Below are 487587 nucleotides of genomic sequence, written 5' to 3' on the forward strand. Positions count from 1 at the left end.
AGGTTCGATCCCTGGCTTCACTCAGTAGGTTAAGGATCCGGTGTTGCCGTGAGCTGTGGTATAGGTCACAGCTCGGACTTGGCGCTACTGTGGCTGTGGCGTAGGCCAGTGGCTACAGCTCCGACTCGACCCCTAGCCTGGGAACTTCCATATGCCACAAGAGCGGCCCTAAAAAGCAAAAAAGCAAAAAAACTGACTTAATGGATGGTTTGCAAGATTAAAAGGTAAAGGAGTAGAAGGCACAGCGTCTGTGGCACCTGCGAGCTCTCCAGCCTGTGACATAGCCCAGCCAGCACCGTCAGGCACCTCTACCCAGAGGGGATGCCCGCACCATGGGGGTGACTGAGATGCAGACTTTTGTGGCTTCTCCTCGCAGATGTGACAACCTGACACAGGTGGCACTGCCCCTGGGCCACCTGAGAGCCGTGTGAGAAAGCCACGGGCCCAGCCACCCTGCTCCCACGTGCTGAGCATCACGGAGGGAGAGGCGAGCTGCAGCACTGCCAAGGGCTCAGTGAGGATGAATTACCCTCCCCACGACCCCCCTGCAGCACCGTCAGCGAGAGCAACCCCACAAACCTCACCTGCCACTCACCCCCGCCCCAGACAGGAGGTCTTCTTGTTAGCGAGTGAGAATGGGGTCCTCCTAGTCTGGGGAGGAGGGGCGCCTGCCTCCTCAAGGGGTTCAAAGCAGGAAACACGGCCCCCAGCCCTGCAGTAAGAAGCTGAGTGAGACCCTTTTATTTTCAAAGGTTTTGTGAGTGTCCTTGAACCGCCCGAGCCGCTTTTCAGCGCTGCGTGGCACTCACAGACGGGGAGAAAGCTGCACAGAAACGAGTATTCACTGGGCTCCTACTGGGCGGCAGACACACACGGTCCGGGTGCGGGAGTCCACAAGTCCCTGCCCTCCTGCAGGCTACTCTTCAGTGTAGGGAGATGGACAGTCAAAAAGCAAACACAGAAATAAAAGAGAGCATTCAATGGGGGTAAAGTGTCCTAAAAACAAAAGGGGGCCCAGGAGGCTGAGGGGGTACCTCTGTAAGGGGCAAGGTTGAGCTGAGACCAGACCAAAGGTGAAGGGAATCAGCTGGGCAAGATGCAGGGAAGACTGTCCATGAAAGAGGGAACAGCAGGTGCAAAGTTCCTGAGGTATACACAACCTATAGAAGGGAGGTGGGGATGGCCAGAGGGCACAGAGAGAGATGGGGGGGGGACACATTGAAGGAGGGAGAGAGAGGTGGGGGGTGACATGTGGTCTCATTTGGGATATGTGAAACCTGTAGGACTTGCTTGAGTTCAGAGGGGTAGGAAACAGAAGAACCCGAGGGACCTCTTAGATTCACGATAAAGAGAGGTGACAGAAAAAGAAGGGGGAATTCTGCCAAGTGGAGCTTGAGATGCCTGCTGGATGTTTCAGTGGGGACGTCAAGCTGGGCCGTCAGAGAGGTGGGCTCAGTGGAGGGTCAGGTGGGAGAGAGACACAAGGGAGAGAAACGTCTAGCATTGGGGGCGCGCGTCCTCGCTGCCTGGCTCCCCGGCACACGCAGGCAACCACGCCCTTTGCCATCTAAATTGTGTTTCAAACAGCTCCACAGGAATCTGGCCCAGGTCCCGCCTGGCTTTCGTTGATTCACTCAGCAAACGTGTGTCCTGCTGGGCCTGAGACTTGCTCTGGAGCTGGGGACGCCTGCTCTGGAGAAGCCAGCTCGCTTGAAGAGGAGATGGGAGAACGGATGGGTGAGGCCACAGGAAGAGAAGGGCGTGGGGCCAGGCTGCCTGGAGGCCAGGCTTGCTGGGCCATCACCTGACTGAGGACCTGAGCCAAGTCCATCTGCAGGGTTTCGGGGCCTCATCTGCTGGGCGAGACCATCCCCGAGTCCCCTCCGGTTCCCAAAGGGCTGAAATTATCTGGAGATTATCATCCAAGAGACAAATGAGGTAGGCAAAAAACAAAAAACAAAATGGAAAAATCCTTTTCCTTCAATTACGCTCCTTTTAAAACCTCAATTTTACCTAAATCTTGGCTGTAATCGCCTGAGGCCTGGGCAGTCCCTCCTAGACAAAGCAGTCTTTCAGTTAAATTCTGTGCTTTGCACCTCACAGCAAAGATGCCCGCACAGTGGGCCCCACCGTCTTCCCTCCACTCCCCCCACCCCGGCCCCACCTCGGAAGGTGCCTGCGAAAGCTCTTTTGTACTAAGTACAGTTTATTATAAGGTGTGGTCCCTCAGACACTACCCTCTCTATATTTTGACAGTATGACTTCCTGTAATATTACTGAGTATCTCCTGTCATCTCAGGAACAAGGCTGATACCTGGTTGCTGGGTTTCTTTTTTTTTTTCTGCTCTCGACAATACACTTTGACATTTAATGCGTCATCAAAAAGTTTCTGAGGTTTTGGGGCTAAAACTCTGAAAGTATTACTTCCTGTCCCAGCAGCCGCTCAGGTGCCCTGAGCAGCCCGGAGGCTTCTGAAGCAGGGCTGCTCTCAGCTCCACCAGAATGTCCCACAGATTTCGAAACGGGCCTCAACCCCTCCCTCCCCTCAGTGAACCCTCTCAAGAGCTGAGAAATGTGCTCCAGGCCAGAAACCAAGGGTGGCTGGTCCTTGTGCCAATCTCTGTCCCTTAGTCCTTGGGTCCTTAGGCAGGTCACTTAAGCTCTCTGCTACTGAGATGGGTAGAATCACTGAGCTAGGCAAAGTAATCTCCAAGGAATGTTCTAGCATCCAATTCCCTAGTTCTGCGGACTGACTGCAACTGCCCTCAAGGCCCACAAGGCAAGACCCACAGTAAAACTGGAAGTGAAACCACACACATTTTGCCCAAAGGTAAGAAGATTATTAGCTTGGTCTCCCCCAAAACCCTCCCCAAAGGCCTGGCACCTGGGGAATTTGCTAGACCTGCTCTGTGAAAGCAGAAATTTGCAGCCAGCAAGGCAGAAAAGCATGCCTCACTTTCGCAGCTCTCCACAGTGTGCGCGCTCTTGGGCAGAGCCAACGGGAGGCTCTGGGAAGCACAGATGAAAGCAGCAAAGCCCCGGTCACTGGGGGTGGCACGTGAGTCAACAACTGCCCACAGGAAGTGCTAGGGAGACCTGAGGGGGCACAGGTAGGGAGACCTGACTTATAAGGTGTGGTCCCTCAGACGCACTTAGCCTGAGTGATGAGGGGCAGCCAGGGAAGCCTTCCTGGAGGCACCGACACTTGAGCTGACTCGAGACTTTAGGAGCAAAGGGGCAGCTGGGCCTTCCAGGCAAAGGCAGCAGAAGTGCCAAGGCCACAGCCCCAAGACAGGGCCCACGGATCTGCTGGGGCCACAAAGCCCGTGGGTGGTGCTGTAAACCAGGCTGAGGCCTCCACCTCTTTCTCATGTTAGGCTTTGATCAGGGCAGGGGGACGAGCTGGAAGAGGGTTCATCTAGACCTAGGAAACGGGTCTCGGCAGGAGGAGAGATGGAGAGAGAACAGCACAGACCAGGGCCGGGAGCATGGGAATTCAAGGTGCACAGGAATGGTGGGTAATGCAGAGCCGGGGGCCCACAGGGGAGGGCAGGGAGGAGGGCTCTCCTGGGGCCGGACTCGGGCCCACAGGACACAAGCCCTGCCTGAGTGGGGCCCGGGCCATTGTGACCAGTCGGCCCAGGCCCCGCATCAGGCCTCGAAGGCCGAACCAAGGGACATGCAGTACAGTCAGCAGGCAACAGGGAGCCGAGCCTCTCCCTTATCTGAATCACCAATTTCCTGTCCACTGATGCACACAAAGTTTTCGAGAAAAGAGGGAGACTGGACCAGAAGCCATCCCATTGCTCTCAGCTCTCCACTGTTCGCGGGGAATGAACCGAGTCTCTCACGCCCTGTTACAACCAAGGCAGGGTCCTCTCGCTCCCCGATGCAGAGAGTTCATCAGAGGAGCTGACAGCTCTGTGTGAGGTGCTTTGAAGGTCTTAACTCATCTGATCCTCATAATAAGGTCAATATTACTCTTTTCCCACTCCAAGGATGAGACCACGAAGGAACTTAGCCAAAGTCACCCAATAGTAAGGGACAAGCCCAGCACAGGAGCCTGGAAGAAAGGACCAGAGGGCTCTCTGCTAACACAGGACAGGGTCCCACACGCAAGTGGCCAGCGTGCCATGAAGGGAAGTCAAGTGGCCATGTGAGGGCTCTCAGGATGGGAGCGGTCAAAGGAAAGGTGCTCTGGGGGTATAGCTCCCCTGAGGGGGCGACGCTGCCCACACGCACAGTACTTCTGGGGGCCCTGTGAGCACGGAGGTGAGAGGAGACGGACCCCCGAAATATCAGGAATCACAGGCTGGGAGCTCTCTCTCTCCTCCCCACAGTCGACCAGCAAGAAAGGCACAGTTTGGTGCCATGTCAGGGACGGGTGCTGTGACGCTGGCGGTGGGCGGACGGAGCTTCTCCCCCTCACCTGTGTCTTCCACCTCCACCTTCGGTTCTCAGCCCTGTGGCTGCTCTTCCTCAAGACGTCAGTCCTGCCTGGACCAGGCCAACCCAAAATTCTGTGCAGAAGTGGAGGCGGTCACTCAGGTGGAGCCCCTCAAGGTTACCTGACGACCCAAGGTTAGCTGATAAATTTGCAAGTGACAATGATATCTGCTCAAATCCAGGAAGACTGTAGTTGGAAAATGAAGGGTCTGAGATGAACAGAAAAAAAACAAATTCCAACTCAGCCTGGAAATGGAGAAGGAAAAAAAAGAGGGATTAAAGAGTGATTCGGTGACAACCATTAACAGTCTGTGCGGGACACTTCAAAATCTGTGACCTCGTCTGTCTTACAGATGAGGAACAGCTAAGAGCCATTTTCCTGGCCAGAGGAATGGCCAGAACGTGAAGCGGCTGCTGTCTGATTCCAAAGCCCCTGCCCCCCCTGCCACCCTGCCTTGTCCCTTCCCCAACATTTAATCATTTTCTGCCCCCAATCGTGGAGGCAGCTGCACCAGCACCTCTGCTTCCAGATCCACACAGAGGAGAAAGAGCCTAGAAAGAGCGCGCCAGGGACAGGAGTGCAGAGAGCAGCCCTGATCCCCACGCGCCGCTTCCTCCCCTTCTCCATCCTCATCCCTGGGCACCTGACCAGGACTTGGTCCTCCTTTAGAGGAGCGAGGAGCGAAGGACCAAGCAAAGCCAGCTTCCTTGCCTCGGTGTGGATAAGGAGAGGGGCAGTGCCCTCTCCTCTCTGTTTCCGAAGCCCGAGCCTCAGGCAAATCCAATTTCTTTTGACAGCAGCAGACAAAACGTATCCCCGCCTAGGACGTGCGTGGGGTGGCAGAGATGCAAGACCCCGAGAGGAAGCCAGACACACCACATAGAAAACCTAACTGTCTAGGAGACCAGCTTCCCCCAGGTCCCCTGGGGAGTCATTAAATTTCTGTGTCTTCATTTCCTCCAAGGTAAAAAAGGGGTAAGAATTCTGACCTACCTCACCAGAGCGCTGTAAGTAGGAGTAACTGATTAACACTAGCGAAGCACTTTTAAAGTAAAAAAGCACTTGGCCATAATTAACGTGGTTCCTGCTTTCATCTCCTGCAGCCTCATGAACAGAAGCGAGGTCCCACGTAGCTGCCGCTGGCAGCCAGTGCGCCCAGACAGCCGGCCCCGCGCGCAGGTATGGGGGCAGCTCTGTCAGGACCATCAAAGCTGTGACTTCTGGCCACTGGAGACTCTCTGAGCTGACAGTTCCAAATCCATTTGCATCCACCTAGCTTTCTAGAGGCTGAGGCATTTTTCAGGTACAGCAAACAACACAGGAATGTGAAGCTCTGAGCAGGGAGCACAGGGCAAGAAGGATTGGAGAGTCTCTGGGGCTGCTGCTGACTTGTCTTGAAAAATCAAAATGAACTTTTTTTTCTTCAAAGACTCTGCTTTCATTCATCATCATTATAAAAACAGTCAAGTCCTTGAGGTCTGCAGCTTGCAGGGAATGCATACAAAACGGGCTCTCTGTGAGAAACCCACACACAATAATGTGCTAAAACTCTCCTTGCAGGCAACAGGGGGTCTGGGTTTGGAGTCCAACCTTCACCTCCACTGGGTGAATTTTGCCAAATAGGATGCATTTATCCTTCCCCCGAAAGGCACCTCCCTTCTGAGAACATTCCTATCTGGGGAGGGACCTTAGATAAGACAGAGGTGTCTTTAATTATGCAAAGAGCCATACCTCCGAGGACTGTACCCTGTCAGCTGTGCCAGCTTCCAAAATTTCACCAAGGCAGAGGGTTCACCAATGCAGGACAGAGCCTGTTACAGATGGAAACTGGTTTTGCTAAACTGGCTTACTGGTGTAATACTGGGGGTCCCTGGAGTCAAAGGGCTCCTGGGGGCTGTGCTGAGAATCACCATGCATCATAGCGTTTCTTAGGAAAATAAGTTCTGGTGTCCAAGGATCTGGAATGCAAGCCATTCGTAAGACGGAAACTGTCCTGAAATATTAGACACTTTTCTCCCATTATTTCAGAGGTGAGGAATGTGGTTATCTTGAATTTCCTCTGGACAGACGGTGTTCCTTTTCTCCTGCACCCCCCACCTTCTTCCTCTTTTCCTTCCTCCTCGCCATTTTATTAGCTGATAAACCATCGCTGGGTCACACAGATGTCCCAGAAGGAAGTTAGGGATAAGCTTTACCAGAAAGGGGAGCTCTGGCGGGGGGTGGGGAATGGCTGGTGCCTGGTCCTGACTGGGGCGCAGGGTGGGCAGAGAGGCAGGAAAGAGCAGAGGCAGGGCGAAGCCCCAGGGCAACCTGGCATAAGCACCCCAAATCAGGGCCTCAGCAAGGAGCCTCCAGGAGAGAGAAGACGCAGAAGCAAGGAGCCCCTTCTGATCAAGACCGTGATCAGCTGTCCCTGGGGAGCCAGCCTGTTGCCGAGGCAGGAACTGAGCAGGACAGTGGCTTAGCCCAAGGGTGGACCCGCAGAGCGCACAGCAAGACCACTCAAGAGAGAGTTTGTATAAACCCTGCATTTGATGGTACCGATGAGGCCTCCCCTGTTCTTCAAGGGAGAATGAATTCCTTCCCCGAAGCACCTCCAGAGCCCCCTCTCAGGTCCTACGCTAAGGCTCCCAGGTGGTAGCTCTGGGGCAGGGGTGGAGGCGGGGAGTCAGGCAGGAACCCCTTGCCAGCCACGTCCAGATCCTTCCCTGCAAGCAAGGCGAAGGCCAGAAAGAGAAAGGGTGGGAGACACCTGTCTTCCTCCATGATTGCTTGCATGCAGTGCTGAGGGCAGAAACCACAATTTCAGCCCCCACAGCTGTGGCTACTGACCCCAGGCCATGCCGCCCTCAGGCACATCACCTGGAGGCCAGCTCTCTCCGGAGGCCTCCACAGAAGCATGAGTCATGTGCTTTTAAAAGAACCTTTTTTTTTGGTCTTCTCAGGTCTGCATCTGCAGCATATGGAGGTTCCCAGGCTAGGGGTCTAATCAGAGCTGTAGCCGCCGGCCTACGCCACAGTCACAGCAACTCAGGATCTGAGCCATGTCTGTGACCTACACCACAGCTCATGGCAAAGCCCAATGTTTAACCCACCGAGCAAGGCCAGAGATCGAACCCACATCCCCATGGATACAAGTTGGGTTCTTAACCTACTGAACCACAGTAGGAACTCCTAAAAGAACATTTGAAGATTAAAACAACAGAACACATACATGAAAGTATATGATACCTTATTATAAGGCTCCGTTTTAGGTCATTATTACAGTCTTGTGCAGGACAAGCTTCTGGGCAGGTGACCTAGGCAGCCACAGAGGACCCCACATTTGGTTTAATATTCTGCTGTCACCGTCTTGATATTCTTAATCATTTCAGAACAAAGAGCTCCATATCACAAACTGCATATTACAGGTCAACATCCCCATTTTAGAGATGAAGAGACTGAGGGTGAGGCAGACTAAACGGCTTCTCTAAGGTCACCCCGCTGGTGAGCTGCTAACTCCCAAACCAGTATCTGCTCTGATTTCTCGGTGCAACGTGCACATCGTGGGATGCCTGCCCAGCTCACGACCACAACTCTCCATAACTGCCCCCCGCCCTGCCCCCGCTTCCATGACAAGCCCCTCAGGCCTGTTTACACCACCTGAGACCACCATCGCCAACCGCAGCGGATGCCCAAGCTAGCCCATCACACTATCTCTCCCAGAAACCTGGAATGGTACCTAAAGGGACAGCAGATGGGGCCAGAACAGTGGCTGGCACAGAGAAATGGTGGGTGCAGGCATAGGAAGACCCAGGAAACAAGCTGCCTCTCCCACTCCTCCCTCCCCACACCCCAAATGTGTGACTCCCAGACAGAGACACACAGGAAGGGCTCGGGTGCTACCACATGGCCTGGGGACAATAACCCAGAAATCTCAGGGAAACTGCCCTATGTGACCTTACCTACAGCTGAAAACCTGCCAGACCTGCTGGTCATGGGAGTTACGGGAGGATGGTAAATACTGCTTGGCAACATTTCCTCTTCATGCTGCTACTGTTGCTTAAAATATATAAACAAGTATGGCGCCTGTCACGTGCCAGGTCCTCTTGTAAGTGTTTTACACACATCAACCCATTTAATCCTCCTACCAACCATATGAGATAGGTACTATCATCACCCCCATTGTACAGGTAAAGAAACTGAGGCACAGAGAGGTTATCTAACCTGCCCAAAGTCAAGTTAGATAACCAAGATTTGAACTAGACAGTCTGGCTACAGAGTCTAGGTTCTTAAGCTGCCTCTCAGAAGCATGATTCCGGCCAGTCTGAAATAAGCACCATGTTTAAGTTTCGTTTTACCTTTTCAGAATGCAGTATCTCCCAAGTCTTGACTGCTTGGAACCAATAGGGCCTGAGAGCAGTCAAACAGGATCTTACAAAGACTGTACACAAAAGGGTGACTACTCAGCCCCTCAGAGTTTCCCTCGTACACACTCACACTCACACTCACACCTAGAGGATTTGTTCCCTACGTTCCAAGCACACCATAAATTAGAAGGAAACGAATGACTACTGCGAGCCAGTATGCTGACAGCATCAAGAAAATAGTACTCTGAACCTGGCAGTCAGAGACAGAAAAGCCTTAAAAGCAATCAGAAACTTACAAAGCATGGCAGCTCAGATTTATGTAATAACATTCCAGCAGCCCTAGATTCTGACCCTCCATCCCAACTTCTTCTCATACAAATACCTTTTTCTCAGGGTTGAAGCTGTTTCCTGTGAGGTTATCTATGATTTGCTGATGAAGGCACTCTGCTTCCAGGAACAGCTGAAATTATTTTGCTATATTCACTATACTATGTTTAAGAAGGCAGAGCGCTACATAGAATATTTTTTAATGACATATGTACAATGGTTTACTAATTTTGTGTGTGTGTGTGTGTGTGTGCGTGCGTGCGTGCGTGCGTGCCTGCGTGTGTGTGTGTGTGTGTGTTTGTGTGCTTTTTAGGGTCGCACATGCAGTATATGGAAGTTCTCGGGCTAGGACTCAGATCTGAGCTGCAGCTGCTGGCCTACCCCACAGCCATGGCAATGCCGGATCCTTAACCCACTGAGCGAGCCCAGGGAATCAGACATTTTTATTTCTCGGTGGGTGGGTGGGTTAGTCTGGGGAAAGTGCACCGTATGGCAGTTTTTAAAATTCTGTTTGGCCCGTGAACAGGGTCATGGGCTCTCTAGTTCATCACGGTCACACCATCCCTTTCTTCAAGTGAATTTTCACTTGAAGATAATACTAGACTCACATGCTTAACCTCTAGAATATACAAGCAATTTATACAACTCAACAGCAAAAAAGCCAACAACCCAATGGAAAAATGGGCAAAAAACCTGAATAGACATTTTTCCAAGGAAGATGTACAGATGGCCAACAAGCACATGAAAAAATGCTCAACATCCCTGATTATCAGAGAAATGCAAATCAAAACTACCACAAGATACCACCCCAAACCAGTCAGAATGGCCATCATTAGTAAGTCCACAAATAACAAGTGCTGGATTGGGTGTGGAGAAAAGGGAACCCTCCTGCACTGTTGGTGGGAATGTAAACTGGTACAGCCATTATGGAGATCAGAATGGACATACCTTGGGAATCTATACATATCCCACTCTTGGGCATCTATCCAGACAAAACGTTCCTTAAAGACACATGCACCCGCATGTTCACTGCAGCACTATTCACAATTGCCAAGACATGGAAACAACCCAAATGTCCATTGACAGATAATTGGATTAGGAAGATGTGGTGTATATATACAATGGAATACTACTCAGCCATAAAAAAGAACAACATAATGCCATTTACAGCAACATGGATGGAACTAGAGACTCTCATCCTGAGTGAAGTAGGTCAGAAAGAGAAAGACAAATACCATGTGTATCTGGAATCTAACATTCTGCACAAAGGAACCTTTCCACAGAAAAGAAAATCATGGACTTGCAGAATAGACTTATGGTTGCCAAGGGGGGGAGTGGGGTGGTTGGGGAGCTTGGGATTAATAAATACAAACTATTGCCTTTGGAATGGATTAGCAATGAGATCCTGGTGTGTAGCACTGGGAACTATGTCTAGTCACTTATAATGGAGCAAGATAATGTGTGAAAACAGAATGTGTACATGTATGTGTAACAGGGTCACCATCTGTACAGTAAAAAAAAAATTGTATTGGGGAAATAACTATTAAAATGATGATGATGATAATAATAATAATAATAAATACTAGACTCACATGCAACTGCAAGAAATCATGCAGAGAGATGCCCTGTTCCTTGTCCACTGTTTCCCTGAGGGGTAACATCTTGCAGAACTCTGGTACCACATCTCAACCAGGAGGTTGACAGTGATGTAGTCCAGATACTGACAGTTCAACCACCAGGAGGATCCCTCAGGAGCGCCACCTCCACCCCAACCCTAGCCCCATCTCTGACCCCCTGGTAAAGGCTCCTCGGTTCTCCATTTCTATAATTTTGTCATTTCAGGAATGTGATACGCATGACATACATGTAGGATTGGGCGTTTCTGCTCAACCTAATGCCCTGGAGTTTTATCCGGAGTTGCCGGGGGTATCAGCACTTGCTTTCCTTCCACCGCGGAGTAGTGGTCCACAGCACGGATGAAAGAGTAGTCACTCGAGGACAGCATCGCCGTTCTTGTTTCCTACATCCATGGACTGTGTAGTTTGGATCTGCTCATCTACTGGCAGCGATACCCTCCTCTCTCCTCCACAATGCATTTTCCTTTAATTCTTTACATGTCCTTTCCTTAAATTCCGAAATCCTCGTGTACATGACAGGCCTCGGCCCCAGGAGCATACGAACTTGTGATCTCTGGCTTAGAGTCTTATCTGGGATCTGGAACTTAGATATCCAAAATAATTAACTTCCTCTCAACTCTGTCCACCCAGTCTGTGGATGATACAGGTCACAATCTTAATCCCAGGGAGGAAAGGTTCCCCAGGACAAAGCTTCCTACCAGCTGGCCTGGGCTCAGGAAATGCAACCTTGGAGCCCGTATAACCAGGGCAGTAGATGTGAACCACAAGGATCAGCCTAGAAAGGACTCCAAGACAAATCCGGAATTCTTTAGAGATCATCCCTGCTTTGCTTTAGCGCCTTCTGATAGCTCCTCCTGGGAGCATAGATAAGAAGGGTTAAATCCGTTCAGAACTCTCAAATTCCTTATCTTGTGCCCTCCTACCTGTCACTGAGCCCTTAAGACTTTAGCATGTTCCCGTATCAAGCACTCTTTCCCAGTTCATTTCCACTTCTTCCTCTGGCTGACTTCTATGGCGTATCATCATTACTTTTAAATCGCTCATTTGAATATGGTAGAAATTCTACTCCCTCTAAGACACTTCACAGCCTGAACAGTTTCATACAGTATACTTCATTCAGGAAGTATCTCTGGAGCAGCCATTCTGTGCCCTGACTTCATTTAATGATTCTACATGCTTTCATACCCTGAAATAAATTATTTCAGCCACTAACAGAGATGTAATTAGAGTCCTCCAGAAAAGAGCCATCGTGTTGGGCCTTTCCCCAGCATCTTACTCCTAGCAGGTGCTGTACAATGTTCTGACCTGAATTCCCTTGTTAGGACATCTGTAGTTTGGATCAACCTATCACCTCCTGGCAGCAATAACCTCCTCTTTTCTTCCAGGACACATTTTCCTTTAATTCTTTACACTTCTTTCCTTGAATTCTGAAGCCTGGATGACTGCCAGCACCACCCTGAATGACAGCTGCCATCAGTGTCGCTCACTGGTTATTTCTTGACATCCACTGAGGACCTGTCCGAGGGCCAAACACTAGGAATTACAGCAAGAACAGCTATTTTGTTTGTCCCCACAACACAGGTACGTAGGGTGAGCAGGACTGCAAGGTAAGGAGAGCTTCTTGTTTGACAGATGCGGCCCCTGAGATGACGTGACATTCTCGAAAATCCCAGAGTTGATGAGTAACAGAGCAGGATTCAAATTCAAGTCTGCCTGATGTCAAAGCCCGTTCTCTAGGGACTTGGCCAGACTGCTCTCCAGACCTCAGACTCCCACAGAAGACCTTCCCCCACCTCACGGATAAGACAGCTTCTTACCACAGCTCTTTCGAGAAAAGAAGACTCCACTTTGGCTCCTTCCCCTCAGAGCCCTCCCTTCGGTTCTCATGCTTGATGTTTAAGGTCCTTGGGGATGCGCTTTGGGTTAAGGCCTGGGGGGCTGGGGGAAGCGGAGTGGACGGAGACATTGAACTTTAATGCTCCAGAACCCAAGCCTCTGCTGAGCCACGGGGAGGGAGCAGTGCCCCAGATTAAGTCGAGGCGGCTGATCCTCTGTACTCTGTGATGATCAGTCGCTGGATGCAGGCTGCCCCAAGGAGTGGGCATGACCTTGGCCCCGCAAATCCCAGAGAGGGACTCAGCAGAGAGCCGTCAGGCGCCATCCGTCCTGGCGGCTGGGGAACGACTGCTCTCCGGGTAGGGCCCCCAGCATCCGTCACAGACTCCTTTCCAAATCTCTCCCATCTCTTAGCAGGTGTCTGGATTCAGTCTGAGGACAAAGCCAAGCCAGTTTTGCACATTTTCCCTACACTCCTCTTTCAAAGTTCTCTGTCCTTTTTTAAAAAATTTATTCTTTCCTCTTTTCCATAAAGGTAGCACACTTTCTCTCCACCATCGGCTCAGCTCTCCTGAGAAAAAAACTCAGGAGATAGACTCCCTGGCTCTTCAGCTCCCAGCCTCTGGAAGGCACAGGGTCCTGGGCTGACCGGAGCGCTGGGGTGAGCCTCTGCCACTCTGCCCCTGTGGCCCCTTCCCTGAAACCCCTGCATTCCTGGCCAGCCCTCCTCTCCACACCAGCACCCTACCTTGCCCAGCTGCTCACTTGGGCTCTGGCCAATCTCCTACCCACCCCCATCCAGTCTTCTCACACCCAACCTGCTCACCTCCTGCTGCCCTAGCGAGCTTTCTAGATGCAGACCTACCATGTAACTGCTCTGCCCAACTTTTCCAGGATTAAGTGTTCAGTTCTTTACCCTCATATCCAAGACCACGTGGTTGGGCTGATCTTAGACACACACACACACACACACACACACACACACACACACATTCTGATGATACTGAACCGACTGTGGCTTCTCCTCAGCCACCACATCCCTTGCATCTCCAAGCCTTTTCATACTCTGTTCCTTCTGCCTGGAATGGCTTATCCTTCCTACACCAGGCACATTACTTCAGGATACAATGAAGGTGCTCCTTCCTCCAGGAAACCTTCTCTAGCACCCAGAGCTGGGCTCTGGCGACCACCCTCACCCTCAGCGCCAGCTCCCACCCACTCAGATCCACCTCTACCATCATCCCCCCACCCCGGACTCCAAACTTATCTGCCATCCCTGGCCCAAGAGACCCCACAAGCGATAGAATCTTTCCTTTTCTGGCGCCCTCATATGCGGCCCAGAGTAGGAAGTCAAGATAAGCTTGTTGAACGGAACCCACGAGCCCCGCTCCTGGGCATCCACACCAGCTATTTCCTTCATTGCCTACAACCCCCGCCTCCTTGCCCTTCATGGCACCAGCTTGCCCCAGACGTCCTCATCTTCTCTATTTTTACAAAGCGATTATCAAGCATAGCTGGGCTCCATGTTAAGCAAAGGGGTGTTAGGAAAAATCTGTATTGTAAAAGAAGATCTGGAGTGATTATCTCTCTTTATAAAAGGCTGCTAGCTTAGATCTCTTTACCTAGGAAGCCCCAAGTATCTGTACAAATACATGACAGAGTGCTGATCTTCCAACCATGAGTGCCGATTACCTTGGGTTCTTTGTATTTTTATATATTGTTTGAATTTTACATAAGGACCATGCTTCATCACTTAAGAAAACACAAATCCACGTCTATTGTAAGAGAAACAAGAAAAAACCTGTAGGCCTTCCTTCTTAAAAAGATTTTTAAAAATAGAGTTATGAAAAAATAACGCCCCAAGTCTCTTAATCTCTAGGCTCACTAGCAAGAATAAATTACATATTTGTAGGACTTTATGCCCAAATGCATTTTACTTTATTTATTTATTTTTTTGCTTTTCTTTTTTTTTTTATGGCCACACCCACGGCATATGGAGGTTCTCAGGCTAGGGGTCGAATCAGAGCTACGACTGCTGGCCTACGCCACAGCCACAGCAGTGCAGGATCTGAGTCACATCTGCAACCTACACCACAGCTCACGGCAACACCGGATCCTTAACCCACTGAGCAAGGCCAGGGATCGAACCCACAGCCTCATGGTTCCTCGTCGGATTCATTTCTGCTGCACCACAACAGACACTCCCCAAATGCATTTTAAATCATTCACTTTGAAAACCATTTGTTTCTTGTTAGTTTCCAGAGTCCGGTGTTTTAGAAATGGTGTTTGCTATCGGGGCACTATTGTGACTTTACAGATGCAGACCCAGTAGCATGGAGCAGGTTCACAGCCAAGGAGCCTTAAGTCCCAATGCACACTGTGAACTAACTCTTGGCAAGTCAGTGGAGTTTCCTGAGCCTCTACTACTTTCAGTGGAAAACGGGACAATCTCCGCACCATCCACTTCATAGCGCGCTGTCCAATAGAAAGAAGACAATGAGATAACACACATACGCCTGCTTCAAAAAGGAAAAGGCTGAAGACACCATGATGATAAATGGCAGCAGGTTATGACTAATAATAATAATTCGACAATAGCCACTGCCCCATCCCCTGGAGACCCTGCCCTGTTCCCCTTGGGGACCAGCCGTCTTGGTCTCCACATTAAACACCATGACATCCTTACCAGGTGGTGGCAAACTGTCTGATCGCCGTGAGTTTTCAGCATGATAGACGTCAAGTATCTTGGATTTAACCACACAGCTTGTGAGTGAAGGTGATCAGGCCAGAACTGGAGTCTTCGCATCAGAACTGTTTGGCCCACTGGACAGTACTCTTTCTTTTCTATTCTTTTTTTCAGTGGCTAAAAAAAAGCGGGGGAGGGAGAGAAAAAATGTCTATCAATGACAAAGCAAACACCATTTTCAGATACACCTCAGGACCTGGCAGCACATACACCATTAAAAGAAGGCTGGATTCCCAATTTAGCTTTTTGTTTTAAATCTCTGAGGTCCATCCTCGAGAGCAACAACAGCGTCTTTGTCTGAAGGGACGGAACTCTGGTTTATTTGTATAGCTTGATATTTATATTGAGGTGAGGACGGGAGTAGAGAGTAGCCAAGGTTCACTAGAATGAAATCAGTAAAGCAAGAGCTTACACCTTAGAGCCTGAAACACACGGGAACTTTTCCCAGCGTGGCTACAAAGTCACCAAGTGAACATAGACTAGTTCCTTATCCTGTCCCTGTCTCAGTCTCATTTATGAAACGGAGCTGAGGGCACCTGACTCATAAAGTGGAGATGACTTAATTAGGCAATGAATGCAGGACACAGAATAGAGAGCCTGGGGCCCAGTGAACACTTGGAACATTAGCTGTCTCCATCTCCATCATCTTCATCTTTATTATCTTCATCACCATCTTCATTATCATCCTCATCTTCATCATCTTCTTCATCTTCACCATCATCAGCATCATCGCCGTCACCACCACCACCACCATCACTAGGTATCAGCAACCACAAATTTCTGACCACTTGGCGCATCCAAGGCACTGAAGGAGATATTTCAAGCTCTCTTTAAAAAGGAGGGAGTTCCCGTCGTGGCTCAGTGGTTAACACATCCGACTAGGAACCATGAGGTTTTGGGTTCGATCCCTGGCCTCGCTCAGAGGGTTAAGGATCCGGCATTGCCGTGAGCTGTGGTGTAGGTTGCAGACTCCGCTCAGATCCTGCGTTGCTGTGGCTCTGGCGTAGGCTGGTGGCTACAGCTCCGATTCGACCCCTAGCCTGGGAAACTCCATACGCCACGGGTGTGGCCCTAGAAAAGACAAAAAAAAAAAAAAAAAAAAAAGCATGTCTGAGGGACTTAAAGGGTTATTTATCAAATATGACAACGAATTTAAATATGTTCAAGAAACAACTACTGCTATCATCACTTTTGTGAACTACAAAACAAATTGTATCTCATAAGCATTAACTTTTAACTATATAAATAACCAAACTAACTAGTTTAAAATGCAGGTAAGAGCAAAGAAGAGTCCATTTGCCTGGATATTTGTTAGCTGGGTGCTCTTGGGCTGAGTTAGCTATTTCTTAGGAGTTGCGCCACAAACCTATTGAATGAGAGGCTTAGAACTACAGAAATCTTACTTCTGCTCCTTTAATTTCTTTTTCTTTCTTTCTTCTTCTTCCTTTTTTTTTTTTTTTTTTTATCTTTTTAGGGCCGAATCCACAGCATATGGAGGTTCCTAGGCTAGGAGTAGAATCAGAGCTGTAGCTGCCGGCCTACACCACAGCATAGCAACGTCAAGGCCAGATTCAAGCTATGTCTGAGACCTACACCACAGCTCACAGCAACGCCAGAGCCTTAGCCCACTGAGCTAGTCCAGGGATCGAACCTTCGTCCTCATGGATACTAGTCAGATTTATTTCTGCTAAGCCGTGAATGGAACTTCCTGCTTCTTTAATTTCAAAGTTTATGGAGGCAATGCTATAGCTAAATGGTGGTCTTTGTCCCCATCGACTATAACTTTTTTTTTTTTTTAGGGCTGCACCTGCAGCATATGGAAGTTCCAAGGCTAAGAGTTGAATCGGAGCTGTAGCTGCTGGCCTACACCACAGCCACAACAACGGAGGATCCAAGCATCATATTCGACCTATACCACAGCTCACGGTAACACCAGATCCCCAACCCACCGAGAGAGTCCAGGGGTTGAACCCATATCCTCATGGATCCTAGTCGGATTCATTTTCGCTATGCCACAACGGGAACTCTGACTCTAATTTTTTAATGGAACTTTTTTTTTTGTCTTTTTGCCTTTTCTTGGGCCGCTCCCTCGGCATATGGAGGTTCCCAGGCTAGGGGTCTAATCAGAGCTGTAGCCACTGGCCTACGCCAGAGCCACAGCAATGCCAGATCCGAGCCATGTCTGCGACCTACACCACAGCTCATGGCAATGCTGGGTCCTTAACCCATTGAGCAAGGCCAGGGATCGAACCCACAACCCATGGTTCCTAGTCAGATTCATTAACTACTGCGCCATGATGGGAACTCCTTAATGGAACTTTTATTCACTTCCCTGGTCCTTTGTTTTAGGACATGCCTCCCTTTTCCCCAAACACGAAGTCACATCAGCTCGCTCTGCTGACCCCCGTACAGAACAGTCCATACCTCATAATGTAAGAATGTCCCACCCTGTTGCTACAAGCCATTAAATTTTAAAGCACAGGACAGCATTCGTGTTTTCAGCTTTGGAAGAAGATAAAGCACTGACTTCATGGCCATTTGTCTCAGAATTTACTCACATTACAGCCCTGAAAACATTCTACTGTTTTGGCCCAACTGGCTTTCTTGAGGGAGGAGCATATCCTCCTAGAGCAGAACCAGTGTATCCGTTCTCAGGGTTATCCGAAGTACACTCTGGCTTTGGCGAAATCCCCAACAGCTGGTGCTCTGGGTCCCAGATTAAGCGCCCTTACTGTGTCAGCCATCCTCAGCATCCCAGCAGCAGTGGACCAATTTGGAAGGAGCCACTGGAGAGCTTTGTACTTAATAGATAGCTACACGATTAGTAACAGAGTCGTGACTTCTACTGAATGTTCAAAGTACTTCTGCTCAACGAGGGACCATGAGGCAGCCGGCCTCAATGTGCTGAAAGGCAGAGTGAAGGGAAAATAGATTTGTTATGAAACAGAAGCTCTTGGAGCCCAAAATTAACTTACTCCAAACATCCATCCTTACGCCTAGTCATTCACACAATTCAGCCAACACCAGCTTCCAAAGAACTAACAAGTAGCTGCCAGTCCCCGCTAGGTCATTCTTTGTCAGAACGGAACTCTAGAAGCCTCCTCTTAAATCTGCAAAACCCTTAAGGAAAGGGGCCCCGTCTTTTGCCTCTTTACCTTCCCATTCTGAACGAAATGGCTTCCCAAGAGCAAGCTCACCACAGATACTTGTGAAGCGAGTTGAGTAAAAGTAAGCCTCTTACTCCAGAGTTTGGTGTTCTAAGGAATCCCCGAGCTTTTGAGGAACGGTGGTGTGACCTACCAGCGCCAGTCATATCATGACTAGAGATGAATATTCAGCTCCACCCTCATCCTGCCCAGGCCCCATTGTTTCCCTAAACTAGAAGTCAAGTACTTGGGATGCAGGCTTTCTGGAACACAGCTCCCTGGAATTCCCAGCATATGTTGACTCTATGAGTAATAATTTCAGACATTGGCTACCACTATCTGCCATCAGATAATATCCCTTTCCTCCCACTAGCCAACTGGATCATGAACCCGAAATACCCTTGGAAGGATGTTTTCATTTCAGTTCGACATCTGGCTGCAGCCTCAGGCAGGCAGGAGGCAGGAGGCAAAGGTCACCACACACCCCTCCCCGTTCTGGAAGGTGAAGCACAGACCTCTCGTCGTCAGGGCCGTGCCAGCCCACATCCACCCATCGAACACCACTCGCTTCACTCATGGGCCAACTTCCTCCAAACTCTATTATTTGGAGGTTCTTGGCTCTCTCTTGTTCCTGGGGGGTGGCCTAAGTGGGTGGCTGTCTTCCACATGTCACAAAGCTGTGTTTCATTTTCTGCTGTCTGCCATCCCTCATACACTAGCTCTCGGACCTGGTTGGCCACTGTCTCTCCAGGGTGCTCTAACAATGGCTTTCCTGTGCAGCCACTACAGAAAACAGTATGGAGGAGTGCCCACTGTGGCCCAGAGGTAACAAACTTGACTGGTTTCCATGAGGCTGCAGGTTCGATCCCCAGCCTCACTCAGTGGGTTAAGGATCCCACGTTGCTGCAGCGCAGATCACAGATGTGGCTCGGATCCTGCTTTGCTGTGGCTGTGGTGTAGGCCGGCAGGTGCAGCTCCGATTCAACCCTAGCCAGGGAACTTCCATATGCCATGGGTGGAGACCTAAAAAAGAAAAAAATGTTAAATGTAATTGTATTGGGGTATAATTGATTTACAACATTGCGTTAATTTACACTGTACGGCAAAGTGATTCAGCCATGCATGTATACACGTATATTCCCGTAGAGAACTACTATGAAGCATGGATAGGAATTGAATCCTCAGCTTCAAATTTGACATATCTGATAAAAGAACAGTTTACCACAGAATAACTTCTGGTTTCTTCCATTTCCACCCCTGATTATCTTTCATTACCCCCACATTTCTGGTACCGGGTGCCTCAGAGCCTGTTCCCAGGGCCCATTAGCTCAGTCACAGCACTGGTTGAGTTGGCACAATGAACATTGGGAGTATTTCCGGAAATCACTCCTAAAGAAGAGGGGCTAGAGATACTCAACTCTACACAGAAGTGACTGGGGATCTCATAAATATGCCTCTAACCCAAACTAAACACTTGCCCAATTCCAATTGCCTTAGCGTGAAACTTCCTGCAGCCACTCATTCAAGGACAAGTGTGGAGAGAGGGAGACACCCGGAAGAAGGGAGTGGTCTTAAGCTACTAGAACTACTCTATTTTAGGGTTCAGAAGCTAAGGCTTGGAGTTCCCATTGTGGCTGAGAGGAAACAAACCTGGCTAGCATCCATGAGGATGCAGGTTCGATCCCTGGCCTCGCTCAGTGGGTTAAGGATCCGGCGTTGCCGTGAGCTGTGGTGTAGGTCGCAGACATGGCTCAGATCTGGCGTGTTGTGGCTGTGGTGTAGGCTGGCAGCTACAGCTCAGATTTGACCCCTAGCCTGGGAATTCTCCATGTGCCTTGGTGCAGCCCTAAAATGACCAAAAAAAAGAGAGAGAGAGAGAGAGAAGCTAAGGCTTGACTACCTTTGTGTAAATCCACTCTGGCACCAACCTATCAGGACAGATCCTGGGCATAAACAACCAGCTCCATCATCTGGCACAGCTGGCTGAATGAACAGCCCTGAACAGCCACTACCGATGTTCATAAATATCTGGAAATGATATGTGCCCATAAAGACCCGATTCTCATTCTAACTTGTTAAACGTTCTGTTTTGCTATCCTTCCTTCTGTTAAAATAGTTGGTTCTTGCCTTCCTTTAAATTCTTTCATTTTCTGCATTCTTAAGACCTTTCATTTCTTTATGATATTGCAACTTGATCTGGGTAAATCAGACATTTTAAAATATGCATTGTATTAAGGAGTATTATAAAGGCGAGAGCACAGAATAACAAATCTCCAAAGGAGACAGAAGAGTAGCTTGAATTAAAAGGCAAAACATGAAGATTAGGCCTCATATCTTTATGAAGCCAAAAAATGATGACCCAGCCAAGTTACGGGGAGTCCTAGAAGCATTTTCCAATCCACTGCCCATCCTCAGATTGGGTCAGGAGCCAGATGCTAGTGTTTATTTACCGGCCCCTCCTCTATTAGAATGTAAGGGTGTTGAGAGCAAGGCTGGCTTCCTTCATCTCACATGTGCAGCATGGTACAAGCACAGCAAGCTTTATTGCTGGGTGAATGGATGAAAGATCAAGCTTGGGAAACGGTGCTTTTCTGTTGGTGCTTGGGAGTCACCGGAAGCCTTGGCAAGTGTGACTCTAGCACAGGTGAAGCAGCAGAAATCAGATCAGAGAAATTCCGGAAGAGTGTTGTTTATTAAGGAAACTCATTGTGCATGCCTGCTGCAGGATGTGGGGTGGGGGGAGGGGGCAGCTGTAAACAGGGCCAAACATCTGGGTTTCATCTGACAAAAGAAGGTATCCAAAAAGAGGGGCTAAGACCCAAAGCGGAGAAGGGAGCTGCGGTGGGGTAGGGGGGTGGGAGGCAGGGCAGGGAGGTGTCAAGAGGAGGGTGACAAAGGGCCTTTATGAAACCAGTGGCGTAATGGGTGTGTATGATGTGAGGTCCTGGAGCATTTCACAGGCCTCTGGCCCCTTGTAGGATAATGTGCACTGCAAGGGCCAGGACACCAGCACAAGTGAACGGGCTTCCTGGGGAAAAGGAGACCCTTTAACCCTTCTCCTGGAAGGGGACATTGAGGTTGTCAGGGACATGAAGTGATGGGAGAGAAAGCAACACGTGGCACCTGCAAAGGGCAACAGCGGCATCGGGATGCCTCAAAAGGCACCCGTGGGTGACAAGACGCACTGTGGCTCAGCCGCATTTTGACACAGCAGTTTCTTTAGTCTTTCCTCTAATCACAGACCATTCATTCATTTTCTTCTGCGTGGTTTTTTTCTTTGTTTTGTTTTGTTTGTTTGTTTTTTTGTCCTTTTTAGGGCCGCACCCACGGCATATGGATGTTCCCAGGCTAGGGCTCCAATTGGAGCTGTAGCCACCGGCCTACGCCAGAGCCACAGCAACTCCAGATCCGAGCCACGTCTGCGACCTACACCACAGCTCATGGCAACGCTGGATCCTTAACCCACTGAGTGAGGCCAGGGATCAAACCTGCTACCTCATGGTCCCTAGTTGGATTTGTTTCCACTGCGCCACAACGGGAACTCCCATTTCCTTCTGTTTTGTCCAGGACTGCCACCTTCCTGTCCCCATGGAGGATTCCTCAACTTGACAAAACTTGTTGAAAGGGTTAGAACCACACTGATAAGAGTGAGGGAACAATACAACCTAATTTACTCCATTTGAATTTGTGCTTTACTTGCATCTGATCTTTTCCTCTGCTTCTACTGCAAAGTTCACAGCCCCTCCTTAGATGGGTGCATATGTTACCTAAATAAATTACTCTGTGGCTGAAACCTTTAATTTGATCTCAATTAGCTGTGTTTCCTTCTCCAATTGTCCACATCTATGTTGAGTTTTAATGTAAACTTTGCAAGGTGCCAACTTTCCCAACCTAATCCGGTGTCACACACAAATTGGACATCTACCTATCCACTTATTTCGGTACCAGAACGAAACAAAAGATGCCAATTTCCTCTTAAATTAAATTAAAGCTTTTCCCACTTTTTTCTTTACACCTATTTAATTCTTTGACCTCAACACAAAGCGAACACAAATCTAGAAAGATAGAGGAAGAGAAATTCATTCTGGAAGCAAAAGATAGAGGCTTTTCTCTTTCATTGGCTGGCAACAAAGCCTGAAACTCCCTCAGTATGTTGCCTGGCAACCTAGGAAATATTGTTCTGATTAAACAAAAACTATCTGGAGTAAAATCACAATAAAATGGCTGAAAAGTATTATATCATTCTACATTCCACCATTAAGACATTCGCAGCAGATACCTTGGGATAGTTCACTTCCAAGAAAACAAAAACAAATATACTGACATCAGCAAGAGGTAGCCAGGACTGGGATCAGAAGTCCTAGGTAAGGTTCATAACCTTTGGGAGACTCAGGGATTTGTTTGTTTCTCTGTTTGTTTCTTTGTTTTTTTCATGTGCAAAAGGAATAAGTGGAATTAATGAACTGTGACATTTCATGATTCAAAAGAAAGAGTGAAAATGGAGAGCATGGTATCTGTCAGCTTTTTGAAATGCAGCATTTACTCTTTCTGTGCAAGCTAGGAACAAGGACAGGAGCCCGAAGGGTGAAAGCCATCCATTTTACCTTAAATGAGATCCACAGTGGGGACTGGTTGGTTTCCTATAGACTATTGATGCCCCCATTATTATAAGAAACTCTCTTAATTTAGAAAAGCAGATGCTCAGCATTATGAAAACTGCTCATCTCATTAAGACAAAAATACCTCCTGGAAATTTCTTTGAGACTATTCTAATGAGCAATCCCAGAGACAGAGAGTGCTGGTGAAATTAAAGCAACTTGTTTATGAAAATAACAAATGAATAGGTCATAAAACTCTACATACCGAGAAGCTGCAGTTGAAAATTAAGAACTGTAGCAACAAAGCTTTGAAAAGTTGAGCATAGCAGTCATAAAACAAAGACTCTGGGTTCAAATCCCAACTCTACCCCTTGTTGGTTGGGCTGTTTGTTGAATGCTCTGGCTCTCAGTGTATCCATCCATCTGTGGCTATAAAAGGAATATACACCCTTTTTGTGATTATTGTAGAAATAAAATGACTTGGTAATGGGTTTAGAATAGAGGCTGACACACCGCTGCTGTTGTGATTTCCAGCCTGAGCCAGTAATTGTTCATAGCAGTGATGGAGTCGGATGAGCCTGGATTCAAAGCCCAACACCACTGATTATTAGCAGTGGCCCTTGGGCAAGCTTCTTAACCTCTCTAAGCCTTGGCTTCTTCATGTATAAAGTGAGAATAATCATGTTCTGCCTCACAGAGTTTTTGTGAGGATTAAATGAGATCATGCTTGTGACAGGCCCATCACAGTACAATTGCCATGAGTCATTACTATCCAAGATTCATCAAGAAATTTCTCTGCAATTTCTTTAACTTCTCCTTGCTGCTTTTTCCATGCCGTAAGAAATAATGATGTATGCCCAGACATTTCAATGAGAAAAGAACAGTCTTTTAACAAAAGTGGCTGGGAAAACAGGATAGCCACATGCAAAAGAATGAAGCTGCATTCTTCCTCACATCCCATACAGGAATTAACTCAAAACAGATCAGAGACCAACACAGAGGTAAACTATCACACCCTTAGAAGAAACACAGGCATAAATCTTTGTGGCCTTGGATTAGGCAACAGTTTCTTAGCTCTGACACTTTCAAAAGCACAAGCAACAAAGAACAATTAAAATACAGAAAGTCAGACATCACCAAAATCAAAAACTGACAGCACCAAGAAGGTGAAAAAACAATCCACAAAATGGGAGATAATGGTTGCTAATTATATATCTAATAGGGAACTTTATTTAGAATACATAAAGAACCATTTATAATTTAATAATAAAAGATCAGTAACCCAATTAATAATGAGCAAAATATCCGCAGAGCCATTTCCCCAAAGACATACAAAATATACAAACGGTCAGTGAGCACATGAGAAGATTCTCAAAATCACCAGCCATCAGGGAAATGCAAATCGAAACCACAATGAGATATAATGTCACACCTACTAGGATGAATGTAATAAAATAGGCAGAAATATCAAGGGTTGGTGATGATGTAGAGAAACTGAAACCCTCATTTACACTGCTAGTGGGAATGTAAAACGCTGTAGTCACTTTAGAAAACAGCCCAACATTTCCTCAAAGCATTAAACACAGAGTAACGTAAACTCCAGCAATTCCATTCTTAGGTATATACCCAAGAGAAATACAAACATGATCACACAAAAATCTGTACACTAAAGCTTAAAGCAGCATTACTTAGAAAAAAAAATGGGAATTAATGTCCATCAACTGATGAATGGATAAATAAATATCCCTAAAATGCAATATAGTATTTGATAGTAAAAAGTAATGAAGTACTGATAAATGCTACAGCATAGAAGAAACTTGAAAAACTTGAAAGAAGGCAGTCACAAAGGACCACATGATGTACAGATAGATTCCATATGTAAGAAAAGTCCAAAATATCAACAGATCTATGAGATTATGGTAGATCCGTGGTCTCCTGGAGGAGGGGGGCAGGGGGTGTGGAAGGAAGTGATTAGGGAGAAATGGGGAGTGGAAATCAATGGATATAGGGTTTCCTTTTTAGATCATGAAATGCTCTAAAATTGATTGTGGTGATGGCTGCACATCCGAATATATTAAAAACCATTGAATTATGCACTTTAAATGGGTGAAATGGGAGTTCCCTGGTGGCCTAGTGATTGAGGACACAGCATTGCCACTGCAGTGGTTCAGGTCACTGCTGTGGTACAGGTTTGATCCCTGGCCTGGGAACTTCCCACACGCCATAGGCATGGCTTAAATTTAAAAAAAAAAAATTTTTTTTAATTTAAAAAAACAAAAAAAAACCCAACCAAACAAAAAAAATGGGTGAACTGTATGTCAATAAAACTGTTTTTAAAATAACAGTGGAAATTTCAGAAGCCTCCTTGGAGGACCAGTTCTGTGGAACTTTAGATGGGCCCCGGATTTATCCTCCAGCAGAAGCAGGAAGGGCTGGCATGGAACTGGCTGGATGGCTCTGGAGACAGAGCCTGGACAAGATTCCAGGGCCAACTGCTGGATCTCTGTACTTCTTCCCTTTTTGGACCATAGTCAAAATCCTGTGGAGATACAGATACAGAGCACTGGCCCTCCCCCCCAGTAAAACAGAACCAGGCCACAGGGCAAATAAGGGGTTCATTTTCCTCGCTCAAATCCAACCAGGTGAATTTACCTGTAAGAGCCCTCAGGAGAGGGGCACAAAGGAAACTATGTTTTGGAGAATGGTGTGCCAAGGGGCTGAAACTAGGAACAGAAAATGTGCCCACTTGGTGTACAAATGGCAAGGATTCAGTTGCGGTATTTGAAGATTTTCCTCAAAAAGAAGCCTCGAGACTTCAAGTTTTTAAGATTAAAAAATGCCACCATCACAAAGTATGACTGTAATTTCTTCCTAGGAACCTAGTAGTTAAAATTTTGGGTATGTGAGAGTTGTGGGAAAAGAACTCCAAAGTTATGTGGGAACGTGGGAGTTCCTGTTGTGGCCCAGTGGGTTAAAAATCTGACTAGAATCCGTGAGGATGTGGGTTTGATCCCTGGGCTTACACAGTGAGTTAAGGATCCGGCAATGCTGCAAGCCACAGTATAGTTCGAAGATGTGGCTCAGCTTGGGTGCTGCTGTGGCTGTGGTGTAGACTTGCAGCTGCAGCTCCAATTTGACCCCTAGCCCGGGAACTTCCATATGCTACAGGAGCTGTGCTAAAAAGGAAAAAAAAAAAAAAAATTGGAACATAAAAGTAGAGACTTGCACAGAAATGGGGAAAAAAATTTTTTTAAGAGCTGCACCCACAGTATATGAAAGTTCTCAGGCTAGGGGTCCATTCGGAGCTGTAGCCACCAGCCTACACCACAGCCACATGAACGCCAGATCCGAGCAGCGTCTGCAACCTACGGCACAGCTCACAGCAACACTGGATCCTTAACCCACTGTGTGAGGCTGGGGATTGAATCCACATCCTTATGGTTACGAGCTCATCACCACTGAGCCACGACGGGAACTCCGGAAATGGAAATTTTTAAGAACTCTCCTCTCCATCCTTTTACTTCTCCTGATTTAGTCTTATTTCTTCTCTTTTCTTCCTTTGTCTCTTTTCCCCTTCTTTCACTTCCTCTCACCTTGCTCTCTCCTGAGTGGCCACCAGATTTTTCAGTAAGCAGCTGGGGAACAAGACCACACTGTCTTTCATGCTGGCATCTACCATGGCCTCTCATGAGAAATGGAAGCTTAAAATTAATTCTTATGGGTTGAATTAAATACCATTGCACAGTGACTGTCAGTCACGGGAGCAGAGCCCAATTTTGTGCATGGATGCCATTGCCTTGGTTTCTGAAGCAGGAGGGTGTATCTTAGACCCTAGGCCTGGCTGTCTGAGTGGTTCTTTTCCAGGCCATTATTCTTCATACACACATTCCTACTCCTTCACAGCGTTCTCCTGTGAGACTCTCCAGGCAGTTCATTCTTCCAGGTCAGAGTCTGGGGCGGACAGTGTGTTCCAAAGACAGCTACATCATTACACTCCATCCTCACTGGGTGACGTTGACACTTCCCCATTAAAAGATGGGGTCTAGGAGCTCCTTGTGGTGCAATGGAAACGAATCCAACTAGTATCCCTGGCCTCACTCAGTGGGTTAATGATCCCATATTGTTATGAGCTGTGGTGTAAGTCACAGACATGGCTCAGATCCAGCATTGCTGTGGCTGTGGGTATAGGTCGGCAGCTGTAGCTCCAATTCCACCCCTAGCCTGGGACCCTCCATATGCTACAGGTACAGCCCTAAAAAGCAAAAAAAGAGAGAGAGAGAGATGGGGGTCTATAATTCCATCACCTTAAATTTGAGTGGACCTTTGTAATTCTTCCACCAATAGAGTAGAGCTAATGGACTTCTGAGGCTAGGTCATAAAAGGCAATACAGGAATTCCTTTGTGGCTCAGTGGGTTAGGGATCCAGTGTTGTCACTGCTGCCACTCAGGTCACTATTGTGCTGCAGGTTTGATCTCTGGCCTGGGAAATTCCTCATGTCCCAAGTGTGGCCAAAAAGAAAAAATAAATAAAATTAAGTCTCCAAAGCCCCTCCACGACATTCTTTTTAAAAAAAAAAAAAAAAAAGGCAACACAGCTTCCAGCTAACTCTCTGGAGATGTCTTCCTTGGTAACCATGAGCCGCCATATACGGAGCTTCGCCTCTAAGGCTGCAGTGACAGAGACAATGCAGAGACCACGTGGACGGGGAGCTGCCCAAGGAGCCCCTGCGGTGCTAGATTCAGCTGTTTGAGCCCTTCTAGCCCAGGCACCAGAGTGTGGATGAGTGAGGCTCCAGATGATTCTAGCCTCCAGGCTTCAAACAGCCCCACTGAACACAGAGTGGGACAGAAATGAGCTGTCCCTGCCCAGACTGAAGATCCGTGAGCACAATAAATGTTATTAATTGCTTTGAAACCAGCAAATGTCCTTTAGGGAGCCTCCTGGCACAGAATGTGTTACTATGGTGCCTGCCCCTCAGTCACCATTCGCAGAAGCAGCTCATTAGGGCAGGACTGGATCAGAGAGACGGTTAAGCGAGCTCCTCAGAAATGCCTTCCACGGGCGTCCAGGCCTCGGACTTCTCCCTCCCTGGACGTCACCAGCCGGAGGTGACTTCTGCCCACAAGATGGAAATGCCCAAAGAGCAGTTATCATCTTTTCCATTTACTTGAAAGGCAAATCCATCCACCATAGGTGAATTTTAGAAACATAAGGTTGAACTCCAAAGGTAATAGAAAGAAAGAGGACATACAGTATGATACCGCTTTTACAAAGCTCCAAACAATAAAACCATCAAATACTTTAGGGATGCCAGCAGATACGGTCAAATTATAAGAAAGGGCAAGAAAACGGTCACACACACAACACGGTGCAGGGCCAGGATGAAACCGGGCCCACAGGCATGACTGTGAGTGAGCGAGAGGTAAGGGGTAGGTTGAGACGGACCTACTCAACTCATAACTTACCTAAACCTCACTATATTCCTTTGTGTGTAATATACCGCAAAACAAAAAACCATGACTAAACAAAGAATGCTAGGTTAATAAATGTTTCCAACTTAAAAAAGCAAATCAAAGCCCTTGGCATCACCCAGTGAGCTGCCCAGGCTGCCCTCACTACGTACTCCGTCTCAGGGTGATTTATCCATTTCCTTGCCCCATTCACATGGACTCTGTCCCGTTTCCAGGCCTAGTCCCGCCTCCCCAGGACCCTTTCCTGTGTCTTCATAAATGGCTCCTGGTCCATGGCTCCCTCCCATCAAACCATGACGGTCCTTTGAGCCTTTTTTTTTTTCCTTTTTTTTTCTTTTTAGGGCCGCACCCACAGCATGTGGAAGTTCCCAGTCTAAGGAGTCAAATCAGAGCAGCAGCTGCCAGCCTATACCATAGCCACAGCAACACCAGATCTGAGCCATGTCTGCGACCTATACCACCGCTCACGCCAATGCTGGATCCTTAACCCACTGAGCAGGGCCAGGGATCGAACCTGCGTCCTCATAGATACTAGTTGGGTTCATTACCATTGAGACACAACAGGAACTCCTTTGAGCCTTCTTAAAGCCGAACTGATGCTGCCTTTCATAACTTTCATTAGTTCATAGCAGAACTAATCCTGCTTCAGTGACTCCTCACGGCCCTAGCACTGAAATCTAGAGCCTGACTCTCTTAGCCTGCCATTCAAGGCCCCCACAATCCAGCTGCTTCACGCTCTTTAAGCTCCAGCCAAAGCGTGCCATTTCCCATCCACCTCAGCCCCCTACCTTGGAGCCCCGGTCCTGTGGGGCCCCTTGCCTGTGTCCTACTTCTCCACATCCCTCTCCCTGAAATCCAGTTCAGATGCCTCCACGGACCCAAGGCCCTTCCTGACTCACCCCTGGGTTAGTCATTCGCCCAAGGGTCCCTGCCTCTCGACTCTAGCAGGACACTCAGTGTTACGGGAGGGAGAGTCACCGCTCTCAGACTCTCAGTACTGAGTTTGTTGGGCCTGTTAACCTCCCCTGTGGGGCCACAGGTCCCTTTAGGGCAGGAGTCATCGCTGATTCATATTTTTGTCTTCACGATGCCTGACACATATCAAATATTCAATACTTTTAGAATGAATGTATCACAAAATGAATGGATTCCATATCCAGATCTATCCTTGGCAAGACTATCAAGTAAAGGAAACTTGCCCTCGGTGTCTCCAGGGTGTCCCCCCCACCCCCACCCCGCCACCACTCTCCCCTCCCCATGAGAGGCCCATGCCCTCCCCACCCAGCTACCCAGCAACATCATACCTACAGCCAAACAGAACCTGCTTTTAGACAAAGATCCAATACATTCACTCAAGCCACCATATGAACGACTGAGAAGGCTTCTGATGTTACTGCTCCTTTACTGAGAAGTACCTATTCGGCTAGCGGAAGACAAAATCAGAGAACACATCTCTACTAGGTTGAACAGGATCTTCCCCCAAATTCATGTACCCCCTAGAAACTCAAACTGTGACCTTGTTTGGAAATAAGGTCTTTATAGATGTATTTGTTAAATTAGGATGAGGGTGGACCCTAAATCCAACAACTGGTGTCTTTATTAGAAGCCATGAAAGACACAGAGATGGAGGGAAGATAGCCCCATGAAGAAGCAGAAGTTGGAGTGATGCAGCTACAAGCCCAGGAATACCAGACATTTCCAGAAGCCAGAAGAGGCAAGGAAGGATTCTTGCCTCGAGCCTTCAGAGGGACCGTGGTCCTGCCCACCCCTTGGTGTTGCACTCCAGAACTGTGAGAGAACACATTTCTGTCAATTTAAGCCACTGAGGTTGTATAGGTACTTGGTTACGGCAGCCCAGGAAACTCTCCGAAATGCTGGATTATCGGGCACCACTGAACTCATGGGAGAGATATACTGGAAAGATCAACCCCACCTGTCCCACCTGTCCCCACCACGGGGCTTGGCAGGAAAAGGGAAAAAGCAAGACAGAGATGCAGCTGAACTCCTGATCATCAGTACAGACTCCTGTAAAAATGTGGGGACTAATGAACACCCACCTCTTTTTGCACTGGGTTTGTTCAGCTGCTTGTGGGATGGGTGGAGACCAAAGTCCGGATCCAGGCTATGAATACATGGACTAATGCAGTGGCTGGCAAACTCTTAAAGTCATTGATCGCTTTGAGAACATGGTACTATCTAGGGACCCTCTCCCAAGAAATATACACACATATCCTTTCAAATACGCCCAGTTTCAGAAGTTTCACAAGGCCCTGTAGCCCCTTCAGAGGGTAAGAACCTTTGATCGTCTAACACAACAATGATGTGTCTAAACTGAAACGTACAGAAGATGTACACTTCCTGCAATGGTGAGTTTTTGTTTCTGTATCTGAGCACTGAGAACAGGGGAGGAGTACACCGAGTCCTTGGCAGCAGATAGATCTTAAGTCAAACCCCAGCCCTTGCTTTCACTAATAAATTTACTTAAACTCTCTCAGCATCAGTTGTCTCGTCTGAAAAGTGAGGAATAGCAATCTCCACCTCCCATAGCTACGTGAGAATAAAATGAAGTGACGCCACGTCGAGACTCCCAGTGTGCTTGGCCTTTTCCTGCATAGGGCTTTGCCTCCTTGTCATCATTCAAACAGCAGTTGTTTGGTGGCTTCGCCTTCAGTGGATTATAAGCTTCGGGAGAGCTTTATTCACAACTCTATTCCCAGGGGCTCTATAATTATTGGCAGAATGACTGCTTCGCCCAGCACGGTGCCTGGTGCAGGGTATAGGCCTGATAAATGATAGCTCTTATTAAAACGCAGCTCACACGGATGAAAATGGGGAAGCATTGCTAGTCAGGAAAGGCTATCAGCTGAGACCTCTGACCTCAGAAATGAACTGACAAAATAAGTGGACCCCACGGAAAAGGAACAGGTGTTGTGTTCGCTGTTGCCATCCCCAGGCAGAGAAGCGGGGGTTCAGACTCGCACGGTCTACCACCCACAGACCACCAGGCAATTGTGGTCCACCCAGCAGCTCTGGGACCTCAACCTGATCTGTGAGTCCACACGAACAAGACACCTCCTGCTGAGTGGGAGGCAGTACCATCTCTGGCGAGGCCTGGCCCTTTCCCAACGAGGTGTTACTTCTGATTTCCTTCAAGTACGATCAAGGTGGGTGAAGTGGGGGCTGCTGGAAGGCTGCGAGGTGTGGGCTGGCTGAGTCAGTGCGGCCGGCTTCCCCTTGGGAAATTCCCAGGGGGAGGGGAGCGGCGGTGGTTGTCGGCTGGGAAATTAACCAGGCGTGACTTCAAGAGCACTGCGTAGATTATAATCTGAGTCTAGCTAGTGGATCGAAAACGCTGGGGTGGAAGTGAGATCTGAGTTTGGAATGTGGTCCTTCACCTTGACCTTCTCTGTCTCTAAATGATATTATTTCCCACCTCTCTAGCTCACAAGAATGCTGTTAGCATTAGTGAAATGAAATGATAGGAACATATTTTTATATTTTTATTTTTGAAATTTTTAAAAAATTCTTTTATGATTCTTTTTTGACAAACAGCCCCAGGGGTAGGGGACAGGGGACGGTGGAGGAGGGAAGACGAGGCCCCAGCCCACACCACTCCCCCACCTGCCCCTTTCCCCTTATATATTCATAATCTACATACAGCCCCCCTGGGGGGGCAAATTACATATTTTTAAAAACAAAAAAAGTACTTATGAAGTAGACAAATGAAATATAAAAGAATCGGGTGGGTTTTCACATTGTGTTACTTTTATAACTTATAAGCAAAAAAAATAGTAAGAAAAATATTACCCAAAAACCTTTTATGCATGGTATTATGAATATTATTATTATTGGCCTCCAATTTACACCAAGGGAACAGGTTCTCTCATTTTAGGGGATGGCGCCCCAGCCAAGGAATCAGTGTCCTTGGGTAATTCCTATTTGATTAGCCACCCAAAGGGAAAAAAAAAAAAAATGCAAGGCCAACCCAACAACCCAACCACCCATATCCTCATGTTTTAAAGAAACATGTACTTTGAATTCTTAACCCAAGTGCCCAAGACAGACTGGTAAATAACCCTCCATAAAAGGATTACAGGGGAGAAGTTCAGGGTGATGGGGGAATCCCATGGAAGACACTGGCGATGAAGACGTGTTCCTCCCAAAGATAAACTCCCCCCACCACAGGGCTCTAGCCTTCTGGGTTGAGTCACTCCTGTGACACAAGACAAAGGATGATTTCCTAGGACCGAGAACCTTCGAGCTTTTTATTAATAGTGCTTCTCATTTTATCAAATATCAATTATACATGAGATACTTTCTATGCATTATTTCTAACCCTCAAAACAAGTCTCGGTTTTTTTTCTTTGTCTTTTTTTTAATGCCGCACCTCACCCCAATGCCGGCTTCTTTAACCCACTGAGTGAGGCCAAGGATCGAACCTGTGTCCTCATGGATGCTAGGCAGATTCATTTCCGCGAAGCCACAATAGGAACTCCCACGTCTCAGTTTATAAACTAGATGGAGAGGGCACAAAAGACGGATCATTTTATTCTATTGGATAAAATGGAATGGATCATTTTATTTCTATTTATGATACTTATAAGAGATTGTTATACTTATTTATGGACAGTGGCCGGGGCGGGGGGGTTGAACCCAGGCCTGCCTGCTCTGTCTGCCCACCCTTCCTTTAGCCGAGCTTGAGGTCAATCACAGTGAAATCCAGATGGGGTCCAGCTGGGCGTTTTTGCGGGCTGGCCTATGCCTCCTCTCTAAACTAGGACACATACTGCCAGACATGCAGTATTGAACCAGACAACCCCTTATTTTAGCTTCTCTCCAGCAAAATGAAAATTTAAAAACCAGACACGAAAAAAATATATATTTTTTTAACATCTTGTTATGGAAAATTTCAAACACACACAGAAGTCAAGAAAATGGTAAAAATGAACACCCCTATACCACAACCCAGCTCCAACTGCTATCGACATTTTGCCATTCTTGTCTTATCCATTCCTCTTATTTGCTGGAGTATTTTAAGCCAATTCCCAGGTTACATATTATTTTTACCTGTAAATTTCAGTTTTGATTTTCATCCATAAAGACCTAAATTTAACATGATGACAGATCCATTGTCACTCCTAAGAAAAGTAGTAATAATTACTTAATATTATTTCTTTTTTTCTTGTTAGGGCCACACTTGTGGCATATGGCAGTTCCAAGGCGAGGGGTGGAATTGGAGCTAAAGTTGCTGACCTACACCACAGCCACAGCAACACAGGATCTGAGCCACATCTGTGACCCACACCATAGCTCACGGCAATGCTGGATCCTAACCCCCTGAGCGAGGCCAGGGATGGAAGGCACATCCTCACAGACACTGTGTTGGGTTCTTTACCTGCTGAGCCACAACAGGAACTCCTTAATATTATTTTTTAATGTATTCTACTTTCCCCATAGCCTCCAAAATGTCTTCTTACAGTTGGTTTACTGAATTCAATCCACACTTTACAAAACCTGGTTGTTTTGGTCTTATCCTATTTCCTTTTTGGGAAAAATATTTCGCAAGCAATGGAGCATTTCTGCTGGATGGTCAGAGATGTTCCTTTCACAGTGATGTCAGGAAGACAGAACCCCCCAGGCAAAGCAAGTGACATTATCTGAGCAATGGCCTTCGTGTTGGTTGCAACTATCTCAATGTTATGAATCGACTCCTATCACGGCCTCGGGCATAGAATGGATTTTCATCGTAATGAACAGCGTGTGCAGCGATGAGAGAAACCATGGGTGTGGAACAGGTGGGATGTGAACTCAGGGATCGCCTGAAGAGTCCACGTGGTTGTCTGGAAGTAAAAGAGCTGTTTCTTGAAAATAAATAAATAAACAGATACGGCACTAATGACCACCACAAACTATCTGCTGACATACGAAAATACTTTTTAAAATTAAGAATAAAGATTTTAGGCCCTCCTTCCTTTGGAAAATAAGGCCTAAGTGTAAAGTCATGTTTTTGTTTTGTAATTCACACCGGAAGCTGTGAGGACCAGATAAAGCACATGAGCACCCCCCCACCACCACCACTGCCGGGGCCTCAGTGTCTTGAGCTTCACGAGGGTGGTTTCTAGAGGGGAGGAGATGATCTTCAAAGGGCTCTTCCAGTTGACCCACTGGAGGGGGACCCCCTCTTCAACACCGGGACACTCACGGCCCAGGGCGCCTGGGGCCTTGGCTGCTGGGAGCTTACAGCTGAGTCACTCTCCAGAAACTACGTTTGGCCCGAGTTCACAATCCCTTTCTAGGGGGTTCCCATGACCACTGACCAGATGATGTAAAAATTACTAAGGCCCAGGCCTCAAGCATCAGTGGAGAAGACTCAAAAGGGCCTTCCCCTTTTAGGATGGCCAAGGATTCTGCTGCCACTGCCTCACAGGCCAGCACTTCCTTCTACCCAGGCCTGCTCCCCTACCCCTCACCAGTAATGGCCACAGAGCACTCTGCAGTAAGCGTCCCCCACGCAAGCCTGGGCATCAGGGTCTGTGTCCTGGGAACTGACCTATAAGAGCATTCGTGCTCCCGTGATCTGCAGGTCATCAGCTGGACCCAAGCACACTTCTCTGCCCCTCGGACCCCAATGTTGACGGCTCAAAGGCAACAGGATGGCAGCCAGAAAGGAGGTGGCTCCCTTATGAATACAAGAGTTCCAAGGCCAATAAAGCTGAGAAACCACACTCAGACCGAGACGGCAGCCCAAATTCCTCAAGGTCAGAGTATGTGCACCATCATAGGCCATTACAACTGTCATCCTCAACTGTGAACCCGGAAAGAAGTATTAACAAAACTATGGGGAAATGACAAAGGCACTGATGTCTCTATGTAGTAATCCACATAGCAGCCAGGTTATGTCACCCAAAGCTCAAAACCCTCCCACGGAGAGCAACACAGCCCATATCACCCAGAAGATAATCCCACGTGCCTACCTTGGCCTCCAAGACCTAACATGATGCCAATTGCCTCTCTGGCCTCATAATTTAAAAAAAATTTTTTTAATTATAGTTGATTTACAGTGTTCTGCCAATTTCTGCTGTACAGCAAAGAGACCCAGTCATACACATATACACCTTCTTTTTGTCATATTATTTTCCATCATGTTCTATCACAAGTGATTGGATATAGTTCCCTGTGCTATAAGGCAGGACCACATTGCTTATCTTGGCCTCATATCTTACCACCCTCTCCTTTATTCACTCTGCAGCAATGCACACTGGCCTTCTTGCTATGTCCAGAATATTCCAAGACCACTCCTACCACAAGGTCTTTGCCCTTTGGCTCCATCTAAAGTGCTCTTCCCCTAGGTGCGTATACCATTCCACTCTACTTACTTTAGGTCTCTAATCAAATGCCACCTTATTAAGGATGCCTTCTGGCCTTTTCCATAGGAGGATCTTCAAAAGAGGGTGCATGCCCCCAGATAAATGAAATCTTTCCAAAGACTCCAGGCACTTAACTGGTTTTAAGGGAAATATTTTTTGGAGCCTCAAGTTCTGCCTTCATTCTTTCCCTAAACTCTTTGACTTGCCTATGGTTAGGGTCAAGTATCTTATAAATTCCCTCTTCTTACCTCCTCTTTGATAACGATCCCTTTCCCACTTTACGAAAGAAATGTATACCTCTTGCTCATCACACATCTTTAAATGATGTCCTGTCCATGCAGAACCTCCAAGTTGTCAGGCAAAGGATTTTTTGGAATGTTGAAGTTATATTTGAGAAGGTGCTTGACACTAATGAGTACATAAAATACGTTATTACAGTTAAAGTAGCTTCTAATTCATTGTTTTTAACAAAATAGGAGGGGAGCTCCCATTGTGGCTCAGTAGGTTAATAACCCAACCTAGTGTCCGTGAGGATATGGTTTTGATTCCTGGCCTCGATCAGTGGGCTAAGGATCCAGTGTTGCCACAAGCTGCAGCGTGGGTTGAAGATACACCAGGCCCAAAGGCTGTCTATGATGTAATTTTGTCATTTCTAATTATATTTATTTGACTCATCTCCGTTTTTTTCTTGGTAAGTCTACCTAAAAGTTTATTTCTTTTGCTTATCTTTTCAAAAAACCAGCTCTTAATTTCATTGATCTTTTCTATTGTCATTTTATTTTCTATTTCATTTATTTCCTCTCTGATCTTTATTTAATTTTAACCTATTTTGGTTTGTTGGGCTTTGTTAGGGCTCAATTAGTTCTTTTTCTAGTTCCTCGAGGTGTAAATGTAGGTTATCTGAGATCTTTCTTTTTCCTTTCTTTTTTTCTTTTTTTTGTTTTTTAGGGCTGCACCTGAAGCATAAGTTCCCAGGCTAGGGGTCGAATCAGAGCTACAGCTTCCAGCCTACACCACAGCTCATAGCAACGCCAGATCTCTGAGGCACTGAGCAAGGACAGGGATTGAATTCACATCCTCATGTATATTAGTCAGATTCGTTTCTGCTGTACCACAATAGGAACTCCTATCTTTTTCATTTTTTTTCCTTTTTAGGGCTGCCCCCTTGGCATAAGGAGGTTCCCAGGCTAGGAGTCCAATCCAAGCTGTAGCCGCTGGCCTACACCACAGCTCATGGCAATGCCAGATCCTTAACCCACTGAGAGAGGCCAGGGATTGAACCTGCATTCTCACGGATGCTAGTCAGATTCGTTTCCACTAAGCCACAATGGGAACTCCTTTCTTTCTTTTTTTTTTTTTTTTTTTTTGTCTTTTCTAGGGCCAATCCCACAGCATGTGGAGGTTCCCAGGCTAGGGGTCTAATCAGAGCTGTAGCCACCGGCCTATGCCAGAGCCACAGCAACATGGCATCTGAGCCGAGTCTGCAGCCTACACCACAGCTCATGGCAACGCCAGATCCTTAACCCACTGAGCAAGGTCAGGGATCGAACCTGCAACCTCATTGTTCCTAGTCAGATTCGTTAACCACTGTGCCACAAGGGGAACTCCTCTTTTTTCTTAATGAAGGTATTTATTACTATAAACTGCCCTCTTCAAACTGCTTTTGCTGCATCCCATAAGTTTTGGCACGTTGTGTTTCCATTTTCAATTTTCTCAAATTTCTTTTGATTTTTCACTGACTCATTGGTTATTCAGGAGCATATTATTTAATTTCCACATATTTGTGAATTTTCCACTTTTGTTATTGTAACTGATTTCAGGTTTTATTTCTCTGTGGCCAGAAAATAGGACTAATATGATTTCCATCTTCTTAAATTTATTAAGACTTGTTTTGTGGCCCAAGATATAATCTATCCTGGAAAATATTCCATGTGCACTTGAGAAGAATGTACATTCACCTTTAATGCAAACCCTAACAACAACAACAACAAAAAAAACCCAGCAGATGTTTGTGCTGAAAACAAGGTGATTCTAAAATTTATATAGAAATACAAAAGCCCTAGAGTAGCTAAAACAATTTTTTTTAAAGAATAACAAAATTGAAGATGCATATCTCCTGATTTCAATACTTATTATAAAGCTATACAGCTAAGTGTGGCTCTAATGCAAATAGTATAGTGCTATTATAAAAGCAAACATGTAGATGAATGAAAGAGAAGTAAGATTCAAGAAGTTCTTATTCTTATGGTCAATTGATTTTCAATAAAAATTGCAAGCAAATCAATTTTCAACAAATTGTATTGGGACAACTGAATATTGACATGTAAAAAGATTAATTTAGACCCTTACCTCACACCATACACAAAAATCTAAGACCTGAATATAAGAGCTAAAATTGTAAAACTTCTGGAAGAAAATATAAAAGAAAATCTCCATAACCCTGGGGTGGGCAAAAACTTAGAAATCACACCGCAAGTATGACCCACAAAATAATTACCAAATTTAAGTTTATTGAAATTAAAACCTTTCGTACATCAAAAGACACCATTAAGAAAATGAAAAGACAAGCCCCAGTCTGGGAGAAAATATTTGCAAATCATATATCTGACAAAGGATTTGCATCCAGAATATATAAAGAACTTATGCAACTCAATAATAAGAAGACAAAAACACAATTTCTAAAATTAGGCAAATGATTTAAATAGACATTTCACCAAAGAAAATATGCAAATGGCCAATAAGAACTTGGAAAGATGTTCAACATCAGAGAAATGCAAATTAAAGCCAAAATGAGAAAGCACTTTACACCCACTAAAATGGTTATAATCAGAAAGAGGGGCTGGGAACAGGGCAAAGCAAGTGTTGGCGAAGGTGTGGAGAAACTGGAACTCTCATGCATTGCTAGTGGGAGTGTGAAACGGTACAACCATTTTGGAAAACAGTTTGAGTTTTGTAAAATGGTTTCTTAAAAAGTTAAATACACACTTATCAAATGACCTAGCAATTCCACACCTAGATATCTGCTTAGGAGAAATTAAAACATATGTTTGCATGAAGATTTGGATACGACTATTCATAGCAGCATTATTCATAATGGCCAAAATCTGAAAATAATCCAAATAGCCAGAAAACAAATACACAAAATGTGTCCTATCATACAATGAATTACTGTTCAGCAATAAAAAGGGACAAATGATTGACAGATGCTACAACATGGATAGACTTCAAAAACCTTAAGCTGAGTGAAAGGCACCAGAGGCAAAAGACAATCACCTATTGATAATTCCATTTCTATGACATGTCCAGGTAAGAGAAATCTATCAAGCCAGAAAGCAAAACAGTGTTTGCCTGGGCCTGGGGATTGACTGCAAACTATACAAAGACTCTCTTGGAGGTGAGAGAAATATTCAACATTGGATTCTGGTGATAGTTGTACAATTCTATAAATGCACTAAAAATTATTTAACTGCACAAGCACAGTTACAATGGGTGAATTTAGAATATGTAAGCATACCTCAATTAAGCTGTTAATAAAAACAAAAGCACCTCCCCCAATGAAAGTGAAATAAAGCAAATAAACCCAAATCTGTATGCTTTAGTGGAATAACCACACAGAGAGATTATTTCCAATTCACTTTAAAACTTAGTGGTATTATTGTACATTCCTTAGTAGACTATCCCCGGGCAGGGGGAAGCTTCAAAAAGTTTAAACCATTTTCACTAAGCATATTATTTGTTACAGTACTGGTACAGCTGTTTTAAGACTGCTATGTGTGTGGATAAAGCAAATAAGTGATTATATTGTTGCAACTGAAATGAGAATTTTCAGTGAGAAAAAGGAAATCTAATCATACAATTAGGTTAAATAAAACATTTTATGATCTTGAGTTTGAATTGTAAATATCAGTATGAATTAAGATGTACTTTATCTTAAACATTTTTTCTAGCTTTGTCCACTAAAAATCCTACCAAAAAAACAACCTATTCAGTACTAATGAGCCTCCTAGTATCCAAACAATGGTCTTTGAATACAATTTTCCACTGAAAAGAACAAGTCCTCCTTGAAGAAATGACTGATTTCAAGCTGCAGCAAAAAATGTACCAGATGAGCCTGGAAATTTTTGTCATACCACAAAAAAAAAAAAAAGAAAAAAAAAAAAAAAGCTACCAAAAACTACAAGGGTCATGTCCAAAAGAATGGCAGTGCCAAGTTGATTAGACTCCAAATGGCCAAAATGGAACAACTGAGTATCAGAGAGGACAACTACCACAATAAATTGAAACACTTCCAGGACATTTTCAATCTCCGACTTTATAATGACACTAAAAAACAAAACAAAACTCAATGGTTGCCTTTGAGCTACTCTTTCTTTTGAAAAATAATAAACCATCCTCTTGCCTTTCATAGGCAAATTCGTCTTCAGGATACCAAATGGCTTAAGAGGACAAGTTTATCCTACGGAAGTAGTCCAGGTAATAAAGGCAGGAGGAAAATGAAATAAGAAAACCACCATTTTGCAATCCTAATGAAATAATGGATTTAGACAATAATTATCAAAGGTTGTGAATATCAAGAAAAGAGAGAGAAGTCACATACCATGACATGCATTGGTGTCATGTCATCCATGATGTAATCATGCAAAAAAAAAAAAAAAAAAAAAAGAATTAAGCCTGAATATGAATGAGCCTCTAAACTCAGTTTATAGGAAATACAAGGGGAGAGTAACACATTAAATAAAAACTCAATGACACAATTGACAAAATCAAGACTTCAGGAAATTCTAAAGGCAAAGACCCATTTCTTCACTTAAAAAAAAAAAAAAACTGATAGAGAGGGCAAACATATATTAGAAGAGATTTGAAAGACATTATATGGTATTTGTCTTTCTCTTTCTGACTTACTTCACTCAGTATGAGAGTCTCTAGTTCCATCCATGTTGCTGCAAATGGCATTATTTTGTTCTTTTTTATGGCTGAGTAGTACAGTAGAAAAAAAATGTATTGGGGAAATAATAATTGATTACAATTATTTAAGCATTTCTAAAAAAATAAAGTAAATAAAATTAAAAAAAAAAAGACATTGCCAATCACAAGGTAAGGGCCCTAATAAAACTGTGATGCAAACAAATCATTAAAAAAATGTACAAGTGTTTTAAGACTGGACTATGGTGATATTTGCACAACTGTATAAATTTACTAAAAATCTAGCTGTACGTTTACAATGGGTAGAGTTTATAGTTTGTAAATAATACCTCAATAAAACTGAAAGCAAATATTGTTGACTTTCAAGGAAATATGAACACCCGTGGATAACAAAGAATTATTGTTGATTTAAGGTATGATAATCATACTGTGGTATTTAAAAAAAAAAAAAAGAATCCTTATCCTTTAAAGATTAAGGCTGAAGTATTTGCAGATACAGATAATCTGAAGCATCTGAATTCAAAACTCTCTGGTGTGGGGTGAATGAAGGCTATAGGTGGTCAATCTGGATAATAATAGTACATATATTATTAACAATATTAATAATAATAATACACTTGTGCCTGACAGAAGTGTTCTATAATAAAAAGAGTGAGGTTTAAAAAGGATGATTTGAGAAAAAAAAAAAAAAAACAGTGAGGAAGTCTTTTAATAAATCAGTTCTCTCTTCCTTCATTACTTAGTTCTTATCTCTCCACCTCTGATATTCATGCCAATGCCTTGTGGGACTGGATGGCATATAAATAATAACACTGTAACTCAGGCCCTGTGTCTTCCAAACCAAATAATGTGTGGAACTACTGCCTCCCTCCCCAGGATGCTGCAAGAAAAATGGAAACCAGCCACCAATACAGAGACTTGACCGCACAAACAGTGGGCAATGATCCGAGTGTGTTTCAGTCACCATTTACATGGGTCCCAATGCTGCCCACAGACTTCTTTTTTTTGTCTTTTTGTCCTTTGTTGTTGTTGTTGCTATTTCTTGGGCCGCTCCCGCGGCATATGGAGGTTCCCAGGCTAGGGGTTGAATCGGAGCTGTAGCCACCGGCCTACGCCAGAGCCACAGCAAAGCGGGATCCGAGCCGCGTCTGCAACCTACACCACAGCTCACGGCAACGCCGGATCGTTAACCCACTGAGCAAGGGCAGGGACCGAACCCGCAACCTCATGGTTCCTAGTCGGATTCGTTAACCACTGCGCCACGACGGGAACTCCTGCCCACAGACTTCTTATGATTTAACCATTGTCAAGCTGATGAAGTAAGATTCCCTTGACCCATGCAATGACTTCTTTTCCAAGTAAAAAACTTCACAGTGTTTCATGAAAGGCAGAGCTGATACTCCGTGCATCCATGAGTAATATGACAATAGGAAGATGCTTTGTAGAGGTGAACTTTCCCCACAAAATAGCCCCAAGGAGTGTAAAGTACTTACCACCACTTTGCAAAATGGTTGCTTATTAGTTTATGGAGTTTGTTTCACTCCAACTCTCCCTCCCTCTTTTTTCTCCCTTAAATCTTGGATTGTTTGTTCCAGAATCATCAGTTCCAGGAAAGAGTTTTGGGGATGCCATTCAATCCACAGCAGTGTGAATATGAAGCCATCTTTACCTCCCAAGAGCTGCATGAGGTGTGGCCTGTGTCAGCTCACACCTGTCAGGTGCGTAACATGTTTTTCCTTATCTGAACGTGAGCAGCACTCACCCTGGACACTCAGCTACAGAAAGCACTAATATTTCCTCCGGATTTGTCTTGAGATGGGGGGGAAAGAACAGGGCCTTCGGGGTTAGACAGATGGGCTCTGTTCACCAAGATGGACTTAACTCTTACCTTTTCTCATCTTCAGACTCCTCCTCAAGGAAATAGGAATAAAAACACCTTCCTCTCAGGGTTAATGTGGGGGGGGTTCAATGAGATAATGCAGGGCATGCTTTTAGTGCCAAGCCTGGCACATAAGACAGCTTAACCGAAAACAGTCGCTGTGATTGTTTCTAACACTGAGACTTGTGGAACACGGAACCGGAGATGGACCTCGCAGCCTGGTTCACTGGCAAGAACTAAAAAAATAAAAATTAAAAATAAAAAATGAAAGCACTCGGGCTGCTGGATGACCTGGCAGGGCACATGTCTGATGAACAGATTTTTCCAGGGATGATTCCGCATGGCGAAGATGTTGAAAGGAGCTTCAAAGGTCGGCTGCAGCCTCTCGGAGCCCACACAGCCTGTTGACCTCCGGAGGGGGCCTGGCGTGATGGAAAGAGCATGGACCTGCCTCCGCATCCTTGGCCGGGCTGCGTCCCTGAGGCGCCTCCCTTGCAAAGGAAAGGGGTAATATCTACCTCGTGGAGAAGGTGCAAATAAACTCCCTCGGGAGGAAGGGTGGGAGCTCAAGCTGACCGGGACTGGACCCTGTGCAGGGAGCCTATGGTTACTGTTATTTATTGAAGCCTCACGATAACCCGGAAAAAAAAATGCACGATTATCTCATTTCTTCAGGGAGGAAAGAAAGGCTCAGCTCAGAGAAGGCACCGGCCCAAGGTTACATAACGGTTATGCGGCGGCGCCAGGGTTTGACTCTGAGTCGGAGAACAGATCCCAACCCTCCAACCACTCCTTCCTACCGCCTCTCACGCGGTTCTCCAGCCTGGACCCAGAAAGGGCCCGATGCACTTGCGCTGGGACGTGACTTCGTAGGTCTGTACAAAGCCACGTGATTTCCGGAATCCCCATCACACAGGCACCAAGGACAGTGGCAGAGGCAGGGCTAATCTCTCTCCCTAGATCTGCTACCAACTGTCCACCAAGAGTTAGTTCTGTTGTCCACCATGGGCCCAAGTAGAAACATGAGGTTCCCAGGTGATGAAAGGGACACTTATTTGGCATCTAGGGGTCAGCTCCTGGAAGGAGGTAGGTGGGAACTCACCATTTCTTCAGAAAGTTAATTAATGGAAGGTCTGCTGCTGTCAGCAGGGTCTCCAGAACTACACAGGCAGGGAGCTTAAGTGTTTACTTTCAAAAGTAAGGGCTCTCACCACTTGAAATCTTTAAAGCTGAAGGTCTACTCTCAAGACTTCAGGGCTAAGCTAAGTCCCAAAGTCATGTGGTACCTGATAGACCTCACAGCTGCAAAGCTTTATGGCTGTTGTCAGACTGTTCAAACACAAGCACAGCCAAATGTCCTCCCAGCCAGCACGGCCTTGCTCCCAAGAATCGTGTGTTATGGTTTCCATCACGCCCGGCCATAAAGTCCCATTTGAGCTTGTCATCCCAGGGAGCCAGGCGACTGCCGGCCCCTACCTGGGTGACCCTTGCCCCTTCCTGTGGGACGGGCCTTCTCAGCAGAATGGCCACAGTCACTTGCTACGATGAGTCAGAAATTCCCCGAGTCTCCTGACACCCGTTGGGAGCAGAGGAAAGGGACAGCAAACAGGCCCTGCGGGAGCTGTCTAGCCATGACATAAGGATCCAGCACATGTCTTTACAGGAACGTTCACGCCCAGACCCTCCCCTGTTGGGGGGAAGGGGTCAGGAATCGGGAAGCACCAGAGACAGCGTCTTCACCAGGAATGAGAGTGCGGGGCCCAGCACCAGACATTTGGTGTACCCACGGAAGCTTCCCGACACCCCTGGACCCAGTGACTCTGTTGGGCCAATGAGCTGGTTCCCATGACATGGAAGTCTAACAAGGAGATGACTTTTTTCTCAGAGCAGGCAAGGTTCCATATCGCTAGAGCAATCCTGCTGGAACCACGAGAGTCACAGAGCAGACAGTAGCCAAGAACAAAGACGGGAGGCCAGGTCTGCTTCCCAAGGGACCCAGTGTTCACACAACAGGCACCCCCAGAGGCAGGGCCCCTCAGCCTCCTCTCTGCACACTGCTCTCCGGGTCCTCCCGCATGGAGGCCTCACACCGTCTGTCTCCTCACACCTTTAGCGGCTCTCGAGGCAGTGAGGACAGGTTCAGACTGTGTCCCTGATCCCTTCAGTGAATGAAGGCCCCAGTTCTCAGCTGAAGTTTCCAGGCCCCCCACACCTGCTGCACTGAGGGGCTTGGCCACCAACATCCCTCTTCAAGGCTGTGGACCCCCAGCCAAAGCGACCCACTCATGCCTTCCCGGCCTCTCCTGCCCTTGTGCTTTGGCCCAGACCTTTAAAAGAACATCCACCTTGCAAGTCTTATCAGCCCAACCCAAACTGGAACATCAAAATTCTCCCAGCCTTTTGTTCCTAGGGCGGCACCCATGGCACATGGAGGGTCCCAGGCTAGGGGTCGAATCACAGCTACAGCTGCCAGCCTACACCACAGCCACAGCAATGCCAGATCCGAGCCATGTCTGCGACCTATACCACCGCTCATGCCAATGCTGGATCCTTAACCCACTGAGCAACGCCAGGGATCGAACTTGCGTCCTCATGGATACTAGTTGGATTCATAAACCACTAAGCCACAATGGGAACTCCTTCTCCCAGCCTTTGAGGCCCAGCCAAAGGCTCCCTTGCCCAATAAGGCACCCTGATTCCCCATCCACATCCCCTACTCCAGGTCCACACTGCGCACCTGGGCGGGGGCAGGTAATTCCATCCCTCCAACCAAGGGGGGATGACTCTGTGATTCAACTTCACTTTCAAAACTGCTTGTGGCACTTATTTACTTTTAGCTAGTGGGCAGATACACATTTTTAAACCTTTTTTATTATTATTTTGAGATAATTTAGACATACAGAAGGTTGTAATAAAAGTAATAGAGTTTGTGTTTGGGCTTCATTAACTGTACAGTCATCAAAACCAGAAAGTTATACTGGTATAACCTCCACTACAGGTTTTATTTGGATTTCACCAGTTTTTCCACAGATGTCCTTTTTTTTTTTTTTTTTTTTTTTTTGGTCTTTTTGCCATTTCTTGGGCCACTCCCGCAGCATATGGAGGTTCCCAGGCTAGGGGTCGAATTGGAGCTGTAGCCACCAGCCTACACCAGAGCCACAGCAACACGGGATCCGAACCACGTCTGCAACCCACACCACAGCTCACGGCAACGCCAGATCCTTAACCCACTGAGCAAGGCCAGGGATCGAACCCACAACCTCATGGTTCCTAGTCAGATTTGTTAACCACTGTGCCATGATGGGAACTCTTCTTTTTTTTTTTTTGGTCTTTTTAGGGCTGTACCTGCAGCATATGGAGGTTCCCAGGCTAGGGATCAAATCGGAGCTATAGCCACCAGCCTACACCACAGCCACAGCAACACCAGATCCGAGGTGTATCTGTGACCTCCATCACAACTCACAGCAACACCAGATCCTTAACCCATTGAGCAAGGCCAGGGATCGAACCTGCATCCTTGAGGATACTAGTCAGATTTGTTTCCGCTAAGCCATGACAGGAACTCCCTCACCAATGTCCTTTTTCCATTACAAGGTCCAATCCAGGATCTCTCACTGCATCTAATCACGTCTCCTTAGTATCCTCCCAGCTGTGACGGTGTCTGTGTTTCCTTGTTTTTCATGACCTTGGTACCTGCAGAAGTACTTACTGGTCAGGTATTTTGTAGAATCTCCCTTAACTTGGGTTGGTCTGATGTCTCACCATGAGACTGTGTTAATCATTTCCAGCAAGTCCACGATCAGGATGCATCCAACTCAACACATCATGTCAGCAAGGACACGAGGTTAGTATGTCTTAGGACAGGCGATGTCCATCTCGAATGCTTGCCTAAGGTGCTTCTCCACTATGATCTCATTATTTCTCCCCTTTATGGTTAGAAAATATTTGGGAGAAGATAACTTTGAGATTCTGCAAATATTCTGTTTCTCTTTAAACTCGGGCCCTCTAGGAGTTCCTGTCATGGCTCAGTGGTTAACGAATCCAACTAGGAACCATGAGGTTGTGGGTTCGATCCCTGCCCTTGCTCAGTGGGTTAACGATCTGGCGTTGCCGTGAGCTGTGGTGTAGGTTGCAGGCATGGCTCGGATCCCGCGTTGCTGTGACTCTGGCGTAGGCCAGTGGCCACAGCTCTGATTCGACCCCTAGCCTGGGAACCTCCATATGCCGCGGGAGCGGCCCAAGAAATGGCAAAAAAGACAGAAAAAAACAAACTCTGGCCCTCTAATTACCATTCATCACTGGATCATCTTCCTACAGCAATTATTACTATGATTTTCTATTAACAATTCCCTCATTCCTTCTACATGTCATCATTAGGATTTTTCTGTAAAGAAGAGTTTCCCTCTTCCTCATTATTTATTTCAGTCATTTTTACTTATCAGTATTTGCTCCAGGATGCTACTTCATATAAAAATTAATATGAAATATAATTATATGTTACATTATCAAATATATCATTATATTAACTTTTATTGATTATAAATTAGGTAAAATGTATTAAATAAAATATATTAACTTGTGTAAATTATATTAAATATAAACACTACCATGGTTTCTTCTGTGGCTCAGTCTGTTCTAGCTCTGGCTATGGGGAGCGCATTTGGATTGCTAGGATTTGCTTTACTAGAGTATAAGCTTTTGGAAGATAAGAATCATGTCTTACTGCTCTTTTTGTTCCCACAACCCCAAGCCCAATGTCATGAATACAGTTGATTCTCAATGATAATACTTCATATGTATACACATTTTACGTTTTTAAATGGTTTCAGATTATTTTGATTCTTACATTGTTAGAAGAACGTATGAATGACTAAGCACCACAGTTAATTCATGAATGATTTTTTGTGTACATCCCAAAAAGTTACCTACATTCAACTCGCTTAGGAACTCTGCTTTTATCTGTCTTTCTTTATATGAGTCTAGAGCCACTATTAGGCAAAATACTTGGTTATTTTAGCTGTATCCCGCTGTGTCCACTTCTGATTCAGACCAATTCTGTCTAGGGCTCTTAGGAGTAAAACTCAGGTTGTTTTTGCTTGTGTGTTTGTGTTTCAAATCCCACTGAATTTCCCCTGCTCTCTGTTCATCTGGACAATGCTGGTCTACTGTGGTACCCAGGGAGAGCACTGAGATACTGCAGCCTCAGCCACTACACTCTCTTAATATTGTCCTCGATTGCTGGGCAAAAGCTTCTGGAATATCATATTCAGCCATGAAATCTGACCTCATATTGCAAGACGGCAACTCAGATCCGTGCGGACAAACTAACATGGGGCATGCTAGTTGCTATCGTCTTGCTAACCTGGCTTAGAAGAGGCCACATCAAGACTCAAAGTGGCTTCAGACGGGAAACTATGTTTTCTAGTTACCAAAAGGAATATATTTAAACAAGAATAAGGTGGCCTTCTCCGTCTCATTGACCATATCAGAGGGACGGTCATGAAACACCAGTGATCCTTTTATTCAGGAAGAGCCAGGAGGACTTTTTCTCAACCTGCAGACTCTAACCTTCATTCTGCCTGGAGCTCACATCCACTTTTTCATGGTTGGGCCTGAAGGAAAGTAACAGGTGACTACTGAATAAAAGGAGGGTGACCATCACACATGATTCATCATCTAACCAAGACACCTTCTAAAGCAAAAGATGTCACTACTGATACTTACAACAGGGTGACAAGCATAAATTGAAGCTGTCTTGGAGAAACTGGGATTTTTAATCATTCTAGGTAAAAGAGATCCTCCCTTGAAGCAGAGGTGGGTAAATTTTCACTAAGCATTTCTGCATCTTCAGGAAAGCCAAGAACAATCCTCCATAAGGTTTTCAGGGAAAGCAGGTTGTTTCATAACTAAGTTAAATGTGCAAAGGGAGAGACTTCTGGCTATGTGGAAGATATTTTTGTGGAAGGGGATCAAGGGCTAGGAAATAGAAGGAGGCACAAGTAGCTCAATACACAAGAAATAATCCTGCTCCTCAAATTGAGAAACCTCTCTGCCAGTGAACCAGCTAAATGTGCATCCCTACAGAAGGGGCTGCTATGGAGCAAAAGCTCATTAGTCTTTCAAACTTTAAATATTTCCTTCTTCCAAGTCAAACCCAATGTTTAGTAATCTGTTTAAAACTTTCCTTCAAATATCTAGTCACTTAGATCACTTACTCTTAAAAGACACAAGCCATCGAAGTTCCCTGGTGGCTCACTGGGTTAAGGATACAGCACTGTCACTGCTGAGGCACAGGTTCAGTCTTTGGCCTGGGAAGTTCCACATGCCATGAACACAACCAAAAAAAAAAAAAAAAAAAAAAAAAATGAAGCCATAAAGAAGAGAAAATGGGGGCTGTCACCAGGGAAGCCATGTTCTCTGGGACACTATTCTATATTTGGAAACAGTTACAGACCTCACCATCTACCCAAGCTGCCTCCAGTTGGTCTCTAGTAGGAAACACCTCTTTGGCAACAAGTCATGATCCAGTATTATTTTTTCCCATTCTACCAAGGAGGAAATGGAGCCTTTGTAAGGGGCAAATGATGTGTTTAAACTTCTGGCTTGAATCAGTAAGCAGTCAGAGTTGGGATTACTCATGCTGTAGCCACGGCCCTTCTCTTTCAGCTTTAATGGGAACAGTCAACATCCTATGATGTGTTTATCCCAAGTTCATATTTTTTTTACACAGGGAAAGGCATTTAATGATATAAATCTTTTCAAACATATAAAGTTAAAGGAGAAAGAGAATCTTTCATATATCCATAGGGGAAACAATGACTTGGGAGAAACCCACAGAGAAGATCAGAGAGCATTAGATGAATCTATTATCTTAGGGTGGAGGCCATGAGAATCATTGAGTACCACTCCCCAGCTCAGAATGTCTGATGAGTGAAATACACTGAGTGCTTAGGTTAGAACCTGCCCCCAAAGTGCTTAGTAGATAGTGATTACTAGTAATATTGTTGGAACTATTAATAAGCCATGACTTCAGCCTAATGCCATGGGGAAAACCTAAAGCTAGTAATACAAAGCCAACTAATAACACTAGAAACACTGGCATTCCCAGAACTACTCAAGATAAAATCCGCCAGACATCCAAATAGGTGTTTCAGGGAAATCTCTCCATCGAAAGTTGCAGCTAGTGAATTTAGAAGACATGATGGACTATCACCATTTTATAACATTAATGAAATAAAAATAATAACAGCAATCACCAATGGCTGCTAAGAACCTCATACAAAAGAGAGAAACTAATACACCATCTACTTCCAACTTTATGTATTCACAGAACACTGCGAAGTATTCTTGACAAAAACTGAACCAAAATATGATCACGTCTCTAGATCTAACTACTAGTTTTCAGGATATGCAGGGGATGAGAAATATATGAAACAACCCCATGAAAATGCAATCCGCAAAACCCCAACTGTGGGATACAAGACAAATGACCCATTTTCTTCATCAGAATGAATAAGAGGAGTTTCCGTCATGGCGCAGTGGTTAACGAATCCGACTAGGAACCATGAGGTTGCAGTTCGATCCCTGCCCTTGCTCAGTGGGTTAAGGATCTGGCGTTGCCGTGAGTTGTGGTGTAGGTCACAGACGTGGCTTGGATCCCGCGTTGCCGTGGCTCTGGCGTAGGCTGGTGGCTACAGCTCTGATTGGACCCCTAGCCTGGGAACCTCCATATGTCGCAGGAGAGGCCCAAGAAATGGCAAAAAGACAAAATAAATAAATAAATAAATAAATAAATAAAAATGTAAATGTAAAAAAAAAAAGAAAAAGAATGAATAAGAGGAGGGGCGAGCCTCAGCTCACGGCAACGCTGGAGCCTTAACCCACTGAGTGAGGCCAGGGATCGAACCCGCCACCTCATGGTTCCTAGTCGGATTCGTTTCCACTGCACCATGACAGGAACTCCAAAAAATACTAAATTTTGGAGAGGATGTGGAACAATCAGAAGTCTCAAATGTTGCTGGTGGGAGTGTAAAAGGAGACAAACACTTTGGAAAATCATTTGTCGTTTTCTTAAAAACGTAGATATACTTATGATTCTGCACTTGCTCAATTCCAGTAGAACTGCAGGATCATGAGTATATTTACTCAAGAGAAATTAAAATATATGTTCATTAAAAAAAACCTGTACAAGAATGCTTATAGCAACTTTATTCATGCTAGTCAAAATGACCATCCAGAACAGCCATTATCAAAAAGTCTACAAATAATAAATGCCATAGAGGGTGTGGAGGAAAGGGAACCCTCTTACACTGTTGGTGGGATGTACATTGGTGCAAACACTATGGAAAACAGTAGGAAGGTTCCTCAAAAAACTAAAAATAGAATTATCACATGACCCAGCAATCCCATTCCTGGGCATCTATCCAGAGAAAACCATAATTCAAAAATATATGTACCCCAATGTTCACTGCAGCATTATTTACAATAGCCAAGACATGGAAGCAACCTAAATGTCCATCAACAGAGGAATGGATAAAGATGGTGTGGTACATATATACAATGGGATATTACTCAGCCATAAAAAAGAATGAAATAATGGCATTTGCAGCAACATGGATGGACTTAGAAACTATCATACTAAATGAAGTGAGTCAGGCAGTGTTAAGACAAACATCGTATGATATCACCTATATGTGGAATCTTAAAAAAAAAAAAAGGATACAAAGGAACTTATTTGCAGCATGGAAACAGACTCACAGACTTTGAAAAGCTTATGGTTACCAAAGGGGACAGGTGGGGGGTGGAAGGAATGGACTGGGGGTCTGGGATTGGCATATGCACAATGAGGTATATGGAATGACTGGCTAATGAGGACCTGCTGCATAGCACAGAGAACCCTACCCAGTATTCTGTGACGATCTATGTGGGAAAAGAATCAGAGCAAATGGATATATGTATATGTATGTCTGGGTCACTTTGTTGTACAGCAGAAATTATCACAGCCTTGTAAATTAACTACCATTCAATAAAACTTAAAAGAAAAGGAAAAAACCTGGAAGCAGCCATCAAGAGAAGAATGGATCAACCACCTGGCATACCTATACAAGGGGACTCTACTCAAACAGAGAAGGGCTCAAGTCACTGATGCAAGCAACCACCTGCAGGCATTTCAAGGCAACATACTGAGTGCAAGGAGCCAGGAGATGAAAAGCACAGTGTGTGAGCCCATGTATATGGATTTCTACAATAGGCAAAAAATAACCAGTAGCAACAGAAGTCAGGTCCACGGCTGCATCTCCATGTTGGAAGGATAAAACAATGCTGTTTCCTTGACATGCAGCTGCCACCTTGACTGAATGGTCCTCTTAAGTTCGGAGGATCTGAATGGTTGTAAAGCGTATGGCCATAGAAGTGTTTTAAAACTTAAAAGGATTCTTATCTACATGATTATGGACATGTGTCAAACAGGTGAAATTATATGATAGAGTCGGCTTTCCTCAAGATACTCAGTGTCGAGGGTGAGTATCCATGAAACAAGTTTGGCCCTGAGTTGACAGCTAATACAGCCTGGGAGATGAGCGCGTGCAGGGTCATGACACTTGTTATTCTCCCTACTTTTGTTTACATTTGGAGTTTTCCACAATAAAGAGTGAGTAAGAGAAAGAGAAGGAAGGTGGTAAGGGAAGGAGGGAGAGAGGGAGGGAAGGAAAGGCTCCAACCACGAGACGCCCTCACAGCCCTGAGGACACCTCTGGACATCAACTTGGCTCCATCTCAGATCCACCTGTGATGACCCTGAGTCATCAGAAAAGGTGAGACTAAATTGCATTTAGAACGGATAAGTAATGGGGGCCTACCGCGCAGCACAGAGACCTGGGTAGTCTCTCGGGTTAGAACATGAAGACAGTATTTATAAAACAAGACTGTGCATATATAAATAGATAACGTATGTATGGCTGGGTCACTTCACTGTACAGCAGAAACTGAAGGAAAATCGTGTATCAACTATACTTTAATAGAAGTCTTTTAAAAAAAGGTCATATTAAACTGGATATGGTTTTTTTGGCAAGAGAGATTTATGTCCCATTTTGGGGGACACTTTATAAACAAAACAGAAAAAAATCCAGGCAGCCACTGTGACTTTCAGTGATCCAAAACATTTCCTTGTCAGCCTGAGGACACCACCCAAATGAGGTGTCAAAGCGCTATCATCCTGGGGTGTCTGACCTGCTCCGCCCTGGAGCTGCAGCAGGCGTGGCCCCGAGGAGGTGGTTGGGGCGGGGGCAGGGGGTGTCTGCCCAGCCCGGACCAAAGCGATCGGTATGGTAAACTCATCTCAGCTGGGACACCCGGGTCCAGCGGACGCTCCCTCAGAGATCTTGCAAGAGGAGCTGTTTCTGTCCTGCAGCTATTAAAAAAAAAGCAGATTTTCAGAAAAAGTTTCATTTCCAAGGGAAAACAGACCCTCCACAGACTAGGTTACCTTCCTCAGACCTGGATGGACTTAGCTGCGCCATTTGGTCGCTAGGGATCAAATCGGCTGTGTTTCCAGGTCTGCCTGTTGGCTGAGGCTGCTTTAATGCTTCTCCACAGGGCAACTCAGGCATGGATCCTGGTGTTGGCAAAAGGCCCCGCCAGACCTGGATTTGTTAGCGCCCAGAGGACAGGCCAGTCTGGTCAACTAGTTTCCTTGGCATGTCCAGCAGGGTAGGCAGGTAAAAGCCTTTGACGCATGACAGAAATTTCAGGGTTTCAGGGCCAGTTATCAGCCCAATATTTATCTGATCCAAGTAGGCTATTTCTAAAGAATACTTTATGACATCTTTCTGGTCAACCTCACCACATGTCTGAAGAGGGTAGGAGACCAAAGCCTCATAAGGACAGATAATGGGCTTGTCCTGTGCACCACGCAGGGCATCCCAGCTCTGCAGAAGGCTGAGTATACAGGTGGTGCTCAGGAAATCCCTAATAGCTAAATGGATGGTTGGATGGTTGGATGATGCATGAATGGATGGATGGATGGATGGAAGGCAATAAACTTTTCTGCATCTCCACAGACTGGTAGTGGTTCTCCATTCTCAGTATTCCCAAAATCACCTGGAATAGATAAAATGTGGATTTCTCAGCCATTGCACTCCCCATCCCAGATTCTGAACCTACAGGTCTAGAGAGGAGCCCAGGAATGTGCATTTTTGCAAATCTTCCCCTATTATTCTGTTGCCCACAGTTGGTAGCTTACACCTTGAGAAACACTGTTTTGTACCTCACAAGCAAGTTTCCTCGGGGTTTCTAGTAACTAAACCCCCTCGTCCAGAGGGCTTCTTCCCTAGTCTGTGGGCCATGGTGAGTTTGCTCTGCTCATCTTAACTCAAAGAGGGGCTGAGGAAACAACTTTGGAACATGCCAGGTATCCTTTAACAGAAAATATTACACATGCAAAATGCTACTAAGATCACAAAACCTTTTAAAGAAAAAAACCATTCCCAATAACCTGCTCACTTGTAGTTTTTCAACAAGTCTCAGAACTGCCCTGGAAAAAAGCTTGGGCTCCCTTCTCAGAGAAACACTCAATTCCAATACCTTCCTTGTGCTGGTCAAAGCCCTACCCCTTTCAAACATTCTGCAGTGGGGACAGTTACCCTCCGGAATTGAGAAGGTGACAGGTGGCCTTCCCCTCACCCTCTAGCGGATGCCTGCGGCTCCCTTCCCAGGTGGCGACATTTGAAACAGTCAGGCTTCATCTCAAGATGCTTAGGTCAAAATAGCATCTTTGGGATCCAAAGCTGATGCAAACTTCTTTTTGCTGTCAAGAACATTAAGAAATTCTAACCCCAGAGGGAATATTGTTGTCCATAATAAAGACTGAACTCTCATTCATTCAATTCACATCAATGTCTCTGACACTCAGATCCAGCAGGGGGACGATGGCTGGGTTTTGAGCCAACTCTTTGAAGGTAACTCAGACTCCCAAAGTATTACACAACAGAATGCCCAACCCTGGAAACATTCCGAGGCCTTTTTTTAGTTACCTAGAAATGACAAAGGACAGTATTTACTCCAGGAGGGTTTGCAGATTGGTGTGGCTGAGGGATCCAAGAATGCATTTTTTCTACGTCTCCCTCCCTATTCCTGCTCCTGCCAGTAACCGAGTGACAACAGAATTCTTGCTAGCCATCTATTTTTTTAATCATGTGATTTTCTTACAAAAGACAAGGCCAATTGTTGTTTCCAAAAAAAAGGGCACATGATAGCTATGTGAGATTCCATACAGCTGTTAGAGGCTTCCAGCCAGCCCCATCCAGGGTTTTGAAAATTACTCATGCTTTTAATGGAATACCAATTAAGACAGGAAAAAAAAAAAAGTTAAAAGGGAACTGGAACCTTAAAGTACAGGGTTCTAAGAACTGTTGAGATCTCATAAGATACATGCATAAGAATAAATGAAATTTTCTATTCCGGGTGAGTTTTATCACAAGTATTTCTAAACAGAACTGCCTGACTTCAGGAAATATCTTCTTTTTATCAAGTCATTGTTTTGGTAGGTGTGGTGATGTGAGGTAGGAAAAAGGTGTTACCATGGCAAAGAGAATAAGTACCTTCTTTTCAAAATAACATTTGATTTCAAAAAAATATTTGAACATTTCCAATTAATTTCAAAATCTGATTTTAAAAACCAGAACGCAAAAGCCATCTATTTTATGTAATTCTGTTCAGCAAAGGAGCCGTGGCGACAACCCAATGACACAGGCAAAAATTACAAGTGACAGTGTGTATGTCTTTCTCGGGGAAGGCCCGTGAGAACAAACCCACAGCTATCTCAGGGTGACCAGCTGTGTCAGAGAGGGCAGGAGTGTTCCAGGATTGCCACAACCTAGCTGTCTCTATAGACATGCGACCCTCCGGTGGGAGTGGGGAGGGTAAGCAGATTAACTGGCATCTCATTTCAGTCTTGTGTTTTTTTAATACAATTAATGTTATTACATTCAATCATCATAACCAAATTTTATAGCATTTCCATCCCAAACTTTCATCTCGGTCTTGTTATTGGCAGTTTTAAAGGTGAGATTTTAAAGCTGCCTGAGCCCACAAAAGAGCTGTGTGGTTGGGGGGCGGGGATTCCGTAGTCTGTAGGGATACTGGGCAAAGGAAAGCCAACGACCCCTTTGAGGCATTTCATCACTGCTTATATCCCCTCTCCTGCCTCTGAACTTTCCTTGGTTGAAGAAAGTGAATAGCAGCTCCAGACTTGTCCAAATACCTTAGGCTCCTTGGTCTGCCTTTAATTTGTTGGAATGCTGGCAGGCTCAGACTGGCTCACCCAAGAGGAATGCCTCTGGCTCTGCCCAGTGGCCAAGGGCACCGGCCAGTTGCCTTCGGCTCACTGGGAGCTTGGTGATGACCCAAGTCACCCAGGCCTGGCTTGGAATTTCTCAGAACGGTGGCTATAGGGCCACTTGGGAGGACCTATTTCGGATTATTATTATGGAACCGGACCTGAGCATGGCCACATGCCTGCACGTGGGAAAGGGGTCCTGAAAGTCACCTAGCCCACCTGTGCAAGTGCCAGCTGACCCGAGGGGCAGGTGGAGGCTTGAAGGGCAGGAGGGGGCTTGGAGTGGTACCTTGCTGAGGAGGAAAGGAGGAGAAAGGCATTCCAAAGTCTTCCAGAATGTGAACGGCTGGAAGCATAAAAGGGAATGGCTGTTGGCTGTGCCTGGGATGGGTGGAGGGAAGGACCCTGGCCGCCTTAGACTACCCTGTTCTATCCAGGCAGTGGGAGAACATTCCTGTTGGAGAATAAACCCCCAGCCAGAGACTGCTTCTTCCTGGGGGCTCCTGGTATGTCCACTGTGAAGTGAGGGCTCTAGGAAGTAATGAACTGGAAAACAGTCATTTGCTGATGGAACGAGCATATAATTAGCCACCCCAACACTTCAGGGTGACAAGAGCGGCTCATAATAACTGTGCTGGGCACAATTAGCCCAAGCCTGTCTTGGCCAAACCAGAATGCTTGGTCACCACTGTTTCAGGCCGGGCTCTGTGATAGGGTCTTAAGCCCTTTATTGGCCTCAGTAACTCCAGTTGGGTTGGTGTGATTATTTCCATTTGACAAACCTCGACAAGACCCGCAAAGCAGAACTAGCACCCTCTTCTATCTCCTTTCCAACTCCCGAACCTTCCCACAGAAAAGACCTCTGTGGATGCTTAGGGCGTTCAACTGCTGCCCTGCGTATCTTTCCTAGTCACTGACGTCTACCTGCCACCTGACGCCTCCCCCAAATTAAAGGGTTGGGCACTTGAATTTGACACTTCCTCTCCACCCTGGGTCCTGCTGTCCTTTTTGTTGGCTCTGAAGTCTAAGTGCGCGTCCCATTTGTTCTTCAGGCTTCCTCCTCCCCTGACCTCTTTCACTCTAGGGCCCCATCCTCACTGCCTGTCAATCACGGCAGGTGTGACCACACCCTGGACCTTAACACAACTTCCTGCTCTCTCACTCCCTTACTGCCATCCCACCGGTTCTTCTCTGTCATCCAAACTGCCAGTCCCTTCCCCCTTTGTCACATGCCGCAGTCAGTAGTGTCCTGGTAAATATCTAACCTGCTCTAGGGGGCAGCTATATACATCTGCATATTCACACATAAGTTCATTATGAATTTGCTGATATAAAGATGCATATACCATACAATCTACAAATATAATACACCACAGCCTTTATTGGAAACTCTTATTGGGTGAATTGATTTTTGCCAAACTCTTTTATCTGGCGCCAACATCTGGTGGTGGTGGCAGTTTAGCTGGGGTGTGACAAATGGACTTGCATCCCAACCCACTGACTCTCTTCTCAATAAATTTAACTGATGTGATTTACTGTGAAGCCATCCTCTTTCAAACTGTGTTTATTACACCGACACTTCTCAGCTTCAGCACCAGCAGTGGCAGCATACCCACCGTGAGACACAGCCAGCACCAAAACCTCAAGAGCAGACAGCCAGATGTAGTTCCTGAGGACATGATGCGTTTTGAGTTATGTACTACCTTTGTTTTCTAATGTAACTTATTTAGTATGAAGTTTAACCTAATTTAATTGTAAGAATGGTGGTATCTGAAATCAGCTCCCAGAATTCCTACGAATTTAGCCATGGGCTCCAGCATGCCACCGTGGGCCCTCAACGACAGCCTTGCCCTCTCCTCTCCTCCTTCACTAGTTTACCAATCAGCCTAGAAAGGGCACGTGGAGTTGGTGTCCTCCACAGTCTCTGGGTAAACGTGACTGGGGTGAGGTCAAGGTCAAACAGTCTAAAAACATCCCTCAGTTTTCTTAATCTGGGTCCACAGAGGACTTCTTGGGAAACAAGTATCTCAACTAGTTTGTTTTGGGCACACAGTAGGTTCACAACTTACTACTAGAATTCCTAAAGAGACATCACAGACTCTCTGGGAGTTTGCTAAAATATCTACACACTCCCGGGAATAAGAGACGGAGACTTGCTGGTGGCGGGGGGAGGGGGGGTGCTGAAACACGATGGAAATGGACCAAGCTCTTCCTCGTAGCCCGCAGGGCAATGCTGACTGTCCAGCAGGTTCACTAAGGAAATACATCGCCAAGACCTACCATTACCTTGCTGACACCAACTCCTTTGGTGTCCTTTCCCCTAACATGCGGAGCCTTCTGCAGACATCACCTCTGTGACACGCAGAGCAGGTGTCCTCGACTTACCTTATCTGTGGAGAAATCACTGGCCAAGCAACAGAGAAGCTTACGGCTCTGCAAACAGTGAGCATCCCTGCCACCAGCACAGATTAAGCAGTTGGCCTCTCTGGCCTGTTCTGGAACAATTTTGCAATCAAGGTGCAAATTGGGCCGCCCTCTATCACAATTCGCCAGAGACAAAACTCTGGTTTAAATGACCTACTGTGAGCCCTATACTAAGCAGTTGTCTCCTGTCTCAGATCATCACACAGGAGCAACAATTTTGCTAATGATACCACCCCAAGATGTTTGCAAACTCCAGCCAAGTGGGTTACCATCGGAGGCAACTTTTCAGTTTTACAGGAACTGTGAAAGCTGCCTGTCAAGACTACAGACTGTGGAAAGAAAGAGACATAGAGTAACTAACAAGCCCTCACAAAGTTGCCCTCTTTCTTCCTCGAGGATGTAAATCTACGTTCCACCAGTGGCTTCTAGTGCAAACAAAACTTTCACTTTTCTAAGATGTGAATGTGATAAAAGCAGTCATGTCAAGAAGTTTCACTTAGCCTTTGAGCTCATGGTCGATCGAGGAAAACAGTACCCTGCTATTGGTCAAGCTGAAAATACTGGCCTCAATCTTTTTTTCTTCTTCTTCTTCAGCAGGTGAAAGGCTTCCTCCTCTCACGGCCATGTTGGCAAAGCCAGGGGTCTGCACAGAAGGCCTCCTCACCCAGCCACCTCAAGGTCTCCCCTGCACTTCCAGGTGCCCACAGCACCCTGTAGCTTCCTCCCTCCAGAGAAATGATCCAAAGGCTGTCCCTTCCCCTCCAGCTCATCCCTCAGTTGTCTCCATCTCACACCTGTATTTCCCACACCACCCAGGAATACCTGCCTTCCTCATTCCTTCACGCCAGCACACACCTCCCTTTCCATTCCATGCACATTTCACTCATTTTCCAGTTACTTCAACTGGAAAACATCCTAGGGACCACGGATCTAAGTGATCACCAGAGTCGTACACCAGAATAATGACACAGCAAATCAGAATACAGAAGCCTGACATGAACTTGCTCTCATTTTAGAGGTCACAGCCCAGCCCAGGTTCATGACCCGTAAGGAGCAGTGACAGATGATACAGAGTTCAATGTCTACGTGATAGTGACGACTCCAGAGAAAGCCACTTAAGTGCCATTCAGCTAACAGCCTTCCACCTACCAAAACACCAACTGGTCTAAGTTTAACCAGAACCATCATTGTTGGAGGTCAGCTCCAACATGGAGAAACAGCCGCCAAGGCAAAGTCCTTCAGCAGGGTGACAGGTTCACAAGTCAAGAAATGATCCTTAGTCTCCGGTCACCGCAGGGGCCTAGATTCTGTCCAAGAAAGGAAGACTCTCCCTCTGTGTTAAGCATGGAGCTCTGACCATGGGATCTGTCCCTTCCTGCTGTGTGGCTTCCTCTCATCAAGTGGTGCTAAAACTTGGGGACTAGTCTTAAAAAGTGACAATAGATGTGCCGAAAGGACCCTGTTGGTTTGAGTTCTGGGGGTGCAATCAAGACATTTTTCTGCATTGGGACTAGATCAGTAGTTCCTTTTTTTTTTTTTTTTTTTTTGGCCTTTTGTCTTTTTAGGGCTCCACCCACGGCATATGGAGGTTCCCAGGCTAGGGGTCTAATCAGAGCTACACTTGCCAGCCTACACCACAGCAACGCCAGATCGGAGCTGTGTCTGTGACCTACACCACAGCTCATGGCAATGCCGGATCCTTAACCCACTGAGCAAGGCCAAGGATCAAACCCGCAACCTCATGGTTCTTAGTCAGATTCATTTCTGCTGCGCCACGATGGGAACTCCTAGATCAGCAGTTTTCAAAGTGATCTGTGCACGAGCCCCAACATCTGGGGTAGACGCTTTTACTTGTTCTACACTCTGGGCTTCTGACTATTGTCTTTTAAAGCAAGTGTTCCGTTGCTGGAAGGAGGCGAGGGGCGGGGGGGATCCTGAAAGTTAAGACTGATCTTCTAAGTGTTCAGACAGATACACATTAGAATAACCTATTTCTGTTGCTACTACAACTCATTTGGATGTTCACCTGCCTGATAGAGAGTCAGAAACAAGGGACTTAATGCTGGTTTTAAGATGCATTTTAACCATTATTAAGTGGGAATCCTAGCTCATTCTCCAGCCATTTTCCTGGGGATAAATGTTTGCTCTCCTCCTAGGGGGAGGAGGAGAGCAAACGTAGAAAGCTCCAATCTACAGCTACTTAGAGAAAGACACATCCCCACCCCCACCCCCATGTGGCCTCGGGAGATCACTGTTCCCTCCACACCACCCATCCCTGCTCCATGAGTTGCAGCCAGGACTCTCCCTGGCCTGCCCTGCAGGTGTTTTGACCTTGAGCTCAGCCTATTCCAACAGCAGATTTCACAGCCTAGTCATTACTGTGCTGGAGCTGGGGTGGTCTGTGATCAGGGGATCCTACTTCAATACGTCAATGCCTAGGACTCTCCTTTGGTCTCAGAGGGACTGTTTCCACACACACACACACCCCCAAAGAAATACCAGATATGAATAAACCACGGCACTATGGTTGACAAGGTCTTAACTTTCATGACAGCTGAACATTAAGAATCATTACCAATAAGGAGCTTATTCTGCACAATTAGAAAAGAATGACACCAAACCATTTAAACATAATTTATGTACATTTATGGCTTTATACAATAATAGCAAAGATTGTTCTTGTGTCTGTAAGTACATCAACATCATCAGGCACTTCTCAGAGAGTAGCGGAATGGGAACGTGGAATCTGCACTGTTGCTGAACTCAGTAGCGAAATGGGGGGGGGGGGCCCGTGACTGCGTCCTGACGGGACTGAGGTGGCCCCACCTGGCCCCACTGCCAGGCCCTGCGCCCGCCTCAGGGAGGAGGCCAAGACTAATGCTAGGTTTTTTTGTTTGCATAAACCACATTGCATCTTTTCCTGGATGGTTACCCCCAAACTAAAACCACAAGAGAAACTTCTAAGTCAGTTGTAAATTAAGAACTCCTAGGAGCTGAATGTAAGAATTTCCAGTTGGGGGTTAGGGGCTGGAGATGGGAAGCGGGAGGGGTCGCCTGGTAACATATATCCAGCTGAACAAGTCCAATTCCTAGATTTTAAGGGGAACTGTTTCCATTTTAAGTGTCTTTCTCCTCTTCTTGGGATGTTCCATTGATTTCCTGCTCCCTGGGATATAGCATTTGCTAATTAATTTAGACTTTGTCAGTTTGTCAAAGCAGAACTTTCCAAGTAATGCATCTATTACCTAAATAGATTCCATACGTCTATATTACGGAAACAATACTTTATATTTAAAATATCTGAATAGCTCTATAATACAATATGCTTTTAATAACAGTACAAACCAGAGGAAATAAATCAAACAAGGCTGCATAGGTGATATCATTTGCACATTTCACAAAGCAATCATGTACAATAACTGATATACTCATTACTCCAGAAAGTCAGTATTCGTACAGAAAAAGAATTACCAGAGGTCACATAATGTTTGTTTTCAAAATAGACAAGGTGCCTTTCACTGGACTTCACTGTACCCCGGACAGCTACCCAGGATTCCTGTTAGAATTTCAACACAAAGAAAAATTTGAAGAGAAAAAAAAAAAGGGATATTTACACAGACTCAAGAGAAAACAACATCTTTTCCAAAGTCACTCTATGAAGCAATAAGATTTTAACAGAGATTTTTAGCTATCGCTGCCTCTTCTGTGAACAACAGGGGCAGTGAGGCTCGCTATGTGGCGGCCGGAGAGGAGGGACGCGGTGGTATGTCACCGAAGAGAACACGAGTGTTCTGGCCCCAATGAGCTCTAGCACATGTGCAAAGGCACTGCTCACAGGAACGAAGGTTTCTAAAAGCAGACAGAGTTTGGCTAACAATGGAGATGGTTAGAGAGGCGGCTGCTTAAAGAATTTTCAAAAGACTAGACGTCGCAGTGGGAAGCTTACAATAGACTCCTGTGGGAAACCCATCAAGAACACGTGTGTTCTTGTTAGACATGGAGGAAAAACCAAGCCAACAGAAACAAAATGCACAGGGAGGACAAAAGCAAGGGTGATGGGGGCTAAGCACACAGGAATCAGAGCCTTCCCCAAGAAGGCCAGAGGACCACTTCTGTGCACCTGTTCCTTTTGGTGTGCCGCCTCTGAGCATTCCACACGACGTGAACACACCGATGGATTAAACGGGACGCAAAGCCCATCAACTGGTCTGTCAGTTATAGGTCACTGGAAAATACGACAACGAAATGATCAGAATTACAGTGTAGGTTGCGAAAGAATAAAGAAATTCTCCAATACTTAGCTTATGCAAAATCTTTTCAAAAATAAATTCAAATATACAACTTACAGCTGCTTTGCTAGTTTTTGAACTCATGGCCCCAAAGTTTAAGCAAGTTTTACTCCATTTGGTAGCCATCTGTACTCATGAGCACAAAGCACTCTACGAAATCACTCAAGTCCCATTTTAAACTCCCCCACCCCCAGCTTAACTTTCCAGAGCGTGCCAAGGAACGTGCAGGACAGAACGGGAGGCGGCGGGGATGAAGTCTGAGTGTGAACATCATCTTTCAAGGCAGAGCTGAAAACCAACCTCCACCTAGACCAGGAATAGCACAGAGGGAAAACTTGCTGAAGCTGAACTCAAAGAGGTTACGAAGTTGATCAAAACCCCCAGCTTGAGAAAGGAGGACTGCTATAGATGCAGATTTCCGCTTCGGACCTACAAATATTTCGAGCCCCCTCCCTGCCCCCAAGTACGTGAAATGGGACGCGCACACAAGCACACAGCGATCATAAGATTCAATGCTCTGCAATGCGCTTCGTTCGCAGGGTAGTAGAAGCAGATAGAATTTCTTTAAAACACATACATAAAAACATATCAAGTTCTCCTAAACACAAAACGCAAAAAATCCATAACTATAGATCACTCTCCTGCCAAGATAGGGCCAGAAATGTTGAGTGTGCAAGAACTAATTACAATGATTTTAGATTAGTCAGAAACATCACCAAGTAGCATCCCAAAGTGTACAAACCAGTTAAGCGTGTACAAAATTAGTACTAATCCAGTTAGAAATACAAAATGAAAATTACAGGTGCTGCCTCAAATATCTGGGATTCCACAAATTTACAAGCAGACTATGTAACAAAGTAGACTCTAGTTTTAAGAAAACATTACAGTTCAATGTCTATTCCAAAAATGATCTCAAAGTCCCAACAGTAACATCAAAAATCATTAATCTGGAAATTAGAACCATTTAAGTGTTTGTACAAATTTGCAAATAACAAAATAAACAAACAAAAAAAATAGAAAAAAACTGTACAAGGCTGGCGTTTAATTTTATTGTTTTCCCCCAAAAGAGTTTTGATAAGTCCGTTAATTCAGCAGATTGGTAACAGGCTATTGGTTCTCATGTGAATTATGTGGCAACGTCAACAGGTCCAGAGCTGTCCCTTGGAGGTGCAGAATGGGGAGCTGGGTGCGTCGTGATTCGTCAGTTCGGCAGAACACAGGTAGCATAAACAAAAGTTTAACTTATCAAGGACATGAGACCATCACAGTATTACAAAAAGAGTATAAACTTTCCTTGGACCAAATGGATATTAAAAAACAAAAACAAAAACAAAAACGCACACAAATACAATTCTGTAGCTACAGCTTATATACAAAACTTGAAAGCACACCAGGTTCTGCAAGTCTTTTCTGCAATTATATGGTGTAGTGAGTTTGGCACTTCATTGTAATGAAATTCCCAATGGCACAGTCCTTATCTACAGCAGCACATAACCTGCAAACATGGGGCAAACATCCTGTACAGGAAAAGTGTCTTCGCTGCCAAGTCTGACGAAAGGAAAAAAGAAACGCGTTTTTTTTTTTTTTTTTTTTTTTTTTTAATCAAGAAAATGAAAAGGTGGGGTGAAGGACATCTTTGGACTGCTTCTCTCAGTTCCTCCTGTCAGATAATTTGAAGTACTTTTCAGTGTAGCCTAGGAAAAGAAAAAACATACACACTCACACACATTTAAGATAGAGCCACATGAAAATCAATTCAACTTAACATATTAGGGGGACAGACATGCTTGGGGGAGGGTTGGGCTTTCTCAAATAGCTCGGAAACCATTCAATGGAAGAACATTCCACTTTAAAAAAACCCTTCAGCATTTGATCTGTATCAAATGTATTCATTTATTGAAGAGTGACTAAAAAGATGCAGCCGTCTGTCAAAAGAAACTCTTGAAAGCAGTTAGAGGAAGCTTCCTCATGTTTAAGCTCAAAAAGAAAATGTATAGGCTGCAAAAGGGGCGGAGAATGAATGATAAAAGATGCCTCTCTGCAAGGGGTAGCCAGCTGACATCAAAAGTCCCAACCATGGACGATACAAGGCAAGTAAGTGACCAGGTTCCTCTCTCTTTCTTTCAGAAGGTCTCTGGATATCGGGGTGATCTTACCTGCTCACTCACTCAGCTTAGCCTGACACCCAGCTATGTGTCGTCGTCTTGACACTGTGTGGGAAGCTTTGGTTGGGCAACACATTGTCAAAGTTAAAATCCAAAGTGTCTCCATCCATGAGGTCGTTCCGGATGATGGACTCCATGTCACAGTCCAAGCGCTCAATGAACATGCCATCCAAGTCACTCGGGAGCTTCTCCTGGTGGAGAAGGCCCATCCTGCCATAGCCGTTGCAGGTGCTGGCGGGGGAGTAGCCCCCCAGGGCGTTCATCTGCATGGGGTGGGGCAGAGGCACTTGTAAAGCGGTCTTCGCCTGGGCCAGGCGGTTCATCCCCGAGGCGTGGGGCATGGTGTTCACCGCGTGGGGCAAGGCACGCCCATTGACGGCAGACGTGGACTGAGCGTGTCCAGGGTGGCTGTGGGAGCTGGGATTCATCATTTTGTTATGAGAGGCCTGGCCGCCGTAGGCTGGCATGACCGAACTAGGGCCCATCAGCACATTCTGGCCAAGGACTCGGCTGTTGGGTTGGGCCACCCCCGGATCGACTGGCGTCATAATGTCATTATGGGGAGGAGAGTCGGAAGTAAGTAACTCCTTCAAGAGTCCCGCTGCACAGTTATACTGGGCCATGCCTCCGTAACTCGATTTGCTGTCCTGAAGTGTTTGCATAGGCATCTGGGGCAAAGGGCTCATGCTGGATTGGCCATACGTGTATTTTTGGTAGTTGGGGCTGGGTGAATTCAGACTGGTGTTTGGTGGCGCAAATGAGTAGCATGGCGTCTGCTGCATGATGGTGCCTGGTGAAGACTGGGTTGAAACAGTTAATGACGTTGGTGATGAGAGAAGGTTGAGATTATCCAAAAGGTTCTCCATGTTCTCAGGATTGCTTATCTCAGACAGACTGGGCAGAGTAGAAGCCATCTTTGCCGCCGAGGGTGGGTACACCATAGAATGCACATCCCCGTCTCCAAGGTCATCCTGCTCAGTCATGATGGGAGAGAGCCTCCCACTAATAGTACTAGCATTCGAGCTAGTGCGCGGCCGAAATGTACTCCAGTTATCAAAGTCATCGTTGCTGTGAGAGCCAGGGCTGGCGGGCCACTTCGAAAACTGAGATCCCGGGCTGTCCCCGGCACCCTCCTGGCCAGACTGGAGGGATGCTTTTTTCTTGGCAGCCCGGCCTCGGCTCTTGGCAAATTTACTGTTGTTGTCCATGGAGGCGGCTCTTCTCCTGGGGGATTTCCCACTCTTGCCTCCCTCTGGGTTGAGCATCCACCAGGAACTTTTTCCAGTTCCTTCATTCTGCACGCGAATGAACTTGCTGTGTAGGGACAGATTATGACGAATTGAATTCTGTAAGGCAAAACACCGCGTTAGAAATACAGTACTTCTCCGACTGGAAAACCCACTGCTCTAGAGATGTGTATTGCATGGAAGACAAGTTTTGAAAGAGTTTATGGAACAGACCTGTACAGTCACTACAGGAGAGCACCAACCAGTAAAGGAAAAACAGTATCTTATCTTAAAAACAGTATCCGTATTTAATTGAATGAGGGGACAAAACTAAACAAGCATTATTATAAACAGCTTCTTTTATAGAGCTCCATTTCACAGGGAAGTCACAGGAACTGGGTTAATACCACTTAGACTGGCTATGCAACCAGCACCCTGTAACAGAGTGCCACCCAAGCCCCCTCCCACTCTATCACCCTAAAACTGCTGCCGACTCTCTTCAGATTGCACATCTGTCATGGACAAAGTGAGAAGTGTTACATTATGGGGCCCACAGGATCACGGAAAAGAAAGAAAGGAAGAAGGATGTATTCTTAGTCAAGAATTAAAAGCCTGATGAAAACCAGTAAGAAAGACCCAGACTCACTTACATCCTTCAAGTCTGTCAGGCAAATATAAGGAAAACAGGAATTTTCTTTAATTTTAGAAAGTTGAGTTGCAAAAAAAAAAAAAAAAAAAAAAAAAAGGAACAAGAAAAAGAAGACGAAAGAAAATTTTAACTTCCAATGTCATTCACTACCTTTCCCCCCAACAATAATCAGCAGCACACACCAACTAACTCGGCTCTGACACCTGTCGGAGGTTGTGCTCTGGCCAAAACGGTGACCTGAGAGGGAAGGAGAGGTGGACAGAGAGCTGCCAGCTTTGATCCACTAATCACAGATCCATGATGAAATCGTGCCATATACACCCCTAGAGTTAGTAAAGAAAATCTATCCTTTTTTTCGAGCACTTAGTTGCCCCTGCCATTCACTGACTACAAACCTGGAGAAACTGCTCGGCCCCCACGTGCCTTTGGGGGTGTTCTACGGATCAGACGCGAAGTAGGTCAAGTACTCAGCGGTGTGCGGAACATGGTACGCAGTCACCAAGAAGGTATTAGATCCCGTCGTGGGGGCACAAGGTACCGCCCAGTCTGGGCCCCATCCCCTACTCCTACTCACTGGGGTGTGGGCAGGAGCTTAGAGGTATTACAAACACAAACCCACAACTCCAAACACACTGTGGGGGGAGTGGGGCCAGAGAGTCACAAGCTCCAACAGAAGCAGTGGAACCATGCTTCAAACAAGGAAGCCCAAATTCAATGCCCCACTGGCCACACGGGCAACTGACAGCATCTGGAGAGCCTCTGGGACATGTGGACAAGGAAGCGGGGGCTCCTGAGGAGGAGGAGGTGACTCTGATTGCTCTCTGCCTGCAGCACAGACTCTCACTATCTGCTCACTCTGCAGTCTCTGTCATCAGGGCCCTGATCCCAAGTCCAGGAGTGGGTTCTGGACGCCCTAGACACCCAGAGCAGGGCTCTGCGTGTAACCCCCAGACTTCCCCAGCTTCCTCTGCCAAGTGGATGCAGTGCTCAGCTGACCGAGCCCCTGGACCCCTGTGGAACCCCTCTCCCAGACCACGAAAAGGCTCTGGCTGGATGTGTGGTCAGCCAGGGATGCAGCCACAACGCCCACATCCTCATCCATCACTGTGGGATGCAGATGCTGTGTGCCTATCACTGCACCGGAACAAAGCCTCTGCACAGCAGGACAGGTTGGGCCAACACAAACCATGAGCTCACAATTCTTATTAAAAGAAGACAGAAAACAAAAAATGGCGGGGGGGAATCTTACTTTCTCAAAGGCAACGCAAAAGTCAGAGTGAGGCCGGACAGTCAAGGCTGAGAAATCCACGCCCTCTGACCCTCTGTACTACATTCCACCAAGGATTGCAACACAGCAGCTATGTGACAAGCCCTTCTGCCAGGGCCCGGATGAGTGTGGGTCAGCCTTGACCCTGAATGGGGGCTTCGGGAGGGATGCTAGGCCGGTGCGGAAGTGGATGGCAGTGAGGGTTCGCTTCTGTTGCCAAGATTCTGATTCTCCTCTTCCCTTCCCACTTACAGATCTCATCCCGAACTCTAGACCAGCTTTGAGGTCTTCAGGTACATACGAGAATCCCTAAAAAAGGCTGAACACTACATTCCTCTCATGTCCTATTTCGACCCCAGGAACATTCCCCAGACCCTATGGGAAGGTTGTTCTTACACACATGCACACACCACAGCCTCCTCTGCTGGGCCGGCCAACACTAGCAAACCAAGTTCTGCAGTCCTCCTTAAAGCCGCAGGCCTGCCCCAGGAGAGACCTGGAATGAGCCTGTGACAAGCTCTGTAGCCGAAAGTCTGGGCATTTGCACAATATTCCATCCCGACTATCTTGTTCTTTGAACACAATAGACTCACAGATAAGCCTCGATGAGATCTCTGGAGGAAAGGAAGTTTGACTCCGGTCCCTGTCACATTTAGTTAATGATAAAAGGGGAAGATCTTCCTAGATAGTGGCTTCCTGACCGTCTGTCTGCACTGCCTGGGGGAGGGGCTGGCGCTGCCCTACAGACACTTAATTACATCAGATCATCTGCAACTGCAACCAGGGGCCATCTCTAACAAGACCGCAGAATCTGCACCCATGAAATCGTTTCAAAGATCAGGAAGTATATTCACTAACTCAGGTGGGACATACACTAACTTATTAGCACTTAGACGTACCAAAAAGACAAAAAAACAAAAACAAAAAAAAGGCCTCACAGCAATCCCTTACTTATCAAAACATTATGCTACATACTTTCCTAAGAGGACATTTCAGGTCGCTCTTTGAGCAACAGAGCTGTCTCTTAACTTTGCCAACAATTAAAAAAAATTTTTTTTTTCCGAACAGGAAAAGGTTTGCTATGCAGGGCTTGTTACATAAATTCCTGTTTTTCACACAGCCAGTAGGACATTAAAGAAGCTATGATTTCCAATTGGGGGGAGGGAAGTCGGAGTAGGGGGGTGCTGAATAGGTAAAGCTTGTAAACGTATGTGTCGCTATTAACGATGGTACGTCTGCAAATCTCTGCCAGCCGAGGCGGACGCAGCCGAGGCAGGGAAAGAACGGTTCACTGTGATCTGTGCAGAAAGTCACACGCAACCAGCAGTGCTCTGAGCTGTTCAGTTCTTCAACCGTGAACAAATACCACGTGAGGAGAGAGGCTGGGTGTGAGGACAGAAGACTCGTGCACTGTGAATCACTTACCCAAACCCCGAGTTTCTACATGAGACCGTTAGAGAAAAGGACAAATCGGCAACTCCCCTGCACGAGCTGTCCTCCTCTGCAGCCGGGGCTGGCTGCTGGTGTGCAGCTGCTTTCCTCCGCACTCGCCCCGCTGCCACCTGCCACTGGCGTCCCTGGCCACCCCAAGCGGGGCCTGACCCCTTGGAAGTCCGTGGCTCCCAGGGGGAAGGGGTGCCCTGGACACACTGTGCCCTGGCTTGCTCAACCTGCTCTGCTGCTCAGGTGTTCCACTTTGTTCACTCTATGGACTGGATTCCAAGCCTCTTAAAGAGAAAGGGGCTAGAGTGTGTTTTTATTTCCAAATCTCAAAGCCCCTAACAGATGCTCTACACATTCAATCAATGAACATTTTTTGACTGACATCCCTGAAACATCACAGGCAAGGTATAATGCCTTCCACATCTTTTCTCCACCCACTCGTGTACCAACTCACACCAAGTAACTTTTATTGGGACTGATTTATGCTGGGTATAGTGAAGGACATCAGAATGAATTAGTCACGGAGTCTGCCCTCCAGGTGTTTTATGATCTACCTGGGGAAGGAACAAGTCCACCTATCTATCCACTCAGGACAGAAGATGATGCACACAGGGCTGTCCAGGACCTCAACTTTTTCCTGCCAAAGGCTGCCGCCTCCCCACAATTTTTTTTTTTTTTTGCTTTTTTAAAGGACCACACCAGCAGCATATGGAATCGGAGCTGCAGCTGCCAGCTTATACCACAGCAACACCAGATCCAAGCTGCATCTGTGACCTACACCATAGCTCACAGCGACACTGGATCCTTAACCCACTGAGCAAGGCCAGGAATCAAACCCGCAACCATATGGATACTAGCCAGATTCGTTTCCACTGTGCCTGAACGGGAACTCCCCACCTCCCCACAATTTCTATCTCAGCCAAAGTGTCCTTTCCTTCTGGAAGCACTTTCTGAGAACCCCACCCTATCCTGCAGCTAACCTAAGTCCTGGCTGACTCACCACACCTATGGTTCCGCCATGTCTAACTCCCCGCTACACTGTGAGCTGCATGAGTGCAGGGGGCGGGGGCCTCAGCTGTTTTCTTGTGCACAGCATCCTCCCAGCTCCATCACCAAGTAGACACTCAAGGACCTGTTGAATGGATTAACTGGGCCTACATTTACAGGACGCTTGCGCAGATTAAATGAGATTGCGGGTGGCGTTACCTCAAGCACTGTCAGCTGGGGCTGCAGTACTGATTAGGACATCAGCATCCATAAAATAACATGCCTGCGTTTTAAAGACGTACCCATATGACAAACGTGAGTCTCGTTTCTTCATAATCATACCTTGTACTGTTCCTACCAACATGGGGCTTTTTTACATGTCAGTTACTGGAAAAGCAGCCTAGTTTGGGGTTAAGAGTTAAGCTACTTTCTCCTTCACTGGGTAGAGTCTCAGGTGTGGCAGGCAGATGTTAATGAAGAAATTCTGATACTAACACTGGTCGGTTAACACGCTTGCCCACTGTGTCTTCAGACGCCTTCTCAAGGCTGCTGGCATGTGGGTACCACACACAGCTGTGGGCTCTCTGTGCTCTGGACTCAGCCAGCTGGTGATGGGGAAGCAGTGACAGGTGTTAGAGCAGGGCCACTTCAGCAGGCCACAGCCTGGCGTCTCCCTGGGGGGCAGTTATGACTAAGCTCTGCTGGTCCCTACCCTCCTGCTGGAAGAGGCTGGCCCCAGAGACCCTGAAGATGCAGGCCAGGAGCCGCCCCTCCCCAGGATGCGCCAGGCCTGGCTGTCTAAGGCAATAATCAGCCAACCATCAAAGGGCAAGAAGAGAGCATTGTACCTTTCACTCACTTTCCATTTTAATCTCATTTTTTAAAGTGAGCAAATGCATTATATAAAGTACACAATATATTGATTTAGGATACATGAATAAGTGTATAGTATAAAATAAATGAATGTAATATCAAGAAGGGTATGTTATTTTTTACAGCAACATTTAAGACTGCTGGTTGATTTCAGTGAACTTCTATTCTACTAGAAGCCCCAACAAAGATAACCAAGGAAGCAGAACTAGCCCTACTGTCAAACCTAACAAACTCTTAGGTCCCCCAAGGCCTGGGTTGAAGAAATGGCCTGGGGTCCTGCTCTCAGTTTGCTCCTCTCCTCCCCCTTTGCCCTCCTGAATCCTTCCTTCAGACCTGAGCTGCCATGTGGCTCCAGCCAGCCTACCCCTCTCCCTCACCCCCCCACCCCCGCCCCCACCCCCGAGTGCGTGGAGACCACCATTTCTCAGCCTTGACTCTTGCCAACACTGCCACACCCCACTTTCTTTCTGCTGGGGTCCTAAGACAACTCTGGCCTTTGTGTTTTATCAAAAATAAAACAAAACCAGCAACTTAGGCTGAATACATCCTGCTCAGGATCCCCTGGCCTTCACTAGTTCACAAACTGCTTTCAATACATCGTCTCACTCCATCCTTGGAGGAGCAAGCTGTATAAAGGCAGGTATTACTGGCCTTGTTTTAGAATAGGAAAAATGAGACTCAGAAAATGAATCTCAGGCAAAATGACTCTGTATACGACACCGCTGCCAGCTGGAAAAACCAACCACTTTTTGGCTTCACCATTGTTAGGAAGAAACAAGGAACGTACTTAAGACTGAGGTTACATGTGCGTATCTTGAGAGAGCAGAAATAATTCTGTTTACAAATACTAGTTTAGAAAACTTGTTTTCTGCCTCAACGGGTAATAAATTTACAAAATATGATTTGCTTTTTAATTCTAGTTGGTTACTACTCTGTGGCAGGAAACCAGAGCAGCTCAAGTGTGAGTTTCAGGTGTGAGCAGTGCCCCGGGGAAGCTTGTGTGAAGAGGCTGTGGGGACCCACAAGGAAAATGGAAAGGTCCCCAGAGGCCCCCACAGCCCAGAACTGCCCATGGCCCCGCCAGAGGGTGGGTGTGAGCAACAGTCACCAAGCCAAACAAAAAGAACTTCAAACTAAGACACTGGAACACATGACTAAATGAACTTGTTGTTCTAGAAATTCTAGAAATTCTTTCAAAATGCTGGACAAACTCGATTTTTCCAAAAGCATTTTATCTAATTTCTGTGAACTCTGTCAATGTGTGCGATGGTGTCATCGGCTCCCAGTGTGGACTTTCCCCCTCCTCCTGCTTCCTCTCTCTTATACATCCCTTCCTGCACGTCTGTGAGTGAAAACACACTAAGGAGAAAGTAGGAATAATCTTATTCAACACAGAGTTCCCTTTAGGGGTGCTGGTAAAACGACTTGGTAAAATCATGCATTTCTGCTTGCAAACAGACGCCAACATGTTTTTGCCCTTCCTTCTTTTTTTACAGGTAATGTCAACGGACCTGTGTTACCGACAGACAGCCGATCAAGTCAGCCTGAGAAAGGGTCGTAACAGAGGCTCTGCTGTGAGGAGCTTGATCTACATGCCTATACATTAGGCCCTAGTGTCCAGCTCTTCTTCTGTAAAGCTGATTTCATCTCCCAGAAACCCGTCTTTGCCTGAACATCAATGACCCCAAAGGCCACCCTCACCCACTGATCTGCACTTGAACTCGGGCTTCCCTGGAGAGCTTAGAGCTGCAGACGGAGGACTTGCTGCCTCAGAAACCTTGCAAGCTGGACGGCCCTGGGAGGGTCACCTGGCCTAACACCCTCTTTTTATATTTGGGGAAATAGAGTTCAGAAGGATTAAAATGCAGATGGAACGTTTATGGGTATTCATTTACAGAAACTGGAATCACAGGGTTTAGTCCTAGCAGAAGCAGAAAGTTAAGTATCAAGGACACGCAATGACCATCCCCCAACCAAACCAATTCTTAGATATAGATTCTCCAATGGCCACAGATGTATGTTTAGCTCTAAGCAGCCTTATCTCTGACTCAAATCATTCCAGAGGAAGGAAAATATGACTCAATTAAATCAGCTTCTACCAAACAAAGCATGTGGAGGTATGCTCTCCCGTAAAACAGAACCAAAAAGACAAACGGAAGGCCTCATGAACAGTCTCATGTTTTCGGGAGGCAGTAGGGAGGCAGAACCCAAGGTCAGACTGCAGGCTCCCTGGGTGAGTCACCTGGTCTCCCCAAGCCCAGGTCTTGATGTCTGGGACACAGGAACTACATGGAGTTGTTAGGGACGGAATGGCACCATCTCCACGGGAAGCACTCAGAGCATCGTCGCCTGACACAAAGCTGAGAAGGAAAGGTTGGCAGTGTTGTAACAGGCAGTAAAGGGATGCATAAACGGGAATGTTTTAGCCCTCGCGAATGGTTACAACTGGATTAAAAACCATTCACCACAAACTTCCGGTGTTAACAAGCAGCCAGCTTTCCTCAGGTTGTTTCCCTCTCCTCACAACTGAGCTGCAATCCTCTAACAGAAAAAAAAAAAGGTTCTCACCACTTCGCGGATTTTTTTTTTTTTGGGGGGTCTTTTTGCTATTTCTTTGGGCCGCTCCCGCAGCATATGGAGGTTCCCAGGCTAGGGGTCGAATCAGAGCTGTAGCTGCTGGCCTACGCCAGAGCCACAGCAACGCAGGATCCGAGCCGTGTCTGCAACCTACACCACAGCTCACAGCAACGCCGGATCCTTAACCCACTGAGCAAGTCCAGGGACCGACCCCGCAACCTCATGGTTCCTAGTCGAATTCATTAACCACCGCGCCACGACGGGAACTCCCCTACTCGGATTTTAAATGTAAAAATGTGGCTCGTTTAACGGGTGTTCCACTGGCTTTTGGGTGTCCCCCAGTCAAGCAGCTTGTACCCGGGATGGCGGATGTGAGAGCGCGTTCTTTCGGTGCGCTGGCGTCCACCTCAGCCAGCAAAGCCTAGAAGGGCCTGAGAGGTGGGGGTTCGGGGCACAGGGCAGGGCGGGGTGCTGGGCAAGGAAGGGGTCACGGAGGGAACAAGACTGGGCGTCAGCCCCCAAGGCGCAAAGAGGCACCCTGGCCCAGCAGGAGTCTGCCTGGTCTGTAACAAGCTCTTGATTAGCCACAGGCCTCGCTCTTTCAGGGGAGACTTCGGCCAGCAACCTCAGACATTTAGGATTTAGAAAAAACCTTCGGGGACGAAACAAAATTTGCTGAATGCTATCAGAACCACCCCAAGCTTCTGTTTCTCAGAACGTCGTCATCAAAAAGGAGCAGTGTTTCCCTGTGCTGTGTCCTGTAAGAAAAGGCCGTGTCGCTGAAGGCTACCATCTCAGGAAAGGAAGGACAAAGCCCTTAGACTGTGAACACCTGTATCATTTCATGCCCTGTGTTTTACACACAACCAGAATCTGAACTCCAAAAGACAAACCCCAGACAATCCAGGTGAGGCTGAAACCTTAGATGCAAGAAACGCCCCTTCTGTTTCAGATCATGAGGCATTTATCTGAATCGCTGTCCTTGTATAATCCACATGCAAGTGGCTAATGTGGACCCCTGCTTAAGTCAAGTCTGGAAAATAGAAACTATCTCCCAGGGTCATACACTGGGCTTGATGTTGCCATATGCGCCAATCAGGTCAATTCTCAAGTGAGCGTCATCAGCTCTGGCTAATGAGGTCCCTGTGGTGGATACACACAGACTCAATTTCACTTAGCTAAAATTCTTTTAAATGTCTCTCTCTTAAAGGATGTATAGGTACTAAGGATTTCAAAGTGGAGCCTGCTTCTCCCGGGAGTCACTTAGTTTCAGGGCAGCAGGCAGGCCTCCCCAGCTACCCTTTAACCCACTCACCCCTTCCCCAGGGAGGTGCAGGGACCAGGCACTGCCAAGTCCATGGCAGGGAGCCACGACTCCCCACCCTGCCCAATTGCTGACCTGAAGGAGCCTATCCTTTCCAAAGCTTCTTTTTAATTAACTGCCGGGAATATGGACTCTTGCTGCTCTTGCCTAATGACTGCTTCAGACACATAAGGCCCCACCAGAGCAGAATATTACGAAGAAACTCATTTGCTAAAACGATGCTGCCATTTTCCTAATGAAAATCTTTGTCTGTTTTATAGGCCATACCATTTTTCTCCTCTTCAATGGCTCTATAAACACACTGCTTTACAATGCAATTAACTACCTTATGTACTTGGCTACCAGAACGAGGCAAAACAAAATAAAAACCAAAAACAAAGAACACATTAGGATTAACTCTCCTCTGATGAAGAACTTAAATTAGGCATAAAATGAAACACAGCATATGTATCAACAGTTTGATCCACCTTAAAGTTTTCTAAAGAGTATTAGAGTGAATTTTAAAGTATTTTGTCAGTTACTGATGGGCCCACTAAACCTGTCCGTGTTAAGTAAATGTTTATTCAAGGTGTGTGCCCAAACTGTTTACAGGAACCAACCAAAAGCTTCATGAGTGTAAATTCAGAGGCAATAAGGATGAAACTTTTGACAGATTAAAATCTCTAGGATAACATCCCACATCCCACCCATAGAATGTATGGGCTGTAATTGCCTTTTATCCTAAATATGTTCACTGTCTGGAAAATCTAGGCAAAGATGAATCCACTGAATGCATAATCTATTTACCAAGAACTGCTAATCTTAGTAAATAGAGTTAAAAAGCACAAAGTCTAGGTTTATGTGTCGTTCCCCTCCCCCCCCCATTTTGGAACTCAAATATGAAACAATTCAGCTTATAAGATGAACTGCAAATTACGATAAAATATAACACTCTGAATTACCTATTATATGCAACGTAGAGTTTTCTTGGTTATACAGAATCCTGAAATCAGCTTGCTTGCCAATCACTCTGGCTAAGGAACCTAATGAGCTATGGATACATTGTTCTGGGGCTACCTCCCCAAAATTCTTCAGAGCTTGTCCCAAGTCAAATGGCTACAAAAATTCACTGACTGCCCCAACATCAGCATAAACATTTGGGCTGACCCAATATCAGCATAAACATTCCGTGCCCCCCCCTCATGGAAGACTGGGCCCAGCCAGGGCTGTTGCCAGGCGTCCTGCAGACCTCAGGGATCCACCTCAGTGAACAGACCACAGATACAGCAGGTCTACTCTCCACACCTTCCTTCCAAACAACAAAGGCTCCTTCAGCACCACCACGACCCACGCCGGCTCAGGGACTCCAAAAGGACCCGCCCAGTGTTTCAGAAATGCACCCTTCATTAAGTTACCTAAAAGCCTACAGATACATGACCCTCGAGGCTGTTCAAAATGCATCCCCTAAAACCAGCCCTCCACACCACCCCAGCCTCTGTCCTCTACCTGAGGCCTACACTTAACTTCTCCAGCAGCACCTGTCCAAGGGGCTCTCACAACAGGATGGGGCTGCACTTGTTCCTCAGACCACCTTTCCTACCTGGGTGTAAGCACCCATGCTGTGAACAGCATTTTCATCTCTGGGTGAAATTCTGCATTAACTGAACTGAAAAGGAGTCTGAGAAACAGCCCCCTCACCCCTGCACAGTCACCGACACTCCACTTAGGACCACCCGCAGCCTAAATGAGGTCGTGGGTCAAGATGAAGGCTAGCCCTGGAAAAATGTGCTTTGCCAAGATCACTCCTGGGCTCAAGAGATTCTGGAAGGCTCCAAGCGGAGTGTGCCCAGGAACCAGATTTACATGACCCGAGGACAGCCAACTATGAATCCTCTGTGTTCCATTATTTGTGAGCTTAGTCCCAAGGTTAGGCTGGCCCATAGTCCAGAGAGGAGAGAAAGTCAAGTAGGACAAAAAGGATCCCTAAACCACCTGAGGATTCCCAACTAAGCATCTGGAAAGCATTCCTTGGATTAAATTTTTTACTCTAATGCTGCAATTGACCTCTTTAGAAACACGAACAATACCGTCAAAAATTAAAAGCATAAGACTATGTTCACAAACCTCCAAAGACAAAAACCTCAAAGCTACCTTTGGCAGCTACGCATATGATTTTCAGGAAGGTGCTGATCTTTTTAAATGCACTGGCTGCATACAACATACAGTCATTGTTTGGGGTTAAGAAAACAATGAGAGAATTTTGTACAGTTAAGTTCTATCTTAAATACTAAAGGGAAACAAGGAAGGAAAAATGAATAAATGATTATATGAACCATTTCTTAGGATGATTAAAACCAATGGAGAGTGAGAATTTCTCACCTGAGCCCATAGTCTGTGGTACAATACCTTAAACTCCTCTTTGGAACTTCAATGGTAACTGTTTTCAGTTTTATCACTTTGAATTTTATCCAAAAGGAAACTGAATAGCACCCATTGTGACTGGAATCTTGCACACAGTACAAATGTTGTATAACTCTTCTCAGCTACTGCGTTCAAGGATATTCTGAAACACAGCTACAATTTCCACCACAACACATTAGTATATTCAGGGGAGCCTTTTCTCTGTTTTCTTAAAATTAGGCATTTGCCAAAATGGTTCAGGATTAAAGGTCTTCCCAGAAGAGCAAGGGTTTTATCTTCACATCCCAGTTAGGCCATTTACTCTATATATGAATCTGAGCGAGTGAGACAATGTCCTGTGTCTCATCAAATAACCCAAGGGAGCACCGTGGAGATCAGGTGAGAACACGTTTGGAAACCACACGGCATATTAAAAATGTGAAAGTCGCTAACGACTTCAATTTCTAGAAATCCTTGATATTCTAAAAGAAAAGCAAGGTTTTCTGGAAGAAGTTGTAGCCACATATCACAGACACTTAAACAACTATAAGCACTGAGATCAGTCTTATTTCAACTCCTCTCGCTTTTTCCTAAACTTACGGGTTAGTGTCTTTGGCATTAATTTATTTTCTTTATTTTTTAGTACTCAGAAAAGCAACTGAGTCAAATTCTCACAACCTAGTTAAGACTATATGGGATTGTTTAGAATTGTTAATGGGTGAGCAAAGTTCGAAAGAAGCTTTCTTCACCGCAACCATACCCCCCAAAGATAAGAAGTCTAACATTTTAAACTTTTTTTTTTAAGGGCCATACCTGAGGCATATGGAAATTCCCAGGCTAGAGGTTGAACAGGAGCTGCAGCTGCCGGCCTACACCACAGCCACGGCAATGCCAGATCCTTAACCCACTGAGCAAGGCCAGGGATTGAACCTGCATCCTCATGGATACTAGGTTGGGCTCCTTACTGATGGATCACCATGGGAACTTCCATTTTTAATGTCCAGGATATATTTTTATCAAACAATTAGTGAAGACAAACACCAATATATTGGATAGCTGCTTTAGTCCTTCAAGTAGCTATAAATCAAGCTGGAGTGGCATGCGATTTTAGAACAAAATATTTTCTTTAAAAGATTATTCAGAGAGTTTCTGTCATGGCGCAGTGGTTAACGAATCCGACTAGGAACCATGAGATTGCGGGTTCGGTCCCTGCCCTTGCTCAGTGGGTTAACGATCCGGCGTTGCCGTGAGCTGTGGTGTAGGTTGCAGACGAGGCTTGGATCCTGCGTTACTGTGGCTGTGGTGTAGGCTGGCAGCTACAGCTCCGATTCGACCCCTAGCCTGGGAACCTCCATATGATGTGGGAGCAGACCAAGAAATAGCAAAAAGACCAAAAAAAAAAAAAAAAAAGATTATTCAAGGTTGGGTTATTTGGTTTTTTATTTAATTACATATATTTAATTCTATTTATATAATTTATATTTAATTGCACGCGCACACACATACACACTTGACTGTTCCCAAAAGGACCTCAGGGTTCATCGGGGCTGGAGCAGAACGTGTCCAGTCAGCCCTGCCCTGGCCAGCACCAGCACCAGCCCCAGAGCACAGCTTTTGTTATTGGGGGCAGAGGGGACAGAGTGCCAAAGATCTCACAGGAAGCTGAGTCAGTCATTTTTAGTGAGAATACAACAGACGATAAACTTCTACCTTCATTTTATCATTGAAAAATCCATCCAAAATTAATTAAGAAATCAAGCAAGCTTGGCTGAAGTGAGCCTAATATGAACTATTTAAGTCCAGGCAACCTCAGAAATTAAGTTATCTCCATTCACATTTCAGTAACATAAATCAGTCTTTTAATTCAGCCAAAGTAGAAGCCATTACTGTCATTTTCATTCAACAAGTATTTAATGGGCTGACTGTACACTAGGTATTGTGGAGACAACAAAGTAACATGGGGCTCTTTTCCAAGATGAAAGGTGGCTCAGGCTCAAAACAAGAAAGGAAAGACCCTAACGTGGAACTGGGGCATGAGGAAAGAAAAGATTTGGACTTCTGGATAAAAAGGGAAGGGAATTGTTCAGATGCGTGCAGAAAACGCATACTGGTATACTGCTTCATGTGTTCTAAACCCCAAGAGATACGGCTTCAAATCCAAAGCAGAGTAATCCCGGACAAACAACTTCATTTATCTTACGGAGCCACGGCACCCAGAGCTCAGGTACAAGTATTGGCTATATGCACGTGACAGAAAAGTTTGCTAAAAGCACCAACAAGACCTGTCTGGAGAAGAAAGAAGGGTAAGTGTGGCCATATCTGAGTTCAGGCACAGAATGAGGAGGAAACAGGTGGGAGGGGACTTAAGTAAATGAGCCGGGGGCTGTATTTTATCCAACACGCAGCACTCAAGAGGGCTAGTGAAAGCTCAGAATAAAGTTATGACCGGGAACCTAGAAAAAAGGGCCAGCCTGTCCTCCCAGGAGATGGCGGGAGAGAAAAGAGAGACTGTGCCTTGCTCAGAAAGCAGATAATTCTAATCATCCAAAAATTTAACGACACATGGAAGTACTTTTATGTGCATATAAATTTTGTTGATAAGCAAAAGCATCTTAGGGAGGTGCTGTCTTTGGTATGTATGGTTCTTCCTCACCAGAAGGGTGGTTCTTGTTTCAAATCCTACCCCAAAAGGATGCTGCCACAGCTTGTGTGGAAAGACTGACAGTAAGTGTCACCTTCAAGACTGTCCATCAATTGTTCTGAAAATGATGGGGTTTTATATTAAAGCAGCTGCTTGGCTTTTGTCTCATGATTCAAATGCTACTTGATTGTTTTGAAACTCGTGGCATAATCTCTGATTTTTTTTCCCCTTGTCAGAGGAGGGCAGGATACTGGGGCTGGAACCATTTGTTTTGAAAACAAAATTTAAAATTTATGAAGTCTGGTGTGTTTTCATACTTTTATCCATCGTTCACAACATTTGGCATTCAAATCCCATTCTTAATTTTTGAAAGGTTTATTTTTGTTTCTTGAGGTCATTGTCTAGGCTCAGCCATAACATCTTTCAGGTTGTTTTGAATGGCCAAAGGGAAATTAAAGGAAATAATACCCTACAATGTAACCATGGACTGTTCAACATAAACAGGGATAAAGCTACAACAAATTACACAGTTACTCAGCACCCCATTTGAGATCCAGGGTTAAAAGTGACCCATGGCTGGACAGAGGTAGCATGAGGATAAACTGACACGGCATTTTCTCCACAGTAATCTCATACACACAACATTCCCCCTGCCACATACACTTCTATCATCATGACAGGCATCCCCCCAACACAGACACACACATACATGTCTAAATCTTGGGAACTTAATTTTATGGTTGACTATCCCATCAGAACTCGATTCTTTTATAATTAAGGTATATACAAGTCCCCGCCCTCAGCAGATCCCATCCACCTTTCTTCTTCCATGATGCAGGTGCCCTGGTCTCTATCTGCTTCATTTTCTTCCTGTCCCAGAATAAATTAGTGCAGCACAACTTATAACCACGTTTGAAAGTCACAACATTACTAGCAAACATAAATAGCAGAGAGTGCAAAAATTCTGTAAGACATAGGTCATGCAGTCTATACCTTTCTGGAGGAGCGCTGAGGAACACCTGCTAGGAGAATGAGTACACCTTAGGGTGCCAAGGTCCCATCTAGTTCCTAGCACTTTCTCCCAACCACTCCTCCTGGGATCATTTTATTCTCCCCACCAAAACAAATGAAACCAAACAAAGCACTTCCATTAATTCAGAGTTTCTATCTTCTGGATTTTAAGATACTTTTTGTGAACTTTTCATCTACACTAACTCTTAGAACAGCTTAGCTCAGGTAAAGGATGAAAGCAGGTAAATACTTGGCTCTTTAAAAAAAGAAAAAAGAAAAAGACAATCAAGTGTGATGTCCAAGATCAGTTCTGAGAGGTTGGACTTGCTTCCTTAGTTTGAGATTTCAAAGCAAAATAACAAATCATTTATGCCTCGTTGGAAAATTTTACCTCAAAATAAGAGTTTTGTTAAGAAGTTCTACTTCTCCTAAAAGAAGCAGAAGGGCTGATTGATGAGCTGGATGCAGAAGCTGCCACTGGCACCATCACCACCACCCCATAATCAACCCCATAATCAACCAATCTAGTAAGAGCAACAAATGCAAGCAAGGTTGAATACTAAATATTAAAGAGGAGTTGGGGGCGGGGTGTCGATCCAGATGGCCTCACTCGGGGAATGTGCCTGCTCAAACACCTGCCAGGACGCAGCAGCATTCTGTTCTGGGTCCAGATTTCTTAGGTCCATCCTTGCCAAAGAGTGTAGCCGTCACTCAGGCTACAGTTCATGAATCTTTACCTAATGACTCTGACAACCGGTCCTAGAATGCTGATCCTGTGGATTGAGAACCTTCGTACATTCTGGCTAAAATCCTGCTCCACAAATCTGTTCAACTGCTGACAGTGACATGATGACAGCATTCCCCACAACCAACCTCCCACCCCAGCCCTAGGGTGGTCTCCATTCCCAAAGCATCTGTAGCCACTGCCCATGTGACCCCCAAAGACAGATTTTCCTCTAACCACTGAGGCCTCCTGGAACAGCTCCAAAGTAAACCTAAGACAAAGCAGCACATTCTAGCTGAGCACAGCATCTCCAAAAGATGCTCCATAGAATGACAGCTCCTCTTGGAGTGAAAGTTCACTGAGGAAATACCTTTGAGACATCTGGCCACACTGACTGAAACAGGATTCCTAACTGCACGGTTTTTGGAGCCATTAATAAACTAACTTCATGTCAATATTCAAAGCAAAGCAAAACACAGCACCCTTCATTAACTTAGATGTTTTGTTTTGTTTTGTGGGTGTGATAACATGCAATGCACCCCTCACGTCTCTGACACTTCTTGACAGACCATACTGTGAAACCAGTGTTTAGTGGCACACACTTTGGGAAATGCTGGTCTAATGGCAAGACAGCGGTCAGGAGGGCAAAGACCTAGGTCTGCTTCTATTTCTCTATGTATGACTTTGGACAAATTTGACATCCTGTGTATGTATCTCAGCTTTCTCGTCTATGAAGGAGTTGTAATGGATACAACTGCTTCAAAAGGCGTAAATAGAGTAGCATGCACTTGTGAGATTTTATGAGTATAGCCAGGGTAGAAGGGCACGCTACCTGAAGGCTACAGAGCCGCCCAAGCTACCTATCAAAGAACAGACCTATCCCGGGTACCGTGAAAGCCCAGGTGCTCTGTGAACAGTGAACCGTGCCCTCCTACTCTCTGAAGGACACGGAAGACACAGACTCTCCCAGCCAGGTCAGGTTACTCAGGACAGAGCAGGTCCTGCATGGGCCCCTCATCCAGCATCTCATAGTAACAGCCAACATCAGTATCTTCAAAAACACACAAGGGGAGAAGAACAGGCCAGCTCTAATTTCATCTCCAAATCTTTTGCACCTCCCTTAATGCTTTCGTGAAGGGAAGGCAGGCAAGCAAGGAACAGCAGGAAGAAGAGAAAAACAAAGAGTGTAGGAGGGTGGGTGCTCAGAAGACAGGAGAATTTTAAAAGAATGGTTAAGATTCCTGAGACATCTCCTAGGTCAGGAAAATACCTGAGCTCTAGCTGTGACACCACACACTGTAAGAACGGTGCTGGGAGCAGGGAAATAGTTTCTAGGGTCATGGAAACACAACCTAAAGGACAGGAACCTGCACACAAGCTCTCCTCATTAGCACAAAGTGTAGCAGAGCTAATGTAGAACTAAATTGGGCAAACACAGCACCTAGGATAGGAACATTTATTTACAAACAACATTTGACAATCAATGCCAAGTATGACAACCCTGAAACTTCCAGTGCATGCTCTTTGTAGCTTATATAAAGGGTGACCTTTATTGTCTGTTACATGAGATCTATATGGTCAATTATTTCTTTTATAAGACAACCTCAATAAATATAATGATGATGCTTCTCAGTGGTGAAGGTAATGGGAATTTTTACTTTCTAATTGTATGCTATCTTTTTGGCTGTTGTTAAAAGAAAGAGCATGCACAAACTATTACATTTAGAAAGGATAAGCAATGAGGTCCTCCTGTAGAGCAAAGGGAACTATATCCAATTTCTTGTGATAGAACATGATGGAAGATAATATGAGAAAAAGAATGTACACGTGTATTACTGGGTTACTTTGCTGTGTGGCAGAAACTGACACAACACTGTCAATCAACTACAATTTTTAAAAATGTTTAAAAAAGAAAGCATGTTTATCTTTTAAAATCAGAATAAAGCTACTTTTGGGGTAGGGGGAGAGGATACCAAAACAAACCAAAAAAACCCTATGCCTGTTCCTCTTTCATGTGTTCATTCAAAAAACTGATTTCCTACACCAAGGGCCAGGACTTGTATCACATTACACACATACACAAAATCAGTCAAGTAAGATGAAGTTCACAAACTATATCCTAAGATTTTTGTTTTTCAAGGAAACAATAGCTCTTTCCTTAAGCAGGAAGTGGAAAAAAAGCAATAGTTTTATGATAGTTTTATACAAAACCAGTAGAATATAGGGGCTGACCAACCTGAGCCTGTTGTCAGACACACCTAGATTCTAGCCCAGTCCTGGCACTGAGCAAACAGGTGACCTTGGTTGAGTCACTTCAGTTCTCCATGCTTTAATTGCCTCATCTGCAAAATGGGGTAAGAGTTGCCACTTCTAAGGTTTTTATAAGGATTTCAATGAGATAATCACACAAAGCACTTATTAACTACAAAATGTCAAGTAAATGCCTCTGACTACAGGCAAAGCAAACCTAATGTCGGCTGCCCTGCACAAATCTGAAAAAAACCCAGTGCTAGTGCCAGGCAAAACACAACCAAGGCACTGGGTCTTAATGTTTATCCAACCATTATTAGCAGTAGCAACAAAAGATGCTGTCACTTGAAGGTGAAAGTCATCCAGGGCACAATCAAGCAAGTTCAGCCAGAAGCTCAAAGACACTTCAGTTCAAGACTGTTTCCAAAGCACTTCTTAGCCCTCACCTACCTACACACTCATGGCTGCAGTTGGGGAGAGATGCACCTTCTTGGGTGATGGCCTGGGTACCAACCCTGAGATGGTATTGGGAGAAATAAGGGTGGCAGGGGACACAAAATAAAAGCAAACGCTTGGGCACTTCCTTGGGGAATACAGCAAGGGATCTGAGCTTTTCTGGGATAGAACAGGTTCCTGGAGTGGATGGAACACCACTGAAAATCTTAACTAGGTTTTGTGATCCCTTCCTCCTTTATAGTGGATAAATCCTGAAGAGATGCTGCTTGAAGGCAAAAAAGGTGAACAAAAATAGAGTGCAACAGCCTTCACACTTGTGGCTGAGACACATTCCTTCACCTCTGAAAGACAATCATGAGAACTGGCGGAGGGCTGTCCTCATACAATAGTACAAATTGTGTTTAAATTGGGAAGCCAGCTGCTCCTTGATCAGTCATCCTTTTATCATCAACAGAACTTTAATTAGCCCCCATCTGCTTCCTGTTTTATGCCACCAATTTTAACTTTCACCTGTCTGGAACCAAACTGAAATAACTACACCCACAGCAAATAAAAACAATAAACTTTTCATACAGCAGGCAATTAATTCTCATTACGTTAATATTGGGCAATTCAAAATAGTGCCTAATTCAAATCAACCATTTTCCTATAAATGACAATGTCCTATACTAAAAATTCAACAGAAACTCTCTCTCACCCACATCTTCTTGCGTTTTTTCCATTAAGAAGGTTTTCAAGCTGTCTCGCTTCAATTTCCTGATTTTACTGCTAAGTATGGGGCCACGTCAGGTCATGTAATAACAATGACTAAATCTCAAAAACACAATGCTTTTTTTTTTTTTAAGTTGCAGAATGATGCCTACATTGAAAACATTTATATAAATGTAAAGTGGGGGGATGACAATATAGGATTTACGGACCTGCACAGATGAGCCTAGCCAGAGGGCAGGCTTCTCTAAGGAAAGTGCCCCCAGCACCCCACTTCTGGATCAGTGGCTGCCTCTGGGGAGGCAGGAAGGCTTCCAGCAAGCTGGGTAACAGGTGTTAAAATCCTGTGGTGGTACGTGTATACTAGCGGTATTAGCCTCTGCACTTTTCTAGATGTTGGGAATATTTCATAAAGTGCAAGAGAAAGACAAGCAGCGAGGGGCAGGGAGGGGGGAACAGCAGCCAACAATGGAAGGAAAGCTACACTTTCTGACCCCCACCCAGGCACACGCTCCTCTGAGAGATGGGGTGGCACTGTACATGGCTTGGGAAAAGCTCCCCAAACAATTCTCATGGCACGCCCCAAACTCATCCTTTGGAAAGGCTACAGTCCAACTGCCTCAAGGACAGGGACCCTGGTCACTCATCTCAAAACTCCCAGCACTCACCTACCTACCTGTGAATATTATTTGTGTGAATCAATAGGCATCAGAAGAGGATTTCTTGCGCTATTTTCTTTCTTTTTTTCTTTTCTTTCTTTTTTGGTCTTTTTAGGGCCATACCCATGGCATATGGAAGTTCCCAAGCCAGGGCTCAAATGGGAGCTACAGCTGCCAGCCTATGCCATAGCCACGCCAGATTTGCCTCTGTGACCTACACCAGAGCCCATGGCAGTACCAGATCCTTAACCCACTGAGCGAGGCCAGGGATTGAACCTGAGTCTTCATGGACACTAGTCAGATTCGTTTCCACTGAGCCACCATAGGAGCTCCCCTTGTGCTGCTATTTTCTAGCCCGATAACCAAGCATGCCAAGTGGACTTCCTGTCCCTGAGGAGTCTGAAGTGACAGGTGAGTGGTTAGCACTCCAGACCAATGGATGAGCATCTTCTAGGAAGCAGTGTTGCCAACTGAAACCCTACAGCCCTTGGCCTGCAGGATGGGATTCAGCAAGCATGGAGTGGGACCCAGGGCTCTTTTATTTTTAAAAGTCCTAACACTGAAGGTTATCAGGTTTGGGGACACCTGGACTAACTTTACATCCAACATTCCTTTCAGTTCTGACATTCTTAGAAAATAACTCAACTGTGTTATTCCATATAGATTCTGATTCAACACGAGGAAAGTGAGTTCCAGAATGTTTTTAACAAGTATCTCATCTCACAGGCACGTTGCAGAAACATTGTGTTGGGGTACTTTGTGGTCATCAACACCAAAGAATAAAAGGCAACTTATTAGCACGATGTTATGTAGTAAGTAGTTAAGAAAGGATGTTTAAAATATAATTATAAGGTTATGGATAGAAGCCAGCTTGTTCTGAGATCAAATTTTAAATTCTCATTGTTTTTCGGAAAGAAAAACAGAAGCATCGTTAGTGAATGAGGACGTGTCAACCTCACCTTCCAATTTCCTGGCATTTTCCTCCCCCGCCTTCCTCTGTAATATATAATATTTCCTTTGGTCACACACACACACACACACAGCCAGCTTCACAATGGAGTCTTTACAAGATCACTGCTCCAGGGACTCCGTGGGAGGAAAGCTAGTGCAGCCTGATGGCACCCGCTTCCACCGCTCCCGCCTTGGCAGAAAAAGGGCAATCATTTCTTATCAAACACTGACATCACCTAAAATCCCTTTAACATTTCTGACAAGCCATCCGACTCCAGGGTGGAGGAGGTGGACTTCACATTCACTCTGAGGAAATTAACAGCGGAATGTGCTTTCATGGGATCAAAGGTTCTGGATATAGCTGAGCATAGGTCAGGGGAGCCCAGCTCAGGTTAACTTGGAAGGAGAAGAACGTGAAACCCCATCCAGCAAAGTGGATCCAAGCAGGCACCAGTTTTCAAGGGTTGAAAGCAAAAGCTCGATGACAATGATGTCCAGATAAGCACAAAACTATCCTGGCTAGCCTGTCATATCAGGGCTCACATCCCATGAAGCACCTTCTGGGGGGTGTTTAATTTAGTACACAAAGCGTAACAAGTTTCAGGTTTGAGATGAGGCCAATCCTTCAGTGCTTGCCCAAGGGCAACTGTGACCCGCCTCTCCCTGCTCCAGGACTGCGGGCCAGTCTTCCACTTAAGGATGCATCCATCCACTTCTCCCTTCACTCCGAGGTCGAGGTCGCTGCCCTGCCGTGAGAAAGTGTTTAAAGAAAAAATGTGGGAAAGCCCTCAGGCTAAAAAAAAAATCTGGATTACAATCCATAAAGCAGTGAAATCAATCTAGAGGGTTGAGTCCAGCGTTTTCTTTTAATTAATAAAATAGAAAGCTTTTCTATTTTGTAAAACTCCTGTATCATGTGTATGCACGTGTACAATGAGTCATACCGGAAAATGGATTTCTTACTATGCATCAAGCTGGGAAAAAAAAAGACAAAGCCACAGAAACAGAAAGAAGCGTACTACTTCCTAGAGGACATGCTTTCCCTCTCTAGGAAAGGCCTAATGACAAAGCCCAAATAAAAGACAGCCAGCTTCATGCCCAGGGTTTCCGGAGATCTCCCCCAAACCTTCAGGGGGACCCCTCTCTGTGCAGGCAACAGAGGGGCCTTCCCAGCGCCCTGAGCAAGGGCCGCCAGGACTCACATCTTGCACAGGGAAGAATACAGGCTGAGAAAGAGTGGTGCAGTATCAGGTTTGACAATTTTTTTTTTTTTGTTTTTAAACCAAGGAACTTCTGGGCAAGTTACTTTCTTATCAGGAGAACAAACGTGGTATGCTAAACCTTCTCTGGGTGTGATTTTAAAGAAATAACATTTAAGTCTCCTTCTTCCCTTTGGGTGGTTACAGAGTCAGCACAAGGAAACCATGGTTCAGGCAAGGGAGGGAAAGGGAATTTAGATTATGTTTACAAGCCAAGGAAAGGAGAAAAGAAGACACGGTGAACAAATCCTCTACTGGAAACACTGCTAAAGTGTTTTTAAACTGAAGATTATACCACCACTTAAGATATTTTTTCTCTACTATTTTGCGCAGCATATTATAAAACTGCATCTAGGACTGAAATAGCAGATTGCCTCAAGAGCAAATGACAATATTTGTACCAGAAATGTTGGCAACCAGCGGCACAGATGGGTTTCTGCACAGCAATCTTCAAACTGGGGCTCCAAGAATAACTCCACCTACTGCACCAATGCTAAATTGCTGAATCCAAAGTCAGAAGGGCTCATTATTCCATATTTTTTTCCACCACCTCCTTCCCAAGCGCACGTGTACCTGCCTGACCTCTTCTTCCTGGGAAGGAGAGCTGAGAACAAGGAAGAAAAAGAGTGAGAGCAGAGAGAGTGAGGAGGTCCCCAAGAACCCATAGGTAGTGAATGGTCATCCGTCCAGAGACAGGAACGCAAAATTGATGCAAAAGTCCACATCAGCCAACCAGTTATTTATATGAGTAGTTTGGATCTTCCTCTTCAAATATAAATTTAGAAATATTTATCCAAATTTCATGTCCTCCAAGGCTGGGTACCTTGGTCAAATAACATCGTTTTTGCTAAAAGAAAAACTAAAGAACGGAGGAAGAAACTTGTGCTGTCTATAATAATTACCAGGCTGGCCCCAAAGGCAGAACTCGTGCACCTTCAGCACAGCTCACTAGCAAAACCAAATCTCCTTCAAGTGCCTGAAGAAAACAGCCACCTTGAAACAAGTTGGAGTTGGCACTTCCACGTCTGCTCTCACTGATTGCCAACTCCGATGTGCTGTTCTCCCTCCGTTCCTCTGCAATTTCTACCAAATGGTCTGGAAAGGCAAATTAAACAGAAGTCTTGCTTAAGGAGACATTAATTATGAAACCCATCCAATTAAAGCGGTGTCTTTGGCAGTCACAGGATCCTTTCCCCACCTTCGAAAATGGTGAGGGGGTTGAGCAGTAGATGTGGGTCTCTGCCTCTGTGCTGCGCAGACTGACCTCCAAGCAAACCACAGGGTCTTCCATACAAAAGAGAACAAACGTGCAAACTTTTTCAGGTTAGGACAGTGCTTTTCAAATTACATACTGCAGAGCAGGCAATACCGCACGGTGTTCCAAAACCCCGCATCTCCTGTGGTGCAGGAGACCTGGAATTTGACAGATTCAATTCAATTAACAAAAGGTTAGGGGTACAGGCAAACAGAAACCTACATTTAATTAAAGGTGCATTTAATCCTAAAGAAACTAAGAGGAGGAATTAAGGGAGTGCTAAATCACCCACTTCCCTCTTCATGTGATTAGTGTGCTCCTAAGGCAGGCTCTGGTTATAATCCCTGAGCTGTATTTTCAGGAAGGTCAGGTGACCTGGAGAAAGGACCTCTGCTGTCATTGCTTTGCCTTGATTCAGCTGACCCTGGATAAGCCAAGTGATGTTTACAAGTGAAAAGAAGTTCCCTGCCTTCCTTTTCATGTTCCACTAAGTTAGCTAAAATCCCAATGGAAACGAGGGTTTTACACCCTCCACAATCACCACCAGTACAAGCAATGTTCACAGAATCCCAAAGTCCAGAAAAAACACTTTCAAGCTTTGGAGTCAATCTTCATCCTTATAACTGAATGAGAGGGAAGATCAGAGGGAAAATTTACTCCAAGGCAGAAAGTCCCCCAAAGAAGATCTCACTAAAAAGGAGCAGGAAAGCAATAGGATTATTTGTTAGCCACTCAATCTCCTCAACCCACACTGGGAGACAGCACTCACCTGATGAGAGCAGACCTCAACCAAAGCGTCTCTAGGGAATTCAGAATACGCAACAGAGAACCTTCCTTAGGGATTTAGAAATGCTGCTGATGCAAACAGCCCGTAGGACATCAGTCGGGGTAGATCACCAAGAGTACCCACGACGAGAAGAGCCCTCAGACGTTCCCATCTATTCTCATAAACAGCTCCATCCGGTTCTCATTAATGCTAAACCAGAGGAGATTGGCTTGAAATTTACATTTTCTTCCTAATGGTGGCCTGACCAATGATGACATGGAATTAAAAAAAAAAAAAAAATCTGTATTATTTTTAGAAACAACTTTCATTTCCATTTCAATTTATTTAAAATTCAAAACTTGCTAATAATAGAAAGTATTTCAGAGTCGCTAAAACCGGAAGTTGCTGTAAAATAAAATATGGTATTTCAGAGTCAAATTCAAGGATCCCTGTTGTAAAATATTTGGTGTCTGTTACTCTCTCAGCATTCAATTTGCAAAAAGGAAACATGTTTTAGTTTGGTTAATTAACAGTAACATAAGTCAAATAATGAACGCTGCTGCCTCCTAAATAAATCAGAATAGATTAACAGAATCCTTTGAGTTTACTCGTTTCAGAACACATTTCAAAGCCACTATGGTGGCTCTGCCTGGGCATTAAGAAAAAAGGGCGTGTGCTCCTGTATGTCAGTGGCAGAGGCGTTCCAGAGTGCCACTGTTCCCAGTGCCGGGGCTCGGCTGCTCTGAGCTGGCAGGAAGAGCCGCCAGATTTCTGGGGCTTGTCACCAGAGCATGACTGGACAAGACCAGAAGTGGCAGATGTTTGAGGGGTGCTTGGAAACAACAAGGTGAAGACACAAATACTAGCAACTTGGAGAGTGACAGAGGTCTTACTCTTTTGTCACAGTTTGCAATCAAGAAGTAAGTTTTAGCAAAAGCCTGCAATTTTGTCCTGTGGCAGCCTCTCTCTCCCTACTGCTTATGGCCCATACCCAACTCCTCCCAGTAACAACGGGGTCCTTTTACAACCTCTACAGCAAATCTGAAAATGTAACACATTCCAAAGCCATCACTTCTGTCCCAGAATGACTACTCCAACACAGTGACAGAGAAGAAGTTCATTCTGATAAACAAAAAACCTATTTTCACAAAACAAGAGACTGGATTAGACTGGCAACATGTAACGTCTATGGCAAAGGACGCAAACAAAACACTTATAAGAGAGGAGTTCCTGTCATGGCTCAGTGGTTATCAAACCCGACTAGGAACCATGAGGTTGTGGGTTCAATCCCTAGCCTCAGTGGGTTAAGGATCTGGTGTAGGCCACGGGGGTTAAGCTGTGGTGTAGGTCACAGACACGGCTCGAATCCTACATTGCTGTGGCTGTGGTGTAGGCCGGCAACTACAGCTCCAATTCGACCCCTAGCCTGGGAACCTCCACATGCCATGGGTGCAGCTCCCAAAAGATAAAAAGACCAAAATAAATAAATAAATAAAAAGGGAGAAGAGGGGCTGCCTGATAACCTAAAAAAAAAAAAAAATATGCTGTGAGAGGAATTTATACCACGGCCTAAATGCCACCAAGGGGGAAATTCTCTCTTTGCTGAAACTCCTGGATCCTTTCCTACATAATGAGTCCTGGCAGCTCTCATTCCTGAAAGGGTTTTCTTCCCAAAGTGACAGTTACCAAATGCCCATCCCTTCCAGAGCTAAAGTAACTCAAGTTTGAGAGAAGCATCCACCCGTCAGGGGTGCAGAATGGAGAAAGAGCATCCACACTAGGCTCTGGGGACAAGGTGGCTGGAAAGAGGCATCTTGAGTGCAGCACAACAGGGTGCTGAGCTGGCAGCCAAGAAGCCCTTTTCTGCCTAGTGTCACTTGCTAGCTTGGCAACTCAGGCCCAGCCCTAACCTCTTTCAATCTCCTCTAATAAAACAATGGCTCCCAAAGACCTTTCAATTCCTGCAAAAGTCTGTGAGTCTAAGAAAACGGGGCCCTGTTTTATTAATCCCACCAGGTCTGAGGAAACAGAGGGACCTAAGAATACCCTTCGGGGTAGATATTAACTACAGGTAAACCCCGGAGAGATTGCAGGTTGAGTTCCAGACCACCATGATAAAGCGAATTCGGCAATAAAGCGGGTTACAAGACTGTTTTGGTTTCCCAGTGCATACGCAAGTTACGTTTACACTACATTAACTGTGCAACAGCCATCGTGTCTACAAAAACAATGTACATACCTTAATTTAAAAGTAATGCTGTTGGAAAAATGGTGCCAACAGACTTGCTCAACACAGGGTTGCCACAACCTTCATTCTGTGAAATGCAGTATCTGGAAAGGGCAATAAAGCAAGGTATGGCTATATTCCAAGCAGGAACCTAGCAAGAGCTAAAAAAGTGGAACTGCAAAACCAGAACAAGCGAAATCTAAAGATGAACCAAAACAGCACAAACTCAGAAAATTCAACAGATGAAGGTGAGTTTCCACTCTCCACAGCACAGGTTAATCCCAGCATTTGTTACATTGGCTCAGATTTGCTATAAATTGAAGCGCGGATGAGAATGGGGAGACATGCAGACAAACTAATTTGAGGACCTGTGTACCTGGATTCCATTGAAAAAAAAGAGAGAAACTTATCAAAACTTAAGACAGAGAGCAGCTTCCAGCCCACTGCACAATTTATTTTGTGAACTCAGCCTACAATGCCTTCCAAGGAGCTAAATTTTTAAAAGAAGCAGATCAATTTGTATTTCAAAAGATCCAGAACAAAGAATATTCTCCTTCTGAGTAGCAGTGAAAGCAGGGAAGAAGGGAGACCAACCCAGAAGAGTGCTCTAGTTGCTTACATTCCTCAGGAACATTTTCTAAATAGCTCCGATTCTCCAACTGGAGCATCAGGTGACCCCTGCCTTGGACAGAAGCTCCTGAAGGACTAAAACCGTCTGACTCTCCGTCTGTCTGTCTCTCTCTCATCTGTCTGTCCACAGCTCCCAGCACAGCTGGGAAACCAGACTTTTAATAACTGAAAAGATTCTAAGTTACTCCCTCCTTCTTTTCAATTTCAATAATCCCAATTCCTCCTTTCCAATTCTTTATACTGTTTTACTGCTTAACAGGGCTGACAGGACCCTACTGTCTTGCCATAAAATACTAAAACATAAAAGGGGCATTTCTGGGTCTCACATTATTAAACATAAGAAAAAGGCACATGTCTTATGATATCACCAATCTAATAAGCAATCACTTCACAACGCACAGGAACAGTTATGTTTACAAAACCTAACGCTGATAAAATGCCAACTATGCCTCAAGAACAGAAGGAGGAATTTTAAATGAGATCACCTAAAATCTAAGACTCAAGAAGGAGAGGTGCCGACCCTTGGGTAATACAGTAATCAGAATACAGTTCATTTCCAGGGTCTCAAGCACCATTGTACAATCATTCTAAGATGTTACTGTTTTCTACCCAGGTAATATTAAAAAGCTTAGCAAGAGGAGTTCCCATCATGACTCAGCGGTTAATGAATCCAACTAAGAACCATGAGGTTGTGGGTTCGATCCCTGACCTGCTCAGTGGGTTAAGGATCTGGCGTTGCCGTGAGCTGTGGAGTAGGTCACAGACGCGGCTCAGATCCACGTTGCTGTGGTTCTGGAATAGGCCGCTGGCTACAGATCTGATTAGACCCCTAGCCTGGGAACCTCCATATGCTGCGGGAGCAGCCCTAGAAAAGGTACAAGACCAAAAAAAAAAAAAAAAAAAAAAAACCCTTAGCAAGATAATTTATACAAGCTGCAAAGAAAAGCTATTACCACTACATAGTGTGCTTTAAAAATATTTCAAGTTCAAGTCTGAACCCTAGTAATAAATGAGCAATTCAAACTACTGGATATCCCAACCTATGAGCTGGTTCTAACTTATACCACAGCTAAGGAAAAATGAAAATATAGCCTTCTGTTTGCTATTTTTTAAACAGCAATTTATTACATTATGAATCCTCTAGCTTCCAGTAAAATGTACCCCAATATAACAAAAACTTGGGATTTTTTTGATCCTTCTCTGGCATCCTTCTTTTGCTTCAAATCAGATGTTTCATAGGCTTTCAAGTGAAACTCAACAACTGGCTCCAAGATCATTTACATTTAGTTAGACAATGTAAGCTACCCCATCACCATGACAGAGCACTGCCTCATGGGGTCCCCTTAGACGAGGGCTCATGGACAACAACCCACAATTAGTTAATACTAAAACGTTCCGAGATTCCCTAATTTATCTGAATTTGGAAAGGATTTAGGAAACCCTCCTCCCTAGAACTGGGAAGAATAAAGAGAGGTAATATTTGATAAAGGGGTATCTTCTGTTTGAAGAGCTGCAAAGAGAGCTGCACCATTAGGGAATGAGCAGGAATATGTATTGAAACACATTCACAAGTACACCTGGAGCCCCTGAATGTGGAATCCCCTTGCTCCTTGAAGAGTTCATGGACAGTGCACAAAGCACTCATGCAGCTCGCCTCGAAGCTCTTCTGGAGTAAGGAGGTCCATGAAGGCAGGACTGGCCGAGTCGAAGGCGAGGCACAAGGGGTGGAGGAGGAGAGAAAGGAGGGCCGTCAGAGGCACGGGCAGAGGTGGCCCAGGGTCATGAGTGAGGAAATGGGCTACAAAGGATCTCTGGAGTGTCAGAACCCAACGCCTTGATTTCCAGGGTGAGGAGACACGCTCTGGTCAGAAAGCCAGTAAGCGACAGAACGAAGGTGCGGGTTGCTTCAGCCCCGCCGAGGAGAAGGCAGATGCGTGGACAATAAAAGAGGAGGTTCAAAGGCACAGTGTGGAACACGCTTCCACGTGTTCACCTCACACTCCCCTCCAAGGAAAAGCCCAAGATGAAGGCAGCAGAAAAGGCCCCCCAGGAGGAGGGGCCGTCTAGACCACAGACCTGGGTAATGGGGCTTCTATCTTCAAGGTACCTACATGAGCATCTATGTAATTGGGTTGTGATTTTTATCCTCTTTAAGAGGCCAACAGTAACTCCTCTCTCTAACCACCCTAATAGTTTTGCAGTACAAATGGAGAAAATTGAGATGAAGTGACTATGCATTTTAATAAATAAATCTTACTTTGCTAGAAACAACAAAATGCTCCCTGATGCTAAACAGCTACACTTGAGCTACTCTGTTCCTTAGGACCTGGCTCTGAAAATGTTAAGATTATATCCTTGAACTGGGCTTTGTACAGAAGAAAAAAGTCTCCAGTCAATAAGTTTAACCATTAACTTGGAGGGGAGTGATCACCAGAAAATCCAGTGCTCCTCACATTAAACACGCACAGGAATCACCAGGGTTCTTCTCAAAAAATGCAGATTCTGATTCTATACGCCTGGGGTCAGGCCTGAGATTCTAACATGCCCCCAGTGATGCTGATGCCGCCCAGTCCACAGACCAGACTTTGAGCAGCAAGGCCATTTAAAAAAAAAAAACAGGAGGTATGAAAGCCACTTTTCAAGACGTGTTTATCTCACAACTTTGCTGGCTACAAAACAGTATGACATGTGAGTCTTTTTCCTTCTGGTGAGTGACAGGCTCTGTAGAAATGTCAACAGTTTCTTTTGGGGGAGGGGGAAGAGGTTCAAGTCTAACAAATAAGCATAAAAACATTCAATAATGGCATTGTGATTATTTAATACAACGACATTTGCTCAGGGTTGGGGGGGGATGACAGTCTGTGTGTTTGCCATACAACAAAGGGACAGTAAAGACTGGAGTCACGGAACCTGATTTAAGTCCTCTTGGGTGGCCAAATGGACCAAGTATTCATTTGCGGGAGAGCTCATCTTTCCCACTTGCACTCAGAATGGGCCCTGTGTCATTTCCCAGGAGTCCTGAGGCTTTTGGTCTGACAACCATGGGAAAGCCTGGGCTAAATAAGACCATGGAGCAGGACTGCTCCAATCCAGGCACACAATGATTTCTCTAATATCTGGCACCGATTCTTTCCATGATGTCTCACGTACTTTCGTGGAAATGTAAGCTTTCTGAAGACTATCTTAGAGTCTTTGTGGGCTTTCTACTTGAGGAATCAAATGTTTAAAACTAGCCTTAGGAAGCGATGTGGCTTTGGGGAGCTTGACTCAAATCCCTGGCAGTTACTAGTTACAAGACATTGGGAAAATTACTTAATCTGTTTCCTCAACGATACAATGAGGATAACAGCCACCTAGTGAGGTTCCAGTGAGCTCCTGTACTCAGCATCCGGCAGCTCAGAGGCTGCCCAGTGAAGTTCAATGGCAAGAGTATCAATGGCACCATCAGAGTCACCTTCTCCAATCGAGCCAAGCAATCCCAATCTGTACTGTACTGAACACACGTCACTGGTTACTGGGTGGGCTCTGTTCTCAGAAAGCTTATGTGCTAACAACACACACATAGAAGCCACACCCACCTTTTTCTTTTTTGTTTGTTTTTTAGGGCCACACCCACAGCATATGAAAGTTCCCAGACTAGGGGTAGAATCTGAGCTGTAGTTGCCAGTCTACACCACAGCTCATGGCAAGGAGGGATCCGAGCAGCATCTGCGACCTACACCACAGCTCACAGCAACGCCGGATCCTTAACCCGCTGAGCAAGGCCAGGGATCAAACCCACATCCTCATGGTTCCTAGTCGGATTTGTTAACCACTGAGCCACGACGCAAACTCCAGTCACACCCACTTTTTAAGCATCACTGATAATCCCCGAGTCCTGTGTACTCATCTGAGGACCGTGGTATTCAGGGGAAAAAGACCGTGGTATATACACATCCAATTCCACCTCCTCATGAGCCCTCCCTGCCTTCCCGCCACACCCCTTCACCCTTATTCTGTCTAAAGACAGCTCAGCACCCCAAAGAGCAGGAAGAAGCCTGTCCTCTCACCCCATCTCCTCACTTCCTGAGGCTGTAGCAACTGGTCTCCCCCAGCATGGTGTGAGAGGATGGACCGTCCTTTCCCCGCCATTTAGTACTGATCACACAGGAAGGCCACTTAGCAAAAGCAAAACCTGGGAAGACCATAATACAAGTAAGTGCACGTGATTACCGCTTTCAAGTCCAGGGTCTTTCCACAGATATCATCTCAGTCAATCCCAACAGTAACCCTGTGAAGTATTAAGGACTGCTGTTCTTAGGACCATCATTACAGATGAAGACTCACAGAGTCTGATGCAAAAGCCAAGTTCATGGCCACCTAGCCTTTGCACTTTCTGTCATCTTCTGAGAGAGAGATCTCCCCCGATTCCAGAACCTTCTGCATAATTACACACACCTTTCTGATGGAGACCACTGGAGCCCACTTCATCAGCCCGAGCCACACTGCTCTAAGTTATCAGGATCTGCAGCCCCTGAATCACAGCCTAAACAAGGCCTCCCGGGTGGAATTTTAATGGCAACGCCGAGTCAAGGCTGAAGCTGAAACCCTACATTTTCCATCAGTGCAGGAAGGGCCCTTCCCTAAGAAAAACCTTTCCTTGAGCCTGGGAAAGTCTCTTCTGCTGATTGAGAGCAGAAAAGAAACAGCAGCCTCGCATCCACAGGACCACCTGAGGGCCTGTTCACCAGCGTGAGAGCTCCTCTCGCTCCCAGTGCCCGCACACGGCTCACGGACTGAAAGGGCCTTTTCAAAGGGATTGGAGGTGCTACAAAAATCTTCGTTAAGTAATTTAATAATGTGAGTGTCTGGTACTTCAGTCCCAAAGAGTAAGGAATGTGCCTGGGAGCCAGCAGGCAGCGCCACATTCTTCCTGTCACCCTGTTTCGGCGGGCGGGTGGCAGCCGTGCTGGGGCCAGGTCCTCTGACAGCACCACTTTCCCAGCATCAAAAGGTCAGAGCACATCTTCAATTTGTAACTTGGGTTTTTCTCAGTTTCAAATCACAGACTGACAGAGGCTGAAGACTGACAGGGTATAAATTTATCGTGCACCAAGTCAAGAATGTGACAAGCGAAAGAAAACAACAGATAAAAGAGGCCCAGGCTCAGAGAAGGGGATGGAAATGTACCATGGCAAGTGGCAGAGCATGGAGGAGTGAAGCTGGCTCTTCAACGGCACAGGGCACAGTGGTGGCGGTTCTGCCAAGCATTGTTCATGGAACACAGTCACAAACGGGGAAGGGCTGTGAATTACTGGTGATATTTTTTAGTTAGGTTTGCCGTTTGTTTTGTTTTGTTTTTAAGGACAGATATTCGCAAATGACTGCAAGTTATTTCTAAATTTCTCTGCCGAAAAATTCTGGTTGAATTCACAAGCACTTCCACTGATACAGCACTATTTGCAAGAGGGAACAAAAAAACAAACTAATGAAATCAACCAGTCTTACCCACTAGCATGAAAAAAAAAAAATCATCTAACACCAAAACTTTAATAAGAGTCATTACTTTCTTGAATGGATTCTTTCAGGAATATTCACACAAACGTGGGCCATGTGGTCACTAGTCACCCAAATGTGTGGAGTGGTTTTTATGGGCTAAGCTGTTCTTGTTTTACCATTTATACTGTCCCATCTCTAAACTAGAATACACCCCTGACTCTGTGCTACTTGGCCTGTGGTTTGGGGATCAGCATCACTGTCCAGGTGCTGAATACAAATACAGGATCTCAAGCTTCACCCCACTGAGTCAGAACCCATGTTTGTACAAAATCCCAGGATCTGAGGGTGGGACTGATTCACATACATATTGAAGCTTGCTAACCACCATCCTGAAAGACGTTTTATTATTTAAAAATCATTTAAGCTCATTTTAACAGCTCTACTAAGAATGTCTTCCTTCCTATGAGCTGTAATATGAAGGCTTTCCATAAGTCCCATTTATGAATGCTTCCCGGGTAACTAGAATACTCAAGGAAATAACTCCCATCTTAAGCTTGCTGTGTGAAATACTTTTAAAACAAACCTAAAGTGCTCTTTTTCATGCGTGCAATGTTTTTTTTTGGGGGGGGGGGGGACTCTCAATTCATGACAAGCTTTCCATGACACACCATACTGCCACTACTTCTACTGATGAACAAAAACAGACACAATAAATAAAAATAAAAGGTATCCATACTAAATCCACAATATCAAATGAGCAATAAACATGGCAATTCAAGTGAAGATGGTACCAAAAAAAAAAAAGGTCTCCAAGACAAAATTATTCACAAAATTATCTTGCTGGGGAATATCTGCTATACAATTCAGAGTGAAAAAGATAACTTCTGTCTAATTGCAAGAAATGGGATTTTCCCCCACGTGCCAGTCTCTGTCCTCAGCATTTCCAATCCAGTATTACACTTAAGCCTTACCACAGCCTTGTAAGGTGGGTACCGTTTTAGTCTACATTTTCTTGATGTTTAACTTACATACAGCCAAGCACTGAAATCCGCTAGGTACTCAATGAATCTTCACACTTGTATACGCCGCTCTGTGACCACTCCCCAGGTCATTCCCAGCACCCCAGCAGAAGGCTCTCCTGCTCCACGCAGTCAGCAGCCCCTCCCCCACAGGTAACCACTACTCTGACTTCTAGCATATACACTAGTTTTGCTTGTTTGCTGAAATTCAGACAAATGGAACTGCAGAGAATGTACCTTTCCAGCCTAGCTTCTTCTTCCACTGAATAGTTCGAGGAGGACTATCTAGTGTGGATGGGGAGAAGGGAATGCCCTGCTGTATAACAGAATGAGCAAATAACTAGGAGGGAGAAGAATGCCCTTGAGTACAGAAGGTGAGCTGGCAGAGGAGTCTGTAGAAAAGAAAGCTGGGAAGATGGGCCTTTCAGATGGTGAAATGCCTTTGAATGCCAAGGGTGTCTGAAGGTGTTTGAAGGAATGAATGAAAAAATTAATGATATAATTAAGGTGACATGTCAAGGAATCTGATGTCACAGCTTACCCAGAGCAGAATGAAAGAGAAAGAGCAAGCTGGGTGTAGTGATCCAGGTATAAGATGGGAAGGACCACAGGGAAGGGGAGGGAGGAGGGACTGGGGTTGAGGGGAGGAGTCTCCAGGGCACTGGGGTGAGACAACTGTAAGTGCTTTTCAAAAAATAATGAAGCCAGGAAAGGAAGCCAGTTTTAGGGAGGAAAATGTTAAGTTTAAGGCCATCTGGTCATGAGCTGGTTGATAAATGAGAATAAAGTTCCAGAGAAAAGACACAGATACAGTATGAGAGGTGAAGCACAAGAGAGCAGAAATGAAACCGGTGTCCAGATACCACGTGCTGGAATCAAGGCAACTAAAGCCATTGCAAGGAGAGGAGAGCACCAAGAAACAGCATCAGGTACAGGAGTGAACCCTGGGGAATACTCAGAGACAAAAAGAAAAAGGTGCAAAACCAGGACAGGAATAGGGTAGGAGTGAGATAAAAACCTGAAGATCATAGGATATGTTTAGCAGCAATTCCTGCAACAGGCACTCAATTTAAAGGCCTTTTTCTTAAGTATAACCACCATAAATGCTGGAATCAGACTCTCCAAGAAAATACAAGGTACTTCAGAAGCTTCATTAACTCTTTCTAGCATCTTCAAGGTATTACTTTGCAAATTACTGTTTGGGCAGGCTAAACTTAGTAAATTATTGTTTGGGAGAACTAAATAGTAGCCTAGTACTCTGAGTTAATGGGGTTTTCAAACTGTCTAATTTACTCCTAAAGTGCTTGTCATACTCAGAACTCTAACTCAATTTACATATCACCAATGATGACTGAAGTCAACCCACTACACTGGGCATTCAAATTTCTGTCCAAATTGGAGCTAGTATATTTTTATTTAGACTTCCTAGTCATCATAAATCCTAGATGATTAACTGCCAATTAATAGTGATCCTTCAAAACAAAACAAAACAAAAAAAAGTGATCCTTCACTAAGAAATCTACAACAAATAAAAACTGAAGAGACAGGAAAACCTAAGTCCTGAGATCAATGTCTGCAACTGAATTTGAAAGCATGAGCTTGCGGTGGGTCCAGTCTGTGTATAAAATTATCCCACAGGCACAGGCTGCAGGTAGGATTTACAGCATTCAATCCTGTCTTCCTTCCCTGAATTCATCTCCTGCTTCTACCAGATGACAACTGGTATATTTGTTTGTTAAAGCCCAGTCTTTGGGAGATATTAAATGAGAATTCCTAAAATGAAGTATGTTTCTTTTCTCTACATGATGATAATAGGGAGTTCCCTGGTGGCTCAGTGGTTGAGGACCCAGCTCTGTCACTGCTGAGGCTAAGGTCACTGCAGTGGTGCAGGTTCAATCACTGGTCCGGGAACTTGTATATGCCACAGGCATACCAAAAAATAGAATAAATTAAAAAAAAAAAAAAAAAAGATGGAGTTCCCATGATGGCTCAGCAAAAACAAATCTGACTAGCATCCATGAGGACGCAGGTTTGATCCCTGGCCTTGCTCAGTGAGTTAAGGATCCTGTGTTGCTGTGAGCTGCAGTGAAAGTCACAGACACAGCTTGGATCCTGTGTTGCTGTGACCATGAGACTACAGCTCCTTTTTGACTCCTAGCCTGGGAAGTTCCATGTGCCACAGGTGCTGCCCTTTAAAAAAAAGAGAGACAGAGAGAGAGAAATAAATAAATAAAATAAATTGGAGTTCCCATCATGGCACAGTGGAAACAAATCCGACTAGGAACCATGAGGTTGTGGGTTCCATCCCTGGCCTCACTCAATGGGTTAAGGATCTGGCATTGCCGTGAACTGTGGTGTAGGTCGCAGATGCAGCTTGGATCTGATGTGGCTGTTGCTCTGGCGTAGGCCAGCAGCTGTAGCTCAGATTGAACCCCTTGCCTGGGAACCTCCATATGCCACAGGCGCAGCCCTAAAAGACAAAATATATATATATATATATATAAATATATATAAATAAATGATGACAACAGATAATATGAAAGGAAGGATTTATGACTTCAAGCTAATTTTAATCTGCTCAACTCACTTGCAGTTATGCTGCCAATGATATTTTACACTATTCCCTGTTGAACTTACTCTATTAATCAAAAGCAAGTTGGCAAGTTTATGCATAGCCTCAAGCAGTGATTTTTTTTAATAATGCATATAAAAGAGAATGGAAGCATCACCAAAACATTAAGTTTTGGCTCTTCTCCTTAGTTTTCAAATTTTCTTTAATGATCATGTTTTTAAAATGATAAATACAAATTTAAAGTCAAATTAGTCTTCATCAAGTCTCCAAGCAAATCTGAACAAATCAATCTTCTGAACTGCCCAATACACTAAACATTGATACTCCACTAAAATATGATCTTAAAATTCCCATTAAAATTCTCAGTGGATGAATGGCCTTTTTTTCTCACTTTTTGGCACACATTTTCAAGATGTTATTCTTGGAGTTCTCTAGTGGCACAGCTGTTTAAGGGATCCAGCGTTGTCACTGCAGCCACTGGGATCACTGCTATGGCACAGATTTGATCCCTAGCCTGGAACTCCACATGCCATGAGTGTGGCCAAAAAAACAAAACAACAAAGAAAAAAAGAAAAAAGAAAAATATTTTGAAACGGAAGTATCAAGATACTCAATTCAGACCTGTTACATAATCTAAAATACCAGTAGAAGACATCTACATTTTTTAAATACTAGCGATTTAAAAATACGGTAATTGGAATTCTATAGAGGTACATATATTATTATTAATAAATTATATATACATAGCTTTCAGAGCACACAGAAAAATTCACATAAGCCTTTAGCAAAAAGACAAGTATTCTGGTTTTCTCTTTATTTATTTTTAGTTCCATCATGGTAAGAACAAATTAAATAGCTTTTTAAACTTTTTTTAACTGACCACAAATTAAATAACCAACCTCTGCCTTAAGTGTAGGCAGATTATGTTTCCTCTCCCTGACTTTCTGAAGGTGAATCTGAGCCAAGGAACAGGGAGAGGAACAACCAGGGGGACAGTGAATCTCCATGTATCTCTGGTATTTAAATTAATCATTTGCAAAAAAAGCCTGCTGTACACAGAGAAATTTTCAAAAGGAATAGGTGTATAAGATAAATAAAAGCTTTCAAAGGAAATTTGAAGAGCCTTCCTTCTTCTCCCAGTATCACTTTTGAGGACAAGAAAAAAAGGGAAGCTCAAAGCATAAAATTCATTAATACAGATTCCTTGGGGATTAAATACAGAGAATGGAGGAAGATGCATAACCAAGGTACATGTTAAATATAACAGAAAAGGAAATTCATACAAGCAATATAAAAGATTCTTTCAAACACCAGTGAAGAGATATTAATCTTCAATTGCTAATAGTGCTTTTTTAATGCTTATGTTTTTTTACCCAAAATCATTTGGACTGGGGGGAAAAAAAACACATTGTTTTAATGTCATCCCAACACTGCATTCTATCTAGCAGGTATGGTTTACACAGCCCCTAACACACCACACCTGGCCACTAACTGCCAATCATTTTAGGGCTTTCTCAGGACTTGCGCGAGAGATTTGGCAGTAGATTAACAACCTATCCTTTTTAGTGGACACAAGTAAAGACCCAGGAGTTCCCACTATGCCATTGGTCAAAGCTGCAGCTCAGACTCAATCCCTGGCCTGGGAACTTTCATTTGCCATGGGTATAGCCATTAAAAAAAAAAAAAAAAAAAAAGATGGCCCAAATGCAAAACAAAACCAAAAACAACAGTACTACCAAACTCATCTACTTAGTAAGCAAAACTTACTGCATGTTACTCACACTACCATAAAACTGGTACAGAGGTCAAGGTCCCCGTCTAGAGGCAACTGTGTGTGGGATGAGTAAGGGCTGAATGTGAATACCACACACCCCACTCACTCACCAACTCACTGCCTCGAGTCACTCCACAGCTACACCACTGTCAAGGCCATCTCCTCAGATTCAATCAAAGGCCTTGGCAAGAATCCTTCAAGTCTCTTCAACTTCTTACTATGCCTAGGCTTTTTATCTGCCTTTCAGACTTCTCCCAGCCCATGCTTAGGATACATCTATCATTCCTATATAAGGTAGTGAAGAGAAACTGGTTGTGTCCCAAAGTAGGTTAGATATGGCTTTTGGTGATTGATGTTGTTAATGCCAGTGACCATTATGTTAAAACACATTTGTTACCCAATATAATTCAAACCAGATCAAAATCCTAGTTGGCCAATTAATTTAAAAAGAGGGAATTTAAAGTACAGAATTTTTAAAAACTGATATACAGGCCTTAAACATTTACCTTAAGATATATACATGTAAACATGCTTGAGATAAGGTAAAATCTTCCTCTGAGACAAGGTCCCGTCTTTCTTATAAACCCACATGCATTATCACCAAGATTTACAATGTTGATTTCTTTAATCAGGAGAAGGAAATCTACCCAACCTCTTCATGGCAACTCAACTTTTATAGGGTCTAAGCAAACCTAATTTATCAGCAATTTAAGTCTTTCCAAAATGTGCACCTTAGTTTTCCTAAAGCTAATTATTTCATATTTAATGGGTTTATTTAATATTTAAATTAATTTTTTATTGAGAAAATAGCACAACTGCACAAACATGTCTGAAAAAGCGCAAACGTGTTCCAAGAAAAATACAACTAATCTGGTGTACTAGAGGGAAACACAAAGCAGCCAGGGAGCCACAGCCAACCAGGAAGGGTATTTCACAAAGGGCAAGGAGAGTCTCAGTTCATGTGGGTGTTGGTGAAATGACCAGGAGAGCTGCTTGTGCAAATGCTGGTGTTACCACCAAGGCATACCCTTAACACTTGAGCGCCAAATGGGGGTAAAGACAGGGAGGGACACGGCATTTTTCTAAATGCTTGATTTATGTTGAATGTGACAGAATTAACCTGAACTGTGTCATTTCCATTAAAAAGAAAAAAAGACTTGCCACCCAAGAAGCACTAATATTAACACATTAAATGTATAAGAAGAGATGAATGTTGCTTGTTCCTACAAGCCCATCCTCTGGAAAATCTGAAGAGTGATACTGTATATGTATGTGCATGTGTGGACATGCTAATTAATGTGCAGAGATGACCCCTATAACTCTCAATTATCTCATAATTAGCTTGGTGCCAGATAATTTTTTTTTTTTAAACTCTCCTAGGCTTAGCCCATTTTTCTTCCTTCATGCTCTCTGTAATAGAGCTGGGCCAGAGGCCTTCAGCACAGTGTCATCCTGGTGCTAGGCAAGGACGGCAAGATGCCAGCGTGGATGAAAAGGCAGAAGGATACACAGTCTACACTGCAGTTATCAAGAGGTAACGCCACTTAATCACCATTAGCCTTCCTCTCCTGGAAGCGTTCTTAAGAAATGTCCTAACAGGCAATATGGCTCTAAACCAGACAGCTCTGTATTTGCTCACATGCTTGTAAATATTACTATCATCCCTAAAAACAGCCCTATGGAGAATAACAAGCCACACACTGCTAGGGTAAGGTATTTTTTCCCCCTAGACAAAAACCCAAAGTATATACAGAGCGAAACAGCTATGTGTTCACTCCATCTTTCTAAAACCTAACTGGTTCGCATATTTGACACAAATTCTTTCTCTCCTGGTTCTTAAACTGCGTCAGGAATTCAGGTTTTGCTATGAATGATCATATTTGGTAAATGTCATAGAAACTTGTTTCCAAAATTTAAAAACTGATATGTACTTCTTGATTTATTAAAAATCAAAACTGTAATGTTCTTCATCATTTACTCCAAAAAAATGCCATTTAAAAAAGTGATTTAACATTTTTTTAATACTTTGAAGTATACGCACTGAATTTCTAAAGGAAATGGCATCCCCAGGAAAAGAAATTATACTCAGTTATATCAAAGCCCTTTTAGGCAGAATCAGTAACTCAAATTTTCCAATATGATAATATATTTTATTCGACAAGCTGCAATTCAGTCCTCATTTTTAGCAATCGAAACCACACTGCAGATAAAAGTCAGTTACTAGTACATGTCTACAGGAATAAATAATAGAAAAATAAAACTCTTAAAATTCACTGTGTGATATCATTTTATTCCCTGATGGAGGAGTAAGTGGATATTTCCAGGATAATTTCTATCTGTTCACAGGTGCTCAGTCACAATTACAAGCAGTCTAGGATCATAACTGGTGCTTAAAAGTTAATTAGCATCACTGTCAGCAATACACATATGAAAAGTTCCCTTCTCAACAGCTCCTGACTCTCAATTACACATCATGGGGACAAGGCCTCCACTTTTCCAGCACTGTCTCCAGTAATCCATCTCCAACTATACTACACTTCACAACTCCCTGAACACAGGGACCCTCTCCCACCACCATCCCTTTGTTCAGGCTGCTCCCAGCAGCACCCTGAATCTCCTCCCTGCCCAGCCCAGATCAGCCCCAGCCTGCTGAAATTCTACCCACACTTCTGCATTCATCTTAGGCATGGGCCGTATTTCTCCTGGTGCTTCCAACCTGACGTGACCTTCCCAGCCCCTGAAACCCCAGTACTCCCTTTTACATTTCTCTCCAGTTACTTGCCCTTAATATCTGTGTATCAGCAGCTATCTAAGCCCTGACCAGTTGTTAGCCTCGTAAGGCAGAAGCTGCGTCATCATGGGCAGCACAAAACGAAGGGATAATACCACTGGAGGTGCAGACTGGCAAAAACAAGCAAGTAGAGTATGGAAGGATGCCACGTATTACACCAACAGTGCCACCAACACTAACTGCTAAGAGATACTTCTTAATATCAGCAAACGAGTACTTAAAGCCAGTAAGTATAAACCTAATGCTCTGGAGAAGATGTACATGGACTGAACAATAAAAATATCAACAAATCTGAGGCAAGAAAAAATATATTCTGACACGATGATGATGCAGTGGAGTCTACTGAAAAGCATGTTCTATTTAACCAAAATACTGTAAAAACAAATTTGTTTGGGTTTTTTTTCCCAAATGTTAGATAGCAAGGTGAGGCAAATGTAAAAGCTGAAGATCAAAATAAGTCATTATTTTAGTGACCAAGCTGACTTTCAAACACCCTAAGTTGACAATTTACCAAAGTGAGGTTATATCATCCTTCAACACTGAGACTACACCACACCCATCCTGTCACCTGAAGCTATCTAGCCTGAAACAGACTATTTCAAGGCTTTGCAACACTTCAGAAGCAGTACACCTGCCCCTGTCAGTGGGGGAAAAGATTTAAAATGATTGCACATCATGTTCTCTCTCTTTTGGAAGGGCGGGCAGAGAGGCAGTGTGCCCACAGGGACTGAGGAAGGTGTGGAGGTGGATGTCCCTGCGAGACTACTTGCCAGGTGTCCCCCTGTCCCTGGATCCTCCCTGGGCCACACTTCCCTCTAAGGATCCTGCATCCTTGCCCATGAAACTTCTCATAGCCCCTCCTATTCCCACTTTCTAAAAAAAAAGCACATCTGATCACATCCCTGAACTTGCTTAAAATTCCCCTGGCTTCCTTTTTCCATTAGGTAAAGATCAAGTTCGTGTCAGACTTTCAGATCTGACCCTGCCTGCCTCTGCAGCCTTATTTCACCCTGCCTCTCCCTTCAGACTTGTGCTTAGGCTCCCAAAATACACTGTGTCACTTCAGGCTTCCCAGAGGCTCTCCATAAACCCCTCAGGTTGTTGCTGGGTGAAGACCTCCTGTCCCCCCTCAATGGAGGTCCCCACTGCCTCCTGCACCTCTCCCCTGTGCTTTGCCCCAGGTTCCTGTTATAGAAAGAGGCACACGGTGCTGGAACTCCAGAAAAATGGGAAAACTGGAGGACAGTGACTATGTTTTCTTGTCCTGCACCCCAAGTGCCTAGCAAAGTGCAGGAGACACAGCAGGGAGCCCGAGTATATGACGTCTCATCAGGGTGCAATCCTTGCACTACTATCACCTTCCAACTGACGGGAGGCAGACAACAGTCCATCCTAGTCACTAAATATGTGCACCAGAAAACCCACATTCTTCTTGAAGACACTTCTAGACTACACCCTCACTGACTTCCCATCTGAGGCTTCTTTACTTCATGCATCTATTCCAAAACTGCTCTACCACATGTCAGGACTGCACCGGGCACTATGAGTTAATAAGTGAAGGAATGGATGAATGAAAGAAGGATGATACGCAGACAAGATACCATCTCCATTCTCAGGAAACTGAGAGCCTTATGGGGGGATTCTACAATCCCAAATGCAGCATTCAGTAATCATTCCACGTCTTTTAGTATAGTACACACAGGCAATAAATACCTACACATCTGGTACCTTTATTTTCATTCACCACTTAACTTCCTTTGGCTACTAAAGTCATTTCTGTTGCCCTTGGGTGTCGCCCAAGTTTTACACCCTTATGACACACGGCAACAAAAAGGTGGAATGGAGGTGCCAACAAATGAAACCTGCACTTACAGAGAGGGAATGAAATCTCAATTCTAGCGGTGGAAGGAACTACAGAGACAGACTAGCCCAGCATCTTCATTTTACAGAACAAGTGGTCTGAGACAGAGACAAATTACATTAACTGTCTGGGGTCTTCAGCTGAACTCGACTTAGAATCGAGATCTCCTGTCTCGGCTCCATTCTCCTTCCCTCTGTCTTGCCCTTCGCCTGGCAATAATGAGTCCCCTGTGATGTGGTAAAATCAGACCATAGTCACATGAAAAGCTGAACTGCTCTTTCTTGGGGCAGAAGAAATGACAAAAGCCAAAGGCAACAAAATAGCACCATATAATCTCATAACCAAATGCTTCCTTCAGCTGCCAACATTTTTCAACTTTGTAGTAAATAGAATCTTTGGTCCCAATTGTCCTGGTGTGGTTACTTCCACCGCCCCTTGCTGCATAAAGTACATGTCTTTATTCCTTGATTCCAGGATTGGCCATATGGCTGATTTTGGCCAATGGGATGCTAGTGAACTTGACACTAACAGGCGCTGAAAATAAACTTGGGAAGTAAGGCTTACCCTCCTATGCATCTGACATCATTCTGCGAAAAACTTATCCCAGATTGTTACTGACCTTCCAGGCTGGGCCTCAAAGTGAGAAACAGCAAGCTGTCCCAGCAAACTTCATACATGTGGGCAAGATGTATAAGCAAACAAGCTTATAAGTATATGGCCATGAGATTTTTATGTTACACAGCAAAAGCTGACTGATACAATGCGTTATTTATTCTTTAAGCCAAAAATGCATATTTCAGGTTATCTGCCATGGCTACAACATGCTGGTAAAGTAGAAATGGACTCGTTCTCTTTTACTTCAAGTTTGCTAATTTCTTTTTTTTTTTCAAGTTTGCTAATTTCTTGATTTGAACTGTCTTCAGAAAAGAACATGTCTCCAAATTAAAATGTCATCTCCAAGTGCTTTACTGATTAAGGTAGGTATTATATAAGCAGGAAAAAAATGTATCCTTTCAGTATAATCTCACAAAATACCTCCTTTTCTCTTCTAAGCAGCAAGATTTGTCACGATCACAGTTAATTTATTAAAGATAATTTTTGGCTCACATGACGGATCCTTCAGATAGGTGGGAAGGGAGTACATGTACCTTTCAGTGTAGGTACTAAAGATTTTTTAAAGGCTGCTTTAAAGCCCTCAGCTGGAATAAATGTTAAAAACACTGATTTCTTTTGTATTTTTTAAGGCCCTCCAAATTAGGTTAACATTAAACAGTGACATTCAATGCAAATGTCCTTCAATTTAGCCATTTTCTTATTCTAGCACATACCCCAATGTTGTTAAAACTACTCCAATTTAATTAATTATCATTATCATTTGTAATATCTGAGGCTCAGTAGACTTGAAATAAAATTACGTTTGGATGACAAAACACATTATGCAATAGAGTCATCTGGAGGGTAGAATACCAAACTGGGAACCTACTGCTTATTTTTTCCTTCTGCTTGCCATGACAAGGTTAATTTGTTTCCTTTCTTTATTCTTCCTTCTGCCTCATAAAATGAAAAGGATATACTTCCTTTTGAAAGAATGTCATTTCCGCTTTAAATATATATAAACACAAACACACAGCATTATAGGCCTGAAGCGTGTAGAGAATTATGTAAGAGCACCAGTGTGTGAGAGTCCACTGATGAAACACCAAGGAAAACACAGATTTGAAGGCATCTATCTTTTGATGTCAAAGAAGCTGATGATCTAAAGGCTAATTTGTCCATTTTGGACTACAAAGGGTTCATCAGAACTTGACCAAAAAAACAAACATTCCTCCCTGCTTTGGAGCCAACACCAGGAGAATGGCACTGTCTACAAGGATAACCAGATTTGTATAGGTCAAACTCGTCTCTAAGGAGTTTGTATTCATCAAACTATCTGAGAGAGAGAGAAAACAAACAAACAAACAAACAAAAAAAAAAAAAACAACAACAACAGCAACAACAACAAAACCCTCAAGGCCAAGGGTTCTTAACCTGGAGCCTAGGTACAGTACTCAAGGGATTTAAGAAACTTAGATTGGCGCAGGGACACACATACATTTCGATTTTTATGAACCAATCAGTGAAATTTAGCATCTCTTTCACTTATGAAACTAGGCAATGCAATGTAGCAGTACTGTGACTTTGACACCAACAGAAATGGATCTTCACCTTACAGCTGCTGTCAAAATATCAAAATATTTCTTACTTGCGATGAGTAATTACCTCAAAATTACAGTGACTCGCCACAAATTCTGTTATTTCACCATATTGATAAAGAAGCACATCTCTTACCCACTGACAATTCTGTTATCTCTATTTGCTATAACCGGTTTTCTCTGCCATCACACGTGCTGCGTCCACCTACCACATTCCGCGCTCCGAGGTCCTAGGGAACTAAGGACCCCAGGGCGGGGAGGAAGACAAGCACCCTGGGGAGGGGAGAGGAGATAAAGAGCCATATATGTGTCTAGAGCAGTGAAATTAAAAAATGGTAATTATGATGAGGCATCTGTCTATTTGGCACCATCTAAAACCGGCAAGCAATAATTGTACAACAAGGGGGTGTTTAGTGTGTGAGGTTTAGGACATTGTGCCAGAAAACCTAAAGCATCCAAGTTGTAAAACATTGTAATAAGCAGGTAATCCTAGGCCCAGCGTCCAAGTTTCTGCCCTAACCTGTTCCTTATGATTATGATTTTAAAACATCCCAGTGTCAGCAGGTTCACTGTGAGTCAGACCTGAAATAATAAATGGCTTATTTTCCATCCAGATGGAGGAAATACATCACGGCTCATTGTGGCTCACTTAACTGAGGCTGTTTTTACAGGAAAATATAAAAATAACTAAGTCATTCTGCCTGACCATTTTTATTTTAATTTTCTTCATTAACAAAGCTCTTTACGACATCCACATTAAAAAAAAAAAAGAAAAAGCATGTTTTCAATATAAGCTATGAAAACAATACCTTACCAACATCTAGAAGTAACATAAATACGCAGAAAGAAAATTAAGTTTTTGATCAATAAATACCCTGGTGGGCCAAGATAACCAATTAAATGCATTCACTGCATCAAGATAAAGTGCTGCTTATTTAAACTGTCAACCACGTGACAATGCTGTTAAAAGACTGCCAAAATCTTCCACCACCATTGTCTAAGGTTGCCAGCTTTTATAAAACTACGTTTATCTACACACAAATACATACATACATCCCAGAACCCAAAGTCTTAGCTATTGCAACCTCTCAACTAAGAATTAAGGGAAAAGTGACCTGTTCTTTCAACGACATCTATACTGTATACAGACTGTAAAATTCACCATGTTCGTGGATAAAATAACTACAATGAGTGAGCAGTCTATTTAAGGAACAAGGCAGTTTGTTCTCTCCTGCCATTTTGACACGTTCTACGTGACCTTACGGGGTTTTAGAGACCACCGACCACCACTTCAGAATGTAATCTTGTTTGTTACCCAAAACTGGAGTAGGTTCAGTACATTTATTATTAATTATTATTATTATTATTATTAACATCATCACTGCAGCCAGTACTAGGTAGATACAGTCTATATTTCAGGATCTGACCAATAAATTGAGAGCTACATATAAGATACTCAGTGTATAATACCTTTGAAGACAAAAGAATTCATAGCTCTGCTGATTTACTACATGGAGAGAGTTAAGCCATCAGTTCCATCTCCTTGAAATGGTGCTGAGGGGTAGGCATACCTGTGAGGAGTTCCCACTGACTTAACTGCCCAGTCCCTTCTCACTTGACTCTTCTGGTACCCCCGACACATTCAGGGAAATGGGGAAAAAATACATAAAGGCAAACAGCAGAAGCTGCCTTTCCGCATGTTGTTCTTCTTATTTTCAAATATGAATGAGTTTTAAAAGGCAGAAACTTTACTATCTGTCACAAGCCCTGCTGTCTCTCTCTCCCTTCACAGCTATAGTTAATGACAGTTTAAAAAAACAAACAAACGAAAAAAACCCCTAAGAACTAGGGGGCTAGCTTTTGCCCTGCCTTCTGCAGGAATTACCAAGGACAGGGTCCGTAGGCTGGCAGAGGTCTGGCAGAAAAGGCACTGCACTTGGGAGCTCCAGGTCTCCCTCTTCTCTTTACTCGTCACACCCTGGAGAGGACAAAATCTGTGCTCCACCACCCCTCCTCCCACAGGGTCCTATAAAGCTCAAGTGGGACAGAGCACAGCAGGCACACAGATCATCACAGACACTCCAATGTTAAAAGAATGTGCCATTTATGAAGAGGGAAATTGCTATAGGGTCTCCATGAATCTGTAAAATTAAGTATCAAGATTGTACCTCAGGTTTTCAACCTTAAGGCAAAAAAAACAGAAGGGATTCTCAATATATGTGTTCGTGTGTGTTATACATGCCCCCCAAGTGCATGCATACCTAAGATTTCTTTCAAAATGAGAACTGACCCTACAATTTCTGTGGCCCAGAAATTTCAAAGTCCCAGGCACAAAACGTCCTTTCTTTTTTTTTAATAGTTATCATTTATAGTAGTGACTGTGAACAGACACTCTACACATCCTTTACACACACTGCCTTTTTTTGGGAGGGGAGGGGAGGGGGGCTGCACCTGCAGCATGTAGAAGTCCCCAGGCCAGGGATCAAACCTGCAGCACAACGGTGACCGGAACCACAGCAGTGACAACACAGGATCTTTAACCCGCTGAGCCACAAGAGAACTCTCACTTGGTTTTTTCGTTGTTGTTTGTTTTTTTAAAGTCAATTCCGAGACTAGGTCAATTACCAACTGATCTAGAATTTTAATGACAACTTTTCAAAGAGGAAATGACCCACCAACTCTGCTTTCCCTTTCCCCATACTCTCCTCATCAGTAACATAGAGGCCAAGAACTGAACTTTTTTACCAGCTACAGTTTAAAAAAACCTACTAGATGATCCCAGGTATCAAAACTTTGAGATCTCAGCTAAAAAGAACATCTAATACCCATCAAGTCTTATTTCTCCATCAGGATTATCACCAGGTCAATGAAAGTGAAAAGCATCCTCTTTGGGGGGTGGCAAGTGTGTTGGGGGCAGGGAGCGCGTGGGGACCAGCTGTAAGGAGAAAGAGATACAGAAAAGGGCAGCGGCCTGTCAGCTCTCTCTTCCTGGCAAATAAGGACATGACAAAGTCACATGTGGTTTGCAAGAAGCCTCCTCCCTTTACAATCTGCCTCTCCACCCCATCTCCAATCTAAATCAATTTTTATTTTCAGTTTGGTATTTTTAAAAAAAGTAAGAAAGTTACCACATAGAGGGACTTTAAGTCTGAGACTTTAATCACATCAAAGTTTGGAACTTCAAAGTTACAGTTCCCACAGCAACAGCAACTTGGCTTCCATCTGCAATTTGAGTCTTACTGTATATGGCAGTATCTCTGATTGAAGACTCTGATGTGTGTGCGGGCGGCATAGCCAAGTCACAGGCACTGTAGATTTGAATTTCCTGACTCTCACTTGGTTGAGCTTAAGCGGGTGATTATAGGGTGTTAGTATCTGCATTTAAAACAGTTCCCCAAAGAGGAAGCACATTCAGGTCACTTGAGCAAACACAAGTGTGAGCCACACCAGAACTATCTGACTGCCAGCCCGGCAGTCCTGACCCTTCAGCTGTATAGTCTCCCATCCAGATCCTGAGACCAGCACTAACAGGACAGCTCCCACAGGATTAAAGTTGGACCCTCATGGCTGGCACCATTAGATGGCTCATTTTTCTTTCTTTTTTTTTTTTGTCTTTTGTCTTTTGTTGTTGTTGCTATTTCTTGGGCCGCTCCCGCGGCATATGGAGGTTCCCAGGCTAGGGGTTGAATCGGAGCTGTAGCCACCGGCCTACGCCAGGGCCACAGCAACGCGGGATCCGAGCCGCGTCTGCAACCTACACCACAGCTCACGGCAACACCGGATCGTTAACCCACTGAGCAAGGGCAGGGACCGAACCCGCAACCTCATGGTTCCTAGTCGGATTCGTTAACCACTGCGCCACGACGGGAACTCCAGATGGCTCATTTTTCTAAGAGTCCAACAAGAGCCTTAACAGAGAGAGAGGGGAAAGCAAATCAAGCCCCTCTTTAGAAAGAAAACAACTGACCCAGCATCTGAACTACTAGCAGTTATCTTTCCTCTACCAAGCAACATAGTGGTTTCCAAAGGTATTTTCCAGCAGTTCTAGTTCCTGATTTCAGTAGCCACTCTGTTTCAGGAATAAGAACAAAATGCAATACAGAGATGAATGTTGGAAAAGTCCCAGGGAACTGACTTGGCACTAGTGGTTCTGTGCGAGTTCGTCCAGCCAGGCCAGGATGCTTCCCAAGCCTAAGTGTTTGCTGGATGCTTGATCCCCACCGTCCCCACCTCCTTCAGTGGCTGGAAATTTTGAGGCTACATATATTTAACTACCAGGCTATGACCATGAGCAAAATCCACTTCAGGAAGGCAAGAGTTCTACTGGGAATATGATCCTCCTTCAAAGCATGACCCTGCAACATGATGGCACCACGTTTGATTGATCTGAAAACGATACCCAGAAAGTAGCCTATATGACTGAAGATCACTGGGGTTGTAAAAGACCTGAAAATACATTCAGTCAGTCCACCTCACTGTGCAAACAGAAAACTAAGGAACAGAGGGGACAAATCTTCAGGTACAGGGTTCTGTTACTGAGAATGACGCTACAAGAATCTTGGTGTTTCCACAGTCAGTGGAAGACCCAGGCCCTGGATCCTACAGAGGAAAAAGTACAGGAGTTCCTTGGTGGCCCAACAGGTTAAGGATCTGATGTTGTCACTGCTGTGGCACAGGTTTGATCCCTGCCCCAGGAACTTTCATATGCTGTGGGTGCAGCCAAAAAAGAAAAAGAAAAAGAATGAAAATTTGGAATTCCCTCTGTGGTGCAGTGGGTTAATGATCCAGCTTGTCTCTATGGAGGCGCAGGTTGATGCCTGGCTTGGCACAATGGGTTAAAGGAGCTGGCACTGCTGCAGCTGGCATAGGTCACAGCACTGGCTTGGATTCGATCCCTGGCTTGGGAACTTTCCAGGTGAAATGGGGTGGCTGAAAAAGAACAAGTACAGCAATACCCCTCATATCTGAGGGTCAGCCTTCTTTTAACAACCTCAGCCATTCAGAACCATTTCAACTATTTTAACCAACATGAACCAGAAAGTCAGGCAGACAGAAAATGCTAAGAGCAGAGTACTAATCCACAGAGCACAGAGTCCCTCTCACCCTCACACAGAGCCTGCTGGATCTAAACTTCGTATAAAACAAGGTCAGTAACTTACTCTTTTTTTTCTGGTTGTGCCCATGATGCAGAAGTTCCCAGGCCAGGGATCGAATCTGCACCACGGCAGTGACAATGCCAGATCCAAACCCCCTGAAGCCACGAGGGAACTCCGGGTCAGTTATTTAACATACTCTCTGACACACAGGTTCTCCTGAGAACCTCATTCCTTCCTAGCTGGTAGACCAATTAATGCACAGTTGAGAAAGGTGCTTCGATAGCCCTAGAAAGTACTGACACAGGTAGGGAGTGGAAAAGTGGACATTCCCAATGACCACCCACCCCCTCTCAGTTAGGCAGAGACCATACAGTGAACTCAGAGGTACCGGGAAAAGGCACTCATGCAACAAACAGTTGTTGGGCATCTATATGTCCTGGGTTCAAAGAACAAACAAAACACAAAGAAAATGCTTGTCCTTATGGAGCCCATGCTCTAGAGGGAAGAAGGACAGAGCACACACAGTGGGTCAGCTGGCAATAAACACCATGAAGAAAAATAAAGCAGAGAGGAGTGTGGGTGGCATGTACTGGGGATGGAGGAGGCTATATTATCAATAAAGTGGTCGGGGAAGGTCACACGGAAAAGGAGGTGAGGTGAAGGAAGCCAACCACCTGGAGAACAGCATTCCAAGAAGAGGCCATGGATGGTGTCAAAGCCCTGAGGCAGGAGGATGCTTGGTCTGCAGAGGTCAGTGTGACCAGAGGGACATGAAGGAGGAAATGAGTTCAGAGAAGTGACTGGGCATCAGGCCTAAGGAGGATCCAATGGAGGAACCCTGGTTTCCACAGTGAGGGAGCCAAGCGGCAGGGGCAGGGGGTGAGCAGAGAATCACTGGCCCTACTGAGAACAGGCTGAAGGGGAGCAAAGGCAGAAGCAGGAAACCAGTTAGACAGAGCAAGCAACCAGGTGAGAAATTACACTGCCTGGACCAAGGCGTAGCAGCAGAGGAGGTGAGAAGTGGTAAGAAATCTGGATATATTGTCACAGTCGAGACAACAGAACTTGCTGACAAACTGTATGTGGGGTTGGGTAAGGTGGGAATGGAAAAAGGTCTTCTTAACTGAATTCAAAAGTGCTTTAAAGAGAAACAGACTCACAGACACAGAGACAGACTTGCGGTTACCAAGCGGGAGGGCGGAGGGAGTAGGTTGGACTAGGAGTTTGGGGTTAGTAAGATGCACACCATTGCATTTAGAATGGATAGGCAACGAAGGCCTGCTCTATAGCACAGGAACCATATCCAGCTTCTTGGAAGAGACCAGGATGGAAGATAATATAAAAACAGGGAAGTATATATGTGTATGACTGGGTCACTTTGCTGTACAGCAGAAATTGGGACAACATGGTAAATCAACTACACGTTAACTTTTTTTTTTTTTTTTTTTTAAGTGCTTTAAAGTTATCTTGAACAGGATTTTTCTGGTGGCTTGGCAGGTTAAGGATCTGGCCTTGTCACTGTAGAGGCTCAGGTCACTGCTGTGGCGCAGATTTGATCCCTGGCCCAGGAACTTCCCCATGCTGTAGGCATGGCCCCAAAAGTATTTGGAACATTTACTTAAATGGAACACAAATATCTTGAGCAAATCATGCAGAGGCAAGAACACTGCACACATGACATAAAATGAAGTCAGAGAGTGCTATAGAGGAACTAATGTTTGAAGAAAAATATGAAGGAGAGAGACAGAAGAACCAAACAGGTACTTCTAGAAACTTCTGCAGAAGAAATGAGTCTTGAGGATGAGACAATGTAGATCTAAGGAGGAGATTGGGGGAAAGAATTTCAAAAGAAGGTTCAGCAGAGGGCAAAACACACATCGGAAAAGTCAGTCTACTGGTAAAATCGCAGGTAGGAGCAGCAGAAAGGGCACTTGGAAATGGGGAGTCACTTAGTGGGAATTCAGTTCCAGCCAGTGGAGAGTTGGAGCCACAGTGCACAAGCCTCAATAGGCCAGCACCCAGTTGTCCTAACTTATATTTGGGTGAAGGAACAGGAGAAACAAGATCCAATGAGTTGCTGGGGAGAGGAGGAGGGTGGTCAAGATGTGAAAACAGGAAAAAAACAGTCAAGTAACAATATTGAAGGATAACTAAAAAGAAAGCAAAAATAGAAGCAGTATTTAACTTTTTTTTTCTTTTGTCTTTTTAGGACTGTACCCACAGAATTTGGAGGTTCCCAGGCTAGGGATCTAATCGGAGCTGTAGCTACCAGCCTACATCACAGCTCATTGCAACGCCAGATCCTTAACCCACTGAACGAGGCCAGGGATCGAACCCGCAACCTCATGATTTCCAGTCAGATTCATTTCCACTGCACCATGATAGGAACTCCAAGCAGTATTTCATTTTTAACTTCAGAGTTTCCTAAGCAATTAGAGCACGGGGAGTCTGTGCCATATGCAGACACAGTCCACAGGAAATCCTCTGGAGAGAATGTAAAGCTCTACAGCATAAGCTCTAAAATTACGATGAACAAGAAATGTAGTCTAGTTCTCACACACACACTTGAGGCCAGTAAGAAAAAAAAAAAAAAAAAAACAACCACTTCGGCCTCATTCTTTCATTGGCAAAACAGAAGCCAACAGGTGACATGCCGAGATTAGATCATCTGCATTTCTGGATATTCTTTCCAGAGTAGTTCAAGATTTAAGAACATTAAATGTACAAGTACTAATACCAACTCATAATAAAATAAACACTCCTCATGCTTCCAGTCTCCCAAGAGCTGTGTTCCAAGTTACAGGATTAGGTTTTGGTGGGTTATTTTGCTAAACTGGGTGATGAGGCAGAGAGAAGAGCAATTGTCATTTTATTCAACAGCAGAGCGACAAAATTGAGACTAGTGCAATAGTTAAAACTATTAGCCTTGGAGACAGGCAGACCTGGATTTGATTCCAGGCTGTCCTCTTCATTAACTATGTCATCTATTGAAAATAGCTAAGCCTTGATTTCCGCTTCTGAGAAGGGAAACAGCAACATTATCTACCTTATTTGGATGGAATAAGAATTAGAATCTAGCACAGAGTAAGTAGTGCTCAATAAAAGGTAGCTATCTCATTAGCTTGCCTACAGCTTAAGCTCGATTTTTATTTCTATTGCTATTCCAGAAGCAGAAAGCAGTATGAAAACAGGGTTCTTCTCATTCCCTAAAACCCTGAAGCAGAGACTGGTGATTGTCTGTACATGTTTGAGGCTCCTCAAAAGATAGCTGATGGATTAATAGTACTCTTCAGCATGATATAATTATTTGTATACAGTATTATATAAAAATTTCTCCTAATTAATGAGCTTGACATTTCTCTTATGTAACAGCCCACATTCCACTAAAGACTTATCCTTCATTTCAAAATAAAAACCTTAGATTTCACAACCCTTACAGAAGGGGTGTTTATTTAATGCAAAACAAAGCCTTCGATTAAACTGGCTAAGTCTCAACACGACACCTGAGACAGCACTCCTGGAATGCCAGGTCACCCATGGAGTTGCTATCTTTTCTGGCAAAAGGCAAATCTGCCTTTCCCAAATCAAAGATATCTAAACAAAACCTTTGGCCAAGTCCACACAATTTCATTGTTTGCTGCGCCCACTTCCTCAGCTATGAAACAGGGTTAAATAGCAGGTAGTACTTCAGGATTGTGCTGATGACTAAAGAAGGTAATACATATGTAAAGTGCATAGCTCTACGCCTGGCATACAAAGTGATGACAAACTCAAAGTTAGCTCTTTGTTGCTGTTATTAATATTACTGATAAATTCCAATTCTGTAAAAATTATTTTCCAATTTACTATTTTGCCCATTCCCCAAGAATTCCTAGAGGCACAAGTAAGCATGGAGCAGGAAAGGAGCTCTGCTCATTAAGAAATGATTTGTCCAGATAGGCGACTTCTCGGGGCATTACCTGCTTGGAAGTTTAGAGTCATAGATCTAAGCCTATGCCAATCACTTCTTACGGTTTTAAGTATGCTGAATATGTTTACACAGTCAAATTCTCAGCTGAAAGATAACCTTTTATCAAGAGAACCACTGAATCAAAACAAAACAGCCTCATTTGCATTGATTCACCTCTCCTCTGTTCCTCCAATAGGAAAGCTAGAAAAAACAACAACAATGAAGCAGAGGCAAAGGGGAAGAGGGACAAAGGAAATGACAAAGTGGCTTCTGAGAACACACCATTACCCTGAAATACATGCTCCGACTCTCAACAAATTTGACCATAAAACATTAATCCACTGGAAGGCCACTTGATAAACACAGGCTTTTTTAAGTGACATTGGGGATCCTATGGAACATTTAGTTCTTACTGGTGCTGACTTATCAATAAAGTTTTTTTTTTTTGCTCTATATGCATATCTGTGTATCACATGATGCATTTGCCAATGACAAGCAGCAAAATGAGATAAGAAAATCAACAAAAGAATTAAATCATACTGACAAGTTAGAATGCTGGATTAAAAATCAAAATAAAATGGAAAGTTCAATGGATTTAATTTTAAAAAGATGTAAGAAACTGGGCGACATATGTTTGGAGGTAGTAAGAGAAATGTTTGCTAACTGCACACTTCAGGTAAACCATGGGATTGATGCAGATCTGGAACGAGCTGTGAGGGTCTATGATGCAGAACCAGGGTGTAGTTTCCAGATCACAGGAAATTAAAGAAGCAGCCACATCGTGGCTAAAGGACTAGGTGATCTCTTTAGTAACACACTCTAAGGACACTGATGACAGCACATCCCATAAGAGAAAGGAGGCTGGTTTTGCAAACTTTTGTCATAGAAGTCCTCACCTCTGGACATAAACATGGACTAGGGACTAGGTGACCTTCTGCAGGACAGCTGAGAGGGATGTGACCTATTCTCAACTCTAAAATTTGATGCACCTGACTGGAACTATATCTAGTCACTTATTATGACGGAGGATAATGTTAGAAAAAGAATGAATATATGTATGTGTGACTGGGTCACTTTGCTGTATAGTAAAAAATTGACAGAACACTGTAAACCAACTATAATGTAAAAAATAAGAATCACTTTTTTAAAAATTTGATGCACCTGGAACTGTTATCATATCACAGCCTGATGGCACCATCACCCCCCCCCCCAAAAAAAACCAACAGATCAGTAACGTGGTCAAAACTGTGGGCAACTAATATTGCTGCATAAGTGTTCCACTCATGGAGCTCCTAAGACCACACAGAAATAATGGACTACAGAAGCTTCACAAAAACTTATCAGAACCCACAGCAATGCTTCGCTTTATAACATCCAAAAAGAAACAAGAGCCAAGTATCACCTACCAGGTATTGCCTACCCTACCTACTCTACTGCTTATAAAATTCTAGCACTGATTCATGTTCTATTATGAGGATGGTACTCTGACTAAAGACAGGACCCAAGTAATCATTTCATCATAAACCAAATGGTGGTTAGCCAGCAAACGGCAGAAGTACATTTCCCTGAGTTCCTTCTTAAAGCTTTGATTAACTCCACTGTGAATCATTTTCTAGAAAAATTTAAAGTGTATGGAATAACACACTCTCCAAATCTATTATCTTTTTGTAAACATGAAAAGGGACTTATGATTACAATTTTCAATGAGACTGTTTAAGTAACGGAAATTACTATCTCCATGGAGTAGGCATAACAGTTTTTCACATATATAACAAAGAACATTTCTGGCAATCCATTACGTAGAAAACTTAACAATACCAGTTTCAGCAGTAAAGATCTGTGTATACATTCTAAAGTTTTCTGCCAGACAACTGTAAAACATGATTTTAAATGCTATTTGAAAAGTACCAAAAAGTCAAGTAATAAAGTTTTGATTGGATAAATTTATGTCAGTAGAAATCATGAAAGTACTATTTATTGTGATAAAATAGATTCAATAAAAGACAAAATGGCTTCACGCTTTAATGCAATGGAATTACCAGTGAATTGAAAAGAAACACTAAATATAGCAAATTAATCTGGATCCAAGCAAACAAAAGTGGGGGGGTGGGAGCATTAAAAGCATTGCCATGAGGCATATTGATAAACTGTTTATTATGACCTAGAACTAACTTGGCATGGCACAGACGTACCCTGATTAAGTACAAAATGTATCATCCAAAAACTCTAACTCAAAAGGTCTCCTTCCTACTTAAATGAAGTAAATATGGAGTCAATAGTTTCTACCGCTTATAGTTCCCAAAGCTAGTGGATTACTTTTCCAACAAATCCAGCAAATTCTGACTATTGCTCAGAAAGTAACCACAATTTCTCACCATTAACACTTAGGATGGAAGAGCAGAAATCCAAATGTGGCCTAATAGAAAAATCCCATGAAAGAGTTTATAATACTCTATTAGATTAGACTTAATTAAAGTCTAATTTTCCACAAAGTAGAATGCAGTTAAATGATCTTGTAATTCTACATAAGGCAACTGCCTCTCTTTAAAATATTTTAATGCAAATTAAAGGAAAATGTGGTTCATGATTATATGGATACCATTATATGGATACCAACCTTCCTACTATCATTTGAAAATGCATCTTAGCATACACACTGTCAAAAAAAATCCAGGACAGTACTCTATTTTAGAGATGCTGAAACTGAAACATGTGAGTTTAAATGACAAACCCTACCAGGGATCAGGGACCAGGGTAAAAAGCCTTCTCCATCTTCACTACTGTCCATTTTAAAACCTACAATTATTTTAGAAAAGACCTGTTCTACAATGTATTCAATTGAGGTAGAATAATAGAAAAATCCTAGTCAGTAGATATTCTGGTAATTAGATGTATTTTTAACAAAACCCACTCTTAAAACCCTGTAAAGACTTTGAAGCATCCGATATTCCCAAGTCTCCTGACAAAGGAACTAAGTAAGAGCACCAAATTTTGGTGTTATGATAATCTAAATGATAAACATTTTACAAAATGGAAAACCACGGAGTTCCCATCATGGCACAGTGGTTAGCGAATCTGACTAGGAACCATGAGGTGGCGGGTTCAGTCCCTGCCCTTGCTCAGTGGGTTAAGGATCCAGCGTTGCTGTGAGCTGTGGTGTAGGTTGCAGATGCGGCTCGGATCCTGCGTTGCTGTGGTTAGGCCGGCGAATACAGCTCCAATCAGACCCCTAGCCTGGGAACCCCCCTAGAAAAGACAAAAAAAAAAAAAAAAAAAAAGAAAGAAAGAAAGAAATGTAAAAAAGCAATAACAAGCATTCTTGCTAAAAGAAAAAAAAAAAGAAAAAAAAAAGAAAACCTAACACTGTTCCTAAAGCTGTCCTCAGAGCTCCCTGGTGGTCAGTGGTTTAAGGACTTGGCATTGTCACTGCTATGGCTTGGGTCACTGCTGTGGTACAGGTTTGATCCCTGGCCCAGAATCTTCCAAGTGTTTCAAGTGCTGCCAGAGGAAATAAACAAATAAATAAAGCTATCCTACTGGTGACAGATCTCCTGCCCCACATCCTGCAATATTCTTTGGGTCACAATGGTTATAAAAATAATTCCTTGTCAGGGGAGTTACCACTGTGGCTCAGCAATAACGAATCTGACTAGTATCCATGAGGATGTGGGTTCAATTCCCGGCCTCGCTCAGTGGGTTAAGCATCCACTGCTGCCTTGAGCTGTGGTGTAGGTCACAGACGTGGCTTGGATCTGACGTTGCTGTGGCTTTGGCATGGGCCAGTGGCTGCAGTTTCAATTCAACTCCCAGCCCGGAAACTTCCATATGCTGAAGGCACAGCCCAAAGAAGATTAGGATTGTCAGTTAAGATTCCCAAATTTTCCTGATTCTACCAGAGAGAGAAATTCAGAGGTAACTCCCTTAAGTTAGTGGATTGTTAAATATCCACAGAAATGACAACCAGACTACGCAGGCCACCCAATAAAACTGTCAACTCCACCCATACCTCACCCCTGTCAAAGCCCATCCTCACAGTGATGCTCTCCAGGTGGTCTCACATGGGGAACGATGCCTGGTTACACCTGCAGACACTGGCCCATGAATTTCCCTAAAACTTGGTATAACAGACTCGGCCCAAGATGATATAAGCCTTGACTTCTTAAACCCAAAAGAACAAGTTTTCCTCCATCTAAAGCTGAACGGCTACCAGCTACCAACATACACCCAAGGGTGACTTCACTGGCACCCACCCTTCATGCAATGAACTTCAATCTGGCCACAGGATCCAAAATGCCTAAGATTTCACGACCTCTTTCTAAGCCAGAGGTGTCATGGCATCCAGGAAGGATTAAGAAATGTATGTATACAACTTGGGGACATGAAAATGCCTTCCCAAGTTTCCTTTACTCTTCCCTCCTCTTTCATTACTTCTTTAATTTTCCAGATCAAAACCCGGACTGGGAGCCTGCAATCACCTCTGCTTTTCTCCAGTGCCATCTACAGCTGGGCAATTTTATTATACTCTCTCCACCCACCTAAGCCTCTTGGAATCAAGCAACAAGGTCACTGCCCCTGATGCTCTCCGCCTCCCCCATCATCTCATATCTGTGCATCTTCTCCAAGCCCAGAGGATCACATTCACCCACCACCTGCTTAAACCCTAACATTCTATAAAATAGCTGTATTCTTCCAAATTGTCAACTGCATGAAAGATGAAAACTGAGAAATTGTTCAAATCAAAGGAGACATAAGAAGATAACAATTAAATGCATATGCGACCCTGCAATGGATCCTGTACCATGAGAAAAAGAAAGGTACCGTTAAGGACATTATTGGGAAGCTGACAAAAAGTGGAACATAGAATAAAAAACAACATAAAAAGGCTGTATTAGTAATAAATTTCCTAAATATGATAGCTGTACAATGGATACATAAGAGATTACACTTGTTCTTTGAAAATATATATACACTGGAACATTAAGGAATGTTTCAACACCACCTATATAAACAACTCTTGAATGAACTGGGGGAAAATGTGTGGGAATAAGTGTACATCTATATAAATCTACACACACTCAGGCATATAACATAACACAAGCAAACATAACAAATGTTAACAATTGGTGAATTGGGTAAAGGGTGTGTGGAAGTTCTTTAGATTATTCTTTAAACTTATCCTTTTTTTTCATCTTTTTAGGGCCGCACCTGCCCTAAAACATTCCCAGGCTAGGGGTCTAATCGGAACTGCAGCTGCCAGCCTATGCCACAGCCACAGCAACGCCAGATTCGAGCGGCGTCTGTGACCTACACTGCAGCTCACAGCAACACCAGAGCCTGAACCTACTGAGCAAGGCCAGGGATTGAACTTGTGTCCTCATGGATACTAGTCAGGTTCATTACTGCTGAGCCACAGCGGGAACTCCCTAAGCTTATCTTTTGAAATTATTTCAAAATAAATTTTTTTTCCTATTTTTTAAAGCCTCCTGAAGGACATGAGGAAACGTCAGGGATAGGGATGCTCATTATCTTGACTGTGGAAATGCTTCCCAAGTGCACGCATGTGTCAAAGTCCATTGCACAGCACACAAATGAGAACAGTCTGTGTATGTCAGTTACACAACAATACAGCAGTTTCTTAAAAACATACATTCACAGCCCTTTGAGGGTTTCAGTCTTCGTGGGCTCTCACACAACCGTCTCAACACACCTTGTAGGGAGTTCCCGTGGTGGCGCAGTGGTTAACGAATCCAACTAGGAACCATGAGGTTGCGGGTTCGATCCCTGCCCTTGCTCAGTGGGTTGAGGACCCGGCGTTGCCGTGAGCTGTGGTGTAGGTCGCAGACACGGCTCGGATCCCGCGTTGCTGTGGCTCTGGCGTAAGCTGGTGGCTACGGCTCCGATTAGACCCCCAGCCTGGAACCTCCATATGCCGCGGGAGCAGCCCAAGAAATGGAAAAAAGACAAAAAAAAAAAAAAATCAACACACCTTGTACCCCTGTGGGCCTCTTCTGCACCCTTTACCCTCCCCCTCCCACCGTCCAGATGAACTCACTGAACTATCTGAGCTTGTCGTTCTTCCTCTTTTTTTGCTCATTCTGCTACTACCTCCCGGAGAAGGGACGACAGAATCTGGACTCACAGGACTCAATCCCAGCTGTATCCAGTCACATGCTCAGGTGGCAGCCCAGCTCCTCACCTTGAAATGAGGATTACAGCCACCCACAGACTCGACCCAGACGGGAACTGGCAAGGTGGCTGAGGTTCAAGTTGAGTGAGGTGGCAAGGTATGAGAGCACTTTGTAAACTGAAATAACACAAAACAGTGTTTGGGTGTCATTGCCTCCAACCATTTAAGTCCTGCAGGTTTGACATTCTTCTCAAAATTTTCTCTGAATCACATTCTCTGAAACAGACTCTCCTCTCCCCCAAAATGATGCAGTACTACTGAGATGCTCTGTGAGGCCCCCTATGCTCCACCAGGTTCATCTCGAGTGTCCCTTGTGAATAAGGTACACCTATGCCAACTTCCTCATCTTTCTGGGTCCACCTTGCACATGCCAAGCGTTCAATATCTGAATTCAGTAATGTACTGGACGTCAGTAATTAGACTGTAATCACTGAAAGAGCCCAACCAATAAATGGTGGACGTATGAAGTGGCTGGACGTGGGGCCCACACACCAGCGGCCCTCTTTTCACACACTGGTTGTGGGGCTTGGCAAAAACCCGGGAGGAGACCACAGATCCAGTTTTGCTGTGGTCATCCGGCTCCCCAAGCCCTTGTGGGGCACTGAGTTCTGTAAGAGGAAACTACAGATGATAGGCCCAGGGTGATTAAATGAGTGCTTGGGGAGTGAGTATGCATCATTCTGAAACCAGAGGACCTAGAATGCAGATGGGAACCGGTGGTCAGGAAGCCTCCAGAAAGAACAAGTAGCTGGGTTCAGGCTTTTCTCAGGCTCAGCACACAAGCTCATCAACAGAGGGTGTGATAAGAACTTTTAGTCACATCCCATTTTTAACTTACTAAGACACCACTTTAAAAACACTGATACTATCTTCTACCATTCTACCTCCAAAAAATAAGGGAAGGAGGTTTAAAAATGTAATTAGCTAAATCTGGAACCCCACCAAAATGCTAGGCCCTTTGTTCTAGGAATTCAAGTACTGTTAATTTCAACAGCATGGGGAACTGATGCTGATTATATAGAAAATCTGCATGTCGTTTAAACACATGCAAGCCAGGGGAATCCTTCAAAACAGCCTGAGCCAGTTTTGTCTTTGCTCCTACTGAAGAGCAAAATTATTCGTCAAGGAAAAAAGAAACACTGGTCAACAGCAGAAAAACCAGGAAAGACTTGTCATTTAATGGTTGGTCTGGTAAACAAGTAAAAGGGCCTAACACAATCTATTTATCCCATGAAGTACTGTGAAGACTACATGCTCTGGCAACGGCACCCTGTCATTTTCTTTCCAATCTTTTACATGTGAAGGGGAGTTGCCTGGAGGTACACCAGCAAGACGCCCTCCAGGCCTCCCCCACCCCTTGCTGGAGCTGCTTCAGAAGGAGGACAGAAGAACAGAAGGGGCTCTGCCTCCACACAGGTGTGACTGCTGAGTCCCAGAGGCTTCCTGACTGTGGGGGGATTTTCCGCCTAACACAAATTATGTTGTGGGGGTGGACAAGTGAGAAAGAATGGAGCCTTATGATGAGTAAAGAAATGTGAAGAGGATGTAAAAATAATTATTGCCAAATCTTTCCTCTGGAGTTCTCAGTCCCATGTCCTACAGGGCTGAGAGTGGCTGGGCTTGGGGCCCTATTGGAGGTGGGAGTGATAGCCCTTCACTGTGGTGAAGGGCTCCTTGCCAAAACTTTTTATGCTCCAGCCTCACAGCATAACCAAAGTAGACCCAACAACTGGGGGATAAGTTTAGAGCCACCTTGCCATAAAATATGAATGTGACCTCACCCTATATACCAAAATTAACTCAAAAGAGATCAAGAGTTAAGTTTAAGAACTAACACTATTAAACGCTCAGAAAGTAAGTGTAAATCTTGGTGACCTAGGATTAGGCAATGGATTTTTAGACACAACAACAAAAACACAAGCAACAGAAAAACAGAGGTAAATTGTCTTCAAAATTAAAAGTCTGTTTACTTTCAAGAACACCACCAGTTTCTACATTCAAGTTCACAGCAGTATTATTCACAATAGCTAAAACGAGAACAATTCAAGGGTCCACTTACGGTACAGACATGGAAGGGAATATGAGTCAGCTTTTAAAAGGAAGGAAATTCTGTTATGGGCAACAATATCTGTTTGAAACATTATGTTAAGTGGGAAAAAGCCAATCACAAAAGGACAAGTATTGTATGCATCTTCTCATGAGCTACCTAGAGTAGTGAAGTTCAGAGATAGAGAGTAGAATGATGGTTGCCAGGGACCGAGGGTGGGAGGGTGTAAGGAGTTATTGTTTAATCATCAAGAGTTTTCATTTTGCAGCATGAAAAGAATTCTTGAGCTGGCTGATAGTGATGGTCGTGCAACAATGTGACAGTACATAAAGCCCCTGCACTACACACTTAAAAATGATGAGGATGGTAAATTTTCACGTTATTTCACAATTTTTAAAAGGAGAAGAAAAAATACCACACCACCACCAAGAAAGTGAAGAGGCATCCCACAAAATGGGAGAAATTATTCGCAAATCATATATATAAGGGATTTGTATCTAGACTATACAAAGAGCTCAAACATAAATAACATAACTTAAAAATGGGTACAGGATCTCAATAGTTATTTCCCCAAAAAGATATGCAAATGCTCAACATCATTAGCCATCATAAAAATGGAAAATAAGTCCACAATGAATATCACTTCATATCCACTAGGATGGCTAAAATAAAACAGAGAGTAACAAGTGCTGACAAGGACTTAGAGAAATTAGATCTTCACACCCTCCTGATAGAACTATAAAATGATGTAGCCACTTTAGAAAAGTTTGGCAGTTCCTCAAAAGACTAAACTATTGAGTTACCAAGTGACTCAGCTATTTCACTCCTAGGTATATATCCAAGCCAAGAGAAATGAAAAGTATATCCATGCAATGGAATACTATTTGACAATAAAAAGGCATGAAGTACATGCTGACGCATACTACAACATGATGGAGCTTGAAAATGTTATGCTAAGTGAAAGCCAGTCACAAATGATTGCATATTATATGATCCCATTTATATGAAATACCCAGAATGGGTAAATCCATAGACAGAGCAGATAAACAGTTAGTAGCCTGGGGCTGGAAGGTAGGGGGCAACAGGTAGGGACTGGCCATGGTTATGGGCTTCTTTGGGGGGAGTGTTGAAAATCTTTTAAAATTGTGATGACAGCTGCACAATTTTGTGGATATACTAAAAAGACTGGATTATACTCTTTAAATGGGTTAATTTTATGATATATGAATTACATCTCAATAAAACTATTATAAAAAAAAATCAATGTGGGGAGTTCCCTTGTGGCGCAACAGATTAAGGATCTGGTGCTGCCACTGCAGTGGCTTATGTCTCTGCTGTGGCACAGGTTTGATCCCTGACCTGGAAACTTCCACATGCCATGGGTGCAGCCAAAAAAAAGATACCGAGTCACAGTAATTCTCTGAATGGCAAAGGAAAGAATTTACAAGTCTCCTTATAATCAATTATAGGAACTCAATCTCCCTCAGCAGCCCCCTTGATAACACCTGGCCGAGGCACACATCAGTAGAAATGTCTGCTGGACCTATTACATCAAGAATCCAAAGTCATCCTATAGGTATGTTAGGATGCCATAACCATGGCCAGTCCCTACCTGTTGCCCGCTACCTTCCAGCCCCAGGCTACTATCATAGCAATGTGATTTTACAGCAAAATGTAAAGAAGCTTCACTTTTCTAATAAAACTGCCCATGACAAAGTCCCCTTAGAGTTTTTCCAATGACACCACAAAAGCTTGCTTCGTGTTGGGGTAATCTTCAGGAGAAGACCTAGCAATTTAACTGGTTCATGTCTATTCCAGTCCATATTTAATTATTCAAATCTCGGTTAGACATTAACAAATGAACAGTCCCATGTTCAATAAACCAAATATAAACCTAAGAAGTTGCAGTAGAAAACATGTAACTTATAAGTCACTCTGAGTATAATTACTAAGAAAAGTAGCTCTGGTCTTAATTTTAAGAAAAAAACAAAAAACAAAAAATAGGAGTTCCAAGTGGCACAGCAGGTTAAGGGTCTGGGGTTGTCACTGCTGTGGCTCAGGTCGCTGCTGTAGCACGGGTTCACTATCTGGCCCAGGAATTTCCACATGCTTCAGGCATAGCCAATAAATAAATAAGTAACTTTTTTAACTCTACAATTCAATGTCAATTTAGCATCATTCACTAAAATCTGAGCCTCTAAACCTAACTCACAACATTGATGAGTCATAACCAGATGGGGCATCTGGCACCATTGTACATGCCTGAAAATGAAGTATTAGACATCAGAAAAGCTTAACAAACAGAAGAGCCTTTCAATCAAATCTTAAGACCTAATTCCACATTAAGCAACCAAAACAAAGTTCAGAAGAATCCTGATTCCCATTCACTGTTTCCTCAATTCTTCCTAGGAAGAAAGAAAAGGAGTGAATTCAAGATGATAATATTTTTCTGTAGGCTATTAAATATCTGTAGCTTTACAGAATCATTACATTATAAGCTTCTCTTAACATTCAGGGGAAAAAAAACTTTATTTCTAATAAAAAGGCTTTTAACACAGAAGGGCAACTTTTAAAGACTTAATTTACAGTTTAATATTACAACACATGGGAATGACGAGACGGCACTTTATATACTGCCAGGGTTGCTTAAAAAAAAAGAAATTACATGGTCGGTTTTGTTTTTACTCAGCTTCATAATTTGCTCTTCAGACACTAGTGAAAATCTTGCAAATGGGTTTATAATCCTTGAACAAATACTCTGTTAAAACTATAATGAAAATTGTTTTACAACAATGCTAGTAGACTATTTGTACATAAAAAATTTAGAGGTTGTCATGTCTGGGCAGTTCCTTGAACTAGATTTCTCTCCTCTAAACACTGCCCTCTGTAAGTGGGCTGGGCTGGTCTCTTCTGCAGGAAGGGCCTCTGGCCACCTGGCACACCCTGATGAGGGTGATGGCTTCACTTGGTCCTTCACCCTCCACTGGAGGCGCCCCCGGTCCAGTCTCAGGGAACTGAGAGTGGTCCTGGCCTCCGGGAAGCACAGCACTCTAGCTGCCGCCCCCTCCCTGGGAACCCACTATGTGCATTTCACAGGCCCATGGCAGCACACGTCTGTGGAAAAAGCTGTGAGGTCAGTTAAACCTCTGCCACGACAAACTACAAGCTTGGGTGAGTTCTTCTAACTCTCGGGGTCTCCTGATGGCAATACTTACCTTGAAAGCTTGCTGTAAGACCCAAATAACATCTACAACAGACCTAGCACAGTCCCTGTCACCAAGTACAAGTTGCATAAACGACAGTGATTGTAAACCAGGACATCTCTTGAATGTGCCGGGCAATGCTTTTTAAGCACTTTACACATATTAACTCGTATAGTTCTTAGAACCACCCTCAATCATTATTACCCTGAATTATGGATGAGGAAACTGAGGTACAGAGAGTACAAACCTCATTCACCAGTAATGAAATCTGGATTCAAAAATCCATAGAAAGATTCCCAATTCAACAGTTATCAGCCCTTCTCATAGTAGAGGTTATATGCAATGGTTATTGATCCTAGTGTACAAACTTATGACAGATCACGCTGAGATTTCATCCTTGACTCAAGTGTTACTATCTATCAAATTTTAACCAACTCAAAAAATGTGAGCCTCATATTTTCTGCCTTCTATATATATATATATTCTGTTTTATGCTAAAGTAATAATAGCTACCATTTATAAAAACACTTCCTTACATGCCAAACACTGCACTAGAATATTTCACATTTTACTGAATTCTCACAACTTATAAGAGAGTTACTATTTAAATTTTTCAGATGAGAAAACTACAGCACAGTGAGGCCCAAAGCTGCTAAGTGCTAAGGGCAGGATTCAACCCAGACATGTAACTAGCAAACCCGAGGTCTTACCACTCTAGAATATGGACTTCCTTAGCAACAATTACCTTTATGAGAATAACTGTCACATCTCTGGTTCAGATAACTAACATTCCAGAACTTCAGAAAAATTTTACGTTTATCTGTAAATTAACTACAGATGAGACTAAAATGTTTGAAGCAGCACACTTAGCACTTCAAGTTGCAATACACATTTTTACCAAGTCTAATACTTAGTTAAAAATGATACGTCTGCCCCCTTATAACTGTTTCTATTTTTTTAATTCTTGGAATTTCTTTTTCTGCCAACATTTCAGTGGCAGAGAAGACTGGAATACTGAGGGCTGTCTTCCTTTCTAAATTTAGGTATAACATGGTTGGGTTTAGGTCAGTACAATATCAGGAACCAGATAATTTAAAGACCTAGTAATTTAAAAGGTTGCTCTAGAAAAACATGTCAAGCCAGAAAAGAACCTCTGGCATGATCATCATATAACTTCCAGAGGAATACTAAAGTGATGTAAAAAAAACATAATATGAAAGAATGAAAGAAATTTTTTTTCTGTCGTCAAGAAAAATAAAATGTATTGTTTTCTAAATGTCTGTTTCACATCCATTTATGTGGGAGGAAAATGGGACCAGGAAAGAGAAGGGAAGGACTCTGCCCTGAAGAGCTTGCAGTCCGCGGAGAGCTAGGAAGCAAGAGACAACTCCGTGAGAAAGCAGACCCATTACAAAGCATCAGAGAAAGAGATCCCATTCACCTGGGAGGGAATCGGGAAATGCTTCAGAAAGGAGGTGGGCAAAAGAGGCAGCGTGAGAGGAGGAGTGTGGCACGACCAATGCCCATCCCATAAGGGTGCAAGGACCACGCCTGGGCGCTGCCATCACACACCCGCCAGGGACCTGCTGATTTCAGCAGGCAGTAACTGTGCAAAGAAACTCATGCCCTCTTATGACAGTAATGAAAAGAACTGAAGGGAACTTTATATCCATGCCAGGTAGAGGGCAGAAGGAGTCCCTGTAAGCATTCAAGTCCCTTAGTAAACAACAAATAAAGAGATCTTAGTACAGGAAAAAAAAAAATTAAGGGTAGTTTTGCTTGGAAAAAGGTTTCTCAACCTGAGCAGTATGACATTTGCGGGCCGATCAAGCTTTGCTGAAGGGCTGTCCTGGGCACTGTTGGATGTTTCGCAGCAATCCTGGTGCTTCACCTCTAGATGCAAGCAACCACTCCCCTACCCCCAATTTTAACAACCAAAATTTTTTCCCAAATTACCAAATGTCCCCTGGGGGGGGGGGGCAAAAATCCCTCCCAGTTGAGAACCACTGGCCCAGTTTTTTGTAGGGAGGAATGCAGAAATACAGGAATGCCTCAGAGATACTGTGGGTTCAGTTCCAGACCATGCAATAAAGCACACAGGCAATAAAGTGAGTCACACAAATTTTTTTTTTTTGGTTTCCCAGTGCATACATAAGTTACAATCACACTATGCTGTAGTCTATTAATGCATTATGTCTAAAAAATATATATGTACCTTCATTAAAAAATACTTTATTTCTAAAAAAAAAAAATGCTAACCATCATCTGAGCCCTCAGTGAGTTGTAATCGTTTTGCCATAGTAACATCAGTGGTCACTGGTCGTAGACCACCATAACAAATACAATAATGAAAATGTTTGAAATATTTCTAGAATTACCAAAATATGACACAGAGACACCAAGTAAGCAAATCTTCTGGAAAAATGGTGTCAACATACTTGCTCGACGCAGAGTTGCCACAAACCTTCAATTGCATTTAAAAAAAAGGCAGTATCTGCAAAACACAATAAAGCAAAGTACAATAAAATACGTCCGTACTCAGATTTTTTTTCCTTTCTCCCTTCTATCTGAAAAATCTCTGCAGATAAGATGGATAGAGGACAGGGGGACAGTAACCTTTGCCTTCTAATGTGGCAACCCCAATCTCTTTAGCCCGCGAAACAATCCCAGGAAGGATTATTCTCATTTTACAGATAAAGAAAACTGTATTTAATGTTAATAACTTATCCAAAGTTCTGTTAAGTTCAACAAGCTTGAATGAATTTGGTGACAATGTTTTAGTTCTAAACACCACTGCTCCAAAGAGCCCTTTTACGTAGGTAAACAGCAATTCCATTATCTTGATAAAATAAATATTAATAACCCTCTACAAAGCCTCATACTAAAATGGCACAAATCCTGTCCATCTATTAGGAACTACTTATTCAGGAAAAATGTAACATGCAACCAGTTCACACAAGCAACATACGCCAAAGCAGCTGGAAGAAATAATCGCTGTAGGCTGACGAGATTTTTAAAGGCTATGTGGGAAAGCCAGGGACGATGAAGAGCATTTGAAGCAGGATCCAAAGCCAAGCACTATCTGTCTCTGAAGCCCGGGCTATCATTTCCTCCAAACCACACTACTGTTGCCAAGCATCTTTCAAAGCAAAACCAAAAGACTTTCTCTCAACAAGAGGAACCCTGGATTTATACAGACCAGCTGATAATCTAGTCAGGTCCTATTCATGCAGTGGAAACACGGCCAAATGGTACGGAAGACTGACCAGCACCCAGTCAAGTCTGGATGACAGCTCAGCTAAGAATTGCACCTCGTCCTTGTCCCTTAAATGAGGGCTCAGTAGCCTTCCTGAAGCATAAGCTCACTCCAACCACAAAATCACTTCTATCCAAATGGGTCTTTGTTCTATCTGCTAAAACCAGAGCGTCAATCTCACCAAGCCACGTCCGTCTCCCCGTGACAGGAAGTGTCCTTCCTCCTCCTAAGCAGTATGTGGACACAGTGACACAGCATACAGAACACGTTAAAGCCCACTTGTCCATCTGGTGAGGAAATCACGGGGCAACTCCACTGCGCTACACCGTGAGCCACGACTGGGTCAGTGGGTCGCCTCCTCCCAAGCTCTCCCTAATCATCACCACAAAGGCGCTCCTTCCTCTCCTCAGAGGGCAAGAAAATTCACTACCTCAAAGGCTCAGATACCAAAGTACTTTTTCATTTTTCAGTCTAGTTAATTACCAGGGCGAGCCAGCAAAACTCCTATCTTAGGGTTGTCAGTATGTGCATTAATTGTTTAGATTCTTCTAGTAATTAACTGATTATCCATTAATACTATTTTACATTCACATTTCCAACTTGAAGTCCTAGTTTTTCTTCTAAGATTCTGAAGATACTCCTTCTCTCTGATGTAACAAGGTGAAGTGGTTAAGAATCTGAGATCTATAATAAAAACCCACTGGCACCGTGGTCCCATCACTTACTGAGTAACACTGGACTGTGTCACGTTATGCCTCAGTTTCCTTGCTAAACAATGGGGTAGTGGAGTTTCTGTCATGGCTCAGTGGAAATGAATCTGACTAGTATCCATGAGGACAAAGGTTCAATCCCCGGCCTCAGTGGGTTAAGGATCGGGTGTGGTCATGAGCTGTGGCATAGGTCAAAGACACGGCTCGGATCTGACATTGCTGTGTCTGTGACGTAGGCCGGCAGCTACAGCTCTGATTCAATCCCTAACCTGGGAAACTCCGCCTCAAGTGCGGTCCTAAAAAGAATTAATTAATTAATTAAAATTAAAAATGGGATAGTAATGACACCTACCTTATATGCTTATGCAAGCATTTGCCTGAATTTGATATTCTCTCTCTCAAGGAGGAGGAGGGATGAAAAACCTCAAACTTCATTGTCACTTCAAAAAACTTAATGCCTTCTAAAAAGAAAGGGTGTTACTTAAAATGTAAAAAGGCAAAATAGAAAGAAAAACAAATTACCCGTATTTATACAATCCAAATATTACCCACCACTAATATTTGGGGATATTTCCTTCCAGACATTTCACACAATTAGAAACTGAAAGATATTTCATACGATTGGACCAGTTCACATACAACTTTACGCTCTACTTTTTCACACTGCCAGGTATTTTCCCAAACTATAAGAAACTGTTCCAAAACACAAAATAAGTATCCAAAGTACCCTATCAAACTTGTTACAGAATTACTAAGAAAGTTCAGGAAAGACAGGACTAGTTCAGTGTCTTGGCTGCTTTCTTTGGTTTTATTCTGGTTTTTATCTAAAAATATTTTATATAATCAAGGAGCGCAGAAACATAAAATGAAAGCCCCAGACTCTTAGCTACTCTAAATTTTAAATCGAAGTATTTCGGCTAATGCTAAAACATGTAGTATGGCCTAATTACAGAGCTCCCTGCCCTGAGCACCCTCAACTTGCCCTACAAGTCCGTCCCAGCAGTATCATTAAAGCCATTTTACAGATAAAGAAGCTAAGACAGAAGTGATGTAACTTGTCTAAATATGAATTATCTGGTTACCAATATAGAAACAAAATCCAGGACTCCTAATATTTACTCAAAAATTACAGATCTCTGCTAAGCTCATGAGGGTATTATAAAAAGCAAATGCTGGAGAGAATTCTGATAGCTCTGAAATGACCCCAACATCAGTTCTTGAGAACTCTGGGCATCCTCTGAAGGGTGTGAGAAAAGATTGCTAACCATGGGTCTAAGCATGTTTTGTAGACACTGCACTGGCTAGCCAATTATCTGGCAACAATCTGTGACTAAGACAGGGCTAGTGTTCCCTCCCCTCCCACCTCGGCTCATTCCAAGTGGTGAGTAAAGTTTCCATGTGGACTGAGAAGAGGTGGGGACTCTGCTGCCTTAAACAGAAAAGGAAAAGTTACTGGGAGGACCTGTGAGAAGGCAGTGATAAGGGTGAGAACATCAAATCCAATGGACACAGAGAAGCATTCATGATGTACGGGCTGCACCTGAGTCCCCAGGAATATAGGGATATACCAGGGTCTCTCTCACACACACAAAGTATTGGCTCAGGTGCCTCCAAAGTGGTTTATAGGAGCTTAGAGTCCTTCGTATGGGAGATTCCCAACTCCAAAAAGCCTGGTTTGACTGGGTCAAATCTCTGTAACCAACAGATAAAATGTCTACCTATGGAATTATTCACCCAAAGCACAGGAGCAGCATTCTCTCTCCTTATTAAAGCACAAAAACCATACAACCCTGGGACTTTAACTGTTTTTTTACTAACATAGAGACTTCTCTAGTCAATGGCCTCATACTCTCCAGGCCAGAAATTAAAATGTAAAACTTCACAGAATGTGAAATCTACCACCACCGCCACCACCCATCTCAAAATTAATAATTTCCACGTTTAATACAGACAGAGGAGGAAGGTGGCTGAATTTGATCAGCCATACTATGGCTAGAGATAGAGTTCAAGGTTCACCACTGAAAAGCACTAAGACACACTTTAGCTCAATAAGAACAGCTGATGACAATATACACCTAGCATATCACTGACATAGCTATGGTCACGCATCGTGCGCCTTGGTGTGCTTCTCTCTTCCCCAAATACAGGTTTAGTATAAAAAGAGGTTAAAATAAAGTCAAACATAGGTTAACTACACATCAAAGAATGGGATAGATTTGGTGTGTGGATTCCAGTGGAAATTTACATCCATACATTCAGACTACCCCACACCCAAAAAGCAGTTTCCTTCCCTTCCCCAGCACGAACTGCAGTTTAATAAAAAAAAGAAAATTTTTTGAGACAAACACATACAGATTTTTAGATTAAAACGCTAAAATACACAGTTGCTTCCATTTGGCTTATTCCTCTCAGCTCCTCTCCTCCTTACGGATTTCCGCTGATGGACCTTGCTTAACGTAGGGCTTGTAGCTTGTTCCTTTGCAGCGCAGAACCATCACCCTTCAAACACTGGTTGGAATCCACACAGGCCTCCTGACCCTGTTCTTTTACTTCTATGTCAAAGGATGACAGAGCATCCAAAAGCTAACACAGTCTCTCTCCAGCCACCCTACCTGCCAGAAGCATGATGTCCTAGACAAGGGCGCTACCAACCCCGCCACGTATTCACTGGTCATTCCCCAGACACAAACAACTGGGTTTGTGGTTCTGTATTTTGACAACATATGGAAATCTTAAGTCCTCTGAAGGATTTATTAAGGAGTTAGGATTGGTTAGCTGGGAAAAAAATAATTATGGGAATGGGCTTCATGTACTTGAAGGGGAAAGAGATTAAGCTCATTCAGTGTAGCTGAGGCAGGGGAGGAAGGGAATTAGACATGAACACATGGGCTTGATAGAGAAGTAAACTTCTCAGCAGTGTGAGAGGTAGAAGCCAAGCAGAGGCTCCTACACCAAGTGGCAGTTTTAAAATTTGTTCACGGAGTTCCCGTCGTGGCGCAGTGGTTAACGAATCCGACTAGGAACCATGAGGTTGCGGGTTCGGTCCCTGCCCTTGCTCAGTGGGTTAACGATCCCGTGTTGCCATGAGCTGTGGTGTAGGTTGCAGACGCGGCTCGGATCCCGCGTTGCTGTGGCTCTGGCGTAGGCCGGTGGCTACAGCTCCGATTCAACCCCTAGCCTGGGAACCTCCATATGCCGCGGGAGTGGCCCAAGAAATAGCAACAAAAAACAACAACAACCAAAAAAAAAAAAAAAGACAAAAAAAAAAAAATTTGTTCAAAACGGAGTTCCCGTCGTGGCGCAGTGGTTAATGAATCCGACTAGGAACCATGAGGTTGAGGGTTCGGTCCCTGCCCTTGCTCAGTGGGTTAAGGATCCGGCGTTGCCGTGAGCTGTGGTGTAGGTTGCAGACGCAGCTCAGATCCCGAGTTGCTGTGGCTCTGGCGTAGGCCGGTGGCTACAGCTCTGATTCGACCCCTAGCCTGGGAACCTCCATATGCTGCGGGAGCGGCCCAAAGAAATAGCAAAAAGACAAAAAAAAAAATAAAAAAAAAATAAAATAAAAAATAAATAAATAAAATAAAATTTGTTCAAAACTAAGACTTCACGATTCTTCATACCTTCTCTTAAAGTTCAGCAAACTTTAGAGCCCTCAAGCCAAAACCTAAGAACTAGGAGATAAATGGGAATGCCAACACTTTAGAACTCCTGTGTAGACAGACAACCTCTCAGACAGTAATTCTCCTTGTAAATACTTCTGAACAGGATCAGATCTATTAATGATGTAGTGACCATTTCCAATGGTAGTTGTAAATACAACTGGGTTGTTGTAATGAAGTAAAAAAACACCAGTAACCAGAAACAACTTTATTATCTCACCCAATCGATAAGGTGGAGAAATGTATTCAAATCAAATAAAAGGGCTGAAAATGAGAAGAAAAGCAAAGAGGAGATGAAAAGGGAGGGAGGCGATCTTTAAAAAGTGCCCTTTTAATATGAGCATCTAGATGTGTACCCTCAAAAGCTCAGGAGGCTACAGGAGGCATTCTCCATTTGGTGGATAACTGAGAACAGGACAGGCTCCCACATTCACTGTTAACTAATCTACCCCAAGTACTGCCTTTACTTAGATGGGAAATGAAAAATTAACAGAAAAGCAAGCCTATTAATGCGTTACTAGGAGGTAGGGTCACAGAGCACAATTTTCTGTTTAAAGCACTTAAAGCTAAAGTTGACTTTTGTGACTTTTAAAAAGGAAATATTGTAAAACCCTGGTTCCAACATTTCTTTCCACTTCATCAAATTTTATATACTAAAATCTCATGAAAATTCAAAGCAGATAATTTTTGATGGCCGTTTTGACCACATTCAAGAAACAGAATCACACAGGTAAACTTTTAGTCGGTAGCAGCAAAATACTCCCCAGGGAGAGGTGCAAATATATTCCTCTTTGCAGTTTTCTCTGCTGTTGATGTTGACGGCACTTAGAACTGGTAAAGACATCACAAAAAGACAAGAATTTTAGTTCTTTCTACCATGTGTACTTAAATGAAACACAGTTCGAAATCCTACAATGCTAAATTAGTCAAAAATTCAAATCCAGATCAGAGAAAATAAAAACTAATCATGAGTATATCATTTTCTGAGTATTCTGCATTAACTACTTTTGTAGGCTCAGACTCCTAATACAAAGCTTGCCAAATGAACCACACCCAGCAGAAAAAATTAATGCCCTCTTTGGGTGTTCCAATTTTACTTTTTTCCTGTCTTCCTCCACCTCTTTGAAAGAGCCAAAATGTGTATTCCCCACACTATCACAGGAAACAAAGCAAGGGAATTCCATCTAAATTGAAGGATGTCAAATTCGCAAGCACAGCCAAGCAGGATGTCAAAGGTCACGCCCCATATTTGGCCAAACAAAAATACTGCTTAATGTATTTATAGCCAGAATGAGTAATTATAAATCCAAAAGCTATGACCTGATGAAAGACAGAAGGGATATTAAATTCGAAAGTTTTTAAGCTTACCAGGGTATGCTGTCCTAGTTCATTCAAGTTCATTTGCACAATAAACGCAGTCTAACAAGTTTTTAAGCTCTACCGTAGGCCCAAGCCTGTGAGGTGCTGGGTCTCCCCACCCGCCTCGGAGGGGGGTCTGCGGAAAGGTGGCTACTAACTTGTTTCAAGCCAAAGTAACAAGACAGCAGCCCAGGGAAGCAGAGGCCGTTCTCCAGCAGAGGTGAGCTTTTGTGCAAAAAAGGCAGGTCACAGACTTGAAAGCTTGCTTAATAAAATTCAATGTCATTTTTTTAAGTGAGTCCCTGAAACAGTCTCAGCAAGCCACCCAGAAACAAGTTTAATAGGGCACATGATTAAAAGGCGGGGGGTGTATGTCTCCATTTCAAATCCCAGGGGTATATTCACACAGTTAAGGATCACAAAGAATTTAGTCATGAAAGGAATCCCTCTGAATGTTTTCAGTTTTCATGTTATCCTCTGACTTCACTGCTGCTTCCTTCCAGTCCTCTTTAAGAGAGTTATTTGAAACACAAATGGAGGTGGGGAGTGCAAAGGAGGCCTAACTGGAGGCCCTGAGTTGTGAATCGCAGAAGAATGGATTTCAGCTCATGACTTCCAGGACTGAATGCGTTTTCCCTTTTCAGTTCTTGGCTTTTATATACATACACATACACACACACACACACACACACACACACACACACACACACTATATAATACAGCTAAATATATACAGGCAGTGGTAGTGGTTAGCCTAATCACTATTTTAATTTTTTTCTTAGAAATACAATTTATAAGGCATACAATCAAATGGTAATAAATTCTGAAAATGACAGATCTCAAACAGGCACCCTCCCACTGTTCAAGGAGAAAAAACACTCCGAGTAAATATGGGCTGCATCGGTATCAAGATCAACATTCTCCTCATTTCAGTCTCTATCTCCCATATTCTACCCTCCTCCTCAAAATGAAGCAATCACACTAAGGAATGCAACAACACAAACTTTAATATTCAAACGTACTCACTAAATGGCCTGTAACTCCACTAGGCTGAAAAGATTACTTTAAGAATAGTTACTTCCGAAGAGACACCACAGTGAGAAATTCAGGTGAAAAAGACGATGAGGGGCAGTCTCTGGAAGGATGGTAACAGGTAAGGGACTCATCCTCCAACAAAAGGACCCACCTAAATACTGAAGTCTGGGAGGGTAATTCTTAAAGCTTTTAACACTCACGCTTCTAAATTTTTATGTTAATAACATGACTTCTGCTTTTTGTAATATGTTCTCAGAATAATTAATTATCAAAGGTGTCAAAATGGCATTCCAAGAACTATAAAACACCTTAAGGAAACACCCCAGGAATACTGGAATATAATATTACAAGACCACTACAGAGCAATGTGGTCCCAGCTGGGGACGTATCCATTATATCACAAAAAAAAGAACTATTAAAGCATGCCTAATTACAGGAATTTTTAACTGTAAAAATTTTCCTTAGCATTAATTTTTTTAACTATCCCACATATTTCAGAAGTTAATAAAAACAGCAATGAAAACTATTATGGTAACCTCTTTTAAGATGTAAAGCCATCAAATACTGTGTTTAAAAATCAGTGTTACATTATAATCTGAAAGCCTGCGTGTTAATGCAAATGCAAGTAATAAATATAAATCCAGGCCCCATATAACTAATTCTATTTCATGAATTCTAAAGGGTTCGAGAAGTCACTTTGGGCATACAGGTAACAGAAAAGACTGAGAGTACAGGAATCTTTCATACTCAATTTACACAAATATCATAATGGGCCAATAAAGAAAAAGGTAAATTCTAAAAGGCTGAAGGAGACCAATACAGTAACACAGATTACGTAAGACTCTCTCAGTAGGATGGTCCACAGGAAGCTTTCACATTCACTACATGTAAATTCATGATGGCATGCATATCTACCCACCTAGAGAAAAAAGGTTTACCTTCAAGTTTAGAGAGATGCAACCAGCTAGGTACCAGATACACAAACAACCTCAATTGATAGTTACAAGTTCAGCGAGTTGCTGGCTACTGCCTCCCCCTCTTCTGAGGGGCCTTGCAGAGCAAAGATGGGATGTAACTCCTGCCTTAAGGTAGCTAGGGAGTTGAAATGTGACAATGAACCCTCATTGGTGTAACAAATTGATGATTCTGCAAATTAAGTACCACAAGAAGCTATAAGATCTCGAATGCACCTATCTGGATGCAACACCACACTTAAGAAATAACTGGAGAGCCTCCTTGCCTGCCTGCGTGCATCTCTCAAAAGCATCCTAGATAAATCTATTTCTTGCCTATCAACAAAAAGGAATAACTGAAAAAATTCATGTCAAAATAGTTGTACAATAACATCTACTACCTCAAGAATCTGCCAAAATAAGGGCCTCTAGCTAAACCATATGCAAACCATTTCCTTTGACCTTGCTTCCAAGCAACCAAACTGAAGTATGATATTTACTTGTATAAACCATTCCCAGATAATTTTTGTGGTTGTTTTGTTTTCAACTTTGAAGGACACACAATATTTACAAGCCTATGAATTAAGTAATTCAATCATAATTTATCTCTCCAAATTGGACTCGAAATTCAAATGCATTTCTTTTCAGACAGAGAAGGGAGGTAAACCCTTTCCACGCTTACCCTCAACACCACTGCAAAGATACTGCCCCCCCCCTGTTCTGTGCACAGGCCTTTCTCACTTGGACAAGATGGGTCTTCCCGCAAGCCAACTGAGCTACGATACTGGAGGAAGAAGAACACGAAGTGTCTAACTGAAAAAGGAAAACTGCTGGGCGGGTGAGGTTCTCCTCTTCCTCCTTTCTTCATGAGGCCTCTCTCTTGGCTTGAGTGCAAATAAGAACCGAGGGGTTAATTATGCTCTCTGAGACAGTTTTTTTTTAACTGCAGGTACAAAATGCAACCACTGAGGTCCCCTCCCCTTCCTGATGCCAGGTTCCTCTAGCAACTTTCAAATTTTTAACTTAGCAAACTATTAATGGAGGTCTCTTACTTACAGAGGAAGCTATGTAACAATTTCAGGATCATAGCTGTAAACAGAAAGGGGAAAAAAAAACATTTTTTTCTCTCAGCCCTGATGCTTATCAAATCTCTAATCTTTATTAAAAGGAGAGATTCACAAAACTATGATGTTCTAGATTCCTAGATTTGTAAGGAATGACAATTGAGAAATATGTTTGATTTAATCAAACAAAAGAAAACAAATGGACAAAGGCTACCTGCTCTTCCTACCCTCTTTCTCTTTATAGCTTTGCTTTTAATCAGATGAGCTGGGCAGCATCTCCAGAGCTGTTAAGGTCACGGCATTTAGTATTAGGATCAGTTCTGTAATTTAACCCACACAAAGAATAACACTGTAATCAAGATGAATATCATCTAAGGGGAAAAATAATCAAGGCAAAAAAAGACTTTCTTTTTAGATCAAAGATCTATAGTGAGTCTTTAGAACCAAGTCACTCTCAAAAAGGTGGCAGCCTTGGGATTTCCATGCATGCGGCTGGCAGGGGTGTAAGAGGAGCAGGGCTTGCTGGAAATAACACATACCAGGGGCCACATGCTTTACAGTTGGTGTTCTCTTCTCAAAAGATGGTTGCGGCACCCACCATCGCTAAGAATTAAAAAACTCACATGACTCCGTGTCAGCAGGCATGGGCTGCCTTGGAAAAAAATGACCTATCCTCCCACAGGTCGGCAAACTGACATCTGACTGTCCTCCCAGAGGACACACAGACCCCACACATCTCCCCTTCAACATGAGAACCAGCATGAGACACAAGTTGAAGAATGAAGATGTCTCACATCTCTTTCTACTCACAGAATGAAAAGACAAAAGACATGGCCTGAAATTTTGAACCACACTTGACTGACAAACATTAATAGTTTGTCAAACTAGTAATGAAAGATTAATAGAAAAATTAGATTGGTCAATTCCATATTGCTTGCTAGTTGCTTCTGACTAGTCTACCCTGACATTAGCAATCACACAAGTGTGATAGCTGGCATACTTTGAAAGCTGTTTCATCCATGTGGAAGGTACCTTACTTGCTCAACAAAACCCTCAGCAGTGTGGTCTACTGAATAAAGTGCTGTCTGCTACTATAGGTATAAATACACTAGTAAAATAGCTGTCTACATTTCTTTAACATCTGTTATTTCTAAAGTGGCTAATTAATAACTTTTAATAAACCTGTGTTTGTGCCTTTTGATATGTCACAATACAGTTTTTTACTGCATAAACCTTTTAATTCACCAAAAACTAATCAAACTCCAAGTACTATGAATGCATGCAGTTATGTCTGTCTGCTTGGCATCAATTTAGGGTTTAGACTATCTAAATTTAACCTCTTCTGGATCCACAGAAGTATTTTATTATAATTTTCATCCTATACTTGGGTTAGTGGATAAAGATACAAACAATGAGAAGGCTATAGAGGATATCTAATATTTAGCTAATACGAGAACTGACGTTCAAATTTTAAAGCTTCTTTTTACCCGAATGGAACTTTCATTCACACCTGCCCTAAGGATATTTTGAGGTTGCTAACTTCAAGACTTCTCATTTTAAAAAAGAAAATTAATTCAATAGTGATTTTTTTGGTTTGTTTGAATCACCCTCCCCCCAGGACACTAGGCATAAAAAGTTAATTTTAAGGAACAGCTCAAGCAAAAAGCTAAACATTTTATAAACATCTATTATTCACATTAAGTCAATTACAAAATCTGTTTCATGCATTAGCAAATTCTGTATATCAGTTTTAAACCAAATCCACCACTTTGTCTTTAAACTGCATTCTGTGGTCTCTATATTTATACTTAAGCATGGCTCTGAGAAACTGCATTTAAAAAACTATAAATGTAATCCTATTTTCATAATTTGTTATATTATAAAAACATACACTCTCATAAAAAATGCTCTATAACATTTTAATAATGTATATAAAGTCCAAGTTCAGTCTGACAACAGAGACTCTCCTTCCTATACTTTTCAAAACTTTTCTGTTTCACACATCTGTCACTCAGAGAATCTGTGCTTCCCCTATTTTCATTCCTTTATGAACGCCAGTTCATCACTCCAAAAATAAATTTAAAAAATTAAGATGGACTGATAGAAAGATGGACATGGCAATGGATAAGTATATGATAAAGCAAGTATAATAAAATGGTAAAAGTAGAAACTAGGTGGTAGGATGGGAGTTCTCTTGTGGAAAGCGGGTTAAGGATCCAGCACTGTCCTGCAGCAGCGTGTGTTTCTGCTGTAAAGCTGGCAGAGTCCCTGGCTCTGGAACTTCCACATGCCACTAGTGCGGCTGAAAAAAAGAAAAAAGAAACTAGGTGGTAGGTATCTGGATGTTCAATGGAAAATTCTCCCAACTTTGCTGAATGTTTGCAGTATTTTATAATGAAATCTTGGGGAAGAATAACACCCCTTTTTCCAAGGCCCACCTCCATGACCAGCACAGACTCCATTTTTCTCAAAGGCATTTAATTCTTGCTACCATGTACCATAGTTACCATATGTCACATCTAATCTCCCTACAGGATCCAAAAGTGAATCCTATTTCTATCATTTAAAAGCTTCTAGAGGAGTTCCCATTGTAGCTCAGTGGGTTGAAAATCCAACTAGTATCCATGAGGATGCAGGTTTGACCCCTGGCCTTGCTCAGTGGGTTAAGGATCCAGTGTTGCCAAGAGCTGTGGTGTAGGTTGCAGATGCAGCTCAAATCCCAAGTTGCAATAAATAAATAAAAGCATCTAGGAAGTTCCATGGTGGCCTAGTGGGTTAAGGATCCCATGTTGTCACTGCTGTTGCTCAGGTGACTGCTGTGGCACGGGTTCAATCCCTGGCCCAGGAACTTCTGCATGACAGAGGCCAGGCCAATAAATAAATAAATAAATAAATAAATAAAAGCATCTACTATAACTTTTTGTACACAATATCATTCAACAAATGGTAAGAAAATACTTTGACTATAAACTGAAAATAATCACTGTTCTTTAGTAATAGTACTACTAAAATTATCCTCACATATTACAGAACATGAACATTTTTTATTGAAGTATAGTTTATATACAATACTATAGGTTACAGGTATGCGATACAGTGATTCACAATTTTTGGAAGTTATAGTACACTTACAGTTATTATAAAATATTGGCTATATTTGTGTCAGAATGTGATCATTTTGAACACAGAGGAGGCTGAAACATAAAAGATCCACCTTCTGAAAAATTTTTTTCCAAGCATGTATTTACAACATAAGTGAGATGGCAAAAACATGGAGACATTAAAGTTAAATTAAAATACACAGGAGCAGAGTTCCCGTCGTGGCCCAGTGGTTCACAAATCCGACTAGGAACCATGAGGTTTTGGGTTCAATCCCTGGCCTCGCTCAGTGGGTTAAGGATCCAGCGTTGCCGTGAGCTGTGGTGTAGGTTGCAGACACGGCTCGGATCCTGCGTTGCTGTGCCTTTGTCGTAGGCCAGCATCTACAACTCCAATTCCATCCCTAGCCTGGGAGCCTCCATATGCCACGGGTGTGGCCCAAAAAAAAAATAAAAATAAAAAATGAAAGTGCTACCTAGGGGAATGGTTAGAAGCTGGAAGTGAAAATCTCAGGAGACACTGAGAAAGACACCATGAGAAGAGAGTGCTAAAGAGGACATCATCCAGGTATGAAAACAGAGGCAAAGGGCTAACGACCATTCACCAAATCGGGAGACTCAGGCTGGGAAACTCACCTGAGAGCAAAGGAAATACAGCATGCTTAGGTTTAGATATGTTGAATTTGAGGTGAAAGTAGGGCATTTACAGCTTTCAGGTAACTGGAGACTTAAACAATAAAAGGATAAGGAATCTGGAAAGAATAAAATAAGTCTACACCCAAGTCCTGAGGCATACTTACAAGTGAACATAGCAGGGAAAATGATGAATCAACTGGAGGGGAAGCAAGAAAGGAGAAGGTGGGGGATCAAGGTGGTACAACACAACTGAGCCCAAGATAAGAAAGGATGTCTACAGAGAGGAAAAGGGAAAATGAGAAAAGGCAAGAACCAGGACCATAAAGAGTACAGTTCAGCAAGCTTCAGAAACCCAGAACTGTGGGCTACAGAAGCACATCATGCAGCTGTCACTTTTTTTTCCCCTGTAATGAATATGACCTGAAATAAAGGACACAGGTTAAACTTATGTCCTTAAGTAATGCATTAAGGTGAAAATTCATTAGATAAACTGAAAAAACAGTTGCAGATTTAGTTTTCCAATTTCATTTGGCTTGATATCAAAACGAGTTTTCTTTTTTCTCTTCTTTTGATTATACCAAAGCTACATAAAGATGGATTGGGGGGGAGGTGGCCCAAATGCCTTCTAAGAGGCAGGAATAACTCAACCCAAGACTTAGTATTTGCAGTGCTTAACCCACAAGTCAATAAACCACAGGTAGACTGAGTGGAGTAAACTAGGATGCCGACCGGGGGAAAAAAGTGTTTTCTCTTTTTAAAGGTTGATCCATAAGAAATCACCAATGTACCATGTAAAAAAAAATACATTTTTCAAAAAATAAATAAAATAAAAGACTTCAATGTTGGAGTTCCAGTCATGACGCAACAGAAATGAATCCGACTAGGGACCATGAGGTTGCAGGTTCGATCCCTGGCCTCACTCAGTGGGTTAAGGATCCTGCGTTGCTGTGGCTATGGTGTAGGCCAGCGGCTACAGCTGTGATTAGACCCCTAGCCTGGGAACCTCCATATGCCGCAGGTGGGGCCCTAAAAAGACAAAAGACAAAAAATAAATAAAATAAAATACATTTTCATGTTTATGTTCTACACAAGTCCACAAAAAAATAAGTAATTTTCTGTAAAGAATATCTGTGCCACTGACTTGAGTGTTGTTAGCCCTTAGGAATTAGCAAAAAAGCAGTTAGGGAGGGGGAGGGATCCTATCCAATGGAATACAAGTCTTTACCTCTCAAACCCCACAATAAACACCTCCAAGTGCAACTGGTCCTCTCTGGCTCACAATTGAGGGACAACCACGCCAACTTCAGAATTTTGTGTGCACCAAGAAAAGGTGGTGATCCAACCCAAGGGAGGTCTCAGGGAGCTTGGGCAAGTCTCTGCAAGTTGTTACTATGAAGGCCAAGGCAAATCCTGAGAAGCAGGGCTGAATCCACTCTGCTGATTCAATGCTGAGTACAACTGCTAACTTCTTTGCTCTCTCCCATCACCATGGGGTTGATGCTGACTTTCTAAGAGGATTCCAAGAAGCCCCAAAATTATGGCACACAAAGACAAAATAAACTGGCAGAGCAAATTCCCATGATGCCAGGGTACTGGGTAGTTTCCAAGGGCAGAGTGTTCCAGAAAAACGCAAATAGTTCAGGCTTCCAAAAGAAATTCCAGGCCAATACAGATAGCTACCCTCTTAGAAAGTCACAAAGAATTGCAGTTTAAGAGTTTGGACAGGAGTTCCCATCGTGGTGCAGTGGTTAACGAATCCGACTAGGAACCATGAGGTTGTAGGTTCAGTCCCTGCCCTTGCTCAGTGGGTTAATGATCTGGTGTTGCCGTGAGCTGTGGTGTAGGTTGCAGACGCGGCTCAGATCCTGCGTTGCTGTGGCTCTGGCGTAGGCCAGTGGCTGCAGCTCCCATTAAAACCCCTAGCCTGGGAACCTCCATATGCCGCGGGAGCGGCCCAAGAAATAGCAAAAAGACCAAAAAAAAAAAAAAAAAAAAGAGTTTGGACAAAGAGGTCAGAGCGCAAGGGCAGGCAAAATGTTGGCACCCTATGAAAGATTCTAACCAGCCAGTAAGTATTTGCTCCTCCCTCCTCATTTCATACACCCACTTAAAAGATCCCTATGCAGTGCATGATAGCTAGCCATACTTATCTGTCCACTGCCAACGTGACAACATTTCAGTAATGGGGGGCAGATCTCAACAATCTTTAAGCTATTTTTTCCTTTTTCTTTTTCTGTCACACCCATGGCATATGGAAGTTGCCAGGCCGGGGACTGAACCTACGCATCAGCAGCAACCTGAGCTGCTCATTTAACACAGTGTGTCACAGCAGGAACTCCTTGAACCTTTTTATAAAAGCTCGCGTGAGAATTAAATATGCCTTCTTTCTAGTATTCAAATGTTTGCCACTTTAAAAAAAAAGCTCTGAGTGTCACTTAAAATTAGAAGCCACCCCCTCACCAAATCTCCACAAGGATTTGCCAAAAGACCAAAAGTAAAATCAAGTTCTTATGAGGAGCAATTAAGGTATTCATATTTAGCATCTACTTGGGAATTTTTGAACTATCTCAGCCATAAGACATGTTCACATCAGTCCCACATAACTTTCAGCCTACAGCAAATAAGCTATCACTTATCACTTCATTACATTATCCCCTTACCCATTTTTAATTCCTTTCCTCATGCTTCTTTCCCCAAATGCGTATATGGAGATTTCTCATACAACTGTAACCAAAAAAAAAAAAAAAAAAAAAAAAAAAAAAAAAAAAAGGTTTTCTTTAAGGTAACTTTAGTAACCTTCACCAGAATTCTGTCAAATGTGACTGTGCAGCAAGAAAGCAGTCATCATCCCTGCCATGGAATTTCTGTGGCTAAATTACTCACCTGTGGGTTGCAAACCCAAACGACAGAACAGATAAGAATTTTTAAATATGAGCAAATGCACTATCCATTCACAGAACAAATTAAAGAATCTTCTTTTGAAAATAAAGAGTATCTATGATATCTAAAATTAACAAGTGTTGTCTTATCGTTGAAGCATTGTTTTGACCTAAATTAAGTGTTCCAAATGATTTCAAGAGTCAATTCAAAACTACAAAAACAAAAAAAGACAGAGCCAGAGCTCACAATATTACTTCCCAAGCTCTAGAAAACTTTCTATGTGGAAAACACACATACACAGGTCAGGGAAATAAAGTTTCACTATTTATAAACACCGTACATGGTTTAAAAGATCCCGGGTTTTCCAAGTCTCAGCTTCCACTTTGTGTTTAACTTATGACAGTTCCAACACGTATTAAAATAAGTGTAAGGCAGTTTTAACATACCATTCCTACAAACACAAAATGCATATCTCACAAATACAACCAATGTTAAGTTTTTGAACTTTTTAACAGCTTTCCAACTATTTTGTCCTACGCAAATGACTTTCAAATTCTCAGGCAGGCCCCAGGAAATAAAGCACAAGAAACTTTATTTAATTAAAGATTCAGCCTAATTCCCTGTAGTAAATCACAGGAAATATTCAGTTCCAAAGCAGCCTCTTCTTCATCCTAAAACAACTAAATTTTGGTTGATTTGCATTTTAGAATTGAATTTTTTTAAGCTAAAAGCCATAGTAAAATTTCTCCTTTTTATGAATCTTTAAAACAGGCCAGTCTTTTAGATGTGAGAGTGAAACTTGGTTTTTACCAAGTAACTCATTTTTATGAAAACTCCAACCAGAAGACTAGTTATGAGTTAGAAACACTCCAGGCTGTTTCTTTTCTTCTTAAAATACCCTTTTACTCAAAGTGAAAATGCACTTGCTGTAATCTGACTTGCACCAACTGACTCTGATTACACCTGAAACATTTACTCACTGAGAATGGCAGCCTGCTCCCCCGCCCCAAGCTCCACTAGATTTCCACTGGGAGCTGCCACTGGGCCTCCAATTCTGGACAGTCAGTCCTTACCAACATTTAAGAGACCTTCTAGCTCTAGGAAGTAAATTTAAAAAACAAACAAACAAACAAACAAAAAAGCACACCTTTAACTACCTGGGAAAAAAATGAGAACAAGTAGAAACCTAATAAAAATGGCTGGGGTCAGGGAGTGATTTTAGTCTTAGAAACTATTAAAAAAAAACAAAAGCATAAACCTTAAATGCTTAAGTTATATTCCTAGTTTAAGAATACAGGAATGATCTGACTTAAGACCATTTGAGAGGCAAAACTAAAACTAATCCCCAAACTTTGCCTTTCCCTATCTTAAAAGAAAAACACTCCAGCAAGCTTAAGTAGGCTGTATCCATTTCCAAGGACATGAAAAAACGGTGTTAAGTACACACTGTACTTTTAATTCCGAAAACAAAAAATTTAATGGCAAATGGTTTTACAACAGCTCAAGTAGGATTGATAAATGAACAAGTAAGTCAAGTACTTAAATTCAAATGTTATAAAATTGGATTTGGCAGACAACCCCCATTTTCTGACTTTAAAGAATATATACCAAGGGTAAAATAAGGAGGCACTTTACTTTTTTGAAACCTAGGTAAATTGCATGTAATGCCTGGTAATCAGATCCTAAGTGAAGCCTTTACTCTAAAATACATTTTGGAAAAAATAAGATCCTTGTTCCTTCTCCAGGAGCTTCAACACGATGTGATTAACTTAACCTTTTTGACACACATTAACCACAGGAATGACAGTGTACGTAAAACAACCTTTGTGCAACAAATGCGCAGCAAAGAAAAATCTTTATTATGCTGTACAGTCCCGAGGAGGAGTGAAGAGGAGTCTGACTCAACCAGAGAACCTTAACATCGATCCTTCCACCTGTAACAGAAAGTGTCAGCTTCTGGAAGTCGCGGGGCGAACCGCTGGCCGGTATGCCTCCCCCAGCCCGTCCTCCTGGGAGCCCCAAGGCCTTCTCCACCTCAGGGTAGGGATGTGCCCCCACCTGAGTGTCTCTCCCGCTGTCTCTCGGTCTCTCAGAAAGGCAAAAACGGCCAGAGGCACCGCGTGTACAGGCCTCCGTCGAGACAGGAGGTCCTTGCAGGTTCCCTTGACTCGAACCTTCATTCCAACTCCCCGAACACCAGTCACCTGCCCCTCGGACCTGTACCTCCAAACGCTGTAACCCTGAGGGGGCAAAGCAAGAATACCCACGTCCCCAGCCCTGGCCATCCAGGAAATCCTCTCCGTGCTTAATTAAAGGCCTCGAACCTTCGGCGAGGCCAAGTTTGGGGGCACTTCCTTGGGCAGAGACGTGCCGGCCTTGCTGCCCGGCGGCCGGGCGAGGAGGTGCCCAGGGCCAGGACGCGCTGGCCCTTTAAAGGCGCTCGCTTCCTGCGCTCGCGGCCCCTCCCTCGCCGTCGCCTGCTCCCGCCCCCGCCGAGGGTCACACTTGAACTTTAGCTCGCCCCGCGCCGCCGGGCGCCGGCGCTCCGCAGGCGGTGGCCGCCCCTTTGCACGTGTCGGAGACGCTACCTCTGGCTCTGCGCGCCCGGACCCCTGCACTCGAGGCCACTTAGAATAAAATCAAAATAAAACAAAATGCATACGGCCTCCAAAAACCGCGCGGCCAACCTCCACGGGCCGGCTGCCTCGCGCCCTGCCTGTCCCCTCCACCTGCAGCCCCGTCCCCCAGCGGCGGGGCTCCGAGGCCCCTCGCAGCGGCCTCCCCCGCCCAGCGCTGCGGAAACGGCTCCGCGGGGCGGCGGGGAGCTGGGGGGCCGCGGGGGAGGAGGGGAGCCGCCCTCACCCCTGAGGTCGTGGAGGGAAAGGAGCAGCGGCAGGAGTTCGCGCGGGCCGTGGAGAAGGGGGGGCAGGTCGCAGTGAACCCCGCTCTCCGTTCACTGGAGAACTTTTTTTCTGGTTGCTCTGAGGTCCACTTCTTGGCGTACTTTTTTCACTACTTCGGTCCCAACTCGCCCCTTCCCGCTCCCGCTCCAACTCTCACGAGAGCGTACACACAGACGTTTATTCCAATCCTCCGACGGGTCCGAGGCAAGCCCACCACCCACCTCCGATGCTTCTTGCACGCGCTGCCCGCGTGCCCTGCACTTTCAAGCCAAGCAAATTTGCACAGCCGTCCCCTCCGACCTAAGGCGGAGGCAGGGCTTCCCGTGCCCCCCTCCCGCTCCAGCCGTGCGCCCCGAGGCCACTCACCTTCCAGCCTGCCGAGCTGTTGCTGTCGCCCTTATCCTTGAAGTAGGGCACGCTCTTGACCATCCACTCGTAGATCTGCGATAGCGTGAGCCGCTTCTCTGCCGAGCTCTCGATGGCCTTGGTGATGAGGTCGGCGTAGGACAGGTTGCCCCACGCGTTGCGGCGGGACGAGCTGCTCTTGCGCGGCTGCCCGGCAAGCGACCCGGCGGCGGCGGGGGGCACAGGCGGGTGCTGCGACAGCGGCCCGGGCGGCGGGGGCTGCTGCGGCGGCGCCGGGTGCAGGCAGCCCGCCTCTGGGCCCTGGAAGTCCCCGCACAACCCCCCGGTGGCAGCAGCGGCGGCCGCCGCCGCCACCGCGGCTGCCGCCGCCGCCGCCGCCGCCACGGAGCCGGGCGCCTGCTGGAAGTCCCCGCTCTCCTCCAGCAGGCTCAGGTTGCTCATGAAGTCGGCGTTGACAGCGGCCGCCGAGGCCGAGGGCAGGCCCGCGGCAGCGTCGGGGTTCGCGGCTGGGCCACCCGACGGCGCCGGGCTGGAGGTGGCCGAGTTAGACTGGCTAAACTCCGGCCTGGGCAGCGGCCAGGTGCACGAGCGCGGCCGGGGCAGCGGCTCGAAGTCCGGGTCGATCTCCACCACCTGGGGCGCTTCGGCCATGGTGACCCCCGCCCCTCCCCCAGCAGCGGGATTGCCAAGAAGTGCGAGGGCGCTGCACCAGGAGCTGAGGGGAGAGGGCGCGAAGAGCCGGTCCGAGATTTTGGGGGGCGAGGTCGGTGCCGCGGGCGGACGGAAACCCGGAGCAAGACGCGGCGGCGAAGTGGAAGCGCGAGCCCAGAACTTAACTTCGCGGGTCCATCAACATCTAGGCTCCTCCAGGTCCGCTGCACGGACGGGACGGCAGGCCAGAGTCGCCCAGCCCAGGCAGCGCCAGCGTCGCGCTCCTACTGACACGGCCCGAAAACCGAAGGAAGGACGGGCGCCGCGGGCCGCTCACTCTCCCCGGCGGCGCGACCGCGGCGCTGCTGCCTGTTGAATGTGGCGGCGGCGGCGGCGGCAGCGGCGGCTGCTGCTGCGACTACGCTGCCGCCCGACTTACGGGATCTGCCGCCGCCCCCCGCCCGCGGCGGCGCGCGCGCTTGCCCGCCCCTGACTGATAGCCCCAGCAGCCAATGAGCTCGCGGCGGCACCGCCCAGGCAGCCAGTGGACGCCGGCCTGGGCGGGGGCTGGTTTTCCAGCGGGAGGTGGCAGTGGGTTGGTGGGGGTAGTGGGGTGTTTTTTTCTTTCTCACACACGCACAGTCTCCCTCACTCTTTTTTTTTTTTTTTTTGGCTCTCTGTTATTATTTTCTGGTAATTTTCGAATGTTTCTGTGAGTCTCTCCGCTCTCAGTGTTTTGATTGCTGTGAGGCAAACCAGCGTGGAGGCGGCGGCGACACTTTGTTTACTACCGGGGAGCAGAACCGAGTACTCGGGAAGCCCGAGTGGAACGAGTCGCTCGCTTGCCCTCGACCTCCGCTCCGGGCCCAAAGCCGGGCGGGGCGGGGGCCGGAGACGCTGGGCGCTTCGGGGGCGCTGAGTGGGCGGGCGGAGGCGGCCTCGCGGAATTCTGCTCAGTCGCCCCCTCTCGACTCCGCCCTCGACTCCTTTGCTGAGAAACGCGGGGAAGTCGGTGGGTTTTGTTTTTGTTTTGTGTTTTTTTCCTTTTCCTGCGATGTATCGAGTCCTCGGGCCCCGCGCGAGCCGCGCACGCCTCCAGGGGCCCGGGCTCTGACTGTCGTGTCCGCGCGGAGGACGCCCTGGCCGCCGCCTCCGCGACCGGAACCCACCTGTCTGCGCCCGAGGGCTGAGCCTCTGAGGTCGAGTGTAGCCGGGGGCCCGTTGTCCGGCCCAGCACCCGCCAGCCGGGTTCCCTCCATTCTTGACCTGAAAGAGTGGAAGCGAGAGAAGGGGGCTCGGCGCGGGCTGCAGATAGTCCTACTTCCCACGCACCCTCAGACCCACAGGCGTCCTAGCCCTCGTGCCCTCCGTGGGAACCTCTACCCCTGGGCGGGAACCCGGACTCTGTCCACTAAGTCAGTCCAGGGGCGACAGGGAAGGGATCAGAGGAAAGTATTCAGTGAGCGCCTTGTCACTTTATAACTTAGTTAAGTTTAACTGTTTGCTTGTCATTTCTTTGCTATTTAGAATTGAAGAGCTGAAGTGAAAACGTAGGAGGGCATAGGACCAAAGCTTTGGGGCGAAGCCCTGCCCCCTCCCAGGTATTCCTTTAGGCCGCTTACCCTGCTGGTCAATCAACCCTCGCTCCCACCCCACCTTTCCCCATCTGGGCTCCAGGTCCAGGACGTCCGGTCGAGATAAGTGGGCCCGAAGGTAGGAAGACAGTGGCCTTGTGTGTCATGGAGCAGAAGAAACAGTTGTCAAGTTTTGTTGTGTTTTGTTTTTTTTTAGGAGGAATTATGGAAGGCATTTCCTTTCAAAGGGATGGGCTCACTTAGGATGGAAGATTGACGGTAGGGTTTTAAATATCTTGCCCAAAATGACAGTTCCCAAATCCCTTTTTCTGACAGGTAATTCTTCAGTTGGTAAAGAAATTTGTAAAGAAAATTAGGCCTCGTTTACAAAAGTTTGAAAGATTTATTTCTTCCCTTGCATTCTGACTCGTCCGGACTCCTATTTCTTCATAATCCATTATCACAGCCGCTTCCTACTGATACTGCGGCCGGGTGGGGTGAGGGTCCTGAGTCTAATGGATTGAGGTTCAAGTTGGTTCCCACCCTCCTGTCTTGTGGTCTCTGCGTTGACTATCAAATTTGAACGGTTCGGGCTGCTTCTGCCAGCCGCTAGGGGACCTCAGTAACCCACACGATGAGCTGAAGGAAGGCTGTAACGTAGAACTGTTGCTACCCTCAACCTTTCCGACTACGCTCTGCAAAGGCAGCCCCCATTCAGACGGCCGCACCCTGCACATAGGCGGTGCCCTAGTGGATCATTCTTGGCTAAGGAAGCCAGCTGCAAATTTGGCCTTGCCTTCATTTCAATTCCGGTTTTACAGGGCCTCAGTTAGAGGAGAGTATCTGGTTAAGGGACTCTTCTTACAGACTTTCTCCAGATCATTGAAATCTTCTGAGCTGGCCTGCCAAATCTTTTTTTAAGTTTGCTTTTCTTTGGTCTGATTTTTAAAAATTTGACTTGAAGCAGGTCCAGAGTACCTACAACACTAATGTCCCTGACACATGGTTCGGAAAAATTAAAAGTACGTATTTAAAGGTTCTTATAAGCTGCCTACCATACATACCATTGTATGTATCAGCTTAACTGAACCAGGGTGCAGGTGGATACTTGGCTCATTTCTACTCTAGCAATCACAAACTATTCTGTAATGAATAACCTTCTTTAACTCATTTTGCATATATGCAAGTATATCTATAGGAGGAATTTCCAGAAAAGAGATCGCTGGGTCAGCCTGCATTTATAATTTTGAGACACTGCCAAATTGCCCTCCATAAGGGTATCAAGCTGAATTTTCTTTTCAGCTAGACCTACAGAATGTTAAAGTTGAAAGGCAACTTGGAGATCACCCTAGTGGTTCTTGTATAGATAAGGAAATTGAGGTTCAGAAAAGCTGACTGATTTGCTGAAGTTCACACACATAACAGCGGTGCTGTCAGAGCTAGAGCTTCAGTTTCTTGCTTTCCCACCAATAATCTTCTCAATCAATACATAGATAGAAAATTATAAATACCCGGCTATCCCAATAGAGCAATAACCACAATAAAACTTTGTGGAGTATATTTCACTCCAGTAAATCCACAGATTTTAGTAATTCTACTTAGATGAACACCACTGAACTGAAAGAAGTTTTGACTTAAAAGATTTTACACAAGAAGATGGTAGTGATAGATCATTTTTGAAAGATTACAAAAGAAGTGGCTTTTTTTTTTGGTCAAAAAGTGTAAACTTTTCTTTGAATGATGCAAAGGATTTAGGTTACCACTAGTTCTGTTTAAGAAAAAAAGGTTTATTTCTTTTCTCCTTCAGTGTTTTTTATGGTAGCAGCTTGCTTTAGAGGCTTTTTCTAATGATTCTCACTTACTTATTAATAAGCAAGAATCATTGTCATTGGAGAATGTGGCCAAACTGAGAAGAAAAATGTTTCATGTCAGGTAAGGACAATTAAAATGAAGAAGGAAGTTTATCTTCACAAAGCCCAATGTGGTATTCTTTCCCCTGCCTGTCTTCAGGGTAATTATTACGTCATCCTTGACAGGAAGACTGAGGAATCATTTCCTTTGATCAATTCCCAGGCAGAAACTTCTGTATTTACCCTCCCCACCAACACACTGATACCTGGTTTGAACTCTTACTTATCAGAGTTCTCTTATAGGGTAGCGGTTTAAGGATCTGGGCTTGTCACTCTAGCAGTTTAAGTCACTACTGTGGCGCGGGATCAGTCCCTAGCCAGGGAACTTCCATATGCCCCTGGCATGGCCAAAGTAAATAAATAAATTCTTACTTGTCAAAATAGGTAATTTCAGTCCAATTTAATGAGCAAGGGAGTTCTGTGACGTGACATGATCAGTGCGCCTCTGGAGCACTGGGACACAGGTTCCATCCCTGGCCTGGCACAGTAATTTACGGATCCAGTGTGGCTGCAGGTGTGGCGTGGGTCACAGCTATGGCTTAGACCTGATCTCTGACCTGGGAACTCCATATGCCGGGGCGTGGCCAAAAATAGTGATAATAATGAGTAAAAATCTTGGATACTTACTCTTTAGTCATGCATGACATTTAGCTTCACACTCCCTTCCCTTTCCCCAAAACTTCCCATTACTAATATTTTGTCTGAATCATTAGAAGGTACTACTATCAACTTAAGACAGCCTTTCTTCAGTTTGCCCTTAGAAAATAATCTGAAACGACACAGCTTCTGCTTCTTAAACCAGTGTCCTCAAACCTGGCCTATTAAGTGGTAGCAATGGCAACATCAGAAGTAGTCAGTCATTCCTCTTGAGTGATAATTTCCTTTGGATTTTGTAATTCATTCAACAAATACTCGTAAAGCACCTACAGGCCAGGTGCTGTGCATCTTAGAATACATTGTTTTGATGGCAAATTCCTTGAGGTCGTAAATGGTTTATTTTGTTTTAGCTGAAATTTGATGTCAGAGTTAAGACTATCACTCTTTAAATAATCAGCAATACGTATTAACAATATTTATGTGAAGGAATTACACCAAAAGAAAGTATTTGATAGATACAAGGAAAGCTAAGGCAGGGAAGAATTGAGGTAATATGAGAGTCCCCATTTTGAAGAAAAATAAAACGATGAGGTAGAAAAGCTGAATAAATGCACACCCGCAGGTTGTGCTCTGGCCACCAAGCCTTGAGATTGAGATGATCTTGCTCCAAATGGACAAAAAACACAGCTTACATCAGATTATTTGTCTGTTGCAAATAAGGATGATGCTTACTAACCTGTAACTGGAGAGATGCATTGGGCAAATCATAAACCAGAGATTGAATATTTTTGATTCTGTTGTGAAGATCCAATGTTTGTCAGATTCAATGAACTCTTTGCTTTGTCAGTGAGAGACCACTTGTGGGTCTCCACAGCAATACTAAAAATGTAGTTGGAGATAATCTAAATGACCGACAATAGAGAATGGCTAAATAAAGTGTAGCATATCTGTTAGGCAAGATCTGTAGTCATTTAAGATAAAGTGAACCAAGCATTCGAACTGGCACTATGACAGTGCTGGTGATACAATATTTAAAAGGTTGGAGGTACCACTGTCAGCTAAAAATGTTAGTTAGCAGCAATTTTATCTGGCTGATGGATTTTTAGGCGATCGTGCGTTATTATTCTCATACAGCCCTTCATTTTACAGGTAAGAAAACAAACACTGAGAGGTTAAGCGATTTGCCCAAGGCTGTGCATTTAGTGAAGCCTAGGACCAGAATTCAGACCTCCTGGCATTCAAGCCAAAACTCTTTGGGTTGCATTGCTTTTCACTTTACCTTTCTAACTGGATGTTTTCAGACTATTTAATGAAATTCATCCTGTTTTAAACACTAAGTCTTTAACTGTCTCTGAGACAATAAAATTACTCTCCCAAACTCCAAACTGCCTGAACATTACAATTAAAATTTTTTCTAACATTAGGGACTGAGAGTTGCCATTAAAAATTAATGGATGGCACATGAAATCCCAAATTTTTTAAATGTCACAAATCTGAATTTTGCATTCGTGCTTGAAACACAATGTGTTTTTACTATTTTATTTCTGTTTCATGTCATATTAAAGCTCTTAACATGCTTCCCCAAAAAGGGGGGACATATGTATCAAATAAGAAAAAGCTGCTATGTAGAACACAGATGGTAGTACATTTTTGGCAGAAAGGAAGTTTAACAAGGCGTTCTACTTATTTACTTGGAAAACTAATATGTATGAATGTTCAAGTTAAGCAGTAAGAATTAATTGCTGTTTTACACTAATCAGTTTTTTCTAATCAAACCACCCTATTTCCAAAACATTTCAGTAGGGAAAGGGAGTCAAATGTGATTGTAAACTAACTCCTAAGAAGAGAGTCCACAACAGTAAAAAAAAAGAAGGAAGGAAAAAAACCCAGCATTTTCTAGTAACTATGTTGCTTGTCATTTGTTGATAAAAATCAATAACGAGAGGTAATGACTGTGTACAGTACATGTGTTTTTAATATGATACACATAGTCACTGACTGTGTCAGTTATGGTGTAAAAACAGGAGGTAAGAGTTTATCAAATTTCAGATTTGGCTGACTCACAAGGCCCACCCATATGCAGTCTGCTGTGCCAGAGAGTAAACATAGATGAACAGTGAGTATTTCTTTGGAATATCAGGTTTTTATTTTGTGGTAAATACAGCCTTTCAAACACACCGAAATATTGTATATTCTAAAGTTTAACATTTAAAAATGGAATTTCTAATTAACTGATCACTAATATTGTGCTGGAGGAAAAAAAAACTGATTTGTCTCATCTGATGCCATATGCACTTTAAATAATTTTGTGTTTGAACAACAAACTGAAAACAGAACATTTGACAACTATATTGCATGCCTGTACTCCCAGAGTCCGACCTGGAAAAATGCTTTTCACATCCAAGACTAGGCTTGGTTAGATCTTGCCCTGTTTTTCAGATTTATATATTATCTTAATTAAGATGATTTTATATATATATATATATATCTTTTTTCAAAATGTTTTCATTTCTAAACTATAAATCATTTTTCACTCAGCATCAGAATATACATGTTTATTTCCCAGTGTTTATAAAAACTACTATATTTCAACAATAATTATGGACTAAGCACTGTGTAGCTATTATCGGAGTATGTGCTCAAAACCAATAATGTAGGAGGTATTATGATTCATATTTTACAGAAATTGAAACTGAGGTACAGAGCGCTAAAAACCTTACTTAAGGTCATACTTTAGAAGCTTATCTAATTCTAATCAGACCTGCACCAACTGCTTTCAAAATCCAGAGCCCATTCCTGTTTAAACCACTTAGCGCCTCCATAAAATGCTGGGATTTTTCTAGAGGCCTAGAAATTAACCAGAGTTTAATTTGATGATTCAGGGTCGTTCCCCCCCCCCCCCCCCCCCCCCCGCCCAGAAACCTGACATTTGAACATGTTGGGGGTGTGGAGGGATCTTTGTCATCAATCAGCTCTGCCAGAAACCAGTTTAGTTTATGTTAATAAAAGCCTACAGATAGAATATAAATAACAATAATAATGCTGATGTTTGCATTTGTATAACACAAATGATGTGGAGGATTTCAAGCCATTAGCACTTGCTTATTTGAACAGACAGCCTCAGACCTTATACAATAAGAGCCACCTGCCCTTCCGGAATGGTTGGCTCATCTGGAACTCTTTCCAAAGCTTTCCTTATCCTAAATAAAGGTACATCAAACCAAGTTCAACAGCTGTATTGAGCTCTATCCTCTACCGAAAGTGATGAACATTGGGTTTTTATCTAAAAGCCTTTCCTCATAAGAGTTTTAGAAGCTTGGTTTGAGCTTAGAAAAGTGAACATATATTTTATAAGTCCCCCATATAGTTCAAATGGGGGACTTTATTCCAATACTATTTAATCCAGTTCTATTGCTGAACCTGCGGGGATTGAGCAAAGCCATGAGGTTTCCTTTCATGAGACAATAAGCAAAATTTAGAGCAAAATAAACAGCATCCTCTTATTCCTCTCTATTTTGAAGTCGACTACAAAGTGAATTGGAAAGTGCCCCTTCCACCACCAAGTGAACTTAAGCATCAGAAATATTTGTAAAGCATCTTTAGAAAAACTTACTTTGGGAAATGGGATGGGATCCTATCTTAATGCTCCCAGTTTTCCTAAAAAGCGTGAATAAAACACCTTTCCCCTAAGACTTTAGGCTGTGTTCTCCTGTCTTCAGCCTCCCATGACAGAGAAGTATAGGCAACCTCTACAATCCACAGACTACCCGCCAGTATTAGTCAGAAGAGTTTATCTGTGGCCACCCTCCTTTCAATCAATTTAAATTGCCAATGAATCACAAAAGGAAAATCACCCCTCCCATGGTTTCCCATCTCCGGGAGACATCCCAGTTTTAATTAGCCAATGTATCCAGATGTGGGAGTCAGCAGATGTTGAAGATTAATGCAGCTTTTGTATGAAAACCAAGTAAAATCAGTTAATCATCCAAATATATTTCTCTCTTCTATAATAACTGTATGTGTGATGCTCGACTTGATGTTTTACTTTGCAGAGTAGACACAGACTGACAAGACTGGGGGAGGAAGGATGGAGAAGGAAGCAGAATACCTCCACCTGGATAGGGAAGCAAGCCACGTCTGTCCCTCCCTCATCTCCAGCCAAGGCGTGTGTGAGTAGAAATCTGTGGAAACACAGTGGCTTCTTTTAGATCTCAGTAGCTGTGTAGCCCTACATGGAAAATATGATAAAATGAAATCACTAATGAAAGATCTTCCAAGAAAAGCAGAAAATCAACAAAGCACAATCAGCTGAAATTCTTTTCTTCCCTAAGTAGTGTTCACTTTATTCTGCATTTTGAATTTTTATCTTGGTATTACTTGCCACCTACATATCTCAAAGAGGTGTTGTAAGGATTAAAATAATGTCTTAAAGTGCTTGGAAACAGGGATGAAATGTTTGTTCTTTGACATCGGTACAACCTGTACAACCTCGTGGGTAGGTTTTTGTTACTATACAAATGACTTCAACTTAGGTAAACACATGATTTCTAAATCACTGGTATTTGTTCTAAATCCTGTTATGGCTCCATGTTCAAGTGTTATGCACTTTGGTTGCCCAAATCCAACTGATTCTTTGTGAATTCAAAGATAGTATGTGTAACATCCATGGAATGTCATAGCAAGAATTTAGGAAGAGTCTCAAATCTCAGAGATTTTTACTACTTATCCATGCCCTATAGCTGAGTTTTAAAAGGATAAAGTCGTGGAAGTGACTCGAGAATTCTGAACCTGTGATGCGCCTTTTTATATAGTCTGATATACCAAAACTTTGCTATAAAGGCTGTAAAAATCCTCTTACATTATTCTTGATAGTCTCAGCAGGCAATTAAAAAGCGGTTAAAAATAAAGTTAGCTGACTCATTTTGGGAGTTTAGCTGTTGATGTTACTGGCAGCTTCATTTAACAAGATAATGTTATCATAGAAAGCAGCACAATTTTAACAATAGAGCAAATTTCTCTAAAACAATTGCAAAAGAGAATTGATACAATGTATTCTTTGGTTTTCTGTGGTTCTTTTGGAGGGTAAAATCTTAAAAACTAAACCCACTCAAACACCCCAGCATATTTTGTAAGAGATGTTGCCTCTAAGAAACATAAGAACTGGAGACAAGTGACTTTCTCATGAAAATAGAATTGTCCTACAACATTAGCTCTCTCAAAAAAATAAGAAAACAAAACAAAAACCCTACAGAACAGTGACAACAATAAGTATTGTACTTCAAAGGAATTGAGAAATAATGGATTCCAGCCCTGGACATTTTTCCTAGGTCTGATTTTTTTTAAAAGAGACTATTGAAATACTTACTTAGGAAGAAAGTAAGAGCTTAATTTTAATGTTAACTTTTAAAATTAAAAAGAATTCACGTCTATTCAAGTAGACAAATTTTTCCTAAAAAGAAACATCACCTTTCTTATCAGATTCTGCAGTTATTCCTAGATTATTTGCAATTGACTGTAAAAGCACGTCACTGTGTGTGTGTGTGTGTCTGTGCGTGCGTGTACGCACATGTTTTGGGCTTACACACTCACGTTCCTATGTATACACACTAGGATTCTATTAAAAGATTGTAAACACCACCTTAGTTTCACAGCCCAATTAAAACCTACAACAAATTTAGTCACTTATCAACACAAATTGATGAGAACCATGGAAACCTCTTAAATTAGAAATCAGAAGGACCTAAAATTAAGAAACAAAAGAATTTGCTAAAATCACAGTCAATGTAAGAATTTATAATGTAAATGTTACCCCAAAACACTTAAAGGTGTGGAAGGTTTTTATTAGCAAGGATCTTTTTAGCTACCTTTGCTGATAAATTCTTTAACTGATCATAATAGAAAGGTTATTCTTAAATGAGTGATGAGGGAGAAATTATTAAAGTGGTTGTATTGGATAAAATACCCTGCCTGGTCTCCCAGAGAGATTCAAAGCCTTCTTTGAGTTAAACTGGGGGGACATCCGTGTTCCTGAAATAACTCTCCTGACCCATACTGCCCTGCACTACGTTCCCTCTTCTCTTGGGCAGCTGAAAATGACCGCAGGACAGAGAAGCTAGTAGGAAATTGTGATACCCTATCATTGCAAAATCCTGAGTGTACTTTGGTACCTGTACACACGCTCACAGTCATGTTATGGCACGCCCAGTAAGTAGTATCCACCAGTCAGGGCATTTCCCAAGCTCTCAACTCCCTTTAAATTGTAATTGTTGTGTTCTTAGAAGTTAATGCGTCTAGATTTGAGGGGCTTGAGGAACTTGACTATTATGGGCTGTGTTGTGCCTCCACTCCAAATTCATGTATGAAAGCCCCCAAACCTCAGATATGAAAGCATTTGGAGAAAGTGCCTTAAAAGAGGTGATTAAGCTAAAATAAGGCCAAAAAAAAAAAAAAAAAAAAAAAAAAAAAAAAGCTAAAATAAGGCCAATAGCATGGGCCCTAATCCCATCTGACTGGTATCCTTATAAAAAGGAAATTTGAACCACTGGGGAAAGATGATGGGAAGGGCACAGCAGGGAGGCCATCTGCCAAGGAATAGGCCTCAGGAGAAACCAGTCCTGCCAACACTTTAATCTTGGACTTCTAGCCTCCAGGACCATGAGAAAATTAATTTTGTTGTTTAAGCCATCCAGTGGCTAGTCTTTTGTCATGGCAGCCCTAGTAAACTAATCCACTGACTAAAGGATCAGTTATGTTTTTCCAAAGGTTAGGGTGGATTTTTAACATTCCATTGAGGGACTAAAAGGCCCTAACCCCAAGGTGCAATTAAGCAAATAAAGCACTGACTTGAGAGTGACGTCTCAACCAAATCCATCCCAATAATGCATGGTTTATGGACAAACCACATAGTCGGCATTAGAGGATAACCCACATCTGGAACTTACCGTGTTACTATTAAAACTCATCTCATCTTCACAAAACTCTGGGGAGGTACTCTTTGACAGAAGAGGGTAGGGGGCCCAGGGAGGTTGAGCAACCTGCACAGGGTCACCTAGCTAATGAGGATTCCAACCCAGGCAGTCTGTTCCAGAGTCGTTGCTCTTAACCAGTAATCCCTGTGGCTTCTTCAGTTAGTAGATTTAATGCTTATTACCTCTTAGTCACCAACCCAACACTCAGCAGTAAAAAGTAGAGAGAAGATCCCTAAAAGTAGGTTAAAGGGACAAAAAAAAAAAAAAAGAGTTCCCGTCGTGGGGCAGTGGTTAACGAATCCGACTAGGAACCATGAAGTTGCAGGTTCGATCCCTGGCCTTGCTCAGTGGGTTAAGGATCTGGCGTTGCTGTGAGCTGTGGTGTAGGTTGCAGATGCGGCTCGGATCCCACGTTGCTATGGCTCTGGCATAGGCCGGAGACTGCAGCTCCAATTGGATCCCTAGCCTGGGAACCTCCATATGCCTCAAGAGTGGCCCAAGAAATGGCAAAAAAAAGACAAAAAATGCCAGTAGGTTAAAGGACCTAAATTCAGATTCAAACTCTGCTCCTTTTCCTCCAGGCAGTTTCCTTATCTGAATAATGGAAATGGTAATACTTACTGTGCAGCTCAGCTGAGATAATTATATAAAAGTGCCAGCAGGTGGGATTAGCCCCAGGCATTGCAGACGTGTTTACAAGGTCTGAGATTCCTTTTAAAGATATTCAGGGGGGCTCTCTGCTGAGTGGAAATACACCATCCACCATGGCTTTAGTTCCATCAAAAGCTTACATCCCCTTCCGGTTAGTCTTGTATCTGTACCTGTGCACACACAGGTCCATCACCCCTTGTCCTCAGAAAACCATCCCGTGGACAAATGGGAGGGAAAAGTGGTTCTCACTCTCCCTTCCTTAGCCCCTGGAGATCTTCTCTTGCGCCTTCGCTAGCTTCTGGAAAGCCCTTAGAAACATCAGATTTGGGGAAAGCCGTCTTTAGATGAAAAGCATTTGTGTGAGGGGCTCATTGAGAGAAAGGGAAGGCCAGTCTATTGAATAAGGCAAGAATAGATCAGATCTTAGGCTATAGAACCCACGTGAGGCTCCTCCCTCCCACGCACAGCCCAGCTACACAAATGCACCAAAGCTCCCACCCGCCCCGCTTGCAGGCCCAAGTAGCTGAAGGCATCCTCATGCCAGACCAGCCTTCCCTGGAGCCAGCCTCAGATGTCACTGTTGGATCCGGTCCACCTAGGTTGTAGACACCAGCCCTCCAGATAACCTCCGTGGCTCCCTCGCAGGCCTCCAGCAGTCTGGGCCTTTTGGAATTACAGCTGCTAATGGGAGTTGTCAGCCGGTCACCCCCATCTCTCAGACTAGGTCTCGTCTGGGTTGTCCATACCTCTGCCATCCACCTGTTTGGGCTGATAACAACATTTCATTAATTCCCTTCCTAGTCTTAATATTAGCACCAGCCTCTTGATGGGCAGAGAAACACTCTTTGGAGAACCTGCTTTTGAAATCAACACCCCCACACACGCTTGCATTCCTTTTAGCTCACATTACTGCAGCTGCTCCCATGTCTGGATCTAAACCCTCCTGTTGTGTCCGGCACAGCTGTATCACTTTGCCGGGGGAGCTTTCAACATCTTGGCAGGGACAGAGCACAAGCCTGCCCCACTGGAGACTGACTAGCTGGGCTAGGCTCTGTATTTGATAGCAATCTTAACATACTCAGAGACATAGGAATTCCCCCCCCCCCCATGCTGATGGTTTCTCTCCATACTACTAAAATTTGCAAAACAAATGGCAAGAATGTCACAGGCCAGACTAAATTCAGTGCAGATTCTCTAGCTGTGCAGCCTGGCCAAAGGGACATGCATGGGCTTGCCTTTCCCTCTAGTTCTCTTGGAAATAAACAATCCAAGAAACAGAGCACTCACTTTTTTAGGACCAGATGTTCATTCACCTCACAGCATTGGTTATCCCGCCCCTAAAGAGCAGGGCGCCCAGTAGTCCAGCCTGATCAGGTCAGTGTAGCACATGACACCAGAGAATGTCATCTGACCGTTCCTCCCAGTATATTCCAGCCTCAGGTGGATGGCTAAAGGGTTCAAGCCCAAGCCACCGTCTACTTGAAAGCTTTTACAATTTAGGATTTTAAAGTCATGTATTTGAAACCATCACAACTATAGTAGACCTAGTGCCATTGAGTTTTGCCGTTTCTTTCTGTTTGAGGGATCCCCGTAAATAATCATCCTCAGTCACCGTGGGGTTTCTTAGAGCCAGCATGATGTCGTGTTTCCATAAGTTCACTGATACCAAACATTAAACATAGCAGCGACAATAGTTTTTACGCAGAAAATGATTCTCTCCAGAAACTTAATCAAGATAATTTGGTAGCTTTGATGTTCTAATGGGACTGTGTTTCTTTTCCTTGCCATTATCCTCCATCATTTTCCTATTAACCTGAAGAAACAAAAGTTGCCCAAAAATCTCATTTTCACGCTGAGAAAAGTATTTTTAATGTTTAAAAGCAATGTTTTAGTGCCCCCTACTGGAATGTAACATTAGTATCCATTTGCAAAAAAAGTTCACTAGCCTTTAAAAGATAATAAACTCATAGAAAAGTAAAAAAAAAAAAAAAAGAGAGAGAGAGAGAAAGAGTCTTTTATGAGCCTTTACAAGTTGTTTAGGAGTTCCCTCTGTGGCGCAGCAGAATCATCAGTGTCTCTGGAGCATCGGGATTCAGGTTCAATCCCTGGCCAGGCACAGTGGGTTAAGGATCAAGCATTGATGCAGCTGAGGTGTAGGTTGCAACTGCAGCTCAGATCAGATCCCTGGCCAGGGTACTCCATACGCTGCAAGGTGGCCAAAAATTTTTAAAATTGTTTTTTGCTTTTTTTTTTAAGGGCGTCACCTGTGACATATAGATGTTCCCAGGCTAGGGGTCCAGTCGGAGCTGTAGCTACCGGTCTATACCACAGCCACAGCCACGCCAGATCCGAGCCGAGTCTGTGATCTATACCACAGCTCAGGGCAACGCCAGATCCTTATCCCACTGAGTGAGCCAGGGGTGGAACCCGAAACCTCATGGTTCCTTGTCAGATTTGTTTCTGCTGTGCCACAATGGGAACTCCCTTAAAATTTGTTTAATTTCTATGCTATGTTACTTGAGTAGTATAAACTCACCACTTTTATTATTATTCATTATTTAGGCTTATTTTAACATCAAACATCTTGACGTATTTACATCTTTCACTTTCTCCAATATTTAGTTTGGATAGAAAAACTATCAGTTGCGTTTTGGGAAACTGGATCATTTTTATTTAATAAGCACATATACTCATTAAGAGAGAATTTCCCTCTCTGAGGCAGTGCATTAGTCTAAAAATAGAACCTTTGTTTCATTTCAGAAAAAGAGAGGAAGTAGGTTTTGAGAATGGATCAATCTTTAAAGGAAATTTATGCTTTCGACTTTCACAAACAATGATAATAGTATGGAGGCAGATTGCTGAATAGCCATTATGAAAAACCAAAATCCCTGAAAGGAAACACTCCATGCCACAAGAGGTCAAGGGGCAGAAGGACTACTAGAAGGGTCAGGAAGTAAGGCACAGAGGTAAGTGGGGGGTAAGAGGTGGAACTGGAGTGATTTTTTTTTTACACAATTAATTAATTCATTTATTTTTGTCTTTTTAGGGCCACACTTGCAACATTTGGAAGTTCCCAGGCTAGGGGTCAAATTGGAGCTATAGCTGCCAGCCTACACCACAGCTCATGGCAACGCTGGATCCTTAACCCACTGAGCGAGGTCAGGGACCAGACGGGCATCCTCATGGATACTAGTTGGGTTCGTTACTGCTGAGCCACAACGGGAACTCCTGGAGTGATTATTAATTAAATGTGGAGAAAGGGAATTCCCTTGTGGCTCAGTGGAAATGAATCTGACTAATATCCATGAGGATGCAGGTTCACTACCTGGCCTCACTCAGCAGGTTAAGGATCCAGCGTTGCCAAGCTGTCACTTGGATCCCACGTTGCTGTGGCTGTGGTGTAGGCCAGCAGCCATAGCTCCGATTCAACCCCTAGCCTGGGACCTTCCATATGCCTCAGGCGTGGCCCTCAAAAATAAATAAATGTGGAGAAAGTTTTTGTTCCTGATAAAGCGAGCTCTGTTTTAGATAGTAGAATCATTTTGGAACACCAATTTGTACACAAAAACTTTTTTTTTTTTCTCTTTGTACTTAGAATGTGCAGCCAACTACAGCAAAGGAGCCCTTATTGCCTAGATATCTCTGTCCACTTTTAGCCAACACTAAGAGGAGGAAATGTAAGCGGGTGTCCAGGCAGCCCCCACAGCCAATGGGAGCCTTGTCTGCCCTGAAAGGTCCCAGGGGCCTAGGAGGGGAAGATTCGTGGTGACTGGGGCTTCCACTTCAGTCAGTGATGGGCGGGCCTGTTTTTGCAAAGCCGGAGGGGAACTAGAGATAGCTTCACGTCAGAAATGGGCCAAGTGAAACCTTCTCACTTAGAATCTTGTGCCAGATTTGACAGATTAGCCCTGACAGTGAAAAATACTCTCAAAGCATTATATCTTCACAAAGATCAAAGCTTCCCAGGAAATTTAAATGACCCGAAATAGTCTCCTCAAGGATTTTCTAAGCATTTTTCAATCCTTTAGACTTTATCTTCTATTTGGTTTTTTTTTTTTTCTTATTCTGCTTTTAATTTTAAAATTCATTGGAGGAACATTTGAGATACATTTGTCATATAACTTTTATTTCTGTCATTTATTTCCACCTCTTGCTTTTAAAATCTGTTAAGTGAGAAGTGAACATTTCATCAAGGCATATACTTAAAACGTCCAAAACTGTGGAATGTCTCAGTGTGTTCTGCCAAAATCTTAATTCTAGGTATTTTAGCTTCAATTTTAATAACTGCCATTATTAGTCATACTGTAGGGGGAAAAAAGGCTGCCTTAACTGACAGTTCTTCTAAAACCAAACCTACCCATTATAATTTCACAGAATCTAGACAACTTGAAAACCGTCTCCAAGGTCTGTTCCTCATAAGGTCAGAAGCACGTTATAAATTTGCCTCAACTTTACATCTCAGCTCCTGCTCTAGGGGAAGGAAAGGGACGAATACATTTTTTTTTGTAACCAACCCTATTAAAATGCAAATCATTATTATGAAAGAGCCCATCTTCATGTGCATTCCATAGTTTGCCTAAAATACCTACTCAAAGGATGAAAAGAGACTGTTATCTACAAACACGTTGTAGCTTATGCAGTCTTGAATGAGACCATGGGGCTTCTTGTTTTGAAATCACAACTCTTATGGGCAGGTAAAGTTGGAAACCCTGATATAAAAAGCAGTTGCCCTGATTTTCTTTATGCTGAGTTCTACCACTAATTTAGAGAAAACCTAGGATTGCGTAGTTGTTCAACAAGAAACTCACTATGCTTCCTTACACAGTGTTTATGAATAAGAACTAACATTTAGTTCTTGCTTAGTACGTTCCAGGCCTTCTTCTAAGCACTATACTATACAGCATAGTGCAACAACCCTATAGGGTAGGAACTGAGTTTTACAGCTGCTGCCAAATGCGGACACTGAGGCACAGAAGGTGGTAAATCACTGATGCACAGTGGCACAGGTCATTGCAGAGCCAGGCTTCTGTGTCAGTGATCTAAGGATAGTGTACTGCAAGGATACTGGGCCATGCTGTGCCCTGGGAGCAAGAGGGAGGCAAGGCTTGCTCTGCAGGGAGAGCCTGGAAAGAGGCCTGGAGCAAACAGATGCTGAGTTGTGTGTTTTGGGGATGGTAAGGAGTTTCCCAGTCAGTGAAGGGGGCGTGGTGCTCTAAACAGGGAATTGCACGTGGAAATGCACAAAGGAATAAAGCATGCCCTTTAAGCAGTTCAGGGCTAGGGAAGGCTTTTGGGGAGGGTGGGGAATGCAGAGAGGCTTTTTAAAGAGAAGATGATCATTATCAACACTATATTTTAAAACAAGATCATCCTGGAGAAATTGTGAGATCTATTTTTAGCTCTTTGGGTTATGCAGACAGAAGCAAATTCAACCCCATTGTTCTTGGGGAAGACAGGAACCTGATTCTTCAGAAGAAGATGCAAAGTGTTCTGCTGTTTTCTTCTTCTAAGACTATCTCATAAGTTATGTTACATTAGGGGAGCACCTCCTCCCCAAATCTTGATTTACCTCACCCAATGCTTATAGGTAATAAAATGACCTTACGAATGTGCTGAGCAGGTGTTTGCAAGGATGGTAGAACTGAGGGAGAGAACTGGGTGTCCAGCATGGACGGAGACTGGGAATGGGGATTGGGCAGCCCAGTGTATATGAGGCTGGGCTGTCATTGTCGCTCAGGTGGGAGGGAATCAAGAAAATTGACCTGAAAGGACCTTTCAGGACAAGAAAGTAGGAAAGTTTTCTTTTCTTTTTTTTTCTTTTAGGGCCACACTCGAGGCACATGAAATTTCCTAGTCTAGGGGTCAGACCTGCAGCTGCTGGCCTACACCACAGCCACAGCAACACCAGATCTGAGCCTCGTCTGTGACCTATGCTGCAGCTTGTGGCAATGCCAGATCCTAAGTGAGGCCAGGAATTGAACCTACATCCTCATGGATACTAGTCGGGTTCTTAACGGAAGTATTGAGCCATGGCGGAAACTCCTAGAGGTTTTCACATATTGGGATAGTTTAAGGAAATCTTATCATTCTATTATGTTATTTCATCAAACGTTGCTCAGTGGGTTGAGGATCAGGCATTGCCATGAGCTGTGGTGTAGGTTGCAGATGCAGCTCAGATCTCAAGTTGCTACGGCTGTGGTGTAAGCCTGCAGCTTCAGCTCTGATTTGACCATTAGCCCAGGAAATTCCATATGCAACAGACACGGTCATAAAAAGAGAAAAAAAGGAAAATGAACTAGGCACATTTTGGGAATTTTGGGAACTTTGCTCAAGAAAAAAAAAAACCAACTTTTTAGCTCTATTCATGCCACTGATGTGGTAGTTATAGGTAAATCCAAGAAGCATCCCAAGTTCTGCTTATTGTCACTGCAATAGGTGATGGGTAGGAATCCTAAAGAATTTAAGAAGAGAAAACAAATGATGATGAGCAAATTCATGACTCAATTTCTACCTTAAAAAAAAATGTATCCAGGATATGTCTATCAGTTAGACACAGTGCTTTCCAGACCCAGCTTCTCTTCCTGGATGAAACTGACCTGCCTATTGCCCCCAGCTCAGGGATGCTATCCTGGGTTGGTTGGGGCGTGTTGACCATGATTGGATAAGAAGGATCAGAGGGTCTGATCCAAGGCCCACCCATCCTTAGACAGGATCACGAGGTAGCCTAAAAGGGTGGTTCGGGCGAATAGGGACTGTGGTTATTACTAAGCCAGCCAGACGGGCTCTTTCCAAGTTTAAGTGTACAGGATTGAAACAAAGCTGGCTCACAGGTAGGAGAGGAGGCCAGGGCAGTATAGCAAGAACACGTAGACCATGAGAACCGGGCAGAAGAGCTGGCTCCCAGGAAGGCCTCTGATCTAGGTCAAGTCTATATGGACTTATTGCAAATCCTTTTTTTTTTTTTTTTTTTTTTGTCTTTTTTGTTGTTGTTGTTGCTATTTCTTGGGCCGCTCCCGCGGCATGTGGAGGTTCCCAGGCTAGGGGTCCAATCAGAGCTGCAGCCACCAGCCTACGCCAGAGCCACAGCAACACGGGCGTCTGCAACCTACACCACAGTTCACGGCAACGCCGGATCATTAACCCACTGAGCAAGGGCAGGGACCGAACCCGCAACCTCATGGTTCCTAGTCGGATTCGTTAACCCCTGCGCCACGACGGGAACTCCCCTTTTTCTCTTAAGGGGGTTTGAGTGAATGAGTCTTTGCTTCTGAAATAACTAGTGCCTAGAAACCACCCTAGGAATAGTGTGAAAGTTGGATTGGCAGAAAGGTATATTTTTGGCAGCTCTGCATTTAATTAAATATTTTATTACTCTCCTTTCAAATTATTAATCCAATTGATTTGCGTTAGATGCTGTCACTTGTCATTTTCCTTAGCCGTTTTCTCTTCACTTTGCACTCCAGAATAGCTGACGTGGTGTTCCTTGAGCTTTGCATCTAAGGGTCCTCTATAAATGTTAAATCTAGAGAGCACAGTGTGCTTAAAGATAAAACTCTACCCTTCATAAACTTTTTGACCAACAGAAAATTCAGATTTAATAAACATAGTCAAACTCCAGTTTGGAGAAATAAGATGACTAAATGTTTATAAACACTTAGCATTGTTTCTCAATGTTAATTGTAGTCCTTTATTGAGTGCCTACCATGCATAGGCTCGATGTTCTGCTCACTCCTTTTAAGTCAAAATTTTATTAAGGAATTTCACATGCTGTGATTCCCTCCACTGCCAATCCTCCAAAATTTGAGTTATAAGCTTCCAGAGAACCCTTTTTTTTTTTTTTAATTTATTTTATTTTTTGTCTTTTTGCTATTTCTTGGGCCGCTCCCGCAGCATATGGAGGTTCCCAGGCTAGGGGTCGAATCGGAGCTGTAGCCACCGGCCTACGCCAGAGCCACAGCAACGCGGGATCCGAGCCGCGTCTGCAACCTACAGCACAGCTCACGGCAACGCCAGATCATTAACCCACTGAGCAAGGGCAGGGACCAAACCCGCAACCTCATGGTTCCTAGTTGGATTCGTTAACCACTGCGCCATGATGGGAACTCCCAGAGAACCCTTTTAAAAAGAACTTTTGGAGTTCCTGTTGTGGCTCAGAGGAAATGAATCTGACTAGGAACCATGAGGTTTCGAGTTCAATTCCTGGGCTCGCTCAGTGGGTTAAGGATCCGGCATTGCTGTGAGATGTGGTATGGGTTGTAGATGCGACTCAGATTTGGTATGGCTATGGCCAAGGTGTAGGTCAGCAGCTACAGCTCTGATTAGACCCCCTAGCCTGGGAACCTCCATGTGCTGTGGGTGCATCCCTCAAAAAGACAAAAGACAAAAAAAAAAAAAACTTTAAAAATAAACTAGGCACATTTGCTCCGAGTTTCCATCATGGCGCAGTGGAAATGAATTCAACTAGGAACCGTGAGGTTGCGGATTCAATCCCTGGCCTCACTCAGTAGGTTAAGGATCCAGTGTTGCTATGAGCTATGGTGTAGATTACAGACTCAGCTCAGATCTGGCGTTACTGTGGTATAGGCCAGCAGCTACAGCTCCGACTCGACCCCTAGCCTGGGAACCTCCATATGCCATGGGTGCGGCCCTAAAAAGAAAAAAAAAAAAGAACTTTTTGCTCAATCCATAATTGTCAAGTCAACGCACAATTCTTCTAGATGGGTTTCTTTGCTCTCCACTTAAATGTAGACATAGTTAAAAAATTACCCACCTGTAATCTTTGGAAACAAATTTCTTCAAGCAATTTAAGGCCTTAGAAGTTAAATTGTAGGAAGTACATTGCTATTTTGGCAAATGATCTAAAATATATTATTCCTTAATCATTTCTGATATTGAAAATTCTTGTTATATTCAACTTTCTCTTATGAGCTGAGCAAAAAATGTCTCAGGTCTCATCATCACCATTGCAATAAAATTACTATGATGGAAGCATAACCCGTGTCTCCATGTAGCTACTTTGCTCACCCCTTTTATCTAATTTACTCCACACAGCAAACTTGCTGTTCCACAGCAAAAATGAGGGAATTGAAACTTCATAACATTGAGGGACTTGTCCAGAGTCTCTTAGGATGTGGAGAAGTTAGGGCTGTGAATTGAATATACGTGGCGATTTGCTTGTTACACCTGACTTCTACTTATTTATTGCTGTGCCCCTTTTTGCTGTGCCCAAGGTGTGCAGAAGTTCTCAGGCCAGGGATCGAACCTGAGCCACAAGGAGTGACAATACCAAATCCTTAACTGCTAGGCCGCTAGGGAACTCCCTGATTTCTAATTTAAACTGTTCCATCCACAGTTTTCAAAGGGACAGCCTAGCTACTGATTAACCTTTAATCCACTCATCCTCCGCAACCACTACTTAGACTTGGAAAGGGCACCAAACCCAAAGGGACCAATCCATAGTATGATCAGGAGCTGATGATGTGGATTAAGACTTGCCAAAAATAAGACAAGATGGGCCCAAATAGCTTTCCTCCTTCTCAAGAATGTAAATTAAGAGACAAAGACATTGTGAGCCAATGATGGACCTTTTCACTAAGAGGTTACAATGGAGAATTGAGAAGTCCCAGTAAATGCAACAAGAGCAAAGAGGGAAACAATGACGAAAGCAATTAGACCTTCCTGGTCTCATCCCTTTGAGCCAAGATGGATTTAATTTCTCAGCTTTGAAGTCCAGAAGGAGAATACTTGTTGTATCCTTAAACACACACACTTATATTACTCCCACTAATCTCTACCATGAGTAGATACAAATAGAGACATCGATTGCTCTGTATGTAGTGGATATGAATAGATAATAGATAAATAGATGGATGGGTAGGTGGATGGACAGGTAGATGTGAGAAGAAAGTAGAACAGACAAGAAACAGTCTTTTTGACAAATCCAGGAATCTCTTGACATGATGTCACCTTGAAACAAAGTGCATCCACTTCTACAGCAGGACCTTTACCACACTGGTGGTCTTCCAAACCTCCGCACAATTAATTTCCAATCTTACTCATTCGAAGCAGCCTCCTATGAGTCTTTTCTCTAATTCCCAGATGATCTGCAAGGCACTTACAGTACACTTCTTTTACTAAAAAGTGAAGCTAAGACAGGCCCATTGCATGTCTCTCTCTATTTGTCCCTCTTCTATGACCTCAGTATAATATCAATCAACACTACTGACACCATTGATCGATTAATGGGCCACTCCATAACTCAGGTGTGAATAATCCCATTTCTTTTTTTTTTTTTTTTTGGCCACACCCGAAGCATGTGGAAGTTCCCAGGCAGATATCGAACCTATGCCACAGCAGTAACCCAAGCCACTGCAGCGACAATGTTGGATACTTAACCCACTGTGCCACAAAAGAACTCCCAATTTCTTTATTTTCTTTAAATGAAACTCAGAGAATCTGACTTTGGTCCTGCAACAGGTGGGAGAAACAAGAAGTTCCAGCTTCGATTAGGACTCCCTTCCCACCGGCTTCAACCAGGCTGAACCTGCAGAGCTGGGCAGGGGTCTGCCAGGGTGCTGCTCCATTGTGGCTACTGCTGAGATGCCCTGGGCCAAGTCCCTCAGGGCACCTCTGCTCTGGGAACATAAATTCCATACTTGGTCCTGTAACCAAATCAGCCTCTTGGTCTCTGCCCAGTTTACAAGATCCACCGAGGCTGCTCTGAATAGCTGGACAAGTAGTAGATGAGCCATTTAATATTGTCACTATTTGACTATTTTTGACCACTGTAAATAGCAGTTCTATATAGTTCAGTACAATCCTTGCTGACAGAGATATACTGTGGTGTTTCTCAGCAGGGGCACTATTGACATTTAGGGTTGGCTTGTCCTGTGTGTTATAAGACATTTAGCATCCCTGGCCTCCAGTCACCAAATACCAGTAATATCACCCACCCCTAAAAGTCATGGTGACAACCCAAAATCAAAAACTATCATGGGAGTTCCTGTAGTGGCCCAGAGGAAATGAATCTGGCTAGGAACCATGAGGGTTTGATCCCTGGCCTTGCTCAGTTGGTTAAAGATCTGGCGTTGCCATGAGCTGTGGTGTAGGTCGCAGATGCGGCTAGGATCTGGCGTTGCTGTGGCTCTGGCGTAGGCCGGTGGCTACAGCTCTGATTAGACCCTTAGCCTGGGAACCTCCATATGCCCCGGGTGTGGCCCTAAAAAGACCAAAAAAAAAGTGTTTACTCAAAAACTATCATGGATTTCCCGTTGTGGCTCAGTGGTTAATGAACCCAACTAGTATCCATGAGGGTTTGATCCCTGGGCTATCTCAGTGGGTTAAGGATCCAGCATTGCCCTAAGTTGTGGTGTAGGTCACAGATTCGGCTTAGATCTGGCATTGCTGTAGCTCTGGCGCATGACGGCACCTACAGCTCCCATTGGATCCCTAGCCTGGGAACCTCCATACGCTGCACATGCGGCCCTAAAAAGACAAAAAGACAAAAAAGAAAAAACAAAACCCTATCTTCTCAACAAGGAATTCCCAGGTGGTTCAGTGGGTTAAGGACCTGGCATTGTCACTGCTGCAGCTCTGGTTGTGGCTGTGGCACGAGTTCAATCCCTGGCCCAGAAACTTTCTTTTGCTGCATGCATAGCCAAAAAAATACAAAACAAAACAAAAAACTGTCTTACCAACAAACATTTCCAAATAGCCTCTGAGTGGGGCTGTAACATTCCATAGTGAGTTTATATAGGCTTTTAAGTAAATGTCTTGAGATTTTTTCATATATCACTAGTAAGTAAGAGAAATGATAGTGGTTAAGAGGTTTTCCAAAAGCAGAGGACACAATATCAGAACCAGAAACTGTCAGATTCCCATTGCTTTGCAATTAAACCATCAAAAAAAAAAAAATCAACCCATGTTCTCAAAATTCATATGTGCATTTGGAGGAGTGTCACGTGTTCAACTTATACAGTACCTAGCACAAAATAGGCACTCAGTGAATATATGTGGGACAATTGGAAGGCTACTGAATGATTGGGTTCAAATATACTGGTCACTGATTAGCACTGTCTCAGAGCTAGTTGTTTGTATACCCGTCTCTCACTGCAGAGTGAAGCCGCTACAGCTAGGGAGCATGTCTGATTTAGCTCTGTCCCCCACAGTGACTCTGTAAGTAGCAGGGAGGATCTTGAATATACTTAGATCAAAATCAGTGCAAAATTCTGAAAGATGTAACTTGAAGCACTATCTGCTAAAGCATTGGTCCCCTGGCTCCTGGCTCTACTTCAGAATCACCTTGGAGTTCGCGTTGTGGCTTAGTGGTAACGAAGCTTAGTGGTAACGAATCCAACTAGTATCCACGAGGATGCAGGTGCTATCCCAGGCCTCACTCAGTGGGTTAAGGTTCCGGCATTGCCATGAGCTATTGTGTAGGTTGCAGACATGGCTCGGATCTGGCACTGCTGTGGCTGTGGTATAGGCCGGCAGCTACAGCTCCGATTCAGCCTCTAGTCTGGGGAGTTCGTATGCCTTGGGTGCAGCCCTAGAAAGAAAAAGAAAAAAAAAAAAAAAAAAAAAAAGAATCACCTAGGGGAAGGATCGTTCAAATTTCAGATTCCCAATGCCCACCCCAGCGTCTCTGAAATCAGAATCCCTGGAACGAATTAGCCGCATTTGCGTTTTTATTCCCCAGCTGGCTCCAATATGCCTGCCATGGGCAGAGTTGAAGGGCCTGGGTTGATAAAACATCCACAGCAGTGTTTCTTAGTAGTGTTTCTCATATTTGTCAGATGACAAAGTTTTTCAACAAACGTCCAGGTCCCTGCCTTGAAGACTCTGATCAGAAAGTCTGGGGTAGCTCCCAGAAGTCTGTTTTTAATAAGCATCCCAGGTGATTCTCATAAGCAATCAGGATGGCTCGTCTAAAGGAAGGCCCACTGAAGCTAGTCCCCCTGCTGAAGGCTAGATCCCCTACAGGCTTTGTGGTTGGTTGATGCGCAGCGTATTGTAGCAGGAGCTGCTGGAGGATGTGCTTCACGAAAAGATGGAGTAAACTGAGAAGGAGGAAGATAAGGGCTACAAGAAGAAATATAACCAACCTAGGGAGAGGGATGCGTTTAGGAAGATGTAATGAAAAACTCCAGGATGACTGCTGTTCGCCAGTTCAGGATGGCATCCAGTCCAGAATGGATGAAAAGCCCCCAGGTGAGACTTCTTCAAGAAGGTGAAATTGATGGGGCCGATGCATCTTATATCTTGAGAGATTTAGACATTTAGAAAGTTTTCATTTAATCCCCCCGTTGGAAAGTACAGTGCCTCTTACCAGTGCCTCTGGTCTTTCAGTTCAAAGCTTCTGTTTTTACCTTCTGTGGAATAAACCTCCAGTCTTTTACCAGAGTAGGATAGGTGATATAGGCACCTACCTGCTTCTTTTTAACTTGAAGTATAGTTGATTAATAACATTATATTAGTTTAAGGTGTGTAACATAGTGATTCAGTATTTTTATAGATTGTATTCCATTTAGTTATTTTAAAATAATGGATATATTTTTCTGTGCTGTATAATATGTCCTTGTTGCTTATTTAACCTTATATGTAGTACTTAGCTGTTGCTTAAATAGATTTTCAACCAGTCTTCTTACCTACCACCTTCTATCTTCACTTCCAGAGGAATCTGGTGTAATCAGTTACTGATTTTGCTGCTGCTGGTGGAGTATGGGTCTGTAGAATGGAACATGTTGTTCTCATTTTCTTGGTCTGTTACTCCCTTACCACTCACCCATTGTCTAGCTGGCCTCCAAATTTTTTTTGTCTTTTCTTCCATTCTTTCCAACTTTATGTGCTTATGCCTTAAAAAAATTCCCTTTACTGTCATTTTAGTGAGGTTTCAGGAAGGAAGGTATATGACAAGAGTTTAATCTGTTACCTTCTTTAGACAGAACGTCTGGCATATATATATATATATTTTTTTTTATTTTATAATTTTTATTTTTTCCATTATAGTTGACTTACAGTGTTCTGTTAATTTCTGCTGTACAGCAAAACAACCAGTCATACATATGTATATATATTTATTCTTTTTCTCACATTATCCACCATCACGTTCCATCACAAGTGACTAGATATAGTTCCCAGTGCTATACAGCTGGATCTCACTGCTTATCCACTCCAGAGGCAATAGTTTGCATCTATTAACCCCAGACTCCCAGTCCATCCCTTTCCCTCCCCCTCCCCCTTGGCAACCACAGGTCTCTTCTCCAAGTCCATGAGAGAAATTCTGGTATAGATTGCAACTATGACATATTTCAGAACTTTTTATTATGGAGCGTTTCAAATATCTGCAAAATACAGATAATGTGAATCAACTCCCCTCCTCCACCATCTTATTCATCACCCAATTTCAACAATGACCAGTTTATGGTCAACATGGTTTCCTCCATACGTCTTCCTGTCTTCCTCCTGGATTATTTTGGAGCAAATCCCGCATATCATTTCATTTGTAAGCCAAAAATGGATGTGAATATGATGATCCAGTACATAGTGATAATAAAAATGGTCCAATAATGGATGTGAAGCCTCTCAAGAATGAATGTCTGGTGAGGGTACTTCCAATGGTAGCTAATCCCCTCTAGAGTGTGGGTTCCTAATTAGTGTACTTCAGATGGGAATGGCTTCTAGGGTGTGGATCAGAGTGAATTTATACACACACATATCACACTGTAAATAGTAAAGTGTTTTAAAGTAAACCACCATCCAGACACCCTAACACTGTGAAATCTAGGTGAATTCATGGGTTTTGTTATCTGACCAGAGGAGAGATATTAGGAAGTAGAGTTTATTTGTGGAGAAAGATGGAGAACTTGAGATAATGTTGGTCACACAACAAGAAATAGAGATGATTGTTAATTTATGATTAGGGCCCAGAGACGGGTCAGGCTGGGTATTCATAATTCATAGTCATTCTTATGGAAATTGGAGTTCCCGTCGTGGCTCAGTGGTAGCGAACCCAACTAGTATCCATAAGAACAAGAGTTTGAACCCTGGCCATGATCAGTGGGTTAAGGATCTGATGGCTGGGATCTGGCGTTGCTGTGACTGTGGCATAGGCTGGCAGCTGCAGCTCTGATTCAACCCCACATGCCACAAGTGTGGCCCTGAAAAAAAAAAAAAAAAGAATTGAGAGCACAAGAGCACAAGTGGCTTGTTCAAATGAGAGGGGCAGAAAGAATGGCCTGAATTGGGTGGGAGAAGAAAAGGTGACACCTGTTTGACTGAATGGGATTTGGGAGGTGACACTTGCAATTTACAGTACAACACTTCATCACAGAGGGTGTGGTGTAAACAGCAGCATAGACTGCCCTCTGGGGACAGGGCTCGTCACCACTCGACAGAGTCTTTTGAAGAAAACCTGTGGACTCTCTCTCAGAGTAATGTTTTTAAATGCGTAAAATAAAATATATAGGATTATAACGAAAGCCAAATATGTTGAAATACAGTTATCAAAATATTTTTAATGTGATATAATAATGAATTATTCTTTTTTCAACACATTAAATAACAAGATCCAGTGGCAGGTGTAATAATTACTGTAATTTTGAAGTGGTAATGAGCACAAATTATATTTTGAGATATATGTAACAAGTCTAATACGATATGAAATTAGCTGTGGCTTCCATGGGTGACAGTCTTAAAACTGCTATTGCTACTGTGTTTTGTGGTGTACCTTCACAATTGATGGCGATGCTAATTTTCAGTTAGAGGCCGATGGAAATAGGAAGTAATGTTTTCCCTAACTTCATAGACATTCCACCATCTTGCACTTTATCCACAGACACACTTTCTCCCCCAATAAGACCCCACACCTTAGGTTAAGACTCTGTTCCAGGGGTGGTCAGTTGAATTACTTCATTAATTCAACAGCTATTTATTGCTTGTCAGTCTGTGCCAGACATGGAGATACAAAGATACATAAGCTAAAAGACGCTCACAGTGATGATGGGAAGACTGACAATAAACAGATGATCACTGTTCAGTGTGGCAGGTGCAATGACAGAGGAAAGCCCAGTGTATAAGGAGGGGCAGAGAAGGCCTCTGGAAGGAGCTGTGCATGAAATAAGTGAAGTGAATGGGTGACCTTAGGTCAAAGTGAACTTGGATCCGCCTCTGGTCCACAAGGGAGGATCGGTGGGGTGACCTATGACAAACCTCATGATAATCCATTTCCTCTACATGGAGCCCAACATGCTTCCTAAGGCTCTGCACCATCCGCCCCACTTCCTTCTGCAGCTCCTTCGTGAGCCATTCCCTATCACCCTCTCTTATTCTCCAAGTATTCAACACACCATCCTCTTTCCTGCCTCAAGGCAATAGCTTCTTCTCATGCCTCTCCACACACACACACACACACAGCTTAATCCTGTTCATCCTTTAGTTCGCACCATAACCATCACTGCTTCGTGCCTCTCCCCTAGCTGCACAACACAGTATTTCACCAGCCCTCTCTTGATGGACATTTAAGTTGTCTCCAGCTTTTCATCATTACGAGCAATGCAATCACTCACACATACACACCTTTTTATGCTTGTACCTATGTTTCTGATATATCCATTTCTAGAGGTGAAATTGCTAAGACATATGCACACTTAGTGTTTTAGGTTCTTTTTTTTTTTTTTTTTTTTTGCTTTTTAGGGCCACACCTGTGGCATATGGAAGTTCCCAGGCTAGGGGTCCAATCAAATCCGTAGCTGTCAGCCTACGCCACAGGCACAGCAACGCAGGCCAAGCCACGTCTATGACCTACATCACAGCTACAGCAATGCCAGATCCCTGATCCACTAAGCAAGACCAGGGATCATACTTACATTCTTGTGGATTCTAGTCAGATTTGTTTCCACTGCACCACAAGGGGAACTCCTCCAACATTTAATGTTTTAATCAATAGCTAGCTTTCAAAAAGGTACCCTAGAGAACCTGCTTTCTCATACTGTTAACAATATTGTATCTTACCAGAATTTTCAATATTTGTTAATGTTTTCATAAGATGGCTGCAATCTCATTGCTAACTTTGCCTATCTTTGATTTACAAGATCGAACATTGTATCTTTCTTATTTAAAATAAGATGTAATTAGTTTGACATTATGGGTAGAAAGATAGAGACTGAAAAGAGAAGAAAATTAATATTTATGCTAAAGAATAAAGGAGCATTTTAGGAAGGAAAAGCACTTTCTCAACTTCGATGTAAGTGGCATTCATGCATAATGCACATCATGGTGTAAACAGAGCATTTTAAACCATCTTTAAAGCTAACCCATGTATAATTGGTTGCTCTGATTCAGAATTATTACTGGAAATGCTACTTAATTCTGTATTGGTAAATTTTCTGATATGTAAGCTTTATAATAATCAAAGAATCTTCCTCTTTGAGTACACGTCTTGCTTTTTTTTTTTTGTCTTTTTAGGGTCACACCTGCAACATATGGAGGTTCCCAGGCTAGGGGGTCTAAGCAGAATTGTTGCTGCCAGCCTGTGCCTCAGCCACAGCAACGTGGGATCCGAGCCACATCTTCACCTACAGCTCACAGCAACACGGGATCCTTAACCCACTGCTCGAGGCCAGGGATCAAACCCACAACGTCATGGTTCCTAGTCAGATTCGTTTCCGCTGCGCCACAACAGGAGCTCCACATCCTGGTTTCTAAATGTTGTTCTTGAGTAAGAGAAACCAGGAATCCTTAGTAGAGTGATCAGTTCCATGGCTGGGGCAGGGACAAGATGAGCCTACAGCATCTTATGGTACCAGACAAGAAGGAAGTACTCTAAGAAAATGGGGCATGTCAAAAGGACACAAGAACTAATCTGTAAAAGCTCCCAAAGTCTAAAACTGGAACAACTTGAGCAACAAAACGAATAATGATAGTGTTAGATTTTATGGGAGTTCCCATTGTGGCTCAGTGGTAACAAACCTGACTAGTATCCATGAGGATGCAGGTTTGATCCCTGGCCTCACACAGAGGGATAAGGATCCAGCGATGGTGTGAGCTGCAGTGTAGGTTGCAGATACTCCTCTGTTGCTATGGCTGTGGCGTAGGCTCCCAGCTGCAGCTCTGAATCTACCCCTAGCCTGGGAACTTCCACATGCTGCAGGCGTGGCCCTAGAAAGAAAAAAAAAAAAAAGATTTTAACCCATAGGGCAAAATTAATACCTATAAGTCCATACTAGAGTAAATAAATAACTCAATAAATGGGAGAAGGGGCAACTCTTCTTTCAAAAGAATTCCAATTAATAAATGTAGCAGGAATGAGGAAAATACTAAATCCCCATTAGAACACCACAATTGGAGTTCCCGTCATGGCTCAGTGGTTAACAAATCTGACTAGGAACCATGAGGTTTCAGGTTTGATCCCTGGCCTTGCTCAGTGGGTTAAGGATCTGGCGTTGCCGTGAGCTGTGGTGTAGGTTGCAGACATGGCTCGGATCTGGCATTGCTGTGGTGTAGGCTGGCAGCTATAGCTCCGATTAGACCCCTAGTCTGGGAACCTCCATTTGCTGGGGGAGCGGTCCTCGAAAAAAGACAAAAAAATCCAAAAAACAACACAGTAATAATTGCTTCAGGCAAGATCAACCAATGGGGAGTTCCCACTGTGCCATAGCAGGATTGGCCATATCTCTGCAGTGCCAAAACGCAGGTTTGATCCCTGACCTTGAACAGTGGGTTAAAAAGGTTCAGTGTTGCTGCAGCTGGGCGTAGGTCACAACTGCTGCTGTGATATGACCCCTGGCCCAAGAACTCCATATGCTGTGGCCAAAAAAGGAAAACAATTTTTTGAAAAGGTGCATTGATGGTTGTTAAAATCGATGGTCAAAAGTTTGAAGAGAAACAGGATGTTCACACAGTCTCAAAGTATCTCTCCAAGATATTTATAATTACAAAGGGGAAAGTTAGTAACTTTATAGTCCAGAAGTGCTGCAGATACCACCTTAACCAGGTGATCAAGCTTCACTAGTAGTAAGTCATGTTGACATTGTGTGCACCCCTGAGATGAAATAACGAGAACTTCACCTCTGTGATATTATTCCCCAAAACTTGTACTGCCAGTCTAATCATGAGAAAAAAAAAAAAAAGTGTTGGACACACCCAAATGGAAGAACATTCTACAAAATAGCTGGCCAGTACTCCTCAAAAGAGTCCACAGAAGACAAGGAGAAAGGACGCCCCTGGCCCAGATTAGAGGGGATTAAGAAGACGCAGAAACTAAATGCAATGTAGGATCCTGGAACACAAAAAGAACATTAAGGGGGAAATGGTGAAGTTTAAATTCAGTCTGTAGTTGAATTCGATAGTATCCTATCAATGTCAGCTTTGGGAGTGTGATCATTGAACTATGGTTGTGTAAGTTGTTAACCTTAGAGGGAAGCTGGGTGAAGGGCAGAGGAAAACTATCATTTTTGTGAATTTTTTGTGTTTAAAATTATTTCAAAAAGAAAAATATTGATTAGAAATAAGAATAAGCTCTATCTGAAGAGTGATTTTCACAGTACACATTAATAACCACATCCTCCGGATCATAGTGACGCTGAGGATTTGAATATTATTCAGAATTTCCCCCAATACTAGACTGCTCTTCATCAAAACCCTGTGTGTTCACAGAATGCTGAACTATTTTAAAAACAATTTGTGCTCCCTTTCTGTTCTTCCATCTTTGAGTTTACAGAATTCACTGTTGTTCATTCAGAAAACGATTCTTACCGGTGAAAGCAGCTGATTAATGTGAAAGGGAAATAGGACGCAGTGAAAGGTTTCCCGATGTGAACCTGAGGTTTCATCTCAGCTCTGCCATCGATGAATTATGAAGTCACTGGCGAATTACTCCCTCTGGGCCTCAATTTCCCACACCTGTGAAATGAGAGAATTAGGAAAAGATATTTGTCTTTCTCCGTTTGGGCATTCTGTGCTTCTTGCTTCATAATTCCCAGCTCCTACTAGCTTGGCCTGCACCTCCAAGTTAGGCTGAAAGCTTTCATGAACAAGCGACCAAAGGCTGGAAATGCACATTTGGAGTTCCTGTCGTGGCGCAGCGGAAATGAACCTGACTGGGAACCACGAGGTTGTGGGTTCAATCCCTGGCCTTGCTCAGTGGGTTAAGGATGCAGCGTTGCCATGAGCTGTGGTGTAGGTTGCAGATGCAGCTGGGATCTGGCATTGCTGTGGCTGTGGTGTAGGCCAGAGGCTACAGCTCCAATTAGACCCCTAGCCTGGGAAGCTCCATATGCTGTGGGTGTGGCCCTAAAAGAGAAAAGACAGAAAAATAAAATAAATAAATAAATGCACATTTGTAACTCAGTAGGTCAAGGCATTAACCAAAGTTAATTTGTATGGCAGCGGTAATTGGAGTCTTAATTTTTAATACCTCAGAAAATTTAATAAAGACCTTAATCTCACTGAAATCTCGATTTTACACAGTAATGAATAGCAGTGAACTATTTTCACATGATGAAATTCAATCCACCTAAATAAGAAATTTCATTTTGGAGTTCCCGTCGTGGCACAGTGGTTAATGAATCCGACTAGGAACCATGAGGCTTCGGGTTCGATCCCTGGCCTTGCTCAGTGGGTTAACGATCCGGTGTTGCCGTGAGCTGTGGTGTAGGTTGCAGACGCGGCTCGGATCCCGTGTTGCTGTGGCTCTGGTGTAGGCCAGTGGCTATGGCTCCGATTGGACCCCTAGCCTGGGAACCTCCATGTGCCTCGGGAGCGGCTCAAGAAAAAAAAGGCAAAAAGACAAAAAAAAAAAAGAAAAAAAAAGAAAGAAATTTCATTTTAAGACCACATTTCAAACTCCTTTCCCATGGAAGCATCGTTCAGCAGCCTCAAGATGGCACACCTGACTCTCTCCTCCCCTTTGTTTTCCTCATCCCTTTTGGTGACAGTATAGGAAATAGAGATAGACTCAAAGTCAGAAATCAGTGGCCTCAACCACCAATCTCTGCTCTATTACAAGCTGACCTAAAAGAATAATTTTCTTTTCTTTTTTTTTTTTTTTTTTTTTTGTCTTTTTGCCATTTCATTGGGCCACTCCTGCGGCATATGGAGGTTCCCAGGCTAGGGGTCCAATCGGAGCTGTAGCTGCCAGCCTACGCCACAGCCACAGCAACTCGGGATCCGAGCCGCGTCTGCGACCTACACCACAGCTCACGGCAACGCCGGATCGTTAACCCACTGAGCAAGGGCAGGGATTGAACCTGCAACCTCATGGTTCCTAGTCAGATTCGTTAACCACTGTGCCACAATGGGAACTCCAATAATTTTCTTTTTTAAAACTTTACTGAAGTATAGTTGATTTACAATGTTGTGTTAATTTCTGCTGTACAGCCAAATGACTGTTATATAAACATACACACACATATACATGTACACATCTATGTGTGTATATATTCTTTCTCATATTCCTTTCCATTGTGGTTTATTATAGGATATTGAATATAGTTCCCTGTGCTATACAGTCAGACCTTGTTGTGTATCCATCCTATATGTAATAGTTTCCCTCTGCTAATCCCAAACTCCCAATTCTTCCCTCCTCTCCCCTGCTCCCCCCTGGCAACAAGAAATCTGTTCTCCACGTCTATGAGTCTGTTTCTGTTTTGTAGATAGATTCATTTGTGTCATTTTTTAGATTCCACATGTAAGTGATATATCAAATGGTATTTGTCTTTCTCTTTCTATTTGTTTAGTATGATAATCTCTAGGTCCGGAGTTTGTGTTGTGGCTCAGTGGTAATGAACCCGAGTAGTAATCACGAGGATTCAAGTTTGATTCCTCGCTCAGTGGGTTTAGGATCCGGTGTTGCCGTGAGCTGTGGTACAGGTCACAGATGCGGCTCAGATCCTGTGTTGCTGTGGTGTAGTCCAACAGCTACAGCTCCGATTCGACCCCTAGCCTGGGAACTTCTATATGTTGTGGGTGCAGCCCTAAAAAGACAAAAAACAAAAATAAAAAACCCCCACAACATCCCAAAACAAAAAACAAAGTAGAGAAGGAGAGAAAAATACAGGAAGACAGGAAGAGGGCAGTAGACTTGTCAGCAGTCCAGGTGCTGGAAAGAAGGAAACCCATCAGCGCATTTCTCTTTGCTTCCTTGCCCTCTGAACTGTTCAATAAATAGTACCATGTGCAGAGATAACTATTTCAGACCAGCGCTGCTCTCCATTTTAAGAACTAGACAGGTGTTCCTGTCATGGCTCAGCAGAAACAAGTCTGACAGGCATCCATGAGGACATAGGTTCAATCCCTGGCCTTGCTCAGTGGGTTAAGGATCCAGTGTTGCCGTGAGTTGTGGTGTAGGTCACAGACGCTGCTCGGATCTGGCGTTGTTGTGGCTCTGGTGTAGGCCGGCAGCTGCAGCTCTGATTAGACCCCTTGCCTGGGAGCCTCCATATGCTGCTGGTGCAGCCCTAAAAGGACAAAAGACAAAAAAAAAAAAAAAAAAAAAAAGAATATACAAATGTTATCTCAATATGGTTTAAGTTTTTTGTTTTGTTTTGTTTTGTTTTCGGTTTTTAGGGCTAAACCCATGACATGGAGAAGTTCCCAGGCTAGGGGGTGAATTGGAGCTGTAGCCACCAGCCTAAACCACAGCCACAGCAATGCCAGATCTTTAACCTGCTGAGCAAGGTTAATCACAGACATGATTTCATACAATCCTGTAATAGCCCTTTTTTCCTCTCCACCCCTACATTGCCCCTCTCTTCTCCTCTCTCCCTACTGGTAACCATTAGTTTGCTCTCTGTATCTGTGAGTCTTCTTCTTTTTTGGTTTATTCATTAGTTTGTTGTATTTTTTAGATTCCACATATAAGTGATATAATCAGTATTTGTTTTTCTCTGTCTGGCTTATTTTGCTTAGCATAATGCCTTCCAACTCCATCCATGTTACTGCAAAAGGCAGAATTCATTCTTTTTTATGGCTGAATAGTATTCCATTGTATAGATATACCACATCATCTTTAGCCATTCATCTGTTGATGGGCATTTGCATTGCTTCCAAACCTTGGCAATTGTAGATAATGTCACTGACAAAATCGGGGTGCATATATCTTTTTAAATTAGGTTTTTCTCAAAATGGTTTTCACTTATGTTTCCCTCACATTCTTTCATATATTAGCCATTTATATTTTTTCTTCTCTGAAAAGCTTGTTTATATATTTTGACCATATTCTTCTGGGTTGTTTGTTTTTCTCTACTTGATTTTTAGGAGTTCTTTGTATACTTTACATACTACTCATTTGGTGCTTGTATGTGAACCATTTATCTTCTCCATGTTGGACACTTATCTTTTCACTCTTGGTGGTCTATATTTTTTTTCTTGTCTTTTTTTTTTTTTTTTTTTTTTTTTAGGGCCACGCTTATAGCATATATAAGTTCCCAGGCTAGGGGTTGAATCCAAGCTGCAACTGCCAGCCAATACCACAGCCACAGCAATGTGGGATCCAAGTTGCATTTGCACCTACCACAGCTCACAGCAACCCTGGATCCTTAACTCGCTGAGTGAGGCCAGGGATCAAACCCACATCCTCATGGATCATAGTCTGGTTCATAACTGCTGAGCCACAATGGGAACTCGCAAGGTGTATTTTTTGATTAAAAATTTAAAATTTTAACATAGTCAAATTTATTAATCTTTTTTCTTAGAGATTGTGCTTTTCCTTTTTCTTTTTATGCACCTGCAGCATATGAAAGTTCCCAGTCTAGGAGTTCTTATCATGGTGCAGTGGAAACAAATCTAAGAACCATAAGGTTGTGGATTCGATCCCTGGCCTCGCTCAGTGGGTTAAGGATTTGGTGTTGCCGTGACCTGTGGTGTAGGTTGAAGACAAGGCTCTGATCTGGTGTTGCTGTGGCTGAGGCGTAGGCCAGCGACTACAGCTCCAATTAGACCCCTAGCCTGGAAACCTCCATATGCCATGGGTGCAGCCCTAAAAAGACAAGAGAGAGGAAAAAAAAAAAGTTCCCAGTCTAGGGACTAAATCAGAACTGCAGCTGCCAGCCTACGCTATAGTCACAGCCACACTGTGATCTATGCCACAGCTTGTGGCGATGCTGGATCCTTAAACCACTGAGTGAAGCTAGGGACCAAACCTGCATCCTCATAGACACTATGTCAGTTTCTTAATCTGCCTAGCCACAATGGGAACTCCAAGACTGTGCTTTTGATATCTTAAATCCTTGTCTACATCAGAGCCCTAAATATGTTTTTGTTTTAAATGTTCACAATATTACCTAAGTTTCAAATTCACTTGAATTGGTCTTTTTTTATATTGTGAAGAAGAGAATCCACTTTTTTTCCTTCATGTGAATATCAATTGTCCTAACACCATTCATAGAATATCTACTCTTCCCATTGATCTGCAATACCAACTTTGTCATGTATCAAGTTCCCATATACCAATGAGCCTATTTCTGTGTTCTCTATTCTGTTCCATCAGTCTGTGTAACTATCTCTGTGTGTAATATCCTGCTGTATAATTGTATCTTAGCTTTATAAGTCTTGAGAGCTTGAAAGTTAAGACAAATCCCTTACCTCACTTTGTCTTCCTTCTTAAGAGTATTTTGACTCTTCTTAGTTCTCTGCTTTCCTCTATAAACTGCTATTATAAATTTGTAAAGTTCTATGAAAAACCTTTCTGGGATTTTAAATGACATTGCATTAAAGCTATAGATAAATGTGGAAATCGTTCATCTTTTTATAATACTGAGTCTGCTTACCCATAAACAACTTATCCATCTGCTTACTCTTTTATTATTTTATTACTTACATGTTTCATTAAAGTTTTAAAATGTTTTCTTCATAAAGATCTCATTCATTTATTTATATATATAAGTGTATATATGTATTTGTATATGTTTGGCAGCACCAGCAGCATATGGAAGTTCCCAGGCCAGGGATCAAACCCATGCCACAGCAGCAACCCAAGCCACTGTAGTGACAACAGATCCTTAAGCCACTGAGCCACCAGGGAGCTCCTATAAATGGTATCTTATAAACTGTATTTTATCTGTTTGTTAAGGCTCTTAATAATGACAGTTTGTACCTGTTTATATTAGTTATCTGTTGGTCAAAACAAACTACCTCAAACTTAGTGGCTCAAAACAACATACACTTATTATCTCCATGTTTCTGTGGGTCACTTAGCGAGGTTCCCTGCCCAGGGTCTCACAAGGCTGCAAGCAGTGTGTCAGCCAAGCTGTGATCTTTTGTAGAGCTTAGGGCCCTCTCCAAGGATCACGTTATGCTGGCAGAATTCAGTTATTTGGGGCTGGAGAAAGGACGTCCCCGTTTGTTTTGTTGCTGGCTCTCAGCCGGGGGTTGCCCACAGCTCCTAGTGACCCTGCAGCTCCTTACTGTGGCCCATTCACAGGCCTTCTCACAACAGGGCAATTTGCTTCTTCAAAGGCAGTAGAATACTAATCCAGTCACTAACAGTTCTACATAACAATGTAATCACAAGACTGAATAATTCCATCACTTTTGCCACAGCACATAATCTGGTCAAGGCAGTACCTACACCCATCATCTTTGTCTGTTTGCTAGAAGCAAGTCATAGGTTCTGCCTACACTCAGAAAGGATGTGATTCATTGGAGATTACCTTAGGGTGATAACTAGAATTTCCAATCCTGATAGCTTTATATTTGTTTTTCTTGCTACACTATACGAACTAAACTTCCACTATAATGTTGACAATAAATTATTATCTTAAAGGAAATGGTTAAATGATTCACTCTAAAGACATTTGCTGTAGGTTTTTTGTAAATGCCATTTATCAGGTTAAATAAGTTCTATTCAAAGTTCTGATTTGCTTTTTTAATTATAAATGACTGTTGAAGGAGTTCACGCTTTGGCGCTGTGGCACAGTGGGTTAAGAATCTGACTGCAGCGGCTTGAGTCACTGCAGACGTGCAGGTTCATTCCCCAGCCCAGCGAGTGGGTTAAGGGATCTGGCTGTGGCATAGGTCGCAGCAGTGGCTTGGAAGCAATCCCTGACCGGGGAACTTCCATATGCTATGGGTGTGGCCCTTAAAAAAAAAAAAAAAAAGACTTGAATTTTATCATGCTATTTTTTCTACATCCTTTGAGATGATATTTTTTTCTCCATTGTTAAATCACCCTTGCATTCCTGGAATAAAGGAGATTATCACTTTGTCTTTTTGACTTTTCTAGGGCCGCTCCTTCGGCATTTGGAGGTTCCCGGGCTAGGGGTCTAATTGGAGCTGTAGCCACTGGCCTATGCCACAGCCACAGCAACTTGGGATCCGAGCCGCGTCTGAGACCCACACCACAGCTCACGGCAATGATGGACCCTTAACCAACTGAGCGAGGCCAGGGATCAAACCCACAACATCATGGTTGGTAGTTGGATTCATTAATCACTGTGCCACGACAGGAATTCCAAGATTATCACTTTTCATTGCTGTTTTTTGTTTGCTGTTTTGGATTTTCCAAATGTGTTTTCATGATTGAGATTAATCTTTGTTATTCTTGTTATTAATCTTATTGTTATTAATCTCTTAAAATTGAGTTGGAATTTGTTCCCTCTTTTTCTATGCTTTGGAATAATTTCTATGTATACAATTAAGATTATTTGCCTTCTGGAATATTTTGAACTCTCTTGAGAAATAGTATGAGCTTATTGTCTTCTGAGATTTAAAAATAGAATCAAATTTGAGTTGTTAAATTATCACTTTTTTTAAACTATCCAAAGAGCCTCTGACCCATTTTTTTCCTCTTCTTAGAAATCTGATTTGCACAAACATCTTTCACATTTTTCTCTTGAATCTCCTTGCTACATGTAGAGAATTTCTTTAGATCCATTTGCCAGTGTCTAATCTGTTGCTAAACCCCTTCACTAAAATTTTTTTCAAATCTGGTTACTTTTATAGTCTCCTGCTCTATACTTGATTCTAAATTATATATATTTTATATTCTGAATATGGTAAGCCCACTATTTAAAGGCTTTATGAGTCTGATTTTGTTGTTTCTGCTGGTGTGCATTCATGTTGCTTTGTTTCCTTATGTGTGTTTTTTGTATTTTGAAGACTGGGTTTATGGTGGGTTCCTTCATGTACAATTTTTGTTGGTTTGTGCCAGGGTGTGAAACACTGCTTGCCTGCAACTAAATTCTTGTTTGGGTGATTTTTTAAAAAAGAATTCTTTTTTTTTTTTTTTTTGAAAGTATATATATTTTAATAGTTTAGAATGTCTTAAAATTGCCCTGCAAGAGGGTTACACTAATCTATACTCCCACATCAGTACCAAGTTTAGAAAAACGTATTTTTTAAAAGAATTAGTTGCTGAATATATATCATTAGGAATATACCAATAAACAAAAAAGTAAAAATTACCAGCCGTCTTATTACCTAGAAATAACTTATTTTTATACACATGTGAAATATTTGTCTTAGGTTCAAATGAGAAGAAAGGGGGTTGATCTGAAAAGGCATCATGAAGATACAGACCAGCCTGTTACAAGCTCAACTAATGTTCTAAAAGAGAAAGCTCATCTCTTTCAGTTTAGCACCAAAACTTTCCCACAGCATGATTTTGGCAGCTCCTAAAACCCCTTCTCCTCTCTATTTAGGCTGACTACTTGAGGCCTGGGAGGAGAGGAGACCCAGGTAGCTGGCTAACTGAGCAGTGTGGCTTCTTATGCTTCCATTGAAGATGATGGATTGGTATTGTAGGATCCATTCTTTAAAAAAGAATTCTCAATCCAATGCTGTGTTGAATTACCAGTGGTGAGAGTGGGGATCCTTGTCTTGTTCCGGATTTCCGTGGGAAGGCTTTTAGCTTTTCTCAGTTATTATATTTGCTGTGGGTTTGTCATAAATGGCTTTTATTGTGTTAAGGTATGTTCCCTCTATACCCACTTAGGTAAGAGTTTTTATCATGAAGGGATGTTGTACTTTGTCAAATGCTTTTTCTGCATCTATTGAGATGATCATGTGGTTTTTGACTTTTCTTTTTTTAATATGGTATATGACGTTGATTGATTTTGCTTATGTTGAACCATCCTTGTGAATCTGGGATGAATCCCACTTGGTTGTGGTATATGATCTTTTTTACATGTTGTTGGATTCAGTTGGCTAAAATTTTGTTGAGAATTTTTGCATCTATATTCATCAAAGATACTGGCCTATAGTTTTCTTTTTTGGTGGTATCTTTGGTTTTGGTATGAGGGTGATGGTGGCATCATAGAATGTCTTTGGGAGCATAATGTGAGAAAAAAATGTATACATGTATGTGTAACTGGGTCACCTTGCTGTACAGTAGAAAATTGACAGAACACTGCAAACCAGCTATAATGGAAAAAATAAAAATTATAAAAAAATAAATTTTCAAATGGTAAAAAAAAAATTATCAATCCTTTCCTTTCAGTTATATGAATTTGAATCAGACTTCTAAGCACTGTAATAGAAAAAATTACTTCCTACTTTGGCATGATGAAGCCTAAAGTACTAGAAGGGATTAGTATAAGCCCTTTATTCCTACAGGGTTACTTCACTATAGTGACCCAGATTTAGGCAAGAGTAGTTAAGGGTAGTTAATTTTGTGTGAAAAACATAAATATGTATAAGTGCAAATTTAGAAACTTTATGTAAATATATCTATGCATGTAAATTTGTCTATAAATCATCTCATTTTTTTAGCCCTCTGGTAGTGTCAGATATATATGGCTAATAATTATATTTCAAAGAAGTATGTTCACTGAATAAAAAGAAAAGGTTACAGGAAATTACCTTAAAGTTATTGCTAATTCTAAGATATTCCTTTTGTTGAGAATTACTAGTTGAATCCATAAAAGCTGGTAATTTTTTCCATGCAGGAATATTTTTCAGTTACAGTATATATACTTTTAAACAATTTAACATTTATAACGTTCAAATCAGATGCAATAATGAACACAATATAGGAAAACTTGTAGTAAAATTATTTTATTTAGTTATAACATGAATCTCCAATAGCCTGTAGTAAAAATTTCTATGGTCTTCAATTGAGCTGTATGCCACTTTCTTTCAGAATGACTCGTTTTTCATTAAAATAATTTCTAAACCACTCTATGTGTTCAACTTTCTGTTTAACACTCAGATATGGGTTTTTGGAAAGGCCACAGGTCACCAGCTCCATGAAGTGGCGAATTGGTCCCTGTTTTGGAAAATCCTGCAGGTATTTATCCAGAAATATATGTTCATGAAATTCTGAACCGTCATCATCAAAACCTAGGAAATGAGACAAAGTAATTAATTATAATTTTAAATGCAAAATCTACACTATAAGATTAACATTAATAGGTAGTGTAGTACTACAGCTAAAGGCATGAACTTTGGAGTCAAACAGAGGTTTGTTCACCAATTTAACAATTATGTAATTGGGAAAATTAATTAACTTCACAGAGCAACAGTTTCTTTAGGCATATAAAATCAGTATTAAAATAGCACCTCCGGAGTTCCCGTCGTGGCGCAGTGGTTAACGAATCCGACTAGGAACCATGAGGTTGCGGGTTCGGTCCCTGCCCTTGCTCAGTGGGTTAACGATCCGGCGTTGCCGTGAGCTGTGGTGTAGGTTGCAGACGCGGCTCGGATCCCGCGTTGCTGTGGCTCTGGTGTAGGCCGGTGGCTGCAGCTCTGATTCGACCCCTAGCCTGGGAACCTCCATATGCCGCGGGAGCGGCCCAAGAAATAGCAACAACAACAACAAACAAAAGACAAAAAGACAAAAAAAAAATAAATAAATAAATAAAATAAAATAAAATAAAATAGCACCTCCTTCCAGGTTCCCGCTATGGCACAGTGGGTTAAGAATCCGGCTGCAGTGGCTCAAGCCCTGGCCCAGTGCAGTGGGTTAAAAGATCCAGCGTTGTCACAGCTCTAGCTACAATTTGATCCCTGGACAGGGAACTTCCATATGCTACAGCGGCAGCCAAAAAAAGTAAAAAAAAAAAAAAATTATGTCCTTAAAAAAGGGGGAGGAGACACCAAGAGTGCCTACAAACAGAGAGAAGACCATGTGAGAACAAAATGAGAAGGTGGCCATTTGCAAGCCCTGGAGAAAGACCTCTGCAGAAACCAGCACTGCCAATACCTGGATCTTGGACTTGCAGTCTCCAAACTGTGAGAAAATAAATGCTCTGGTTCAAGTCACCCAGTCTCTGATATTTTGTTATGGAAGCCCTAGCAGACTAAAACAGACCCATGCAAGTACTCAAAAACAAAAATAAACAAAAAATCTGTTAAAAGGATATGAAGAGAAAATATTTGTAAACCATGCATTCAACAAAGGACAAGTATTTGGAATATATTTTAAAGCCCAAAACTCAACAGTTAAAAAACAGAAACAAAAACAGAAAACACACAGACAATTCAATTAGAAAATGAGCAAAAGATAAGAGACACTTCACATTTCAAGAAGAGATGTAAATGGCAAACACACACATGAAAAAGATGTTCACAAAAAAGAAAAAAAAAAAAAAAAGGAGTTCCCGTCGTGGCGCAGTGGTTAACGAATCCAACTCGGAACCATGAGGTTGCGGGTTCAGTCCCTGCCCTTGCTCAGTGGGTTAACGATCCGGCGTTGCCGTGAGCTGTGGTGTAGGTTGCAGACGCGGCTCGGATCCCGAGTTGCTGTGGCTCTGGCGTAGGCCGGTGGCTACAGCTCCGATTCAACCCCTAGCCTGGGAACCTCCATATGCCGCGGGAGCGGCCCAAGAAATAGCAACAACAACAACAACAACAACAACAACAAAAGACAATAAGACAATAAGACAAAAAAAAAAAAGATGTTCAACCTTGTTTGGACATTAGGGAAATGCAGATTAAAACCACAATGAGATATCCATACACACCTATCAGAATGTGAATACATCTGACAGAAAAAATAATGACAACATCAAATCCTGGTGAGAAAGAGAAAATTGAAAGGTAGACCATTCATATAAGGCTACTAGGAATATAAAATGGCACAGCCACTCCAGAAAACAACTTGTGAGTTTCTTTAAAAACTAAGCATGGAGTTCCCGTCGTGGCTTAGTGGTTAACGAATCCGACTAAGAACCATGAGGTTGCGGGTTCAATCGCTGGCCTTGCTCAATGGATTAAGGATCCGGCGTTGCCATGAGCTGTGGTGTAGGTTGCAGACGCGGCTTGGCTCTGGCGTAGGCTGGTGGCTACACCTCTGATTAGACCCCTAGCCCAGGAACCTCCATATGCCGCAGGAGTGGCCCTAGAAAAGACAAAATAAATAAAAAATAAATAAATAAATAAAAACTAAGCATGTAACTACCATACATCCCAGCAACTGCACTCCTTGGTATTTATTCCAGGGAAATGGAAATTTGTATTCACACAGAAACCTGTACATGAATATTTATAGTGCCTTTATTCTAAGAGCCAAAACCTGGTAACAACCAGGTCTCTTTTATCAGGTGACTGGTTAAACAAACCATAAGGTACATTCAAACCATGGAATCTTACTTGGCAATAAAAATAATAACCAAAAAAACCCCTATTGATACATATAACAACTTGGATACATCCCCAGAGAATTAATCATGCTGAGTGGAGGGGGGAAAAAAGCCAATCCCAAAGGCTACATACGATATGATTCTATTTGTGTATCTTTCTTGAAATGGCAAAATTACAGAAATGGGACATGGATTTGTGATTGTCAGGGATCAGGGACTAAGGAGGGGAGGCGGTGGGAGACAAGTGGATGTGGATATAAAAGGGTGTAAGAGAGATCCTTGAAGGGAGGAAGCTGCTCTCTGTCTTGACTGTGGAGGTGGTCACACACAGAACTAAACCCACAAGCACAACCACACAAAGTTCCATGTACAAAGGAGTACATGGAACACTGGTGAGATCTGAACCTGGTTGAAAAGACCATGGATGCCACCTGCCTGGCTGTGATACCGTCCCATAGTTACACAGAATGCGACTACTGGGAGGAAATGGGTAAAGGGTATACAGGTTATTTTTTCTTTCTTTCTTTCTTTCTCTCTCTCTCTTTCTCTTTCTCTCTTCTCTCTCTCTCTTTCCTCTTTCTTTCTCTTTCTCTTTCTTTTTTTTGGTCTTTTTGTCTTTTTTAGGGCCGCACCCCGGCATGTAGAGGTTCCCAGGCTGTTGCTAATCATAGCTGTTGCTGCCAGCCTACATCAGAGCCACAGCAACACCAGATCCAAGCCGCATCTGCGACCTACACCACAGCTCACGGCACCGCCAGATCCTTGACCCACTGGGCAAGGCCAGGGATGGAACCTGCAACCTCATGGTTCCTAGTCGGATTCATTTCCGCTGTGCCATAAGAGGAACTCCTTTTTTTTTAAATTATTATTTCTTAAAAATGCATGTTAATCCACAAGTTTAAAAATGCTTTCTAATCACTTATCATTACTTTATACTTATTGAAAGAGATCCTAAAAACTTTATTTGGACATTTAAAGATCTGTTCATCACTTTTATAAAAGCTAAAACACATAAGAACTAAATCCAGGTGTTAGATTGCCAAATGGCCACATACTACTCCTATGCTTGAATACATGACCCTTTGCCGTATGCCTTTGCCATTCTTCTCTTGAGTTGGTAGAAACAGCCTGTTTCTCCAACTCTTAAATTTGAGGTTAGCCAGGTGATCTTCTTTGGTCAATGGGACTTTACCAAACACAATGCAAATAAACGCTTAAAAGGCACTTGTATATCAATCCTTGCTCTTCGAAGCCAGGTGAACAAGCCCAGGCTAGTCAGTGAGAGGATGAATGACATATAGGTCCATTATCTCCTCCCCTGACAACAGTCAGCACCAACAACTAGGCATGTGAGAGAAGCCACTCTGGAACCACCCACCCCAGCCGACCTGCCAAAACAAACCATAAAACCCATAAGTTCACGAGCAGTTACAATTTAGCTGTTGTTTTGTTAAGTTTTGGTAGGCCTATTATATAGCAAAAACTGACACAATTGGTTAAGGTCTTCCTAAGACTTCTTCATATTCAGAATCCAACTCTTCTGAGTTGGCTTTTCAACTTTTTTTTTTCTTGGTCTTTTTAGGGCCACACCCATGGCATATGGAAGTTCCCAGGTCAGGGGTCGAATTAGAGCTGTAGCTGCTGGCCTACATACACCACAGCCACAGCAATTCAGGATCTGAGCCACATTTGCAACCTATACCACAGCTTACAGCAACACTGGATCCTTAAACCACTGAGTGAGGCCAGGGATCGAACCTGACACCTCATGGTTCCTAGTCAGATACATTTCCGCTGTGCCACAACAGGAACTCCAGAACTCTGCTTTGAGTTGTAAGTGGCTGCTCCTTCCGACACACTATTAAGAACATTCACAGGAGTTTCTGCTATGGTGTAGTGGGTTAAGGATCCAGCTTTTTAGGGCTGCACCTGGGGCATGTGGAAGGTCCCAGGCTCGGAGGGGTCGACTAGAGTCACAGCTGCAGGCCTAGGCCACAACCACAGCAACACAGGATCTGAGACTTGTCTGGGTAATCTTATGTTTTATCATCCTTACTCTAGACAAGAGATCAACCATCTTTTTAACTTAGAATGCTCCAGGAAGGCATAACAAGCAGGTCCTTCCTGAATAAGTCAATGACTGAATGAAAGCCAAGTGTACTGGCAAGCATAAAACAAAGGAAAAAAAGAGAAAGAAACAGAGGGGATTCTATATATAAAAATAAGTTCTAGATTAAATAGGAAAAGGCTAACAGATCTGACTATGTACAAATTAAAATCTCTATTGGTTAAAGACATTCTAAACAATTAAAAGTGACATGAACTTCTAGTTAAGATGTAGCAGATGGAACTCATGCTTTTTACATCTCTGCTCTCTTGCAATACTTACTAAATAGCAGTAAAAGGAAAAGAGAGTATAAAAGCCCAAAGACAAAGAGAACATAAAAAGAAGGATAACAGACAGGAAATAGCAGTAAAACTTTAGAAGAAGGAAAAGTGAACAGATGAGTAGTAATTGATTCAGCTGAGTTGAAGATGCTAAAATCAAATTAAGAAGCAAACAGAGGATTTCCTGTCATGGCTCAGCGGTTAACAAACGTGAGGATGCGGGTTTGATCCCTGACCTCGCTCAGTGAGTTAAGGATCTGATGTTACCCTGAGCTGTGGTGTAGGTACAGCTCAGATCCCACATTGCTGTGGCTGTGGTGTCGGCTGGCAGCTACAGCTCCCATTCGACCCCTAGTCTGGGGAACCTCCATATGCCATGGGTACAGCCCTGAAAAGCAAAAAGGAAAAGAAAAAAAAAGTAGGACAAATATCCAAAGAACAGCAGACATTTTAGAGAAGCCTCTAATATAAGTGACAACCACCTTGGCAGAAACTGCCTATCAAAATCTATTTTCCTTTTTTATCACAGAAGAATTAAAAACATGTATGTGGCTGTTTAGCAACATGATATTTTCCAGCCCTCCTTGGTCGAGGCATGGCCACATGATTAAAATTTTCATCAGTGGAATGTGAACAGAGGTGACATGACATTTTCGGGTCAGAGCGTTGGAGATAGTGAACTGCTTACACTATGCTCTTTCCCCCTTGTAAGCCTGAGCACAATGTTGCTGTGATTTGATTGTCTGTATTCACACACAGGAGGAAAACACCCTCTGAGATAAGGTGTTATTAAGGGAAGATAAAATGAAAGAAATCTGGATCCTTGGGTAACTACGTGGAGCATGGCCGCATACTGATCTTGAATTTGAGCTGTTATATCAAATAAATTTCTATCCTGTTGAAACACTGCATTTACGGGGTCTCAATGAAACAGCAGCTAGTTTAACCTAATACAGACTTTACAACAACAAGAAACTGAGAAAACTAAAAGAATGTGGGTAGCAGAAGAAACAAAAATTAATACAAAGAATAACAACAGTTAAAAGAAGGTGGTGTTCCCATTGTGGGTTAAGGACCCCCCCATTGTCTCTGTGAGGATGTGGGTTCGATCCCTGGCCTTGCTCAGCAGGTTAAGGATCCAGTGTTGCCACAAGCTGCGGTGCAGGTTGCAGATGTGGCTGAGATCTGGCATTGCTGTGGCTGTGGCGTAGGCCAGCAGCTGCAGCTCCGATTCAGCCCCTAGCCCAGGAACTTCCACATCCTGCAAGTGCGGCCCTAAAAAGACAAAAAAAAAAAAGAAAGAAAAGAAAAAGAAATAGCTTCTAAAGACACAAAAAGATGCATAGTCTGAGTAGCAATCAAGGAAATGCAAATAAAAACATCAATGATACCATCTTTGCCCTGAATATTTGAAAGATTAATAAATATCAGCATCAGATAAGGTGTGAAGAAATAGGATATTCATATAGTTGGGTGAAGGGTCAACTGGTTACCTTTTTAGAAGAGAATGTGTCAGCATTTATTGCAATTGAAAATATGTCTATTGTTTGGCCCTTCTAGGAATGAAAGTACTCAGACACACACAGAAGAATATATATAAAAGGACTCACTATTGACAAGGGAAGGTTTAAGACATATTGCTAAGCAGAAATAAATACAAGTGCTGCAGGTCACTCTCTGTAGTATGGTCCCATTTAGACCAAAGCAACAGATACACGTGAAACATGTATACATGTGAAAATGTATACATTTAAAGTAGACTGTTCACCATACTATAAATCAACTATACTTCAATAAAACTTTTTAAAGTAAAAAAAGAAAAAAAAGACTTGTAAAAAAAGTGGACTGTAAGGACACATATCAAACTAGTGGTAATGGTTGTTTTAAGAAAAAGGGAAGAGAACTCAGGGGCAAAGCAAATACTCTCTATTCTTCCATACTGTTTAACATTTTGCAAATAAACTTGCATATATTTATTTCTGTAACTTAAAATATGTTTTAGTAAACAAAAGAAGCACAATATAGTAAGGAGAAAATAAGAGAGTAGAAAATTAAATACAGGAAGGAAATCCCACAGGGTGCACAATTAAGTAAAGTAACACAGGTTAAATCTGTGTCTAATTCTGCTTTAAATATTACTGAATGCAACTCAATATTACTGAATACAGCTAAAAATATGGTACAGCAAACAAAGGGTAAAATCCAGTTAATAACAATGGCCAGTTATTTTTAATAAGAGTATATTACAGCACTGAAGCAAATTCAGTCACTTTCACTTTGATTTGTTTCCACTTCTATTTCGTCAAAACTATTATTTCTTTTCCCGTCAGTACTCTGAGGCTCTTGTTCATAGGCCACCATCTCAAAACAACCAACAGTTTGTTTCAGAAAACACATACCTAATCATCTTTATATTTGCCCTAATTTTCTCCACACAATACCCCCTCCCACGTTACAACAACAGAGCTCTCTTTAGAGTTTTATGGTAATTCTGAACTTTTCTAACTGTTCTTGCTAGCTCATATTACAGCACATTCCAGATACTCTAGCAAATGAGGGCACGCGAGAAGTGAACAAGTTTAAACCGACTAAAGAATAAAGATGAGAGTTTTGATGACATCCACGACTGAGCTGTGTTGCTCACTGAAGGTCTGAACTGAGATTCACTCTTGGGGGACATTTCAAAAACACCTGTAATTTGGTGGCATCTATAAGGCTAGGATATTCCAGAGCAAGACTCTGTGAACTGGGTAGTGGTAAAAATGTGATTAAATTAGTTAAGGCCAAAGCTACAACAAAAATGATCTTATTATTAATCCAATATATAACAAATACTACAAAAAGCTACTGCAAATTGAAAAGGCAATTTTTACATTTTAAGTGGCAAAACAACAAACTGCAATGTTACAGAAAAACACAACACTGGGAAGTAACTTGTAAACACAGGACATGCCATTTTGTCATTTTCGGTATTATGTTTGCAAACCGACCTGGCAAGCTATGAAATACAAAACAAAACATCCTTTCCCAAAAGCATCAAAGTAAATCTTCATAAAGCTAATTATTAGGAGAGAGCATGACATTTTATTAATCTTAAAATTTAAGAAATATAAAGGAATGTTACTGAACAGTTGAGGTCTTGGTTCTAATGCCGGTCCTCAAAGTACTCAGAAGATCCTAAATCTGTATTGAGGGGAGTGACCAAAGTGAGAAAGTTTCCACAGTTCCTTTCCTGTTTTTCATTCAGAAAACAATTGCCTTCAGGAGCTGGAAATGAGATCCCTCCCTTTCTGACCCTGAAGCATCAATAATATATACAGTGTATATGGATATTTGTCACATTTATCTCCCCAACTTGAGCAGAAAACATGTTTTTTTTTCCCTTTTTAAGAAGTTACTTTCTCAAAACCAGGTCAAACTCCTTTGGAGTTTGGATACTCAAGATTTTTTTTTTTTGAGTTCCCATTGTGGTGCAGCACAAACAAATCCAGTTAGCAACTATGAGGTTGTGGGTTTGATCTCTGGCCTTGCTCAGTGGGTTAAGGATCTGGTGTTGTGGTGAGCTGTGGCGTAGGTTGCAGACATGGCTCAGATCCCGAGTTGCTGTGGCTGTGGTTGTGGCACAGGCTGGCAGCTGTAGCTTTGATTCAACCCCTAGCCTAGGAACCTTCATATGCCACGGGTGCGGCCTTAAAAACAAAAAAAACAAAAAAACAAAGATTTTTTTCTTTTTAGGGCTGCACCTGTGGCATATGTCAATTCCCAGAGCGGCAGCTGCTGGCCTACGCTACAGCCACAGTAATGCTGGATCCAAGTCTTATGTGCAACCTCTGCCACAGCTTGCAGCAACGCTGGATCCTTAACCTGAGCAAGGCCAGGGATTGAACGTGCATCCTCTTGGATACTAGCTTAGTTCTTAACCTGTTGAGCCACAATGGGAACTCTTGGATACTCAAGAATTTGGTGAACTCAAATGTTTTACTTCTGATGACAATGTACCACCAATGCATGCTTCCCTATCATCCTATTTAGTGGTTCCTAGAAAATACATAAAATCCTCATGAATATTTTAATATTTTAAAATGTTATAGTATAGGAAATAATCATGATAACAAATCCCCTCATGATATTGTATCCACAAGTATAATGTCAGTGACAATGCTTTCCTTGTATAATCTCAGTGGTTTCTCAGGAGAATCCCATAAAATAAGTCCTAGTATTATCCCCATCATTTTATAGATGGGGAAGTTCTGGCTTGGAGAGATTAAGACTCACTGAGGGTGGTTCCCTTGTGGCTCAGTGAGATAAGGATCTGGCATTGTCATTGCTGCAGCTTGGGTCACTGCTGTGGCAGAGGTTCGATCCCTGGCGTGGGAACTTCCACATGCCACAGGTAGGGTCAAAAAGGAAAAAAAAAAGACTCACTCAGGTACTTGAATTCCTAACCACCATACTTCACTGCCTCTCCTAAATAAAGTCGTAACATTCCCCTCAATGCTGTGTTTTCAAACCACGTTTTTAACCATGAAGACCTGGAGCACCCAAGTTTCATCAAATATAGAACAAAGTCTTCCCTTAATATCGTACACTGTATTTTGTTTGTTTTTTTTTAAACTACTTTTAAAATTCTATGATCATACAGGAGGGCAAACTAACATCTACTCCTATATATTATATGCTGAGCAACTCAATAGCTTTATCTGATTTAATTCCTACATTCTTCCAATGAGGTATCTTTAATTTTACAGATAAGGAAACTAAGTCTCAGGAGGTTAAATAATCTCCTCAAAGGCAAATGGCTAATAAGTGACAGAGCTGGGATCTGCACTCAGCTTTATACAAATGAAAGTTCTTGGCTTTTTTTTTTTTTTTTTTATCTTATCCTAATACCTTGCAGAATGTACAGGCCATAATACTCTTAAAAATACACACTATGTAATAGATGAAACAGATTGCTACTTTTACTGAATATATCATACAAATACACAAAATATTAAGAATTTCCTAAAGGATTTGTAACTCCCAAAAGTTTTCCTATATAAAATTATTACTTTATGAAAATATAAGCCTATCCAACAAATGAAAGATTATCAAAAGTTAACTATTACAGTGCAGCATAATACTACAAAGGTTAAAATATGGACTACATTTTCCTATGACTTCCTGAGGTGTTTGCAACTTCTAGTAAATCTTACCATAAAAGTAAATGAATCTCTTCTAATTGAAAATACATTCTATAAAAATTCAATGAAATGTTTTGCTGATGACATCATGGTATCATAAAAAATAAATAGCATAGTAATACTGTTTTCCTTTTTACTGAGAAAGAGATAACACCTCCAGAAAAATCTCCAGGAAAGCAGAATAAGCATTCACGTATGCAGCCAAAGAGTTCCAAAGAATTTCAAAGCCTCCTCACATTTTTGCTTCGAGTGGCTTTGTGTACAAGAAACTTGCACATTATTAATGCAGTGGTTTTATGAATAAAAGATACCAGCATGAAGACTTGAAGAGTTGTAATGTTCTCCAGAACTGAAGTGTGATCTCATACCCAGTATTTAATGTATCAGAAGATTTGCCAGGGAGTTCCCATCGTGGCGCAGTGGTTAATGAATCCGACTAGGAACCATGAGGTTGCGGGTTCGATCCCTGCCCTTGCTCAGTGGGTTAACGATCCGGCGTTGCCATGAGCTATGGTGTAGGTCGCAGACGTGGCTTGGATCCCGTGTTGCTGTGGATCTGGCGTAGGCTGCCACTACAGCTCCGACTAGACCCCTAGCCTGGGAACCTCCATGTGCTTCAGGAGCGGCTCAAGAAAAGGCAAAAAGACCAAAAAAAAAAAAAAAAAAAGAAGATTTGCCAGGTAATCTCCTGCTTAGCAAGTAGAAAATGCTCTTCATGTGCAGTTCTCGACACTTCTACGTCATAGACATTCGTGATGCACTTGTCATAAATTTACTTAGGTTCCTTATCAAACAACTAGAATTAAGTGAAATTCTAGCATTCTTTTAAAAAACACGGCAATATTTCTTTTAGTACATCACAATATATTTACACGAAGTTTGAAATTGAGATCCACATTCAGAATCTACCACTGACATCTGCCAGATTCAATCGCAATCACTGAATTTTATAAACTTCTGATGTTAAGACTTACCTGCCTCGTTGTTAATTGGGAACTCCCACAACTTCCCCTCTTTTGTCCACTGAATCATCTCTTCAAAACCATTCTGAAAGGGCCGTTCAGTGACTGCTGCTAACTGCTTAGCAAATTCTATATCCCAAAGAGAAGGCACTGCCTCTGCAGAATAACAACATTCAAAATACGCAAAATTCATGTAAATGTCTTTCTTTTTGAAAATGTTATCATTGGTTCTGAACTGGTTTTATATTTTCAGATCTTGAATCTCATAATTAGTATATAATGAAAGGTCACTCTCTGACAGCTAGAACTAAAAAACAATGCAGAAATACTATAACCATAATAATTGCAAGCCTTAACTTTTGTTTTACCACAATGCTACGTAATCAATCCCTAGTCTCACTGCCCCCTCTACTGGAAAGGAAAAATAAGTCTTTTATTTAAGAAAGTTTTTATGAATGTGAGTATTTTTTATACAATATGTGATTTTGATCTTTAAAGTGCAGCCTCTTTTCAGTCTGTCAAGATAAGTGACTAATATACTAGTAATAAGGACCAAAGAAGTTAAATTAACATAATTACAATAATAATGACAATGATAATACTATTAATGCATACTGGTATGCATTACTCTGTTTTTTATGCATCAATTCATTTAATCCTTACAATCAACTCCATGAGTAAGGTAATATAATGTTAGCTTATTACTACCATCATATCACCTGTTTGAATCATTTACTCGCCTTGAAAATTTAAGACATCTTTATTTGTATTTCATTATTTATTTTTTTGGCCACACCTGCAGCATTTGTAAGCTCCGGGGCCAGGGATCAAACCCTCGCCCTAACAGTGATATGAGCTACAGCAGTGACAACACTGGATCCTTAACCCGCTGAGCCACTAGGAACCCCCTAAGATATCTTTAAAGAATGAGTCATATTCCCACCAATTGTTGCTGGTGGGAATGTAAAATGGGCTAACTTTATCACTTTATCAGAGTTTGGCAGTTTAAGAAGACTACACTTATCATACAGCCATTTGACTCCTAGATATTTATCCAAAAGAAAACATGTCCATAAAAAGAGCTGTCTGTACATGAGAGTTCTCGTCTGACTGTGGCTGACCACACACTGACTGCTGGATATGAAGCTGTTGATCTTGAAAATCTGAGAGGGAAAGATTCCAGCAGTTAGACTAGAGAGCCACATTTTCAGAGGAATCGTAACAGTAAAATAACTTAAATATCATGGTTATATTTTTTAAATTTATTCAGTAGACACTGATCAACTCTCTCTTTTTTTGGCTCTTTTCTGTCTTTTCTGTGATCATCATCATCATCATTATTATTACAAGATGCAATTGTTTACTGAATTATTTACTGCACTCCAGGCACTGTACCTGACACTTTATTATTTTATTTAACCCTTGAGATGTATGTATTAGCCCCATCTTATAGGTGGGGAAAGGGATGGCAGAATCTGAATTTGAATAATCAAGATGTACCCAACACCAAACTCTTTCCATTAAGCTAAACTGCCTCTCAGCTCTAGTTTACTCCAGGATAAGCAGTAGGGTCTAAGACAATTCCTGTTGCAGCAGTGGTTAAGAACTCAGTGGGGAGCAAAATGTAGGAATCATGGGAAAGAAGAACTCATTTGCTCAATCACAAAATAATTACTGAATGCCAACCACATGTCAGGCATTATTTTACCTGGGAGGGAAATAGCAGTGGAAACCCTTCTAAACTTATTTGCACCTTGTTGCAATTCTTGTATTTTACTGGAAACAAAAGACACTCTTTAGACTTTTACAAGTATGGCTCCTTAAAACAGTACCTTCATCAGAGTAAATATTCATAAATCTGTGCATTATTTTATTAGAGTATAATCATTTTATATTGTTTTATAAAATACTTATATTTCAGTACCTCCTTGACAGCTAATTTCAGTTTTAGAAATAAGATTTCTGATTTAAAAAAAGCAAGCTGGCTCCTTTAAGAATTCAAGTGCCTCTTCTGGCTGTTATTAGGTGGACAACAGCAGCTGCCCTAACAACAAATTTCCTCTTTGAGGCAAGCTTAAGAGTTGCCACTTCAGCAGGGGAGAGGTGATGGATTCTAAAAGCCTGTGCATTTTGTACTTCCTTTTCATCATATTGGACAGAAAGCAATTGTCACAATACAAGAAGAGGGGTTGTTCTCTTAGCTTTAACCTTCAGTTTAAGTGAATAGTGACTGAATTAACTCCTTTCCTCCATGGATATATATTTTATAACTCAATTTGTTTAAAAAAGGATTTAAGATAACTTATTTCTATTATCTATAAGCCACTTGACTAGGTGCTGGGTATACAAAAATTAATGAGATCCAGCCCCTAATATCAGGGATCTTATTGAATAGTGGGAAAATCAGATGTTTTTTATAAATAACTTACAGATTAAATGAGCTGCTGGAAGATGGCCTAGGAACTTAAATATCAAATATAAAATTATTTCTACCAAGGTCCAAAAAGCTAACTTACACTCTTTAGAAATGAAGGCACTTATAAGCTAAGGCCATTTGTATGGAGTTTCTTCACTTATTTTAAGGTATCAGTAAATCAAAATTAAAGTCATGCAAGAAGACACTCTTCTTTTTCTTTTAATTAGGCTTAAAGTAAATCTGAAGTTTGACTGCTTGCCAAAAGAATAAAAAGGCTGTGTGTTAAGAAAAAACACTGTAAGTCTGCTAAATATATTCCCTGAATGCTCTCCTTCCCCTAAATAATCTTTAAATAACTTTGATAATTTACTTCTAAAAATGCTATCTCATCTTCTAGATAGTAAGCTGCCTTAAGGCAGACACCACAATTTATCTTTAATTAGCAGCATGGAGGTGTGTTGCAAATAGCAGGTGATCATTAATGTTCTAACCCAAGTTAGTAGCCAATCTATAGAGCTGGAATCATGCAGCTGGTAGTAATTACACACCCATCGACCCCATCCCACCCCTCCATGTCGTGCGGACTGCAACATTTCAAGGGGGATGTCTGACCAAGACTAGCAATGTCAATAACTACCTTAATAAGCAATATCCAGGTCAATGACAGCACAGAACATTAAGATACCTTATTATTTTATTTTATTTTTTTCTTTTTAGGGCCACACCTTTTTTGCATATGGAAGTTCCCAGACTCGGGGTCAAATTGGGGCTATAGTGCCACTCTATACCACAGCCATAGCAACTCGAGATCTGCAACCTACACCACAGCTCATGGCACTGCTGGATCCGCAACCCACCAAGTCAAGCCAGGAATCGAACCCGCATCCTCATGAATACTAGTCGGATTCGTTACTGCTGTGCCACAATGGGAACTCCCAAAATACCTGATTATTATGTGATCAAAACATGAGGGACAATTTTGAAAGATGGAATGTTTCTATACCTGAGAAACACTTATTTTCTTAACAAACCTGTTTCAGGTGCCTCTTCAGTAACTGCCTGAGGCTCAAAAATATTAAGTCTCCTTCCCTTGAATATATTTTTCCTAAAACTAAAAAAGAAAAAAATTATTTTAATGAATATTTTTATACAACATTAACAAAAATTATTTGAGAAGAAAATTTTATATGAAATATTCAATGTAGAAATTAATAATAATTCCACTGTCCGACACCAAACATTTTAACTAAACTGCCATTGTAAGCATATTCTGTTATCAAGTTCAATTACAGTTGGTCAGACCATGCTAAATATTTGGTTCCCCCTCCCCAACCATCACCTTATAAGCTTGAAGGAAAGAATAGAAACTTTATGTAAATATAGACAGCTTTCTATTACAAAATAACTATGTAAGGCTCAGCTTAGCATCTTTAAGAATTGCAAATCACCAAATTCAGATCGCCAGAAATAATCTACCAGTTTAAGGTATTACAATGGACCCGCATTTTTTTTGGATGGTGGATTATTTCTCTAAAGTATTAAGATGATTATATAGAGATAACATACATAGAGGGTACACAGGAGTTCCCACTGTGGCTCGGCAGGTTAAGGACCTGACATAGTATCCGTGAGGATGTGGGTTCGATCCCTGGCCCCACTCAGTGGGTTAAGGATCCAGCATTGCCACGAGCTGTGATGCAGGTCACAGATGTAGCTCGGGTCCTGTGTTGCTGTGGCTGTGGTGTAGGCTTGCAACTGCAGCTCCAGTTTGACCCCTAGCCTAGGCACCTCCATATGCCACAGTTGTGGCTGTAAAAAGAAAAAAATTTTTTTATAAATTAAAGGGTACCTAAATATACACTCTTAGGCACACAAGAAAAATAATGCTTCTCGCAAAACACTCATTTTTCAGAATTTGGTCAGCCCCACTTATTCTACATCAGGAGACTTTTGTTCACCATGGGTAAATGTGAGGCAGGACCCATTTCGATTTATGGCGTAGAAAAATGTAGGACTGCTAAGCCAAGTATCTTTCCCTCTCTGGGAAATGGTATATGGAGAGTAAGAAGACAGATATAAATGCATCCACAATGCTCAGATACCCATCAGCAACAATATGCACAGCAACAAGGTAAATCTACAGCTAAACCAACAAAATCAAACAGCCTGCAGAGCCTGAATACCTTTTTTTAAGATTGAGAGTCTTCTCTTGGTCAGCAAAATCATCGGTTCCTTCATCAAACTGAATCTGATGCACTGGTCTTGTACTAACTCTAGCTGTGGCAGATCTGGCAACTTTCATATCTGATATGATGTTACTGAAACTGAAATAAGAAAAAGGTCAAGTGTATTAGAAATTTTAGCTACAGAAAAGTAATACATTTTCTTTTTTTTTTTTTTTGCTATTTCTTTGGGCCGCTTCTGCGGCATATGGAGGTTCCCAGGCTAGGGGTCTAATCGGAGCTGTAGCCACTGGCCTACGCCAGAGCAACGCGGGATCCGAGCCGTGTCTGCAACCTACACCACAGCTCACGGCAACGCCGGATCGTTAAGCCACTGAGCAAGGGCAGGGACCGAACCCGCAACCTCATGGTCCCTAGTCAGATTCGTTAACCACTGTGCCACGACGGGAACTCCATAAATTTTCTTAAGAGATTCACATCACTTAATTCTTATTTCACTTCTATGCACTATACTGCATAAAAAGGCATGTTTTAATAAAAGATTACATGTTGCATATTAACATCACGGGCCACTCAGATTGATGGTGCCTTTTAAAGATGCTCTTTAGAAATGTTTATTTAAAACATAATTAAAGGAGTCATGTAAACTATAAATACAATAAAATTAATCAAATTAAAAAATAAATTAGTCAATAATTATATAAACTCAAAAAAAAAAAAAAAACCCAAAACAAAAAACATACTTAAAAGTTTCACTTTCAGAGTTCCTGTTGTAGCTCAGCAAGTTAAGAACCCAGCATATTCTCTGTGAGGATGTAGGTTTGATTCCTGGCTTCACTCAGTGAGTTAAGGATTTGGTGTTGCCACAAGCCGTGGCATAGGTTACAGATGTGGCTCGGATCCAGTGTTGATGTGGCTGTGGTATAAGCCTGTAGCTGCAGCTCTGATTTGATCCCTACCCTAGGAATCTCCATGTGCCACAGGTATGGCCGTAAAAAAGAAAAAAAAAAAAAAAAAAAAAAGAGAGTTCCCGTTGTAGCTCAGTGGTTAACGAATCCGACTAGGAACCATGAGGTTGTGGGTTTGATCCCTGGCCTTGCTCAGTGGGTTAAAGGATCTGGCATTGCCGTGAGCTGTGGTGTAGGTTGCAGATGTGGCTCGGATCCCGAGTTGCTGTGGCTCTGGTGTAGGCCGGCACTACAGCTCCGACTAGACCCCTAGCCTGGGAACCACCATATGCTGCGGGAGCGGCCCAAGAAATGGCAAAAAGACAAAAAAAAAAAAGTGCCACTTGTGAAAAACTGTCAAGCGTCCGGAGAAGCTGATATACAATCAATATCTGTATACCTATCACCTAGATTAAGAATCGTATTAAATTTGAAATTTAGCCATACTTATCTGTTGTCTTGCATTTGTTTTTATTGGTACTGCCTTTCATTTGTTCAAGTACATATAAAATGAGTAATCATATTGTGCATAAAACCAGCACATTATTTAACTGGAAAAAAAATCTCAGAGACACTGTCTTATTCTGTTATTTATTTATTTTTAATAACATTACTGGTTTATCACTTCTTTTTCAGAGATAAGAAATTATGTAACTTCGAAAGAAGTTTAACCATTCGACTGGTCTTTTAAAACTGCTATCCTACTTAACACGTGAGTTTTTTTTTTTGTCTCTTTGCCATTTCTTGGGCCGCTCCCGCAGCATATGGAGGTTCCCAGGCTAGGGGTCTAGTCGGAGCTGTAGTGCCGGCCTACACCAGAGCCACAGCAACTCGGGATCCGAGCCACATCTGCAACCTACACCACAGCTCACGGCAATGCCAGATCCTTTAACCCACTGAGCAAGGCCAGGGATCAAACCCACAACCTCATGGTTCCTAGTCGGATTTGTTAACCACTGCGCCACGACAGGAACTCCAACAGGTGAGTTTTAATAGAAATCAAATTGTTAATATTTAGGAGGCATATTTTACATATAAATGAGTATTTATGCATATTATTCAGCACTTATAGGAAAACAGCCTATTCTGAAATAACTATCGATTCACTAACCTAATTTTAGGCTTCTCTCCATCCTTCTGAGCCTTTGAGTCTTCCTCATGCTTCTGGAGCTGCCTGAGCAGCTCTGACTTGGTCATCCGTCTGTCAAAAGGGAGAGAGTCTGCAACAGCAGACACAGCCGCCACCAACTCAGAGCTCAGAGACTCACTCCTGAAAGAGAACATGGAGTACAAATGAGAAAAAGGTAGTACTTTAGTGGAAAGTAAAATGATTTCTTGGGAGAAAACTTTTTTTTTTTTTTTGTCTTTTTGCCATTTTTTGGGCCGCTCCCTCGGCATATGGAGGTTCCCAGGCTAGAGGTCTAATCGGAGCTGTAGCCGTCAGCCTACGCCAGAGCCACAGCAACGCGGGATCCAAGCCGCGTCTGCGACCTACACCACAGCTCACGGCAACGCCAGATCCTTAACCCACTAAGCAAGGGCAAGGACTGAACCCGCAACCTCATGGTTCCTAGTTGGATTCGTTAACCACTGCGCCACGACGGGAACTCCGGGAGAAAACTTTTTGTCATTCAAAAAGTATCATTCAATTCAATTTCTGATAAATCAGGCTTTTTTTTTTTTTTTTTTTTTTTTGGCTATGCCTGAAACATGTGGCCAGGGTTCAAACCCAAGCCACAACAGCTACCCAAGGCACTGCAGTGACAACACTGACCTGCTAGGCCACAAGGGAACTCCTCTTAAGTGATCATTAGTGTCTGTGTTTATAAACTAATATTTAGTCTTCATTAATTCTGTATTTGCAAAATAATTAAAAAAAAAATCCTCTAGGAGTTCCCACTGTGGCTCAGTGGGTTAAGAATCTGACTAGCATCCATGAGGATTCGGGTTCTATTCCTGGACTTGCTCAGTGGGTTAAAGGATCCGAGTTGCCATAAGCTGTGATGTAGGTCACAGATGCAGCTTGGATCTGGCATTGCTGGGGCTGTGGCGTAGGCCAGCAACTGCAGCTCGATTCGATCCCTAGTCTAGGAACTTCCATATGCCACCAGTGTGGCCCTAAAGACCAAAAAAAAAAAAAAAAAAAAAAACTTCTAGGAGTAGCTAGTAGTAATCTGTAGCTCAGCAGAAATGAATCTGACTAGCATCTATGAGGACACAGGTTCGATCCCTGGCTTCATTCAGTAGGTTAGGGATCTGGCATTGCCATGAGCTGTGGCGTAGGTTGCAGATTTGGATTGGATCCTGTGTTGTTGTGGCAGCTATAGTTCCGATTCGACCCCCTAGCCTGGGACCTCCATATGCTGTGGGTGTGACCCTAAAAAAAACCAAAAAAATTTTGTTCTGAAAGAAAAAGCTTAGTGGAGTTTCAAAAGTTACTTTCAAAGAAGAACATTTAAATTTTAACTCAAGTTACCTCTTTTGCGGAGCATCTTCTGGCGCTTTTTTAATTCTGCCAATTGCAGTCTCCAAATTTTTAAGTTGTCTTTTGTTGGATGGCTTTGTAGTTTGTACATTTACTGTGCTTAATTCAACTTTCATGCCCTTAATAATATTTAGCAAGTCTTTTTTCGAATTCTCCTTTACACTGCCTTTGCTCTCTGTCTCCTTGGAAATCTCACAGGTTGGACCAGACTGCTCATCTTTCTTGCTATAGACCAAGTTGTTAGTGCCAAAATATCTTTGGATATTATTTTCTGTCCTGAAAAGATTAAAGAAAAAAAATGAAATACAGGGCAAAATCATAAAGTCAGGGCTCAAAATGCTGCTTCTATGTTTTTTAAATTTTTTCAATTCAAACCCTTTGCTTTTGCTTATTGTTGTTGTTCACAACCATCAGGACAGCAATTTAACATTTATTGAATGTATGCCATGTGCCTAGTGTTGAGCAACATTTTATGTACATTTTCTCATACCCATATCAACCCATACGGTAGATATTATCCCCATCTTACAAATAAGGAAACTGGAAACCAGAGAAGTAACTTACCCAAGGTCATGTAGCTGAGAGCTCACTAAAGCTGAAGGCACACTAGTGAGCCACAAATGAGTTACAGGCCTGCTGAGATACTGACCACCTGGTCCTCAGGGTGTCTGAGTGAGGCCCAGGCTGCTGGTGCTCCTGTCTGTTGCTTCCCTCCGTGTTCCCTCAGGTTTGGTACAAATCTCATTGTCTATGTGTTCCATGACATTAAAAAACCTTGCAAAACACTGATATAGTTAATACATTTCAATTTCTTATTCTCAAACCTCAAACTGACAAACCAGCAAGTCCTTACTCTTTTTTTTTTTTTTTTTTTTTTTTTTTTAAGGCTGCACTTGTGGCATATGGAAATTCCCAGGCTAGGGGTCGAATAGGAGCTGCAGCTGCAGGCCTATGCCACAGCCACAGCAACGCCAGGTCTGAGCCTTGTCTTCAACCTACTCCACAGCTCATGGCAACCCCGAATCCTTAACCCACTGAACAAGGCCAGGGATTGAACCGGCATCCGCATGGATACTAGTCAGGTTAGTAACCCACTGAGCCACAATGGAAACTCCCACATCCTTACTCTTAACACAATATAACAGCTCTATAAAAAGTCATAAAAAACAATATGACAATAAAGAAACTCCTATTTTTTTTTAAAAAAAGGTTACTTTCTTTAAAAAAAATTCCTGGGTGTGATTCTAATTAATTTCCTCATTGAGCTACCTGCCATTTAACTAATCACCATTTGTAAGCTAAGCTAAAATGGAACAGAAAAGAATATTCAGGGGCCTCTTGCCATAAGCAGGTATTTCTGTATTCTAAAAATTGACATATTTTAAAAGCTTTCTTTTGTTAACATTAATGGCACCCTAATCCTCTAAGGCAGCCAGCTGAAATCTTTGCTGTCTCTCCTACCCTTATGTCATCATGTGATATCCTAGCAGTTTCACTTGTGCAATTCTTCTCCTCCATCCAGTTACTTCTTCCCATCCCCACTGCTCCTAACCTGCTTCAGGGCTGTACTTAGCCAAACTGGCCCCCAATCTTTCTATATGGAATATATATGCAGTAGAATTGTTTTCACAAACGTGAGTGTTCTCAGAGAATACGTACCAACATCAAGTATGCTGCAAATCTTTTTGTTGCCTGGCTAACTCCAACCCTTGGTCCTCCTTCAGATTTTATCATATTTCTTCTCTAGAAATTATACTCTGAACCTCTCCTACGATGATGAGGCGTCTTTATTTGCTCATCCAGCAATTACTTGTTCAATTAATTCTGTGCCACCTCCACTATCTCAGCCAGCACTCCACTATACTTGAACTGCCTACTTTGTGGAACTATACGCTCTGTGATGGCAGGACTGTGTTACCGGGGGGTAAGCGCTTTCAAAAATCAAGGTAACATCATCACAGTCTTGGGAGACTAAATAAATAACAACAACAAAAAAAAACCCTTTCGCTTTCTGGAACCTGGATAAAATGGGAAGTGGGAAGAGGGATGAGGCGCGGTATGTAGTAGAAGGAGCACAGGGCAGAGGACCAGGCCTAGCCACAGGAGCTGTTTCCTACGCACGCTATGACCTTGGGCAAGTCGTTTTATCTTTCTGGGATTTCCCTTTTCTCAGATATAAAGCAAAGGCTTCTAAGATCCTAAGGGTCAGAACATGGGCCCCAGGAAGCCTGAGAAAAGTAACAATGTACAGGAGCGGGGACAGGGGTTGCTTGAAGACCTGCGGGGCCAACAGCGCTGAAATGCGATACCTGACCGTTCCACGCAGAGAATCGAGCAGCAGGATGGCAGCCGCCGATGCCTCTGGGCCTCCGGAGCACAGAGGGAGGCGGGAAAGGGGGCGAAGAGGGATGACAGCAGAGACCCTCGGAAGCATCGCAGAGAAACCATCAAAACCGGGAACGCTGCAGCGAAGGTGCGTCCCCCGCCAAACACGCCCTCCACTCCTACTTCCGCTTCCCAGTCTGACGCGCTCCTTCCCCTAGTGTTCCGGAGGCAACAGGGGCCGGTAACTGTGTTCCGGGCTCGCCCGCGGCCGCGCTGAGCCCGCAGCCTGCAAGCGACTGCACCCTCGGCGATTCTAGTCCCGGAGGTGGAGTCAAATGAGGTCAGCCTGGGTGCGGTGCTGCAGGCGGGACCCTGACCCGAGAGCTGAGCGCTTGGAGGGAGCCATCAACTCTGCGAATACTGCTTTTCGGGCGGGAAAGATGAGGCGCAGAGCTGACCCTGTGGTGCGGCGTTTAGGGGAGAGGATCACAGCATTCATCGTATTGTAAAAATCATCGATTGCCACCGCGGAGACTTAAAGGGTTACCATGGGCCATGCTGTCGGATAAATTAGTATTTCCTTTCAGTCTCTGTTCTGGGCATAGAGTCAAAACATGAGATGCGTATGTTTCAAAAAAGGCTTTGGAAATAAAAAGATGCGGCTTTTTCCTGCCTCTTATGAAGGGATTGAACGGTGGTCCAGAAAGGATGTGAGGAATTCTCAGATCTGGAAGGGTGTGAGCATAAACGCGGTGAAAAATGCTGTCTAGTAAGTCACAAGGCAACCTAACCTGTAGCTTAGAATTCCATACTGTAGGTTGAATATTGACATCAGCATTTTGCCTAATGTCAAAAAAAAAAAAAAAATTCAAGATCAGTGGGGAATTTTTTGTGATGCTGAAAACACAGTTTACGTTGAGCAGATCTTGCTAAGATCCACTAGCCCTGAAAAACCTTTGTGACAATGCTAAGGACGTTACACTTAGGGATGCTTTTCCTTTTTTTTTTTTCCCTGCCTATAAGAAATGCGATCTTGGGGGGGGGGGAGGTTCTTCCAGTTTCATTGAGATATAATTGAAGTCCAGCACCGTATAAGTTTAAGGTGTGCATCATGATTTGACATATACACCATGAAATGATTACCACATTAAAGATAATTAATAGAGTAGTTCTAATTGGCCACAAATTTTTAAAAAATGGAATGTCAGTACACTCCAAGAAAAAATAGATCTATCCTTTGAAAAACCATAACTTGTGCAATTGCGCAGAGTAATCATTTATGAAAGCAACAAAAACGTAGCCTAAAAGAAAATGATTTTCCTCCTCCTTCTATTCTGGCATTGATTCATTAGTCATTTTCTTCCCCAAGAAATGCACTTTCTAGAACAAAGTGCCTTTAGCAAGAGGCACCAAATCAACTTAAATAGGTCCCTATACGCATCAGTGACTTGGTGCTAAATGTCTCATGAAATTCTATGCTAATTAACTGGGCAAGCCTTCCATGAAAATGGAAAAAACAAAAACATTCTATATTCCATTTATCAACTGCTCTGTAACAGATCACCCCAATGACTTAAAACAATTTATTATTTGTCATAGTTCTATGGTTGAGGGAACTCAGTTTTGAGGTTCCTGTTTAAGGTCTCTTGTGTGGTTGCAGTCAGGTAGCAATTAGTCTGGAGTAGATTCCAAGATGGGTTTTTTATTCCCATATCTGATGGTTTGGCTGGAATGGCTGGAATAAATGGGCTGCCTGCACAATCTCCTCTTCCTCTCCCCTCCCCACCCCACTCTCCCTCTCCACATGGCCTCTGAAAGGTAGCAGCTTATGCCAGCCCAAAATATGCCCCTTTGGTTTAAGAATTATTTTGAGCAAACATAAAAAAAAGCTCTCTGCTTCCCCCTATTTGCCCAAAAGCAGGACATAAATTTGTGAAGCCATCGCCTCCCTCCTCTACTAAGAAAAACAAAAATCAATCAACAAAGACCATTCTAGACTCTTCTCAGCTCAGAGAGGGCACTAAAGGAATCCATGTAGCCAACCTTACTCACTAGCCTCTATTTTCTATTAGTTCCCCCATATTTTTGCTACCATAGAAACTCAAAATCCTTTGCTTTGGTTTTGTCCCTTTTTTCTTTTTTTTTTTTTTTTTTTTTTGTATTTTCTAGGGCCGCACCCGTGGCATATGGAGGTTCCCAGTCTAGGGGTCAAATCGGAGATGTAGCTGCCAGCCTTCACCACAGCCACAGCAATGCCAGATCTGAGCTGCGTCTGTGAGCTACACCACAGCTCAGGGCAATGCTGCATCCTTAACCCACTGAGCAAGGCCAGGGATCGAACCCAAAACCTCATGGTTCCTAGTGGGACTCAACCACTGAGCTACGACAGGAACTCTGGTTTTGTTACATTTCTAAAAATGTATTGCTCCTTGGTTAAGATGTTTTCTAGCCCCAAGGTATACTCAGTCTTTGGAGTTACTCACTTCTGAGTGCTCCCATATGTATGCATGATGCACGTGTTAATACATTTCCTTTTGTTTTTCTCAATATCCTGTCTTTTGCTAATCTAATTTACAGGGTCCCAGCCAATGAACCTAGGATGACTAAATGGAAAAGAGATCCTTTGCCTCCTCTACACCTCTCTACCTGGCTAGCTTGGGCTTCCTCACAGCATGGCATCTTAAGGTATTTGAATTTCTTTCTTTTTTTTTTTTTTTTTTTGGTCTTTTTACCATTTCTTGGGGCCGCTCCTGGAGTTCCCAGGCTAGGGGTCAAATCGGAGCTGTAGCTGCCAGCCTAAGACAGAGCCATAGCAATGCGGGATCCGAGCCACGTCTGTGACCTGCACCACAGCTCACGGCAACGCTGGATCGTTAACCCACTGAGCAAGATCAGGGATCGAACCCGCAACCTCATGGTTCCTAGTCGGATTCGTTAACCACTGCGCCACGACGAGAACTCCTTAAGGTATTTGAATTTCTTACATGGAAGCTGGCTTACCTTACTGAGAGGGTTCCACAGGTGCAGTCTACAGCTGCATAGCTTTTCATAACATAGCACTGGGAGTCATATAGCATCACCTCTGTGACATTCTATTGGTAAAAATGAGTCACAGGGGCCAGCCCAGATTTCTAGGGAGGGAACTACATTTCCCTTCCAATTCCAGGAGGAGCGGCTTATTGCAACCATATTTTGGAGACTTGCTACCACATCCTAGCAGACTTTTAAGTCCATTCACTTTATCCGTCTCTCCTGCCACTTTATTTTTTTTTCAATTCCAACCATCCTGATAGTCTTTTAAGAACTTCATATTTCAATTTATATAAAATTTTGCAAAGAACTTTCACATTTATCATTTAATTTGATCATCATGATAACTATTGAGGTAGGCAGGGCAAGGATTTTTTTCCCCATATTACTAAGGGGGAAAATGAGCCTCTGTTACATTAGGTGTGGGAGTTCCTGTTATGGCACAGTGGAAACAAATCTGACTAGTATCCATGAGGATTTGGGTTTGATCCCTGGCCTCTCTCAGTGGGTTAAGGACCCGGTGTGGCTATGAGCTGTGGTGTAGGTCACAGACGCAGCTTGGATCTCACATGGCTGTGGCTGTGGTGTAGGCTGGTAGCTGAAGCTCTGATTCAGGCCCTAGCCTGGGAACTTCCATATGCTGCTGGTGTGGCCCTAAAAAGCAAAAACAAAACAAACAAAAAAACAACTCCTAGAGTTCCCGTCGTGGCGCAGTGGTTAACGAATCCGACTAGGAACCATGAGGTTGTGGGTTCGATCCCTGCCCTTGCTCAGTGGGTTAAGGATCTGGTGTTGCCATGAGCTGTGGTGTAGGCTGCAGACGTGGATCGGATCCTGCGTTGCTGTGGCTCTGGTGTAGGCCGGCACTACAGCTCCGACTAGACCCCTAGCCTGGGAACCTCCATATGCCTTGGGAGCAGCCCTAGAAAAGACAAAAGACAAAAAAAAAAAAAAAAAAAAAAAAAAAAAACTCCAAACAAGCAAACAAAAAAAGAAATTAGGTGAGTTGTCTGAAGTCACATGACCAGTAAATGCTAGCCCACGATCCTCCCAACTCATAAATAGGGTTCTTTCCCTGGTTTCTCACACCCTTTCAATGGCATGTTGTGTTCATTGGGCATAATTCCAGCCTGAAGTGACAGGTTCAAGTTCAAATGACAACATTCAGGTGCTGATGTGGGCAGAACCATGCTTCTTACATAAGTATGATAAGACAAATTAAGAAAGAACAAAGGAACACACTTATGGTTTCAAAGGCAGGGGTGGGATAAACTGGGAGTATGGGATTAACAAGTGCACACTACCATGTATTATATAGATGAACAACAAGCATTTACTGTATAGCACAGGGAGCTATAGTCAATATCTTATAATAAACTATAATGGAAAAGACTTTTTAAAAGAACATATATAGGAGTTCCTGCTGTGGCTCAGCTGTTAGCAAAACCAACTAGCATCCATGAGGGCATGGGTTTGATCCCTGGCCTCACTCAGTGGGTTAAGGATCCGGCGTTGCCCTGAGCTGTGGTATAGACCGGTGGCTACAGCTTCGATTGGACCCCTAGCCTGGGAACCTCCATATGCTTCGAGTATGGCCCTAAAAAGACAAAAAGACCAAAAATAAAAAATAATAAATAAAAGAATATATATATGTATAACTGAATCATTTTGCTATACACCTGAAACTAATACAATATTATAAATTGACTATACCTCAATTAAATTTTTTAATAAAAAATACTTTTGAGGAGCTCCCTTCATGGCACAGTGGTTAATGAATCCTACTAGGAACCATAAGGTTGCGGGTTCGATCCCTGATCTAGCTCAGTGGGTTGAGGATCCGGCGTTGCCGTGAGCTGTGGTGTAGGTCACAGACGCGGTTGGGATCCCGCATTGCTGTGGCTGTGGTGTAGGTTGGTGGCTACAGCTCCAATGAGACCCCTAGCCTGGGAACCTCCATATGCCACAGGAAGCAGCCCTAGAAAAGGCAAAAAAAAAGACAAAAAAAATTTTTTTTTTCTGAGAAAAAGAAAGGGCAAAGAAAACTTTAAGGCGCTATCTACTAGAAAGATTTTAATTAGAATGTATTTCAGATTAAGATTATAGGCATTGATTGCACCAGTTAAAAGACAGGGCCTCTACTATTATATTACTGGAAGGTCCCCTGCTTCCTGCACAAATCATCGGTAGTAGTCGAGTACAAATTTGGCATGAATCATTTACACCACGAAGTAACTTGTAAACCAGTCCATTTTCTCACCTCACCTTCTATTAGGATAAAAGTGAGAAGCAGAAGTTCCCGTCATGGCTCAGCAGTTAGCGAACCCGACTAGCATTCATGAGGACATGGATTCGATCCCTGGCCTTTCTCAGTGGGTTAAGTATCCAGCACTGCTGTGAGCTGTCGTGTAGGTTGCAGACACGGCTTGGATCAGGAGTTGCTGAGGTTGTGGTGTAGGCCAGCGGGCCACAGCTACGATTCGACCCCTAGCCTGGGAAGGTCCATATGCCACACATGTGGCCCTAAAAAGAAAAAAAAAAAAAAAAAAAGAGTGAGAAACAAATAGAATGGTTTGGATTTTACTTGCCCTTCTTGTCCTTGGTTTCCTTTTCCTTGGTTAAAATTAGATCTTCACAGATGCTGAAATGGCTTGAAGTCAGAGATGGGAGAGAAAAAGTTGTCAATGAGCCTGCAAGGGAGGTGACTGATGCTTTGATCGTAGGATTGTTCACAGGAAAGCCTGGTACTGGTGAAATAACTTGTAAGTCACTGTATTGGAGCCTCCAGCAGGATAGTGTTGATTAGATTCTTTAACCAAATAATGCTCTGGTAAGGAAAAAAAAAATCTATTTCAAAGGCCATATAATACCGTTAGCTGTAATCTTTTTTTTTTTTTTTTTTTTTCCTCTTTTTAGGGCTGCGCCACAGCCACAGCAATTCGGGATCCAAGCCGCAGCTGCAACGCCGGATCCTTAACCCACTGAGCAAGACCAGGGGTTGAACCCACATCCTCATGGATGAGTTGGGTTCTTAACCCACTAAGCCACAGTGGGAACTCCTCAAACTTGATTTTGATCTTATGAAAGATGAGATCATTCTTTTGGGAAAAATAGCAATACCGTTGCCATAATGCACTAATATTAGAGCTGTAATCTAAAATGATACTTAAATGAGTTATGAAAAGCTCAAAGAATCGTGAAGAAAATAATCCACCTTTTCAGGTCTCAAAAATTTATTGATAACACTGATTAGCCTCAGTGGTCCATAATGCCAAGCAAACACCAAAGTCAACAAGAAAAGGCTAGCCTACTATATATACATTGGAGAGTTCATTTCATGGCCCTCCTACCTCCTTAATACATGGGGATGGGCTGAGATAGGTCTTGATACTTTATTTAATTATTTAATCTTTTTAGGACCGCACCTGCAGCATATGGAAGTTCCCAGGCTAGGGGTTGAATCAAAGCTGCAGCTGCCGGCCTACACCACAGCTATAGCAATGCCAGACCCGAGCAACATCTGCGACCTACACCAAAACTCATAGCAGCGACCAGATCCTTAACCCACTGGGCGGGGCCAAGGATTGAACCCACATCCTTATGGATACTAGTCAGTTCATTACTCCTGAGCCACAGTGGGAACTCCCAGGTCTTGGCACTTTTAACAGACAAAGCTATTTGAGGGTGCTATGTGGCATAGGCCACCCACAAAATTTCCATAATTAGAGAAAAACAAACTCTGACATATGTTTTTAAAATTATTTTAAATTTTCATCCAAGAAAGTGAATGCAAGAAAAAGAAGACTAAAGCGGTCACATTAAAACTTCCTATCTATGGTGTTACAGGAGACGCAGCAGAACACAGCACTCCCGGGGTGGGCAAAGCCAGGAACCAGGTTTCACCACTTTCTGTGGCATTTGGGCAGGTTTTATTGCCCTCTATGGACCTCAGCTGCCTCGTCTGTGGAAAAGGGAGTCATGAATGACAGCACCCACCTTACAGAGTGGCTGTGACGTTTAAGTGAGTTAAAATATGTGTGAGTGCTTTAAACAGTGCCTAACACACAGTAATCACTATTTAAGTGTTTGCTTCTGTTATAGTAAAAATTGAAAGGTGGAATGGTAATATCTTTTAAAAATTAATTTAAAGAAAAGTTAATTAAAAATTAAAGAACCTTGTGGAAAACAATTTTTTTTTCTTTTTACAGCCGCACCTGCAGCATATGGAAGTTCCCTGGTTTGGGGGTCAAATCAGAGCTGCAGCTAAAGCCTACACCACAGCCACAGCAATGCCAGATCCAAGTTGCACCTGAAACCTATACGGTTCCTAACCCACTAAACCACAACAGGAACACCCTATTTTCTAAATAAACCTTTTATTCTGAAGGCATTTTAGACATACAGAAAAGTTGCAAAAACAGTACAAATATTTCCCTTACATCCTTAGCACAGACTACCCAAATGTTAACATTTTACCACATTTATTTTTGTCATTCTCATTCTCCCTCCTATTATTTTTTTTCCGCAAACACTTGAGAGTAAGTTGCAAACATAATGTCTTTTACCCCTAAGCAACATTGAATGTATATCCTAGAGACAAAAACATTCTCTTACATAAGCACATCACAATTACAACATTAGGAAATTAACATAGATACAACACTATAATTCTTTGTATAGGCCCAACTCACATTTCACCAACTGTTCCAGTGATGTCCTAAGGAAAAGAAAATTTTCTCTAGGACCTGATCAGAGGTCACACACTGCATTTAATTCTGTGCTTCTTTATCCCACTTTGATTCAGTTCCCTGCCTCAATCGCTCTCCGTCCTTCATGACCTTGATGTTTTTGAAGAGTTCAGGCCAGTTATTTTGTAGTACACTTTCAATTCTTTTTTTTTCTTTTTTTTCTTTTTAGGGCTGCAGCCATGGCATATGGAGGTTCCCAGGTTAGAGGTCAAATCTGAACTGTAGCTGCTGGCTTACACCACAGCCACAGCAAGGCGAGATCCGAGCCAAGGCTGCGACCCCGACAGCTCATGACAACACCGGGTCCTTAACCCTCTGAGTGAGGCCAGGGATCAAACCTGTGTCCTCATGGATACTAGTTACATTCGTTTCCACTGAGCCACGACGGGAACTCGACACTTTCGATTCTTGTTTCTGATTTTTTTCTAGTTGTTAGAAGGTATTCATTTTTAGCAGGAGAACCACAGAAGTGAAGCGTATCCTCTCTGTGCTTCATATCAAGAGGCACAGATGTTTATTTCTCCCATTCCTGGTGGCATTTAAAATGAGCAGCTGGAGGAGGAGGTTCAAAGCGTGAGGTCTGGAAGGATTCAGAGCAGAAGCGCTTCTGTCCCCCTGAAGCTGGGGTGTGCCACCCTTCTGGCACATAGAGGTGTTCTGCCAGCTCCAAACCTCCTGCAGAAAACAATTTTGGTTGAGGATATTAACTTATCTAAAGGACTAATAAACACTGTTCTTTATAAAGATGTCACATGATTTCAAACAGGGCACTCCTGGAGGACACCAAAGCCACGTTACCGTCAGCAACGACTCCTTCCAGACCTGACAGTGAAACTTCTTCAGTCAGCCAGTCCAGGAAGAATATGTTGTTGTTTTTAAGAACTGTAATATATGTCTACATGCAGGTGTTAAAGGAAATGAAATGCAACATTTTTTTTTTAAATAAGGAGACTATTGATTCCAGTCACTGCATGGTGCTGTGGAACCTCTGGAACCTGTGATTCAAAGGCAAAAACCTGGAAAGAATATGGACATTTCTTTCCGTTGTATTATAAAGCTATATGGACGTTTAGCATTGGATGTGGAGAAGAGTTTCTCAAATATTCTGATTATAGCACATCCTTGGGCGAGTTCAGCCTGAGAGTTTAGGAGAGGTCACATCCTGGCACATAGGGAGGCATTCTTGGTTCTCCGCAGCAAGACAGGCAGCCAGGAAAGACCAGCTCTGAGAATTAGGCCTGCTTTCATGTGTCACCTGATACAGAGGGAAAGGGTCAGGCCAGCTCCCTGGACGCAGTGTTTGAAGCCTCTGCTGATAGTTACCTGGAATCCAGTCTGACAGTTATATTTATTGTCATATCACACAGACACACACACACTCCACGCAAATTATATATACTCTAATTCCAAAGCACTCCATGAATGAATGATCATTTGAAGCTTGTTAGCTAGTGAGTTAGAAGTAGAATTCAATGACTAGTGGCTCACAGAGCTGAAAAACTGTTAATGCATGGTATTAATAATGATGTAGAAATAAAGAAAACAGGCTAAATTATACAAGGTTACAAAAGAGCAACAAAGATATTAAAATAGCTGTTTAGCTTAATGATACAATCAATTTCATTTCATTCTTTCTTTTTTTTTTTTTTTTTTTGTCTTTCGAGGGCCGCACCCTCGGCATATGGAGGTTCCCAGGCTAGGGGTCCAATTGGAGCTGTAGCTGCCAGCCTACACCATAGCCATAGCAATGCTAGATTCCAGCCACGTCTGTGACCTACACCACAGCTCACGGCAATGCCAGATCCTTAACCCGCTGAGCAAGGCCAGGGATCGAACCTGCAACCTCATGGTTCTTAGTCAGATTCGTTTCCTCTGCGCCATGACAGGAACTCCCACAACATAAGATCTAAACCGCATCTGGGACCTATGCTGCAGCTAGCGGCAACGACACATCCTTATCCCACTGAGCAAGGCCAGGGATTGAACCCACATTTTCAAGGATATTGTCTCGGGTTCTTAACCTGCTGAGCCACAACAGGAACTCCTCGCTAACCGTTTCAATTAACATGTGACCACACTAGCAAAAGTGTTAAATTATTTCGGACATCTTTCAAAGGCAACATACTAGCTGAAAGCACAGAAAGAAGAGGAGGCTGGACAGCTCACATGGGGCAAAGTCTGTTTTGCAGTTTCCTGGTTTGGGGGAGGGGGTATGGCTGGGTGTGTGGCAAAGCATCCGATGGAATATTTCCCTTCTTTTTTCATAGGTGAAGTAAGGGCTTGTTTTGTCTCTACACCTTCCACAGCGGGACATTTTTATCTTTCTTCCTGTACATACAAATATTTCCAGCTAATCTAGTTTATAAATCAGGTAAAACTAGAGTCTCAAACACCACCTAAAACAGATGAATATATGTATCTGTTTATATGGAATAAATAGAATTATGGGATTAGTATAAACATATGATACTGCTGTGGAGAGTAAGGTTTCAGTCCCCTTGGATGACAAAGATGAGTGAGACCCATGCCTGCCTCAAGGACTGGTGATCTGGGTGGGGTCACAGGTAGGTGAGCAAGTGTCACATAAGGCAATGATGCAAGGGAACACATGCACAGGCTCCTGTGGGGGCCCAGAAGGAGGAGCCTCCTGGATGGCATGAGTCTTTTCACAAGGTCTTCAATGCCCAAAGCCAAGGACAGGGTGGGGAGAAGGGGGCTTTGAGACCTCCGACGGCAGCATTTATAGCATTTACCAGAGGTGAGCTGGAAGAGGCAGTGGTTGTATGCCCTTCGAATTGGGTGGTCTAAATACTTGCCTTTCCCTCTCTGTAAAATGACTCATTCTCAGCATATTTATGTGTAAAACTGCTTTGGACTTTATCAAGGACCAGGATCATGTCATTCTAACGTGAATTACCCAATATAAGACACAGAATTGGGTTGAAGCAGCACTTAGCAAGTGATTTCTGGAGATGACAGAGATATTTCCAGGCACAACTGTGCTCAAGCTGTGTTCCAAAGTACTTAAAATTCCCTGGTGCCCCCCCCCAACCCCCCCATTCTTTCCAGGCACCAGTCTCTCTGCTGCCCTTGGGCTTGGCTCAGAGCTTCCCTACTTGAGCCCCTCCCCACCTGGCAACCTGGCCAAAGATTCCCCAGCAAATGAGCCTCCTCCTCCCCTCTCCTGCCTGCCAGACTCCCCCTCTCACATCTGTTCACTGGGAGGATGGCTGTATCATTTAACTAGCTTTCACTAATGTGTGAAAGCCCAAATTCCTGGCTTATTGTATGAGCTATCACAAAAAATTTAAAAAAATTTTTGCCTTTTTAGGGCCGCACCCACGGCATATGGAAGTTCCCAGGCTAGGGGTCGAATCGGAGCTGCACCTGCTGGCCTACGCCACAGCCAGAGCAACACCGGATCCAAGCTGCATCTGTGATCTGCACCACAGCTCAGGGCAATGCCGGATCCTTAACCCACTGAATGAGGCCAGGAGAACAGGCATCCTCATGGGTATTAGTCAGGTTCGTTACCGCTGAGCAATGACAGGAACTCTGCCCCAAAATTTAATTTTTTAAAAGAAGAGGTTTTACGTTCCAGTAGGCAAAGAGCGTAGCTTCAGCTGAGATTGTTTTCTTTTTGCTTTCCTGGCCTCTTAAATTATGCCCTTGGGAAACAGAGTCTCTGCTTGAGTCAACCTGCTCTGACCCTTGGACTTTAGAATATTCAAGTGCCCTCTGCAGGCAAGAATAATCTTGTTTTACATACAACATTTATACTGTGTGTGTGTGTGTGTGTGTGTGTGTGGTGTGCACTGCACACACCTCCACCAAACTGTGGAGGGTTCCGTCATCCCGCTTCCCTCATCTAGACCCCAGGGCAGGCCACCCCTCTCCTGGGCCTTGCTTGCTTCAGCGGTCACCTACTTGGTTCCCCTTATTCTCCTTGTCCCACAGTTTCTTCTCTACCCAGCCACCAAAGTGATCCTTAACAACTTCATTTAGGCCGTCTTTGTCACCTATTTCTTTACTTTCTTTTTACAGCCACACCTATGGCAAATGGAAGTTCCCAGGCTAGGGGTCAAATTGGAGCTGCAGCTGCCAGCAATGTGGGATCTGAGCTGTGTCTGCGACCTACACCACAGCTCAGGGCAATGCTGGATCCTTAACCCACTGAGTGAGGCCAGGGATCGAACCCACATCCTCACGGACACTATGTTGGGTTCTTAACTCGCTGAGCCACAATGGGAACTCCTATTTAAAATCTTGGAATCTTCCCCTTGCCCTCAGAATTCTTTCCCCCAGAGGGTAAGAGTTCCCTTTATCATTACATCAGTTTCACAAAATAAACCCAGCACAGCCAGAAAGATGGAGCAGATAAAGTGTCAACACAGAGGCCTGGCAACAGAAGGAGGGGAATCTAGTCACCTTCTCCACACCCCCAGCCTGGAAAGAGATTTCTGTCACACAAGAGTGACAGCAGCCCACACAAGAAGTGATCATTCTACGGACACTGTGAGGTAAGGAGCAAAACATCTTAGCAGGCGGGGGTCTGAGCAGGGCAAGAAAATAATGTGGTGAGTGACCTTGCCTACTGCCCCTGCCTCCGTCCCTCCTCTCTGCACCCCTTGCTCACTGCATCCCCTGACTTGGGCCTTCTTTCTGTTCTTTGCACAGCCTTGCTTTAGGACTGTTGGCTTTGGCTTCAAATACTCTTGGGCCTGGAATATTCTTCTCAAAGTCTGTCCGTGATTAGCTCCTTTCACACCTTCCTGTTTTAGCTCATCAGTCGCTTTGTCACTTTCACCTCTAGTGAAACCAACCTGCCCACTGCATCACGTGGCCTTGTTTTGTTGCCACCCTAGTGGCTCTGTTACCACCTGAAATGATTTTTCATTCACACAACACTGAGTGCCGGCAGAGGGCGCTATCTTATACATTCAGGATACATCCCGGCTCAGACCAGCTCCCTGCCTCCTGGAGCTGACACATGTTGTCAATCCTATTGTTTACTTATTTAGGTCAGCCTGCTTGACTGGAATAGGAGCTGTATGGGGGCAGGGACCTTAGACAGCCTTGTTTTCTGCTTTTTCCCCAGAGCCTATAACTGTGCCTGCTACATCCTTTATGGCCAATCAATATTTGTTGAATGCATGAGCAAATGTTTCTATTTTTTCTTAGGGTACATAAAACAACACTTTAAATTTCTATCGTTGTGATAAAGGTAATTCATTTATTACAAAAAAATGAGGCAAACAAGAAACCTAATTATCGATTATTCAAATAATCTATAACAATAATTAGCATTTATTGACCACTATGTGTCAGTCATTGTAGTAAGTGCTTTATATGTATTATCTCCTAAAATTTCCTGATGCAGATAAGACTGTTCTCCCCTCTTTTTTTATTTTTTGCTTTTTTAAGGCCACACCTGCAGCGTATGGAAGTTCCCAGGCTAGGAATCAAATTGGAGCTGCAGCTGCCAGTCTACACCACAGCCACAGCTATGCCAGATCATAGCCATGTCTTCAACCTATACCACATCTCACAGCAATGCCACTGAGTGGGACCAGGGATGGAACTCACGTCCTCATGGATTCTAGTCAGGTTCATTACCACTGAGTCACAACGGGAACTCCTATTCTCCCCTCTTTAAGAAGAGGAAATTGGGGCTTAAAGAAGTTGCCCACCATCACGAAGCCATCAAATGGGAGGACAGGCCAGTCTGGATTCCAGAGTCCATGCTTTCAACCTCCTCTCTGTGCTACCTCTCCACACACCCACACTCATATCTCAAAGAATGTCTACTTTACTCAACGGTTCCCTCTACCACCCTCTGAATAAGCTCAACACTCTTAGCAGAGCAAGTGGGACTCTTACAGGTCAGGCTGTCTCCTGTGCTGGCCTCCTCTCCTACTCCCCTCACTTCCTACTCTGTGCTGAACCATCACAGCTCCCTGATTTTCCATGCTGCTTTCCCCTCCTTGCCACTGTATATTTTTCCCGCCTTTGTAACTCCTACTCATACCTCAAAACTCAGCTATCCCTTTCTCTAGATGCCCTTCCTGCTTTGCTGGGCTGGATTATGTGCCCTTTCTCTGCTGCTCCCCAGCACCTTGGATGTGCCCCTATAAATCACACTGAATGGTCTTCCCTCATCTCCACATTTCCAGGGATAAGTGCAAAGCTTGGATTTTTATTTGGGGATTGGTTGAGTGCCCTGCTCTAGTGTTTTACACACGGTGGGGAAAGAATCCTACGACAAAGAGAAGGTCATTAGAATGCAGCATGTGCATCTGCAGCAGCATGGATGCAACTAGAGATGATCATACTAAGTGGAATAAGTCAGACAGAGAAAGACAAATACCATATACCATTTGTATGTGGAATCTAAAATATGGCACAAATGGGAGTTCCCATTGTGGTGCAGGGGAAACGAATCTGACTAGTATCCATGAGGATGCAGCTTTGATCCCTGGCTTCTCTCAGTGGGTTAAGGATCCAGTGTTGCTGTAAGCTGTGGTATAGGTTGCAGACATAGCTCAGATATGGTGTTGCTGTGGCTGTGCTGTAGGCCGGCAGCTGTAGCTCCGATTCAACCCCCTAGCCTGGGAACCTCCATGTGTTGTGTGTTGGACCCTAAAAAGCAAAAATAAATAAATAAATATAAATGGCACAAATGAACCTACCTATAAGGGGGTTGATAGCCAAGGGGGAGGGGGGAGGGAGCAGGATGGACTGGGAGTTTGGGGTTAGTAGATGTAAACTCTTACATTTAGAATGGAGAAGCATGAGGCCCTTCTGTATAGCACAGAGAACTGTGTCCAGTCTCAGGATAGACCATGAGGGATGATAATATGAGAAAAGGAATGTATATATAGATAGGACACTGGGTCACTTGGCTTTACCGCAGAAATTGGCACAACATCGTAAATCAACTATAACTAAACAGTAAGAATGTGGCACGTGGACATCCTCATTGGTGAGATCACACGAACATGAAAACGGTGGGCCAAGAGGCACAGGCATTGGGGGGTGGGGCGGGAGTGGTGCTCAATGCATTCGTTCCTAGAACCATATCTTTCCCTTTATTCTCATCCAGAAGTCTTTTGCTCCTCATTCAGCTTAAAGATGAGATGCTGGGATTTCCCCCTCAGGCCTCAGATTCCAGAGTCTCTACTGATCTCTAGGCTCTGTGGCCTCAAATATACTGGGGCCTTCCAAAGAATGAATGCATCCCTTTTTTTTGTATATCCTTTCAGTGGTTATATCTGCTGGTATTTGCACAGAATAATCAATTTTCTTTCTTTCTTTTTTTTTTTTTTTTTAAATTTTGCTTTTTTGGGCCACACCTGTAGCATATGGAGGTTCCTAGGCTAGGGGTCAAATCGGAGCTACATCCACTGGCCTACACCACAGCCACAGCAATGCCAGATCCGAGCCACGTCTGCGACCTACACCACAGCTCATGGCAACACCAGATCCTTAACCCATTGAGTGAGGCCAGGGATCAAACCTGACACCTCATGATTCTTAGATTTGTTTCCACTGTGCCATGACAGGAACTCCAGAATAATCAATTTGCTAAAAGTGCTTTTATTTTATTATTATTATTATTATTTTGCTTTTTAGGGCTGCACCGTCAGCATATGGAAGTTCCAAGGCTAGGGGTCGAATTGGAGCTGCAGCTGTCAGCCTACACCACAGCCATAGCAACTCAGGATCTGAGCTATGTCCATGACCTACACCACAGCTCATGGCAATGCCGGATCCCTGACCCACTGAGCGAGGCCAGGGATTGAACCCCCATTCTCATGGATAGTAGTTGGATTTGTTTCTGCTGTGCTACAATGGGACTCCCTAGCCCATATTGTCTTAAAACAACGTAGGGGAGTTCCCGTCGTGGCGCAGTGGTTAACGAATCCGACTAGGAACCATGAGGTTGCGGGTTCGGTCCCTGCCCTTGCTCAGTGGGTTAACGATCCAGCGTTGCCGTGAGCTGTGGTGTAGGTTGCAGACGCGGCTTGGATCCTGGGTTGCTGTGCCTCTGGCGTAGGCCGGTGGCTACAGCTCCGATTCAACCCCTAGCCTGGGAACCTCCATATGCCGTGGGAGCGGCCCAAGAAATAGCAACAACAACAACAACAAAAGACAAAAAGACAAAAGACAAAAAAAAAAAACAACAAAAAAACAAAAAACAACAACGTAGGCATTCAGTGATTTGTTCTACAAATGTTTATTGAGCTCTACGACATGCCAGCTATTGTTCTAGATGAGTAATGTTCAATAAAATTTTGGTGGTGATGAAATGGTCTATACCTGTCCTGATCAATATAGTAGCCACTGACCCCAGTTGGCTGTAGAGCACCCCCATGTGGCTAGTACAACTGAAACACTGAGTTTTTAAATTTTATTTCATTGCAGTTAAGTTAAAGTAAGTAGTCACAGGTAATGAGGGGGCTGCCGAGATGGACAGTATAATTCTAGATGCTGGGGAAACATCAGTTAGAAACAAAGATCCTTGCCCTTGTGGAGTTTACACTTTGGATGAAGGTAGAGGTGAGAGAGGACGAGAAAGACAATACATAAAATGTAGTAAGTAAATATGTCAAATAATAAATAACTAAAACATAGCACATGATGTGCTGTAGAAAATGAAAAACATGCAGCAAAGTCAGAAGGCCCGGGTTGCATTTTAAAATAGGGCAGTTGGGGAGTTCCTCTTGTGGCTCAGTGGGTTAAGAACCTGACATAGTGTCCATGAGTATGCAGGTTCAATCCCTGGACTTGCTTAGTGGGTTAAGGGTCCAGTGTTTCCACAAGCTGCAATGTCAGTTGCACATGCATCTCAGATCTGGTATTGCTGTGGCTGCAGTGTAGGTTGGCAACTGCAGCTCCAATTCGACCCCTAGCCAGGGAACTTCCATATGCTGCGGGTATGGCCCGAAAAAGAAAAAAAGAAAAAAGAAAAAATAGGGTGGTTGGATTAATCTCAGAACTTTGGGATCTTTTGTTTTTGATAATTCAGCCCAATCCAATTTCAGCCTCATTTTTTCTCCTTCCCCCCTTCCTTTTCAGAGGAAGAGGAAATTTTATTCCGTCTTGCTCCTTAAGGATGGAGCAAGAAAGGGATAGAAATGGCAGGTTTGCCCTTCCAACTGGCCTTGCTCTAGGTTCCCTCTGATGCTGATGGTCTCTGCCAGAGTGAGAGTTCCTTGGAGATGATGCAATGGGGCTTCCTAAGGGGTCGTGTAGGGGTCACCCCAGCCCCGTGTGTGGTGGAGCCCTTTCTTAGAGAAGGGCAGACATGCATCCTTCTGCTGCCATTAGCCCATCCCCAGAACACCCTCTTTGCCTGCCTGAGTAGTCCTAGGGCCCCTGCCCTTCCTGTAACTGATACTGTCCCTCCTGTGAAAGTCATGGGAACCATTGAGAACCCTGCTGCCCTTCACCAGGCCACTGACCCTTCTGACCCGCTGGCCAAGCCTCCCACCTTCAGAATCTCTGTGAGAAACAGGCACCAGTCCTTATGTCCACAAGACCCCTGTCCTCCCACTGTCCCAACACACACACCATGCTCTTCCAAGACCCCCTCCTCATGATCAACTCTGCATGGACAGGAGGTGCACTGAGGAGGGTGCAGGCTGGGCAGCTCCACCAGTGGCCAGCTGCGGAGGGAGCTAAGTGGGTTCCCTTCAGTCTCTTGGTGACCCAAATGATTTGGTGGGGGGGGGGGTGTGTGGAAATAGGGCTCCTGACACAAGCCCTGCACTGTCCCTGCCTCCTCTCCTCATTTGCCTTTGATTAATGACCAACTTCTCCCCTCACCCCCCAGCCATCCCTTCCCAGTCCAGGCTGTGATGGCAGAGCCTGGGTCAGGCAGGCTGGGGTGATGGATGAGGAAGCATCAGGGTCCGGCACCTCTTAGCTCTGTAAGGACTAATGTCTCTCTTTCTCGCCCTCTCTCTCTCTCATGACCTTCCCCTAAGCATTGAATCTTAGCATCAGTTTGGACAAGAAAAATCCTACCTAGCACCACATTATACTTTTCAGTATTAAATCACAAGCGGTTTTTTTTTTTTTTTTTTTGTCTTTTCTAGGGCCGCTTCTGCAGCATATGGAGGGGTCTAATTGGAGCTGTAGCCGCCGGCCTACACTACAGCCACAGCAATGCGGGATCCGAGCCGAGTCTGCAACCTACACCACAGCTCATGGCAACGCTGGATCCTTAACCCACTGGGCAAGGCCAGGGACCGAACCTGCAACCTCATGGTTCCTAGTCAGATTTGTTAACCACTGCGCCACGGCGGGAACTCCACAGTGGTGTTTTTTTTTTGTTTTTTTGTTTTTTGTCTTTTTGCCATTTCTTGGGCCGCTCCCGCAGCATATGGAGGTTCCCAGGCTAGGGGTTGAATCGGAGCTGCAGCCACTGGCCTACGCCACAGCCACAGCAACGCGGGATCCGAGCCGCGTCTGCAACCTACACCACAGCTCACAGCAATGCCGGATTGTTAACCACTGAGCAAGGGCAGGGATTGAACTGCAACCTCATGGTTCCTAGTTGGATTTGTTAACCACTGCATCACTACGGGAACTCCTTTTTTTTTTTTTTTTTTGCACAAGTGGTATTTCTAACTCCATGTTAAATGATCAATTTACACAACCACCTGGGCATACAACATAAAGCCTTCCTTCTCTGGTTGTCGTTTGATTCAGAGAAAGGGATTCTCCACAAGAGAATAGAGACAAACTTCAGATCTCCGACTGATCACAGTAACCAAAATACATGAGAAGAAGAAAGATTGAAGAACTATAGGCTGGAGGCAGTCTAGCGCAATGGTGACCAAGGCAACTGTTCTGCCATCATTTGTGTCACCTGGCCTGCTCTGGTTATTAGTGACCAAACTAAGGACTATTTCTCCAGATCTGATGATGAGGCTCCCTTTGCAGAGCTGGGTCTAGGCACGTGACCCAGGCTCCAACCATCAGCTGCATCCACAGGAGATCAATTTGGAAATGAGAAACACAAGGCAGCAGAGTGGCGTGGCTGGGGCTTCTCAGGCAAGGCTGGGAATGAAGCTGCCCAGCTTCGGAAGAGCAGCAACTCCAGGCTGAGGCCCTGGCACGAATGGGACAGTGGTACAAACTTTAACATCCAAAGCTCAGAAGGAGCATGGTTTCCATGGCTGACCAGTGAGCAGTGGGTTTGAGGACTTGTTTCAAGCCTTCAGAGTGGACCATCTCCCTGTTCAGCAGCTGTGAGAGTCACCCAGTATCCTTTTAGCAAGATGATTTATGTTTTTGAATTATTTGTGACTCCAATTAACACTTTGTTAAAACACACCCATATGGTATCAGGGCCAAAAATCTTCAAGTGGTGAAATTATTTCTCCTTTTAATATCATTAACTAGCACATTGTGAAATTCTGTTGAAACAGCAAAAGCTCCCTTATCCACGTAACCACTCTGTCCCCTCACCTCTGACCTGTGTCATACCTGCCCTCAAGTCACAGAGCTAGCTGCACTGACACCCCTGGATTGTGCAATTCCAACTGCAGCAAACAGCTGTCTGAGCAAAGAGGTCAGGGCATTGAATTATTTGCTGTTTTGAACCTGGGTCTGAAATACCATTGGGTTGACTTACTTATGCAGAGCCGTGGTGTATGTTGCTAAAATTCTGTTCTCAAGAGACCATTAGGTCCCTGGGAAATTACCCTTAGGACAAAGCTGGCACAGAGACGTCCACGATCTAATGCCAGCCAGGTGGTTTTCCAATCAATTCCCTGAGCTCCTGTGAGATGTTAAGCTTTTACACATCTATGTATTTCCTTTTTTTTTTTTTTTCTTTTTATGGCCACATCTGTGGCATATGGTCAAATCTGAGTTACAGTTGTTGGCCTATGCCACAGTCACAGCAACACCAGATCTGAGCTGCATCTGTGACCTATGCTGTGGCAACTCTGAATTCTTAATCCACTGAGGGAGGCTAGGGATCGAACCTGCATCCTCAATGAGACCATGTTGGGTTCTTAGCCCACTGAGCCACAGTGGGAACTCCTATTTCTCTATTATTAAATCAGAGATAGCAGGGCCATTGCTGTGAGTGATTTTAAGCTGCTGAAGTCGTTTTATAAAACATTATGGAGGGAGATTTATTCCAGGAGAAATAAATTCTGGTTCCTGCAACCCTCTTGCTTTTAAGAGGAAGCCTTCTGGGAGGTATTGCTGTGTAGCATAGCAGTTAAGTGCATGAGCTTTGTTGAGTCCCAGCTCTTCCCTTCATATCTGCACCTCACTGGGCAAGTTCACTTGACCTCTCTAAGCCTCAGTTTCTTTACCAGCATCGTTGTCCACCATGGTGGTACAGCAAGCAAGACAGCAAGTAGAGAAAAAAAAACATGAGGGTTTGTGCAAAAAGGCAACTTTGTAGATTAGGGGTTAAAAACTTGCATGAAAGTTTCCTGGTTGCTTTTTAGTTTATAGAGTTGAGGCTGAGGGTTGTGAAGGAGAGGTGAGGGAGAGGGGAAATGCAGAAGGCGTGGGGAGAGTGATGAGAGTTTGGAACAGCCCTTTTGAGGGTAGGGAAAAAATGGGCTCAAGCAAGAAAGAACAAAGTATTAGGGGGGAGCTGATGGCTTGGTGAGGGTGCAGACCCTGATCTGGAGGGGCACCCCTCTCCTCCGTGCTGGATTGCTGCAGCAGGCTCCTTGAGCAGGGAGGTTCAAAGGAAGCCTCGATGCTGTCATGTGATGGTTGGAGTTTCAAAAGGTTAAATGACTCATTGAAGGTCACTGAGATTTTTACGCAAGTGGCCTGTCTCCAAGCCCAGTGCTCTTTCTCATCTGTAACAGGAGATATAGCCCTATCCCTATCTCGTTCCCTTGGGCTTCATCTTTCAGGTTTGCAAGAGCCTCTGGGCCAGGCGCTGCGGAAAGGCCCAGTCCTCTAGGATGTTGTACTGTAGGTTCTGCTCCTCATCTGCTGCCCACTGGTTATGTTACATGTCACTTTGGGCAAGTCACTCAAAGCCCCTGGCTTGTTTCTATAATGAAGTTATGTTCTGGAAGCTTGAGTTCTAAAGTGCTGATTTTGGGAGAAGACAGTCTTGTGCTGTGTTGAGGAGCCCCTCATTCACCAGGAGCTCGGACGCCTTCATAGCACCTCCTTCCTCCAGAAGGTCTAGTCAGCTGTGCATCCATGTTTAAAGACTCACACAAGTTACCTCAAATATTTGTCACTGGCCCTCACATAAAATCACTTAAATATACATTGGCAGTAGTCAAACATCACATCCAAACAGGGCAGAAAGTTGTAAAAGAAAATGACGGCACGTTTTAAGGAAGAAAACTGTGTAGAAAAGTCAAATAAATCCATGAAGTTTGAACCAAGGCCCTCTGAAGGCCATGGCTGTGACACTGAGCACCTGTCAGTAATAGACCAAGACCTTTCCAACTGAGTGGATCTGTGTCTAGTGCACTAGAGAAAATTCCTTTACTCCTGGTACACAAGACTTCTTTTTTAAAAAGGGCCGCACCGGTGGCATATGGAAATTCCCAGGCTGGGGGTCGAATCAGATCTGCAGCTGCCAGCCTACCCAAAGCCACAGCCACCAGGGATTCTAGTGGATCTGCTTCCTCCACCACAGCTCACGATAACGCTGGATCCTTAACCCACTAAAGGAGACCAGGGATCCAGCCTGTGTCATGGACACTAGTCTGCTTGGTTACTGCTAAGCCACAACAGGAATTCCCAACAGACTCCCTGAATTGAGCTTTTTAATAAAATGCCGGAGAGCCATAGAACCAACTATAATTCATTAGGAATTGAGAAGACATTTAGGGCTATAGTTTTCATCGGTGGGTGTGCTTTTCCAAATGTCATCAGTGGAGCCGGAGCTCCTCGAAGAAGAATTAGTGGGAAATGTTTTGGGTTTGGTTTTCACCAGCAATAAGTGAATTTATTTTCCATCACTACCTTTCCAGTACTTTCGTACTCAATTATAAAATGAGAGCCTTGAGTTTCGAGTCCGAGCAAGGTTAACCAGCGTAAAGGCATCAGTCACTCGTCCAAACTCCGGGCACCCTCAGCCCCCTCCCTGAGATCTCACTAGAATCGAGCTCACCGAGCGCTTCCGGGAACCGCGAGGCACGAAAGCAACGTGGAGGCCTGGGCTCCCAGCCCTCCCGCCAGCCCCGCCAGCCCCGCCAGCCCCGCCAGCCCCGCCAGCCCCGCCAGCCCCGCCTGCTCCCGGCGAGGGGCGGCCTTTTGGCCTGAGCGCGTCGCCGCACCGCGCCGATTTCCGCTTCCCCGGCGCGCGGCTGGGGGCTGGCGGGCAGGAGGCTCACCGGCCCAGGCCGGCCCCGCGCAGCCCGCCCCGGCTGCAGGGGCGCTCCTGAGCCCGCGGGGCCGCCTGCAGGGAGCAGTCCGGCGCGGGAGGCGGGGCGGAGGGCAGGCCTGGCGCCGACGTGTGTGTGAAGCGGCCGCCCCCGCAGCCCAGGGAGAGTCGAGAGCAGGCGGCGGAGCGCGAGCAGGACGCAGCCGGTCGGCTCGGCGGTGAGCGCAGCCCCGCCGGGCGCTCGCGGGCTGCAGGGAACTGGCCGGGAGGAGGGAGTGGGGAGCGGGCGGGCCTCCGCGCCTGAGCGGCGTGACCTTTCCGGGCAGCTGGGATCCGGGGTCTCGGACCCGCCGCACACGTGCCCGGGGACCCGCGGGCGCCCCACTCCCGGGCGCTGCCCCGGGCTCGGCGGAGACTGCGGGGCTCTGCGGCCTCCTGCCCGCAGTGGTCAACTCCTGGGAAAGGTTGTCCTCCTTTGCCCCCTCGTCGTGTCACCGAGCCTCCGGGCTCCGCGCCATCTGAGTCTCGCGCCGGACGGGGCGGAGGCGCTTATGAATGGGAGACTCGCAGATTGCTGGGCAGAGTCAGCGAACCGGGAAGACCAAGTTAGAAGTCGTTTCCCTAAGCCGCCCCTCGTGCGGACTGGGATCCCGAGCCCCCGGAGCTGGAGCTCCCTTCCCGGCTGCTGAGCAGCGAGGCCGGTTTGCATCCCAACGCCCTTGGGCTTCAGCTCTGGGCGGTCTGGATGGAGGGCGGCCTCCCACCGCGCCAGCTTCGGCCTGAAGCTGGAATCTTCCCGGAGCAATTCGTGTTAATTAGTGGGGAATGAGGCCTCCTCGGATTTTCCCCCAAGAAAAGAGAATTTCCCCAAGGAACGGGAAGATATTTGGCGCTGTTTCTTCTGGAGTCGGACTTTGGTGTAGTTTGAAAGAGGGGTAAAAGGGACGCTGTAAGGACTTAGTTTTTCTGTTCCACGGGTACCAAAGGCTCACGAATCAATGTAATTAAGTCATGCTAATCAGTCTTGCCTCTGCAAGACCTGTTATCTTCAAGCCAAACCTACGCTTAATTTGAAACAGTTGCCCACACCTTCTGAGTTACTCTGTGTTCTGTTTACTGTCCTAAAAATTCTACAAGCGGTTATTTGTAGCAGTTGATGCGTTTCTGACTTTTACCTAAAGGGGTTGACTTCGCATTGATGAGATAGTACCATCTGCTGTGCCTCTTTCCTGCTAAATTAAGAAAGAGATGTCCACCCCCCAAGGGAATGAACCCTAGAGAATTTTCTGAGAGGCTCTGCTGGACATACCCTGCCTGTGTGGCTCCTCTCCTCACTGCCTCCATTTTCCTCTAAAAGGCAGGGTTGGGTTTTTTCTGTGTGACCAGGTTGGGATACTCTGGAGTGAAGTATTGGTTGGTAGGCACAGGCCCAAAAGGCAAGACGTGCATTGCACCCTCTCTGCCACTGATTCCGTGTGTGACCTTTGACAAGCCTTTGCCTTCGCTGGCCTCAGCTTTCCGTCTGGAAAACGAGGATGTTGGGTCGGGACACTGATATCCTTCTCTAGATTTCCAGGGGCCACCCCCTTATCAGTAACTGGTGCTGCCTCTCCAGGCCTTCAGTAACGTGAAGTTGGGTTCGTGTGGCTTAGTTGCTTTATTAAGTGCTATCTATGCTTTTTGTTGTTGCTGGTTTTAAAGTTTTTTTTTTTGTTTTTTTTTTTTTTTTACTTTTTTGGTAAAGAAAGGAAGATTTTTGGTGTCTGGTCATTGGCAACATGCTTGAAGTGGTTCAAAAACTTCTTGGTGGCTAAAATGATTTTCTGCTGATGATCAGGATGATGTCGGTGTGTTCATTGATCGGGTCCTCTGCCCCGCTCACCCCCTCCTCTAAGAGGTGTCCTGATGGGGGACACATAGGTCTTCAGTGTGAAGAGTAAAAAGTGTTCCATGTTATTCACCCAGGAGTCAATGACGTAGTTTGAAAACCGTACAGCATTGCTTATTGAAATATTCTGTTAATGAGCCTCTCCTTTCCTAGACACTGTTTATTAAGTCCATGCCTCAGCAGTGGTTGACGTCTGTCTAAAGGTGGAGGAGAAGACTCTGGGTTTCCCAAACTGTTAGGCTCCAGCTCAAACCTATTAAATCAAGATCTCTGGGAGAGAGGCCTGGTTATTTGACTACTTAACCAGTGTCCCAGGTGATTCTTAGCTAGCCTTTTGGGGCACAGTGGCCGGGTGTTGCTTCTCAAATTGTGCTTGGTAGCTGGCATTATCAGCCTCACCTGGGAGCATACCAGGCCAGTAGCATCAGAATTGGTAACTTAACAAGGTCCCCAGGTGATTTGTGTGCCCCTTAGGATTGAGAAGCTCTGGAGGGGACTCTGACGGCAGAGTTTGGTGCTGTGCTGTAGTTGTTCTAAGATCTCGTGGTGTGTGGCTCTCAGTTCATCATTGTGTTTGTCTGGTGCGGCTATTTGTCATTGCCCTTGTATTGTAATGATAGTACTTTTATTATTCACTTGTACAAACAGGGACCTCCAGCTTTAGGGACCCAAAGGGCCACGCTACTGGTGGTAGGGCAGGCATTCAGACCCAGGTGAATGTCACTTGGCAGAACTCTTAACCCCTTCTTTTCCAGACCTGCTGTTTTGTGACCTTCCCTTAGGGGCTTCTCACAAGCTGCTGTCCGAATTTGGAAGAGTCTGGTGGAAAGATAGTTGAATTTAGGCCTTTGAAAAACTAACTGGGGGCTTGGGATGTCTTGTTGGCTTCTTATTGGGCATTCAATTGAGGTTTCAGAAAGGTTGGTTGAAGTGCTCCCACCTGTTGCCATAGCTGCTCTGCTCAGGCAAGGGTTTGGATCTGCGTGCTTTTCATGGGGAGGTGGTGGTGGGTGGGGAAGGCAACACAGATCACTAAGCTGCTCTGATATCTGAAGCCCCCTCTTTTGAAGCAATGTAGAGCCAGTTTCCTGGCTCCTAGAAGTTCAAGTCCAGTAGCTATGCAGCTAGCCTGCAGTGGCCTGACTGATGGTGAACTCTTGCCCCCTCCAGGGATATGAGGTGCCCGTCCTGAGCTCCAGAGAGCTGCCCTCCACGGAGCCTAGGAGAGGAGCGGGCGAACATGAAGTCCAATCCTGCCATCCAAGCTGCCATTGACCTCACGGCGGGGGCTGCAGGTAATGCCAGAGAAAACCCCGTCCTTTGTTCAAGTACCTTTTGTAAGTGAGATCATGTGAAAGCGTGATGAAAACACCCATTCTTTTTTATTATTTTATTATAGTTGATTTACCATGTTCTGTCAATTTCTGCTGTACAGAAAGTGACCCAGTTATACATATATATGTATATACACACATTCTTTTTCTCATATTCTGTCATGTTCTGTCTCAAGTGATTGGATGTAGTTCCCTGTGCTCTACAGCAGGACCTCATGGCTTATCCATTCTAAATGGAATAGTTTGCTTCTATTAACCCCAAACTCCCAGTCCACCCCACTCCCTCCCCCTCGGCAACCACAAGTCTGCTCTCTGTGTCTGTGAGTCTGGTGAAAACATTATCTTTGTCACTTCATTACCGCAGAATGAATTCCCTTAATAGTGTAATACTGTGGTCCAGGCACAGCAGGAGGTGGAGTAGTTCCTATTGCATGAAAACTGAGTCAGGTATGGGGTGGAATGTCCCCAGTTTATAGCTGGAAAACATCACAGTTCAGAGCCGAAGTCACTTGTCTGTTGCCATGTGGCTGGGAGATGGAGAATTCCACTCCAAGCCTGGCAGTCTACAGGGTCCTTGTAGTGAGAAAATAACACTGTGCCATCTGTCCAGGGAAATCCCAGTTACTGTCCTCACTGCTGCTGGCGAGAGAAAAGAAAGCCTCAGACATGGCTTTGGTAAGTGAGACTGACCTTTGGTTATGTCTTAACGCCAAGAAAGGAAAGGAGAGGACCCAAGATTGGCTCGGGAGTGGTAGGCGGGCGAGCCGGGGCAGATTCTGGCCCCACCTGGCACAGGCAGGCTCTCCTGGGCAGCTCCTGCAACCACAGGCTGCCCTTTGGAAAGGCTGCTCTTGACTCAGCCGGAGGCAGATGATGGAATTGGAAGCGCCTGGGTGGTAGCTTGGGTCTCCAGATTCCTGGATGATTTTGGGGCCGGAGGAGCGGTGGAATGCCCTTACTTTCCTGGTGAAAATTCTGCCTCAGCCTTGCGTCCCTCACTGATTCTTAGAATGGGACACTGCTCCCTGGGATGGAGAGGCCTGGGGAGTGGGTTACCCCTTGTTCTCTTATCTGGGTCGACAGGTCTAGGGCAGTCAGGAGGCCGCATCCTCTCATCTTGTCATAAAACAAACAAACAAAAAACAAACATGGGTTCATGGGGTCAGGGAAGATCAGTATTTTCCCATAAAGCATAAATCTGCCTAGGCAGGCTGATGAGGACGGCTGGCGAGGGCGCATTGCAGACGCTGATAAGAAGCGCAGGCAAGGGCGCTCCCAGGTCAGAGACCACGAGAAGCGGGGGGACTAAGGGCCGCCTGAGTTCCGCCTCTTGTATGATGAGTGCCTTTGGGTCGGCCCCTCATCGTGCTGAGGAATCGAGCCCCCCAGGCCCTGTGTACTGTTGCCTCCTCCAGTCCCTTCACCGCCCTCCCCTGTGCCTTGCTGCAGAGGGTGCTGACGCTGGCAGCAGTGGGCCCCTGGGCTTGCCTCTGGCCTCCTCTTAGCCTCCTGTGAATGCCGGAGCTCACTTGTGCCTCTGCATTAGGATGCTCAGCTTTTGGAATTCTGTGTCTTTTCAGTTAGTCTGTCAAAGATGTGGGATCTCTTGTGATAAAGTTAAAACTTAACTTTTACTAGAAAGGCTTTTATGCATGGGCAGATATCTGGGTGTTGCATTTATGACATACTGTAAGTTTTTTTTTTTTTGTTTTTTTTGTCTTTTTGCCTTTTCTTGGGCTGCTCCTGCGGCATATGGAGGTTCCCAGGCTAGGGGTCAAATCGGAGCTGTAGCTGCCGGCCTACACCAGAGCCACAGCCACGCGGGATCCAAGCCTCATCTGCAACCTACACCACAGCTCACGGCAACGCTGGATCCTTAAACCACTGAGCAAGGGCAGGGATCGAACCTGCAACCTCATGGTTCCTAGTTGGATTCATTAACCACTGCGCCACGACAGGAACTCCTGTCCTGTCATCTTTGTATTAATATTATGCAGTGGCCAACAGCGGCCCCCAGAAGTGGGGTTCCTGTGGGGCCTTCACTGCCCCAGCTCTCTGGTTGGGGAGATGATGGGCTTTGGGATTTTTCTGTGGCTGTTGCCAGGAGCAGAGCACTCTAGTGTTTGTGGACGCAGCCTGTCCGTGGAAGTGTGAGAGCAGAGGCAGCTGTGGTCCCAGGTGATACAGGTGTAGCGTCCCTGTGTTCTTCTGGCTGTGTCTCCTTTTATCTTAACCCTCCCCCTCCAAGCAGTTTTTCAGGACAGGGAAGCTGTCAGGGACAAAGCTGTTTAGGAGAGACTTCAGGAAAGAATGAAGAGCCCCAGGCGGCTGCGCTGGGGCAGATTTGAAGGAGGTAGTTAGGTAATTGGACAATTACTGAAAAGAGGCAGCTTGCATCTCAAAAGTTAGATTCCCGTAAAGGGAAGCCTTGGTGGCACTTGAAGTTTTGGTAGTTTAACAACTGCGAAATGACGCATTCCCTCTGTGGACTGCTCTGTTGCAATGTGCCTTGTTTTAAGTAGTGTAGTTGGGAAATGGGGCATTTTAGATCATTGCAATTTATCCTCTTGGCTGCCAAAATTAACAACAAACCAAAACCTTTTTTTTTTTTTTTTTAAACTATATGGCCATACCTGTGCAATATGGAAGTTCTGGGCCAGGGATTGAATCTGAGCTTTAGCTGCGACATATGCAGCTGAGGCAACACTGGATCCTTAACCCTCTGTGCTGGGCTGGGGAGTGAATCTATACCTCTAGGGCAGCCCAAGCCCCTGCAGTTGGATCCTTAATCTGCTGTGCCACAGAGGGAACTCCCCCAAAGCTTTTTTTTCCTTTTTAAAAGTTTCATTGAAGTACATTTTATTTACAATGTTGCGATAATTTCTGCTGTACAGCAAAGTGATTCGTTATACATGTACACATATCCATTTTTTTAGTTTCTTTTGTAATAGAGATTATCACAAAATATTCAGTAGAGTTAACCGTGCTATATAGCAGGTCCCATTAGCCAGTCATTCCATATACCACAGTGTGTACATGCCAATCCTGAACCCCCTAGTCCATCCCTCCCCCCACCCCACCTGTCCCCTTTGGTAACCATAAGTTTTTTTTCAAAGTCTGTGAGTCTGTTTCTGTTCCAAAAATAAGTTGATTTGTATCCTTTTTTTAGATTCCACATATAAAGGGTATTATATGATGTGTATCTTTCACTAACTTCATTTAGTATAATAATCTTTAGGTCCATCCGTGTTGCTGCAGATGGCGTTATTTCATTTTTTATGGATGAGTAGTATTCCATTGTGAATATGTATCACATCTTCTTAATCCATTCATCTGTCCATGAACATTTAGGTTGCTTGCATGTCTTGGCTGTTGTAGAAGTGCTGCAGTGAACGTTGGAGTGCATATATCTTTTTGAATTAATGGTTTTCTCCAGATACTTGCCCAGGAGTGGGATTGTTGGATCATACGGTAACTCTAGTTTTTTGAGGAACCTCCATACTGTTCTCCTTAGTGGTCATACCATTGTGCATTCCCACCAACAGTGTAAGAGGGTTCCCTTTTCTCTGCCCCCTCTCCAGCGTTTATTGTTTGTAGACTTTGATGATGGCTAGTATTCTGATTGATATGATGATACTTTTGATATGCATTTAGTAGTTTTAATTTGCATTTCTCTAATGATTAGTGATGGTGAGCATCTTTTCATGTGTTTCTTGGCCATCTGTATGTCTTTTTTTGAGAAATGTCTATCTTCTGCCCATTTTTTGATTTTTTTTTTTTATATTGAGCTATATGAGTGTTTGTATATTTTGGAGATTAATCTCTTGTCAGTCGTTTGATTTGGATATATTTTCTCTCCATTCTGTGGGTTATGTTTTCATTTTGCTTATGGTTTCCTTTGCTATGCAAAAACTTTTAAGTTTAATTAAGTCCAATTTGTTTATTTTTGCTTTTTTATTGTCATTACTCTAGGAAGTGGATCTGAGAAGATACTGCTGTGGTTTATGTCAGAGAGTGTTCTGCCTGCCTATGTTTTCCTCTAAGAGTTTTAGTCTTATAGTTAGGTCTTTGATCCATTTTGGGTTTATTTTTGTGTATGGTGTTAGAGAGTGTGGAATTTCATTTTTACATGTGGCTGTCCAGTTTTCTCAGCCCCACTCACTAAAGAGACTGGCGTTTCTCCATTGTATAATCTTGCCCTCTTCATAGTAGATTAATTGACCCAGGTGGGTGGGCTTATTTCTGGGCTTTCTATCCTGTTGCATTGATCTCTGTTTCTGTTTTTGTGCCAGTACCATACTGCTCTGATAACTGTAACTTTGTTATACTCTGAAGTCAGGGAAGCCTGATTCCTTCAGCTCAACTTGTCTTTCTCAGGATTGCTTTGGCTATTTGGGGTCTTTAGTGTTTTCATACAAATAATTTTTGTTGTTGTTGTTGTAGTTCTTTGAAAATGCCATTGGTAACTTGATAGGGATTGCATTGAATCTATAGATTGCTTTGGGTTGTATAGTCATTTCAGTGATACTGATTCTTCTAATCCAAGAGCATGGTATGTTTTCAACTATTTGTGTCATCTTGATTTCTTTCATCAGCATCTTAGAGTTTTCAGAGTGCAGGTCTTTTGTCTCTTCAGGTAGACTTATTCCTAGGTATTTTGTTGTTTTTGATGTGATGGTAAATGGAATTGTTTCTCTATTTCTCCTTCTGATTATTCATTGTTATTATATACAGAGGCAATATAGGGAACTCCCCCAAAGCTTTTTTTGATGGGAATATTTTGGAAATGACACGCCTCTCTGCACTGTTAACATTGACTGACTGCCTCCGGGGGTTTGAGCCTGTCCCCTCTGCCTGAGAGGGTAGGGTGAAGGAGGCCTTGCTGGCTGACAGTTTGCTTCTCCATTCCACCTCTGCACTCCTGTGCGCTGTACCTCACCACCATCACTGCCCTGGCCCTGCTGGATTTCCTCAGTGCTTTGTCATTTGCTGACTCTTGTATGTTAAGGATGCAAAATCTACCACTCCAGCCTTGGGAAGCTGTAGGATGCAACACACATCAGCATCTCCCACAGAGGAAAGTGCACAAAAATGCAGGGGCTGTTTCCCTCTGTCTCCTAAGGAGAGTGAGATGATCAGAGGTCTGAGCGCTAAGCAAGTGGGAAAATAGTTCCTGGACATTGTTCTCAGCTTTGTTGACTTTTAGGTCTGAGGACCTGTGAGGTCTCAAGGGGTTGGGGTTGGTGTTCAGAATAGTCGTCACCCGCAAGGGTGGGGCACAGTGAGTGTCCTGACTGTGTGATGGTAAATTACACAGGAGTTAGCTTACCTCTGGGAATTGTAGGCAGCATTGGAAAATCCATTTGCCTCCTACCTTTTCCTGGCTGGAGATGTAACTGTTACAGATACGCAGCAAATGCATACTGTCATAACCCACATGTCTGAGCTGTTTAGGGTGATTGGAAAACTTTCTTGTTAAAATGTTACAGCTCTGAATTAACTGCTTTATTCTATGTAGCTGAATCTAGGTTATCAAAATTGAGAACCTGCTTTAAAAATTCTGACATTCCCCTCTTCTTTTGGAAAAATTATTTTTGATATAAGTAGGATCTTTAAGACTAAAAGCCCAGGCATAACTGGGAGAGAATAACTAATTATGGCAACATCTTATTAAATTATATTCCAGTAATTCAGAACTTGGGATAGGGTGGCAAGACAAAGTAGAAATGTGTCACTGCTCTCCTAGAAGAAAGAACAGTTGTGAAAGGGTCACAGAGATCATACTTGTGCTGCTTAAAAGACATAATCAAATAGTTTTCAGATATCCATCTACCTATAATTAATTAGGAATTACTCTTTTTTTTTTTTTCTTTGGTGGCAGTGGAAGTTCTTAGGCCAGGGAATCAAACTTGTGCCACAGCAGCGGCCCAAGCCAAAGCAGTGACAACACTGGATCCTTAACCCACTGAGCCACCAGGGAACTCTAAGTGGGAGTTCTTTTTTTTTTTTTTTTTTTAAATCTTTTTTTGAGGCGTTCCACTTGTGGCTCAGTGGAAACGAACCTGACTGGTATCCATGAGTTTGCAGGTTCAATCCCTGGCCTTGCTCAGTGGTTAAGGGCCTGGTGTGGCTGTAGCTGTGGTGTAGGCCAGCAGCTGCAGCTCCAATTTCACCCCTAGCCTGGGAACTATCATATGCCACACATACAGCTGTAAAAAGAAAAAAAAAATTCCTTTTTAAAAATTATAGTTGATTTACAATGTGCCAATTTCTGCTGTACAGGAAAGTGACCTGGTTATACATATATCCCAGGCGATTATATGTGGTTCCCTGTGCTATGTAATAGGACCTTGTTTTTTATCCATTTTTATTTTTATTTTTAATTTATTTTTTATCCATTTTTGAAGTAGTAGTTGGCATCTACTGACCCCAAATTCCCAGTCCAACTCCCTCCTCCCACGTGGCAAACACATGTCTATTCTCTATGTCCTTGAGTCTGTTTCTATTTTGTATATAAGTTCATTGGCATCACATTTTAGATTCCATATATAAATGATAACGTATGATGTTTGTCATTCGGTCTGACTTACTTCACTTACTATGATAATTTCTACGCCTGTCCATGTTGCTGCAAATAGCATTATTTCATTCTTTTTATAGCTGAGTAGTATTCCATTGTGTGTGTACATACCACATTTGTTTTTGTTTTTTTTTTTTGTCTTTTTGCTATTTCTTGGGCCGCTCCCACGGCATATGGAGGTTCCTAGGCTAGGGGTCTAATCAGAGCTGTAGCTGCCACTGCCGGCCTACACCACAGCCACAGCAATGCGGGATCCAAGCCTCATCTGCAACCTACACCACAGCTCACGGCAACGCTGGATCCTTAACCCACTGAGCAAGGGCAGGGATTGAATCCGCAACCTCATGGTTCCTAGTCGGATTCGTTAACCACTGCGCCACGACGGGAACTCCAATACCACATTTCTTAATCCATTCACCTGTCTGTGGACATTTAGGTTGTTTCCATGTCTTGGCTATTGTAAATAGTACCTCTCTGAACATTAAGGTGCATGTATCTTTTTGAATTAGGGTTTTCTCCAGATGGATGCCCAGGAGTGAGATTGCTGGATCATATGGCATCTCTATTTTTAGTTTTTTAAGGAACCTCTGTCCTGTTCTTCATAGTGGTTGTACCAATTTACATTCCCACCAGCAGTGGAGGAGGGTTCCCATTTCTCTACACCCCCCTCGAGCCTTTGTTATTTGTTGACTTACTAATGATGGCCATTATGACCTATGTGAGATGCTACCTCGTTGTAGTTTTGATTTGCATTTCTCTATAATTGGTGATGTTGAGCATCTTTTCATATGCCTACTGGCCACCAGCCATCCGTATGTCTCCTTTGGAAAAATGTCTATTTAGGTCTCTGCTCATTTTTCAACTGGGTTGTTTATTTTTGTTGTTGTTGTTGAGTTGTGTGAGCTGTTTGTATATTTTTGAGATGAAGCCCTTGTCAGTTGCATCATTTGCACCTGTTTTCTACAGTTCTGTAGGTTGTCTTTTTTTTTTTTCTTTCTAATGGTTTCCTTTGCTGTGTAAAAGCTTGTAAGTTTGAATAGGTCCCATTTGTTTATTTTTATTTTTATTTTCATTTTTAAACATTTCGTTGAAGTTTAGTTGATTTACAATGTTTTGATAATTTCTACTGTACAACAAAGTGATTCAGTTATACGTGTACACATCCATTCTCTTTCAGACTCTTTTCCCATATAGATCATCACAGAATATTGGGAAGAATTCCCCACGCTATATAGCAGATTGCCCTTGGCCAGTCATTCCATATACTACAATGTGCATATGCGCTAGTCCCAAACCCCCTGTCTATCACCCCTACCCTCCATCTGTCCCCTTTGGTAACCACAGTTTGTTTTCAAAGACTGTGATTCTGTTCCTGTTCTGCAGATAAGTTCCTTTGCATCCTTTTTCAGAGTCCACATATAAGTGACATCATATGATACTTATCTTTGACTAACTTCCCTTAATATGATAATCTCTAGGTCAGTTCATGTTGATGCAAATAGCATTATTTCATTTATTCCATCGTATATATGTACCACATCTTTATCCATTCATCTATTTAGGATGCTTCCATGTCTTGGCTGTTGTAAATAGTGCATGTATCTTTTCGAATTATGGTTTTCTCCGAATATATGCCCAGGAGTAGGATTGCCCAATCATATGGTAATTCTATTTTTAGTTTTTTGAGGAACATTCATACTGTTCTCTATAGTGGTTGTACCAATTTACATTTCTACCAACAGTGTAAGAGGGTTTTCTTTTCTCTACACTCTCTCCAGCATTTATTGTTTTTGTTTTGTTTTGTTTTGTTTTTTGGCTTTTTGAGGGCCATACCTCTGGCATATGGAGGTTCCCAGGCTAGGGGGCCAATCAGAGCTACAGCTGCTGGCCTACACCACAGCCACAGCAACGCAGGATCCAAGCTTTGTCTGCTACCTACACCACGGCTCATGGCAATGCCAGATCCCTGACCCACTGAGTGAGGCCAGGGATTGAACCCGAAACCTCATGGTTACTGATCAGATTCATTTCTGCTGCGCCACAACTCAAACTCCTTGTTTGTAGATTTTTTGGATCATGGCCTTTCTAGCTGGTGTAAGGTGGTAACTCATATTTTTGATTTGCATTTCTCTAATGGTTAACAATATTGAGCATCATGCGTTTGTTTGTTTGTTTTTGGGCCATCTGTCTGTCTTCTTTGGAGCAATGTATATTTAGATCTTCTGCCCATTCTAGGTTGGGCTTTTTGACTTTTTTGATATTGAGCTATATGAGTTTGTGTATTTTGGAGATTAATCCCTTGTCAGTCCCTTCATTTGCAAATGTTTTCTCCCATTCTGTGGGTTGTGTTTTCATTTTGCTTATGGTTTCCTTTGCTATGCAAAAACTATTAAGTTTAAGTAGGTCCAGGAGTTCTGTCATGGCTCAGTGGTTAACAAATCTGACTAGGAACCATGAGGTTGCGGGTTTGATCCCTGGCCTTGCTCAGTGGGTTAAGGATCCAGTGTTGCCGTGAGCTGTGGTGTAGGTCGCAGACAAAGCTCGGATCTGGTGTTATGGTGGCTCTGGCGTAGGCTGGCAGCTACAGCTCTGATTCAATCCCTAGCCTGGGAACCTCCATATGCCGCAGGTGCGGCCCTAGAAAAGACAAAAAAAAAAAAGTTTACTTAGGTCCAATTTGTTTATTTTTGGTTTTATTTTTATTACTCCATGAAGTGGGTCTGAGAAGATACTGCTGCAGCTTATGTCAGAGTGTTTGGCCTATGTTTTCCTCTAGGAGTTTTATAGTATCCAGTCTTATATTTAGATCTTTAATCCATTTGGGGTTTATTTTTGTGTATGGTGTTAGAGAATATTCTAATTTCATTCTTTTACATGTAGCTGTCTGATTTTCCCAGCACCACAAATTGAAGAGACTTTCTTTTCTCCATGTTATAATCTTGTCTCCATAGTAGATTAGTTGACCATGGGTGGGTGGGTTTATTTCTGGGCTTTTCATCCTGTTCCATTGATCTCTAATTCTGTTTTTGTGCCAGTACCACACCATTTTGATGACTGTAGCTTTGTATTATAGTCTGAGGTCAGGAAGCCTGATTTCTTCAATTCCATTTTTCTTTCTCAGGATTGCTTTTGCTATTCGGGGTCTTTTGTGTTTCCATGCAAATTAAAAAAAATTTTTTCTTTTTATCTATTGCCTTGGGAGGCCGACCTAAGAAAACACTTGTATGGTTTATGTCAGAATGTTTTGCCTATGTTCTCTTCTAGGAGTTTGATGGGGTCATGTCTTATGCTTAAGTCTTTAAGCCATTTTGAGTTTATTTTTGTGCATGATGTGAGGGTGTGTTCAGGTTTCATTGATTTATATGCAGCTGTCCAGTTTTCCCAGCACTACTTCCTGAAGAGACTTTTTCACATTTTATATTGTTGCCTCCTTTGTCGAAGATTAATTGACCCTAGGTGTCTGGGTTTATTTCTGGGCTCTCTGTTCTGTTACATTGATCCGTACATGTGTTTTGGTACCAGTACCACACTGTCTGGATTACTGTAGCTCTGTAATATTGTCTGAAGTCTGGGAGAGTTATGGATCCTGCTTGTTTTTTTGTTTTTTTGTTTTGCTTTTTCCCCCCTCAGGATCGCTTTGGCAATTCTGGGGCTTTTATGGTTCCATATAAATGTTTAGATTATTTGTTCTAGTTCTGTGAAAAATGTCTTGGGTAATTTGATAGGGATAGCATTAAATCTGTAGATTACTTTGGGTGGTATGTCCCTTTTAACAACATTGATTCTTCTGATCCAGAATCATGGGATATCTTTCTATTTCTTTGAATCCTTTTTAATTTCCTTGATGAATGTTTTATAGTTCTCAGCATGTAAGTCTTTCACTTCCTTGGTCAGGTTTACTCTTAGGTATTTAATTTTTAGGGGTACAATTTTAAAAGGTATTGTTTTTTATATTCATTTTCTAATATTTCATTGTTAGTATAGAGAAAGGCAACCAATTTCTGAATGTTAATCCTACCTGTTACTGTTAATCTTATCCTGCTACTTTGCTTAGTTTGTTGATAACTTTGAGTAGTTTTTGTGTCATTAGGGTTTTCTATGTAAGTATCATGTCATCTGTACATAGTGACCTTTTCTTTCCTTCCTTTTTTTTTTTTTTTTTTTTTTTTGGTCTGGTTGCTATGGCTAGGACTTCTGGTACTATGTTGAGTAAAGGTGATGAGAGTGGGCAGCCTTGTCTTGTTCCAGATTTTAGCAGGAAGATTTTTAGCTTTTCTGCATCGAATATTATATTGGCTTTGGGTTTGTCATGAATGACTTTTATGATGTTGACATATGTTCCCTCTATACCTACTTTGGTAAGAGTTTTTTTTGTTGTTGTTGTTTTTTCTTTTTAGGGTTGTACCTGCAGCATATGGAAGTTCCCACCCCAGGTATTGAATCAGAGTTGAAACTGCCAGCCTACATCAGCCACAGCAACATGGGATCTGAGCTGTGTCTGCAACCTACATCACAGCTCACAGCAATACCAGATCCTTAACCCATTCAGCAAGGCCAGGGATCAAACCCACATCCTAATGGATATCAGTTGGGTTCATAACCTGCTGAGCTCCATGCAGCAACTCTCTGGTAAGAGTTTTTATCATGAATGGATGTTGGATTTTATCAGATGCTTTCCCTGCATCTGTTCAAATGATCATGTGATTTTTGACTTTTCTTTTGTTAATGTGTATTACATTGTCTTAGGTATGTTGAACCGTCCTTGTCCCATTTGGTTGTGGTGTATGATCTTTATGTATTGTTGGATTTAGTTGGATAAAATTTTGTTGAATTTTTGTATCTATATTCTTCAAAGATTTATTGGCCTATAATTTTCTTTTTTGGTAGTATCTTCATCTGCCTTAGGTATTAGGGTGATGGTGACTTCACAGAATGTCTTTGGAAGTGTTCCTTCTTCTTCAATTTTTTGGAAGAGTTTAAGTAGGATCAGTATAAGTTCATCTTTGTATATTTGGTAGAATTTGCCTGTGAAGCCATCTGGTCCTGGACTGTTGTTTGTAAGAAGTTTTTAAAAATAACATAATTAATTTAATTTCTAGTAATTGGTCTGTTCAAATTATCTGTTCTTGATTCAGTGTTAGTGGGCTATTTGTTTCTAGAAAGTTGTCCATTTCTTCTAGGTTGTCAAATTTGTTGGCATGCAATAGTTCATAGTATTCTCTTATGGTTTTTTGGTATTTCTGCAGTATCAGTTGAGATTTCTCCTTTTTCATTTCTTACTTTGTCTATTTGGGTTCTCTCTTCTTCTTGGTGAGTCTGGCCAGAGGTTTGTCAATTTTGTTTACTCTTTGAAAGAACCAACCCTTGGTTTTTATTTCCTTTCTATTGTTTTTTTTTAATTTTCTTTCTATTATTTTATTTTAAACTAAATGAATTTTACTGTATTTATATTTGTACAACCATCATCACAGCCTAATTTTACATTTCTGTCCCAAATCGCCAGCCCATCCCTCTCCCACAGCCTGTCCCCTTTGGTAGTCTTAAGTTTTTCAAAGTTGTGAGTCCGTTTTCTGTTATGCAAATAAGTTCATTGTATCCTTTTTTAAGATTCCACATAGAAGTGATAGCATATGATGTATGTGTTTCACTGTCTAACTTCACTTACCATGGTAACTTCTAGGTATATCCATGTTGTTACAAATGCCATTATTTCGTTCTTTTTTATGGCTGAGTAATGCATTGTGTGTATGTACCACATATTCTTGATCCACTCCTTTGTCAATGGACATTTAGGTTGCTTCCATGTTTTGGCTATTGTATATGGTACTGCAGTGAACACTGGGGTACATGTATCTTTCTGAGTCATGGTTTTCTCTGGATAGATTCCCAGGAGTGGGATTGCTAGATCAGATGATAATTCTATTTTTAGTTTTTTGAGGAATCTCCATACTGTTTTCCCTAGTGGTTTCACCAGTTTACATTCCCACCAACAGTGGGAGGTTGGTTCCCTTTTCTCCACACCTTCTCTAGCAGAAAGTTTGTAGACTTCTTGTGATGGCCATTCTAGCCAGTGTAAGGTGGTACCTCATAGTAGTTTTGATTTGCATTTCTCTAATAGTTAGTGATGTTGAACATCTTTTCATGTGTTTTTTGGCCATCTATAAATCTTCTTTGGAGAATTGACTATTTAGATTCTCTATCCATTTTTCGATGTGGTTATTTTTTTGGTATTGAGCTGCAGGAGGTGTTGATGTATTTTGGGAGGTAATCCTTGTCAGTCACTTCATTTGCAAATGTTTTCTTCCATACTGTGGGTTATCTTTTTGTTTTGTTTATGGTTTCCTTTGCTATGCAAAAATTTTTAAGTTTAATTAGGTCCCATTTATTTATTTTCATTGTTATTACTCTAGGAGGTGGATTTGAGAAGATAACTGCTACGGTTTATGTCAGAGAATGTTTGACCTATGTTTTCCTCTAAGTTTTATAGTATCCAGTCTTATAGTTAGGTCTTTAATCCATTTTGAGTTTATTTTTATGTATAATGTTAGAGAGTGTTCCAGTGTCATTCTTTTACATGCAGCTGTCTAGTTTTCCTAGCACCACTTATTGAAGGGACTCTTTTTTCTCCATTGTGTATTTTTGCCTCCTTTGTCATAGATTAGTTGACCATAGGTGCGTGGGTTTAATATTGGGATTTCCATCCTGTTCCACCTATTACTATTTCTGTTTTGGGGCCAGTACCATACTGTTGTGATGACTGTAGCTTTGTGATATAGTATGAAGTCAGGGAGCCTGATTCCTCTAGCTCTATTTTTCTTTCTCAGGATTGCTTTGTCTATTTGGGTCTTTTGTGCTTCCAAACAAACTTTAAAATATGTTGTTCTAGTTCTATAAAAAAATGCCATTGGTAACTCGATAGGAATTACATTGAATCTGTAGATTGCCTTGGGCAGTATAGTCATTCTAACAATATTGATTCTTCCAATCCAAGAGCATGGTATATCTTTCCATCTGTTTGTGTCATCTTTGATTTCTTTCCTCAGCAACTTAAGAGTTTTCAGAGTACAGCCATTTTGTCTCTTCAAATAATTTATTCTTAGGTATTTTATTCTGTTTTGATGAGGTGGTGAATCGGATTGTTTCACTAATTTCTCTTTCTGATCTTTCATTGTTAGTATATAGAAATGAAGTTGATTTCTGTGTATTAATTTTGTATCCTGCAATTTTACATAATTCATTGATGAGCTAACAGTTTTCTGGTAGTGTCTTTAGGATCTTCTAGATATAGTGTCATGTCATCTGCAAACCGTGATAATTTTACTTGTTCTTTTCAATTTGGATTCCTTTTATTTCTTTCTTCTCTGAGTGCTGTGGCTAGGACTTGCAAAACTGTTGACTAGAAGTGGTGAGAGCAGACATCCTTGTCTTGTTTCTAATCTAGCAATTGTCTAACTGTTCTATTGTGTCCTTTAGGATTCCTGTTACCTTGCTGATTTTCTGTCTCAAAGATGTGAGCCTTGTGTGAGGTGTTAGTCTCCTACTATTTCTGTATTTCCATCAACTTCTTTTATATCTATTAGTATTTGCTGTAGGTATTTGGGTGCTCTTATATTAGGGGTATATATTTTGATGTGTTTAATATCCTTGTCTTGAATTGATCCTTTCATCATTAAATAGTGTTTTTCCTTATGACCTTTGTTTTAAAGTCTATTTTGTCTGAGTATTGTAACTTCCACTTTCCTGTCATTTCCATTTACATGAAATATCTTTTTCCATCCTCTCATTTTCAATTTATATGTGTCCTTTACCATAAGGCGGGTGCCCTATAGGCAGCATATTGTAGGCTCTTATTTTTTTTTAATCCAGTCTGCCACTCTGATTTTTTTTTTCCCAGTCTTTTTAGGGCCACACCTGTGGCATATAGAAATTCCCAGGCTAGGGGTCAAATCAGAGCTACAGCTGCTGGCCTACACCACAGCAAGGTGGGATCCAAGCCACATATGTGACCTACACCACAGCTCATGGCAACACTGAATCCTTAACCCACAAAGCAAGACCAGGGATCAAACCTGCATCTTCCTGGTTACAAGTCGGATTCATTTCCACTGTGACACAATGGGAACTCCCTGCTGCTCTGATTTGATTGGAGCATTCAGTCCACTGACATTTAAGATAATTATTGGTTATCAATAATTGTCAGTGTGATTTTTTTTTCTTTTTCTTTTTTTTCCTCTGACTTTTTGCTATTTCCTGGGCCGCTCCCGTGGCACATGGAGGCTCCCAGGCTAGGGGTTGAATCGGAGCTGCAGCCACCGGCCTATGCCAGAGCCACAGCAACACTGGATCTGAGCCACATCTGCAACCCACACCACAGCTCACGGCAATGCTGGATCGTCAACCCACTGAGCAAGGGCAGGGACCTAACCTGCAACCTCATGGTTCCTAGTCGGATTCGTTAACCACTGCGCCACGGCGGGAACTCCTTTAATGTGATTATTGATACATATGTATTTATTGTCATCTTAAACCTTGTTTTCCAATTAATGCTACGTTTCTCCTTAATTCTTTTTTTTTCCTTGGATAATTTCCTTTCGTTTTATGCTCATGTTCTCTTTTTTGATTTTTGTGAATGTATTGTTTCAGATTTGTGACTGCCCTTTTTTCCAGTATGTTAACCCTTTCCTATATGTCTTTGCTTTAGACTGGTAGTCAAATAGGCTCAAACACATTCTTAAAAAAAAGTAGATTTTCTTACTCTGTTTCCCCACATTTTATGATTTTGATGTCCTCTTTACACTTCATGTTTATCCTTTCGCTGTTCCTTGGATTTGTCTTTGCTTTCTCAAATAGGTTATTACTTTTTTATCTGTATACTGGCTTATTTAAGTGATTACTTTCCAGTTGTGATTTCCTCCGTCTTGCATCTTCTTTGTTCCTACTTAGAGGAGACCTTTCACTATTTCTTTTAGGGCAGGTTTAGTTATTGCTGTATATTAGTTTTCATTTGTCTGAGAAATTCTTTATTTCTCCTATTTTAAATGATAATCTTGTTGGGTAGAGTATTCTAGGTTGCAAATTATTTACTTATTTATTTATTGTCTTTTTGCCTTTTCTAGGGCCACTCCCGTGGCATATGGAGGCTCCCAGGCTAGGGGTCGAATTGGAGCTGTAGCCAATGGCCTACACCACAGCCACAGCAACGTGGGATCTGAGTCACGTCTGCGACCCACACCACAGCTCAGAGCAATGCCGGATCCTTAACCCACTGAGCAAGGCCAGGGATCGAACCCGCAACCTCATGGTTCCTAGTTGGATTCGTTAACAACTGCGCCATGATGGGAACTCTGAAAATTTTTGTTTTTTAGAACTTTTAATATATCTTGCCACTCTCTTTTGGCCTGTAGTGTTTCTGTAGGGAAATCAACTGACTGCCTTATGGGCGTTCCCTTGTAATTTACTCTTTTTCTCTTACTGCCTTTAGAATCCTCTCCTTTTAACTTTTGCCATTTCTATTGTCATATGTCTTGGTGTAGGTTTGTTTGGGTTCATCTTGTTGGGAAACCTCTGTGCTTCCTTTATCTGGATATGTTTCCTTTTTTAGATTTGGAAAGTTTTCAGTCATAATTTCTTCAAATAACTTTTCAATCCCTTTTTTTTTCTTTCTTCTCCTTTTGGGATCCATATTTTATGTAGATTGACATGCTTTATTTTATCCCATAGATTTTATATTGCTTTAATTTTTAAAAATTTTAGTTTTCTGTCTGCTGTCCTGATGGGGTGATTTCCATTCTATTTTCCAAGTCACTTATTATTCTTCATTATTCATTCTGCTCTTCATTGCCTTTTATTCAGCTTTCATCTTGGCAAAGGAATTTTCTTTTTTTTTTTTTTTTTTTTTTTTTGTCTTTTGTCTTTTTGTTGTTGTTGTTGTTGTTATTGTTGCTATTTCTTGGGCCGCTCCCGCGGCATATGGAGGTTCCCAGGCTAGGGGTCCAATCGGAGCTGTAGCCGCCGGCCTACGCCAGAGCCACAGCAACGCGGGATCCGAGCCGCGTCTGCAACCTACACCACAGCTCACGGCAACGCCGGATCGTTAACCCACTGAGCAAGGGCAGGGACCGAACCCGCAACCTCATGGTTCTTAGTCGGATTCGTTAACCACTGCGCCACGACGGGAACTCCTTTTTTTGCTATTTCTTGGGCCGCTCCCGCGGCATATGGAGGTTCCCAGGCTAGGGGTCGAATCGGAGCTGTAGCTGCCAGCCTACGCCAGAGGCACAGCAACGCAGGATCCGAGCTGCGTCTGCAACCTACACCACAGCTCACGGCAACGCCGGATTGTTAACCCACTGAGCAAGGGCAGGGATTGAACCCGGGCAGGGACCGAACCCACAACCTCATGGTTCCTAGTCGGATTCGTTAACCACTGCACCACGACGGGAACTCCAAGAATTTTCTAATTTTCCTTGGCTCCCCATTATGGTTTCTAGTTCCTTTCTAACATAATCTGCATTACTGTAAATATCCAGTCCTTCAGCAACAGCCTACATGTCCATCACAGATGATTGGATTAGGAAGATGTGGTATATACAAAATGGAATACTATTCAGCCATAAAAAAGAATAATGCTATTTGCAGCAACATGGATGGAACTAGAGACTCTTATACTGAAGTAAGTCAGAAAAAGACAAATACCATATGATATCACTTATATCTGGAATCTAATATATAGCACAAATGAACCTTTCCACAGAAAAGAAAATCACAGACTTGGAGAACAGACTTGTGGTTGCCAAGGGGGCGGGGAAGGGAGTGGGGTATATTTGGAACTTGGGGTTAATAGTTGCAGACTATTGCCTTTGGAATGGGTAGGCAATGAGATCCTGCTGTATAGCACTGGAAACTATGTCTAGTCACTTATGATGGAGCAGGATAATGTGAGAAAAAATATTGTATACTTGTATGTGTAACTGGGTCACCATGCTGTATGGTGGAAAATTGACAGAACAATGTAAACCAGTTATAATGAAAAAAAAAATTCCTTCAGCATTTTCATTACCTCTTGTTGAACTCAGTGTCATACTGCAGAGATCTGTTTCATTGTTTGCTTCTTTAGGGATATTCTTTCATTTTTTAAATTGGGAATGGTTCCTGTGCTTTTTCATTTTGCTTATATCTTTCTTATTCTGTGAGTTTAGGGGAAACAGTTATCTTCTGTAGTCTTGGAGGGCTATTTATATATGGGAGCATCCCTTGGTATCTTGTGTCTTTACTATTTTTTTTTTTTTTTTTTTTTTGGCATGAGGGCTGCTTTTGGTTGGGATGCTTGCCGACTCTTTCCTCAGTGTGTGAGGGCTGTTATCTTCTAGTTAGGGGGTATGCAGGTGTATGGCCTGCACATGCTTCCAGAGAGGTGGGAGCAAGGGGAGGCTCCTTCAGGTGGTGCCTGGTTACTAGGCCCTTGACAGTGGTGAGAATCCACAGAGGGGTGGGAGTTTCAGGCAGTGCCTGGTTGCAGGGCTCTTGGCAGTGGCAGTGACCTCTAGGGAGGTGGAGGTGGTGCCTGGAGCCCTTGGAAGTGGCAGCTGCAAGGTGTGTGTGTTCCCAGGGAGGTGGGGACAGATGCTCAGTTGCAGGGTGCTTTGCAGCAACATCTCCTAGGGGTGAGTTGAGGGGCAGGTGGTACTTAGCATGGAACTCCCAGTGGTGGTGGGCTGTGCCCACCTCTGGAGTCCCAGATGGCTGCAGCAATTTGCACCTGCTCCTGTAGTCTGTGCAAGAGGCACCCTGCTTCCTGCAGCCTGTGCATGTGCAGAGGAAGAAGTTCCTATGGCAGTCCTGCCCTAGCACACACACAATCCCCAATAATGGGGCCTCCTCCCACACTCCCTTGGCTGTAGCACACACCACTCCGACACCCACTCATACTGTTTACCCGCAGCCAACCCTGGTCCTCTCTTCAGGACTGACCTCTGAAGCCTGAGCCTCAACACCCAGCCCCCACCCAAGTGCCTCAGGCTGTGGTGCCGCAGGTGATAGTACTGATTGTGAGGTGGTCTCTGCTTTGCTCTCCTCAGTCTGGCTGCTGCACTCTTCTCCAAGGCTTTCAAGCTCTCCATCCATCCCAGCTGATCTCCCTGCCAGCTGAGTGGCCTCCTTAAGTGGGTACAGATTCTTTTTTTTTTTTTTTTTTTTTTTTTTGTCTTTCTGTTATTTCTTGGGCCGCTCCCGCGGCACATGGAGGTTCCCAGGCTAGGGGTCCAGTCGGAGCTATAGTTGCCGGCCTATACCACAGCCACAGCAACGCGGGATCCAAGCCGCTTCTGCAACCTACACCACAGCTCACGGCAACGCCGGATCCTTAACCCACTGAGCAAGGGCAGGGACCGAACCTGCAACCTCATGGTTCCTAGTCGGATTCAGGTACAGATTCCTCTTTCATAGTTCCCTCTTAGAAGGGCTGGTCCAGTCTTGGTTCCTTTTTTTTTTTTTTTTTTTTTTTTTATCTCTCTCTCTCTTTTATTTTTCTTTAGTTCTACCCAGTCATGTGGAGGGTTTCTTGCCCTTTTTGGACATCTAAGGTCTTCTGCCAACATTTAGTAGATGTAGTATGTGAATCATTCTACATGTACATTTTTTAAAAAAAAATTCATTTAAGTATAGTTGATTTACAGTGTTCCTTCAATTTGTGCTATACAGGAAACTGACCCAGCCACCCATATACACACATTCTTTTTTTTTCCATCATGTTCTAACCCAAGAGACTAGACACAGTTCCCTGTGCTGTAGAGCAAGACCACATCACCCATTCATTCTGAATGGAACAGCCTGCATCTCCTGACCTCAAAACTCCCTGTCTGTCCCCCTCTCTCCCCGCTCCCTGACAAACGCAAGTCTGCCCTCCATGTCCATGATGTGTTTCTGTTTTTTGTAGATAGATCATTTGTGCCATATTTTAGACTCCACTTAGAAGTGATACCATGTGATGTTTGTCTTTCTCTTTCTGACTTACTTCACTTAGTATGACAGTCTCTAGTTCCATCCATGTTGCTGCAAATGGTGTTATTTTGTCCTTTTTATGGCTGAATGATATTCCATTGTATATATGTACCACATATTCTTACTCTGTTCATCTGTCAATAGATGTTTGGGACATTTGGCTATTGTGAATAATGCTGTGATGAACCTAGGGTGTATGTATCTTTTTGAATCAAAGTTTTGTCCAGATATATGCCCAGGAGTGGCATTGTTGGATCAGATGGTAGTTCTATATTTAGTTTTCTATATTTAGGTACTTTGATATTGTTTTCTGTAGTGGTTGTACCAATTCACATTTCCACCAACAGGGAAGGAGGGTCCCCTTTTCTCCACATCTTCTCCAGCTTTTGCTATTTGTTGACTTGTTAATGATGGCCACTCGAACTGGTGTGAGGTGGTACTTCATTATAGTTTTTATTTGCATTTCTTTAATAATTGGTGATGTTGAGGATTTTTTCATATGCTTGCTGGCCATCTGTATGTCTTCTTTGGAGAAATGTCTCTTAGGTCTTCTGCCAATTTTTCAATTGGATTGTTTTCTTGTTGTTGAGTTGTATGAGTTGTTTGTATATTTTAGAGATTAAGTCTTTATTGGTTGCATCATTTGCAAAGATTTTCTCATTTGTGGGTTGTCTTTTGTGTGTGTGTGTATGTTTTAATGGTTTCCTTTGCTGTGCACAAGCTTTTGCATTTAATTAGGACCCACTGGATTATTTTTGTCTTTATTGTCATTATTCTAGGAGATAGATCAAACAAGATGTTGTGGTGATTTATGTTCATTATCCTAGGAGGTGGATCAAACAAGATGTTGCTGTGATTTATGTTAAAGAGCATTCTGCCTATGTTTTCCTTTAGGAGTCTTATAGTATTTGGCCTTACATTTACGTCTTTAATCCATTCTGAGTTTTTTGTGTATGGTGTTAGAGAGTGTTCTAATTTTATTCTTTTACATGCAGCTGTTCAGTTTTCCCAGCAACACTTATTGAGGAGACACTCTCCTCCACTGTATGTTCTTGCCTCCTTTGTCATAGATTAGTTGACCATATGTGCTTGGGTTTATTTCTGGGCTTTCTATCCTGTTCTGCTGATCTCTATTTCTGTTTTTGTGCTAGTATCATACTGTTTTGATGACTATAGCTTTGTAGTATAGTCTGAAGTTAGGGATCCTGATTCCTCCAGTTCCATTTTTTTCTTTTCAGTATTGCTTTGGCTGTTGGAGCCTTTTGTGTTTCCATACAAATTTTAAAATAGTTTGTTCTAATTCTGTAAAGAATGTCATTGGTAATTCGATAGAGATTGCATTGAATCTGTAGATTGCCTTAGGTAATAGTCAGTTTGACTGTACTGATTCTTCCAATCTAAGAGCATGGTATTTTTTTTTCCACCTATTTGTGTCTTCCTTGATTTCTTTCATCAGCATCTTATAGTTTGCAGGTCTTTTGTCTCTTGAGGTAGTTAATTCCCAGATATTTTACTTTTTTGATGGCAGGTCTTTTGTCTCTTGAGGTAGTTAATTCCCAGGTATTTTATTTTTTTGATGTGATGTTGAATGGGATTATTTCCGTAGTTTTTCTTTCTGATGTTTCATTGTTGGTATATAGAAATGCAGTTGATTTCTGTGTATTAATTTTGTATCCTGCAACTTTACCAAATTCACTGAGCTCTAACAGTTTTCTGATAGCATCTTTAGGATTTTCTAGGTATAGTACATATCATCTGCAAACAGTGACAGTTTAACTTTTTCTTTTCCAATTTGGATTCCTTTTATTTCTTTTTCTTCTCTGATTGCCATGGCTAGGACTTCCAAAACTTATGTTGAATAACACTGGTGAAAATGGACATCCTTGTTCGTGATCTTTGAGGAAATGTTTTCAGCTTTTCACCATTGAGAATGATGTTAGCTGCGAGTTTGTCATAGATGGCTGTTGTTATATTGAGATAGGTTCCCTCAGTGCCCACTCTCTGGATAGTTTTTAATCAGGAGTGGGTGTTGAATTTTGTCAAAAGCTTTTTCTGCATCTATTGAGATGATCATATGGTTTTTATTTTTCAGTTTGTTGATGTGGTGTATCATAGTGATAAATTTACAGATGTTGAAAAATCCTTGCATCCCCAAAATAAATCCTATTTGATCATGGCATGTGATCTTTTTAATGTATATTTGGATGTGGTTTGCTAATATTTTGTTGAGGATTTTTGCATCTATGTTTATCAGTGATACTGTCCTGTAATTTTCTTTTTTTATGGTGTCTTTGGTTTCGGTATCAGGGTGATGGTGACTTTATAGAATGAGCTTAGGAGTGCTCCTTCCTCTGCAATTTTTTGGAAGAGTTTCAGAAGGAGAGGTGTTAACTCTTCTCTAAATGTTTGATAGAATTCTCCTGTGAAGCCATCAGGTCCTGGACTTTTCTTTTTTGGAGGTTTTTAATCACATTTTAAATTTCTGTGCTTATGATTGGTTTATTCCTATTTTCAATTTCTTCCTGGTTCAGTTTTGGTAGGTTGTACCTTTGTAAGAATCTGTCCATTTCTTCTAGGTTGTCCATTTTATTGGTGTACAGTTGCTCATAGTTACTCTCATGATTCTTTGTATTTCTGCAGTGTCAGTTGTAACTTCTTTTTCATTTCTAATTTTGATTTGAACGAACCCTCTCCCTTTTTTTCTTGATGAGTCTAGCTAAAGGTTTATTTTGTTAATCTTTTCAAAGAACCAACTTTTGGTTTCATTGGTATTCTCTATTTTTTTTTTTTTTTTTTTTTTGCTATTTCTTGGGCCTCTCCTGCGGCATATGGAGGTTCCCAGGCTAGGGGTCGAATCAGAGCTCCAGCCACCGGCCTACGCCAGAGCCACAGCAATGCAGGATCCGAGCCACGTCTGCAACCTACACCACAGCTCACGGCAACGCCGGATCGTCAACCCACTGAGCAAGGGCAGGGACCGAACCTGCAACCTCATGGTTCCTAGTCGGATTCGTTAACCACTGTGCCACGACGGGAACTCCCTCTATTGTTTTCTTTGTCTCTCTGTTATTAATTTCTGCTCTAATCTTTATGATTACTTCAACTAATTTTGGGCTTGGTCTATTCTTCCTTCTCTAGATGTTTAAGGTGTAAGTTTAAGTTGTTTATTTGAGTTTTTCTTCTTTCCTGAGATAAGGCTGTTTTTCTATAAACTTCCCTCAGAACTGCTTTTGCTGTGTCCCCTAAGTTTTGGATTATTTCATCTTCATTGTCATTTCTTCATTGTCTCTAAGTATATTTTAATTTCCTCTTTGATTTCTTCAATGATCCATTGGTTCTTTAGTAGTATATTGTTTAGCTTCCATGAGTTTGTGTTTTTTGCTGTTTTTTATTTATTTTTTCTTGTAGTTGATTTCTAATCTCATAGTATTTTGGTCAGAGAAAATTCTTGAAATAATTTTAATTTTTAAAAGGTTACCAGTGCTTGATCTGTGAACTAAGATGTGATCTAGGCTGGAGAATGTTCCATGTGCACACTTGAGAAGAAAGTATATTCTGCTACTTTGGGGTGGAAAGTTCTATAGATACCAGAAGTCTATTTTAAGTCTGTTTGGTCTGGTATATTTAAGGTCTGTGTGTCCTTGTTGACTTTACATCTGGTACATCTGTCCATTGCTGTAAGTGGGGTGTTAAAGTCCCCCACTATTACTGTGTCAGTGTTGATTTCTCCTTTTATGGCTGTTAGTAGTTGCCTTATATATTGTGGTGCTTCTATGTTGGGTGCATATATATTTACAATTGTTATGTCTTCCTCTTGGATTGATCCTTTAATCATTATGTAGTATCCGTCTTTGTCTCTTGTGACCTTCTTTATTTAAAGTCTGTTTTATCTGATACAAGTATTGCTACTTCTGCTTTTCTTTGATTTCCATGTGCATGTAATATTTTCTTCCACCCCCTCACTTTAAGTCTGTATATGTCCTCAGATTTGAAGTGGATCTCTAGTATACAGAATATATATAGGTCTTGCTTTTGTATCCATTCTTTAAGTTTGTGTCTTTTAGTTAGAGCATTTAATCCATTTACATTCAGTGTAATTATGGATAGCTATGTACTTATTGTCATTTTGTTAATTTTTAGGGATTGTTATTTTGGGTCTTTTTTCTTCTTCCCTTCTTCTTTTGTTGTCTTCTCTTGGATTTGCTGACCATATTTAGTATTATGTTTGTCGTGCTTTTCTTTTTTAGCTCTGTGTCTGTTACAGCTATTTGATCTGTGCTTCCCATTATATTTTGATTTCACTATCCGTATGTGTGCAGAATTGTTTCTGGTTGCTGGTCTCTTAATTTCAAATGTATTTTCAATGTTCTTCATTTGTCCTCTCCTCTTCTCATGCTTGCTAGTTTTGATATCATATTTGTCAGTAGGTGATTTCCTACTTTTATATTATCTTTGCCTTTAACCAGTGAGCTTTTTCTTTTGTAATATTCTTGTTTCTAATGTGGCTTTTCCTTTTCTGCTTAGAGAAGTTCCTTTAGTACTTCATGTAGAGCTGGTTTGGAAGTGCTGAATTCTCTCAGCTTTTGCTTGTCTGAAAAGCTTTTACTCTATCAAATCTGAATGAGAGCTTTGCTGGATAGAGTATTCTCGGGTCTAGGTTCCTCCCCTTCATCACCTCAAATATATCTTGCCACTCTCTTCTGGCTTATACACTTTCTTCTGAAAAATCAGCTGTTATCCTTATGGGGGTTCCTTTGTATGTTATTTGTTGCTTTTCCCTTAATGGCTTTTTAATACATATTTTTTTCTTTGTATTTAATTTTTGTCAGTTTAGTATGTGTCTCACTGTGTTCCTCATTGGATTTAGCCTGCATGGGATTCTCTGTTTCCTCAACTTGAGTGTTTCCTTTCCCATATTATGGAAGTTTTTGGCTGTAATCTCTTAAGATACTTTCTCTGGCACTTTCTCCCTCTCTTTGCTCTTTCTGGAACCCCTATGATACAAATGTTGGTATCTTCAATGTTGCTCCAGGGGTCTCTTAGACTCTCCCCAGTTCTTTTCATTCTTTTTTCTTTATTCTGTTTTGTGGCAGTGGATTCCACCACTCTGTCTTCCACCTTACTCATTTGTTCTGCTGCTTCCGTTATCCTGCTATTGATTCCTTCTAGTGTATTTTTCATTTCAGATATTGTGCTATTCATCTTGCTCTTTAGATCCTCTAGCTCTTTGATAAACATTTCTTTTAAGTTCTCAATCTGTCTCCCTTCTTTTTCCAAGATCTTGGATCATCTTTACTGTCATCACTCTGAATTCTTTTTCACAAAGATTGCCTTTCTCCTCATCATTTAGTGGTTTTTGCCTTGTTCCTTTGTGTGAAAGCTACTTCTTTGTCATCTCATAGTGTCTACCTTTCTGTTGATGGTCCCCTTGACAGCAGGTATGTCAATGCAGCAGCTGTCTAGTCCTAGAGTTCTCAGGGGTGACAGCAGTTCATCTGTATCCAGAACATGTGATGGGAGCAGTGGTACCACACTACCTCTCCTGGAGCTGGGTGGCTGCTAGGGATGGGGTCTGTGAGGGGGTTGGCAGTGATTCCCAGTTCACAGGACTGCTCTTATAGCATGTGGGGACAGCTTCTGTGACCCATCCTGCTACCAGGTAGCTCTTGGGACTATTTCCTATAGCTTGCAATGTTAGCATTTGCTCCTTTAGCCCCTCCCTTTACAGGGAAGGCTCTAGGGACTGCTCTCTGTAGCTGCAGGGGCAGGTACCATTTTGCAGTCCCTCCTCTTGTTCAGCCACTGTAGGGATCTCTCCCTATAGCCCCAGAGGTGGGAACTGCTTCCTAACTGTTGCTAAAAGCCTCCCTTTGTAGTCGCAGGATCTGCACTTCTGCTGGTCCCTCCCCGTGTCTGGCTGCTGGCAGGAGTGCTCTCTGTAGCTGTTGCAAATTGGAATGTGGACCAGTGGGTCTCCCACAGCTCCCTTGGTGTGGAATGAGCGCCACTGGCATGGTCCCTCATGGGGCCACTGGCAGGAGCCCTGTAGCATGTGCTTTTCTCTAGCTGGGCAGCCTGTAGCTCTGGCAAGGGGAGTGCATGGGCATCCCTCTCTTGGATATTTTGGCACAGATTGGGTCCTGCTACTGTGGGTCCCTGCAGAGCCACTGGGCTGAGCTGTGGACCTTTTCCCAATCAGGCAGTTTGTGACTCCTGTGGGAAATAGATGCCGATGGCTCTTCGGGCATGGGATGGGTGCCACTAGCGCGGAGGCCACTGGCAGGAGCTGGGAGCTTCTGTTACTCCCCAGGGGTTTAGTCTACCTTCTCTAAGATCTCTGCAGCCCTAAGGGTGGGGCTGCTTCCCAGGTGTTGCTAGGCAGCCACTACCACATGGCTTTCAGAGCTGGAGCAGACAGCATCCTGCAGCTGGGGAATCACGCATGCAGGGAACAAGGCTATCATGGTGGATCCCGCCCCTTCTTTCCAGCACCCCCAAACAATGGCATCTAGCCTCTAAGCCCGACTGGTTGCCTCAGTTGCCGCTTCCTCAATTGTGGTCGTCTCATACTCCAGTCCCTCCAGGCTGCCGTTTCTGCACGACCAAGCCCTGTTTGTTCCCACTTAGCCATCCCCAGCTCTCTCTTTGGGTCTGATCTCTAAGGCCAGAGTTTTAGTTCCTGACACCTGCTGGCACCCGCATGTGGATACCCGGAGCCCTGACCATTTGTGGAGGATTGTTTGTGTTTTAACTGCTTCACACCAGTTGTCTAGAGTTCCTCCATCTCTGCTGATCCGGCTGGTGGGGGAATGCTCCCAGGGTGCAGGAGCTTTTCCTCTTTCCAGCGCCCTCCTGGGGCGCAGGTCCCACCTCACTTCCTTTCTCTCCTGTCTTTTTCTTCCATCTTCTTCCTTTTGTCCTATCTTGTTTCATGAAGTTTTTCTTGCTGTTATAATCCTGAGGTCTTTGTCAGTTTTAAGCAAATTTTCTGTGCACATAGTTCCGCATGTAGATGCATTCTCAGTGTATTTGTGGGAGTAGGGGAGCCTCACGTGCTGTTACTCTGCCATCCTATGTGTAGATTTTTTTTTTTAAGGTGTTCGGGGGAGAAAGTGAGCACCACGTCCTCCTCCTTTGCTGTCTTGGTCCCGGATCCTGAGAGTTATTCTTAGCAATCCTGCCTCCATCTCTACTTGCCACAACGTAGTTGGAGGAACTATGTATTATGTCAAAGATAGGAAATTGGATTTTTAAAGTATTATGTGTAAGCCTTGTCTTCAATTTTGTTGAGGCTTTGTTAAGCTCATCCCGTGATGGTTGTTTCCTGACACAAGCAGGGGGCCGTCTCGGGCCCAAGGGGAGGTGGATCCGTTCGCCAGTGGTACTTTCCTAAGTGCAGACCCAGTCCAGGGCTTGGGGATACTTTAGGGTTTCTTTATTTTTATTTTTTGTCTCTTTGTCTTTTTAGAGCCGCACCTGCGGCATATGGAGGTTCCCAGGCTAGGGGTCGAATCAGAGCTATAGCTGCCAACCTACACCACAGCCACAGCAACATGGGATCCAAGCCACTTCTTCGATTTACCGTACAGCTCACAGCAACTCCAGATCCTTAACCTACTGAGCAAGGCCAGGGATCGAACCCACAACCTCATTGTTCCTGGTCGGATTCGTTTCCTCTGCGCCAGGATGGGAACGCCTACTTCAGGGTTTATAGTTCATTCTTTTCCTTACAGTCAGAATTTTAATTAAAGTAATTCGACTGCAGTTTAGATTTTGCTGTATTTAATACTCTTACAGTATAAAAACATGTATGATCTATCTAAGCAAAGGTAAGTTTCAATCCATTTCCTTTCTGAATACTAATTCTGAATACTAATTGGTTGAGTCCAAATATGTGGTTTTCCCATTGGATCAAACATTTAGCTCTCCAGAGACGAATTAGTCAGACTCTTTGTTATCTTTGCCTGGGGCCTATTGCTGTGATTTTTCTGATGGCCTTCAGTACCACTGGGCAGCAGACAACAGTGATAAACTCTCCCCAGACTCTGCCCCTCCCCTTCTTTTTATGTGGAGACACACACACTCACACACTAACTGCTACTCAGCCACTTGTAGAGCTGTCATTATGTTGAGCTTTCTCATCCATTTTTGTTAATGCTCATGCTAACCCAGTAGGCTCAGAAGTCACATCACTTGCCCAGGATCTCACTGCAGAGCCAGGCCCCTCTGACCAGTGCTCCCGGACGCACATCACACCTTTGCATCCTGTGGCTCTGACTGTTGAACACATGTCTCTCTCCCCTCGTGAGTCTGAGCTCCCTCCCGGCTGGGGTTGGGAGGAACCTGCTAGAAGTTTTACTGGACTGGGCAAGAAGGTCTGAGGGGGGATGTGGTCCCGGCAAGGTGACCCAGAGGTCAGCCTTGAGCTGAGCTGCTCTCTCTCCATGGGTCCTCGGGGCCTCACCCCAGCACTCAGCCATGGACTGGGCTGGATGAGGACTCTGTCCTGGTTGCAGGGGGCACAGCGTGCGTCTTGACCGGGCAGCCCTTCGACACGATGAAAGTGAAGATGCAGACGTTTCCCGACCTGTACAGGGGCCTCACCGACTGCTGCCTCAAGACCTACTCGCAGGTGGGCTTCCGGGGCTTCTACAAGGGGACCAGCCCGGCACTGATCGCCAACATCGCCGAGAACTCCGTCCTCTTCATGTGCTACGGCTTCTGCCAGCAGGTGGTGCGGAAGGTGGCGGGACTGGACAGGCAGGCGAAGCTGAGGTGAGTTGAGGTCGCCGACACTGCATTTGGTTTGAAAAACACTTGCACAGTCAAGATTTTTAAGAGACCTTATGGGGAAGGGTGTTTCCTTTGCAAAAAAAACCCACTGCTTTCTTTCTGATTATGGAGCCAGACGTTGCCATCCCAGACAGCTTGGAAAGCACAGACATGTTGTACAAAGGGAGTGTTGCCCACAGTCCACCAGAGAGAACCAGCCACCCCACATGAAGGAGGGCGCTTTTCAGGTGCTATTGGTGCCATGTCCCTGTGGGCAGACGTGAGGGACCTAAACCATAGATGCAGCTTAGGATCCCAGTTCTGGGCTCCACATCATCAGCAGTGTGTCCGAATGCAGTGCATTTGAAAAGCCAAATAAATAGGCTTGAGGGGACACTGGCGTTTTAGGAAAGGATAGAGCATCTGCGAGGATTCCGGTGAACCTGTTGCTTCCTTGGCCGCGTCTGCTGCAAACATCAGACTTGGGCGTGTGCTCGGTCAGCCCTTGGGTATTTATTAAACAGAGACTAAAAGGAATTCAGAAACCACTGGGATAGCCTTTGCTCCTTCAAGCAATTTTAAATCATTTAAAATTACAGTGTCAGCTTTGTGGTTGCAAAGGGCAGTCTTGTTGGTTGTCATGGTAGGAATTTGAGACCCTGCTGCAACTACAGGTCCCACGTGGCTAAAATAGGTACAGATGTGTTCTCCGGGGGTGCCTGGAGATGTGTCTGTTTATGGGCAGTAATCCTGTCTTTTTTTGGCTGCCCCCTTGGCATGTGGAAGTTCCTGGGCCAGGGATCCGACCTGAACCACTGCAGTGACAATGACAGATCTTAACCTGCTGTGCCACCAGGGAGCACCAAGGACTCCTATTTTGATGAAATTTTTTTTTCTTTCCTTTATATGGCCACAGGTGCGGCTTATGGAGGTTGCCAAGCTAGGGGTCAAATCAGAGCTACAGCTGCCGGCCTACGCCACAGCACGTGGGATCTGAGCCATGTCTGTGACCTATACCACAGCTCTTGGCAATGCCAGATCCTTAACCCACTAAGCAAGGCCAGGGACTGTACCCACATCCTCATGGATACAAGTTGGGTTCATTACTGCTGTGCCATGATGGGAACTCCTGGAATTTGTTTTTTAAAGGCTCGGGATGAAATCACCCAGGGAAATAATGTTTATAGGATTGAGTACAGGTCCTAGGACCCTCCAGGAGGGAGAGGTCAGGCAAAAGGAGGAAGTAAAGAAATACTGCCTTCTCCTGGTTTATCTTCTGAGTATCTCACAGTAGAGATGGACTGGAAGGACACTGTGACTTTAGGTCTCCTTGGGCATCCTTTTTGTTTGGTTGTTTTTTGTTGTTGTTGTTGTCGTTTGTCTTTTCTATGACCGCACCTGCGGCATATGGAGGTTCCCAGGCTAGGGGTCGAATCAGAGCTGTAGCTGCTGGCCTGTGCCAGAGCCACAGCAACATGGGATCCGAGCCGCATCTGCAACCTACACCACAGCTCATGGCAATACTGGATCCTTAACCCACTGAGCGAAGCCAGGGATCAAACCTGCAACCTCATGGTTCCTAGTCGGATTCATTAACCACTGAGCCATGACAGAAACTCCTTTGGGCATCCTTAGAGAAGGACAGGGAAACAACAGCCACATGAGATTCTGGGGGCAGGTCTGCTGTGAAGAAAGCTTCCTCTTGCACTCAGCCAGACCCCACACACTCATCTTTCTTGAACTCGGGGAGCAGAGGGGCTGCTGCTTTCTCGTCGTGCAGGACAGTGGTTGCTTATTACCGTTGAGTACCTGCTGCCTGAGAGTCTTCATGTCAGGCCTTTTTTGCCCTTGCCATGGTCCTGGGGGAACATCCAGGCAGGTAGTGGTCTCTGCTTTATAGACGGGCAAACTCCGGTGCAGATACTGATAACACTGAAGATCACTGGGTTAATAAGTGACAGAGTCAGGACTACAGCCCGTGTCTTGTGAGCCCCCATCCAGCATTCTTCCCATAAGACCACAGGCAGACTCTGGAGTGCTTTATAGGGGTCAGGTCTAGGGAAAAGATTAATAATTAAGCAGAAGCAGCAAAGGGAAGAACTGCTTGTAAGCGCCTGTTGGGAACTTGTGCAGTGATGCTGTAAATATTTGTTCTCAGGTCGAACACTCCCCACGTAGTATTCTCTTTTCACCTTTGGCTGGACAAGGTCTGACGCACCATAAGTGTTCAGCTACATGTGTGTTGACTGGGTGACACGACAGTGAATTCTTACAAAATCACATTCTGTGCCTATTGCTGTTTGAGTTCCAGTTACAAACCTTTTTTAGGGAGTTCCCTGGTGGTTCAGTGGGTTAAGGACCCAGCATTGTCACTGCTGTGGCTCGGATTGTTGTTGTGGCACGGATTTGATCCCTGGCCTGAGAATTTCCATATGCTGTGGGTGGGGCCAAAAAAATAAAAGTTCGTACTCTAGGCACAGCCTGGGGCCCCGTGTCCCCGGTGTCTTGAGCTGGTAGATGAAAGTGTTGATTAAAAAGCCAAAGTCCACCACAGATCTGCTTTGGTCTTGTTGTTGCACTGCAGCTGTGCGTGGGGCTCCTTCAGGTGTTGCTGCATCTTAGATGGACTAGGCATCTCCATTTATTGATGTCACCTTGGTTCCAGCAACACTGGCAAACCCTGGTCAATGACACCAAGTGACTGCGGCTGTCAGCAGGTTGACAGTCCCCGAGGGAAGCAGAGTAAGGATCTGCAGGCTGGCCTAGAGACAGAAACCATTTAAGCTTTGGTTTTGACAAACGAGCCAAGTTGGAGTGAAGCGGGAGGGATGGGACGCAGTGTCAGGCAGTTCCCAGCGGTGCGCTCCCGGCTGTCCTGTAAGCGGGTCTGACCTGTCCTTCTCTAAAAACAAAAGGGAGGCCGTGCTGCAGGAGGCGGTGTTTCCTCCTGAAAGAAAGCTTGCTCCAGGCCAATTCGGAGACCTGGCTGCTAACTGGCTGACTTGGCCCTGGGTGCCCAACTCCCATCCCTCCGAGGCCAGGCCCCTAGGGATAGGAAATCAGGCCCAGACGGGAGGTGGCCCCTGCTTTTAGGCAGGCACATCTCAGGTACTCCATGTTTGGTTCTAGACCATCTCTTGAATTTTTTGGTTTCTCAGTGCACGTAAAGTTAGGTTTACACTAGGCTGTAGTTTAGCTGTGCAATAGCATTATGTCTCAAAAGGAAATGTACCTACCTTAATTTAAAAACATTTTATTGCTGGAGTTCCCATCGTGGCGCAGTGGTTAACGAATCCAACTAGCAACCATGAGGTTGCGGGTTCGATCCCTGGCCTCGCTCAGCGGGTTAAGGATCCGGCATTGCCGTGAGCTGTGGTGTAGGTTGCAGATGCAGCTTGGATCCTGCGTTGCTGTGGCTCTGGCGTAGGCTGGCAGCTATAGCTCCGATTAGACCCCTAGCCTGGGAAACTCCATATGCTGCAGGAGCGGCCCAAGAAATGGCAAAAAGACAAAAAAAAACCCATTTTATTGCTAAAAAATGCTAAGCATCATCTGACAACACACAGTGGCCATAAACCTTCAATTCTTTTTTTTTTTTTTGTCTTTCCTAGGGCTACACCCACGGCATGTGGAGGTTCCCAGGCTAGGGGTCTAATTGGAGCTGTAGCTGCCGAGCAATACAGTCACAGCCACAATAAATCCAAGCCACGTCTGCGACCTACACCTCAGCTCACGGCCACACCAGATCTTTAACCTGTTGAGCGAGGCCAGGGATCAAACCCGCAACCTCATGGTGCTTAGTCGGATTCGTTAACCACTGCGCCACGACAGGAACCTCCCCTTCAATTTTTATAAAATGTGAAGTGCAATAAATTGCATTAAAATGAGGTTTGTTATAGTCGTGTCTGAGCCATTGGTTTCTTATAACTTTAGGGCAGTTGAGTGTGGGAGGTCTTTAGGCTTCTGCTCACAGATTGGAGGGAGATGGTGAGGGACCCTCTCTATCTGGGCAGGTGGCAGGGGTGGGGGTATTAAATCGGGGCTCCCGGAGGTCTGAGCTGTCCTGGCCGTCCAGTGACAGCAGAGGCTGGCATTTATCGGGCAAGTGCTGGGGCCAGTTGTCCAGCTGTGAGCAGCTCAGTCCTTCCTGCCCAGTTGGAGGCCGTCCCCACCACGTGCCGGAGGTGCTGTCCTGGGGTTTGGAGAGGAGTTCCTTTTCTGAGCCGCATGACCTCTCAGGAGTCTTCCTGACGATTGTTTCTCATACTTCCCCCCGCATCCTTGAACTCTTACTGGGTTCCAGCTTTGCCACCCACCTGGTGACTGAGGCTGTTGGACTAACCCACATGAGATGAATTGTTCCATTTATGCACATTCATTCCTCCGTTGAGATTTCCAGCTTCGCCACTTGCCCTACAACGTGGGGTTTGCTGACTCATTGGCTGCTCTCCTCCTGCGGCACCAGCTGAGCCCCTCGTGCCTCGGGGCACCTGAGGACCAGGAGATCATCAGCTGAGCTGGGGAATCTTTTGGTGATGAGCAACTTTTTGGTTAAAAATTTATCCTGGGTTTTCACCAGTGGCAGTGACATTACACTTTTGGCTGCTCCCAGCTGGATTTGGGGCATGGGGGGTGGCCTTAGAACCTAGGAGGTTTTTTTTGGGGGGGGGGGTTCTTTTGGTTGTGCCTACGGGCATGTGGAAGTTCCTGGGCCAGGGATCAAACCTGCACCACAGCAGTGACCCAAACAACAGTAGTGACATGCTAGAGCTGTAACCACTAGGCCACCAGGGAACTCCATGAACCTAATTTTATGTAAAGCTCAGTGGCAAACGCACTAAAGCATTAATACTGTGTGTTTTGGGGTGGTGGGACCACGTGTAATATTTCCTTCCTGTCTGTGTTTTTTTGGTTTTTCTGTGTCACCGTGTGTGATAATAGAACAAAATACCATGGACTGGGTGGTTTAAACAGCAAACATTTGTTTCTCGTAGTTCTGGAGGTTGGAAAATCCAAGCACGAGGTGCTGGCTGACTTGGTGTCAGGTGAGGGTTTGCAGAGGGCCAGCCGGCTGTGTCCTCACCTGGTAGAGAGTGTGCCCCGCCAGCTCGCCTGGTCCCTTTTGACTAGGACACTATCACCAGGACCCCACCTGCGTGGCCTCATCTAAACCTATTATCTTCCTCCAAATACCATCCCATTATGCTTCAACCTCGGAACTTGGAGGGGGGGACATAAATGACCAGGCCACGGTGCTGTGCCCAATAAAGCTAGCGTGGGTTTGCAGTCGGGCAGGCCTGGCGTGAATCCTGGCGGTGTCGCTCAGGAGCTGCGTGACTTTGGGCACAGCACGTGTCCTCTCTGGGCATCATTTTCCCACGTGGACGCTGGGGTATGGCTGTCACCTCCCAGGGTTGTGTGCTCCTCTGAGGAAGCGGCAGGTGCCTGGTGGGCTCTGGGGACACGTCCCTCTCCTCTCATGCTTGCTCTCCTTTACTGCTGAGTCTCAGCGTGCCCCGTGGATGAATAACTGGGCCGTACTGGTCTCCTGTGCTTTCAGTGACCTGCAGAACGCGGCTGCTGGCTCCTTCGCCTCTGCCTTTGCTGCCCTGGTCCTCTGCCCCACCGAGCTGGTGAAGTGCCGGCTGCAGACCATGTATGAGATGGAGACGTCAGGAAAGATAGCCAAAAGCCAGAAGTAAGTGCTGCTCGGGCACACACCTTGTCTCTGCTGCCTTGGTGTATTGCATGTTTTTACACTTGATGTTGTATTAAAATGAAATGGTAGAGATGGAGTGCCCGTCTTGGCTCAGTGGTGACAAACCCAACTAGGCTGCCGGTTCCCTCCTCGCCTTCGCTCAGTTCCTCGCATCAGGTAAATGATCTGGTGTTGCCGTGAGCTGCAGTGTAGGCTGCAGACGTGGCTTGGGTCTGGCATTGCTGTGGCTCTGGTGTAAGTCGGCAGCTGTAGCTCTGATTCGACCTCTAGCCTGGGAATCTCCATTTGCCACAAGTGCAGTCCTAAAATAAAAAAGACCCCCCCCTCAAAAAAAAAAAAAAAAAACGTGAAGTGGCAGAGAAAATTTATTCCAGACATTTCCCCCTACCAGTCAGAGATAATGTTCTGGTTGGACCCACCACCCAGCCACAGAATGTCAGAGGCAAATATTTAATGTCCCAGAACTGGAGAAGCAGGAGCTTACCCCCCCTTGTGGCGGGAGGAGAACATAAGGCCTGCCCCCAGCTGTCCTGGGAGGCACTGAGCAGCCGCCTTGGGACTGAGGGCCTGGCTCTCATAGTGCCAGTTTGGATTCTGAGATGAATATTGGCTCACTCTCCAGTTGCACGTGAGCGTTCAGCTGAGCACCCCAGATCCTAGTGTAACTTCCTGTCTCCTCCCTCATCCTTCGGGTGGCCCTACAAGGGCTCACATCCTGAAAACCCTCATCAGAACCCTTGCAAGCGTAGCAAGTCCTCAGTGATCAAGTTGCTCTCCAACTCTGCCTTAAACAGATTCTAGTTACCCTGCGAATGTCTGGATCAAATTCAATGTGATTTAGTATATGATTGACTTGAAAAGCAATTTATTATCCTGGAGTTCCTGTCGTGGCTCAGTAGTTAATGAATCTGACTAGCATCCATGAGGACGCAGGTTCGATCCCTGGCCCCACTCACCGACCCGTAGCCTGGGACCCTCCGTATGCCGTGGGTGCGGACCTAAAAAGCAAAAGGGGGAAAAAAAAAGAAAAGCAATTTATTATCTTTATTAATCTCAGAATTTGCTTATTTATCTTAACCAACTAGAGGTTTGGCCATGGATATTGCTGAGGTGAACTCAGAGCCAGTCAATCTGCCGGAGAAAAGCTGTAGGTAAACTGACCGTTTTTAGAGTCATCAGTTTCCATCCAGTGAGGAAACTGTTTTCTGCACCCATGACATTCCTTACAACCAGCTTGAATCTATTTTTCCTACAGCCTAGGAGTCTAAAAGTGTAAAGCTTTAAAGGTTTATTGCAGTACAGTGAGCACACAACAGCAGGAATACACCCAGAAATCCTAAGGACTCTTAAGTGGCAGTTTGACAAAGAGTCACAGAATGAACATGCCTTTGTAAACCAGGGCTCAGATCACGATAGACAACATCAACACCACCCAGAATGAGGCCTTTGCGTCCTTTGGAAGTACTTGAAGCTTTTTCGGGCCGAACCTGTAGCGTAGGGAATTTCCCAGGCTAGGGGTCGAATCTGAGCTGCAGCTGCCGGCCTGCACCACAGCCACAGCAATGCAGGATTCGAGCCACGTCTGAGACCCACACCACAGCTCACAGCAACACTGGATCCTTAACCCACTGAGTGAGGCCAGGGATCAAGCCTGCATCTTCATGGATACAGTCTTAACTGCTGAACCACAATAGGAACTCCCTACTTTAAAGTATTTTTAAAGCAAGTTATTGGAGTTTCCGTTGTGGCGCAGCAGAAAAGAATCTGACTAGTATCCATGAGGATGCGGGTTTGACCCCTGGCTTCAATCAGTGGTTTAAAGCATCTGGCATTGCAGTGAGCTGTGATGTAGGTCGCAGACGTGGCTCAGATCCCGAGTTGCTGTGGCTGTGGTATAGGCAAGCAGCTGTAGCTCTGATTCAGCCCCTAGCCTGGGAACTTCCATAGGCCCCGGGTATACAGCCCTAAAAAGCAACAAATAAATATTAAAAGAAAGTTATTGTTAAATCCAAAGGACTGAGGTAGACGGACACCTTGTACAAAGTACAAGGCTGTACTGCTTTGTAAGTATTGGCTGACTGCATTTTAGGTACAGCCATGCCCACACCGTGGTGGCATGTCATTAAGACTTGGATTGGAAGCAGGTGCTGAGTTGGATTACTTTGTTAGTTCAACTTATAGAAGGAGAGGGTGCCCCAGGCAGGGCCAGCTAATGGCTGATGCCTGGGAAGGAAGAGCAAAATTAAAAGCAGGTGGCGTTTGTTACTTGGCCACCTGATCCCTCCCTGGTCCAAGCCAGTCATCTGCTGGGTACCAAGTGAGGAGCTGGGGGCTCACTAAGTTGACTGATGTGGTTTCCGGCCCTGTTCCTCCCAGGACAGTGCCTCCCACCCCCGCCCGCGGGAAGAGGAGCCGGCACTGAAAGTGTGTGTGTTCTGGCTGCCGCAGGCTCCAGTCTGCTTCATAAAAAAGTTCTTACACAACCACTAAGAACTAAATTCCTGGCGTGTCTCACCTTAAAGCTGTAGCTCAGCCCTGCGCATTTCTTGTGTCTTGCCTTGAAGTAGCATTTAAGTTTACTTGCTCACTTAGAATTAACGCAAAGCAAACCCGAAACACCTGAACCAATGCCCTCAAAACACACCAGACCCAAAGAAAGGCTGAGGAGATAGGCATCGAGGGAGTGGATGTATTCTTGCTGAGTTTTGGACAGTCCTCCTCATAATTGTAATTCTACTTCTTGATCCTTGAAAAATGGATATTGGCTCTTTTAGATCTCGGATAAGATGGTTTCTAGAAATGTGTGCATCCATTTTAGTAAAATCTCTTTATAGAAAATAGTTCAAGTGGCAAAACTTACTCTAGTTGTTTCTATGGGAGAGTCCTTCCCGCAGAAGCCTTTTACTCTCGGGGTGCCTGGGTGGATAAAAGCAGCTGCCTCCTCATCCCGGCGGCTCTTGGGAGCCAAGGCTGTCCTGCGCCCTCCCCCGGCGCCCTAACCATCTCTCTGCCCCCATCTCCTCCCAGCACAGTTTGGTCTGTCGTGAAGAGCATCCTTCGCAAAGACGGCCCCTTGGGCTTCTACCATGGACTGTCGAGCACTTTACTTCGAGAAGTACCGGGCTACTTCTTCTTCTTCGGGGGCTATGAACTGAGCCGATCTTTTTTTGCATCGGGGAGATCAAAAGATGAATTAGGTAAACCTGTGGTCAAGGACAGCCGTTGGATTGGATGGTGTTGGCTTCCCGTTGGCGTAGCCGCATTGGGCGGGGGTCCAGGGGGCAGGGGCGTCTGTGCACTGCGCCCCCTTGTGGGGGGTCGGCCTGGCGCCGGGAGCTGCTGGATCCCAAAGGAGTAGCGAAGCTGATGGTCACTAACTAGCACCTTACTCCCTCCTTGGTAATTTCCTCAGGGCAGGGGCTGAGGCAGGACTTCGCCAACTTTTTTTTTTTTTTAATACTAGGATAACATTTGTTCATTTGCTCTGGATCCATTTTAGGGGAGAATGAAATTTTTTCCCTGTGAGAAGTCATCTTGCTGTAAGCTTAAAAAACTTGGTAGGAAATCTCGATAGGGGTTTGGGTTTTTTGTTTGTTTTTGTCTTTTTGCCTTTTCTAGGGCGGCTCCCGCGGCATATGGAGGTTCCCAGGCTAGGGGTTGAATCGGAGCTGTAGCCACCGGCCTACGCCAGAGCCACAGCAATGCAGGAACCGAGCTGCGTCTGCAGCCTACACCAACAGCTCACGGCAACGCCGGACCGTTAACCCACTGAGCAAGGGCAGGGATCGAACCCGCAACCTCATGATTCCTAGTCGAATTCGTTAACCACTGAGCCACAACGGGAACTCCTCGATAGGGTTTGGAGAGCAACCATGACGTGTAGTTCTTTCAAGCTCATCCTGATAAGCTGCTTGACTCAGCTATATTAAAAAAGAAAAAAAAATTTAAAAATGCGTGGCTCACGTGAGTGATTACTTTTTTCTTAAATATCCCCCTTCGGTGTTTGGGACCTATTCTGGAGTTAGGCTCCCAAGATTAACTGTCTCGTTTAATAAGATGGCTTTGGTTTTTCGTGGTAAAGGCGGAATCAAGGCTGTGGGGCGTTTAAATATTAAAAGACTTTGAGAAAGTTGAGACAAGATGCAGCGGTGTTTCAGCAGCCTCTCATCCTTTGGGGTGGGCATGGCCGTGCTGCTGGGGGCCTGCTGGTTCCGGGCGGCCCGCCCAAATCGGACCCTCACTGGGGCTGCCCCTCGTCCTGGGGTGATGGCCACACACACAACCAGTGCTGAGACAGTTTGACCATTGCCCCAGAGAACTGTGTTCTGAGCTTGAGCATTTGTGTGTGCACCTACCTGTAGCCACTACCATGCTGACCCCTGGAAATGTCACATCAGCTGTTGCTGAGACAAAATACAGCCTTGCTCATTTTCTTCCCTAGGCCCTGTCCCTTTGATGTTAAGTGGAGGGTTTGGCGGCATCTGCCTCTGGCTTGCTGTTTACCCCGTGGATTGTATCAAATCCAGAATTCAAGTTCTTTCCATGTCTGGAAAACAGGCAGGATTCATTGGAACCTTTATAAGTGTTGTGAAAAATGAAGGTAAGTCTGCCCAGCGCACAACCGGAGGAGGTAACATAGGGAGCGGTCGTTTCCCTGCCAGTCTGGTCAAGGTGGATCAGATGAGTCAATGCTCTCATCTCCCTGCCTCATATCCTTTGTTTTGAAATCTTTGATTTATTTATTTTTGGGACTGCACCTCAACATGGGGAAGTTCTTGGGCCAGCAATCAAATCCAAGCCACAGCTGTGATCGGTGCCATAGCTGTGGCAACACCAGATCCTTAACCCACTATGCTGGGCTGGAGATCAAACCCACACTGCTGCAGAGACAACACCAGGTCCTTAATCTGCTGTGCCATAGTGGGAACTCTCTCATATCCTTTATCTAGCACTGTATATAATTCACGTTTATAGATTTGTTTTTAAATTACTTTTTTTTGTCTTTTTAGAGCCACACCCTCGACATATGGAGGTTCCCAGGCTAGGGGTCTAATTGGAGCTACAGCTGCCTGCCTACGCCACAGCCACAGCAACGCCAGATCGGAGCCACATCTGCGACCTATACCACAGTTCACAGCAACACCAGATCCTTAACCCACTGAGCGAGGCCAGGGACCAAACCCACATCCTCATGGATACTAGTCAGGTTCTTAACCTGCTGAGCCACAATAGGAACTTGCTCCAAACCCTTTTCTTTAGCTTACTTTCATTATTCTCAAGAATATTTAAAGCTGATTCTTATAATCTCTGGGCAGGATTCTTTCTTCCTAAATAGCTTGGAGGGAATTTTTAAAGTATGAACTTTGTCTAAGAGGACAAATGTCTCAAAGTTAGCATCGCTTGTTTTACGTAATATCAGGAGATGATCTCTCACAGAATCACAAAGACACTTAAAAGAATGTACATCCTTAAGGCTAAGACTTCTGGAATTAGGAAGGAGTAGACAATTTCTGATGTGCTGTCAATTTGTAGTTATACAGGAGGACCAAGATTTTTTTAAGTAGTGTTTCTATAAAGCCAATTTGATGCTACACGTGAGTGAAGACCTCTTCTTCGAGCATCCACTGTGTAGCTTGAGCTTGAGATGTGCATGTCTGTCTTGATTTTGAGAGCGAGACCATAGTAACAGTATGCAGAAACTCATTCAATCCCAAATAGAGCATAGACATTTGTATATCACTAATAGTAACCCCTTTTAAATGCGCATAACCCTTTTGCACCTCCCTTACCTGACTGGATCTTTAGAACCACTTGGAGCAGTGCTAAAGCTAGAAACGGGCCTCTGACTTCCGCTTTGTCCTGGCCCGATGCCTTGTGGTCCTCACCCCTCAGGTGAAGCTGCAAAGCTGCTGCCGTCTGTGGCTCTGTGGCTGCCTTCTGTCTGCCCGTGTGAGTGCTCCCCACCACCTGATCAATTTACCAGGAGTTACTGAGGCAAGGGGCTGGGGAATGTTACCTGAGCCTCACCAGCTTTGCTGGGAGACCTGACCTTGCCCTTGTTTCTGCTAGGTTGTCTTTTTTTTTTTTTTTTTTTTTTGGCCAGCCTATAGCATATGGAAGTTCCTGGGCCAGGAATCAGATCCAAGCTGCAGTTGCAACCTGCGCCACAGCTGTGGCAATGTGGGATCCTTTAACCTATGGTGCCAGGCAGGGGATTGAACCTGCATCCTGGTGCTGCAGACACACCACCGATACTGTTGTGCCACGGCGGCAACTCTGTTTCCACTAGTTTATTCAGTTCCAGGAGTCCAGGGAAGCCTGTTCCGTTAGGTTTTTAGCGCTGATGCCTGGAGTTGGAAGCGTAAAATACCTGTGCTCTACAGGTTCATGGGATATTTCCAAGGGGGAGACGTCTCAGTCTCTGCTCACCCTCTTGTTTTTTTAGGGATAACGGCTCTGTACTCTGGACTGAAACCTACCATGATTCGTGCGTTCCCTGCCAATGGGGCACTCTTTTTGGCCTACGAATACAGCCGGAAGTTGATGATGAGCCAGTTTGAAGCATACTGAAATGTTCTGGTGAACCTCGATCCAAATGCAGGCGTCTGAGGACTGCAGTTCATCTCAGGGTTCATGGAGTACAAGACCAACATGGAATTACTGGGATTTCGTGGGAATTTTCTTTTTTTGTCTTCTACTCTTCTACCTTAAATGTTTCAGCTTTATAGATGAGCCTCTATTTTACACCAGATAATTTCTGCCCATAATTGTATTGAAATGGGACAGTGGCTGCTCTTGTCCTTGGCGGGACATGCAGGGTGGGGTACTGGCCGTAGGTCCCTAATCTGAAAGGCCAGATAGAGCTCTAGCAAGGTTTTGCATCACCCTTTATGTGGATAGGTTTAGATGGTTACATTGTGAGTGAAGCACAATTTAGTTCCATGTTTAATCTCAAATCTTATCGGAAAACCCAGAGGTAACTGTGTTTCTTGAAGACGGTTATAAATGCTTACTCCATTCTAGATGTAGGGTCTCTTTTAAAATCTGCTGAGCACGTACACTACACTGTTTATCAAGTTTTTTCCTGTGGTGCTTAAAAACTAAGAGAAGATCCGTCTAGATTTTCAAAGAGACAATACCCACACACTAGTGTGGCTTCCATGCTCTTGATTTAAGTTTCAGAGGAAGCATCCTGGATTTTCCCATGATTCTCCTCTGTGCAAACCGTGCCATTCATCTTTTAGGTGGGATCACATTCCACACTCGGACTCACTGTTGGGTGTGGCCTCAAGCCGACAGCCTTTGGGAAGCGGCATGGCCTCACCTGTGCCAGCATCTCTCCCTCTCCCGAGGAGCTCCCCTCTGCTGGCCTTGGGCTTGAGGGGGAGGGGGCTGTGCTGCTACAGCTGACAGCCTCCCCGAGCCCCTGCCTCTGGGTCCTGGCCTGGGTGGGATTCCAGAGTATTCTGTTGGACCATCTGTGGGCTGTTCATCCACTTTGGACCATACCCTTCTTGCCAAATGGAAATCCTTCCAGGGAGCAGAGTGCCAAAGCCAAGAGGAAGCCCTGGCTCCCAGCCTGGGGACAGAGTGACAGAGTGACAGTGCTCGTGGGCGATGTCCTCTCCCCTCGGATGGAACCAGACAGAGCCTGGTGCCTGCATAGCACCACATGGGTGGTGGCAGGGCTGCCCCAGGCCTGGGAGTGGGACCCCTTGGTGTGCTTTCACGGTGCTGGAACCTTTGCCATTGGGTGCTGGCCGCCAGTGGATTTCAGTCTATGGGGTCTATGGGGTGTGACTTTGCAAAGCAATGAAGCAAAAGTAATTTTATTAAATGATGCCATATGTATGCACTACCAACAAACCTCAGTTCATCCGATTCCCACCGACTTGAGATGCACAGCTATTCTCTGGCCATCTGGTGTAAAGGGCCTTCTTGTCCTCACTGAATAAGCTGCCTCATTCCATGCTGCTCTAGAACCACCGAGGGCTTTTGTAAAGTGCTCTTACACAGCCTGTGCGGCCCTCGGGACCAGGCTGACGTGTTCGGATGAGTCCATAGTGGTGTGTCTGTCCCATGGGCAGAGGCCTCCAGTTGCTACAAGCTTTCTGTTCCCCATAAAGCCTCAGTGGTGACACCAGCCACGTCCCGGAAGCCAGAGGGTCAGGGAGACATTGATGCTGCTCCATAGGCTCAGAGCTGGGCCTGGTTTTCCGTTTGCTTTTTCTTGAAAACCAGTTTTCTCCCTTACCTTTCTCCATCCTTCAGTGGTCAGCAGCTCCTGAGTGGTGCTTCATCTGAATAGGCGTTTGGAGTGAAGCAACCTTAGAAAGTGGGGCTGGTGTCCAGCAGGAGGTGAACTGGTCCATTGCCCACCGGGCTTCTTCTTGGGCAGTAGAGCTTCTCACGCGTGGTCCTGTCGCGGTTTAACCGAAAATCAACAGAAACGGCCTGAGGCGAGTAAGGGTGAGTGGGAGTAAGGAATGCAAATTGAATTTGGGAGTTTTGCTGTGTTTTCCATTCTACTTGAATCATTCATGGTTCAGTATTTGGGTACAATGTGTATCACTTCAGATCTGTACTCCAGACAAAAATATAGTAACTCAAAATAGTGTGCTTAAAAAAATTCTCATGTTCTGTCATTAAATTATTTGCCTAATCTTGGACGATATGGTTTGTTGAAGGGCCTGACCTACATGCTCAGAACCAGCCGTGGGGAATGGTGAAGCGTGATGGACGGTAACATTTCGAGGTGGTTGTTTATTGCAATGAGCACTGTTTGGTCAGCAACATTCCCGATGTGAAATAACAACTTGATAAAAATACATGTTCTTTCTATACACCCCAGTTAGGAAACTTGGCCCCCTAGAATTACTTTCACTCTCCACCGGGCTGTGGGTGTGATGTGACTGCTTTGGGAGAATGCCGTTCTGTTTTTTAATAAACTTGATATCAGGTTTTAGATAGTTATATTCCAGGTCAGTCAATTCTGTTTTAAGAAAACCAATATCATTCTGACATATAATGATGTAAGTTTCTCAAGTTGTTCAATGACTTACACTGGGTTTCGGGAGAGCATCCTTGTGGGTAGCCCTGCAAGTTCACTTTGTGAGCAAAAGCAGAATAGTGACAGCACATAATTGCCAGAAATTTTGATGGACCTTTGGTGGTTAGAGAACAGAGACCAGCTGTAATCTCCTTTATTTCAAAAAGTAAGAGGAGTTCCTGTCATGGCACAATAGAAAGAAATCTGACTAGGAACCATGAGATTGTGGCTTCGATCCCTGGCCTTGCTCAGTGGGTTAAGGATCCGGCATTGCTGTGAGCTGTGGTTGTAGGTTGAAGAACCCAGCTCAGATCCCGAGTTGCTGTGGCTCTGATGTAGGCCGGCAGCTACAGCCCTGATTAGACCTCTAGCCTGGGAACCTCCATATGCCTTGGGTGCGACCCTAAAAGACAAAAAAAAAAAAAAAAAAAAAAAAAAAACCAAGAGGAGTTTCTATCATGGCTCAGCGGACATGAATCTGACTAGCATCCATGAGGACCCAGGTTCGATTCCTGGCCTTGCGAAGTGGGTTAAGGATCCGGCGTTGCTGTGAGCTGTGGTGTAGGTCGAAGATGCGGCTCGGATCCCAGGTTGCTGTGGCTGTGGTGTAGGCCAACACGGATTCGACCCATAGCCTGGGAATCTCCATATGCTGAGGGTGCGGCCCTAAAAAGACAAAAAAAAAAAAAAAGTCAAAAAGCAAGATTTTGAAAAATGGGGGTTTCCCAATTTTTGCCAATATTAGAGGTAGATGTTAGGCCTCACTTTTTCCCCCCATTCACCTAAGTCTACTACCTGATCTGCCTTCCGGGGATTATGGCTTCAGGAATGTTAAATAGGATAACCTGCTCTGCCGTAACACGTTTCTGTAGCACGTAGTCCAGGGAATAATGTAATGAGGACATGGAAGGGATTGGAAAGCATATTCCTCCAACGGAGTCAGATTAGGAGAAGGAGAAGGAGAACTTTTGCCAGCAAAGCAAAACGCCTTTAGCTGGGCTGCTGCACTGGTAGCTGGGACCCTTAATGTGGGCTGTTTTGAGGGGAGGAGAAGCACCTGCATGGCCTTCCATGCCACGATGATGGCAGCCCGGAGCTGTCCTCCCATCTCTGCCAGGTGGGCACCCTCCTGCCCTTTTCTGTAAAGTATTGCTCTAATGTCCCTTAAAGAAGAACCTACTGCTGGAACCTTCAGATCTCCTGGGGCTGCCAGTCTAAGTGGTTGCCAACCTTACTGTGCTCATACAACTTTGCTTAGTGGGAGTGGTCTGTTCCAGCCCCACAAACCATTTTAATGTGTATTTCGTGCAAAGTGCAAGATTTTTCAGGGATGAGCGTATTGTGTTTTAGCAGAGGTGCTGGTCCTCATGAGTTGCTACCTTTCATTTCCTGATGGATTCAGGTTGGGCTAGATGGTTGAGAGCCTTGCCAATAAAGGGAAAACTACTCAAGTAAGGATAATTTCAATAAAGTCAACATGGAACTGTTTTCAAAGAACAGTTGTGGCCTTACAATATAGTGGCAGTGAAGGTATTTAGAAAAAAAATAGCACCCGGTACCAAAGAGAAAATGATGCTTCCCTGTGGACACAGGACTCACCAGTGTCTATAGTGAAAAGGTGACCTTACGGGAGAGTTCCCCAAGTTCAGATGAAGCTGGTTGTGAGGAGGCGTGGTGGATTTTAAAATAATGTAGATTGCTCGAGGCGCATGTTTCCTTTGACTTCATTTGTGATGTTACACCAAAGCAGAGGTCACTGAAGCTTCCTTCATTCATGTTTACCAGGTTTCTCTGGCCTTCGCGACGTTGTGTGTGTAATGAAAGGAAGCTTGCTTGTCAAGCTCTGTGCAGTGCTTGGGAGCAAAAGAAAAGCATGTGCTGGGGGGTGGAAGGCTGCTGCTGTGAACATTTCTCTGGGTTTTTTCAAGTCTTTGCTGCCATTCTGATGTTGGTTAATAGTTTGTAAATCAAGTAGAGGAAGGGGTCAAAAATGACCTTTCTAGGAGTTCCCGTCGTGGCGCAGTGGTTAACGAATCCGACTAGGAACCATGAGGTTTCGGGTTCCGTCCCCGCCCTTGCTCAGTGGGTTAACGATCCGGCGTTGCCATGAGCTGTGGTGTAGGTCGCAGACGCAGCTCGAATCCTGCGTTGCTGTGGCTGTGGTGGAGGCCGGCGGCTACAGCTCCGATTCAACCCCTAGCCCGGGAACCTTCATATGCCGCGGGAGTGGCCCAAAGAAATAGCAAAAAAGAAAAAAAAAAAAAAAAAAATGACCCTTCTAAATAATCTGTAATTACCCATTTAAAAGAAGGGAATATGTACTTGGCCAAATACATGTGAGGAAATAAGTAAATGAAATGTATATGTAAGTATTGGGATGAAATGTATATATACATATTGGGAGAAGATCACAGTTTTTAAATATCCCGGTTATTTTGATATGAAAGTTTTATTTCTAAGTTTTTAAAAGTGATAAATAACTAATGTCCTGTGTACTGTTTCAAGTGTATCTTAATATAGATGAAAACTTTGATGTGTATACCTTCAAAAAATTACCACTGATCGTTTCTTTTCTGTATATTTAATAGATTTCTCAAAAACATATGTACATATATCAGCAGGGAAATAGGTTTAAAGGACATGGAAATGGAGCAAGGATTGGGGAGAACAAGATACGGGAGGGGAAACTTATTTAGATACCAGCTACAACTTCATCAAAATGTACCTCAACTGCAAAGTCTGGACGGTAAATTTTCCATGCTCTTGGTTTATGGGGATTGTCCAGTTCACTTCTTGGAAGATAAAGCCTAGAACAGAAAAAAAGTGATTACAATTTTTCCCCATTCCATGCTACAGGACACCCTTGTTCGAGCCTTAAAAAAGCCTTGCTGGCCACCATCAGTCTCGGTCCCTTCTCTGTGTCTAGTTAACTTCCTAAGCCAGCTCTCCCATTTTATTAAGACAAAATATAACCTTCAGTAACACCGTGTCACTGATTTTTCTTTTTTAACGTTGCCTTTTATGGAATTAACATCTGGGTTTAATAAAATGTCTGTATGTGACCAGTCAGACTAGATGTGTCTTAAAACCCAGTAATAAAATAACAGATGTCTTTTGAATGTTAATTCACCCCAAATGCCAATGTTATCCATCTCGTAACTAATAAAAGCACCTTTACCAGGTAGTATGGAAATTTAAATGTTAAGCCTGTAGAAACTATGAAAGTGAGGAGAAAGAATGAAGCTTGTTGCCTCTCCAATATGAACATGGTAGTTTTTTTTAAATTGGGGTTTAGTTGATTTAGAATGTTTAAGTTTATAGCAGAGTGCATCAGTTATACATATATCTGTTCTTTTTTCCCATGTAAGTTAAGAACATTGAGAAGATCTCCCTGTGCTGTAGGGTCTCCCTATTAGTAAAGCACACCCTTTATGGAGCAGTGCGCATGTGCCAACCCCACCCTGCCAGTTTATCCCTCCCACCCCACAGATTCCCCTTTGGTAACCCTAAGTTTGACCTTGAACTCTTTAAGTCTGTTTCTGTGCTACAAACAAATTCTTGTGTATCATTTATTTTTATTAGATTCCACATTTAAGTGATATCCTGTTTTTGTCTTTCTCTGCCTGCCTTACTTCACTTAATACGATGATCTCTAAGCCCATCTGTGTTGCTGCAAATGGCATTATTATCATTCTTTTTATGGCTGAGGAATACTCCATTGTATATATGCACCACATCTTTATCCAGTCCTCTTTTGGACATTGAGGTTGTTCCATGTCTTGGCTATTGTCAATAGTGCTGCAGTGAACATGGGGCTATCTTCCAATTAGGGTTTTCTCCAGATAGATGCCCAGGAGTGGGACTGCTGGATCATACGGTAGTTCTAGATGTAGTTTTTAAAGGAATTTCCGTACTGTTTTCCATAGTGGTTGTATCAATTTGCATTCTCACGAAAGGTTCCCATTTCTCACACCCTCTCTAGCATTTATTATTTGTAGATTTTTTGATGATGGCCATTCTGACTGGTGTGAGGTGATACCTCATTATACTTTTGATTTGCATTTCTCTAATAATTACTAACGTTGAACATCTGTTCATGTGGTTTTTGGCATCTTTCTCTGCTTTGGAGAAATGTCTATTTAGATCTGCCCATTTTTTGATTGGGTTGTTACTGTTTTGTTGGTGGTGGTTTTTTTCTTTCTTTTTTTTTTTTTTTTTGTCTTTTTATCTATTTGTCTTTTCAGGGCTGCAGTTGCGGCATATGGAGGTTCTCAGGCTAGGGATCTAATCGGAGCTATAGCTGCTGGCCTACACCAGAGCCACAGCAACTCGGGATCCAAGCCACATCTGCGACCTACACCACAGCTCACAGCAACACCAGATCCTCAACCCAGTGAGCGAGGCCAGGGATTGAACCCGCAACCTCGTGGTTCCTAGTCGGATTCGTTAACCACTGTGCCACAACGGGAATTCCTAAAGTCTTTTTCATGGAAGTTGATATTTTCAAAACCACTTAGCTGTTGTTCTGCTTTTATTTTTTCTTGTTCCTTTATCTGAGTCGTAATCGTCTGCCTTTTCATTTTGTATAGGTTTTTTAGTGTGGTCTCCTTTTTGTAGACAATAGGGTTGTAGCCTCTCTTGCTTCTGATGTCTGCCTCCTTTGTGGGTGAAGTTGGTAGGGGGGCTTATTGCAGGTTTCCTGATGGGAAGGACTGGTGCCTGCCAGCTGGTGGTTGGAGCTGATTCTTAGCCCTCTGGTGGGTGGGTCTTTGTCTCTGGGTGTGATTAGAGGCAACTATGTGTCTGTGGGGTCTTTAGGCAGTCTATTTGCTGATGGGTGGGGCTGTGTTCCCTCTTGGTCTGTTGTGTAGTCTGGGGCTTCTCAGCCTTGATGGATGGTGCCAAATTTTTCCACAGTGGCCACCTTTGCAGGAGTTTACACTGATGATTATTCTCAAGATCTTTGTCTCCGATGTCCTTCCCCCACAATGAGCCACACTCACCCCCTTTTTACCCAGGGGATCCTCCAAGAACTGCAGGCAGGTCTGCCTATATTCCTATGGAGTGTCTGCTTTGCCCTGGGACCTGGGGCACATAAAAGCCTGTGTGCACCTTTATAGAGCAGAGTCTCAATTTCTCCCAGTCCCGTGGAGCTCCTGTGCACCAATACCACTGGCCCTCAACCCCAAATGCTCCGGGGGCTCTTCCCAATGCTAGATCCCCAGGAGAGGGAACCTAACACGGGGCTCAAAACTCTCACTCCTGTTAGTGAGCCTCTTCAATACAGTTACTTTCTCTTCTGTGGGCTCCCCACCTGGCCGGCATGGGTTGCTTATATCACGTACTCAGCCCCCTACCATCTCAATGTGGCCTCCTCTTTGACTTGTGGAGTAGGTTATCTTTTTGGATAGTTTCCAGTCTATTTTGTTGAACATTGTTTACTATTTGGTTGTAATTTTGTTGATTTCATGAGAAGGTAAGCTCATCATTCTACATCGTCATCTTAATCCTGCCTCCTGTCTTGTCTTTCTTCTGTGATCCATTGCTTGTTTTAGTAGCATATTGTTTAGTCTCCTTTTAGTGTTTTTTTTTTTTTTTTTCCTTGTAGTTGATTTCTAATCTTAAAGTGTTGTGGTCACGACTTCAGTTTTTTAAAATTTACTGAGGTTTGATTTATGGCCCAAGATGCAATCCCGGAAAATGTTCCATGTGCGCCTAAGAAGAATGTGGTAGTTTTCTGCTGCTTTAGGATGGAATGTTCTATATCAGTTTAGTCTATTTGGTTGTAATGCATCATTTAAGGTCTGTGTTTTCTTATTGATTTTGTATGATCAGTCTGTTGCTGTAAGTGGGGTGTTAAAGCCCCCCACTATTATCATGTTATTCTCAGTTTCTCCTGTTATGGCTATATATTGAGGTGCTCCTGTGTTGGGTGCATTATATATGTTCTTTGTGGATTGATTCTTTGATCATTATATAGGGTCCTTGGTCTCTTGTATCTTCTTAAAGGTCTACTTTGTATGATAAGCATTGCTACCCAAGCTTTCTTTTGATTTCTATTTGCTGGAATACCTTTTTCATCCTCTCACTTTCAATCTACATGTGTCTCTAGATCTGAAAAGAATCTCTTATACACAGCACATACACAGGTCTTACTTTTGTATCTACTCAGTTTATGTCTTTTGTTTGGAGCATTTAATCCATTTACACTTAAGGTAATTGTTTCCCTTTTTTGGCCATACCTGCAACATGCGGAAGTTTTGGGGCCAGTCAAATCCATGCCACAGCAGTGACCTCGGCTGCAGTAGTGACACCAGATCCTTAACCCACTATGCCAAAAGGGAATTTGATTTAAGGTAATTTTTTTTTAGGGCCACTCCCATGGCATATGGAGATTCCCAGGCTAGGGGTCTAATCAGAGCTACAGCTGCCTGCCAGAGCCACAGCAACGCCAGATCTGAGCCATGTGTGCAGCCTACACCACAGCTCTCGGCAACACTGGATCTTTAACCTACTAAGTGAGGGCAGGGATTGAACCCAGAACCTCATGGTTCCTACTCAGATTCCTTTCCGCTGTGCCACAACAGGAACTCCAAGGTAATTATTGATATAGATGTTCTTACTACTGTTAATTCCTGTGTTTGTTTTCATACTTTTTCTTCCCTTCCTCTTTTGTTCTCTTCACTTGTAATTTGAGTATCTTTAGTATTGTGTTTGGGCTGCTTTTTCTTAGTTGCGTGTGCATCTATTGTATGTTTTTGGTTTGACGTTACCATGAGGTTTTGATATAGTAGTTTTATATATATATATATATATACACAAGATTATTTTAAGTTCCTGGTCATTTAATTTCAACTTTCCAATGTTCTACGATCATAACTCTCCTCTTCTCACAATTGCTGATTTTGATACCATATTTTTCGCCTTTACTGTATGTTTGCCTTTACTAGTGACCCCTCTAATTTTTTTTTTTTTTTTCTTGTTTCTGGTTGTGGCCTTTGCTTTTCTGTCTAGAGCATTTCCTTTAGCATTTTCTGTAAAGCTGGTTTGGTGGTGATGAATTCTCTTCACTTTTGTTTGTCTGTAAAGCTATTGATTTTTCCATCCAATCTGAGGGCCTTGCTGAGTATTCTTGGTGGTAGGTTTCATCACTTTATTTTGTGCCACTCCCTTCTGGCCTGCAGAGTTTCTGCTGAAAAATCAGCTGATAATCTTATGGGCCCTCCCTATATGTTATTTGTTGCTTTTTGCTAGTTGCTTTTAACATTTTCTTTGTGCTTAATTTTGGTCAGTACGATTAATATATGTCTTGGGTGCTCCTCGGGTTTTTTTGTACATAGGCCTCACTGTTTCCTGGGCTTGAATTGATGTTTCATTTCTCATGTTAGGGGAGTTTTTGGCTATTATTTATTCAAATATTTTCTTAGGTATTTTCTTTTTCTAGGACCTCTATAATGCAAATGTTGCATTTGGTGTTATCCCAAAGATCTCTTAGACTGTACGTTTATTTTACTTTTTTTTTTCTTTTTGTTTTTTTTTTAGGGCTCCACCATGGCATATGGAAGTTCCCAGACTAGGGGTCAATCAGAGCTACAGCCACTGGCCTACACCACAGCAACATGGGATCTGAGCTGTGTTTGCAACCTACATCATAGCTCATGGTAATGCCAGATCCTTAACCCACTGAGCAAGAACCTGCATCCCCATGGATACTAGTCAGATTCATTTCTACTGTGCCACAATGGGTACTCCCTCCTTGTTTTTTTTTGTTTCTTTGTTTGTTTTTGTCTTTTTGCCTTTTCTAGGGCTGCACCTGTGGCATATGGAGGTTCCCAGCCGAGAGATCCAATCAGAGCTGTAGCCGCCAGCCTACACCAGAGCCATAGCAATGTGGGATCTGAGCCACGTCTGCAACCTACACCACAGTTCATGGCAACGCCAGACTCCCAACCTACCTAGCGAGGCCAGGGATCAAACGTGCAATTGCAATCTCATGGTTCCTAGTCGGATTCGTTGACCACTGAGCCATGACAGGAACTCTCCCTCCTTGTTTTTTCTTAATTCTATTCTGCATCAGAATAATTTCCACCAGTCTGTCTTAAATCTCATCATTCCTCTGCCTCATGTATTGTACTATTGGTTTCTTCTAAGGTATTTTTCATTTCAGTTATTATTTATCTGTTTGTTCTTTAATTCTTCTATTTCTTTGTTAAACATTTAATTTCTTAATCTTTGCCTCCATCTTTTCCTGAGATCTTGGATCATCTTTATTATCATTAAAGTCTTTTTCATGTAGGTTGCCTATTTCCACTTTACTTAGTAGTTCTTTCAGAGTTTGTCTTGTTCCTTCCTCTGGAGCTTATTTCTCTGCTATTTCATTTTCGTCTAGCTTTTTGTTTGTGGTCTCCTTTCTGTAGGCTGCAGGGTTGTAGCCCCAGTTGCTTCTCTAGCCCCACCAGCTTCTGCCCACTGGTGACTGAAGTTGGTTCAGGGACTTGTGCCGACTTGACAATGGGAGGGATTGGTGTCTGCCCGCTGGTGGGTGGAGCTTGGTCTCATCCCTTTGTTGGACAAAGCCATGTTAAGCAGTGGGATTAGAGGTGGCTGTGTTCCTGCAGTTGGGTGGGGCCAGAATTTTCCAAAATGGTAGCCTCCAGAGGAGCTCATGCCATTGATTCCCTGGGATTTCTGCCTCCACTGTCCAGACCCTACAGTGAGCAGCAGCTGGCCCTTGCCTCTCCAGGAGACCCTCCAAGATGCACAGGTAGATCTGGCCCAAATTCTTATAAACATGGTGTTTTAAGAGGAAAAAACTGTGTCCTTTAGTAAGAACCACTTCTGAGAGTAGCACCAAAGGAATTTCTACCCAGATGTCTCTTTGAGGGATTTTACTCATGTTATGAGTCAGTTTTCTGTCTGTATATATCCAGAGGAAAAAATGGTACAAATGTTATATCAAATCCAAAGTTCATTCTATTGAAGTTGACTAAATACGTGTGCATAGTAGGTGTGTAGGCTAGATGTTCATTTACTATTGCCGTCCCGGACTTGAGGTGGGATTAGATGCAGTTCACATTTGAAGCAAAGGGTAGGATTGTCATGAGAACTATCCATTCATGCTAACATACAATCACAACCATTGCTTCAAAACTCACCTGTACAATTTTTTGAATATTATCTTTTTGTATTAGATGGTATCGTGATACCAATAATCTCAAATTTTCAGATTTAGGAATGAGTTTCTAGATATGATAGAATAATCATCAAGTCAAATACTTTTTAAAAAATAGATTACCCAATTTAGTTGTTAGAAAAACAATTTTTTTTTTTGGCCACACCTGCAGCGTGTGGAATTTCTCAGGCTATGGCTTGAACCCATGCCACTGCAGTGACAATGCCAGATCCTTAATTGCTGCACCACAAGAGAACTCCCTAGAAAATCATTTTTAAATGGAAGACTAGTCATTTTTTTTTAAGCTGTCTTCATTAATACTGTCTTATAACGTCTTCCCTAGGTGTAAGTGTGTCAGTCAGCTTTTAAACTAGCTGAAGCCTCTCTGGATGACCCCTTGCTGTGGCATAAAATTTGGTGTTGGTAAGTCAGTCATCAGTAAATCAACACATACTGAGGACCTGCCATATTCAAGGTACTGAGTAGACTCATTTAAACTTCCATGGGAGGGATTTATGACCACAATCAAGAGCTGATTGTATTATGTATTAACTTATAATGCAGCAGTAGGTCTCAAGACTAGCCTTATATAAGTATTTTTTGGGCCACACCCACAGCATGTGGAAGTTCCTGGGCCAGGGATCAAACCTGAGCTACTGCTGTAACCAGAGCCACAGCAGTAACAATGCTGGATCCTTAACCCACTGAGCCAGAGAATTCCAAGCTATCCACATTTAAAAAAAAAAAAAAACAGATCACAGTAAGTAAGTTAATGAAGAACTGTGACTCAAGGGTTTTTGTGGTTTCTGTAAATTGAGCTTATGGCAATTAGCCAAAGACTTGTTATTAAAGTTTTTATAGACATTGAAGATGAAGTGGTATCTACTGGATTATATCCTAGACATACCTGTTATTCTGTATAAAAGACGTGTGGAACCAAAAGAAAAATGGACAGTTGTCGTAGTATTTAGGCAGATTCTAAAAAGGCGTGGTTTAAAAAAAGAGATTATTTTTCACAGTAAAACTTATACCAAGAACTAATCATTCCAAAGGGATTAAAATTCCTTCCTGTATTCATTTTTATGTTCATCAAATAGTTGTAGCTATTAAATATGCAGCACTTAGGCTCTAATATTACACTCAAGACAGCAAGGAGGAGGCTTTAAGAGATGACTGTTCCTTTCTCTTAGCATTTCTAGCAAAATTTTCAAGGAAATAAATGTATTTTCTCTATGATATGTATTTATAAACTTAGATGCTGATCTTTTTATTCTGGCTTGGATAATGCTAAACAGAATCTACTAGCATCCTATGCCCATTTATGCCCCAATATGTTATCCATTTCTATAAGAAGCTGCTTCACTGGCTTATTAACCACTGTTGATGATGATGATAGAAATAACTAAAATTGATGAAAGTGCTTTCATCTCATGCCCTTGGTTGGTGCTTCTGCTTAGAAACTACTGATGAAGAGAATTCAGACCAGCCCCATTGTTCAAGGAATAACCACCCAGTATGGGGACTACCCAGGTTACTCGCTTCAATACGTTTCCCATTTCAAACTCAATAAATTCTCCCCCAGCACGGAGCAAGCAGAGGATGAAGGAGGCCACAGGAAATAAGCTTTAAATTGATCCACATAGTTACTTGTTGGCAGTTTTGTTGGATTTAATAGGAAAAAAACTACTAATGCTTAGAAATTTACTATATGCAGAATAATACTCAGACAAATGTTTTATAACTGGTCAATATAAGTTATATCCTCATGATAGAATAATGACAATGGCAGACATTCTTCCTTTTCATAAATGTTGGATTAAACATTATTTAAAATGAATTATACATCAAAGGAGAAGGAAAGCACAATCTCCCTCATTTTAAAGTATTTTGTAAATTATGGGGAGGACTGTTTAAAAGATATAAACCAAAATTACCAGCGCTATGTAGTAAAACATACCTTTTTTTTTTTTTAAACATCCTGCTTTTTGTTTTCTTATTTGAAAATGAATACATGCAGGAGTTCCCATCGAGGCGCAGCGGAAATAAATCGAACTAGGAACCATGAGATTGTGGCTTCGATCCCTGGCCTCGATCAGTGGGTTAAGGATCTGGCGGGGCCGGCAGCTATAGCTCCAATTGGACACTTAGCCTGGGAACCTCCATATGCCGTGGGAGTGGCCCAAAGAAATTGCAAAAAGACAAAAAAAAAAAAAAAAAAAAAGCAAATTGTATAGAATTTCTAAAAAATGAGGGCATTCCATCATGGTGCAGTGGAAACGAATCTAACTAGGAACCATGAGGTTGTGGGTTCGATCCCTGGCCTCACTCAGTGGGTTAAGGATCTGGCGTTGCTGTGGCTGTGGTGTAGGCAGGCAGCTGTAGCTCCAAATTAGACCCCTAGCCTGGGAACCTCCATATGCCAAGGGTGTAGCCCTAAAAAGACAAAAGAAAAAAAAATTCTATATGTTCTTCTTAAAAATAAAAAAAATTTTTTTTTATAGATCTGACTTGTTTTTCTCCCCATCCCTGGCTAGGAGTTGACATCTCCTATCATCTCCTGTGTCAGGAAATGTAGCAAAGGAAATCCCAACCCAGAATTATTCAAAAGACGAGACAAGATTAATGGCATAGATTGCTTCTTGATTACTCACCGAAGAGAGAAATTTGACTTTAACCTCATCGTACAGAGGGGGACAGCTGAGTAGATTAAATATTACTCTGTCCGTTTCAGCATCATGAACCATCTGTGGATAGACACATGGATTTTAGAACTATAAACCTAGCTGATAATAATAGTGAAGTTCATGTTTACTTACTGAGGCTTTTAATATTTACAACATACTCTTGGTCTCTTAGCCCAAGGACTGTGTGTATAAATGTTACTCATTATTTCTATCAAGTTGGAATACTGTTGTTTACGTTTTTATAAGGCCAGTATGGTCAAGGGTTATGGTGAAGTATGTTTGAAAAGCAAAGTATTCAGTTTTCTTTTTTGGGCTTTCTAGGGCCACATCCACTGCACATGGAGGTTCCCAGGCTAGGGGTCAAATGAGAGCTATAGCCGCTGGCCTATGCCACAGCAACACCAGATCCAAGCCATTTCTGCGACCTACACCACAGCTCACCGCAATGCTGGCTCCTTAACCCACTGAGCGAGGCCAGGGATCAAACTTGCATCTTCATGGGTGCTAGTCAGATTCATTTCCACTGAGCCATGATGGGGACTCTTAAAGTATTTAATTTTCTATCAGACTTTAACCAAGTAAGTCTATTGAATGTGTGTCACTGGATTTTCATATGTTGGAACGAACACTTTAAAGCCAGTATTCACATTTAAAAAGCTTTTGCGGCTCAGTGGGTTAAGGACCCAACTACTATCCATCAGGATTTGGGTTCGATCCCTGGCCTCCCTCAGTGGGTTAAGGATCCGGCATTGCTGTGGAGTAGGTCACAGATGTGGCTCAGATCTAGCTTTGCTGTGGCTGTGGCCCTAAAAAGCAAAAACAAATACAAACAAAACAACAACCCGAAAAAGAGTAATGCCTAATTGGTCACATTTTATCAAAAATACTTATTTGATGGGATCGTAGGCCTTGCCCATAGCAGACTGCTGGAGGAATGACCAAAGGTAGGCTAAGTTTTTGTAAAGAATGGTGTTGAAGCTCTCTGCAGTTCTTTGTTACTGATACACCCTTGTATGATAATGGCACCCACAAGGGGAATGGTCTTTGCTGGGCCCTGTGAAAAATAGAAAAGAAGGTGCAGATCTGTTGATGCTTCAGGGAGTTAAACACATGAGGAACAGCAGTGGAATGGCATAGCGTCATGTGTCAAGCTGCATGGAAGACTAAGCGTGGTGATGTATACACTTCAGGGAGGTTACCAGGAGGTGTAGAAGGAGTGCTTCGCTGAGGAGACAGAAACTGACATGGGCATCCAGGAATTTTATAAATGATGAAGAGCACTGAGGTGGGATCTGGATGGTGGAGCAGGAAGATGCTGGGCTCACCTGCTGCCACGGACACACCAAACTACAACGCCGTCTAGAACAACTGCGAGAATGACCTGAAGCCTAGCAGAACCGCTCTTCCACGACTAAGGATATAACGAAAAAGCATTGCGACAGGTGGGAGAGCAGAGTTACAGTCTGATGAGGACCCACCCCTCCCAGCGAGGCTGCCCACAAGCAGGAGGAGATAGCATAAACGTGGCGGTTCTCCCTAAAGAGAGAGGTTCAAGCCCCACATCAGGCAGCCCAGCCCTGGGGCCCTGCACAGGGAAGATGAGCCCCTGTCATGTCCAGCTTGAAATCGAGCAGGGCTGTGTCTGGAATTGCTGCAGGGCTATAGAGGAAGGCCCACTCTTCAAGGGCACTTGCACAACCTCATTCACTTTGAGTCTCAGTGCAGAGGCAGCAGCTTGAAAAGTGCCCAGGCCGTATATGATAGAGATTTATTAACTAACTTTAGAGTGAGTCCCAAAGTGCTCTCAGATGCTCCCTCTACCTAGCTGACCCAGAGCTGACCAGTCAGACACTTGACATCTACCTTGCTAGTGCCCTTCTACAGCAGGAGTCCTCGGCTAGTTCTCCCCGACTCCCAAAGCAACTCCCAACCCTGGGGGGCCGGCCCCACTGCTAGCAGCATTGCCCAGCCATGCCCACCAGTTTCAGCCAGGTCTCATAGCCAGCCCTATCCACGCGTGTGCATCACAGGAGGGCTGCACAGCCCCACAGAAAACATCCTTGGTTCTAATGACTGGTCAGGATTACTCTTACGGGCCCTACAGGAAACCTTCTACTTTGGCCACTTCTTCAAGACCAGAAGATACAGCCAGTCTACCCACCAGATAGGAACAAGTCCAGAGGGGGGAAACGAGGAGGCAAAGGAACATGTTCCCCATGAAAGAACAAGACAAAACCTCAGAAAAAGAACTGATCAAACCGAACATAAGTCATCAGCCCGATGGTGTTCAAAGTAGTGCCCACAAAGATGCTCACCAAACTTGGGAAGAGAATGAACACAGAACTTCAACACAGATAAAAACAAAAAGAACCAGTAGGCTGAAGAATACCATAACTGAAATGAACAGTATACCAGATGGAATCAATAGCATATTGGAAGCAAAATAACAGAAAAACAATTAGTCACACATAAGAGAACTCCCGTAAGACTATCAGCTGATTTTTCGGTAGAAACTTTATAAGCCATAAGGGAGTGACATAATATACTGAAAGCACTGAGAGGTAGAAACGTTACAACCAAGCAAAAAAAGTTTTTGTTTTTTTTTTTTTAAAGCAAAAAAAGAAAATCCATACATAGAAATAAGAAAATACATAAAATGAAAAATATCCTTAGTAAAAGCAAACATACAGTAAAGGTAGTTGATCAACCAGAGTTAAAAGTTCTCCTGGGATGGAGCAGATTAAGGATCAGCATTGTCACTACAGTGGTGTGGATTCAGTCCCTGGCCTGGGAACTCCCACATGCATGGGCATAGCCAAAATAAATAAAACCAACAACTGGTGCAATAATTGGTTGTTATATACACAAAATTAAAATGTATAAAGTATGTCAAAAATAAAACAGATTGGGGGGAGTAAAAACAATTTTTCTTTTTTTTTGGTCTTTTTGCCTTTTCTAGGGCCACACCTGCAGCATATGGATGTTCCCAGGCTAGGGGTCTAATCAGAGCTGGAGCCACCAGCCTACACCACAGCTCACAGCAGTGCCGGATCCTTAACCCACTGAACAGGGCCAGGGATCAAACCCACAACCTCATGGTTCCTAGTCGGATTTGTTAACCACTGAGCCATGACGGGAATCCCAAAAACAATGTTTTTGAAGTTCATTTGATCTTAAGTGACCATCAACTTAAATAGACTGCTATACACATAGGTTGTTATACACAAATTTCAACTTCGCCACAAACCAAAACCTTGTAATGGGACACAAATAATAAAGGAATTCAAACACTAAAAGTCATCAAATCATGAAGGAGGAAAGCAAGAAAAGAACTGCAAAACAGCCAGAAAACAATGAGTACAAGGGCATTACATAAAAACCTCTCAATAATTTAAAAGTAAATAGACTAAATTCTCTAATCAAAAGACATAGGATTTCACAAAAATAAGCCCATCTCTATGCTGCCTACAAGACAGTCACTTCAGATCTAAAGACACAGTGAAAGGATGGGAAAAGATATTTTACACAAATTCAAACAGAAGTCTAGGATGGCAGTACTTAGAAAAGATACTTTAAAACAAGGGTGATAGGATAGCTCCATGTAAAATAATGAAATTAGAACATTCTCTGACACCATATACCAAAATAAATTCAAGATGGATTAAATACCAAAATGTAAGATTGGACACTATACAATTAAAAAAAAAAAACCATAGGCTGAACACTGACAAATTGTAGCCTTAATTTTTTGGAACTATCTCTACAAGTAAATAAAAGCTTTCTGCACAGCAAAAGGAACCACTGACAAAATGAAAAGACAACCTACTGTGGGAGAAAATATTTGCTAATGATATGACTGATAAGGGGGTTAATACTTAAAATGTATAAACAGCTCCTACAACTCACCATCAAACAACCCACCCAATTAAAAAATAGGCAGAACTAAATAGACATTTTTTTTAAAGAAGACATGCAGATGGCCAAAAGGGACATGAAAAGATGCTCAACATTATTATTTTTGGCTTCCATGAATGCAGAAGCATGCAGAAGTTCCTGGGCCAGGGATCAAACTTGTGCCACAGCAGTGATAATACTGGATCATTAACCCACTACACCACGAGGGAACTCCACTCAACATTATTAGTCATCAGAGAAATGCAAAATGAAACCATCTCAAAATATCACCTCCCCACCCTGTCAGAATGGCTATCATAAAAAACAAAACACAACAACAAAAAAACCCACACTCAAATAGCAAATGTTGGCAAGGTTATGAAGAAAAGGGAACCCTTGTACACTGTTGATGGGAATGTAAAGTGGTGCGGTTGCTGTAGAAAACACGATAGTGGTTTTGCGAAAAAAGCTAAAAACAGAACTATCCTATATATGACCTAACAATTTCACTCCTGGGTATATATCCAAGAAAAAAACCCAAAACACTAATTCAAAAAGATACATGCACCCCAATATTCATGGAAGCATTATTTACAATTGCCAAGATTTGGAAGCAACGTAAGTGTCTATCAATGGATGAAAGGATAAAGAGGTGTTTTATATATATATATGTATATATATATATATATACATATATATATACACAGTAGAATACTACTCAGCCATAACAAAGAATGAAATCTTGCCATTTGCAACAACATGGACACACTTGGAGAGTAATATGTTCCGTGAATAAGTCAGACAGAGAAAGACAAATAGTGTATATTACTTATATGTGAAATCTAAAAAATAAACTAGTGAATATAGCAAAAGAAACAGACTCAAAGATATGGAAAACCAACTGGTGGTACCAGCAGGGCGAGGGAAGGAGGGAGGGACAGGAATGGGTAAAGGACTAAGAGATATACACTACTGTGCATAAAGTAAAGTACAGGATATATTGTACACAGGGAACATTTGATAACTATAAATGGAATATAACCTTAAATTGTGAATCTGTGTTGTACACCTTAACATATAATACTGTACATCAGCTATACCTCAATTTTAAAAATCCAAAATAACTTCACAAGATTTTTAAAAGGCTGTAATAGGGAAAAAAAAGCATTATATAATAATAAAGGGATCAATCCAAAAAGAGGATATAACACTTGTAGATATCTGTGCACCCAACATAAGAGCACCTAAATATGTATAGCTCATATTAACAGACATCAAAAAGAAATCAAAAGTAATACAATAATAGTAGGAGACTTTAACATCCTCCTTACAGCAGTGACAGATCATCCAGGCAGAAAATCCTGAAGGAAACACCTACTTTAAATTACATGTTAGATCAGATGGACTGAATATATACAAAATATTGCATCCCCAAACAGCAGAACACACATTATTTTTAAGTGCACAGGGAACACTCTCGAGGATAGATCACATGTTGGCCTCAAAACAAGTCTCAATAAATTTAAAGTTAAAATTGTATCAAACTTGAAATCAACTATAAGAAAACTAGGAAAAAAAAAAACAAACCCATGGAGGCTATAAACAACATGCTAACTAAGCAATCAATGGGTCACTGAAGAAATCAAAGAGGAAATAAATACCTTAAGACAATTGAAAATTCAAACAACATTCCAAACTCTCTGGGACACACCCAAAGTAGTTCCAAAAAGCAAGGTTATAGTAATACAGTCCAAACTCAAGAAACAAAAAGAATCTCAATCTAAACTTACACCTAAAGGAAGTAGAAAAAGAAAGTCCAAAGTTAGTAGAATGGAAGAAGTCCTAAATAATGAAACAGAAATGAAGGAAGTAGAGATTTTAAAAAATAGGAAAAAATCAGTGAAACTTATAAATGGATCTTTGGAAAGATAAAATTGACAAAACTTTAGCCAGACTCATCAGGAAAAAAAAAAAAACAGGGCCCAGATGAATAAAATCAGACTCCACTCCAAATAACTCATGGGGATATGATACACAGAGTAGGGAACAGAGTCAGTAATATTGTAATAACTTTAAATGGTGACTAGACTTATAATGGTGACCATCTTATAACATAAATAAAAGTTAAAGCACTATTGTATGTCAATTGTACTTTTTTTTTTTTTTTGCTTTTTGCCATTTCTTGGGCCGCTCTCATGGCATATGGAGGTTCTCAGGCTAGGGGTCGAATTACAGCCGCAGTCGCCGGCCTACGTCAGAGACACAGCAACGCGGGATCCGAGCCATATCTGCAACCCACACCATAGCTCACGGCAACGCTGACTCCTTAACCCCCTGAGCAAGGCCAGGGATCAAACCTACGACCTCCTGGTTCCTAGTCGGATTCGTTAACCACTGAGCCATGACGGGAACTCCAACTGTAGTTCATCTTAAACAATGAACTCTGCAAAGAGAATTCAATAGGGAGCCAGTAGGGTGGGGGGAGGGGAAAGGCAGACGAGACCAGGAAAAACATACCACAGAAATGAGAGTGTTGTGTTCTGAGGGCCAGGGGGAACTCATCCTAGGTGGAATGGAGTCTGCAGGCCATGTTACTGATGGAAATAAGCTCAGGTATGAAAGGGCTGAATCTTGAGAGTTAAAGAGCCAGGGAAATAAGAATGAAATTGTTGAGAATATAGGGGCATTTCCTGTGTGATAAAGGGGCCTGATAATTGTCACATATAACATTGATTTAGTGATATTTAACTCACAAGGCAACTTCATATATATTACCTAATGTAATCCTCACAACACTTGAAATGTGATCTTTATTTTACAGATAGGAATATTAGGCCAAAGATCTTAACTAGCTTTGACCGTGAGCACAGAGTGTCGTCTGTTCCACCTGCTGCTTTTCACAAAGCAGGGGAAGGGTGTGCAGAACTAAGAATAGAGGGTATGTGGTGTGATAAGAACCGAAAGCCAGAGATCAGGCCTAGGTGAGTGTCCCTAACTGGACACACCCAAAGTAGTTCCAAAAAGCAAGGTTATAGTAATACAGTCCAAACTCAAGAAACAAAAAGAATCTCAATCTAAACTTACACCTAAAGGTGTCCCCAGCTGGGGGCTGGTAGCAGACAGATGGGAAAGCAATAGTAGAACTAAGACCAAAGCCTGGGAAAGAATTTTGTTTCTTAGACCCATGAAGGAAGCTTTCTTAGTACTTCCAGAAAGGTCCGTAGTCTTAAGCATTTCTTCAACATTTAAGAAAACACTGACTGCCTGGTCCCATTGCTTTGGTTAGAGATTCCTCCCCAGTTCATATGCTGCTGCATTGCTTCTCCAGGTGCAGTCCTGGCAAGACTTGTGAGTTAGAATCACTTGGGACACTGCCAAGTCTGGAGATTCCTGGGCCCCATTCCATATTTCCTGAACCACCTTTGCATCGCGGATATAACCTAGGAATCTGCATCTTTAGGTTTCTAGGTGATTTTTATGCACCTTACAACCTGAGAATCAGTGCCATGTAATAAAATGACCAAAGAAGAAAATATAGCTCAAACTGACCAGATGCATGCATTTAAACTCTGATTCCTGGAGTTCCCATCGTGGTGCGGTGGAAACAAATCTGACCAGTAACCATGAGATTGCAGGCTTCATCCCTGGCCTCGCTCAGTGGGTTAAGGATCTGGCATTGCTGTGATCTGTGGTGTAGGTTGCAGACACGGCTTGGATCCTGTGTTGCTGTGGCTGTGGTAGAGGCTGGCAGCTGTAGCTCTGATTCGATCCCTAGCCTGGGAACCTCCATATGCCGCGGGTGTGGCCCTAAAAAGCAAAACAAAAAACAAAACCTCTTATTCCTGAGAACATGCTTGGCTTTGGTGGAAAAAATCAAAGGCAAATCACCACTCTGAACTGAAAATACCTTCTGAAAAACATTCTGAAAACTGTTTTGAACAATGATTTTAACTCTTGACTCGAATCCAAACCCAGGGACACCAAGTTGGATAGTAACCAGAAAGCATGGAGTTCCCGTCGTGGCGCAGTGGTTAACGAATCCGACTAGGAACCATGAGGTTGTGGGTTCGGTCCCTGCCCTTGCTCAATGGGTTAACGATCCGGCGTTGCCGTGAACTGTGGTGTAGGTCGCAGACGCAGCTCGAATCCTGCGTTGCTGTGGCTGTGGTGTAGGCTGGGGGCTACAGCTCCGATTCGACCCCTAGCCTGGGAACCTCCATATGCCGCGGGAGCGGCCCAAAGAAATAGCAAAAAGCAAAAGCAAAAAAAAAAAAAAGAAAGCGGCGTGGCCTCTCCCTGCGGTGAGCAATGGTTTGGGGAGGTCAACAGGCTGATTTGACGCTGAGATTTAAAACCAACACCAGAATTTTCAGTTCAAATGCTTTCTCTTACCCTGCAGTTTTGTGAAGCAGAACCGGAAAAGACAGTCTTTTGTTGCATTATTATCTGTACTTTTAGATCATTTCCATTGCCTGTTCCAACACCTAAATGGAAATAAAAAGTTAGGCTGGTTAAAGATCAAAACGTTTCACCCATTAACTATGGATTAAAAAAGAGAAAAAATTATCCCAGCTAACAATGAGTCAATATTCAATCATTTGGATCCTGCATGGATTTTATCTTTGAAAGACAAGGCTTCAAGTCCAGTTCTGTCCCCTAAAGCAGAATTTATAAGGCTGTAGGGGAAAAAAATAAAAGCCATAGTACAGCTTCAAAGACTTAGAATCTCTCTGTTTCACCTTTCTAGGAAAAGAAAAAAATGAGGGAAGAGGGCTTGCAACCTTTCTTGCTGATGTGTTGCTTTCTTCAGACTTTCAGTCATGGTGTTAATAATAGTCTAAACTCCTCCTGCCCTAATCAAAGTCCAGTTCCTAGCACAGTCTTTATGGAAAGCATAGAAGAGCCATACCCAAACATTCCTGCTGTGTGCCGTGTATGTCGAATGGTTTTGGTGATTCACAACCCCCCTTTTCTTCCAATGTAATTGACCCACTTATTTTAGCATTTCCTTAAAGGGCTGGTTTCTCAAGCCTCCAATTAATTTTATTTGCTTTCCTGTCAAGCCTGCATATTTCACTTAAATATGCATGGAGCTAAAAGTCCAGAACTAGAACAAATATTCCAATAAAGTCATATATTCACCATTCTTGATTTCTACCTCATGTTTTGTTCTCATTAAATTTGGTTCTAACATCACATCATTACCTTGTCATTAGGAATCAAGGTTTCTGTACCTCAGTTCCCTCTGTCCCATCCAGTTGCAGAACTTTCCACTGATGTCAATCAAAAGTCAGTGAAATGTAGACTAAACTTAGATACTTATCACATAAGACAAAACAAGGGCATTGCTTTATGAGCTTAATCCCCACACATTTAAAATTTAAATATATTTGCATGATTTAAAAATAAAAGGTAAAAAAGTAAAAAATATCCATTTCACATAACCCCCCGTTTAGTTCTTCAGCCCCTAAGAGATAACCTCTATTATTTCTATTTTTTAATGCATGTATAATCAAATATGAATATATATTCTCCCCGAGGTTTTTATATATGTACATGCAAACATAAATATATATTATTCTCCTTTTGTTTTATAGAAATTGTTGCATACCATAGCACTGTCCTGTACTTACATTTTTAACACATCAAAAATTTTATTTAACTTATTAAGGAACCAATAAGATGTTATAGCTGGTTCAAAGTACTATACGTTTATTAAGGAACCAATAAAATGTTATCGCTGGTTCAAAGTACTGTACATTTATGGGGAGATAAGGACTGATGAAATAACAGACAGATACAAAATAGGTCAATAATTGCATTCCATTAGACACAACTAATTTGCATTTCTGTGTATAAAAATGATTTGCATTATTACCAGTTTCTACAACTGTGAGTTGTCAAATAGCTTAAAGACCATGAGAGGTGGAGATAAGCCTGGAAGGATGCCCTAGAGAAGATACTGCCCATCTCAAGGTCTTTCACACTTTTTCCTGACAACTTCTCCATCCTCTCTGTCGTGATCATAACAATCTCAAAGGGCTTTCCAGGGTTTTTTTTCTTGTTCTTTCATTTTAAACATAACTCCTCTGTCTTCTCATTTTGTTTGACTTTCTCTATGAAATTGGATGCATCAGGTACCTGGTCTTGAAGGCGTGTCCTTGAGTGGGAGCAGAGTGCAGTCCGCCTGTGCCCAGTGGCTTTGCTGGGAGAGCTGCCCCTCCAGTGAGCCCAAGTCACAGCTTCCTGTGGGGTGTGCTGGCAGCCACCACCTTGGTGGGAGGGGGGCTAGAGCCAGAGCCAGGGGTGCGCTGGGCTTCTCCTGAGCTCAGTGGCGGTCACCCCTCCTTTTCTTCTCTCCCAAGTCCCAGAGAAGCATGATCCCTCTGACCAACCTTCCTGCCTCCCGGGCCCATGGCAGCTTCCCCTCTTTCTCCTTACATCCCCGAAGCAGGCGCAGTCCGCTCTTTTGATGTTTATAAGGACTTTTCCTCCTGGTAAGAACTGCTAATAGTGGGGGGGGGGGTTTGGAGACACCCCACGGAGGCCAGGTTTCTCCCAACCCTTTCTATGCTCCTGTGGGGTCCGGGAGGGCAGGCCTCAGCGTTGTTCCCCTAGGAAGCTTTCCGACAGGGCCGTTCATCTGGGTACAATCCCTCTCCTCTGTGCACCTCCCGGGGGACCTGGGAAAAGAGAGCAGGGGGCCTGGCCCGAAGCAGTGCTCGGCAGTTAACTGTAGAAAGAATGTGTACCAACAAAATTCTTTGGCTGTTCAGGATTTAAGACACCCTGATGGAGTTGCTGGGGGGAGAGGGAGCTGTGGAGGAGGTGGGAAGGGAGAGACTGGGTGATGGGAGAAAAAAAAAAGGAGATCTCTGAGAGAAGTAGGGAAGAAAATGCTAGAGAGAAGCTGCCAAGACAAACCCAAACCAGAGACGGGCGTGGGGAGAAGTGCTCTCCAGGGCTCACGGGCCCTTCTTCTCCTCAATCTCAGGGGTTCCTTCTGCAGAGGCCACCCTGGGCTGAGGCCAGAGCAGTAAGGAGACCGGAGAAAGGGAAGGGGAGATGGAGCCCCCACAATGGCGATGAGAAAGGAGCTCTAAGGGCTGGCAGTAAGGCCACAGCAGCGCTGGGCTGGTGGGCAGCCCTGGGGGGAGGGGTTCACGTGTGACCATCACACACACAGCTGTGAGCTGGGGATGTGTGTACACAGCGACGGGAAAGCCTTCCCCAACAGTAAGAACAGTGGCCCTCCTGCCCAATTTTCCAATTATCCATAAAGCACTTACCATGAATTGAATAAATAATGATTTTTTTAATCGTGAGGATTTTCCGGAGAGGAAGAGTCATGTTGAAGCTATTTTTCACCTTTGCAAAATATCCAACAAATCTATTCTGCAAAAGACAGAAAACTCGATTTAAGCGGAGATGAAAAAGTCTCTAGGCAGCATTCCCGATTGTTTTTTTAAAGGAAGGCAATTGACGAAGGAGACATTTTTGGGTGCCATTATTACCTGCAGGCATTTATGCCTCTGGACTGAACATGTACCTTAGGAAAAAATATTGAACTAAGAGCTGCAGGGAAGGGACAAGAAAAATCCAGGTGCTGCTCAGAGGCCACTGGGATTGAGAGGGCAACTAACCAGAACCAACGAAACGGCTACGACAACATGACAGCAAGATGCCGTCGAGTGCAACCGAGAGAGGTCGGTCGGTCTGCAGGAGAAGCTTCATCGCGGCTGAGTTAAAGGAAGGTCTGTGCTTTGGAGGGAAAAATGCAAAAGCCCAAGGGAGGGGGGCTCCACCACAGACCAAAAGCCCAGACATACTCCTCTCTCGATCCTGCCAGCACAAGCTTCTCTGCTTCCCATTTCCCCACTTCTGTTTTTACAAAGAAGCCCCAGGGATTCTCTTCGGCTAGTCCTTCTACGGCAATCCGCTCACAGGGGCTCTCCTTCAGCGTCTAGAAGCGGAAGAGTTCTGGTACGAATCACCTGGACTTGGAAGTTCACAGACTCTCCTCCACCCTCCAGGAAGCATTAATGACACTCACCATCACACGCTCCACGGGGAAGGGCTGGTCCAGAGAAAGGCCCGTGCGAGTTCTTAACTCGGGAGTGGATGAAATGTGGTGTGTGCAGTGGCCCAGGGAGCAGGGTCAGGAGGGGGCAGTATCCAGAATTACCGCCCCACACAGAGGGAACCGTGTCCTGGGGCCTCGCCGACACAGCCCTCAGGCCTGAGGCCGAGTCCCTGCCTTGCCAGGCCAGTGACTCTGAAAAGGCTCAGTTGGAGCCGAGGCTGTTCCAGTTCTGGACCAAAGTTAGAGAAACGGTGCATGACCGAAGCAGAGACGCGGGAGGGGAGACGCCCTGGAAGGAGTTACACCTCACGTGCCCTTGACTCCTGCCACCAGATTGTTTTTTCCCTCAACATTTGATTAATTAACCACCTATTTGTGGCTGTTCCTGCAGCATGTGGAAGTTCCTGGGCCAGGGATCGAACCTGCCCCACCACAGCAGCCCGAGCCACTGCAGTGACAATGCCAGAAACTTAACCTGCTGCACCACAAGGGAACTCCTCCTGCCACCAGATTCTTGACCTTCCGCAAAAGGCTTGCGACTCACCACGGCTCTGAAGCTGCTTTTGCTCTCACTCTTCCTTCTTTTATAGCCCCAAACAACACATATTTAGTATGCGCTCACTCCAAACAAAGGGGATACCACGTGAGGCACATTGCGGTGCCCAGCGTGGAAAGGTGGGGAGAAGACACAACTTCAAAGAGCTGGAGGGTGACGTAAAGGAACTCAGTCCCTAAGGAACACAGAAGGCTAAGAACTGAGCGAGCAGGAGACTACTTAGGGCTGGGAGGGGACAGGGACTCCAGGACGAGGGGCCCACATGAGCGGGTGGGTATAAAGTGTGGACAGGCTGGGACGAGGCACACTGTCCAAATGTGTTAGGTACAGGCATGGGAATGCATATATATGGTGGAAGGAGCACTTGGGAAAATCAAATCCTAAAAGGTCTCGAGGGCCAGGTTCAAAGATACTTGTGACCAGTGGCAATCAGAAGCCATGATGGATTTGGAGCATGAGATGCCATAGCTAGAGCTGGGCTTCTGTAAGCTCATGTATTACTTTTAGCCCATGGCCTATGACTCTCTTCTTTCTTCTTCTTGTTCTCCTTGAGCACAGCAGAAAAGTCTGAGTAGGTAAGGCTTTTATCCCCACCAAAATGTCTAGAGCCGGCAGCTACAATATTCTGCCTAACTAGGCCAAGAATATTCCATTCAGCTCCCATCTCTCCCTGCAAAGAAAACTTTCACTCATGGCCACATCCACATTTCCTTAAGAATTCCCAGCCGGTTCTCGTTGGGGCTTAAGGGGCCATATAGAAAAGGCCATCTAGTTGAGAAGCTCTGCACAGGGTGGGAAATAATGGACTTTAAGGTCTGAGAGATCTGGATTTGAGCTCTTGGTGGAAAAAAATTAATTTCCCTGGAAAGAATCTGAAAAAGAATAGATATATGGATACATATAACTGAGGAATCAATTTGCTGCACACCTGAAATGAACACAGCCTTGTACATCAACTATACTCCAATATAAAATAAGGATGTAAAAAAAACATAAATGATTTGACAAAATTATTCAATTCTCTGGTTCACAGAAAAGAAGTTCTTTTTTGGCATCAAAATGTAATATGTGGAGTTCCCGTCGTGGTGCAGTGGTTAACGAATCCGACTAGGAACCATGAGGTTGCGGGTTCGGTCCCTGCCCTTGCTCAGTGGGTTAAGGATCCAGTATTGCCGTGAGCTGTGGTGTAGGTTGCAGACGCGGCTCGGATCCCGCGTTGCTGTGGCTCTGGCATAGGCCGGTGGCTGCAGCTCCGATTCAACCCCTAGCCTGGGAACCTCCATGTGCCGCGGGAGTGGCCCAAGAAATAGCAACAACAACAACAACAACAATAACAACAACAACAAAAGACAAAAAAAAAAAATGTAATATGTATGGCGAATTTAGGCATACTCTTCATAATTCTAGCAAATGCATATTTTCAAATTAATTATCTATGAATAGAGACTTTTTCTAAATATATGAGAATACTTAATAATCTGTATCTGAATATATATACAATATTTATAAAATATATAATTATAAAAACAACAAAAACAACAAAAAAAGTCAATTTCCCTGAACTTCAACTTCACTAAAATAGGAATCACAATGATGCCCACTCACTGAGTTATGGAGAATATTAAATGAGATAATCGATGTAAAATCATTAATGTAATTCAACAAAGTGTAGAATGTTGTAAATTCTATAGGATAAATGTCCTGGTTTCTGCAATAAACAATTTACAAGGAAAAAAAAAAAAAAAAAAGAGAGGTGGGAAACCTGTGAAAGGTACATAGTAACCCAATGAAATGCTTGTTTGGATCCCATGTTTGGATCCTGATTGAAACAAGTTTTAAGAAGATTTTAAGATAACTATGGAACTTTAAACATGTACTAGTAGTTCCCGTCATGGCTCAGTGGAAACGAATCTGGCTAGTACCCATGAAGACGCAGGTTCGATCCCTGGCCTCGCTCAGTGGCTTAAGGATCTGGCGTTGCCGTGAGCTGCGGTGTAGGTCACAGACTCGGCTCACATCCCACATTGCTATGGCTGTGGTGTAGGCCAGCGACTCCAACTCCGATTTGACCCCTAGCCTGGGAACCTCCATATGCTTCAGGTGCGGCCCTAAAAAGACAAAATAAATAAAAAAAAACATGGACTAGACATTCGATATTATTGAGGTATTTTCAGATATGTAAATGGTTTTAAGGTTTTTTTTTTTAAGAGTTTTTATGTTAGACATCATACTAAAATACTTGTGGAATAAAATGACCTAATGTCTGGAATCTCTTTAAAAATAAGCCCAGTCTGATACATAAGTGGAATGTGTGTGCACACATGTGTGTGTGTGTGGAGGGGGGGGTGGTGGAAGTGGATGAAGCATGCTTGGCCACAGGGTGAAATGTTGCTGCAGCAGTGTACGCCTGTAAGGGGATTTATTGTATGTCCAGCCCAACTTTCAATGTTTGAAAAAGCCGCAATGTGTTAAAAGGAAAAAGGAGGGCGATAGCATATCTCACATGGGCTGTCGATTAAATGAGATACTATACGCAAAGGTACAAAAAGTGGTGTATAATAGCACATCCTATCTAGCGAGTCTATTATATATTATATCTGTATATGGATTACATCTGCATATCTAGTACATAATGGGTTTTGGAAAAACATTATCTTTCCCTTCCCCTTTGAAGTACTGCTCTCCCCACTGTCTCTGTGTCTTTCTGTCACTGTCTGTATCCCTTGCACACATGCACACACATGTGATGTCCTGCAAGGCCTGAGGTGCCCCGGGAGGGGTTGGTGAAAGACTCTGTTCCTCTTTAGAGGGAAATAAAAAGGCTGGTGACTTCAGATACTCTTCAGGGGTCCAGAACCTTAGGAATTAGACCTTCCTACATCAGGAAGAGAAGCAACTCCTGACGTCAGTAAACACTATGAAGTGGAAAGCAGGGTGCCCCGGGGAGAACTCCGTGCTGGCAAAGCGAAGCCACACCTGAGGCAGGGCCACTGGCTTCGGGAAGGACCAAGGCTTGTCCCGGGCACCCAAGGAGAAGATCACCCAAGAAGAAGACTCTAAAATGAAACCAGGTAACAGGTACCAGGCATAACCTAATTCCCCAGAGTATCCCCTTTAAAAAAAAAAAAAAACACTTACCTGAGAAGGAGTTTCTATTCCCTGAAATTTGCTGCTGGTGGATTTATCTGTTCGTCTTTCTCCAAAATAATAACAGCTGGCCTATAAAAAAGGGGACAGTCCGATCATGGGTCATCTGTGCTCGCCCGTCTTGGCATATGCTGCAAGTGTCTGAGGACACCTTATTCCCTCACGTCAGTGGTCTTTGGGCAGAGGCTCCCCGGAATGACAGAATTCACAAAGCCACATCAAGGCCTATTCACTCCAAGATTCAGAAAGACATGGAATTTGAGAGCTGGAAGACCTTCGAGATCATCCGGCCCTTCTTCCTACCTTCCCATTTTACAAATAGAGAAGATGACGACCAAAAGAAAATTAAGTGTCCTACCACGGAGCTGTGTGCGCCCCGTCGGACATGGCCTTGGCCTGGGACCCGGGCCCCTGGCTCTCTGTTCAGGGCTCTAGACCAAAGGCTTTCAAATTTTTTTGGGGGGGGGGGGTGTGCGGGGAGGCCAATCCTGTGGCATGTGGACGTTTCTAGACCAGGGATCAACCCCAGGCCGCTGCAGTGACAACTCTGGACCCTTAAACCACTGCACCATGAGGGAATTCTTTCATTTTTCTTTACAGTTGCTTGATGACACTTACTTGAGACTAATGAAACCCTTGGGATGATTAATCCAAATCAAGCTTAAAATAGAGCCTGGACTGGAAAAACAGTAACAACAACTTTTCATTTTTAAAGCTACAGTCCACATTCATAAACACACGCACACACTCACTCACACAACTAGAAACTGGTTTCACAAACAATATTTACCTTTTGATATTTTCTAATCTATTCCATTTTGTTTTTAAAAATGCTAGTCATGGAGTTCCCGCTGTGGCTCAGCAGAAACGAACCCGACTAATATCCATGACGATGTGGGTTGGATCCCTGGCCTCTCTCGGTGGCTTAAGGATCTGGCGTCACTGTGAGCTGCAGCGTAGGTCGCAAGCATGGCTCAGATCTGGCGTGGCTGTGGCTATGGTGGAGGCCGGCCGCTGTCAATCAGATTCAACCCCTAGATGGAGAACTTCCATGTGCCGCACCTGCAGCCCTGAAAAAAAAAAAAAAAAAAAAAAGAATGCTAGTCACAACCCAGTAAGATGATTTCACAACTCACTGATAAATTTGAAAAACAGAAGTTGCAAAACACTGTCCTAGCACATCCATTTTCCCAACCTGCGTGTCTTCAGTTAGAAAAAAAAGAAAAAAAAAAAGATGGTGGAATCAGAGCATCGGACCCTGTGCACAAGCCCCAGCTTCTCTCATCGGGGCTGCAGAGAAGTGAGAAGCAGAGCTTCTGGGATCCGACCCTCTCAGTGGTAACTTCTCAGCAAAATCATGACAGAAAAAAGAGCGCTTTTTTCTTCTTACAAACCCTGCCTTACAAAGTACAAACAGCCCATCCTTCCTCTGGGAAATTTCCTGCGGGCACAGGCCCCACAGATATCAACTATGCAAACATAGTAACATCCAGAAGAGACTATGTTCTGAGTTGGAAAATGATCCTTTTACATACTTGGTACTTCCAAGGATGTCCAGGCTCTTTTAGAAAATTTCCCTATCCAGTCTTCATATTACCCTTGTGAGGAAGGAGGAAGGCCTTGAATTGGCGGGAGTAAGAGCAGGGCTAGGACTAAAGGCAGGCAGGCCACGCCTCTGGATGCCTAAGCTTTTTGCAGTTGTATAACTTGACCTTACTCAGGTCACATCAATCCTGCCACTATTGGGTCCTGTCTTTATCTAAAATACTGAGGCTGTATCCATCCATGATGGATTTTTGCCATGAATTTTGATTTATAAAATATTGCATTAGAATATGACTTACATTCATTAGTGAGATTTTTTTTTGGTATTCCCTTAAATGTTGTGCCCAAGGTGAGTGACTCACCGACCTCACCCTTGTCCTGACCCAGAGGAAGAGGCACCTAGGTCACTAACCAGTGCCAGTTAAACAAGAAAGCACCCATAGCAGACTTTCGAATAACCACGTCACCAGTTACAATTTCGTTAAGTACCATGACTCAAGGACTCATTGGAACATCATCCCATTGAGCTTACAGAGCGGGCAACTTCAATCAGCCTAAGACAGAGTCTGTAACACCATCTTCCGTACCTCTGCAGTTGTAAATATTTCACTGGCAAGGAGGTAGGCACAAATCATTGTTCCCGTTCTTCCTAGAAAAGAAGGTAGCTCATGACCCATTGTTCATCGTAACACTTGGTTTAAAACACTCAGAATTATTCACAGAGCTCATTTTGGATGGATGTTCTCTTACTCTGAAAAGAGCTGGTTCAAAATATTTCAATTCAGAGAAAACCAAAGGCGTTTCTCTGCTCTGGGGTGCTGCCTGGGATTGTGTGCTGTGTGCACAGATATGTGTGTGTGTGTGTGTGTGTGTGTGTGTGTGTGTGTGTGTGTGTGTGTGTGTGTGTGTTGTTCCTAAATCACAACCCTGCAAGTACAGAAACAGGCAGAGGCAGTGAGCCCTGCTCCAGGGCTCTAACGCTAAAAAGGGACTCACCAGTTAAGAGCTGATTATTTTCTCTGTTTCTCTACTAACACAAATAACAGAAACGACGACAGATAAAACATGGACAGAACCCAAAACACCATCTAGCATTTGCAATACCTATTATTCCCTCCATTTTAGTTAGAATTTTTAAGTGTTATACAAAACATATATCAAAGTAGAAAGAACAGTATAATCAGCTCTCATACACCGGCTTCCATAACTATCACACAGATTGCGATGCGTGTTTAATTTTTCTTCTCTTTTCTTCTCTCCCCTCCCCCTCTCTCCTGTAGCATTTTAAAGCAAACCCATGATTTCATGTCATTTCATCCTCAAAGCCTGTTATTCGAATTTATTTTCCTGTCCTGCCAAACAAAATGTCAGTTTAAAACACAGTGTTGCTTCTAGTATTTCTACAATGATCTGCAGCTTTTGTCCCAGGCAGAACATGCTGAGCTTTGTCTATGTAGTTCCAAGCGTAGTCTGTTAACTTGAGATGCACTCTATTTTCTACTCTACTCTTAAAAAGAACCACGAAATTTATTTTGCAACCCACCCTTTGAAAACCACTATTCTAAGCCAGGTACTTTCGCAGAGGGCTCTGTACCACCCTGTGTTGTGGTAAATAAAAGCTGATGGCGGAAGGAGGCTAATGACCGTCAACCATCTAGTTCTCAGTTGTGTGGACTGTGAACGTTTCAGTTTCATATATGAATCATCTGAGGAGCTTATTTATTTATTTATGTCTTTTTTTTGTCTTTTGAAGGCCGCACCCATGGCATATGGAGGTTCCCAGGCTAGGGGTCCAATCGGAGCTGTTGCTGCCGGCCTATGCCACAGCCACGTGGGATTCGAGCCACATCTGCGACCCACACCACAGCTCACAGCATTGCCGGATCCTTAACCCACTGAGCAAGGCCAGGGATTGAACCCCCAATCTCATGGCTCCTAATCGGATTCCTTTCCGCTGCGCCACAACGGCAACTCCATCTTTTTTAAAATTTTCTAATAAGACTAAATTTATTCAATACCCTAGTAAAAGTTTTAAGTTTCCAACAGTATAAAAAGTACAAAACAGAGTTGCGGATTTCTAATGTATTAATATAAGGTGCATGACTACATACAGTACATCCTACAGGCGAAGAGAGGGGAAGGAGGAAAAGAAGCCTGCGGTGGAGGTCTAGTAATAAATAAATACAGAAGTGGAGATGATCCATATGATAATATATTCTACCACCAACACTGCAGCTGAAATGTGCAAAAAAAAAATTTTTTTTTTCAAAAATAACTCAAGAGGAGGATGAGAATGGCTAGGATTCATGTAATACACCTCAGAGTCTGCAGAAGAGCTCACCCAAGCCGCTGTGTATCCCGTGCTTATGGTGGCTTGTGGTCTTTCCCAAAAGGAAGAAATATAACATTTCAAGTTTATACTAAGAACTATAAAACTCTATGGTACCCATAAAAGGTGGCTCACTCCTTATTGTTAGTTATACTATCTGATCTTCAAAATCCAGTTTTAAAAATAAGCACTGAGCCATGTTATTATTTGGTAGGCAAATGACCCTCCCTCATTACAGAAAGTCTGAACTGGTGATATATTTTTCCTGAACTTTTAGAAAAGAGGCAATAAAGTGTACTTTGGTTTGGGTTCAAGTAAGAGGCTTTAGATGAGGGTTTTTAGAATTGAAAAGCTCCACATGTACCATGGATCAGCTAACGATTCAATGTTCAGAGAACCTGACTAAAAGAAACCAAGCCAAAACCAACCACTCAGCATTAACACACACCTCTTTTCTTTTACTGGAATTTTACTTGCCTAGAGAATAAAAACAAAAAGCCCAAACCCTAACAGCTTAAAACAAGGCAAACACCCACTCTATGCAGATAAAACCTTCAACGAAGGTCAACTGAAGTAATCCAGAGTGAAAATGGAACAGTGCAGGTTTTCAGTGAAGTCATCAGTCATGTAATATAAATTATTTACCCACTCGCAAGTCCTCTAAGAAATGCACCCCAAGAAGCATCAACCTTTGTTTTTTTCGTGTGCCATCCTGAAGACTTGCACATTTTATTTTTCAGATAATTTAACATTTTTACCAGAATGCGTTTCTACCATGTGCTAATGTTCTCGTACTATTCCTACAGGATTGCCTAGCCTAAAGGCTTGACATTTCCCCAAGAGGAACTTGGATCCTGCTTTAGAAATTTCATTCATATAAATTGAAATCTTTATCAAATACCAATACAGAGGGAGGTGACACAGGATGCAACATACACAGTAAGTTACCTCTGTCTATTTAGAAATTACTCCTACAAGACAGTCGCATCAGACAGCTTAGTCTGTCCTGCTTAATATTCAGTAGCACGGGTTTACATCATCAGAACTTTGGCAAGACCCTAATATTTCAAAATTATTAACAACTACCTCTAGGGGCAAGTCCATGTTACTGAATTATGACAAATTTATTATAACAAAGGAAAACAAATGTAGCCAGACATCTTAAAAAATGCTCCAATTGGAGTTCCCGTCATGGCTCAGTGGTTAACAAATCCGACTAGGAACCATGGTGTTGTGGGTTTGATCCCTGGCCTCGCTCAGGAGGTTAAGGATCCCGCGTTGTTGTGGCTGTGGTGTAGGCTGGCAGCGACAGCTCCAATTCGACCCCCAGGCTGGGAACCGCCATGTGCCACAGGTGCAGCCCTAGAAAAGACAAACAAAACAAAACAAAACAAAACAAAAATGGCGTGACCAAAAAAAGAAAGAAACCCAAATAGTCAAGTAAACAACCAAGGAAAAACACGCTTAACCTTCCTTAGTTCCCCTATTCCTGCTTTATTTGCTTCTTTGTTCTTTCGTCCTTCCATCCCCTTCCTTCAGTTCACTGTATTTCTCGAACTTCCTAAGAGAGAGATGGAGAGGAAAATGTGCTTACCTTTGCCTCCTTTGCAGTGAACTGCAATGACGTTTTCCTCATCTTGAGCCATCCACTCTTGCACATTCTTGGAGAAGGCCAGCATCTCACTGATTTCAAATGTAAGATTTTCAGTTGAGTTCAAACACCTCTAAAAAAATCAAGCCCAATGTATTTAGCCCTCTTCTAACACCAACTTGGCATCAGACTGACCTGAGAGTGGGGACGTTGTGATCATCAATCATGTATCGTTGGACCCGATGATGGAAGTTTTTAGGATCGTAAGCATTTTCACCTGAAATAAATGATGCGTTGCTCATAGTTATATGACCCTAACAAACCCAGTAAATGATCAAGTTATGAACAAGGTATGCTTTTCTATTAGAAATTCCTTATCTACCTTTAAAAGGAGCTTTCAGACTGGTTCTTGCTACTCTAAAAGACACACAAGGGGAGTTCCCACTGTGGCAGAGCAGAAACGAATCTGACTAGGAACCATGAGGTTGCGGGTTCGATCCCTGGCCTCACTCAGTGGGTTAAGGCTCCAGCGTTGCCGTGAGCTGTGGCGTAGCTCGCAGATGTGGCTGGAATCCAGTATTGCTGTGGCTGTGGCGCAGGCCGGCAGCAACAGCTCTGATTAGACCCCTAGCCTGGGAACCTCTGTCTGGCATGGGTGCCCTAAAAAGACAAAAAAAAAAAAAAAAAAAAAACACACACACACAGGGCTCAAAAACCTAAGCATAGTATTGATCTATCCATCTTGAGTATCCAAAATTATTTTGTTTTGTTTAATAGGCCTTGTAATTTTCTAGTGGGCTACTCATTACATTGTCCTGAGGTTACACAGAGCAGAAGCATTTGGCCAACCAAATACTTGCCTCCTGAAAATGTCCATTTAGACGGTTAGCTATGATATAATCTGTTTTCCATAGGGTTTGGGTTTGTTTGTTTTTTTCTTTCTGTACGGGGCCCTAGTTTCCTCATACTGCATCCCTGGTGGGTTAGAGAATACATCTGTTGAACTGTCTTATCTTCAAAACACAAACTGGCAGGAAAAACAGCAATGTTTCCCTAAATGTACCATCACTGGAGCCGACTCCTTTTCAAAAGGCTCTGCCTCCAGTCTTCTGCCCGCGCACAGGGCACTTTGGGCTACTGAGCTATCTTTTCCTACCAAACAGGACCAGCACAGGATGGAGATTTTCTTAAAACTTATTTCCCGCCACCACCAAATACTTTCAATTAAATAAAACGTAAAAAAAAAGAATCATCTCTTACACGCAGTGACCTGTTTTCTAACTATAGTAGCAAAACATCTAGTCATGTACGTACTGCAGAGATTGTAGACTTGATAGTGGTTTTGATGCTTGGTATCCAGGAACCGCACAACTTCCTAAAAAAGATAGACACAGACCTTTCATAGGTCCACGTGGCACCAACACAAGCCTTTTCCTAGGACTAATCTCAAATAATTATTACTTTTATTCACTTGTCCCTCAGCACCTTGTAGGGGAGATTCAGGGAAGAAAAGGATCCACACATTCTGAGTCACATCTAACTCACTGTCGGTTTTCAAATAGCCCACAAAGTAGTGCTTGATGACGCTGATCAGCCTCGACTATAAACACACACTGTTTAAAGCTACCAAAGGAGGAAACTCAGTGGTTAACGAGCTTTAAGAAAATGTGTTCCAAATCATTAATTCACAGTGATGTGTGGTTCTTATCTGGATCTACATATAAATAGGTATGCCTTTTAGATAAAGATCTGGATATTTCAATCTAAGCACCATGTAAATAAGTGCCAAAAACTATGGTATGATTATATGTGTGTATACATGATAGAAAAAGAGAAACATGTTATATATAAGGTAAGTGGTTAGCGATACAGAGATTTTTTGCTCATCTATATTTTCTTTTCTTTTCTTTTTTTTTTTTTTTTGTCTTTTCAGGGCTGCATCTGCGGCATATGGAAGTTCCTAGGCCAGGAATCAAATTAGAGCCACAGTTGCCAGCCTACGCCACAGCCATAGCAACAGGGGATCTAAGCTGCATCTTAGAACTGCACCACAGTTCACGGCAACACTGGATCCTTAACCCACTGAGCGAGGCCAGGGATCGAACCCACCCTCATGGTTATTAGTCAGATTCATAATCTGCTGAGCCTTAATAAGAACTCCCTTTTCTTTCTCATTTTCTAAAAGGAATACATATGTGTGTGTGTGTGTAGATGTATATACACACATATGCATATGTATAATTTTTTAAATAAGAGATAGTGGTAATTATTTAAAGCATAGTTAATATCACCATCCTAGTAGAACAATATTTCCAGCAAATGTCTGGAAATGTGTTGCTTTAAACACACACGTACATGTCTCTGCAACACCAAACATGACTGTAAAAAGTTCAAAAATTTTTACTCTCAGAGCAATGTTTACTGGCTTACCATTGGAAAACAAATCAAGGTATCAAAGTGATCCATTTGTTAAACTGGGTATCCCTGACTGGAGGAAATAAGAGAATACTGGGCTCGCAGGGATGAATAGTCTTATGCACATCAACAACTCCTATGATCTCTCACACCACGAGAACATCCAGCTGGACTGAGGAATCCAATATAAAAACCCACAAATCTAAGAAATTTAGGATTAATTATTTGGATGAGGAAGAACTAAGTGTTAAATCAAAGGAAGATCAACAGATTTACATTCAACTTCCTAAAAATCTGAAATTTCTGTTTAAAAAATACCACAGTACCACGAACAAGTAACAGAAGTTTTTCAATAAAATTGAGTGGGGACTATGCCTACTAGTTTAACTAGTCTATAAACTAGTTAAACTAGTATAAACTGATAACTCATTATTAACAATTTAAATAGTACTCCCGGAGTTCCTGTTGTGGCACAGTGGTTAATGAACCTGACTAGTATCCATGAGGACGTGGGTTCGAATCCTGGCCTTGATCAGTGGGTGAAGGATCCAGTGTTGCCGTGAGCGGTGGTGTAGGTCGCAGACGTGGCTTGGGTCTCACGTTGCTGAGGCTGTGGTGTAGGCCAGCAGCTGTAGCTCCTATTCAACCCCAGTCTGGGAAACTCCATATGCCGCGGGTACAGCCCTAAAAAGACAAAATAATTAATTACTTAATTAAAAATAAATAAGTAAATAGCACTCCCTAATTCTATAAATAAATGGGCTGAGGTCATATATAAATTTATAAAAGAGAAAATTCTAACTGGCTAACAACCTACTAGATAAATATACAGTCTCACAAATGAAGAAGTCAAAACAACAATGAAATGCCGTTTTCACCCATGAAATTAGCCTTTTCCATTTTAATGAGCAAATTCAACGCTGACAAATATGGCATGAAAATAAAACCTTTGATTTACTGTGGCTATAATCCTTCAGATATAGCAATATATATATGTGAAGAACCCTAAAATATTCATAATCTTCAACCAGGTAATTTAATTCCTAGAAATCTATCCAGGAAAGATTTTATGGCTTTGTTGCTTGCTGTGTTATAGACAACTGTGACAGCTAAATATCCAATGTTAGAGGTTAATTACAGCGCTAATGAAATATCATGCAACTATTAGAATACTGTCCTGTCCTTCATTCTCTTAACAAGTAAATATTTCACAGTGGTTAATTATCCTCAGCGTTCTTTAATATACCCACATATAAGAGGAGTTAGTATTTGCTTTTTTATGAGAAAATTAATATACCTAGATGGTTAAGCTTCAGGGATTTTTAAAATCACCTTCTCATTTCTCTAAATGTCTAAAAACATGATCTTAAAGATTTCTGTTTTCTCTTTGGGTCTATCCTTGACTCAACATGCAGATGATTTACTGCTGTTTTCTGATTTAAGTATTTTACCTAGAGGCTCTAAATACCACTTATTCAAATTAACTGAAAATAGGCATAAAGCATTTAGAGAAAGATTTACGTCTGCTGAGAAACCACATTTTGGGGGTCACAATCTGTCAACAAAGGGGCAGTTTTTGTTCTCCTGAAAAAGGAAATTCAACCGTACCAAGTTCAAAAAGCACAAGATAACTAAGAAGATTTTTAGGACGGGAGGTAATGTATAAGCTCATTTTCTCAACAGCTCAGCCTTTACATGGGCTTACTTTTACAATTCCTGAAACTCTTCCTTGGGATGCAAAAGTGGAAAAGGCTGCCTACTCTTGGAAAGTCTTCTTGCAACAACTTTTCACCTCTGCGTTTTGTAAATGTGCCAAGCCCTTCTATTTGTTTACACAATATGAACTAAACAGAATAGTTCACACTAGAGTCCTATTGACTATCTCAGTGTGTCCCTTAATTTGGAGGTAAAGGTTCACGCTTGTTGGTTATAGGTAGAGGGGGCAGTGGCCAAACATGTGACACTTCCACCACAGTGCTTTCTGGAAATTCTGTTTGCTCTTTATATTACCAAAGTATAACCTGGCAATTTTATTCCCTCTTAAGAGTGGAAGGGAACCGCCAGACGGTTTAGCATTCTCTCCTAAGTTAAGCATGCCCAGGACTGAATCGTGCATCCTTTAGTCAACCTTGATTTAAAATAGTTTGTAGATGCTTCTTATCTAAAAAATGACAAAGGCAGGCTCGGTGCAAGACATGCTGTTACTATTGAACATGCAACTATTGAAACAGCTCCAATGCCCAATGAGAATAAATATTAATAGTATACTGAATTTGAAATCCAAACCATTATACAAAGAAATCTAATAAAATATTGGTTTAAAAGGTAAAAAATAAAATAAGTTAAAGTTGCAGGGATTATATGAAAATTCTCAAGACTTACTATAAAGCCATAATAATTAAAATAGTGTGGTTTGGGTTCAAATATAGACAAATAGATAATGAAACAGAAGAGAATGCTCAGAAAAAGACCAACCTACACACACACATATACACACACACACACTCATACACACACATACATACACTTGATTTAGAATAAATGCACCTGTGCAATTTTGGAGGAAAGTATGTTCTTTGCAATACATGGCACAGGAACAACTGGACAGCTGTATGAATCCTGAGAGCTTATTTACATCTTTACAATTAATTAGAGGTCAATCATAGACCCAAATATGAAAGGTGAAACAATAAAGCTTTAGAGGGAGTTCCCGTTGTGGCGCAGTGGTTAACGAATCCGCCTAGGAACCATGAGGTTGCGGGTTCGGTCCCTGCCCCTGCTCAGTGGGTTAACGATCCGGCGTTGCCGTGAGCTGTGGTGTAGGTTGCAGACGCGGCTCGGGTCCCGCATTGCTGTGGCTCTGGCGTAGGCCGGTGGCTACAGCTCCAATTCAACCCCTAGCCTGGGAACCTCCATATGCCGCAGGAGTGGCCCAAGAAATAGCAACAACAACAACAACAAAAAGACAAAAAGACAAAAAAAATAAAAATAAAAAAATAAAGCTTTAGAAGACTGATTATTTTCCTAACCTTGGGGTCTGATAAAGATTTCTTAAACAGAATGCAAAACCACTATTCATAAGAAAATGATAAGTTGCACCTCATTAAAATTAAGTATTCTATTCATTATAGTAACCAGTAAGACTATTAAAGGGTGAGCCACAGACCAGGAGAAAATATTTGCAACTCAAATATTCAACAAATGACTTGGATCTAGAATACATGAAGAACAGTTACAAATCAACAAGAAGACAGACAACATTTTTTTTTTAATGGACAAAAAAATTAAATAGGGACTTGATAAAAGAGGATACCCAAATGCATATGTCTACTAAGAGACACGAATCAAGTTGTCGGCAACTTCATTCACAATAACCCCAAACAGAAATAATCCAAATATTTATCAGTAGTCAGATATACTGCAGTGTATTCAAGCAGCACTATTCAGCAGTGAAAAGAACTGCTGAGGGGCGCCTTATGAGATGGCTGGTGGTAGCATCTAGGATTCTCCTTGGCATCCTGCTTCTCCTTCTATGTTTGTTCCCCAACTCCAGGATTCTATGTGTGGGAGTGTGTGGAGGGTGAGGGAGGGCACAGGGACAGCAGTGCCAGGAGGCGTTCTGTCCCAGGAAACCTGCAGAGGGAAGCAGAGGCTGCAAGGAACTTTGGGAATCCATGGACACTGAGAGGCTACAGGCAATGGAGCAAGATTTTTGAGAAAAGGTGGCAAAAGGAAGTTTATCCTGCTTTGGAGAAGTTTCTTTGTCATATTGCCAAGATGGGAGAAACAGTGATTCCATGGTTCCAGGTTAAAGCCTTTTTATCAAACTGGAAAAGGGATGATTACAGAACTTCAGTTCTTAAACCAAGAGGTAGAGTACATGAAATAAAGAATACTGAAAATTGTCCATGGAGTTACTAGGAGAAGATGGATTATAGCTAATCTCTAGACTTGAAATTACATTTTCTTAATATCTTTTTTTTTAATTATTCAGCCACAATGTGATTTGCTAAAAGGGGTAAGGAGAAACTATACAGAAACGGATACATTTCTCAGAATAGAAAATAATGTTATGGTGGTTGTGCTTATCCTTCTTCAGGAAACAACAAATTTCATAAGCTTAAATTGAATGAATGGTGGTGCTGTTTCCTGAAAATTCACCAAGTTGTACTGAGTGTTCTCCCCAACAAGAAATGGTTTGCCTGATATTTCAGACAACTGGAACAAATAATTCTAAAATTTGTATGGAATACAAAAGATATGGAGTAGCCAATCTTCAGAAAGAAGAGCAGAGCTGGAGTTATCATGCACCCCAATTTTAAACTATGCTACAAAGCTATAGTAATCAAAACAGTATGGTATTGGCACACACCCAAAAAAACAGACACACAGATTAAATGAGGGCCCAGAAATAAACCCACATGTATATGGACAATTAATTTATGATAAAGAAGAACATACAGAAAGGATATAATGTTGGGAAAACTGGACAGCTGCATGCAAAAGAAACTATACCAGTATCTCACACCATACATAAAAATTAAGTCAAAAGGATTAAAGACTTGAATGTAAGAGGTCAAACCATAAAACCCCAGGAATAAAACATAGCTGGTGATTGCACTGACATTGGTCTTAATGATGTTTTTGTGGCTCTGACTCCAAAGGCATAGGAAACAAAAACCAAAACAAACAGATGGGACTACATCAAACCAAAAAGCTTTTGCACAGTGATAGAAACCATCATCAAAATGAAAAACGTACTGAACGGGTGAAGATATTCGCAATTCATATATCCAATAAGGGGTTAATATCCAAAATATATAAAAAAAACTCATATAACTTAAAAACAAACAAAAAAACAATTTAAAAATGGATAGAGGGAGTTTCCTCTGTGATGCAATGGGTTAAGAATCCAACTGTAGTGAGTGATGTTACTTCAGAGCAGTTCTGATTCCCTGCCCAGCATAGTAGGTTAAAGGATCTGGTGTTGCCAAGGCTGCAGTATAGGCTGCAGCTGCAGCTCGGATTCAATCCCTGGCCCAGGGACTTCAATATGCTGTGAATGTAGCCGTAAAATGGAGGATCTGAAGAGACAATTTTCCAAAGAAAACATACAAATGGTTAACAGACACATGAAAATAGTTTCAACATTATTAATTACTAGGGAAATGCACATCAAAACCACCATAAGATATCACCTCACCCCTATTATCAAAAAGATAAGAAATAACAGGAGTTTCCATTGTGGCTCAGCAGAAGTGAATCTGACTAGTATCCATGAGGACACGGGTTTGATCCTTGGCCTTGCTCAGTGCGTTAAGGATCTGGCATTGCCATGAGCTGTGGTGCAGGCTGCAGATGTGGCTCAGATCTGGCATTGCTGTGGCTGTGGCATATGCCAGCGACTACAGCTCCAATTCGACCCTGAGCCTGGGAAACTCCACATGCCTCAGGTGTGGCTGTAAAAAAAAAAAAAAAAAAAAAAAGATAGTAACAAATGTTAGAGAGGATCCACAGAAAAGGAAATCCTCAAACACTGTTGGTGGGACTGTAAATTAGAGCAGCCGCTACGGGAAATAGCATGGTGACTCCTTCTAACATTAAGAATAGAACTAACATATGAACCAGCGATTCCGCTTCTGGGGATATAATCAAATGACACCAAAAAAACAATAATAGCAAAATATATATGCACCCCTATACCCACAGAATTATTAACAATAGCCAAGATATGGAAACAACCTGAGTGTCCATCAATGGATGAGTAAAGAAGATGCAACACACACAAACATGCGCACACACACAATGGAATACTACTCAGCCATAAAAGACTGAAGTCCTGCCATTTGCAACAACATGGATGAACCGTGAAAGCGTAATGGTAAGTCAGACTGTGAGGTGGAGAAAGACAAACACTGTGTACTTTCACTCCTATGTGGAACCTAAAAAAATGAATGAACAAAGAAAACAAAACTCATAGGTACAGAGGACAGATTACGGGTTACCAGGAACTGAAGGGGTTTGGGATGCGGCTGAAATGGGTCAAGAGGGTCAACTGTGTGGTGATGGACGGCAGCTAGACCTGGGTGATGATCATTTTGTGGTGTATACAGAGCTGAGTCATAATGCTGGACTCCCAGAGAGCGCACGAGAGCAAGAGAGCGGGAGCGGGAGCAAAGGAGGGATGGGGGGAAGGAGGGAGAGAGGAGGGAGGGATGGTTTGCCTGAGAGTACAGTCAGCAAAGTCTTTACAAACTTTCAGCGTGATGAGGACAAAAATCAGTGGCTCTGACATCTGGATCAGAAAGCTCTCAGTGAGCCGCACACAAAATAAACATCCAAATGAAGAGGTCCTGGAAGCTGAGGGGCATGAGGTTAAGAAACTCAGGTTTGACCAAGAAGGTGAAGTCAGACAGATGGCCAAACAACTTCTAGCAACATTTCCTCCGTTATGGCCAAAGAAACGGAAGAAACAATCTTCATCTAAGAATAAAGACAAAGAAAGTGTCCGGCAGCACCAAAGAGAAGAGGGTGAAGATGAAGGGCGTCTTCCGCAACATCAGCAGAAATGATTCTGGGGGAAGAAAATCAAGAAAACGCATCTGATGGTGCCTTGATGGTAAAGCAAGAGACTTGACTGGAACGTAAGGACTGAAGGACTCTCTGTCTCAGGCTGAGGAAGATTTACTTGCTGAAGAAAATGAAAATAGAGGCCCTGTATGTAGGAGTCGATGGCCATGAAACAGAAGACTTGGGAGGGTCCAGTACCAGTAGAACAGAAGAGGTTCTCTCAGAATCATCTATAGAAATGACAACAAAGCCACAGAAGTCACAGGTGAACTGATGGAGCCAGACGGCTCAGGAACACTTACATGCAGTATTTCACATTCAGTTCTAGTTTTACACTGTATGAAAACTTTCATATAATTATGTGGACTTTTAGTTGTGCAAGGGAAGCAGGTTGTAAAATAAAGCACTTCATAGGAAAAATCCTGAGAGTTGCTCATATAGCAACTGTGAATGTCAGCTCTTCATTCTGGGTCTTGTTTACTAAAGACTTTTTTTGTGGGGGGGGGAAAGGGTCTGATGAACAGTGGTTTGTGCATAGATTTTGAAATGTAGAATTTAGTTTTTAAGCTGGAAGGTAACAATTATAATTCTTGGTTCTTTTCGAGAGTATCACGTTTAGTTTATACACATTAAAGGAAAGCTTTTTGTCTTGTCTTTTTCTGACAGTTCTGGCAGTTTTCATATTTTGGTAAGAGCTTCAGCATTTTACCACGTGAATTAGTTTCATGGTAGTTATATTTTATATTTGTAAATATAAATCACATATATATTCATCTCATAAAAACAAAAATATAAAATTTGCTTTCTTAAAATATCTTTTTATATGTAATGTGCATGTTATATGCCATATAACATATTTAATATATATTACATAAAATAACAATGTTATTCAGGAATAATATAATATATAATTATAGACTTACATAATTATATATTATATGTATTATCTATTTAAATGTATATATAATTTATACAAAATGCAAATTTTCTAACTTATGTTATAAATTTATATAAATTATATACTACACAATTATAATATATTGGTATTAACATATTTATATCATATATAGTCATATAATTATGATACAGAACATACAGTTATATATTTATACATAATATAACAATATACAGTGGGAGGGATCGGGAGCTTGGGCTTATCAGACACAACTTAGAATGGATTTACAAGGAGATCCTGCTGAATAGCATTGAGAACTATGTCTAGATACTCATGTTGCAACAGAACAAAGGGTGGGGGAAAAAATGTAATTGTAATGTATACATGTAAGGATAACCTGACCCCCTTGCTGTACAGTGGGAAAATAAAAAAAAAAAAAATACATAAGCATATGTATTATTCTAAAGAAAGAAATGTTGTATTTCTGTTTCTATAGGAGATGAATTTATATATTTCTAAATGGAATACTATATATTTGATATGACATATATTAAGTATACATCTAATCTATGCATGCAATTATATATTATTTTACATAGTATGCATATATTATCCTAAGGGAGAAATGTTATATTTTCCTGTTTCTATGAGAGTATATATGTATATATATATATTATATATTTTATGTACATCATATATAATTTACATATAATTATATATGATGCACCAATTATATACTATATTTGAAATGTGTTTAATATATACTATTCTAAGAGGAAAATATAATATTCTAATATATATTATATATGCTATATAATTACATATATCAACTATATATTATCTAATATATGATATATGGAATATGTATTACCTATAGTTATATACACATTATTTGGAGGGGAACTGTTATATTTTTCTGTTTCTATAAGCTATGAATCCAGTGGATACTTCTTCTGCTGGTGATGACTGAGTTCATATTTTTCTTTTATTTTTTCCTTTTTAGGGTCACAACAGCAGCTTATGGAAATTCCCAGATTAGGGGTCAAATCAGAGCTGCAGCTGCCAGCCTACACCACAGCCACAGTAATGCCAGATCCAAGTCGCATCTGCGACCTACACCACAGCTCACGGCAATGCCGGATCCTTAACCCGCTGAGCGGGCCCAGAGACCAGACCTGCAACCTCCTGGAGACCAGTTGGGTTGTTAACCCCCTCAGCCACAGTGAGAACTCCCGAGCTCACATCTTTCAAGGCGGTTTCTTTCTCCTGTGAGTAATTAAAAAGCTGGTCCTTGTGAAAGCGTGGGAACTTTAAGTCATGAAATAGCAGGTTAAACACATTCTGAGAGAACTGTTCAACCTAAAATTTTTTCGTATTCTGTGGTGTTTGAGAAAAAGACTTTGCCATTTATGAGAAAATGTGTTTTACCTTGGAAATTGTGTTCAAACATTAGCTTATTATTTTGTAGAATGAATAGGCTTATGAATCTGATAAGAGACCGTCTCAGAAGAGATGGGCAGGTTCATTGACTTTTTGCTTTTCTGAACATTTGTGAACATTACACATTTCTTTCTACCATATTCTAGATAATGCAAATATCAATGGTAAGAAACACAACTGTAATGGAAATATTAACTGTGGTTATCCATAATTATAATTATTAATGATGTTAATTATGGATGTATTATAATTATTAACTACATAAATATACTTAATATATTATTATAATACAATTATTGCAAAATAATTATATTATGACAATTATTAATAATTGATTATAACAATGCATTATTTAATGATGAACTTGAGCTAAATAGCTGAAGGTCATAGAAAACACAGTTTGTATGACATTTGGAAGTGAATTAAATATTCTGATTCTTTGACAGCAGTATTATTTTTCATATCAATACAAAACAATCATAAGAGAGTAATAATGATTACGCTAAACTCAATATTTTCAAATACACAGATGTAAAGTCCTGCAAGCCATATAACTTCCCTGTCAAAATTATTGGCTGTCAAATTTATACCTGTTTCTTCAGATGTACCTTTTGATATTTAGAATTTTAAATTTTCTATAAAGTAGATTTTTTAAAGAATGTAAATGTGTTTGCTGCCCTTGTATAACAATGTATAACAGTACAATTTCTGTAAGTAAACTGAATGCTTGGGATTTCAGCCAGTGTTCTAGAAGCAATAAATATTACTTTAGAAGAACTACTGTATACACAACAATATTGGATAAATCTCAGAATTCATTTTAAGCATTAAAAAGCTGGTCACAGAAGATGTAGTGTATGATCTCACTTATGTGGAATTCAAGAAAAAGTAGAACTTAGTAAAAAATTTTTTTAAAAAAAGAAAAGGTAGAACTGATCTGTCATGACAGAGGTTAGACTAGAAATTACTTCCATTATGTTGGGGGAGTGACTGAAAAAGAGCAAGAAATGTTCTGAAGGGAACGGTCCTGCACTGTTGGTGGGAATGGAAGCTGGTACAAACACTATGGAGAGCAGTATGGAGGTACCTTAGAAATCTATACATAGAACTATCATATGACCCAGCAGTCCCACTCTTGGGCATATACCTGGACAAAACTTTCCTTAAAAAAGACACATGCACCGCATGTTCATTGCAGCTCTGTTCACAATAGCCAAGGCATGGAAACAACCCAAATGTCCATCAACAGATGATTGGATTAGGAAGATGTGGTATATATACACAATGGAATACTACTCAACCATAAAAAAGAATGACATAATGCCATTTGCAGCAACATGAATGGACTTAGAGACTCTCATACTGAGTGAAATAAGTCAGAAAGATAAATACCATATGATATCACTTATAAGTGGAATCTAATATACAGCACAAATGAATGTTTCCACAGAAAAGAATATCATGGACTTGGAGAATAGACTTGAGGCTGCCCCGGGGGAAGAGGGAGGGAGTGGGAGGGATCGGGAGCTTGGGGTTAATAGATGCCAACTATTGCTCATGGAATGGATTTACAATGAAATCCTGCTGTGTAGCATTGAGAACTATGTCTAGATACTTACATCATAACAGAACAATGGGAGGAAAAAGTATGTATACATGTATGTGTAACTTGGTCCCCATGCTGTACAGCAGAATAAATAAAATATTAAAAAAAAGAAATGTTCTGTATTTTGATAGAGGAATTGCTTACATGAACATATACCTATTCATAACTTTATCAAGATATATATTTGAGATTAGTGCAATTTATAGCATTTGTTATGCCTCAAAGGATAATTATATGTTATATAATACACATCTAAATACACACATACATTTCAATAAAATGTAATTATGTATAACAAGTACTGTAAATTGCACTAACATATACACACCCACACACATATGCAAACTTCTTAACCAATGATTTTCAACAGGAATTTCATATTTAATGTTTGAACTTAATCTACATAATCTAGAGCAGGATGCCTCCACTGTCATCTAAAATCTCAACCTAAGAAGACACATTTCAGTTAAAGAATTCTCATCCTTCTCCCCTATGATAGACCATGACAAATTGCCACAATTTGCTACAATTCCTGCCTTCCAGAGATGGCATCTGTTGTTTACTCCTGGAATCTGGACTGGGTTGGTAGTTTGCTTGTCCAATAGAATGAGGTAGAAGCCACATTATACCAGTTTGGAGTCTGGGCTTTTAGGAGCTCTGCATTCTTTTGCTTGCTGCTTGTGAGGTCTTAGCCGCTGCCTTCTGAGACCAAGACTGAGCTAAGCCTTCTGCAGAACGAAACATCACATGGAGCCATCCAGTCATGCCATTTCAGACCAGCCAACACTCAGACACCCAACAGCTGGCCCCAGAGGCATGAGTTAGCGCTGCGAGATGCGTTAAGCCTGTCCCTGATCAGCAGAACCACCCAGCTAAGTTGCTCTTGGAAGTCATTTAGCTTTTGGGGTGGTTCATAACACAGCAAAAACTAATTGCTATCAATCCATGATAATTTTTTTTTTAACCTAAGAGAGTAAATTTTTAGGAGAATGTTGTCCTCTCTGGGCCAATATCATCTTATGACTGCACAGTAAATGTTTACTGAGAAGTATGAGCATTTGTTAGATAAATACTCTTACCTCAATGGGATTCCTATAGAGAGACTGCTTTCCAGAAGATGGGAATGACATGGCAATAACTCGGTCTGGAAATCAAAACAGTCCCTATTACAAATGTTACATGGATGTGAACAACACATGAGAACTCAATTCACATATAATTAGACGCCTTTTTCATAAAAAAAGAATGGTCAGAATTGAGAATGACAGGAGGAAAAAAAAAAAAAGCTTAACTAACCCTCAGGATAATCAACATCTTAAAGTATCCAGTACTGTTACCATTAAACCCACAGAGTTCCCAAGACTCAGCTGGTTCCAGCCTTAGGCAACAGATCTGTGTTGACCTTAGTCTGAAGGACCAGCCCCCTGTCCCTGGGGTGGGAATTTATTTCTATTTAAATAGCAAAGAAAAATGAGAGATCTGGGCTGTGGAAAATGTTGGGAACTACCAAGGTATTTTCCAGTGCTCCCAACACAGAAACCTGAGACTTACAAAGCAATGGAAGAGAACAGGTCTCTCCAAAATCCGTGCAACCAAAGTTAACTACTAGAACTCAATAAATTCTAAACCCGATGGGGTCGGCTGAAAATCCACTTAACTTCCTACGCTATAATCAAACAGCCGTGATTTGAGATGACAATTAAGACTTTCCACTGTCAAGGTTAAACTCCAAATATGTCACACTACCACAGCATCGTATGTCTTCATGCATAAAGAATGCTTTGAAAGAACATGGCTTAGGCAGGGAAAGAACAAAATAAACACATCATCATTCACATACTAGAAAAATGTTAAACTTCACAAACCAGTAACATAAGTGAGGTCTAAGTCGAATCCATTCTTCTTATATCGCCTTTTGTTTTCCGAAACCTGAGAATTTAAAACAATTAATTTGTAAACTATAACTCAACGTAAAAATAAAGAATATATAAATATCTACCACCTGTGCCACTATTTCCCCAAACATTTTTTTTTTCTGAACTGTAAACATGTTTTGCCTACTTACCACTCTTCTGGCCAATATTTCAAGATGTTTCTTTTGATGAACCAGATGAAAAACTCTTAACAGGATGATAAGTCGTAGAGGTCGGAAAAAAAACGTCAATCTAACAATAAATTTAAAATGTTCAGTTTTGCTTTAGAAACAGAGGATTTTTGTCAATATGGAGTAAGTGTCTAGAGCAATGGTTTTTGTTTTGTTTTGTTTTGTTTTTGCTTTTTTGGGCCACACCTGCAGCATATGGGGGCTCCCAGGCTAGAGGTCGAATTCAGACTGCAGCAGCCAGCCTACACCACAGCCACAGCCACATGGGGTCTGAGCTGAGTCTGTGACCTATACCACAACTCACAGCAACACCAGGTCCTTTAACCCACTGAGCGAGGCCAGGGATCAAACCTGTATCCTCATGGATACTAGTCAGGTTCTTAACCCTCTGAGCCACAGTGGGAACTCCTAGAGCAGTGGTTCTTAACCAGGGACAAGTTTGCACAGAAACAACCCTGCCCTGCTCCCCCCAACCTCCCACCCACCTATCCGTCCAGAGTTATTTTTGGTTGTCACAACTGCGTGTGCGAGAGGGCACTACTTGCATCTAGTGGGTAGAGGCCAGGGATGCTCCTCAACAGGACAGCCTCTTTAGTAAAATCATTCTGGTCCAAAATATGAATAGTGCAGAGTTGAGAAACTGTGGTCTAGAGAAAGAGTCATATGATAGACTCTTTGAGTTTGTGAACTTAACCTTGGTGGTTTAAGACAAGCATTTTTCAATCTTCCCCCATCCAAACAGAGCTCTTGTCCACCTTGGTCGCTCCCCTGGGTCACAGAGGTTCAGTGGAGCTGTGAATACACATTAGGCGGCAGACTGAGATGCTTCTACCATCAGGAAGAAACACGATGGCAGACAACAGATGGTGTGGACCAGGGCTTCTCTGACTTGAGCGTGCATTCTGATTCAGTAGGTCTAGGGTGGGCTCCCAAGATGGTTTTCCTTCTTGCATTTCTGGCAAGCTCTTTGGTGATGCTGAGGTTGCTGGTTTGAGGACCATACTGGTGCTAGTTATTTTCAAGCAACTCCAAAAGCCTATCACATCATGTCAAGTTTTGTTGGGACTTGAATTAAAGTCCAGAGAAGCCAGAGTGTAGAAAGCTATTCAACTAAGGAATAAGCCCTGCAAGCCAGCCAACATCTTCCTCCCAGAACACTGCTGCTTTGCTTTTCCGCACGGCCACAGCAGAGATGAGAAGAGCCTTAGTCTTTCACACAGTTTTGTTTCCTGATCTCTACCAGTTTTAATTTGGCCTCGACTTTCATCATTTCAACGAAACCGCCAAATTCTACCTCTATGCTGCTACCCATGTCACCTGGTTTCCTGTCCCAGTGGTTCCTTTTTTAGAGAGTCATCATTGGAGTCGGACCAAGTATGCCTAGGTTCAAACCAATACTCTATTGGTTATAGGGAAAACCCAGGACTTTCATGTGCAAGAAGATTGTGGTTGAAGCCCAGATGGGAATTTAGTGGGAAATTCAGAATGTAGAGAAACGGTTAGGATGAGAGGCAAGCCCCCAGCGTCTCCTTTGGGTGCTCCGTCTGCTTCATTCAACCAAAGGTACTTCATGTGTGCACCCTTCACGGGGCCCTTAACGCCACCACTTTCATTTCCCAGGCATGTGGACATTTATCTAAACACCTCGTTTTCCAACAGTTCTTTGGCACAGAATTGTCATATTCAGAGTTAAAATGATTGTACAAAATGAAAGCCATGGGAAATGCCCCCCAAGAGAGAAAAACTTTGAGAGGTGAGTCATATGTTTCTTACTTGGAGATATCTTTAAGACTCTTAAAGTCATAGAAAATATAAACGATATCAACCAGAAGAGTCACCACAATAACAGCAGCATCTAAGAAGTTAAATATATCAGAAAAATACGGTCGTATCCTGTAATAAAAAACAAAAAAACATGTTTATGCTTCCCCAAAGAAGAAGAAGGCTATTTTAAGAGCAGAAATTTGACTCATCCCTCCTAAGAATTCTACTTTAATGGTTTAAAATGCATTTACTAGACTAGGGGAAAAATATTTGTCATTATTATTTTATACTTACAGACAACAAAGCATCAATATGGCAATTTAAGGATAGTAAGAGATATAAGCAAACCACTGACTAAGAGGCAAGCATCACCTTCAAAGGAGTGGGAGAGAAAATGGGATGTTGGACCATCCTATCAGACAATGGAAGCTGAACACATCACAGCCCTAGAAAAACTGGGTGGTGAGAGGTGCATTGGAGGTGCTTGCAAGAGAAAGGTCCACTCTGGCCTGCAAACTCATTGTCTGGCTTTGCACCGGTGGTGAAATTCTGGTGGGCTGGTACGTCTCCCCTTTGCAAAGCTGAACTTCCATCCCCTGCACCTGCTCTCCAACACTGGCTCCATTAGTCATGGGCACTGGTGCTCCAGGGAAAGCTTCTTCCCATTCTGGGGTCACCCCTTCTAGGCTGTGAGTAACCTTGGGTGGGCAACTGTCCTTACCTCAGAGGCATGAGGATAGAAGAGAGGAGGAGACAGGTGCCTTCTGAAATATTCTAGATGAAGTGAGGCTGGGGAGTTTAGTCCCTGACTCCCCAGCAGTCCAGCTCCAGGGCTGTGCTCCCTCCACCCACTTTCTTGGGAAGCCAGCAGCCAGGAAAATCAGCTGCTGACTCACTACCAGGCCCCTGAGGGATGAGCATCCCTCAGCTCGGCTGCAGAGCTTAACACAAATTTTAACCAAAGTAGGGGCTTGTTCAGGATCTATTATCTAAAGTACTATCTAAAGCTGACAGTACTTAATATACCGTCAGCTTTATTATTCTCTTAAAGCTACAGCTGTGGCATAATGAAATTCCTGGGGCAGGGACTGAATTCGAGCCACAGCTGTGACCTACGCTGTAACTGCACCAATGCCGGATCCTTTAACCCCCTGTGCTGGGCCAGGGATCAAACCTGCACCTCCGTGGAGACCCAAGCTGCTGCAATGGGCTTCTTAACCCACTGCGCCATGGAAGGACTGTCGGCTTTTATTTACAATCAACTCAATAAAAGTATCAATATTTATACTTCACAGATATAGTCCACTTAATAATGTACATATGGACACATTGGCTGCCTGGTCCCATTTTGCAAACCATTTAGGCTTTACCTGATAAAGGAACCATCTAGAACACATTGTTTGGAGACTTTGAGTGCCCGTTGCAACAATAACACTAAAGCCTAATCGAGGACAAATTGCGATTTGGATTGTTGTTTCTCTGATAGACTGTGCCTTTGAGGAGAATTACAGGTGGAGATAAAGATGGACCTATTTGCTTGGATGGACCTGGTAATTACTTGGGATGCATCCCATGGCAGTACAAAAAGCTGCATGTGTTTTTTGAAAAATTAATCAAACTTACCCGTCTATAAATACTCGAAGACAAACTTCCATCAAGAAATACATAGCAATAGCTAAAGAAATTGAACGATATTCGATAGGAATAGAGTGTGTGCTGTCAGTGGCCAGGAGGTCTGTAACAATGAGGAAGACATCCACAAAGATCAGCAAAATCCCAAATATTCTACGACAAACAAATAAGAAAAAGATTAAGTAGTTTTCACCCCTGCAGTTAAGACGAACTTCAGGCCAATGATCTGATGCCAAAATGCCACTATTTCAGACTAAACAAATTACTCAGCTTTGATCCAATAAAAGCAGTAGTTAGAGCAATGAATTTCCCATTAAACCACTTCGTGTTACCATTACTCTTTCATAACAGGCACAGCGGACTAACCCTCCGAGACAGAATAGCCAAGCTGCACTGAAATTATTGTCTCCACCTGTAAACTCTTAAAATTTGAGAATTTTAGAAGGGTCTTCTACCAATTTCTCATAATAAATTAAACCTCATTAATCTTGGTATTTTTAAGAAATTTAGTTAAGAAAAACCAAGTGAAAGCATGACTAACATAAGCCCTTAAATGGTCACTTTGACCAGTAAGATTTCTTGTCAATCAGATTTTTGACAAATAGACAATTACATATTAACGGATGCTTCTGGCACCATGGTGGGCACATGAGAAGGAGTTCAATTCCTTAAATATATGTATGATTCAACTCTAAAGTACTCCTAAGCCTTTCTCTTACATGTTCTAAACACATTCTCCATAAGTTGATTATATTACTTGTATTATCTATGAGGATAAATTTATCTTCAAAGCACTTTTTCACAATTACGATGTCAGTTGAGTATCGATTTAAAAGGAAGCAAATATATTGTGTGAATCTGTAACACAGCATGAAATCTTAATATTATGTAGAGAAGAAACCTAAGTAGAATGCTTCTAGAATAAAGAAGTAATTCTAGATGGACAAGGTGTTTATTAAAACATCTTCCTTATAACTATGGAATTTGGAAATGCATGCTTCATTATTTTTACTTTTACAGGTTAAAAAATATTAATATATTACCATTAGACTCAGGTAAATGCCATTTATCGCATTTACTTAGGTAAATGCAATTCTGAATATTCAGCTTAAATTAAAATTCCAAGATAAATTAGATTGCATTGAATGAGGCACAAAGGTTATTTAGCAACATACTGACAGTGGAAATGCTTCCTCCCACCCAGATCCTTTGGCACTGAAAATATTAATATTAAATGTAATACATACTTAATTACCTCCTTCTCTACAATCTCACATACCTGAAAGTGAAGGATGATACAATCAGGTGCACAATTCTCCTAATGGTGCTGCTGCAAAAAGAAGTAAAAATAAAATTTCAGAACTTTCAAGTGTATCACAGGTTTCTCCCGCCATATGAATTTACCAACAAACAAAAGCCTTTGTAAAGATAATTTTTAAAGTCTTCAGAAGTTGCATAACAAAATAGTTTTTACCAATAACTGCAAATATTTCACCTTTCTGCTTCTTTTTTACTTTTATATGTAGAATATATGTAAACACTAAACTTCAGATGTTTAGTATCATTTCTCTCGCCTATAAAGCCTCAATCCCAACTTTATGGTAAGGTTAAACCTGGGGTCATCATTAAAGCAACACAGCATGGAGATAGGAAGGAGAGGGAGAAGCATTGTCCAGCTCTCCCATGGATAAGCTGTGGGATCCTGGCCAAGTCATCAAACGATGGCCAGACCATGGTTTGATGTAATAGAACAAAGGGCTTCAGGGATGGATAGGAAATAAATGACACTCTTTGGTAATATCCATCTCTTGAAATGAGATGCCCCATGAATATGACACATTTGGGGTGGCAAGTGCATTTTGGAGGTGAGGAATTTAAGCAAGACACATTTCAGAAGAGAAACACCCTAGAGGCTGGTCTCCTTCTTTTAACAGGAGGAGTCTGTTTGACAGCATCTCCAGTTATGTTTCATTTCACTCAATGGCTGGAGACAAGGTAGCCACTGGGGAGAATTTTTTTTTTTTTTTGCCTAGACATCAACAAATTGCAACAGTAACCAGTTAATTTCCTCTTCAGCTCTACTCTCAAACACTGATTCAAGCTGGTGAAAGGTCAAATAACTAGCCAAGAGAGAAGCAGAAGAAAAATTCTGCAGTCCAGACACATAGGACTTTTTTTTTTCTGTCTTTTTGCCTTTTCTAGGGCCGCACCCACCACACATGGAGGTTGCCAGGCTAGGGGTCCAATCAGAGCCACAGCCACGCGGGATCCAATCTGCATCTGTGACCTACACCATGGCTCACAGCAACACTGGATCCTTAACCTACTGAGCAAGGCCAGGGATCGAACCTGCAGCCTTGTGGTTCCTAGTCGGATTCATTAACCACTGAGCCACCACAGGAACTCCTGGATTTTTTTTTTTTTTTAATTCAAGTATAATTGATTCACATGATGAGCTTAGTTCCAGGAGGACAACATAGTAGTTCAATAATTTTATAGACCATATTCTATTTAAAGTTATTACTATTTCCCTTTGCTGTACAATATATCCTTATTGCTAATTTTATACACCGTAGTTTGGAGGGAGGGAAGAGAGTCTGATACATGTGACTTTAAGAATGTATTGGGATAGAACATGATGGAAGATACTATGAGAAAAACAGTGTATGTATATGTATGATCAGGTTACTATGCTGTACAGCAGAAACTGACACAACACCGTAAATCAACTGTACTCTAATTAAATTTTTTTTAAAAAAGAATGTATTGTGTCCTTCCATTGAGTACAGGTGAAAATGCCTTCAGAGCAGTGCAATAAAAAGTACTCTTGTGAAATTATTCACAAACAAGTCAAATTAATAAAATTCCAATGGACATTAATGCCGGAGTCCAGCTCCGGCAGCCAGGGAGCGTATACTTTTTCCCGATGGGAGAGGGACGTGGCGTCAGCGAATGTACAAATATGGAGACAGCCTCTTTGTCCCTTCTTTCAGGGCGCTGGACTGCTCAAATTTTATTAGCATAAGTGGTTGATTATATAGACAGTTTTTCACTACAGATTACATCAGAGTGTTAAAAATACATTGGTTAACTATTACATGGTACAGCAGCTATACATCACGTTCTAACATCTTTGTCTTAACTAAATTTAGTGAGTACAATTTAAGGGCAGTTAGGTACAATACATCATGTGGAAAGGAGGAGACCCAGTACAAATCATCCCATGGCCAGCAAGTCTCCACAAGTTGAAGAGGTCACAGACACAAGAATTGGGCATTCACAAATCTTGTTTTTAGACTGGTGCTTATCTTTAAAGTGTTATGGCAAGGAGACAGTGTAAGAAAATATAAACCAACTTAACTAGCTATCACTTAAAAGCTTCTATAACTCATAGCTAGGTGTCTTTTGGTCAAGAATAATATATGTCTAACTTCTATGAACCTCATTAAAATCCTAACTCTAAAGTTTACCGTAATTAGTTAGTAGATTAACACTATAGATTAATTAAGTTGGATATGAATAGGGAAAAGTCCTTTAGGATGAAATTTTTATTTTATTATTGCTGTAACTTTGTTAAATCACAAATCGCTACAGAAAAATAAGAATGGAAAATAAGAATAATAAGTAAATAATCAGGAAAGACTGAGGAAAACTGAATAACAAAGAAAACAACAGGAAAGACTAGGTCACCCGAGAAACGTGTTCTCCAGTGCAATCATGGAAATTGCTTTCCCAGGAAAGCCCCAATTCTTCCCCATAAACATCAAAATGAGAGCTGTGTAACTTGAGGCTTGCCCTCGGCTTGTAGCGTGCAGGCAGGCTTTTTATCCTGTCCAGAGGCCCACCTTTGGCATGTACCGTTCAGATGAGCTCCCCCCCTTGGTTAGGAACCTGCCTTCAGGTTTTTCTGCCATCAGGCAAGGTCCTTCTTTTGAGTCCTTGAATTTTCTCGGCTCCCCGCATATTAATAGGTCTTTAATCAGCAAGACATGTTTGCTTTTGCTACCAGTTCCATTTGCTCATAGACAAATCAACAAAACTAGCAATAGGAATCAGAACATGTGCAAGAAAAATGAGAAAGGAACACAGTTGCAGAGCAAGTAGCTCCCTGAAGCCCTCATTAAGAAACTATGTAATAAAATTAGTATCTACCACAAGTATTTTCACAGTTTCACACTAGAAGAACATTTACGAATATGTGAACATGCAGAAATATTTTTTCAAGCATGGCGCTTCTATGCAAGTTCACGTCAACTCATTATTACATACCCTCCCTCCCAAACATTTTATCTTTCCACAGTTTTTCTTTTTCATTTCAGCACAAGCCCCATCTTCTACAAGTGAAGAAATCCATCAACAGCTCCCTCCCTCCAAACTTCAAACTGACTTACTACCTTGAATTGAGAATGTCAGCGTCATCCACACCATTGTCGAGCTTAGAGAGTTGTTTCAGGATACTTTTGCTGCCAACAAATGCAAAAATGTGTCATTAGAGATTTGTTTACAGGGAACGGTGATTTGAAACACGTATTTGAACAAAAAGAATTCCTTAAATCTAAAGGATAGTAGACATGACTTAGCTCACTGGAAGACTACATCTTACAGAAATATCTAGAAAAATTTTCTCGACAATGATTCTAATCTTTTCTCTGTGTTTTTCCCTATGTCTCTGCCTATATATCTCTGTCTTTATGTCTCTGTCTTTCTCACCTTCTCTCTAGAGAGATTAATACTATAAAGAGAGCTCTGACCCAAATAAATGACATCGGTGGTCTTGGAAGGCACCATCCCTGAAAGGTTAAGATAAATCAAAGTAGTCAAAGATCTCTGAGATCACTTTACTCAGGTCAGTGTGAAGACTTAACAGTATGGAGTCAGAACCAAATGACGTCACCTTTTTGGCTAAAATTGGATACACCTGCTCTAAACCTTCTAAACCAGTTGACCTCTTCAAAAATTATACATCAATTAGTTAAGTGGAACCTGGGTCGCTGCCCACCTACTTTTCACATGTTATGGACATTTCGTTTGCTCCTTGGATAGGTTTCAAATATCTGCCTGAGACAGATGAAGGGGTCAGCCTAAGTTACTTTTTTCCACCCGGCTCTGGTCATCGCTCAAGGAGGAAAAATGCACGCAGTAAGACTTTAGACGTCTCCCTAGACTTAGACTTAGTGCACATTGGCTACATTTACTCTACAATTTATAATCGAATTATCCTAAAAATAACATTTGAATCAGTTCTTTGAAACCCTGCTTATTTAATTTTTCCCTGTAAATGAGGCTTTCTAGGTTTGGAATGAAAACCTTGGTCTGGTGGGGGTGGGGAGAATGAATCGCATTCACGACCATTTCTTCACTCTCAAAGGCCCTTTCAGGAGTACAACCTTCTCCTTGCTCAGCCCACTTTAGTGAGGTCCCCTACACAGGCATTTGGATAGTTTTCTAGGACTTTTGGCTGCCACTAAGAGTGATAAACAGGTGAGTGAGAAGTTTCTCTTTTATCCAACAAAAAAAGAAAGATACACTACAGTAAAAAGATTTAGAAACGACACAAAGACTCCCCAAGATGAACCCCTCCCAAATCAATCTCTCTCCCCCACTTTCCGTCTCACTCTTGTGCCCTCTCTCTCCTTCATTTATATATGTATATATATATTTTTGTCTACATCTCTCTATTTCTAGCTCACGTTTCAGTAGTGGGTCCATCAGGCATCCCTGTTGTCAGTTCACTCAAGACAGTGCTAAAGGATTAAAAAGGCACATAGTCAAATACCACATAATTTCCTAGATTCAACTTTTTAATTCAAATTAGTTGAAATTACACTTTCACTTAGAAATTAGATGACCCTTTAAAAACTGACATGGAAATCAATTATTTGAAAACTGGTATGAGGCATTTTTCCCAGAAATGAGGCTTTAGGCATTTGTAACGACTATCTTAACACGTGTTGAAAAGGTAGTGGCTCGAGTTTTAGGTACCGTTCTTTACTACTGAACTTGACCCAATGTGTGACAGCCCTTGGGGGGTGGAACTTATTTCAAATTCAACTCCAGTTTGTAGGTGTCCATCTTACTTGGCCAATCTAACTTCTTGACCTGAAGATCTGTGCTCTTTAGGAATCATGGCTGTCCTTCCTGCCCTTAAAATCATGTCAGGAACTACAAGCCTGAGTCAGGGGCTCCAGCCAACGTGATCATGGCTTTGGGTTTGAATTATCAGCTTCACTTGGTGGCTGAATCTAGAGGGTGGGGACAGATCTGGGTCTACAAACTCCATTCTTTTCTGTTGAGCCCTCCTCTGTCCATTGCTGCTATTAATTACTACTAACAATTTGCTATTTTTCTCCTTGCTCCACATAGGTTTTTCTCTTCTCCTGACTCACTCTAGTGGACTCTCACACACAGGCAACCTGAAAGCGTCCCAAAAGTTTGGCTGTAAGTAACGGATAATTAAGCCTGGGAGTAAGAAGACTCCCTCCATGTTGTGTGCGTCTTTTTGTACATTGATTCAAAAGACAAAGAATGTTATACATAGAAGCTTCCCAAGGGAGGACTTTAGAACCAGTATTGAGGGAACTGTGTATTCCCATGGGGGCTCCTAAGGGTGAGCATCCTAAATCTCAATCTCGTGTACATGTATATTAATGTGTGTGTGTGTGTGTGCGCGTGTACATGTTACACATATATGAACTTATTCATCAGCGTTCACCTTGCGGTGGAGAATTCTTCAGAGGTTATTACTTCCGTCAATTCATCGAGGGCAACACTAAGGATTAAAGGCAGACATAGTTAGGCATCAATGACCTCCAGACCTCCCTTTTTTGGTTTGAATTAGCAAACTCAGTTACTCTTGAACTTTAATATTGGTTGAATATTAGAAAACACTAGTTCTATTAGTTATTATCAATTATTTGGAATCTGATATTTCATTTTCTCTAGAAATGATGTCTGACATGTTTGTCATAAATACTTCGGACCCATCAGCTTTCTCTGCTGGCCAAGACAGCAGCGTAGGAGGATCCTGAGCTACCTCCTTCACGGGCACACCAAAATTACAAGGATTTACAGAGCAACTGTCAAAGAGAACAACCTGAAGACCAGCCGAAAACATTTTCTAAGACTAAAGCTATAAATAAGGCATCATGCCAAGAAGATTGATAGGAGGGGCAGAGACAGGATACAGACAAGGCCCCTAAGTGGGAGGTTAATTACAACTGCAGAGGCCCTCCCCAGGGAGCGAGGGGTCCAAGCTCCACATCACCCTCCCCAGTCTGAGGGACCTGCACTGCAAAGAAAAATCCCAAATGAACAACCTAATCTTACACCTAAAGGAACTAGGACAAGAAAAAACAAAATCCAAAGTCAATAGAATAAAAGAAATCATAAAAATCAGAGCAGAAATAACTGAAATAAAAATGAAAGATCCAAGACATTAAAAGCTGGGTCTTGGAAAAAATAAACAAAATTGATGAAATCTTCAGCCAAATTCATCAAGAAAGAAAGGAGCCCAAATCAAAATGATAAGCAGACGAGAAGTTACAACCAGCACCATGGAAATATGAAAATAACACAATGAACAATTATAAGTCAATAAAGTGAATGACCTGGAAGAAATGGATGAATTCCTACACATATACAATCTCCCAAGATTGAATCAGGAAGAAATAGAAAATATGAACAGACCTATTGCCAATAATGAAACTGAACCTGTACTTTAAAAAATCTCCCAACAAAATTCCAGGACAAGACAGCTTCACAGGGGCATCCTATCAAACATAGTTAACACATATCCTTCTCAAACTATTACAACAAACTGAGAGGAAAGAACACTTCCAAACTCATTCTACAAGGCCAGCATCACCCTGCTGCCAAAACCAGACAAAGACATAACTAAAAAAAATAATTACAAGCTAGTATCTCTGATGAACATAGATGTAAAAATCCCGAACAAAATATTAGCAAACTAAATTCAACAATATATTAAAATAGTCATACACCATGATCAAGTGGGGTTTATCCTGGGGATACAAGAATGGTTCGATAATCACAAATCAATCTGATACACGTGAGCAAATCAAAGAATAGAAGTTCCCTGGTGGTCTAGCAGTTAAGGACCTTGCACTGTTACTGTGGTGGCTCAGGTCACTGCTGTGGTATGAGTTTGAGCCCTGGCCTGGGAATTTCTGCATGCCGCAGGCATGGCCAAAAAAAACTCAAATCAAAAAACAAAAATAGGAGTTCCCATCATGGCTCAGTGGTTAACAAATCTGAGTAGGAACCATGATGTGGCAGTTCTAAACCTGGCCTTGATCAGTGGGTTAAGGATCCGGCGTTGCTGTGAGCTGTGGTGTAGGTTGCAGATGCGGCTCGGATCCCACATTGCTGTGGCTGTGGTATAGGCTGGAGGCTATGGCTCTAATTAGATCCCTAGCCTTGGAACCTCCATATGCCACAGGTGCAGCCCTAGAAAATACAAAAAAATACACACACACACACAATTATCAGATAAAGATGTGGTATTATATACAATGGAAAGCCATCCAGCCATAAAAAAAATGAAATGTCATTTGCAGCAACATGGATTATCATACTAAGTGAAGTAAGTCAGAGGAAAATAAATATCACACTGTTTCACTTATATGTAGAATCTAAAAAATGATACAAATGAATTTATTTACAAAACAGAAATAGACTTACTGACTTTGAAAACAAAGTTATGGTTACTAAAGAGGGAAGATGGAAGGGGGAATAAATTAGGAGTTTGGGATTAATTTATATATATATACATATATATATACATATATATACATATATATATACATATATATATATATATATATATATATATATATAAAATAGATAACCAACAAAGACCTATTGTGTATCACAGGGAGCTATACTCAATATTATATAATAACCTATATTGGAAAAGAATCTGAAAAGGAATAGAAATAGGTATATGTATAACTGAATCACGTCGCTGTATATCTGAAACCAACACGGCTTTGTAAATCAACTATACTTCAACAAAAATAAAAATTAAGAAAAAAAATATGATTATGTCAATGGATGTAGAGAAAGCTTCTGACAAAATTCAATTCCCATTCTCAGCAAAATGAGTTTAGAGGGAACATACCTCAATATAATAAAGCCATATAAGACAATGGCTAATATCATACTCAATGGTGAAAAGCTGAAAGCACTCCAAGATGAGAACCAAGACAAGGATGCCCACTCTCACTACTTTTATTCAACATACCAGTGAAAGTCCTAGCCGCAATGGCCAGACAAGAAAAAGAAATGAAAGGAATCCAAACTGGAAAGGAAGAAGTAAAAGTGTCACCATTTGCAGATGACATAATATTGTAAACAGAAAACCCTAAAAACACCACCAGAATACTATTAGAACTCATAAATGAATTCAGTAAAGTTCCATGGTTCCAAAATTAATAAGCAGAAATCTGTTGCATTTCTATACACTAACAAACTATTAGAAAGATTGAGACAACAACCTCATTACAATTGCATTAAAAAGATAAAATACCTAGGAATAAATCTAACCCAGGTGGTAAAAAGACTGGTACTTGGAAAATTTTAAGTTGCTGATGAAAGAAATAGAAGATTACACAAACACATGGAAAGACATACCATGCTTACTTCCTTAGGGAATAACAAGGCCATACTCCCTAAGGAAAGCTACAGATTTAATATAATCTTATAAAAATACTAATGACAGGTTTCCCAGAACTGGAACAAATAATTCTAAAGTTTCTTTAGAAATGCAAAAGACTGGAAAGAGCCAAAATTTTGAGAAAGAACAAATCTGGAGGCATCACACTCCCTGATTTAAAACTATACCATAAAGCTGCAGTAATCAAAACATTATGGTACTGGCATAAAAACAGACACATAGATCAATAGAACTGAAGAGAGGGCCCAGAAATAACCCCAATACTTAAATGGTTGATCAATCTATGACAAAGGAGGTGAGGATATACAAGGGGAAAAAAGACAACTTTTTCAATAAATGATGGTGGGAAAATTGAACAGCTACATGCAGAAGAATCAAACTGGACTCTATTCTCTCACACCACACACACACACACACACACAAATCTCAAAATGGAATAGAAATTTAAATGTTAATACCCCAAACCATAAAACTCCTGGAAAGAAACAGGTAATACACTCTCTGACATCAGTCTTAGCAATAATTTTTTGGATCTATCACCTTAGGCAGTAGAAACAAAAGCCAAAATAAACAAACTGCATTATAACAATCTAAAAAGCTTTTGCACAGCAAAAGAAACTATCAACAAAACAAAATGTCAATCTACTGAATGGGAGAAGATATTTGCAAACAACATACCTAATAAGGGGTTAATATCCCAATGCACAAAGAACTCAATTCAACATCAGAAAAACAAACAGCCTTATTAAAAATGGGTGAATGGAGTTCCCATCATGGCGCAGTGGTTAACAAATCCGACTAGGAACCATGAGGTTGCGGGTTCGGTACCTGCTCTTGCTCAGTGGGTTAACAATCCGGCGTTGCTGTAAGCTGTGGTGTAGGTTGCAGACGCGGCTCGGATCCCGCGTTGCTGTGGCTCTGGTGTAGGCCAGTGGCTACAGCTCCGATTGGACCCCTAGCCAGGGAACCTCCATATGCCGCGGGAGCGGCCCAAGAAATAGCAAAAAGACAAAAAAAAAAAAAAGGATGAATGACCTGAATAGAGCTTTTCAAAAGAAGACTTAAAGATGGCCAACAGGCACATGAAAATATACTCAATATCACCAGTCATCAAGGAAATGTAAATCAAAACTACAATGGGTTATTAGTTCACACCAGTCAGAATGGGTATTATCAAAAAGACAGCAAGTAACAAGCACTGGCATAGATATGAAGAAAAGGGAACCCTTATGAACTATTGGTGGGAATGTAAATTGGTACAGCCAATACAAAAGACAGTATGGAGTTTACTCAAAAAATTAAAAATAGAATTACCATATGACCTAAATATTCCACTTCTGATTTCTTTCCAACAAAAGCAAAATACTAACTCGAAAAGATACATTCACCTCTATGTTCATTGTAGCATTATTTACAATAACCAAGATATGGAAGCAACCCAAATGTGTATCGATAAATGAAGAGATTAAGAAGATACGATACACAGACACACTCACGCAATGGAGTATTACTCAGCCATAAAAGATAATGAAAACTTGCCATTTGCAGCAACATGGATGGACCTAGAGAATATTATGCTATGTGAAATTAAGTCAGGCAGAGAAAGACAAATACTTGATCTCACTTATATGTGGGATCTAAAAAAAAAGAAAACAAATGAGCATATACAACAAGACAGAAACAGACTCATAGAACAAATAGGTGGTTGCCAGAGGTGAGGTGAGGAGGGGGTTAACTGAAATAGGTGAGGGAGATTAAGAGGTACAAACTACAAAATAGCTAACTCATGGAGATGAAGGGCATGAGAAACATAGTCACTAATTTTGTAATTTTGTAACTGTCACTAACTGACAGTTACCATCTGTCAGTTAGTGACAGATGGTAACTAAGCTTAACATGGTGATCATTTTGAAATATCAAATATTCAAGTATAGAAATATCAAATCACTGTTTTACACCTAGAACCAATAGTGTTGTAGGTTAATTATACTTCAATTTAAAGAGATATATTGACATAAAAATATTTTAGACATACGAAATATTTAATGACCTAAGGATTAAGTATAGCTCTTTTCTACAGAACCTGACCCACTGTGTGACTTCAGTTTGTCCTCTTCTCCCACCTAATTCCTGCCTCTTGAGTCCCTTCTTTCACCCTCCTTGACTTTCACACATCATGGCTTTTAGATACTCTCAAACAACTGGTGGCTGGGTCAGGAGCTCCTTCCATGTGATGTAGGTGTGGGTTTGAGACCTCACATGGGGGCTGAATCTGGAGGGTGGGGATCCATTTGGAATTATGAGCACTGTTCTTTTCTACTGAGGCCTCCTCTGCTCTCTGCCCATTGCTATGATCATTTACTTACGATCAACGTTTCGCCTCCTTGCTCCAAATAGGTTTTTCTCCTCCCTTAACTCATTCTCAAGAGTCTCACACACAGGCAAGCTGGTAGCTTCCCAAGGGTTTGGCTGTGAGTGACTGAGAGTTAAGACTGGGAGTAAGAAGACTCCCTCTATGTCCCTTTTTCTACCTCAAAATTCAAAAGACAAAGAATGTTACACATAGAATCTTCCCATGAGAGGACTTCAGAACCAGTATCATGGGAACTCTGTATTCCCACGGGGGCTCCTAAGAGTGAACATCCCAAGTCTCATAATCTCTCTGTACATCTGTATTACATATGTGTGTGTGTACATGTCACACATATATTTACTTATGTGCCACAGCTCACTTTGCATTGGCGAGTCCTTTGGAGGATGCTGCTGTCCTTTTACTTGGGGTGGATAAAAACAGACACAATAAGACACCACATGACTTCTAGACTTTTACTTTGTTCGATCAAATTAGCTACAATTACTCTTGAACTTTCAACTGGTTGGCTGGCTCTTAGAAAATTCACATGTGTATTAGTTATTTGGAATCTGATATCTAATTTTCCCTAGAAATGATTCTCTACACATTATTATATCTGACCTATCAAAAAAGTTAATGACAAGAATTCAGCATAGTTCTTTACCATGAATCTGACCCAAGGTATAACAGACTTTGGGGGTGGAATTGATTTCAACTTCAGGTACACATCCCTCTTGCCCCACTTAATTTCCTGCTTCTCAAGACCCCTTCATCATCCTCTGACTCCTAACTATAACTGTCTTTCCTGACTTCAGACACTGTAGAGTAACAGGGGCTCGCTCCATAGGATGGTGGGTTTGGGTTTGGTGCACCAGCCTCACATGGCAGCACAGTCTGGAGGATGAGAGAAAGATCAGATTCTACTGGTTCCTGTCTTTCCACTGAGGGCTCCTCCTCATCTTAAATAAGATTATGCCCTCTCTTCATCCAATCTAATCAAGTCCCAAACACAGGAATTTTGGAAATGTTCTAAGAGTTCTGGCTCATAGTTATAAGGGTAATACTAGAGGGACGCTTTCCTCTTACAACCTGTTCTTCTTTTATCCAACTAGATCCAAAACAGAAAGTTATCATAGATGCTACAGTGAGAAAGACTTGAGTCACTATCAGAAATGCATGTTGAATTTTGCCAAAAGTTTTTCTGCCTCTGTTGAGATGATCATATGGTTTTTAGTCCTCAGTTTTTTGATGTGGTGTATCACATTGATTGATTTGTGGATATTGAAGAATCCTTGCATTTCTGGGATAAATCCCACTTGATCATGGTGGATGATCCTTTCACCATATTGTATTTGGCTTGCTAATATTTTGAGATTTTTCTATCTATGTTCCTCAGTGACAGTGGCCTGTAATTTTCCTTTTTTGTGGTGTATGTATCTGGTTTTGATATCAGAGTGATAGTGGCTTCATAGAATGAGCTTGGGAGTGTCCCTTCCTCTGCAATTTTTTTTTTTGTCTTTTTTTGCTATTTCTAGGGCTTCTCCCATGGCATATGAGGTTCCCAGGCTAGGGGTCGAATTGGAGCTGTAGCTGACGGCCTACACCACAGCCACAGCAATGCCAGATCCGAGCTGCGTCTGCAACCTACACCACAGCTCACGGCAACGCCGGATCCTTAACCCACTTAGCAAGGGCAGGTACCGAACCCGCAACCTCATGGTTCCTAGTCGGATTAGTTAATCACTGCGCCACGACGGGAACTGCCCTCTGCAATTTTTAAAAAAAGTTTCAGAAGGACAGGACAGACAGCCCAGAAATAAACCCAAGCACCTATGGTCAACTAATCTACGACAAAGGTGGCAAGAGCCTACAGTGGAGGAAAGACAGTCTCTTCAATAAGGTGCTGGGAAAACTGGACAATGATATGTAAAAGAATGAAATTAAAACACTATCACATACACACAAAAATAAACTCAAAATGGACTAAATTCCTAACCATAAGGCCAGATACTATAAAACTCCAAGAGGAAAACACAGGTAGAATACTGTGACATAAATCGCAGAATTTTCTTGTTTGATCCACCTCCTAGAAATAATGATGATAAAAACAAAAATAAGCCAATTGGACCTAATTGAACTTAAAAGCTTTTGTAGAGCAAAGGAAATCATAAACAAAAGACAACCCACAGAATGGAGAAAATCTTTGTAAACAAAGTGACTGACAAGGGATTAATCTCCAATATATATAAACATTTCCTGGAAATTTATATCAGAAAAACAAGAAAGCCAATATAAAAATGGGCAGATTTAAATAGACATTTCTCCAAAGAAAGATATACAGATGGCAAAAAAAAAAAAAAACCATGAAAAGATGCTCGACACCACAAATTATTAGAGAAATGCAAATCAAAAGTACAATGAGGTATCACCTCACACCAGTTAGAATGGCCATCATCAAAAAGTCTACAAACAATAAATGCTGGAGAGAGGAGAGGGTGTGAAGAAAAGGGAATCTTATTATACTGTTGGTGGGAATGTAAATTGGTGCAACCACTATGGGGGACAGTAATGGAGACTCCTTAAGAAACTAAATACAGAACTACTGTATGATCCAGCAGTCCCACCCCTGGGCATACATCTGGAAAAAACCATAATTTGAAAAGATACATGCACATCAGTGTTCAATGCACCACTGTTTACAATAGCTAAGACATGGAAACAACCTAAATGTCTATCACCAGAAGAATGGATGAAGAAGATGTTGTGCATATATACAATGGAATATTATTCAGACACAAAAAGAATGAAATAATGCCTTTTGAGCAACACAGATGGATCTAGAGATTATGATACTGAGCAAAGTTCAGAGAAAGACAAATATCACATGTTATCACTTATATGTGGGATCCAATAAAAAATAATGCAAAAGAACTTATTTATAAACAAACTAACTCACAGATCTCAAAACCAAATTTTAGGTTACCATAGGCGAAACCACTGCAATAGGGGGAGGGAAGAATTGGGAGGGTGGGAATAACATATACACACTACTGAATAAAATAGATGATTAACAAGAACCTACTGTTTACAACAGGAAAAACCTAAAAACAGTTTATAATAACCTGTATGAGAAGAAAGAAAGGATATACTTATATTTGAGAATGATTCAGTTTGCTGTCCCCCGGAAACTAATACAATATTGTAAGTCAATTTTACTACAATAAAATTAAAAAAAAAAATACAGAGCATAAGGCACTCAGTATACACCACCGGAGACTTTATCCTTTTAGAATCAGAAATCCTTGATCCAGAAAACTCTGCATTGCCAGGGATAGTCCGGAGACTGACATGTCTCCACCACAACCCCATCCCCCCCAAGCTATGCCTCACCTTCCAGAGACGGTTGCGTCGCAAATCACTATTGTAACGTCATCTGGATCACAACTAAGGAATTAAAAATACACAGTCAAACTCACTTGAATTCATAGAGTTAGTTACAAGTAGGCTTCGCTTGGTCAACTGGCTGAGCTCTGAACATCTACTCCGGGAGCTCCCGTCGGGACGCAGTGGAAAGGAATCTGACTAGGAACCCTGAGGTCACAGGTTCGATCCCTGGCCTTGCTCAGCGGGTTAAGGATCCAGCGTTGCTGTGAGCTGTGGTGTAGACTGCAGGCGTGGCTCGGATCCCGCGTTGCTGTGGTTGTGGTACAGGCCGGTGGCTACAGCCCCGATTCGACGCCTAACCTGGGAACCTCCATATGCCGCAGGAGCGGCCCTAGAAATGGCTAAAGGACAAAAAACAAACAAACAAACAACAAGCGAAATAGAGCTGGCCTGACAAGTGCCTGAGGCCTGACAGGCGGCACGCCATACACACCCGCCTCTGTCGCCACCATCCATCGAAACCATCGGGCACCTTCTAGGACCCGTCTCACCAACGAAGGGGCAGAACACACGCCTCTCTCAGCCCATGGTGAAAGGGGTCACAGCAAATGGAAATTCATAGGTAGTCTGAAGAACTGTTTGTGTTCATCAGTCCCCGCTTTCTTTGCCATGTCATCTTTGTCTAGACACCCACAAATTGCAAAGTGACCGCTGCTTTCTTCCTTCAGCACGCCTCACTCTCTCACACGGGCACAGTATCGGATGAGGCACTAACTGGCCAAGAGGGAAGCAGATGAAGAATCACAGGGATGTTTCTGCAGCCCGAGACCCTGAGCAGGTTTCAGAAGGCATCGTGGCCCCGTGGTGAGCCCGTTACAAAAGTCCTCGGACCGGTGCAGTAGGAAGCACTCGGTAAGACTATGCATAAACAAGCCGAAATTAATTAAAACCCAAAGCGAGCCCCCCAAATTAAGCAAAACATGTTTGCTTTGGCTACTCAGGCCCATCGGCCCATCGGCAGAAACGCACACACCCGGGAGCCAGGTCACAGCCAGGAAACGTGTGGAAAGATCACAGCTGAAGAGCAAGCGGCTTTCTGCATTGGTGTATTGAGAATGCGACTGTAATGAAATTACTCTCTAAGGATGTGGTCACATTTTCAAACTAGAATGTTTAAGTGTGATCCATATTTTTAAATGGTGTTTTTCTCTAGATTAGAAGGAACGTATCGTATACCCTTCTCCTTCCAAACGTGTTTTTAGCTTTCTATTGTTCTCCCTCTGCCTCCGAATAAACCCTGTCTTCCCAAGAAGCTGTTTCACCGACCGTTCCCTCCTGTCAAACTTCCCACAAACCTCGTCACATGAATTAGGACAGCGCATGTCTCCATCACGACCATCAAGCTTGGAGAAGTGTCCTCCTTAATTGTACTTTTGTCCTTTTTAGGGCTACGCCCACGGCACGTGGAGGTTCCCAGGCCAGTTGCCGGTTCGGAGCTAGAGCTGCCAGGCAGGATCTGAGCCACAGGATCTGAGCCACAGCCAGGCAGGACCTGAGCCACACCTGTGCCCTACACCACAAGCTCACGGCAACCCTGGATCCTTAACCCACGGAGCGAGGCCAGGGGTTGAACCCGTGTCCTCGTGAAGACTCGTTGGGTGCGTCACCGCAGAGCCACGGTGGGTGCTCCAAAATGTCTGCTGTTGAGTACCAAGAGATGCAGAAGCATATCATCCGTGATAGTCTACATGCAAAAGCAATGTCATCAATTTATCCGAACAACGAGAACGCCTCGACTAGAAAATATACGTAAAATATACGTACAATATGTAGCAAACATAACAAAGAGCTCACTGGAGGTTTTATCATTTTAGAATCAGAAATCCTTGATCCAGAAAACTCTGCATTGCCAGGGACAGTCCGGAGACTGGCATGGCTCCACCCCATCCCCATCCCCCGCAAGCTATGCCTCACCTTCCAGAGACGGTGGCGTCACATATCACCGCCATAAGGTCATCTGAGTCACTCCTGAGGAATTAGAAATAGACGGTCAAACTCACTTGAACTCATCGAGTTGGTTACAAGTAGGCTTCCCTTGGTCAACTGGCTGAACTCTAAACATCTGCTCGGGGAGCTCCCGTCGGGGCGCAGTGGAAACGAATCCGACTGGGAACCATGAGGTTGCGGCCTTGATTCCTGGCCTCGATCCCTGGGTTAAGGATCTGGCGTTGCTGTGGCTGTGGTGTAGGCGGGCAGCTGTAGCTCCGATTCGACCCCCAGCCAGGGAACCTCCATGTGCTGCAGGTGCGGCCCTGAAAGAGCAAAAACAAGCAAACAAACAAAAATAAACCTCGACTCGGAAATCTGTCACCGGGCAACCTGTATTTTCTCCACAAACAGAGCTTTAGTCTATTGCAACGAAGACCTTAGGTCTGTCGAAAAAGGCTCACAAATCAAGAGACGGCACGCTGGTTGCCCTGACTTCACCACGCAACGGCAGTTTGTAGGTATACGATCTTCCAGCCCCTGTGAATTTCCCCAGGGTCCCGATTCTCACGTCCCTCCCCTGCTTCCTTCCTTTGCCTGCATCATGCATTCCTTTCTGGTCCTCGGTGGGGTACAAGTCACTACAAGCCTGAGAGAGACAGGGGCTCCCCTACACGATGGTGGGTTGAGAGCTGGAACAGCAGCCTCAGATGGCAGCAGAACTCTGGAGGGCGAGGGGCAGAACCGAGACCCAAGGAGGGCGGCTCTTCCCTGTCGAGGGCTCCGTGCTCCCCCTGCACGGCTGCTTCCTCCTCCCTCCGCCCCTGGCCCTGTCTCGCAGGCTCACACAGAGACATTCTGATAACTCCCTAAGAGTTTTGGCTGCTAAATACCAACGGTCACCAACACAAACGGATTCGCCCACTTGCAACCTCTTCTTTTGCCCACCGAGCCCTAAATAGAAAGGTACCTACAGGAGCCTACGGTCTTTTCTAGACCCTTCCATCGCCATCACTGCTCCCAACACCTTTCGCCGCCCAGATCAGTCCACTCACCCCTTCTTGGCCGCTCCGTCAGAACGGACCAACGAGGCATCCATGGTTCTGCCAAAGGGTGAAACGGACAAAAAAGAAAGTCAGACACCTTGGAAGGCCATCAGGTTCTCCTTTTCAGGCAGAAGGTTGGGCGATGACAAGTGAGATCATAAAGGAATAACGGCAGAAATGAAGACCCGTTCGTTTCAGGGTGCAGTCTGGGGGGCGGGTGTGCGAATCCACGAGGAGGAGGAGGAGGAAAGGGGAAAGGGAGGGAAGCGTTCCCTGCGAAGGCGCCTTTCTTCTTCCCCACCTTGCCGCCCATTCGCGCACCACGAGATCCGTCTGGGAGGAGCTCCCGTCGGGGCGCAGTGGAAAGGAATCTGACTGGGAACCCTGAGGTCACAGGTTCGATCCCTGGCCTTGCTCAGCGGGTTAAGGATCCAGCGTTGCCGTGAGCTGTGGTGTAGACTGCAGGCGTGGCTCGGATCCCGCGTTGCTGTGGTTGTGGTACAGGCCGGTGGCTACAGCCCCGATTCGACGCCTAACCTGGGAACCTCCATATGCCGCAGGAGCGGCCCTAGAAATGGCTAAAGGACAAAAAACAAACAAACAAACAACAAGCGAAATAGAGCTGGCCTGACAAGTGCCTGAGGCCTGACAGGCGGCACGCCATACACACCCGCCTCTGTCGCCACCATCCATCGAAACCATCGGGCACCTTCTAGGACCCGTCTCACCAACGAAGGGGCAGAACACACGCCTCTCTCAGCCCATGGTGAAAGGGGTCACAGCAAATGGAAATTCATAGGTAGTTTGAAGAACTGTTTGTGTTCATTAGTCCCCCCTTTCTTTGCCATGTCATCTTTGTCTAGACACCCACAAATTGCAAAGTGACCGCTGCTTTCTTCCTTCAGCACGCCTCACTCTCTCACACGGGCACAGTATCGGATGAGGCACTAACTGGCCAAGAGGGAAGCAGACGAAGAATCACAGGGATGTTTCTGCAGCCCGAGACCCTGAGCAGGTTTCAGAAGGCATCGTGGCCCCGTGGTGAGCCCGTTACAAAAGTCCTCGGACCGGTGCAGTAGGAAGCGCTCGGTAAGACTATGCATAAACAAGCCGAAATTAATTAAAACCCAAAGCGAGCCCCCCAAATTAAGCAAAACATGTTTGCTTTGGCTACTCAGGCCCATCGGCCCATCGGCAGAAACGCACACACCCGGGAGCCAGGTCACAGCCAGGAAACGTGTGGAAAGATCACAGCTGAAGAGCAAGCGGCTTTCTGCATTGGTGTATTGAGAATGCGACTGTAATGAAATTACTCTCTAAGGATGTGGTCACATTTTCAAACTAGAATGTTTAAGTGTGATCCATATTTTTAAATGGTGTTTTTCTCTAGATTAGAAGGAACGTATCGTATACCCTTCTCCTTCCAAACGTGTTTTTAGCTTTCTATTGTTCTCCCTCTGCCTCCGAATAAACCCTGTCTTCCCAAGAAGCTGTTTCACCGACCGTTCCCTCCTGTCAAACTTCCCACAAACCTCGTCACATGAATTAGGACAGCGCATGTCTCCATCACGACCATCAAGCTTGGAGAAGTGTCCTCCTTAATTGTACTTTTGTTCTTTTTGGGGCTGCGCCCACGGCACGTGGAGGTTCCCAGGCCAGTTGCCGGTTCGGAGCTAGAGCTGCCAGGCAGGATCTGAGCCACAGGATCTGAGCCACAGCCAGGCAGGACCTGAGCCACACCTGTGCCCTACACCACAAGCTCACGGCAACCCTGGATCCTTAACCCACGGAGCGAGGCCAGGGGTTGAACCCGTGTCCTCGTGAAGACTCGTTGGGTGCGTCACCGCGGAGCCACGGTGGGTGCTCCAAAATGTCTTCTGTTGAATACCAAGAGATGCAGAAGCATATCATCCGTGATAGTCTACATGCAAAAGCAATGTCATCAATTTATCCGAACAACGAGAACGCCTCCACTAGAAAATATACGTAAAATATACGTACAATATGTAGCAAACATAACAAAGAGCTCACTGGAGGTTTTATCATTTTAGAATCAGAAATCCTTGATCCAGAAAACTCTGCATTGCCAGGGACAGTCCGGAGACTGGCATGGCTCCACCCCATCCCCATCCCCCGCAAGCTATGCCTCACCTTCCAGAGACGGTGGCGTCACATATCACCGCCATAAGGTCATCTGAGTCACTCCTGAGGAATTAGAAATAGACGGTCAAACTCACTTGAACTCATCGAGTTGGTTACAAGTAGGCTTCCCTTGGTCAACTGGCTGAACTCTAAACATCTGCTCGGGGAGCTCCCGTCGGGGCGCAGTGGAAACGAATCCGACTGGGAACCATGAGGTTGCGGCCTTGATTCCTGGCCTCGATCCCTGGGTTAAGGATCTGGCGTTGCTGTGGCTGTGGTGTAGGCGGGCAGCTGTAGCTCCGATTCGACCCCCAGCCAGGGAACCTCCATGTGCTGCAGGTGCGGCCCTGAAAGAGCAAAAACAAGCAAACAAACAAAAATAAACCTCGACTCGGAAATCTGTCACCGGGCAACCTGTATTTTCTCCACAAACAGAGCTTTAGTCTATTGCAACGAAGACCTTAGGTCTGTCGAAAAAGGCTCACAAATCAAGAGACGGCACGCTGGTTGCCCTGACTTCACCACGCAACGGCAGTTTGTAGGTATACGATCTTCCAGCCCCTGTGAATTTCCCCAGGGTCCCGATTCTCACGTCCCTCCCCTGCTTCCTTCCTTTGCCTGCATCATGCATTCCTTTCTGGTCCTCGGTGGGGTACAAGTCACTACAAGCCTGAGAGAGACAGGGGCTCCCCTACACGATGGTGGGTTGAGAGCTGGAACAGCAGCCTCAGATGGCAGCAGAACTCTGGAGGGCGAGGGGCAGAACCGAGACCCAAGGAGGGCGGCTCTTCCCTGTCGAGGGCTCCGTGCTCCCCCTGCACGGCTGCTTCCTCCTCCCTCCGCCCCTGGCCCTGTCTCGCAGGCTCACACAGAGACATTCTGATAACTCCCTAAGAGTTTTGGCTGCTAAATACCAACGGTCACCAACACAAACGGATTCGCCCACTTGCAACCTCTTCTTTTGCCCACCGAGCCCTAAATAGAAAGGTACCTACAGGAGCCTACGGTCTTTTCTAGACCCTTCCATCGCCATCACTGCTCCCAACACCTTTCGCCGCCCAGATCAGTCCACTCACCCCTTCTTGGCCGCTCCGTCAGAACGGACCAACGAGGCATCCATGGTTCTGCCAAAGGGTGAAACGGACAAAAAAGAAAGTCAGACACCTTGGAAGGCCATCAGGTTCTCCTTTTCAGGCAGAAGGTTGGGCGATGACAAGTGAGATCATAAAGGAATAACGGCAGAAATGAAGACCCGTTCGTTTCAGGGTGCAGTCTGGGGGGCGGGTGTGCGAATCCACGAGGAGGAGGAGGAGGAAAGGGGAAAGGGAGGAAAGCGTTCCCTGCGAAGGCGCCTTTCTTCTTCCCCACCTTGCCGCCCATTCGCGCACCACGAGATCCGTCTGGGAGGAGCTCCCGTCGGGGCGCAGTGGAAAGGAATCTGACTGGGAACCCTGAGGTCACAGGTTCGATCCCTGGCCTTGCTCAGCGGGTTAAGGATCCAGCGTTGCTGTGAGCTGTGGTGTAGACTGCAGGCGTGGCTCGGATCCCGCGTTGCTGTGGTTGTGGTACAGGCCGGTGGCTACAGCCCCGATTCGACGCCTAACCTGGGAACCTCCATATGCCGCAGGAGCGGCCCTAGAAATGGCTAAAGGACAAAAAACAAACAAACAAACAACAAGCGAAATAGAGCTGGCCTGACAAGTGCCTGAGGCCTGACAGGCGGCACGCCATACACACCCGCCTCTGTCGCCACCATCCATCGAAACCATCGGGCACCTTCTAGGACCCGTCTCACCAACGAAGGGGCAGAACACACGCCTCTCTCAGCCCATGGTGAAAGGGGTCACAGCAAATGGAAATTCATAGGTAGTCTGAAGAACTGTTTGTGTTCATCAGTCCCCGCTTTCTTTGCCATGTCATCTTTGTCTAGACACCCACAAATTGCAAAGTGACCGCTGCTTTCTTCCTTCAGCACGCCTCACTCTCTCACACGGGCACAGTATCGGATGAGGCACTAACTGGCCAAGAGGGAAGCAGACGAAGAATCACAGGGATGTTTCTGCAGCCCGAGACCCTGAGCAGGTTTCAGAAGGTATCGTGGCCCCGTGGTGAGCCCGTTACAAAAGTCCTCGGACCGGTGCAGTAGGAAGCACTCGGTAAGACTATGCATAAACAAGCCGAAATTAATTAAAACCCAAAGCGAGCCCCCCAAATTAAGCAAAACATGTTTGCTTTGGCTACTCAGGCCCATCGGCCCATCGGCAGAAACGCACACACCCGGGAGCCAGGTCACAGCCAGGAAACGTGTGGAAAGATCACAGCTGAAGAGCAAGCGGCTTTCTGCATTGGTGTATTGAGAATGCGACTGTAATGAAATTACTCTCTAAGGATGTGGTCACATTTTCAAACTAGAATGTTTAAGTGTGATCCATATTTTTAAATGGTGTTTTTCTCTAGATTAGAAGGAACGTATCGTATACCCTTCTCCTTCCAAACGTGTTTTTAGCTTTCTATTGTTCTCCCTCTGCCTCCGAATAAACCCTGTCTTCCCAAGAAGCTGTTTCACCGACCGTTCCCTCCTGTCAAACTTCCCACAAACCTCGTCACATGAATTAGGACAGCGCATGTCTCCATCACGACCATCAAGCTTGGAGAAGTGTCCTCCTTAATTTTACTTTTGTTCTTTTTGGGGCTGCGCCCACGGCACGTGGAGGTTCCCAGGCCAGTTGCCGGTTCGGAGCTAGAGCTGCCAGGCAGGATCTGAGCCACAGGATCTGAGCCACAGCCAGGCAGGACCTGAGCCACACCTGTGCCCTACACCACAAGCTCACGGCAACCCTGGATCCTTAACCCACGGAGCGAGGCCAGGGGTTGAACCCGTGTCCTCGTGAAGACTCGTTGGGTGCGTCACCGCGGAGCCACGGTGGGTGCTCCAAAATGTCTTCTGTTGAATACCAAGAGATGCAGAAGCATATCATCCGTGATAGTCTACATGCAAAAGCAATGTCATCAATTTATCCGAACAACGAGAACGCCTCCACTAGAAAATATACGTAAAATATACGTACAATATGTAGCAAACATAACAAAGAGCTCACTGGAGGTTTTATCATTTTAGAATCAGAAATCCTTGATCCAGAAAACTCTGCATTGCCAGGGACAGTCCGGAGACTGGCATGGCTCCACCCCATCCCCATCCCCCGCAAGCTATGCCTCACCTTCCAGAGACGGTGGCGTCACATATCACCGCCATAAGGTCATCTGAGTCACTCCTGAGGAATTAGAAATAGACGGTCAAACTCACTTGAACTCATCGAGTTGGTTACAAGTAGGCTTCCCTTGGTCAACTGGCTGAACTCTAAACATCTGCTCGGGGAGCTCCCGTCGGGGCGCAGTGGAAACGAATCCGACTGGGAACCATGAGGTTGCGGCCTTGATTCCTGGCCTCGATCCCTGGGTTAAGGATCTGGCGTTGCTGTGGCTGTGGTGTAGGCGGGCAGCTGTAGCTCCGATTCGACCCCCAGCCAGGGAACCTCCATGTGCTGCAGGTGCGGCCCTGAAAGAGCAAAAACAAGCAAACAAACAAAAATAAACCTCGACTCGGAAATCTGTCACCGGGCAACCTGTATTTTCTCCACAAACAGAGCTTTAGTCTATTGCAACGAAGACCTTAGGTCTGTCGAAAAAGGCTCACAAATCAAGAGACGGCACGCTGGTTGCCCTGACTTCACCACGCAACGGCAGTTTGTAGGTATACGATCTTCCAGCCCCTGTGAATTTCCCCAGGGTCCCGATTCTCACGTCCCTCCCCTGCTTCCTTCCTTTGCCTGCATCATGCATTCCTTTCTGGTCCTCGGTGGGGTACAAGTCACTACAAGCCTGAGAGAGACAGGGGCTCCCCTACACGATGGTGGGTTGAGAGCTGGAACAGCAGCCTCAGATGGCAGCAGAACTCTGGAGGGCGAGGGGCAGAACCGAGACCCAAGGAGGGCGGCTCTTCCCTGTCGAGGGCTCCGTGCTCCCCCTGCACGGCTGCTTCCTCCTCCCTCCGCCCCTGGCCCTGTCTCGCAGGCTCACACAGAGACATTCTGATAACTCCCTAAGAGTTTTGGCTGCTAAATACCAACGGTCACCAACACAAACGGATTCGCCCACTTGCAACCTCTTCTTTTGCCCACCGAGCCCTAAATAGAAAGGTACCTACAGGAGCCTACGGTCTTTTCTAGACCCTTCCATCGCCATCACTGCTCCCAACACCTTTCGCCGCCCAGATCAGTCCACTCACCCCTTCTTGGCCGCTCCGTCAGAACGGACCAACGAGGCATCCATGGTTCTGCCAAAGGGTGAAACGGACAAAAAAGAAAGTCAGACACCTTGGAAGGCCATCAGGTTCTCCTTTTCAGGCAGAAGGTTGGGCGATGACAAGTGAGATCATAAAGGAATAACGGCAGAAATGAAGACCCGTTCGTTTCAGGGTGCAGTCTGGGGGGCGGGTGTGCGAATCCACGAGGAGGAGGAGGAGGAAAGGGGAAAGGGAGGGAAGCGTTCCCTGCGAAGGCGCCTTTCTTCTTCCCCACCTTGCCGCCCATTCGCGCACCACGAGATCCGTCTGGGAGGAGCTCCTGTCGGGGCGCAGTGGAAAGGAATCTGACTGGGAACCCTGAGGTCACAGGTTCGATCCCTGGCCTTGCTCAGCGGGTTAAGGATCCAGCGTTGCCGTGAGCTGTGGTGTAGACTGCAGGCGTGGCTCGGATCCCGCGTTGCTGTGGTTGTGGTACAGGCCGGTGGCTACAGCCCCGATTCGACGCCTAACCTGGGAACCTCCATATGCTGCTGGTGCCGCCCTAAAAAAAAAAAAAAAAAAAGTAAAAAATCAACCTGGGGAACAGAGATTTTCGTACAGGGATAAGGAGGTAGATGCAGTTAATGAACTTTTTCAGGAAAAAAATAAGAATGCCAGAACTTGCATATTCCAATATCACGGAATAGTCCCTCCCACCTTTTGCTAGAGAACCATCGGCAAGCCAATGGTGGCACATGTGATATTTAAAATCTTGTTCCAAACTGAAGGTAGAGCATGTGTTCACAGTGATTCCTTTTCCCCTGATTTATTTCAAAAAAGACATCTGGTTATATTACCCAAAATGAAAACTCCCTACCACCAAATCCCTGGCTTGGCTAATTTCATCTCTGTACAACTCAGTTTCCTCATCAGAAACACAAGACACGTGAAAACACACCCGCACCTGTCAGCCTCACAATATCATGCTGAATAGTCACCACTTCCACAGCTACTCATGGTTTTTAGGTAGCTTGCTTTCATCAGATGTGATGCAAAAATGGCAGTACGTGACAACGATACAAGCTGGTACATATTTTAAATTTCAAAAACACTTCAAGATTCTCAGAGGCATATACGGCCATAATGCTCTGGGAAATCCTGGATTCCTCCCAGACCTACAGAAGTCAAATCCAAGTGTGGATTCCCAGGAAGAACAATAGTAACAGCAACCCTGGGAGGCCCTACACGAGTCCAGCCTTCCTGGTGGGCAGCCTGGGGGGCTCCGCAGGCGGAGAAACTAAGACCTCCTCTTGCCTTTCCCCTGAGCGGCTTGCAGACCATCACTGCCTTCTCAGCAGAAACCAGGAGCAACTACCCAGATGTGGTTAGGAAATAGTAGAGCAGCCTCAGGCTAGCCCATGAGAACCTAATGGCAGGGGCTCGAGAGCAGTCCTTGGCCTTCACGCCTCCAGCCCCAGGTGACAGCCTCCTCCGATGCTGCTTTGCTCAGGCGCTTAGAGGAGACACACCCTGACCAGGGAACCTGCCCAGTCACGGCGGTTCATGGTCACTGAGACTCCCTGTGTCCGGGCTCATCACCTCCACTCACGTTCAACTTGCTGAGAAAAACCCAGCCCAGGTCCTAGCTTTCAACTAGGGGGACTATACAACACCCCCCACAAGACAGGACCGTTTTGGAAGTGACAAGGGTGCACTACAGATCATTATGAGGAGACAAGAGCCACAAACTGAGACTGTCCCCAGCAAACCTTCAGCCCTTCCCTGGTACAAGTTATCAAAGGGGCCAATGGCAACACCCTGGACAACAAATACCATCTGAAGCACCTTTGGATGCCACCAACCAAGGTTTCCAGATGAGAAGAAGCACACTTCCAGATAAAAGACGTTGGTGACATGAAATAAGCCAGGAAATCACAAGGAAAATACCCAGCAGGACCTTTCCGATGGAAAAGCCTAATTGTAGAAATAAAGAATCCATTCACGGGATAAAGAGTAGTTTGCATACATGTGCCCAACAAATGAGTGTTGGAAGATGAGATTGATAAACCCCCAGAAAATAGCTGTTTATAAAAAGAGAGAACAGTCCAAAGAAAAGCCAGCTGATACGGGTGATAAAAACGTAACATCTGCATTACAGACATCTAAGAATGAACGAAGAAAACGCTGAAACCTAATCAGGCTAAAATTCCCCCAATTAAAGAAATAGTGCCACAGAAGTGCGCTTTCATCCAGCCCACATTTAAACGGCGTTTACTAAGTACCAGGCACTGTGCTGACGCTTCACGAGTATGGCTCCACCGGGTCCTCATTACATCCCTTGAGAGATTTACCATTACTTATCGTCACCAATTCATAGACCTTCAACATTTGAGCATTTCTAATATGCCCATTTGGACACCACTAACTTCGCTACCAAAGATGCATCCATCGGAGTTCCTGTCATGGCTCAGGGGTTAACGAGTCCGACTAGGAACCATGAGGTTGCGGGCTCGATCCCTGGCCTTGCTCAGTGGGTTAAGGATCCGGCCTTGCCGTGAGCTGTGGTGTAGGGTGCAGCCTTGGCTTGGATCCCGAGTGGCTGTGGCTCTGGCATAGGCCGCCGGCTACAGCTCCGTTTGGACCCCCAGCCTGGGAACCTCCACATGCCGCGGAGAAGTGGCAAAAAGGCAAAAATAAGTAAATTAATAAAATTTAAAAAATAAAACAAAAATCATTGCACCACGATTTTCTTTGTGGTCATTAGTCCTGTTTCAGGTGTTGATGGAGATGGGATAACTGAAAGCCTTGTAGTGACCATCCCTGAGAAATGGTCACCCCCTATGGACAGAACATCCTGCATTAAGGCAACCGGCCACCCCTCGAGGAGAAATTTAAAGGGACCATGACTGGCATGTGCATGTTATGACTGGCACCTTGCCGAAGCTGTGGTGGCTAAGGAAAATATAGACATAAAACAAAGTCTTTAAATTCTGAGTCTGCCCATTTCGTTTGCATACAGTTTACATTTACGATGAAAGAAGGGACACATGTTCTCTATTCTGGTAACCAAATCTGAGAATTATCCTTAAAATTCAGTAAACGTGAATCCTATACTTATGTTTTTGATGCAAAGGAACCAGGAATATAAAGAGTTCTCCTTTTATCTCTGCATGGTATTGTCTTGTGGCTCATTCAGTCCACAATTAATGTAAGAAAAGGAAAAGCATACACGCACGATATACTTAATGTGCTTAAAACACATGAGGAGTTTCCACCGTCGCTGAGCGGTTAATGAACCTGACCAGTATCCATGAGGACTCTGGATACGGGTTCGATGCCTGGCCTTGCTAAGTGGGTTAAGGACCCAGCGTTGCCATGAGCCCATGAGCCGTGGTGTAGGTTGCAGCTGGGGCTCGGATCTTGCGTGGCTGTTGTATAGGCCGGCAGCTACAGCTCTGATTCAGTCCCTCGCCTGGGAACCTCCATGAGCCGTGGGTTTGGCCCTAAAGAGACAAAAGAAACACACACACACACACACACACACACGCTAACCCCCAGTTAGAAAGTCACACAGAGGATTTAACTGGATATGGATCGGCATTTCCTAAGTCTTGGAGCCACAAACAAAACCTCCAACACTTGGCAATTTTATCAAGCGTGTGAAATACGCATTGGGCATTTGCCCTCGGTATTTTGGCTCAAGAAATCGAGGAAAATGTTTCCCGAGTATTCAGTAAAATTAAAGTTTAGCTCAAGTACAGGACACTTTAAAGATTGCCCACGAGTTACACAGGCCTCAGGTGAAACCAACCCGTTTCCAACAAATTTTACATCTTCATCATGAATTCTGTTTCCATCCTGAAATACCCTGTGGCCTAAGTCACAAGGGTGGGAAAGCAAAGCGATGCGACCCTCGACATGTCCCAGGGCAGATTTCACGCAGGAAAACTGGAAGTCACTGGAGAATGAAAGGCATTGCCAAGCACACTGCCGAGTTAGCACCTGGTAATATTAGGTCCACACTGAGGCAGCCAGTGCTACAAAGCCCCTCAACTCTGGGCAAGGAGAGAACCATGAAAACAAACGGAAAAAGAACTTCAAAAGCAGACCCATCTGGGCATCCGTGTTGATTCTGAATTTGGGGATTGGGCCCAGCTACCTGTAAATTCCATTCCTTTAAGGGACACCAGCTCGTGAGCAGTGGCAAGAGGAAGCCCTGTGCTCGGAGGCTACTGCCTCCGTTGCAGAGAGATGCTGGTCCTCAAGAGCCAGGGCGGGGGGGAGGGGGGCTCACAAGCCCCGGACCCCCTTACCTGCCGGAAAGCTGCTTTAGCAGAGGCGCTGCATCTCAGAAGGGGCTGGGGCTGCGGGGTGATGGGGCACATTTTGTACAACATTTGGGTACACCTTTTCCTAAGGGGGAGCGAAATTTACTCAAGATCCTGGTAGCAGTTTTCGCTCCTGCTGCCTTTTCAGGCTGTTTCTTTCTTTCCCCATTCATTCTCATTTATAAATATCCCCAAACCACGTCCGTTAAATTAAACCTCAGCCCAATTCCTGGCCAGCCACAAGATTACTGCTAGTTGGTCCTGCCTCGGCTTAGTGCCCCCGCACCCTCCACCCCCATGTCCTTGGGGGTGAGGGGGCTCTGGGAAGTCCCTGGAAGGGAAGAGGAACATTAGTGCTCCCCACAGCTGAGCGCAAGGCAAACCTTCCCGTCCTTGTGGTCCAAGGACCCTCACCCTGTCCCTTCTCCCCCCACCCTCCAGCTGTCCCGCTTCTCACTCTGTGAGACCAATAGGCAACATCGGCCTACGAGAGGGCAGAGGACGGGATTGGAGGACCTTGTCCTGAGGTTCCCGTCCAAGCCTTTACCTGGGCTTGTAACAAGCCAGTACAGGAAATGGAACTCCGTGTCCATGGCAACCGTACACAACAGATTCCAGGTGATCTGAGCAGTTGAACTTGGTTCTGGACCCGCAAGGGCTTAGGAACAGCTGCTGTTGGGAGTTCTAGTCATGGCTCAGTTGTTAACGAACCTGGCTAGCATCCATGAGGACGCGGGTTCGATCCCTGGCCTCACTCTAAGGGTTAAGGATCTGGCATTGCCATGAGCTGTGGTGTGGGTCGCAGACATGGCTCAGATCCTGCATTGCTGTGGCTCTGGCGTAGGCCGGCAGCTACAGCTCCAATTCGACCCCTAGCCTGGGAACCTCCATATGCCGCAGGAGCGGCCCAAGAAATGGCAAAAAGACAACGAAAGAAAGAAAGAAAGAACAGCTGCTGTTCTCTGAGGGGAGTGGGCTCCCAAGATCAAAGGTCCCAGATAATCATCTCAGAGCAGAGTGTCTCCCCCGTTATTTTTTTCTTTTGCATCTAATGGAGGGGAAGCTTCTTACCTACTCCAATTCTGATAAAGCTTACATTAGCTCTTGACTTCCGCCACAGGTTGGAGAGAATTACCAGAGGGCTGGATAATTTTCTGGCTGATATTAACACTGACTAAGACAGGCCAGGTTGATAGAGGCATGAGGAGGCAAAACAAAATTTCATTTCACTCAAGCTACCGTTTCACAGGGTTGAGAAGAAGCAATCAAGTATTAGCTGTAAATAAAGATACACCCATATTCCTGGTAGAGTTAATCCGAAGGTGTAAACAAATACCAAACAAATGAAAACAAGCGCAGAAAACAAAGTTTTAAAAATGTAGGTGGAACTTAGAACTTCTGTTTGGGAATTATAAAAAGTACCCTCAGAAGAGGAATAAAGATCAATTTGACCTTCTGTGTGGCTGTATGTTCTGATGGGGGATAAATGGTCAGTTGATGGTACAGAAAAAAAGAGGCTAAAGCCCCATCTGTTTAGTATGACGTAACTTTGCAAGTTACAAGAAATGAGTCAAACACAGTCACCGACTTCGATGTCAGGTTAACAACCTCGAGGGCAGACCATTTGGAAACGGCCCAGAGGATCCTGCCCTCAAGAAAACCACTTTACCAGAGCCTGCATGGCCTTGGGGAAGGGCCGGAAGACAACCCTATCCCCCCCAGCTGTGTCACATAAGAGGACAGAAAAAAAGACTATTAAGTTCTTCTGAACTCACAGCCCTAGTTTCTATGTTTTAATACTTTGTTGAAAACCGGACCTCTTAGATAATGTAACAACTGGAAATCAGATAATTCCCTTTTCCCAGCGTTTGTTACTGATTTTTCTTAAGGGATCAAGAAACTAAGCTCTCTCTTCTTTGTACAGTATGACCGCTGATGTCAGCTCGGGCAGCGGAGTGGTCAGCTAGTAATTAGGCAGAGACTCCCACAGGTGCCTGGAACCAGTACGAAACTCAGTGGTTAAGCTTCAAGAGAAAGGGGGTGTCTGGCGCTAACGTGTTTCTCTCCTCCCCTCCTGTGCTCAGGCCCTGCCTCTATGGCATCGTCACCCTTCCCCCTACGTTGTCTATACCTCCTCTTTATCCTCACTTCCCCCCTACGAACTCTCTTGCCTAACTTTCCTTTTTCTTTTTCCTTTTTTTTTTTTTTTTTTTTTTTTTTTGCTTTTTAGGGCTGCACCCGCAGCTTATGGAGATGCCCAGGCCAGGGGTCTAGTCGGAGCTGTAGCTGAAGGCCTACACCACAGCCACAGCCAAGCTGGATCTGAGCTGGATCCGTGACCTACACCACAGCTCATGGCAACGCTAGATCCTTAACCCACTGAGCAAGGCCAGGGATCGAACCTGCAACCTCATGGTTCCTAGTCAGATATGTCTCCTCTCTGCCACAATGGAAACTCCTAACTTCCCTTTTTCTCTTAAACTCTTCCCGCTCCCTTTTCCTCTACCTTTTTGGAATCTATCCCTTTAAAATTAAGGCTGCTGAAAAAGTAAAACATAAAAAATAAAGCCTCCTGAGGATCCAGAGACTAAATTTAATTTCTTCTGTTCCCTGAACGAGAGCTGCACTTTGAGCCACAGCAGAGATTTTCCCAAAGTAATGGAAGACAGACTCAAACTTATCTAGCTGGTTTTTCTGAGTGTCATCAGCTAGTTTATGCGGTTGTCCGTGGAAGCCAGGCCTAACACTGAATAAAAAACTGCCAACTGGGGAAATCCTGAAAGAAATGCAACTGGGAAACTCTTACCGAACCAGGTTCGTTTGCCCCACAACCAGCACTGCAAATGCTGAGACGCCAGGGTTTGCGACAGAGAAAGAAAGGACTTATCCACGCAGCAGCCAAGCAAGAAGACAGAAGAATAAGTCTCAAAGCCATCTCCCCAAAGGCGAGGGGGCTGGGGTATGGGGATCACGGGTAAAGCGACTGGAGACAAGAAAAAGGGGAGGCGATCTTCATTCTACGCAGGCACAAGTCAAAGGCGCTTCAGGGTATGAGCACGCGCAGTTAGAGGGTGGGTGGTCTTAACCAGTCTTCACCAGCTGGAACTCAAACTGGACACAGCTGACTCTAAGCTCCTGAGCAACAACTCAGCAAACCTCTTATTGTTTAGACTCTTGGAGGACAGGCAAGCTTTTGTGAAGATAAAGCAAGTTTCATCAGTGAAAACAGGTTACAGGTGTAATGGATCCAATAATTATCTCCAGTGTCAAAACCAGCCTGCTAATTTACTGCATGATCAGGCTCAACAATCACTAGGTGGCTTCACAGAGCAATTCCTAGGGCTTTTCCAAAGCCTGCTGATTGGAACAAAACGCAGGCTCACGCACAAAAATCGGATGAGCCTGGTTATAACTCTTATAGTCGACTTGAGATTGTTTTAAAAGAAAATTCTCATCTTCCTTTAGGTGTTGATTGCACCCAAGTCACTTGCAGCTCTGTTCATTCACAGGCTAAACCAGGACGGAATGGGAAACGCCATGCACTCCAGATGTAGTTAGTCTAGCAAACCAGCTCTCCTGAACTCTAGTTGAGTCACCTGAAAGGCAGACCACTAAAATTCTTAATCTGCAACTCCAGCAAATGAAAAGCAACACCCTCATAGTTTCTGCTATTTCCATAGAGCCTGGACTTGGGAAAAGAGATTGTTACCAATCTCTGGCCTTTTTAGCCCTCCAACCAGCCTTTCCAACGTTCTCTCAGTTCTCAATGATGAGGCTCTGAGGAAGCCTGGGACAGGGCCTCTGCCCATCCTCCCTCTAACTGGCTTAGAGAAACGTTTCCATAGATTGGGGACCAGAGCCGTTCCGTCAGTGCTCAGCCCCCCTACTATAAAGCAGCCCCTGCCTCGGAACACTAAGCGACCCAGTCTAAACTGTGGGCGTCGCTGATGCACCTCAAGAGCTTCCTGTCTCCGAACCTATTCCCTTTCACGTAGGACCTGCCAGAGACCCACTCTTCCCTTAATTCCTCTGGCCCTATCATTTACTAGGCTGAGACTTCCTTTTTATATATATATAGGTACCACTTTCAGAATTTTTTTGAATGGCTGCACACGTGGCACATGGATGTGGCCAGGCCAGGGATAGAATCCGAGCCACAGCTGCGGCAAAGCCAGATTCTTGACCCCCTGCCCCACAGTGGGAACTCCCCCATTTTCCTTTTTGTATATGACACGGAACATGATGCCCTTGGGGTCCTCACTCAAGAGCACAGGGACCACCACTGACCCATAGCACAGGATAGCCAGCAGCTGGTCCCTGCGGCATGGGCTGCCCTCCAAGCCTTAGAGTCGCTGCAGCCACTGCCCCTTTGGTTAAGGCTGCAGAGAATATCCTTGTGGGACCCCCTTTAACCCCTTGTGTACTTCCTGCGGTCGAAGCCCTCCTCAATTCTCAAGACACTCAACATGTCTCAGGCGGCCGCCTCACCTCCTAGGAAGCCCTTTGTTAGCTGCTCCTCGCATAGCTTTTACGTTGTAATAACCTTAACCCTGCTGCCCTTCTCCCCTCTGTCTGTCCCTTCGTGACTGCCCAGTGCTGATGGGTGATCACCCAGGGGGTGATCACAGGAAACACGTGTATGCAGTGCTGGCTTCTCATGGCCCATTCTGGGTTCTTACTTAACAGGTGACAATGGCGAATGCTGCACCGGGGGTGCTGCAGCAGCTCCTTTTGATGTTGTTGAGGCAGCATTTTTACCTACGGCTACATTGGCCCCACAGGTTGAACTATATGCTCTTACATAAGCCTGCCCTTGCGCCAAGGACAAAACTACCAGTACTTATGCTGATGGTAAATATGCTCTCAGAACAGCTTATAATTTCGGAATGTTGCATAAGCAATAGGACTTGCTTACTTCCAGTGGAAATACTCCCAACTTTCAGGAATTATTGGATGTAATCCTTTAACCTGCTGTTTTAGATATTATTAAGATTCTGGGGGCTATTCTGAACTTGGCTTTCTGGAAGCTAAGGGTTATCACCTTGCTGACATTTCTGCAAGGTGACATTTCTTAAGGAAGCAGCTACAGCCAAACCAGTGTCATTGTCCAAAGGGATATTTTCCTAAATGGAAAAATGGAAACATCGGCTGGAGAAGTTGAATAACTGGCCCTGGAAAAGGAAAAACAAGATGGGAAATTCAACAACTGTTGGTTTGATACAAAAGAGAAGCTCTAGTTTGGACCAAATAACAACCCAGTCCTACCAGAGACTCTAAAATGCCCACTCCTCACCAGTGTACCTGCATTAAACCACTGCTCTGCTGACAAAATGAGAGCCTTAAAATCAAGCAATATATGTAGGAAAACATTAACAAACCACAAAAGGTGTCTACATCCCTTGTCCCTCTTGTTCTAAAAATAACTTGAGAAAGCCTGTTTGTACCACCCCTGGGCATTTAAAACTGCCTAATGGGCCCCTTGAAGTCTGGGAAATAGGTTCCACACAATTGCCTCTGTGTCATGCATATAAATACGTTTTAGTCATGATCTGCGTATGGTCACACTGGACCGAAGCCTTCCCTGGCACATGGGCTACTCACTGCCTCTTCTGTGACTAAAGTCCTTCTGGAAAAGATTATTTGAACTCCTCCCAAACTTCATAGCGATCAAGGAGCGCATTTTACTGGTCAGGGACTTCAAGGAACCTGCACTGTCTGGCCAGATATACAACGCGTTCCCAGCACTTGCCCGCCTCAGTCCTCTGGTTTTGTCAAGAGCACAAATGACCTTATGAAGATTCACTTGGCAAAACTTGTAGAGACCTTCCAAATACCTTGGCCACAGGCATTGCTGTTGATCCCTGTAAATCTTAGATTCAACCCTTTGGGAACTCAGAAGTTCTCACCCTTTGAAATAGCCATAGGATGGCCAATGCACTGGCTCCTGCCTCTTTTGACCCACGAATGACAAAGGGAGAGAGACACTCACCTTACAAAAGCCTAATTGCTACCTAAATGCTTGGGTAGAGCCATCTGTTTGCAGTGAGCTCTCAGGAGAGACCATCACACCTCACAAACTGGAGATTTCTTCAGCTGGAAAAGATACTTTCAGGAAGACTCTCTTTAACCTCACTGAAAAGACCCTGAGCAGGTACTGCTAACCAACCCCTGTGCCACCAGACTCCACAGAACAGACTCTTAGATTCACAGGACACACCTAAAGAAAGCACCAAACCCCGCCTGGACCCGCACATCATCTGGTGACCTGCAAGTGAAGATGTACCAGAACTGAAGCCGCCAACACCTGATGAGACAGCTCTCCCAAGATAGCCAGACCCAGCCTGTTGCAAGTTTGTCACCAAAACTTTGATGATGATCTAAGGCTTCAGAGGTCTCCACTGTCTATGGTCTTGATAACATATGCACGTTAGATAAAAAGTGCTTGAGGAAGTACCCGTTGTGGCTCAGCAGTAACAAGCCTGACTAGTAACAATGAGGATGCGGGTTCGATCTCTGGCCTCCTTTAGTGGGTTAAGAATCTGGCATTGCCATGAACTGTGGTATAGGTCACAGACATGGCTTGGGTCCCGTGTTGCTGTGGCTACGGTGTAGGCTAGCAGCTGCAGCTCTGATTCAGTCCCTAGCCTGGGAGCTTCCATATGCTGCAGATGCAGCCCTAAAAAAAGAGAAAAAAAAGTGCTTGAGAGTACTCTCTCCTACTGCTCCTTCTTACTCAAATGTAACCTCAACAGGTTTCCAATCTCTACCCTTTCCCTCCCGTATGAGACACCACACCCAGGAAAAGTCCTTCCTGACACAGAGGGACAAAAAGCCACTGAAACTGGAAAACCTGACTCTTGATCAGGGATACTTTCAGAGAAAGAACTTGCTCAAAAGAGGAAAATGTAAAGAATTAAGAAACAGGGAGTTCCCATCCAGGCGCAGTGGTTAATGAATCTGACTAGAAACCATGAGGTTGTGGGTTCGATCCCCAGCCTTGCTCAGTGGGTTTAGGATCTGGTGTTGCTGTGAGCTGTGGTGTAGGTCGCAGACGCGGCTCGGATCCCGCGTTGCTGTGACTCTGGCGTAGGCTGGTGGCTACGGCTCCGATTAGACCCCTAGCCTGGGAACCTCCATGTGCCACAGGAACTGCCCTAGAAAAGGCAAAAAGACAAAAAAAAAAAAAAAAAAATTAAGAAACAGGAACCTCAACTAAATAGAATGAGGAGAGCAGAAGGGGGAGTTCTCATGCCCAGCAAGCAGAAAGACGCCCTTTCCTGGCAAGGACTCAGTCAGTGAAAACCATGGATTCCTTGTTTACCATAGCCTCCCAATTTCCTTTGCTACTTTATAAAGAAACTCTTTCCCTTTCTGTGTGGGGACTTGCACATAGCTCGTCATGGTTACAGACCTTGAAGTGCAGCTTTCTGCTGATCCCAAACAAACTCATTTTTGCAGGAGAAATAGCTGGCAGCCTATTTGTTTTAGGTCAACCCCATGATTGCAGGATGTTGGTTTTCAAGGTTACTAGGGAGCTGGGGAGGGTGTGAGCAGGAATAGGGCAAGTCAGAACACCCCAAAACTCATCGTTTTCACCAAAATTCAGTCTACGTTTTGGAATAAATGCTCGAGCTCGCTGCTAGCCTTTGATTAGTTTCCAGAGTTCTGAAAAAGTTGATTCTGATCATTTTTGCCAGTGTTCTTTGCTTTTTTTTTCTCTTAGGGCTGCACCCATAGCATGTGGAAGTTCCCAGGCTAGGGATCAAATCAGAGCTGCAGCTGCTGGCCTACACCACAGCCACAGCTACGCCACATCCAAGCTGCATTGCCTCTGGGACCTTCCCCCGCAGCTCACGCTGGATCCTTTACCTCACTGAGCGGGGTCAGGGATTCAACCTGCCTCCTCATGGATACTAGTGGACTTTATTAATGCTGAGACGCAAGAGGAACTCCATTCTTTAGCTTTTATGAAGGAAGAGTCTTCGGAGGTCTCTGCTTTGCCATTTTCGCCGATATTACTTTCAAAGATACTTTAAAACATATTGCTAAATTCACAAGAAAGTAAGGGGAAGTGCAAAATAATCACACACACAAAGAAACACACACGCACTCTAGCACTGCAACTAAAGTGGTCAGCCAACACAGAGGCCAGGAATGCCCTGGAAGTGTGCCAAGACCAAAAATCTAGAGCTTTGTCAGTTATCGTTGTGGCTGCCTGAAGTGGTAGATAGGAGTTGGGATAAACACTAGGCTAACCAAAATGTAAACCAACCAACCAACCAACCCTGTGAAATGAGATGTCAAGAGGAGACTTTGAAGAGCTGGCATTCTCCTGGGAATGAAGAGTTTTGTTGGTTAACCCAGCAATGGGATTCGACCCAGTAGGCAGCTGAAGCTGAGACCTACACATAAATCCGGGCACCCAGACTGGATGTATTTTTGGTTGAAAAGATAAACTTGGAAAACTCTATATGGTGGCAAAGTGCCTGTCACAGAGCAAATCAGTCTGTCTCTGCTGGTAGTGGATTTTAAAACATTACTAATTTTAATTCTGATAACTTTCCCCAATGTTTTATAACCAGCTTGACTCTCAGGCTGGATTTGACTTTATGCCATACTCAAAAACAGAACTATCATATGATCCAGAAATTGCACTCCTGGGGATATATTCAAAGAGAAGGAAAACGCCAATTCGAAAAGATACATGCATCCCCGTGTTCAGAGCAGCATTATTTATAACAGATAGGATACGGACGCAACCTAAGTGCCCATAAACTAATGAATGGATAAAGATGTGGTATATCTAGGCAATGGGATACTACTGAGGCATAAAAGAAAAAATGGAACTTTGCCATTTGCAGCAACATGGATGGACTTAAAGGGCATTACACTAGGTGAAGTAAGTCAAATAGAGAAAGACAAGTATCCTATGATACTACTTACGTGTGAAATCTACCTCTTCTTTTTTTTTCTTCCTTCAGGTCCTCACCCACAACATATGGACGTTCCCAGGCTAGGGGTCGGTGAAATCGGAGCTGTAGCCGCTGGCCTGTGCCACAGCCACAGCAATGCTGGAGCTGAACCGCATCTGTGACCTGCACCACAGCTCACGGCAACGCCAGATCCCCACCCCACTGAGCAGGGGCAGGAATGGAATCCATGTCCTCATATTAATCAGGTTCATTACCACTGAGCCACAATGGGAACTCCTGGAATCTAAAATGCAAAACAAACTAGGGAATGTAACACAAAAGAAACGACTCACAGCTATAGAGAACAAACCAGTTACCAGTGGGGAGGAGAGAGTGGGGAGATAAGAGATTCAGACCACTAGGTATAAAATGAATAAGCTACAAGGATATACTGCACAGCACAGGGAATATAGCCAATATTTTATAATAACTATAAGTAGAATATAACCTATGACAATTGAGTCACTGTATTGTACACATAAAACATATAATATTGTACATTAACTACACGTTAATGAAAGTAAATAAATAAAATAAAAGATAAAAACCTAAAATCAATAAAACATTGATAAGGTATTGTTGGGGGAAGAACGACCACGCTACAACATGTTCAAGTTAGAGGCTGAAGATAATACTACAGACCATTGCGTTCTCAAGGTCCTTAAATCCCCATAGAAAAACACTGTAATTCATTTGTCTCTTTTTTAATACTCTCAGACTTTCTCCACTTTGTCATATTCAATGTTCTTTTATTAGCATAATATACCTTGCTATAATTATGCATATGTATCTAGTTATATCAAACAATACGTTTATTAAATTTTTTTCAGTTTTAAGACATAGTTTTTATTGAAGCCTATCCTGTGATAATGCTCATAATATTTACCATCAAATTTTGCCTTTATGAAAAAAATCAATAGGCATCACACTTAGGTAAGAGCACAAAAGTAGAGCGTACATGGAACTTAGGTAGTAGCGATTTATTTCTTTATTTTACTTTTTCTTTCTCCTCCCGCCCCACCAAAGAATATACAGTATTCTTAGGTACTAGTTCTTTGTTTCTGCAGGAGATATTTTCAAAAGTGAGTGGGAGTACTGGATCAAAAATATGTGCATCAAGTTTTGAAGCATAACAATGAAATAAAAATCGAAGGCCTCACACCCAGAAACATTTCTAATTCTGTAGAAGCAATGAAGGATTTTCTCTGATCCATTCTCCTGTCTCTCCATAAGTGACCATTCTTCTGAAGGCTTCTCTGTTCATGACGGCCTTGCTTTTCTTTATTGTCTAGACAGATAGATAAAAGACAGGTAGATATTTAAACAAGATAGTATTTTGTTACGGTGTCTATTTTTAAGCTTCACAAATATGGGTATCATTATAAAATGATATTTACCTTGGAGTATATTTTGATCACTAAAAACCACTCAATAAATATTAAGTTAAATTGCTGGGATTATCTGCACTGTATACAAAAATGTTATTCCATAAAACATCCAAATAATACTCGATGTTAATATCAGCGGCTCTTTAATTTAAGGGTGGTGAAATTCAGGCTAAATAAACCCACATTATTTTCCAGTGGTATGACACTGTCCAGATATTTAGAAATAGGTTATTTTGGCAAGAAAAAAAGTTGCTGAACTCTAGTAAGTACAAAGTAGACATAGCTGAAGGTTTCTGAACCTGGAAAAGGAAGGGTTATTCTCTAGAAATGATTTTTCACAATTGTGTTTCTCATATTCATGAAGATATACCTTAACTGTTGTATTACCAGTTTACTTCACTAGATGGAGATATGAGGCATAACTGGTAATAAAATCCTTCAAAAAGTGAAAATAGCTCTTAATATCTTCAGAAGATAATTATTTGTAGAGGAGAAACTATTGCCCATAGATGTCTTTTTTTTTTTTCCTTTGGCCACGCCCAGGCATGTGGAAGTTCCTGGGGCCAGGGATCAAACCTGCCCCACAGCAGCAACCCCAGCTGCTGTAGTGACCACACCAGATCCTTAACCCATGGAGCCACAAGGGAACTCCTTGTAGATATCTTAGAGGATAATCTTCCATCATATGATTTGTTATGAATTGTCAGCTCCAGGGAGAAACATTTGCTGGGGACTGACAAGGAGGCATTTGCTAGTTAGTAACAGTTCATCCATGAACTGAATGGACTCCTTTATTTATTCACCCAGTCATTTGTTTATTTTTTTCATTCTTTGACTGAGCTTTTATTAAACACTGAGTGTGCCCAGTACTATAAGGCACTGGAGATATAGAAAGAATTCCAGGAGTTCCCTTTGTGGCTCAGCAGTTAATGAACCCAACTAGTATCCATGAGGACACAGGTTGTATCTCCTGACAGCCTTGGTCAGGTAGGGAAGATGAGTGTAAAACTATTAATAACAACACATTTGGGGCAGCACAAGAGACTGATGTAACACAAGGTCCAGTGGTGACATCAAGAAAGACATGGCTAACCCTTCTTGAATAGGAAGAGATGCCTAGAATGGGCTTAAGGGATGAATTTTTCAGACACAGCCAAAGATGGGAGGAAACCTCTAGCGACAGTCCAGACAACACTTGGTGACGGCCTGAACCAAGTGAGGACTCGTGGGGATGGAAAAGAGATGGTGTGGACTCCTTGTGCCGGAGGCAGAACATGCTGGGCTTCACGGCAGCTGACGGTGGGGATCAGAGGCAGGAGGAAACTTCCTAGATGGTTTAAGACAAGCCCTGTGGAGGCCAGGATGAAAATTCGACATGATTACAAGAAGCCGAAAACAAATTTAATAACAGCTCTATTCCTATCTTAAATTGGAGACTGCCTCCCCGCCCTTCCCCTCCTCGAGATCTCACCCCATTCTCTATTTACTCTGGCCTGTGAATTTGCTCTTCCTGCCAAGTGAGTCAGCCTCTGATTTGTGCTGACATGTATTAAATTTCCTGTAAAACTAAGAAACTAGTGTGTCATCTCTCTCTCCCTCTTCTTCTTCTCTCCCTCTCTCTCTCTCCCTCTCCCCCCCACCCCACACACATGAGTCAGGGACAAGTACACAGAAAAAAGTGTAGTGTTATTTCCTGTCATTTCTAGAAGACTACAAATTAAAAGATACAGAATAACTATTCATACAGCCGAAAAACAATCCCAGTTCTTACCAAACCCAAGGAACTGCAGTTGTTACCCTTGTGCTCTTGAATCCTGGAATGGAAGATGGGCCTTACTGCAGTTATTTAAATTATCATACATCTTCATGTATTTGGAATCGTTTTCTTTCTTTTTCTTTTTTTTCTTATTTTTTTTGTCTTTTTAGGGCCGCACCTGTGGCATATGGAGGCTCCCAGGCTAGGGGTTCCAATCGGAGCTGTAGTCGCCGGCCTACGCCAGAGCCACAGCAACGCAGGATCCGAGCCATGTCTGCGACCCATACCACAGCTCACGGCAACGCTGGACCCTTAACCCAGTGAGCAAGGCCAGGGCTCGAACCCACAACTTCGTGGTTCCTAGTTGGATTCGTTTCTTCTGCGCCATGATGGGAACTCCTGGAATCATTTTCTAAGTTGCTTTTTTGGAGTTCCGTTATCTTAAGCAAAGATTAGAAATCTAGAATTTTAAAGTTTCTGTTTCCAGTCTTCCTTTTAATTTCCACCGTGAACTTAGCTCTGTGTTCAGTTAACATCGCTATGTTTAACTTCATCCATCCCTGACACGGGGAGCACAACAATACACACTCAGCGAGCACGTGAGACTCAGCCAGAAGCCACTTTGCCGTGACCCCGTGGCTCAGCCCGCACAGCTGCTGGAGGCAACGTGAGAGAGAGAGAGAGAGAAGCCCAAGTCACAGAGAGCAGCTTCCCTACAGACAGAGTCAGTCAACTGCCAGAAAACTGTTAAAATGTTAAAATGTCCTTTTGAAAAGTTTGTATTTTTTTAAATTTGCATAATGGTGAAGCATATGAATTAAACTATTTTTTTGGGGGGGTCTGTGTTCCCAGGCCAGGGACTGAACCCATGCTGCAGCAGCAACCTGAGCCACAGCAGTGACAACACCAGATCCTCAATCCACTGAGCCACCAGATAACTACTAAAATTGCTAATTTTTTAAAAGCATGGGTCATATGTTGACTATAGCAGGTATTAGTTCTGTGACTTTTCTGGGCCTCATTTTTCTTACAAAACAGGAGGTTCGGATGGCTGATCCCTAAGTCCATTCTAGAGAAATATAGAATTGCTTTCTTTGACACAGGACCGGAGAATTGTTCCCAGCTTGTTAGGGGTCAGAAGCTGTTTTAAAAGAGATCATGCCAAGAGGAAACTTAATTGCTCAAAAGTATTGCTGAAGAAAGTTTTTGTCTAGAAGAAAACATAAAAATAGAACATTAGCTGTTGAAGAGAATTAAGAAGGCTCATTTTGTTTCAAAGTTTCCTTAATGTCACCATTGTCTTTTTAGAATTAAAAATAATCTGCCAAAAAATTTTTTTTTAAGTGTTTGTACTCGTAACGGATAAACCTATTGTTGAAACGCGCCACCTCTCTAATCCCGGCATCCAGGAAGAATGTCCCGGGAATGCTCTGGCAGTTAAAAAACAAATGAGCACAAATGAGCTTGGCAGGGTTCATTTCCCTTGAGAGCCTCCCACACACCACACATGCACTGCTCTTGTCCACTAGAACATTCCAAGTTCTCCCCTTCCAGCAGCACCACCTCCCTTTCTCCCTCCCCAGAGGGCCCTTCATCCCTGAGGATACACAGGATCTAATTCAAGCATGAATCTCAACTCAGGGATACAGCACCTCAAACCAGAGAAGGATCCCCCCACCTTTTTTTGCCTCTTTAGGGCATGTCAAGGTTCCCAGGCTAGGGGTTGAATCAAGCTGCAGCTGCCAGCTTATGCCACAGCCACATAGGATCCAAGCCAGATCTGCGACCTACACCACAGCTCACAGCATCACCAGATCCTTAACCCACTGAGCGAGGCCAGGGATCGAACCTGCATCCTCGTGGAAACCAGCTGGGTTTGTAAACCACTGAGCCACAACCGGAACTTCTGTGGATCCTTCTTTCAACACACTTTCCAAGTTCAGCAAGGTTTTCTTTAGTCGCTGACCATCAGAAATTTCCATCCTCTTTATGGACTTTTTGCTTTTGATATTTCCAAGTTCCCCTCCTCAAGGTTCTCCCTCAAAGGAGCAAAAACCAAGTGCTGTTGTTTTTTGGTTTTTGTTTTTGTTTTTTTTCAAATACTTTGCCCCACTTGATGCATTTTCTAAGTACTATAGGAAGTTGAATTTTGGTTTGTTTCACTTCACTGGAAATTTTTCTGCCCTCAAATTTCTGTAGAGGAGAAATTAGCCAGAAAACTCTCTAAGAACACTCTCAGGATTATTTCCTTTCAGAAAAGCTAGCAAGACCTTTTCATGGGTGGTACCCAAGGGAGTTATCACAACCATGTGGCCCACAGAAAGCACACGTTTGCATCGTTACTCAGCACCCTTACAGTGGGGAGGCAATTCCAGTCTCCCGGGATAGACCTCGATGGAAAAGAACACAAAAAAGAAGGTATAGCTGTGTATAACTGAGTCACTTTGCTGTGCAGCAGAAATTGGCATAACATTGTAAATCAACCCTACTCAATTAAAAAAAAATTTTTTTTAAGACATAGAGCAGGTCCATCCCCCCAGAAGTTCCTTTCTGCTCTTTCAAGCCAGTGCTCCTCCGCCCACCACCACACACACCCTCCAAGCACAATGGTTGCTCTGATTTCTGCTACCATAGACTTCTTCGCCTGCCCTTGAACTTTACATAAATGGAAGTACACCATACATACGCGTCCGTGTGTGGCTTCCTTTGTTTCATATGTTTTGGAAGTTCAAATTGTTGTATGTTTTAGTGGCTTATTCTTTTTATTGTTGAATGGTAGTCTGTTGAAAGACTACAGCATGATTAGTTTACCCATTCTTCTGCTGGCGGAATTCGGTTTGTTTCCAGCTTGATGCTCCTATGAATAGAGCCCTGTAAATATTTAAGCACTTATGTTTTTATTTCTCTTGGGTAAATACTTAGTGGAGTTTTTTTTAATAGGCCCAAACCCTATTACTTGTTTTTATAATAATACAGAATCATGTTTTAGATGTTATCAATTGGCTTTTAAATTTTAGAATTAATCTATAAGCAAATCAAGTGAAATGTAGCTATAGTTACAGGACAGAGAAAAGGATGGAGAGAAGAGCATGGTGGGTAAAAGGAACAGCACAAGCTAGGGCCCCAAGAAGGAAAACAGTTGGTTGTTTGAGGGTCTGAGTGAAAATCGTGTGGCTGGAGCATGATGTTTGAACAGAACAAAAGTGTGAGATGAAGCTGCTGAGCCTGGCGGCAGTCAGCTTATGCAGGCCTGAGTAGGCTGCTTTAAGCATGCTAGATTTTATCTGACGTGCATACCAACCCATGATTTTCAGAACATGAGTGATATTGTCCATTGTTTCAGCGGAGGAGATGGAAGGATAAAGGAAAACGCAGGCAAAGGTCCTGCAGCAAAGTTCTGGAGAGATGGGCATGGCCTTAGTTAGGTTAGAGATGGAGAAACATGGGCTTATTTGACATATATTTTGGAAGTAGAATTTGAGCTCATGGCATCTACAAAATGAATTTCTAGGTAAAAGACATAGAGCGAAATTTCCAGAAAATTTCCAAGCCCTATTTTTGAGATCTGAAATTTACCGTCTTTTTGGGGTGGGCTGATTTTTCTGTGAGTCATTAAAGATATTGCCAGGACAGCTAAAAGAAATGAGACTAAGAAGAAAAGGGTAAATAAAAAAGCAAAGAAATGAGGGGCTAGAAAAGAGATTCGTCATTTAATTTCAAGTTTTAAGAAGCCAGTCCTAAAATGGAGAAGTGGGGTGTTATGGAACAGTATCTCATTGCAGCCCCGTCTCATTAAGTTTCTAAGAGGACAAGCTCAGAGACTTATTTCTTCTCTTGCTTTCACACCTGCCTCTCTGATGGAATACGGAAACATTCAAGCCCTGTATTACACGATGGTGTAAAAATGAGGCTGTCCCCAAAATGTATTTTATAACATGAACATATGCATCTGAAGTCACTTTAAAACACAGCGAAAGAGGTCAGGCAAAGACAAATACTCTGTGATATCACATATGCAAGGAATCTAAAAAGCTGAACTCATAGAAATAGGCTACAATGGCGATTCCCAGGGCTAAAGCATGGGCAGGTCAAAGAGTCCAAACTACCAGTTACAGGATGCGTAAGTCCTGGGAATCTCACGTACAGCATGGCGATTGTAAATAGTACTGTGTCATATACTTGACAATTGCTAAGAAAGTAGACCTTAGGAGTTCCCTAGTGGCCTAGTGGTTAAGGATCTGGCATTGTCAACTGCTGTGGCTCAGGTCAAAAAAAAAAAAAAAAAGGAAAAAGGAAGTAGATCTTAAACGTTCTCACCGCAAAAGAGAAATGGCAATTATGTGGCATGGTGCAGGTGGTAGCTGATGCCCTAGTGGTAATCACTTTGTGGTGTTTCAAATCAACTCAACACTTGTACACCTTAAACTTACACAATGTTATACATCAATTGTATCTCAATAAAACTGGAAAAAATAATAAAACACATTCATTTCATTGTACTCATCCAATGTGGGATCTACCAGTGGCAGTGCCAAAGGATATTATAAAGAGACATTAGTCACTCCCATAAGTGCCTTCACCCCTCCCTTCAAAGTTCCTTCAAAATATACATCATAAAGAATGAGATACATGCTCTACAAATGAAGTCCCCAGGCCTATCTGCGAACCCCAGGGAGTAAGGCTTCTGGGGCTGCTGTAATAAGGTCCCACCAAATGGCTTAAAGCAATAGGAATTTGTTCTCTCACAGTTCTGGAGGCCAGAGGTCTGAGATCAAGGTGTTGGGATGATTGATTCCTTCTGGAGTCGCGGAGGGAGAATCTGGCCCACGAGTCTCTCCAGCCTCTGCCCTCATCGTCCCACAGCCTTCCCGTCTACGTCTCTGTGTGTCCTCTTCTGTCCTTAAAAAGACATTCATCATTGGATTTAGGGTGCCCCCTAAATCCAGGATGAGCCCATCTTGGGATCTTAATTTCATGACATCTGCAAAGACCCTACTTCAAATAAGGTCACGTTCACAGATCTGGGGTTGGGACTTGGGTTTGTCTTTTTGGAACTACAACTCAACCCACTGCATCCACCTTCTAATCTGACTGCTGCCTCTAAACTTCTCCTAAAGAAATTCCAGAGAGGTTTCTGAGTGTGTCCTCCTAATTCTCACCTACAGTTCACCACAAACAATAAAAGTACCGACTAACTACGAACCATTTACCAATGACAAGCACTGTATATCTAGATATGAAAATAGCATTTATATTTTTTATTGTCATGAAAGTCGTATTGGTACATAAATTTTAAAAAGCAAATTGTTGAAGACGCCTAATGAAGAACAGAAGTCCCCTGTCTCACTCTCCTCTGATGCTACCCTGTTCCCCAAAGAAAACTGCCTTCTGTTCACTTAACTTTCTTCTAATATTTACATCCCAGATTTTAAATTAAATCCTTATGCTACTATTTCTTGATTTTTCCATTACAGACAGCATTTACTGACTTCCTATTATGGACAATGAGAATTTAGTCTCACCTCCTTCATTTCTATCCCCCATTCTCCCAGTAGGTTCTATGACAATTTTGTTTACTACTGAGCCAGAGTCCTACGATCAGATATTTTTTCTTGTGCTAATTTTGTTTTTCCTGGAATTACTAATTGCCTTGTTTTAGTTTTCAATGTATTTACATTTGCCATTCCCAAACTCGCAAAGTCATTGTAAAATCTCTATTAGTACTATTTCTGTCATGGTCAAACGCATCAGATAATCTATCAAGTCTTGGGGGGTGGGGGTAGAGGTAGGGGGCTTTTCTCCAGAGTTGTCCATTGTCCTGCTCCAATCAGGCCTTGTGCACTGGGGATTCCTTTTGTTTCTCTTCTCTCCTCAATCCCTGTCCTTTGTGTGTTCTTTTATCCTGGTTTACTTGCCCATTTCATATAGCACATTATCCAGTAATTTCTTGAGAAGGAAGACATAGGAAGTAAAGCTTTTTAGATTTTCATGTCTGGAATTTTTTTTTTTTTTTTTGGTCTCTATTTAAGGCTGCACCTGTGGCATATGGAGGTTCCCAGCTTAGGGGTCAAATTAGAGCTGTAGTTTCTGGTCTACACCACAGCCACAGCAACACCAGATCTGAGCTGCCTCTGCAACCTACACCACAGCTCATGGCAATGCCGGATCCTTAACCCACTGAGCAAGGCTAGGGATCAAACCTGCATTCTTATGGATACTAGTCAGATTCCTTTCCACTGAGCCATGACGAGAACTCCAAAAATGTCTTGATAGTATAACTTGGTATCGAACTTTTCTTCCTTGAAAAATCTTTTCCCTTTGTTTTTGATGAGTTGTTTCATTGTTTTTGTTTTGTTTTGTTTTGTTTTTTTGTCCTTTTGTTGTTGTTGTTGCTATTTCTTGGGCCAACCCCGCGGCATATGGAGGTTCCCAGGCTAGGGGTCCAATCGGAGCTGTAGCCACCGGCCTACGCCAGAGCCACAGCAACGCGGGATCCAAGCCGCATCTACAACCTACACCACAGCTCACGGCAACGCTGGATCCTTAACCCACTGAGCAAGGGCAGGGACCGAACCCGCAACCTCATGGTTCCTAGTCGGATTCATTAACCACTGCGCCACGACGGGAACTCCCTCATTGTTTTATTAACTGTAGAGTTGCAGCTAAGAAGGCTGATTCTGAGTCTACATCCTCCTCAACACAGTTTTTTAGCCTCTCTCCCTGTTTTCCTCATTCCTCACCCATGGGGTTTGGGCTATCAAATCCTGAGCTTTCCCGTGTTCTCTGGAGCAAATTGGCTTCCTGATATTGACATCCCTTTCCATGGGCACTTAGGTTCAGCTTTCAGCTTACAGGTCAATTGCTATTCCTCCATCCAGGGACGATCATGAAAATACTTCACCACTGGGAGGGCATAAGCACTGAAAGGACAGTGCCTGTAAATAACCAAGGGCCCTAGCAGCATGCACTGGTGAGTACCAATTAAATATCTCCTCAGCCTCCGTCCAAATCATTTCTCCAATCTCTGGTAATTACTTCTGGTTTACTATGTCTCTTTCCCCTTCCTCTTGTCCATAGGAGTGTAGGCCCTTTTCTAGTCCTTTATTATCATTTTTGGTGGGATTTCAAGCATGAGGAGAAATGAATGCATGTGTTAAAAGCTACGTTTAGCCAGAAAATCTACAAGATGCTTTATTTCCATTATCACATTCAATCTTCACACCACCCTTTGGCGAAAGGTATTATTCGCTTCATCTAGCATAAGGAAACAAGGTACAAATATGTTTACAACTCCTTCACAAGGCTGTATTTAGCATGGAACTTCAAATTCATTGGGCCAGTTCCAAAGTCCCTGCGCATGCCTCTGCAAAAAACAAGGATCTCTCAAAGTCTGTGGATATAATTTCTGTAGCTCTCTCTCTAAATTAATGTGCTTTCCCCAAGCTTCTGCTAGTTTCATATTTTTCAAAGCAGATCACCTGTCCACTTGTATCAAAAGCATTTGGGGGGACTGTTTTAAATATGGATTCCTGGGTCCATCTTAGATCTACTGTATCTCAGTCTCAAGGAGGCTAGGGGTTGGGATTTGCATTTTAAGCTAGTTCCCTGGAAGAGTATAACTCCCAGAAGTTTTGAGAAGCATCGCCCCAGTTAACGTACGCCTCTGAAAAGCAGCAACAACCACCATTCCTTACTAGCCTGCTTTGCTAAGCCCGTATAACTTCTACCTACAGTCAACAAGCAGTTATTTTATAGTCTTGGCTCAAACTCTCGAAACAGTCAAATTCCCTGAAAGCAAATTACTTAAACATTGTTTTCAAGTGTGTGTGTGGGGTGGGGGGGAGCCTTCTCTTTCAATTAAATTGTGTCTTATGGGATGGGTCATAAAACTTAAACTAAATAAAAGAACTCTGGCTAGAACTTTTGGACAGCACCACAAAAATATCCTGGATTCTATTCACTTATTACTCAAGGATGTTATAGGCTGAAAAGGGACATTTAAAAATAAAAAGCATTTTTTCCCACTCTGAGGGAATGGGAATACACCAGCCAGAATGGCCATCATCCAAAAGTCTACAAACAATAAGTGCTGGAGAGGGTGTGGAGAAAAAGGAACACTAGTACACTGTTGGTGGGATTGTAAATTGGTGCAATCACTGTGGAAAGCAGTATGGAGATTCCTCAGAAAACTAAACATAGAACTACCATTTGATCCAGCAATCCCACTCCTGGGCATCTATCCAGAGAAAACCACGACTCGCAAAGACACATGTCCTCCAATGTTCATTGCAGCACTATTTACAATAGCCAAGACATGGAAACAACCTAAATGTCCATCAACAGAGGAGTGGATCCAGAAGATGTGGTACATATACACAATGGAATATTACTCAGCCATCAAAAAGAACGAAACACCAGCATTTTTTTGCAACATGGATGCACCTAGAAACTATCATGCTAAGTGAAGTCAGCCATACAATGAGACACCAACATCCAATGCTTTCACTGACATGTGGAATCTGAGAAAAAGACAGACGGAACTTCTTTGCAGAACAGATGCTGACTCACAGACATTGAAAAACCTATGGTCTCCGGAGGAGACAGTTTGGGGGGTGGGGGGATGTGCCTGGGCTGTGGGATGGAAATCCTGTGAAACTGGATTGTGATGATCATTATACAACTACAGATGTGATAAATTAATTTGAGTAATAAAAAAAGAAAAAAAAAACAAAAACAAAAAAAATAAAAAGCGGTTTTAGGGATCTGGAACATCTTTTTTTCTTTTCAAAAGCTTCCTTTAGTCTTAAACCAGATTTTAAATCTATGGAAATGAAGCTAAAATTACACATCAATGACTTTCATATATTATATATTTATATATACATATATGTTATATATTTATCTATATTATTTATCTATTTTACTATATTTATATATTTTATATATTAATATATTTTATATTAATGACTTTCACATATATTCTTTTGATTCCTATAACTTTCTAGCAGTCATTATTCATGAACATCATCTTATGAATCCTCAGAATCAATTGGTTTTTCAAGTTAAGCCAAGCACACATGCTTGTTATAACAATACTTTTTTCAACTGAACAAGGAACCCACGGTAAATTCTTGCCACATCTCTTATTTTAGAAGGAATTTTTCCTATAATATGTCAGACTTAAAAATCTAAGCTTTTTTTTTTTTTTTTTTTTTTTCTGTCATGCCAAAACCAAAGTTTAATGTCCTGAATGAGGGGTCCCATTTCTGATTGAGAACACAGCACAAAAGCCTCAGAAGAGTTATTTTTCAATAATATACGGCTCAAAACAGCCCAAGTCCAACCTCCATAAAATACTGCTCTGCCTTGATTTGCTTGAACAAAGAAGTTCCAACTGGAAAACATTCACGGCGGGGACTGTGCTTGGAGCTTAGGAACATCTGGACTCAGCAACGGTGGGACAGAAACAGATGGTGGCTTTACGGAGGAGCCGTAGCCTTTCCACTGCTCAGGGCTGTGCATCGCACATTCCCCACCCCCCTACTTTCCTAATAGCAAACAATTAGGAAAATGAGAAAAATGTTTAGCTGTATCCATCTAATTAGCTTCAAATGATATTTTATAGTTCTGGAACTCCCCAAAGAAACTGTATGATTGTATCACAGGATGCCATGGTAATAAAATGTTGGCTGTCAATCAAAATATCAATCAAGACCACACACACACACACACAAAACAACAACATGGGATTTGGCATTAGACAAGCCTAGGCTCAATATCTTTCTCTCACTTGCTAGCTGAGTGACCCTGATCAAATCACTTAAACTTTTTGAAACTCAATTTTGTTTTGCGTAGCATTTTCCTGACAGCGTTGTGGCAAGGAAGGCAGAAATAGAAATTTTAGTCATTGGATATGCCTTCCTGATCTTTGCCGTATCTGCACAAAATCCGAAATATAGATTGGGTGACATTTTTCTTTAACTCAACCTATGTTTTCACTAAATGTACCGTAAGAGGAAACAATAAATTGTTACCATAAGTAGAAAACCAGCATCACCACAAAGTGATGTTAACCTTAAGAGCAATGCCAATAAAAATCATACTGAAATTTTTTTCTCAGTAAACCACAATTAAACTTTTATTAACATCTACCTAAATATTATTTTCTGCTGCAGGCTCTAGGCCTGAGGCCGCCTTCCCTTTATAAAACGAAGATGAGCATGTAGGAGTTCCCGCTGTGGTGCCACAGGAGCAGGAGTGTCTCTGCAGCACCAGGATGTAGGTTCCATTCCCAGCTCAGCACCGAGGGTTAAAGGATCTGGTGTCACCATAGCTGCAGCATAGGTTGCAAGTGTGGCTCGGATCTGATTCCTGGCCTGAGAACTCCATATGCCACAGGGTGGCCAAAAATAAATAAATAAGTTAAATAAAATGAAGATGAGAATATATATGGATGGAGTTAAAAACACAGAAAATTCAAACTGAGACTTTCTCCTTAAGTAATCAGAAACCCGGGAAGAGAATTAAGAAGGAAACTCTCAGAGTTCCTGTCGTGGCGCGGCAGAGGCGAATCTGACTAGGAACCATGAGGTTTCGGGTTCGATCCCTGGCCTTGTTCAGTGAGTTAAGGATCTGGCGTTGCCATGAGCTGTGGTGTAGGTTGAAGACGACGCTCGGATCCTGCATTGCTGTGGCTCCGGCGTAGGCCGGTGGCAATAGCTTCGATTAGACCCCTGGCCTGGGAACCTCCATGTGCTGCAGGTGCGGCTCTGAAAAAGACAAAAAAAAAAAAAAAAAAAAAAAAAAAAAAAAAGGAAACTCTCAAAAAAGAAAAGATCACATTATTGTCTTTACAGCAGAAATATTTCATTGGATTTTGAATACAGACTAGCACCAGTTTGCTGTCTCCCACCATCCTCACAGACTGGCACCTAAGTTGCCATCTCCCAGCATCCTTACCCTGCCACTGGTGGCCTAGTGGCTAAGGATCTGGTGCTGTCGCTGCTGGGGCATAGGTTCAATCTTTGGCCGGGGAAACTTAGGCATGCCACAGGCACAGCTGAAACAGACAAACAAACAAATAAATAGATGAGAAATAGCTACAACGTAGTTTATCGTATATATGTACATATACGTTCATATATATACATATGAACTTTAGAGCTGGACTGCTGGCTTAGCAGTTCACTAACTGTACGCTTGGGCAAACAAGTTATTTACCTTCTTTGTACCTCACTTTCTTCATCTGTGAAATGAGAATAATACCTTATAGGGAGTTCCCGTTGTGGCCCAGTGGTCATGAACCCCACCAAGATCCATGAGGAGGCAGGTTCGGTCCCTGGCCCTGCTCTGTGGGTTAAGAATCCAGCATTGCCGTGAGCTGTGGTGTAGGTTGCAGATGTGGCTCAGATCTGGCGTTGCTGTGGCTGTGGTGTAGGCCGGCAGCTGCAGCTCCAATTCAACTCTTCACCTGGGAACTTCCAAATGTCTCGGGTGCAAACCTAAAAAAAAAAAAAAGAGAGAGAGAATAATACCTTATAGGGTTGATGTGACTATTAAATGAATTAACCAATATGTGTAAGCACTTACACCATTGCCAGCACAAAGTAGGCAGGTGAAACATGTTAGCTATTTTTATTTTACTCTAATCTCGCAGCAGATCTTCCTTCAGGCTGATCGTTTATAAATTATGAAATCACTGTTCTTCTTTTCAGTGCCCAAAATGACAGGAAAGCATGTGTTGCCTCAGGGACCTGTGGAAAGGCCTGGTATTGGGCTCAGGAGATCGTTGATGGCCTTGGTGGCTGTTGAGTAGCCTTGAGAAAGTCCTTACTCTCTGAGGCTCCCACAGCCACGCAAATGCAATGAGACATCACACGCCTATGCTCCTCGGCTACACACACAATAAGTGCTTCTTGATTATTGGAAAAAATGTGTATCTGTAAGATGCTCTGGGGAATTACTCACAACCAGCCCTTCTTGTTAAAGTGTTTCCACAAGTTGTAGCCGTCAACAAAGACACATTAAAGAAGCAAAGCCCCTAAGTTCTGAAAGCATGGTTAAACCAATTGTAAGGACTAATTTCTAATTTTAGGCCAGTTTGGCACCCAAAGGTCTCTCTCTCTGGTTGCTGCTTCTTGCAAGCCTGGGGTTTCTGCCTTCAGGAGTCTGAAGTATTGTGAAAAGGAGTGAAGCAAGAGATTAGCAAGTATTAGGAAATGTGGGAAACTGGATTGTATAGGCTTCATCAAAAAAAAAAAAAATTCTAACTAAAGCATTTGGTCCAAAACTCACGTGTAGGTTAAACCAAACCTTAGACAAGCAAATGTCAGCTTTCGCTTTTGCTTTTTTTAACTGGTATACCTACCAGAATGAAGTTCGCATTAACTGATATTTCATCTTATGTACAGTTTTATGTTCTCTGCTAATCTCCTCGTACAAATTCCTAGATGTTTACTCAGGATTGCCCTTTCTCCTCCTCCTTCATCTCGCAACGATGCTGACTCCACGCACAGCTTGCAGCTGTCAGCAGTCAGACACTCTTAAGGGAGGTGGCTAGCCGCTCCTGGGAGCTCATTAAAGCTGCATCCAGTGGAGTAACTGGAATCATCGAACAGGAATTTGTAGAGCGCGCCTACTCAGAGCAGAACCACACATCCCATAGGCATCCAGGCAGGTTTTCTCAGCCCTGATTTTGCGCAAAGGCTTGGGATTCTGCAAGTCATGTCGTCAGTTTCCTTTCTTATTCCTTTAAATAAACTAGCATCTTCCATTCATCAGGAGCAAAACTTGTTGTTGCTATTCCTAGGTAAAATCATAGCAAATCTGCTTCTAATCTGGCCATCTCTGAGCTTGCTCCAAAGTTGTTCTAAACTCCGCTCAAGTTGCCTCAGTCCGTATCTATGATGTACCAGATACTCTGCTCAGCTACACACTCAGGGTTATAAGGCTTCTGTCCTTGTGGAGTTTGTAATCTAAGACGACCCCCTGGGGTGCTGGTAGACATCAAATGGACAAACAGAACTGTAACTGTCCTCCAAAACCAGATGCAATACGGAGGTGATTTCAGAATGGTAAAGCTTAGAAATTGGTTGTCACAGCAGAGTTGTAGTAGCTAAGTGTTACTTCAGTTCCTCTTAACATTTTTTGTCTGTTCTCAGAACTCAGGTTACTCCTCTCCTCATTTTTATAGTTGAGGAAACTATAAGTGCCCTGCAAATCCACAAAGAAGCTGAGAGATGAAGCTCGGGCTCCTGACAGGCCACGCTGCAGTGCAAATGGAGGCTTCCACCTTTCTGCAAACACTTGCCCAATGCTGGGCCATCCAGAGAGTGTTCTAGAAACAAATTAAATAAGAATATCATGTTAAATGTGACATCATGGTAACAGTGAAAATGAGGAAGCACTGGATTTTTTGGCTGTTCAATTTAATAACTTGGTTGGGTGAAAACTCTGTAGCAGGCACTACCCAAGTGATAAAGGCGATTTTCTTTAGAAGACAAATACGTGAAAAACAATTACTGCAATGCAAGAAGGACCACACCCGGATGGCCAACTTCTAAGAGGAAAAAGAAAAGAAGCCAACACAGGGAAGCAAGAAGTGCTTTGAAGATAGGAGGATATGGTCACAGAAGCCCAGGGAAGCAAGTGCCCACGGTCACCAAGAGGCCAAACAGGACACACTCTGAAAAGGCAGCAATGTGTTGGGAAAGCAGAACACTGTTTAAATCAATGAATATGCATTGAGTACCTGTGAAGTGCCTTTACTGCTCAAGGCACCGAGGATGAATGAGAGAACATAATAGAAAATAAAAATCCCTGTCATCTGGGCTTACCTTCCAGTGAGGGACACAGACAATAGACAAATAAATATGTGAAATTTTCATGTACTGGATAAATACTATGGAGAAGGATAAAAAAGGTAAGGGGTTGGTATTGGGATACGACGTAAAATAGACTGCTTATTAAAAGGTTGTAGTGAGCAAGGGCAAAGGTCTTGAAATGAGAGTGATTTGTACTGCAATCGGTTTCAGTCTAGTGGAGGTAAAAGCCAGATTGCAAAGAACTGAAGAGTAAAGGGGCCAGAGCAGATGCGGGGCAGGCTATGATAAAGAAGGAAATGGAGTAAATAATTCCTCCGAGAGCCTGATGTGATCACAGAAGGGATGCACAGGGAGAAGGGACGGGGAAAGGAGACTAAGAAGGCTTGGAAACACGTTGGTAGGTTGAAGGTCAGCAAGCAGGGCTGCAAAGTTGCACAATTGCAGAGTCCACGACGTTGAGGGTGGGAGTGTTGCCTGTGGTGTGAAACTGGGTGTCCCATCTCACTCCCGCCATTAACTCCACTTTTGCTCATTTAAGCAGCAAGAACACCTATTTTCAATAGAGAGAGTCTAAGGATATCATGAAGGGTTTTGACTTCCTGGAACAAGATAATGAAGAAATAAATATGTAAAATCCATCAAAAGAGCTGATGTCAGAAGTGGAAACTGAAGTTGAATCTAGGGACAAGCAAGATGATAACCAGGCGGCACTGAGAATTTGGAGGACGGCTGGGCCCTTCACTCACATCATCCTTAATGGCATCAACTGGAGTTCCCTTCGTGGCTCAGTGGTTAATGAATCCGACAAGGAACCATGAGGTTGCAGGTTCCATCCCTGCCCTTGCTCAGTGGGTTTAGGATCTGGCATTGCCGTGAGCCGTGGTGTAGGTTGCAGACGCGGCTCAGATCCCACATTGCTGTGGCTCTGGCGTAGACTGGTGGCTACAGCTCCAATTCGACCTCTAGCCTGGGAAACTCCATATGCCATGGGAGTGGTTCAAGAAAAGGCAAAAAGACAAAAAAAAAAAAAAAAAATAGCATCAACCATCCAGCAAGAAGAGATTATTCTTACTTTATAGACGAGAAAACTGAGGTCCACAGGAGTGGAGAACCACGCACAAGATCACGCAGAGCCAAGATTCCAGAGATGAACCTTCTCCTCCCAGGTCTGCTAAAGACACAACGAGGACTAGGACATGCCATCCCTGTTCTCAGCTCTCACACACTATTGGGAACAAAAGCACATGAATAGCTATAAAACAAGGAGGCGAATGCAAAACTGGTTTATGAGCAAAGTACTGTGGGAATACAGACTTGTAAATGCTCCCAGGCACCTGTAGAGTTATGATGGGCAGGGAGAGCAGGAATAGTGTCTCATGATGATCTAATGAGTGTTCTTCCCTGCCCCTTTATTTTAAAATATGTATCCGACACTTGTCTTTTAGAATCAGCAATTTCTGGAGTTTATATGCGCCTCATTGGCAGATTTTAAAAGTAGAAAGTTTAAGACATACATTTAAATTTCACTGCTTTAAAATACTAAAAGTTTCATAATTTGTGTAAGGAATAAGGGAAATACAAATGTTAGTGTGTAATAAATAATTTTTGCATAAAGGAACACTGGAAGGACAAATCAGAAACCTCTTGGGTGAGGGTGAGAGGAAAGGATTAGAAGGGATAGGGAGTGAAGTGAGCCTTTTCTAGAGTAAACCTTTTTAAATAGTTTTTATTTAGAGTGATTTAGAGTTTTTATATGGAATGATCCGTGTAAATGTTTTATATATTTTAAAAAAAGGCAAATCTAAAATTAAAGACATACCAAAACATATTAACTAAACTGTGTATCAAACTGGTAACATAACTACACAGAGACAAGAATTTTGAATGAATTTTTTACCAAAATGCTCTGATTATACATCTTACTGCTATATATTCTAAGGACAAAAAGAATTATGAAGTCATCTTATACTTCGTTCTGTACTTACATTTTGAGTTGCAATTGCAGTATTTTGAGAATATTTTGCATATATTCCAGGATAGAACAAAGCAATGTTTTGATATTTTTAGGAATCAAGAGGTTTAGGGTAAGAAAAATGAGATACAGGTGTCAAATTATAGGAGTTAAGAAAAATGTAATCTTAAAAATCAGGATTGACCTGTGCATCAAAGGACACAATCAACAGGTGAAAAGGCAGCTTATAGAATGGAAGAAAATATTTCTAAGTTATATACCAGTTAAGGATTAATATTCAGTATATAAAAAGAATTCTTACGTAATAAAAAAATCCATTTAAAAATTTCATCAAAAAATAAAATAAAATACTTAGGCATGGGTAAAAGATTTATATGCTGAGAACTACAAAACATTAATAAAGGAAATTAAAGATGATTCAAAGAAGTTAAAAGATATCCCCTGCTCTTAAATAGGAAGAATTAATATTGTTAAAATGGCCACACTACCCAAAGCAATTACATGTTTAATGTGATCCCTATCAAATTACCAGTGACATTTTTCATAGAACTAGAATCCTAAAATTTATATGGGGTTGTAAAAGACCCAGAATTGCCAAAGCAATCCTGAAGGGAAAAAAACAAGTAGGAGGCATAATCCTCCCAGACTTCAAACAATACTACAAAGCTACAGTAATCAAAACAATACAGCATTGGTACAAAACCAGACATATGGATCAATGGAACAGAATAGAGAGCCCAGAAATAAACCTACACAGCTAAGGACAATTAATCTTTGACAAAAGAGGTGAGAATACACAATGGGGAAAAGACAGTCTCTTCAGCAAGTGGTATTGGGAAAATTGGACAGCTGCATGTAAATCAATGAAGTTAGAACACACCCTCACATCATGTACAAAAATAAACTCAAAATGGCTTAAAGACTTAAATATAAGACACTATTAAACTCCTAGAAGAGAACATAGGCAAAACATTCTCAGACATCAATCATAACAATGTTTTCTTAGGTCAGTCCCCCAAGACAATAGAAATAAAAGCAAAAATAAACAAATGGGACCTAATCAAGCTTGTAAGCTTTTGCACAGCAAAGGAAACCATAAACAGAATGAAAAGACAAGATGCAGAATGGGAGAAAATATTAGCCAACAACGTCTTAATTTCCAAAATATATAAATAGTTCATACAATTCAATAACAAATAAACAAATTAACCAATCAAAATATGGGCATAAGACCCAAACAGACATTTCTCCAAAGAAGACATACAGATGACCAAGAGGTATATGAAAAGATGCTCAGCATTGCTAATAAGTAGAGAAATGTAAATCAAAATTATAATGAGGTATCATCTCACACCAGTCAAAATAGCCACCATTAAAAAATATACAAATAATAAATGCTGGAGATGGTTGGAAAAATGGGAACCCTCATACAATGTTGGTGGGAATGTAAATTGGGGCAGCTGCTATGGAAAACAGCATGAAGATGCCTCAAAAAACTAAAAATAGAGTTGCCATATGATCCAATAATCTCATTCTTGGGCATATACCCAGACAAAACCATAATTCCAAGAGATACGTGAGGAGCTCCCACTGTGGCTCAGCGGATTATGAACCCAGCTAGCAACCATCAGGATGTGGGTTTGATCCCTGCTCTTGCTCAGTGGGTTAAGAATCCAGCATTGCTGCAGCCGTAGGTTGAAGATACAGCTCAGATCCAGCATTGTGTCTGCAGCATAGGCTAGCAGCTGCAGCTCCTATTCAACCCCTAGGCTGGAAACTTCTATACCCTAAAGTTGCAGCTCTAAAAAGAAAAAAAAAAAAGAAAGAAAGATACATGTACCCCAATGTTCATTGCAGCACTATTTACAACAGCCGAGACATGGAAACAATCCAAATGTCCAGTGACAGATGAATGGATAAAGAAGACACAGTACATATATACAATGGGAAGTTACTCAGCCATTAAAAAGAATGAAGTAATGCCATTTGCAGCAACACAGATGGATCTTAGAGATTATCAGGTCAGAAAGTCAGTCAGAAAGAGAAAGTCAAATACTATACGATGTCACTTATATGTGGAATCGAATTTAAAACGCAAATTAACTTATCTACAAAATGAAAACAGACTCATATATAGAGAATGGATTTATGGTTGCCAAAGGGGAGGGGGCAGTGGGAGAAGGAAGGATTGGGAGTTTGGGATTAGCAAAAGCAAACTGGTATATATAGGATGGATACACAACAAGGTCCTACTGTATAGCACAGGGAACTATATTCAATACCCTGTGATAAACCATCATGGGAAAAAATGGGGAAAAGTATATGTATAACTGAGTCACTTTGCTGTACAGTAGAAACTAACACATTGTAAATCAACTATACGTGAATAAAATTTTTTTAAAGAATTCCTATAATTCAACAACAACAACAAAGATAACCTGATTTTAAATGGGCAGAGGACTTGAATAGATATTTCTCCAAAGAACACATAGAAGCGGCCAACAAGCTTATGAGAGAATGGTCAATATTACTAATTATTAGGGAAATGCACATCAAACCACACTGAGCTATGACCTCATACCCATTAGAATGGCCACTATTTAAAAACAATAATAACAAGAGTTGGTGACGATGTGGAAAAATTGGAATCCTTGTGCACATTGTTAAAATATAAAACGGTGCAACTCTTATGGAAAATAGTATGGCAGTTCCCCCCAAAATTAAACATATACCGTATAATCTAGCAATTCCATACAGTCAGAAATTCCACTTCAATTCTCAAAAAAATTGAAAGGAGGGTTTGAAGAGATATTTGCACACCCATGTTTATAGCAATGTTATTCACAACAGCCAAGGGGTGGAAGCAACCCAAATGTCCATCAACTGATGAAGTTAGACAAAATGTGGTGTATACATACAATGGAAGCCTTAAAAAGGAAGGAAATTCTGACACATGCTATAACATGGATGAACCTTGAAAGTATTATTTATTATTAAGTGAACTAAGCCAGTCACCAAAAGGACAAATACTGTACGATTCTATTTATATGAGGTATCTAGAATCGGAAAATTCATAGAGACAGAAAACAAAATAGTGGTTGCCAGCGAGTGGGGATTGGGAGTAACAAGTGATTGGTGTTTAACAGACTTTCAGTTTTGCAAGATCAAACATTTTTGGAGATTGGTTGCAGAATAAAGTGAATATACTTAAACAACTGAAATGTACAGTTCGAAATGGTTAAGATGGTAAATTTTATGTTAGTGGTATTTTAACACAACTTTTGAAAATCTGAATCAAAATAGCACTATGAGCTCAAGAGTCTTAAAAATACATATTTTTAGTGTCATCCTTTAAAAGGGCCAGAAGTGGAGTTCCTGTTGTGGCACAGTGGTTAACGAATCCGACTAGGAACCATGAGGTTGTGGGTTTGGTCCCTGGCCTTGCTCAGTGGGTTAAAGGATCCTGAGTTGCCGTGAGCTGTGGTGTAGATCGCAGACACAGCTTGGATCCCGTGTTGCTGTTGCTGTGGTTGTGGTATAGGCCGGCGGCTACAGCTCCGATTAGACCCCTGGCCTGGGAACCTCCATATGCCGTGGGAGCGACCCTAGAAAAGGCAAAAAGACAAAAAAAAAAAAAAAAAAAAAAAAAAAAAAAAAAAAAAAGGCCAGAAGCAATAGAACCCTTTATCTTGGTGTTTAAATACTATTGCTCACCAAAAGGAACCAGAACTCCCCAGAGAAATGACTGATTTCAGTCCTGAGCAAAGAAACACGAGTTGAACCCAAATATCCTGAAGTGTCAAAGGCAAGAAAGCTCTAAGTTAGAAAGGTTGGGGATGTGTCAAAAGGACACTGGAGCCAGTTTGAAGATGCTCCCAAAAAATTTGGACATGAAAAGGAGTAACTGATTATAAAGTAGTACATTTATAAAAATTGCATGAGTTTATGGAGACAGAAATTTTTATACCAATGCCGTACTCTAAAATTTGATAAAGGGGAAGAATTAAGCATTTATCCCATGTTTTTGTAAGGAACTATAGTTTATTCCCACTGTATGAGGGGAAGCTCTACAGAAAAACTCATTTGATAAATGTGAAAAGAATTATAGAAATAGGAGTTCCCATCTTGGCTCACTGGTTAATTAACCTGACTAGGGGTATCCATGAGGACGTGGGTTCGGTCCCCGGCCTCACTCAGTAGGTTAAGGATCTGGCATTGCCTTGAGCTGTGGTATAGGTTGCAGACATGACTTGGATCCCAAGTTGCTGTGACTGTGGCATAGGCCAGCAGCTGTAGCTCCAATTCAACCCCTAGCCTGGGAACCTCCATATGCTGCAGGTGCAGCCCCAAAAAAGACAAAGCAAAAAAAAAAAAAAAGAAGAGTAGAAACAGAAAATCACTACTTTGCTACCTCCAATAAATTGGTTGATTCGGGCAAGGATTATAAATGGTATCTAAAACCATTGGTTTAAACATGGGGGAAGAAGGTATTCACACAGTGCCAATTCATCACCCATGGATTACTTACTAATTGCAAAGAGAAATATCATCAAGAAGTATGAAGGGCTGAGGAAGCCCTATTTGCAGACCGACAAGTTAGCCTGAAATTTTCTTGGATGCCTTTGTGAGAGTTGATTCCTCACAGTGTATCAGCATTTTTGAGCGGGTTCCCCAAATCCATAGAACAAAGTGAAGAGGGCCAGAGGACACCAGCACACGGTAGGCTGTATAACAGTCAAAGAACCCTGAGCTCAGGGAACCCAAATCTTTTATACTGGACTACAAGCATGCCTGCCTTTGACTGCAGAGAGAAACAGTATCTCTACTTCCCAAGGCTGTTTGCTACCCAAACTTCCTTGAAAAGAAAGTCCCAGGGAAAAAAAGGAAGGGGGCATTCAGTGCCACACTCACAAGTTGCACAGAAAAGTGAGAGACCCATGAAGGATTGTCTTCTCACACACAGGTACTGTGAGAGCTGGCCATCGCCACTTTTGTCAAATGTTTAAACCCAGCATCACTGATAATGGGACATTTGTGGAGCTCCTGTTGTGGCTCAACAGTAACAAACCCGGCTAGTATCCATGACAATGTGGGTTCGATCCCTGGCCTTGCTCAGTGGGTTAAGAATCCAGTATTGCTGTGATCTGTGGTATAGGTCACAGTTGAGGCTTGGATCCTGCATTGCTGTGGCTGTGGTACAGGCTAGCAGCTGTGGCTCTTATTCGACCCCTAGCCTGGGTACTTCCAAATGCCACGGGTGTGGCCCTCAAAAGAATAATGGGACACCTGTGCCTCCCGATGTGATGCAACACAAAACATACAAACTCCCTAGGAGTCATCAAACTGAATCTCAGCAAGTCTTTAGAGGTAAATTCCAGGTAATAAGAAATACGGGGATAGAGGAAAAAATGACCACCATCCTGGGAAGCAACTGGACAAATCCACCTTCAACAAGACAAGCAGCCCAGGCAGCTTTAAAAGTCAATGACGGAGTTCCCATCGTGGCGCAGAGGTTAACGAATCCGACTAGGAACCATGAGGTTGCGGGTTCGGTCCCTGCCCTTGCTCAGTGGGTCAACGATCCGGCGTTTCGGTGAGCTGTGGTGTAGGTTGCAGACGCGGCTCGGATCCCGCGTTGCTGTGCCTCTGGCGTAGGCCGGTGGCTACAGTTCCGATTCAACCCATAGCCTGGGAACCTCCATATGCCGTGGGAGCGGCCCAAGAAATAGCAACAACAACAACAACAACAACAACAAAAGAGACAAAAAAAAAATTATACAAATGGGAATTCCCATGGTGGCTCAGTGGTAACAAATCTGACTAGTATCCATGAGGACTTGAGTTCTATCCCTGGCCTCAGTCGGTTGGTTAAGGATCCAGCGTTGCTGTGAGCTGTGGTGTAGGGCGGCAGCTGTAGCTCTGATCTGACCCCTAGCCTGGAAATTTCCATATGCCACAGGTGTGGCCCTTAAAAAAAAAAGAATTATACAAATGAACTTATTTACAAAACAGAAACAGACTTTTAGGTTTGTTTGTTCGTTTGTTTTTTTGTCTTTTTAGGGCTGAATCCACAGCACATGGAGGTTCCCAGGGTGGGGGTCAAATTGGAACTGTAGCTGCCAGCCTACCCCACAGCCACAGCAATGCCAGATTTGAGCCGCGTCTGTGACCTACACCACAGCCCACAGCAACGCCGGATCCTTAACCCACTGAGTGAGGCCAGGGATCGAGCCTGCGTCCTCATGGATACTAGTTGGGTTTGTTACCTCTGAGCCACAAGGGGAACGTCAACTTTGAATACAAACTTATGGTTACCAAAGGGGAAAGGCAGGGGAGAAGGATAAACTAGGAGTTTGGAATTAACATGTACACACTTCTATGTATAAACTAGATAACCAACAAGGCCCTACTGTACAGCACAGGGAATTCTACTCAATATTCTGTAATAATCTATACGGAAAAAGAATCTGAAAAAGGATGGATATATATGTACATGTGTAACAGACTCACTGGGCTGTACACCTGACATTAATACGACGTTGTAAATCAACTATACTCCAAAATAAAATTAAATTAAAAAACCAAATTGTTCAGCAACACAACACAAACACATACACGCATTACATAGAACTATAGGAAATTATTTCTATTCAACCATTTTCTACTACAATTTCATATGGCTCAGCCTAATAAACATACTAGAGGAAATCTCCCAAAACCTGGTGCAAAACTCTACAAAAACATGAGAGTATAAAACACAGGCACACAGAAGATCAGTCCAGAGAGGGTCCAATAAGAGAGAAATAGCAACTCTAGAAAGAGCAGTGAAGACTGAGGGGAGAAAGATACCAAAAAGGGAGTTCCCGTTGTGGTGCAGCAAAATCCAATCCGGCTAGTAATCATGAGGACCTGGGTTTGATCCCTGGCCTCGCTCAGTCGGTCGGGGATCCAGCGTTGCCAAGAGCTGTGGTGTAGGTTGCAGACGTGGCTTGGATCCTGCACTGATGTTGCTGTGGCTGTGGCTCAGCCACAGCTCCGATTCAACCCCTAGCCTGGGAACTTCCATATGCTGTGGGTGTGACCCTAAAGTGAAAAAAAAAGAAAAAAAGAAAGAAAAGAAAAAAAGAAAAAGAAAGATACCAAAGAAACAATGAAAGTTTCCAGAACTAAAGACATGAGCTTTCAATTTAAAACAGCCTCCTGAGTTTTGATTAGGGGGAATGGAAAAAGCCACACTTCATTTGGTAGATGCAGAAGAAGCTATACAGAGAAGGTCCTAAGAGCCTTCCTGAAATTGTGGAACGCCAACTCCTACAAGAAACAACATCACAGTGGCATTAGATTTCTCATTATCTACACTAGAAACATCAGTATAATAGCTTCAGAATTCGGAGCAGGGGGATGGTTTTCAATCTAGGAAACTATACGCATCAAATTACTTGTGAAGGCAAAAGAAGGACTTTGTTAGACATGCAAATACTCAGAAAGCTTACTTTCCATATTTCTTGAGAAGCTATTCGAGCTTGTGTTCCAACAGTAAAACAAAATAATGTGAAGAAGACATAGGATGCAGGAAACAGCAGGTGTGACCAAGAACACTTGCTGTTTGGGTGACCAAGGAGCCAGTTTATATTTGTGCAAGAACAGGGTGCCAGGAAAGAAAGGAATTTCATAGTTGAAGATACACTGTTGGCAAAGAGCGCATGGAAAGAAGAAAAGCAACTAGAATTAAAAAAAAAAAAAAACTCTATAAAAAAAGCCAAATACAACTATGAATCAAGCTAGGAGGGATGTCAATGGGCTTTAAAAAGGGGCAAAAAAAAAAAAAAAAAAAGATTCCAAGCAATAGGTAGAATGGGCAGGATGGCAGATTTTCTCTTTCAACAAGAAAACACGAGGCCTTTGAGCAACTGAACAGCACGAAGTTGTGGGACTGATTACAGAGAAGGAAGCACACTTACTGGCTCTGTTGTGAAGGAAATTGTTCATAAACTAATTAGTGTTAATGCTAATGAGTCGCCTAAGACCAAACTGTCAAAGACTTAAACTGTGGTTACAGAGTGGAACATGCATATTCTCAGCCACGGACACCGAAGCGTTCGTACAGAGTTTGCTGCAAAGTTTGGAGGTGGAAGCAGAGGTGGAGAGTTGAGAAGCAGGAGCGCCAAAACTCTCCTCTCCTAAAACGGAAAGCCAAGAGAGATGCTGTCTGTATTCGAGTGAAATAAAAACAAAGGTTTAAGGAAATTCAACTTACAAAAGTGAACCATAGAGCTGAAAATAGTGACGTGACGATGGTGTGTGCAGAAGTGATATTAAGATGAATATCTGTCATCGCAAGATTCAATGAGGAACGTCGTAAAACAGTAGCTCCATCATATTTACTCAGCTGGAGACCAGCAGCGGCAGAGTCAGGAGCTGGGAAGGTAAAAGTGGTTGTGCGTGCAAGGAGGGACTGAGGCTGGGAAGCAACACGCAAGGATCCACTGCTTTTTTTTTTTTTTCCCTTCATTTTTTAAAGTTTCATGGAAGTATAGTTGATTTACAATGCTGTAATGATTTCTCCTGTATAATAAAGTGATTCAGTTATACGTGCACACACCTCCATTTTTCTTCAGATTCTTTTCCCGATCAGATTCTCACAGACCACTGGGGAGAGGGCCCTGTGCTGTACAGCAGGTCCCCGCTGGCCAGTCGTCCCATACACCTTACTGTGCCTATGGCCTCGCCCACAGCACGTGGAAGTTCCTGGGCTAGGGATTGAACCCAAGCCACAGCAGTGACAACGTGGAATCCTTAACTCTAGGCTACCGGAAAACTCCAAGTAACCATTGCTTTTTGTTTTAAATCCTCCTGGACTATTTGCCTTAAAACAAACCAACCAACAAACAAAAAAACCACCCACTGTGGTTTAGTGGGTTATGAACCCAACTAGTATTCGGGAAGCCTCAGGTTCAATCCCTGGCCTCACTCAGTGGGTTAAGGATCCAGCATTGCTATGAACTGTGGTGTAGGCTGGCAGCTGCAGCTCCTATTCAACCCCTAGCCCAAGTACTTCCATATGCTGCAGGTGAGGCCCTAAAAAGCAAAACAAACAAACAAACAAAAACCAATAACAAAGAAACAAACAGACAAAAACCCTCAGACAAGGAGTTCCAATTATGGATCAGCAGGTTACAAACCTGACTAGTATCCCAGAGGATGAGGGTTCGATCCCTGGGCTCGCTCAGTGGCTTAGGGATCTGGCGTTGCTGTGAGCTGCAGTGTAGGATGCAGACTCTGCTTGGATCTGGTGTTGCTATAGCTGTGGTGTAGGCCGGCAGCTGCAGCTCTGATTTGACCCCCAGCCCAGGAACTTCCATATCCTGCAGGTACAGCCCTAAAAAGCAAAAATGGCAAAAAAAAAAAAAAAAAAAAAAAAAGACAACAAAAACCATAACAAACAAAATCTCCGACAAAGCAAACCCAAACATAATAATCATACGTTACAGGGCTACGGTGAAGGTCAGGGACAAACCTATTACTAACGCCTGGAAATTTAATCTGTGAGCCATCTTATAGCTACTATTAATACGATTTGCTCCAACTTCTCCCACCCCTAGAGTTTTTCCTTCCTTAGGGATCCCAGATGGCTCCAGTCCCCAGCTGTCCTGTCACATCTACTGTTTCTCCCAGTGCTCCAGCTGCCAGAATGGTCTCTCACCGCCCACCCCTTCTCCGGATGCCGCCTCCAAGGCCAGTGTGGGTGCACCGTCCTGTGGTTACAGTTGTAACCAGTCAGATCCTCTCTCAACTGTTGCCAAAACACACCAAGTTGCATCTTATTTTTGTGCCTCAGTTGATGTAGATTTATTTTATCAGTCCAAATACATGCACTTACAAACTTAATTTTAGCATACAATCTTGCCAATACTCAATTAAAAATATAGCTCATAGTTTACCAAACCTTGCAGCAATTTTTGCTGTATCTGAGCTTTACACCCTAGAGTTGCTTTAAAAATTCTCTCTTTACAAATAGAGCAATATAGGCTCATTATAGAACATTTGAAAAACAGACATCATTGCTTCGTTCCTCTTCATCAGCTTGGGATGGGAAGTCGGACTCCCCACACCACTACTGCAGAGAAGGCCATTCTTTCCTCTTTGAGTCCTTTGGTCTGAAATACCTCCCACTCACCCCCTCTTCCCCACGGGGATGCTTAAACCTCCTCTCTTCCTGAGGTGTCACCCCAGCCAGAAATCTGGAAGTCATCTTAAACTCCGCTTTCCTCTTCATCCTTCAGACCTACTCAACACTAGGTCCGTAGAGAAATTAAGTATTTCGCCCGGCTCACATAGCCTTAGAAGCCAAAATCTGGTGTTTAGGAGGTTTGTCCTAAGCTCACTGTTCTTACGCTTATGGGGCATCACAGGTGGGGGATGCACAGAGGATGTGAATAGAAGCAGCCCTCCCCACGTCCCCTTTCCTCCCCAAGAACCCTCTCCTGGCATCACTGCTGTCTTAATGCCGCTAATTGTCAAAGGCAAGATTCACTTCTTTAGGGAGTTTCTATGTCAAACTATTATCTCTTCTTATTTTGCTTTTTCCCAAATTTTATTAATGAAACTTTCAAGTGTTCAGAAAAGTTGGAAGAATAGTACAGTAACACTGTATATCCACCACCAGATTTCAACAACTGTTAACATTTGCTGGACTTGTTCCTTCATCTATTGGTCTATTGAGTATTTAGTTTCCAGGAGTTCCTTCCCATTTTCTGATTCTTCCTTTCTAGCATCATGTTCTTGTTTAACAGATCGTGTTACATCCCTTGAGCAATTCGTTCTGTAGGTTTTTATTTGACTCTTCTTGTATTCCCTGAACTGTATGTTTCTTCTGGGGTTGTTTTTTCTGTTTACCTTTCTTCGTCATACATAGGCTTTTCTCAAATGCTTGGTGATACCCATTGTCAGGCTCTTCTTAAGAATGAGACGAAAGGCTGACCAGAGACTCTTAGCACGAGTGGAATTTGCTGATTGGCAGGCTTCAATTTGGGGTGAATCATCATTGTGGCAAGGCTTCTCAAATGCCAGAAGTTAGATGGCTTTGTGCCAGGGTGCTAATGACAATTGCCGCTGTCCGAGTTTTCTCAGAAAGATCCTGCACTGTCCTTAGAAAAGTCCCCTCTGGTCATGGGTTGGCTGGTTGGTTTTGTTTGGGTTTGTGGTTGAATATCTGATTGCTGGAGGATCTTGATGACCCCTTCATGGACTGATCTTCACTGCCTTCATCTTTGCTTCACTCCAGGAACTTCTCTGAATCCACAGCCTCAGAAAGCTTCTAGCACAGAGGAGGCTCCCCTGTTTCCTGCAAGACCCCTCAAGCATATCCTGGGCTTCTGCCACTCAGTGCTCTTTCACACACTGAAATGTCTTCCAGAAATGTCTTCTGGAAAATCTGGAAATTTCTGAAATGTCTTCCAGAAATTCATTGAATTGCTTAGATTCTTGTTCTCTGAACTACTTCTGGTAGTGTGCTTTTTTTTTTTTTTTTTTTTTTTTTTGCCACGCCATGGCATATGGAATTCCCAGGCCAGGGATCGGATCTGAGCCACAGTTGCCACCTAGGGCACAGCTGCAGCAACAATGGATCCTTAACCCACTGTGCCAGCCAGGGACTGAACCTGCATCCTGGCACTGCTGAGATACCACCAACCCCATTGTGCCACATCGGGAACTCCTGGTATTGTACTTTGTAGTATTCCTTTACCATAATTTTAATCAAGCCCTAGGAAGGAAAGGAAATACATGTGTGCTCAAGCCCATCCTGAACCAGTAGCAAGGGTCGGGATGATTCCCATTGTACATTTGGAAAAGGGGCTCGAGTGATTAAGTGACTCACCTAGGATCACAAGGCTAGAAAGGGAAGGGCCAGGATTAATCTCGTATGCTTTGACTCTGCCAAACTTTTCGTCCGAACCATGACTCAGCAGGTATGATCTGGAGGAACAAGGCCTTACAAAATATAATGCTCTCAAAAATGCTATCATTTGTATAAAAAATGACTCAGAAACTGCCCAGACTGAAAACTGTGCACAATCATTTTACAAATTTCCTATCTAGAATAAAACGAGAAATCATCAAAGTTGTAAAACAGCCGTTTTCTATTTTGTGGGTCAGGTTGGGGTGGAACAGGGCTTGAGGAGAGAGAATCAATAGGAAAGGCTGGATCATCATTTGTGTCCTTGGATTAGGGCTTGGCGCACCAAAAGCTCTTGACTACAAAATAAAGCCACTTTAGACATCATAGTGGGGAGCAGGTGACCCAACAGGGGGTTGCACAGACCCTGGGCAGCGGATAGAAGAGGCTGCTAGGAAGACAGGGCACCCCGTCCACTCGGAAGCCACTCTCTGATAGACATGCAATGCTTGTTAAGTGACTGCTGTGCACAGACACTGCAAAAGGCTCCCGAACTAAGCTCACCTTCAGCCAAGTAATATTCTCCAAAGATACACATTTCTTTGTTTTTGGATACTTCTAGAAATTAAAATCCCGCAGTATCTCACAGAAACACATGCCATTCATAACAGTTTAAGATGTAAAGTGTTATACAGAATGGTTCTAGTTCAACCATTAATAGATTTTGAGGGCTTTTGAACATCTGGTCATTGATTCAACAAATGCTTATTGAGTTCCTACTTAACAGTGGCCACTGGGGCTAGGACCTAGGGACACAGTGGTGAAGAACAGACTCTTTCTGAGGAAAAGAGCCACTTACCCACTGAAGACAACACTGAAGCATCCACATTTCTCTTTCTCAGAGACAGAGGCCAAGTGTACCTCGCTTTGGAATACAGAGACTGGCCTTTGGTTAGAGCCAGGGAAACCTGGGCTAGGGAGATGGTGAACCTATCACATGCGGGCATTAATCCACGGTGGTATTAATTTAGATGCATGATATAGAGACGAAGACCATAATTTAACAGAAAACCTTTCTGCATATAGCGTTTTCCTCTAATTTTCACTTTCCCCATAGCTGTTTTTACCTCAGGTGGATAAAAACAAATTTTTTGAAAATACATCATGAAGTCTGGAAAGAGCAAGCATACCCTCTGTCCTCATAGGTTGTCGCACAAGCCTGTGAACCTGGAAAGAGAACAGAGCTTTCTAGGAGGACAAAAATAAACAAATACATAAAAAGAGGAAGAAGTAGAATTTCCTCTTCTTTCCATCCGTACAAACCAGTTGTCAGACACCACTGAATAACTGATTCCTTCTGTGCCTGAAGGGCAGATAGCTCTTATTAACACGTTTCTAAAAGGAAATACATTTTAGTTTTCAATAACAATGACACAACATATATAAGAGAAACTTTTTAAAGGACTGTATTTGCATTTGTGATTCTTTCCCCCATCTAATTCTGCTCTCTCCAGTGGTTCCTGAAACCATGCCAGCAGGCTGACATTCTGATAAACTCTAAAAGGAAGACGGAAAATGGGCCAAAAGGCAGGGTGGGTGTGGCAGCTAAGAGACGTCACCGGGAACAAAAAAAGAAAGTGCGGCTACTCAAGTGTATGCAGATAAGGCATGAAGTTCAAGGTCTGAAAGGAAGTAGACATCAGATTGCAGAGCACCCACGTGGGACCTGAGGACAGACCTCCAGTGACGAGCCCAACCCTTAGGTTCTTCTGTGGGGCTTCCAAACAAAGCAAAGCTGCAGACCAGTCCTCAGCGCAGGCACCAGAAAGCTTCCTTCCTTTGGGAAAAGCTAGTGAAGTCTCTCCATGTGCCCTCTTACTGCCAAAGGGCTGGCTCTCTGCTGAACTTTCTGCTGTTGGAGAAGACTCACAAGGGCTGTGAGAGCAGAGCGCAAAGAAGATGCCAATTAGAATAAAAATATGGGTCCATGTCCACCCAATCCTGCAGGAGTTAATCCCCGTCCTGAGCCTCAGATTCTTCAAACATGGTAGGCAGACTGAATCAGAAAACCTAAGTGAGTTCCCGTCGTGGCTCAGTGGTTAACGAACGAATCCGACTAGGAACCATGAGGTTGTGGATTTGATCCCTGGCCTCGCTCAGTGGGTTAAGGATCCTGAGTTGCCGTGAGCTGTGGTGTAGGTTGCAGACGTGGCTTGGATCCTGCATGGCTGTGATTGTGGCTGTGGTGTAGGCCAGCAGCTGTAGCTCCAATTTGACACCCTAGCCTGGGAACCTCCATATGTATCGGGTGTGGCCCTAAAAAGCAAATAAATAAATAAGTAAATAAGAAAGCATAAGTGATTCTAAATGTCTCAAAGACTTTTCTCTATTTATGTCCTTCCTCTAACTAAAAAATGACTAAAGTGGGAGTGCCCTGGTTACCTAGCAGTTAAAGATCTGACATTTTCACTGCTGTGGCGGAGGTTCAATCCCTGGCCCAGGAGCTTCTACATGCTGTAGGTGTAGCCAAGAAATTAAAAAGCTTAAGATGTAGGGAGGTATTGTTGTGCCTCAATGGTTAACAAACCCAACTAGTATCCATGAGGACGCGGGTTTGATCCCTGGCCTTGTTCAGTGGGTTGGGGATCCGGTGTTGCCATGGGCTGTGGTGTAGGTTGCAGACGCAGTTCGGATCTGGCATTGATGTGGCTGTGGTGTAGGCCAGCAGCTGCAGCTCCGATTCGACCCCTAGCCTGGGAACCTCCATATGTCACAAGTGCAGCCCTAAAAAAAAAAAAAAAAGACAAAAAAAAGCTTAAAGTATAAAATCATAATCCAGCCTACCTGCTTTCCATATACGTGAGATTAATTCATGTACTTTCTGAGTAACATAATAAAGTTATCTTTAGAGATATGTACCAGTTGCAGAATAACACTTCTGGGGTCTTGGCTGCCAACCTGGTCCAGGAGCACACAGTCAGCATCCTGATGCCAAGCAGCATCCTGACCAGCATCCACTGCTCAGGTTCTGGTTGAGAACCAGATAACACCTTCCTTTCCGAAATGTCTACTTTTTGCTCAGAACAATGACGGGTATATGCGTAGGTCTTCATTTGACTCATTACCTGAACAATCAGCTTATGTTCTTTCCCCAAAGCAGAATTAATGCACATAAATTTGTGTCAAGTCCCCAGGACTCTTTCTTGCATAAAAACCACTAAGCTCTCATCCAACTCTGGCCTGAAAGTTCTTCTAGAATATCTTGTGATACCACCATTTCTAGGTAGCCTAGGAAGAGCCATAAATGATTTAATCAGCCAAATGTGAAACCTGTTCCTACTGCCCAAGCAGGAGTCAAATTCTTAAGTCTTTATAATTTGCCAAATTACAATTCAGGGTTACATTGGCAAGTTTACCTTGTTCCAGCCCTTCTTACAGCTGAAACTCTCAGATCTGTTTCAAGTTGGAAACCACCAATGAAGAGTTCACAGCATTTCACACTCACAAGTTGCAGCTTGTCATTTTTTCATATTCATGAGTCCAAGCCCTTTTCTACTCTTGTTTAAATTTTATTATCATAGTTATTAGAGATAAGCCAATAGAAACGGGATAACACAGGGAAAAGTTCAAGATAAATAATTTCTTCCTTATGAATAAAACCACACCCCACACTCAAGTGAGTTACCACTCATTCTGTCCTGCTGTACAGTTACACTCACAGTCCACGGATTAGTGGAAGCGGCTGATACTCGGAGCTGGCCAAAGGACCCCAGTTGTGTGAAGTCTCGGGCTGAGCTGTCTCTAGATGACCAGCTTCTCCACACTCAGCGTGCTTGTGGTTTCATCCTCTTCATTTGACCCAAAATATCCTGGCAGGTCCAGCATCCTCTGCTCGGACTCAGTGAGGCCAAATGACGTATTGTCATAGAAGGCGAACTCGGGGTGGGCGGGAAAGCTCTGACACTTGTCTTTTCTACTCTGGGAAGGGCTCAGGGGGCTGACCCTCTGGTAGCTCTCTTTGGGGGCCGTGGGGGATGGCTGCTTCCTTGAGACACTTCTGTGACTGGGGGATGGTCCCCTCCGAGCCCGGTGGGGCTCTGTTCTCTCACCTCCTGCCACGAATCCTACCTGGCGATCCCCCAGGTCTGGTTTCCTGGTCGGCTGCCCCGAGGCGTGGGGTTTGGGCAGAGGGCTCAGCAGACCGCTGGTCCCACCTGCCCCTTGGCAATGGTCGGGTTTCTCTGGAAACGGGGCAGCGCCTCGACTCTGCGGCCGGACTCGGTCTTCCGCCTGATCCCAGGTCCGGGTCCTGGAGGCGTAGGCGGGGGCCTGCCGGGGGGTCAAGGCGGACAGGCTGCGCTCCCGGAAGGGCCGGGCCTGCTTGGCTTCGTGGAAACTCGCTGTTCTCCGGAAGTGGGATCCCCGGGGGTGGCCCCTGTCCGGCGGCGCCCCCCTGCCGCCCGCGTGCCTCGCCTGGGACTTGCGGATAACGGTCTGGCTGGGGCTGACGGCGGCCTGCACAAGCGGGAGGTCCAGCCGGGAGGGCGGCCGGTCCCCGGCGCCCGGCGCGGGCGGCTGCTCCAGGAACGGGGCCTTGATCCGGAACTTGGCGGCCGCGGCGTCCTCAGGGACCTCCGGGTCCCGGGGGGCGGCGGCAGCGGCGGCGGTGGCGGCGTCGATGGCGGTGTCCGTCAGGGGACTCTGGGACACGTGGTACACCTTGGTGGTCTCCGTCAGGCCTTTCTTCTTCATCTCCTTCAGCTGCTGCTGGGCCAGGCGGTAGCTGAACAGGGGCGGGATGATCTTCTGGGCGGTGGACTGGAAGCTCTCGCTGCCGGAGGCGTCCTCGTCCGGGGCCGCCGGCGCGCTCCGCCGGTAGGTCAGCGGGATGCCCAGGTCCCCGGGGCTCCCGGGGCTCCCCGCCGGCCCGTCCCCCGCGTCCGAGAAGCTGCCGCGCGGCTCGCCCAGCTCGCAGATGTTCTCCTCGTCCGAGTTCTTCCGGCAGCCGGGACCGTGGAGGGAGTTGGGCCGGGCGGGGGTGCTGCACGTGGGGGAGCGGCCCAGCTTCCGCCACAGCGTGATGAGCACGGTGGCCACAATGATGAACAGGCACAGGGATATGCCCGTGACCGTGACGATGTTGTTGGACTTCGCCGGACCCTGGGGCTGGAGAGGAGACGGGCTGGATGTCTGGAAAGCTACCAAAAAGCAAAAATAAGTGTATGCTCCAGGATCGTTTTCTCTGCCCAGGTCCAGGATCTCTGAGGGACTGGCCCTAACGATCCAGCACTCACAGAAAAAGAAGTCCATTCAACAAGGGCTACGAATTCTGGTCCCGCATATATATTTCTGCGGGCAGCTTGTGCCAAACTAAAAAACAGGGCCCCACAGAAGAGAGGTGACTAGATGAGCCACCATCTAGGTGACTCCGGCGTTCACTGGCTCCTGCGGACACCTGACCCAAATTTTCAAGGTAAGTCAAGGTTCTTTGCTTAAGGTAAACATGGGGTACCTAGAGTTAAATGGACCTTTGAGAGACACACTGGAAAATTCTTACCAAGGGTAACACTTGAAATGCAAAATAACTTACAAATAGGCTGTAGCTAAATTTGCACATCAGAAGAGAAATTAATAGAGGAAAAATAAGTCTTTTGGCAAAACACTACCACTTGCTTTTCCCTTCCAATATCTGGACACTGTCTTTCCTAAGTGGGGAAGCCTCTGGTTTCTCACTCTTGTGATTTCAGCTGTCTACTCCCCCTCCTACCTTCCACGTGGTGTTGATTTTTTCTTTCCTGCTCTCTCAGACTGGTGTGGTGCATAGTGAGCAGAACGTTTCACCAAGACTCAGATGCCACCTGGGCCTTACTTAGCCTGTGTCTGGGAACCTGAGACCACCGGCTGTCACCAGACCTCACCTCTTTCCTCCTTGGTCACTGTCCATCTTTTGAACCCTTCCAGTCACCTGTCCTATTTCTTTTCCCCATAGTCTTAGCACCACCTGCTCTGTGCCTCATCTCCTGGCCCCAGCCCCATCCTCCCACTGCTTCCCTCTCCCCTTTCTGTGCGACATCTGATAATCAAATTCCCCAAGATCCGGGATCTTTCCACAAAACACTCTCTCTTCTTCACCTCCTTGCCTTCCCTGAGGACTGGATATCCCGAAGGGCAGCTGCCCCCGCACCCCCACCCCCACCCTATCCCCAGCCTCTTGGGTGGAAGATCTATTAGAAGCAAACGGGGCAGCGGCAGGGCGTGTTCCTCAGCCTCCTCGTTCCCGACTCCCATTTAACCAGTTCTTCCACCTCCGCAAAAAACGTCTATTCTTCCTATGCCCATGCCACCCACTCAGATCACCCCTTCTAACACTGCCATCTCAACACTGTCACTGCCCAGCCTCAGCCACCAGTCACTTGCACCTGGGTCCAGCCTTCCTCGCCATCCCATGGCCAGGACCACTGAGTGTCCATCCAACCTGCCATAGCTTCTCCTCTCTTGCCAGTTTCTGCAGCAGCTCTTCTTCTCTCTGGCTGGACCCTCCCCTCTCAGTCATTATTCCTACGCTGGTTATTCCACCTCATTGCAACTTCTAATTCTCCACCCCTCCGTCTTCTTCCCCCCCCCAGGCACCTTCTACCCTCACTTCTCTCCCTACCCCCAGGATCCACCACTTACTTAAACCCTTCTCCTGCCAATATTCTCAACTCTTTGGCCTCTCATACTGAGCTGTACCCCTTTCCCTGCTCTGCTGCAAAAGTCTATTCCTAGGAAAATCCAGACATGAGTTATCAGCTGCCGTATCTGGGCCATGAGCCCTGGTGGAGACATCATACCCAGGCAGACCTCCGCCTACTGAGAGCCCCCGAACTTGGCTGCCCATAAATCTTTCATGGGTTCCTAAGCAACTCACATTTCTGTCCCCTAAAATAGTGCTTCAAAGCTTTACCACGAATCCTCTTCCTCAGCTGTCTGCTAGATCATGAAAAATGAGAAGATATCGAGCAAGTACCCCCATCCCCGCTTCCTGTGCCAGCCTCTCCTCCCCCATAAACGTACCAGCAGCCACACCTCTATTTGCTCCTTCCTCTAGGGAGTTAGTGGGAGAAATGTGGCCCATAAAGATAAGGCCACCAAGGACTCCCTAGGCCACCCTTCTCCAGGGGGACCTGCCCTCTGTACCAATCATCTCCAGCTTCTCCTCTGTGCAGCTCCACAGAAACACACTCGAGCTCTTCTCACTTTAAAAAGACCCTTCTAGAACCCTCCCACTACTGCTACCGCCCTACCTTGCTCTTTTTCTTCCCAGCCCAACCTACAGAAAGAGGAGTCCACATGTGCCAGCCACTTGCTTCCACAGTCACCTCTGGCTCCTGCGACCTGCCCCCGGGATTCTGGTGAAGCAGCTCCTGCCGAGGTCATCAATGACCGAATGGCCAAAGCGCAGTTCTGTCTCGATAACCCTTGAGCTCTGCAGCGTCGGCTGCTGTCTGACTCTCTCTGCTTGGTTTCCATGATTCTCTAACTTGGAGAGAGGAACGTGGACTCTGGAGCAAGGGAGCTCTAGATCCCGTCTTGGCTCCACCGGCTGTAATTCATGTCTCCATGGACGCCCCACCAACACCTCCACCTCCACACACTCAAGACTCATCCTCTTCCCCCCAGATCCTTCGCCTCCTCTGATGCGTCTGGTCTCAAGGGACTGGCACCGCTGTCTGTGCAGCTGCCAGCACTAGAACCTGGGGTTTCATCTGTGAGGCTGCCCTCCCCACACTCGCCACATCCAGAGTCGCTGGATCCTCTCCTCTGCACCCCCACCGCCAGGGTTCCTTTTCACTGGGTTACTGGAAATCTTAGCAGGCCTCACTGCTGCCACAACTGCCCCTTCTGACTTGTACTCCACGCAAGAGATGTATTTCCCTCTACATCCTTGCAAATGTCTAATTAAAAAGACAGGCTCCCACCTTCCAGGGCCCTGAGGATCTGGTGCCTTCCTGTCCCACCTCGTTTCTCTCACTCCCTCCTGACACACTATCCTCCAGCCACTCAAGCTATTGTCAGTTGTCTGGGTTTTGTAATGTGCCATCATCTTCCAAGCTGTCATCCATTGTTCCCTTTGCTAAAACTTCCTTCCTCACCTGGTTCACCAGGTGACACCTACTCAGCTCTCAAACTTCAGCTTATTGTCACCTCCTCCAAGAACAGAGGTGCTCCCATGGATGAGCACAGGCTTCCAGAGCGAGCTGTGGATACCTGTCTGTTGTACTGTGTGCTACCCCTGTTTACGTATCTGCTGGGCTATAGTATCAAAGGCCCCTCCCAGACAGAGATGTGCCTTAGCTATAGTTTCCCAACCCCAGTCCCAGTAACTTGCACACAGTTGGTTCTCAACTCATTTCATAGTAATCAGCTGACTCATTATTCTAAAGGTCACAGCAAACTGCTCAGCACCCCATTAGATGGAACGTGGGTGCAACAGCAGCTGGATTCTCCCACTCTCGTGTTAAACAAGAAGGACCAAATTAAGGTAGGACCACACCCACAACTTGGCTTAAGAACCTCTTTCAAAGCCAAACTGAACTCTAGACTCAACCAAGTGGACAGAGCTGAAGGATGAAAATAGACTTGTTTCCGAACTGTCATTGGCCGTGGCTGACACGGCAGAGGGTAGCAGTGTCGCAACTGCACGTGATGGACCCCTCAGCTGTTACCTTTGACCCTGGCTGGAACTCTTCAGAACCAAAGCCAGAGAAAAGCCCCGAAGCTGTTGAGCTCGCCCGTCTCTCTCACCTAGTCTTTGCTCTTTCCCTGCAGTGAAGATTTCCTGATGCTAAGCAGCCTGCGAACAGATCTTTACATTTCCAAGGAGTGGAGAATAGGCTGAATGGGAAACAGAGGACACTTGGGAAGAAATGATCATTTTTACCCACATAAGCATTTACCCGAGAATCATGTATAATTAGAATAGGGGCTATAGTAGGGGGTGCCTGTAGCACTTACCCTTCCTGTTAATTTATAATAATGTACAAATTTCTAATTCCCACCCAGGATTAAAGAGATTAAAATGCCAGAACATGAAATAATACCAGACAGCCATGAAGAATGATTGCTAATTCCAGGTTATGGAGGCTTCTGGAAAGCTAAACTAGCCTGTCTATAGAGGCAAAGCCTTCAAATAGGTAGCTTAGGAAGAGGCCAGTCCTAGGCCCCTGCTTTCCAGCTCTATGGCCTTGGGCCGGTGACTGACCCTCTCTCGGCTGCAGCATCCTCACCTATACGTGGATATAATGATGTACAGTCTTCCTAAGCGCAAGGCACTTGGGAAAGTGCCTGGCAGGCAGAAAGCTCTTAAGATCAGAGCCCAGCACAATCATGCTTACCCTGCAGAGTTATTGTGAGCTTTAAGTGAGAATTCTTTTTTTTTTTTTTTTTTTTTTTTGCTTTTTAGGGCCACACCCACTGCATCTGGAGGTTCCCAGGCTAGGGGTCGAATGAGAGCTACAGCTGCTGGCCTACACCACAGCCACAGCAACGCAGGATCTGAGCTGCAGCTGCGACCTACACCACAGCTCATGACAATGCTGGATCCTCAACCCACTGGGCAAGGCCAGGGATCGAACCTGCAACCTCATGGTTCCTAGTCAGATTCGTCTCCTCTGCACCACGACGGGAACTCTGAGATGATATGTTTAAAGTGCTGGCACATAAATGGTCAATAAAGGGTCGACATTGCTGTCTCTTCTAAAGGTGCGATAGAAGCCGGGGCAGTTGGTTTTCCATTCCTTTGAGTAGCATAGCACTCCAGAGGGAAAATCTTCACACACTGCATCCCAGAATGGAGAGGAAGAAGTTACACGGAAGGAAGGAGATGTGGAGAGTGAAGGGATTATAAAGAGCAGGGCAGACAGGAAGGTCCTGTGGTGCAGTGGATTAAGGATCTGGGGTTGTCACTGCAGTGGCTCAGGTCGCTGCTGTGAGGCTGGTTAGGTCCCTGGCCTGGGAACTCCCACATGCCATGGGTGCAGCCAAAAATGGGCAAAGAAAGGAGAGGCAAGGAGAGAGGGCTTCAGATGACAGCATGAGATATAACTGGAGGGAGAACAGACTCAGGATGCGGCCCAGGGCTGATGAAAGAAGGGGGCAGGCTTCGGGCTGGGAGAAGGGCCTGGGTCTGAGGCTCTAATAGCAAAATCCCAGAAGAGAGAATGTCCTAAGGCAGCTGGAATGGAGGGAACAAGGCCTGCGGAGCTGACTGGAAAGAGGAGACAGCACGGATTGTATGAGGTCACAGGTGGGGACGCTGCTCTAGGTACTGCCAGGAGCTGGTGGTTCTGGCTACAAGGTGAGCTGAGACCAAACACAGAGACATCGACCTTCTCGATCCCAAAGGGACAAGGAACCGGGGATGGTTTTCAACCTGGAGCTGGAGAGCAGAAGAAGGCAGCCTGGACAGAAGGACTTCGCCGAAGGGTCAGGACCAGAGCAAAGACTAAAAGGGCAGCTGGCTGTGTATGAGAAGCAGGTGGTTTGTGGGCGGAGCAAGGTTCTTTTTCACCGGAACCTGTGGCAAAGGAATGGGATTCTGCTTCATCAGCTGCAGCAAACCTGTCACCTGAGCATCACCTCGCTGAGCACCCGCATCACACACGCACTGAGCACCTACTAGTGGGGCCTTCAGGATGCTCAGGGGATGAAGCAAGGGCCAGTCTCCAGGTGACACAAGAGACCCCCCACCTTCTCCTCCTGGGCAGGGGTGGTAAGGAATCAATGGAGGGCCCTGCAGGGGATGAGATGGGGAGTCGTGCCCCATTTTTGGCAAATAATGGTCCACACGGTTCCCTGGGACTCCTCAGAGATGAGGAGGAGAAAAACAATTTCTTAATGTTTTTTTCCACAATTTTGGTGGGGAGAAGTAACGAAGGGAGAAACAACAAATCTTGGGAAGAAGTGCTCATCCCTCCCGTTTTTCGTCTTTTAAAAAATGATTTTCAGAGTTTCCATTGTGGCTCAGTGGAAATGAACCCGACTAGTACCCATGAGGACTCGGGTTGATCCCTGGCCTCGCTCAGAGGATTAAGGATCTGGCCTTGTCATGAGCCCCGGTGTAGGTTGTAGACCTGGCTTGGATCTGGCGTGGCTGTGGCTGTGGTGTAGGCAGGCAGCTATAGCTCTGATTCGACCCCTAGCCTGGGAACCTCCATATGCTGCGGGTGTGGCCCTGAAAAGCAAAAGAAATAAAAAGATTTTTCTACGTCTGAATCTTTCACGGAGACCAACGTCCTTGTCCTTTCTCTATCTCCTACAGTGTCAAGTCCCCTGTCATCGCCCTGGCAAGCCACCCCCAGCTGTAGCCACACTGCACGGCGGAGAGCCCAGCCAGCGGCAAGGACAGCGTGTTGAGGGCTCTCCCGGACTCAGCCTGGCGACTTCCAGGCGGGCCTGGGTTCGACAGCCCCTCCGGGGAGGGACTCCTGAAGGAGGAAGGGTACCTACCAGCGCAGTCCTCCAGGGAACACGGGGAGGCCTCCGAGGACACTCCGGGGCAGCCAGGGCGGGAGGGGAAGGAGCTCAGGCACAGGCGACGACGCTCTCTGACACCGTCCCCACACGAGGCGCTACACTGGCTCCACGGCTGCCACAGTCCCCAAGTTTCTGCAAGGACATTGGCCACGCTTTTAACGCTAGTTCATCTGAGACCCAGAACTTAACTGCACCCAAATGAAGCAGCAAAACTCCAATCTCAGGCCTTGAAATAGGCGGGACGTAGGAAGACGCCCCAAGATGTGGGAAGCTGGGATGTTGCTGCTACCCTCTACAACCTTCCTAGAACCCCTCAGAGAGCTGGGGTCACAGGACGACCAGATGGCCTGATGGATAAAGACAGACAGGCTCCTCCAAGGAAAGCCAGGGTGCAAACACGCCTCCCGGAACAGATGTCAAGCCTCATGCGAGCTGGAGAGAAGTCATCAAACATGGAACGAGCTGCGGGAAGCCACAGGTGGGCCAGCATGCGACCCCAGAGCCCCCGGGAGCCACATTACCCGAGGGGAATTTGCATCCGCTGGTGGGATCTTCTCCACGGACCTCACCAGATGTTCCCAAGGAGGACTGGGGGCCGGCAGAGGACCAGAGAGTCTCCCTCACGTGGAGCCGCAGAGGGGAGCAGCAGCCTTGTGGGGAAGACACAGCCTCACCCAGATCCTCCTCCCATCTCCTCAATCCACAGAAGCCCCAAGCACTGGGGACAAGATGGAAAACCCTGTCACTCTAACAGCACCGGCTGAGACACAGAGCTGGGAGGGAAGAGAAGAAGAAGAAAATCCTCCCCCCACCCGGGCCCAGATCATTAGACAGCTTCTTCCACTGGCAGGAGACAGGATCATCCCAAAGGCCCCATCCATGGAACTCAGGGGCACAGCACTTGCCTAGGACTAAGGCTGAACCAGAACAAGATGCTCTCCCACCCCCGTCATCCAACACCCACTGGGCTCCAGGCTAGCAGTGACCAAGTGTCAAATACCAAGTGTCTACTGCTGGGGGAAGGCAAGAGGGACACGAAAGCCCCTCTGATGCTCAGGCTCAGGCCCAAAGTTGAGGGTACAATGAAAGTGTGGAGAGAAACCCTCTGGCAATCCACTTCCTGCCCAAAACACAGCATAACATTAGAAAATTTTTAACTTGGCATTTCCATCGTGGCTCAGTGGAAACAAATCTGACTAGCATCCATGAGGACACAGGTTTGATCCCTGGCCTCACTCAGCAGGTTAAGGATCTGGAGTTGCCATGAGCTGTGGTGTAGGTCACAGATGCGCTCGGATCTGGCATTGCTGTGGCTGTGGCATAGGCTGGCGACTATAGCTCTGATTTAACCCCTAGCCTGGGAACCGCCATATGCCGTGGGTGCGGCCCTAAAAAGACAATCAATCAATCAATCAATCAATATTAAAAAAAATTTTTTTGAACATAATCATGCAATGAGGGTGCCACAGCAAGAGCAAAAACTCAAACATAGCTCAATCCCTTACTATATTCACCCAATCTCCACAATAAAGATATAGTGAAAATATGATATGCCCATTTTCAGGCATAAATACTATTTATCAGTGTCTATAGTTCTAAATAAAATGTCCAACTTTTAACCAAAACTATGAGATACACAAAGAAGCAAGAAAAAACAAGAAAATGGAGTTCCTATTGTGGCTCAGCAGTAAAGAACCCAACTAGTAACCATGAGGATGTGAGTTCAATCCCTGACCTCGCTCAATGGGTTGGCATTGCAGTGAGCTGTGATGTAGGTCGCAGATTCAGCTCAGATCTAGCGTTGCTGTGGCTGTGGTGTAGGCCAGCAGCTGTAGCTCCAACTCAACCCCTAGCCTGGGAACTTCCATATGCCGGGGGGTACAGCCCTAAAAAGCAAAAGAAAGAAGAAAATATCAAAGTAATTAAGATAACCAGACTGAGACGTGACCCAAATACTGGAACTATTACAGAGAAATGTTAACTATGATTAATATGTTAAAGACTTTGGTGAAAAAGGTGAATAAGATGCATGAACAGATGGAAATTTTCATCAGAGAGTTGTGAACTGAAAAGAAATTCTAGAAATGAAAAGCGTGATAACAGAGCTGAGGAATATCTTCTAGAGGCTTATCAGTAGACCTGACACAGTTGAGGAAAGAAAGAGTGAATATGAATACAGGTCAAGAGAAATTAACCAAACTAAGACACAAAGAGGAAAGAAAAGTTGTGAATAAAAGAGAATACTCAAAAGAGCTATGGGACAAATATCAAGCAGTCTCTCATTCATATACCTAAAGTCCCAGAGGAAACAAGAGAATCATGTCCAAGGACTCTCCAAAATTAACGCAAGACACCAAACTACATCTAAGATGCTCAGAGAACATGAAGCAGTATAAATACAAAAAAGCAAACAAACAAAAAGTTAGACACACTATGCTCAAAATGCTAAAAACTGAACAGAAAACTTTGAAGCCTATGGTGAGCAAAAGGGGGCAAGGTGGAAATTCATCACATCCAGAAGAATAAAATCGAGAATTACAGCACACTTATCACGTAAGCCAAAGGTAATGGAAGGACATCTCTGGAGTACTGAAGAAAAAAAATTACCAACCCAAAATTCCACAGCCAGTGACAGTATCTTTCAAACCTGAGAAAGAAGTAAAGATCTTTCAGACAATGAAAATTAATAGAATTAATTACCAACAGACTTTCACTACAAGAAATGTTAAAAAACTCTCCAGGCAGAAGTGATATGATACCAAAGATTTGCATCTATATAAAGGAATGAAGTGTGCTATAAACAATATTTATAGAGGTACAGATAAAATTTACTTTTTTTTTTTTTTTTTCTGTTTATGGCTGTACCTGCAGCATATGAAAGTTCCCGGGCCAGGGGTTGAATCAGAGCTGCAGCTGAGGCCTGCGCCACAGCCATGGCAACACTCAATCTGAGCTGTATCTGCAAACTGTGCCACAGCTTTTGACAACTCCGGATCCTTAGCCCAGTGAGTGGGGCTAAGCCAGGGATCGAATCTGGATCCTCTTAGAGACAATGCTGGGTCCTTAACCCACTGAGCAACAATGGGAACTCCAAATTTACTTCTTATTTTTAAATGCTCTAAAGTATAATTGATAGTCTATGGAGTTCCTGTCATGGCGCAGTGGTTAACGAATCCGACTAGGAACCATGAAGTTGCAGGTTTGGTCTCTGGCCTTGCTGAGTGGGTTAAGGATCCGGCGTTGCCGTGAGCTGTGGTGTAGGTTGCAGACGTGGCTCGGATCCTGCGTTGCTATGGCTCTGGCGTAGGCCGGTGGCTACAGCTCTGATTCGACCCCTAGCCTGGGAACCTCCATATGCCCTGGGAGCTGCCCAAGAAACCACAAAAAGAAAAAAAAAAAAAGTATAATTGATAGTCTAAAGCAAAACAGTAGCAATGTATTGTTTATAGCATATATTTAATAACATGTATAATAATCATTCAAAGAATGGGAGGAATGAATTGGACTATTTTTAATATTACACATGAAGCAAAATATTACCTGAAAATAGATTGAGTGCTTAGAACTGTATACGGTGAACTCTGGGACAACCATTACAAATTATTTTAAGTTATAAACAATAAACCAATAGTGTAGTTAAAGTAAATCTTTTTAAAAAACTCAATCCAAAAGAAGGTAGAAAAAAGAGGGAAAAGAAACAAGGAACAGATGGAAAAAATATAAAACCAAGGTAGTAGATCTTAATCTAACCATATAATGATTACATCAAATATAGATAATCTAAACATCAATTAAAAGACAGAGATTGTGAGATTGGATAAAAAAGCATGACCCAACTATATGCTGTTTAAAAGAAACTCACTTTATGCAAACTATTGCCTTTGGAATGGATAAGCAATGAGATCCTGCTGTGTAGCACTGGGAACTACATCTCATCACTTAGGATGGAGCCTGATAATGGGAGAAAAAAGGATGTATACGTGTATGTGTGACTGGGTCACCTTGCTGTACAGTAGAAAATTGACAGGACTCTGTAAACCAGTTATAATGGAAAAAATAAAAATCATGATGAAAAGAAAAGAAACTCACTTTAAAAATAAATAGATATCACAGACATTGAAAAACTTATGGTCTCCGGACGAGACAGTTTGGGGGGTGGAGGGATGTGCTTGGGCTGTGGGATGAAAATCCTGTGAAATCAGATTGTTATGATCATTATACAACTACAGATGTGATAAATTCATTTGAGTAATAAAAAAAATTATATAAAAAAACCATAAATAAATAAATAAATAAATAGATAAATAGGTTAAAAGTAAAAGGATGGGAGAAGTTATACCTTGTAAACATTAATCAAAAGAAAACTGAGTGGCTACATTAACACCAGACAAAGTAGACTATAGAACAAGAAGTACTACCAGGGATAAAAGAAATGTTATATAATCATAAAAGGGTCAATTCAGCAAGGAACCCTTCACAACCCTAAATGGGGATGTATCTAACACCAGAGGTTCAGAATATATACAGGGAGTTCCCTTGTGGCACAGTGGGTTAAGGACCTGGCATTGTCATTGCAGCAGCTTGAGTCACTGCTGTGGTGTGGGTTCAACCCCTGGTCCAGAAACTTCCACATGCCTTGTGTGTGACCAAAAAAGCCAAAACAAAGTACATACAAAACACTTCCAGAAATCATTATGGATTGACAAATGCAAACTTCTCTTTCATGTAATGACTGCCAGAGAGAATAACTGAATAATCCCCTACAAATAATTATCCCTTCTCCCTTCTCTATCAGCAGCCATCCAATCCCAGGATCTATCAAGTGATGCCCACGCTGGGCACCAAAATACCCTCTGCATAAAAGTCTCCCTTCATCCTCATGGACAAAACCTCATGATGCAGTCAAGGGTATACAAAGCGCTACAAAAACACAAGGAGAACATGCAAGGCAGATACACTGTCAGGTGAGCCAAGTGGTGCAATCTCTGGAGTGAGTCATGGAATATGACTTCTTCATAGCAATTAAAAGTCTCGGATTTTCTTAAGAGTGGGAGCATTACAAACCAGTATCTTGGACCGACGTCAACTGAGGTGTGGTAATTATGTTCCATCCAGAGATCCAACTGAACACAATATTGGGTCTGTGCCTCCCAGATCACACTGCACAGCTCCTCAAACAGCAGAACAACAAGCCAGCTTTGTCCTCAAGCTTCAGAGCTGTTCAGACACTAAGATGTTTGCAAAGCTTTGGCAAGCTCAGATTAAGTCTCTCTGAGTTAAAGCAGGGCCATTTAGTTTTCAAAAATCTATTGGGAATTCCACTATCGTGAAATCTAAATTGAAAATTAAGTCAAGGAGTTCCCGTCGTGGCTCAGCGGTTAACGAACCCAACTAGGATCCATGAGGATGTGGGTTCAATCCCTGGCCTTGCTCAGTGGGTTAAGGATCTAGTGTTGCCATGAGCTGTGGCGTAGGTCACAGACGCAGCTCAGATCTGGGGTTGCCGTGGCTGTGGTGTAGGCTGGCAAGTGTAGCTCTGATTCGACCCCTAGCCTGGGAACCTCCATATGCTGTGGATGTGGCCCTAAAAAGCAAAAAAAAGAAAAGAAAAGAAAAGAAAATTAAGTCAATATATAGTTTATCCTTCTCTTGTGCTGATATTTAAGACCACGAAAGGCAGAATTACAAAAGCTAAGCATGCTCTTGTTATTCTTTCCCAGCTCTTCTTTTAGTTCACATAGATATTTTTCATTTAAATACACAGTCATTTGTCAAACTAAAAACAAAACCTCCATTAGTGGGAGCCAGGAAAAAAAAAAAAAAATCAAAGTTTTGATAAAAGTATGAATCTTAATGTCAAAAATCACATTTTGAAAAGTGTTTTTTTCCTTTGAAAGTAAAATCATGGCTGGCAGGACCATCAACGATTAAAAAAACAAACACTTAAACTAAGTTTGATTTCCAAACCAAATTAATCAAACAGAAAACAAGGGGAAACCACCCACAACAATGAAGAAATTTAATCGGGCAAATTTTTAAAAATGCCTGCAATGATTTAGTCCCTGGAGATTTCTGTAATTACAATGAGGAAAATACTTGCCAAAACGGGAACTCACTGAGTAGCTACGGTTCACGTATTAGAAATGAAGAGTCAGATGACCCATATTCTAAACGGTCTTCCTCCATGAATGGAAGGCTGTTTGGTTTTGTCCTGTTTAGCTGTCCATACACGCACTTACACCATGCAACAAACCGGTCTGGCCAGGAGAAATGCCTTTCAGGCCACTCCAGACGATATAAATTCTGAATGAGCAAAATGTGTCTGGACTAGGAAAAGGGAGACTTGGTTCCACTCTCAAGATTATTTGAAGGAGTACAGATTATGCAATAGTCACATCTGCAAGACATTCTGCTCAGGGGACACAAGTAACGAAACAAAACATGCTCATAAGAAAACTCTCCAGATATGAGTGAATTGGAGTTCCCGTCGTGGCTCAGTGGTTAAAGAATCCAACTAGGAACCATGAGGTTGCGGGTTTGATCCCTGGCCTTGCTCAGTGGGTTAAGGATCCGGCGTTGCCGTGAGCTGTAGTGTAGGTTGCAGGCGCAGCTCGGACCCCGCGTTGCTGTGGCTTTGGCATAGGCTGGTGGCTACAGCTCTGATTCGACCCCTAGCCTGGGAATCCATATGCCTCGGAGCGGCCCAAGAAATCACACAAAAAAACACAAAACAAACAAACAAACAAAAACAGATGTGAGTGAGTAGCTAAAAGCAGCAATGGGAACAAAGACACCTGGATAAACAGTTCAGATTTGCTAAGCCCGGCACAAGCTCATTTACATTAGACTGATCATGCTTATGCCTGGGCCAGGGGGCTCCAGGGTGGGTTACCTGTCTTTCAAGACAGGTGAGCAGCACAAGATGAACCAGTGAGGTAGGAGGAAAATACTGCAACTTTTTTCCATTTGCAAGTTTCATACTGTTCAATATCTAGATTGACAGGTGATTTGTATGCGAGGCAGCACAGAACAGCGGGAAGAGCAAACGCTCAAGTCAGTCTAACCACCCGTGGTGGTGAAGCCGTTTCACCCAACCGACCCTGGAGAAGTTCCTTAAGCCTTCTGTGTCTCCATTTCTTCACCTATAAAACTGACAGTAAAGTAAACCTAAGTCTTTGGGTTATTATAAGGATTATAAAGCACTTAGACCAGTTCTTGGTGCAAAGTAATCCCTATATAAATATTGGCTTTATTATGTCAGAAGGTCACATATAACATGTCAGCTATTCTAAAAAAAAAAAAAATCCCCCCCCAAAATAAATAAATAAAAATTTTAAAAAAAATCCCAAAGGAAGAGTAGGCGTTCCACCAGGTGGGAAGGTTTACTGGCTCATTCCCTCTCAGAGAACTGTGGAGTATTAAGCATCCAAGGACCCGTTTATACTAATTCTTTAAATTATATCTTCTAGTTTTAGGTAAATTAGGTGGACAAATGAATTAAAAAAGATTCTGGCCAAGAACTCAAAATGATACGATAATTAAGCACCTGCAAATAAGGAGAAAATGACAGGACGACAGAACTCCTACTCTTGGCACAAAGCTCTTGTTGAATCACATTATGAAGGAAAAACAGAACATCTGGTCAGACAAATAAGATGGTTAACAAATTTAAATATCAGGAAAACTATGTGTTAAACACATATAATTTTTACTTGTCAAAAGAAACTAAGTAAATAAAGTCACCACTATGTGAATAGGAATTTATACTCTCTATCCTTAATTCTCAACTTTGACCTAAATATATGTTTTGCCTTGAGGTGCAGGATTCATTATCCCTTATCTGACACTCTTGGGGCAGATGAGTTCAGAATTGAGAATTTCTCAATTTAGATGTTTGCACATTATTACTGCCTGTCCAGAGACCACTAACACCGCCCCCCAGCAGCACCCCAGAACCACACACATTAACCTCTCTGCAGAGAAACACAAACATTCGCATGAAGTAGGATAAATGAAGATCAGAAATAATCATTTTTAACATTGTTCTTGCTGTAAATTATTATGTACATGTTTAAGGTCCTGAGACATATGTGGCAAAAGAGGCACACATATCAAACCCATAATTCCCTTTTCAAAGGGAACCAATGAGAAATTCATTGTGAGTCACTGGGTTCAGTGGGTTCCCCGAATGATGCCTCTTGGCAAAAAAAAAAAAAAAAAAGATAGACTTACTGGTCAGAACTGTCAACTTAAATGGAAAATGAAAAAGAGAGAATCCGATTCAGTCATAAACTTTTATACTAAAACACAGAAAGGCACTGAGGTTCCTAATCCCAGCATAAATTTCATAGGTCCGCCAACCAGAGCCCCTGTTGGGCAGCCACGCAGAGCATCTGGGGTCTCCAGGAGTGTTTAGCTCCTCGAGGTACCACTTCCAGCCCTCCTGTCTAGTCATGCCTAGTTGCCACAGCCCCACAGCGAAGAGCCCTGACCCCCTCAGCCAGGACACAGAGCACCACTCCCTGTTCTGCCCCTGTCCAGGGTCTTCCCCCAGCTGCTTCGGGGAACCTGGTCTTGAAACAGACTGGAGGAGTCTGCGGGAAGCCCAAGAGCTGGGAGAGCCAACGAGATCTTTCATCAAATAGCCTGAATCCCTTTGCTCCTCTTGGTTTGCTCCCATTAAATGTAGTCGACTAGAATTTTTCCCCCTCCCAACAATAACTGCTTTTGAAAAGGCAAGCATATCTTGAGTCATTTAACACCACTGTTTTTCTACGGATACCTGAGACTAGCCACATCCGAGTTCAGTTTTCACTTTGTTTTGGCCGCAGCCGCAGCATATGGAGGTTCCCGGGCCAGGGATCAAACCTGTGCCACAGCAGCGATCCCAGCCACTGCAGGGACAACCCTGGATCCTTAACCTGCTGCACCACAAGGGAACTCCCAATTTTCACTTTAATAAACATGTATTGGGAGAGAGTGGAAGGGACCAGGAGTTTGGGGTGAGTAGATGCAAACTATCACATTTGGAATAGATAAGCAACGAGGGTTACTTTGCTATACAGCAGCAATTGGCATAACATTGTAAATCAACTATAATTTAAAAAAAAAAGAAAAGAAACATGTAAGAAGCACCTCTAATGTGCAGGTGTACCACGTGGGCCAAAGAAAGATCATAAATAGCTTCATGGCAGCACATGTCGGCTTTTGTCACCAAATGAGCTTCTCCAATATGGCAGGTGGGGGAGAGGAGGAGACACGGGGAGAAAGACACTGAACAAGCAATGACAGCAGGGAGGAACAAAGGATGCTGGTCAGCTCACAGCCAGGGAGTTCGCCTAAGCCTGGGGTGGAGGAAGAGTGACCCAGGAGGAGACACAGGGGACAGTTTAACATTAACCAAGGGAAGGTGGGAAGACAGGTGCCCTGTCTCCAGTCCCTTGATGGTGACTGTGGTGGGGCAGCCCAGCCATGCAGAGCCATGTGGATGCTCATCCTCATGCGAGTGAGGTGTCAAGGGAGGTGAGTGACAAGTTTTAAGCACAGGAATAAGCCTCAGCTGACCTGAATTTTAAACAGTTCCCCCCTGGCTGCAGTGAGAGAATGAAGCGGATGGTGAGGGGCAACCACTTAGGAAGCTGTTGCAAGAGCCTGGGTGGGAGATGATGGAGGCTTAAACTAGCTCGTGTTCAGGGAACTGGGGAGGCATGGAGAGACTCACATGGTCAGAGTTTTTTTTTTTTTTGGTTGTTTGGTTTTTTTGAGGGCCACGCCTAAGGCATGTGGAGATGCCCAGGCTAGGGGTCTAATTGGAGCTGTAGCCACCGGCCTATGCCAGAGCCACAGCAACGTGGGATCCGAGCAGTGTCTGCAACCTATACCACAGCTCACAGCAACGCCGGATCCTTGACCCACTGAGCAAGGCCAGGGATCGAACCCGCAACCTCACGGTTCCTAGTCAGGTTCGTTAACTACTGAGCCACAACAGGAACTACAGTCAGAGATTTTTTTTTAAGAGACAAAACCCACAAGACCTATTATTCACAGGAGGTGAAGAAGAGGAAGGCTCCCGGTTTTTGGTTTGAACAACGAGATGGGTGGCATCCCGGATGGAGGGGCAGGTTTAAGGGGTGAGGTCTGCTGCATTTGAGGTGCCTGGGAGACATCGGAGCGGTGACAGCAATTCACGCTGGGATGCAGGGGAGAGGTGGCAGCCTGCAGTCATCAGCGTCAGGACAGCAGTCACCCGGTGAGTGTGGGAGGGATGAAAAATGGCAGAGGTTCCTGGGCAAGATGCTGAAATCCAAGGTTAAAGGGATGAGCCTGGGCGGTGGCAGCAGCCAGCAAAGGAGACCCGGAAGGGTCGGCCAGGGAGTCAGGAGGTACGCAGGTGAGTGCGATGTCAACAGAATCAAGGTCAATGAAGACATAGACTGGAAAACGTCCCCGGATGTGGGGACCTGGCTGGCATTCCCTGGCTGCTTTGGTAACAACATGTTCCGGGAGGGGGTGGGTCTGGGCTGAAAAGTGCACGTGGGTGAGGAAACCAGACCCCGAGTACAGGCGACTTTTCTAAGAACCAGGGCGAGAGAAGGAAGACGGGAGAAAGAAGGTGTGTTCTGGGGGAGATCCAGAGGGTATGGGGGGATCGTTTTTGTTTTTAGATGAGAGAATTCAGTGCTTTTTAAAGCCGATGGGAATGAGCCAGAAAAGAAGGGACAGTTTGGGATGAAGAAGAGGGGGGATGATGGTTAACAGAAGCTTCCTGAGAGAGCAGAGGGGCTGGGATCCAGTGGAGGGGGTGCTGACCTTGCACTGGGGGAACGACCCTATTTCCCTGGGGACAGCACAGGAGGGAGGGGACAGCAAAGGAGGGAGGGAGAGGACAGGCTGGGCGCCCGCAGGCAGGTGGATATTTGGGTGGGAGGGTGAGAGAGCCCACACCTGATGGCTTCCAGCTGCTGAGCATGGCAGGCGCCCAGTCAGCTCTGAGAAGGGTTAGCCAGGGCAGGGGCGAGGCCGGAGGAGGGCAGTGAGCAGCTGGCAGATGGCTGGACCGATGCAGAGCTGGGCTGGCCTGGCGGGTGCCAGGGAAGAACAGGGCAGAGGAGTTTAAAATATTGGGAGGAGAGGGATTAAAGGGATGGGCATGGAATCCGGGCTGGAGAGAGAGGCAAGTGCCAGCAGGGAAGCGGCCAGTGGGCGAGGAGAGAGTCCAAGGAAAGGGACTTGGAGAAGAAGTGGGTGAATTTGGAGCAAGAAGCACTTGAGGCACCACAGATGCTCAGAGGCTGGGGCCGTCAGGAAGCACAGGGCTTCGTGCGGGTATCATTGAGAGCCCGTGGAAGTGAACTGGACAACCTCTGCCAGATTAACCTCCTGCCAAGTCCGGGCTTGAACTGGGGCAAAGGGAAAGAAATGCAAAGAGGACCCTGCAGCATGGATGGAATTGTAATAACCCTACTTCTTTGTGATTAGGGAGGGAATTATGCAAAGAATTCAGAACGTGAAGAAGTATTTAGAAATCTTGCTTTGAACGCTCACTCAAGTTAAGGCTTCATTCTTCTAAAGAAGGACGTGAGAGGAAAGAGACATGCTTGAGAACTTTCCAGAGGAAGTGGGAAGCTACTAAATACAATTGGGAATGCAGTTTTTTATTCTGATCATACCTGCCAAGGACGTGCCACACGCTGTAACAATATAATTTTTAAAATACAATGTAAAAACAGCTTATGTTTATCAGTGCTTCCTGCATGCCAGGCACTATGCTAAGAATGCGACCCACTGACTTCATTAGATTCTCACAACTCTCTGAGGCAGATATTCTTATTATCTCCACGTTAGTAATGGGGAAACTGAGACCTGGAGAAGTTAGTTAGCCGTGAACTGGACACACTCACTAGTACTTTTTCATTTTTCAGATAAGGATGCTAATGCCATTTGGACTATTATGAGGAGTGAACTATAGAAATGATAGTACAGTTCAAAGAGAAAGTCAAGTTATCTAAATGCAAAACAATAATTCTGATTGCAAGAAGGCACCCATCTGATGTTTAAAAATGTTTTAAAATCTCCATACCAACCTATAGTTCTCTGAATTAGCATGCACTCCTTCTCCTTTGCAGAAAACTGGCTTCTGCTTGAAACGCCAAAGTCAAAGCAGTATTTGTGCCTCCCCACATCAAACAAAGTGCAGTTGAATACTGTTCTCCTCTCTCCCAGGCTCAGGCTGTTTTCAGCCAGGCGAGGGGTCCCTTCCCCAGGGCGTCTGGGGGCTTCCTTGTAGACGGCGACGACCCCCTGGACGAAGATGCATGGCGGGGGCAGCACCATCACCTCCACCCTGGACTCACACGTGAGTTCTGGCGCCATCACCAGTTTGTATCCAAATTTCTGGGCCAGGTCAATGGGGCCTGTGGAGCTAATGACCGAGTCTCGGCCAAGCAGCTTCAGCACCACGGTGACATAGGCTTCCGGCCCCACAGGTGCGCAGCCAAACTCCAGCCACTGGCCTTGCGAGAGCTCTGCCCTCTTGCTGGCTCGTATCTCCAGGGGCTGGCCCTGGCTCGTGCTGGCCTCGGGAAGGCTGTTGGTGAAGATAACATCCACCACGATGTCGGGCTTGTCCACAGGGAACGGGCACAGCGGCTGACTGGTGAACAGGCCCACCTGAAAGGTGCCTTCTGCAGCCCTGGAGGTCCTGTTGAGGTGGACGTGGAAGTCGGGCCATTCCACCTTCAGAAAGGCGCTCCTCTCCCAGCGAGGGGCCGGAGCGCTGCTGTTTGTCGCCTCTGGAGACATCGTGAACCAGTAGTCGCCAGCCTCCCGGAAGTAGAAGCACTCAAACTCGAGCGTCCCCTGGGACTGGTTGGTCAGGAGGTATTTGGTGGTAAGAGTCTGATTGGTGTTGGCCTCCAACAGCAGGACAGAGACATTCCTCAGCGTCCCGTTGGTTCCGTCGAAATACTGGAAAGCCACAGTCACTGTGCTGTTGCTTAGCGCTACATGGCCCGGCTCCCCCAACAGGAGATACTCAGCTTCTCCAAGAACTGAAAGGAAACGGTCAGGGTGGGTTTTAAAAAGGTGTATCTGAGCAGCACTATTGGTAACATCAGCAAAAACAGCGTTTTAGACACCAGAGTGGTTTGAACCGAGCCAAGATGATATGAAATGATGCTGAGGGCTAAGCCTGGCAGCGAGCCCTGAGCAGCTTCCATTCTAAAATGCCTCTGCTCCTTTATCTTCAGCCTTCATGGTCATCTTTTAACTAATGAAGTAGTGATAGCTACACTGAATTCACAATCATTAACCATGTGATACATCAGTGATGAAAACTTATAAAGCGAGAGTACAACTGACAATTCTCCTGATAAAAAAGACTTCACTTTTCTCACTTCAGTCCTTTTCTAATGTTTAGGAATCTGGGGGAAATGGGTTTATACGAAGAGAGAGAAAGCTGGATTTAAATGAGACAGAACGAAATAATGCCACCTGCAGCAGCATGGATGGACCCGGAGAGCATACTGAGTGAAGTAAGTCAGACAGAGAAAGACCAATATCATGATATCGCTTATATGTGGAATCTAATAAAAATGATGCAAAAGAACTTATTTGTAAAACAGAAACAAACTCACAGATTTCAAAATCAAACTTAAGGTTACCGAAGGGGAAACTGTTGGAGGGAGGGATAAATTGGGAGCATGGGGTTAACAAATGCACACTACTACGTAAAAAACAGATAACCAGCAAGGACTCACTGCACAGGTTCTGCATAACCTATATGGGAAAAAATGGTGTGTGTGTGTGTGTGTGTGTGTGTGTGTGTAACTGATTCACTTGGCTGTACACCTGAAACTAATACAATATTGTAAATCAATTATACCCCAGTAAGATTTTTTTAAATGATACAATATGCAATGCTCTAGATTTCTTAACTTGGAACACCCTAAAAATATAGCTGACCCTTGAAGAACATGGTTTGAACTGCCTGGATTTGTAGCCAATACGACAATCCTAGACCATCTGCGGTTGGATGCATGTGCAGGTGCAAACCGCAGGCGTGGAGGCACAGCAGACGCACAGGCCGACTATCTGTGCAAAAGATCAGCGCTCTTAAGCCCATGCTGTTCAAGATCAAGTGAACTTATAAGTTACTGTTTTCTGACATTCGAGACAACTGCGTGAGCATTTTCACCAGGAGAGGAAACAGTGCCTTTCATATGGGCAGAAATTTTTGGATGAGTAATTAACACGGACACTCTCTTCTGCATGGGTTTTCTAGGGGATGGAGAGAACATCTACGGACAAGCTAAGTGTCCCTGGCAATTTCAAGGACATTGCAACCACTGCTCCTGGCCTGGGCAGATAGACGATGATCCTGTCTCTCCCACAAGTGTCGTTCAGTTAGGAGCAATCACTATCTTTTTTCAAAAAAGAGACCCATCAGAGAAGCTGAAGTGAAGTGGAACAGCACACACACACACACACACACACACACACACACACACACACACACAAGAACCCTTGTTTCTGTTTTGAACTCTATCCAAATACATATCAAAGGAGACAGAATTTGGCAATGCAACAATCGACTGGCCTGTGGCTAGGGTAAGAAACATTCTAGATTTAAGGAACTGCAGTGCCCTTTGGTTTGAAAAACAACATGTATAAGTAGGAATGTATGAGTCTTCTTATATATACATGACAATATAACCTTCTATTAATGTAATAATAATAATAATGTATACATATCATCTATATCCAAAAAGATCTCAATGTGTTGTGTGGGTCAGACAATGATTATTAGAAAAAATTTTGGCACATAAAGGTTTGTTTCAATTAGCTCAGCACATCACCCATTTCTCTCTTTCTTTTTTTTTCTTTTTTAGGGGCCTGCCTGTGGCATATGAAATTTTCCAGGCTAGGGGTCAAATCTGAGCTGCAGTTGACAGCCACAGCCGCAGCCACAGCCATGCAGGATCCAAGCCATGCCTATGACCTACACCACATGTCACGCAATGCCAGATCCTTAACTCACTGAGCAAGGCCAGGGATCGAACCCACGTCCTCATGGATGCCAGTCAGGTTTGTTTCTACTGAGCCACACTGGGAACGCCCCTTCAACCATTTCTTATTTAAGATGAGGTGAAATAAAATATATAAAACTTGGATAGACCTGAATGTTTAGTCACCACCTCCTTGAAAACCATAAAAGGATAAAGTTCTTTTTCCTTTTCATTTAGTCAATACAGAAGGACACTCCCTTTTGGATGGAGAGGACTCAAAGTTGAAGAACGTGGTTGCTTCTGGTGCAGGCTGTGCGCTGGTTCGGGGCTGACGAGGTACCTTTAGCAGGTGGCTGAAGAACCTCCAGCGCCCACCTGAGCCCAAGGAGGGAGTCAGGACTGAGAACAAAGCTCAAATTCATTTGAATCTGATGGGGCAGGATGGTTCTTGATGCATTTTAAGACTGAGAGGCACATAGCACTTGGTTAACTAATGAAAACCTATAGTCAATGACAGGGTTATCAATGAGGCAGATCTGATTCTGATTTGACGTGCGGTCAGTCAATGAAAGAGACACCCATGCCACCTTGAAAATGGAGGCCAAAGATACAATTGATGGATTCCAATAGAGAAACACAAATCAAAACCACTATGAGGTACCACCTTACACTGGCCAGAAGGGCCATCATCAAAAAGTCTACAAACACTAAGTGCTGGAGAGGGTGTGGAGAAAAAGGAACCCTAGTACACTGTTGGTGGGAATGTAAATTGCTGCAACCACTGTGGAAAACAGTATGGAGATTCCTCAGAAAACTAAACATAGAACTACCATTTGATCCCGCAATCCCATTCCTGGGCATCTATCCAGAGAAAACCATGACTCGAAAAGACTCATGTACTCCAATGTTCATTACAGCATCATATACAATAGCCAAGACATGGAAACAACCTAAATGTCCATCAACAGAGGAGTGGATCAAGAAGATGTGGTACATATATACAATGGAATATTACTCAGCCATTAAAAAGAACGAAATACTGGCATTCTTGGCAACATGGATGGACCCAGAAACTATCATGCTAAGTGAAGTCAGTCAGACAATGAGACACCAACATCATATGCTATCATTTACATGTGGAATCTGAAAAAAAGACAGACGGAACTTCTTTGCAGAACAGATACTGATTCACAGACTTTGAAAAACTTACAGTTTCTAAATAAGACAGGTTGGGGGGTGGGGGATACACTGAGGGTTTGGGATGGATATGGGTTGGGATGACTGTTGTACAACTATAAATGTAATAAAATTCATTGAGTAATAAAAAAAAAAAAACAAACACCACTGATGGGTTCCAAGATAGAAGGTGTGTACTAAAGACGAGACTTGCTTTTTTTTTACAGGCAACAACACTTTCTCATTTAGAAAACTACAATTTAGTTTACCACATCCTGACTGCTACAGTATTGTTTTCTCTATTCTTTCATTTCCTCTTTCCCCATTCCTTTACTGCATTTCAAGGAACTGGTGTTTCAATACATAGGTATGTTGCTTAAACAAACAAACAAACAACTAACTGGCAATGGTATATTTTGATCAATACCAAATGGAGGAGGGAAAAAACCCCTATCTGTGAAAATACTGCCTTTTCCAGTAGTAGCCTTTGCACTCAATTGCTATGCTCTATTTTATGCTCAAGCAACTTGTTTTTATTCCAGTAAAATGTTTTGCTCTCTGCAATAACAAGCATCCTTGCAGGCTGCTTAAGTGGAAAAATGTGATGTCTTTATCATTATGAAACAAAGTACCCTTTTATAATTTTTTGAATAAGGCTGTTATATGTAGAGCAATCTGTTTTTAGGTAGGGATAAAAGACTTTAAAAGAAATAAATCCCAGACTGGTTTTCTGCAAATCAAATGTCTTCTTGCTTAAATAACCTTCTTAAAAAATAAAAGACGGAGGAAGGAGATTCACTGGATAAAATGAACAGTACACACTCTGGTCCATTTAACTGATACCAGGATTCTCAGTCTCTTGGATGGTCATTTCTTCATCAATTTGAAAACAATGCCCCCCTTTTACTATCAAATGCTTACATGTCTGTGAAATACTTGGAAATCTTCAAAAGAAAACCAGTGCGTACTGTATCATATGGTGGAATCTATTGGTTCAATAGTTGCATAAAGCTCTCTGAGAAATAATTTTTTAGTTGAGTCAAAGTGAATGAAAAAAAACTAACATTAAGTACCTACTCTGTGCTCAGACGAGTTTATCTTAACAACCTTGTGAAGTCAATATTATTGAAAGAGATTTAGAAACTAGCCTAAGGTACACAACTGGTAAGGACTGAAATTCAGATTTATTCTAAAGCTATTCCAGCAGCAAAACTCTTGTCAAGTGAAATTTCATGTAGACCCCCAATACAGAAAACATTGCTTGTGTGTGAGGTTTAAATGCATAATATTAAAACACTAGGAAATCAGGCAAAGAGAACTCAGGGCAACATGCTTTTCTCCAATTTGTGAAATGAAATCGAGGGTTTTTTTTTTTTCAAGACTTAAAAACATATTTTAAATGAAATCTGAATTAATAACACAGAACCGAGAGTTCTCGCAGCAGAAATGAAACCAATTAGGAACCATGAGGTTGCAGGTTCAATCCCTGGCCTGGCTCAATGGGTTAAGGATCTGGCGTTGCTGTGAGCTGTGGTGTAGGTTGCAGACATGGCTCGGATCCAGCGTGGCTGTGGCTGTGGTGTAGGTTGACAGCTGTAGCTCTGATTCGCCCCCTAGCCTGGGAATCTCCATAGGCCGTGGGTGCAGCCCTAAATAGACAAAAGACAAAAAAATAATGATAATAATGCAGAACCTTAAGAGAACCCAGCATTGCAACAGTCACAGTTTAAAAGGCACTGCACCGTAGCCCTGCCCTGCCTCCTTCTCTTGAGGGTCATGAACCTCCAGGCATTTATAAACCTCGCAGCTATGTTTCTTCACTGGTACCCACAGCATTAAGTACATTCGCAACACTCACCATAGTCACAGAGCACCACCAACAGTAGATTGGAAAAGTCTTTCAACGTTTGTTTCATTCTGATCAGCAAAATCCCAGGTCTTTGGTCTCCTCATGTCCTTTCTCACATCCAAATTGTGGATTTTTTTCCAAAAACACCTGAAATTAGAACCTCAAAAAAATGTTGCCTCTGTTCAATGTGATTTCTTAAATAGTAATCCTGAAATGGCAAAACCATTCTAAGAGGTCAAAGTGCCTAGTTAATACTGAGAAGAAAATAGCAAGAACGTTAATGCTCCCCCAGGGAAGTGATCTGTAATTGTCCCTTCTGCTCCATTCTAGCTCACCTGCTGAGAACATTCAGGTCTGCCCAACAGGAAGATTATCTCTGCAAAGCACTAAGTCTTTTATCTTCATAGCAAATCCTTAAGTGGAGAGTTGGTTGTTTGTTTAATTTCATCAATGCTAATAGCCAATCTGGATATGCCATCCTCACGTATTTACATGCTTGGCATTTCACGTTGATCAATTTACTAAAATGTTGCCAACCTTTCATTTTTGCATCGTGCTGTGTAGACCTGCCTTGCTTCCACAAGTGGGTTTATTAACACTGTCTTTTTTGCACAACTGTCGTGTTATCTGGACAGCTTCATTTCTTAATGCCTAGGGACTGTATCAACACTATGAAACGTTTTACCAAAAAAAAAAAAGCAAAGGTACCCAAAGTATTGCAATTAAACATGAATTCCATGGAGGCCTGACTTCCCTTGGTTAGGACATTCTACAGAGAAAACAGATACACAACAGTTATCATCTTCTGTCAGCCTTCCAAAACTTGCTGCTGCTGCTGCCGGCATGCATCAGGAGATGCATGACTTCATGCAGCAGTCTTTCCAGACCACCTACGAGGGCAGGAAAGGCCTTGATGGCCTGTGGTTCAGAACGATTTACAGGAAGATGCTTTGATATAAACAGACTATTAGACAATAGCAAAAGATGCAGGGCATTTAAGAGATAATTTTTGTCGTACTCGAGTCTAGGAAACTGGAGAACTAAACGTAACCAAATATATATATTGGTGACATAGATACATAGATACTTAATGTTTACATTTCCCCATTATCCATGGTTAATCTATTTTTAGTCAGTATATTATATTTCAAATATATATGCCACGTCCCTTCAGAATAAGACAGAAACAAAGGGAATTAAGAGGACTGATTAAATATTCAAAATTCAATGGGAAGGAAATTGGTGCGTCTGTATTAGCTTTCTTTCTGTTGGAGTTGGCTGAACAAAGGAAATTCTGTACTTCCTCGAAGAGAAGCAGAGCTATGAAGTGTAATCATGCAGATGATTAGCGCTCCCACCCTCCCCAACGCAAAAAGGAAATTCAGTTTGGCTGGAATGAGACACAGATTTCACCCAATCCTCTCCTTGAACATGAACTGGGAAACGTGGCCAAAGACAGCAGGTGAGCATCATCGCATCTCCCAGGCAAGCGTGGGCGCTGAGGGCAATTAAAATGCTTCCTTCGAGTCACTGATTCTCAGTAACCAAAGAAGCAAGCAATCTCTTGCCGCCAAAAGTTGAGCAGGTTTCTCTCAAATTGCTTACTTTCCCATGACAACCATTTTTTAAAGTTCTTAATCACAACTGATTTTGTGAGTGTAACGCATCTTCCTTCTTATGAAAATGACCAACAGGACAGAATAGCGTGATAACCTATAGTTATAGCTGCATGGAAATAGGATGACTTATTTTATAAATCATAGTATGGTTTCCATAGCACGGACTTTTTTTTTTTAATGTTCTCAAGCTTTTGAAAATAAGTGATTTTTTTTTTTTTTTTTAACTAGCTCAACCAATACTTTGAAGGTGTTAACAGACCCGCCAGGCTAGAATGGAATGCTGAGTAAAAAAGCACTACATTAAAAAAGAAGATAGCATGCTTCTTTAATTTTTTTTTTTTTTAACCTTGCTTGCTTATTTCCTTCCAACATTTTGTTTCCAATACCAGGACTGGCTACTTACCACGTTTGGTTTAAGAACCGTTTTGAGAAAGTAAGAACTTAGGTATATTTTATACACATTTTCCAAAATATCTATATAGCATTCACATACATAAACGTTTAAAGACAATTCTAAATGTTATCAGAGAGTAGGGAGAAGCTGTGAATATTCTCAATAGTTAATAGCATCACGCCAAACTCAGCTATTTTTGCTGAAATCTGTATCCCCTATGGTGTCTTCAGAGCTGCATAAATAAATAAATAGAAACACGCTAAAGTCCGTGGGGCCAATGCTTTATGAAAGAATAAAAGGAAAAACAAAAAGGAGCAAAGTGATCTTTTCCCTTCTGAGAAACACGCTCACGCTCTAATAACGTTTCTGAGGACGCTATTCCTAATTCCAAATTGGTGTAAAGAGGTTGGCTTTACACGAATATTCGACCGAGGCGGCTGCGCCTGGTCCCACGGGCTGGATGCAGCTTCCCCACAACTACTCAGCTGCGCTCTCCCCGCGTCCCCTCAGCTTTGCCAAGGCCAGTACGTCAAGTTCATGCTCGGCAATCTAGCGCGGCCGGTGTCCTCCGCCCCAAGTTCTCTTAAAATGAGGACCCTTTCGAAATGCATACATCTCACAGTGTTTGTATCCCAGAAAAGATTTCTTTATGGAAAGAAGCAAACCTGTTCTGAAACGCTGAGTATCCCAGACGCTGTTCTTCAAGGTTCCCAACTATGCGACTCAACACCCGTCTACCTTCGGCCTCAGTCCCTCGGCCACACCTGCGCTCAGGAAGCTCCGGGTTCAAGGTTAAGTCCCGGATTCCGAGATGCGGAGACACTTTTCAACGCGCGTCCTGGGAGCTGATCACCAAGGGAGAGGGACGCGCCACCGTCCACCTGTGCCTTTCGGTGGCGGGGAGGGCGAGGCGGCAGGGTCCCGGGGCCGCCGGGGACCCCGCGGCAGGGGAGCCCGCGGGTCGCCTCTGGAAGGCTCCTCTTACCTCTGAAACGCGCGAGCGCAGCGGCGCGGGGCGGCGGGCGAGTGGCGAGGCGGACGGCGAGGCTGCGCGCCCAGCATCCCGCGTTCCGGGACTGCACCCCCGCCGCCGAGCGCGGCTCCCGCAGCCCCGCCCGGGTCCGCCCCCGACGGCGCGGGAAGGGCGGCACCCGGCGGGCGGGGGCCTTGGCGAGCCCGCGAGAGCCGCCCCGCCCGGTCTGGGCAGCGCATCCTTTCCTGCCCGCGCCCGGCTGGCCCGCTGCTGATCAGGAAACCAGGCAGGAAACGCGCGGCCGGCCAGGGCCTGCGGGGAGGGAGTGCGGGCCCCCAAGCACACACATCCAGGGCCGGCCGGCGGGAGCCGGATTTAAGGGCGAGCTCCCCACATTTCCTATTCAATCACTTCTCTCTCCTCCGCCCCCTTGTCACAGGCTTCTGGGGGACCCCCAAGTCAGTCACTGAGGTGGCGTAACTGGTGGGCTGCCAACTTGGTTCCCCTCAAAATTTGGTGTCCCAAACGCCATTGAAGAGATTCAAAAGAGAACAGTTCAGGTAAGGTGTATATCTTGCTTTTTTCTTTCTCAGGAGCCAGAAGTGGTTATTCAATTAAAAATAGCATTTTAAAAACTCTAATCCGGAAGTGTTAAATTTGTGCTTTTAAAAGAATTCCAGAGGATAGAGTTCCACCTTAACAGCCGGGCTTGTTTTTGAATAGGCTGTAAAGTGCAATGCAGCTTACCATTAACATACTAATGCGTGCTAACAGAAATCGGTGCCCCGACGTGGCCCCCGGGGAGCTGGTGATTGGAAAGAGGCACCAGAAAACTTTGGGGGATGACAGATATCTTCGATTGGTTGGGGTGTGAATTACATGGATGTATTAGGCATTTGTCAAAACATGTAACTCAAAGACTGCATTTCACTGTAAAATTTACCTCATTAAAAAAAAAAAAAAAACTCAATACACCATTTGCACATCCTCAAATCTGTCACTCAATCTTTTAAAAGGTAACACAATTATTTGATTATCAGAGCTATCAGGTTATCAGAGGTACCAAACCAGCAAAGCATCTGTCTTATCAAATAATTAATGCTAGGAGTACTGATTAAATCCATCCAGTTTCAAAAAAGGCTTTAACGTGTTAGCTAAAAAAAAAAAAATGTACAATGTGAGAGCTGTGGGGTTTTCTCTGGAGCAAAATGAGAACTATAGCCCAGGAACTTCTCTGAAGAGGTGGGGGGGAGGGTAGGAGTAGGTCTGTATACACGTAATTTTGGTGCAGGGGCATACGTGCATCCAAACACACATTTTGGCAGAGGCTTGCTGCTATCAAGAGAAGGTTGCTGCTAGTCACAAGGAGCAGAGAGATGTCTCTGTTAATGATTGCGGTGCTTTTCTAGATCTAAGATGCCAAAAAAATTGGGCTCATAAAATCTGGAGTTCCCACTTCAGTGCAGTAGGGAAGGATCCAGAGTTGCAGCAGCTGTGGTGTAGGTCGCAGCTGCGGCTTGGATTTGTTTCCTGGCCCAGGAATTTCCACATGCCACAGGTGTGGAAGTGTGGAAAAAGAAAAAAGAAAATCTTCACCCGAAAATATCTGTCCGAAGGTCCGTTCTGCGGGTTTTTCCCAGAGCAGAGAGGGCCTCAGGCCTGATCTTCACCCTGAACTCCTTTCAGGCATGCTGCAGGTCAGTGACTGAAGTGACTGGTGACTTACTCCTTGTAGAGGCAGATGGCAAATGACCATTTTTAGTGGGCAGAGTTTCGCTGTCCGAATTGTCTAGTCCAACATCTATTCCATCAACTCAAGTTGAGAACTCCTTTTAAAACTACATGCCCTAGGCCCAGCCATTTTTGGTTTTGAAAGCGCAAGCTCAGTGGAAAGAGTGGGCTCTGGAGTTAAAGCTGAAATTCATTCCAGCCCTGCCTCTCTAACCTTGGGAATGCTTAAGCCCACCTATCCTCCACGATACAAGGCTTGTAATAAATAAGACTTATATTGAGGTTCTGTGGTGATTGAGTGAAACATGTAGAAAACAACTTGTTCAGTAGTGATCTTGCAGACACACTCCGTCTAGAAACCCATGCTGCCTAAATCCAGGTCTAAGAGGCTGGATCCGTGTGCTTGGTCATTTTTGCCTTAATTAGAATACTTGCCAAACTATATTACTGTTTATTGGACAATTAAGATAGTTTCTAAAAGAAGGCAACACAGATTGAAGAAAAAACAAAGCTTTCAAAAGAACAACTGGTATGGCCTTGGCTGAGGTGAACTCTAACAAGCTGGCTGAGCAGATAGCTGGAGGTCTAAGTCAGCAACGGCTCTTAGGACCTTGTGCAAACTGTGTCGAGTGTATTTACTGTCTCAAGAAAGCCTCTGTACCGATGGAGAGACTTTCTTCTCCCAGCTAATAGTCTCTGAGAGACAAGCTTTAACAGACTCAAGATTATCGGGACACAAGGAAGAGCACGAATGACCCAGTTTTCACAGTGTGATACCAAGATCTTACATGCCTGTTAACCTGACGTTTCTGGAGGGCGTCCCACATCATGGATAAGGGCTCCTGGTATGGAATTTGAATAAGACAGTGTATCTCAAACAGGCTGAGTCCTGACAGGTCTCGGTCAGGAGCCTTTGGGGAAGATTGAGGTTTCAGAGTCAACTCGTGACACATTATAATTCAAAAACCACTCAATTGAGTTAATACTTGACTTCGAACAGACCACGTCCAATCACTGACCTAGGCCAGTGGGAATTCAAAAGAAGTGTCATGTGACAGTCCTTGAACTTAAACCCAATGTCTCCATTTTCTTAAGGCATCAAGGTAACAATTAGAGACCAAGACAAAAGATCATTACGTATATGGGAGAGACAGTAACAACTCTTAATGGAGATTAGAAATATCAGCGCAGCATTGGGTACTGGAAACAGATTTTTCTAGAGCAGGTGGGATTGAAGAAAGTATGGTTTTGATTATTGGAGGTGGGGGTGGGTGAATGGGAAGAAATAACAAAGGGGAGTCCAGACAGGGACAACGCGGCCTGGAAGCAGGAAGGGGCAGACCTCTTGTTGTTCCCTGGCCCAGCGCCTTCCACCTATGGACTGTCTCTTGGTCCTTGTGTGAGCCTCGTTAGTGGACCAGCTCTTCCTCTCCCGAGAGGCCTTCCCCGACCCTCCTCCGTCAGACCTCAAGGCTCCTTCCTCTGTCCTCCAGGCACGGGACCTGTGGCCCTTCCCGCGGCACACGCTTCAGCCCATCTTCTATTACCGTTGCTCACAGGTCTGCTTCCTGATGAGGCCACGCTCTCAAAGGCAGGGGCTGGATCTTATTCACAACCCCGAGCGGCCCACAGTTCCTCACACAAAATCAGTAGGTATTCAAAAAACATTCCTTTTTACTGAATTGAATGGGAGGTAAAGCAGGGTGAAGTGAAGCCAAATTATAAATAGGCATATACAGGAGGTCCCTTGTAGCCTAGTGGTTAAGGACTTGGCGTTGTCACTGCTGTCCCTGGCCTGGGAACTTCCACATGCTGAGGGCACAGCCAAAAATAAATAAATGAATCGATAAATCAATAAATAGGCATACACATTGGAATTCATCCATTCGGTAGACATTTATTTAATGCTTACTCTGTGCCAGGCCTCGTTCTAGGCTAATCGGACACATCCACGAACAAAGCAGATAAAAATCTCTACCCTTGTGGAGTTTACACTTAAGATCTATCACAAGGGATGGGATTAGCAATAAATTTACATAAATTCAACCATACCTATCAGCCAAAAAAAAAAAAGAAAAAAGACACACATTTAAATAGTTAATTATTGGTGCTAAAAAAAATCTACTGTTGATATGTAGTTTCTTTATATATTTCATTTACTGTATTCATAAAATATTCACACCCATGTATCACTCTGCAGGCATTCTAATTGTAAGATCATATAGAGAACTTTATTGGCAATTTAAGAGATTTTCAAGGATCATTTTGAGCATGCTCGATTCCAGCCTTAGTCACAGCCTTTAAAACCTAACTGCCTTAGAAGATGTAACTCTACTGTACCAAATGGAAACTCTGGGGTTGTTGGGCAAAGGAGAACATTTTAAGTATTTGAGCATGAGAATGATGACAAGCTAAATCCACATCGGATGGGTTTAGTCTGGTCATGGGGAACAAGAGATAGAACATTCACATAAATACACACGGTCAGTCCACAGTGGAATTCACATCATGAATTTAAAAAACAAAAGCCCCAAAACAAGAAAACAGTTTGTGAGCCATTTCCCATTCTTAAAAAACAACTAAAATAGTAAGAGTTTGAGGTCATAAATATTTCTCATCAACTCAATTATAAAATCTAAAAGAAAAAATCTTAACATACTGGCTTCTTCTGACTAAAAGTTTATCATTTCCATATATTTTTAAAAGAGCATTTAAAAAGAACACCAAGTTAAGAAAAATCATTTTTAAATTTTGCAATACCTTTATATACATTAATACCAGTCATTTAACCCTGAAAACATTCTTCACTTGTGCAATGTAAAAAATCTGACAGTATGTGACTGGAAATATTCCATTTCCATAAAGCTACAAACAGATTTATGCTCCTACGAGCAACGTTAGAAAAGCAAAAATAATAATTGTAACGGCAATAAGCACCAAGACAAAACCTTTTTTTTGCACTCAGGGCCTGATTGGTTGTATTTAAATATAACCTCTACCAACAAAAGACCAAAATTACACCTAATTTGGCAAAAACAAAACAAAATGGATAAAGTTATATATACAGAGGTCTGGAAACAGTGAAGAATGCCCAGTTTAAAACAATAAAATCAGTCATACTCCTTTTTTAAGTAATGTGACATTTGCAAAATTTACCCACATCGCTTTTCTTCCACTTTAGTTCACTTCACACAGTTCAGACGGCTCTGTTTTTGTTAATGTGTTGTCACACCAGTGTAAATAAACATGCTGAATTATGAGAGTTTGCTATCATAGATCCAAACCACTAGAGCTAGACCCAATAGCTCAAAACAATTTCAGCTGCAACGCAGTCCAACTGGTGAAACAGATTATTTTTATAATTTTTAAAAACCTTAGTCAGATGAGGGGTGTGTGTCTGTGTGTGTACACATGCACACATCCAAGTGTGCCAGAGCAGTGTGAGAGAGAGCGCATCCCCCAGAGAGTGACACACAACCAACCACACACAATGGCCCGAAAGACACGGGCAGCCAGACCCTGAATCACCCCCAGAACAAACCTGAGGCTGTGCGATGGGGGAATGAGGGGATCTGTCACGCCGGGGAACCGGTGACAGGTTTGGAAAATGAAGGCAGAGGCAGGACGCTTCGGCCACACCACGCCCATGACACTGGAGGAGGTGAAGCGGGATGGGGCAGGGATGAGGGACCGCCTCTGGCCGCACTCAGATGGGTTCCCGGGTCTGCAGCTGAGGGTCCCTGGAGCTTCCCCAAAGGGCATTTGCAGTGGCCTCTTAATGAGGACGCCTCAGGGGTCCCAGAGTCTGCGCCCCGGTCTCCCGTCCTCCGGGTCTGAATGGCTCTCGGTACAGATGCCATCGCTTCTAGAGGCTTGGCCGAAACCCATGACTACCTCCCAGTGCCAACTCAGTCTGAGAAAGGGGCTCTCCTCCCACCGCTGTGGGGTCCCTGAGTTGGAGGTGATGCCAGCGTGCTGGTCGCTGCGTGGCAGGAACAGAGTCAGGAGGTCCGGAAAACTCCGCGGTCCCAGCTCCAGATGAGCCGGGTTGCTCTCTCAGTGCCACTCTCCAGTGAGCTCCTCCACACAGCCGCTACTGTGTGGGGTCAAGGAAAGAAATATTGCTGGAATATGAGAGAAAGATTTTTAAAAGTTCAGCCTTGAAGCGCCTTCTGAAGGAAGGAAAGGAAGACCGCGGTCTATTTTCCCGTCCTGGGCTTTGAGGTGAAAGAGCACCAAGGTTCTGGTAAAGCTGCTTGAAGGTTCTCCCGGCCTCTCCCCCCCCGCGATCCTCGGGAGATCCGGACCAGTCCACTTCCCAAATCTGCAACCATATCTCTGGGCATGTCTATACAGCTCTTTAATTCACTTTCAAAAGCCACAGCAGTTTTTAAATCAAATGACATGGTTGCATTCTTTAAATGCCAACCATGAAATCATTGCTTTAAAAAAAAAAGAAAGAAACTAGTCAGGTTATGTGTATGTAAGTCAAATACAATTCTCTCCTTTTTAAAGGTGCTTTATTTGGTTGGTGAAGGCCTGCCTATGGCTGCTTCTAAAAGCCCTTGGAGGAGCCTCATATGACATCCTATAGTTGGGTATTTTGCTCCAATGTTTCAGGTTCTTAAACTACGCTGTAGGTATAAATTGCTTCATGACACCACCCCCCGCCCCCGCCCCCGCAAATGGGCGCATTAAATGCAGAGAAAAACTTCATTTATAATTCAGTGAATTTTAGCAACACCAAAATAATGATCCAACCTGCCCAAACATGCAACCCCCATGAATGAAATAAATACTCTTCTTTAAAAAATGGTTGGACTTGAAGATCAAGTTAAAATCCACCGTATTTCAAGTTCAATTCTTTTTTTTTTTTTTCAAGTTCAATTCTGAGGGTTTCTATACAACTGTAGTGAAATTTTGAATTCATAGTGGCATTCATTTTCCTGTATTTTCCTATATTTATCCTAAAGAAGCTTCCTGGATCATAATATTTAGGGAGAAATTCAAAGGGCTTTATCGTATACTGTGAATTTCCAGTAAACTCTCAGTTTATCAGGGTTTACCCTTAGCGCAAGGTCATACAACCTCCACATAATGCAAGTATACGGATAACAAGGATTTCAAACACAGAACTCTTAGCTCTGTGTCATAAACAAATTTGGGTAAAACCGCAAGCCTTCCACTGAATCGTCTCGACAAAGGTGGCCCATCTTCTCGGCAAGAAGCAACCTAGGAAGCAAGGAAAAAACCACCGTCACCTGCCCATTCAGAAACACAAATGCCAGCTGGAGTGAAGAACAAAGGCCTACCTCTCTTTAGCTAGGAGGACAGACATGCCCACGAGCTTGGCAAACTCTTCTGATGTCAGGGATCCCTTTTCCGAAACCTAACGGAAACACACAGCAGGGAAAAAAATGTGATCCTGTAGGCCAGGTACTAACCTGGGGAAAATATCTACCAGTATACTCGGGAAATGATTTCCTGAATTTTCTATGAAAATCCAAAGAGTAGAACTAAATCTTCTTCCCTAATGTTTAAGGACCCAGAACAAATACAGTAGAGGCTAAAACATCTTGAAACCCTATATAATGTAATAAAGGCACTGTACTAACTCCTAAAAAGAACCATTCTATAGTCCAAAAAGGAGCATATAACAAATTCTAATTGAGTGTAAAGTACATGCTCCAGGACCCTTATACACAGCATTGGTTTTACTTTGACCCGAGCCACTGCAGTCAGATCCTTAACAGGCTGTGAATTCCCATGGGATTAGCTTTAACTATGTGGTAGAAATATCTGTAGCCTTGGGGTTTTCATCTAGTTTAAAATAAGAAGTATACGTGTGATTTATTCAAATTATACACACTCATCGCAGAGGCTAGGAGGTGGTAATACTTCAAGGATCCTTATGAGTTTGATCAGCAGTTTGACCCGTAAAATCCATCTGAGCTACAGCTGATTTTCATGATTTTGAAGCAATTATTTCACAAAACAATGTGTGACGTTTTATAATGAAGCTTAGGTGGGTATTTACGACAGAAAAGGTTGAATCACCGGCAACATTCTGATTTACAAAGTTAAAAACTTGTTCTCAAGACTTGCATTTCAAACAGAAAGCAAACCAAAAATATCAGTGCACCGGACTCCCTTCCTTACAAGATGTTTTGAGAGTCGGCACATTTCAAAGGGCTTTCAAAGTATAATTGTGATTAATAGTTATTCATTGTTAATGATAAACCGTTTACAGTTGGGTCTGTGCATGTCACTTTTTAGTAAAGCTAAATGCAAAAGGAAATCCTGTTTCTCGAGTTGCTAAGCATCCAGGTCTTCGTGTGGCCGGATCCAAGGACGGGAGGAAGCCGGGGCTCCCGTACCGTCTCCAAGGCTGAGGCCACCATTTCCTCCTCCTTGTGGGACTGAAGTTCAATGACCATGACGCCGCTGTCAAAGACCCGGAGCCTAAAAATCACAGACGGGAGAACAAAGCCATAACTATCTGGGATCTCGGGCCCCTGAGGAGGCACTGATATTTTTTATTCTCCTTGATGCCCAGCGATGAGGGCACTAGTAACATGAAACAACACTGAAACTACAATGACCATGCGTAGCTAGGGCAGAGCCAACAAGCTCGTGAATTAACAGTTAGTGAAGTCCTGAACTATCATCCATGAGCTAAATAAAATATGCTTGGCTACTTTTTTTTTTTAGCCTGAGGATAAAGAGGTTATAATTCACAGCTGAACACTGGTACTGCCATGTCTCCAGAGACTAAGACAAAGCCTAAGGGCAGGTGGCCTGGCCAAGTGGCCTCATGGGAGGAGCCCACGCCCTCCCCTCACTGCCCTGCCGAGGATGGAGGCCGCCGACACGGGGCGGCAGTGCCAGGGGAATTCTACCCATGCGTAATAGAATTTCAAGAGGGGCGACATGCTGGCATTCTCCCACGCAGGCTGGCAGGCCTGGCAGGGCTTTCCTGTCTCCTCAGGACAGAATCATGGCTACAGTTAGCAGACTTTCTGCAGAGGTTCTTTTACCTGAGAGGTAATTTCAGTGCTTCCAGCATCTTGCAGGCATTCACTAAATCTTCTGGGGAGAGCAACTAATGGGGGGAAAGAAAATCCAGTTGACACTGCCAATTAATAGAACGACATTATATAATTATAATGACCACTAAAACAGAAGAGGAAATTTTAAAATTACCATAGATCAAGGATTTTAGGTGGTTTAATCACTACAAGGTGAAAGGGATTAACAAAGAGGCAAAGGCTGCTTTTTTTTTTTTAATTTTAAAAAATTTTGGGGAGTTCCCGTCCTGGAGCAGCAGAAACGAATCTGACCGGTATCCCACTGAGCCACAGGGAGAACTCCAAAGGCTTTTATTCATTAAAGCAATGCTATCCACAGAAATATAATGCAAGTCATGTATATAATTTAAAATCTTCTAGGCATTCCCATCGTGGCTCAGCTGGTTAAGAACCTGACTATTATAAGAATGTGGGTTCCATACCTGGCCGCTCAGTGGGTTAAGGATCTGGCGTTGGATTTAGCGGATCTGGCGTGGCTGTGGCATAGGCCTGCCACTGCAGCTCTGATTCGACCCCTAGCCTGGGAATTTCCATATGCTGTAGGTGCAGCCCTAAAACAAACAAACAAAAAACCCCAAAAACGTCTAGTAGCCACATTTAAAACAAAAAACAGGTGAAATTAATTTTAACACATATTTACTCAACCCTACAGATCCGAAAAGTCCACATATAATTGATATAAAAAGTTATTAATGAACGAGTTAACATTTCTTCACTCAGTACTGAATCCAGTGTGTAATTTATACTTACAGCACACCTCAACTTGGACTAACTACATTTCAAGTTCACAGCTGTCACACGTAGCCAGCTAGCAGCTGCCCTTCTGGACTATGCAGCGTCGAAGAGCCAGCCCAGTGTGGTGGGGACCAACTCAGGTGTGAGTCACACAGAAGGGCTGCGGAACCAGCCCCGCTGGGGTGCCAATCCCAGGCAAACCCCATCTCCAGGTGCGGCTGTGGTCAAAGTATTTAGTCTTTCTAAGCCTCAGTTCCCTCAGGCCCTAATCGCCCCCAAAGGGGATGTGGAGGTGGCTGCCTCCTGAGTCACTGGACGGATAACGCCTGCGGGGGAGTGAGTACCCCCTGGGGGTAGTAGGGTGACTGTTCAAATAAAAACACACAGCAGAGGCTTAACTCAGGGGACTGGGCTGAGCACTGGGGAGGTACGTGTCAGCTGTTTGCATGGAGGTGACTGCTGACACCACAAAACCGTGTCCTACTTCAAGGGCACAAAGAGTGTAGGGACAGAGCCTCGGAGGCCAAGAACATCTGGGTGTGAAGGGGCCGAGAGAGGTGAAGTACAGCTGCTGACTGGGAGCCAGAGGAGCCGGGCAGCTTCCCCTCTGTGTTCCCTGCAGGCAATCTGTGCCCAGGGTGGTTCATTCAGAACAGTGTGCTTTCAGAGACAGCATCGGGCCCAGCCTTACCTGCCATAATACAAACACAGCATACTAGAGCTTTAAGGTACCATTCAGTCCAAACCCTTATTTTATTTATTTATTTTGTCTTTTTAGCACCACACCCACGGCATGTGGAGGTTCCCAGGCTAGGGGTCCAATCAGAGCTACAGCTGCCCGCCTACACCACAGCCACAGCAACGCCAGATCCTTAACCCACTGAGCGAGGCCAGGGATCAAACCTGTGTTCTCATGGATACTACTCAGATTTGTTTCCGGTGAGCCACAACAGCAACTCCCAAATCCTTATTATTATTATTATTATTTGTCTTTTCAGGCCCGCACCCGTGGCACATGGAAGTTCCTAGGCTAGGGGTCCAATCAGAGCTGTAGCCACACCACAGCCACAGCAAGGCCAGATCCAAGCCGTGTCTGAGACCTACACCACAGCTCATGGCAACGCCAGATCCTTAACCCACGGAGCAAGGCCAGGGATTGAACCTGCAACCTCATGGTTCCTAGTTGGATTCGCTTCCGCTGCACCACGATGGGAACTCCCAAATCCTTATTTTATTTATTTTATTTATTTATTTTTTTTTGTCTTTTGTCTTTTTTTGTTGTTGTTGTTGTTGTTGCTATTTCTTGGGCCGCTCCCGCGGCATATGGAGGTTCCCAGGCTAGGGGTTGAATCGGAGCTGTAGCCACCGGCTTACGCCAGAGCCACAGCAACGTGGGATCCGAGCCACGTCTGCAACCTACACCACAGCTCACGGCAACGCCGGATCGTTAACCCACTGAGCAGGGGCAGGGACCAAACCCGCAACCTCATGGTTCTTAGTCGGATTCGTTAACCACTGCGCCACGACGGGAACTCCCCAAATCCTTATTTTAAAGGTAAAAACCTAAGTCCCAGAGAGGTTAAGGCAGTGACTCAAGGTTACTCAGCAAAACCAGGAAGAGAAGCCACCTCCTAGATCCCAGGGTAGCATTCTTTTCACTGTACCCCTCTGCTGCTTAACATAGTTTTGATATTCATAACCCTTCCTCAAATTGTATTCATTGTAGGGGAACTGGTAGTATATTAAGAAAGTCTATATTTAGGTAAAAGAATATCTAAATATTCTATTCTTACTTCCATTCCTCGAGCTCGGTTTACTAAACAGTACACCTCCGTGAGGGACATTATTCCCCCTCGTTCCTGTTAAAATGTGACATAAAAAGAAGCATTATTATTAGCACCAGTTAGCATTTCTTAACAGAAATCAGAAATCATAAGCAGAACAAAATCAGAAAGCATTAAATTTCTTAAAAAGGTTCTGAAAACTGTATTTACACACAGGAGAACCCTATTCAGACATCACGAAGGCATTTCAAATTCCATATCTGGACTTTAATGTCATGATTACTGTTTAAATATTTAGTTAAATGAAAAGTGGGGTTGTATGTCATGTTTCAAAAAAGCACATCTAAGAGGTCTGTTAATCCAGCTACTAAATGAAATTAGAGAATTAAATAAGAATATCACCATTTGCAACCCCTAATGAAGAAACAGATCTAGATGACTCAATGGCTGATAACGTCACCAAAAAAAAATCAGACATTATGTACCTCCTGATGGAAATGTCTAACACCCTCTACGAAATATTCTTGTTAGGAAAAAAAAAAAGAAATTCTTGGAAGTTGCCGTTGTGACTCAGCAGTAACAAACCTGACTACTATCCACAAGGATACAGGTTTGATTCCTGGCCTCCCTCCGTAGGTTAAGGATTTAGCGTTTCTGTGAGCTGTGGTGTAGGTTGCAGATGCGGCTTGGATCTGGCGTTGCTGTGGCTGTGGTATAGACCGGCAGCTACAACTCTTATTTGACCCCCTAGCCTGGGAACTTCCATATGCCACAAGTGCAGCCCTAAAAAAAAAGAACTTGTAGCTATAACTACCAGTTTACAGGAAATACACAGGTCAGGGAAGCATGGCAACCTACAAGTTAACAAAATTCAGACTCTGAGACACTGTAAGATAAACTACTAGTTTCTTCAATAAATAAATTGTATGGTGGAAAAAAACAGATGGGAAAAGGGAAAACCCATACAATTTAAAAAACAAAAAACTTTAAGAAATCAAACAATTGCCATGTATCCTGTTTTGAACAAATCAACTGTAAGAAAAAGTGTGAACACTAACCAGGTATTTGATAATATTAAGAAAATTATTGGGAGGTCCCGTCGTGGCGCAGTGGTTAACGAAGCCGACTAGGAACCATGAGGTTGCGGGTTCGGTCCCTGCCCTTGCTCAGTGCGTTAACGATCTGGCGTTGCCGTGAGCTGTGGTGTAGGTTGCAGACGCGGCTCGGATCCTGCGTTGCTATGGCTCTGGTGGAGGCCGGCAGCTACAGCTCTGATTCGACCCCTAGCCTGGGAATCTCCATGTGCCGTGGGAGCGGCCCAAGAAATAGCAAAAAGACAAAAAAAAAAAAGAAAGAAAATTATTTTTGGAGTTCCCCCTGTAGTGCAATGCGATAGGCAGCAGCATCTCTGCAATGCCAGGATCCAGGTTCAATCCCCAGCCTGGCACAGTGGGTTAAAGGATCTGGTGTTGCTACAGCTGCTCAGATCTGATCCTTGGCCCGGGAACGTCATATACCATGGGGCGGCCAAAAAAGAAGAAAACTACTTTTAACTTTTTAGGTGTGAAATGGAATGATAATTACATTTAAAGGCGTCTTTATCACTATAATTACATACTGCAATATATGTAGGTAAAGCAATGTGACTGATGTCTGGGATTTGCTTAAAAGTATATGTGAGGGGAGGTTGGCTTACAGATGAAGCCGAATGCTGGGCACTCTGGGATTCATTGCACTATCTATCTTGTCATGTGTTTTAAATATCTCTTCATGCAAGTGCTTTAATAAAGCTTTGATCACCTGAATAATGTTAGACTAGAAGATGAATCTGTATTATCAAAGTATTAATAGTGCACTACATATTAAGACTAGATATATGAAAATGTCTAAATATATACAGAACATATTATTTCCTTTTGAAAATAAGAGATAAGAACATATATTTCCTTTTGAAAATAAGAGATAAGAAAGACTTCCTATCAAATAGATGTAGAAATCTGAAATGGAAATTAAAATTTAGAAGATAGCTGGCAAAGAATCCATTAGTAAGTACACTGAACTGGTTAAATGTTACCAAAAGGAAAAAATAACATGTTGATTGAACAGTGACCACATCATGAAGGGAGTTACACTCTTGTTAAGATTTCTAATGACATGGAAATAACTTAACAGAATATAAAACCATTTAGGTTGTGTTTTTACCTCTAAAGGCGCCTGCAATATTCCAGCCAGCTGTTTGGCCAGCTGCATGTGGTACTGGGTGCCTGAGCCGTAGGTTTCCCTGGTAACTGGGTTAGCTATTCCCATGCTCAGCAAATAGGATTTAAACCTGATGGTCTGTAATGAGGAGAAAAGGCACAAAATGACTTTGCAGAATGAGTCTCTCCACCCAAACATCTGAAATCCTTCCTTCACACATTCTGTTCTAGCCAGCTCTCCTTCTGCGTTTCCATGCTGTGAACTACAGAAGAGTGGGTTTCTCGTTCTTCTCTGTATAAATCTGATTATTATTCTTCCTTCTCCTGTCTCAGTACCTCATATTCCATCTACCCCACAAGTGTGGCGGCAGAGGAGACTTAGAAAATAACTAGGCTCTGTTTAATGCCAACCAAGGGATATAACCGACAACTTAGGAAAAGGGCTGTGACCAGACTGTAGACAAATTCAATGAAACATATCAAATTTTGGAGATGTCGAAAACAACCACTTCTGACATCTTTCAATATCTCTTTTTTCTACCCTCCAAAAAAGGTACTGAAATATCCCGTAATTCTGCTAGAACTAACAAAGTTTTCCCAGTTGACTTTTTCTTGAGCACTTTCATGCGTCCTCAAGTCCTCAAGGAAATCAAACACGACACTAAGGAAGCAAGCTGGTAAATCAGGAAAACATCACTGCATGATTTGTGTAATCTAGTTTCTAATGCTTTCAAAAAGCAACTTATTTACCTCATCTTCTGTGATGTCGCCTTGCTTGTCTTTAATCTTATTAGCAATTGATTTTGACAGCTCTACCATTTCCTTAGCCTGTCAAGAGAACAGTGAAAGACTGAAAAGAAATAGTGTCCCCAAGTGTCTGCTGACAAAATATAGTTTCAAAAGCGTATCATAATTGGAAGGAATTTAATAGGTACAAATGACATATACCTTGACCATTAGCTTGCTCAGGTCTTCAAAGGCCTGAAATGAGAAATAAATTTTTGTTAGAATCTGTCTAAAGAATTAAAATGTTTGAAAGCAATGAAACACTCTATTTCCTTCCCTATGATAAAAATTTATGAAATTTTCTTTAGAACACCAATTTATTTATATAAATATTTATGCAAGGAATTAACCTACCTTATTGTAAGAATTCAGTTTAGCTAAACCATAAATTTGCCAAAACAAATTGCAAACAAAACCTTTTCATTCTTCAAAGTGAAATAGTTATTGATTAAACAAACAAAAGGTGGAGTTCCCGTCCACCTGAAACGAATCAGACTAGGAACCTTGAGGTTTCGGGTTCAATCCCTGGCCTCGCTCAGTGCGTTAAGGATCCGGCGTTGCCATGAGCTGTGGTGTAGGTCGCAGATGTGGCTTGGATCCTGCGCTGCTGTGGCTCTGGCGTAGACCGGTGGCTACAGTTCCGACTGTACCCCTAGCCTGGGAACCTCCATATGCCGCGGGTTTGGCCCTAAAAAGACAAAAAAGACAAAAAAAAAATAAATAAATAAACAAACAAAAGGTGACATGAGTAATAGTTCAGAAAATATTATTTACTGTTTTTTGACACGAGTAATAAAAACGTGTCATTGGTTTCCCCCAAAAACATTTCCAGGTAGGGGGTCAAGACTCAAAGGCTCTGTGAGGCTTTCCTGGCTGGAAATGGCAACAGGCAGCTGTGGAAATAGTTCTTTGGGTCCAACAATTTTAGCTTTAATAGCAAGTGTGATTTAACTTGAACTGGCACCCTCAGCCTCTGAATATTAAACAGACTCCACTTGTAGCTTTGAATAGAGTGGATATCACAAAAGTAAAGCAATGTGAATGCCACCAAAACATATCTCAACCAAACCCATCAACAGCTGAATTCACTACAATAAGTACCTACTTCAAAGTCCTCTTCAAACGTAATCACACCTATTTATAATACATTTGTTTCAAATCACTAAAAATACACTTCCAGTGTTAGAACATCCTCTAACTGATGTGCACAGATGTTATTTTGTAAAACCGATTAAGCAACCTGTCCCTAATTGAAAACTCTTTCAATCCACATAGAACAGTGGTCAGCAGGTTCTGACGGGCTGGTGCCATTGGAATTACATGCAGGGAAGTATCCCCCATCTGCAAAAGGATTTTGCTAAAAGAATAGAATACTGTGCACAATTCTTACGGCCGACTCACCAGGCTGCTCCTGCAAACAAAGGGGGACAAATGTGCACACACCTAACAGGAATTTCCTCAGATAAACAAAAGGCTTAAACGCTGGATTCTTATCAGCAACAGCCAGCAGATGCAGGAAGCCTTTTGTGGGAAACTCGGGGCACCAGCTCTGAAACTAAGGCAATTCCAACATTTAAATGGAGGGCAAATCACACGCCACCCTTGTTTTCAAAGTTAAAACGCCAACACTTTACATACTTAGATGTTTAGTTTGCACAGACAAACTACTAATACCTATGTGTAAAAGCAAGAGTTTAAAATTTGTATGTGGTAAGTCGTTTGATGTACTGTATTATAGTTTCACAGAAAAAATTTGCTAAAGGTAATAGTGAGCCTACACAGAATACATAAACTAGCCCTTATCGCTTAGAGTCCATACAAAAATAAATACAAACATTTGAGTGCCTTGGAAGAATTACCTACAAAATATTTTAAGTAATTATAAAGCATAAACAAAAGCCTCCTCACATCTAGTGTTATTCTAAAATTTGGTATTAGCCAACTATCCAAAAAAAATGGGTGGAAAAACCACCTACAAAAAAGCTAAAGGAATATATGTACAAATACAAAAGAGATGCACATGCCCATCGTGTTATTTTATCTGCCAGTTTATAGAACTTTCTATTCCTCTACCTGGTCCAAAGTTGAACTTTCACTCCAAGTTTGAAAAAAAAGGCATCTGTTTTAAAACCACGGGGTACTCTCAAGCCATTTTACAGCATTTTTTCCTTACCGATTTTCAGTCATTACTTTGGTGGTCAGACTTGGGAACTATTAATACATACCTGAATTTTCTGTTTTGATATCCTTTATTCTGAATTTTGCATATTCTGTTCCCTCTACCTGGGTCCTCTTATCCCTACAGGTCATCTGCGGGCGCCCACTTGACTTGCAAGCCTTGACTTCCATTACTTCTACTAACGAGGCCCCCCGACCCCATTAGAAGCTAGGGGCTAGGTTTGTGTTCCTGTTGTAGCCACTCACATTGGAGAGGAAGCCAGCCTGCCTGTCTGCCGGCACGCCAGGACAAGCCTAAAACATCTGATGTAGGGCTTGCACTGAGCAGAGAGCAGAGTAAGTCAGTGACCTGCACAAGAGCCCAGTGTTTGTGCAGAATCCACTGAGCTCTGCAACTCCAAGAAAAGTACACTACAACACAATAACTTTTCATAAATTAAGAAAAACATTATTTTGAACACCAAGTTACTATGGTTGCATTCAGAAAAAGGGATACTTATAATACAAAATTAGCTCACTGTTCCAGGCCAGCTCCAAAAGTGTCACACAAAAGGATGACTACAAAAGCCCCTGGAAAAGGACAGTGAGAGCACCTTCTGGGTGGCAGAGAGGGGCCATGATGTAGCAGACCACACTCGCTGCTAACCAGGAGGCCTGAGTTCTCAGAGTTCTAGTTCCAAAGCTACTCACTAGCCCTGAGATGCTTCCCTCTCTGGATAGTACAAACCCTACTAATGCTAAGAGGCTGGAATTTTATGGGAATAGGAGATTCTAGGAAGATGGTGGCTGTGGTAGCATAGTTTCTGAATCTCTCTAAATCCCAACATTAAAACGGGGCAATAAGGAGTTCCTACCATGGCACAGTGGGTTAAGATTCTGACTGCAGCAGCTCAGGTCAATCTCTGGCCTGGCATGATGGGCTAAAGGACCTGGAGTTGCCATAGCTGTGGCATAGGATTCAATCGCTGGGCCCAGGAACATTCATACACCACAGGTTGTGCGGCCATACAAGTTCAAAAAATAGGCCATACATTTTTTTTTTTTAATTAAAAAAAACAAAAAACAGGCAAGTAGACCTCAAAACCAAAACTCCACAGGCAGCATATACTACAAAACTAAGTGACAAGATATCCACAAAAACACCCAAGAGACAAGAAAGTGGGGACAAACCACCAAGAGCCACAAGACCTGCATGACATCGGCATCAAGGCAGGAGAAAGAAAAGGGAAGCACAGGGCATCTGACGGATCTGAGAATAAGACCCCAAGGAGCCAAGAGGACTCACTGCAAAGCAGACGGGCTGCCTTAAGGACAGAGACTCAAACGGGGAGGGCTCTGCCCTCTTCAGGAGTGGGCGGGTGCAAGAGCTCCTCGGGAAGGGCTGAAGCCGCTTGGAAAAGCATGAAAGTGACCCTCCAGGCTCACCTTCCCACACAGGGACCCCCACTGGGGACAAACTCCTGAGAGAGGAACCAAAAACCGAGCAAAAGAGGGATAACAGTTGCAGGGGAGAAGGTCCAGCTAAAAACAGGGGATGCAGCAGGGAATCCCAGGAGCGGGCTGCCCCCTCCTGCAACACCACGTGGACACACGGAAGGGAGCGCTCTGAGCAGTGAGAAAAGCCTCCCTGAACTAGGTCTTCCTTCCCGTAAAAGTTCAGGAAAACTAAGGTCACCCAAAAATTAGCAAGAGCTAATCAAAGCCAAATCCCACACAAGGCTATTATTTAAGGAAAAAGAAAATCAGGTGCAGAAAAACGCTACAGCCACTGAAAGCATGCTAGAAAGATACACTCAGAGATCAGATCAAAAGTTTACCTTTTCTTTCAGAATGAGCTAATAGATGTTAATAAAAGGACACAAGCTATGAAAGGACAATATAAATCAGAAATGAGGTGACAAGACTCAAGAAAGAATATTTTAAGTTTTTTGAAATAAGGACTGCACCAGACAGAACGCAAGAGGAATAAAGACAACAGATAAAATCCTCAGGGAAAGAGCAGGTGAAAAGGGGGAAATTTTTCTAAAGTAAAAAAGAAATGAAAAAGATAAAAAGGGTCTGGGAAAAAGAAAGGGGGAAGACGGCAGTAAAGCTGCAACACACAGTCAGTAGGAGTCTCAGAAGAAGAAGAAAAAAGGAATTATTGAAAATTGTAGAAAAACTTCCCTGAAATTAAAACATTTCTGAAACCAAATATTGAAAGCATATTGTGTACCAGAGACTAACAATCCAGAATGACCAATAGACAGACTAGACATTCTAGTAAAATTTTACCAAGTTTTATTTAAAAAAAAAAGTCCTCTGGGCAACTAGGAAAAGCAGCAAGTGACTTTAAAGAAGGGAAAAATTAGGTTATCATCACTTTTTGGCAGCAACACTTCATGTCAGACAAAAAAAAATGAAAGTCACATACAGAAGTCACTTCAGGAAGGGAAATGCGAGCCAAGGGTTACAAATCCAGCAAAACTGACCTCCATGTAGAAGGAATACGAAGAAGCCAGAACTCAGGGAATGTGGTTCCCATGAGCACTTTGTGAAAAATCTCCTAGAGGATGCGCTCCGGACAACCCAAATGACCAGAGCCAGACGGACTAAGGACCGGTGGTGGTACCCGCACAGTCACTGTGAGGGGAGAGAGGTGTGGAGGCTGAACCCTCAGTGTAGACATGGCACACTTACATTTTACCCGTGGGAAGAAAGGGGAGAACATACACACAAAAAATCATTCTAATTGTCTCAGTAATTATTTGCTAGGGTGGTCCTGAAATTGAAGAGGAAGCATCAGTATGACCTCATGAGGCACCTTTATTTAAAAAAAAAAAGAAAAAGAAAAAAAATCTTTGCTCTTTCCACTGAAAAGGCCTAGAAATAAAGATCTACCCAACAGGGATGCAAATTCCTAGCAGGCAGACTGTGCTTCTGAAACACCATTTCCCACTAAAAGAAACCAGAGCTTCTCAGATAACTGGTTGATTCCAGATCCAGCGCAGAAATATGCAAGACAGTCCTGGTATTTTTGTCACATTTGACAGTAAGGAAGCAAAGTCCACCAGGTCACATAAAGACCACTCGGGAGCCAACCTAAAGAGGCTCCCACTGGCCAAAGATGGGACAATTTGAGCTTTAAATAGGAATAATAATTGCAATTGGTTGAAACCATCAAACATGTTGAAATGTATAAATTCATAATAATACGTGAAAAAAAAACTAAGTAGTTGCCTTCGGAGGAGGATAGGGACCAACCGATCGTCCAGATGATAAAAGAAAGGGCACTTAGGCTGCCTTCCTTCTATGAAGTGCATCACTGAGTAGCAAACAGTAATGCAGGGAAGCAAATCTTTAAAAAGTATTCCAACTAATAAATTACAAATAAATCACAGAATATCACCATCTGCAACCACCAATGAACCAAAGGTCTATGCACTGGATACTGACAGCTGCTAACCCCATAAAAAGAGGTTTGATGAAGGAACACGGTGTCACCTCCGGCCTCACCAAGGGATCACACACGAGTCTGATCAGGCCTCTGGATCCACTGCTAATGTGCAGGAAATACAAAGAGCTGATGAACACACACAAGTTCAAAAAGCCATTGGCAAAACCCAGACCACAGCTCTCAGTAGGTTCAAATGCCCTGGTCCCTGAACAAGAATCCACAGCCAATGAGTAGGCCCAGATTAGGGCTACAATGATCGATTTCATGTGCCAACCTGCCTAGATGGTGGGGTGCCCAGGCATCTGATCAAGTATTACTCTGTGTGTGTGTGAGGGAGTTTCCACGTGAGGTGAGCATTTGAATCTACAGACTGAGTTAAGCAGGTGGCTCTCCTGAACCTGGGAGGGCATCTTCCAGCCTGCTGAGGGTCTGACAGAACAAAAAAGCTGGCAGAAGGGAGAACTGGCTCTTTCTCTGCCTGACTGCTGAGCTGAGACATCAGAATCACCCTGACCTTGGACCAGGACTCAGTACCACGACCACTCCCCGCTCTCAGCCCTTCAGACTCTGGCCAACATTTCTATCACCAGCTTTCCTGGGGCACCAGCTGGCAGGTCCCCACAATCACGTGAGCCAATTCTTCATAATAAATCTCACTGCATATATAAAAGATAGGAAAACATAGATACACAGATACCTCTATCTATAGAGCTATATAGATATAAGCACGTCTATACCGACGTATCGAAATCGAAATCTGTTATGGGTTCTGTCTCTCTGGAGAACCTTGACTAATACAGGTAATCAGTAATTATTTCCAGTTAAGACTTCATTTGACTGAGATACATCTCTGAAATTCTATGAACAGCACTAATTAAGGAATTTTACTTTCAAACTATTATGAAAACTAAAAAATTACTTCACAGAATCAGTTCATCAAAGTCCAAGACCATATAAACCAACGATATGTTTAGATGTGCTAATGAATTGCCAAAATCTAATGCTAAACTTTCTTCACTAGAGTTCTTTCCCCTTCACTTGAATTTCCTCAGATCTGATGAGTTTCAGGAAAAGGGCAACACACGTGCTTCAGGGTGGCTCTCCGGGAAGAGACAAGCTGGGTTGAGCCATTCTTACTGGCTGGCCCTTGAGTGGACGGCAGCATAAAATCGTGTGGTGTCCGGCCAGAGGCAAGGGTCCCAGAACAGCACTGTCCATCAGCGAAGTTACCCAAACATCCACCAACAGCTACTTACACAGAGCACCCTGAATTCCTCAGGAGTATCCTCCCAGGAACTCCATCTAGACTTTAAAACTTACGCACAATAAACCACAAGGTTTTCAAACATCACAGAAGACAAATCTGTGTTTCTTTTTGGTTCCTTTTTGGAAAAGTTTTCTTAAAAAACACGTTTGGGCTAAATCATGCCAACCTGAAATGGCCTGTTAAACAGCGTAAGAGACTGCGTGGCTTTAGGCAAACGAAACACATCCCAGTTCACAGAAAGGAGTCAGTCTCAGCTGAATCCAGAAGAATCAACAAGATGACTGAAAAAGCAGCTGATGGGAACTTGAGCGGTTACCTCAGAAATGTTTTTGTCAGTTTCTTTTCTTTTTTCTTCCAGTTTCCTTTCAATACCTACAATTCCTACAGCCCTTATTCTTCCTGGCTGAAAAACAAAAGCAGAAAATTAAATGTGCAAAATAGGAAGGACACAATCTTTTGTAACCCACCACATTGTGTTTTCAATGGCGGGAGAGGACCCACAAAGAACCACGGAAAACAGCACACAATCGCATCTAGTTTCCTTTCAAAACAGTTGTCAGTGTCTTGCCATCACAATGACCGTCAAATCATTACAAAGAAAGAAGGAACATAACAACAGATGGCATAGTTTACTCTGTATTTTCGACATGAATTAGACTTCCTCTTCATTTTGGTTCTTCGGCGAGTGCTTGTGTATGTATCAGATATTTAATCAGGGTCTCAAGTGTGCACAAGTGCTGTAGTTAAAATTTTGGTTCCTGACCATTATTATACAAGCTACTTTTACACATTTGAGTGTCTGTCCATAGTTGGTGGTTCTTCAGATTGGCCTGGAAAATGTCACCCAGAGTTACTGTCTGTTCTCTCAGATGCAGAGAGATTAAGATATTAATTGATATATTAGTATTTTAAATAATAGAGTATAGAAAGTGGACACTAATTTCTATCACCCCCAAATTACCCTGATAAGTAGTCCTGTATTATTACTAAGTGTCTAATGTCTATAGAGCACTAAATTAGGTTCTGCGAAAATAAGTTTTTAATTAGAATATCATTTTTTTTTCCTGATAAGTTCAATAATCACAGAACTCTTTTCCCTTAATGAAGCTGCAAGTACAGAGCTAAAAATACTAGATTAGGAAACAGTTGAAAAAAATACCTGGGGTCCCCGATTTGATTGTAATGACTGGGAAACCGGCATATTCTCCCATCTTCTCTGTGTCATTTCCTCTGATAAACGCCTGTAAAACTGTTACACACACACACACACACACACTTTAGATGAGTCAGTCAGGCTGTGCCATCTTTGTACAAATCACTACTTAACACTTCTTTAGTTGAAAGGTCTGTTCAGTCATTTGCAACAAGCCTAGAATTCTCAGACACATCAAAGGAAATCAAAGGAAGTTCTTTTCTTGGATCAACTTCAGAAAGCACAAAGGAGAAAAAAAAAAAGGAACTGACCTATATAAAGTGAACTATTCTCAACAAAGACATGAGTGACAATGAAATAAATGGACTTAACTTTAAACAATTCTGCATATGCGGATTGTTTTCAATCTATAGCAAAACAGACACAGTGCCAAGAAAAACACACAGCCATTATCCATGAAGGAAGCCGAGAATAATTTGTCAGGTTAAAAATGTGAGGCCAGATATTAGGGCCAAAACATGCTTATGCTCTTAAAAAAATCAACTGCATTTTTTAACTACAGTTAGTTAACTGTAACTGAGATTAACTTCAGTTAGTCACTTAAATGTGCTTAGTGCCTCCTGTGCAAAGAACACTGGGTCAGGTGCTATAGAGAAAAAGAACAAGAAATGCATGATCTCCGAGGGGCGATACACACTCATCCTGTCCCTTTAACCAAACCAGACCACTGAGCATTTTACTGGGAGTCTAGTGCCATGACTTCAGCCTATTTCCAGGCTCTGCTTTTTCCTGCGACCACTGAAACTCAGACTTCATATTCTCCACCGATAATGCTGAAGACAGCATAAAAATGTTATTGAAAAAATATGCTGAAGCCTGGTAGGCTGAACAATATTGCCTTACATCCTACTGACAAACAACAACCAAAATACATACAAGCACGTTTCTAAGTGGATAGTATTCATAAAGAAACTCACCTCAATCTGGCCATGTTCTTTGAAGGAGAGCTTGATGTAGGAGTTCTTACTGCTCTGGAATGGGCCAGGTTCTTTGTTAGAAGGAGCTGGGTGCAGATGAACCACTATTTTGGCACTAAGAAAGGGCAAATGTGATGTATTTAATTGCCTTTGTAAGATCACTTTTTTTTTCTTTACCCATGGGATCAATTCTGAGCTGCATCTGCAGAAACACTGACTAGATCCTTAACCCACTGCACCAGGCTGGAGACTGCAACTCCAGCGGCCACAAAGACAACACCAGATCCTTTAGCCCACTGTGCCACAGCCGGAACTCCTAAAAATCATTAATTCCACCTTTATAACTTTCAATATATTTCAGCTAACTTTTAAAGTTCATGTAGAGCAGTTCCCATCATGGCTCCACAGTAACGAACCCAACTCATATCCATGACGATGCGAGTTTGACCCCTGGCCCCACTCAGTAGGTTAAGGATCCAGCATTGCCGTGAGCTGTGGTGCAGGTCACAGACGTGGCTCAGATCCTGCATTGCTGTGGCTGTGGTGTAGGCTGGCAGCTGAAGCTCTGATTCAACTTCTAACCTGGGAACCTCCACATGCTGCAGGTGTGGCCCTAAAAAAAAAAAGGGGGGGAAAAATTTAAAACATAAACTTAAAAAAATAATAATAAATTAAAAAAAATAAAGTTCATGTAGAAACAAAGAATATCCTGAACGGAATCCTTTTAAAGTCTGGATCAATTCAGTATTAATGAACCTTTCAACAATATCTCTACTTAAAATTTATAATTGTCTTTTTTTAGGGCCGCACCTGTGGCATATGGAGGTTCCCAGGCTAGGGGTCAAGCCGGAGCCGCAGCTGCCAGCCTACACCACAGCTCACAGCTCACTGGATCCTCAATCCACTGAGCAAGGCCACAATCGGACCCACATCCCCATGGATCCTAGTTGAGTTCGTTACTGCTGAGCCATGACAGGAACTCTATCTACTTACAATTTATAAGCTGTGAACCCCTCAAAAAAAAATCAACTTACTAACTCAGAGTAAATAAAAATGTGCTTCTAGGGGATAAGTTCAAAATAAATTTGCGAAATTGAAGGTGGTTTGTGCTACTGGTTTATGATTAGGATTTTCCATCTACAGAATCATCCCCAAAGGTTACCAGGGGGCCTATGACTTCTGCCAAAGCATACTACCTTATTCATTTGAAAACAAAGTGTGAAAACTCAGCTGTGTAAAACTGGCCAGCTGACACTTTATTAAAACTCCATCCAAAACTAACAATCTACAGTGTCATTTTTGGAAAATGCCATTCAGTCAACAACATGCTCCAGAGAGATAGCCAATACCAAAAACAAATCTCAAAAGGCAGCTGCTCTAGGAACACAAACTACCATGAGCTTTATGGCTTCTGTTCTCTTCTCCGCTATTAAAACACCACTATATTTGCTCAGTTTTATGTCTCTTTTTTCCCTACCAGCTCAATAAATAATCTTCTATAAATATGAGCAAAACCAAAATATTCAACGCATCTTGCATGCCTATCTTAGAGCTTTTTCTTTGTGACCACAGTATAGATGCATCGATGACTCGAAGTTACTTTGTCTGGGCCCACTGGCTTGCCTGAATATCACTCTAAAATTGAAACACCATGTGTGGGGCCTCCTTGATGTAACAATGCTTTGGTGAACTGGGGCCAGACTTGCATGAACTCTTCATCTATTCCTTTGTGATGAACACCTTCAAGTGAGGTGAGCAAATAAGACTGGAATAAAGGCAGGATCACAGGACTGTTTGAACTGAACTGTCAGAACAACAAAATACCTAGGACCAGGGGACTGAGCAAAAGCATTATACAATCTTTAAAATGCAAACACCCGAGCCCTGCCTATCAGACTTTGTCAAAGGAAACCTAACAAAAGGCTAAACGATGATACAAAATGAAGTTTAAAAATCCCGAAGTCAGCATAAAAAAAATCCATGGTCATTTTTCATATATTCACTTCTTGGATGATTCAACTGCCATATTTTACCAAGTTTAAAATACACTCATTCAGGAGTTCCCACTGTGGCATACTGGGTTAAGAATCCAACTGCAGAGCTCCCATCAAGGCTTCGCAGTAATGAACCCAACTAGTATCCATGAGGAGGCGGGTTCGATCCCTGACCTTGCACATTGGTTTATGGATCCGGTGTTGCCATGAGCTGTGGTGTACGTCCCAGACTCGGGTGGGATCCTGCATTGCTGTGGCTGTGGTGTAGACTGGCAGCTACTGCTCTGATTCGACCCCCAGCCTGGGAACTTCCATGTGCCAAGGATGCAGACCTAAAAAGACCAAAAAAACAAACAAAAAAATCCAAGTGCAGTGGCTCAAGTCACTGGGTAGGCTCAGGCTCTACCCACAGCCGGGCGCAGTGGGTTGAGGGATCCCACAGCACTGCAGCTGAGGTGTGGGTCCCAGCTGTGGCTCGGATTCAGTCCCTAGCCTGGGAACTTCCACGTACTACGAGTGCAGCCATTAAAAATAAAAGGAAAAAGAAAAGAAAAAGAATGACTTCCATTTAATCAATGAGTTGGAAGGAGGATAACACCTTCCTTTTTTTAACATACATATTTTTTCTCCAGTTTTTGATATAATCGACACAGCACCGCATGAGTTTGAGGCCCAGAGCATAATGACTTGACTTATATTCATCAAGAAATGACTACCACAGGAAGTTTAGTGAACACCTAACACAAAATGAAAGAAACAGAAAATTTTTTTCCTTGTGATGGGTACTCTTAGGGTTTACTCTCGACACCTTTCATACATAACATACAGCCGTGTTAATTATACTCATCACGGGTACATTACATTCTTGCTGGAAGTCTGTGCCATCCGACTCCCCCATCCAAGTCCTCCTCCCCCGACACTCTGCCCCTGACAACCACAAAATCTGATTTCTTTTTCCATGAGTTTTGAAGTATAATTGACCCACGAACACTATTTCTCTTACACAACAGAGTGATTCGATACATCTGTCTATTTCAAAATGATCCCCACGAGAGGTCTAGTGATGTCACCCCACAGAGCTATGATACACTTACTGACTGTATTGCCCACACGGTACCCTTCATGCTCATGGTTCATTTATTTCATAACTGAAAGTCTGTGTCTCTTAATCTCCCTCACCCATGTCTCTCCTCCCCCAGGATAACACCTTCCCAGAGGAGCTCTGACCAATGACCGTCATTCCCAAAGCCCCAAACACAGTCGTTAGACTCACTCCCACATTAGCAGTCGTGGCAATGACCGACCAAGCAATGCATCACCCAAGTTAATGGTGACAGCCTGACTGGAGATGCTGCAGTGAATAAAGACTATGATATACAGACCTTACCTTTTCCCAATTCCAGCTGCCTGTTCTTCAATGAACACAATTTGGGAAAGAGGAATGGCCATGCAGCACTCCTGGGAGGGAATCAGAAGAAAACGTGGTCCATAAAACGCATTAGAAATCCTTGTTTCATAGATTTTCCTAGAGTGCCACGTACCTTTAAGGTACCTAATAATTAAAACAATAAAAAATAACATGGGAGTTCCTGTTGTGGCTCAGCAGGAATGAACCCATGAGGATGTGGGTTCAATCCTTGGCCTCGATCAGTGGGTTAAGGATCCAGCATTGCCATGAGCTGTGATGGAGGTCACAGACACGGCTCAGGTCCTGCATTGCCATGGCTTTGGGGAAGGCCAGCAGCTACAGCCCCAATTTGACCCCTGGCCCAGGAACTTTCACATGCCGTGGATGCGGCCCTAAAAAAAAAAAATTAAAAAAATTTTTAAATGACAATGTTATTCTATTTCTTAAATAAATTTAGGGAAAACTGAATGAAAAAAAGATAGTGGTAGGATTTTTCTTCATGGAATAAGTTTAAAAACAGCTATAACTACCTGTTTTTTTTTTTTGTTGTTGTTGTTTTGTCTTTTTGCCATTTCTTGGGCAGCTCCCGCGGCATATGGAGGTTCCTAGGCTAGGGGTTGAATCAGAGCTGCAGCTGCTGGCCTACACCACAGCCACAGCAATGTGGGATCCGAGATCCCCAACCCACTGAACAAGGCCAGGGATCGAACCCGCAACCTCATGGTTCTTGGTCAGATCGTTAACCACTGAGCCACAATAGGAACTTCTATAACTACCTATTTTTATAGGAGGTACATCCTGTAAAAAGTATTTATATGAAAATTTTTTACATATAATATATTCTTATATGGAAAACAAAATAGAACAAGCAAATCAAAACAACCTTAAGGAGTGCGTTTTACACCTGATTTTGTCCCTTTATAATTTTCCATACTTCACTCACCTACTAATTTTTAACAGAAAATACTAATGTGGCTTCCCTTTATTGGTACATATAATTTTCAAATTATTACAAATTCTTGGCATTTAATAGGTCTAAGGATGTCTAAATGAGCCTCTTTATATGATAATAAAAAAATTATACTAAAATTAATTGAATTAGTAAGCATATGGTTTAAGGCTACCTATCCCTCCAAAAAAAGATTCCTTTCTTGAAAGTGTATTTCTTTTAAAAGAATTAGACAACATTAACAGTTCTAAGGCATGCATTATCAACAAGGACAACAGCGCCACGAAGGGGGCACAATTTGTTATTTTATTTTATTTTGTCCTTTTAGGTCCGCGCCAGCGGCACATGGAGGTTCCCAGGCTAGGGGTCTAATTAGAGCTGTAGTCACCGGCTTACGCCAGAGACACAGCAACGCGAGATCCGAGCCACATCTGCGTCCTACACCACAGCTCACAGCAACATCGGATCTTTAACCTGCTGAGCAAGGCCAGGGATCGAACCTGCAACCTCATGGTTCCTAGTCGGATTTGTTAACCACTGAGCCACGATGGGAACTCCAGAAGGGGGCACAATTTGGTTCTAGCGGCAAAGAGCCTCAGTACAGTATACAGTTTATCCATGGAATGAAAATTTCACGTAGGGTCAGCAATTATGAAAATAACAGAAGAGACCGCTTACTTTGCTGGCAACACTAAAATTGATATACTTCCTTACTTTTAAGATAAAGATCATTGGAATAAAGATACCAGGTCTACATACATAACTTGTTCTTTCTTCCTCGAAATGAAAACATGGGGGATTCCTCCTCTTGCTGAGCCATGTACGGCAGTTCCTCTCAATGTCTAGGTAAAAGCACGCACTTCTCGGCAGACCTCGCCTCCTGACTCTCGACAATTATCAGGGAGAACCAGGTGCTTTAAGGACGTGTTAGTTTAAGGACCCCTGACAATTGACCGGGTCATTCGGGTGTGGGGTGGGATCTGATTAGTGTTTAAAAACCAGGAGTCGCCAAGATTCTCTGCAGAGTCGCTATTGACTGCTCTGGGGCTGAATGAGGACCGGATCCTAACTCCTCTCTCTGTTCCACATTCAGAGAAACCACATGGGACAGACTCTTCTGACATCCGGAAATAAAAATGTGTTGCATCTATTTACAGTTTTACCACAAAGGGGAAAAACCAACTTCTGTGATTTAAAACCTAGAACAAATGCAAAAATACTGTATCTCACATGATTTTTCTGATCTCTCCAAATCAGTCGGTGTGTACTAAGAAGGAGGGTCCCGGCATCAAATTTAATCTAGAAAAACAAGATCATCACAAAATATTAGTAACATTTCACTCAAGGTAGTCCAGGTTTTCTTCCCCCAGAATTGCACGACAGTAAGTCAATCTCATAAGTAAACATTTTAGAATTAGCTTTATCACAAGTTAAAGAGAAGCAATGCTACACACTTTGTAAGCCTTGCTAAAAGGAGGAAAAAACTGCGAACAACCTAAATACCTAAATACGCGGATAACTAATAGCGGAGTGGTTAAGTCAAGTGTGATACATTCATACTAGGGAATCCATGCAGAGGTTAGAAAGAATCTTGAGTAGAGCCACAAGTGTTATCTATTTCTACGACGTGGCGACAGGTTAGTGAGGAAGAAAGCAACGGACAGCGTATTGCTTATAATATAATCAGATAGAAAGATACAGATTAACCCTATATCCCCCAAACTACATACGAGATTTACCTACAGAGAGATAGACAGATGTGTGTACACACATATACGTACACATATAAGTAGTAGAAAAAGGTTTAAATGGGATACTCATTGCTCTGTTAACAATGGTTATCTCAGAAAAACGATGAGGGAACGGAAGAAAGAAGCAAAGGACCCTTTTTCAAAACTATATACATCATTACTGAGTGAATTTTTACCGTGAGATTGAATTTGTGAATAACACCTGTAAAAATTTTTCTAATGATTTTTAAGTAACAAGAAAATCCAGAAAAAGACACAACACATGCAAAATAACTCTGAATGGAGATTGAATCAATGGCACTGAGACATCAGGGATGCCCGGTAGGAAAAAAAAAAAGGTAGTTATACCTAACAGTGTGACAGAATAAATTCTGGATAGATCAAATATCTGAGTTAAAATTTTATAAAAGCACTAGGAAAAAAAATCATAAGAGAATTTTTAAAATCACTTCAGAGTGGAGAAAGTCTTTCTAAGAAAAAATATTAACCCCATCTGCATTAGAGGAAAAGACTGACCAATTCAACTCCACACATAGGCAACCACACAAATTCTTCACGGCAAAAACCACCAAAGGCAAAGATAGCAGACTGGGAAAAATAATTCTAACCCACATCAGAGACAAAGGGTTAAAGTCCTTAATAGACATAGTACCCTTACAAATCAATAAGAAAATAGCCCACGTTCCATTAGAGAAATGAGCAAAGACTGTTAATAGAAAGTTCACAGAAAAGGAATACAAATGACTCAAACACATTAATTGATGCCCAACCGCATATATAATAAGAAAAAGGCAAATTAAGAGAATGTCAAGATACCCCTTTTATCCATGAGATTGGCAGAGGTCCAAAAGTTTGCTAACTGTGCTGGTGACGTGTTGAAGAAATAAGCATTTGCGCACATGGACGGACGGACAAGTGCAATAAAGGGCAATGTGTTATCATCTATAAAAAATATAAATACACAAATCCTTTGATCCAATAAATGCACTTCTAGGAATTTATCCCACAGATGAATTCACACATGTGCACAACGATATGCTACCAGATTATTCATTGTTGTTTTTATTTTATTCTATTCTATTCTATTCTAATTTTATTTTATTTTATTTTAAAGGGCTGCAGGTGTGGTCTATGGAAGTTCCCAGGCTAGGAGTCAAATTGGGGCTACAGTTGCCGGCCTACACCACAGCCACAGCAATGCTGGATCCAAGCCCCGTCTGCGACCTACACCACAGCTCATGGCAACTCAGGATCCTTAACCCACTGAGCAAGGCCAGGGATCAAATCCGCATCGTCACAGATACCAGTCAGGTTCATTTCTGCTAAGCCACAACAGGAACTCCTCATTGTTGTTTTTTAAAAGCGAAAGATAGGAAACAATTTAAATGTCCATCAAAAGGGAAATACACAGCCACACAAGGAATGTCTACTCAGTCATTAAAAAGACTGTGTTTATTGTATTTGATAAAGTCTAAGATGCCATGGATTATAAGATGCATCCTGATTCTGGAGTTAAAATATAGGGGGGGAATTGTACATTTTCAGTTAATGAAAGATGGTAAATTCTCCTCATAAAGTGAATGATAAAAGCAAGTTTCAGAACTTTGTATGACTAGTATATTAGAAAGTCATACTTTAAAAAGAAAAAAACAATATCTTTTATGGCAACACCTGTGCGTGACATACACATGGCTCTCTAGAATGACGCACTGGTGGCTTCTTGGCAGCGCTGGGTGACAAGGAGACTAGTATGGGAAACTTTTAACTTTGTGTGGGTTTTTGAACTTTTATCATAAGATTGTGTCACCTACTCAAAACATAAATGTAAAAAAAGTTTTTTAAGTAGAATACAATCGAGTTTCTGCTGTAGCACAGTGGGTTAAGGATCCCGAGTTGCTGTGGCTGTGGCATAGGTCGCGGCTGTGGCTCAGATTTGATCCCTGGCCCAGGAACTTCCATATACCACAGGTGCAGCCATTAAAAAAAAATAAATGAATAAAACTATAATACAACCACAAAAAATGCCAACTAGATCTGTAGGATCAAATCTTTAATCCCCTTAATTTTTTATTATGCATGGAAAATTATATAAATAAGGTCATTTCAGCGTTGGAACCCAAAAGATTAATAAATCAAACCCTTTCATTTCTGTTAAAAGCAAGAAATATATTGGAAATTTTATTAACTAATTACCAGAAAGTAGAATTTATCATAAGGTAGGACTTGCTTGTATCCTTTGAGGAGTAATTAGTTATTTCAAAAGTTACAAGGTTGTTCCCATTCACAGGGCCACGGCACAACACAAACTCAAAGGAAGGCATTTAAGCGAATATCCAATTTGTTACAAATAATAATCCTTTTGAGTTTAAAATAGTGTGGTTTAAAAAAACTGTCAAGTAAACAACCAATTAGAATGTTATTCTAAGTAAAAATCATCAAAAATGTAATTATGGAGGCAGTTGAGACTTATATTACAAACCACTCACTTTTTTATTGAAGTATAGTTGATTTATAATGTTGTGTTAGTTTCTGGTATACAGCAAGCGATTCAGATAGATACATACATTCTTTTTCATATTCTTTTTATTGTTTGTTTGGTCTTTTTGCATTTCTTGGGCCGCTTCCGAGGAATATGGATTCCCAGGCTAGGGGTCAAATCGGAGCTGTAGCCACCGGCCTACGCCAGAGCCACAGCCACAGCAACGCCAGATCGGAGCCTCATCTTCAACCTACACCACAGCTCACAGCAATGCCGGATCCCCAACCCACTGAGCAAGGCCAGGGATCGAACCAGCAACCTCATGGTTCCTAGTCGGATTCGTTAACCACTGAGCCATGACGGGAACTCCTCTTTTTCATATTCTTTACCATTGTGGTTTATCACAGGACGTTGAAAGTAGTTTCCTGTGCTAGAGAGTAGGCCCTTGTTTGTCCTATTACAATATATTCATGACATTAATACAGGGAAAAGGTTTCAAAATAGTATACGCAGCTTGATTACACACACATATACAATATGTCCTAATTAACTGTTTATAGGTAGCAGGATTATTGATTATTTCAAGTTTCTTCTTTTGGTTTACCTATATTTAACAACTTTATTATTTGTCTAATAAAGAAACGGTAAATTTGCTACAAGCATATATAACTTCATGTAACTCAGAAACTTCTGTAAACTATTTTTTGTTAACTCAAACACATAAAGGAATTTTTCTGTCAAGAAAGTCCTGGTATCAGAGTTCCCCTTGTGGTGCAGCGGAAACCAATCCGACTAGTATCTGTGAGGTTGCAGGTTCGATCCCTGGTCTTGTTCAGTGGGTTAGGGATCCAGCGTTGTTGTGAGCTGTGATGTAGGTCGGGGGCTACAGCTCCGACTTGACCCCTAGCCTGGGAACCTCCATATGCCATGGGTGCAGCCTAAAAAGAAAAAAAAAAAAAAAAGTCTAGATATAATATACAACAAAACACTTTTTTTTTTCCCCCATTTTGGGCTGCCCCAAGATAGATGTAGTTCCCAGGGCAGGGATCCGATCCGAGCTGCCGTCACAACCTAAGCTGCAGCTGCAGTAACCCCAAATCCCTAACCCACTGTGCAGGGCTGGGGATCCAATCTGCAACCCAGAGCTCCCAAGACGCCACAGCGGAAACTCCAACACACTTTTTAACGTGAATTTTTTTTCTCTTTAGGGCCCCACCCGCAACATCTGGAGGTTCCCAGTCTTCGGGTCATAGGAGCTGCAGCTGTGGCCCAGACCACAGCCACAGCAATGCCAGATCCGAGCCGCATCTGTGTGTGACCTTCCTTGGCCACAGCACGAGATCCTTAACGCAGTGATAGAGGCCTGGATGGAACCCATGTCTGCATGGAGACTGGTCGGGTTCTTAACCTGCTGAGCCACAACTACCAACACGAATTTTTAAAAGTTGTGCTTGGGCTGTGGGATGGAAATCCTGTGAAATTAGATTGTTATGATCATTACACAACTAAAAAATAAAATAAAATAAGAACATGCAAAAAAAAAGATGTAATGAGCATTTTTGTTAATTTCGTGTTTTGAGTTTGTTCGGTTCTTAAAGTGCATTCCCAGTAGTGAGCTCCCAGCATGAAATGTTTAAACTCTTCTATGGCTTTTGACTCGTATCAAGGCAGATCCCGCTTTCTAGAAGAGCCAGTTGAATGTGGATGGTCACTCGCTGGGTATGTGTGTACCTGTCTCGTACTTCCCTCACTAGTATGAGATCCTGTATTTTAATAAAGTGTATCGTTACTAAAAAAAAGAAAAAAGTTACTTTCTAAGAGTAACATAGGACTATAGTATTAATATCTTAATATTAGTAGGTCTTACATAACACAGCTAATAAGCCTTCATGGGGAGAGACATGCAGAACCACGCAGCTGAATACACCCTGTGAGGCGCTAGCTCAGCAAGCACCTCAGCTCCTCAGAGAAAAGACCGGCTTTCCACGCGCTCCTCCGCATCCGAAGCAACACATCCTCACTCCCGGCACTTAATTCTGTCTGCCTTCACATGTGTTGCTTAATGCTGTATGTGCAAAACCAAACAAGTGAGTTGAAACTGTTTTAAACACCTCTTCTGCCAGAGAGTAAGAGTCCCCCTTCCCAGAAGCGAATGTTATCACCTCAGGAGCAGGCGACGTAACGTAATGACGTAACTGAGTGGCGTAACAGCGCTGAGGAGGACGCTGCGCGGTACCCGCGGGAAAGCCAAACACGAGGATGGGAGTGGGAAGCTGAAGCCAGACGACGGCCCATTACCGGGTCCCTGAACTATGTGCACCCGAAAAACGGCTGCTCTCGGTGAAGACGTGCTGTAATAGCCCCTTCAGGGCGTCCAAAGGATTGCGAGCTAAACCTCCCGACAAGCTCAGGCTGGTCCGCCTCGAGCTCTCAGAGCGACGGCAACGCCTTCAAAGTCAGTCGTTCACACGACTTAGGATTCCGCCAAAGGAGTTTACTCCTTCTTGTTTTTCTTTCACGTTTTTCTGTTATAAAAGTCGTATAAAAGTTGAAAATCTGGAAACCATGTTTTAAGAAAGAAAACGAAATCATTCCTCATCAGACCAGTCAGGGTGTGAGTCTATATTCTTTCAAATGAGGCCACGATATTTACAGTTTTATAACTTGCTCTTTTCATTTCGCAGCCTGTTCCTCACGCGGATCAGGGCATGGCAGATTTAGTCAAGCAATCCCGACGGTGGACACTCGGACAGCTCCCGGTTTTTCCCTATAGGACATAATAACTAGTCATCTGTATAAACCTGCTGTGATGCACCGCCGCATTCATGATATTTTTATGTATCTCTGAATGCTTCCCAAGGGCAAATTCCTAAAAGTAAAATAAATAGCCAGCTGAAAGAAAAATACATGTTTTCTAAATCTTCTAGTGTAAGCTACCAACCTGCCACATTACACACTACTAACCTTCTCAAATTAGCTTTTAAATTAAACGAGGCTACAAAAGCTTCTGGGAATTGAAACAAATGACCTGTCTACACCGCTTAGGAAAACAACACATTATCTGGTTATAAGAGGGGCCCGTGAAAACCGTGCCTGTATAAACAAGCAAGAGGCACTCGGGTGGTGGGAAAAGCCGGGTCCAGTCTTGCTCCACCCATTACTAATCGTGTGACCTTGGACAGGTCGCAGTGTTCTCAACCCCCTACTGGGCGTTTCAGTGTTCTCATCCTTGGCGGCTACACTATTACATAAGCGTATGTAGAACACACATAAAGGACCTGGCACTGGTGACTGCTGTATTTTTGAAGCGCTGCAGCATGGGAATAAAGCACAGGCTTTGGGAGTCTGATGAGTAGTTAACTCCAGGCTCTCCTGATAACTAACTCAGTGGCTTTTAGGCAAGTCATGTCTTCTCAGAGAATTCTTTTCTCATTCAGGAAAATACTCACCTCAAATGCCATGGAGGGGATTAAATTACATAAAGCTCCTGGCACATAGTACATACTCTGGTTTTGTTCTCTTTTAATGTATTTCACACCCAGGATGAGCCAGAAAGATACAAGGGTGAGTAGGCAGCATCCAATGGCCTCTTAGACAGCCCTGTGCACACGGGCCTGGGGAACGTACTGGGTGCAAAGCTGAGAAGTTAGAGAAGGGAGCCAATGAAAGATGCTGAAAGGGAACCAGCTCAGCTTCCGAGAGAGAGTCCTCAGACCACGTGAGGTCTGGCTGCCCTCCAGCAGAGAGAGGAAGCCAGGACACAAGACTTTCCACGGGAATCAGTCTGGCCCTCAGTCCCACTGGGAGCAGCTCTGCAGATGACTGAGCAGATCCAGCCCGGGGACCACAGTGCTGGGCAGCCTGCCTGATTTCAAGACACCTAGGCCCTCCCTCACCAGCCCCAGCTTCCGGAACAGTTAGGAATTTCTGACTGACAACCAGGTCCTACAGTATAGCACAGGGAACTATATTCGATATCTTATAACAACCTATAATAGAAAAAAATCTGAAAAAGAATACACATCTATCTTTACACATGTGTATGTACAACTGAATCACTTTGCTGTACACCTGAAACTAACACAACGTTGTAAACTACCTATACTTCAAGTTTAAAAAATGGTTATAAAAAAAATTCTTAACTAGATCAACTAAGTTTTCCCCATGACATTTTCTTAATCCTCTGATACATATATCTACTTGTCTGCTAAAACAAGAAGCAAAAAAAAGTAAAAGAAAAAATAGAATGTGCTGGTTCAACAATGGTTTTTCATACAAAGGTACAAACGATTTTGTTTTTTTTATTGGTTTTGAAGATACCACAGTTAAATTCTGTGCCAGCCAAGGTATTCTAATTTGCATACTGGAATTCCAGAAAAGGGCAGAGCCTGTGGCTCTGCAAAAGCCTGACTTGCCAGCAGGGAGAGGCTTGGGGTGTCTCTGAAGACCAACCTGCCAATGTCCAGAATTACAGTTGGGCGGGTGGGGAAAACCTCCAGCTCCCCGAGGGCCAGGGCTGGGGAGGGGGGTTGATTTGTTTCCCATTTACGACAAGAGTTCCAAAGGTGTAACCTCGGTTTGAAAACCCAAAAACCTTTAGCTTGTTGCTCCAACCAAAAGATGCCAGCCCAATACAAGATCAAATTAATGAAAGGACTGAAGCAGTAAACAGAGTTGAGGCCAACGAAATGATTTAAGGAAAAGACTTTGACTCCAAAATGGAAATATGAAACAATGCCCTCCAAGAGGCAGAGAACCTTGGGCCCTCGGTCCCGTCAGCCTTGCCTCCGAAGGAAGGTTGTGACCCAGGCCCTCTGCTACCTTCAAGGCAGGAGGCCTCCAGCTTCTGCAAAGCATGATCAGGAAAAGCTGAGTCCAGGAACCCATGCAAAAGTACAACAGGAAGTTCCTCTAACGAAACTGCAAGGAAGTAGAGGGTGCAAGGGAAAACTTGTGCAAACGAAAAACGCTGGGGAGGAAACGGGTTTTTAAATTTTTTTTTTCCCTAATTCCAGCTTATACATTTCCCCAGAACAGGATGACAGTTTGCAGTTTGAGAGAAGTCTCCAGGGAATGTCTTACACAGTATTTTTCCCTCTCAGTTTGCAAACAGATCTCCTAAGGTTTAAGCTCGGGTGACCAGGCATGGCCTACTACATCGCTGTACAAAGCAAATCATCAAAACCCTTTTCTTAGGTCACCCCCTCCCCCCCAAAAAAACCCGCAGAGCCTTTGGCCAAGGCGTCCCAAGGAGAGGCTGACACCTCCTTTCGAGGTCCTTCCAAAGCCGTCCCCCAGACGCTCCGGCCGCGACAGCCGGGAGTCCCCCGGGCGCCCCCAGGTCCCAGCGCCGAAGCCACGCCCGGTTCGCGAGCGCAGGACCCGGGGCCTCCCGACGAGGGCGGAACCGGCCTGCCCGCCGCCCGTCCGCCGCGATCGGGGCGCTGAATCCGGGTTCCCAGACCGCGCCGCGCTCGGCCCGCGCCCTCCGAGCGGCCCGAAGGAGTCTCTCCCGGGCCGGAGGGGCCGCCACCCACCGCGTCCCCGGGAGCCGTTCCAAAGTCGGGCCAGAGCCGAGCGCCGGACGGGCTCCGGCGGGCGGGGGCGGCGCCGAGAGTCGAGCCGGGGGCCGGGGAGCGAGCCCGGGCCGCCTCCCTACCTTCTCCTCGCCGTCGTAGATGCGCACCCCGCGCTGCTGGATCACCAGGGTCTCGTTGATCTCCAGGAGGCCGCTGGTCCACACGAAGCGGTCCATGGCCGCCGCCTGGCCGGCCCCCGCCTCACTCCCGCGCTGGCGCTCCGGGGCGGCCAGCCGAGCGCCGGGCAGCCTGCGGCGCCCTCTGGCGGCAGGCGGAGAGGAGGCCGGCAGGGAGGGAGAGGTCCAGCCCGGCCGCCCTGGGGAGCGCGCGCCGCCGGGGGGCGGGAGGGCGCCCGGAGACCTGGAGACAAGCTTGGCGCGCCCTCTGGTGGTACATCCGCCAATGGCCCGGGGGGAACTTCCACCCCATCCTTTGTCCAGATGGGGCACAAACCCAGATCTTACAAAGGACTTCGAGGGAGCCCAGATTGCAGCCTGGACCTCCTTATTGTGCATTATTCCTGCATATTTGTGCCATTTCCTTCTCAGTGCCCAGCATGCTGTCATATTCATTCAAAGCTGTAAATGATGACTTTTTTTCCCTAATGAATATTTATGACCTGAATTCTTTTCACATAGCTTCAGTCAGTGTATAAGTACTTATTTTGTGCTCTCCTCTTTTTTCCCATTAAAATCATCTTTATTTAAACACTTGCATTAACATAGACCTCATGAATTTACTCCAGATAATATTCAGTGTGTAGATGTCTTAAAATTTACCTGTGGGTTGGTCCCCACAAACTGGTCCCTGAGTGCTACTCCCATCTGCTGGGCCTCTTGCTGCTGTCCCTTTCATTTCTTTAGATATTTTACATTATAAATGAAGCACCTATATTTGTACTTCTGCAACTGAAATGCATTTTCCCCTTTAGGATTATTTTCTTAAAGTGTCTTCCCAAAGTAGAATTACAGCTTTAAAGAGACCCTGCTACATACTGGGGACTTATTTAGCTAGGATGTGCTGCCACCAGCAAGTCAGTCTTTACCCAGGCCAAGTCGCTTTGACTACATTGAGTGTTATCCCTTCTGTAAATTTTTTTACCACTCAACTGTTTATTCTTGTTTCCTTTGTGTGTGTGTGTGGATGAGGCTATTTCTGAATATCTGTTATTCTTTGATTATCTTTTAATCCAAAGGAAATCATCTCCCTGAAGCTAACAGCTCACACTGTACAAAATTGCTCAGGAACATGGGACAATTCATTGAGACCAAAGTAACACAGGTCAGGGGAGGAAAGGGTGCAGAAAAGGAGGTGGAGCTGCTGGGGAGGTTGGGCGACAGCAGGAGGGTGTGGAATCCTGGAAACCAAGTGGAAAGAGGGTACAGGCGGAAGGACGGGTGGGTCAGGGGACTGATCACTGCTTTTACCCTGTGGATGTTTGGTGGCCTTGGCAGGAGTGGGTCCAGTGGGGTGGTGGAAGACCATCTTCGTGGAGTGATTTTTTTAAAAGAGAAAAAGAGGAGAGGACTTACAGGCAGGGAACTAGACGAGCCTTTGGAAGAATTTGGTTGGTTTGGTTTTTATGTGTTGGTTTCTTTGCCCAGAAGCAGAAGGGGAAGTGAGATTGCCAGAGAGTTTGGTTGGTTGGTTGGTTGGTTGGTTGGTTTTTAAGGCGGAACAAATAATATGTGTGACTGCTGAGAGCAGTGATCGAAGTCAAAAACCTGATAAGTGATTGGTGGGGGATTTGATGGAGGGACCTCGCTGAGTGAAAGAAGAGCGCACCGGAGAGGGTCAGAGAGCTTTCTAATCAGAGGAGAGCAGAGAATGTGGGTCCAGACACTGATTTCTGTGGTGGCAACCTGCGAAGATTCTCTGGACTGTTGCAGGTTTCCCAGATGAGGAAGCAAAGCTAAGAGAGGGGAGTGAAGCGTGAGGGGCACAAGAGGGCCTTGATCGCTGTGGCTGAAATCTCTGTACACCGATGCCAAAGAGAAACGCGGAGACAGAGTTGAAAGAAAGAGGAAAAGTAGCTCTAATTGCCAGGCAGAGAGGGGACACAGCAGCAGGCAAGGACGGCGCCCTCCTTGGAGGGGACGATGAGGGGTCTTAGAGTGTTCAAAAAACAGGGCATTAGCAGCTCATGGACCTTTTCCTGACGGGTGGATGGTGAGGTCATTGGGAGTCAGCGTCATCGACCTTCTGGTTCCAACCGGTCTGGGGTCTACGCGCTTGCAGGCAGCATACCTTTGACGTCTTCCGCCTTCGGCACCTGCAATGGCTTCAAGGACGTGGCTCGGAATTTAATCTGTAGTTCTTGAGTAAGAACTAAAGGTCTTTGACTTTGTTGAATGGCTAAACTATTATTATTTTGTTTTGCTCAACTCTTTTCCTTTTTCTCTGTATTTTTTCATTCCTCTGATTGAAGTTTTCCTATAGACAATAGGCAGGCGGAGGACATGAGTGGGGGTCTTTTCTGGGAAGGCCTCATAGGGTCCAGCTTGTTGCAGTATCCCCACACCACAGTCTTGATGAAGGGTGCTCTTGGGCCAGTTTCTGAGCAACTGTTTAAAGATGTTCATTATCCTACAAGCTTTGAAAGTATCTTTCATCATCGAGTTTGAAATGTGCTACTTGTTTTCACCCACTCAAATACAACATTGGTACAATTATTACTTAAAAAAAAAAAAAAAAAAACCTGGAGGCAAAAACACATCATGCTCTGGGTTGAGAACCAGGCTTCTGGTTAAAATACAGACTATGATAATCTATATAGTCTTATGTAACAACAACAACAACAAAAATCCCGTTCCATTCTTAAAAAATCATAATGTGGAATAATTTTAAGTAGCAATAATAGCACTATATTTACCTCTTGTTTTAAAAACTTGACCAGTCTTACAAAAGAATATTGTAATATTTTAGAAGGGGAATAAAATACCTATACTTTCATTCAAAAAGAAAAGAGTCTCCTTCAGCAAGTGGTGTTGGGAAAGTTGGACAGCTGCATCCCAAACACTGAAGTTAGAATACTCCCCCACACCATATACAAAAATAAACTCAAAATGGCTTAAAAAGGAGTTTCCGTAGCAGCTCAGTGGTTAACGATTCCGTAGCATCCATGAGGATGTGGGTTGGATCCCTGGCCTCGCTCAGTGGGTTAAGGATCCAGCGTTGCCGTGAGCTATGGTATAGGTTGCAGACTTGGTTCAGATCCCCGTTGCTGTAGCTGTGGCATAGGCTGATGGCTACAGCTCCGATTTGACCTTAGCCTGGGAACCTCCATGTACCGAGGGTGCGGCCCTAAAAAAGACAAAAGACAAATAAAAAAAAAAGGCTTAAAGACATAACTATCAGACGTAACATCATCAAACTCCTAGAAGAGAACACAGGCAAAACACTCTCCAACATAAATCAGAGCAATGGTCAGTCTCCTAAGGCAATAGAAATAAAATAAAAAGTAATCAAATGGGACATAATCAAACTTACAAGTTTTGCACAGCAAAAGAAAACCATAAAAGAAAAGAAAAGATCATCTTTGGACTGGGAGAATATATTTGTAAACGACACAACCAACAAGGGCTTAATTTCCAAAATACATAAATAGCTCATACAACTTGATACCAAAAAAACAGACAAAATCAAAAAATGGGCAGAAGATCTGAACAGACATTTCTTCAAAGAAGATATACAGAAGGCCAACAGGCACAGGAGAAGATGTTCAACATCACTAATTATTGGAGAAATGCAAATCAAAACTACAGTGAGGTATCACCTGACACCAGTCAGAATGGCCATCATCAAAAAGTCTACAAATAACAAATGCTGGAGAGGGTGTAGAGAAAAGGGAACCCTCCCACACTGTTGGTAATTTGGTGTAGCCACTATGGAAAAGCATAAGGAGGTTTCTTAAAAAACTAAAAATAGAGTTACCATGTGTTCCAGTAATTCTACTCCTGGGGATATATCCAGAGAAAACTCTAATTCAAAAAGATATATGCAACCCCAATGCTCATAGCAGCGCTAATTACAACAGCCAAGACATGGAAGCAACCTATTACTGTCCTGTTAATGTCCATCAACAAATGAATGGGTAAAGAAGATAGAAATACTATTCAGTGAAATAAGTCAGACAGAGAAAGACAAATATCATATCATATCATTATATGTGGAATCTAAAATATGATACCAATGAACTTATTTGCAAAACACAAACAGACTCACAAATATAGAAAACAAAACTGACTACCAAAGGGGAAAGCGGGCTGAGGGGGAGGGATGAGTGAGGAGTTTGGAATTAGCAGATGGACACCACTATGTCTAAAAGAGATAAACAAAAAGGTCCTACTGTTTAGCACGAGTTTATGTTATATTATAACCGTATCACTTTTCTGTACACCAGAAATTAACACAACACTTTAAAGCAGCAGACTATATATTCTTCTCAAGTACACATGGAACATTCTCCAGGATAGATCATATCTTGGGCCACAGATCAAGCCTTGGTAAATTCTAAAAAATTGAAATATTGAGAATTTTTTTCTGACCACAACGTCTTAAGACTAGAAATCAACTACAAGGAAAAAAACAGCAAAACACACAAACTCCTGGAAGTTAAACAATGTGCCACTAAATAACGAATGGATCACTGAAGAAATCAAAGAGGAAATTTAAAAATACTTAGAAATGAATGACAACAAAGATGCAAAAATCCAAAACCTATGGGACACAGCAAAGCAGCTCTGAGTAGGAAGATTATAGCAACACGATCTATCTCAGGAAACAAGAAAAATCTCAAATAAACAACCTAAACTTATACCTAAAGCACCTAGAGAAAGAAGAATAGACAAAACACAAAGTTAGTAGAAGGAAAAAAAAATCACAAAGAACAGAGCAGAAATAAGTGAAACAGAGACAAAGAAAACAGTAGAGAAGATCAATGAAACCAGAAGTTGGTTCTTGGAAAATATTAACAAAGTCAATAAACTTTTAGCCAAACTCATCAAGAAAAAAAGGTAGAGGGCTCAAATCAATAAAACTAGAAATGAAAACGTAGAAGTTACAACTGACACCACAGAAGTACAAAGGATCATAAGAGACTATAGAAGCAACTATAAGCTACTAAAATGGACAACCTAGAAGAAATGGACAGCTTCCTACAAAGGCACAACCTTCCAAGACTGAACCAGGAAGAAACAGAAAACATGAATAGAGCAATCACAAGTATTGAAATTGAAACTGTGATTTTAAAACTTCCCGAAAAACAAAAATTCAGGACCATTTGGCTTCACAGGCGAATTCTATCAAATATTCAGAGAAGAATTAACACCTATTCTGCTGAAGCTCTTCCAAAAAACTGCAGAGGAAGGAACACTCCCAAGCTCATTCTATGAGGCCATCATCACCCTAATACCAAAACCGGACAAAAACACCACACACACACACACACAAAAAAGAAAATTACAGGCCAATATCACTGATGAACATAGAGGCAAAAATCCTCAACAAAATATTAGCATACTGAATGCACTATGGTAAAAGGATCATACCATAGTGCAAGGATTCTTCAGTATCCATAAATCAAGCAATGTAATACACCACGTTAACAAACTGAAGAATAAAACCCATATGATCATATTCTTAGATATAGAAAAAGCTTTTGACAAAATTCAACACCCATTTTGATAAAAACTCTCTAGAACATGGGCACAGAGGAAACCTACCTCAACATAATATAAGCCCTATGTGACAAACCCACAGCTAACATCATTCTCAGTGACGAAGACCTGAAACCATTTCTGCTAAGATCAGAAACAAAAAACAAGGATGTCCACTTTCACCAGTTATGAGACAAGTTTTGGAAGTCCTACCCATGGCAATCAAAAGGAAAAAAAAAAAATAAAAGGAATTCAAGTTGGAAAAGAAGAAGTAAGACTATCACTGCTCGTAAGTACCATGATACTATACATAAAAAAACTCTGGAGTTCCTGCTGTGGCACAGCGGGTTAATGATCTGGTTCATCTCTGTGGAGCACTGGTTTGATCCCTGGCTCAACACAGTGGGTTACTGGGGTTAGTGCAGCTGTGGCGTAGGTCTCAGCTCTGGCCCTGATTTGATCCCTGGTTCAGGAACTTCCATATGCTGTGGGGGTGTCTGAAAAAGAAAAAGAAAATCCTAAAGACAATGCTACCAGAAAACTGCTAGAGCTCATCAATGAAAGTGGTAAAGTCATAAGATACAAAATTAATGCACAGAAATCTATTGCATTTTTATATACTAACAAATGAAAGATCAGAAAGAGAAATTAGGGAAACGTTCCCATTTATGACTACATCAAAAAGAATAAAATACCTAGGAATAAACCTACCTAAAAAGACAAAAGACTTATGCTCTGAAAAAACTGTAAGACATTGACGAAAGAAATCAAAGATGACACAAACATATGGAAAGACATGCTGTGCTCTTGGACTGGAAGAATCAATATTATCAAAATGACTACATTACCCAAGGCAAGCTACAGATTCAATGCAATCCCTATCAACTTACCAACGACATTCTTCACAGAACTGCAACAAAATGTTTTAAAATTAGTATGGAAACACAAAAGATCTTGAATAGCTGAAGCAGTCTTTCTCTCTTTCTTTCTTTCTTTTTTTTTTAATCTTTTTTTGTCTTTTCTAGGGCTGCACCCACGGCATATGGAGGTTCCAAGGCTAGGGGTCTAATAGGAGCTATAGCCACCAGCCTATGCCAGAGCCACAGCAACTCGGGATCAGAGCCACGTCTGTGACCTACACCACAGCTCACGGCAAGCTGGATCCTTAACCCACTGAGCGAGGGCAGGGATCGAACCCGCAACCTCATGGTTCCTAGTCAGATTCGTTAACCACTGAGCCACGATGGGAACTCCAAGCCAAAGCAATCTTGAAAAAGAAAAATGAACCAACTAGGAACCATGAGGTTGTAGGTTTGATCCCTGGCTTCACTCAGTGGGTTAAAGATCCGGTGTGACCGTGAGCTGTGGTGTAGGTCACAGATGCAGTTCAGATCTGGTGTTGCTGTGGCTCTGGTGTAGGCCGGCAGCTGTAGCTCCAATTAGACCCCTAGCCTGGGTACCTCCATATGCCATGGGTGTGGCCCCAAAAAGCAAAAAGAAAAATGAAGCTAGAGGAATTAGGCTCCCTGACTTCAGACGATAATGCAAAGCTACAGTCATCAAAACAGAATTTAGATCACTGGAATAGGATAGAAAGCCCAGAAATAAACCTGAGCACCTACAGTCAGCTAATCTATGCCAAAGGAAGCAAGAACCTACAGTGGAGGGAAGAGAGTCTCTTCAATAAGTGGTGCTGGGAAAACTGGACAGCTACATGCAAAAGAATGAAATTAGAACACTCTCTAACAACATGTACAAAAATAATCTCAAAATGGATTAAAGAACTAAACGTAAAGTCAGATACTAGGAAGCTCCTAGAGGAAAATGTAGGCAGGACACTCTGACATAAATCATAGCAGTATTTTGTTTGATCCACCTCCTAGATTAGACAAGAAAAACAAGAATAAACCAATGGGACCTAATTAAACTTAAAAGCTTTTGCACAGCAAAGGAAACCATTTTTTAAAAAAATGATGGCGTTCCCATTGTGGCTCAGTGGTAATGAATACTAGTATCCATGAGGACTCAGGTTTGATCCTTGGCCTTGCTCAGTGGGTTAAGGATCCGGCCTTGCCATGAGGTGTGGTGTTGGTCGCAGATATGGCTCAGATTCTGCGTTGCTGTGGCTGTGGCTGACCGCAGCAGCTCCAATTCAACCCCAAGCCTGGGAACTTCCATATGCTGTAGGAGCAGCCCTAAAAAGAAAAAAAAGAAAAGAAAAGGAATGAAGAGACAACCCACAGAATAGGAGAAAATCTTTGCAAACCAAGTGACCAACAAAGGATTGCTCTCCAAAATATACAAATATCTCATGGAGCTTGATGTCAAAAACAAAAAACCCAATCAAAAAATGGGCAGAAGATCTAAGCAGACATTTCTCCAAAGAAGACAGACATATGGCTAAAAAACACAGGAAAAGATGCTCAACATCACTAATTATTAGAGAAATGCAAGTCAAAACTATAGCGAGATATCACCTCACACCAGTCAGAATGACCATCGACAAAAAGCTTACAAACAATAAATGTTGGAGAGGGTAAAGAGATTAAAAAAAAAAAAAAAACCTCCTACACTGTGGGTGGGAATGTAAATTGGTACAACCATTATGGAGGACAGCATGGAGGTTCCTTAAAAAACAAAATATAGAACTATTGTATGAATCAGCAATCCCACTTCTGGGCATATATCCAGAGAAACGCTAATTCAAAAAGATGCATGCACCCTAAAGTTCATTGCAGCACTACTTACAGCAGCCAAGACATGGAGGCAACCTAAATGACCAGCAACAGAGGACTAGATGAAGATGTGGTACATACACACAGTGGAAGGTTCAGCCAGAAAAAGAATGAAATCATGCCATTTGCAGCAACATAGATGGAATTAGAGACTCTCATATGGAGTGAAGCAGGTCAGACAGAGAAAGATAAATACCATATATCTTTTATATGTGGAATCTAATAATAATGATACAAAATAACTTATTTGTAAAACAGAAACAGGAGTTCCCATTGTGGCACAGCGGAAATGAAATGAATCTGACTAGGAACCATGAGGTTGTGGGTTCAATCCCGGGCCTTGCTCAGTGGGTTAAGGATCTGGTGTTGCCGTGAGCTGTGGTGTAGGTTATAGACGCAGGTCAGATCTGGCATTGCTGTGGCTGTGGTGTAAGCCAGCAGCTGTAGCTCCGATTAGACCCCTAGCCAGGGGACCTCCACATGCTGTGGGTGTGGCCCTAATAAGACCAAAAAATAAAAATAAAAAATTTCACAAATTTAAAAACCAGTCTATGGTTAACATAGGTGAAACAATTTGGGGGAATGAACATTGGGAGGGTGGGAATAACATATATACACCACTGCATAAAATAGATGATCAATGAGAACCAAGTGTGTAGCACAGGAAAATCTGCTCAATAGATTGTAATAACTTCTATGGGAAAAAGAGAATGGATATATTTATATGTATGACTGATTCACTTTGCTGTATACCTGAAGCCAATACAACATTTAAAATCAACTCTATTTCAATAAAATTAAAAATTTAAAACACATTATAAACTATATTTTAATAAAACAACAACAAAAAGAGTCTCAACATCACTAATGATCAGAGAAATGAAAATCAAAACCACAATGAAAAATCATCTCATGGGTGTCAGAATGGCTGTTATCAAAAAGACAACAGAGAAGTGTTGGCGAGGCTGTGGGGAAAAAGGAACCCTCGCACACTATTGGGTATGTAAATTTCTGCATCCACCATAGAAAAGAGTATGGAGGCGCCTCAAAAAATTAAAAATAGACATGTTATATGACCCAAAGCTTTCACTTCTCAGTATTTATCTGAAAAAAAAATGAAAACACTAATTTGAAAAGATCCTGCACCCCCGTGCTTTCTGCAGCGTTGTTTACGATAGCTAGGATAGGAAAATAACCTATGTCTATCACTGGATGAAAGGATAGAGAAAATGCGGATTATATAACACACACACACACACACACACACACACACACACACACACACACACACACACACACAGTAGAATATAATACAGCCATAAAGAAGAATGGAATCTTGCCATTTGCAACAATATGTATGGACCTTGAAGGCATTATGTTAATGAAATAAATCAGAGAAAACAAACACTGTATGATCTCATTTATATATGGAACTCCCCCCAAATAAAGACAATAAATTGGTGGGTGCCAGAAGTAAGGGGTGGAGAGTGGGCAAAATGAGTAAAGGGGGGAAGGTCAAAAAGCATAAACTTCCAGGTATAAAATAAATGTCGTGGGGACAGCATGGTGACTGTAATGAGTAATATCGTCCTTCCAATGTGAGTTACTAGAGTAAATTTTAGAAGTCCCCTTCACAAAAACAAAAAAAAAATCTGTTAACTATGTATGGTGACTAATATGAACTAAACTTATGGTGGTGATCATTTTGGAATACATATATATATATAAAATTATTATATTGCACATCTGAAAGTAATATAATGTTATATGTCAGTTATACTTCAATTGTTTTAAATATTAAACAAAAAACAAAAGCAAAGGAGGATCCAGTGCCTTGTTTGCTCTTTTTGCTGATTTCTGAACTGCTGGTTGAAAAAAATGCTTTTCATTGCGCCTTAATGTCCATTTCTTTTCTTTCTTCCTTCCTTCCTTCCTTTTTTTTTTCCTTAAGGGCCACATCTCGGCATATATAAGTTCCCAGGCTAGGGGTCGAACTGGAGCTGCAGTTGCTGCTTACACTACAGCCACAGCAACGCCAGATCTGAGCTACAGCCATGACCTATGCCAGCAAAGCTGAATCCATAATCCAGTGAGTGAGACCAGGGATCGAACCCAAATCTTCATGGATACTACCTGGGTTCTTAACCTGTTGAGCCACCAGGAATTCCATGATGTTCATTTCTTAAAAGGCAAAAAAATAAGTAATTGTAGTACCAATGTTGTGTTTGAGTGAGTCAAAAACAAGCAGCAGGTTCAGGGTGTTGAAAAGATACTTTCCAAGCTTGCAGGGTAATTAACTCTTTAAACAGTGATTCAGAAACCAGCCCAAGAGCACCTGTCATCAAGACTGTGGCGTGGAGGCTAACAAGGCCTTTACATGACCCAATCTCTGCATCTTACTTTATTTTTTTCTTAAGATTTTTGCTTTTTCCATTATAATTGTGCATCTTGTTTTAAAATTCCTTCATCTTTTGTAGGTCTTTCAGAGAAAAACATCTATGTGGAAATTAACCAAATCTAAGAAGTTTTCTATATGAAAATGACATAGACTTTTTCTCTGTAACCTTCTGGTTTTCTGAAAAAAGAGACAATAAAAAGTGAATGTTAGAAATTGCTCATCTTGTGAGCTATAGAGTGAGACTAATCAAATAAAATACCCTCAGAAAAAAGTTTTATTCGTGAGGTTTGGGGGTTAAGAACAATAACAGCAATTTTCTCAAAATTTCCTTCACAGCTGAATACACTTAAGGTATTAATAACCTTAAGCCAACATAACCCTAGAGTAAAACAAATGCTAAGATTTTTTTTCTCCTTTTCTCAGATTTGAGCTGCTGCTTCTAAGACCTTTCATTCATGCTTGGCAACCTGGAGCTCCTTTGGTTTTCATCTGTAAAAATAAACTTCTGTCATTAAAAGTGACAGAGATTTGAGTATTTCAAGCTTATCTAGCTCAGATGGTTTCTTGATGCCCTTCCCAGTAAGAAGTTCTATGATCTGAGTTTCAGGAAGATAAATTTTCACTCAATACAATAAAATGCTTTATCCTACTTGGAAATTCCAAGATGAGGAGGGGCTGCCTCTGAAAGTCATCGATTCGTTTTCCAGTCTCTGTGTGAGTGTGGGCTGCGTGGTCACTCACTGAAAACCCTGGAAGGGATTCAAACTCAGAGTGAGCATCTGTGCTTCTCTTAAAGACGTCTGCAAAGCCCTGTGCAAATGAATATGAAAGCGTGATGGCAGTGGGTGTTTGGAGACTATGAATGTTCAAATTAACCCCAGAAAAGGATTTTTAAAACCTCAAATCGAGAAAGTTATCAGAAAGTTACCAAAGAAGAAAACAAAATCAAACCAGGAGTTCCCACTGTGGCTCAGTGGTAGCAAGCCCGACTAGTATCCATGAGGATTGGGTTTGATCCCTGGCCTTGCTCAGTGGGTCAAGGATCTGGTACTGTTGTGAGCTGTGGTATAGACTGCAGATTCAGCTCTGTGGCTATGGTGTAGGCCGGCAGCTGTAGCTCCAATTCAGCCCCTAGCCTGGGAACCTCCATATGCCATGGGTGCACTCCTAGGGGAAAAAAAAGTAGAAAAAAGAATAACAAAACCAGAAAACACTTCAGGACCAGTTTTATGGGTGAATTCTTTTAAACCTCAACAGAAAAATATTTTACCAAAGTACAAAAAAAAAAAAAAAAAAAAAAAGGAAGGTTTCCAAATTCCTTTTACGAAGCCAGAAAAAACAGTAATTCCAAAACTCAACAAAACACTCTGAGTATTCAGAAAAGGGTCACATTAATTTGAATGCAGGGAGTTCCCATTGTGGCTCAGTGGTAAAGAACCCAACTAGTATTCATGAGGATGTGGGTTCAATCTCTGGCCTTGCTCAGTGGGTTAAGCATCTGGAGTTGCCATGAGCTGTGGTGTAGGTCACAGATGTGGCTTGGATCACACATTGCTATGGCTGTGGCGTAGGCCAGCAGCTACAGCTTGGATTCGACACCAGGTTGGGAACTACCAAATGACACAAGCGCAGCCCTAAAAGGAAAAAAGAATGTGAATGCAAAAGCTTATAGAAAATATTAGCAAAAATAAACAGGATATTAAAAGAATGGTATAGCATAATCCAAGTGTGATTTATTCAAGGGATGCAAATACAATTCAATATCAGGAAATCTTAATTATCAAAATTTAACCAATGAAGAGAACACAAAAGAAAATTAAATGATC

At 43.4% G+C, this 487587-nt stretch overlaps 6 protein-coding genes, 2 long non-coding RNA genes, 1 other non-coding gene and 1 pseudogene across 60 annotated transcripts in view; 3 read left to right on the forward strand and 7 right to left on the reverse strand.

Moving 5' to 3' along the window:
- Window positions 1-154385, reverse strand: part of FOXO1 (forkhead box O1) — a 689450-nt gene extending 535065 nt beyond the window's left edge. For 2 of the 3 annotated variants that reach the window (XR_014818871.1, XR_014818872.1), the window contains exons 1-2: window positions 153289-154385; window positions 15283-15459 (exon numbers count right to left, since the gene is read on the reverse strand). Coding sequence is in view for 1 of the 3 variants with exons in the window: in NM_214014.3 (NP_999179.3) it covers window positions 64947-66284; window positions 153289-153939 (1989 nt within the window). In the remaining 2 variants the exon portion in view is untranslated. 3 annotated transcript variants of the gene reach the window in all.
- Window positions 151856-152427, reverse strand: LOC146398554 (uncharacterized). Its single transcript, XR_014819323.1, has 2 exons — window positions 152078-152427; window positions 151856-151953 (listed from the first exon to the last, which is right to left on the reverse strand). It is a non-coding gene; the product is annotated as an uncharacterized LOC146398554 (long non-coding RNA).
- A 128-nt stretch (window positions 154386-154513) lies between the features above and the next one.
- Window positions 154514-216225, forward strand: LOC102160118 (uncharacterized). Of its 6 annotated transcripts, XR_014819308.1 has the most exons (7): window positions 154514-154951; window positions 155731-155792; window positions 162073-162189; window positions 168400-168605; window positions 211869-212536; window positions 214724-215641; window positions 215891-216225. It is a non-coding gene; the product is annotated as an uncharacterized LOC102160118 (long non-coding RNA). The 6 variants fall into 6 exon arrangements; XR_001299536.3 differs by lacking the exons at window positions 211869-212536; window positions 214724-215641; window positions 215891-216225 and adding an exon at window positions 193275-194750; XR_014819309.1 differs by lacking the exons at window positions 211869-212536; window positions 214724-215641; window positions 215891-216225 and adding an exon at window positions 168995-171983 and having other exon boundaries at window positions 168400-168759.
- On the reverse strand, window positions 174577-174692 carry LOC146398555 (small nucleolar RNA SNORA1). Its single transcript, XR_014820157.1, has one exon. It is a non-coding gene; the product is annotated as a small nucleolar RNA SNORA1 (small nucleolar RNA).
- On the reverse strand, window positions 194613-216228 carry MRPS31 (mitochondrial ribosomal protein S31). Its single transcript, XM_001926103.6, has 7 exons — window positions 216027-216228; window positions 213709-213993; window positions 212344-212502; window positions 210286-210426; window positions 209134-209213; window positions 205699-205842; window positions 194613-194913 (listed from the first exon to the last, which is right to left on the reverse strand). The coding sequence occupies exons 1-7, from the start codon at window positions 216149-216151 to the stop codon at window positions 194684-194686; spliced, it is 1164 nt and encodes a 387-aa protein (XP_001926138.4). The 5' UTR covers window positions 216152-216228; the 3' UTR covers window positions 194613-194683.
- A 21882-nt stretch (window positions 216229-238110) lies between these two features.
- Window positions 238111-296567, forward strand: SLC25A15 (solute carrier family 25 member 15). 19 transcript variants are annotated; one of them, XR_014818810.1, is made up of 10 exons: window positions 238318-238373; window positions 241214-241338; window positions 269473-269731; window positions 275289-275426; window positions 278475-278644; window positions 279889-280047; window positions 281893-283916; window positions 287118-287242; window positions 294012-294143; window positions 296203-296567. XR_014818810.1 is itself a non-coding variant. In XM_084981071.1 (8 exons), the coding sequence occupies exons 4-8, from the start codon at window positions 269514-269516 to the stop codon at window positions 282015-282017; spliced, it is 810 nt and encodes a 269-aa protein (XP_084837197.1). In that variant the 5' UTR covers window positions 238318-238373; window positions 241214-241338; window positions 241988-242052; window positions 269473-269513; the 3' UTR covers window positions 282018-284109.
- LOC100625564 (phosphatidylinositol 3,4,5-trisphosphate 3-phosphatase TPTE2) lies at window positions 287062-368204 on the reverse strand. Of its 14 annotated transcripts, XM_084981530.1 has the most exons (27): window positions 367945-368204; window positions 360814-360861; window positions 359747-359800; window positions 357605-357652; window positions 356538-356591; window positions 354396-354443; window positions 353329-353382; window positions 351361-351414; window positions 342636-342692; window positions 341614-341667; window positions 340318-340386; window positions 337203-337253; window positions 335915-336076; window positions 334301-334420; window positions 332489-332588; window positions 332289-332352; window positions 331503-331567; window positions 318812-318872; window positions 317693-317774; window positions 317501-317589; window positions 314165-314226; window positions 312024-312104; window positions 307536-307641; window positions 304639-304730; window positions 296320-296412; window positions 294576-294646; window positions 287062-287303 (listed from the first exon to the last, which is right to left on the reverse strand). In XM_084981530.1, the coding sequence occupies exons 2-27, from the start codon at window positions 360855-360857 to the stop codon at window positions 287189-287191; spliced, it is 1950 nt and encodes a 649-aa protein (XP_084837656.1). In that variant the 5' UTR covers window positions 360858-360861; window positions 367945-368204; the 3' UTR covers window positions 287062-287188. The 14 variants fall into 14 exon arrangements, 12 of the variants coding, with proteins under 12 accessions (XP_084837656.1, XP_084837657.1, XP_084837658.1 ...); XM_084981531.1 differs by lacking the exons at window positions 287062-287303; window positions 294576-294646; window positions 296320-296412; window positions 304639-304730 and adding an exon at window positions 305937-306951; XM_084981532.1 differs by lacking the exons at window positions 287062-287303; window positions 294576-294646; window positions 296320-296412; window positions 304639-304730 and adding an exon at window positions 305937-306979.
- LOC146398556 (serine/threonine-protein phosphatase 4 regulatory subunit 2 pseudogene) lies at window positions 325950-326839 on the forward strand (annotated as a pseudogene).
- A 6874-nt stretch (window positions 368205-375078) lies between the features above and the next one.
- THSD1 (thrombospondin type 1 domain containing 1) lies at window positions 375079-437570 on the reverse strand. 10 transcript variants are annotated; one of them, XR_014819340.1, is made up of 12 exons: window positions 437171-437570; window positions 434502-434639; window positions 428546-429511; window positions 416436-416594; window positions 389622-390590; window positions 388520-388755; window positions 388214-388313; window positions 382001-382148; window positions 379104-380125; window positions 377270-377312; window positions 376592-376846; window positions 375079-375398 (listed from the first exon to the last, which is right to left on the reverse strand). XR_014819340.1 is itself a non-coding variant. In XM_084981572.1 (5 exons), exons 2-5 carry the CDS (start codon window positions 434557-434559, stop codon window positions 408747-408749), a joined length of 2580 nt encoding a protein of 859 aa, XP_084837698.1. In that variant the 5' UTR covers window positions 434560-434639; window positions 437491-437570; the 3' UTR covers window positions 408494-408746. The 10 variants fall into 10 exon arrangements, 6 of the variants coding, with proteins under 6 accessions (XP_084837698.1, XP_005668435.3, XP_084837700.1 ...); XR_014819339.1 differs by lacking the exons at window positions 376592-376846; window positions 377270-377312; window positions 379104-380125 and having other exon boundaries at window positions 382001-382153; XR_014819342.1 differs by lacking the exons at window positions 375079-375398; window positions 376592-376846; window positions 377270-377312; window positions 379104-380125 and having other exon boundaries at window positions 380214-382153; window positions 437491-437570.
- Window positions 437571-441086: 3516 nt separating this feature from the next.
- Window positions 441087-475185, reverse strand: VPS36 (vacuolar protein sorting 36 homolog). 5 transcript variants are annotated; one of them, XR_014819344.1, is made up of 14 exons: window positions 475052-475185; window positions 466393-466461; window positions 464193-464263; window positions 460812-460926; window positions 459841-459930; window positions 458998-459084; window positions 451963-451995; window positions 451765-451842; window positions 451019-451153; window positions 448826-448891; window positions 446247-446341; window positions 445587-445671; window positions 444522-444598; window positions 441087-444441 (listed from the first exon to the last, which is right to left on the reverse strand). XR_014819344.1 is itself a non-coding variant. In XM_003130947.5 (14 exons), the coding sequence occupies exons 1-14, from the start codon at window positions 475145-475147 to the stop codon at window positions 444348-444350; spliced, it is 1161 nt and encodes a 386-aa protein (XP_003130995.1). In that variant the 5' UTR covers window positions 475148-475185; the 3' UTR covers window positions 441087-444347. The 5 variants fall into 5 exon arrangements, 3 of the variants coding, with proteins under 3 accessions (XP_003130995.1, XP_084837703.1, XP_005668433.1); XM_003130947.5 differs by having other exon boundaries at window positions 446247-446311; XM_084981577.1 differs by having other exon boundaries at window positions 446247-446311; window positions 451963-452457; window positions 454026-459084.
- Window positions 475186-487587: the final 12402 nt, after the last annotated feature.

This window comes from Sus scrofa, chromosome 11, assembly GCF_054392235.1.
Source record: "Sus scrofa isolate SSC_HxYL_T2T_F1_AM1 chromosome 11, Sscrofa_HxYL_maternal_Yorkshire_Landrace_v2.0, whole genome shotgun sequence".
NCBI classification, from domain to species: Eukaryota; Metazoa; Chordata; class Mammalia; order Artiodactyla; family Suidae; genus Sus; species Sus scrofa.

Excerpts from the sequence above, each read along its gene's own strand:
- MRPS31 (XM_001926103.6), bottom strand. The coding sequence starts at position 216,151 with ATGCTTCCGAGGGTCTCTGCTGTCATCCCTCTTCGCCCCCTTTCCCGC. Across the intron at positions 205,843-209,133 it reads TGAAGAGGCACCTGAAACAG|AGGCAGTGCCTTCTCTTTGG; the intron begins GTTTGTTAAGAA and ends GTTATTCTGCAG. Across the intron at positions 194,914-205,698 it reads CCCAATTAACAACGAGGCAG|GTTTTGATGATGACGGTTCA; the intron begins GTAAGTCTTAAC and ends CTCATTTCCTAG.
- SLC25A15 (XM_013980468.3), top strand. The coding sequence starts at position 241,284 with ATGAAGTCCAATCCTGCCATCCAAGCTGCCATTGACCTCACGGCGGGG. Across the intron at positions 241,339-269,472 it reads CCTCACGGCGGGGGCTGCAG|GGGGCACAGCGTGCGTCTTG; the intron begins GTAATGCCAGAG and ends TCCTGGTTGCAG. Across the intron at positions 269,732-275,288 it reads GACAGGCAGGCGAAGCTGAG|TGACCTGCAGAACGCGGCTG; the intron begins GTGAGTTGAGGT and ends CTGTGCTTTCAG.
- LOC100625564 (XM_084981530.1), bottom strand. The coding sequence starts at position 360,857 with ATGGATGCCTCGTTGGTCCGTTCTGACGGAGCGGCCAAGAAGGG. Across the intron at positions 318,873-331,502 it reads TCTATAGGAATCCCATTGAG|GAAGTTGTGCGGTTCCTGGA; the intron begins GTAAGAGTATTT and ends TATCTTTTTTAG. Across the intron at positions 287,304-294,575 it reads TCTTTTATACAGAATAACAG|GCTTTATCTTCCAAGAAGTG; the intron begins GTATGTCTAGGA and ends TTTCTGTTCTAG.
- THSD1 (XM_084981572.1), bottom strand. The coding sequence starts at position 434,559 with ATGAAACAAACGTTGAAAGACTTTTCCAATCTACTGTTGGTGGTGCTC. Across the intron at positions 416,595-428,545 it reads GCTAATTCAGAGAACTATAG|AAACTTGGGGACTGTGGCAG; the intron begins GTTGGTATGGAG and ends ATGTCCTTGCAG. Across the intron at positions 410,144-416,435 it reads TTCCCTGGAGGACTGCGCTG|CTTTCCAGACATCCAGCCCG; the intron begins GTAGGTACCCTT and ends GCTTTTTGGTAG.
- VPS36 (XM_003130947.5), bottom strand. The coding sequence starts at position 475,147 with ATGGACCGCTTCGTGTGGACCAGCGGCCTCCTGGAGATCAACGAGACC. Across the intron at positions 464,264-466,392 it reads GGAGAGATCAGAAAAATCAT|GAGTGCTGCATGGCCATTCC; the intron begins GTGAGATACAGT and ends ATTCCCTCCCAG. Across the intron at positions 460,927-464,192 it reads GCAGCTGGAATTGGGAAAAG|TGCCAAAATAGTGGTTCATC; the intron begins GTAAGGTCTGTA and ends GCCCTTTCTTAG.